We start from the raw sequence: 576,716 nt of genomic DNA on the forward strand, positions 1-576,716 counted from the left end.
CTCGGCAGTGACATTGCCTTCCCCAAACCCCCAGGAAGAGTTCCAATACAACTGCTTCCTCTTTCCCTTTCCCTGTCTCCAACTGAACCTCAACATTCAGTCTTTTAGCCTCATTAGATCTCACAGAAAGCACTAGTGCTCTCCGTAGTGATATGTTTGAACTGAAAGCTGGTGGTAGTGTTAATTCCATGGGTTTCGTAGACAAAACGTCCTGGGTTCAAAATTCATTTATGATCTATGACACCCTTGCCAATCAGTCTGAACTTTAGTTTTGTTATCTGTAAAATGGAGTAATACTATTTACCGATGTAACACTTATAGCATAATGTTAGGGACCATGATAGATTTAGAGTCAATACAAAGAACTGTCTAGAATAGGGGTTAGGAACCTATGGCTCGTGAGCCAGATGTGGCTCTTTTAATGGCCGCATCTGGCTCACAGACAAATCTTTAATAAAAATTTAAAAAACATTTAAAATATAAAACATTCTCATGTATTACAATCCATTCATTTCCTACTGCTCATGTTCATAGTTGCAGGTGGCTGGAGCCAATCACAGCTGTCCTCCAGGACACCAAAGTTTTATTGGATAATGCCTAACATACACGGGTCGTTGTATGGCTCTCACGGAATTACATTTTAAAATATGTGGCGTTCATGGCTCTCTCAGCCAAAAAGCTTCCCGACCCCTGGTCTAGAAGCCCACCTCCTGATTCCCAGGCCTAGCCTTCTGCCTGTGACACTCCTTTTCCTTTATTTGAGGATCAAAATGTAGCATTTAGTGTGCAGGAGACATAGACAGCTTGTAATCCTAACCTCTGGCAGAGTATTGGCTTGTACACAAGAGAACATACAGACAAATATAAAAAGGAAAGAAAGGCATGGGAGTGTAATGAGTAGAGGGATGGCTAGCATTTACTCTTCTGAAGCCACCCTAGAGCATGGGAAGCACTAGGGAACCACAGAGTCTCCCATGGCGGACAGTCCTCCACCCCCACACCTCATTTTTCATACATGGTGCAGGCAAAGAGTAGGGACTAAGGAAGTATTCATTTCTTTTCTTCCTTACTTGTAGGGCCATGAATGCCATAGACAGTTTACAGTTAGCAGAACCTTTAGGTTCAAAGAAAAAAAGTTCAAATGGGAGAATACCAGACATCAACCTATGGGTAGAGGAAGTATTTGGGGTTTGGGGGTGGGGAAGAACTTTTGGGGACTGAGGACCTTGGTAACTCACACTAATTATAAGCAAATTGTGGATGTGAGTCACAAGCCTCACGCCATAGCAAGAAGAGTGCCTTAGCCTTGGCTGAGTAGGTCAATTAGTTAGAGCAGGAGTTGGGAACCTTTTTGGCTGAGAGAGCCATGAACGCCATATATTTTAAAATGTAATTCTGTGAGAGCCATACAAGGATCCGTGTATGTTAGGCATTATCCAATAAAACTTTGGTGTTGTTCCGGAGGACAGCTGTGATTGGCTCCAGCCACCTGCAACCATGAACATGAGCGGTAGGAAATGAATGGATTGTTATTATTATTTTTATTAAAGATTTGCGAGCCAGATGCAGCCATCAAAAGAGCCACATCTGGCTCGCGAGCCATAGGTTCCCAACCCTTGAGTTAGAGCATCATCCTGATACGCCTAGGTTGTAGGCTCAATTCCAAGTCAGGGCACATATAAGAGTCAACCAGTAAAGCCCTGGCCGGTTGGCTCAGCGGTAGAGTGTCGGCCTAGCATGCGGAGGACCTGGGTTTGATTCCTGGCCAGGGCACACAGGAGAAGCGCCCATTTGCTTCTCCACCCCTCCGCCATGCTTTCTTCTCTGTCTCTCTCTTCCCCTCCCGCAGCCAAGGCTCCATTGGAGCAAAGATGGCCCGGGCGCTGGGCATGGCTCTCTGGCCTCTGCCTCAGGCGCTAGAGTAACTCTGGTCACAACATGGCGATGCCCAGGATGGGCAGAGCATCGCCCCCTGGTGGGCAGAGCGTCGCCCCTGGTGGGCGTGCCAGGTGGATCCCAGTTGGGCGCATGCGGGAGTCTGTCTGACTGTCTCTCCCTGTTTCCAGCTTCAGAAAAATGAAAAAAAAAAAAAAAGAGTCAACCAGTGAATGTATAATTAGGTAGAACAACAAATCGATATTTCTCCCTTTCTCTCTCTCTCTCTCTCCCTACCTCTTCCTCTAAAATCAGTAAGTAAAAAATTTTTTAAATAGGTAAAAAAAAAAAGAAAGAACAGTGTCTCAACACACTACTTGCACATGCGTGGATCTGCTCAGGACGAGGACTTGCTCTGGACTGCTCACACACCCCCTTCTGGTCTTTTCTCTACTCTACTGTGCTGGAATCTCCTGTTGCCGCTTTAGATGGTCTCTCCACCCTTTTGTGCCCTGTCTGTGCCCCAGGAAGTTGGCCTGTAGGGCAGCATCAATGAGCTCCCTTGTCCTTTGTCCTCCGGCTGGATTAGACCACCAGGGAGCCAGGCAGGAGAGCAGAGAGCAGGAGGCCAGTGAGGCATGAGCTTCCACTTCCTGCTCCCTCCTTGGGCCAGCCAGGACTGACCATGGCAGCTCCGTATGGTGCTTGCTGTCTCTCTTCTCCCCCACCCCCCGCCCGGGGCCTCCCATTCCAGGAACCAAGCTTCCCCCTTGTTCCTTCAGGCCCAGTCTGCCCCGAGCACCAAGATTTCCCTTGTGGTTTCCCTAACTCTAGCCCACTCCCTTACAAATTGTCTCTTTATTTAACCTCCTCAATTTGAGTGACACTGACTAACCATGCATGAAGACTGGTTAGGCCCAAGGTGCCGGCCTCCCTCTGGTCCCTGGGGACTACAGTGTTACTGTTCTGCAGTTGCCATCACAGGATCTCTTTGCCGTTTCACTCTCCTAGCCAACACGAAATACCTTCTAAGACATCTCAAGTGGACATACCCCGGGCCATCCGCAGAAGGGCAACCCCAGGTAAGTCACCTCATAAGCACTCCCTCCACTCTCTAGCATCACTGTGCTGTCCCTGCAATGGGAAGAAGATGATTCACGAGGAATTAAGCCGAAGAACCTGCTCTTGAGGTCCTAATAAAGACTGAAGACCCTACTCTGAGCTACTAAAATTTTTCATAAACCCTTGAGCCCAGGAATCATATTAAAACATTGAACCCACCACTGAGAATTCTTCTTATTCGCTCATATGTCCTGTCATCATGGTCCCATGATATTTAGAGGCTCCTGTGCTTTTTTTGTACAATAAGACCTTCCTGCACTTTCAGCCCCAGATCAAGATTTAAGCATTTAAAAAAGACATGTTAGCCTGACCAGGCAGTGGCGCAGTGGATAGAGCATCAGACTGGGATGCGGAGGACCCAGGTTCAAGACTCCAAGGTCGCCAGCTTGAGCGCGGGCTCATCTGGTTTGAACAAGGCTCACCAGCTTGAGCCCAAGGTCACTGGCTCAAGCAAGGGGTCACTCAGTCTGCTGTAGCTCTCCGGTCAAGGCACATATGAGAAAGTAATCAATGAACAACTAAGGTGCCACAACGAAGAATTGATGCCTCTCATCTCTCTGTCTGTCTGTCCCTATCTGTCTCTCTCTGACTCTCTGTCACTGTCACAAAATAAATAAATAAATAATAATAAAAATAAAAAATACATGTTAGGGAAAACAAGCAGATTCTCCACTGACTAGATAATAAGGGACTATGTTTGAAAAGAAAGAGCTCTTACTGTGAGAAGTAGCCTTGCCATTGAGTTGATGGGAGGCAAAGCAGAACTGAGTCATGATGTCACCGCTGATGAACAGCAAGGGGCTGAATGTTGGGAGGCCTGAATGTACAGAGTGAAGGTATTCATCAGCCAACACCTTGCATTTGCAAGCAGGGCTATCCCAAAAAACCAAATAGCAGACAGAGAGGACAAGGAGGCAACATGTTAACCATTATGAGGATGGACAAGGACCACAAAGCTACTGACCAAGCCCAACAGCCCTGCTCAGGACAGTCTTCATGCCAATCATAACGATTAACCTTGCAAAGCATTTCCTACCAGACCAGGTCTGCATGCCTGTCAATGAAGGAGAGCACGACTGTATGCAATGATACTGCAAATCTATCTGGAATGGGAACCAGAGCTCCAGAAGAAAGGCTGAATCATCAGGGGCAAGAACTATAGGAGAAAAGCCCAGCATCCTTTATCATACAAGAAAATACAGGAGCCTCCACAGGCCACTGGGGTCATGGTGACAGGACCACTAGCTATTGTGAAGGACTCCCAAGGTTGAAGGGGGAGCACTGTCAGCATCAGTGTTTCTCAGGAAAGGATGAAAACAACCACACACACCAGGTCTCCCACTGCCTTCCCACAACCCTTCCCAGTGACTCTGAAAGCATTTCTCCCTCTTGTGGCTCCTGCTAGTTCCTTCCCAGGTAGCTGCTCCTGGAAACCCTCTTGGGCACTCCTTCCCCACACAGTCTGGCTCAGCTGTGTTGAGTGAACACTAGGGAGGGTGTTGGGCAGATAAAATATATTATGCTCACTTTGTTAAAGATGGTGCTGCCCATGGGGAAGCCCGTCGCCCAGGTGATATTAGTTGCCCTTCTTCTTGGGATGGGCGTGATTATATTAATATGTGTTGGGGGCAGGCTGTGGGCAGGCAGGATTCTTGTAGCCTGGGGCTTGGTTTTAGGACTAAGCCTGTAAAACCAGTATCCACGGTCACCATCACAGCCACCTGACCCATGCAGGTTCTCAATGGATTCGGACAGATGGTAATGAAACAACAGCGGAGCCAAGAACTGGTGAGCCATTAGCTTTAATCCTAGTTTGCACCCAGAAGGCAAGTAAAAACACACACTGGGCTCCAAAACCCACTCATTCAGCACTCCACAAAGCTACTGACTTATCCGAGTTTCCTAGAATCAAATGTTTCTAGCTCACTAGCCTCATTCTCCTTTGTTCCCTGTTGGGCAGATAAAATATATTATGTTCACTTTGTTAAAGATGGCGTTGCCCACGTGGAAGCCCGTCACCCAGGTGATATATATTTTTTAATTTTGATAGTAGATTTTATTTAACCAAGTATATCCAAAATATTATCATTTCCACATCTAATCAATATAAAAATTATTTAAAATTTTTTAATTATTGATTTTAGAGAGGAAGGGAGAGAGAGATAGAAAAGAAACATTGATTAGTTCCACATATTTATGCATTCATTGGTTGATCTTTTTTTTTTTTTTTTTTTTTTTATAACGCCCAGGTGATATTAATGTGTGTTGGGGCGGGCTGTGGGCAGGCAGGATCCTTGTAGCCTGGGGCTTGGTTTTAGGATGAAGCCTTTCCCACCCTTTTTGATGTGGGGTGGTACAATCCCATCATGCCTCAGATAAGTGACTTTGTATTAGAGACTTCCCTATTTTGTATATTGGATTAAAGGTTTTGAATCTACACTATAAAATGGGGGAAGAACTAGAGCTTGTGCTCTTGGATCCTGAGATTAGCATGAGAGAGCAGAGCAGAGAGCAGAGAAAGGCCACATGGAGGAGGCCAGGAGAAGCAGCCAAGATGGCGGAGTGTTGAGCGAGAAGTCAGTTTGGGCAGAGTTTGTGCAGGGAGAAGGAATGAGATGGGGAACAGATGAATAAGTCTGGTGAGCTAGAAACCTTTAATTCTAGGAAACTCGGATAAGTCAGTAGCTTTGTGAGCACTGAATGAATGGGATTTGGAGCCCAGTGTGTGTTTTTACTTGCCCACCGGGTGCAAGCTAGAATTAAAGAAGATGGCCCATCAGTTTTTGGCTCCGTTGTTTCTTTACCGACTGTCTGAATCCAATGCAAACCTGCATGGGCCAGGCAGCTGCTGTGATGGTGGCCATGGCTTCTGGCTTTACACCGGAGCTTGCTCTCTCGGTTCCTGAGATTAGCATTAGAGAGGAGAGCAGAGAAAGGCCACGTGCAGGAGGCCAGGAGAGGCAGCCAAGATGGCAGAGTGCTGAAGGAAAAGCCAGTTTGTGCAGAGTTTGTGCAGGGAGAAGGAAGGAGATGGGGAACATAGGTGAATAAGTCTGGTGAGCTAGAAACCTTTGATTCTAGAAAACTCGGATAAGTCAGTAACTTTGTGAGCACTGAATGAGTGGGTTTTGGAGCCCAGTGTGTGTTTTTACTTGCCTGCTGGGTGCAAGCTAGAATTAAAGATGATGGTCCACCAGTTTTTGGCTCCGTTGTTTCTTTACTGTCTGTCCAAGTCCAATGTGAACCTATATGGGCCAGGCTGCTGTGATAGTGGCTGCGGCAACTTGGCTTTACAGAGGGCCAGGGCCTGCTTAGGGCTGTTCTTAGTTTCCACAGATATTTTTGTTAATCTCACAAAGCGTTTTCTACCAGATGGACTGGATGCTGGGCCTCTGTGGTTACCTAGTTGGTAACCAGATAACTTCCACTTAAAATGATAAAACTCAACTCCTTGTTCCTCCTTGCCTAAAGGTCAAGTAGAACAAGATGGGATGGAAACTGTTCACTCTGTGTCCTCCTTATCTTCTAGAAAACATTCGTTGGCTCATTCTGTTTTTGTTCTTTTGACCTCCAGCTAGAAGTGCTACAACAGTCATAAACTAATAGATTTGAAAGAGCCTCAAAGGGAAGACAGAAATAAAAAAAGTTGGCTTTGGGCAGTTGAGCAAACAAAAGTATTATCAATGTCCTCTGTAAGGTAAGTGCTTTTGTGAGTGAGATTGAGTAAACCAGTGCCATTGGTGCCACCAGTTATCCTTCTGAAAGACAACTTCCATCATGTCCCTTATAGGAGCTGATACATAATTACAAGGCTTGATATGAATGAGTCCCTGCTCTATAAAGAGGCAGAAACCACCATAGGCAAAATGGCCTATGAAACAGAATTCAACGCTGAGTTTGTCAAAGACATAAAAGGTTACTGCTTCAAGACAACCAATAAAATTTTAATTTTGAAAGAAAAATAAAATAAAATGTCACTGCTGAGGTTGTCTCAGAGATCTTTAAATCCACCTATCTCATCTGACTGATGATGAAACTGAGGCCCAGAAAGGGGGGAGGGGATTGTCCAAGACTCAACAGCTATTTAGCAGCAGCGCTGGGGCTAGAACCCAACCCCTCACCCACACTACTGCCCCTCCTACTGAGTGCTGAGCTTTCGCGGCAGGCCCCTTCCCTACAATCTCAGCTGACCAAATTGGACATCCAATAGGGCACTAGGAGAAAACCCTCTTTCAGAACACTTCCTCCCAGGAAGGAGAATGGCCCACTTTGCTGTCTAGTGTGGCGAGGAAAGGTCTGGGTTGAAAGGGAGGTGAGACTGGGTACTAGCCCTGACTCAGGCTTTTCACAGCTGTGTATTCTTGGACAAACCCCTGCTCCTCTCTGGGCCTCAGTTTTCTGTTTTTTGCTTATTTTTTAATATGATGGTGGTGAATACTGTTCTGGATGACTGTTGGGCAAACAATTGTGTTAGGCTTGCTCACTTGTACTTTGTCTGATTGGTGCGTGAGAACGAGGCAGCACCTCACGTGTATAGCTGTTGGTCAAATAAGTTTGTAAATATGATGTATGTGTTTGCTCGCTTTGGGGGGAGACAGGCTGTAAGCTAGCAAAGTCATTATAGCCTTTCCCTCCCTTCTAATACTAAGATCTTCTCAAAACTAAGCTTTTCCCCACACCCTTGACTTTCACATGATAGAGGATAGTGCACTCTTTTGAGGAATTCCATTTATGCCTCAGATAAGTGGCTTTGGATCAGAGACTTCCTTATTTGTATATTGGCTTAAAGGCTTTAATTTCCTACACTATAAAATGAAGCAGATGGGGGCTCTCGCTCTTGGTTCCTGCCATCAGCATTGCAGAGGCCTCCCTGATCCCTTGCCCTCTATGGGTCCCTTGGCTTTTCTTGTGGCTTGCCTGTCTTGGTGAGACACCCATAAACAGAATGGCCCACCATTCTCTGACGCTGCCATTTCTTTACTGTCTGCCCGCATTCAATGAGAACCTGCATGTGAATGGCCATGATGGCGGCCTCTGGCCATACAAGAGTCTATGGAAGGCTGCAGATGCTTACCCTCAGGGCGGCAGACTGTAGACTGAGGATAGCCTGCAGCCACTGGGAAGGGCCATTTATTGCTATTGTTTGCCAGAGAAGGGGTCACTCAACCCAATATATTCAAAATATTATTTTAACATGCAATCAATATAAAACAAATTATTAAGATATTTTACATTATTTTTTCGTAATGTCTTTGAAGTCTAGTGTATATTTTACACTTGTGAATGTGGACGAGCCATATTTCAAGTGCTTCACAAGCACATGTGGCCAATGGCTACCTTATTAGATAGTGTAGGCCTCAAATTTAGCTCAGGAGTGACCTACCTTGGGCCTCACCCTTCTGCAATTCATTCGAACTCCAAAGCCACCAGTTATCTTTCTAAAACACAATACTAAATTATATCATTCTCCAGCTGAAAAGATCTGTGATATCTCCTGCCCTAGTAGGACAAAGTCTGAAGACCCTGGCATAATTTAAAAGATCCTTCACAATCTGGCACCAATTTTCCTTTTAAACTGTTTTCTCTCTCTTTCCAAGTTGTGGCCACATATATAGAGTTCTTTCACCCAACAAGCTTTTCAATCCTCCTTGCATTTTTCTCTCTCCACTTAAGGATGTCCTTGTAGGTTCATGCCTTTGTCCATTCAAAGAGCACCTACTAAATGTCAGGAGGAAGCCCAGGGCCTTGGACCCAACTCAAAGGACTACAGGAACTGTCTTTGATCAACTCTTACCCCTCCCCAATCCCACCCTCCACTGATTGTCCAAACTCTTGCCCCTCCATCTCGCTCTTGGTTAAGCCATATCACCCAGCTAGGTGGTTTCTTCACATGTCCTTTTCCCACACCCTCCCCAAAGCCATGGGGCGAACATTCCTGGCCATTTCTTCAATGCCTGCCACAACAGGAATGCTTAATAAACCACGGAGGGGTGAATGACCAGTCAATCCCCACTTTCTCATCTGAGGAACTAAAGCACGGCACAGGAAAGGTTGAGAGGAACATCCGGCCTGATATCCTCATGCAGGCTTCCCAGAGTGGCTGGAGTCCGCTAGGATCCCAGCAGAGCAGGGACACACGTGTCCCCGTCCCCCCCCCCCACCCCCCCCCCCCACCCCCAACCAGCGATCAGCGAGGCACTGATCTAGGCGAGCCTCCCATCCCCTGCCCTCGATGCCCATCCCTGGACTCGGGGGCCGACGGGACAGGAAAAGGGGAGTAGGCACTGGCATCCCCGAGCAGGAGATGGTCGGTAGGGCACTCCCATTTGGGATGAAGAGGAAACCACTCGCAGGCAGCCGCCTGGAGGCGGGCGGAGTGGCGGCGCCGCGGGAACTACAAATCCCAGGGGGCGTGGAGAGAACGAGGCGGAAGGGCCGGCCTTGGGCGGGGCGGGCCGGAGCGAGGTGGAGCGAAGCCGGAGCTGCAGGCGGACCACGGTCGGGCTGCTGGCGTTGCGCGCGGGAGACCATGTCCGGCAGCAGCAGCTGCAGCAAGACCCCAAGTAGGGCCATCCCTGCCACTCACCGGGTGGTCCTCAGCGACGGCGTGCAGCTGCCCCCCGGGGACTACAGCACCACTCCCGGTGGCACGCTCTTCAGCACCACCCCGGGAGGTAGGCTCGGGCTCGCGGGGTCCGTGTGCGGGCGGTGGGACGCACGGACTGGGCAAAGCCGGCGATCGGCAGCCGCCCATTGGACGGAGCTGTCGGACTCGGGGGAGCGCTGACTGGGAAGAACGGTTAAGGGGCATCAGGGAGGCAGCGAGGGTCACGGAGGTGGCCACAGGGAGCGAGCGGTGGCCGCGTCCCGTTGCCTGCCCGCTGGGTGCCTTCTCTGTAGCCGGGGTTGCAAACTGCCCCAATACTTGACTCCTTCTGGGAGAGACAGCTGGGTGCCCCCCACCCAAACAAATGGGCACGCTTCCAGGACGGCCACGTGCCGCGGCGTGTTGCCCCTTGTGGATGTTGGGGGCAGTTCTGAGACGGAATAAGGTAGGGTCAGGGTGCCCCCGGATCAAAAAGACCGGCCTGGGGTTTGGGGGAATGGAATGGGCTTTTTCTGTTGGGATACATGACTCTTGCAGAGTCCTTTCTCTTCCCGAGACGCCCCAGTTTTGCGTCGGGCAAGCACCCTCTGAGATGTTTGGGGCCGAGGGGGCTCGCCTGCTCCAGCCGCGCCTCGCGGGCACCCGTGGCAGATTGCCCACTCACGTGTGTGGGAACCCCGAGGAAGGACCTGGGGCTTCGGGCAGGGCAGTGCAGAAAAACACGTTCCTCTGTCCGGGGGGAGGGGGGACCCGTGTGACCTCCTTCAGATGGATGAGGAAGAGGAAGCTGAGCTGGCACGGGTTGGGGCCAGCCTCGGGCTGCCCTCGGGAGCCTGGCATTCCCTCCCTGCCCGGGCGCCCCGGCGCACAAGCGCTGATGAAACCTGTCCGCCTGTTTGCATAATGAAATCCTCCTCGTGGCTCACCATGTCCCTCCCATCCTCGCGCTGCCCTCACCCCCTTTTGCCCTTCTTCCCTATACCCTCCTCCACTACTCCCAACCCAACTGCTCGAAGAAGCGGCCGCAGATTCTGGCGCTTGCTGAGAGACAGGGGTGCGGGCGGGCGGGGTGCAGCCTCATCTCCTGCCAGCGTCCGGGGCCACATGCTTATTTTCTCAGGCAGCTGTCCCACCACCAGCCAGCACAGCCAGATCCAAGGTCTTGGGCTGTTGGATCCAAAACATACAACGTTAGAATCGTTAAGAGGATCTTAGATGTTCTCGTCCAGCCGTGCCACCTTATTCTACAGGACATGGCACGGAGGCCCCAGAGCTTAAAAACATGTGACCATCGTCTAGTATCACACCGTTGTCCCAAGTTGAGCACGAAATCAGAGCCAAGCGTAAAAGGGAAAACTGCTCTCCCTCCTATTAAAAATGACCCAAGGAAAAGTTCCCGGGGACTCTTCCTGCCACTCTCAACTCAATTCTCTTTCTCAGCTGGCCTTATGTAGTCCATGCTGCTCTGCTTTTCCGGTGTTGTGTTGGATCTTTCAGGACTTTTCCCAATAGTTTGGGGGGTTTCTTCAAGCGAGGGTGTGAATCTGCTTGATCCGTTGAGGGTCTGCACTGAGGCAGGCTTTAAGGCTCAGGAAGCCCTTTTTTTGCACCTTTTGTTGCTAAATGGGAACAGATCTGATTGGAAGCAATACCCAGCGGTGCTATTTTATAAGGAACTCTTTACTTCTCATTTTGAACTGGGAAATGGATGTTTTTTGTTTGTTTGTTTGTTTGTTTGTTTGTTTTTAGCAGATCACAGCAAATCCTCCTCTTTTTTTTTTTTTTTTTTTTTTTTTTTTTTTTTTTTTTTACAGGGACAGAGAGAGAGTCAGAGAGAGGGATAGATAGGGACAGACAGGAACGGAGAGAGATGAGAAGCATCAATCATCAGTTTTTCGTTGCGACACCTTAGTTGTTCATTGATTGCTTTCTCATATGTGCCTTGACCATGGGCCTTCAGCAGACCGAATGACTCCTTGCTCAAGCCAGCGATCTTGGGTCCAAGCTGGTGAGCTTTGCTCAAACCAGATGAGCCCGCGCTCAAGCTGACGAGCTCAGGGTCTCAAACCTGGGTCCTCCGCATCCCAGTCTGACGCTCCATCCACTGCGCCACCACCTGGTCAGGCAAATTCTCCTTTCTTTGAGGGTCTTTAGTTGAGCGAGAGGGGAAGGTGTCTGTGCTTCAGAGTGTAACTTAGTTTCTGAGGCCGCTGGAAGAAAGCCAGCAGGGCCAGGAGCCTCAAGCCAGGTCTCCCTTGTGTGGGGTGTCCAGGGGGGCAGGCACAGCTCACAGACTATCACCTCTGGCTTGCCTCTGCCTCAGTTGACAAATCTGGCCTGCTTCTGGTTAGCCAAGGTATAATATCTCCAAAACACGCTTTACCCCTCTGCCAGGGCAGAGAAGCTTGGACAAATGAGAAAAGATCATTCTGGTGCCTTTTGCTCCAGATTAGAGTGCTGTTTCTCAGTCTTCAGTGTGCATGTAAATTACGTAGGGACCTCATTTAAATGCAGATTCTGATTCTGTAGGTCCTAGGGGAGGGTCTGAGTTTCTTCATTTCTAACTAGCTCCCAGTGATGGGTTTAATACCACACTGAGCACAGTAATCCCCCATTTATCCATGGTTTTGCTTTTCTCTGTTTCAGTTATCCATGGTCCAAAAGTGGAAAATTTCAGAAATAAACAATTCATAAGTTTTAAATTGCATATCATTCTGATCATGATGAAATCTTATGACATCCTTCTATATCTCACTTGAGTGGTGAATCATCCCTTTGTCTAGCATATGGACGCTGAATATGCTATCTGCCTGTTAGTCAGTTAGGGTTCTGTACTACCCATGGTTTCTAACATCCATTAGAATGTGTTCCCGAAGGAAAGGGGGGAACTATTATACTCAGGGATTAGTGGAACATGACTTCCCTCACCTTTTCAGACCTTGGGGTCTGGCAAAAAGTGATGCTTCTCTCCGGGTAAACTTCTCTTGAGGTTGGATTTGGCATCCATCTTTAAACCAAAGTCTGGAGAAAGAGTCTACGTGGGTGCCTGCACTCATTTACAGGAGGTGTCAGGAGCTGTTGAAGTTAAGTGTCCAGTGGTCACTGTGGCCTGATATGGAATTGCGTTGTTTGTCCCTGGAGGAAAAGGAGCAGCAGTTGATTTTAGCCATCCCCATACCAATGACTCCAGTTCACTTTCTCTGGTCACACACACACACACATACACACACACACGCTAAGCCACTGGTCTGAAGTGAAATGTCTGGAGAACTTAAGAATAATTTGCTGAAGTGAGTGTCGTCTATGAATATGTGAGTCCGTGGGGTCTTCAAAATCGCCAGTGGCATCATAAACCAGCAGCAGAACGTTTGACCGGGTCAGAAACCTTCCTCTGCTCCATCCCACCTCCACCAACCTCCATGTGCCCAGTTTCATGTTAGATGTCTGACGCCAAAGCCTCCAAGGGTTGCTTGGGGTGGTAGTCATACTTAAGCTCTGGACCTGGATGAGGTTAATCAGAGGTAAACAGGTAGGGCTACAGGTGTTAATGACACCTTGTTTGGTTAGACAGTCTGTGCCCAGGAAGCTTACCTTGGAGCGGTTCCCAAGTGTTTGGTTATGGTGCAAGACAGTGTCAGGAAGAGGGTCCAGAGGTTTCTGGACCCTGAAGGACAGCCAATGTCTAGAGGCCTTAGTCGCATAGGGGAGACTACATTTTATTATTAAGGACAAGCTAAAGGGCTTGGACATTGAGGTAGTGAGGGAAATATGATGGGCCTCTTCTCACACTGACTTGAGCTTCCTTTTAAAGTATTTAGAACATTCCACATTAGAGACTTTGATGAGGGCCTTGGCAGTGGTTTTCAAGCTTTTTATACTTGGGGATCAGTAAAATTAGAAAACGTATTTCAGGGACTGCTAAGGTAGAAATCACCCTCAGCATAGGTGAATTCAACTAAGACCATTGGGTCTATGATCTTCATACCACATCAGGGTGCTTAGCACTTTTGCAGAGCAGCACAAAATTTCTTTCAGACTAGTGGTTGAAAAACACTGGCAGAGGACCCCAAACTCCTTCCCATGCCCATGAGCCTCCCTGTTTTTAAGGAATTTGCCACGTTCAGAATTGAAAGTCAGTCTGACCTCATAGGCTTGGATTTCTAGTTGAGGAAAATGAAGACACATCTGCTATAGAATTAATTATAAGCATCCAAGTTGTATTTGTAGACACACCCCAACCCCATAACCAGTAGGGCTTTTATAATAACTCAAGTGAGAATTGGCCACTCAGAGTAGTCACCCTCGTAGGCCTCATATTCTAACAGTGCAGACATAGCTGTTGGATTTTAATTGCACCCTGGCCAGGTAGCTTAGCTGGTTAGAGCATGTTCCCAGTTCGCCAAAGTTGTGGACTCAGTCCCCGGACAGGGCATGTATAAGAATCAACCAATGGCCTGACCAGGCGGTGGCGCAGTGGATAGAGTGTCAGACTGGGATGCAGAAGACACAGGTTCGAGACCCTGAGGTTGCCAATTTGAGCACAGGCTCATCTGGTTTGAGCAAAGTTCACCAGCTTGGACCCAAGGTCACTGGCTCGAGCAAGGGGTTACTCAGTCTGCTGAAGGCCCATGGTCAAGGCACATATGAGAAAGCAATCAATGAACAACTAAGGTGTCACAACGAAGAACTGATGATTGATGCTTCTCATCTCTCTCCATTCTTGCCTGTCTATCCCTCTCTCTGTCTCTGTTAAAAAAAAAAAAAAAGAAGAAGAATCAATCAATGAATGCATGAATGAGTGGAACAACAAAGTAATGTTTCTGTCTCTAAAAATCAATAAATAAAGAGAATTTTTTAAAAATTGTAATTGTGCCTGAGCTGTGGTAGCACAGTGGATAAAACCTTGAACTAGAATGCTGAGGTTACCAGTTTGAAACCCTGGGCTTGCCTGGTCAAGGCACATATGGGAATTGATGCTTCCTGCTCCTCCCCACCTTCTCTTTCTCTCTCTCTCTCCTCTCTGAAATGAATAAATAAAATAAAATAAGAAAATAAGAAATAAAATTTTAATTGCATTCAAAGGCTTACATATCTTCCCCCCCAATAGCCACAAAGGTGGTTGACTTTATTATTTGAAAGAGTAAAAAAGTTCTTTATTATCAAGTTTGGTGAAAGAGCAGACAGGGTGGTACCATCCTTATCTGTTGGTGGTGAGGCATTTTCTCTTATGGGACTTTATTCAGTGTTGTTCCAGAAGAGGATTTAGGAAGGGGCAGCAGTATTGAAAAAGGATTACTCTTCAAGGTGAAAGTTTTTTAATGAAAATTGTTCGTCTGTGCACATAGATTCTTACGTGTTTGTATAAGAACCGCGCGCTAACCGATTGCGCCACTGGAGCTCCAATTCTTACGTGTTTGAACAAATGGAAAACCTGTGACTTTCTGGTCTTACCTAGATCCATGCCAGTGTTCTTCCTCCATACGTTTCATAACAAATGAATCATGTGTATTTGTTTACATGTTTGGTGCCTAGGTTGGCCAGGAAGTTCTTTCAGAGCAGTCTTACTCATTTTCGTATCTCCACGATTGAATGTGAAAGGTTGAGAAAAATCCTGGAGTGAAAGTATTCTCAGGGTAACCTAGTTCCTTTACTACCAGGTCCAGGTCTTAGGTGTCTTTTTTTTTTTTTTTTTACAGAGACAGAGTCAGAGAGAGGGATAGACAGGGACAGACAGACAGGAACAGAGAGATGAGACGCATCAATCATTAGTTTTTCGTTGCGCATTGCGACACCTTAGTTGTTCATTGATTGTTTTCTCATATGTGCCTTGACCGTGGTCCTTCAGCAGACCGAGTAACTGCTTGCTCTAGCCAGCAACCCTGGATCCAAGCTGGTGAGCTTTTGCTCAAACCAGATGAGCCCGCGCTCCAGCTGGCGACCTCGGGGTCTCAAACCTGGGTCCTCCACATCCCAGTCCGACCCTCTATCCACTGCGCCACTGCCTGGTCAGGCCTTAGGTGTCTTAATGATAACATTTACAAGGTATAATTGTTTATCTTGGGATGTTCCTGCGGCAGAAACTTCCTTTCTCTGAACTTGCCCACTTATTACAGTATTACAGATAACAGTATAACTGATGTTCCTTTTCTCTACTGTTATTGAGCAGAAAGTAGAAGGCAGTGGCTTTTTAACACTAAACAAGTCAATTTGGGGGCCAGGGTCTCAGACACTTGGTTTGATGCTCCTTATTTACATGTTTGCACCCAGCATCGCTGATTAGGCAAGAACAGATGGCATCTTCCCATGACGTTTGAGTGCTCAAGGACATGGGCAACAAAAGGGGCCTTGTAATCCAGAGTCTATGTCCATGAAAGTTCACTGAGAGAGCTCAGAGACCAGGCCCCAAGTAGCGAGGCTCGACAGCTGCCCAGAGATACTGGTGTTGACGAGAATGGCTGTATCCTTGAGCTGTTGCTGGCTAACAAGCCACAAAGCGGTAACTCAAACAACAACAACCTGCTGTTTCTCTCCCCTCTCAGGGCCGCTTGGGCATTCCATTACGGTCTGGCCCGCACTCACTCATCTGGCTGCGTGCACTTGGCAGCTGGATTGCCCCGGCTAGAAGGTCCAGGACGGCCTTACCCAGATATGTGGGGCATTGCTGGGGACACCAGGAACACGTGTGAACGGAGATGGGAGGAGTTATGGGGACCACGTTTTCAGACCACTTTCCACAGGTCAAGGCTCAAAAAATGGTGCTTTGGGGAAACAACTAGCCAGCAGGGCCAAGGCCAGGTGTAGAAGCAAACCAGACTCACAATCCTGTGAATCCACTCTGGGTTTAGGAGCAGAGAACACCTTCTGGAAACATTGAGTCATAGGTCCCATGCCCCGTTTTCAAGGCCTTATGTCCAGCTCCACGAAGCAAATCATGCAATGGCCACGCCAGCCCACTGGGCAAGCTGTTCCACTTCGTCCTGCCGCCCCTTACTAACCATCACCCAGCCTATCTGCTCTTTCCCGTTCGAGTGCCTGGGCTTTGGGGACACTCTTCGAAGGAGCCCGCACTTGCTCTCCCCTCCCATGTGAATACCCTTGATTTTCTGGAGTATTGGCAATAGGATGGAGCCGAGTTTAAACAGTGGAAGTTTGTTTTCTCACTGTTTGGAGGCTGGACGTCCAGGATGAAGAGCGGCAGGTTGGTTTCTCCTGCGGCCCCTGGCCTTGGCTTGCAGACAGCCAGCCTCTCACTGCCTCTTCACGTAGTTGTGGTTGTAGTTGTGGTCATGGTCATGGCCATGGTTTGTTCCTCTCTCTTATAAGGATGCCAGCATATTGATTTAGCACACCCTAATGGCTTCATTTTAACTTAATGCCCTCATCTCCAAATACACTGACGTCCTGAGGGTTGGGACTTCAACATGTGAATTTCGGAGGGCACAGTTAACACAAAAACCAGGGCCCCCTTCCAAGGACAGCATGCGTTTCTGTTTATTTGGAGGCATTTTGGAAGGGTACTGCTCCCTGTTGGTGATGTGTTTCAGGGGTCCCCTCTCCCTGCTCTGCACAGGTGCATTTTGAAGTGTTTGGAGGAGTGAGAGAAGGGAAGGAACTTGGCCAGCACTTAGAATAATTATTTTAGCTATTTTGTTCTGAAAATCTCTGCAAAAGCCTTGTCCTTCCTGTTTAATTTTCAAATAAACTGGCCTTATTCCCTTCAAGAGAATTGCTTTGAAGAGAGGGACTAACCAGAAGGGCCCGTTGCCACTCGCTGATCGCCCCTAGTTGGTATTTGAGGAGCTTCATAAGATTTCTGGCACCTGGGAAACGTTTGGATCTTGGTTCTCTGTGCAGAGCTGGTGGGGGCAGAGGTGAAGAAAAGTCTTGGACTGAGCAGACTCTGTTTGCTAAACAGACAGACAGCTCAGCCAGAAAAGCTGCCCAGACACTTGTGGTTCCTGCCTGGTGGTCGTGGTGGTGGGGAGATTCCGGGTAGACCCTGGCACATCTGTGCACTTGCCTCTAGGTTGACACAGAGTTGGTGAAAATTGAATTTAAACTTGTCCAGATTGGGCCCTGGCTGGGTAGCTCAGTTGGCTAGAGTGTCATCCTGATACGCCAATATTATGGGTTTGATGCCCTGTCAGGGTGCATACAAGAATCATCCAATGAGACCAGGGCCGGTTGGCTCAGTGGTAGAGCGTCAGCCTGGCGTGCAGGAGTCCTGGGTTCAATTCCCGGCCAGGGCACACAGGAGAAGCGCCCATCTGCTTCTCCAACCCTCCCCCTCTCCTTCCTCTCTGTCTCTCTCTTCCCCTCCTGCAGCCAAGGCTCCATTGGAGCAAAGTTGGCCCAGGCGCTGAGGATGGCTCTGTGGCCTCTGCCTCAGGCGCTAGAATGACTCTGGTTGCAACAGAGCAACACCCCAGATGGGCAGAGCATCGCCCCCGGGTGGGCATGCCGAGTGGATCCTGGTCAGGCACATGTGGGAGTCTGTCTGACTGCCTCCCCGTTTCCAACTTTGGAAAAATACAAAAAAAAAAAAAAAAAGAATCCTCCAATGAGCCTGACTGGTGGTGGCACAGTGAATAGAGCATCAGCCTGGGATGCTGAAGTCCCAGATTCAAAACCCCAAGGTCACTGGCTTGAGCCCAAGGTTGCTGGCTTGAGCAAGGGGTCAAGCTGGAGCCCCCGGGGTCAAAGAATGTATGAAAAGCAATCAGTGAACAACTAAAATGCCAAAACTATGAATTGATGCTTCTCATCTCTCTCCCTTCGTCTCTCTCTCTCTCTCTCTCTCTCTCTCTCTTTCTCTCTTGCTAAAAAAAGAAGAGAGAGAGAGAAAAGAATCAACCAATGAATGCATAAATAAGTGGAACAACAAAGCAACGTTTCTCTCTCTAAAATCAATGGATAGATAAATTTTTAAAAATTGTCTGGATTATTTTGTCCACATGCCACTGGCTTGCATCTGGGCACAGGCATTCAGACCTCCCCCTGACCCTGTTGTGAAACGCTCTCGCTTTCCCTGGAATGGGAACAGCAGTTCTAGGAATTCCATTCTTGTACTCTTGCTGGGCCTCACGTCCTGCTTTAGGGAAGAATGCTCCTGCCAGGGGAGGCCCAGGGGGAAGTGGGAGATGAGCTCGTCTCAACTTACAGGAGTCGCATCCAGCAGCATTTGGAACCCGAGTGTGGATACTGTGGGGAGATGGAGAAGAAATTAAGGCCAGCCTCTCTCTCAGGGAACATCCTGTTCTGGCCAAACACTCAGAAATTAAAGTCTGAAGACCCCTAGATTTTCCCAGTTGCCAGTGCTGGCTAAGGCACACGAGCCCGTCCGCCCTGCTGATTTTAAACAGAGGTTGGTGTTTAGGATTGGAGAGACAGGCTAAGTCTGGTTCTGGATGCCGGGGCCTGTTGGGGACAGCCTCTCTGAGGCTCAGTTTCCTGTCTCTGAGTTAAGTGTCGTGGATCTTCCTCATTGGGGCAGGTTTTGGGGGAGACCCAGCATGTCAGGCTGTGAGTGCAGGGTCTGGCCCACAGGCAGGCAGTGATGACAGATGGTGATTGCTACAGTCACCTTACCCAAAAAATCTTAGCTTTCATTTATGCAATATGTGTTTTTTAAGCACCTGTCCCGCACTGTACTGGCTGCAGAGGACTTAAGTCAACTCTCCTGGGCTCCCCCTTCCTGCTTGTGTGTGCTCTCCTGAGTGAGTTTCTTTTAATAGCAACTGTGTGGATGTCATGGTTCGTTATCATAAAAGGAGTCAAGACACTCGTCACCTGATTTAATCTTGCTGATGCCCCATGAGGTGTGGTTTTTATTAGTAACCTCCTCCTAGCACTAAGGGATGAAGCTGTGCCTCCCAGTCAAGGGGCTGGTGTACCAAGCACCCAGGTCTTCTGCCTCCAGGCCCCATGCTGTTTGCACCACTTTAAGCACCTGCCAACAAGGAGACTCTAAAAATAAATGGTAGCGTATCGGAGCTGGAACAGACCCTAGAGATTACCTAAAAAGCCTGGCACAGGGTTGATGCTTTAAAAATAGTTCCATGAGCCTAATCCACACCCTTGTTTACAGGTGAGGAAACCAGACCCTGGGGAATGGCTAAGTCACTTTATACTTTCAAGCAAAACTATCCTCATCACAGAGTATGCCTTGAGAAAACAAACCGTTCTTATGTTTGGTGCACATCTGGAGCTTAAAGGCGCAAAAGACACTGATTACCAAACATGCCAGAGCTTGTGGTATTTCTTGAAGCATGTTTCTTTGGGCCCCAAAAGAATGGAGGATGCCCTTACCCTCCCCATTCTACAGAACAAGAAATTGAGGCACTAAGAGATTGAGTAGTAGCTTGTTCAGAGTAGAGCTAGCGAACAGGAGAACTGGATTTCTAACCACCACACTAGAGGAAGAGCAGCAAGTATTGATCCTGGGGTGTTCCCACCCCCTCTCTCCACAGGGCAGAGAACTCTTGCAGCCTGCTGACCTACATTTTCCCCGCGTGTGCCTAGATGGTGACTCATGTAAAAGGCTTTCTGAAAAACTTAGAACAATCTCAGTTCTCCTGCACAGATAGTTCAAAACCAAAACTTGAGCTCTACCGCTCTCCCCCATCCAACAGGATTCCAGCTACACAGATGGTTGGAAACATGGGGGAATCCACCCCTGTGTTCCTCCTGCCCTGCTAGGGAACCGAGTTCTGGATTCCCTTGCTGTACCTCCTGTTTCTCCAGCCTAGGTCATCCTCAGCCAACCTCCCCCCGAGCCCCCTCACTTTGGGAGTGTATAGAATTGGGGTGCATGGGTGCTTCTCTGGCTCAGGAATTTAGGATCAGGCTGCCCGGAAGCTGGAAGACAGAGCTAGAGGTGGTGGTGGACGGGTGCTTGGTATCTCTGTCCCTACTGGGGCCCCTGTCCTTCTGCGGCCCCCAGATTCGCCTCTGTTTTTAGACTTCACACAGTTGACAGTATTAATTTGTTTATAGGTCCTTCTCCGACTGAATGAGTGTCTGGGGTTAGGAAGCTCTTGCTGTGTCTAACTGGCTTGTATCCCTAGCACCTAGCATGAGGCTGTACAGAGAGCTGGGAGAGCAAACGTGAGACCAGCTCTCCGACTTTTTTTTTTTTTTTTTTTCATTTTTCTGAAGCTGGAAACAGGGAGAGACAGTCAGACAGACTCCCGCATGCGCCCGACCGGGATCCACCCGGCACGCCCACCAGGGGGCGACGCTCTGCCCAACAGGGGGCGATGCTCTGCCCATCCTGGGCGCCGCCATATTGCGACCAGAGCCACTCTAGCGCCTGGGGCAGAGGCCACAGAGCCATCCCCAGCGCCCGGGCCATCTTTGCTCCAATGGAGCCTCGGCTGCGGGAGGGGAAGAGAGAGACAGAGAGGAAAGCGCGGCGGAGGGGTGGAGAAGCAAATGGGCGCTTCTCCTGTGTGCCCTGGCCGGGAATCTAACCCGGGTCCTCCGCACGCTAGGCCAACGCTCTACCGCTGAGCCAACCGGCCAGGGCTTCTCCGACTTTTGAGAAAAGGAAATTCAGACCCTATATCCTTATTTGTTTGTCTATTATCCCTATATCCTTATTAGGATTTGGGGTTTTTTTAAATGCTCAGTATAAAAGACGTTTGGTTAGCTCTCTGTTTTGTTTCATTTTGTTTTGCTTTGCTTTAATCCTCTTCTTACCCCCCGAAGTAACAAAACACAAACTACATACAGCTCTGTGACTTTTTCATACAGTATATTGTGAACAATGCACACTTTTACTTGATTTGTTTTTGGCTGGGTGTAAAACTAGGTCAAAATGAATTTTTTAAAAATTGATTTTAGAGAGAGAAAGGGAGAGAGAAAGAGACAGGAACATCGATCTGTTCCTGTATGTGCCTTGACCAGGGGTCAAACCGGCAACCTCCGTGCTTCGGGACAATGCTCTAACCAACTGAGCTATTCAGCTAGGGCACAAAATGAATTTTCCCTCAGGCTTGACACAGTCTTTAGGCTTCCAACATTGCCATTAAAACCTTTGTACCATCCTTATTCCTAATGTTATGTGCACCTGTTGTTTTTTTCTCCCTTTCTGGAAGATTTTAGAATTTTCTCTTTATTGTAGGTACTGTAAATATCACAGTGAAAGTTAAATTGGTGTTTTTAATTCATTGCCCCAGATACTCAAAAGGCATTTCAAGACTCATCTCTTTTTAATTTGGGAAAATTCGTTTTCTTTTTTCTATTCAAGTAAATTCCTTTTACCAGTTTCTTCTCTTCCTTTCTTGACTCCCTTTCTTTCAGTATTGAATCTCTAGTTTATCTTTTTACCTATTCATCTTTTTTCTCTTTCTGTACTTTAAGATCTTTTGCTTCATTTATTATCTGTTTCCTCCTGTTAATTTATTCGGATCTTTTCTTAAATGGTGTAAGCTTTTCTCAGAATGTGTGGAGGCGTTTGGCGGTTTATATACTGTTCACAAAAATTGGGGAATATTTCAAAATGAATATGAAGCTATAAAATATCCCCTAATTTTTTGTGCACAGTATAGTTAAGAGTGAGGTGCTCAAGATGTGACTGGGAGCCCCTGTGCGTTGGGGAGACTAGTGGGCTCAATCTCGTGGCTAGTTGTTTTTCTCCCCCTGGGGAACCCCCTCTCCAGATCAGTGTCTGCAGGTCTTTATCTCGACTATCCTGAAGCAGGCAGGGAGGGGACTTGCGGTGCACCATTCAGGAGGTGAACTGCGACTTCGTTTCCCCTCCTTCCTGGGCTGAGGAATGTGTGGCTCCTCTCCATGTTATCAGCCCCTCCCCGTCCTTCATGATGCCTCTGATTCCTGAAGCTTCCTGGGGTTCTCTGGGCTGTAATAACCTCCACACCCCACCCCTGCATTTAGGCGTCCCCTTTTCCCCCTTCGTTAGAACCATTCCTCCATTCCCATTTTGTCTTCGTAGACTGTGACAGGGGAACAGTTTGGAGGCCCATTAGGCATTCAGGTTGGAGTCTGTGCTCCTGTTTCTTACTGTTTTGCATGACTGTTGAGAGAAGCAGCAGGAAAGATGTCTGGGCTCTGCCATCTTGAAGTCTCTTAGATCTTGAAACACTCTTGTTTGTGAAACCTGGGGGAGTCGGGTCGCTTTCCCTAATATGGAGAGAAGAAGTGGGCCCTCAGCTAAGGAGTGTTGTGTGGAGACCGCCTGGTGTAATAGCCACACTCCCCGGAAGCCCACACCTGACCTGCATGTCCCTCTGCTGCTGCTTGGGCCTTGCAGGCACCTTGGCACCCCCTGGGTTTCCATTTCCTGTCCCTCTATGCAGTCCAGGCCCCCAGCACCAGGGGGCCACAGCAACACCTCCAGCCTTTTGACAATCTGGAACACTGTGTTTTGTTAAGCTGCCCTTATCTGTGGGAGCTTTAGGGAATTTCCAGATCACTGTTAACTGGAGCTGTGTAGTGGTGAATCCCATGAAGGGATGGAAGAAAAAAGGTTCAACAAGCCAAAGGGCTTCGGAGGAAGCATTTCTACCACATTGACCTGTAGCTTCTGTTCCTCACAGTCCCCAGCTGAGTCAGAGGCGGCTTTGTGGTTCCCGCCCTCTTCTCCCCTTTTAGGCTGGTGAGTGTCAGCCGGCTTTCTGGACACCACTGTTTATCCTGCGCAGCTGAAATACCTTCATGGTGGGTGTCTTGGATGCCATCTCTGCCATCACTTAGTTTATGGATTTTATTAGCACAAATGAGGATTTGGGGGGGGGGGTTGTGACAGAGACAGAGAGAGGGACAGATAGGGATAGACAGACAGGAAAGGAAGAGAGATGAGAAGCATTGATTCTTTGTTATGGCACCTTAATTGTTATTGATTGCTTTCTCATATGTACCTTGATGGGGGGGGTGGGGCTACAGCAGACCAAGTGGCCCCTTGCTCAAGCCAGTGACCTTGAGCACAAGCTGTTAAGCCTTGCTCAAACCAAATGAGCCTGTGCTCAAGCTGGTGACCTCGGGGTCTTGAACCTGGGTCCTCCGCATCCCAGTCCGATGCTCTATCCACTGAGCCACTACCTGTTCAGGCAAGATTTTAATTTTTAACTAAGTGTTCTAGCTATAGGCCAAAGGGCAGAGAGGCTCTTTCTATTTCTCTTAAGTTTAATCAATGATTTAAAAATTGCCAGGAGCCCTTCTGGGCATATACCCTTAAGAATTGAAAGGAGGGCCCTGGCCGGTTGGCTCAGTGGTAGAGTGTCGGCCTGGCGTGCAGAAGTCCTGGGTTCGATTCCCGGCCAGGGCACACAGGAGAGGCGCCCATCTGCTTCTCCACCGCTCCCCCTCTCCTTCCTCTCTGTCTTTCTCTTCCTCTCCCGCAGCGAGGCTCCATTGGAGCAAAGATGGCCCGGGCGCTGGGGATGGCTCCTTGGCCTCTGCCCCAGGCGCTAGAGTGGCTCTGGTCGCAACAGAGTGACGCCCCGGAGGGGCACAGCGTCGCTCCCTGGTGGGCAGAGCGTCGCCCCCTGGTGGGCGTTCCAGGTGGATCCTGGTCGGGCACATGCGGAAGTCTGTCTGACTGTCTCTCCCCGTTTCCAGCTTCAGAAAATAAAAAAATAAAAAAAATAAAAAAGAATTGAAAGGAGGGTCTCAAAGAAATATTTGCAAACCCATATATATAGCACCATTATTCACAGTAGCTGAAAGGTAGAAGCAACCCAAATGCATATGGATAAACAAAATGTGGTATATCCATACAGTGGACTGTTATTCAGCCATAAAAAAGAAGGAGATTCTGGCACATGCTACAACAATATAGGTGAACCTTGAAGAAGTTTTACTAAATAAAATGAGCTGGTCCCAAAGAGACAAGTACTATATGAATCCGCTTACATGAGGGACCTAGAGCCGTCCAAGTTGTAGAGACAGAAAGTGGAATGGTGTTGCCAGAGGTGGGGCGTGGGGGGGGGGGGATGAGTTGTTTAACGGGTACAGAGTTTCAGTTTTGCAAGAAAAAAAGAGTTCTGGAGATTGGTTGCACAACAGTGTGAATGCACTTAACACTACTGAACTATACTTTTTTCTTTTTTTTTTTTGTATTTTTCTGAAGTTGGAAACAGGGAGGCAGTCAGACAGACTCCCGCATGCGCCTGACCGGGATCCACCCGGCATGCCCACCAGGGGGCGATGCCCTGGGGCGTCACTCTGTTGCAACCAGGGCCATTCTAGCGCCTGAGGCAGAGGCCATAGAGCCATCCTCAGCGCCCGGGCCATCTTTGCTCCAATGGAGCCTTGGCTGCGGGAGGGGAAGAGAGAGAGAGGAAGGAGAGGGGGAGGAGTGGAGAAGCAGATGGGTGCTTCTCCTGTGTGCCCTGGCCGGGAGTTGAACCCGGGACTCCTGCACGCCGGGCCGACACTCTACCACTGAGCCAACCGGTTAGGGCGAACTATACATTTTAAAATGGTGAATTTTGTTATTTATATTTACCACAATTTTTTTTAAAAAAAACACCCACAGGGGCCTGGTGAACTTTAAAGAACCTTCCCAGAAGCTGCCGACCTCCAACTTACTTTTCGAGACAGTTGAATCTCTAGCTCTTAGGTTGCACTCTGACAGGGTCAGCTCCCTGTGGTGAACAGGCCAATAAAAAAGCAAAGATGGGGGAGCCCAGAGGGTGAGGAGGGAAGGTGCTAAGCCTGGAGGATCGAGAAACAGAGAAAAGTGGTCCCACCTCTGAAGCCAGGACATCTCCCCTCAAGAAGAGGGCACCATTCTCCATTTTAAACCTACTCGGCACGCAGCCCTTCATGTTACAGATGAGGAAACTGAGGCGCAGACAGGGGAGGGGCAGGCACGGAGGGTGATGTGTACCGCGCCACACAGCTGGCTGGGAGCAGAACCTTCAAGTGCAGCCCCATTCTGTGTTGTTGTTTTTCACACCTCTCCACCCGAGAAATGTGAACTGTGCACTTTAGCCATCTGGTGATAATAAGCAGGGCTGTCAGCTTCCGTTCGATGGCCCCTGGAGGGGGAGAGCAGGACTAGGTGACATCCAAGACAGAGCCAGAGGCAGGCTGGGACAGCGCGTGCGAGTAGGCACATCTCCGTCCCTCTGCCTTTCAGCATTCCAGGGCCTCAGCACGTGGAGCCCGCCCAGATCCCACACTCGGCTCAGTGATGCAGACTGCTTCCTCTCCAGGGGCTAACAGGGAAGCCTGTGCTTAACGAAAGGAGTCAGTCCCAGCTGCCGAATGTCACTCCTCATAGCCCTTCCATGAGGGAGATATTTCAGGGTTACTGATAAGGAAGGGCACTCCGGAAGTCCTCAAATCATGTTTTCTAAACTCTGGTCATTCATCTTCCTGCTGCAGTTTTCATCATGCCTTGCATTCTGCTTGCACATATAGTTGATATTTTTTATATCCCCTTCCTTTTTTTATTTCATTTTTACTAGGACATTTTATTACATACATTATATGTTATATAATGTATATACTATTATACAGAGTGGAGCAAAAGTAGGTTTACAGTTGTGAGTACATGGAACAGCTTATTTTTTATTATTATTTATTTATTGCATTTCCATATGAACAACTGTAAACCTACTTTTGCCCCACCGTGTATTAACTTTTATTCTATTTAGTAAAAGGAAACTTGATATCGCAACTGTATATGGAAAACCAGATTCACTTGCCATAAATGGGAGGTAACTATAAAAACAAGTATGACAACAAGATAGTTTTAAATTCTAGCTAGAGTTCCCTGCCGGCTGAAGGCTTCGAACCTTTGTTGAAAAGAGAGCAATCAGCAAATGTTAGTGAGGTGTCCTATTACTGGTGCCTCAGAGGTGATTAGAACCAAACAAAGATCAAACAGGAATAACCTGTCACTGTTCACTGTTATTTCATGAGTCAACACTCCTTTTTGACGTGTCACAGAATGGGTCCAGGGTGTGGTTTTAGGACAATGAATAATTCCATTAAGACATGGTCCTTACCCTAGGGCATTGTTCTCAAAGTGTGTTCCAGGGGGCAGTGATGTACCCTAGAAGATTTCCAGGTGCGCCCTATGGTATTCCAAAGAAATATGTGCCTGTTGGGGACCAAAAAACCAACAGGGTTTTTGGAGTTTAGATTTTGAGGGGACAGGGCTGTGGGGAATTGGCTGTAAGCAGACAGTCTGCCCAACCCCCCACCTCACTTGCCTGATCTGATTGCAAAAGGCTGTTAAGCTGTGGTGCTGGATTGTTTACACTACCCGCCATGTTCCCTGGAAAGACTGGGGGCAAGTTTCTTCTATCCTTTGTTTGGTGTAAAGTTAAGATGATATGTATGGTGGGGGTTTTCTGCACTCAATACAATTAAGAGTAAAAAGAGAGGAATTCTTTAATGTATTGACGAGGAAATGAGAGTTTGCCTTTCAAATATATGCCAAACATTGAAGAAATCGCTAGGACACATCAGGCTCATGTTTCTCATAAACACAAGAATGAAAAAACTTAACATATTTGTGCCGGGACCTGACGAATTTACTAAATCTTACTAAGAGTATATCTCTATATATAAAATGATAACTTTTTTGTCTTTTTTTTTTTTTTTTTAATCTCTTTTTTATGAATTCTAAAAAGCATAACTCAGAAAATGTAACATAAAAATGTTTTTTGCCCTGGCCGGTTGGCTCAGCGGTAGAGCATTGGCCTAGCGTGCGGAGGACCCGGGTTCGATTCCCGGCCAGGGCACACAGGAGAAGCGCCCATTTGCTTCTCCACCCCTCCGCCACGCTTTCCTCTCTGTCTCTCTCTTCCCCTCCCACACCCAAGGCTCCATTGGAGCAAAGATGGCCCGGGTGCTGGGGATGGCTCTGTGGCCTCTGCCTCAGGCGCTAGAGTGGCTCTGGTCGCAACATGGTGACGCCTAGGATGGGCAGAGCATCGCCCCCTGGTGGGCAGAGCGTCACCCCATGGTGGGTGTGCCGGATGGATCCCGGTCGGGCGCATGCGGGAGTCTGTCTGACTGTCTCTCCCTGTTTCCAGCTTCAGAAAAAAAAAAAAAAATGTTTTTTAATGTCAAAATAAATTTAATTTTGTCGTATTTATTTTGTTTAATTACATAAAAGCACGCTTGGACTTTATATTTTTTCTTTTATATCTGACTTAATTATTATAACATATTTCTCAGAAATTTGTATATAGTGCGCTTACAATTATTTGTAGAATTTTAAATGCGCCCTGACTTCAAAAGGTTTGAGAACCACTGCCCTAGGGAGACGCTTGTGAAAGAACTAAACGGAAATGAATGGACCGTGACCATGTACAAACCCTGGAGTTCGGTGACACCAGCGCCAGGGGCAGAGTGGCACGGACCCGGGGACACGGCTTCGCAGGAGAGCTTTGGTGGGCAGCCGGAACCTCTGAGTCACTCCCTCCACAAAGCCCAGGCGGGATAGTTCTTATTTTTACTAGCTGAGTAATCACTTAATTTTCTGTCCACTCACTATAAAATTGAGTTTAAAAATCTGGATATCCCCTGAGAGTACTGTAAGGACGAAATCAAAAAGTGAGGGAAAAAACGCACTGTGGCACGTGATTTTCACAAGTAATAACACTGAGCACCGGTTAGGTCAGTGAGTCGGTGGGCCTTAAGGAGAGAGCACTGGGTGTGTCAAGTTCTGAGGGGCCAGGGGGCCCCTTCTTCCATCAGTGTCCCTTATAATGGGGAGTCAGGCTGGTTTGGTGGCAGCAGAGTCCAAGCTGTAGCCAGGCACCTACGTAAGTGTCACTCCTCCTGTTATGTAGAAGTTCGGCTTCTACAGGAAAACCTGCCGCCTCTGCCACAGCCATGCCTCAGAGAGGCCCAGAAAGGAGGCGGCGGGGGTTCAAGATGGCTTTACCAGTGTCCCCGATTCCTTCCAGGTACCAGGATCATCTATGACCGGAAGTTCCTGATGGAGTGTCGGAATTCACCTGTGACCAAAACACCCCCTCAGGACCTGCCTACCATTCCGGGGGTCACTAGCCCTGTAAGCGATGAGCCCCCCACTGAAGCCAGCCAGAACCACCTGCAAAACAGCCCTGAAGACAAGCCTGCAGGCGGTGAGTGACCGGGCTTAGCCAGGCTCTTCCTTGGGACACGCGTGTACGTGGCCCGAGGGTCCTTCCCACTGTGAAGCAGTTCAGAGTCCAGAGGGCGGGGTAAGGGTTGGGGGGATAGTGGGGAGAACTTTCATCAGCACTGGCTTTCCCCATTCCCCGTGAAAGGGGCCCAAGAGTCCCAGGAAAGATGGTTTGGCCTCACTAGGTAATCTTAATCAGTGGGGCTTGCGTGAAATGGAGGGGGTTCCACGTAGCAATTTTCTTAAGTGCCCCCCTTTATATAATTGTCCCTAAAGCAGTACCTTGTATCTGCAGCACTTGAAACACACTCACAATGTTCATTTGTAGGAAATGATTTTTCAAGGTCATGGTGAACTTTTCCTCTAGGAAATTACATGTCTACAGGCTCAGAAAGGTATCCAGGATGCCTTCTGTCAGTGTGGTGGTCCACTAATGGGTTCTTGATGAAAACGGGTAGAAACAATGCAACCAGTTGTTTCTGCAGGCAAAGGGTGTCTTAAGTCCTTCTGGTCCCCCTATTTCCTCAAGTAATCAGGGAGCACCCCCTGGCAGAGGTGTGTGTGAATGTAGTCTTTGTGGCACCGTGACAGGCTTGTCAGAGTGTCTCAGTTCTCCCACTGCAGGACGACACAGTGTAAGCACTTGCAGACAGATTGAGTCAGCCTGGAACCCACTGACCCTTCACCCGGAAGGCAGAACACCAGGCCAGACAGGAAGCAGCTAGACTTCGGGCTGGGCTGGCTCTGCTGACAGCAGCAGAATCCATCCACTCAGGGCCTGCAAGGATATGATTCATAATTACCTTGGGAACCCCACAGACCAGGTCAGGAGACACTTGCCTTGCCTCTCAGACCCGGAGAGCAGTGGGAGGGAGGGAAGCGACACAGAGAGCAGTAAGGACGGCACCAGGCAGGGGGGTGCCCTTCCGTGTGCTCGAGGATGGAGAGGAGGATGGACAGGTACCTGTGGTTGGTGGCACAGTGCCTCCCGCTGCCCCTGAGCTTCAAATCAAAGGCTGGAAGTCGAGGCCAGAGCTGCAGTTCCTGAAACTGTTTAGCCACCACTACCTGAAGGCTGCCCCTCGCCCCCACTTGCATAACCTCCTCCTCCCAGTTTCTAGGGCTGCTCTGGCCCACACGACGGCAGGGTTGGCCCCGCGGGAGCCTTCCCCACGATTCTGGCCTAGTCTAGTCGTTTCACACAGTTGTCGTGATGGAGTGTGGTGGGGAGGGAGGGACATCACTTTCATTTCGCCGAACTAGATGTTAGAAGCCCCTCTTCTTTGTGTAAATACAGGGTGGGGCAATTGTAGGTTTACAGTTGTGAGTACACAAAACACCGAGTTTCTTCTTGTCTTGTTATTTATGAATTACCGTATTTCCCATACAAACAACTGTAAACCGACATTTGCCCCACCCTGTATAACCAGGTGGAGAAGCCGGTGGTGTCTTCTGTGAGGCCAGAGCAGGCAACTTACCGTGTAGAACCGTGGGTCTTGCCCTGGACACGCTGAGTGAGGCAGTTCCATTCAAAAGGGAAATGGCCTGCTGTAGCATGAATAACGTGGAAATTTTATTGGAAAGGGGAGCAAGGACTGAACTACCCAAATAACTACTTTACTGCAGGCTCAGGCTATTCCATGGGCAATCAGATGTGGGCTTAGTAGGTTAGGGTACCAGTTTCTTAACCAAAAGTTGGGACACATGGTCAAAAAATATTTACGTTTAAGGAATATTTTTCTATGAAATTGTGTTGATGTGAATTCACATGTAACCATGTATTCTTATTAAAAATAAAAAAGTTATACAAAACTCAGGACTGTTACCTCCCCTGTGGGAGACCTGGTCTCCACTCTTCCTGTCGGATGGGAGAAGAGAGCGCAGCCGGACTGGGCACCTTCAGGCCTCTGCTTCTGGGAATACCTAGTATAGTCCTGCCCTCCCTCCATTGTCCTTGGCAACGTAAATCTGGCCTCTGCTCTTCTTGCAGGAACATCACAATGAAAAGATAACACCGCTCCCTGACTCTAAAATGTCAGTCCTACCAATTGCCAATTGCTCACCTGACCCTCCGTCCTTTCTCTCCCCAGGTGAAGAATCACAGTTTGAGATGGACATTTAAAGGACCAGCCATCGGATCGAGCAATGCCTCTGGGCCCTCCTGGCCTTTCTCTGGAGAAGAGTCACACCAGCCAGTTATCACCCTGGGCAGGCACTGGGTGTGGGGTCGACCACCCCAGTCCTCTGCTCCCTCAGTCAGGGCACCTGCTCCCCCTCCCTCTTGGTGAACACCAGCGGATACCTCTGTGTGCCTCCATTCCTGCAGGAGCTGGCACCCCAAGGGGAGTGACTCTCAAGAGCACACACCCTGCAGCCTGGGGCCAGGAAATGGACATGGAGGAGCCCGTCTGAATGGTCACCCGGCTCTTCCTCTGAGGGCACACCCACCGCTTCCTTAGGTTGGTGTGCGTGGGAAAGATCCCCTCTCGTCCTTCCCCAAGAGAGGAAATAAAAGCCACCTTCACCCTAGGGCCAACAGTCGGCCCCTGTCTGAGCTCTTTTCAACTCCATATGGATAACTAACACCAACTACTGTCTGCACAGTGCATGTAGAGCACTTTCCAATACATTATCTCATTCGATTCTCCTGCTGATCCTGTGACCGAAGTACGGCAAGTGTTATCCTCATTTTACAGTTCAGGAGACCAAGCCCTGTCCAGTTGGCTCAGAGGTAGAGCATCAGCCTGGCGTGTGGATGTCCTGGGTTCAATTCCCGGTCCAGGCACACAAGAGAAGCAGCCATCTGTTTCTCCACCTCTCACCCTCCTCCTCTCTCTATTTCCCTCTCTCTCTCTCTCTCTCCCCCTCCTCCTGCAGTGATGGCTTGATTTGTTCACAAGAGTTGGCCTTGGGCTCTGAGGATGGCTCTGTGGCCTGTGTCTCAGGTGCTAAAATAATGGCTCCATTGCAGAGCATTGGAGCAATAGCCCCAGATGGGCAGAGCATCACGTCCTAGTGGGCTTGCCAGGTTGATCCCAGTGGGGACACATGCGGTGGTCTGCCTTTGCCTCCCCTTCTCTCACTAAAAATTAAATAAATAAATAAATAACAGTTCGGGAGACCAGCTGAGAAGTTAAATGAGAGGTAGGACTGGGTTTGAACTGTGCTACTCTCTACCTCCTGTTTTTCAGTGGTAGGTGCTATCTCTTTTCTGGGCTTTGTTTCCCCAAGCTGGCAAGTGAGCTGTCACCTCTACTCTGCTCCATTCCCTGCAAGGGTCGTAGGGAAGAGCCTGTACCTTTTCCAATGGAGGGCCTCTTTGATCTACTTGCCCCAGATGTTTGTTGAGTGATCCCTTTGTGCGAGCTGTTATCAGGGATACAAACATGAGACAAGCTCTCTCCTTTGACCATTTCATTGAAACATACAATATACCCATAAGAAAAGTTGCATAGGCCCTGGCCAGCTAGCTCAGCGGTAGAGTGTCAACCTGGTGTGTGGAAGTCCTGGGTTCAATTCCTGGCCAGGACACAGGAGAAGCACCCATTTGCTTCTCCACCCTTCCCCCTCTACTTTCTCTCTGTCTCTTCGCCTTCTGCAGCCAAGGCTCCATTGGAGCAAAGTTGGCCCAGGCGCTGAGGATGGCTCCATGGCCTCCAGTGCTAGAATGGCTCTGGTTGCGGCAGAGCGACACCCCAGATGGGCAGAGAATTGCCCCTGGTGGGCATGCTGGGTGGATCCCAGTTGGGCACATGCAGGAGTCCAACTCTGCCTCCCCATTTCTCACTTCAGAAAAATAAAAATAAAAAAATTTTTAAGGGGAGGGGCACAAAAGAGATTATATAAGACTAGTTACCAAGCAAGTAGTCTGTATAGATAGAGGCTTCATGGAGGTGACACTACATTTGGGTCCTAGAATGAGTGAGCAGAGACCCAGTATTACTGGGGTCAGGTGGTCTTGTGAAGTCAGCATGTACAAGGACAGAACTTCAAGTTGCCTGCTTTGGCCAGAGCAGGCAATTTATGTGGTTGGAGATGGCCTTTATAAATGGCAAAAAAAAAAACAAAACCCTGGCAAATAGTTCTGTTAGAGTGTCGTCCCAATGTGCAGATGTTGCTGGTTTGATCAGGGCACATACAGAAACATCACTGTTTCTCCCTAAAATCAATCAGTAATAAGTGACCCAAAAAGGACCTCGGTTGCCAAGCACGCACGGAAGACCCCTACTGAATCCCGTTATCGAAGGAAGCAAGTGTTATCATCTTACAGCTCAGAGTTAAAACCACTCACTAACGTGAGAGATGGCACTGGGATTGAACTGGGCTTTGGCTGGGAAGTCCTGTATTTGTCATCACAGGATATGCTGGGGGGTAGATGGCCTTTGAGCAAGAGGCAGTGACTGATGTGAAGTTACAAGCTCTGGGCTCATCTTCAATCTGCTGTTTGGGGAGCAGCAGACCACGGTGGCCAACTCCCTGGTCTGGCCTGGTCTTTTCTGTAGCTGATTTGGAGCCCCCCCACCCCCACTCCTGTGAAGGCAGCTGGGATTCGTGTGCCTGGTGATATGTAGAATGACCTGGCCACAGTGCCATGTTGATCTCAGACACAGTAAAAAGAAAAAAAAAAAATCCTTTTTTTTTTTTTCAGAAAGCCACAAAACATCTTATTTAGAGAAGACACTTAAAATATACATCTTAAAACTTCAGCACTCAAAAACGTGTTTTTTGTTTTGTTTTGTTTTGTTTTTGTATTTTTCTGAAGCTGGAAACGGGGAGAGACAGTCAGACAGACTCCCGCATGCACCCGACCGGGATCCACCCGGCACGCCCACCAGGGGCGAAGCTCTGCCCCCCCCCCCCCCCGGGCGTCGCTCTGCTGCGACCAGAGCCACTCTAGCGCCTGGGGCAGAGGCCAAGGAGCCATCCCCAGCGCCCGGGCCATCTTTTGCTCCAATGGAGCCTCGGCTGCGGGAGGGGAAGAGAGAGAGAGGAAGGAGAGGGGGAGGGGTGGAGAAGCAGATGGACGCTTCTCCTATGTGCCCTGGCCGGGAATCGAACCCAGACTTCTGCACGCCAGGCCGATGCTCTACCACTGAGCAAACCGGCCAGGCCCCCCCCCCTCTTTTCTTTAAGAAAAACCGGGAGAGAGAGAGACAGGAACAACATTAAGCTGCTCCTGTATGTGCCCAGACTGAGAAATTGAACTGGCAACCTCCGTGCTCCCGGGCAGCACTCCAGAGCTATCTGGCCAGGGCTTAACCTTTACTGATCCTTCAGAGAGAGGGAGGGGAGGGGAAAGGGAAGGGAAGCATTTAGTGTTACACTCAGTCATGCATTTTTTTGGTTGCTTCCTGTGTGGGCCCTGGCCAGGATTGAAACCCACAACCTTGTTGTTTCAGGATGACATTCTCAATCTACTGGGCTAACTGGCCAGGGCCACAGCATACCGTTTTTGTATAAAACAAAAGCGCGACACTGGAGGGACCACCACCAAAGCAAAGACAACAACTAGGATCAAACGAGAGATCAGATCAACCTTTTCAAACCCTCGGCTTTCCATTGAAAGCATCTTACTCTCTCCCACCCTGACATCCAAACAGAGGCCTTGCTCACAAGTCTACATGATCAGACCCATTCCTCTTCTAGGTTCTATATTTCAGGGTCCAAGAGACGGGGAAATACCAGCTTCTCTGACGATAAGACAGTTGGTTCACAAGTTGTGCACCTTTCCCACTGAACAGAAGTGTCCTGCAGGAAGTCCAGGTATTGAACATCATTCTGGCCAGATGCTGTGGAAAAGCAGAGATCTATGACACTCCTTGTTCCTGAGGAAGTTAACATCTCAGCTCAGTCTCCCGTGGTCCAATGGAATAACCCAGTGTAGGGCATCCTTAGGCTTTTGTAGAGATGCTCTGGGAAACCATCACAGTTCAGCCTGCTCACCCAAAGCGCTGTTTCTGCAGCTGGGAAACCCCGTGGCAACTGTGGGACAGAGCCATGTGCTGTGAACCAGGAAGTACAGAGACATGTTTTAAGCTATGATGTGTGTCCCCAAGGCGGAGACAACTTGATCTGGAGATAAGAGCTTCTATGAATAGTAATAAAAGGGCAACCAGAAAAGTCACAAGACGCTATGCGATTGTCCAATGCGTAGTGGCTGCGTTGCTGCCATGAGTTAAGGGAATCAGAACCCTTCACAGAGGAAGAAGGACTTGATAGGATGAGCAGGATTTTAATTTGGGGAGTGCCTTCCTGGTTATGAATGGCCTGCCATACAGGGGTCAGGAGAGCAGTTATAGCTGGAGGAATGTCAACACTCAGGTTTTCCATACATGCATGAAGACGCTGAACCAAGTCCGTGGGAAAAGGCTACATTGGGAAAGAAGGCTCGACAGCACTTGGTGAGGGGGAAGGAGGAGAAGTGTGGAGATTTCTGGTCTGGGTGACTCAGAAGAGAGATCAGAAAGAAATGCCAGTTTAGGAGCTGCACAGAGCAAACAGCGAGAAGGCCAAAAACAAACGGGAACATACCCAGTGCGCATGAGTGGCATATAGGGACCTGAACTTCCAGTGATTTTCCACCTCCATGCTGCTGTTGGCACAGCTGTGGGCATCCCTCCAACTCCCAGGTAGCCAGGTGAGCTATGGCTGGAGGCCATCTTTTTACTGGCACCTTTATGTATGACATTCATCATTGTTGAAATAACTTAAGGAAAGTCCAAGGACGCATGGCCAACCAGGAAATCCCAAGGTCTGAAAACAGTACTTCAGGAAGAGCTGGGTTCATTCATAGACCCAGCCAGTGGTCTTCTCCAGCTACATCCAACCTCATTCTGATTCCACAAGGCTTTGCCAAGCCTCTTATCCATGCCCAACATGATGCTAGACCTTAAGGCAATATAGAGAATTTCAAGAGAAACACCTAAGAAAAAAATAACCCCAGGAGGCATGATTAAGTGCGAATAAGAAAAGTGAGGGTGTAACAGGTCAGCAACAGAGGAGCAGTTGAAGAGTGAAAAGGATATGGAGGCTACAGGAGAAACTGAGCAAAGACGTGGTGTCTGGAACAGATACAGACTGTAGGGATATATGACGCTGAAGTGGGTTGGCGGGTAGTACAAGGTAAATTTAGATAGTATAGGATTAGATTATTGAAACAAAACAAACAAAATATTAGTTGAATGAATGCCTTCTGTATTCCGGAGCTATATTATAATCTTATTTATGGGCCCTATCACTTAAAAGTAAGTGTTTTCCCATTTTATACAAGTCCATGGCTAGTACATGTTAAAATTAGAATTCCAGCTTCTATCCAGCACCAAAGCCCATTCTCTATATACTGCATTGGTTGGAACTGAGGTCTGGGCCTTTTTTTTTTAATTTAATTTATTGGGGTAACACTGGTTAATAGGCCGTTTGGATTCTGCGTTGCAGGCAACTAGAATGTTGGTTGGATCTATTAGAACAAGGCAGTAACAGATTGGGGTTATGCTAAATTAGGAGGAAAGAACTAGAGGTTATTCAGATGTTCAGTAGGTTGCTTAGACTTAGTGGGGGTGGGAGGATAAAGGAGTGAAAGAAGGTTGATAGCATTTTCTCACTTATGGAAGGGCTATTTAATGAGTGCCTACTATGTGCAGGCAGTGTTCTAAGCACTAGGGAGAGCAGTGGACAAAACTAAGCCTTCCAGAAGCTGATGTAACATACCTTTAGGAACTGAAGCCATGTGTGATTTTGTTAAGGGAATCAGAACCCTTCACAGAGGAAGAAGGACTTGATAGGATGAGCAGGATTTTAATTTGGGGAGTGCCTTCCTGGTTATGAATGGCCTGCCATACAGGGGTCAGGAGAGCAGTTATAGCTGGAGGAATGTCAACACTCAGGTTTTCCATACATGCATGAAGACGCTGAACCAAGTCCGTGGGAAAAGGCTACATTGGGAAAGAAGGCTCGACAGCACTTGGTGAGGGGGAAGGAGGAGAAGTGTGGAGATTTCTGGTCTGGGTGACTCAGAAGAGAGATCAGAAAGAAATGCCAGTTTAGGAGCTGCACAGAGCAAACAGCGAGAAGGCCAAAAACAAACGGGAACATACCCAGTGCGCATGAGTGGCATATAGGGACCTGAACTTCCAGTGTGCATGCAGCTTTCGTTGCTGAAATCAGAAACCTGGCCTCCTCAAAATAAGGTTCAGAATTTAGCATGGCTAACCCTGCCTGTCCCCTCTGAGCAGAGGACATTTTCTCCTTGTTGTGGGTGGGGACAATTAATCCTGCATGGAAGAGCCAACACGCCGGTGACAGGCAGCAGACACCCCAGGTTCTGGAAATAACTTGAACAAACCACCTCAAATGCAGCAGTTTAAATGATCATGAGAAGGTAAAAAAAATGTTGGTTAATCAGGGAAAAGTACGACCCCTAAAGATCAGGGGTTTTTTAATGTGACTTGAATGTATTCTGCTGGGGGGGGGGGGGAGGCCACATTGCCAAAGTGGAGAGGAATCTCTCCTTCCCCCAACTTTTAGAGGCCATAGGACAGGGAAGTTGGTTTTAAAGGAAGCCCTCTGAGCCCTCTTTTGTTCCTTATTCTTGAATTCTCAAGAGGAATTTTATTTAGTTTTCCATTACAATACTCAACATAGTGCTGCCTCCTGCTGGAAGTGTTCATTAAAGTAAGGGAAGAAGCGTACATGTCAGAAAGTTACTCCGTTCCATTTGTTTAGGTGAAGGAAAGTGAAGGGTGCCACATGCATTCTAGACCAGAGTGCACTTCTCCACATTAGCTTAAGATTATGACGCTGGACTCTCATCCTCTGAGAAGAATACTGAGAGCGTTTTCCAGATAAGGTGACCAGAGGTGTTCTGCAGGCAGAAACAGGGTAGAGAACACTCCTGTGCTGCTCCCTCCTTTGGGACAAGCAAGTTAGAACCCTGCCTCCTTCCTCCAGCCAAACAGCCATGTGTACAGCCATACTGCCCTCTGACCCTCAACCCTCCACTCGCCAGCAGTAACCAGGTGGTTCTAACCACCAAGGCACTCCACCTAGCATCAAAGTTTATCCTTTTAGGGCTCTCCTCAACTCAAGCTTCCACCATCAAGTCACATATAAACCTTTTCCTAGGCACTCCACCCTGTCATGGGAGAAGCAAGACTGCCTTCTGAAAGCACAGTCAGGACTCGATTGTTAAAAACTCCTCCCTTAGCCTTTATAGGATAAGTTCAGATTTACATCATTATTATGGCTATAAGTGAGTCACTCAGGTAATCCCCAGTTCCTGGATAGTTTCAGCATCAGAACCCTTCAGGGACCACCAGGAAGACCATCCACAGCTGTACTTCCTAGCTCCTGAGCTGAGCCTCTTAACTGAGACAAGGGACATTTACAGTACACTGGAAAGCTCTGAGTTCCTAGACGAGAGCGTTGACACCCAAATACTCTGTGAGCCTGATGGACTTGGCCACACTCTTCCTTACTCAACTCGCTGACCAGTTATGCTAGGGCTGCTGGTCTGATCTGGGGAAATAGCATGACTTCAGCTGTCCTTTCCTCTGTATCAATAGATGGTATCTAAACCAGATCAGCTCTTTTGCACTGCCCAGAGGCGGAGACTTTTTTCTGTGGGCACTTTGTAATGTGTGTGCCCTCTGGTCCACCACCTCTACCTATTCAGCCCTAGTTTCAGGAGATCTCAAACCACGGAGGAGTAAATTAGCAAGAGTATTCTTGCCAGTAGTCAGGATACAGTTGAAAATGCCACTCAACCTTGAGTTCCTCTGTTGACAGGATGTTCTATTTAGAACTATCAGCTACTGCCTCCTCTCTCCCTCCTGGAGACTCCAGTTCTTTCTTTCTTAGGGCAGATTTGACAGCTTCCTTCCTGTTCCTGCAGGGTTGAGAATGGGCCATCACAAACAGGACATTATCAGCCTAAAGGAGATCCTGACCTGTCAGACAGCTGGCCTGCCATGTGTAGCACTCACACAGGTGCTACATTGAGTGTATGTGACCAGATGGGTATTTGGACCCAGTGTAATGTGAGTTGCAAAGGGCCCTGGCTTTGGACCTACATTATGAAAATGTAAATATCTGAATGAGTAACTATATTGAAGTCTGTGGTTCAGTCAGAACCTTCCTTTTGTAGCTCCCTAAGGACAGATGAGGTGAGGTGGAGGTGTCGAAGGATCAGCCAGGGCGGACTGGAGTGGGAAATCCTGAAACACGAAGATTCAGGTCTGGTCATCCTCATGAGGAGATAAAACTACACAAGCAGGGCTCGAGAGGCAGTAGAACTGAGAACATTGATGGAGCATTTGAGATCTCGCATTCTAACATATGTCATTAGTTTGGCTCAAATAAACTCCTATAAACATTCAAAAAAAAAGAAGAAGAAGAAGAAAGAAGAAGAAGAAAGAAGAAGAAGAGGAAGAAGAAGAAGAAGAAGAAGAAGAAGAAGAAGAAGAAGAAGAAGAAGAAGAAGAAGAAGAAGAAGAAGAAAAAGAAGAAGAAGAAGAAGAAAAAGAAGAAGAAGAAGAAGAACTACTCCAAAGGAACAAGAAGAAGAACTCCAAAGGGACAAAAGTGAGTCATGGTGCAGAAAACTGAGGACAAAGAACACTTTTGTAAAGCCTTTATTCTGATTTGAGCAACACGTGCACTGTTGAACATTTGGAAACTAGAGAGAGAAGAATAAGAAGCTGTCTTTATAAACCCAGCACTCAAGAATGACAGCTGCGAGCATCTGAATACTGTATTAGAGAGAGGAGAATGGGCTCTGTATTTTCCCCACAGCAAGGCAATGAGTTCCCTCCAGCTGGCTGCTGTATCCAGTCTGCCTCGTAAACTCGGAGACCTAAAGTAACCACATAGGATGGTCTGAAAGAAAACTTCCTAACTAAAAGTGAGTCACGGCGGGTAGTCATGTCCTAGGTTGGTATCTTCTCTGACAAACGTCAATCTGTACCTTAACTGAGCCTGTTGTCTTTTTTCATCAGCGATAACCTACCTTTGTAACGTCAGGGTAATTTCCTTTTCTCCAGACCCCTCACTGTACCAGAGCAGAGACCACAAAACTTCTCATTGTTATTGCTATTGTGTTTTTAACTTCTAACTATCCTGTACCCACAAATGTAAAAGAAGTCTGTGTCTATTCTTTTTACTTTTTATCCAATCCCAGAGATTTCCCCACTTTGCTTTCTCCCACCTCCCTCATCTACCACCAATGAATTTCCTGTACCCCTTACGCCTCCTCCTTTGATTGTAATGCATAAAATAAGGTGTAAAACTGCCATTCTCTGGTGCATTTTCTCAATCTGTGGAGATTTTGCTTTCCTGCAATTATCAGTTTGGCTCAAATAAACTCAAGAAAATTCTCTACACGTTTAAACGTTGCTTATGTTGACAATAGTTACAAATGACATCCTTATTCCTTCCTCCTTCTTCCCTCTGGTCTCAGGAGATCAATAGATTCCCTTCTTGACATCAAGTCTAACTTTTCTATCTCTGCAAGTTGACTCAGCCCCCTTCTTTACAAAGCCGCTTTATCAACCATCATCTCTCTTATATTTTCTTCTTTCTTTCCCTTCTCCCTCCCTTCCTCCCTCCCTTCCTCCCTCCCTCCCTCCCTTCCTTCCTTCCTTCCTTCCTTCCTTCCTTCCTTCCTTCCTTCCTTCCTTCCCTCCCTCCCTCCCTCCCTCCTTTTCTTTTCTTTCTTTCTTTCTTTCTTTCTTTCTTTCTTTCTTTCTTTCTTTCTTTCTTTCTCTTTCCTTCCTTCCTTCCTTCCTTCCTTCCTTCCTTCCTTCCTTCCTTCCTTCCTTCCTTCTGTACGTCTTTCTTCTTTCCAAGAGAGAGACAGAAAAACAGACAGAAAGGGAAAGAAATGAGAAGCATCAACTCATAGTTGTGCCACTTTAGTAGTTCATTAATTGCTATTCATACATGCCTTGACCCGGGGGCTCCAGTCAAGCCAGTGACCCCTTGCTCAAGCCAGCAACCTTTGGGCTCAAGCCAGTGACCAAGCATGGGCTCAAGCTGGTGACCCCACACTCAAGCTGGTAAGCCTGAGCTCAAGCCAGATGAGTCTGCACTCAAGCCAGTGACCTCGGGATTCTGAGCCTGGGACCTCAGCATCCCAGGTTGACACTCTATCCACTGCACCACCACTGATCAGGCTTTCCTATATTTTCAAGCTCTCACTCCCTACTGATGAATAAAACTGTTTCATCAGCCTGTTCTCCAACCCTGCATTCCCTTCCAGTTACTATCCAATTGTTCTCGTTCCTTCAGAGCCAAACATTTGCTTAGGGACTATTTCAAACACACCAAAACAGTGCAGAGAATCATGCAACAAAAACACACTTTCACAAACATCAGCATTTTGCTACATTGACTCAGGTTTTTTCTTTATAGAAAAGGGTAGTAAAGGGTAAAGGGGACCAAATATATGACGACAGATGGTTTGATTTTGGGTGGTGAGCACATAATGCAATGTACAGATCACGTCAGTGGTGGGATACAGCTGGTTTGCACCACTTTGGCAGAACTGATACCTAATTTTTTGTTGAGTTTGGCAAATCGGTTAAAATAGCACTTGTAATCAGGGTTCTTTCTAAGGTGGGCGTCTGGGCAGCTGCCCAATGTATAAATCACAAATTTACATTCCTTACCCCCTCCCCTTTTTTTTTGTATTTTTCTGAAGTTGGAAACAGGGAGGCAGTCAGACAGATTCCCGCATACACCTGACCGGGATCCACCCGGCATGCCCACCATGGGGCGATGCTCTGCCCATCTGGGGCGTCGCTCTGCCGCAACCAGAACCATTCTAGTGCCTGAGGCAGAGGCCACAGAGCCATCCTCAGCGCCTGGGCCAACTTTGCTCCAATGGAGCCTTGGCTACAGGAGGGGAAGAGAGAGACAGAGAGGGAGGGTGCTTCTCCTGTGTGCCCTGGTCGGGAATCAAACCTGGGACTCCTGTATGCCAGGCCAATACTCTACCACTGAGGCAACTGGCCAGGGCCATTTCCTTACTCCTTTTAAACATTTATCTGTGCAACAGCATATTCTAAGCATCCACAGTAATGTCCTTTCTGTCCATAGGTGAAAAAAATTGCAAGTGAGGATGCCAATCAAGAAGCAATATGAAAATATCTTAAATAGCAATTTTATTGTTTTATTTTGTTAGGTATTATTTAATATTTTTTCATTAATATTTAAAAACTCTTTTAATCTAGTTTTGTGTACCTCTTTTATTGTTCTTGTTTAAGTATTAAATGCATGAAATACTAAACTACCTTTCTGTATATCTTTTTTTATACTTATAATGGTCACCAGGGCAGAGAAGCAGCTGTTAAATTATTTTAATCCGCCCAGATGATTCTCAGTGGTCTGGGGTGCAGGCTTCAAACCTGTAGCTGTCTAGCGACAGAGTGGTTCACTTCCTCCTTTCGGGCGCAAAAAATAAATAAATAAATAAATAAAATTACTTTAATCCCACCACTGAATCATGTATCATATAAATGTACACTTGAAACCTGTATGATCTTATTAACCAATGTCACCCCAATAAATTTAATAAAATAAATAAAAACTGGAAAGATGTGTCTATAAAAAACTGGAAAGATGTGTCTATAAAATTTAGTTCTACTTCTACCCTCCACTCCTCAATCCATTGCAAAGTGAATTCTGCCCCCTTCACTCTACTACTGAAGTCGTTCATGCTTTATTTAAAATGCAGGTGATGCCCCAGGGTTCAATCACCAGACCACTGCCCTTTGAAAATAATGCTACATCATTGTTTCCCAAATTAAAGAGGTCATCAAATTAGTATACTGTTGCCTGACCAGGTAGTGGTGCAGTGGATAGAGTGTCGGACTGGGATGTGGAGGACCCAGGTTTGAGACTCCAAGGTCGCCAGCTTGAGCGTGGGCTCATCTGGTTTGAGCAAAGCTCACCAGTTTGGACCCAAGGTTGCTGGCTTGAGCAAGGGGTTACTCGGTCTGCTGAAGGCCCACGGTCAAGGCACATATGAGAAAGCAATCAATAAACAACTAAGGCAGTGGTCCCCAACCTTTTTTGGCCACGGACCGGTTTAATGTCAGAAAATATTTTCACTGACTGGCCTTTAGGGTGGGACGGATAAATGTATCACGTGACCGAGACAAGCGTCAAGAGTGAGTCTTAGATGGATGTAACAGAGGGAATCTGGTCATTTTTAAAAAATAAAACATTGTCCAGACTTAAATATAAATAAAACAAAAATAATGTAAGTTACTTATTCTTTCTCTGCAAACTGGTACCAAATGGCCCACGGACCAGTACCGGTCCGCGGCCCAGGGGTTGGGGAACCACTGAACTAAGGTTTCCCAACGAAAAACTGATTATTGATGCTTCTCATCTCTCTCCGTTCCTGTCTGTCTGTCCCTATCTATCCCTCTCTCTGACTCTCTCTCTGTCTCTATAAAAAAAAAAAAAAATCAATGTACTGTCACTACTGGCATTAAAATAAAAAGATATAATACAAAGTGCAAATTGTTTCATGAATATTTTATTTCAATTGTAAATAATATAATGTGCACACTGAGTCAACTGCAATATGTATTTTTATGTAAGTTGTCATCAAAATATTTAAAAGACATTCTTCTAAATTAGTGGTTACCAAAATTTTGTTAGCATTGTTTATTTTTATTTATTCATTTTAGAGAGGAGAGACAGAGAGACAGAGAGGAGAGAGAGACAGGGGGGAGGAGCTGGAAGCATCAACTCCCATATGTGCCTTGACCAGGCAAGCCCGGGGTTTGGAACCGGCGACCTCAGCATTTCCAAGTCAACGCTTTATCCACTGCGCCACTACAGGTCAGTGCATTGTTTATTATTGTAAATTAGCTGCAGTGGATTTCAGGCAGAGTATAAACATCAGCATTTTTTAATAAAACTAAACTAAAATAAAACTAGTGACTTGATACCTGCCATCATCTACTCAAAAAATACATGAATAGTTGAAAATTGTACATCATCTCATTTTCTCTTTAAAATCAGAATTCCATTCTCCTTCCCTAAGATAAAATGTTATATACATATCTACACAATATATAGGCAACACATATGTGTATATATCTTTTCTATACTAGAAAGTATATAATATTCCTTTGCAATAAAGAAATGTATAAAAGTTGAAATTAAAAAAACATTCCTGCCTGACCAGGCGGTTGTGCAGTGGATAGAGCATCGGACTGGGATGCAGAGGGCCCGGGTTTGAGACCCTGAGGTCGCTAACTTGAGCGCAGGCTCATCTGGTTAGAGCAAAAGCTCACCAGCTTGGACCTAAGGTCGCTGGCTCGAGCAAGAGGTTACTCGGTCTGCTGTAGCCCCACGCTGTAGCCCCATGGTCAAGGCACATAAGAGAAAGCAATCAATGAACAACTAAAGTGTCGCAATGCGCAACGAAAAACTAATGATTGATGCTTCTCATCTCTCCGTTTCTGTCTGTCTGTCCCTGTCTATCCCTCTCACTGACTATCTCTGTTAAAAAAAAAAAAAAAAAAAAAAATCCTGCCTGACCTGTGGTGGCGCAGTGGATAAAGCATTGACCTGGAACACTGAGGTTGCCAGTTCGAAATCCTGAGCTTGCCTGGTCAAGGCACATATGGGAGTTGATATTTCCTGCTCCTTTCCCCCTTCTCTCTCTCGTCCCCCACTCTAAAATGAATAAATAAATAAAACTTTAAAAAAAATTTTTTTTAAAGTTTCCTGCATCCATAAGGCTTCAATGTTAAAATACTTCTTCTTGTTTGCATTACTGAGTATACAATTGATCAAATAAATATATTATAAATTTGGATAATTAAACATAAAAATTAAAATTTTATTGGAGATGCAACTCTAATGAAACAGAATTTGCTTATTTTTTTAAAATTTATTTACTGATTTTAGAGTGAATGGAAGGGGGGTAGTGGGAGAGGAAGACAGAAATATCTATCTGTTCCTGTATAGGCAGTGCCCAGGGATCAAACCTGCAACCTTGGCATCCGGGGACCACACTAACCAACCGAGGGGTCCAGCCAGGGCACCAACAGTGTTTTAACAATCTAGCAGCTGGTAATTCAGTTAGGTCCTCCTTCAGTTTTGTTGAAAACAAGTTAGCTGAGAATCAATGGGAAATCAAAATATCTCCACTTTTCCCATTGTTTGTGTGGCTGGTGTCCCAGAAGTTTGTACACGCTGGGGTGATACATGATAGTATGATTCGATGCAGGATTAGAAAGGAGTAGCCCTCCACACCCACATTTTTTAAAGTGGGACAGAGGCGCATCCTTGGGCAACTTTTTAGGAATTAGGTGGTCAACACTGATTTCTTGGAAACTTTCCTGGCCCGAATACTTATAGGGGTTTGTATTCTCCAGTTTGAAGACCATGGCTCTGCAGGATTCCACTCCAATGACCTCACCTATCAACTTTGACGCTGATTCCTCAAATTCTTACCTGCAGTCCACACCTGTTCCTTCCTCTACGGACCAAGTTCCTCTCAACTCTTAAGGCCCCCTGCACCTGACTCCCTAACTTTCCGGCTTCATTTCCCCCCTCTTACAGTATTAAGCGGCTTGCAGCTTCCAGACTACAATGTTTCTTGCACCCTACCCACACCCCACCCCCGGATACGCCATCCACATCCCCTCCCCGGCCCTTGCCTCGCCTCGTAGCTGAGGCTCTAGATTCGGACTTTGTAGGCTCCCACCCATAGCGGCCACTTGGAACCGTGCGCAAAGTGGCAGATCATTAGGGCAGTACAAAAATTAAACTACTTCTGGGGCGGGGCGGGCAGTGCTCGTCTTTCTAGAAGACGCTTCCCACATTTAAAGGTGAAGAACGTTTGCAATGCACACCACAGCGTTCATGCACGCAGCCAGAGCTCTCTGAGCGCCTCATCCGCGCGGTGACTCCAGTGTCGGTCACGAAAACACGCAGCGCCCTCCGCTGGAATGAAGTAAGCGCTAGCGGAAATCCCACTATAAGAGCTTTTTTCAGTACCCGACGCCCCGCCCACTTCTGCCTGCCCGCGGGACCTAAAAGTGGGCCGGGAGTACGCCCCAGTCAGGCAGGCAATGGGCCCACCAAGGGCCTTTACTATTTGAAGGCTACAGAGCCAATCAGCAACTCGCACGAGACGGATAAGAGTATTCTCGCGAGAAGTGTAGGAGGCGGCAGTGATGGCGGCGGCGGGAACTGCACCTACTGGAGTAGGTGCAGCACCTGGCCCAGCGGCGGCTGCAAATGCAACATCAACGGAGGAAGGGGAGACGAAGCCGGTAGTACCGGCAGCAGCCGCTCCAGCCGGGGAAGGGACATCTGCTGCTCCAGCAGCGGAGCCCGGTTCCGGAGAGGCCGAAAGCGGGTAAAACGTCCTGCAACCACAGGAGGACACGGGAAGGGAGGCCCGCCCCTCTTGGAATCCCGCGGCTCCCGGGAACCCTGCTGCCCGCCCCTTCCGAACTTAGGTCCTGCGCCAACGGCTCGCCCTGCCCCCTCCGGGACCGTAGTCCCGCCCTCCGCTTGGCCCGTCCCCTCTGAACTGTAACCTAGACTACGCCCCTTTCTGCACCTTTTAAGGTCTGTAAGAGCCAAGTTTCTTGTCCTGTCTCGGGTCCCTGCACCTCGGCTGGGGGGCTGAAAGCGCAGTCTTCTAGCAGGAACCCTTCAAATGCCCCAGAGAAGAAACCACCTTTGCATTGCCAGGCTGAAAGAAGTGGCAGACCCTCTGCAACAGAGTGTGAGAGCTGCACGTCTGCGATCCTCTCCCAGAAAATCAATTCCATCCCGTGCAGATTTGTCTGTAAGGTCCGAATAGGCTTCCCTATGCCCCATGGGCCTATGTCTGCCCGAGCCACAATCTTCCTGACCCTGGGCATCGAGCCTGAGAATGGGTTTAGCTGAAAAAGCTGAGTGTGAAGTTGAGCAATACTTTGATCATCATCTTTGGGAATAGGTGTTCTGAGGTTTGTTACTCTTGAAGATTTTTACTTGAGTGCTTTCATTATCTTACAGGGATGCAAACTCTGTTGATGTAAGTGGTGGTTTGGAGACAGAGTCCTCTAATGGAAAAGATACACTAGTAAGTATTTCTATTTGGATGTTTGCAAGGCAGAATAGGTTTTGGTTTTTTAAGTTTTTAAGCGAGTCAGAAATACAATCAGGTAAACTAACTTGGTTTTCTAATTGCTTTCTGGACACAGGAAGGTGCTGGGGACACTTCCGAGGTGATGGATACTCAAACAGGCTCTGTGGATGAAGAGAATGGCCGACAGTTGGGAGAAGTTGAGCTGCAGTGTGGGATATGTACAAAATGGTTCACAGCAGACACCTTTGGCATAGATACCTCGTGAGTATTTTTTGTAAAAATCACTCTGTAAAATAGATCTCAACATGTTCAAGGTGAATAGTTTGTAGACAAATATGTAGTTCTTCCTGTATCTCTAGTAATGAAATTTGAATCAGGAGTTGTTTTAATCTCCTGAGCATGTTTTCTGCCTCCTGAGAGTACAGCCCTAATAGCTATGATGATAAATAGTATCCCTGTTGAGACAAAAACTGTTCAGTTACAAAGTATTATATAAACTAGTGGTTCTCAACCTTTCTAATGCCGTGACCCCGCAATATAGTTCCTCATGTTGCCATGTTGCGGTGACCCTAAACCAAAAAATAATTTTGGTGGCTACTTTATAACTGTAATTTTGCTACAGTTATGATTTGGAATGTAAATACCTGATATGCATTATCTATTTTCCGATGGCTTTAGGCAACCCCCCCGGGGTCGCGACCCACAGGTTGAGAACCGCTGATATAAACAGATTTGAGACAGTGTCTTTAAATTTTGGATTGTGTGTTGTGGGTTTGGGGGAAAGGGTTGGTGTATGTGGTGGACAAAGCCTGGTATCAGAAATTTAAGATGACTCTCCATGCCTGGGCCATCCTTTTAGCTTTTGCTTTTAACTCATTCCCTTTAGGTGTCCTGAGTTCTTTCCTCAGCAAAACCTATTTCTAATCTTTTACCTCTTATAGTGGATTAAAATCATTTTATGATTGGTTAAGAATGAAAGGCTTCTTTCCTTATCAACAGCTAGCAAATGACAATTACTAACTCATTGCCTATGATAGTAATTGTACTGTTGGCTTTCTATGATGTTGCTTATGGTCCGTATTATACAAGTAAATTTAGATAAGACTTTATCAAAATAAGACTTCATTGGCCCTGGCCAGGTAGCCCAGTTGTTTACAGTGTCATCCAGAAATACCAAGGTTACAGTTTCAATTCTCAGTCAGGACATGTACAAGAATCAACCAATGAATGCATAAATAAGTGGGACAAGTCAGTGTTTCCTCAAATGCTGTAGAGATGGTCACCTGAAGCCTCTGTACTCTTACTGATCATTGTCACCCCATTAAATTTAATTTTTTTTTTTAAAAATCAATGTTTCTTTTTTACTTTGCCTTTCTCTCTCTTTAAAACTGGTTTTTAAAAATTTTAAATGAGCCTGACCTGTGGTGGCACAGTGGTGGATAAGGCGTCGATCTGGAATGCTGAGGTCACTGGTTCAAAACCCTGGGCTTGCCCCACCAAGACACATATGAGAAGCAACTACTACTAGTTGATGCTTCCCGCTCCTCCCCCCTTCTCTCTCTCTCTCTCTCTCTCTCTTTCTCTCTAAAAAAATAATAGCAATAAGTCTGCATTATTAAATTAATTTCTTTGGGTGGGATTGTGAAGAATACCCTCATTTGTAATTTGTAGAATGCTTACTAGTTAAAAAGTGAAAGTGGGTTTTAGAAATGCTAATATTCCAATTAACATCTGACTGGTGATTTAGGATAGGATGTTTACGAAAGAAAAAATAACTGAAGGATTAGGAAAAATTGATCTTGGTAGGAAGATCAATAGGGATAATAAACTAGCAAGTAAATGTCACTTAGAAAAGACCTAAAATCTGTCCAGTTTGGCCAATGAAGATTGATTTAGATAGACAGGACCTTTTAAAGGAAATTTACCAGGAGAGGTAACTTGGAGCAATCCAGGGAAGAGTCAAACCACAGTTCAGAGTTTTGGCAGAGACAAGTTTGTACCTGAACTTGAAAAGTTACACCTAAAACCCAATAAAATGGGACAGCTTATCTTACACGCCTGAGGAGAGGAAGTGAACTAGGAGGATGTGAAAAAGGCTGTTGCCCTAAATATCTGATTGTGTTTGAATTCAATAACTGTATTATTTTTGAATTAAATAACGCTACCTACCTACCTCTGAAAAAGGCTTTGCCTTTTGTGAGTTTATCACAACGGGCTGTTTAACGGAAGGGATTCTAGAGAGAAGTAAAGGGACACAGTCTTTTTTATTTATTTAATATTTTAATTTTTAAATTGATTTCAGAGAGAGAGGTAGGGGAGAGAAAGAGGAACATTGATTTGTTGTTCTATTTATGCATTCATTGGTTTGTGGATTTTGGGGGGGGCGGTTAGAGGGAGAAAGATGAGAAGTATCAACTCGTAGTTGTACCACTTGGGTCGTTCATTGATTGCTTCTCATATGTGCCTTGATGGCAGGGATGTGGGGTGGGGGGGCTCTAGTCAAGCCAGCAACCTTGGGCTTCAAGCCAGTAACCTTGGGCTTCAAGCCAGCAACCTTGGGCTTCAAGCCAGTGACCATGGGATCATATTGATGATCCCACACTCAAGCTGGGGACCCTGTGCTCAAGCTGGATGAGCCAATGCTCAAGCCAGTGACCTCGGGGTTTCGAACCTGGACCTCAGCGTCCCAGGTCGATGCTCTGTCCGCTGTGCCACCACCGGTCAGACAATTGGTTGATCCCTGTATGTGCCCTGACCAGGGATCCAACCAGCAAGCTTGACGTATATGGATGATACTCGAACTAACTGAGCTATTTGGCCAGGCAGGAAACTCAGTCTTAACTTTCATAAAAATGTTTCTTAATTCCTTGACTGGTAGCCATGGGCACACACTTGGGAACCTTATTTTGGAGGATGCCTTAAGCTAGTTTCAGCAGAGTCCAAGATAAACCTGTCTTTATTTTGATTTTTTCTCTTCCAACTTAAACCAATCTTTCATTTTTCTGTTACTTTTTGTTTCAAGACTGCGTTCTCCCTGTCTGATCTCTCAGGGCAGCCAGCACCATGCTTTCCTTCTCTACCGCATCAGTTTCTCAGTCCCTGCCATAGGCAGTCTCTCTCCTTCTGCTGGCTTCTCCTCTGTCTTCAGACAGACAGGTTTTATCTTGCCCCTGAATTCCCCTCTCCCAGAGCTTTCCTCTGTGATGCAAGCTGTCTTAAGTGGGGAGAACTCCACTTCCGGAGCACCTCCCAATCCCCATTCATTCTCTCAGCCACCACGCTTGACCGGTTTTCTCCTTTTCTACATTTGCTTGCCGTTTTCATTTGTATTAATATCACTCTTGGTGAGGCCTTTTTTTTACCTTCTGTTGGGACTGCTTTTATATACAAAAGCTTTTTATATATATTTGGCTTTTCTGATCTGTTCTTCCCTTCAGACCCATGCTGTTATTAAACTTATTTGAACCATGTCATTCCCCTTCAACAACTATCCATTACCCACCTGAAGGCCTCATACTTTCTACATTTCAAGCTTTATTTTCTTACCAAATCCTCTCTCCTGGACAAACTTAATACCAGTGTGCCTCTTTGCCATTTAGTTTGTTACTTTCTCGTCTCTACACATAGTTCACCTATAGAAAAGAAAAATGACTCATCCTTCTAAATCTAGTTTATAACTTAAATCTTGGAAAAAATTTTCCTAACTCTTAAATTCAAAGATACTACTTGGGTCCTTTAAATTCTTACAGACTAATTACCATCTGTAGGGTTCATTTGGTAATGGGACAAGTAATGTTTTGTGATTTCTTTGTTGTCTTCTTGAATAATTATTTACATTTTTAAATAATGTTTTCATACATTCTCTCCACTCTTTCTAACAATATAATATGGCACTATAAAGAGATATTTAAAGATAACTAAAATGACAAATATTTAAATATAAATTTATTTATTTATTTATTTTTTAATTTATTGATTGATTTTAGCCAGAGAGGAAGGGAGAGAAAGAGAGACAGACAGGAACATCAGTCTGTTCCTGTATGTGCCCTGACCAGGGATCAAACCGGCAACCTCTGTGCTTCAGCCCGATGCTCTAACCAACTGAGCTATCCGACCAGGCGTAAATATAAATATATTTAAAGAGACTACTTTGTCTTCTCCCACAGCTCATCTGGCATACTCTTTTTAGATACTCAAACTATACTGCTCACAAAAATTAGGGGATATTTTATGGCTTCATATCCATTTTGAAATATTCCCTAATTTTTGTGAGCAGTATATAATGATCTAGCTCAGAAAAGGTGCCAGTGGGAACATTCCAAATGCTGAATTATCCACTATGCTAGATAATATCTTATTAAATATTTGTGACATCTCTCAGTTCCTGCTGTCACCATTGCAGAGGCCTCCCTGATCTCTTGCTTTTCTGCTTTCCCTTGGCTTTTCTTGTGGTTTGCCTGTCTTGGTGAGACACCAATAAACAGAATGGCCCACCAAAAAAAAAAAAAAAAAAAATTGTGACAAAAAAATTTTGCTATTTGTAAAAACAATAGCCATGTTTTGATTCTGGTGACCGTTTTAAGTTTTAAAGTTATATTAATATATTAACATTACTGTATAACTTTCACTATTGTTTTACTTCTCATAAAGAAGTATGTGTTCCAAAGTTCACTAATGTTTTTACAATTTGACTGTTCTGCAGATCCTGTCTACCTTTCATGACCAACTACAGTTTTCACTGCAATGTGTGCCATCATAGTGGGAATACCTATTTCCTCCGGAAGCAAGCAAGTAAGACAGAAGTACTCAGGATTACTGCAAAAGAATTGTCCTCTGGTTACTAGGAAGGAAAAAGGATTTGGGCTTGCAGAATCAGGGAACCCTTGCCTGGTAGCTGGTAAAAGATGCATTGGGGTTTAGCTCTGAATAATAGCTATTGTCCATTTCAGATCAGTTGATTACTTTTTGGTGCTATAATTGTTAGTTTGTAGACCATATAGTTGAATATTCTTTTGGTAAGAAAATCTAGATAACTTTTTCTTGTTGTTTCTGATAGACTTGAAGGAAATGTGCCTTAGTGCTTTGGCCAACCTAACGTGGCAGTCCCGAACACAAGATGAGCATCCAAAAACAATGTTCTCCAAAGATAAGGTAGAAATTGCAATTAATGTTATTACAGTTATACCAAAGAATCAGGTGGAGCGCCTACAAATACTCTTTAACAATAAGTACTTTCCCTCCAATATTTATGAATATATTATTAGATTCAGTGGTTACATTGTTCTTATTACATGCAATTTTCTAACTTCCTAGCGTGTGTACATTATGTCACTGATCTTAGCTATTAGTAGGATGAATCCTTAAAATTTTGGTTGGCTTTATAGAAGCAAATAACTGTCTAGCCGACAGTTAATAATCAGAGCTCCAGGTGAACCCTCTCAGCCTTGCTGAGCTGTTTTTTATAGATTCCATCATAGATTTTTGTCATGGGAAAAGGTAGTCAGTTTACGCATGCCTCTTATTTAAAACAATGATTTTTTATTACTAAACTGGAAAAACATGATTGAAGTCAGAATTTTAAATTAGATGATAATTCTATCCATGAGTCCTTCCTATGGTGATTCATGGTAAGAAGTATGAAAATTAAGTAAATTTTGTAATGATGGAGATTACTTTGTGACCTAATACACATTTATACCTATGCACTTTCATTTAAAACAAATAAGTTTTATCTAATGAAGCTTACCCTCTGATCTTTTCCTTCTGAACTCTGACATTTTCTATTCTAGTCTATAGAATAGTTTTTACCAATAATCTACTAATAGCAGCCTACAGTTTGAAAGACACTGGTATAGGATGTGTAGTGAGATCAACATAGTCAGGATCAGACTTAGGTCAAAGGCCTTTTCTACTGACAGAGAAACTAGGACTTAATCCTGTAAACTGCAGGAGTCAGCAGAGGGTCCCCTCCCAACGTACTTTTTTTTCCCCTGCATTAAAAGTGGCTTAAAAGGAGGTGTGCTCTGTTAGATTTGTTTTTTTCTCTTAGTTTATTTTTTCCCAGATTATTATTTTGAAATTTTCAAACATACAGAAAAATCCAAATTGTACAATGAACATCTGTTTATTCATCACCTAGATTTGCCAATTAATATTTTGCTACATTTGCTTTATCTCCCCATATCTATCCTTTCCCCTCTATGCTATGTGAGACCAAATTAGACATTATAATTTACCCAATATTGTCTCATAACCACAATATGGTAACCATGCTTAAAAATTTTTGGCCTTGGCTGGCTAGCTCAGTGGCATCGGCCCAGCCTGTGGAAGTCCCAGGTTCAATTTCCAGCCAGGGCACACAAGAAAAGCGCCCATCTGCTTCTCCACCCTTTTCCCTCTGCTTTCTCTATCTCTCTCTTCCCCTCTTGCTGCCAAGGTTCCATTGGAGCAAAGTTGGCTCGTGCTGAGGATGGTTCCATGGCTTCTGCCTCAGGCGCTAGAATGGCTCTGGTTGCAGTGGAGCAACACTCCAGATGGCAGAGACTCGCCCCCTGGTGGGCTTGCCGGGTGGATCCTGGTCGGCGCATGTGGGATTCTGTCTCTGCCTCCCCACTTCTCACTTCAGGGAAAAAAAAATTTTTTTTTTTTTTAATGTTAGTGCAATACAGCTATCTAATATATACAATTTGTATTCTGCTATATACAGTGTATGGGGTGGGCAAAAGTAGGCTTACAGTTGTATGTGAAGTATAGTTTATTATTGTATTATTATTATTGTACTGTTGTATTATAACTGTAAACCAACGTTTGCCCACTCACCCCTATATATATATTTTTGGTGTTATTATTGTCTTTATTTATTTACTTCTTCTTAAGTGAGAAGCAGGGAGGCAGAGTGACAGACTCCCACATGTGTCCCGACCAGGATCCACCCTGCAAGCCCCGTATGGGAAGGGAGGGAGTACTTTGCCCATCTGCGGCCATTGCTCAATTGGTTAGCAACCAAACTCTTTTAGTGCCATGGAGCCATTCTCAGCGCCCCGGGCCAACTTGCTCCAACTGAGCCATGGCTGCAGGAGAGGGAGAGAGAGAGAGAGAGGGAGAGAGAAAGGGTAAAGGTGGAGGAGCAAATGGTCACTTCTCCTGTGTCCCCTGACCTGTAATTGAACCTGGGATGTCCATACACTGGGCTGATACTCTACCACTGAGCCAGCTGGCCAGGACCATTATTGTCTTAATATATCCTTCATAGTTTTTCCTTCCTTCCAGAATTTGATCAAGGATTGCACATTACATTTAGTTGTAATGTTTCTTTTGTCTGTTATCTGGGATTATTTTTTGACATTTAAAATTTTAAAGGAAAAAATGTTTTTTGAGGGACCTAAACAGTTTTAGCATGATGTTCCCAATTTGCATGTTAACCAATGGTTGTTTGTGCCAATTCAAGGCCAATAGGAATCCCCAATTTGGGGTGCAGTGAAGAAGGAAACTTTATTTAGCGCAAAACAGCTCAACTGTGATAAGGACAGCTGTGAAACAGCTTAGCTATGAAACAGCCCTGGGGCCGGACCCCTCTCCAGCTAGACTGCTCTGCTTTGCTCTGCTCCATAGACATCTTTTCTGTTTTAGCTCAGCCAGAGAGCTGTGATCTTCAGTGGAAAGGAAAAGTACACTCTGAGTAACTGGGGAGCTAGCTTATGTGGATAGCAGTCCCCACCCCAGGTTCTTGATTGGTCTTTTCTCAATGCAAATGAGGGTTTGAAATCCTTTCTGTTTGATTGGCCCAAAAAGCACTTTCCTTATTGGTCAGAATAGAGTTGCTGTGGTTGGTTGGAGCTACACAGCTCTGATTGGATGAGGAAAGGCTCACTCAGTCCTATTGGTTAAAAGAGGGTTCCAGGAACCTTTTTAAGGGCTGGCTCAGATGGCAAAAACACAGTGCAGACAGACAGTTGAGTCAAGTGCAGCATACTGAGAGGGCCCTGTATAGAAGATGGCTGCTAGGCTGTTAGCCACCAGGAGCCCTTCTTAGTGTAGGTATCTTCTTTCTCAGGGTTCACAACATTTATCTGATTGTTTCTTCATGATTGGGTTCAGATGAAACATTTTTGGCAAAAATATTGATGATAATGTGTGGGTTTTTTTTTTTTTCTTTGTATTTTTCTGAAGCTGGAAACGGGGAGAGAGAGTCTGACAGACTCCCGCATGCGCCCGACCGGGATCCACCCGGCACGCCCACCACGGGCGACGCTCTGCCCCTCCGGGCGTCGCTCTGTTGCGACCAGAGCCACTCTAGTGCCTGGGGCAGAGGCCAAGGAGCCATCCCCAGCGCCCGGACCATCTTTGCTCCAATGGAGCCTTGGCTGCGGGAGGGGAAGAGAGAGACAGAAAGGAAGGAGAGGGGGGGTGGAGAAGCAAATGGGCCCTTCTCCTATGTGCCCTGGCCGGAAATCGAACCCGGATCCCCCGCACGCCAGGCTGACGCTCTACCGCTGAGCCAACCGGCCAGGGTGATAATGTGTGTTTTTTTATGGTTCAAATCAATAGGCATAAGATACTGTTTGTTTTTTTATTATTGTTGGTGATCCTAAATTTGACTAACTGGGTAAAGAGAAGGTATCTCCTAGATTTCTCCATTATAAAGAAACTCTTCTTTGTAATTATAAAGTAATCTGTGGTGTGATACATCGAGATTGTATGAATGTTTTGTTCTAACCCTTTCAAGTAGTGGTTTTAGCAACCGTTAATTATCCTAGCCTGCATCAGTTAATAGAGTTGGTTCTTTTTTTTTTTTTTTTGTATTTTTCTGAAGCTGGAAACGGGGAGGCAGTCAGACAGACTCCTGCGTGCGCCCGACCAGGATCCACCCGGCATGCCCACCAGGGGGCGATGCTCTGCCCCTCCGGGGCGTCGCTCTGTCACGACCAGAGCCACTCTAGTGCCTGGGGCAGAGGCCAAGGAGCCATCCCCAGCGCCCCGGCCATCTTTGCTCCAATGGAGCCTTGGCTGCAGGAGGGAAAGAGAGAGACAGAGAGGAAGGAGAGGGGGAGGGGTGGAGAAGCAGATGGGCGCCTCTCCTGTGTGCCCTGGCCGGGAATCGAACCCAGGACTTCTGCACGCCAGGCCAACCGGCCAGGGCCTAGAGTTGGTTCTAAAACAGAATATATTCATTGGTTGCCATTCTTCTTTAAAGAGTTTTCCCCTTTCCCCATCATTTTTTTTTTTTAAGTATCACTGTAGATTTATGGACTTTTTAAATTTTGTTGGATTTCGGATTTTTGTATTTCCAGTGCTCAGATTTGACTAGTGTAGGCTACCTTCCGAAACTTTCTGATGCATCCCTGTAATTTTTGAACTCTTCCTTACTTTCTGGAGCAACAAAATATTCTAGGCTTCCCTTTTACTTTTCCTGATTCAATCCTGGTTCCTAGTAAAGATACAGTTTTCATGGAACTAACTCTAGTGGAAGATTAGGTTGGTGATGGACTCTAACTCTGGTGAACTGGGGAAGAATGGTCTAGAAAGGGGAAAGTTGAAGCCAGAAGATGAAGTTCAAACATTGGTTCGGTTATGCAGGCCCATACTGGCGAGGGCCACAGTCAAAGCAGGCGGGATGGAAAAGAGGCCTGATAGGTGAGAAATTTCTGAAAATTTAAATTCATTTGGTGACTAATTATGTGAAGGTCATGCCAAAAGAATCTAGGTTGACTTCATGGTGTCTCCTTGTGATTTGGGGTGATAGGTGATTCTGGTATTAACAGCAAGAATACAAATCTGCAGAGCAGGCCCTGTCTTGGTAGCTTAGTTGGTTAGAAAGTTGTCCTGTACACCAAGGTTGTGGATTTGATTTCAGGTCAGGCAACATACAAGAATTAAACTGTGACTGCATAAATAAGTGGAACCATAAATCGATGTTTTTCTCTCTCTTTCTCCCTCCTCTCTCTAAAATAAATAAATAAAAATTTTTGGAAATCTGCAGAGCTGCGTTGTGAGGTAAGATGCAGAATTTAGTCTTATCACAAGAAGGCTGTGGTGCCTGTGGAATGTCCAGATAGAGATGTCTTGGGCAAGTAGAAACAGGAGCTCAGGAGAAAGAAGAATTTTGAAGCCAACTTTCAGATGGTATCGAAAATTACAGTACAGTTGGACTGTAAGCTGTATGTTGCTAAGATGTGTATGGTTTGAAATTTTCCACAATTTATGTTGTTTGTATGCTATTATATATTTTTTCAATCATTAAGCCTGTGGATTTTTCTCTTGATTTTGACAAGGTCTTTGAAAATTTTGTAGTTTTCTTTTTTTGTGGGCATAATTTTGAAACCAACTATAAGTGTCTTAATATATTTTGTTAGGATATCATACCATTTATCGATAAATACTGGGAGTGCATGACGACCAGACAGAGACCTGGAAAAATGACTTGGCCAAATAACATTGTTAAAACAATGGTAAGTAGACAAAAATTGTACTCAATATTTAGGCAGTATTTTTTGTACAAACTAAATTCTCCTTAGTCTCACTGAAATAATGTTATAACTAAGAAAATAAAAACAACTTAGTATTAAATCTTGGACAATATAACTGTGAGGTTTAATAGTTTTTACACAAAATCTGTAAGTTGCATATTGTGTCATTGTGCTTATATCACTTGTTTTATATGACCCTAAAACCTTTGTCCACTGCACTCTTGCAAGTATAATTTTATATTGAAATTGAAGACAGCTTATTTTTATTTAAAAACAAAAACAACACTGTTCTAAACATTATTGTCCTTAGAATTAAAGAGCACTCAGCAAGAATTGGAACAGCTGGCTCTGGCCAGTTGGCTCAGTGGTAGAGCATCGGCCTGGTGTGCAGGAGTCCCGGGTTTGATTCCTGGCCAGGGCACACAGGAGAAGTGCCCATCTGCTTCTCCACCCCTCCCCCTCTCCTTCCTCTCTGTTTCTCTCTTCCCCTCCCGCAGCCAAGGCTCCATTGGAGCAAAGTTGGCCCGGGTGCTGAGGATGGCTCCATGGCCTCTGCCTCAGGTGCTAGAATGGCTCTGGTTGCAACAGAGCAACACCCCAGATGGGCAGAGCATCGCCCCCTGGTGGGTGTGCCAGGTGGATCCCGGGTCAAGCACATGCGGGAGTCTGACTGCCTCCCCGTTTCCAACTTCAGAAAAATAAAAAATAAAAAAGAATTGAACAGCAAACTATTAACAGGGCTTATCTCTCTCTGGTGGAAGAATAGATGGGGATTATGAATGATTTTGGCTCTCATTTTTTTAAGTTTTATTTAAATTTTTTCATGATCATGTATTAATTTTCTAATCAGAGAAAAAAATAGTACCGTTTTTTGTAGATTAAACCTAGAAATTAGAGTCGGTGGTTGATCATTCATTCAGTACTTTTAAGTTCAGAATTTCCAGCGATGATAAAATACTGTTTCCTTTTAGAGTAAAGAAAGAGATGTGTTCTTGGTGAAGGAACACCCTGACCCTGGGAGTAAGGACCCAGAAGAAGATTACCCCAAATTCGGACTTTTGGATCAGGTACATTAGTGTGCTTTCTATTCCCCTTTTGATTTTAGGTCCCTTGAAGACAGAGAATTAAGCTTTGTTTACATTTGTATATGTGTTTGCCACATATAACACACTGCCATTACATGCCCATAACGTGGTGGGCTCCAAATAAATCATTATTGATGCATTGGAAAGAAAAAACAATAACCTTACATTTTAGTTTTGGCTCTTCCTCAAAATGTTATGACTTTACACTTATTATTCTTATATTTCTTAACTAGAGTTTTCTCACTTGTAACATAAATACGCCATTCCATCTTATTTCTAATTTGCTGTCTCAAATTTTGCTCTTAAAAACATGACTGAAGCCTGACCTGTGGTGGCGCAGTGGATAAAGCATTAACATGGAAATGCTGAGGTTGCCGGTTCAAAACCCTGGGCTTGCCTGGTCAAGGCACATATGGGAGTTGATGCTTCCTGCTCCTCCCCCCTTCTCTCTCTCTCTCTCTCTCTCTCCCCTCTCTATAATGAATAAATAAAATCTTTTAAAAAAAAAAAAAAAAAAAAAACATGACTGAAGAAAAATTTCTTGTGAATTTCTGTTGCATCTAGCATCACATGAGGAAAAAATTTTCATTCTTTGTTCAATGTCGGGTCACATTTGGCATCGCAGAAGGTCAGATCTTCCAGCTGTACCTTAAAGTGTTTGATTTGCAGCCTTTAAGATTTTGCATAGGAATTCAGGTGTCAGTCTTCCCTGGTGCAGTGGAAAGATCTGACTCCACTGGGCCTGAGTTCCCCCAGGGAGCTGAGGAGAGGGGCTTCGCACTCCGGTCTGCCATTGCCCCACCATCACCCTGCCTCCTGCTGATGCCATTCATCATCTTTTCTTTTCTTTTTAACTTTTTATTTATTGATTTTAGAGAGCGAGGAAGGGAGAGAGAGAGAGATCGATTTGTTCTTTTACTTATTTATGCACTCATTGGTTGATTGTTGTATGTGCGCCAGTGGAGATCAGTCCTGCAACCTTGGCCTCAGGACGACGCTCTGACCATCCGAGCTACCCAGCCAGTGCTCGTCATCCTTCTTACACCATTTTGTTCTTACACTTGACCTGCCTTACTTGTTACTTGCTGATCCCTGAAGCATCCAAGTTGGAACCCTTGCAAGTTTCCGTGTCTTTAGGATTGTCAGTTTCACTTCCCATTCTGTCAGAATTTCTTCTGTTTCTTTGAGCTTTGCCAGACGGGTTTGATTATATAACCTCCCTTCATAATTGAGTATTTTTCTCTCTAGGATCTTAGTAACATTGGTCCTGCTTATGACAACCAAAAACAAAGCAGTGCTGTGTCTACCAGTGGGAATTTAAATGGTAAGTGTTTAAATGTCTCATTGATGAAATATTTGTAAGCTATTGAATCCAAACATCCCTACAATTGGGCATTCTTTGGGTTGACTCTTAACTGGATATTTACTAAAATGCTTTAAAGTCCCAAACTCAAGTTTTAGTGGCTAGCCAAGGTTGTGACAGATGATAGTGGAGGAAAACTCTTTGGCACTTTACACCACAGTTTGGTCTTAAGTGAAACAGATATAGCATAAAATAAGGTACAATTAAGGTCAGATTTACTGTGTTTATATTAGACTCCCTAACTATGCTCATAAACAATTTAGATTCAGTTGCTCTCCATTCTTTTTCCTTAATTCAGCTGTTATTTCCTGTGCGCATCTTCTAATTTTCTTGTCCTGGAACTTCAGCTTATTTGCATGACAGCATTTTTTCTGTATTGATCACCCACTGTAACGTCTTTTTCTATTCGTAACCCATCTAATAGCAGGAATGCCCTTCATTACTCTAATGGTAATCTAACAAGAGTTGGGGCTGTTGGGTGGTAGCTAGCTATTCATCTGACATGTGGCATCATTAACTTGTTTTTTGGAGTGGTGCCATCTTAAATATATAATCATTTCCTCTTATTAATATTCTACAGTTGGAAATAGCTAAGTGTATTGCTTATTTTTTTATATCCTTTTTCTCCCTCTGCATTGTTAAAGTCTGACATATACATGGTGCCACTTCTGTTCTTACAGGTGGAGCCTCTTTTGGAGGTGAATTCCTCCTCTGTCTTCTTTCAGCCTCTCAGACTTAAGTATTTTGTGGTTTGAAAAATGCTTTTTTGCTGAGTTGTGGTAGAAGCTAAAACTAAATTAAAATTTCGAAGTCTTGTAAAAATGGTGGCAGTGGCACTGAATACAAAACTGTGGTTCCAGTTCGATGTTAACAATTAAAGCTTGTCCGTTGTCATATTCTGCTAACACGGCCAGAATTGCTCTGTTCAAGGTGGATCTAAAACTTTTCTATTAAAATAATTAAAATGCTAGCGACAAACTTGCATGCAATATTAATAATGGAGTTATTAAGGTAACTCCAACTGGAGATATTGATGTTGCAACAGTTGAACATTCGACCTTTTCTGAAAAATAGGAATTACACTTGACATGTTCATAAGAGGAAGTTCTGCATAAATCTGGTCCTGTATATGCATAATATGACCTGCCCTCAACGTCTTGATTCTTTTTATTGCAGAACTGCTGATAATTTCCAAGCTTGCCCCAAATTAAGATATATACTGTATGCAGTTGTTTACATAAAGGTGTTTTCCTGCAGTTCAGAGACATTTTCTGGAAGACCAACTAATTGAGAGGAGTAACAGCACTGGACAAAAAGTTTAAAGTACCTGTTTCAGAAATACACAAGATAGTAGTCCTTGTGGCCTTAGTATGTAGCTTAAATATTTATTATTAAATATTTAAATTATCTATTACTATTTACTCTTAACTCCACAAGCCAGGTTAGTGGGAAAAAACCTGAATGTTATGCATTGGGACAATTCTAATAATTATAAAAATGGCTACTAAATTTAAAGCCTTCTTTCTTAAACTTGAGTTGTACATAACCACAGTAGCTACCGCAGTAGCATTACTGGAGAGAAACACCTTTTTAGCACTTCTGTTTTTGTTTTCTATGTCGGATGTACTTCTGTCTTGTTGGATATTCAAGTTAAGTGCTTTTGCAGATATTGTGCTTTACTGTGTGTTCATGGAATATATCATGCGTAGTTCAAGCTAGCAAACGTCTTTCTACAATGAGGATATTCTCTCTTTTTGGATGTTTGTATGGATTTCATGGGAAAAAAGCTTTATCCATGCAGTTGTTTTTAGCTGTTGGTGTTCAGAATCTGAATGAGTGAAAATGCATTTGTGTCACATCCTCAGAAAGAGTGCTGGTAGTTGCAGTCATTAAGAAAGGAAGGTTGAAAATGTATCATAGGTTCATTTGAGCTTACTGCCAGAACGCAGTGTTCTGGACTGTGAGACGCTCGGCACATTCATTCATAACCAGGGAGAAATCCAATATGCTTTCGGGAAGGAAATCCTCCTGTGGTGTTACACAAATGCATGTTGGGAGTGTTAGTCCCCATGGAATTTTAGTGTCTGCACGGTGCTTCTATCACAGCTCATTGAAAGTGATCTGCCATCTCTTCAAAGGAGGCATTGCAGCAGGAAGCAGTGGAAAAGGAAGAGGAGCTAAGCGCAAACAGCAGGATGGGGGGACCACAGGGACCACCAAGAAGGCTCGGAGGTAGGCAGAGAACGCTTACCCCTGTTCACCGCTGTGAGAGTCTTGTTCAGTGCTGGCCAAGTCCGTCAGGGAGAAAAGAGCCATACTTTTCAGTAGCTCAACTGTCTGAGGTCTAAAAAGCCTGTCCATTTTTCTCAAATTTTGAGCACTTTGAGCGGTAAAGTAACCCCAGACTAGATGTCCTGGTTTACAACTTGTTACTACATAAACCAGTCCCAGGCAGCACTCTGATGGTTTACCTGGGGAGTCAAGTTCTAGTAAGTAAGCATCTAGAGAAAAGTGAGTTGGGGGAGGGAGTGAAACCAATTCTGAACGTTGGTTCCTTAAACTTTCTGCCTCTTCCCTTCTCTTTGTTTAATACTAAGCTGATGAAACACAGGCCATTTCTTATTTAGAAAGCAGATAGTAAGTGTTCATACTGCTGAGTTTCTGTTCACCTTCATTCCCTTTCTCCCTTTCTTCCCTGTGATGTAATGGTTCATTGTCATGGATATAGAAAACCCCTACAGACTAAAGTAATTGAACCAAAAATACAGGCCGGGCAAAGTAGGTTTGCAGTTATGAGTACATGAAATAGGGTTTATTCTTGTGTTATTATTTATTTACTATATTATTTTCCATACAAACAACTGTAAACTTGCTTTGGCCCTACCCTGCCCTTTGTTGAATAAAGCAAATCTTTTTCATTCCTCTGTTTGCCTACAGAGGGCAGGATGCTCTCTTTGAGTAATGAAAAGCATTTGTGAACTTGCTTGCATTCCAGCTGAAATTAATAAATCAGAGGCTCCTCTTACAGGATTGAAGGCAGTTGAACGAGAGGGGGTTTTAGTTTCTTGATTTTATTTTTTCCTTTCTGCAGTGATCCTTTGTTTTCTGCTCAGCGCCTTCCCCCTCACGGCTACCCTTTGGAACACCCATTTAACAAAGATGGCTATCGGTATATTCTAGCTGAGCCTGACCCCCACGCCCCTGACCCTGAAAAGCTTGAACTTGACTGCTGGGCAGGAAAACCTATTCCCGGAGACCTCTACAGAGCCTGCTTGTACGAACGGGTTTTGTTAGCCCTACATGATCGAGGTATGTAAAGTATTCAGTAGTTCATGTTGGACCCAGTGTTACCCTGAGCTACTGTCATCAGCTGTATCCAATCTAAAATTAGATATATATATATATGTCAGTTTATAATCACTCCTCCAGGCCGTTTCCAGACTCAGAATGTGTCTCTCCTTAGAAGCTTTAGCCATTATATATCACACACATACGTGTGCCCACATACACATAGGCATACACACATATATGGTTTATTAAAACTTTTGAAGTAATTTTAAACTTACAGTAAAATTGCTAAAAATAAGTTTCCAAAAATCCCTCATCAAGCCTCTCCTAATGGTAACATTTTATACAACCATAGTACAATGATCAAAACCATGAAGTTCACATTGGTAAATGCTGTTAATGAACTAAAGACTTGATTTAAACTTCACTAATGCTTCTTCTAGGATCTCACATTGTCTTTGGTGTTTCTCCTTAGTCTCTTGCAGTCGTCAACCGTTCCTCAGTAGTTGCTTGTTTTTCATGACCATGACACTTTTTAAGTATTAACCTATTATTTTGTTCAATATTATCAGTGAGGTTTGTCTTTTTCTCACAATCAGACTGAGGTTATACATTTTTTGGAAAAACACTACAGAAATGGGTCTTCAGTGCATCATCTCATGGATGGAGTTCAGAATGTCAGTGTTTTCTGATTGCATATGTTGAACATGATTATTTGGTTCAGGTGGTTTCTGTTTGCTTTCTCTACTGTCTTTCCCTGTGTACGTAATATATATCTTGGAGAAAAATACTTTGAGACTATGCAATAACTTGTTTCTCTAAACTTTTGCACACTAATTTTAGCTTCTATCAGTGGATCTCATTTGCAGTGATTGTTAATGTGGCGTTTCCCTGGTGACTTTTTATTCCCTTTCTTAGTTACTGTTTAATTGATTGTATCAGTGTGGACTCATAGATACCTATTTTATTCTATGGAGTATACTTTATTTAGTTGCTCAGTTATTCCAGCTTTGTCCTTTAGGAGCTTCTTTAGGTTGGTTCCTGTGTTTTTTTAATGGGCATCATCTTTATTTAGTACTTCCTTACTTTCTGATATTACAAGATGTTCCTGACTCATCTGGTATTTTCCATGCCCCAGGCCAAGTATTTACTACTTCTCCAAGGAGCCCTGGCTCCTTTGATTGGGAAATGGTATTTAGAAACTTGATTTTTTAAGACTGTTAGGTATGCTCACTGTTACTGGGTGTCACTTCTAGACTCAATACACGAAAGTAGGAAGTGCATGTATATATACTGACATATATACATGGTTATACTGAGTTTACACCGGTACCTTGTATTCCAGACACCACAGGGTTGTTCCAGCCTTACACCTTTCGTTCTTTGTAACTTCTTTCTCCAACAGTAAGACTAACTCTAAATTTATTTTTATTACTTTTTTTATTTTTTTACTTTTTTGTGTGTGTGACAGAGACAGAAAGACAGAGAGAGAGGGACAGATAGGGTCAGACACGCCGGAAGGGAGAGATGAGATCTTCGTTACAACACCTTAGTTTCGTATGTGCCAGACCGAGTGACCCTTTGCTCAAGCCAGCAACTTTGGGCTCAAGCTGGTGAGCCTTGCTCAAACCAGATGAGCCTGCGCTCAAGCTGGTGACCTCGGGGTTTCGAACCTGGGCCCTCCACATCCCAGTCCGATGCTCTATCCACTGCGCCACTGCCTAGTCAGGCTGTTTGTTCATTTCTAATATGCACATAAAATAATTTCAGAATTGCTAACCCCTGTGAGAAGAAACATTCACTAACTAGATAGCAGTATTTGTTTACAGCTGTTTTTCTCTTTAGCTTTGCAACTTGTTGGATTAGTTCTTTTCTTTCCCACCTTCTTCATTGTGGTTATGTTTTTCATTTGTGATACAGTTAGGTTCATTTGTTAGTGTTTGTCTCGGTTCTCCCATATCTCCTGAAATACCCACAGCATTGCTCTGGTCTGAGAGTTGAGTTGTACTGCAGGTTTACTCCGTGTGTCCTACTCACTGTCCCACTCCCTTCCCCCACTTCTCCTTCCTTTTACCCTTTTTTCTTTTTTCCCACCATTTTCTCCCCCATCCCCTATAGGTAACCAGTTTCTTTAGTTTCTGGTTTATCCTTCCTGTAATTCTTCTGCACAAATGAGCAGATAACATGTCTATTTCCTTTAGCTCCTTTTTTTCATACATGAAGGCCAGCATACTATAGCTACTCTTCTGCATTTTGTTTCTTGCTGTTACTCTAGATCAGTTAGTTCAAAGAAAGCATCTTTACTATTTTCTTTTTGTAGCGTCATGCTCCCTTATGTGGATGTGCATAGTTTATTCAACCACTCTGTGTATGGCATTTAGAATGTTTCCAATATTTTGCAATCACAAAGAGCCCGTGAATAACCATGAGTATATGTATTTTTGTAATGTTGGTGGTATATTTTGAAGGTAGAATTCTAGAAGTGGAATTGTTGGACCAAAATGCAAGTGTTTGTGTAATTTGGTTAGGTGTTGCCAGATTTCCCTTCAGAAGGTTGTGCTGTGTGCATGCCCACCCACCATGTAGAGACTGTTTCTCCATAGCCTCGGAAACGGAATGTGTCATCTCGTATTTTAATTTTGGCTGGTCTTATAGGTGAGAGATGGTATTTGTGTTGTTTTAACTTGTATTTCTTTTGAGTTTGAACATTTTTTCATGTTTAAGAGTTCTTATCTCGTGAATTACTTGTATTTTGTTTTTGTTTTTTAGACAGAGTCAGAGAGAGGGACAGATAGGGACAGAGAGACAGGAAGGGAGAAAGATGAGAAGTATCAATTCTTTCTTGCAGCACCTTAGCTGTTCATTGATTGCTTTCTCATATGTGCCTTGACCAGGGGCTACAGCAGAGCGAGTGACCCCTTGCTCAAGCCAGTGACCTTGGGCTTCAAACCAGCAACCCCGCGCTCAAGCCCGGGAGCCCATGCTCAAGCCGGCAACCTTGGAGTTTCGAACCTGGGTCCTCCATATCCCAGTCCAATGCTCTGTACACTACTCCACTGTCTGGTCAGGCTTTCCTGTTTTTCTATTGGGATTTTGGTCTTTTGTCCCTGTGTGTATTAGGGATATTAGCCCTTTGTTTGTGGTATGGATTGTAAACATTTTCTCCCGGTGTGTTAGTTGTTTTTTACTTTGTTAATTTTTTTTTGGTCATTTAAAACTCTTCATATATAGCAGCAATTTTCAACTGGTGTGCTGCAAGAATTTTTAAAACATGCAATACAAGGGGTCCTTGGGTTACAACAGTCTCAACATAACGACATTTCAAGTTTTCAACACTCGTTCCCATAAAAACTTAAAAAAATTGAGACGTGTTTTGGCTTATGCCGTTAGCCTACTCTTTTTACAATCATTTTTTGTCATTTTTTCTGTTACTACAGTACAGTGTACAGTACAATATATCTACAATATCTTTTTTCTTTTTCTGTAGCTTAGTTGTGTTTTACAACTGTATTGGGATAGGTAAGTGACTTAGGCTAGGATGTGTTTCAACTTACACTAAAATTGGGTTATGTCACTGTTGTAGGAACAGAACTGTATTGTAACCCGAGGACTCCCTGTACTTGACTGTTTAGTCAAGGGCATTGACCTCTTTTCCCTTAGATTGTCAAATTAAAAATGACAACTGGCCCTGGCCGGTTTGCTCAGTGGTAGAGCGTCGGCCTGGTGTGCAGGAGTCCTGGGTTTGATTCCTGGCCAGGGCACACAGGAGAAGCGCCCATATGTTTCTCCACCCTTTCCCTCTCCTTCCACTCTGTCTCTCTCTTCCCCTCCCGCAGCCAAGGCTCCAATGGAGCAAAGTTGCCCTGGGCGCTGAGGATGGCTCCATGGCCTCTGCCTCAGGCACTAGAATGGCTCTGGTTGCAACAGAGCAACACCCCAGATGGGCAGAGCATCGTCCCCTGGTGGGCATGCCGGGTGCATCCCTGTCGGGTGCATGTGGGAGTCTGTCTGACTGCCTCCCCATTTCCAACTTCAGAAAAATACAAAAAAATGACAACAATTGCTATCCAGTGTGAATGAATCAAAATTATATCTTTTTTTTTGTTAGATCGGCAAAAAATATATTTTTTTGGTATGCCACAGGATTTTAGTACTTTGTGTGCCATGAGATGATAAAAGTGGAAAATCACTGGTATGTAGTAGTTCTTTTAGTGACATTTATTCAAATTTTAACAAATATCAATCATCTTTAGAATATGAAAGTGAATTTAAATTATCCGCTTTTAGAGGAGTATACTTCATGAATATTTGTTGTTTTTTTATAGTATCAGTGCAAATCCCAGATAGCATATTCTTTTCCCATATATACCTCTGTTTATCTCTAACAAGGATTTTCAAAAAAACATACACTGTATGCCATTATCATGCCTAAGGCAAGTAAGAATTCCTTAATTATAATTACCTAATACCGGGTCCATAGATGCTTATTTGTCCTCATCCATAGCAACTACACCCAGAGCGGGTGATCTGAGAGAGTAATAAAGTATTTAAATACTTTCTGTGACTTATCTTTGAATTTAGATGGTGCCTTCAACTGTATTTTTTTTTTCCGTTGATTTTTGAAAGAGAGGAAGGCAGAGAGAGGGAGGGAGAAAAGCATCGGCTTGTTGATCCACTTAGATGTGCACCCATTGATTGCTTCACATATACGTGTTCTGCTTGGGGCTCGAACACACAGCAACATTGGAGTTGAGCCAGGAACCCGGGATCAAATGGTTAAAGACATGAATATAGTGAATCTCCAAGTACCTAGATTTAACAAGATTTTGCCATATTTGCTTTATCTGCTCCTCTATTTCTATGTCTCTTTTTTTCTGAATTTTTATAAAGTAAATCTCCCCCAATGTACTCTAAAAAATGAGCATAACACTTAACAAAAATATACTGCTCACAAAAATTAGGGGATATTTAAAAATGAACATGAAGTAATAAAATATCCCCTAATTTCTATGAGCGGTGTAGTTCTTTGCTATTGTCGGAATTCAGTTCATGATCAGATTTTCCTGATTTTCTCAAGAATCTTTTTATCTCCCCACAAAATAGCTGTTGATTACAAAGAAAAAATAACAATTCTGTAGTAGAGAAACCTGGAAAGCATCCCCTTAACCAAGTGCTCAAAGTTCAACGTCACTCTTTTGAATATGGTTTGCTTCCATATGTGATGCTCTGAGAGGCACTGCTGTGTGCACCTCAGCGGTGTGCCTGTCAGAGAAGCATAACCTGGACGTAGACAGGAAGAAGCATCAGACAAACCAAAGAGGGATATCCTATAAACTAAAGTGACCAGTGCTCTGCAGAATGTCACTGCCGTGCAAGGCTTGAGGAACTGTCCCATACTGAAAGACACTAGGAAGACGTGACAACTACTGTAAGTAGGTTGTGGGATCTTGGATTAGATCCAGGACCACAACAAGGATAATATGTTGATAATTGGCTTATTTTTTTTTTTTTTTAAATAAATTTTTATTAATGGTAATGGGATGACATTAATAAATCAGGGTACATATATTCAAAGAAAACATGTCTAGGTTATTTTGTCATTAAATTATGTTGCATACCCCTCGCCCAAAGTCAGATTGTCCTTCGCCACCCTCTATCTAGTTCTCTGTGCCCCTCCCCCTCCCCCTAACTCTCCCCCTGTCCTCCCTCCCCCCACCCCTGGTAACCACCACACTCTTGTCCATGTCTCTTAGTCTCATTTTTATGTTCCACCAATGTATGGAATCATGTAGTTCTTGTTTTTTTCTGATTTACTTATTTCACTCCTTATAATGTTATCAAGATCCCACCATTTTGCTGTAAATGATAATTGGCTTATTTTGAAGATTTGTTGGTTAATTAAGAATATTGTATTAATGTTAGACGGAAGCAACCAGTGAAAAGTGGAACAATAAATGAATGCTTCCCTTCCCCCATCCCTTCTCTTCCTTTTTCTGTCTCTAGAAATCAGTAATTAAGCTGGATAGTTTGGTTGGTTGGAGTGTTGTCCTGAAGCGCAGAAGTTGCTGATTTGATCCCTGGCCAGGGCACACACAGGAGCATCTAGTAATAAATGGTGTTAATATTTGGGGAAGCAAACTGAGGATTCTTCACTATTTTTGAAAATCAAATTGTTTCAAAGGAAAAGTTGTCTTAAAGGATGGTTTATTCAAATCAGGATCCAAACACATTACAATTGGTTTGTTATATTTTAGAGAATAGAAAGTATAATTAATTTTAACTTGTCCTCTTTAATATAATCACATAATAAAACTAGGTTACTTAACAACTTTCTTCCTTTTTCTTCTCCTTTCCATCATTTTTCTCTAATGCTGCTATCTTTAAACTCAGTAACTAGTATTTCCAGTTCCTGACAGGTATTTCTGATCTTTCATTTTGTCCTACTGGAGTGTTTTGTGGCAGGTGTCTCCAGGTATCAAAAAAGTTCCAGGCCTTTGTTTTTATCTCCATCTCTACAGCTCCCCAGTTAAAGATCTCTGATGACCGATTGACTGTGGTTGGAGAGAAAGGCTACTCTATGGTGCGGGCTTCTCATGGGGTACGGAAAGGTGCCTGGTACTTCGAAATTACGGTGGATGAGATGCCGCCAGACACTGCTGCTAGACTGGGTTGGTCTCAGCCGTTAGGTAAGCTGGAGCGAGAGTATGGACATTGAAGCAAGGAGGGCGGTATAAGACCGGCTGGCTGAGTGTTACTACTTCGGGACCTATTGAATTGTGGGCATAAAATTTAATTCCTGACCGTTTAGGTACTTTGCAGTTCCTAGAATATTTTTTAATTCTTTGATTGTGTGAAATAGTTTGTTAGCAGTTTTACAAAATTGATTCCTCCATCCTCACCCCCCCCCCCCCAAAAAAAGAATTTTTTCCTTCAGTAAACCGGGAGTTGCCGTCCTCTGACTTCCTGCATATCTTTTTGTTGGGACAGGTAACCTTCAAGCTCCCTTAGGTTATGATAAATTTAGTTATTCTTGGCGGAGTAAAAAGGGAACCAAATTCCACCAGTCCATTGGCAAACACTACTCTTCCGGCTATGGACAGGGAGATGTCCTAGGATTCTATATCAATCTTCCTGAAGACACAGAGACAGCCAAGTCCCTGCCTGACACTTATAAAGATAAGGTAAGTTTGTCCTCCTGAGATGTTCCTGGGTTTGAAGATCTGTGGCAGCCATTGCCTGCAGCTGTGACCTATGGCTTGTGATACTGACCCGCTATTCATATTTTTTCCAACATTGCATTATAAAATTTTCAGACATGACAAAGTTAAAAGAACTTAAAAGTCAGTGTCTGAAAACCAATCATTAAAATTCTAATATTAACATATTATCAATATATTCTCCCCCTGCTCCATCCATCCATTCAGTCATCCATGTATTTTTTTTGGGGGGGGGGGGAGAAACAGACAGGAAGGAAGGAAGGAAGGAAGGAGGAAGGGAGGGAGGGAGGGAGGGGGGAGGGGAGGGGAGGGAAAAGGAGGGGAGGAGGAGGGGAGGAAAGGGAGGAAGGGGAGGAAGGGAGGGAGAGAGAAGCATCGTAGTTGCATCACCTTAGTTCCTTGGTGGCTTCTCATATGTGACTGACTGGGGGGCTTAGGCCAAGCCACTGACCCCTTGCTCAAGCCAGCAGTGTTAGGCTTCAAGCCAGGGACCCTGGGATCATGTTAATGATTCCATGCTCAAGCCAGCGACCCCATGCTCACGCTGGTGAGCCTGCCCTCAAGCCGGTGAGCCCATACTCAAACCAGCAAGGTTGGGGTTTCAAACCTGGGACCTCAGCATCCCAGGTCAAAGCTCTGTCCACTGCCCCACCACCAGTCAGGTCATCCATGTTTTTTTAATGCACTTCAGAGAATATTGCAGACATCAGTACACTCCCCCACCAAGTACGTCATGATGCACATCATTAGCTAGAGTTCAACCATTGTTTATTTTTTTATTTAAACTTTATGTAAAATAAAATGTACAAATTTTCAGTCACTGAGTTTTAAGTTTGACTCAGACCCCTCTGTGGATGTATAATCTGTCATCACAGGGAAGTTCCCTCATGCCCTCTCCCAGTCAACCCCAGTCCCACCTCTGTAGAGGCCACTGCGTTTTAGAATATTTTTTCCCATCGTAATTCTGTTTTGTAGATTTACTTGTTTTTGATGTTATATAAATGGTATGTTGTCTTGTGTTTGGATTTTGTCATTTGGCATACTGCTTTTGAGATTCATCCATGCTGTTGTATGTCTGTGTAGTTTACTTTTATCACAGGGCAGTATTCCAGTGTATGAAGATGCCACAATGTATTTATCCATTTTCCTGTTTTTTCCCAGCTTTTTTTTTGTATTTTTCTAAAGTTGGAAACGGGGAGGCAGACTCCCGCATGCGCCCAACTGGGATCCACCCAGCATGCCCACCAGGGGGCGACGCTCTGCCCATCTGGGGCGTTGCTCTGTTGTGACCAGGGCCATTCTAGCTCCTGAGGCAGAGGCCACAGAGCCATCCTCAGCGCCCAGGCCATCTTTGCTCCAGTGGAGCCTCGGCTGCGGGAGGGGAAGAGAGAGACAGAGAGGAAGGAGAGGGGGAGGGGTGGAGAAGCAGATGGGCGCTTCTCCTGTGTGCCCTGGCCGGGAATCGAACCCAGGACTCCTGCACGCCAGGCCAACGCTCTACCACTGAGCCAACCGGCCAGGGCTGTTTTTTCCCAGCTATATTGAAAAATAGTTAACATACATCATATCCATTTTCCTGTTGATGGATACTTGTGCTCTTTCAAGTTTGGGATTGTGAACATTCTTGAACAAATCTTGTAAACATGCTTTTCTTTCTTTAGGGTCTGTACCTAGAAGTAGAACTATTGGGCCATAGGGTAATTATATATTTATTTTTATGAGAAATTGCTAGACTCTTTCCATTCCTATCAACAATATCTGAGAATTTTAGTTGCTCCAGTGTTGCTGTGGTGAGAGTATATATGTATGTGTTTCCTTGAAAATTTTATTAGGAAGGCCTTTTTTTTTACCATGTTTAACAAATATATGCCATCTAGTACTTTTTAAGAAGCACATAGTTCAGAACTAGCAGAGATTTGTAATTTCTGTCGCAGAGCACATGATGCCGTGCTATTTGTGTGATGTTGCTGATGTTTCAGTGAGCCTTTTTTTTCTTTCTTGGTTTTCAAGGCTTTGATAAAGTTCAAGAGTTATTTGTATTTTGAGGAAAAAGACTTTGTGGATAAAGCAGAGAAGAGCCTAAAGCAGACTCCCCATAGTGAGGTGAGTCATGGTCACAAAAACGTCAGAACTAGAAGACCTTGCAGATTGGGACCAACCCCCTTAATGATAAGTGAGGAAAGAGAGGCCCTTCTTTCCTGCTGACACAGCAGAGGGAGCTCCCACTTGGCCTCCTGTGTCTGTGCCTTTGCTGTGATACTGTGCTGCTCTCGGGGATGACCAGGTTTTTCAGGAACACCGTCCAGGAAAAAGGCAGAAACAGAGTGACCTGATAGGGAAATGTACAAGTGATTGAGGAAGCAAGGCAGAGGGGCCTGTTCTTTACCAGAAGATGGTTCCGGTACTGAGGGAGGAACTCGGGAGTAGGTGAGGGGAGAACCTTGCCATGCCTCCTGGAGGCAGCCAGAGCTGTAATGGCTCATTGTGTCCTCCAGAACTTTCCCTGCCTCCCTGTCCCAGAGTTGTTGGGAACATATTTGCCCAAGGTCATAGCACAAAGAAGGTCTGACACATCTGGACCAGCCACAAGGGCCAAAAATAGAAGGGGAGGGAAGGGACAAAGTTCTGAGCTGGAAACATTTTTCAATAAAAACGCTGTGAGGAGTCAATAATAGAAACTAATGTAGGAAAAATTTTTTAAAACTAGAGTCCCAGTTGAAAAAGATAGTAACAGGAAGCAGTTAATAGATCTAAGGATGATATAGCTAGAAAACATAGCAAGTCCTCAAACGTCATTTTGTCATAACCTTGATGTGCTGCCGTAGAAACTTAACTCTTGCTTATATCAATTAGCCTGAGGTAAAATTGGTTTCAAAATGTGTTTTGCTACAGTTCCAAGAACCTGTTGATAATGTCAAGTGAGGAATTATTGTATAGGCAGGGAGAAGGTTGCTTTTGCTGGGAAGAAGAGAGAGAAAGTTACTTCAGAAAAGGTTCCTTAACCACATATGGATAGTGGTTAGGAGAGAATATTCAGGATAAAGGACAAAGAAAATGAGGATTCAGAGACTGACAGAATATCCTGAGAATTTTCAAAGTCAAAATACAGAAGCAAGAACCTGATGCAAGGGAAGGCAACAAGCTTAAGCAGGTATTGATAGAAGACCACATTACTTTCTATAAGGGTAATATAATGAACAATAGAAAGTATAACTAGTAGAAGTAGCATAGGAATGCAGAACACAGACCTGAAGACCAGCTGGACTAGTGCCTGTAAACAGCCTCTGAGGGACCTGATTATATAAGATGTTATTACACAGCTATATGCTAGTCTTGGAATACATTATTAACAGGATGGTGGCAGCACTTCTAATGGGTTCTCCAAGTGACTTCTTTTTGAGTTTGTTTGTTCTGTTTTTAAATTCTAAAGTAAAACCATGTTTTTTGTTACAGATAATATTTTATAAAAATGGTGTCAATCAGGGTGTGGCTTACAAAGATATTTTTGAGGGGGTTTACTTTCCAGCCATCTCACTGTACAAGAGCTGCACGGTATGTATCACTGGTCATCCTGTGAACAGAACTGGAGAACGAGGTGAATGGTTGTGATGAAAGAGCTACTGATTGAGTCCCAGAAAGAAATCTGAATAGCCTAAGTGAGATGGGAATGTTTTCACACTGACACTGTTTGGTCCAGAAACAATTGGATGTTTTAGGAAATGCATGCTTGGATCATGCAATTAGTGTATCCATACTTGTCCTTTGAATGTATTGTGAGGTAATGTTGTTATTCAGTGTAAAGGCTATATTTATGTGCAAAATCAATTTGGTATTACATATGTCATGCTAACCTACTATCATTAGTTTGTGATTGTTGCTTATATTCATTTAAAATATAAATTTAGGCCCTGGCTGGTTGGCCCAGTGGTAGAGTGTCGGCCTGGCGTGCAGGACTCTCAGGTTCAATTCCCGGCCAGGGCACACAGGAGAAGCGCCCATCTTGTTTCTCCACCCCTCCCCCTCTCCTTCCTCTCTGTCTCTCTCTTCCCTTCCCGCAGCCAAGGCTCCATTGGAGCAAAGTTGGCCCAGGCGCTGAGGATGGCTCTATGGCCTCTGCCTCAGGTGCTAGAATGGCTCTGGTTGCAACAGAGCAACACTCCAGATGGGCAGAGCATCGCCCCCTGGTGGGCATGCCGGGTGGATCCCAGTCAGGCGCATGTGGGAGTCTATCTGACTACCTCCCCGTTTCCAACTTCAGAAAAATACAAAAAATAAATAAAATAAAATATAAATATATGATTCAGTATGAGGGGGGGGGACTATCATTAGAGCCTGTTTGTTTGTTTTTTTAAATGACTTGAAAAGGTAATAATTGGAAGTTTCCAAGTATTTTTAGTCTGTCGATTAGGCACCATGGAAATAAAGTAAAGACATCTTTAGGTTATAAACAAAAATCAACACGTTTATTTTATTTACCCAGTTCTTTTAAAAAAAATTTTTTTTTTATTGATTTTAGAAAGGAAAAAAGAGAAGCATTGATTTGTTGTTTCACCTATTTATGCACTCATTTGTGTGTGCCCTAACTGGTGGTCAAACCCACAACCTTGGCATATCAGGTCAGCACTCTAACCAACTGAGCTACCTGGCCAGGGCTGTTCACTTAATTCTTCTTTTTTTTAAGTGAAAGTAGGGAAGATAGAGAAACAGACTCCCACATGTGCCCTGACTGGGATCCACCCAACAACCCCCATCTGGGGCCAGTGCCTGAACCAGTCTAGCCACTGCCTGGGAGAGGGGACAAGGGAAAGAAGAGGCAGGGGAGAGTAGGGGAGAGAAGCAGATGGTCACTTCTCCTGTGATGCCCTGGGCATCAAATCTAGGAAATCCATAAGCTGACGCTCTATCCACTGAGCCAGCCATCTAGGGCCTATTTACCTAATTCTTTTATTTCTTTTTTTAATTTTTAATTAAGTTGGAGGCAGAGACAGACTCCTGCATGCCCCCCACACACCGGGATCCACTCGGCAAGCCTCCTACAGAGAATGCTCTGCCTATCTGGGGCCACTGCTCCGTTGCTTGGCAACTGAGCTGTTTCAGTGCTGAGGCGAGGCCATGGAGCCATCCTCAGGTGCCCAGGGCCAGATTGCTTGAACCATTCCAGCCATGGCTGCGCTGTGGTCTAGGGGAGGAGAGAGGAACAGAGAGAGAAGCGGGAGGGCGAAGGGTAGAGAAGCAGATGGTCACTTCTGCTGCGTGCCCTGACCGGGAATCAAACCTGGGGACTTTCACACACCAGGCCAATGCTCTACTGCTGAGCCTGTTGGCCAGGGCCATATTTACCTAATTCTTGATGGACATTAAGGTTAAGGTGTTGACCACTTTTAGTAATATTAATATATAATGTCAGCGCTACCTCTAAAAAGAACAATTTCCCATGTCCCATTAACTTTTTCACTATAGGCTTGTGTTTTTTTCATGTCTGCTTGAATTGAATTTGTCCCAGGTTTCCATTAACTTTGGACCCTGCTTCAAGTATCCTCCAAAGGATCTCACATACCGCCCTGTGAGTAACATTAAGATGTCCACATGCATCCTCAGAATCTTTGTTACTTTCTGCTGTAATTACTCTAATCACCTCGTTTCTGTTTCTCATCCCCCAACCAGATGAGTGACATGGGCTGGGGCGCCGTCGTAGAACATACTCTGGCTGATGTCTTATATCACGTGGAAACAGAAGTGGATGGGAGGCGGAGTCCCCCGTGGGAACCCTAGCCAGGTCCCTTTCTTTGTAGACACAGACTTCCTGGGGAATAATATTGGTGGGTTTTCTCTTTGTTTTGTAACCATTGAAGATGTTATCGTGAAGATACTGCAGAACATTGCTTCTGCTCTTAGCAAGTCAAATGGCTGGGTGAGGCTGGGAGAGACTGCCTGTCCTTCGACACTGTCCCTGCCCTTGGTGACTGCTTTCATTTTGTGTGCCATATGCCAACAGCTGCTGACCCTCGGACTCCATAAGCTCCCTGTGAAACTGGTGCTGTACCATGTAACCCACCACTGAGACTTGTTATCTCCCTGTGTTTTCTAAGGAGTGGATAATATTGTCCAAATAGCTAACTTATTTAAAGGCATTTTCCCCCCTGTGGACATTGACTCCATCCCACCTGAATTCCAAGGAAGTGGTGGGCCTGTTTCTGAGAACAGCTGAAATCAGTGGTTGTACATTCCAAACCAATCAAAGAGCTTACCTTTGGGTGTGGGTTGTTTTTGTTACTAATTTTGACATATACTTTTGAACACTGGGATCTCTGAAACTACCAGGTCTCTAAAACTGTAATTGTGAAAGGAACTTGCTTGCAGCTTAAACAGTTAAACTCTTACCAAATAAAATTGTGATCCAGCGTGTGTGACACTTTGTTTCCCTTTCAAGTTGGGTTCCTCCTGGTGACAGTGTCAGGAATGTGGGCAGTCTGCAGGAAGGGTAGCCAGCACAGGAGGAAGGGACCAGCTCTGGCTTGCATCGCAACCCGTCTCCTGTTGCTCTCCCCTCTCCAGCCAACTCGGCCACCCCTTTGTCCTGTGAACTCAGGCTCAGGCGGTGAAGAGTAAAGGGTTAACGGTCTCCCTGCGGTTCTCCTTGAACATGTATGTTGATATGTGTGTGGCTTGTTTTCCTGCCTTGCTTATCTATTCCTTCCTATAGCTGATGATTAAAGGGCATTTTTCAGAAACTGAAAACTGGAATGGAAGAATGAATCTTTCATTGGAGTCCCTTTGTGTCTCCTGTTTGTAGTTCAGTGGCAGTACAGCCTCCCAGGATGGCCCCAAAGACTCTCGCTTATAAATCCCCCCTACGTTAATAGGTAGAGTGGTTCACCATGATAGGTAATATGTTGCCAAGAATCACCATATATTATTGCCTGTTTAAGAAATTTCCAAAATTTCAAGTGACTAGTAGAATCTTAACATAGTAGCTTTGACTAATAGTTGTGGCCACTCCACACTTTGTAACAGGAAACCTAACAGCATGCTTTTAGGCCGGAGTCTCGGCCTGTCACCCTAGACACCTATTATCCGTGGCTGGTCCTGAAGGGCAGACATGGTAATAAAGTGTCTGGGTCCTCAGATTTTGAAGAACTGTTAATAAGATGAGGGTGATGTTATTTAGAGGAAGCTGGAGGTACTATAACCACATATATGATTGTATAAAATATAAATTATAAAATATAAACATAATTACCACATATATAACCCACTTTTAAATGATAAAATTATTATTTTGTACATTTGGCTTTTACAAATCAAAGATAACAAGAATAATGATTTTGTTTATACTTCATGTTCAAAGAATATGTGTGTGTGGTTTGGTAAGGTCCATTTAAAGGACTTGAAGAGTACCCACTCTGTATAGCCCTGTATAAAACAGTTTCTGTAAGCAGATCATCATAACTTATTTTATTCCAATGTAAAATTAAACAAGTGGGAGAGTACTTCCCAGTCATCTCAAAGACACGGTTGCATAGTTCAAAGAAGACAAATTATAATCAAGCTCAAAATCATGTTGTGTGTTGAAAGCTTATTGCTTTACTATCACTGCTGTTCTCTTTGGAACCAGAGTATACATTGCTGTACACATCTTAAACAACCATTTTCTCTTAGCTAGGAGTAGATGATAATTCTGTTCTAGAAATACTTCTACAACTATCCCCTCATTCTGAAGCTGGACAGATAAGCAATAATTTTATCTATGCCAAAAATAGACTAAGAATCGGAATAAATAATAAATATTTCTAGTTGTAAAATTTCAATACTTCAATAAATATCAGAATTTCTGCTAATGCTAATTTGTTTAATAAATAAGATAGGCTTCCATTTCCAAATGGTATAAATCATTAATGCTATTATCACTGGAATGGAAAAGCTTCAAGTGGTATACGTTTTAGCAAAATAATACCATCCCAATTTTTATATATCTTTAAAGTATAAATTCTCTGAATCTTGGAAAGGGAATTCACTATCACTATATTACCCCTTCTTCCAGCCATCTCTCAGAATAGTAAATATTGACCTACTAGAGCAGAGATTTGGCAGACCTGAGCCAAGCTGAGAGCTGATACAATAGACTGAAGGAAAGATTCAGTTGCCTTATTAGGTCTAAACAGTCATTAACGAGAAACCAGTAAAATTCATTTTTAACTTTACCTTAGTAATACTGTTCATGCACTGATATTTGGCACTATCCTTTTTATTGAATTAATTGAGGTGACATTGGTTAATAAAATTATCAATATATACGTTTTAGGTATACAATTCTATAATACATTATCTGTTTATTGTATTGTGTTTTCACCACCCCAAGTCACCCTAACCTTTTAATTAAATAAATAAAAAATCCTCAGCAATAATCTTCCATCTTTTAGTGCCTATTAATCAGCTACCAGTTACGGAGTTCTTTTAAAACTTAAGCTTATGCTCGTTGTGAAAATTAAATGTTTATGAAAGTTTCTGATAACCGATTTTAAATAGTTGAATGACATAAAGTCCCCAATAGTTTTTCCTTTTAATGAGCTGTGGGACTTAAATTTAAGTTTTTGTCTATGACACCTTTAGTATGAAGTTCAGTTTACTCAAATAGGTTTTTTAAAGAAGAGAATTTTAAGCCAGGTACAGACAGAAGTTTTTGTGTTAGTTACGGTTCTTTATTCTGACTGGTGCTCATGGAAGCAGTTGGGAAACCGGCCTAATAATTAGTTTTGTGTTTTTCATCAAGAAAATGTAAACTAGGTCTTTGGGAGGCACCTGCGGTGGGGAGCTACTTGTCTTTGATCAAAGCAGCTCTGCGTGCTTGAGGGGCGGAGTTGCTGGAGCCCCCCTTGGAAGACCCTGCTATGACCACCCGCTGCCTGCAGGGAATGGAGCTCTTGAGCCCGTGAAACCCGAAGTCCCAATTCTGTATTTAGCACCCTCTCCGCTAGTAGCATTTTAAGATGTTTTCAGGTAGACATGTAAGGGCCCAGAGAACAGTTTTATATATATTTTGAGACCCTTAACCTTCATTTCACAACTAATCACTAAATCAAGTTAGAAGGCTCGTTCCTCTTTATATGAGTCCCATCCCTATTCTCTTGGTACTAAAATGTTACCAATTCGAGTCCTAGCATCATAATGTAAAGACACTGCCACCCCAACCACTGTCCCCAGATAAAGATCTCAGGCAGACTTGCAGGCTTCTGGGAGGGACTTTCCTAATGAGCATGCTTGCCAATGCAGCCGGCTCAGGTGAAAGCAGCGGGCTTGGCTTCAGCACCGGGCTTCAGGAGCAGGGCTGGACTCCAGGCGCTTGCGCAGGTGGTTGGCAAAGTCCACCTGGGTCTGTGATAGGACTTGGTTGATGATAGTCTTTGGCAGCCATCCCTAGAGTAGAAGATAGAAGAATTTGACCATCTTGTGGGTGGCGTTTCACTCTACACACCTCTGGACCCTACCGCAAACACTGGAATGGTTTGGTCTTAATCTTCCAGCTGGTCATGGGTGCAGCCTTGTAGTGGACCGTAGTCATGGGCTGGAGGACTACGTTGTGGCCCTGCTGTCATGAAAGTGTCAGAAGCACAGGATTTGCTCTCAAGACAAATTTCAGACCTGTCCTCCCAGCTGTGTAACACTGAGCTTGTTAGCACACCTTTCTGGGCCTAAGTTCCCTTTTTTTTATTTTTTAAATTACTGATTGATTTTAAAGAGGAAGGGAGAGAAAGAGAGAAACATCTATTTGTTGTTTCACTTATTTATGCATTCATTGGTTGGTTGTTGATGTGCCCTGACCGGGGTCTGAACATGCAATCTTGATGTACTGGGACAATGCTTTAACCAGCTGAGCTCCCCGGCCAGGGCTAAGTTTCTTTCTAAAGTAACTATAGTTGAAATTTAATATGAGAGGTAAGAGGGAATATCAAGTCATTGCTCAAATCTCTTCCCTCTTCAACAATCTGATTCCCTCCAAATGGAAATTTTTCCTATTCGGTGTCAGATAATACGGAAGGGGCAAGGTCCTACTTTTCTCTGACCACCTTCCCACTGTGCCACTCCCGGGCCCTCACCTTGAGGTCAATGCTGAGCAGCCATGTGAGTTTGGTCTTTGAGGGACTTCCAGCCAGGGGATGGAGCACCATGCAAGTGGGGCCATGCTCAGCTCTGACAATTGAAGAGAAGTCGAGTTAGGAGGACAGAGCTCTCTTATGCTGACTAGTTATACCAGCCACGTTTCTCGAGTGGCTTGTCTTTCCAAATTTATCAGAGAAGTATCTTTTGCCAAGGCTGATAGTTAACAGTTGGCATGATTACCAGCTTATCAAAACGTGCAAATTGGAACCGGAGCCCGGAGGCTTCCCGTGGAGTCTTTTAGTTATGGGTTGACTGGGAGGTTGGGGCTCCTGAGGAACGCGGGCAGCAGCTGTGTTCTAAGAGGTGAGGGTATTTTAATCACTAGTACAGCTGTACCTGATCATACCAGCTAAACCTCAGCCCTACCTCTTGCTTTAGGAAACTTAAGGTCCATAAACTTTCCGGGAAGGTCAGGACAAACTGGCTATATGTGTAGGGCTAATCTCGTATTCTTTCCCTGCTATGGAAAATGAGAATCTTCTTTTGCAAAAAGAAGCTGAGAGTAGGGACCAAGGATTGGTTTCTGGGAGCCAGGGATTCATCACACACTTGGCCCCCAGGCCCGTGTTAGGAAAGGGAGCTTTTGAGCCTGCTGCCAGTATTACCTGATCACACCTTTCTGTTCGGGCATCTCCCCAAAATGTGTGGCCATGCCAGCCAGGACACAGGTGGAGCCTCGGCGCTTGGCACAGCGCACACTCACAAAGTCACGGGGCCCCACAAGGTTTCCAGCGGATTCTGCAGCCAGCTCATGGGTGATCACTGTGTCTTTTCCAATCTTCTGCAGGACCTGCCAGCCCACAGGGAAACAATTACTACCTAGCCAGTGCTAGGGGTACGGCACCACCCCCCACAGCTTCGCCCACCTTTAGACAGGGCTCTCATGGGTCCCTGCCACTCACGCCTGGGCTCTTCTCACCTTGATCGCCTTGACATTCGGGTTCCACTCTCCCATCGCCTCCATGCGTTCCACAAGCTCTTCATACAGCCTCTCCATGGGCTGGTCCACCACCACTTCCAGCCGGAATACCTTGCCCACGTCGGGGACCATTTTACTCAGCACTTGGTCCCCATTGGCCTGCCGGGGAGAGAAAGGAGCACAGTGCCAGGCAAGACAGGAAAGGCACAGGGAGAAGAATTCCTAAATATCAGGGAACCTGGAACTATTTCTGATTAAAATAGAGTAGGTCATCTTTCCCGCCAAAGTCCTTGTACATCTGCTGGAGACTTCAAAAATGACCTACCTGTTCCCTCGGCCCTTATTTCTCAGTGTTAAATACTGAGGGGCATGGGCAGTCCCAGCAGAGAAGAACCTTACTCAAGAAGCTCAAAGGTCCTGGGAGAGACAATCCTGGGCGTAGGCAAAGTCTGGTCTACAACCTACTAATCACACACACAGGATGTTGGATGGGATCTTTAAGATCTTTGTAGTTCAGTACCTCATTTCACCCTAGAAAGATGTAGGACCAGAGAAGGTAAATGATTTGCCCAAAGAAACCCTTAGCTAAGAGCTAGGCCTAAAACTCCCATTTCTTGACTTCCAATTTAGTAGTCTGTTAACTTGAGGAAGGAGAGGTTTTACCTGAACTTTGGGCGATGGCAGCATTTAAGCTTTTGGTGAAGATAAAACCAAAGTCTCAATAGAACCACTGGTTTTTAACATGTGCCTCGTTACTGGCCCCCAGTGAAAGTGCACTCTCAGGAGCAGAGAGCCCCAGAGGCTTGGGCCATCTGTCTTCTAGTCCAGCCCCATTGCAAGGATCACCCCTGCAAGCTCAGCCGTAAGGCCAGCTGGACGACACAGACACTACCTTGGCTCTGCAACTTCCAGCCCAGGGTGGTGAGCTCTCTAATGCACACAGAATCTGCATTGCATGCTCTCTGCTGAGTAGATGTACAATGCATTTGGAAGGTATGTGAGGATACAGGAACACTTTCTCAAATGCAAGTCTCCAAGATATCTTTGATGGGGGAAGAAGTATTTGAGGACGTATTCTTGGGAAAGGAGAATTCTCAGGACTGCATGTTGCCCAGTGAATACTGCACAATGCAGGGATTCTGAGAGGAGCAGGGGCTCCCAGCTGGCTTGGAGGATGGCAGAGGAGTGGTAAGCAGCTGTGCTTTCCTCCACACCCTCCTTACCTGCTCGTTCTCCTTCTTCCAGCCCTCCTGGCCGCTGAGGATGCCCAGGGCCTTCTGCATGGCCTCCTCTCCCTGGCGGATATAGGCCAGCTCCTGGTCGCTATACAGAGTGTCTTCCAGCCGAGAACCTGGGTACACAGCCAAGGAGAGACCAAGCTTCCTACCCGTCCCCTTGCCTCCCACCAGCTTCCATCCCTTTGATCTTTGGATCTGCTCTTTCCTCTGCAGAGCCAAGACCAAACCACAGGATTCAGCCTGCAGGTCGAGTTAGACACAGCAGCTACAGGTGACACAGGGGATCTGGCCATGAGAATCTCCATTCCCACCCTCTTTAAGTGAGTAAGAAAGGCCACAGGGGTGGCGGGACTAGAGCCACAGGTACAGTGTTTGCCCCCTGGTGGAAGCCCAGAAGCTGCAGCACTTACCGAGCAGAGAGCTCCGCCGGACCTGGTGAATCCACGCACTCGGGGTTGGGCCCCCCAGTGCCCGCCGGTTCAGCTCCCGGCCAATAGCCAGCACAGCTTGGTGCCTCAGCCCTGAGGGAAGGGAAGGAAACTGTTGCCTAGAAGTGGGCAAGCCCCTCCTACCTGTCCATCTTTTCACAGACCTGGAAACAGGCTTGGAGAAGGAAGTGGCTTGGTCAGGAACATACTGATTTCTAGTAGGGACCTAGACCAAAGCCAGGTCAGCTGCGGGCCCAGTGCTCATTTCACTGCACCAGGCTGCCTCCAGCGCCCAGAAGTCTGCCTTCCATCTGGGCTGGCCAGGCCTGATCCTGCCAGAAGCAGGTACTACACCAGAGTTTCTTTCTTTTATTTTATTTTATTTATTTTTTAGAGGAGACAGAGAGAGAGGAAGAAAGGGGGAGGAGCAGGAAGCATCAACTCCCATATGTGCTTTGACCAGGCAAGCCCGGGGTTTTAAACCGGCAACCTTGGCATTCCAGATTGATGCTTTTACCCACTGCGCCACCACAGGTCAGGCCCAGAGTTTCTTTCTTGAAAGGGGGGAAAAGCTTTGTTCAAATCAGAAAAATCCCGCTACAGCAGGACAGTTCAAGACACCCGGCCCCTGAGGTGCAGCTGCCAGCAGCTGGGGTCTCTTCCTCCTGCTGTCTTACCCCCTCTCTTTTCCTTCTCCACCCCTCCCTCCTTCCTGCCCATGTCTTAGGCTTGCCAGTGCTGCTTGTCGGACAGGGCCTTCTCCTACATCTAACAGTGGCTAGGACTTTCCTGGTACCCCTGGGACCAATCCTAAGGAAGCCTAAGCCAGGAAGAGTTCAAGGAAGATTAGAGCCCTAGAGGGGAGGTCAGAAATGACAGAATCTGGAAGGAACATAGGCATCCTGATATCCAGTCCATTTCTTCAGGTCTAGAAGGGACAAGACTGATGCAGACTCACCCTATAAACAGCACAGCTGGGATCAGAACCTGAGTGGCTGGTCCCCAGTCCAGTACTTTCACCCATTAAACCACAAGCCTGATAGCTCTTGGTCACCCCTACCAACGTCCTCACTCTTGGGGAACTCACCCTTCATGTTACGCATGTATCTGTAGGAGCTCCCGGCACACAGCTTAAACGTTGCTTGGAGCATTGCTTCCTGGCAGCTGGAAACCGTGCTGGTGCTGCTGCCGCCGCCTCTGCTGTTGCTGCTTCTGCCGCCGCTGATGTTGCCTCTGCCTTCAAAGGTGGCTCCTCTGTTCTTCTGAGCCTGTCAAGGTTTGCCTCTGGGTCCTGCAGTTGTGGCTGGGACCGTGTGTTCTGTGTCTTAAATGCTCCCAGCTGAAGGCTGTGCTTCATCGCCGGGAGATAAAAAAGCCATCACTCACAGTGCAAAGGAAGGGGTCAAGGATAGAGGGATTGCCTCACACTGCTGCTCTGGCCACTTGTGGGCAGGGAGGGGGGCAGAACAGGGAGCGGGGAGGGGTGGGGAGGTTGGCGCCAGACTCAGCGGAGGGATGGGAGAGAAGCGAAGCCACTAAAGGCCGTTTAGAAAAAAGCGTCTACCATCTGATAGTGCTTTTCTTTAATTATTTTTATTTTTTTATTAATTTTTAGAGAAGAGAGATGGGGGGGGGGGGAAGAAAGCATCAACTCCCATATGTGCCTTGACCAGGTAAGCCCAGGGCTTTGAACCGGCGACCTCAGTGTTCCAGGTCCATCCTTGATCCACTGGCAGTGCTTTTCAAAGAGCACGTGGGGTGCTGTTTGAAACAGATTTCTAGCCCTCATCCTCAGAAACTCCAGACTGAATTGGTCCAGAATTGAAGCTCTGAAACCTGTATTTAAAAAGTAAAATTTGCCCTGGCTGGTTGGCTCAGCGGTAGAGCGTTGGCCTGGCTTGCGGGGGACCCGGGTTCGATTCCTGGCCAGGGCACACAGGAGAAGCGCCCATTTGCTTCTCCACCCCTCCCCCTCTCCTTCCTCTCTGTCTCTCTCTTCCCCTCCCACAGCCAAGGCTCCATTGGAGCAAAGATGGCCCCGGGTGCTGGGGATGGCTCCTTGGCCTCTGCCCCAGGCGCTAGAGTGGCTCTGGTCGCGGCAGAGCGACGCCCCGGAGGGGCAGAGCATCGCCCCCTGGTGGGCAGAGCGTCGCCCCTGGTGGGCGTGCCGGGTGGATCCCGGTCGGGCGCCTGCGGGAGTCTGTCTGACTGTCTCTCCCCATTTCCAGCTTCAGAAAAATACAAAAAAAATAAATAAATAAAATAAATAAATAAAAAGTAAAATTCGAGGCCCTGGCCGGTTGGCTCAGTGGTAGAGTGTCAGCCTGGCGTGCAGGAGTCCCAGGTTCGATTCCCGGCCAGGGCACACAGGAGAAGCGCCCATCTGCTTCTCCACCCCTCCCCCTCTCCTTCCTCTCTGTCTCTCTCTTCCCCTCCTGCAGCCAAGGCTCCACTGGAGCAAAGTTTGCCCGGACGCTGAGGATGGCTCTGTGGCCTCTGCCTCAGGCACTGGAATGGCTCTGATTGCGGTAGAGCGAAGCCCCAGATGGGCAGAGCATCGCCCCCTGGTGGGCATGTCGGGTAGATCCCGGTCACACATGCGGGAGTCTGTCTGACTGCCTCCCTGTTTCCAACTTCAAAAAAATACAAAAAAATAAAAAATAAAAAGTAAAATTCCCAGGTGATTGCCATGCAGGTGTTCTGTGAGCTGCACACTGCTTTGGGAAACGCTGCCAGCAGAGTGCCCAGGGTGTCTGCTAAGAGCACAGCAGGGCCAAGCTGGGAGGGGCCCCTGGCCCCTGGGTGAGGAGCCCAAGGTCCAAAGAATGGAAAAAACCTGTTCGAGGTCAAACAGCTAGGCAGGGGCGGGAGCGGGACAAGCACACGAACCCTCTGACCTCCAGTCCATCTTTACGTGGTTCCTCTGGCAGCCTCCAGACACTGTGTGTGTTCAACTGTTCATTACTTATTCAGCCACTTATATGAGCAGCTTTACCAAAACCCTGTTCAGAAGTAGTGCCCCTTCTTAGGGGTCTGTGCTGGCACAAGGATGATACTGCAGGGCTGAGTCCTGTAGGCGGAGAGAGTAGAGCTGGTCAGAGACACAAAGCAAGGGCACCCGGGCCTGGCGCCCTGCACCCGTCCTCACACTCCCCCAGCACCCAGGCTGGGCGCGCTGGGCCACAGCGCTTTGCCTGCTCTGAAAGGCAGACCAGACAGGGCCCTGGGTACTCACCCCAGTCTTTGCTGTCAGCAGAGACTCATGAGGCAGCTGAGTCTTCTCTGCTGTTCCCACACACCATCCCCCAGGCTGGGGCGGGAGGGGGACCCCTCCCAGAATGCATGCTGCATGCTGATCTCTGACGAAATCTTTCTCCTTTAAGGTTGGCCTTGAGGTTGCTTTTAAGCCAGTTTCACCTGGCAACAATACCGGGAGGTCAGAGAATCCCACTGATTTGCCCCAGGCCTGGAGCCTGCCTCCTGTGTGACAGTTCTGTGCCCTGTCACCACTGCCCAAGGCAGAGGGAAGGCCTAAAAAGCAGGGAGCAATAGCAGGTCCTCACCATCCCCCACTGTCTCCCTCACTCCAGGAAGGAGACCTGCTCAGAGCCAGGCCTGGAGCCCATACAAAACAGGGCGAGTTCCACACCCCCCATTTCAGTCCCTGTGAAGCAGTGGGAAGGGCCCAGCAACCAGAGAGACCCTCCCCAGTGCTGCTTGGAGGCCCCTGCCCATTCCCTGAAGCCCAGTATGGCCCCTTCTCTGTTCGGCCTTCCTTCGGGAATGGCTTGTTCCTTTGACTCACGCCCTCACTGTCGGTATCCCTGGGGGCATATCTCTGTCCTGATTTGTGTAACGCTTTGTGTGTGCTTGCTTGTCTCTTCAGTGGGACTGTTTGTCCCCAAGGCAGGTGCCTCGTCCACACCCCAGCACCCTCTCCCAGCGCTCGGCTTCTGGCAGGGCACAGAGCTGGCTGTCTCTTCTTTTCTGTGAGGTGACCAGTTGGGGAAGCACCTGGGGGCACTGAGTATGTCTTTTGAATGAAGAGACATGCCTCTTGGCTTTGTTTCCAGCCCTCAAATTGCCCCAAAGGCAAGATAGGACCAAAAGGAGAGGCCTTGGCCTCTGTTGTAAATTGTGCAGGAACTGGTGGGTGGGGATGGGGGCTTTGCCTTTCCTAGACTTGGGAAGAGAAGGCGCAGACGGTGTGCTGGGGTGGCTGCTTCTCCCTGCTTGGTACACGTGCACCCTCACGCACATGTGGGTTCCCGTGGAGACGGTGGGGAGTGGGGAGAGGGTTATTGTGGGACAGGCCCTGCAGATAATGTTCAAGGCCCTGCTGTTGCCATCCTGTGGAGAATTATGGCCACTGTGAGAGGGGAGGAGGTGGTGTGGGAGACTGGAGGACTGGGGCGTAGGGCTGTTGCTGATGTCAGAGGTTGCCATTGACTCAAAGGAGGAGGGTGCTGGTGACCTGCCCCAGGGCCAAGGCTTTCTTCTCTTCTTCATCACTTCCAGGCTGATTGACTGGTTAACTCGTACTGTCCCTCCGAGTAATGTGGGGAGAGAGGTCTGGGAATTTCCTCCGGTTCTTGACGTCATCTGTATCTGACTTTGCTTTGTGATGAGGGCAGAGCCCCTCGGGAAGATCAGATGGACACAACTGGTCAGTAAGGAAGATACCAGAAAGCTGGATCAGGCTATGTAGAATGATAGAGAGAAAGATCCCAGGGCTAGGGGAGGGAGGCAGGGTGAGCAGAAAAGAGGACTCAACTCATTCATTCATTGGTTATTCAACACTCCTTTTGTAGCATGCACCGGGTACAATAACAGACGTCAGAGACTTTCAGGAATATAGGTGTTTCTTTATTGGCCAGTTTAACCTGCGCAGGGGCGAGTTCCCAGGTGTCCGGAGACACCTTACTCACAAGGAGCTACAAACGGGAATCGCGCCTGGCGCTTACAGCTAGTTCCTTATATATCCTAAGTAAGCAAGTCATAATACAGAAGCAGATGTGGCAGTTACCTATTCGCTAAGGGCGCTGCACATAGCATAGCAATGGGCTGGGTCTAGCTCATTGGCGAATTCCAAACATAAACTTCTGATAAGGGTCTTTAACCAATGGAATGCAAACATTTGTCTTTCTTTGTTCTCAGCCTCACAGGGTCCCTATCTGTCTCTGCTTCTTGAACGACCTTGGGCATGGTATTCCTAACAGAACAGGAGCAGGACCTGCCTGTAACCCTTAAGTTCCCTGTTCCATCAGTGCCCTGCCTATATCCTATTATTTTAGATATTCTGATCTTTTGGTCCTTACACTTTCTTGATTGTCTATTGTGTTGTTCTACAGCTATGAGAAAAATGAACCATATAATCCAACATAGGGAATGGAACACCTAATTACTCAGAGAGAGGGAGGAGTGTTATGGAAGGCTTCTGAGAGGAGGTGACATTAGAGCTGAGATTGGGAAGTACAATAAGGAGTTATCCAGGTCTGAGATAGAGGATGGGATATTGGTGTTCCAGCTAGAACATATGGCCCCCAGCACCACAGAAAGGATCTGAGGGTTGAGCGCTGGCTGTCTTGGGCAGCATTGGTTATTCAGCCACAGAATGTTTGTAGGGTGTGGTGGGAGGTTCCTCTGCTGGTTCCTAGGAGGCAGAGGCTGAGAGTTGAGGAGGGGGACCTTGAGCTTGTCTGGGCCTGGTGCAGAGGAAGTGGGCACTGGGAAATGTTAAGCCTAATTCGGAGGGACCCGAAACATTGAAGACAGGAACAAGGTCCGTCGTTTACACATCAAAGCTTTATTGTCTAGCTTGGCCAACAGAATTCTGAAGGAAAGCGCGTGCCAGCCCTTTGTTCTACTTAGTTTTTATAGTTTTGTAAGTGGGAAGTACAGAAGCAAAAATTGCAATTAGGAGCCTCTTACCACTATTGGTTATACTCATATGTCCTTTAACATGATAGGACCATGTTCAATTTGCAAGCCATACATCCTTTTGGGGAAAACAAAGTTTACAAGCCAACACAATGGTAGAAAGATGTCTCTACATATTAAAAGGCATTCCTATATTATCTAGTGTTCATCTGCTATCTCTCTGTCCAGAGTCACACGTGTTAACCACACGTATTTACATAGGAGAGGTAGTTTTGGTGGGGACAGATGCCCGCAAATGGCTCATTGCTATGAGAAAAGGTTTATTTTGGCTTTTCTCTCCCTGCACCTGGCTAGCCATTACCCTTTTCCCCACAGGCATGGTGGGATGTCTGGGGATCCATGTTTTCCTCCTTTTGCATTTACAATACAATGCCAAGGGCCATCCTGACTATGCCAATCACACAGTACAGAGACTATTCTCACAATTTCTCTGCACATCTTAACCCAAATCAACAAAATGTTTCTCAAGCCTCCCAAAATATTAATATTAATTCTATAGCTTTTGGTACTTTACAACACCTGTGGGTGAAGTGGCTCAGTGGCTTCTCAGGAAACACCACCTATCTTTGGGTTTATTGGAATGGTAGTGGGAATGCTCTGAACTGGAGAGGAGAAAGCATGGGTTTTGTATCCAGAGACTCTCACTTCTTCTTTATGATTGGAGCCGCTCACTTCTTTAAAATAGGGGTGTGTTTTCTTTTTCTTTTTGTAATCCTTTCAGGGTGGTTATACAGCTTAAATGAGGTAACAATACATCAGGATGAAGTCCAGACTTCTCAGCCCGACGTCTGGGCCCTCTGAGTTCTCGGGCTGGCTGTCCCCTCCCGCAGTGCTCAGCGTCACGCTGGGTGCACGCCGTCTGCCCGCCCACGTGAATCTTCACGTTCAAGGCAGCTCCCAGCATTGTCTGTCCTCAAGGGCTTCCCTTCTGGCCTCCTCACCCTACTTTTGTTGTTGTTTGTTCTTTTGTTGTGTTTCACCCTTTCTTTTTTTAAAGATTTTATTTATTGATTTGAGAGAGAGAGAGAGAGAGAGAGAGAGAGAGAGAGAGAGAGAGAAGGGGGAGGATCAGGAAGCATCAACTCATAGTAGTTGCTTCTTGTATGTGCCTTGACCGGGTAAGCCCAGGTTTTTTTGTTTGTTTGTTTGTTTTTTTACAGAGACAGAGAGAGGGATAGACAGGAACGGAGAGATGAGAAGCATCAAACATTAGTTTTTCATTGCGCATTGCGACACCTTAGTTGTTCATTGATTGCTTCTCATATGTGCCTTGACCGTGGGCCTTCAGCAGACCGAGTAACCCCTTGCTCGAGCCAGTGATCTTGGGTCCAAGCTGGTGAGCTTTTGCTCAAACCAGGTGAGCCTGCGCTCAAGCTGGTGACCTCGGGGTTTCCAACCTGGGTCCTCGGTATCCCAGTCCGACGCTCTATCCACTTCGCCACCGCCTGTTCAGGCAAGCCCGGGGTTTTGAACCGGCGACCTTAGTATTCCAGGTCGATGCTATCCACTGAGCACCACCAGTCAGGCTCAGCCTACTTTTTAGTTAGAATCCAATAAGTTTCCCTCTGGGCCCCCTTGATAAATGTTTTTCACCGTATTAATAAGACTATCGCCCATTTCCCTCCCCCTGTTCCTCACCACACACACGATTTGAAAGATTTGATTTTTTGAGTAGTTTTAGGTCAGCCACACTGAGAGTAAGGTGCAGAGATTTCCCTCCCCGACGCAGTTTCGTATTATTTCGTATCCGTAAGCTCCATAAGGACTTGGATTGTCCCAAGCTTTTGAATACCTACCTAGCACTTAGTTAGCATAGTACTAGATAAGGACTAGACACTGAATAAATGTTTTAATGATTTGAAAACACAGAACCTGGTACTTCGTAGATTCTCAGTCAACATTGACTTTTGCCCCCATCTCTTAATGGTGGCCAGTCTGGTGGTGGAGGGAGACCTGGACTGCTACAGGGTATATTAACAGTGAGAGAACGACGTGTTTTCCTCCCACGGGGCCCTTGTGGGTGGGCAGAAGGAAGAAGGTATTGATTACATACGTGTTATATAATCCAGCACTAAAACTCAGAGAATCATACACTAAAAACAGCGCATTTTCTGGATGTAAATTAGATATCTGTTCATAAAACTGGGTTTTAGGACTCCCAATCTGGGTTCCTGACGTGGACAAGTACCCGCATCGAGCCCTGTCTCCTCCTGTAAGCCCAGCTACTTGTTAGCTGGCGCCCTCATAGCACACAATTCCCTGTTATTTCCGGAGCAGCCACCGGAGGCCATTTTTTTTTTACCCCCAGATCTAGCCAAGTGGCAGCAGCAGCTACTGGGTGGCTGGTTAGGGGGAAATTTTTTTTTTTTTTTTTTACTACAGCTTTTTAAAAATTTTACTTATTCATTTTAGAGAGGAGAGAGAGACAGAGAGAGAGAAGGGGGGAGGAGTTGGAAGCATCAACTCCCATATGTGCCTTGACCATATGGGAGTCAAGCAAGCCCAGGGTTTCGAACCGGTGACCTCAGCATTTCCAGGTCGACGCTTTATCCACTGCGCCACCACAGGTCAGGCTAGGGGGAAATTTTTTTAAAAAGGAGAATGGGTAGAAAGTAGGAGAAAAGAAGATTTTATTCTCTGCTTCCCAGTCTCCTGGCAGAACCCGAGGAGTAGACAGGTTAAGTCCTAACCAGGCAGCCTGCCCCTGAGTTGGAGACAGATGAGTAGCAGATACACTCCATTTCCTAGGGTTGGTTTTCTAATTCCTTCAGGCTAGAAGATCTGGTGGTGGTGGTGCTGGGGGTGGGGTGGGCAGGGGAGTTAGGAAAACACGCTCTGCTTTTGGCTCCTTTGTCTGGATACAAGCTCTGTAAAAAAACAGCCAAGAAGCAGCCTGCTGCTCCCCCGATCTAGGGGACTCCCTGGAGGGGTGATGTCAAGGAACGGGGCACTGCAGCCCAGTTCTGCCTGGAGGGCAGTTGGGAGGAAAACAGGCATTGGAGTATCTGTTTGCTTCTAGCAACCCTGACAAGCCCTCCCTCACCCCAGCGCCACGTTCCCCTGGAATGCTCTTCCAGACATTTAACACTGTCTCCAAACTCTTCACACCTGGGAGTGCCATGGGCTACAGTGAAGGCTGCCCAGACAGAACAGCTCCGTGTTCAGTGTAAGGATTCCTACCAATTACTCAACTCCTGGCGGCTCAGTGGGTCCAGCTGTCCTCATCTTTTGGTACCTAATTGGTCTCTCAAGTATTTGGAGCCTGAATTCACTGCTTGCTTCCAGTCATCCATCTATTCATCCATCCTTCTATCCATCCTTTGAAACCTAAAATATGCCAGACATCATTCTAGATGTGGGAATATAGAAGTGAACACGACAGACAAAAATCCTGTCATTAAAGGTTTACATTTTAGTGGCCGAGTGGAGTAGACAGTAAGTAAAATTGATGCCAGATTATGATATTTGCTGGAAAAGAAATTGATGGAGAGAGGGGTGTGCTATTTAAAAGAGGCAGTCGGAGGTGAAAGTCGAGCAGATATCTGAAGATTGTGAGGGAAGGACCCGGCAGCCATCTGGGGCAGGTGTGTTCCAAGCACAAAAACTGCAAATTCTAGCCCCATGCAGGGCACAGGTGATTTTCAGTGAGGTGAAAGACGGGCAGTGGATATATACTTCTTATTGCAATAGCACATAACAATTTTCTACAAGCTAAGGCAGTTTTCAGATGTTTCTGACAGATACCCACAGTAATATATATTTTATATATGTATACAATATCCATATGCATGCATGTTTCACACACAACCTGATTTTATTACGTATTGTGAGGAGCCACTGAGCCACTTCACCCGCAGGTGTTGTAAGGTGCCAAAAACTACAGAATTAAAATTAATATTTTAAGAGGTTGGAGAACATTTTATTAATTTGGGTTAAGGTGTGCAGAGAAATTGTGAGAATAGTCTCTGTACTGTGTGATTGGCATAGTCAGGATGGCCCTTGGCATTGTATTGTAAATGCAAAGGGGAGGAAAACATAGATCACCAGACATTCCACCACCCCTGTGGGGGAAAGGGTGAATGGCTAGCCAGGTGCAGGGAGAGAAAAGCCAAAATAAACCTTTTCTCATAGCAATGAGCCATTTGCGGGCATTTGTCCCCACCAAAACTACCTCTCCTATGTAAATGCGTTGGTTAACACGTGTGACTCTGGACAAAGAGATGGCAGATAAACACTAGATAATATAGGAATGCCTTTTAATATGTAGAGACATCTTTCTACCATTGTGTTGGCTTGTAAACTTTGTTTTCTCCAAAAGGATGTATGGCTTGCAAATTGAACATGGTCCTATCATGTTAAAGGACATATGACTATAACCAATAGTGGTAAGGGGCTCCTAATTACAATTTTTGCTTCTGTACTTCCCACTTACAAAACTATAAAAACTAAGTAGAACAAAGGCCAGCGCGCTCTCCTGTCGGAGTTGCTGCCGCTTGGCCAAGCTAGACAATAAAGCTTTGATGTGTAAATGATGGACCTTGTTCCTGTCTTCAATGTTTCGGGTCCCTCCGAATTAGGCTTAACATATTGCACTGTATTTTCTAACCTATTCCAATTTTTTAAAATGCTGCTTATAATTCACTAAATTCACATCCAAAACCCAGTAGGGCCAGACCAGGCAGTGGCACAGTGGATAGAGCGTCGGACTGGGATGCCAAGGACCCAGATTCAAGACCCCGAGGTCGCCAGCTTGAGCGTGGGCCTCAACTGGTTTGAGCTAAAGCTCACCAGCTCGGACCCAAGGTCGCTGGCTCGAGCAAGGGGTTACTCGGTCTGCTGAAGGCCCGTGGTCAAGGCACATATGAGAAAGCAATCAATGAACAACTAAGGTGTTGCAACGCGCAACGAAAAACTGATTGATGCTTCTCATCCCTCTCTCTTACCTCTCTCTGTTCCTGTTAAAAAAAAAAAAAAGGCCCAGTAGGTTGCAACCTAGGTTTAAACTTAAGTTGAGCATGTGCAGTCTCATTGGCAAAAACTTTACCTCTCTTGATTTAACATAGTCCTGACAGGTTGTCATTGTTAGGAGTCCTGGCATCAGTACAGCACGTGCCTGTGAGCTGTCACCGATGACATTACTGCTCAGCTCACATGAACTCCAAGGTGAGGGCTCAGACTAGATTCTCTCCTGCAACTCATAATAGTTGCTTCTCACATGTGCCCTGACCAGGCAAGCCCAGGGTTTTGAACCAGCAACCTCAGCATTCTAGGTCAAAGCTCTATCCACTGCGCCACCACAGGTCAGGCACAAATTTCTACTTTAAAATCAACTCAATGAATAGCTCGGCAAGTGACTTACAGGCATTTGGGGCAGTTTTATAAACATCTGAGCTCATAAAATGTTAAGTATACATAATGCTATAAAAGAATTCAGACATAGGAATTGCATGTAAATCTTATGAAAAGAATGTCTTTGCTTAACATTATGAAAAGGCAACACCTGGAATAACTTTCCAGTTAAAAAAACTGAGAGAGAGCTGACTGGCTCAGGCCCAAGGGGCCAGGTGAGGAGTCAAAAAAAAATTTTTTTTTTAAAGATTTTATTTATTTATTTATTTTAGAGAAGAGGGGAGAGAGGGAGGGGAGGAGCAGGAAGCTTCAACTCCCATATGTGCTTTGACTGGGCAAGCCCAGGGTTTCAAACTGGTGGCCTCAGCGTTCCAGGTCGACGCTTTATCCACTGCGCCACCACAGGTCAGGCCAGGAGTCAAAATCTTAATGTCTCCTAAACTCCTAGTTCGGAACAGTCTGCGGAACTACACTCCTCTCTCCAGGTCTGTTAGACTCATTGTGCATCACCACAGTGGTCAGCTCGGAAGAACCTGGATGTATCCGTTACTGCAACACCATTCTGCTTGTGCTCCTTTTTGAGGACAACAGTGTAAGAGGGTAGGACTCAATCCAATGACTAGAAAACTGAATTAAATGATCAGGTTTAGAGAAGGCGTCGCCATAGTAAAATGCTGGATCTCACGGGAACCTAGGTTTTTGAATAGCTGCTGGTAAACCTGGAACAGCAAGTTCAGCAGTGACGTTGTTTCTCAAACCTGAGGCTTGTTAAAACCAGCAACAGTGCAACTTCACTGAAAGCCTCTTCCTGAAGGCTAGAATGTGTTTTTCTTATCAGTGGGGACAAGAGGACCCACAAGATATCTAATATGAAAATACATAAATACATATTGCTTCTTAAGTAACAACTTGGAAATGTGGCAGAGGGCAAATCCCAGTGTGTGGATTGTTTATCCCTTTGAGACCAAATTTTTTTTTTTTACAGGGACAGAGAGAGAGTCAGAGAGAGGGATAGACAGGGACAGACAGACGGGAACAGAGAGAGATGAGAAGCATCAATCATCAGTTTTTCATTGCGACACCTTAGTTGTTCATTGATTGCTTTCTCATATGTGCCTTGACTGTGGGCCTTCAGCAGACCGAATAAACCCTTGCTCGAGCCAGCAACCTTGGGTCCAAGCTGGTAAGCTTTGCTCAAACCAGATGAGCCCGCGCTCAAACTGGTGACCTCGGGGTCTCAAACCTGAGTCCTCGGCATCCCAGTCCGACGCTCTATCCACTGCGCCACCGCCTGGTCAGGCGAGACCAAAATTTTAATTTTGTCTGTTCACTGGAGGCAACTAAAACTTAGGAAATAACATGACAGTTTTGAGAATCATACTTTATTTACACGCAAATGAAGACTGTTCCCTGTAAACACCGACTGAGGATGAGAAGGGCGATACAGAGAAGCAATGCTGGCTCCAGGGTGGTGTCTGAAAGGAGTCCATCCAGCTGTTTCTTTAAACAATGATTTTGTTATTAAAAAGAAAAAAAGCCACATAACTTCTTCATGTTGCATATGTGACAGAATTCAAAAGAAAACTGACTTTTCAAAATTTTACAGTCTCCAGTCAAATTCGCAAGGTGACTGGAATGTCACTTCTATTCAGTGACAGTCCCTGCTCCCCAAGAGCAGTGGCCCCTGAGCGAGGGTTAATACTCATCCAGAGTATCTGCTCGCGGAATGGAGAGACCACGATCTTTCAGGGCCTGAACCTTCAGCTTCTCGGCTTCCAGCTTGGTCTGCTGTTCTACCCTCTGTTCCTCTAGGATTTCTTCAATCGACACTTGTTGGAGGGGGGTGTCACTCTCCTTTTCCAAATCCTACAAAACAAAGAAGTTTGGAAAAACTTCAATTGGTGACCAAGAATAGAAAACATTACAGATCTGAAGGCAAATGGATTCCCATGTCAGACTTAGGTTATTTTTCATAATTGAGACATGGCTGAAATATTTTTCTCCTAGGAACAGTACAAAGAAATGATCACACTACTACAGAGTGAATACTTACATGAATGTGGTAATGAGGGATCAGTAACTGTGTATAACAAAGCTCTAGGTGTCTGAAGTCCTACATTAGTCAAGAGTACTTTCCTTAAAAAAACAAATAAAATAAATAGGGCTATCTCTCCAACCCCAGAGAATCTAAGAAAGAGAAGTTACCAAGGCCAAGACGGCTTTAGATAAGTTTTGTATATTTATATTTACATTATCAAATTCAGCTGAATTTCTGGGGGGTGTTGCTCAGTAAGAAGGTAAAGAACACTGAGTCAAAGAAGCACCCCCCCCCCCAAAGGCAATAAACTGTCCCTCTGTTGCATTAACTAAGAGACTCCTTTCCCTCTATAGCAACAAGTCTTGCAGAGAAAACCTCAGCAGACCAGTTAGATTACTAAACCAGTTTGGCCTCAATATAGTTCTCTGTTTTAATGACAATTTTTTTTGCTTTCTAAAAAATTTTTTTTCTCATTATTAAAAAAAAAAATACACGCTCATTGTATGACATTTAAAAACAAACAAGCAAGAAAAAAAAAATTTTTTTTAAATCCTTAATTCCAGTACGGAGGGATACCGTTTTGGTGACTATCCTTCCATCTTTTTTCATGTACCTACTGACTTTATAGTGACTATATTTTTTCACTTAATATGGCATAATATGCTTAAGTTTTATTTTTATACACATTATACCATTTGATAAACCATCTTGTAATGCAGAATCTTGCTATAAAAGCATATATTATCCACAGATTCAGTTAATTCTTTTAAAAATGAACATAAGGTATTATTCTGGTTTTTTTTTATAACTGGGAAGTCTATACAGACAGGGTATTCTTATTTCTTTTCCTCTTCTCTTTCAGTGATAAAATTCCAGGAAGGCGTTTCACATATACAAACTCCAGATGTCCCAGCCTATCACTGCATACTAATCTACAGATGTCACCAAGGCCTCAGGACCCACAGGCTGTAACATAGCAAACGGAGGACTCTCACCAGAGGACTCTCACCAGAGACGTCAGATGAAAGCCACACAAATTACATAAGCAAACTCTGCCCTAGGTCAAATGTTAAATGCACCCAGGAAAGTATATGTTATCCAGTGTAACCTGCCCTCACAACCCATGGGTTGCAGTGGAAGGGAAGATAATGTTCTTAGCTTGGCAAACTGCCTATTGAACTTTTCAGTGTTATTCAGTGAGCTATTCATGTGGTTGTGATAATGCTGTTTCCCAACAATCTGTCTTGTTAGTTAGTTAAGACTTTGTACATCACCATCCTTGAGGCAGAATCCAGGGACTTCTTAAGCAATGCAATGTTTACAGAATCTACATGGTTTCTGGGTATGACTTTCCCTAGGGTTAGCACTTAATTTCTTCAAACTATTAATCCATATGACTATTGATTCATACAACTATGGTATCACTGTAAAAATTCTATAGCATCCAAACCATAATATATAAAAAGAGTACTTTTCTTCCCAAAAAGGCTCCCAGGAAACAATGAACTTTCAAGAACAATCACAAGTTTACCTCTACTCACACACATATATATCTACACAGGGGCAATTTGTGCCAATGTGCCTGCCACAGAAAGTATGTTACTGTTCACTGCTATAAAACTGAAGCAGAATATGTGTAAATATTTTAACTTAAAATAGCAAAGTAGTATGTTTCCTCCTTAAAAATTAGAATCAGAAAAATATTAAAAAAAAAAAAGGAAAAAAATAATCATCCATAATTCTACTGTCCAGAGAGGTGTTGGCCCTTAATATACTGGTAGACCACTTCACAGTCTTTTACTGTCCTCCCTCATACCTCTGCGCACATAGTGCTTTATTTCAACCTTTACATAATAGAAGGAGATGATCATTTCTGCTGCATGAACATGCAAGAAATGATAAACAAAAATTGCAACCACAAAAAATATTTTGAAAATCAGAAACAGACATTTCATAGAAGCACTTAGGCAGTACTGATGAGTGATTTCTAGCTAGCTATTTCAACACAAGGTCTCTGAACCAATCTGACCCTGGCAAAAATATCTCCTTATTTTCTCAAATGGCTTATTAAAAATAGCTATAGACCAAATCACTCCACTCAAAAGACTTCCACAAATCTGATTTAAGAGATGGCAATGTATTGGGAAACTTGACTGAAAACTTTAAAAACAAAATAGGAAAAGATAAAACCAAGCAAAGATCAAAGTTTTTTTTTTCCCCATTTTTCCGAGGCTGGAAATGGGGAGGCAGTCAGACAGACTCCTGCATGCGCCCGACCGGGATCCACCCGGCATGCCCACCAGGGGGCGATGCTCTGCCCCTCTGGGGCATCGCTCTGTTGCATCCAGAGCCATTCTAGCGCCTGAGGCAGAGGCCAGCCTGAGGCAGAGGCCACAGAGCCATCCCCAGCGCCCGGGCCATCTTTGCTCCAATGGAGCCTCGGCTGCAGGAGGGGAAGAGAGAGACAGAGAGGAAGAGAGGGGGAGGGGTGGAGAAGCAGATGGGCGCTTTTCCTGTGTGCCCTGGCCGGGAATCGAACCCGGGACTCCTGCACGCCAGGCCGACGCTCTATCGCTGAGCCAACCGGCCAGGGCCAAAGATCAAAGTTTTTAATCTTGACTTTCCTTGCAAACTCAATAATCAGAAGAAGCAAGATCAAGTCAAAGGTATTAAATAAGGTATTTTAAAGTAATGTTTAATGTAAAATATGAAATGAGGTTTATCTTTTTAAAATACTGAGTACTTCTAATAGTTTTATATATAGGGTTGGGCAAAAGTAGGTTTATAGGCCTGACCTGCGGTGGCGCAGTGAATAAAGTGTCGACCTGGAAATGCAGAGGTCGCCGGTTCGAAACCCTGGGCTTGCCTGGTCAAGGCACATATGGGAGTCGATGCTTCCAGCTCTTCCTCCCTTCTCTCTCTGTTTCTCTCTCTCCCTTTCTCTCTCCTCTCTAAAAATGAATAAATTAAAAAAAAAAGTTTATAGTTGTGATTATGCAACAGTTTATTCGTGTATTATTATTATTATTTTTTATTTATTTATTTATTTTCATTTTTTCGAAGCTGGAAATGAGGAGGCAGTCAGACAGACTCCCACATGTGCCCGACCGGGATCCACTCGGCATGCCCACCAGGGGGTGATGTTCTGCCCCTCTGGGGCGTCGCTCTGTTGCATCCAGAGCCATTCTAGCACCTGAGGCAGAGGCCACAGAGCCATCCCCAGTGCCCGGGCCATCTTTGCTCCAATGGAGCCTCAGCTGCGGGAGGGGAAGAGAGAGACAGAGAGGAAGGAGAGGGGGAGGGGTGGAGAAGCAGATGGGTGCTTCTCCTGTGTGCCCTGGCCGGGATTCAAACCCGGGACTCCTGCACGCCAGGCTGATGCTCTACTGCTGAGCCAACCGGCCAGGGCCTCGTGTATTATTATTAATTACTCTAATAGTTTCCATATGCAGCGAAATCCTACTTTTGCCCAACCTGTATATGTTTTTCTAATAGCTTTGTATGTCTATGTGCATACACGTATGTATATATGTTTGTACACCCACACAGACACACACATACCCCTATGGTAACAACACTTTAGAAGATTTAGTTTTTTAGCTGACAGCTAGTCCTCCTCCTCATTGGTTGAGCTAAGGATTCAAGTGTAGCTGAGCTCCATTATCAGGCTAGTTCACAGAAGTCTTCTCCTACATCTCACCCCCTTCTCCTCCTTAAAATACTATACATGGGCATCCCCTTGTATATGCAATGCCTTTCCTTACAACCACAGCTAATAACTTTATGTCATAAACAACTACTTGTAACATTTGTTTAAATGACTGCAAAATACAGTGTATATAAATCTTACTTTACCCAACTTATTTTTTTCAGGTTTTTCAATTTTCTGTTATAAGAAATAGCAGAAATAATTTATTAATGAACACATTTATAGGATGGTATTTTTTTTAAAGTATTTTTTAAAGTCTTTATTTTTATTTATTTATTTATTTATTACAGAGACAGAGAGTGAGTCAGAGCAAGGGATAGACAGGGACAGACAGACAGGAACGGAGAGAGATGAGAAGCATCAATTATTAGTTTTTCATTGCGCTTGCAACACCTTAGTTGTTCATTGATTGCTTTCTCATATGTGCCTTGACTGCGGGTCTGACCGAGTAACCCCTTGTTGGACCCAGTGACCTTGGGTTCAAGCTGGTAGACTTTTGCTCAAACCAGATGAGCCCACGCTCAAGCTGGCGACCTCGGGGTCTCGAACCTGGGTCCTCTGCATCCCAGTCCGAAGCTCTATCCACTGCGCCACCGCCTGGTCAGGCTATAGGGTGGTATTTTTAAAAGATATCTGGTGAAATCAATATTTTGCTGTTAATGGGATCAACTCTTTAAGATGCCGAGGGGCACTGAAACAAAGTTAATTACTCTCTGTACCTCTCCTTTTACAACCGTGGCTTTCCTAAACCAATCTGGCGCTTTCCCGTGAGAAGCGGGGTGAAATGTGGAAAGTGTATTTTTCCTTCTTGAAAAGACAAAAAGAAACCTAACTAGCATGATTATCCAGACCCACAGCAGCTTAACAGTTTTCACTTACTATTTCTCCCAGCAGGACCACATTTTCTCCTCTGACCACAAAAATCCCTCGAGGAATATCACCGTATTTTTTGCCCACATGAATACGCTCCACAGTCTGATGCAGCACTAAGTTAGCTATAAGTGTATAGGGAAGAAACAAAGATATTAAGTTCAAATCACTGGGTAAAGGCCCATAACTCAGTTATTTTGAATAGAAAAGATTTATCTAAACATGATTTCAAAACTTTGTAATTCTGGGAAAAACTAAAATTTCAAACAAACTTCTCCTATTTCATTACGACACACTACTTAGCCCTTTGAGTAGTATAAACATTCATTCATGTACGTCCTCCTGCCTCCTGACCATCCAGAGTACGAAACGATCGTACATGTGTAAGGCAACATTAAAAAAAGGCAAATGTATGTTCTTCTTGTTTCCATAAATCGGTTATCAAACAAACATGATTTTTTTTTTGAATTTTGAAGAGTTTTATTGAAGGAGGAGATTTGTTAAATATGCCGGCTGCATATGGCTAACACGGGGCATAGCAGACCCAATTGTGCGCACAAACATGATTTTAAGTTAATAAAATTGTAACTGGAACTAATTTCATTTTTTGAAAAAACAAAAAAACTCACTCCTGGGGGTCAGCGAGCATGAAAAACACTACTCAAAGAGTTAAGAGACTTTTAACCAATTGCAAACTGAGAGAGAGAGTTTGGGCTTATGTTGCACAAATACCGTGGTCCCCAACCTTTTTTGGGCCACGGACCGGTTTAATGTCAGAAAATATTTTCACGGACCGGCCTTTAGGGTGGGACGGATAAATGTATCATGTGACCGAGACAAGCGTCAAGAGTGAGTCTTAGATGGATGTAACAGAGAGAATCTGGTCGTTTTTAAAAATTAAAACATCGTTCAGACTTAAATATAAATAAAATGGAAATAATGTAAATTATTTATTCTTTCTCTGCGGACCAGTTCTGGTCCACGGCCCCAGGGGTTGGGGACCACTGCACTATTACATGAGTGACGGTGGAAAAAAGAAAATTAAAATGATCAGTTAATTGCCAATATCAACATAGTTGTAAGGAAATATAAATGAAGGCACTGGGTAGATTCTAAACAACTGCAGAGGTTAAAACTCTTGTTGTTTTTAGAAAGAAACAGTTTTTCCATGTTGTCTGGGTATTTGTGATGATTTATCAAAGATTTAACTTTGTTTCAGTATTTAAAATTCATTTAACCCAATATATGCGTCCATGAATACAGCAAAAACCTATTTTTCTACTTTGTCAGAATTTATTGCTTTTCCATCAAAGGCGTCTGATGAATTTGACTTAAGATTTAGAATCCTGATGTTAAGAGAACTATTTTTCTTTTTTCCATTGGTACCATTTGCCTTAGTTGAAGAAAGCAGCTGCCTATACTCTTTATCGTCACTAACTCTTACAAGTGTTTCAGTTATGTTTTTTTCTTCCTCATGCCCAAATCCACTGACCTAATAGATGTGTAACAAATGCTGATATGAACTGAGAAGTTTCTTGAAACAGAAGCAAATAGAGATCTCTTCAGAAAAGTGTGAGATGCCAAAGACTGAGAATGCTGAGTCTAATGTACCCCTAAGTATAAAATCTTGAGCTTAATTTTGGGATCCCTAACAAGCTTCAGAAAACGCCTCCTATTCAATTTTTTATTTTATTTTATTGATTTTTTAGAGAGAGAGGAGAGACAGAGAGAGAGAGAAGGGGGATGAGCAGGAAGCATCAACTCCCATATGTGCCTTGACCAGGCAAGCCCAAGGTTTCGAACCGGCGACCTCAGTGTTTCAGGTCAATGCTTTATCCCACTGCGCCACCACAGGTCAGTCCAACTCCTATCCAATTTTCATTGGACAGGGAGGGATTATCTTCAGTACACGAACTGCTCTGAAGAGTAGTCACACCCAAGCCAATGTACAGATGAATAGCTTTTTCAGTGGACTGAGTTTATTTCTATCTTTTGGCTCCCTCTAATGGGGAAAATAAAAAAATACTCCAAAACACTGTAATCCTATGTTCTAGTGAAAACCAGTTTTAGAAATACAAACTTGCAAATAGAAGCTTTTGAACCATCTAATCATAATTTAGGAAGCAATGTTGTAATAAGTCAAAACAATATTCCATTGTTACTCATGAAAAAGTTGCAGATAAATACGTTACAATATAAATAATGAAAAATATAATGGGTAGCTCTCATTATCCAGAGTATAAGAGAAGTCTGTAACTAATACATACCAAATTGGTCAATGCTTCTCAAAAAGCCTATAAGTGTCCTTCCATCTCGAAGCAGGACCAAGTGCTTTTCTGGGGACAGGAAAAAAGATCTTTAAAAAATTAAAACTGGTAGCTTTAGTAAGTTTACAGGGTAACAGCAAAAATAAAGTTGGCAGTTTAAGCTCTACCACTTCCTTTCCCAATGAATTTAAGGTGGAGTTCATAGGGAAATTAGAGGGAGGACCAAGGTAGCCTGGGGTTTAGATTAAAACGGTGATTTTCTTTTTTCTTTTTTCTGAAGCTGGAAACGGGGAGAGACAGTCAGACAGACTCCCTCATGCGCCCGACCGGGATCCACCCGGCACGCCCACCAGGGGCGACGCTCTGCCCACCAGGGGGCGTCGCTCTGCCGTGACCAGAGCCACTCTAGCGCCTGGTGCAGAGGCCAAGGAGCCATCCCCAGCGCCCGGGCCATCTTTGCTCCAATGGAGCCTTGGCTGTGGGAGGGGAAGAGAAAGACAGAGAGGAAGGGGGGGGGGTGGAGAAGCAAATGGGCGCTTCTCCTATGTGCCCTGGCCAGGAATCGAACCCGGGCCCCCCGCACACCAGGCCGACGCTCTACTGCTGAGCCAACCGGCCAGGGCCAAAACAGTGATTTTCAACTGGTGTGCCAGGAGTTTTAAAACATGCATTATCTATTAGTCAGGGACAATGGCCTCTTCGCCCTTAGATTGTCAAATTAAAAATAAAACAGCCAACACAATGGCCACCTGGTAAGAATCAAAATTATACCTTTTCTGGTATGCTGCAGAATTTTTGTAGTTTATGTGTGGCATGAGATGAAAAAGGTGGGAAATTGCTGGATTAGGTTAGTGGTGAAAAGAATGAGAGCAGTGTGACAGAGTGGAAAAAGGACAGGGTGAGGGCCAGGAAGCCCGACCAGCTCTAGACCCTAGTGTTTGAAAGTTAATCTGTCCTACCCTCCAATAGTGTCATGTCAGCTTCTACACCTGCAAAGTGAGAAATTCAGTCTGGATGATTTATTTTTTTAAATCAAGTGAGATGGAGAGACAGACTGTCATATATGCCCCAACCAGGATCTACCTGGCAACCCCTGTCTGGGGCTGATGTTCTGCCTATCTGGGGCCACTGCTCCATTGCTCGGCAACCTGGGGCCAACTTGCTCATTTGAGCCATGGCTGTGGAAGAGAGGGGGGCGGTGGAGAAGCAGATGGTCACTTCTCCTGTGTGCCCTAACCGGGAATAGAACCCAGGACTTCCACACGCTGACACTCTACTGCTGAGCCAACTGGCCAGGGCCCGGATAATCTTTATGATCTTAATTCTAGGATTGATTCCCACTCTGAACTTAAGAAAAGATCCTATTTCACACTTTGGAATCAGGGAAGGTTTTAAATAAAAACAATGCTCCAGACATGTAAAAGGAGGATGGTGACAATAAGCTAGAGCAACAATTCAGTAATATTTATTAAGAGCTATGCGCTGTTCTGGGGCTTAGATATATAGTAGAGAATAAAACTCAGACTATCACCACTCTGTGAATTTATATTCCTGGTGAAGGAAGGCAAACAAAAGAAGCTACTGTGATTAGTACAATGGAATAGTAAGACAGCAAGACAGTATGATGAAAGAGAAGGAGCTACAGAAGATAGAATAGTCGGGGAAACCTCTCAAGAGGTGACTGAGCTGACTGAAGAATGACAATAAGCCAGTCACTAGAATAGCTAGCAAAGTTCTTTTTTTAAAAAATATTTTATTTATTGATTTTCGAGAGAAGAGGGAGAAGAGGAAGAGGGAGGGAGGGCAAGGAAGGGGGGGAAAGAGAGGGGGGGAGGGTGAGAGAGAGAGAGAGAGAGACGGGCAGAGAGGGAAAGAGAGAGAAAGAGAGAGAGAGAGAGAGAGAGAGAAAGAGAGAGAGAGGAAGCATCAACTCGTTTCCCGTATTTCTCTTGACCAGGCAAGCCTGGGGTTTCGACCGGGCGACCTCAGCATTCCAGGTCGTTGCTTTATCCACTGCACCTTTCGTTCATTTAATGCCACGCATAAAGTACTTTCTAGATACAGAACAGAGGAACAAGCCAATGATTCTTCCCTGAAGGAATTTATAGCTGTATTCCCTGAAGGGTTTTATAATTTATAATTAGGCTATAATTAAGCACCAAAAGAAAGTACTTCTTAATTATACGAGACTTAGAGAAACTCTAGCTGGAGGATATATCTGAGTTGGTTCCTGAAAGGTAGGTAAGGAGGGAAATCTGTAATTAGGCAGGAGAAAAAAAGGACTAGTAACCAAATGTTTGGTGAAAAGTTGAGGGTGTGAAGGGAAATAACAGGAATTTAAGTAAAAAAAGAACTAGGAGCAGGCTGTTTGGATTTGACTGCATAGGGAATAGAAACCATTGAAGACTGAACTGGATATAAAGGGAGAGCGGCTGAGATATTCCAAGAGTCTGAGACATAAAGAGAGACCTGAACCAAGGTAGAGACGAGAAGGAAGATGATGAGAGGGCTAAGACTCAACGGAAAAAGGTGCAGGTGTAACAGGATTTGTTAACTAATTGAGTTTGTATATGAGGGTAGGTATGAGACAGTGGGGTGCAGAAGAGATGAGTTAAAGAACATGTAAGAATTTTGAGTCATCATGTCAGGGAGGACCATTTACCAAAAGTTGGAAGAAAGAACAACAAGCTCAGGACAGAAGGTTATCAGCTGTTTGTAATTCTGAAGTGCTGTCAGGACACTTACGTAAAAATGTCAAAAGACAGTGGGAAATGTAAGACTGGAATGCTAAAAAGGTCAGAATTAGGGCAATTTTGGATAAGGCCACAAAGAGGTGATACAATTATTAAAGTCCAGAAGATCTCTTAGACTTAAAGAAAGAAGCAAGCCAAAGATGGAACCTAAGAAACAGTAAGAGTTGGACAGATAAGAAAATCAGCAAGAGCCAGTGTTAGAGAAATCAAGAGCACAGATTAAGAGTCCAGTATCACAGTGTAATACTATCACAATGCTGCAGAGGGGAGGGGAGAACTCAGAAGAGTTCATCAGACTGCCGGCTTTTAAGAATAGAGCTGCAGCAGCATGTGGATAACAAAAGTCAAATTGCAGGGGTAACGGAGGTGGTCAGAAAGAGTCCAAAAAGAGATGACTCGAGAGGTTTGCGGGTGAGGATATAAAAAAGAGGGGGATGGGAGCATTTGATGGGGAGATACAACTGGAAAACAAATTGAGATGGATAGACAAGAACAAACATGGAGAGAAGGGTCCAGGGAGAGAGAGATGGTATGAGAAAAAGGATATTAATGGAAGAAGGTTCCAGAAGCCGTGGGAGGAAAGAGTAAGGAAAAACACAGACTGCAAGGGAGGAATACTTCTGACTCAAACAAGAGGATGGGGAAAATACTAGCAAGACTACCAAGAGGAAGAAGGTGGGAGGGGACAGTCAAGGGTGCATAAAAATGGTTTTGAACTTTGCAGTAAAAAAGGAGGCTTGGAATCTACAAAAAAAAGTTAGAAGGCTTGAAAACAACATTATTTTTAATAACAATGTGTTAGGACCTCAAATAATTCAGATATATAACAAGAGAGCTGAGGGAAAAAGGGCATCCTCCGACAACTGAAAGTTAACTTTTCATTACATTACAGATAGGCTTGAACAGTAGTTGTATATATGAAATTAGTCCAGACCTGGCCGGTTAGCTCGCTGGTAAAGCATCAACTCAGCGTGTGCAAGTTCCAGGTTCGACTGGTGGCAAGGGCACACAGGAGAAGCAACCATCTGCTTCTCCACCCCTCCCCCTTCTCTCTCTCTTCTTCTCTCACAGCTTGATTAGGTAGCACATCACCTAGGGTCTGGGCACTGAGAATGACTCCCTGGAGCCTCCACCTCAGGTGCTAAAAGTAGCTCAGTTGGGAGCATGGCCCCAGATGGGAAGAGCATCGCCCCAGACTCGGGTTGCCCAGGGCACATGTGGGAATCTGTCTATCTCCCTTGGAAAAGAAGAAAAATATGTAGATTTAAAAAAGATTTCAGATGAAATAAGTTTAATTATACACTCTTTAATTTGCATACATAGTAACTGTGGAGACTTGTAATTTGGTTGAAACTCTTTGTAAACCATTTTGCAGCAACTGCAAGTTATTAAGACACCATACGATTAAAACGATTCCAAAAATGTTGCCTGGGAAATAATTCACAGATGAGAGTGCAGCAAAAGGAAAAACTGGACTACTAAGTGGCTCTTCTTTTGCATAGGACCCAGCACCTCTTTCGGACAATGACTAGGAATAAGGGAGTTCTTCTTAGTAAAAGCAAAAGAAAATTGTCTAACAGAAAAAAAATATATAAGTCTGAAGTGAAACCTTTTCAGAAAAGTCATTACCTTCTCTGGCAATGAATGGTTTCTACTACCATAACCCGAAAGGACTGACAACCCTCACGGTTAAGTAACGCTGCAAATGGCTGCAGAACATAAAGTCTATGTTTACTGCCAATTAGGTCTAAACGCGGTTGTTTTAACATTTCATTTCTTGATGAATCCTTTAAGTATTCTCATCCATCTATCAGAAACAACCTGGTACTTGGAAATAGCGCAGAGAAAGTGGACTGGGCAGGGTCAAATTTCGTGTTCGGGCCCCACTAGCCACGTCCCTCGGAAGCGGGACTGAATTCCACAGCTTGTGGCTGAGCAGCCCGTGAGCTGGGGGAGGCTGCGAAGGACAGGACAAACGTAATCGAGGTTGCAGGCTAGGAGGTGGGCAAGCGGTGTGTCCCCGTGGCTCCTCCATGCCGTTGAGGGTGTCAACGCCTAACATCCAGTGCTGTGCGAAAAACACACCGCTCTCTGCCCCACACCCATTCTACGAGCTCTCTCGAAGGAGGCACCGTCCGGGAGGAAGGGTCTCACTCCAGACTTCACCCCAAGGAAACGAGCAACTCACTGTCGATGTCCTCGATAAGGCTGGCGGTGCCGGGCATATAGTTCATTTTGGGCGGAGATAAGGCTGCAATGTACAGCGCGGAGGGCCAGCGCGTCCAACACCTCCGTCCTCCTACCGTAGCTGCCGCCTCGGCGGGACCGGGACAGGTACCCGTACCGGGACCAGCACTTCTGCCCCGGCTTTCTGCCGCCAGGACTCGCCGGAAAGTCCTCCATATTATCCCCACCCACTTCCGGTATCACGTGCTCCGTTCTCAGGAAGAGGCGGGACCCTCCTGCGGTCCTGGGACTTTTTTCCCCATCCCTGAAGAGAGGGGAGGAGGAATCTAGGTTGCCTAGGTAGTGGGAAAATGTATTCTCTTTTTTATGGAAAACGGTGCTACCACTAATTCTCTTCCTCCCTCGACCCCAGAGTCAGGAGCATCCATCCCTCAACTCTCGGGACTCGCAGGTGAAGGGGCGGAACTTGGCTTGTGATTGGTTATTGTCGGCCCGACCCCCTTCACTGTTGTCCATTCCCTCTCGCTGGCTGGCGCCTGCGCATTAGGCCGGTCGTGGGGGGCGGGAAGCACTTCGGGGCAGTGGAGCCCATGTCGGCCTTAAGGCGTTCGGGCTACGGCCCCAGTGACGGTCCTTCGTATGGTCGCTACTACGGGCCTGGGGGTGGAGATGTGCCCGTGCACCCACCTCCACCCTTATATCCTCCTCGCCCGGAACCTCCCCAGCCTCCCATTTCCTGGCGGGCGCGCGGGGGTGGCCCGGTTGAGACCACCTGGCCGGGAGAAGGTGGAGGAGGCGATGGCTACTATTCCTCTGGAGGTACCTGGGCCGAGACAGGTAGAGCTGGAGGAAGCCACCAGGTAATCTTTGCGCCGTCTGTCCCAGGGGGTTTCGATAGGGGGTTCTTTGAGGTTGAGGGCCATTCAGATTGATATGCCTCCAGAGTTCCTAGTGGATCGGGTTTCATATTTGTTTACCTTTTGGGGGAGGTTGTACAGATAAGAGATGGGATCGTGGGTGGGTGGGGTATGCTTGTTTTCTTTTGCTCCTCCTTTTCTGCTTCGACCATAATAAATGTCTATTACTATTCAAAAAGGAAAAGAGATCCTGGGCTGACTTGCTAAGCTAAGTAGAGGCTGCGGAATCTGTCGCTTGGGAACGATGTTGGGTTGAAGTGACCCAGCTCTGTTTTTTGGGCTCCAACAATTTATCCTGCGTGGTTCGTCAGGCGGCCCTCGGGGAGAAGGGAGGTGGCTGCAGCCCCCGCCGTCACTCAGCAACCCCTCCCGCGCGGGGGAACGTGAAGGAAGGGTCAGGGGCAGGATCTAGGTATTTCGCCTTTTGCCCCTAATGCTTTGCCCAGGACTGAATAATCAGTGTAGGAAAGCACTTTTGTGTGGGTTGTTTCATTTAATCTTTATGGCGACTGAAACAGGAAATGTCAGTACAATGTCCCTATTTTACGATTAAATAACCGTTGGCTCGGAGAGATTCACTCATTTGGTCAGGATACTCGGCCCTATAACATTTTATGTCCTGTATTCTTTCTAGTATCTACAGTATTTATGTTGTGTTAATGCAGTATTTTCATAGAGAATTATCGTAATACGGTGTGGAGCACATCTCTTCTTTCGTTCAAGAATTATAACAGCCTCACGTTGTTTGAGAATGTAATAGTGAAATTCCCATACATTGCTGGTGGGGATGTAAAATGGTTCGTTGCTTTGGAAAATAGTTTGGCAGTTCCTCAAAATGTTAAGCGTCGAGTTAGCATATTACTCAGCAAGTCTGCACTTGATATATACGCAAGAGGACTGAAAACATATGTCCACATAAAAACTTATACATGCATATTCATAGCAGCATTATTCATAATAGCCAAAAAGTGGAAATAATCCACATGTTCATCAACTGATGGAAAGATAAGATATGGTATATTCATACAATGGAATTATTTAGCTATAGAAAAGAAAGAGGTACTGATACATACATTCTGCAATGTGGATGAACCTTGAAAACATCATGGTACATGGACAAAGCCAGTCAGAAAGACTGTATTGTTATCATTTCATTTATGTGAAATGTCCAGAATAGTCAAATTTGTAGAGCCAGAAAGATTAATGGTTACCAGGGGTTGGGGGACTGGGGACATTGGGGCTGATAGATAAAAGGTATGGTATGGAGTTTCTTTTAAAATTTTTATTTATTCAGTTTTAGAGAGGGGAGAGAGAGAGAGACAGGGGAGGGGGTAAGCAGGAAGCATCAACTATTATATGTGCCTTGTCCAGGCAAGCCTGGGGTTTCGAATTGGTGACCTCAGCGTTCCAGGTTGACGCTTTATCTATGTACTGTGCCACCACAGGTCAGGCCTTGGGGTGATGAAAAAATTTTGGAATTAGATAGTGATGATGATTGCACAACTTTGGATATACTAAAAACCAATGAATTGTATACTTTTTTAAAGGGTGGGTTTAATGGTATGTTAGTTATATCTTTAAAAAATTGTAAGGAAAAAACGTGGTAGTGAGAGGTTAATTGTGAAGAAGGGTCTGTATTTTCTCTCTCTAAATCTAGAATAAGTAGCCTGTGGGACTTGAATCCCATGGTAGAGTGATGAAATGCTTTGCCTATAAGTAGTTGAACTAGACCAAAGATCAATTGAAGGGAAAGAGGAGAGGACCGTTAAACTGATGACTTCTACTTGAGCTTGCTGTGTTATCAAAACAAAAGTGTGTTAGATGCTCAATAAATGTTTATCAATTGAATAGACTTTAAAAAACCAAAATGGTCCCTGGTCAGTTGGCTCAGTGGTAGAGCATCAGCCTGGCGTGTGGAAGTCCCAGGTTCAATTCCTGGACAGGGCACACAGGAGAAGCGACCATCTGCTTCTCCACCCTTCCCTCTCTCCCTTCTCTCTATCTCTCTCTTTCCCTCCTGCAGCCATGGCTCCATTGGAGTGAGTTGGCTTGGGTGCTGAGGATGGCTCCATGGCCTCACCTCTGGCGCTGAAATATCTTGGGTTGCAACCAAGCAAAGGCTCAGATGGGCAGAGCATCACCCCCTAGTGGGCTTGCCAGGTGGATCCTGGTTGAGCATATGTGGGAGTCAGTCTCTCTGTCTCCCACTTCTCACTTAAGAAAAATACAAAAACAAACAAAACCCCCAAAATGTGTGTTTTCAGAGTAAGGTTAGAGAAGTTAATATTTTAGTACTGTGTGAACGTAGGGTGGGTGATGGTTCTGGATGGAGTAGTTGTAGGAAAAGTTGGAATGTATATAGGGCTTTTGTAAATCATTTCAGGAGTTTATCTTTCTGGTTGATGTTTCTGAAACTTGAGAAGTATAGGATTATGATTTATGCAGCCATAGAAAATTAATGCAAAAGATATACATGTTGTCATGGATGTTGCAAATGTTGTTTTCAAATTCATTATTCATCTTTATTGTGGTTTTGACATGTAAGTTTTACATTTTTCTATAATCAAATATGTTAAACAAACAAATGATGTAAGAGCCTTTTAAAACCTTAACTATTCAAAAAGTTTGACCCTTGGACCAGAGGCTTCAGTGTTGCTTGGAGGTTGCTGGAAATACGGAATCTCCTGCCCTTGACTTACAGCACAGTTTGATAAGGTGCACAGGTGATTGGTACACGCATTCATGTTCAGAGAAACACTGCTCTGTAGAATTGAATATAGTGAGATGATACTGCACTGAACTACTGCAGACTTGACTCTCTTTACATATTTAAATATGGCAGGGGAAAAAACAGAAGTCTACCTCTTCCTTAGCAATACTCGGCAGCACTGCAGTTTGCTCCCTGAACTAGCAGTATGTGTATTACCTAGGAGCTTATTGGAAATACTGTATCTCAGGCCCTGCCCCAGACCCACTGAATCAGAATGTGCATTTTACGAAGATCCCTAGCTGATTTACGTGTTCTCCCAGAACAAGTCATCGAGAGAGTGCAGGCTGAGATGGAAGTGGGAAGGCGCAGGTGAGATTATAACCTAATCTTGGGAGTGATTTACTGTCATATTGGTCATAGAGACCAACCCTGGTACAGTGTTGGAGGCAAGTTCATAAGGGTGTGTATAAAGCAAGCAGGATCAGAGGGGAGCCATCTTGGAGGATTACAGTGGTAAGGAATGGGGAGGCAGAGAGCGCCGTTAGGCTCCCGTAGTAGTTAGAAGAGAGGTAAAGGGCATGCATGTGAATAGTGTCTGAATGTCATCAGGTTTCTTTCAACATTTTATTGTAAAAATTTTCAAATGTACAAGAAAGTTGAAAGAATACCCATATATCCACCACCAAGATTCTGTAATTAGTACTTATTATATTTGCTTTATCATATCTATCTTATATTTTGGATGCATTTCAAAACAAATTGCATAGATTTGAGAGACATTTTCAAAGGTATGTATCAGTTGTGAGGATGAAGAGGAAAGAAGGTGATTGTGAAGTTTTAGTATTTTTGGGTTTTTTTTTAGTGTTTATTTTATTGACTTTAGAGAAAGAAAAGGAAAGAGCAGGAGAGGGACAAGAACATCTGTTTCTGTATGTGCCCTGACCTGGGGTCGAACCAGTAATCTCTGCTTTGGGACGATGCTCTAGCCAACCGAGCTATCTGGTCAGAACTGAGGTTTTAATATTCCATAGGAGTAGAGGTTTCATAGGAATAAAAAAGAAGAGGAACAGGTTTTTATAGGAAGCTATGGTTTAGTTCAATACTAAAAGAACTAGTGAGTGGTTAATAGAGGAGCTTTAAAAAATACGAGCTACAATGACTTGACAAGGGTATGGAATACTGCGCTATTCCATTTCTGCCGAAAGCCAGTTAGTCATGGCGGTTAGTCATGTGCCAAGCTATGGATGCAATGTATGCAGTCGATTAAAGAGAAGTTTTGATTTTCTGTTTTTGTTTTGTTTTTTTGATATCGGATTTTAGAGTCTTTGTGGCACCCACTGTTTGCTGTCTGTGGCACTTAGGTGGGAGATGGGGGCTGGAGATAGTGATTTGAAAGTCATCAAATATAAGCATAACAAAATTACCAAACTGGGTGATGTTGCCAGGGGAGATCTTTGCGAGTCTAGAATAGGTGACAGCAAAAGATGATCCAAAAGAAGACAGTGAAAAAGAATACTCAGAACGGCAGTAAGAAAACCAGGAAAGTCGTGCAATGCAAACCAGCAGGGATACTTACGTTGCAGGGAACTGATAGGAGAATTGAGAAAGAAGCTGCCGGATCTGGCAGTAAAAAGATATTGTTGATTTTCATGGTGGGAGTTCAAAATAGTATGAAAGTAATGAGAGGGAGGTTTGGATGAATTGTATAGACTGTACTTCTGAAGTTTGTTAGTAAATGAGAACTAGGTCACTTGACTGGGAAGCAGGATTGAGGAGAGAATTTTTAGGATGAGGTGGCTTGAGTGTGTTTGGAAGCAGAGGACAGTAATCTAGTAGATTGGGGGAAAAGATGCAAACAAAGGAAGGAATAGGGTTTAAGTAGAGGGGGATTAAGAAGTGAGGAAGAGTTGAGAAACCTTCCTGAGCTACAGGGGGATAGAGTAAGTTTGGAGTTGGAGGAAGGGACATTGAGGAATTTACAGCTTTTGGTGTCCTTTCTTGGTAAAGTAGGAGCTCAGTCTGAGAATAAAGAAAGTGCGATGGGGTATGCTGGGAACTTGATATGGTAAACGTTTGAATGAGGGTCTAGGAGAAGGGAAAATTGTAGAGAAGCCTAGGAGACATCTACATGTGATAGAAAAATTTTTTAAATTGTGATAATGGTTATTACAGGAGCATGAAGTGTTTTTAGTGGTTTTGGAATATGTAGCTGTACAAAATGTTTATTTATTAACTTATTTAATAAGAGTTGGGGAGATACTGAGATACAGATTCCTGCATGTGCCCAGGCTGGGCTCTGCCCGGCAACTTGTCTGGGGCTGATGCTTTGCCCATCTGGAGCTGCTTCCAATTGAGCTATTTTTAGCGCCTGAGGCAGAGGTTTGATGCAGCCATCCTCAGAGCCCGGATGATTTGCTCGAATCAATGGAACCATGGCTGCGTGAGGCAGAGAAAGGAAGGAGGAAGGGAAGTGGAGAGAAGCAGATTCTCACCTCTCCCGTGTGCCCTGACCAGGAATTGAACCTAGGACTTCCACATGCCCGGTCATTGCTCTACCATTGAGCCAATCAGCCAAGGCCTAAAAATAATTTATAATGTACTTTTCTAATAATTTTTTGAAATTTTTTATGAAAAATATAAACAAATTTGTAAATGGAACTTAGGTAGTAGCAGCACTACTCAGATTCCTCTGTTAGATTTGTTGGAGGTGGGGTTATTTTTTGGGAGCATGTTAGTAAGTCACTGAATTTAACCATAAATCTACTTTTTTCTTTTTTTAATTTTTTTTTTTGTGTGTGTGGTAGAGACCGAGTTAGAGAGAGGGACAGATAGGGACAGACAGACAGGAAGGGAGAGAGATGAGAAGCATCAGTTCTTTGTTGCGGTTCCTTAGTTGCTCACTGATTGATTTCTCATATGTGCTTTGATCTGGGGGCTACAGCAGACCGAGTGACCCCTTGCTCGAGCCAGTGACATTGGGCTCAAGCTGGTGAGCCTTGCTTGCTCAAACCAGATGAACCTGTGCTCAAGCTGGCGACCTCAAGGTCTCGAACCTAGGTCCTCCATGTCCAGTCCGATGCTCTATCCACTGTGCCACCGCCTGGTCAGGCTCTTTTTTTAATTTTTAAAACAATTTATTGATTTTAGAGAGACAAAGGGGAAGGGGGAGAGAGAGAGGGAGGTAGGAGGGAGTGAGAGAGGGAAGCTTTCATTTGTTGTTCCACTTAGTTGTGCATTCATTGGTTACTTCCCTTATGTGCCCTGACCAGGGATTGAACCCGCAATCTTGGCAGTTAGGGATGATGCTCTAATTGAGCTAAATGGCCTGAGCTAAGTCTTCTTTTTACAAAACTAGTTAGTTCTAAAATTAATATAAAAGAAGTTGACTCCAGTCTCATCTGAGATTTAGATATTTTTTTCCTCAAAAGAAAAGTAAATAAATTTATTATATATTTGCATAATTTTAATCTAATTTCCTTTGTCACAACTTTCATATTCTTATCACTTATGAAAAAAGGCTTATGAAAACCTTTTTTAAAAAAGTGATCCTTAAAGGTCCTTAAAATTTCTTTTTAAATGTTTATTGATTTTAGAGGAAGGGAGTGAAAGAGAGAGACAGGAACACCTGTTCCTATATGTACCCTGACCAGGGATCAAACCCACAACCTCTGTGCTTGTGGACTATGCTCTAAGTCTAACCAACCGAGATACCCTGCCAGGGCACAGTAGGTTGAGCATGTGCCCTGATGCTGATGCCCTGGTTTGAAAGCCTGAGGTTGCTGGCTAGAATGCAGGATAACCAGCTTGAGCACAGGATCATTGATATGATCTTAATGTGCTGGCTTGAGCCCAAGGTCACTGGCTTGAGCAAGGGGTCACTGGCTCGGCTTGAGCCCCCACCCTTAAGGTACATATGAGAAGCAATCAATGAACAACTAAAAAGTGACACAACTACAGATTGATGCTTCTCATTTCTCCCTTCCTGTCTTTCTCTCTCAAAACAACCCCCCCCAAAACTGAACAATAAAATAGAAATAACCCAATTTGAAGATGGCCAAGACATCTGAAGACAGTTCTCTAAAGATTGTATACAAATGGCCAATGAGCACAGGAAAAAATGCTCGACATCATTAGTCATTAGGGAACTGCAAATCAAAACCATAATGAAAAAAAAAAAAAACCATAATGAGATACCAGTTCACACCCAATAGAATGGTTATAAAAACAAAACCAGAGAAAAAGCAAGTATTGGTGAGGATGTGGAGAAATTGGGACCCTTATACCTTGGTGATAGGAATGTAAAACTGTGCAGCTGCTTTGGAAAACAGTTTTCCAGTTCCTCAAATTGTTCAACAGAGGTACCATATGACCCCGCAATTCCACTTCTAGGTATATACTCAAAAGAACTGAAAGCATTGTCCACATAAAAAATTATTAGTGAATATTTATAGCAGTATTATCCAAAAAGTGGTGACAATCCATATGCCCATCAATTGACGAATAGATAAGGAAAATGTGGTATTTGAATACAATGGAATACTATTTGGCCACAAGAAGGAATGAAGTACTAATATATGGTACAACATAGCTGAACCTCAAAAACATTATGTTAATCCTGACCAGGCGGTGACACAGTGGATAGAGTGTAGACCTGGGACTCTGAGGACCCAGGTTTGAAAGCCTGAGATTGCCGGCTTGAGCGTGGGGTTGCTGGCTTGAGCATGGGATTGTAAACATGACCCCATGATCATTGGCTTGAGCCCAAAGGTCCCTGGCTTGAGAAAGGGGTCACTGGCTTGGCTGGAGCCCCCAGTCAAGATACATTTGAGAAAGCAATCAATGAATAACTAAGGTGCCACAATGAAGAATTGATGCTTTTCATCTCTCTCCCTTCCTGTCTTTCTGTCTCTGTCTGTCTGTCTGTCTGTCTTGCTAAAAACAAACAGACAGGCCTGACCTGTGGTGGCGCAGTGGATAAAGCGTCGACCTGGAAATGCTGAGGTCGCCGGTTCAAAACCCTGGGTTTGCCTGGTCAAGGCACATATGGAAGTTGATGCTTCCTGCTCCTCCCCTCATTTCTCTCTCTCCTTTCTAAAATGAATAATTAAAAAGTATTAAAAGAAAAAAAAAACAGACAGTGTTAAGTGAAAGAAGCCAGTCACATGGTATCACATGTTCTATGGTTCTGTTTATATGAAATATCCAGAATAGGTAATACAAAGAAATAGAAAGGGAGATAAGGGGGGATAACTAAAGGGTACAGTATTTTCTTTTGAGGTGTTGAAAATGTTCTAAAATTGATTGTGGTGATGATTGCACATATTTGGAATGTACTAAAAAGCACAGAATTGTACGATTTATTTATTTTTTTAATTTTTTTATTATTTATTTATTTATTTTTTGCAGAGACAGTGAGTCAGAGAGAGGGCTAGACAGGGACAGAAAGACAGGAACAGAGAGAGATGAGAAGCATCAATCATTAGTTTTTTGTTGCGCGTTGCAACACCTTAGTTGTTCATTGATTGCTTTCTCATATGTGCCTTGACCTCCGGCCTTCAACAGACTGAGTAACCCCTTGCTGGAACCAGTGACCTTGGGTTCAAGCTGGTGGGCTTTTTGCTCAAACCAGATGAGCCCGCGCTCAAGCTGGCAAGCTCGGGGTCTCGAACCTGGGTCCTCTGCATCCCAGTCCGACGCTCTATCCACTGCGCCACTGCCTAGTCAGGCCAGAATTGTACGATTTAAATGGGTGAATTGTGTGGTCGTGAACTCTATCCCACTAAAGCTATTAATAAAAATAATAATACCAACATTATGACTTAAAATTACCTATATTTTCCCACGTATAAGATGCTCCCATGTATAAGACGCACCTTAATTTTGGGGCTCAAAATTTGAAAAAGAATGTATTACATAAAGTTATTGAACTCAAGTTTTATTCATCAGAAAATTCATACAACTCCTCATCACTGTCAAAACTCTCATCCATTAGCTTGTCCTCATCTGTGTCTGAGGATGAATCACTGTCTTCATATATTGCCTCGTCCTCAGTTCCATCTATGGCATTTGAAATGCCACAACCACTGTATAAGACACCCAGTTTTTAGACCCCAAATTTTTTGGAAAAGGGTGCGTCTTATACATGGGGAAATATGGTAATTGGATTTCTTTGCAGTTCAGTTTGTCCTTGGAATATATTGCACTGAGGATGTATATTCAGTATAATGTACATTAAAAGTCATTTTAAATAGGTGCTTGTTTTTTCTTTTCCTTTGCAGTTTGTTTTTTTCCTTTGTAGTTATGTTACCAACTGATATTTAGTTATTGTACTTATTGACTTTTCTTGTAGTAAAAAACAGCTACAAGAGTGTAAACGTTTATTTCTTGCTATGTTCTGAGTCTGCTGCCTTGGCTTTTCTCCAGGCTTCTGGTTGGGGTTGCTTGTGGGTTTTTTTTTGTTTGTTTTTTTTTTTTTTTTTTTTTTTTGGAGAGACAGGCAGACAGGACAAACAAACAGGAAGGGAGAGAGATAGGAAGCATCAACTCGTGGTTGCTGCACTCTAGTTGTTGATGGATGGCTTCTTATATGTGCCTTGATTGGGGGGCTCCAGCTGAGCCAGTGACCTTTTTGCTTAAGCAAGTGATCTTGGGCTTCAAGTCAGCAACCTTTGGGCTCAGGCCAGCGACCTTGGGGTCATGTCTACAATCCCATGCTCAAGCCACCAACCCCGCACTCAAGCTGGCGAGTCCATGCTCAAGTTGGTGACCTCGAGGTTTCAAACCTGGGTCCTCAGTGTCCCAGGTCAGCACTCTAGCCACTGTGCTGTACTGATTAAATTTAGTAGTGATGGGAGTAGTGACTGGAGAGAAAGGAATCTAATGTCTCTGATCTTGCTAATCATCTTGACATAGTAGAATTCCTTTACATATCATTTGGTTTGGTAGCATAAGAACAGATTTTACCTAGACAGTCAATATTGCTTTGTTATGTGATTTGTCATAAATCTGTATCAATTTGATAACGAGTGATTTTATCAATAGAACTGGGGTTCTATTGCTTTTTTTAAATTTTTTGAAACTTATGCCTGCCTCTATCAACTTTCCAGAGTGATGTAAGAATGTTAGTAAAATTGAATCTATTTCCCCCTGTTTTTTAGGAGCAGCCACCATATCCTAGCTACAGTTCTAACTCCTGGGATTCTCCTGCTCGGCCTAGGGCTCCTTACCCAAGTGCACATACTGTAAGACCAGAAATGCAAGGGCAGGTATGCTCTAAAATCGATAGACTTTCTGAGTTTTTTCTTAATAAACTGGTTTATTTTCAAGACCTGTGAAGATTTTATAGTAATGGTGTGTGGGGTTTTGTTGTTCTGTTAGCATGTGCATGAGAGACAGACAGTAAGGGAGATGAGAAGAATCAACTTGTAGTTGCAGCACTTTAGTTGTTCACTGTCTGCTTTTGTGTGTGTATGTGTGACAGACAGAGGGACAGACAGACAGGAAGGGAGAGAGATGAGAAGCATCAATTCTTCGTTGCGGCACCTTAGTTCATTGATTGCTTTTTCATATGTGCCTTGACCAGGGGGCTACAGGAGAGTGAGTGACCCCTTGCTCATGTCAGCGACCTTTGGGGCTCACTCCAGCAACCATGGGATCACGTTGATGATCTCGTGCTCAGGCTGGGTGAGCCTGCACTCGAGCTGGCGACCTTGGTGTTTTGAGCCTGGTTTGCAGCATCCCAGGTTGGTGCTCTGTCCGCTGCGCCACCAGCAGTTAGGCGATGTATGGGTTTTTGTTATTTAATGGATTGTATCTTAATCATCTTGATATTTTTAGCTCAGAGATAAAGAAATATGTAGGTAAATATTACCTATTACAATGATAGGTTGAGGCATACTAGTTTATTTATCAGAAGCAAAAATAAAATGTACTTATTTTTAAAAAATTGACCTCTTTTTGAAATATTATTGATATATACTATAACATTATATTAGTTTCAGGTATATAACAATGATTTGATATTTGTATATATTCCAAATGGTCATCAATATATACTAATGCCAGTTAACATTCCTCACCATATATAGTTACACCATATAAATTTTTTTTCCTTGTGATAAGACCTTTTAAAAGTTATTCTCTTAGCAACTTTCAAATGTACACTACAGTATTAGCCATGGTCACCATGTTGTACATTACATCTTCATAACTGATTTATTTCATAGCTGGAAGTTTGTCCCTTCTGACTGCCTTCATTTATTCCTGCTGCCCTCTCACCCCCAAAACCACCAGTCTGTTCTCTGTATCTTTGAGTTGGGTTGTTTTTGTTTAGATGCTACATATAATTGAGATAATGTGGCATTTGTCTTTCTCTGTCTGGTTTATTTCACTTAGCATAATTCCCTCAAGGTACAGCCATGTAGTTCCGACTGGCAGGATTTCCTTCTGTTTTTATGGCTGAGTAATAGTCTATAGTGTGTGTGTGTGTATACACACACACTGCATTTTCTTTCTCTGTTGATCCATTTATGGACATTTAGGTTGTTTCCATGTCTTGCTTTTGTAAATAATGTTTCAGTGAACATGAGGGTACAAATAGCTTTTTTTAGTGGGTCACATTCTGATCATTTAACTTAACAAGACACAGGAGATTAATTTTTGAAAAAAAATTTTTTTTTTTTACAGAGACAGAGTCAGAGAGAGGGATAGATAGGGACAGACAGGAACGGAGAGATGAGAAGCATCAATCATTAGTTTTTCGTTGCGTGTTGCGACACCTTAGTTGTTCATTGATTGCTTTCTCATATGTGCTTTGACTGCTGGCCTTCAGCAGACCGAGTAACCCCTTGCTCAAGCCAGCGACCTTGGGTCCAAGCTGGTGGGCTTTTGCTCAAACCAGATGAGCCCGCGCTCAAGCTGGTGACCTTGGGGTCTCGAACCTGGGTCCTTCGCATCCCAGTCTGATGCTCTATCCATTGTGCCATTGCGTGGTCAATTATTTATTGATTTTAGCAAAAGAAGAATGGAGAGAGAGAGACAAGAACATTGATCTGTTCCTGTGTGTGCCCTGACTGGGGATAGAATGGGGATAGAACCTGCATCCTCAGTGCTTCAGAGCAGTGCTCTAACCAACTGAGCCATCTGGCCAGGGCGATACCTTTTTGAGTTAGTTTTTGTATCTTTTGGGTATATTTTCATGTGTGGCATTGCTGGGTTATACAATATTTTTAATTAAAATTTTTTTATTTATTTTGAGAATACATTTATTAAAGCTGGGACAGTGAAACAAGGAAGAGCTTAGGATAGAAGCAGCAGCAGGAGAGAGCTGGGTGGGCTGCTCTGGCTCTCTGAGGAGTCAGAGAAAAGGGGCCTTGGAGACAGGTTCAGGGGGTTAGCCTGAGATGAGCTGCCGCTGTCCATTACTTCTCTGATTTCCAGTCTCCTGGGCTCCCTTAGATTTGGGAGATGCTTGCATATGAGGGAAGAAGAGGAAGAAGGGAAAGGTGTGGAGAGTGTCTCTATGTTTAATTTTTTGAGGAACCTCCCTACTGGTTTCAATAGTGGCTGCACCAGTTTATAATCCTATTAGTATTGCAAAAGTTCTCCACGTCCATGCCAACACTTGTTTTTTCTGGTGTTTTTTGATAATGGCCATTCTAACAGGAGTGGAGGTGATACCTCATTGTGGTTTTAATTTACATTTCCCTGATGATTAGTGATGCTAAGACTCTTCTGTATACCTGCTGGCCATCTATATATCTTCTTTGAAAAATATCTATTCAGATTTTCTGCCATTTTTTAACCTGATTGGTATTTTGTATTTGTTTTTTGATTTTTTTTTTGCTGTTGAGTTGTATGAGTTCTTTATATATTTTGGATATTAACTCTATCAGAAATAGAATTTGCAAACATTTTTTCACATAGGTTGCGTTTTCATTTTCTTGACAGTTTCCTTTGTTGTGCAAAAGCTTTTAATTTGATGTTGTTCCCATTTGTTTATTTTTGCTTTTGCTGTCTTATTGGCTTAGACAAATATTTAATTTTAACTATTTCAAGCATACTGAAAGAGTACAGAAAACATATGCAGTTTTTTACCCAGCATCTTCTTTGTAAGTTTTTTTAAAAATTATTTTTATTTATTTATTCATTTAAAAGAAGAGTGAGAGAGAGAAAGAGAGAGAGAGAAGGAAGCATCAACTCCCATATGTGCCTTGACCGGGCAAGCCCAGGGTTTTGAACCGGCGACCTCAGCGTTCCAGGTTGATTCTTGATCCACTGCGCCACCACAGGTCAGGCTTCTTTGTAAGTTTTTAAGCCACATTTGTTTTAGATTTTTAGAAAGAAGTAAAACAAATAAAATTGGAGCTCCTTACAACACTTCTTTCTATTTTCTGAAGTTATATTTATTATATTAAACATGTTTTTATGCTTTTACTACTTCTATATGCATTGATATAGTGTTATTTAACATGTTTTTAAACTTTTTTTTGAGACAGAGAGAGGGACAGATAGGGACAGATAGGACGGGAGAGAGATGAGAAGCATCAGTTTTTTGTTGTGGCACCTTGGTTATTCATTAATTGCTTTCTCATATGTGCTTTGACTAGGGGACTGCAGCAGACCAAGTGACCCCTTGCTCAAGCCAGCAACCTTGGACTCAAGCTGGTGAGCCTTGCTCAAACCAGATGAGCCCGCGCCCAAGCTGGCGAGCTCGGGGTCTTGAACCTGGGTCTTCTGTGTTCCGATCCAGTGCTCTATCCACTGCACCACTGCCTGGTCAGGCTGTTTTTAAACTTGATATGATTAGTTTTATACCAGCATTCTCCTGCACCTTGCTTTTTTTTTTTTTTATTCAACATTGTTTTTTACTTCTCTGTTGTATAACATGAGATAAGGATTTCTGTCGGGTGATTTGAAATTTTAATTATGCAGAGAACATTAGTTTACATGAATTCTGACTTGTGTGTCTTGTGTATCTAAAATTCAAATTCTTTTTTTTTTTTTTTTTTTGTATTTTTCTGAAGCTGGAAACGAGGAGAGACAGTCAGACAGACTCCCGCATGCGCCTGACCGGGATCCACCCGGCACGCCCACCAGGGGCGATGCTCTGCCCCTCCGGGGCGTCGCTCTGCCGTGACCAGAGCCACTCTAGCGCCTGGGGCAGAGGCCAAGGAGCCATCCCCAGCGCCCGGGCCATCTTTGCTCCAATGGAGCCTTGGCTGCGGGAGGGGAAGAGAGAGACAGAGAGGAAGGAGGGTGGGGGGGTGGGGGGTGGAGAAGCAAATGGGTGCTTCTCCTATGTGCCCTGGCCGGGAATCAAACCCGGGTCCCCTGCACGCCAGGCTGACGCTCTACCGCTGAGCCAACCGGCCAGGGCCAAATTCAAATTCTTTGAAAGATGCTTAGCTTGACGGGTGGTGGCACAGTGGATAAAGCATCGACCTCTATCTAGATACCATATATCTATATGCAAATAGTTTTTTAAAACATGGTTGTAGTGCCCTGGCTGGTTTTCTCAGTGGTAGAGCACTGGCCCGGTGTGTGGGTGTCCCAGGTTTGATTCCGGGTCAGGGCACACAGAGAAGCCATCTGCTTTTCCACCCCTCCCCCTCTTCTTTATTTCTTTCTCTTTCCCCTCCAGCAGTGATGGCTCAATCTGTTTGAGAGAATTGGCCTTGGACTCTGAGGATGTCTCTGTGGCCTCTGCTTCAGTTGTTACAATAATGCTCTGCAATGGAGCAATGGCCCCAGATAGGCAGAGCATTGCCCCCTAGTGTGCTTGCTGGCTTGATCCTGGTTGGGGTGCATGAGGAAGTCTGTCTCTCTGCTTCCCCTCCTCTCACTAAAAATAAAATAAATAATAATAAAGTGGCTGCATTTAAGCAGCTTTCAAAGAATGAATTTTATTTAGAATTTTTTTTCTTTTTAATGTACTGATTTTTACAAAGAGAGGAAGGGAGAGAGACAGAGAGAGAAACATTTGTTTCATGCCATCATTGGTTGAGTCTTGCATGTGCCCTGACTAGGGATTGAACCCACAATCTTGGCATGTTGGGACAATGCTCCAATCATCTAAGCTATCCGGCCAGGGCCTAAAGAATTTGAATTTTAGATCTGGGTCAAAATTCATGTAAACTAATATTCTGTGCAGAATTAAAATTTCAGATCACTCTAAATAATAATAATGCATTCCTGATGGATTTCAAATAGTTGGATACTATATTCAATTCTGTTCTAATTTATTAGTGATATGTAAGCTGAAATAATGGCAGTAAGTTTCTTTATGGACTGAATAATTAGTTCATTTTAACAAAGAAAAACATAGTTCCTTTTTTTTTCACATTAATTTGTTAATATATCAATCCATTAAGATTGAGTTTTGAGCCGGAAGAATTTATTAAAGTTAGAGCAAGGTTAGCCTTGGTGGGTTAGCTTAGTTGGTTAGAGCGTTGTCCCTAAACACCAAGGTTGGGGTTTTGATCTCCAGTCAGAGCACATACAGGAGGCAACCAGTGAATGTACAACTAAGTGGAACGTCAAGTGAGAGCTTTCCTCTCTCTCTCGCCTTTCCTCTCTGTGTTTCTCTGAAATCAATAATAAAAATAAAAACAAAGTTAGAGCAAGATTTGCTTATTTACCTAAGGAAAATATAAAAGCAATTGATTTTTAAAAAATAGTAATAAAACCCTGGCTGGATAGCTCAGTTGGTTAGAGCATCATCCTGAAGCACAGAGGTTGCCAGTTTGATCCCTGGTCAGGGCACGTACAGGAACAGACTGATGTTTCTCTTTCTCTGTCTCTCTCTCTCCCTTCCTCTCTCTCTAAAAATCAATCAACAGAACAAAAATCATAGTAAAGTACTATATACATGAACTTTAAGATCAGAGATAGTGGGATGCAAAATAAAGGGAAAAAATTGGTACCACTTATCTACACACTTCCATTTACTAAATGTATCATCATTCCTAAGACTGAAATTGAGAAGCAGGCATTGTTTTTTGTTTGGTTTTGCAAGAAAAAGAGAGGGGGTGGAGAGAGGCAGACAGGAAGGGAGAGGGATGAGAAGCTTCAACTTGTAGTTGTGCCACTTTAGTTGTTGATTGCTTCTCATACGTGCCTTGAAGGGGGGGCTCCAGCCGAGATAGTGACGTCTTGCTCAAGCCAGCAGCCTTGTGCCTGACCTGTGGTGGTGCAGTGGATAAGCATCGACCTGGAATGAAGAGGTTGCCGGTTCAAAACCTTCAGGCTTGCCTGGTGAAAGCACATACAAGAAGTAACTACTATACTATGAGTTGATGCAACCTGCTCCCCCCCCCCCCCTATTTCTTTCTCTCTCTCCTTTCTCTAAAAATCAGTAAATAAAATCTTTAGGGGAAAAAAAAGCCAGCCACTTTGGGCTTCAAGCCAGCAAATTTTGGGCTCAAGCCAGCAACCATGGAATCAGTTCAAGCCAGGGACCCTGCACTTTAGCCAGTGACCTCGGGGTTTCTAACCTGGGACCTCAGCATCCCAGGTCCACACTCTGTCCACTGCTCCACCACAGGCCTGGTAAGAAGCAGGCATTGTTATTGCTTAGTGCTACATGCTTGGTGTTTGGCTACACGCCATAAAATTCACCCTTTAAAAGTGTACAGTTCTGTTGTTGTTAGCACATTCACAAGGTTGTGCAACTGTACTCTCTGCTGAGTTCTGGGACATTGTCTTCACCTCGAATCGAAACTGTATACCTGTCAACCCGTTTCTCTTACCACTAAGCCCCTGGCAACCTGGAATCTTATTTTTTATCTCTGTGGATTTGTCTGTTCTGCACATTTCATATAAACAATCATTTAATACATGGTATCTTGTGACCGGTTTCACTTAGCTTAATGTTCTTCCATGTTGTGGCATGTATCACTACTTTATTTCTTTTCTATGGTCAAATAATATCCCATTCTGTGGTTATATTTATTTTATCTATCAGCTGATAGAAATTTGATTTCCCCCCCCACTTTTTGGCTATTCTGAATTATGCTGCTATAAATATTTGTGTACAAATTAAAAAAAATTTTTTTAAAGATTTTATTCATTTTTTAGAGGAGGGAGCAGGGGAGGAATGGGAAGCATCAACTCACAGTAATTGCTTTCTATATGGGCCTGCACCAGGCAAGCCTGGGGTTTTGAACCAGTGACCTTAGCATTCCTGGACAACTTTTTTTTTTTTTTTTTTTATAAGCTGGAAACAGGGAGAGACAGTCAGACAGACTCCCGCATGCGCCCGTTCGGGATTCACCCGGCACGCCCACCAGGGGCGATGCTCTGCCCACCAGGGGGCGATGCTCTGCCCCTGCGGGGCGTCGCCCTGCCGCGACCAGAGCCACTCCAGCGCCTGGGGCAGAGGCCAAGGAGCCATCCCCAGCGCCCGGGCCATCCCTGCTCCAATGGAGCCTCGGCTGCTGGAGGGGAAGAGAGAGACAGAGAGGAAGGAGGGAGGGGTTGGAGAAGCAAATGGGCGCTTCTCCTATGTGCCCTGGCCGGGAATCAAACCCGGGTCCCCCGCATGCCAGGCTGACGCTCTACCGCTGAGCCAACCGGCCAGGGCCTCCTGGACAACTCTTTATCCACTGTGCCACCAGGCTCCTGTACCAATTTTTATGTGGACATACATTTTCAGTTCTCTTGCTTGGGTATAAGCGTAGGAGTGGAAATGCTGTTTTAACTAAGATGTGATATCTAGTATGCATGAAGTGGTATCTCATTGTGGTTTTGATTTGCTGATCCCTGATGACTTAATTATGTTGAGTGTCTTTTCATATGCTTATTAGTCATTTGTATATCTTATTTGGAGAACTATTTATTCAGATCTTTGCCCATTTATTTTAAGTTATTTTTTTAAGTGGGTGAGAGAGAGCAAGGGAGGGAGATGGGAAGCATCAATTCTTTGTTGTTGCATCTTAGTTGTTCATTGATTGCTTTCTCATACGTGCCTTGACCGGGGCTCCAGCAGAGCCAGTGACCCCTTGCTCAAGCCAGCGACCTTGGGCTCAAACCAGAGACCATGGGGTCATGTCTATGATCCCACGCTCAAGCTAGCGACCCTGCGCTCAAGCTGGTGAGCCCACTCAAGCTGGTGACTTTGGGGTTTCAAACCTGGGTCCTCAGCATCCCAGGTCAACCGCGATCCATTGTGCTACTGCCTGGTTAGGCAATCCTTTGCCCATTTTTAAATTGGGATTTTTAACTGTTGAGTTATAAAAGTTCTTTATGTATTCTAGATAAAAATTCCTTATGAAATATATGACTTACAAATATTTTTCCTAGTCTGTGCATGTCTTTTTGCTCTCTTCATGGTGTCTGTTGGAGCACAAATGTTTTTGTGTTTTGCAAGAAGAGAGAGAGAGAGACAGGAAAAGCATCAACCGAGAGAGAGAAAGAGGAAGGGAGAGAGATGAGAGGCATCAACTTGTAGTGTGTCACCTTAGTTGTTGATTGATTCTCATATGTGCTTTGACCAGGGGCTCCAGCTGACCCTTTGTTCAAGCCAAACCTTGGATCATGTTGATGATCCTGGGCTCAAGCTGACAACCCCGTGTTCAAGCTGATGAGTCTGTGCTCCAGCTGGTGACCTGGGGTTTCGAATGTGGGACCTTAGTGTCCCAGGTTGATGTTCTGTCCACTGCACTACCACTGATCAGGCAGAGCATAAATGTTTTTAACTTTGAAGTCTAATTCATCCTCTTTTCTTTTGTAGTTCTTGCTTTTGGTGCCATATCTAAGAAACCATCACTGAAGCCAAATCACAAAGATTTGTCTCTATGTTTATTCTTCTAGGAGCTTTTTAAAAAGTAGTTTTAGCTTTTACATTTAAATCTATGTTCCATTTTTAGTTAATTTTTGTATATGGTGTGAAGTAGTGTCTAACTTCATTCTTCTGCACCTCCCTCTCTAAGTGTTCAGTACCATCTGTTGAAAAGACTATTTTTCCTCACTGAATTATCTTGGTTCCCTTGTTGAAAATATATTGACCATAAATATGAGTTTATTTCTGGACTCTCAGTTCTATTCCATTGGTCTTTATGTCTGTCCTTATGCCAGTATCAAATTGTTTTGGTTATTGTAGTTCTGTAGTAAATTTTTTTTTTTTTTTGTATTTTTCTGAAGCTGGAAACGTGGAGAGACAGTCAGACAGACTCCCGCATGCGCCCGACCGGGATCCACCTGCACACCCACCAGGGAGCGATGCTCTGCCCCTATAGGGCATCACTCTGTTGCGACCAGAGCCACTCTAGCGCCTGGGGCAGAGGCCAAGGAGCCATCCCCAGTGCCCGGGCCATCTTTGCTCCAATGGAGCCTCGCTGCGGGAGGGGAAGAGAGAGACAGAGAGGAAGGAGAGGTGGAGGGGTGGAGAAGCAGATGGGCGCTTCTCCTGTGTACCCTGGCCGGGAATCGAACCTGGGACTTCTGCACGCCAGGCCGACGCTCCACCACTGAGCCAACCAGCCAGGGCCTGTAGTAAATTTTGAAATTAGTGTGAGTCCTACCTTCCCTTTTTTTTTTCTTTCAAAATTTTTTTGGCTGTTCTGGGTTCCTTGGATTTTCATATGAATTTTAGGATCAACTTTTCAATATCAGCACAAAAGGTAGCTTGGATTTTCAATGGAATTACATATAGATCAATTTGAGGAGCAGTATGCATTATTTCTACAGTTAACATAAGGGAAAGACAAAACTCCTTCAAGTCACGGGTCACAATTTTTCTTAGCAATGATTTCATCAATTAATCTTATTGATAAGGATTGTTCCTAGGACATAACACTTTTCTCCCTTAGGTAAAGGAATTTATTACATGCATATATTACATATGTTCAAGAAAGAGTCACTTATTATTTAGTAATGACTTTTTGAAAGCAACAGCAGAGATGTGAGAAAGCTTTTAGATACAATATACAAGTTGTTAGATTCTAAACCCAAAGGTAATAGACATACACCTGTATGGGGTAGCACATGCATTTTCTGATGAAACAGATTCACATTTATCTTCTGACTGAAACAGACTTTTGTTAGTGATATGTATATATGACTGCTTTCTTTTTCTATTTTTATTTTTTATTTATCTTTTTTCAAAATGTAAAAAAAAGTTTATTTAGAAAGTGACAGAGGTAGAAGAAATGGGCCTTAGGAAACAAATTACAGAGGCCAAGGAAGGGAGCTTAGGAGAGAGACACGCCGGGGCAGGGCAGAAAGGAAAGGCACCGGTGTGCTCCTGCCTGACTGGCTTCTTTTTTAAAAAGTTCAATGGTTTTGCCTGAACAGATGGTGGCACAGTGGATAGAGCTTCGGCCTGGGACACTGAGGTCTCAGGTTCGAAACCCCGAGGTCACCAGCTTGGGTGTGGGATCATAGTCATGACCCCAGGTTGCTGGCTTGAGTCCAGGGGTCGCTGGCTCGAGCAAGGGGTCACTCGGTCTGCTGAAGGCCCCCAGTCAAGGCACGTATGAGAAAGCAATCAATGAACAACTACCACAAGTATGAGTTGATGCTTCTCATCTCTCCTCTCTCTCTCATGCTAAAAAGAAAGAAAGAAATGATTTCTCCCTGGCCAAATACCGTGGTTGGTTAGAGCATCATCCTGGTACATAAAGGTTGCTAGTTCAGTACCCAGTCAGGGCACATTCAGAAACAGATCAATCAGATTGATGTTTCTCTCTCTAAAGTCAGTAAATAAATTTTAAAAAATTAAATGGTTTCATTTATTCATCTTCTAACTGCCACTTCATGTTAGTGTTGCCACATGATCATTCTTCTGTTTGGTAGATTTTATAAATCCTAAAAATTCTAATTCAGAAACAGGTTTAATAAATCAAGAATGCCTAATTTCGTGTGTTTGTTTTCTGAGAGTGCGGAATTTACATGTTTCTTTAGAAACTGTTAATGTTGCTAAGGCTTCTGACCAATCCACAAAGTTGATTAGCCTACTTTCCTTTCAGGTGCATTTATGTGCTATGCAGGTATTGGGGGCAGTCTCTGATACACAGATTTCCATATTTTTCAGAGGTTTGTTTTGCAGCTAATAATAAGGACTGTTTAAGAGGAGTGTGGAGGGTGGTTTATGGCTCCGGGTGTGAGAGCAACTCCTGCAGAGGCTGTGTTTCTACAAGCAGGAGATACTGTTGGCAGACTGTTGATGACGTTCATGAGGTTTTCTCTGAGTTCTTTAAACCAAGATTATTTGCTTTAATAGCTTCTTCATTCCCATTGAGGACTTGTGGAGGTGAAAGAAGCCTGGCCTGATTTTCTTCCTCTTTCGCCTCCGCGTCAGAGCTCTGAAACGGAGCCAGGAACGCCTTCATTTTTCTTTGCTCTGCTGCTAGGCTACTTTTCAGAAGACTTAAAAACTTTGAAACATTGCTGAAATGTGATCATTAGCTCATCTTTATCCAACATCCTTAGCAACTGCAAGGCTAATACATATTATTCTGACTCCATGTTCTTCTGTACACATGTACATTGCAGCTGTATATCAGGTAGTTCTTGGGTACTTGGGAAAAAGTATAAACTCATAAAGATATATCAAAACCAGGAAGAAATTTATATGACAAACATGCAGGTTTTCTAGTAATGATGTGGGTTGTTTAAAATCCTTACTGATCATTAATTCAACTTTCTTTTCTTTTTTAAAAAACTTTATTTATTTATTGATCTTATTTATTTATTTAATTTTTCTGAAGTGAGAAGCAGGGAGGCAGAGAGATAGACTCCTACATGTGCCCAACTGGGATCCACCTGGCAAGCCCACTAGGGGGTGATGCTGTGCCTATCTGGGGCGTTGCTCCGTTGCAACTGGAGCCATTCTAGCGCCAGAGGTGGAGGCTATGGAGCCATCCTCAGTGCCCAGGCCAACTTTGCTCCAGTGGAGCCTTGGCTGCGGGAGGAGAAGAGAGAGAGAGGAAGGAGTGGGAGAAAGGTGGAGAAGCAGATGGGTGTTTCTTCTGTGTGTCCTGGCCGGAAATCGAACTCAGGACTTCCACACGCCAGGCCTATGCTCTACCACTGAGCCAACCAGCCAGGGCTGTTGATTGATTTTAGAGAGAGAAAGAGAGAGATCAATTTGTTGTTCCATTTATTGGTTGATTATTGTATGTGCCATAACCAGACAGAGATTGAACCCTCAACCTTAGTGTATCAGGAGAACACTATAACCATCTGAGCTACCTGGCCAAGGCTCAGCTTGCTTTTCTAAAGTTTCTTTCCCACGTATCTTCCAAAGGATGAAATGTGTTGGGTGTTTCACATTGATTTTCTCATAAAAGGAGATCTTCTCTTGGCTTCTAAGAGATTACACCATAGAACACAGAGTGCCTGGGGATAGAAATCATCTAACAAAGATGAAAAGTCCTTTTATAACATTGTGAACTGAGAAAATGATACAAAAAGGCGTTGGTCAGAGCCAGTACACTTTGACATTCGATTTAAAGGAGAGCTAGGTTGTAAAATAAAGTTTATTAAGTACTATGGTAAGGAGCCTCTGTGAGACAAATATTGGAATGGTTCTTTGAGTAGAAGTATTGCATGAGGAAGCAGCTGGTGGATAATAATAGTTTTGTCAATTCCAGAAGTGAGTATTAGTAGAAATTCAAGTTGCTATTGGCTGCTAATAAAAATGAAATTTTGGAGTATTTTGTGATGAAGCCTTCCATGTTTTTCAATATAAACACAAGGAGGATTTGTGATGTTGCTAGAAGAAACTTTTTTTTTTTTGCTTTGATTCTGTCTGTTTGCCTTTTTTTTTTTAAACAGGGACAGAGAGAGTCAGAGAGAGGGATAGATAGGGACAGACAGACAGGAACGGAGAGAGATGAGAAGCATCAATCATCAGTTTTTCGTAGCGACACCTTAGTTGTTCATTGATTGCTTTCTCATATGTGCCTTGACCGTGGGGCTACAGCAGACTGAGTGACCCCTTGCTCTAGCCAGCAACCTTGGGTCCAACCAAGCTGGTGAGCTTTTTGCTCAAACCAGATGAGCCCGGCTCAAGCTGGCGACCTTGGGGTCTTGAACCTGGGTCCTTCCGCATCCCGGTCCGACGCTCTATCCACTGCGCCACCGCCTGGTCAGGCTGTTGTTTGATATTTATTTATCAAATGGAAAGGGAATTCATTGAATAGTATATCGCTTTCTGAGTAAGAGATCTGACCACTTTTCTCTTCTTTAGATTCTACATCTACACAACAGTTCATTAACTGTGACAACACCTTTTGGGAGAAGTATTTCATACTAAATAATCTTTAGTTTGCAGTGGGATGACATATGGTTTGACATTATTTTGACTTTGAGTGCTAAGTCATGTCTATATTTACATCTAGAACAAGAGGAGCAGTTGGAATTTCTCTGAGTTTAAAGAACTAGTCTCCTGATTTCTTCTGGAGTCCAAAATGAGACTTTTACAGAAATTCAGCGACTGTCAAAGATTTTATTCTTCAGTTTCAGATTTCCCCTTGACATAATCTGCTGACAAGCTTAATCCCAGCTTGCTGTCATCAGATACAAGTTTCCCTTCATTAAAAAGGCTACCTGGATACCAGTGAATTAGCTGTGGTCCTAGCAGCCCACTGGATTCTGCACACACTTAGGATTTCATGACCTTTTAAATAGCATCAACAAAATTTGTATTATTATACAAAGGAATATAACTTGCCCTGGCCAGATGGCTTGGTTGGGTGGAGCATCTTCCCAGTGCCCAGAGGTTGCTGGTTTGATCTCCAGTCAGGGCATATACAGGAACAGATTGATGTTTCTGTCTCTCTCTCTGTCTGGCTTTCTCCCTTCCCCTCTAAAAGCAACAAATAAATTTAAAGAGGAATACCGTACAACTTTATTATTAAAAAATTGGAAAATAAAAGAAATAAAACACTTTTAATTATATTATCCTACTGAGAGAAAGCAGAGTTTGCCAACTCAAAATATTCCTTTTTGATATTGATTATTTTAAGCTGGTTATTTTTAAGAAACAAAAGACTCAGGAAAAAACCATTGACCCTCCTACTTCCCTTTTAAAAGAATTCAGATTGGAAAAGCAGCTTAACGGCTGGGAGCCGTTCTCTCTAGCTCAGGGGTCGGGAACCTATGGCTCGCGAGCCAAATGTGGCTCTTTTGATGGATGCATCTGGCTTGCAGACAAATCTTTAATTAAAAAAATAATAATAATGTTAAAAATATAAAACATTCTCATGTATTACAATCCATTCATTTCCTACCACTCATGTTCATGGTTGCGGGTGGCTGGAGCCAATCACAGCTGTTCTCCGGGACAACACCAAATTTTTATTGGATAATGCATAATGTACACGGGTCGTTGTATGACTCTCATGGAATTACATTTTAAAATATGTGGCGTTCATGGCTCTCTCGGCCAAAAAGGTTCCCGACGCCTGCTCTAGCTGTTTACCGTAGCGTACATGAATTAAGTGTGGCAGACAGATAGGGAGGATCCAGGTTAGTCTGTCTGTTCCATTCCCTTCTGTGTCCTCTTGTTTCTGGGTGGTCCAGCAAGAATTTGTTCACCATGTTTGCTCTTCCTCATCTACCTGTGAATTTCCTACTTTCCCTTTCTCCCTCTCATTAGTCCAGAATGGCATATAAGCCTCAACTGCCCACTGTGACCTTGGATTTCATACTCTTATGGAACCCCTGAGTGTACATATGTAGTAAAATTGGTTGTTCTGTCTCATGTTAGTTTGAATATTAGTCTAGCTAGAAGAACTTAAAAGGGTAAGAGAAAAATTATGTTCCACACACTAATATATCCATATTTGGGTAGACTTGTTTGTAGCCTTTTCCCTATCACATTTATACAGCTTTAAACTTATTGTACATATACTTTACTTGTCATGTGTACTTTTCATGTTAATCTCCCATGTACCCATCTCTCAGCTTCAACAAGTAGCAATGCATAGCTATCTTGTTTCATCTACAGTGGCACCTTGAGATACGAGTTTAATTAGTTCTGTAACCGAGCTCGTCAGTCAACTTTAGTCAACTCGTATATCAAACAAATTTCTCCCATTTAAAATAACTGAAAGATTTAATCCATTCCAGCCCTGTGAAACATCCCCAAACCATTCTAAATTATGAAAAAAAGACGTCTTTAATTAAGAAACACACATGTATACTTTACCAATGCATAACAAAATATATGAAATAAAAGAAAAAAGTGTTATTTAGTACTGTATTCTTACCTTGGAGACAGACGAGTGCGGCTAATGGAGGTGAATGGCGGAGGAGGAGGGAGGGAGGAAGGGATGCAGGCACTGTAGACACGTAAACTAAAACTGCACTTTCCTAACACTAAATGTAAACTGAAACTGCACTTTCTTTACTTAAAATGAAACCACAAAAAGTAATTATAAAAAATGTACTTACTTAAGCTTAACATTACGTATTTTTTATTTAATCATCACCTGTTTTTGACTTTTTGGTTGCACTTTCTGTACTTGCAGGACTTTTGAATAAAAATCTATCCAAAGAGGTTTGCTTTTGCCTGCCTTTTAAAATGTTAGGGAAATGTGACAAACAAGTGTCATTAAAAAGTGATGAAGCGGCCCTGGCTGGTTGGCTCAGTGGTAGAGCGTCGGCCTGGCATGCAGGAGTCCTGGGTTTGATTCCCGGCCAGGGCACACAGGAGAAGTGCCCGTCTGCCTCTCCTTCCTCTCTGTCTCTCTCTTCCCCTCCCGCAGCCAAGGCTCCATTGGAGCAAAGTTGGCCCGGGTGCTGAGGATGGCTCTGTGGCCTCTGCCTCAGGCACTAGAATGGCCCTGGTTGCAGCAGAGCGACGCCCCGGATGGGCAGAGCATCGCCCCCTGGTGGGCATGCTGGGTGGATCCCGGTCGGGCACATGCGGGAGTCTGTCTGATTGCCTCCCCATTTCCAACTTCAGAAAAAAAAAAAAAAAAAAGATGATGAAGCATGACCAGTTGAAACTTTTTCTGCGTGTTTCTTTTCAATGAAACTTGAAAGCTTCTCCCACATTGCCAGCATGTCTTTAATTTCACTTGTAGAAATCACTTCCTCCAACTCTACCTTCTCCTCACTACTAATCTCTTGCAGAAGTTCCGTATGTTGCATCATCTGTAGCTCCTTCAACTCCTCAGTTGAGTTCCTCCTCATGTTCCTTGACGAGCTCATTTATGTCACCCTCATCTACCTCCAGACCCATCAACTTTCCGAGGGACACAATGTCCTCCAACTCTTCTACCTCAGTCTTGGTCTCTGATTTGAATCCTTTGAAGTCCCTGTCTGCAACAACATCAGGCCAAAACTTTTTCCATGCCGAGTTCAAGGTTGTTCTTGTAACCTCTTGCCATGCCAAGTCAATAATGCGTAAACATATCACGATGTTATAGTGATCTTTCCAAAACTCTTCAAGGGTAAGAATGTATTCTCAGTTACCTCAAAGCAGCGGCGGAACAAGTGCTTTGTGTAAAGCTTTTTAAAGTTGGAAAGGACCTGCTGGTCCATAGGTTGCAAGATTGAAGTCGTGTTGGGTGGGAGGTAGAGGACTTTCACGAATTTGAACTCATCGAGAATGTCATCTTCAAGACCAGGTGGGTGGGCTGGAGCATTATCAAGGATTAGTAATGCTTTCATTGGGAGTTTATTTTCTTGAAGATATTTCTTCACTGCAGGACCGAAGATGAGATTTACCCATCCAATAAAAAACTGCCACGTAACCCATGCCCTAGCATTGGCACACCACATAACCTGCAGTTTTTAAGAATCTTGTGAGTCTTAAAGGCTCAAGGATTTTTAGAATGATACACTAGCAGTGGCTTGACTTTATAGTCACCACTAGCATTTGCACACAATGCAAGGGTCAGATGGTCCTTCATGGGTTTATGGCCTGGCAGCTTCTTCTGTGCGGTGATGAAAGTCCTCCGGGGCATTTTTTTCCAAAACAATCCTGTTTCATCACAGTTGAATATTTGTAAGAGGATGTAGCCTTCCTTTGTGATAAGCGCAGCAAAACGTGTGATGTACTCCTCAGCTGCCTTAACGTCAGCACTCGCAGCTTCCCCATGCCTCACCACTGAGTGGATGCCAGATCTCTTCTTGAAATTTTCAAACCAGCCATGACTTGCCTTAAACGTATCTTCTGCTGCCTCTTTTGAGGTTGATGGTTCTTTCTTCTTCAAGTCGCCATAAATAATACGTATCTTTTCGCATATTACAGTCTCCGTCACTGTATCTCCTGCCAGCTCTTTCTCTTTCCCCCACACCAGCAGAAGCTTCTCCATTTCTTCATGGATATTTGGCCTTAATTGGGACAGAATTGTAGTTCCTTTCGCTGGATTTGTGCTTTTGATGGCATCCTTTTGTTTAAGGATGGTACAAATTGTAGATGTATTATTGTGGTAGTACAGCCTTGCCAGTTCAATCACTCATACACCAAGCTCATGTTTTTCTATTATTTCTTGCCTTCTATCGACATCATTCTCTTCTTTTCACCACTGTCCTTTACACTCACTTTCTTTGGCCCCATGATAGCACACAAAAAAAGTTAGTAAAAAATGCAAAAAGGATGCAAGAACGAGTACAGAGCATGAGATTCGAATTGATTCTGCGGGCGGCAGGTAAGGAAGAATGAGATGCTGGTATTGTGCTGCTGATACTGGACCCGTCCGCCCACGCACCAACTAGTGGCAACTTCCCGAATAACGACTCGTATCTTAATTTTGCTCGGATCTCGAACAAAAATATGGACCAAGTCACAGCTCCTATCTTAAAAAAAAAAAAAATTGTATGTTGGTCTGCTCATATCTCAAGGTACCACTGTATATCCTTGGAGTATTTTGAAGCAAATTCCAGGCATAATATTATTTCGCTTGTAATTATATGTGTAACTTTGAAATATAAGAAACTTTTAAAACATTACCACAATGTCATTATTGTAACTTAAAGAAAAAAATGTAATTCTTTAATATCATTAAATAATCTGGTCAATTCTAACAGTGAATTGTTAAAGCAGAATAAAATTCCTCAATGAATAGCCTATCATCACTTAATCATTCCATTATTATAGGACGTTTAGGTTGTTCACAATTTTGTGTGATTATTTTTCTTTTCTTTCTTTTTTTTAAGTGAGAAGAGGGAAGATAGCCTGACCAGGAGGTGGTGCAGTGGATAGAGCATCGGACTGGGATGCGGAGGACCCAGGTTCGAAACCCCAAGGTTGCTGGCTTGAGCATGGGCTCATCTGGCTTGAGCACAGGCTTACCAGCTTGAGCACAGGGTTGCTGGCTTGAGCATGGGATAATAGACATAACCCCATGGTTGCTGGCTTCAGCCCAAGGTACTGGCTTGAGCCAGTCACTTGCTCTGCTGTAGCCCCCCAGTCAAGGCACATATGAAAGCAATCAACAAATAACCAAGGAGCCACAACGAAAAATTGATGTTTTTCATCTCTCTCCCGTCCTATCTGTCCCTATCTGTCCCTCTCTCTGTCTCTCTATCACAAAAAAAAAAAAAGAAGAAGAGGGGAGAAAGACTCCCACATGTACCCCAACAGGGAGCCACCCAGCAATCCCTGTCTGAGGCTGATGCTGGAGTCTACCGAGGTATTTTTAGTGCCTGAGGCTGATGCTCAGACCATTGGAGCTATTTTCAGCACTCAGAGCCACTCTTGAACAAATTGAGCCTCTGGCTGTGGGAGGGGAAGAGAGAAAAAAGGGGGAGAGGGAGGAGGAGAGAAGCAGATGGTCACTTCTCTTGTGTGCCCTGACTGAGAATCAAACCTAGGACATCTATACACCAGGCTGATATGCTTTCCATGAGCCAACTGGCCAGGGCTAGGAAGAATTTCTAGAAGTTAAATAACGGTACAAAAAGTCATGTAATGTTTTTTCTTATTTGTTTTTTCTTTTAAGATGAGAGGAGGGGAGGTAGTGAGGCAGACTTCCAGATGTGCCCCCACTGGGATCCACCCGGCAATCCCATCTGGGGCTGATACTTGATTACTGAGCTATTTTTAGTGCCTCAGGCTGACATGTTGGATCACCACAGCTCTCCTCAGCGCCCAGGGCCATGTAAGAACCAGTTGAGCCACTGGCTGCAGGAGGGGGAGATGAGCAGGAGCAGGGGTGAGGCAGATGGTTACTTCTGTGTGTCCTGACTGGGAATCAAACTCAGGAGGTCCATACGCTTATCACTGAGCCACTAGCCAGGGCCTCACGTAATGTTTTCAGTCTCTAATTGTGTATGTTGTATTAAGGGATTCTTTGTTTAGGCACAGTTACCTCTGGGCAGAAGACCTTAACAGCCTCCAAATAGGGAATGATTCCTTGCTGGGATCTTCAACTGAACCAGGCCATGTGGTGATTATTAGTCTTTTATCTTCTTGCCATAAAAAAAGTATAACTAAGAATTTAAGTCATTTTCTATGGTATTATGAGCTCTCTTCCCACATTGATTTATCCCACTTTTTGATGTGTTAGATATCAGTTTTGAATTTTATTTTCTTCAGTCATTAACAGCTGTGTAATATATCAGGATTTTTTTTTTATTGAGGTGTAACTGAAATAATAGTTTGAGGCATACAACATAGTGATTTGATATTTGTGTATATTGCAAAATGATCCACACGATAAGTCTAGATAACATCATATAATTCTTATTCTTCTATCTAAAGTGTGAAGGATTATGTAGTCTTAGTGAAAAAGATGAGTATTGGAAAAAACTTGATTCTATGTATTAACCATTTAAAAAAGGTAAAGTGGAAATTAATAGAAAACATTAAGGTAATCATTTAAATTTAGAGTTTCGATTTAATTCTGTTTGGATCACTAAACTCAGGATTCTGGGTGTCAATAATAGTCTGGATAGGTGATTTAAAACTAAAATAAGCAATAAATGAGTAATTTGTCTCTTGTCTGCTGTTATTATCTGGGCAGCAGAGTGGGGTAGTACAAAGAACACGAGATCTGGAGTCAGCTCTGGGTCATGTCCTGACCTTGCCATAACGATACCAACAATAATGATATAATAAGTATTTACTGCCTGACCTGTGGTGGCGCAGTAGATAAGGTGTCGATGTGGAACGCTGAGATCACTGGGTTGAAACCCTGGGCCAGTCTGGTCAAAGCATATATGGCAAGCAACTACTACAGGTTGATGTTTCCTTCTCCTCGCCTCTTTCTCTCTCTCTCTCTCTCTCTCTCCTCTCTCAAATCAATAAATCTTTAAAAATAAATAAATAAATACAGTTTATTGACCATACTACGTGCCAGTTACTATATTAAGCATTTTCTCTTTTTTTTTTTAATGACAGAGATAAGGACAGATAGGGACAGACAGGAAGGGAGAGAGATGAGAAACATCAATTTTTTGTTGCAGCACCTTAGTTGTTCTTTGATTGCTTTCTCATATGTGCCTTGACCAGGGGGCTACAGCAGAGCGAGTGACACCTTGCTTAGGCCAGCAACCATGGGGTCATATGTATGATCCCATGCTCAAGCTGGTGAGCCCACGCTCAAGCTGGATGAGCCCATGCTCTAGCTGGTGACCTCAGGATTTCGAACCTGGGTCCTCTGCATTGCAGTCCAAAGTTCCATCCACTGCACCACTGCCTGGTTAGGCTATATTAAGCATTTTCTATATGTCATCTCATTTAATTTTCATAACCCTGCAAGACAAGTTTTTGATTTTATATATTCAGAGCCTCTAGCAGAGCTAAGTCCTTTCTTTTGTATTATGATTTTCTTCTTTATCCATTACCCTACTCTTCCCAGAATCCCCTCCCCAGTCTGTAAGTTTTCTGCTGTTAGGGCTAATTGTTAGCTGTACTTACGGGATGTGTGGATTGGAAGCTCTGCTCGCAGGCATCTCATCACCGTGTACTCTCTCATTGTTATGACACAGACTCTACAGCGATCATCTGAGTTTAATTATGGTATGTGATTATTAACATGTGAAAGAAAGAATGCTTCAAAGATTGCTAGTAGTTCGTATTTTTATTAGTTACTGATCTCTTTTCTTCCTAAAGTTTTCAAAGTTGGGCATTAAATCAAGGCATTTCAGTTCCTCTAACTCATCTTATTTTTTCTCAACTCTGCTTTTTTACAGAGTTTGAATTCTTATACAAATGGAGCATATGGCCCACCATACCCCACTGGCTCTGGGGCAAATACTGCCTCCTACTCTGGGGCTTATTACACACCTGGATATTCTCAGGCCAGTTACTCCACAGATGTTCCGAGCACTTACCGTTCACCTGGCAACAGCCCAACCCCAGTCTCTCGTTGGATGTACCCCCAGCAGGACTGCCAGGCTGAAGCGCCTCCTCTTAGGGGGCAGGTTCCAGGGTACCCTGCTTCACAGGTGAACATTCTTCTGTTGGGTTTATTTACCGTATTTTTTGCTCCGTAAGACGCACCTGACCATAAGACACACCTAGGGTTTTAAGGAGGAAAATAAGAAAAAAAATACTCTGAACCAAATGGTGTGTTAAAATATTTAATAAAATATACCACAATAATATTTCAGCAATGTAAACTCAACAGCAGTATTAACAACCATTAGTGCTGTTATTAACAAATGAGAAGAGACTTTAATGTTCAAATACTCTTCTAGTTGTCCAGGAACCTGCAGCAGCTAAAAAAAATGAACATTTGCTTCATAAGACACACGGGCATTTTCCTCTCCACTTTTGGGGGAAAAAGTGTATCTTATGGAGCGAAAAATACGATCTGTATATTTTTGGGGGGAGGGTTATATTTTTTAATATTTTATAAATGATGCCATGTTTATTTCTCTGATCACTTTAAGAAAGGTTCTAATATGTTGACGTAAGAAACATCCAAACATGTAGAGAATTTTTATGATTTTATTTGAACCAAACGGATGACGATTGCTGGGAAGCAAAATCTCAACGGCTTGAGAAAATGCTCCAGAGAATGGCAGTTTTGTACCTTATTTTATATATTAAATCAGAAGAGACTTAATGGGGTACATGAAATCCACTGGTGACAGATGAGGGAGGTGGGAGAAGCCAAGTAGGGAAATATCTGAGATTGGATAAAAAGTAACATGGATAGACAAAGACTGTTTACATTGATGGGTATAGGGTAGTTAACAGCTAACATTTACGGAATACAGAGGTGGTATCCAGGGAACAAGATGGCAATGACGAGTCTAGTGTTCTGGTGGGAGATTACTCTGGCATTTTAAGGGTATGTTCTTGTAGATGCAAAAAGACAATAGACAGGCTCAGTTAAGGTAAAGATTGATCTTTGTCAAGGAAGATACTGGCCTAGGACATGACTACCCATTGCTTTCAGTGAGGAAATTTCCATTCCAGACCATCCTATGTGGTTACTTTAGACCTCTGAGTTTATAAGGCCTCCCCTGAGCTTGTCAGATTTAGTATGTGGCTCCTTTTGGTCCACACATATGTCTTTGTTTCTGCTTTCTTATATTTGTCTACTTATATTGTGCACGGGGCAGACTTGTGCTTCAGCCATTGACTTTGAGGCCGTTCCTTCTGAGTCTGAGCGTCAGCAAATCTGGTATCTTTGGAATGAAGCTTTTTTAGGGTTGAAGAAATGACTATATTTGATCAGAGATGCTATAATTTAGCCAAGCAGTAGCTAAAATATACCCTGTTAAGGAGAGACGGAGCATCTCAGAATCTGTTAATACATACTAGAATATTTTCATTACCCTTTTTAAGGTTTTGGAGGGGTTTTTTGTTTGTTTGTTTTTTTAGCAATGACCAGCGTATTTCCTTCCCTTTAATCTAGAACCCTGGAATGAGCCTGCCCCATTATCCTTATGGGGATGGTAATCGTAGTGTTCCACAACCAGGACCGTCCGTACGACCACAAGAGGACTCGTGGGCTTCTCCTGGTGCTTATGGAATGGGAACCCGTTACCCCTGGCCTTCAGCTGCGCCCTCTGCCCCACCCGGGAGGCTCTACATGAGTGAAAGTGCTTCACCGTGGCCAAGCAGTGGCTGCCTTCAGCCACCTCCGTCACCACCCCCCCAGCAGCCCAAGGTGGGAGACGTAAACATTGTTCGTTCGATGTTTAGGGAGTTAAGAAAGCACAACATGAAACTCTGCGTTGGTCTTTGTTAAGTGGGGACTAGTTGCAAAAAGCTGGTGACTTACTACCTATAGCTCTGCCTAGCCCAGTTTCCTTAGAAAAGAAAAAGCTCACTTACTGTTATAGTACTATCTGAATGTTAAACAAAATCAAAGATTGTATTTATTACCTCAATCTATAAATAGAAGACAAAACCAATATGAAATTGTATGGTTTAATTAAACCAAAGACTTGAACATCATTTGTTTGTGACTAGGTTCCTTTTCAAGATCTTTAGATAAATTAATTTCTATTTATTAAGTCACTCAGTGGAGTGGGAGGTAGTAAGGGTAGATTATGAGTGTTCGTGATGATGACCTGTCTCAGGTAGATTCCAACCATTATACTCAGCAAATCTCTGCCTTTTACTTGACAGGGCACATCCTTTTATCTTTTTAGGGCTGTTTTTCTCAGTTCATTAATGAGGGAGGTCCAGTTTTATTGGTGGGGAATCTTTTCATGTACCTTCCTGGTCAGGTAAAAGATGTAGGCTGACAAGTCTGATGTCGATGGATTCTCATTAAAACAGCTTTTTCCCCTTTGCTCTCCCACTCCAAGGATTCCTCGTACTCCTATAGCCAGTCTGATCACGGTATGAACCGGCACAGCTTCCCTCGCAGTGTCCGTCAGTATGAGTCCTCGGGCACAAGGAACAGTGACCATTCAGACCCTTTGGACTCCCAAGTCCAGTATAGCGCTGAGCCTCAGCTGTACGGTAAAGCCACCAACGAACATCCCAGAAATCAAGAGCAAAGGAACAGTCCTGAAGAGGGCTTACCTTCAGATGAAGGTCCTCCACCAAGTATTAAAAAAATCATACACGTGCTGGAGAAGGTTCAGTATCTTGAGCAAGAAGTAGAAGAATTCGTAGGAAAAAAGACAGACAAAGCGTACTGGCTTCTGGAAGAGATGCTAACCAAGGAACTTCTGGAACTGGATTCAGTTGAAACTGGGGGCCAGGACTCTGTCCGACAGGCCAGGAAAGAAGCTGTTTGTAAAATCCAGGCCATACTGGAAAAATTGGAAAAAAAAGGATTATGAAAGGATTTAGAACAAAGGGGAAGCCTGTTACTAACTTGATCAAAACTCTTGATTTGGGTTAATTACCCTCTTTTTGAAATGCCTGTTGATGACAAGAAGCAATACATTCCAACTTCCCTTTGATTTAAAACTTACAAAACTGGTAAAGGACTTGGAAAAACATTTTCGTTATGAGTTATTTTCCGTTTTCAGACCAATGAATGTAATAGGAAACTATGGAGTTTTCAATAGTGCCAAGTAGACTTACTCCTTAAGAAATGTACGGATATCTGTCTGCCAGCTGCTTCTTATCAGCAGGAGGGAAATACACTGTAACAGGCATATCAGGAACCTACCAGAGGAGACTGGATATAATCTCAGACAAACAGGTTCTGTTTTTTAAAACTTTAGATTGTCACATTTTTGTACATTGTGACTGCTTTCAGCACACATCATGTGTAATTACAGCTTGGACTTTAGCCTTGTCGGACCTCTGTTTTGTTTTGTTATTTGCAGTTCACAAATATAGTATTACTCTATACTTCTTGGTACATTTTGTAGTAATGTGTTTAATATAATTATTCAAGAGACTATATTGACAGCCAGATAGTATGGCATTTCTGAATGAATTTATATCTTTTCACCACTTGAATATATTGCAATGTGTAGTGAATTCCTGAGGTACACTGTCTCTTTTTTTTGTATAGATCGTTAGGTTACAGTTTTACCACTTCTTTTCATGTTGATAGTGGAAGGCGATTTGGAAATGGCATGGTCATAGGAATGAAAATGTTTGTGGCCGTTTTTCTTTTTTGCTCTTTTATTGTATTTGGATAAAGGTCCACTTTAAAATTTCTTTCTTCTCTTCCTTAATTATCTTTTCAGGAGTGCTGCTTCCATATGGAGCATTGTGCTAGGTAACAGATGAAAAACTAAATTCCACAGTGGGTAGAAAGAATAACTAAAAGTAATAAATAGAACTCTATATTTAGAAGGCTATTCTTATTTGAAATACTAGTTTCACCATCAAGATCACTATGAGATTTTAGCTCAGTTTATAGTAAAAAACGAGGGTAAAAGAGAATTTATGCTCAGGGAATGAATCAGCCATAGCTAGAGTGGGAAATTATTTTTTTCTTTTAAAGGTAGATTTGATGTGCCCTGGCTGGGTAGCTCAGTTGGTTAGAGCATTGTCCCAATATGCAAAGGTTGCAGGTTCAATTTCCTGTCAGCACGTTATAAAAATCAACCAATGAATGCGTTAAATAAGTGGAACAACAAATTGATGTTTCTCTCTCTTTCCCTTCCTTTCTTCCTTAAAACCAATAAATTTTTTAAAAAGGTAGATTTGATGTTTATCTTTACTTCCCTAGAATAATTGCATAGAAAGCATTGCCTGTTTTATAAAAAGATGTTTATTACCATTAATAATAATTTTGGAGCCGCCTGACCTGTGGTGGAGCAGTGGATAAAGCATCAACCTGGAAATGCTGAGGTCACCAGTTCAAAACCCTGGGCATGTCTGGTCAAGGCACATATGGGAGTTGATGCTTCCAGCTCCTCCCTCCTTCTCTCTCTCTGTCTCTCTCTTCTCTCTCTCTCTCTCTGTCTCTCTCCCTCTCTCTCTCCTCTCTAAAAATGAATAAAAAAAAAAAAATAATTTTGGAGCCAAATTTAAGGAAAGGATATTGAAAGGGTCTTACTTAGCTGGGCTTGCTTTAGAAGCTCTGTGCTAGCGTATACAAGAGACTTAGGTAAATAATTTACTTTTTAGACCTGAAGTGAGTTTTAGTATACAGTATATATTATTGGGGGAAAAAAAACCAGTTTCTTAAAATATCCAAATGATGCCATGAGGCCTATTAGTGATAATAAATCTATCAGCCATCTCCTCTCCTTATTAAAAAATAGAAAACCAATACAATCATAATTGATTATGAGAAGAAATGGAGTAAAAATAATGGCTAAGTCTTATGGTTGGGATGAGTGATTTTATGAGACAATGTATGATAATTTTATTCTAGCATTTTAATTTTTGGCCTAGTACAGGAATGTTAAGGCTTTTCTATGAAAATTAGAAAATTGTACTTGCCCTTCTGATAACATCTTATATAACCTTAGACCATTTGTTAAAGTAAGAAATAAGCCTTGACACAATACTATTAAACTAATGTAGAGAGTTTAAAAAGTAGAGATTTTATTAGTCTTTTCACTAACGTACTTTTTACTTACTGTTTGAGGATCCAATCTAGGATCCCACCTTGCCTTTCCCATAGTTGTCATGTGTCTGTAGTGTCCTCCAGTCTGTGACCGTTTATTATGACAGCTGATTTTGTAATGTATTTCTGGTGTTGTTAACCTTAATTGCTACCTAAGGTGGTGTCTGCTAGGATTCTCTACTGAAAATTACTATTACCTTTGTGATGACTCTTTGCTGGAGCTACTTTTAGACTATGCAAATGTCCTGTTTCTGCTTACACCTTTGCCCATTCATTTTTGTATTCATTGACAAGTATTGCTGTGTGTCAGTTACTACTGTGCTGGTGTAATGATGATTTTCTATTTCTCTCATTCTTCACTTATTAATTGGAATTCTTCTGTAAGGAAGGGTTATTGTTTCTGACTTTATATTTTTAATTATAATAAGATATGCAGGATAAGTACAAACCGAGAACCTAAAGATGTAAACTATATTAAAATGATTCCAAATACCAATATCAAAGAAAGGAAAACTAGATTGGTAACCTGTTTCAGAAAACATAATCAACTTATGAAAGAAAGTATAGTATTTGTGGATTTGGTTCAGTTTTGACTTAGTATTGACTCCAGACTGAATTCAAAATTTTCTTGAAATTTCACCTCTGGACTTTTTAAAAGTATCTAAATTTATATTACTTTGGGGATAATTTTTGTCAAAATCTTGAATAAAGTTACCCAGATCTGGCATGTTAAACACAACTATGTCTTTTTTATAAGTCACTATGTCCCGAGTATAAACACCAATATGAATATTTAGACAAACCCTAATGCAATACTTGGGGGGGCGGGTTATACTTATCTCTACATTTTTGGTGTGGAATTCTTTGAAATGCTTTTAAAATAGGGTTTCAGAAATACTTCTTTAGTTGGTTGATGTAACTGTTAAAAGCATGCAGGTTTTTAAAAAAGTTTTAAGACTTGATTAAATTGGGATTTTTTTTTTTTTTTTTTAAGCTGGAAACGGGGAGAGACAGTCAGACAGACTCCCGCATGCGCCCGACCGGGATCCACCCGGCACGCCCACCAGGGGCTACGCTCTGCCCACCAGGGGGCGATGCTCTGCCCCTCCGGGGCGTCGCTCTGCCGCGACCAGAGCCACTCTAGCGCCTGGGGCAGAGGCCAAGGAGCCATCCCCAGCGCCCGGGCCATCTTTGCTCCAACGGGGCCTTGGCTGCGGGAGGGGAAGAGAAAGAGAGGAAGGAGGGGGGGGGTGGGGAGAAGCTAATGGGCGCTTCTCCTATGTGCCCTGGCCGGGAATCGAACCTGGGACCCCCGCACGCCAGGCCGACGCTCTACCGCTGAGCCAACCGTCCAGGGCCTTTTTTTTTTTTTTTTTTTTTTTTTTTTTGTATTTTTCTGAAGTTAGAAACCGGGAGGCAGTCAGACTCCTGCAGCATGCGCCCGACCGGGATCCACCCGGCATGCCCACCAGGGAGCAATGCTCTATTGTGACCAGAGCCATTCCAGCGACTGAGGCAGAGGCCATGGAGCCATCCTTAGTACCTGGGCCAACTTTGCTCCAATGGAGCCTCGGCTGCGGGAGGGGAAGAGAGAGACAGAGAGGAAGGAGAGGGGGAGGGGTGGAGAAGCAGATGGGCGCTTCTCCTGTGTGCCCTGGCTGGGAATTGAACCCGGGACTCCTGCACGCCAGGCCGACGCTCTACCACTTGAGCCAACCGGCCAGGGCCTAAATTGGGATTTTTAAAAAAGGTTTTTTTGGGGACTTCCAGGCTCTTCCAGGCGGCTGTAGGCACAGGTCGGACAGTGCCGTCTCAGCATGTTCGTTCTTCAACTGAATTACTTTACTGGGTTACCGGTCATCTGGGACGGTGGAAAGTTAGCTTCCGAGAATTCATTTTAATTCTATAAACAGAATGACTGTTGTGTAGTGCCACAGAGTTAATACCAGCATTTGAAGGAGAATGGAGGACATCTCAGTGCCAAAGTAATTCTAGTTTATCGTAGTGTGGACATCTTGAATGAAATCTGCAGAGGGAGTGATACTAATACGGCATGGAAGCAGAGCAGGACCAGAGGTTTCTCATCTCTGGAGAATTCAGTAGGAAAGTGAACCCTGCTGAGGAGAAAATGTTCCAGCTAGCCTGAGTTGGAGCCCGGCTCAGCCTCTTAACTAACTGGACTCAGGGAGAAGTTAACTTTTTAATCTTCTTCCTTAGAAATAACATTTACCTATAATTTAAAAAAAAAAGTTTTTGGGGGGATGGATAGTTGACTAGAATTTTTCTTTTTCTCATCTTTCTAAAAAGTTAAGAGTTCATCCGGGCCCGTTGGCTCAGTTGGTTAGAGCAGTGTTTTATAACCACCAGTCTGACTCACAGTTGAAAACCACTGGGTTAAAGCATTGTCCCAGCACACCAAGGTTATGGGTTCGATCACTGGTCAGGGCACATACAAGAATCTACCAGTGAATACACAAGTAAGTCAAACAACAAATCAGTGTTTCTCTCTCTCAAATCAACAAATAAAAAAAATTAAAAATTTTTCCCCGTATTTTTCAGTAGCTTCTTGATTTATCACTTTTAGATCATTTCTACTTATTTTTTATTATAGAGGATGAAAGTTTGGGCTTATTTCTCTGCCTCTAATATATACACATCTGAGTCCTCGTCCCCCCAACTTCTCAATCTAGGTATGTGGTAATTCTGTTGACTGTAAATGCTAACCAGAGCTCAGTCATGTAGTAAAACTGTGACTACTTCAGCTTTCCGGAACAAACATTTGTTTTCCCTGCAATTAATCATTTGTCTTATTTATATTGTTTTATGCACTTATGACTAATTTGACTTCAAACTGTCCAACATTTGTCTAATCTTATCTTCAGATGCTCAGATGTATATTTTATCTATTTCAAATGGAAGAAGTCTGTCCTGGAGCCTTCTGACTGAAGAACTGGTATGTTCCTGGTGCATACTTTCACGCTGGGGTCTTCTGTTCATCCTCTTGGTTTCCTGTTTTCTGTAGCCTGTCTTCTCTGCTTATTTCCTTATTTTGGTAGTGATTATTCTTCAATAGATTCCGGAGAAAAGGATGCATGGGACATAATATTTTACACCTTGCATATTTGAAAATGTGTTTTCAAGAGCCTTTGTATGAAACCCAGTTTTTTCGCTCTGAAAGCTTGTAGGGTATTTTTGTCCTCTCTGGTCTGAAGCTTCCTTTGGTATAGCTTCAGTGTGGGTCAGTTTTCCTCTTTTTGCTGGACACATTTCATTTTGAAAGTTCATGCCCTTAAGTCCTAAGAATTTATTTTTATTTTTTTCTTGTTTATTTTCCCCCTCTAGCAACCTAATCTTTGTTATCTTTCTAGAATTCCTGCTATTTCTGTTATAGACCGCTTAGACTTTTTAATTTATGTTTTCTCTGTTTTTTATTTTTTGCTCTACTTTGTGGCAGGTTTACTCACCTTTATCTTCCAACTTTTGAATTTTACATTTCTTCTATCATATTAAAAAAAATTGTATTGATGATTTTTTAGAGAAAGAGTGAGGAGCATCAACTTTAGTCACTTCAACTTGAGCTGTTCATTGATTGCTTCTTTTTTCTTTCTTTCTTTTTTTTTTTGTATTTTTCTGAAGTTGGAAATGGGGAGGCAGTCAGATTCCCCCATGCGCCCCACTGGGATCCACTCGGCATGCCCACCAGGGGGCAATGCTCTGCCCATCTGGGGCGTTGCTCTGTTGCGACCAGAGCCATTCTAGCGCCTGAGGCAGAGGCCATGGAGCCATCCTCAGTGCCCAGGACAACTCTGCTCCAATGGAACCTTGGCTGAGGGAGGGGTGGAGAAGCAGATGGGCGCTTCTCCTGTGTGCCCTGGCCGGGAATCAAACCCGGGACTCCTGCATGCCAGGTCGACACTCTACCACTGAGCCAACCAACCAGGGCCCATTGATTGCTTCTTGTATGTGCCTTGATTGGGTGAGCCTGAGTTTTCCAACTGGCGATCTCAGTGTCCAGGTCAGTGCTCTATCCACTGTGCCAACACAGGTCAGGCTCTTCTATCATATTTTTATTTTTTTATTTATATTTATTTTTAAACTAATACAATCTTTTTTAAGTTTGTTTTTTTAAGACTTTATTTATTCAGTTTTCAGAGAGGAGAGAGAGAGAGAGAAAAGGGGGAGAAGCAGGAAGCATCAACTCACATATGTACCACTGAGCCAACCGGCCAGGGCCTAATGATAATTTCTTGATATTCTTATTGAATAATGGATTTCTCCAAAATTTCTTTTCCTTTCTTTTTGATCTCCATCTTTCTCATGTCAGAGTGTTTTTGTCAGGTGTCTAGTAGTTCTTTTTTTTTTTTTTTTGTACCTTGCCGAAGCTGGAAACAGGGGAGAGACAGTCAGACAGACTCCCGCATGCGCCTGACCAGGATCCACCTGGCACGCCCACCAGGGGGTGACGCTCTGCCCACCAGGGGGCGATGCTCTGCCCCTCTGGGGCGTCGCTCTGTTGTGACCAGAGCCACCCTAGCGCCTGGGGCAGAGGCCAAGGAGCCATCCCCAGCGCCCGGGCCATCCTTGCTCCAATGGAGCCTCGGCTGCGGGAGGGGAAGAGAGAGACAGAGTAAAGAGAGGGGGAGGGGTGGAGAAGCAGATGGGCGCCTCTCCTGTGTGCCCTGGCCGGGAATCAAACCCGGGACTTCTGCACGCCAGGCCGACGCTCTACCACTGAGCCAAACGGCCAGGGCTAGTAGTTCTTGCTTGTATTTTTTACAGTGTTATACTAGGGACTCAAAATTGTTTTCTGACTATTCTGTTTAATTATTGTTATCTTTCTTGGAGTGTGATTGCTATTTTAAATCTGAAGTTGGGAAGGGACTACTATCTGGATAATTTTCACTCCTGTGTTTAAAATAGGGTTTTAGCCCTGGCCAGGTAGCTCCATTGGTGAGAGCATGTTTCTGATTCTCCAGGGTTGTGGGTTTGGTCCTCTATCAGGGCGCATACAAGAATCTACCGATGAATGCATAAGTAAGTGGAATGACAGCTGGATGTTACTTTCTCCCTTCTCTCTAAAAATCAGTTTTTTAAAAATTGAAAATAAATACAACAGGAGGGTATTATATTCTTTTCTCCAGGAGTAGTGGGCAGTAGCACATTTGTGTAATGAAATGTGAGGCAGGCCTGACCAGGCGGTGGTGCAGTGGACAGAATGTCGGACTGGGATGTGGAGGACCCAGGTTCTAAACTCTGAGGTTGCTGGCTTGAGTGTGGGATCATAGACACGACCCTATGGTTGCTGGCTTGAGCTCAAAGGTCTCTGGCTTGAAGCCCAAAGCCACTGGCTTGAGCAAGGGCTCAGTAGCTCTGCTGTAGCCCCCACTCCCCATCAAGGCACATATGAGAAAGCAATCAATGAACAACTAAGGAGCCACAACAAAGAATTGATGTTTCTCATCTCTCTCCCTGTCTGTCTGTCCCTGTCTGTCCTCTGTCAGTCTGTCTGTCTGTCTCTGTCACATACAAAAAAATGTGAGGCAGAGGAGGTGCTAGCTGCTGAGAGGATTTAGGGGTGTCTGGGATCAGGGCACATTTTCCCTCAGCCATCCCTTAAGTATTTTTTTTTCTTAAGTATTCTTTTATTTCACTTTATATACTTTATCTTGGTAAGCTAATGCTATGAGTACTATTGCCAATAAAACATAGGATTCCTGGTTACATTTGAATTTCAGATAAACAACAAAATATCTCAGTATATGTTCTAAATATTGCATAGGATATACTGGTACTAAAAAGGATTGTTTTTATGAAATTCAAATTTAACTGGGAGTACAATAGTTCCCCTTACATGAGGAGAGATATGTTCCAAGATCTTTAGTGGACGCCTGAAACTGCAGATAGTACCGAACCCTATGTATACTTAGTTTTTTCCTGTACAAACATATATCTATATCAAGTTTAATTTAGCCTGACCAGGCGGTGGTGCAGTGGATAGAGCGTTGGACTGGGATGCAGAGGACCCAGGTTCAAGACCCCTAGGTCTCCAGCTTGAGCACGGGCTCATCTGGTTTGAGCAAAAGCACTGGCTTGACCCAAGGTTGCTGGCTTGAGCAAGGGGTTACTTAGTCTGCTGAAGGCCCACAGTCAAGGCACATATGAGAAAGCAATCAATGAATAACTAAGGTGTCACAATGAAAAACTAATGATTGATGCTTCTCATCTCTCTCTGTTCCTATCTGTCTGTCCCTGTCTATCCCTCTCTCTGTCCCTGTAAAAATAATAATAATAATAATAATTTAGGCACAGTAAGAGATTAACAATGATAACTACTAATAAAATAGAACAATTATAATAATATGTTATAATAAAACTTACATGAATGTAGTCTCTATCAAAGTATCTTAGTGTAGTGTATATACAGTGTGGACGTGCTGGACGAAGGGATGATTCATGCCCCAGACAGGGAGAAGTGGGACAGTGCAAATTTTATCATGTTTCTGAGAAAAGGCGCACAATTGAAAATTTATGAATTGCCTATTTCTGGATTTTTACTTAATATTTTCAGACTGCAGTTGATCACAGGTAACTGAAACTATGAAATGTGAAACTGTGGATAGGGGGGAACTATTGTACTGTATTTTTTTTTTTAATTCAGTGAGAGGAGGGGAGACAGAGAGACAGACTCCCACATGCGCCCTTACTGGGATCCACCCTGCAAGCTCACTAGGGGTTGATGCTCTGCTCATCTAGGGTATTACTCCTTTGCTCAGCAACCAAGCTCTTCTTTAGCACCTGAGGCAAAGCTATAGAGCCGTCCTCAGTGCCCTGGGCCAACTCGCTCCAATTGAGCCCTGGCTGTGGGAGGGGGAGAGACAGAAATAGGAAAGCAAGAGGGGGAGGGGTGGAGAAGCAGATGGTGCCTCCCCTGTGTTCCCTCCCTGGGAATCGAGCCCAGGCTGATGCTGTCCCATTGAGCCAACTGACCGGGCGGTACTGTATTTGTGTGTGTGTGTGTGTGTGTGTGTGTGTGTGTGTGTGTGTGTGTGACAGAGACAGAGAGAGAGAGGACAAATAGGAACAGACATGACAGGAAGGGAGAGAGATGAGAGCATCAATTCTTCATTGTGGCTCCTTAGTCTCCTTAGTTGTTCATTGATTGCTTTCTCATATGTGCCTTAACTGCAGGGCTATGGCAGAGCGAGTGACCCCTTGCTCAAGCTGGTGAGCCCGCACTTAGGCCGGATGAGTCCACGCCTAAGCCAGCGACCTGGGGCTTTTAAACCTGGGTCCTCCACATTCCAGTCTGTCGCTCTATCCACTGAGCAACCACCTGGTCAGGCTCATTGTTTATCTTTCAATTGTTGAATTTTAAGAATTGTTTTCTAGAGCCCTGGCTGGATAGCATGGTTGGAGTGTTGTCCCAATATGCAAAGGTTGTGGTTTGATCCCCGTCAGAGCACATACAGGGACAGATTGATGTTTCTCTCTTAAAAAAATTTTTTTTCTAGATACTATTCCTTTGTTGCATATGTGGTTTATAAATACCTTATCCCAGTCTAGAACTTGCCTTTCATCTTCTTTTTATTTGCCGATTTATTTTATTTTTTAGCGAGAGAGACAGGAAGGGAGAGAGATGAGAAACATCAACTTGCAGTTGCGGCACTTTAGTTGTTCATTGATTGTGTCTCATACGTGCCTTGACTGAGCAGCTCCAGCTAGCGAACTTGGATTCAAGCCAGTGACCTTGGGCTTCAAGCCAGCAACCATGGGATCATATTGATGATATCACGCTCAAGCCAGCGACCCCGTGCTCAAGCTAGTGAGCCTGCGCTCAAGCTGGATTAGTCCGTGTTTCCTTGGGGTTTTGAATCTGGGACCTCAGCATCCTAGGTCGATGCTCAATCCACTGCACCATGTCAGGCTCTTTCATATTCTTAAAAAACAGCCCTCAATGTTGTAAAACAGGATCTATAAAGAAAGCATAAATCACTTTCCTCAAAGTAAAAAAAAATCTAAGATTATTCAAGCTGAGGCCAGGAACTATTCAGTTATGACTATATAGTCATAAACTGCATTTTCATGTATAGTTATGGACTTATAAAAATCACCAACTTTGGGCCTGACCTGTGGTGGCGGAGTGGATAAAGCGTCGACCTGGAAATGCTGAGGTCGCCGGTTCAAAACTCTGGGCTTGCCTGGTAAAGGCACATATGGGAGTTGATGCTTCCAGCTCCTCCCCACCTTCTCTCTCCCTCTCTAACTCTCTCTCTCCCTTTCTCTCTCCTCTCTAAAATGAATAAATAAAATTTTTAAAAAATCACCAACTTTGGGCTGAAAGAACATCACAGTGGATGCGTCTAAATTTCCTTCTAGTTCTAACATTTTTATTTTATAAACAAAGTAAGCTGAAATTGTAGCTCAGGTTTTCTGTGTTCCTGACTTAAACACCTTGCTTCACAGTAGCAGCCTGCATATTCTTGATCAAAGTGTAGATTTCTGACCTCCCTGATTAACTACAGCAGGGGTAAGTCAACCTTTTTATACCTACCGCCCCCTTTTGTATCTCTGTTAGTAGTAAAATTTTCTAACCGCCCACCGGTTCCATAGTAATGGTGATTTATAAAATAGGGAAGTAACTTTACTTTATAAAATTTATAAAGCAGAGTTATAGCAAGTTAAAGCATATAATAATAATTACCAAGTACTTTATGTCGGATTTTCGCTAAGTTTGGCAGAATACATCTTTATAAAACAACTTACTGTAGTTAAATCTATCTTTTTATTTATACTTTGGTTGCTCCGCTACCGCCCACCACGAAAGCTGGAACGCCCACTAGTGAGCGGTAGGAACCAGGTTGACTACCACTGAACTACACAGAATCTCTGGATGTTGGATCTGAAAAGCTACATTTTAAAGACTACTTAGCATACACTACATTCATTAGGGTTTGAGAATCACTGTCACAGCGCAAAGCTGTGGTCTTATTATTTTATAGTCAGCATCAGAGGTAAGTTTTCTCAACTCTGGGTGCCTGTGTGTCCACCAGAGGTTGAGGACTTCTGCCTCTAAAAACTATCACTTTACCACCTAATGCCTTGATAGGTACTCAACACATACTTTTTGAATATTGAAATACATTGTATTCTTGAAAGAAATGAGAATTCAAGAGTGATGCCTACAGTCATTCCAGCGTTGGACTCAGAATGCATGTTCATGACCCTCAGACTCTTGCTTTTGCCCTGCGGCAGCTTGCCTTTAGCATTAACTTTTGCACTGCAGCATGGAGTCAGCAAAGTCCCACCAGTGACCAAATTAAACTCACTGCCTGTTTTAGTAAGTAAAGTTTTGTTTGTTCATTTTATTGACTTAAGAGAGAGGAAGGGAGAGAGCAGGAAAGAGAAAGGAATAGCTGTTACAGTGTTCCCTGACCAGGGATCAAACTAGCAACCTGGCCGACCTGTGATGGTGCAGTAGATAAAAGATTGACCTGGAATGCTGAGGTCGCCGGTTCAAAACCCTGGGCTTGCCTGGTCAAGGTACATTAGGAGTTGATGCTTCCTGCTCCTCCCCCTCCTCTTTCTCTTTTCTCTAAAATGAATATAAATTTAAAAATTTAAAAAGCCCCAGCAACCTCAGTGCTTAGGGACGATGCTCTAACCAAACTCTCTGGCTGGGGCAAAATATTTTTTTGTTGTTTTTTTATTTTTAGGTGAGAGGAGGGGGATAGCGAGGCAGACTCCCACATGTGCCCCAACTGGGATTCACCCAGCAACCCCATCTGGGGGTGATGCTCAAGTACTGAGCTATTTTTAGTGCTTGAGGTTGTCACGCTCCAACCAATCTATGCTCAGCTCCAGGGGCTACGTTTGAACCAATTGAACCACTGTTTGTGGCAAGAGAAGAGAGAGAGAAGGGGAGGAGAATGGGGAGAGAAGCAAATGGTTGCTTCTTCTGTGTACCCTGACCAAGAATCAAATCTTGTACGTCCATACGCCAGCCAGTGCTTTATCCACTGAGCCAGTGGCCAGAGCCTTTTGTTTTTTAAGTCAACAACTTTTATTATCCTTCACATATTTCATAGATAAGAGTATGTGGCAAACTAGTCAGAGTAGAATGAAAAAAAAATGCAGGTTTGAACATGCTGCTCTATTTACATCTGGGAGCAAGTCCTCCCCCAAGGTCACGCACAGCCCCTGAATTTGTCCAATGCTCCTTTGCAGATGCAGCCCGGGTATAATGGGCACAGCCCACAGGGCAGCATGAACAGCAGCTCTTATAGGAGGTGCATTTGCAGGAGCCAGCACAGGTGTAGGATCCACCAGTTGGGCTGGAGCAGTTGGGGTCCATTTCAACCAGATGTTAGGCTGGAGGCCCAATGCTAGAGAAGAAACATTTGTGCTGGTACAACATGTGGTTGTATGTAAAGTTTTATTTTATTTACTTATTTATTTACTTTAAAATAGATATTTAGGCCCTGGCTGGTTGGCTCAGTGGTAGAGCGTCAGCCTGGTGTGCAAGGGGTCCCAGGTTCGATTCCCGGCCAGGGCACACAGGAGAAGCGCCCATTTGCTTCTCCACCCCCCCCTTCCTCTCTGTCTCTTCCCCTCCCGCAGCCAAGGCTCCATTGGAGCAAAGATGGCCCGGGCGCTGGGGATGGCTCCTTGGCCTCTGCCCCAGGCGCTAGAGTGGCTCTGGTCACGGCAGAGCGACGCCCCAGAGGGGCAGAGCATCGCCCCCTGGTGGGCAGAGCATCGCCCCCTGGTGGGCGTGCCGGGTGGATCCCGGTCGGGCGCATGTGGGAGTCTGTCTGACTGTCTCTCCCCGTTTCCAGCTTTGGAAAAATACACACACACACACACACACACACACACACACACACACGGAAAAATACACACACACACACAAAAAAAAGGTAAAATTGATATTTCGTAAGAAAGACAGGAAGGGAGAGAGATGAGAAGCATCAACTCCATAGTTGTGACACTTCAGTTGCTCACTGATTGCTTCTCATACGTGCCTTGATGGAGGTTGTTTCCAGTCAAGCCAGTGACCTCTTTGCTTAAGTCAGCCACCTGGGCTCAAGCCAGCCACCTTGGGCTCAAGCCAGCGACCTTGGGCTCAAGCTAGCTACCTTGGGCTCAAGCCAGTGACCATGATCAATGGAATGAGCTCCAGATGAGCGTGCACGCAAGCTGGTGACCTTGGGGTTTCAAACCTGAGTTCTCAGCATTCTAGGTCGATGTTCTATCCATTGCACCACCACCACCGGTCAGGCCATGGTTGTAAGTAAAGTTTTAAAGGGACACAGCCACACTCATTGGTTTACATATTGTCTCTGGCTGCTTTTGGCTACAATAGGCGAACTGATTAGTTATGACAGGAAACTTATGGCCCACAAAGCCTAAAATATTTATCTGACCCTTTATAATAAGAAGTTCCCCACCTCCTGCACTAGAGAATTGAAATGGAAAAAGAGTTTATTTCAGATTTTACTTTTTAAGTCTTTGCTGGTAGATTTGATATACAGTGGCAAACAATGGCCAGTGAAACTAAGTGGTGTTTTTTTGTTTTTTTAAAGGTTTAAAATTTTTTAAAATTTATTTATTTTAGAGAGGAGAGAGACAGAGAGAGAAGGAGGGAAGAGCAGGAAGCATCAACTCCCACATGTGCCTTGACTGGGCAAGCCCAGGGTTTTGAACTGGCGACCTTAGTGTTCCAGGTCGACACTTTATCCACTGCGACACCACAGGTTGTTTTTTTAAGAGAGGAGAGAGATGGGGGGAGCGAGAAGTATTGACTCATAGTTGCTTCACTTTAGTGGTTCATTGGTTGCTTGTCATATGTGCCTTGACTGGGCAAGCCCAGGGCCTTGACCCTGCGACCTCAGCCTCCCAGGGTGACACTCGATCCATTGCGTCACCACAGGCCAGGCCTAAGTGGTGTTTTTGAGAGATACATAAGACATTCTCTCTGAAACTACATACTGGGCCTTCTTGGGAACCTGAAATTTATACTCTTAAAACAGTGTCTCTCAAAGTGTGGATCTCATATTATCTGCATCTAAATCATCTGGAGTGCTTGTTTAACATGCAGATTCCTGAATCTCACCAAAGAACTACTGAAAGAATTTCTGGAGAGTGTGCCTGGACTTTTGATTACTCTCTTGTAGCTATCAATGTATCTGGCTGGGGCTGTTACATCCCTCAAGAAGATATATTTGTTTACCTGCTTGTCTCTCCTGTGAACTCCTTCAGGGTAGGTATTGTGTTCTTCACTACTTTTGTATTCCAAGCCCAAGGGTGGGCATATTTAATTGTTATAATTCTCAAAGGTAGTCCATGGACTCTGGGGTCAGGGGTGGGGTGGTCTTAGAAACCTTTCCGGGGTCACAAGCTCAAAACTATTTCCTCAGTATTAAGACATGATTTGCCTTTCTTTGCTGTGTTGACAGTTGATGCAAAAGCAATAGTGGATAAAACTGGTGCCTTTGGCAAAAATTAAAGCAGTGGAAACACTGTACTATCAGTCATTGTCCACTGTTGGGCATTCATAATAAAAATAGTACCGCTTTCACTTCAGAATCCTCATAATGAAGCATCAAAAATTAATTTTATTAACTCAACCCTCAAGTTCACACTTGTTTATATTCTGTGACAAAATAATACGCATAAAACAATTCTACATACTGATGTATGCTGGTCTTTTGAGGAAAAAGCACTTGACTGATTATTTGAATTGGTAACTGAACCTGCTACTTTTTCATGGAACATTTCAAACTATGGCAATTCAGAATTAGGTATTTGGCAAAACTTTTCTTGAAAAATATGGGAAAGGGGAAAAATTCCCCTTTCCTACCTCTGGTTCTTTGGCTGGCAAAATAATCAACTTAAGGGACAGATTGACAAGATCCAATTTAATTTCATGTGCACAGCAATCCCATATACATGACAGATTTAGACAGTAAAGGAAAATGGATATACAAAATATTGAGCAAAGGATGAGGTAAGGCACACCGGGACTTCAGAAGGTCACTGCAGGAAGAACACGTCTTCAGTGATTAGTATTGTAGTTTGCCCTGCCATATAAGTGGGTCCAAAAAGGGTATCTTTGATAATCTCTTATTATGGGCAGGGCACCTCATTCAAATTCTTCCTGATAGTTAAGGAGTGGTGGGTGGGGAGTGGGAAGGTTTTCTTGAGACCGCAGAGGGTCTCAATTGCCTTCAGTTCAAAATAATCCGTACACTACTGAGGCACATCTTGGGGTGGCTCTTCTGAATCTTCACAAAAATAAAGTGAGCCTGTCACTTCAAGGCGAACAACTGGCAGTTATTTGTTGGCAATGATAAAATCTGATCTTTTCAAGAAAAAAGTGGAATTTTGGAAAACTTTGTTATGAGCTTGACAGCTCCCCAATATGTAAAGACTTTTCTGAGATCAGTGGTAATTTTAAAAAATGTATAATAAAATGTGTTAACATTTGGAAGACTGCATAGCTCAAGTGAACTGCTATTTTCCAAAAGACCCAACACATAATGTCATAATTTATAGGTAAAGTAAAATCCATTCAAAGTGCCATAGACCCAATGGATTTTAATAGAATACAAAAAATTCATTGATATATTTTCAGATTCCACATTGCAGCTAATTTTTAAGAAGTTACCATTTGTTGAATTTTTGTGTAGTACTAAAAAAGAATATCCACAATTACCTGAAAAGGCTATGAAAATACTCCTTCCTTCTCTAACTACATAGTTGAATTAGATTTCAACTATGGATTGTCTTCATATACTTCAAAACTAAAATTGTAACTGATTAAATGCAGAAGCAAATGTGAGAATCCAAGTTTATTTATTAAGCCAAACATTAAAGAAATTTATAAAAATGTGAAGCAATGTTATTTTCTCTGATTAAAAACATTTTTTTTAATTTATTGATTTTTAGAGAGGAAAGGGCGAGAGAGAGAAACATCAGTTTGTTGTTTCACTCATTTATGCATTCATCAGTTGATTCCTGTATGTGCCCTGACCAGGATCAAACCCATAACCTTGGTGTATCAGGACAATGCTCTAACCCCGTTACCTGGCTAGGGCCTCTGATTTTTAAGTTATTTTGTAAAATAGTTATTTTTCTATAAAAATATTGACACAAAATGGATTTTACTACTTTTTTTTTTTTTTTGTATTTTTCTGAAGTTGGAAACGGGGAGGCAGTCAGACTCCCGCATGCGCCCGACCGGGATCCACCCGGCATGCCCACCAGGGGGCGATGCTCTGCCCATCTGGGGCGTTGCTCTGTTGCAAGCAGAGCCATTCTAGCGCCTGAGGCAGAGGCCATGGAGCCATCCTCAGCGCCCTGGCCAACTTTGCTCCAATGGAGCCTTGGCTGCGGGAGGGGAAGAGAGCAAGGAAGGAAAGGGGGAGGGGTAGAGAAGCAGATGGGCGCTTCTCCTGTGTGCCCTGGCCGGGAATCAAACCCCGGATTCCTGCACGCCAGGCTGACGCTCTACCACTGAGCCAACCGGCCAGGGCTTTACTACAATCTTTAATGAATTAGGTAATTTTGTATTTCTCAGTTTTAATGTAGAGTGATATATACAACCTACATAAACATTACTCTTTAGGATCCTGAGAGAAAAATAATGGAGAACAGCTGGTATAGAGGCTACATTGAGATTTAGGGATAGAGGACCTAAATGAAGTTCCAGTTCTGCCACTTAGGAAATAGAGAACTAAAATTCAAGTTCCTGTTCTGTCACTTAACTAGCTCTGATGTTAGGTAAGTTATTTAGGTGATAACATACCCTGTTAATAATTTTGGCTGTATAATTTGCTGATAGTATGACTTTGGGTGAGTTCATTTTACCTCTGCAAATAGGGATAACTCCAGTACCTACTTCATCAGGTGGCTGTGAAGACTAAATGGGATTATACTTGTAAAATGCTTATTTTACTCCTATACCTGTAACATCATAAGAGCTCAATAAATGCAAGTTACTAGGCCCTGGCTGGTTGGCTCAGTGGTAGAGCGTTGGCTTGGCATGTGGAAGACTGGGTTTGATTCCCGGCCAGGGCACACAGGAGAAGCGCCCATCTGCTTCTCCACCCCTCCCCCTCTCCTTCCCCTCTCTCTCTTCCCCTCCAGCAGCCAAGGCTCCATTGGAACAAAGTTGGCCAGATCCTTGATCTCTGCCTCAGGCGCTAGAATGGCTCGGCCGCAACGCGCCAGATGGGCAGAGCATCGCCCCCTAGTGGGCATGCCCTGTGGATCCGGTCTGGCGCATGTGGGAGTCTGACTGCCTCCCCGCTAGAATGGGGCACAGTCCTGGAGTTCTTCATCCTCTCAGTAGAGCATGTTAGTTATTTAGGTGTTACAATTTGAGAAGGTATAAAATAAATTTGTTGATATTTATGTGTGGCTGTTAACAGAATTGATGTTATAAAAATTCCTTCTTTTGTTTTTCCTTTTTCCTCGGTTTCTAAAGAAATAACAAAACTGAAACACATTCACAATCCCTGCCCTATAATCTAGTAGGAATGTACTTTTTATTCGAATATTCCCCAAAGGAATTGCGGTCTTCCAGAAAAATAGAGCTGGACAAGGTTACTACTCAGCTTAATGACTGCGGGAAATTCGTTTACACTTCTCATTTATGTCACGTCTCCAACCTCCCTTGCAGCTTTTAAATCCTGTCAAGCTCATCTCTACCTCTTTTAGAGACACCTTTTTGGCAGCCCCCAAATCCTAATAAACGCAAGCGAGAGGGGGCAAAGCCGTAGCGATAACCTTTTTTCCGTGCAAATGCCCACTGTAACCGTTTTCAGCGACCAGAGTGGAGGTCGGGACGGGCCAAGCCGCTGCTAGCGCCGTTTCACCAGGGGCGGGCGCCCCGTATCTCCCGCGGCTTCCCGCACCCTCCCTGGCCCATTACTAGGGTTAGGGTTCGCCCGAGCATCAGCGGCTCCGGGCCTGTTTTCCCACGTGTTAAGCGACGAGGCAGGCTTTCCTCCTTCCTTTCGCTGAAATTCCAAACGCGGCCTCACAGCTCCGAGGGCTTCTTCCGCATCCCAGCCTTTTCTCGACCTCCAGCCTCAAACCACGGGCGGGCTCAGAGCCGAGGCACAGCGCGCCGCCATCCGCAAGCCCAGCTCCGGCGTCCGGCCCGCAGGGAGGGGCCACGTCTCGCGCGATCCCCTCCACCTCTCGCGACACTTCCTGGCGGCAGCCCTGTGTCCCTCGTCTCACCCGTCGTTTCCGCGCGGCGGTCACAGGGGCCTCACCTTTGCTCTCCGTAGGCTGGTGTGCTGCTCGCCCGCAGGGAGCGCGGTGGAGCCCAGAGTTAGGCGCGAGCCAGGCGGGGCTGCAGACTCCGCCCCGCCCCGCCCTGCCCCGCCTGGGCTCGGGATAAAGGCCGCCGCGGGGACATGTCGTGCCCCCCTCTGCGAGGGCAGGACAGCGTGAAAGGCAGCGGGGCTGCCAGGTGAGTCCGCGACGGCGAGCTGGGGCGGCGGGTGGACCGAGGGAGGCCCGACTGAGGTGCGGGATGGAGACACTGCGGGATGGAGGTGGCAGGGGCGGAGGAGGACGCGATGCCCCAGGCAGGGAAAGGGGGAGCTGGGGAGAGGATCTTTGTATCGGCTGTGTCCCCAATTCCCTTATTGCCGTGGCTGGTCCCGCTCCTCTCTGCTGGGCTGGAGTCGGGAGCTGGCAAGTCCCCGAGCTCTAAGGTTCCGGACCTGGGCTGCAGGAGCCCCAGGGTCTCCTGGGGGCGCAGACACGCGCCACGGTGGCCGAGGAGAATTGGCCTTAAGGAGAAGATCAAGTGGCCGGCAGCCTGGAGAGCGCTCGCGCAGAGGGAGGCCAGGTGTTTGGCATCCGCTGCTCGGTGCCGAGGTGCAGGTCGTCGTGCCCACTCCCCTCGCCGGAGCTGGACCAGACTTCCGTTGTCTGCACTGTTCGCTTTGCAGGGTGGTCCGAGTGCGGAACGGGTAGACACACATAGGTCAGGTTTTTTAAGGGAGGGAGGCTTTTGGGGTCACCTGTTACTTTTTACCTGAGACGCGGACGGTGTCCGTGGGTGTGCGCGTGCGCACGCGCACAGTGGCCCCAGGCAAGCGTTCGTGGTTTCAGAATTTGTACCGTAGTCCCTCTTAAGCACATTTCAAGGATTAAAAAAAAAAAAAAAAAAAAAAGTAACGGGTTCTCAAGTGAATCGTTTTTATTTTCAATATTTTAAAGGTTCCGTAATAATGTAAGTGCGTAATAGTTGGGGCCTGGAGTCTAACACCTAGATGTTACTAAAATGGAATAATTTTTTTGCCTTTGGCAGGAGACTTAGTTTGGAAATTGGGTTGAAGTGTTTTGTTGCAATCAAGTTTTTGACCATGTGTTTCTTATTCTTCTGGGTTTGTTTTATAACTTGTCTAAAACAATGCAGTTTTCTGAGAGATTGAGAGTTCAGTACAAAGTGTTTGGTCTGACCACAAGATACATTTTGTTTAAAGCCTTCTCCTTTCCCCCATCCCCAAATCCAGCTATTAATTTATAAGTTATTTCTCTCTTATATTGTGTAACCCCCTTATATTGTTGGGTTTGTTTGTTTTACAGAAATGACACCTTAAAATGACCAGTTTGTGTGTGTGTGTGTGTGTGTGTGTGTGTGTACGATTACACTGTTAATAGAAGGACAGTAATTTTTCTGATAGTTTTCTTTTATCTTGTTTTCTTTATTTTTTAGAGAGGGAAATGTCATCAGTGGAATCACAGCAGGAACAGTTGACGCAGTCAGATCCATCACCATCACCAAACTCATGTAGTTCCTTTGAGCTAGTAGACATGGATGCTGGCAGTTTGTATGAACCAGTTTCTCCTCATTGGTTTTATTGTAAGATAATAGATTCTAAAGAAATATGGATTCCTTTCAACTCTGAGGATTCACAGCAGCTGGAAGAGGCATATGGCTCTGGTAGGAGAAAAAGGATGACTTACAATAGACGAAGACCTATTGTCACCTCTCTTAAACTATAGTATTAGTTCTCATAGTGAGTGCTTTTAAAAATAAATTTAGGTTTTTTTCTAATTATCCTTTATAACATTTTTATACAGAAGCTCTGCATCCTAACCCAGCCAATTTATGATATTTAAGAATTTTGTCTGTATTTTGAAAACTACCTATTATAATTTCTGCAGAGTTATCCAATAATATTTCTTATATTCCAGTTTTTGTTTGTAACAAATGTGCATGGGGGTGTGTGTGTCACATTCATGTTGCAAAGGAATGAATTCTTTAATTTGTCATTGTTTCTTCTTCTTTTATGAAACATGATGTAGTTACTTCATCATCATGATCACAGTCATTAATTCACCTTTTGGTACCTCAAGCAGAAACTTCAGAAAAGCCATTTCATATACATTTGTTTTTAAGGGACACTACTATTTCTTCTCAAAAAAGAACAAAACAGTGTTTGAGTATTATTTTTTCATGTTTCATTAAAACCAAGAATGGTTTTGATAGCTTGTAAAGTAGTTAGTGAAAAAAAGATAGCAATTAAATTTAATTTTGTTTAATGTTTGTCCAAGTACAAATGGTTCATTCATGTGTTTCATAACATTATTTAGAGTATAACTAAGAACTGTATTTTGGGAGATTTATTTTGATATATGTACTTCTTTTCCACTTTCAAATTCTTGATAGGAAAAGACTGTAATGGGAGAGTTGTCCCCACTGATGGGGGCAGATATGATGTGCATTTGGGGGAGAGGATGCGGTACGCTGTGTACTGGGATGAGCTAGCATCAGAAGTGAGACGATGTACCTGGTTTTACAAGGGAGACAAAGATAATAAATATGTACCTTACTCGGAGAGCTTCAGCCAAGTATTAGAGGTATTCCTTTGACCCTTTTTAACTCATTTTCTTCATTTCTTTTCTTCTTTAATAACCTCTTTTTCCTTTGTGACTTACATTTTCTTGAAATTTTCAGGAACAGTTTGGTTCTTTCTGCACATAGTTTATAGCCTTTCTTTTTGCAAGTTAGTTTCAGGATAAAGTAGTCTTATTTTAAGATTTTAAAATATAGTATGGAAATTGTTATGCCTTTAAATGAAAAGTGTTTTCTGAAATGGTGACTATTAATATTTAAACTATGACCAGAGGATTGTTTGCCATTTATTTTTCTTGCTTTGAGACAGTCTGAGGCCCTGGCTGGTTGGCTCAGCCCGGTGTGTGGAAGGTCCAGGTTCAATTCCCAGCTAGGGCCCACAGGAGAAGTGCCCATCTGCTTCTCTACTCTTTCCCCTCTCCTTTCTCTCTATTTCTCTCTTCCCCTCCTGCAGCCAAGGCTTTATTGGAGCGAAGTTGGCCGAGGCGCTGAGGATGGCTCTGTGGCCTCTGCCTCAGGGCTAGAATGGCTCCAGCCGCAATGTAGCAAAGTCCCAGATGGGCAGAGCATCGCCCCCTGGTGGGTATGCCGGGTAGATCCTAGTCGGGCGCATGTGGGAGTCTGACTGTCTCCCAGTTTCTAACTTAGGAAAAATACAAAAAGAAAAAAACTTTATTGCTTAAATTGTAGTAGGACAGTAATACTATTGAAAGAAATCAAAATGTGAACAATATCTCTAGTCTAGATGATGGAATTAAGATTTTTTTTTTTTTGGAATTAAGATTTTTTTTTAAGTGAGAGGAGGGGAGACAGACTCCCACATGTGCCCCACAGAAATCACCCAGCAAGACCCCTATGGGGGTGCTTTGTCCATCTGGGGCCGCTGCTCAGCAACTGAGCTATTGTTAGCACCTGAGGCAGAGGTTACACAGAGAGCCATCCTTAGTTCCTGGGGCCAACTCACTAGAACCAGTTGAGCCATAGCTGCGGAAAAGGAAGAGAGAGAGAGAAGGGGCGTGGAGAAGCAGATAGATGGTCGCTTCTCTCATGTGCCCTGAGCATGAATCAAACCCAGGACATCTACATGCAGGCCGATGCTCTAACACTGAGCCAACCAGCCAGAACCTGATTTTTTTCTTTGTCCTTTAGTATTAATATTGCAATAAATTTGATAAATCAAGAGACCAATATATATAATATATTCCTAATTTTATGGAAAATATACATCATTAATATTATTGAAAAAATACATCAAAATGTGTAAAACATTAATCTTCAGTCTAAATAATAGGAGTAGGAGTGATTTTTTTTCTTTGTTCCATACCATTATCTGTTGTAATTTTTTTTGTTTTAAGCGAGAGGAGAGATAGTGAGACAGACTCCTGTATGTACCCTGACCAGGATCCATCTGGCAACTCTGTCTGGGGCCAGTGCTCAAATCTACCAAGCTATCCTCAGACCCAGGGCCACGGTTGAACCAATCGAGCCACTGGCTGAGGGAGGGTTACAGGGAGAGAAGGGGCAGAGAAGCAGATGGTTGTTTCTCCTGTGTGCCCTGACCAGGAATTGAACTGGGATGTCCATATGCCAGGTTGGTACTCTATCCACTGAGCCACCTGCCTGGGCCTCTGTTGTAATTTTAAAATAAATTTAATTAATTAGAGTAGGCTATTCTTTTTTTTCTTTTTGTATTTTTCCGAAGCTGGAGATGGGGAGGCAGTCAGACAGACTCCTGCATGCGCCCGACCGGGATCAACCCGGCATGCCCACCAGGGGGTGATGCTCCGCCCATCTGGGGCGTTGCTCTGTTGCAACCAGAGCCATTCTAGCACCTGAAGCAGAGGCCATGGAGCCATCCTCAGCGCCCGGGCAAACTTTGCTCCAATGGAGCCTTGGCTGCGGGAGGGGAAAAGAGAGACAGAGAGGAAGGAGAGGGGGAGGGGTGGAGAAGCAGATGGGCGCTTCTCCTGTGTACCCTGGCTGGGAATCGAACCCGGGACTCCTGCATGCCAGGCCGACGCTCTACCACTGAGCCAACCGGCCAGGGCCTATTCTTTTTTTTTAAGTGAGCAGGGAGATAGATTCCAGCGTGAGCCCTGACAGGGATCCACCCAGCAACCCCTGTCTGGGGCCGATGGTCAAATCAACTGAGTTATCTTTTAGGATATTCTGAATGTAATTGTTTAGCAGTATTCTTATGAAAAAGTTTAGTTTTAACAGAAAAGCAGTAAGAGAAATGTAATGAAATTTGTTTTCTTTTAAGGAAACTTACATGCTTGCGGTAACTCTGGATGAATGGAAAAAGAAACTGGAGTCTCCCAATAGAGAAATTATTATATTACACAATCCAAAGGTAAAGCAAATTAAAAGCCTTTCTCTAATGTTGAGATTAAAGGTTAATTGCATTACTAAGAACTTCATTGGTTTCTTTTTCCTAGGGATTCTACTTAGGATAACCTTTGGGAATTTTTATATTATAGTAACAGTTATATGAAACTTAAAACTTGTAGCCATCACCACTATTTACCTTGTTCCGTTTGTACAAAAAGGTTTTCTTAGAGAAAATTATGCCACTGTAGATTAAGAATATCACTACATTATGTGGCATGTTTTCCGTGTGTAAGGTATTATTGAAAATCTGTTAGCCTAGCCTGACCAGGTGGTGGCGCAATGGATAGAGCATTGGACTGGGATGCCGAGGACCCAGGTTTGAGACCCTGAGGTCACCAGCTTGAGCATGGGCTCATCTGGTTTGAGCAAGGCTTGAGCCCAAGGTCGCTGGCTCAAGCAAGGGGTCACTCGGTCTGCTGTAGCCCTCTGGTCAAGGCACGTATGAGAAAGCAATCAATGAACAACTAAGATGTCGCAACGAAAAACTAATGATTGATGCTTCTCATCTCTCTCCGTTCCTGTCTGTCTGTCCCTATCTATCCCTCTCTCTGATTCTCTCTCTGTCTCTGTTAAAAAAAAAAAAAGAAAAGAAAATCTGTTAGCCTAAAGTATGCTTTCCTTTTCTTTAGCTTTATTGAGGTAAAATTGTAAGATATTTAAATTGTATAGCATTAGTCAAATGTATTTTCAGGGTTCTCATTTGAAGCTGTAGGAATTGCATATCAGAACTCCAGTTGAGATTTCACTATTATGTTTTGAAAGACATGTTCTTGCTCCTCCGAGTATATAATTTGAGATGTCTTTAATGTAGAATATCTTTATATCTATTTATTTTGAATGTTTGATTTTATTTTATTAAACTATTTTAGAACCAGAAAAATATTCAATAGTATGTGCTTAATATAATTTATAGGATGAAACAGTTTTTGAAATCTTTTGCTTTTAAGCTTATGGTGCATTACCAGCCAGTTGCAGGGTCTGATGAATGGGGTTCAACACCCACTGAACAGGGTCGACCAAGAACAGTGAAGAGAGGGGTTGAGAATATCTCCGTTGACATAAATTGTGGTAATGTTAATTATTAATTTTTTATCTTCTGATATACTTACTTGTTTATTCCTTAAACTTTGACCTTTTTCTATAGATTTGGATTACTTCAACAGCTAAAAATGATCTTTAAGCATATGAATTTATTTGGAGTTAACATCACTTCATTTGCTATGAATCTTTTTTTTTCTTTTTTGCCAGAGAGAGAGAGAGATGGAAGGGAGAGAGATGAGAAGCATCAACTCATAGTTGCATCAGTTTAGTTCATTCATTGATTGCTTCTCATATATGTCTTGACTGGAGGGCTCAAGCCAGTGACTTTGGGATCATATTGATGATTCCATGGTCATTCTGGTGCCTCGGGTCTTTAAACCTGGGACCTCAGTGTCCCAGGTTGACACTCTATATCCACTCTGCCACTACTGATCAGGCAACAATCTTAATAGGTATAAAAATCTCATTTAAAGTTGCTAAGTATGTATGGTGGGATGGGTAAATTTGGCAGTACTAATCAGGAATTCGCTAAGTACAGATGAACTGATTTAGTTTTAATTCAAGAAGTGTGATTCCACCTGTTTGATTAGAATTAGTCCTGATAATGCCTGTTGTTGAAGATTTTCAACTTAGGAAAACCTTTTCGCCTGACCAGGCGGTGGCGCAGTGGATAGAGTGTCGGACTGGGATATGGAGGATCCAGGTTCGAGACCCTGAGGTCGCCAGCTTGAGTGCGGGCTCATCTGGTTTTAGCAAAGTTCACCAGCTTGGACCCAAGGTCGCTGGCTCAAGCAAGGGGTTACTCGGTCTGCTGTAGCCCCATGGTCAAGGCACATATGAGAAAGCAATCAATGAACAACTAAAGTGTTGCAGTGAAAAACTGATGATTGATGCTTCTCATCTCTCTCTGTTCCTGTCTGTCCCTATCTATCCCTCTCTCTGACTGTCTGTCTCTGTAAAAAAAAAAAAGGAAAACCTTTTCAATATGACCTTGATGTTATCCATTGCTATTTAGAGTCATTTATGGTTCGTTTGATAATGTATTTAACTGGATTATAAAGTTCCTTTTATCTTGCAGAGGAGATAGCTTGTCTCATGGACAAAATCTTAGACTTACTATATAAGTAAAAAGATGGATTTAAAATTTCAGGCTTCAGCCTGACCAGGTGGTGGTGCAGTGGATAGAGCATCGACCTGGGACAGTGACCCAGGTTTGAAACCCCAAGGTTTGGGCTCACCAGCTTGAGTATGGGGTTGCTGGCTTGAGCATGGGCTCATAGACATGACTCCATTGTTGCTGGTGTGAGCCCAAGGTTGCTGGCTTGAGAAAGGGTCACTGGCTTTGCTGAAGCACCCTCCTCCCACCCCTTGTCTCAAGGCATGTATGAGAAGCAATCAGTGAACAACTAAAGTGCCACAACTACAAGTGGATACTTCTCATCTCTCTCCCTTCCTGTCTCTCTCGCTCACTTGCTAAAAAAAAAAAATTCAGGCTTCAAATACATATGAGACATTGGGACAATTGATAAAAGTGGAATATGAGATAAAATCACTTTATTAATGTTTAATAGCCTTAATTTAATAACTTCACTGTGGTTATATAAGAGAGTATTCTTAGGAACTACACATTAAAATATTAAAGGGTTTAAGGGAAAGGTATGATGTGCAGAATCTGATGTCAGCAACCTATTGTTCCCAGCTGGTTCAGAAAAATAACTGTGTGCGCACAGACATGCAGAAAGGGAGAGCATAATAAAGCATATGTAGCAAATGTTCAAGTGTTGACTTCGTAAAAAGTACATGGGAGTTTCTGTATTCTTTCAAGTTTTCTGTAAGATTACAGTTACTTCAAAATGAGTTTAAAAAACCTGAAAATGTTTTTCACAGACTTATTTTAAGAAAAATTAGAAACAAAGTAAAATCATTGTGTTTTTACTAAGTAATTTTAGGTAGGATTATTTTTGTGTCCTTTAAATTATCTGCTTTTACTTTAACTTGCCTATCTTTATAACCTATTCATTGTGAATGTTTGATTTTAGAATATGTGACTAGTTATATAGAATAATTTTTCTTTTTAATTTCATTTATAGGGGAACCTTTACAAATAGACCACTTGGTTTTTGTAGTCCATGGGATTGGGCCTGCTTGTGACCTCCGCTTCCGAAGCATTGTACAGTGTGGTAGGTTTGTAAAGCATGGAAAATTAGGTCATTTAAGGGGAGTATTAATCAGTTCTCCTGTGAGCTGAAATAAAGTGCTGTCTCGAGTCTGTTGTCTTAGCTGCATAATAAGATTTGGAGAGCTAAAGACAGGTGGCAAGGTAGTAAAGCTTCCCAGCTTAGACTTAAAGTACTAGTAAATTCCTTAGGCTAACAGTTTATACTCTTAACTAATAATGGTTGAATGACAAGCCCTTAATCCTTATAAAGTTCGTTTATGATGTGATGGTCCTGTATCTAACCATTACAAATTTAAAGGGACTGTAAAGATGATATAGTTTAAATGAATAACAGAAGCTTCAATCATTTTTGTGTTTCATACTGTGCTAAACCTTTTGATATTCTAATTGGAATATTGAAGTTATTAGCATAACTTGGTTTTGAAAGGCAGTATCTTAAAACTTTATAGTATTCAAAGTCTAATTGTCCCAATTTGGGAGTCTTATTCTACTAGCTAATGCTTTTAAGCATAAACCTTCTTAGAAGGTTAAGATTGATGTAATAAGAATTTCAAACAGCATTGTATTTTTTTTTAATCTAAAATATTGGTTAGTGGTTGTTTGTAAGAGCCAGAAAGTTAGAATAGGAATCTGACTGCTAGGCCAATTGACATAATCATGTTGTGATATTTTTCTTTTCTGTTTATTTTTTATTTATTTATTTATTTATTTTTTGTATTTTTCTGAAGCTGGAAACAGGGAGGCAGTCAGACAGACTCCCACATGCACCCGACTGGGATCCACCCAGCACGCCCACCAGGAGGCGATGCTCTGCCCCTCCGGGGCGTCACTCTGTTGTGACCAGAGCCACTCTAGCGCCTGAGGCAGAGGCCATGGAGCCATCCCCAGCGCCCGGGCCATCTTTGCTCTAATGGAGCCTTGGTTGCGGGAGGGGAGGAGAGAGACAGAGAGGAAGGAGAGGGGGAGGGGTGGAGAAGCAGATGGGCGCTTCTCCTGTGTGCCCTGGCCAGGAATCGAACCCGGGACTTCCGCACGCCAGGCTGACGCTCTACCACTGAGCCAACCGGCCAGGACCATCTTTTTTGTTTATTTTTTAATTGAAACTGTTCCCATGGTACATGAAAGAAAAACAGTTTTTTTAATTTAAATTTTTATTGATTTTAGAGCATGAGACAGGGTTCATCAGCCCTGTTCCTGTATGTGCCCAGACCAGGGATCAAACTGGAAATCTCTGCACTATGGGAAGAAGTTCTCACCAACTGAAGTTCTCACCATCTGGCCAGGGCACACACATTAGAAAATTTGAAGTTAGCTTTGTATTTGATGAAATGTATAGTAAAAACAAGTTTTGTACCTGAAGGAACAGCTATTTTTTATATGCGTTGATAATTTTTCTGAATACCCCTTTGCAGTTTTTGACTCAAGTAAAGATATGTTCTAAGTAAATATAGAGTATAATTATATGATGTTTTATCTTAATTCTGCGAATTCATTGCTTCACTGTTGATATATAAGTTATTTTTCTTTTCCAGTTAATGATTTTCGCAGTGTTTCCTTGAACCTGCTACAAACGCATTTTAAGAAAGCCCAAGAAAATCAGCAGATTGGGAGGGTAGAATTTCTTCCAGTCAACTGGCATAGTCCTTTGCATTCTACGGGTGTGGATGTGTGAGTAATACCATACACTTTGAATTGCTAACTGTGATTGTAATATGTTCTCTGATCGTTGATATGTTTAGGGACATTTCTTCTATAACTGATAGTATATTTAAAATTTTGTTCAAGTTTTTTTATTTTTTTTAGTGAGAGAGAGAGACAGGGACAGACAGATAGGAAGGGAGATAGATGACCAGCATCAGTTCTTCGTTGTGGCACCTTAGTTGTTCATTGATTGCTTTCTCATATGTGCCTTGACTGGGGGCTCCAGCCAAGCCAGTGACACCTTGTTCAAGCCAGCGACCATGGGATCATGTCTATGATCCCATTCTCAAGCTGGCAACCTTAAGGTTTCCAACCTAGGTCCTCAGCATCCCAGGCCGACGCTCTATTGCACCACTGCCTGCGCAGGACAAAATATTCTTACTATTAGCAAATATATAGTGTTCAAGTTTTCCATTGTCTAATAAATCTCATAATTAATTCACACACATATGTATGTGCAAACACGGATGCACACATATATACGCAATTTAAGCGGGATTCAAATAAGGTCCATAAATTGCAATTAGTTGATATGTTTTTTAAAGTCTTTCTTAATCTCTTCATTACCTTTCTGTTATTTTCTTGCAATTTATGTATTGAAGAAACTGAGTTGTTTGTCTTTTAGAGCTCACACCTTGAATTTTGTTAGTCATATCCCTTTGGCTTCATTAAACATTTCTCTTTGTCCTCTGTATTTCCTATAAATTGATAGTTGCCTCGTGTATCTTTAAATATCTAATTCTGAGCTTGGAGACTAAACTAGATAGCGTAGAGGAAATTGTGGAATGTGTTTCGGTTTTCTCCTTAAACTAGCTTTCCTTTTTCAGAGATCTGCAGCGAATAACCCTGCCCAGCATTAACCGCCTAAGGCACTTCACCAACGACACGATTTTGGATGTCTTCTTCTACAATAGCCCCACCTACTGTCAGACTATTGTGGACACAGTTGTTTCTGAAATGAACCGAATATATACACTTTTTCTGCAGAGGAACCCTGATTTCAAAGGGAGTGTATCCATTGCTGGTCATAGTTTAGGTAACAAATGAATTCTCTGTAACCAGAGAGGACCATCACATTTTTAGGACACTTGTTTTTGAAGAACAATGTCTTTTATTAATATTAGATTCAGAGATTTTAGAAGTGGTCTGAAGAATTTGTAAAGGGTGGAAGGGTGGTGGTGGAGTGGAAAGAAAGACTCCCTGCTTTGTAGATTTTGCTACATTGGTAATTGGCTTATTACTTTATTGTATAAAAGACAGCTATTTAGTGTTGATGCTTAGAAACTGTACATTCTTTCTTCTATTTTACTTATAGGTTCGCTTATATTGTTTGATATCCTAACAAATCAGAAAGATTCTTTGGGGGATATTGACAGTGAAAAGGTAATTTAGATGTTCAGATAGGTTATCTTGTAGTTTTCCTTAGTAAGGACTTTTTAGATTTTGGACTTATTTTTTGTTTTTCGATTAGTTTAGTCTCATACCATAACGTTAAATTTACATTTAACAGACTTGTAATTATTTCTGTCATTCTTGGACTATAGAAGCAAGATAGTAATATACTTCTACAAATATTTGCCACATTCTAAAATAACTATATGTATCTTATTTTCCATTATAAATATGTACTACTGACCTGTTATAAGAATTATGAAGTTATTAAGCTGAAACGGAGTTTGCATATGATGAAATGAATGAATTAGATGCAAAATGATATAATTTACAGAAATTGTTTGAAAACAGTGGGAGGACTTGATGTTTAAACATCTTTTAGTAAAAGTCCGATGAACACTTATTTGTAGTGCCAAATACTTAGTGTACACTGGTTGTGTTTTCTCTTCTCTGTGTGAGTGTCCTGTTTCTCCCGCTGCTCTGAGAGTTCTTTCAGGCAGGGGCTTTGCCTCGGATTGTTTTATGTCTTAAACTCTGTTTCCCTAATAAGATCTCAGTAAAGATTTTGTTAATGATAATGAACAATGCTTTGATAATTATTTATTTATTTTATATTAAGAAAGAAATAGTTTCAAATGTAGTTGCATCAAGATTAGCACCTCTTATATTTTGTATATTTAAAGTTAAGATACATCTCTGTGTGGAAATTTTATGTAGTACCTTTCTGTATTGCAAAATGGTATTACTAAAGGAAATTCTAGATGAATATAGAGAACATGAGATTTACAATTTAATTTTTAGGATTCACCAAATTTTATGGATCAAGGAGACACACCGACCCTGGAGGAAGATCTGAAGAAGCTTCACCTCTCTGAATTCTTGAGTGTCTTTGAGGAGGAGAAAGTAGATAAGGAAGCTCTGGTAAAGATGCCCTTTGAACCCTTATGCTCTACCATTCCCATTTGTAGTGTTTTTACTGCTTATCTTCAAACTGCTTAGTAAGAGCCTGACCCTTAGAAGTATTTTAGTCATAAATACTGTATTATCAGTTTTCCTTAGCATTATTTATGTATTTTTAATTTATATCAAGTGACCTTTGCTTTGTGGGAATTTAAAGTTCAGAGGAGTCGTAATGATATACATATAGCAATAGAGCAAAGACTGAAAAACATTACCGCTCGGAAACATGGAAAAATGAGAGCAAGAGTAAATGACAAGTAACTAGTCTGACTTGGTTTGTGATATATATTCATTCAGCGGGTATTTAGTAAATGCTTACTGTGATTAGGCATACTACACCAAGTAGTGAAGATAGAGTGGTGAATAAGACAGATATGGTCCCTAACATCATGGCGTTTATAGTTTACTGCTAAAGATACATATTAAGCCCTAGCCGGATAGGTCGGTTGGTAGAGCATCATCCTGAAGCACATTGGTTGCTGGTTTGATCCCCAGTCAGGACACAAAGGGACAAATTGATGTTCCTATTTCTCTTTCTTTCCCTTCCTCTTTTGCTAAAATCAATCAGTAAAAAAACCAAAAAAACATATTACATAAAATCATAATTAAATTGCAATTGTGATAAGTACTAAGTAGGAAAAGTACACATTGGTATAAGAATGTATAATAGGATGAACTAACCTGGTTTGGGAGGGTGAAGGAAGACCCCCCTAGTCGGGTGAGCAGTGCTTCCGCTGAGGTCTTGATTGTTAGTCTGTTTCATGCTCTGTGTTTGCTCTGTGTTCTTACCACTTGTGTCCATCTTAGGAATGTAACCTCTAAGTAAGATGGGAATCAAGGAGAGTTTTTCTGTCATGAAGTTAGATAACTACTTCTGTTGATTTTTTTCAATAATTGACTTATCTATATTATTATAGCATTGATACTTTTTATTCTTCTTTAGTTCTTTTATTAAGAATGAAATATTATTTCCTTCTCTTAAGTTATTAATGATGGACCACTTAGGGGGCCCTAGTAATATAAAGAACAACAGCAAAGTACTTAGGTCTTGTTTTTTTTTTGTTTTTTTTTTTTTTGCGAGAGAGACACAGGAAGGGAAAGAGATGAGAAATATCAACCTGTAGTTGAGGCACTTTAGTTGTTTATTGATTGCTTCTTTTTTTTTTTTTTTATAGAGACAGAGTCAGAGAGAGGGATAGACAGGGACAGTCAGACAGGAACGGAGAGAGATGAGAAGCATCAATCATCAGTTTTTCGTTGCGCATTGCAACACCTTAATTGTTCATTGATTGCCTCCTCATGCGTGCCTTGACCACAGGCCTTCAGCAGACCAAGTAACCCCTTGCTCGAGCCAGTGACCTTGGGTCCAAGCTGGTGAGCTTTGCTCAAACCAGATGAGCCTGTGCTCAAGTTGGCGACCTCGGGGTCTCGAACCTGGGTCCTCAGCATCCCAGTCCAACGCTCTATCCACTGCGTCACTGCCTGGTCAGGCTAAGTGCTTTTTATATGTCCCTTGATGGAGGGCTCAAGCCAGTGACCTTGGGGTCCCAGGTCGATGCTCTATCCACTGTGCCACCACCAGTCAGGTGAGAGTACTTAGGTCTTACTCTTTGCAAAGAACAGGATATTTAATTTATTTTGCCTAGAAATAAGAAAGATATTTGATTTTCTATGCCTAGGCTTTATGTACAGACAAAGATCTTCAGGAAATGGGAATTCCCTTAGGACCAAGAAAGAAGATATTAAATTACTTTAGGACCAGAAAAAATTCAAAGGTATGTGCTTAATATAGCTTGTAGAATTAAACAATTTTTTTTGGACATCCTTATATCCTTTTGCTTTGTGAATTGTTTAGGGAGCTAAGTAATTTTGTTAATTGATTTTTGGCTGTGTTTTTAGAAATTAAACATGTTTATTAAAACCTTAATATTATTAGCTTCAAAAGTCTTATTTCTCCTAGACTCATTCTGTTTTTCCCTTTTTGTCATATAACCTGCTATATTGAAATATAATTTATGTCACATACTATAAATTCTCCTTTTAAAAGTATACAACTCTGGTTTTTCATATGGTCAGAGTTGTATAACCATTATCACTGTGTAATTCCATCACCCCTCTCTCCCAGCAAAAAAAACCCCAGCCCCCTTAGCAATGAATCACTCCCCTTCCACCCTCCTTTGAACCACGGATCTACTTTCTGGCACGATGGATTTTCTTATTTTGGCTGTTTCCTATAAACAGAATCATACAAAATGTGCTCTATTTATAGCTGGCTCTTTCTCTTAGCATAATGCACTCCAGGTTTATCTGTGTTGTAATACTACTAGTACATTCAGTTTGGCCACTGCATTTCTTCCAATATTTTAGTAATTATTTTTCAACTTTTTTAGCAGGTTGCTCAGTTCTTATTTAAGGCCCAGGATTTGCATCATTTTCTATACCCGTAGAGACCTTCTACTTTAATTAGAAGGCAGAGCACTTCACCGCACTCCTTAGCAGTCCTCAGCATTCTTCCCACAGTGCTTTGTTCTTGTTTGCTCTCATCGTGGTGGCCTAGAGTTTCAGCTGCTGCTCAAATGGCTGTGTACAACTTTCATCATTTTAGAGCATGTAGGGATGTCCATTCATAGTTTAAGGCAACTTTTGTTTTTATCAACTTTATCTTGTTTTCATCAGCTTTATCTTGTTTTCTCAAGACTTTCCCACACATCTTTTCAAACCAATAGAAAACCCTTTGGATATTTTTACTACATAGCAGCTCCACCAAACTTATTTTTTATTCTTTAGGATATTGATAGACCATCTCTGCAATCGGCTTCGGTGGTGAATATGTCTAATATCCCCAAAGAATCCGAGTTCTGCAGTAGTGCTGATGGTACTGGAAACGACTCTCTGGATGTTGGCATTGGGCAGGTAACAATACTAATTCTCTTTGTTCATTTTGTTGCTCGCCATTCACATGATAAGAACAGATGTAACTTTGGTTGTTGAGAGCTATTTTTATTTTCCCCTCCAGGTGTCTGTAAAATACCCCCGGCTCATCTATAAACCAGAAATATTCTTTGCCTTTGGATCTCCCATTGGAATGTTCCTAACTGTACGAGGGCTGAAAAGAATTGATCCCAACTACAGATTTCCAACATGCAAAGGTTTCTTCAATATTTATCACCCTGTAAGCACTGGATAGCCCTAGTAGTTTACTGGTGAAGAGCACATGGTTTTCTGTTGTCCTGGTTTTTATATACCATTCTCTAGTAAGGAGATAAGTTGCAAACAGTGTGAGGCAGACCAACTGTACATTTAAAAAAATGAGCTTATAATCATTGTTTCCTGATTAAACATGAGCAGTTTTTTAGACTGTCTTCCTTCAGTAGATGGTATATGTAGCTGTTGTGTTTCCTGTGTAGTATGATCCTGTGGCCTACAGGATTGAACCCATGGTGGTCCCAGGAGTGGAATTTGAGCCGATGCTGATCCCACATCATAAAGGCAGGAAGCGGATGCACTTAGGTAAGACTGAGTAGAGAACTTGATACTGCTAGACCTTCTGGTCCTTGCAAACTGACTGGATCTCATTCACTTTGTTTAGCTGTGTTGGACCCTAAATTCATTGTAAACCATGTAATGTTCTTTATTCGTGTCTTTCAGAACTGAGGGAGGGCTTGACCAGGATGAGCATGGACCTGAAGAACAACGTGCTAGGTTCGCTGCGGATGGCTTGGAAGTCTTTCACCAGAGCTCCAGACCCTGCCTTACAAGCTTCCGAAACTGTAGAAGAAACTGAAGCAGAACCTGAATCAAGTTCAGAGAAGCCTGCTGGTTAGTGACACTGGACACATTGGTTACCTGCATCAGGCCAGATGGGAGGGCCTCCATGGTGTGTGGTTCTTGTTCTCCGAGGAGCTTCTTTTATCGTACAGGACTCATGCTGTGAGTCTAACGGGCTTCAGCTCTGCTGCCTTCTTCTCATCTAATAGCCACAAATTTTAGAAGAACATTATTTGTGAGGAAAAATGTCAAGAGAAGCCATGTATCTGATAATGAAGCTTAAAACATTCCCCACTGGGGACTGTGGGAGTGATGTTAAGAGCCTACTCTCTGAAGCACCTTACTTTTGCAGGGGAATGTCTATATTCATGGGTCAGTTTTATTTTCCTTGGCTGGGGACTAACTAGGGTACTGTCCTCTTAATTTCAGTTAACATTACACTCTTTTGATTTAGTTTTCAACTGTCTAAAGAGTTTTATCCCTGCTTGCATTTAGTTTATGAACCAAAGGCAAATGAGTCAGCTATCAAAGGTGCAGGAAAGAAACGGGTTAGACAAAATCAGTGTGACTGAGAACTTTAAAGGGATGAGAGCTGGAAGATGGGGGAGAGCTTTCTGAACAGAGAGTAGCCCATCTTACAATAAACTTAGAGTCGGAGGGGGGAGGTAAGGACAACCTTGGAGGGTAGGAAGCTTATAGATTCTTACGGTTCTTCCACATCCAGATGTTAACACAGAAGAGACCTCTGCGGCAGTTAAAGAAGTGCCCCCCATCAACGTGGGAATGCTGAATGGAGGCCAGCGCATTGACTATGTGCTACAGGAAAAGCCCATTGAGAGTTTCAATGAGTATTTATTTGCTTTACAAAGCCATCTATGCTACTGGTAAATGTTTCTCTTTTTGTTTTGTTTTTATTTTGTTTTTTAAATTTTTTTATTTTTACAGAGACAGAGTCAGAGAGAGGGATAGACAGGGTCAGACAGACAGGAACGGAGAGATGAGAAGCATCAATCATTAGTTTTTTGTTGCGCGTTGCCATACCTTAATTGTTCATTGATTGCTTTCTCATATGTGCCTTGACCACGGGCCTTCAGCAGACCCTAGTAACCCCTTGCTTGAGCCAGCGGCCTTGGGCTCAAGCTGGTGAGCTTTTGCTCAAACCAGATGAGCCCGCGCTCAAGCTGGCGACCTCGTGGTATCGAATCTGGGTCTTCCGCATCCCAGTCGACATTCTATCCACTGCGCCACCGCCCAGTCAGGCTTGTTTTTTGTTCTAAATGTTTTACAGTCTCTGGGGAACCACTGATCTCTGATCTACTTTGACTATATATAGATCAGTTTGCACAAGACTTATATAAGTGGAATCATACTATATACTCTTTTTTAAAAAGTAATTTTCAGAGAAAAGGAGGAAGGGAGAAAGAGAAGAAAACGTCGATTTGTTGCTTCACTTTTTTATGCATTCAATGGATGATTCTTGCCTGTGCCCTGACTAGAGATCAGACCTGCAACCTTGGCATATCAGTTTGGCATTCTAACCTCCTGAGCTACCGCACCAGGGTGATGTTTTTGCTTTTTTTGGCATATTTGAGAAATCTTTGCCAAATCCAGTCATTATGATTTCTCCTGTGTTCTGGAAGATTTACAGTTAGGTCTGTGATCCATTTTGATTTAACAGTGTGAGGTAAAGATTAAGGTTAATTGTTTTGCATATGACCATCTAGTTGTTCTAGCAACTGGATTTGTTGAAAGGTTATTGAGAAGGAGAAACCATTGAATTGCGTTGGTTCTATTTTGTTCTATATTAAAAACAGTCTTGATTAACTATAAATTTATAAGTCTTGAGATCAGGTATGTGAGTCCTCTAACTTATTTGAAATTATTTCAGCTATTGTAGGTCCTTTCCATTTCCACAGTTATGTTTCAGAATGAGTTTGTTAATTTCAACCAAAATGCTTTGGGCGATGGTTATACAACATAATCAACAGTTCAAATGCTATAGAAATGTTCACCTGAAACCTATGTACTCTATTGATCAGTGTCACCCTGTTAAAGTTAATTTTTTTTTTCTTTTCTTTCTGTATTCCTCCGAAGCTGGAAACGGGGAGAGACAGTCAGACAGACTCCCGCATGCGCCTGACCGGGATCCACCCGGCACGCCCACCAGGGGTGAAGCTCTGCCCACCAGGGGGCGATGCTCTGCCCCTGGGGGGGGGGTTGCTCTGCTGCGACCAGAGCCACTCCAGCGCCTGGGACAGAGGCCCAGGAGCCATCCCCAGCGCCCGGGCCATCTTTGCTCCAATGGAGCCTTGGCTGCGGGAGGGGAAGAGAGACAGAGAGGAAGGAGGGGGGGTGGAGAAGCAAATGGGAGCTTCTCCTATGTGCCCTGGCTGGGAATTGAACCCGGGTCCCCCACACGCCAGGCCGACGCTCTACCGCTGAGCCAACCAGCCAGGGCCTAAAGTTAATTTTCTAAATAAAATTTAAAAAATTTTAAGCTTGACCAGGTGATGGCGCAGTGGCTACAGCGTCAATCTGGGATTAGAGGACCCAGGTTCGAAACCCTGATGTTGCTGGCTTGAGCGTGAATTCATCTGGCTTGAACATGGACTCACCAGCTTGAGTGCAAGGTCACTGGCTTGAGCATGGGATCATAGACATGACCCCATGGTCACTGGCTTAAAGCCTAAGGTCGCTGGCTTGAGCAAGGGGTCACTCACTTTGCTGTAGCCCCCCAGTCAAGGCGCATATGAGAAAGCAATTAATGAACAACTAAGGTGCTGCAATGAATAATTGATGTTTCTCATCTCTCTCCCTTCCTGTCTGTCTCTCTCACTTAAAAAAAAAAAATCAAAATGTTTTCTGGGGCTTTGACTGTGATTGCATTTTACCTCTAGATCAATTTGGGGAGAACTGACATCGTGATAACACTGGGTCTTTTGAGCCACAAACATGGTATTGCTCAGTGTGCTTTGGCCTTTAATTTCTCTGAGCAATGTTTAGTAGTTTTCAGTCTATCTGTCGTGTATACTTGAGCTTTAAATTGCACCCCTCCTGTGCTCCTATTTCTCTTCAAAATGAATAAATCTAAAACAAAGTTTGCACTCCTCCCATCATGAATGAAGTTGAAGTATCATAACATATACTTAAGGACCATTTCCATTTCCTTTTCTGGTTTCTGGCAGTTATCTGTACCCTTTATTCTCTTTTATATTGAAATGTTGGAGTTTTTTAATTGATAAGTCTGCAGTATGAGTTACAAATACCTTTTCCCCCATTTGTCTTTGACATGGCATACACTGGTTTTTGCTAAGTAGAAAATTTTCATTTTTAGTAGTCAATTTTTTTTTTTTTTTTTTTTTATCTTTCTGAAGCTGGAAACGGGGAGAGACAGTCAGACAGACTCCCGACCAGGATCCACCGGCACGCCCACCAGGGTTTGAGGCTCTGCCCACCAGGGGGCGATGCTCTGCCCCTCCGGGGTGTCTCTGCCACGACCAGAGCCACTCCAGCGCCTGGGGCAGAGGCCAAGGAGCCATCCCCAGTGCCCGGGCCATCCTTGCTCCAATGGAGCCTTGGCTGCGGGAGGGGAAGAGAGAGACAGAGAGGAAGGAGAGGGGGAGGGGTGGAGAAGCAGATGGGCGCTTCTCCTGTGTGCCCTGGCCGGGAATCGAACCCGGGACCCCTGTACGCCAGGCCGACGCTCTACCACTGAGCCAACCGGCCAGGGCCTTAGTAGTCAATTTTGATATTTCCTTTTAGGCTTCTGAAATTTGTATTATACTTAGATTTTCCTTACTTTTGTTTCTTTGTTTATAAGTTTTAATGTTTTTATTTATTGATTTTTATTTTATTTAGTTTTTGACAGGGACAGAGAGTCAGAGAGAAGGACAGATAGGGACAGACAGACAGGAAGGGAGAGAGATGAGAATCATCAATTTTCTGTTGTGGCACCTTAGTTGTTCATTGATTGCTTTCTCATATGTGCCTTGACCATGGGGCTACAGCAGACTGAGTAACCCCTTGCTCGAGCCAGCAACCTTGGGTCCAAGCTGGTGAATTTTGCTCAAACCAGATGAACCTGCGCTCAAGCTGGCAACCTTGGGGTCTCGAACCTAGGTCCTCTGCATCCCATTCTGACACTCTATTTACTGCGCCACCACCTGGCCAGGCTATTTATTGATTTTTAAGATAGAGGAGAGAGAGAGGGAAGGAGGGAGGGGGGGAGGGAGGGAGAAGCAGGAAGCATTGGAAGCATTCTCATAGTAGTTGCTTCCTGTACGTGCCTTGACCAGGCAAGCCCAAGGTTTTGAACCAGCGACCTAAGTAAGCATTTCAGGTTGACACTTTATCTGCGGTGCCACAAGTTAGGCAGATTTTCCTTACTTTCCAAAGAATGTCTTACTACAGTTTATTCTTATATTTTATGGTATTATTTTTACAGGTAAATCTTTGAGTCATGTTAAATTTTTCTTAATGTGTGGATTGATCTAAGTCATTTTCCAGATGGCTGCCCAGTTGTTGCAACTGTTAATACATTTGATATTCTTCTAACTTTATTATATGAAATTCCTATATGTATTTAGGACCATCTCTGAACTACCTAGTCTATTATATTGACACATTCTTTTATGTACCAGGATCACACCATTTTAATATCACACCATTTAAAATCCCCCCTTGTTGCCTCTGAGTTTCTTAACCTGAGGTCTGTGAATGGAATTTGTGGAGGATAGAAAATCTATGCGTTCAATGAAATCTATTGTTAATTTGAGTATATATGTATATGTGATCTCTGGGGAGAAATCCATAGGTTTCATTGCATTCTCAAGTAGATTCATGACTCAAAAAAGTTGAACCACAGATCTAGAGCAATATTTTTCAACCTTTTCTATCTCATGGCACACATAAACTAATTACTAAAATTCTGTGGCACACCAAAAAATATATTTTGCTGATTTGACCAAAAAGATATTAGATTTACAAAAAAATAATAATTACCTACTCTTTTTTGCTCCAAAGTGACTTTATAAAAAATCAGGTGCCTATACTTGTATATAAGGATTTCTGGTACCAAGAATTAGTCAGATGCAACCTTATTATGTGATATGACCAGTAGGATGCAACTTTATTATATAACTTGTTTTATGGTTCAAGACAGGACATTCACACCTGATGGCTATTGTTGCAGTGGCTGTGGTCATTTTTTTTCGTTTAACAATATAAGGGAAAAGAGGTCAGTACCCTTGACTAAATAGTCTGGTATCGCATGTTTTAAAAATTCTTGTGACACATCGGTTGAAAATCGCTGCTTTAGAGAAATGTTAGGAGCCACATATCCTGAAGGCAGTCCTTCATGAATGTGATTTTTTAGAATCAGATTTCTTTTTTTTTTTTTAATTTTAATTTAATTTTATTTTTTTACAGAGACAGAGAGAAGTCAGAGTGAGGGATAGACAGGGACAGACAGACAGGAACGGAGAGATGAGAAGCATCAATCAGTTTTTCGTTGCACATTGCGACACCTTAGTTGTTCAGTGATTGCTTTCTCATATGTGCCTTGACCATGGGCCTTCAGCAGACCGAGTAACCCCTTGCTTGAGCCAGCAAGGGTCCAGCGACCTTGGGTCCAAGCTGGTGAATATTTGCTCAAACCAGATGAGCCCACGCTCAAGCTGGCGACCTCGGGGTCTCGAACCTGGGTCTTCCGCATCCCAGTCCAACGCTCTATCCACTGTGCCACTGCCTGGTCAGGCTGGAATCAGATTTCTTTATGAACTGCATGTAATTGTACAAACAGAATATCTAGAAGATGCATGAGAAATTGATAACATGGCTTGTCAGAGATGGGAACTAGTGGTTAAGAAACAGAGGTAGGGGAGACTTCATTATTATACCCTTATATATTATATCTTGAGTTTTGAACCATGTGATTGTATGACCGGTTTAAGAAAGGCGCCCTCCCTCCTGGGAGCAGGCCTGCGCCTTTCCCCTCTCCTCCCTGCCTTCCCTCCAGCTTCTGCTAAGCTCAGAGGGCCTATCTTTTGCCTCTATAACTTGTTTTCTAAAGTCTATTTCTTCTACTTCTGCGAATTTCTAAATAAACTTTCTCTTATTAAAAAAAGTAACATTTAAAAAATTAAGGTAAGCAATTGGATGGCTCTTCCATATTGTCACAAGAATGAGTTCTATGAAAAGGGAACAGTTCTTGGTCATTTACTGCTAGCTTTAAAAAAATAATTTATTGATTGATTTTAGTGAGAGAAGAAGGGAGGGAGGAAGAGAGACAGGGACATGACATGTTCCTGTCTGTGCCTGATTGGGAATCGAGCCAGAAATCTCTGTGCTTCAGGATACGCTCCAACCAAATGAGTTCTCCAGCCAGGGCTACTGCTAGCTTTTTTTTTTTTTTTTTTTTTTTTACAGAGACAGAGAGTCAGAGAGAGGGATAGACAGGGACAGACAGACAGGAACGGAGAGATGAGAAGCATCAATCATTCGTTTTTCGTTGTGCATTGCAACACCTTAATTGTTCATGGATTGCTTTCTCATATGTGCCTTGACCATGGGCCTTCAGCAGACCGAGTAACCCCTTGCTCGAGCCAGTGACCTTGGGCTCAAGCTGGTGAGCTTTGCTCAAACCAGATGAGCCGTTGCTCAAGCTGGCGACCTCAGGGTCTCAAACCTGGGTCCTCAACATCCCAGTCCGACGCTCTATCCACTGCACCACTGCCCGGTCAGGCGAGCTTTTTTATTATTACTGAAATATTGCTAAACTTCTAAATCACTGCATATTACATCAACTTTGAGTCTGACATTTTGCAATAGTTGTATAAATTAAATGAGTTAATGTGTAAAATATCTAGTACAAATGTTTCTTCTTTTCATAACATAATTTTTTCTCTTTATAGGGAGTCTGAAGATACAGTATTGCTGGTCCTCAAAGAAATCTACCAAACCCAGGGTATCTTCCTTGATCAACCTTTACAGTAAATGTGAATCTTCTATGGCTGTTTAATGTAAGTTTTTAAATATCATGTATATAGCATAGTTCATTAATTTTAACATGTTATAAAGAACTATGGAGTCTCCGGCTCTTTATAAACATAGTTTTCTGTTGCCTGTCACCAATCTCTAGGTTTTTATTCATTTTTAGACGGGCTCTGGTTAAAATTTGTGGGGAAAGGTGCTATAGTGCTTTGATTAGTGTGTGAGTGCATGTGCTTGGCTAGTAATTTGGTCCCATAACATTTGTCATTTTTAGGATCCAAATTCAGAATCTTCCTAGTTCTAATCATCTGAAAGTTACTGTAGAAACAGTTACAATTTTAATTACAAACAGCCCATCCTGAGATTTAAATTATCCTTTTAGATATTTAACAGAAATGTTGTGTATTAGGCTCTGGCAGCCTCCCTGGGTGCCTTCCAGTTGTGACTGCAGGGTGACCTCTTTCCCCCTCTCTCCCCTAGATGGACATTGAGGGGTTCTTCCCCAGAAAATCCACCTGTTCGTTGCTGCATCTTCCTCTCAGCTGCGTCATTTCCTGCATGTCATCTGCCACTTACCATTGGGGGATTTGGAAAATAATCTTCCAACTTGGAAGTGAGTGGAAAAGCAAAGGGAAGACACTTTTTACCACTGGCTTCATATAAATACTTGCCATTCTTTCTTCATAGCTGGGGTGGTTTGTACCCTTAATTCTTTGAAGGTAGTATATAGGTACAACACTTCATTGCTTATTATGTGAGATGGTATTAAGTCTGTTTTCAGTTGGATTTGAGTTGGTAGAGATTCTTCTAGGAAATGATGTAGTTTGGAAGCAGACTGGGGATTCAGCAGACACTTGGGTACACTCATCTCTCTCTTTCGTGTTCTCTACAATTAGGGATTCAGCAGACACTTGGGGTACACTCATCTCTCTATTTCATGTTCACTGCAAGTGAAGGCTAAGTCTAAGTGGATATGAAAGACTGTTAGGCAGTCAAAATCTCTTGAGCTGTCTTTTCTTTTCTACAAATCCTGTATGAAGAAAGACTAAAATGTAGCTTAAAGAAAGTATTGTTTACTCCCCAGCTGACTGACAGGTTTATTGCTAGGAATCACTGATGCTCTGCTGTTCCTTGTTTTCATAGCTGTTTGAGTTCCTCTGAAAGCCTAGAGTGGACATTTAGTTCATGTTAGGTGCAACTTTATAAAGCAGTGATGTTAGTTAGATGAAGTCTGACTTTTGATAGTAGCTTCTAAACTATAAAGGCTGACAAACTTGAAATAATTCAGCCTCAAATAAATAAAATCTTGTTAGTGGTGCATTTAAGGTGGAAAAGGATTTTTGAGTCACCTGCCATATTGATTCTGTTGAAGGTAGTATTGTGTGTCCTCTTTAAAAAGACTTTGTAAAAGAAACATCATTGCCTTCTTTGGTACCCATAAACCAGGACGCTTATTTAAAAGGCTCACGCAGACTGGTGGTTGAGCAGGTAGGTTTGGCTAGCGGGAAATGTGTCTTTCCTTTTCCTTTCTGTTTTTTAGGCTCAGAGTGAGGCATCAGGCTCATACATGTGCTTGCTGTCATCCTGCCACACACAGGACAGAGGAGAGGCACATATATTCAGCTCCTAGGACTCAGCTGAGGTCCTTACCCCTGCTCAGTCATCACAGCCTGGAGGAAGTGTTTCTTTATTCTGAAAGAAAACCTTGTGCCTGTAGGGGCCAATGAACAGCTACTGCAGTGAGTGACAGAACATGCAAAAGTGGGATGTGCCTGGAAGAAAACAGGTGAAGGAGTGTAGGCTAATTTTTTCCAAGGAATCTGCTCACCACTTTGCTGTAGGTATTTTTTCTCATCGTTCAGAGTTTGTTGTTGTCTTTGCAATTTTCTTTGTGATACACTCCTCTTAGATTTCTACAGGCCACTGAGTGGCATAGGCAGGCCAGCTGTGTTTTTTGTTTTTTGTTGTTTTTTTGATAAATGCATCATGGTATCAAAAGCACTGGCATTTAATGTGCACTTAAGCCATCCCTTTGACGACAGTGGCTTTTATCCCTTACTGGAAAGAAAAGGAAGGGGACGGTCAGTTATTGTCACCTTAGAGGAGGTAGAGGTGAGGTTGGGGAACAGGTCAGAGCCGGGCCTTTCTCTGTCTACTTACGTACTAATACTGACCAAACTACTAAACAGTTTCAGATAAACTGAGTACTTTATATTCTTCATATGTAAATCTGAGTTTGAAATAAGGGTTATTGAGAATTAAGTAGCATTCAATATATATTACAGGGAAGGCTTTTGCTCTTTATATTAGCACAATTGGTATTATTTAGGAGTAAACCAAAGGACAAGCAAGAGTATGTTTTTATAACCAAAGATAAACAGTATAACTGGATAGCTAGATAAACCACTACTTACACTAATAAGTGTTTCTTTCCTGGTGGTGAGGAGCAGGCAGCTGTAAAAGAGCTTTATATCTTATCTACCTGTGGTATTATCATGGTTATGTACTACACAGGTAATAAGCTTGATTTTCCCCCCTCTGGAAACTGAAATATTTATTCATGTAATTGTACAGCTTTTTAAAGAAAAGTAACAAAGACAAATGACTTATAGCTAGAAATTTAAAAATATCTCAGGATCTACCAATTTCAACATCTTCTGAAGTGGACAGCAAAATTGTCTCTTAGTTTCCCTTTCTTTCCTTAGTAGCTGAATCAGTGGGTATCTTTATACACAGTTATGCTGAGTGAGAATGGTTGTTTCACAGGACTACACATTATGAAACCAGTCATCTCTGTACTAGTCCTCCTTATAATTATACAAAGAAGTCACCATATTTACATTTTAATTCACTAGTATTTTGGTAAGCATATACTTCATTACAAATAAAAAGCAACTCTATTCTAAAAGTTAAACATCTAGAAGAAAATACAAATAAGCATTCTAATCAGCATTCTAATCAAAAAGACATCAGTGGATGTCTTTCTGGCTGGAAATAACAAAACATTTTAAAATGATGATCAAAGGGATGTCAATAGACTCTTAAGTGACACCAAACAGAGGAAGTTCTACTGGATCTGGAGAGCGTCTGGGTGGGGAGCACGTGGACTTGCAGGGAGAGGTGCTGCAGTAGAGGGCGTGGAGCTCCACCCCTTTTCCCGACCTTGCCGGGGCATCTCTTCCATCAGGCTGTTCTGCAATCACCTGCCAATGTAAGAACATCCAAACCTGCTTCTCTCCTTCCTTGCGCACCCACTCCCTTAATCATTAAACCCTCAGCACAGTTACGTTCTGGTCAGCATCAACTAGTCTTAGAAACAAACCCTTGGTTCTTTTTTTTTTTTTTTTTTTTTTGTATTTTTTCTGAAGCTGGAAGCAGGGAGAGACAGTCAGACAGACTCCCGCATGCGCCCGACCGGGATCCACCCGGCACGCCCACCAGGGGCGACGCTCTGCCCACCAGGGGGCGATGCTCTGCCCCTCCGGGGCGTCGCTCTCTTGCGGCCAGAGCCACACTAGCTCCTGGGGCAGAGGCCAAGGAGCCATCCCCAGCGCCCGGGCCATCTTTGCTCCAATGGAGCCTCGGCTGCGGGAGGGGAAGAGAGAGACAGAGGAAGGAGAGGGGGAGAGGTGGAGAGGCAAATGGGCGCTTCTCTTGTGTGCCCTGGCCGGGAATCGAACCCGGGACCTCTGCACGCCAGGCCGACGCTCTATAAAACCCTTGGTTCTTAATGACGTGATCATTTTTCTTGTATCTTTTTGTAATGTTTCCAAATCTCCAGAAAGAACAGGTGTGCTTATTTTTTGTTCAACCAACAGCCAGATGAAAAGATTTCATATGGTGAGGTCTTGAACAAAAAGCTAATGTTGTCTTGGAGCTTTGGGGCCTTGGCATGCTGGCACATAAAAGAATACTTTGGCCTGACCTGTGGTGGCGCAGTGGATAAAGCGTCGACCTGGAAATGCTGAGGTCGCCGGTTCGAAACCCTGGGCTTGCCTGGTCAAGGCACATATGGGAGGTGATGCTTCCAGCTCCTCCCCCCCCTCCTCTCTCTCTGTCTCTCCTCTCTCTCTCTCTCTCTCTCTCTCTCTCTCTCTCTCTCCCCTCCCTCCCTCTCCTCTCTAAAATGAATAAATAAAATATTAAAAAAAAAAGAATACTTTGATTCCTCAGCCTGGAATCTCTAAGAAGATTCAACTCCTTTAGTTGTATATATATTTTTTAAATCATTTTTTATTTTTCCCTTACAGTTGACATACACAGGTGTACAACACAACGATTAGACATTATATATCTTACTAAGTGATCATCCTGATAAATTTCATACCTGTCATGGCTGTTAATGACTGTTCCCTAGGCTGTACTTACATCCTCATGACTATTTTGTAACACCAATCTGTACTTCTTAATCCTTCCGCCCCTTCACCCATCTCCTCAATCCTTGTCCTATTTGGCTTGTTCATTTTTTTTTAGATTCAATTGTTGATATGTATTTATTGCCATTTTATTCATATATTTTATCTTTTTTTTCCTTCTTCTTAAGGAAGATCCTTTAACATTAATACTGATTTAGTGGTGATGAACTCCTTTAACTTTTTTCTCTTCTGGGAAGCTCTTTATCTGTCCTCAATTCTTTTTTTTTTTCCCCCTTTAATTTACTACAGTTTTGGACATTTAAAAAAATTTTTATTTTCAAGAGAGAGGGAGGGAGGGAGTGGGGGAAAGAGCAACAGGGATATTCATCTGTTCCTGCCTGTGCCCTGACTGGAACTGAACCAGCAACCTCTGTGCTCCAGGACAATGCTCTAAGCACTGACCTATCCGGACAGGGCGGTCCTTCGATTCTAAATGATAGCTTTGCCAGGTAGAGTAGTCTTGGTTGTAGGTCCTCCTTTTCCTCATGTTGAAGAATTTCTTGCCAATCCCTTCTGGCCTAAAGTTTCTGTTGAGAAATCAGCTGACAGTCTTATGGGAGCTCCCTCATAAGTTACTAACTGCTGTTCTTTTGCTGCTTTTAAGATTCTGTCCTGAACCTTTTGCATTTTAATTATGATGTATCTTGGTGTGGGCCTCTTTGGGTTCATCTTATTTGGGACTCTGAGCTTCCTAGACCTATATGTCTATTTTCTTCACCAAGTTAGAGAAATCTTCTGTCATTTTTTTCAAATAGGTTTTCCAGCACCCTCATAATGCTAATGTTGGTTATTTTTGCTGTTCTGATTGGTGGTTTTTGGCTTCCTTATATTCCAAATAGCTGATTTCTTGGCTTCATCGACTGTACTGTTGATTCCCTGTAAATGATTTTTCATTTCAGTTAGTGTATACTTTATTTCTGACCGGTACTTTCTTATGGTATCCATGTCCTTTTTTATGCTGTTGAAGTTCTTACTAAGTTTATCTATTCTTCCCCTAAGTTCATTGAGCATCCTTATAATTTGCATCTATAGTTGCTTGTCTCCATTTTGTTTAGTTCTTTTTCTGGTGTTTTGTTCTTTCGTTCATTTGGGGCATGTTTCTCTGTCTCCTCATTTTGGTAGCTTCACTGTGGTGGTTTCTGTGTATTAGAGCTGCTGCATCTCCAGGGCTTGGTAGAGTGGCCTAATGTAGAGGGTGTCCTGGTTCACCTGAACTGGGTGCTGCAGGTGTGCCCCCATGTGGGCTATGTACACGCTTCTCTTGTAGCTGAGCCTTGATTGCTGTTGGCACATCAATTGGAGGGAGGTTTTTGTATGTTTGCACTATTTGTTGTTATCATGTGTAATCTCTTAACCGAGCTTATTTTTAAACTCTGGTAGTGTCATTTTATGTATATTCCCAAGTCCATAATTGGTATTGCTTATTTTGGCAAAAGAGATTGTATGCATGAAAAGATTAATAGCACAGATTAGCTTTCTGATATTGCACCTTTTGAAATATTTTTTTTACGTGATTATATTTAAAATTCGAGTACATACTGAAATAAAACCGTATTGACCTGTTGCCTACTGTTACCTGGTTCATCCATGATAAAGAAAATCAGTACAAAAACCATTTTCTCTTCCCCTATGAATTACTAAACAGAGTTACAAAAATGGAAGTTTTGAGCAAAGAACTGATACAAATTCTTTTCTCTTTCCCTCTTTTTTTAAGTGAGAGAGACAGGGAGAGATAGAAGGGACACACAAGCAGGAAGGAAGAGAGATGAGAAGCATCAATTCTTTGTTGCGGCTCCTTAGTTGTTCATTGATTGCTTTCTCATATGTGCTCTGACGGGGGGGGGAGGGGGGGGGGCTACAGCAGAGTGAGTGACCCCTTGCTCAAGCCAGCGACCTTAAGGTTTCGAACCTGAGTCCTCTGAGTCCCAATCTGATGCTCTAGCCACTGCGCCACCACCTGGTCAGGCTCAAATTCTTTTCTTTTGACTTGTGTTTTCATTGTCATAGGCAAATATAGTTCAGAATTCACAGCACAGCATTATAAGGTAAATACTGAGACTGTCCTTTGGTATTTATAATCATCAGCCATTGCTATAGTTGAATCACTTATGTCAGATGGCGAAACCGATGTTTACCTCTGAAAATGTTCCAGTTCTCGAATGGTAGTTGAGTACAAAAAAAGCACATTCACCATTTTATTTGAATATCACATTTACTAAAGGAAAAAGATACATTGAAAATATGTTACAGAAAGAAATACATATGACAAGATCACATTTAACATATGCTCTCCATAAAGAGAAAAGTAGTTGCAGGTACTATAGCATCAGTTCTTGTATCTCATCATTGTCCCTTATGGCTCATTGTGAAGGAGGGACAAAAAATACTTATTTGTCCTCCAGATCAGTGGTCCCCAAACCCCGGGCCGCGGACCGGTACTGGTCCTTGGGCCATTTGGTACCGGTTTGCAGAGAAAGAATAAATAACATACATTATTTTTGTTTTATTTATAAAAATAAATGATGTTTTATTTTTTTTAAATGACCAGATTCCCTCTGTTACATCCGTCTAAGACTCACTCTTGACGCTTGTCTTGTAAGTTCAACAATTATATTTAAAAATACCACAGTTTTTACGCCGGTTGCATAATTTTATTTTATGCATTTATCCGTCCCACCCTAAAGGCTGGTCTGTGAAAATATTTTCTGACATTAAACCAGTCCGTGGCCCAAAAAAGGTTGGGGACCGCTGCTCCAGATGACATCTGGGATGTTCCTTTCCTGCCTTGGCTAGTGGTCGAGTTGACACATGTGGGCAGCCATGAGGGAGGGGAGGGCTGAGCACAGTGAAGGCAAATGAGGGGAAACAGGAATCAGTTGTTGGTGCTGAAACCACAGCCCTAACCAGTTTCTTTTTTTATTGTGTTCACTTAGTAACCTGACAAATCATTTATGCCTACAGTATTAAAAATGAGCAGCATTATCTAGTTGGACTTGGATACAGTGGTAAACTAGCCAGAAATGGACACTTTCCTATTTATGGCTTGATGGGACTGTCATGAGAGAAAGTGAAACAACCAAAATGATTTAGTTGGTCGTGCCCTAAATTTTAAGATTTTAAGGTACGGGAAATGAAGTTTTGAGAATTAACTCCAGCTTCTAGGACAAAGTGGCGCTATATAAATAAAGGCTGCTTTGTGACAAGATCTTTCTAAGAATGGCATTTAAATGTAAAAACACTGTAGATCTTGGGATGCCAATCTGATAGACCAGATTCATAAGCTTTTGGAGGACTGTTGGGATGGGTGGCATACCATCATGACAAAGATCCTTGACTCCTCGTGATAAATCCATGTAAGCACAGGCAAAATGGCAAAATCATATGGAAGCAGATGAAGCGCTGATGTCCTTACTTGCACCTCTTAAGAGGTCAAAAAGTAAGACGTTCTTGTCTTACCATGGTCCAGATAGGAGGGGCTGATTCACCTATGTATTCTCCATTGAGGTAGCTCCAATTCTAAGTCTCAAAACGATAAGGATCACTAGACTTCTTTTGTGTAGTGGGAAGTGCAGGGCTGCTGTGAAATGGTTTATGGCATTCTGCGTCAGTCAGAGGAGGGTAATACTGCCGGTAACAGACATAGGCAAAGGTCAGGCCGATCATGGATCCAACTAGTACATCTGAAGAGAGGAGATAAAGTCTTTTCTTAAAACATTAGACTCTTAAGTCACTTCAGACAGCACAGAGTATAGAGAACTTGGCCCTCCATGTTACTCTAATTCAGGGGTCCCCAAACTACGTCCCGCGGGCCGCATGCGGCCCCCTGAGGCCATTTATCCGGCCCCCGCCGCACTTCCAGAAGGGGCACCTCTTTCATTGGTGGTCAGTGAGAGAGCACAGGATGCATCCTGTGTGCTGTATGTGGTGGCGCCACAAAGCGCAGCGATGAGGGACACGCGTCAGGGCTCCGGAAGCGCGTCATATCACTTGTTAAGGCTAGCATTGACAAATATGGAACCAGACACTGACCATCTCATTAGCCAAAAGCAGGCCTATAGTTCCCATTGAAATACTGGTCAGTTTGTTGATTTAAATTTACCTGTTCTTTATTTTAAATATTGTATTTGTTCCTGTTTTGTTTTTTTACTTTAAAATAAGATATGTGCAGTGTGTTTAGGGATTTGTTCATAGTTTTTTTATAGTCCAGCCCTCCAACGGTCTGAGGGACAGTGAACTGGCCCCCTGTGTAAAAAGTTTGGGGACCCCTGCTCTAATTGTTTGGGCTGCAAAAACCCAGGTTCAAGGTTTTCTCAGTTTCATCCTATAGTTTGCAGGGTTGTCTTTATTAGATCGTTTTCTTTTTTTTTTTTTTTTTCTTTTGTATTTTTCTGAAGCTGGAAACAGGGAGAGACAGTCAGACAGACTCCCGCATGCGCCCAACCGGGATCCACCCGGCACGCCCACCAGGGGCGACGCTCTGCCCACCAGGGGGCGATGCTCTGCCCCTCCGGGACGTCGCTCTGCCACGACCAGAGCCACTCTAGCGCCTGGGGCAGAGGCCAAGGAGCCATCCCCAGCGCCCGGGCCATCTTTGCTCCCATGGAGCCTTGGCTGCGGGAGGGGAAGAGAGAGACAGAGAGGAAGGAGGGGGGGTGGAGAAGCAAATGGGCGCTTCTCCTATGTGCCCTGGCCGGGAATCGAACCCGGGTCCCCCGCATGCCAGGCCGACGCTCTACCGCTGAGCCAACCGGCCAGGGCCTATTAGATCGTTTTCTAAACACCAAATCAAAATACATCTTTAGATAAGTAAGTATAAGAAGCCTTTTTCCAGGTATACTAGATTGATGTGTGTTTTAATTCGGAAGAATAGTAAAGATTCACTTCATGCTGTTAATTTTCATTGTTTTTCACCATTTAAAGAGTTCTAGAGGAAGGAATAAATTAGTTTATTCTTTAAAATAGGTGTAAGGACTTATCAAAAACCTGTCATTTTTTTTAAATTGTGGGTTTTCTGTGAAGATATATAATGTGGATGTTTTACTGTATCATTCAACTGAGATTTCTTTGGTTTAATTAGACTTATAATTTTATGTTTTCTTGAATTTCAGTTTCCTTTCTGAACAAAATCTCATGACAAAGAACTTGATTTTTATTTTAAGCCAGTAAGTATATTGCCCTGGTTGGGTGGCACAGGGCATATGCCTGGCACACCTAGGTCTCAGGTTCCGTCCCCCGTCAGCACATACGGGAAACAACCAGTGAGTGCACAGCTAAATGGAATGAGTTGATGCTTCTCTCTCTCCCTCGCTCTCTTTCCCTCTTCTCTTCCTACCCTTGCTTCCTCTCTCAAATCAATGGAACAGCAATAACAACCATTAAGTAAACTGAGCTTTGAGGTTTGTTATAAAACATTTCTTAGAATTTATTCTGAATTTATGATGCTTCAAAATAATGGAAAACTTAGGGCATTACTTCTTGGCAATCTCTTTGAAAGGTAACTTATACTTTCTATCTCCCGGATAGTTATAAATGCATATTCTTAGAACAGAACTCAGACCCTCCTAAACTCATTTGTTTATTCACTCAGCATATACTTAGTGTCTCCTTTCTGCCATGTGCTAGGAATAAAGTGATGAGTGACACACGGAAGCTTCCACGGCATAAATACCTTGCTTACCTTGCCAGTGATGCTTGTAGTCGCAGGTGCGGGACAGGGCAATCACAGTTGCAAAAAGCAGAGGGGACAGAAAGGCACAGAACCTCCAAGATTGCCCACGGCCCTGTGGGGTGAAGCAGTGTAACTTCCCTGCCAGGTAGAAGGAAGTGAAGGCCAGACCAGCAAATGCAACTAGAAGAGAAGAAACATTTAAGTGTATGTGTTTTAAGGGCAGCTACCTCACTAATCTGCAAGGAGGTGGTCAGGGGACATGAACTTGTGTTATCCCCTTTTTTGTGTTCCACTGGAGTACACGCTGATTATGAGGGTGAGGGAAATGAAGGGAAAAATAAAGGACTTTATTTTGTGTCCCCAAATTAGTAATATTTATCCTAAGAATAGTTTTTGGAATACTAGTTTTATGACTTTGGGCAGGTTGCTTCTTACTGCCTTAGTTTTCTCATATATAAATGAGAATCAAAATAACAATATCCACTTCACTGGACTAGGACAGTGTTAAATGAGTTAAGAATCTAAAATACTTCCTAAAACACCTAACACATAGTGTCAAAGGTTAGTTAATATTTTTTACTAGTACAAGATTGTAGAATCTAGCAAATAATGCAATAAATGCTTATGAAGGTAAATAAACTACTTCCTCTATTCCTGACTACTGACCCTAACATTTGAGGCTCAGGCTTGTGAAATCTTGGGATTCTTCAAGAAAGAGTGTGGGGTTTTCCAATTTCTAGATATAAGAACAAGAGTAATGAGAGGATCCCATCCTCACAAGCTTCCTATGTTAAATTCAGTGATCCCAAAAAAGTATAGTCGAGTCCACATGGTATGCATACAGGAAGAATGTCCACTAGGGAAGCTCTTACGGCCCTCATTCACCACGTCCTTGTCCCCTGTGCACATCAGGTCAGAACTGGCTTGCCCATCAGGGAAGCAGCGGTAGAAGAAGTCTGGGCGTGGCCTAGAAGAAATGAACATGGTCTGAACAGAGCTCATTTACAACTCCAGAAATTATATTCTGGTGTGTCAGACATCAATAATCCTGTTAACTGCTGGTCAAATAGTGTCCCAGGCAGAATAATGAGATTGGATTACGATAGTCACCACTAAGAGAAAAGTCGTATTTATAGGATCAACATTTTATTTGGGGGGGGGCACAAAAAACGTGATTACTCTTAGGGCAAATGGCAAGTCACAGTGCAGCTTCACTGGGTGGTCTAGATTGAGCAGTGGTCCCTAACCCCGGGGCCGCGGATCAGTACCAGTCCGCAGAGAAAGACTAAATAACTTACATTATTTCTGTTTTATTTATCTTTAAGTCTGAACAATGTTTTATTTTTAAAAATGACCAGATTCCCTCTGTTACATCTGTCTAAGACTCACTCTTGACGCTTGTCTTGGTCACGTGATACATTTATCCGTCCCACCCTAAAGGCCAGTCCATGAAAATATTTTCTGACATTAAACTGGTCCGTGGCCCAAAAAAGGTTGGGGACCACTGGTCTAGAGGACACTGACACTGCTGTGGTTGTTGGGGAAATACTGTTTGGCGTCAAAATGAGCCCAGTGTCCCCTGCAGGACTGAAATACAGGGAAGGGAGAATGTGTTAAAGGAGGAAAGACTAGGCTGAGAGTACAGAAGAAAAGGGGAAGAAGAATGATGAGTGCTGGAGTGCCATTAGCCATCTCTCCTGCCAAGGTGAGACAGACACCGGGGTGACTTGTCACTTACCTCCCCACTATCAGTTTTATTGTGTTGGTAAAGACACCATTCAGAACCAGGGCAAGACTGGCAGCTGGGAAGCAAAGACACTCACCGTTAGTGACTTCTGCCTATGAGGAACTGTATGGTTGGTCATTGTCTCAGTAAAACAGCAGCCACGCCTTTCTGAGCTAGAGGAAGTGGCTCCAGCCAGTGCTGAGGGTAAGAATAATCCTGGCCCCCAATGACTGACTGCTCTGTTGTAGCACAGGGAGAACTTATGTATTAGGCTGAGGACATTTCCAAGGTACAAATCACCCAGGGCATTTAGGCATATCTGTGGGGCTAACCAGGTTCTTACAGGACTACTTTTCTGTCTCATACCAGCATAACAAGTGGGGTGCAAGGCAGATATAATGACTTCAAGAACAGAACTCTGGCCTCCACACACTGAGGATACAGCTCATTCCTGCCTCACTAAGACAAGACACCAGTTAGGGTTAACTCTTACCCAGGCAGGCTTGTTTGCTGTCTTTTGTGTCTGCCTTCTTGAGACATTTGGCCAGGAGGATCAGAGACAGCGGAGAGAGAAATGCAATGACCTGAACCAGAACATGTCAAAGGTTCAAACCAAACCAAACCACGAAACTAGTTGTTAAAGAAGCTCCCACAGGGAAGAGGAATGGAAGTGACAGAACTCTTGTATCCTACCTAGCCTATCCCAGGAAAGATAATTAGCCATCACAGTGTCTGTGGGTTAATTGGGCACAGGCATTTCTACCAGTAACGAGCACTATTGTAAACGGCCAGTTCCCCAGGCCATCCTAAGGAACAGAGCTCATAGAACATCTGAGCTGAAACACACTGACATCTGCTCTCTAAATCTGGATCTTAAATATTAGGAAGCAAAATCTTGAGCACATCAACCAAAGGAGTTATCAGTTCCCTACAAAGACCACTTTGAAGCCAGAATGAGCACTTTCGCTTCCCAGCAATTAAAGCTTCAGTACTAAGTATTACGGGGCAAAGGAAGGGCTAGTTCTCCACGCACAAACATGGGCTTCGTAGGGAAATATTCTGCTTCCACATAAGGATTCCGATAAAGCCACATCTCTTCTGGCTGGATAAGCCTCTGGAAGGGAGGGAGAAGCTCTGTTACCCTAAAGGGAAACAAAAGAGTGCAGAGCTTGTTGGTTTGCTTCCTCTTGGCTTCCCACGGAAGAACCCGACCGTGGGGGCGGGGCCCCGAGACCCTTCAGTCCGGTCTGTGCAAGAGGGTGTCGGGCTCTGGGGTCTGATTCGCAAACTGCTTACAGGAAAGCCACGAACAACGCGAGCCGCACGGCCAGTTCGGCCCCGAAGACCGCCGCCGCTGCCTTCCCCATCCGGCCCATGCCGCCGCACAGCCCGGGACAGATGCGCGCTGACGTGGCAGCCGCTGCGGGGACGCAAGGGCCGCTGCCGGGAGGCCGGATCCGCTGCTGTCAGCGCTGCTGGCGGACACTCGGGGAACTGCAGGCAGGGGAGGTCAGCAGCCCAGGAAGTGCAGTAGTGGCAGCTCTGGGGTCCTAACATCACCGAGCAAGGAACGGAAAGCAAGCAATGCAGTGCTCTGGTACATTCGGCTCCCGGTGTCCAGCCAAGAGCAAGCTATTTCTCTGTCTGATAAACCAGTGGGATGAAAGGGACAACGATCTCCCGGTCATGTTCTTCGCCAACTAGCCAAGGCCTAGATATTCTCAACACACCAAAGCAAGTAGCAACATTCTCTAAGGACCTTTCCTCTACGAACACAAAACAAAACCCCTGCATTCCAGGTCCAAGTTTATTAGCAGCCTAGCATTTTGAAGAAAGATGTACTTAGCTCTTTATAGGACTGGCTGTGCTGCAGTCCTCACTGACTGAGGGTAGACATATGGGCCATGCAGCAGCGCAGCTGGGTCCCCTCCCTCCCATGAAGGCTTCTGGCCCAGTGAGTTATAGCAGGAAACTACAGGCAATGAACAAGTCCACATTATTTAATTTGGAACATACAGGACAATTTATTGAAGTCAATCTCAAGCAAAATCTGAAATCAGTGGAATGTCATTAAAAACCTTTCCAAATTCTCATGGAAGCCAAAAAAAAAAAAAAAAAAAAGAAAAGAAAAAACAAAAACTGAAATGAAACAAAAAAAAACAACAACCCCAACACATTTTAATTCCAAAATATTTGTAAAATAAAAAAGGCAACATTTCGGTAAATACAACAAAATTATACGTTCCTACCAGCACACACAGCAGTAAGCAGTTTAAATATTACAGGCAATCCTAAATACACGATAACTAGTCAACAATAAGCTAGCTATATACAGGTTAACCAAGCTTTGCACATTTCACACTATGCAATAAAACATAGGCCAACCAACAAAATCCCCAAAATATCATATATCTTGAAGTCTGTGGCAACGTCAAGTCAATATACAGTAATGCCCTAGTGGAACATCCCCAGGGAAAATGAACACTAATCCCTTAGTGTTGAGCTTCTTCTAGCCAAATCACAGAAACTCAAAAGAGATTGACTTTAGTGAATATTTCTGTTTTGTTATGAAAGACTCAAGTCTCAAGTGATTTAGGCAAAATAACATATCACAGAATCTACAAAGTTTATTACAGATAAACAAAAGTACAGAAATAACCAATCTACAAAGGTTGTTATCATCAAGATCACAAGGAAAAGATAACAGAATCTGTAGGTATCTGCGTTTGTTGTGCAATATCACAAGTGGGTACAAATGAATTTGTATCAATTCCAATTATTCACACACCCTTGTATATAAAAAGAATCTTATCATTAGTCAGTTGTAATCATCACTTGGCATCTTGGTTGTCTGTGGCAATAATAATCTTTTTAAAAAATTTTTATTTATTGATTTTAGCGAGAGAGAAGAGAGAGTGAGAGAGACAGGACCATCGATCTGTCCCTGTATGTGCCCTGACCAGGGATCGAACTGGCAACCTCTATACTTCAGGATGATGCTCTACCAACCGAGCTAACTGGCCAGGGCAGTGATTTTCTTTTTTAACACAGGGTATGTGACAGCACAAATGAAATAAAGAGCAATATAAATAACAAGTAAAAGTAAATTTCATCCAGTACACATCTAAACTGACAAGATACTTTATAAATACCTAATCCAGGTAATCTGATGGATTCTGAGAGCCATTTGCACATATCAGAAGTCTGTGGCAGGTAGGGAAGGGGAGTATGGGACCTGAGGGTACTCTCTTGCCAATATGCAGATGCAGTAATGTCACATAAGAAAACTAAGAACTGAATACATGACTTTGGCAACTACTCATTTTTTCCCTTACTTACATGCTAATAACTTTCAGAGGACAGGTAATTCCCTCCTCCTCCTTCATACCTATGTGCCACAAGCACCTGAACTTGTCACTTAAGCAATGGACTGACGAAAAAAGAATGGAAATGGTTTTTGAAACACACAGGTTACACCCACTATTTCAGGAGTATAACAAGTACAAATTTCTAGATTTTTCCTACACAGGGAAAGGAAAGAGGTGCTTAGACTGACACAATGACAAAGTACATATATAAGAGACATTCGTAAAAAAGCTGCTGGTATCCCATGCAGGAGTCTCTCCCTCAAATGTATACATTAAATCTGCGATATGTACTGTGAACACACTCTCCCATTTACAGAACTTCACCTTCAATCCAAGTGAAAGAGGATAAGAGACTAGGCCATTTATTTTCAAAACAGTATACAAAAAAAAATGCTTTCTACTTCATAATTTTTAAAATAACTGTTAAAATAAGGAGAATCTGAATACTTTCAAGTACTTAAAAAACCTGAATTCAATGAGGCAGAGGTCTCAGTGTTAAAGTGACTACTTCGTACCTGCGGTAAACATTCTCATCCCCTCCCTACCATACCCCCTTCCTCCCTGCGCCCCGCCCCAGAGAAAAGTTGGTATATTTCAGTATATACAAATTCCAACTTTTCAGTATTTGTTAATACATGACAAAGCTGTCTAATGACATCTATTCCCTAGCCTATCTGAAAATGGAAGCAAGTTCTCCTTTTTGTTTACAAATAACCAGGGACCAATTCTATGTGGCCCTAGGCCAAAGAAAATTATTCCAAATGATCACTTCATGTCTACAGCAACTTGGACAACTCCAGGGTGGCTAGCTGCGCCACCCTTGTAGGAAGTATTTCAAGTCTAATTTGCATTGCCCATAAAGCAACTTCCCAGTGTCGTCTTACTTCCCGTGTACAAGTACACCTGACGTCAGCTTCTCAAGCTGGAAGGACTCCATGGTAACTTGTTTCCTTATCCTGTAGGGACACAGCAAGTGGCAGCACCTTGACTTTTAAGGTGCATGCTAAAGGAAGAGCTTTGTATTTAAAAATGAAATGAAAGACAAGCAACAGATGCTGGGTGTCCAGAGATTACATTCTGTAATAGCTGGCCTGTTCGTTTCCAAAACTGCAGATCTGGGTTTGACCCTGATTGGAATACATGCCATTCAACAAACTACTCAATAGGAAACTACTTCATGAAGCAGGAAAGAAAGCTGTCCCAGAGCCTGCCCTGAGTCCTTTACATGATTATCTCAGAATTTTACAACATTATTTACAAGCATGTTTCCAAATATTTGGAAATGGCAGAAGGGATCTGGGAAAAGCCTTACCCGCCGTTTTTTTTTTTTTTTTTTAAGTTTTGAGATATATTCAACTTGAACACAGAAATCTCCAAATTTCAATGATATTAAAAGTCGGTCTATTCTATGACATAGGCCAGATTATTTTTGAGAATTTACAGAGAACAGGAACTTGTTCAAACAAAAATAAAACTCCACCTCACTCCTAACTCTAGCCGTGATTAAGTTTGTATTACAGAAGTGAATCTCGTCCTCCAGCGGCCTCAGCCTTCCAGGAACGAGCTCGCCCCGCCCCGGCCCTGCCCCTCGGCCACAGGCAGCTCTCCGGATTTCTCACACCAGGCGCTTGGGCCGGCCCCTCCCTCTTCTTCACAACGCCTGGAAGTTTTCCCAGGACTTCATCTTTAGTTGTTACTCATCCAATTTCTGCCGCTCTATGCTGATTATCAAAATTCTTATATTCACTTCTTCCTCCAAAGAATTAACATGAGGTTAAGAAAAAATGACCACCATTATCCCATGCTGCTTTAAGTTATTTCATTTTTGGACAAGAATAAAAACCAACCATTTTGCTCTGACCACATGCAAATTTAGGAGTTAACAAATACCAAGCTCAGACCGTGAGTGCGCAATGTCTTTTGCAGTGTTTCCTGGTGAAGCCCCGGCCAGCACCGTGCATGTATACTGTGCGCTCTTGGAGCGCACTTCCTCTTTCTGCTTCAGAACCGCAACTTCACAGTAGAACCAGGTCCGCAGTGACGCTGCGGAGGTGTAAGCAGAGCTCTTTGGAAGTTTGACTAAAACCACTTTTTAGACCATTAAAGAACATTCTGGACAAAGACTCCAGATCCATGGTTGGTTGGTTATTATTTTCTACCCTGATTTCTGAAGTGACCGAGTCCTGTTAGTCATTCCCTCTCCCCAAAAGGTGAAGAAGTCTCAGCAGAGCTTTGTTACAGATACACAAACAAAACGTGACACAATGAAGAAGCTGCATAAAAATACTTAAACCTAAGGTATTTGTAATATATAGGATATACCCTGGCTTGCCATATAAAAGTCATCAGATATTAAATAGCACTAAGTTCAAAACAAAGCAAGGAGATTTCGTGTTGGATACTATTTCAACAAGAGTTGTATTTCGAATGTTAAAGGAAATCCTTCATGTTAGTAAGTTTAAAAAAGCAAACATTATCATATACATATATAAAATAACGTTTTAGTATGATAAAACCTAGATTTTCTTAAATTATTTTTTAAAAGGACATCAAACTATGTAATTATTCAAGAGCAAAGTTTAGTGTTTTGGTGAGATGTAATTCACGTTACTTACAGCAATCGCAGTTGGTAACATGCACAGCATTTTCCATTTCGCTCTTTCTTTTGGGACCATATCTAATCAACAGAATTACTGGGGGCCCAATAAGTTACCTCAGAATTGATTGCCAAGTCAGGCAAATGGCAGTTAGGAGCTTAAGTAAAGGAAATGTAGTGTTTTTTGTTTTGTTTCATTTTTTTACAAGACAAAATCCAGTATAATTGCACATTTATATACAAAAAAAGAGAGGCACAAAACAGCTTCTCTTCCTTTTTCCAGAGAAGAGCTCTAAGTTGGTAATTAAAAAGTACACGGACCACAACTGAAGGAATGCGGCACAGCATCTACCCTCCCTACCTTCAAAAGGTTACTAGGTACTTCTTCAGGGAAAAGAAATGCTACCAGGTACCAGCAATTGAAAGCAGTCAAAATTCACAGAGAAAGTTAATGTTCATTCAAGCTAATTCTAGACTTCTACTTAGTACAGTGTTACAACAATGTCTGACATGACTAATTATTTCATACAAGGAATACTGGAATATATATATTCCTAAGCATTAAAAGCAAGTGAGTTTTGTGGGCAGACATCCTGGTGCACTTGCATCTATGAGACCCAAGCGCCGCAGCCGACCACTCTTTGCTGACACTGCTTCCGTGGAGCTTTCCCTAAGTGCTAAGATGAAGTGTGTTTGTGTGGCGCTCACACCCTGACCAGAGCATCCTCTCCCTTCTTCAATGCCGGCAACTTTAAGTACTGGCTAACGCTAAATAGAAACTGTTGTCATTTTTAGGGGTGCCCCCCAATAGGAACTAAAGCAAAAAGAACTATTCAAATACAGTTAAAATTCCTTTGTGTAGTTTTCGCAGGAAACATGACTTGAGGGGTCAGCTGACAAAGGGAATGTTTGATTAGGAGAGGAAGCAGAGACAGAAAAGAAAATGTCCTTAATTCTTTCCCAATCAGACCAGGGTGTGACAGAAAATGGTGCTTATAGGATCCAACCTTTTTGGTCTGTGCCTTTCGTCTTCCTGTAGCTGCCTTGTCATCAGTGTCAGGGAATGGGGACAACCATTCTAACACTATGCATTCATATCCACAGAAACACACTTCATCAAAAATAGCCGCTGTTGATGGAAAACATTTCAAACTTAGGAAGTAAACCCATTTCTTTTTTTCCCCAAAACAAAACCAAAAACCACGTTATATATAAATACCTTTCTAGGTAAAGTTATATTACAAAGCCCACCTGGTTGATGACCGCACAGATAAAATGCAGAGGCATTTCGTTTTCAAGAGGCCATACTTGACTACATAGTACCCTTCCATAAGACTATGAAAGACATTTTTTAGTGGGAAGAAGGCAGCCTACCTACGCTAGGCAAGAGGTATACAGAGACCACCATACCTTTGCTGGAGGGCTTTCTCCAATTCCTACTTAAAACACACACATGTACACTGATTAGACTATCTGAACTACATTTCTTAAATTTTTTAAAAATGAAAATAAAAAGGAATGATGGTGGCTTTTGCTTTTTACACCCAAGGAACACGTTCTAGATTTGATCTCAATAACAAAACTTCCTTTTCTCTTTGTTCTTTAAAAGCGAAGACATCTCTTTTTCCCGCTGCAAAGGCATTGAAGCACAATCACAGGCAAGAAAGGACCAAGGGAATCAAAGCCTCCACAACAGAATCCCCGAGCGCGCTGACAGAACAGAAAGCCAGACCCCGCCGCCCGCCGCCCGCAGGGCGGCCCCTCCCTCCTCGCCGCGCCGCGCTGCGCTGCGGAGGGCCCTGCTGGCAAGGGCCTGTCACTGCAGCAGTCTCTCCTTTCACGGGCGCATCTCCATTCACTCTCGGCTTTTCCTTGTTTCATTTAAATAAAAAGAATAAAAGGAAATCACCGCCCATTTATTCTTTTACTTCTTCTCCATGATCCTGTGATTCTAATTTACACTTGATCTTGCTCCAATATTCGGGTGACACAGGAGCCACAGGGTCATGCTCGGAGCAGCAGAGCCGGCCTTCCAGCGCAGAGGGAGCCAGAGCGCCCTTCTCGTGCGCTTTACAGAAGGAGCGGGGACAGAACTCGCAGAAGGCCGCCGCCGCGCCGCCGCACTCGCTGCACTGGTGCCACGGGCACTCCCACCTTCCTAGTTGGGGCGGGAGGGGAAGAGCTGAGTCAGTGCCTGTCCTGATCACCCATGAAACACCCAAGCAACCACCTTCTCTGACTGGAGACTGAGTTCAAGTGAATACAACGCCAAATTTCAGCCCCACACTGGTCAGGCTGGGTGTTCCACTGGGTAAAGAGGTGAGATACTGTCCAAAGTGCTCACCTATGGCAGTAACAGGCAAGAAACCGGTCCTTGCTGGCTCACAGGTATCCAGTTTGCAAAGAGACAGATTTTCACTAGTATAATTTTTGTTTGCTATGGCTGTTGGTCCTATGCAACAATTCCTATTCCACGGCTCCACTGAGGAGAGTGGAATACATTCTGAGTTATACATAGTTGGCAAAAATGCAAGTCAGAGAAAGGGTCTTAAAGGCCCAGCTTACCGTACGGTGGCTGAGTCAGGTTAAGGCATAGAAGGTGGTATGCTTTGGGACAGTCTTTCTTGTCACACATGACCAGCTCTCCGCCATCTCCACATTGGAAACAGTAATCTTCATGCATCTGCTTTGGTTCTGCTTTGATTTTCCGTCTCTTCTGCTTTAACTTAGCATTTCTGGCCCTTTCCTCAGTTGACACACATGCGGACTGACAGGAAGAAAGGATCACGGTTTCAATGATCACAGTGCAGGAAGCTTGACAGAGGGAAACTCCCACAACACATTCATTTAAACTCATGCGTTGTTCAATTCATTAAAACCACTAGGAGCACTTATCCCACAGCAGTACTGTAATAGAAACAGGTTTCATTTTCACTGATTAAAAAACAACTTTTAAAAATTGATGTTAGAGCCTGACCTGTGGTGGCGCAGTGGATAAAGCGTTAACCTGGAAACGCTGAGCTTGCCGGTTCAAAACCCTGGGCTTGCCTGGTCAAGGCACATATGGGAGTTGATGCTTCCTGCTCCTCCCCCCTTCTCTCTCTCTCTCTCCCCTCTCTATAATGAATAAATAAAATCTTAAAAAAAAAAAAATTGATGTTAGAGAATGGGGAAGAAGGAAAGAGTGAGAGACAGAAACATCAAACTGCCTGTATGTGCCCTGACTAGGGATTAAATCTGTAAACATTTGCATATTGGGACAATGCTTTTAACCGACCAAGCCATCTGGCTGGGGCTCATTGATTTTTCTTTTTTAACTTTTTTTTTCTTTTGGTGGCAGAGACAGAGTCAGAGAGAGAGGGACAGACAGACAGGAAGGGAGAGAGATGAAAAACATCAATTCTTTGTTGTGGCACCTTAGTTGTTCATTGATTGCTTTCTCATATGTGCCTTGACCGTGGGTCTACAGCAGACTGAGTGACCCCTTGCTCGAGCTAATGACCTTGGACTCAAGCTGGTGAGCTTTGCTCAAACCAGATGAGCTCGTGCTCAAGCTGGCGACCTCGGGGTCTCAAACCTGGGTCCCCCACATCCCAGTCCGATGCTCTATGCACTGCACCACCACCTGGTCAGGCTCATTGATTTTTTAATAGATGCTTTTTTTTTTTAAAGCAAGAGAGAGAAATAGTGAGAGAGAGAAAGAGAGAGAGACAGAGAGATGAGAAGTATCAACTTGTATTTGCAACACTTTAGTTGCTCATTGATTGCTTTTCATTTGAGCCTTGACAAGGGTTGGGGGGGCTCCAGCTGAGCCAGTGAGCCCTTGCTCAAGCCACAGACCTTTGGTTTCAAGCCAGTGACCATGGGGTCATGTCTATGATCTCACGCTCAAGCCAGTGACCCCGTGCCCCAGTTGGTGAGCCTGTGCTCAAGCCGGATGAGCCTGTGCTCAAGCCAGCGGCCTTGGGTTTCTAACATGGGTCCCCAGTGTGACAGGCTGACACTCCACCCACTGTGCCACCACTGGTCAGGCTAAGTGCTTTCTTTTTTAATTGTAAGGACACTAAGATATAATTCACATACCATCAAAGTCACCATCTTAAAGTGTATAACTCAGTTGTTTTTAGTATTTTGTGAAATTTAAAAAGTTTTCACAAAGGATTTTGCTAACTTCAAATTCATTCAGGAATATAAATACATTTTCAGAAACTAATAGATCTTACTAAGATATGCTTCATCAGAAAGTCCGAGTCTAAGTTCCAGGTAAACAACTGAAGACCTGCAAACCAAACCAGGTTTGCACACCCACTGGCCAGCATGCTCCGGAGGTGGCCAGCGACAAACTCCTTCCACAGCCCACTCCTGACTCTGCTGGCCAGGTACTCCCTGCACACTGACCTTTGGCCGCACTCCAAGAAAACCACTGCAGTTCTCTGCCCCACAGTGGCACTCCGTTCTGCCATTGCCCAGGCAATCAAGGTTATAATTAAAAGTTAACTCCATCCCTAAAACAGAAGAGAAATAATTACTCACATTTAAGTCATGAGGAAGAGAAAAGCTGTCATAGACACACTGTCATAATGAAAAAGAGATGTCATTCTGACATAAACTTTTCCCTCCATGTTCTTCACTGAAGAAAGTGATGGAAAAAAGAAAAAAGGAAAACAATACCTAGAAGAAAACATCCCCATCCACCAATGATTAATATAAATCAAAAAGCCCTGGCAAGTTGGCTCAGTGGTAGTGTTGGCCCAGTGTGTGGATTTCCTGGGTTCAATTTCCAGTTGGGGCACACCAAAGAAGCAACCATCTGCTTCTCCACCCCTCCCCCTTCTCTTTCTCTCTCTCTTTCCCTCCCGCAGCCATAGCTCAGTTGGAGCAAGTTGGCCCTTGGGCACTGAGGATGGCTCCCTGGCCTCACCTCAGGTGCTAAAATGGCTTGGTTGCCGAGGAATGGCCCCAGATGGGCAGAGCATCTCCCCATAGAGGGCTTGCCAGGTAGATTCTAGCTGGGATACATGTGGGAGTTTGTCTCTCTGCCTCCCCACTTCTCACTTAAGAAAAATTAAAAAATTAAAAGAAAATAAAAAAATATTCTACAAACGTCCTTATCTTTTTCATTGAAGTGGTCAAAAACTATGTAATAGGGATATCAAGATGGCAGCAGCATAGGCAGACTCACAGACCCCCAGCTCACACCACCAAACTGGATTACAAATTAATTTAGGAACAATCAGCGTGAAAAACCAACTTTGGACTTAAAAAAACAGGTCTCAAGAACCAAGGAGCAGCCTGACCAGGCGGTGGCACAGTGGATAGAGCATCGGACTGGGATGCTAAGGACCCAGGTTCGAGACCCCAAGGTCGCCAGCTTGAGCGCAGGCTCATCTGGTTTGAGCAAAAAAAAAGCTTACTGGCTTGGACCCAAAGTCTCTGGCTCAAGTGAGGGGTTACTCGGTCTGCTGAATGCCCGTGGTCAAGGCACATATGAGAAAACAATCTATGAACAACTAAGATGTCACAATGCACAACGAAAAACTAATGATTGATGCTTCTTATCTCTTCGTTCCTGTCTATCTGTCCCTGTCAATCCCTCACTCTGACTCTCTGTCTCTGTAAAAAAAAAAAAAAAAAAGCCTGACCTGTGGTGCCCCGAGCTTGCCTGGTCAAGGCACGTGTGGGAGTTGAAGCTTCCTGCTTCTCTCCTCCCCCCTTCGCTCTTACTCTCTCTCTCTCACCTGTCTCTAAAATAAATAAATAAAATATAATTAAAAAAAAAAAAAAAGGAACCTAGGAGCAAAGAAGAAGCCACATTGAGCCTGGTAGGGAGTGCGGAGGTGCAGTGGGGGCTCCCCTGCTTCCAGGAGCGAGGGGGGGAGTAAGGCTGAGAGCCCAGAAAAGCTCTCATTACAAGGAGAAGAGCAGAAACTATCATTCACACCCACTTGGGGACCTGGGAACAAGGTGGGCTGAGAGGACTGGCTTGTCTTCCAAAAGGAAAGGGGGGAGAGAGAGACAGACGGTGACAGGCAGAGGAATGCATGGGATGACCTGAGAAGCTGACTCATCCAGTGCGGAGGTGGCCATAGCTGGGGGAAGGGTTGATCCTTCCACATAACACAAGACAAATGGTTTCGGATCACCTATCTCAAGATATCTCTCCAGCTCCAATCAGTGCAACAAGACACAGCTGAAAACAAGAAGTAGGGAGGAGAGGCAGTAACTCAGGTCTCCATGGAGAGCTGAGATACACCTCCCCATACTGAAGCGGAAAAAGCACCCTGTCCCCAGAGAGTAGCTGCCAGATCAAGTCTCAGAGGTTACACCCACCGTATTCCTGGATACAGTTTCAAATAAGCCCCCTGCTGATATCAGTAAACAAGATTACCACCAAGTTAAGGAAACTGAGAAGAAAACAAACAAATCAAGTCTTCAAAGTGGCTCTAATAGGTAAGGAGACCGCAACTGGAAGAAGCCTACAAGTCATACATAATGGGAAGGCAGAGAAGCATAAGTCATATGCTTCAACAAGACAAGTCCTCAGAAAAAGTCCGGATGAATCAGAAGTAATCAAATTACCAGATGCAGAATATAAAATAATGATTGTTAGGATGCTTAAAAATCTCAAAGCTACAATGGATGGACTTAATGAACACCTCAATAAAGAAATTGTAAGCATCAAAAAGGACACGAAAATCATAAAGAAGAACCATACAGAAATGAAAAACACACTATCAGAAATGAAGACTACACTAGAAGGAATTAAAAGCAGGCTGGATGAAGCAGAAGAGCAAATCAGTGACTTAGAGGACAAGATAAGCAAAAGCATGGAAGCAGAAAAGCAAAAAGGAAAGAGGATCAAAAAGTTTGAGGAAACTCTAAGAGAGCTCTGTGACAACAAGAAGAGAAATAACATCCACATCATAGGATGTTATTTCTCTTCATGTTGAAGAAGAAGAGAAAGAACAAGGAATAGAGACTTTCTTCAATCAAATCAGAGCTGAAAACTTCCCTAAATTGATGCAGGAAAGAGTCACACAAGTTCAAGAAGCAGAGAGCATCCCATTAAAAAAGAACCCAAAGAGACTCATACCAAGACATATCATAATCAAAATACCAAAGCTAAGAGATAAAGAATATTAAAAGGTGTAAGAGAAAAAGTCAATTACCTACAAAGGAACACCCATAAGGATGACATCCGACTTCTCAAAAGAAACACTTGAGGCCAGAAGGGATTGGCAAGAAATATTTAAAGTAATGCAGAACAAGAACCTACAGCCAAGACTTCTTTATCCAGCAAGTCAATCATTTAAAATTGAGGAAATAAAAAGCTTCCCAGAAAAAAAAACACTCAAGGAATTCATCACAACCAAACCAATGCTCCTAGAAATGTTAAGGGGCCTGCTGTAGACAAAACAAAGCCGGGGAAAAATAAATAAACAAACAAACAAATAAATAAATATATATTATATATAGTAAAAGAGGAATATAGATTTAAAGAAAAAAAGGCAATAAACACCTACATATAAATAACCTTAAATGTAAATGGATTAAATGCTCCCATCAAAAAACATAGGGTAGCTGAATGGATAAGAAAACAGGACCCGTACATATGTTGTCTATAGGAGACCCACATCAAAACAAAAGGTACAGATAGACTGAAAGTAAAAGGATGGAAAAAAATATTTCATGCAAATGGAAATGAAAAAAAATCGCTGGGGTAGCAATACTTATATCTGACAAAATAGACTTTAAAACAAAGGGATAAAGAAGGTCACTACATAAAAGGGAGAAATCCAACAGGAAGAGATAACCATTATAAATATCTATGCACCTAATATAGGAGCACCTAAATATAGTATATAAAGCATATTTTGATGGACATAAAGGGAGAGATCAACAGCAATACTATAATAGTAGGGGATTTCAATACCTCACTAACATCAATGGATAGATCCTCAAGAAAGAAAATTAACAAAGAAACAGAATTAAGGGACACACTAGATCAATTGGATTTAATAGATATCTTCAGAACCTTTCACCCTAAAGTAGCAGAATATACATTCTTTTCAAGTGCGCATGGTACATTCTCTAGGATAGACCACATATTAGGACCTAAGACGAGTCTCAACAAATTTAAGAAGATTGAAACCGTATCAAGCATCTTCTCTGACCTCAATGGCATGAAACTAGAAATCAACTACAATAGAAAAACTGAAAAACACTCAAACGCTTGGAAACTAATGTTATTAAATAACGAATGGATCAACGAGATCAAGGAAGAAATAAAAAATTTCCTTGAAACAAATGAAAATGAGCATACAACTCAAAATCTGTGGGACACAGCAAAAGCAGTTCTGAGAGGGAAGTTCATAGCATAACAGGCAAACCTTAAGAAGCTAAAAAAAAGCTCAAATAAACAACTTAATCCTGCAACTAAAAGAACTAGAAAAAGAACAGCAAGTAAAACCCAGAGGAAATAGAAGGAAGGAAATAATAAAGATTAGAGCAGAAATAAATGACATAGAGACTAAAAAAACAATACAGAGGATCAATGAAACCAAGAGCTGGTTCTTTGAAAAAGTAAACAAGATTGATGAACCCTTAGCCAGGCTCACCAAGAAAAAAAGGAGAAAGGACTCAAATAAATAAAATGAGAAATGAGGGTGGAGAAGTAACAATGGACACAAGAGAAATAAAAAAGATTGTAAGAAAATACTATGAAGAACTGTATGCCAAAAAATTAGACAACCTAGGCGAAACGGACAAATTCTTTGAAAAAGATAATCTTTCAAAATTCAATCTGGAATAATCAGAAAACCTAAATAGAGCGATTTCATCAAATGAGATTGAAACAGTTACCAAAAAAATCCCCAAAACAAAAGCCCTGGGCCAGATGGCTTCACAGGCGAATTCCACCAAACATTCAAAGAAGAACTAACTCCTATCCTTCTAAGCTATTTCAAAAAATTCAAGAGGAGAGAAAGCTTCCAAGCTCCTTTTATGAGGCGAGCATAATTCTGATTCCAAAACCAGGCAAAGACAACACAAAAAAAGAAAACTACAGGCCAATATCCCTGATGAATTTAGATGCTAAAATTCTCAACAAAATATTAGCAAACTGAACACAACAATACATGAAAAAAATCATACATCATGATCAAGTGGGATTTATTCTGGGGAGGAAAGGCTGGTACAATATTCACAAATCAATCAATGTGATTCATTACATAAACAAAAGGAAGGACAAAAAACACATGATAATATCAATAGATGCAGAAAAAGCATTTGATAAAATCCAGCACCCATTTATGATCAAAACTCTCAGCAAAATGGGAATACAGGGAACATACCTCAACATGATAAAGGCCATCTATGACAGGCCCACAGCCAACATCATACTCAATGGGCAAAAGTTAAAAGCAATCCCTTTAAGATCAGGAACAAGGTTGGGGTGCCCCCTAGCCACAGCAATTAGACAAGAAGAAGAAATAAAAGGCATCCAAATTGGAAAAGAAAAAGTAAAACTATCATTATTTGTTGATATGATAATGTACATAGAAAACCCTAAAACTATGAGACCTGATAAATGAATTCAGCAAGGTGTTAGGATATAAAATAAATACTCAGAAATCAGAGGCATTTTTATACAACTGATATGTCTGAAAGAGAAATTAAGAAAACAATCCCCTTCACTATTGCAACCAAAAAATAAAATACCTAGGAGTAAATTTAACCAAGGAGGTTAAAGACTTGTACTTGGGAAATTATAAAACATTGATAAAAGAAATCAAGGAAGATACAAACAAGTGGAAGCATATACCGTGTTCATGGCTAAGAAGAATAAACAGCATTAAAATGTCCATATTACCCAAAGCAATTTATAAATTCAATGCAATTCCTATGAAAATACCAAGGACATACTTCAAAGATACAGAACAAATATTCCAAAAATTCATATGGAACCAAAAAGAACACGAATAGCCTCAGCAATCCTGAAAAAGAAGAATAAAGTGGGAGCCATCACACTTTCGGATGTCAACATATTTGACAATATGTCATTAATACTACAAGGCCATTGTACTCAAAACAGCGTGGTACTGGCATAAGAACAGGCATATAGATCAATGGAACAGAACAGAGAACCCAGAAATAAACTCACACTTTTATGAACAACTGATATTTGACAAAGGAGGTAACAGCCATCAATGGAGTCAAGACAGTCTCTTTAACAAATGGTGTTGGGAAAATTGGACAGCTACCTGCAAAAAAATGAAACTAGACCACCAACTTACACCATTCACAAAAATAAACTCAAAACAAATAAAAGACTTAAATGTAAGCTGTGAAACCATAAGCATCTTAGAGGAAAACATAGGCAGTAAGCTCTCCAACATCACTCGCAGCAATATATTTGCCGATTTATCTCCACGTGCAAGGGAAATAAAGGACAGGATGAACAAATAGGACTTTATCAAAATAAAAAGCTTTATGCACAGCTAAAGACAACATGAACAAAATAAAAAGGCAAACCACACAATGGGAGAACATATTTGACAATATGTCTGATTAGGGGTTAATAACCAAAATTTATAAAGAACTTGTAAAAAATCAACACCAGGAAAATAAACAATCCAATCAAAAAATGGGCGAAAGAAATGAATAGACACTTCTCCAAAGAGGTCATATGGATGGCCAGTATGCATATGAACAAATTCTCAACATCACTAATCATTAGAGAGATGCAAATTAAAACCACAATGAGATATCACCTCACATCAGTCAGAATGGCGCTCATCAACAAAACAACACAGAATAAGTGCTGGCGAGGATGTGGAGAAAGGGGAACCCTCCTGCACTGCTGGTGGGAATGCAGACTGGTGCAGCCACTGTGGAAAACAGTATGGAGATTCCTCAAAAAATTAAAAATCAAACTACCTTTTGATCCAGTCATCCCACTTTTAGGAATATATCCCAAGAACACCACATCAATGATTCAAAAGGAAAAATCCACCCCCATGGTTATGGCAGCATTGTTCACAATAGCGAAGATCTGGAAACAGCCCAAGTGTCTGACAGTGGACGAATGGATTAAAAAGTGATGGTACATATACACAATGGAATACTATGGAGCCATGAAAAAGAAGGAAATACTGTATTACTTTTTGCAACTACATAGATGGACCTGGAAACTATTATGTTAAGTGAAATAAGCCAGGAAGAGAATGAAAAATACCATATGACCTCACTCATTTGAGGAATCAACAAACAATATGAACTGAGGAGCGGAAGAGAGACACAGGCGGGATGAAAGGATCCAGAAGGAAAGCAGACAGAGGGAAAGGGGATGATAGGATGACAGGATGGGATGAGAAAAAGCAAATTCTGGAGGGAAGGGGGAGGGTGTTACGGGGAAAGAGACAGGGGGAATGTACTGAGGAACACGGGGGAGGGGTGGATGTATTTGGGGGGGACACTAGAATATATGTTAACACAATAAATTAAAAAACAAAAACAAAACTATGTAATAGCGACTAAGACTGAAATCCCTGCTTAAGAAAAATAAACTCTAGTAACACTCTCTTCTAAAGCTAATTTATATGTCTACAGTTTCTAAATGAACAGTATAACCATGGAAATTATGACAACCATACTATTTCCAGTAATTAATGCCTTTTTTTATGATCAGAAAAGAGTTAAAAGTGCAGGTTTACTAAATGCACCAAAGACTCAGTGATTCAAACTAAGAGGCTCTGGATTTCTTTTAGCTGGGCTTGAACAGTCCACAGTGAAGAAAGGCAAATGAAATCTCTTTTAGTTATAGTATTTCTCTTCTCACCCATTTTTCTACAAACTTAACAAAGGAGAAACTAAGTTTTGCTGTTCAGACGCTGGATGGATACGGAAATATGAAAACACTAACTCTGGCTTCAGAAGCTCTTTATGTTTAATTTGAAACAGATTGATTTTTCAAACTAAAACAAGAATAATTCCCACAAACAAACCAGGAAACCAGCTGATGTTAACATGGACTTTTAATACTTTAAAAACACAAAACAGAGTGACATCAGAGAAATGGCACCATGAGGAGCGCTCCCGATACCGCTCCCCAAAATTTCAACAAGTTCTTCAACCAGTGACAGAAAAATCTATCCTTGGAGCGTCTGGAAGTCCCACACACTGAACACAAAGGCAGAGGCAGCGGCAACCTCATAGCTGGATCATCAGGCTGCTAATTCAGGAAGGAGAGAATAGGAGAGAGGCTCCGGGAAAACGGACTCTCCCACTCTTGGGGAGCCTGCAAATGCTAACAAGCCCCGACTACCAACGAGACTGAAGCCTAGTATATGACATCGTCATAGAGCCTCATCAACTGCAAATCTCTACCTAAGTGTACCACAGGGGCAGAGCCTAGAGTACAGAGCCACCGACCAGGAAGAGGGAGAGGAAAGAAAAAGGAAGATGATAACCTCTCAAAATCAAGAAAACTCCACAGACTTTATAACTTTTTCCACTTTTTTTTGTTTCTTTCATCTTCTTGTCTTTATTATTATTATTATTTTTTTCTTCTACCTTGGTCCTTTTATTCTCTGCCCGACTTATTCTTTTCTCTTCATCTTGAACTACATTACCGACAAGTGTTACATTCCCCATTTTTTTTCTTTTCTTCTTCCTTTCTCTCTACGAGGGTTACACTCCAAAACCCTTAACTCTCTCTTCTTTTTTTTTTCTTTTCTTTTTCCCCTTTTTGTTTTTTCTCCCTCTCTCTTAGTTTCTTCTTTTCTCCTTTATTTTTCCTCTCATTTGATCCTCACTCATGAAAAATTATTTTATTTGGGACTCAAATTTTTACATTGTGGCATTTTGGGTGTTTTTTACTTCGCTTTTTAACTTATTAACATTCTCCCCAACCCCAGCTCTCCATTCTATCTAGTTTTTGTTCCACTTAATTCAATGGTATTTTATTTTTCTTTTTTCAGTTTCCCTCTTATCCCTTTCATTATATCTCTCAGTCGACCATCATTTATAAGCAAATCATTTTATTCTTGATCCAAATTTTTTCCTTTTATGCATTTTGTGGGTCCCTACCTCCTTTTTGGCCCCTTTATCACTTCTCCCAAACTCAGGCCTTCCGTTATAGGTAGTTTTTAATCAATTTAGCACAATATAATTCACAGCTTTTCATGGTATTTTCTCAAGGAGAAGGGGAAAGAGGGAAAAAGAAGTAGTAATAAAAAAATTTTTTATTCTTCATTAATTCTTACTACTGCTATTAACAAAACCACCCTCAGATGCCATTAAGGAAAAGGAAATCGAATATCATGGATACAAAAGATAGACATGTAGTACAGATAGATGAGGAAAAATCTATGGAGAAAAAATTTAATAGATTGGAAACCTTAGAGTTAAATGACAAAGAATTTAAAATAGAAATCCTAAAAATATTCAGAGATATACAAGAAAGCACAGAAAGGCAATTCAGGGAGCTTAAAAAACTCAAGGGGCCCTGGCTGGTTGGCTCAGTGGTAGAGCGTCGGCCTGGTGTGCAGGAGTCCTGGGTTCGATTCCTGGCCAGGGCACACAGGAGAAGCGCCCATCTGCTTCTCCACCCCTCTCCCTCTCCTTCCTCTCTATCTCTCTCTTCCCCTCCCGCAGCCGAGGCTCCACTGGAGCAAAAGTTGGCCTGGGCGCTGAGGATGGCTCCATGGCCTCGCCTCAGGCACTAGAATGGCTTTGGTCGCAACAGAGCGACACCCCAGATGGGCAGAGCATTGCCCCCTGGTGGGCGTGCCGGGTGGATCCCGGTCGGGCGCATGCGGGAGTCTGTCTGACTGCCTCCCCATTTCCAAATTCAGAAAAATACAACAACAAAAAAAATTAATTAAAAAAAGAAACAAACTCAACAAACACAAAGAATATATTACCAAGGAAATGAAACTATGAAAACAAATCAGAGATGAAAAACTCAATTCATGAACTGAAAAACAAGATAACAAGCTTAGCTAATAGAACAGGCCAGATAGAAGATAGGATTAGTGACACAGAAGACAAGCAATTTGAGGCACAACAGAGAGAAGAAGAGAGAGACTCAAAAATTTAAAAGAAAATGAGAAAGCCCTACAGGAATTGTCTGACTCCATCAAAAAGAATAACATAAGAATAATAGGTAGCCTGACCAGGTGGTGGCGCAGTGGATAGAGTGTCAGACTGGGATGCGGAAGGACCCAGGTTCGAGACCCTGAGGTCACCAGCTTGAGCGCGGGCTCATCTGGCTTGAGCAAAGAGCTCACCAGCTTAGACCCAAGGTCGCTGGCTCCAGCAGGGGGTTGCTCGGTCTGCTGAAGGCCCGTGGTCAAAGCACATGTGAGAAAGCAATCAATGAATAACTAAGAAGTTGCAACGCGCAACGAGAAACTGATGATTGATGCTTCTCATCTCTCTCTGTTCCTGTCTGTCTGTCCCTGTCTATCTCTGCCTCTGTAAAAAAAAAAAAAAAAGAGTAATAGGTATATCAGAAGAAGAAGAGAGAGAAAATGGAATGGAGAACATATTCAAACAAATAATAGATGAGAACTTCCCAAGCCTGTGGAAAGAATTAAAGCCTCAAATTCAAGAAGCAAACAGAAAACCAAGTTTTCTTAACCCCAACAAACCTACTCCAAGGCACATCATAATGAAATTGGCACAAACCAATGACAAAGAAAAAATTCTCAAGGCAGCCAGGGAAAAGAAGAATATAACATAAAGGAAGGCCTATTAGATTATCATAGGATTTTTCAGCAGAAACTCTACAAGCTAGAAGAGAGTGGACCCCAATATTTAAAGTTCTGATTGAGAGAAGCTTCCAGCCAAGAATACTATTCCCATTAAAGCTATCCTTCAAATACGAAAAAGAAATAAAAACGTTCACAGATACAGAAAAGATGAGGGACTTTATCATCAGAAAACGCCCACTTCAGGAAATACTAAAGGGGGTTTTCCAACCAGATACTAAGAACAAAACAAAACAAAACCACAAGTAAAAGCCACACCAAGAACACAATAAAACCAAATTTAAACTATGATAACAAAAACAAAACAAAACGGGGAGAGGACGAAGATTAACAGTAGCAAAGGACGATGGAGTGCAGAAGCACTCATAAGATAGTGTACTACAATGAACATGGTAGGTACCCTTTTCATTACTTAATGGTAACCACCCCTGAAAAAACCACCACAGAAGCACATGACTTAAAAAAGGTAGTAACATAGGAAAGAAGTATGGATTACAACCAAACAAAAACAAATGATAGAAAAACAAAAGAGAAGAATCAAGATACAAAACTAACAGAAAGCAATATATAAAATGGCAATAGGGAACCCTCAAGTGTCAATAATTACACTAAATGTAAATAGATTAAATTCACCAATAAAAAGACACAGAATAGCAGAATGGATTAAAAAAAATCCAACTGTATGCTACCTACAAGAAACACATCTAAGCAACAAGGATAAAAACAAATTCAAAGTGAAAGGCTGGAAAACAATACTCCAAGCAAAGAATATCCAAAAAAAAGCAAGTGTAGCAATACTCATATTTAATAATGCTGACTACAAGACAGCAAAAGTACTCAGAGACAAAAATGGTCATTTCATAATGATTAAGGGAACATTGAATCAAGAAGACATAACAATTCTTAATATTTATGCACCAAACCAAGGAGCACCAAAATGTATAAGACAGCTACTGATTGACCTAAAAACAAGAATTGACAAAAATATAATCATACTTGGAGACCTCAATACACCGTGGATGGCTCTATCTCATCCATCCAAACAGAAAATCAATAAAGATATACTGGCCTTAAACAAAACACTAGAGCAATTGGATATGATAGACATCTATAGGACATTTCATCCCAAAGTGACAGAGTATACATTTTTCTCTAGTGTACATGGAACATTCTCAAGAATTGACCATATGTTGGGCCACAAAAATAACATCAGCAAATTCAGAAAAGTTGAAATTGTACCAAGCATATTTTCTGATCATAAAGCCTTGAAACTAGAATTCAACTGCAAAAACGAGGGAAAAAAAACACAAAAATGTGGAAACTAAACAACATACTTTTAAGAAATGAGTGGGTCAAAGAAGAAATAAGTGCAGAGATCAAAAGATATATACAGACAAATGAAAATGACAATACGACATATCAGAATCTCTGGGATGCAGCAAAAGCAGTAATAAGAGAGAAGTTCATATCACTTCAGGCCTATATGAACAAACAAGAGAGAGCCCAAGTAAACCACTTAACTTCACACCTTAAGGAACTAGAAAAAGAAGAACAAAGACAACCCAAAACCAGCAGAAGAAAGGAAATAATAAAAATCAGAGCAGGAATAAATGAAATAGAGAACAGAAAAACTATAGAAAAAATTAATAAAACAAGGAGCTGGTTCTTTGAAAAGATCAACAAAACTGACAAACCCTTGGCAAGACTCACCAAGGAAAAAAGAGAAAGGACTCATATAAACAAAATCCAAAATGAAAGAGGAGAAATCACCACAGGCATCATAGATATACAAAGAATTATTGTAGAATACTACGAAAAACTATATGCCACCAAATTCAATAATCTAGAAGAAATGGATAAATTCCTAGAACAATACAACCTTCCTAGACTGAGTCATGAAGAAGCAAAAAGCCTAAACAGACCAATTAGCAGGGAGAAAATAGAAAAAACTATTAAAAACCTCCCCCAAAATAAAAGTCCAGGCCCAGACAGTTATACTAGTGAATTCTATCAAACATTCAAAGAAGACTTGGTTCCTATTCTACTCAAAGTCTTCCAAAAAATTGAAGAAGAAGCAATACTTCCAAACACATTTTATGAGGCCAACATAACCCCCGTACCAAAACCTGGCAAGGACAGCACAAAAAAAGAAAACTACAGACCAATATCTCTAATGAATACACATGCTAAAATACTAAACAAAATACTAGCAAATTGAATACAACAACATATTAAAAAAATAATACATCATGATCAAGTGGGATTCATCTCAGAATCTCAAGGATGGTTCAACATATGTAAAACGGTAAACGTAATATACCATATCAACAAAACAAAGAACAAAAACCATATGATCTTATCAATAGATGCAGAAAAGGCATTAGATAAAATACAACATAACTTTATGTTTAAAACACTCAACAAAATGGGTATAGAAGGAAAATATCTCAACATGATAAAGGCCATATATGATAAATCATCAGCTAACATCATATTAAATGGCATAAAACTGAGGACTTCCCCCCTTAACTCAGGAACAAGACAGGGATGTCCACTCTCTCCACTCTTATTTAACGTGGTGCTGGAAGTTCTAGCCTGAGCAATTAGACAGGATAAAGAAATAAAAGGCATCCATATCGGCCTGACCAGGCAGTGGTGCAGTGAATAGAGCGTCAGACTGGGATGCCGAGGACCCAGGTTCGAGACCTCGAGGTTGCCAGCATGAGTGCAAGGCTCATCTGGTTTGAGCAAGGCTCACCAGATTGAGCCCAACGTTGCTGGCTCGAGCAAGGGGTTATTCGGTCTGCTGTAGCTACCCGGTCAAGGTACATATGAGAAATCAGTCAATGAACAACTAAGGAATCACAACGAAGAATTGATGTTTCTCATCTCTCTCCCTTCTTTTCTGTCTGTCCCTATCTATCCCTCTCTCTAACTCTCTCTGTCAATGACACACACACACACACAAAAGTCATCCATATTGGAAAAGAAGAGGTAAAGGTTTCACTTTTTGCAGATGATATGATCCTATACATCGAAAACTCCAAAGACTTCACAAAAAAATTACTAGAAACAGTAAACCAATACAGTAAGGTCGCAGAATACAAAATTAATATACAAAAGTCCATTGCCTTTCTATATGCCAACAACAAAACATTAGAAAACAAACTCAAAAAAATAACCCCCTTCACGATTGCAACAACAAAAAAATAAAATACCTAGGAATAAACATAACAAAGAATGTCAAGAACCTATATAACAAAAACTACAAAGCATTGTTAAGGGAAATTGAAAAAGATACAATGAAATGGAAAAATATTCCTTGTCTTTGGATAGAAAGAATAAATATAATCAAGATGACCATATTACCCAAAGCAACATACAAATTTAATGCAATTCCCATCAAAATTCCAATGACATTTTTTAAAGAAATGGAACAAAAAATCATCAGATTTATATGGAACTATAAAAAACCCCGAATAGCCAAAGCAATCCTAAGGAAAAAGAACGAAGCTGGGGGCATTACAATACCTGACTTCAAATTATATTATAGAGCCACGACAATCAAAACAGCATGGTATTGGCAGAAAAATAGACACTCAGACCAATGGAACAGAATAGAAAGTCCAGAAATAAAACCACATATATATGGTCAAATAATTTTCGATAAAGGGGCCAACAACACACAATGGAGAAAAGAAAGCCTCTTCAACAAATGGTGCTGGGAAAACTGGAAAGCCACATGCAAAAGAATGAAACTCGACTACAGTTTGTCCTTTTATACTAAAATTAATTCAAAATGGATCAAAGACCTAAATATAAGACCTGAAACAATAAAGTACATAGAAGAAAACACAGGTACTAAACTCATGGACCTTGGTTTTAAAGAGCATTTTATGAATTTGACTCCAAAGGCAAGAGAAGTGAAGGCAAAGATAAATGAATGGGACTATATCAGACTAAGAAGTTTTTGCTCAGCAAGAGAAACTGACAACAAAATAAACAGACAGCCAACTAAATGGGAAATGATATTTTCAAACAACAGCTCAGATAAGGGCCTAATATCCAAAATATACAAAGAACTCATAAAACTCAACAACAAACAAACAAACAAACAATCCAATAAAAAAATGGGAAGAGGACATGAACAGACACTTCTCCCAGGAAGAAATACAAATGGCCAACAGATATATGAAAAGATGCTCATCTTCATTAGTTATTAGAGAAATACAAATCAAAACTACAATGAGATACCACCTCATACCTGTTAGATTAGCTATTATCAAGAAGACAGGTAATAGCAAGTGTTGGAAAGGCTGTGGAGAAAAAGGAACTCTCATTCACTGTTGGTGGGACTGTAAAGTAGTACAACCATTATGGAAGAAAGTATGGTTGTTCCTCAAAAAGCTGAAAATGGAACTACCTTATGACCCAGCAATCCCTCTACTGGGTATATACCCCCAAAACTCAGAGACATTGATACGTAAAGACACATGCAGCCCCATATTCATTACAGCATTGTTCACAGTGGCCAGGACATGGAAACAACCAAAAAGCCCTTCAATAGATGACTGGATAAAGAAGATGTGGCACATGTACACTATGGAATACCACTCAGCCATAAGAAATGATGACATCGGATCATTTACAACAAAATGGATGGATCTTGATAACATTATACGCAGTGAAATAAGTAAATCAGAAAAAACTAAGAAGTGCATGATTCCATACATAAATGGGACCTAAAAACGAGACTAAGAGTCATGGAGAAGAGTGTGGTGGTTATGGGGGTGGGGGGGAGGAGAGGGAGAGATAGGGGAAGGGGGAGGTGGTGGGGCACAAAGAAAACCAGATAGAAGGTGACGGAGGACAATCTGACTTTGGGTGATGGGTATGCAACATAACTGAATGACAAGATAACCTGGAGATGTTTTCTTTGAACATATATACCCTGATTTATTGATGTCACCCCATTAAAATTAATAAAAATTTATATAAAAAAAAGACAAAACAAAAAGTCAACCATTTGGTTAATTATACAAACAGTAATGTGGAAAATTTATTCAGTAGGATCATGACACACAGGATTCTGTAATATCCTCTCCTACAGAAAGGCTCTTGCTAAGCTCCCTTTTGCAGGATAGAGATTTTTATTTCTTATTGGAAGATAACAATTCTAAACATAACTCTTATTCTTATTTGAATACATGTTTGAGCATCAAACCTTGAAGAGTGTCCTGCTTTCAAAGGATATACTTGGTTTCTGCGGGGGGGGGGGGGGGTGAGCATGGGAAGGAAGTTACTTTTTACCTGCAGGAATATCACAAAGAGCAAAAAGTCCAACTCGGACATCTCCATTCACTGTCCACTTCTGTGTTTCACAGTTTGGATTACAACTGTGGTTCATAAAGCGAGAGTAGTTTCCTTTAGGGCCAGCATCAATTATACGGTCCTTCAGAAAGAAAGAAAGGTACCTTTGAAATAAACTAAATATAAAACTACCTTCGAAACATCCAACTCAATAAAAGCCACAGGCAGCAGAATTTTCTACCACCTGATGTCTAACAACTGACAAATCCGAAAATGTGGTGCTCTCTGTGAAATATACGAAGTGCTAAACTTTATCTGATGAGTTTCAAGTCAAAACAATCAAGATAAAGTGGAATTTAGTTTCTTTTTAAGTTTGTTTCTAGAAACAGACCATAGAATAATACCATAGGTTTGGGAGAAGTATTTCTGACTGGAGAGCTCTGAGCTCAGACAGCGCTTGTAATGGGAACTGTAGTGTTTAGCTGGTGGCCCTCCTTTAAGTCTGTGAGCAAGAAGCCAAACTAGAGAAGGGGTAAATGGTTGCAAGTCCAGGCCATAAAGCACACAGGAAAAAGGAGAATCCTCTCTTCTGAATGAAGACTTGCAGATTTGATTGATAGGAGGGATGTGTTCTTTAGTAGTTTACTTTTCTTTTTCTTTTTCAATTAGTAATAATTGTGCCTTAGACAATGTTCATTGGCTATGACACTGCCACTATGCAAAGCTAGTAGTTTTTGTTTGTTCAATTTTTACTTACAGTACAGGCAAATTACAGTACAAATCTCATCATTTAGTCCCTAAATTTAAACTCTTATAATCTGGATAAGCTCTGAAAGATGGAGCCTCCCCAATATTGTAGAGATGGCTGGAGGGGTCACTAGCAGTGGGGAGAGAAGTCAATCAACAATCAGAAATAGATGTCTTTTTGTTTATGAAATATACATCTATGAAAAACTTTCAAACAATGGCATATCAGTTAAAATAATACTTCCTTTACATGATTTCTAGTTGTTACTTTTAATGATATTCTGATTCAGTTTTAGAGAAGACCCGAAACACAGGATATGTGGGGACTAATCTTGGCTCTTCATTAAACTCTTAACTAGGGATTCAACAATCACTTATCATGGCTGGACCTCAGTTTCCTGTCCTCTGTAAATCAGAGGACTATTGAAGAGGTTAAATGATATCATGGACATATGTGCATCAAACAGGACTCAGAATTGCATGGAGTAAACCAGCAGTTTTACTGTCATTTCTCTGTGACAGCATCCATTTTTCCTAACTCATTAAAAAAAGTTTAAATATGCAGAACAATTTTCAAAGTTAGAATTTCTGTCAACTCAGAACTTTAATGGTGATTTATAGCTTAGAATTACAGAGCTCACTCTCTCCTTCAGTGAAAAAGAACCAAGGGACAAGTCTTTCAGTGACTAAGAAGAGCTGGACTAAAATCCAGACATGTTAACCTTGCTCCTGTTTACTTTTCCCTCAGCGCTGTCTCACATGACATGTGCAAGGCTTCAATAAACATTCATTTTGTACTCTGGGATACTTTAGTAGCACATTGTAGCGGAGCGCACACTGGCTACTGCTAATCATTATACTTTCCTGAAAAAAATTAAATTAGAAGAAACTGAGTTCAACCTAAGACTATGAAAACAAAAACAAAACATCCTTTATTCTTACAAAAAAAAAAAGTAATTTTACCTTGGTAACAGTTAACATATAAAAATTAGTTACACTGTTCTCATGGGCTCGCTTGATTCGTAGTCTGCATTCTTCTTCATCAATTAATTCGCCAACATACTCATTTACAAATTCCCCCTGCAGAGAAGCGTGCAATACAGAAATGTGAAATTGTGTATACGTTAGAAAGCATCCCTTAATACAACATGTATAACCCAAGAGAATTAACCAAAAAGAATGACAGAAACATATATTCAACCCTAGAAGCAGAGTCGCTGTTATTCATGAGCATTCAGTGGCACTATTTTTCTTGTACTGGTGCCTCAAAAGGTAGTAATCTGCTTGTCTTTGTTTTGCTGACAATATTATTTCTATATTCTAAGTAACACCATTATTATCACTGGAATCTGGGAATAATGCTACCTCAAGGCTTTGAAGCTGTACCATCACCATCAGACTTTTACTACTTTGTAACTTTGAGGTAAGACTTGGAAAAGATCTGACTCTGAAACAAATGAGCAAATAAGTTGTAGGTATAAACTTTTTATTCTGAACTAATTATAGATATTCACAGGAAATAGCAAAACCAATGCAAAGAGAATCTGTGTACCCTTCACTTGGTTTTCTCCATCTTATATAACTACTTAAAACGAGAAAATTGACATTGGTGCAATCTACAGACTGTATTGATTTTACCAATTTTACATATACTCAATTGCATGCATGTGTGTAGTTCTATGGACTTTTATCAGGTGTAGAATTGTGTAACCACCACCATGCGTCAATATACAGAGCAGTTCCACTTCCAGAGATCCCGTGTGCTTCTCCTTTATAATCATATCCACCCTCCATCCCTCCTCCACCCCATTCCATCCCTAATCTGTTCTCCAGCTCTAAAATTTTTTTAATTTTGGAAATATTCTATAAATGGAAGCATAAAGTATGTAACCTTTTGAGACTGGTTTGTTACAAAAACCCAACAAAACTCAGCCTAATTCCTTTGAAATCCATCCAAGTTGTTGTTTATATCAATAGTTCATTCTTTTTCACTGCTGAGTAGTATTCCACAGCATAGATGTAGCACAGTTTGTTTAACCATTCACCTATTAAAGAACATTCTGTTTCCAGATGTTGGCTATTACAAATAAAGCTGTTATGGACAATCTGGTAAAAGTTTTTGTGTTGCCTTTGGCCAGGTGTTTCAGTGGGTATAGCATTATAAAAGATTTATTAGTCTTAATAATACATTTTTGAGGAAAAGAAATGCCTTAGGAAATAAATAAAAATATATTTGCTCACTGTCCTATCATACTTCTGTTTCTCTCCCCTCACACACAAATATTCAGTAGCCCTTTTCATAGTTCTTACTATCATAGAACTGATAGCAAACATCTATAATCTAAAGAGAAGTACTTACTATATTACATATTTTGATTTTGGTAAATCATTAAGAACATGAGCCAATGTTTTTATTTTTTAAGTTTATTTTCATCTATAACTGCAACACTATAATAGAACAGTTTTTCCCTCTACTTTTTCCTTCCGGTCCATTCTCACAAAGGATTATGTACCATGCATTGTCAGCTTTAAATGGCTTTTCCTACATCCATCCAGTTTGGACTTTGACATCAGCTGATGAACAATACTTTGCACTATTGTATGGCAAAAGACTACATTGCCATCTTGGTTGCCTGCCACCTAGTGTTACTATTCAGTAGCCTCATCTTATATATGTGGGATGTGTTCCAAGATCCCCAGTGGATGCTAAAACTGAGGACAGTAACGAATGCTATATATACTGTTTTTTTCCTATAAATATGAAACATTTTAATTTATAAATTAGGCACGGTAAGAGAATAAGAAAAACAACTAATAGTAAAATAATACAATTAAAACTACATTCTGTAATAAAAGTTATATGAATGTGGTCTCTCAAAATATCTTATTTTTTATTTTTTTATTTTTTACAGAGACAGAGAGTGAGACAGAAAGAGGGATAGATAGGGACAGACAGACAGGAACGGAGAGAGATGAGAAGCATCAATCAGTTTTTTGTTGCGACACCTTAGTCGTTCATTGATTGCTTTCTCATATGTGCCTTGAACGCGGGCCTTCAGCAGACCGAGTAACCCCTTGCTGGAGCCAGCGACCTTGGGTCCAAGCTGGTGGGATTTTGCTCTCAAAATATCTTATGGTACCTACTTACTCACCCTCCTTCTTACGTTGATGTGAAACAATACAATGCTTAATTAAGATAACTTGCACCTTTTCACTTAAGGGAAGCACTTTATGGCTTCTCTGCGGCATATCCAAGTCGCCAGCATCACTACTCTCACGCTGGGGTTATCGTTAAGTAATATAAGGGAGACCTGAGCACAAGCACTGCCATACCCACTCTGATCACGGAGACAGCTACTGACGACTAGCAGGCCGCGAGAGTACCAAGTGCGGAGATGCTGGACGAAAGGATGATTCCATCCCAGGAGGGACGGGGCGGAAGGCGTGAGATTTCATCATGTTACTCAGACCAGCGCACAATTTTTATCATGTTACTCAGACCAGTGCACAATGAATTGTTTACTCCAGCATTTCCCATTTAATATTTTTGGACTGTGGTTTACTGTGGGTAACTAAAACTGCAGGGAAGGGGGAACTACTGTACTTAACTACATAATGGAAAGTTCTCTTGAATGGAACCCGAAAGAGCAGAATTTCAACCACATCAGCTATACTTCACCTTTCCCACATACTGGATTCAATGTAAGATTTCATCTGAAGAAATGGTCTGTGGCTTTAAAAGCCTGAGAACCATTTATTATGGCTAATAGTTATTATTCTACAGAAATGAATGGGTACAGAAAAAGGACTGATATCAAACATGAGGAGTGCATCTCACAACTTGATATACTATTGTAAATAAATATTCTAGCTATTTTGTAAAAGAAATATTTTAGCTGTCCAAAGTGACAAACTATTAGCCTCAAAGAGCTGCTTACTGGACTTAAAACCATTGTGAATTCAACTGTAAAAAAAATAAAATAAAGACCTTAAAAAATTCTGGAAATCTGTACTTAAAGACTGTGGCAAAAAGACAGGGTGTAATCCAGAATTTAATACATATTTTTTAATTTCTAAGGAAGAAACTACTTCATAACAAGAAGTGCCATGTTTGGCTCTGGCACACATTTTTAGGAATTTAAGTGTAAAAGGGGGGACTGACAGTGTACTGTATATTCAATTTCATATTTGGCTCTTGTCCCCTAAATGTACAAAATATCTTTTCCATGTTGCTACAAAGGCATTATGATTATGCTTTTCAGTGACTGTATATTTCTAGCTATTTTGTAAAAGATCAATAGTCTTACATTAGCAATTCCTCAAGTGCTAACTAAAGGGCAGAATAATATTGATTTTATATATATATATATATATATATATATATATATATTTTTTTTTTTTTTTTTTTTTTTTTTGACAGAGACAGAGAAAGAGTCAGAGAGTGGGATAGATAGGGACAGACAGACAGGAAGGAAGAGAGACGAGAAGCATCAATTTTTCATTGTGGCACTTTAATTGTTCATTGGTTGCTTTCCCATATGTGCCCTGACTGTGGGGCTACAGCAGACCAAGTAATCCCTTGCTCGAGCCAGTGACCTTGGGTCCAAGCTGGTAAGCCTTGCTCAAACCAGATGAGCCCATGCTCAAGCTGGCAACCTCGGGGTCTCGAACCTGGGTCTTCCACGTCCCAGTCCGATGCTCTATCCACTGTGCCACTGCCTTGTCAGGCTGATTATATTTTCTTTTCTCTTGATTACAGTTGACCCTTGAACAACACAGTCTTGAATTATGCAGGTTGACTTATACATGGATTTTTTTCCCAATAATTATCTGCACTATTTTCCATCTGTGGCTGGGAGTCCATGGATAGAAGGCTGACTATATGCATTGATGTATACCACTTTATACAGGGGACTTGAAAATCCTCACATTTTGGTGTCTATCGGGAGCGGGGGTCCTGGAACCAACCCCCTATGGCACAACTTAAGTTTCTGGGAAGTCAAATGCTATATATGAATTTATGGCTAGGGGGCATCAGTGTCCCTAAAATGTGGTGTTCAAAGGTCAACTGTATATCATTAATAAATTAGAAAACATTTCAGAATAAATGCAACTACTATTAAAAACTGTTAACAAGATACTAAGCTAAACGGTTTTTAGAAGGCTCCAAACACTCCTCTACAATCACAGGCAAAAGTTTGTATGGGTGATATGCATGGCATTAAAGCAATATTAAATATCTGTACCATACAACACCCCTTACATGCAGATGGCCTTTGACCAAGCAGCCATTCCACAGATCCAATGCGTTAGCAAGTCCTGTTGGTTCTACCTTCAAAACGTCAGAAATGCAACCTTTTCTCTCCTGCTCAACTACAACCCTAGTATTCCATGCCTCCATCATCTCTCTCCTGGATGATAATGGTTTCCTTTTTATCACTTCCCCAGTAGCATAAATCCTCTATACTACAGCCAAAGTTACTCTTTTGAAACCCAAGTGTGGCAGACAGACTCTAAGGTGGACCCCGGGATCTCTTCCTCCTGTTGTTCCCATGGTTGCTGATCCTCTCCCCTTGAGTTTGCAGGACCTGGGACTTGCAATGGGTGTGACAGTGGTGACAGGATATATATGATTACATGAGTTTGTTACATAGTACTTTGGCACACATTTTGCTGGAGTGTTTTTCTCTCTTCTTGGCTGTAAGGAAGCAAAGAGCCATGTTGGGAATCCCGCTGACACGGAATAACAGGCAGCCTCTAGAAGCTAAGGACAACAAAACAATAACAAGTGATACCGAAAAACACCCGAAGCTCTTAGACCTGCAGCTGCAAAGAACAGAATTCTGCCAACAGCCGTGCAGGCAGAGAAGTGGGTTGGTCCCTAGCTGAGGCGCACGAATGAGAATCCAGCCCTGGTCAGCACTATGGCTGTAACCTTGTGAAAGGACCCAGCCAAGCATTACTTGCCCCATAGAAACTGTGAGACAATAAAATATGTGTTATGTTTTAAGTTGCAGTTGCAGGTCTAAGAGCTTCAGGTGGAGTGGGGACAGGGTGGGGACCTGCTATCAAATGCAGACTGTACTGTCCCAGATATTCAGGGAGATACTGTTTTTAATAAGCACCCCCAGAGTCTCACAATCTCTCAAGTTTGAGAGCCCGTGTTTGAATAGTAGGATATGTTGGTGATTTTCCTTTTTCCCCCTTTGAGTTATTTTTGCATTTAAACATTTTTCTGAAATAAATGTCTATAATGGACAGAGACTGTTTGAAAAACTGCTTCAAAGGACTCAACTTTTTCCAGTTGCTTTTGTGTATATCATCTAATTTGAGACTAGCAACGCCCTTCAAGGCACGGGCAGTGATTTTAGAGATGAGGAAACAGGCTCAGGGAGGGTGACTTGGCCATGGTTTCATGGCTCATGAGTTTCTATCCCAGTATAGTTTTAATCTTACTATTTTGCCTTTACTAGGTCTTTTAAATCTATTTTGCTTAACAAGTAAAAAATACTTCTAACAGAAAATGACCAATGTTCCTCTCCTTTTTATGACTGATCATCAAACAGCCAAAGCTTATGTGCACTGTATTACTACCACTTCCTACAGCTTCTTCTTTGCTTAAGAAGTACCCAGCTCTCAACCTGGGAAATTCCAAGAGTCTCCCATCAATCCCTATATATTTTACCCCTGATGAGACATCTCTAAGGGACACAGGCCCTGATCTATTCCACTCTACCACTGCCGCTGTCCCATGCTACGTTCTTTCTAAATTGATTTTAGAGATAGAGAAAGAGAGAGAAAGAAAGAGAGAGGAACGCTGATCTGTTCCTGCATGCGCCCTGACCGGGCATCAGACCGCAACCTCTGCGCTTCGGGCGATGCTCTGCCCGCGCTGTCAGGGTAGGGGCCCTGCCACCTTCTTATTTATTTACTTATTTATTTTTTCATGCTACCTTCTTAATGCTCCTTTTGGTCCTGAGGCCCCAGCCTCTTCGCTCCATTTTGATGATTTCTGCGTCAGGGTAGAGCCTCTTTGTAAAGCACTGGTTCTGGCACCGGTCCCCAGCCGGGCACACCTGCGGGTGACACTCGTACTGCAGCATCCTGTTCAGGCACTCAGACTCCAGGCCGCACGGGTTTTCGTCAGCGGGCTTGCAGTTGCAGCGGGGGATCTCGGACAGGTCTGCAACCTGGATCTGCACCTTTCCTATCACCTTGTTAGCCTAGAGAAACAAACCACAGGCGAGAGGGAGGAACTTCAACAGGAACATCAAACAAATCCATGCTGTCCTTGGCTCGCAGTGTGACTGAGAATTGCTCTTTATCTTCATTGTAATTTCCCCACAAATAAGCTAAGAACGATAACTGTCTCTCGTTAGTTAACAAAAATATCAAAAACTGATGTGAATTCTCACTTATCTGTCCTGTGTATTTCTCCTCCAAGCTGATAGAAATTCCTAACTGAAAACAGCTGTGGGCCATCTGGACAAAGGAGCAAGTATCTCTATCCCCATTGGGCTGCAGGACAACCTGGCGGAGTGGGAACAGGCGTTGCCATCAAACACGCTGCTCCTAGGTGCCAGGGGGCTTCTCCAAGACTCATCCCACAGCACAAGCTCCCCCAGTTCCCAGCGCTCCCACCTGACTTAGACTTTGACGCCTCCAACAGAAGCTCTGTTTGTTTTACAGAACACTGGGTAATAAATTAGCACGAGTTTTCACAAGTCTAAAAGGCCCTGTTACTACTAAGAGCACTGCATTTCAGCTTGCCTGTCAAATACCAACTTTTTCATAGGTGAAGACTCACTTTGATGTGTTTGTAAGGAGGAGGTTTTCTTGAGTTCTTTTCAGTCTCTAGTGCTTCTTTACTTTCTCTTTGTGCTTTCAATTCCTGGAAACGTTTTGCAGCTTCTTCCAGAGCTGCCACGACCAAACAAAATATATAAATGCCAAAAAACAAACACACAAAGCCGTTAGTTTTACACTGCCTTCCCAGTGCACTGAATCTGGCCAGAGGTTTTCTTTTTAAATCACATTCTGGAAATGACCACTTACCACCAGGGTTGGGTAACACTGGAATAGGATATGACTCACTTCAGCTGAACTGCTGTCCTACTTCAATGAGCAGAGGCTTCCAGTGAACCCAAGAGAAGCTTTTCACCTTGGACTACATTTAAATTCACTCTACTCTTACCCAGAAAGCCAAACTTCCTGGTAACTTGTTGCAAAAACAATTGTGAGATTTTTCATGGCAAGTTCTACTCTTCAGGAATAAAGGAGGTTCACTTGGTTAAGAAAAATATTCCCAGAAAAATCTCTATGTCTGTAGAAAGATCGTTGAAGAAACACCTTTCACATACATAGCAGAGCCTACTATACTGAAAATGTGTTTTTCTAATTGATTATATTATGATATGGTTATTAGAAACTTATAGACGCTGGATCATAAAGGCAGGTAAAAATTCTCTACTACTGGAAACATGTCACATGCAAGTAGGAAAATGTTGAGAAATCAACACTGGAGCCTCAGTTCTGAGCCACTGTAAATATCACCTAACTTACCTTTTTTGAAGGTCTTGTTAATACTAGTCTGTCCTTCAGCAAAGCTTTTGTCTCCTTCAACATAAGGGAACACTCTGCCCTGGTGCACCCAGTAGTAGTCATGAGAACCAAAGAAGAACACAGGGAAATCCCCCAGGTCGTGCTTAAGGCCTTGGATGTTTAGGGGCACAGACCTGGGATTGCAGATCTCTGCTGGCCACCATCTGAAAACAAAAACAACTTTAGACCAAGAGGATGAAAACCACACTATTCTTCATATGACTGGAAGGAGGGGAAAAAAGGTTTTGCAATTCTCATTCAGATTTTAAGGACACAAAATACCTGTTTATCTTTAATCCTGCTCAAATCACACATCACTTAAAAACACATTAACTCATGACTTTGTTAATAAAATAGTGAACACAGATTAAACAAACCAGCCCCTAAACAATCAATCTAGTTTCTTTCTTTAAAAAATTAATACTGGCCCTGGCCGGTTGGCTCAGCGGTAGAGCGTCGGCCTGGCGTGCGGGGGACCCGGGTTCGATTCCCGGCCAGGGCACATAGGAGAAGCGTCCATTTGCTTCTCCACCCCCCCCCCCCCTTCCTCTCTGTCTCTCTCTTCCCCTCCTGCAGCCAAGGCTCCATTGGAACAAAGATGGCCCGGGCGCTGGGGATGGCTCCTTGGCCTCTGCCCCAGGCGCTAGAGTGGCTCTGGTCTCGGCAGAGCAACGCCTCGGAGGGGCAGAGCATCACCCCCTGGTGGGCAGAGCTTCGCCCCTGGTGGGCGTGCCGGGTGGATCCCGGTCGGGCGCATGCGGGAGTTTGTCTGACTGTCCCCGTTTCCAGCTTCAGAAAAATACAAAAAAAAAAAAAAGATTAAAAAAAAAATACTTAACATTTATAAAATACAGATCATGAAAACGTAAGTGATAAAGCATAATAATAAAATAATGAACCCACTACCAACCTTAAGAATAAGAATTTACCAATATCATTCCAAACCAAATTTCCACCCTAGAAGTCATGTTTTAGGGGGAAGGCAGTGGAAGAGAGGGTGGGGAGGGGAAGAGTATAAAGAGGGAAATACAAGGTGATGGAAAGTTATTTGGCTTTGGGTGATGGGTATACAACATAATCAATAGTTCAAATGCTATAGAAATGTTTACCTGAAAACTATGTACTTATTGATCAATGTCACCCTGTTAAAGTTAATTTCCAAAATAAAAATTAAAAATTAAAAAAATAAAATAAAAATCATATTTTTGTTGAAACTTGGCATTCTTAAAACCAACATTGTCCTTCAAGGTGTAAAAGTTTATGTCTAGTCAAGGGACTCATGAGCATAAACTGATGCTATAGTAAAGAATGGCCAGCCTGACCAGGCGGTGGTACAGCGGGTAGAGCATCAGTCTGGGATGCAGAGGACTCAGGTTCAAAACCCAATGTCGCCAGCTTGAGCAAGGTATCACTCATTCTGCCGGAGTCCCCCACGTCAAGGCACATAGGAAAAAGCAAGCAATGAACAACTATGGTGGCACAACGAAGAATTGATGCTTCTCATTCCTCTCTCTTCATGTCTGTGTGTGTGTCTCTCTCTCTCTTTCTCTTGCACACGCACACGCAAAGAAAAAAAAAATACCGCTCCTATTCAAATTAGCATTTTCTGACTCTCTAATCAACAGGGTAAATACTTTTTGGTCAAATGTGCCATGTTTATATCAGTGTGTATTTCAGAATCTAATTCATCTTGGATCATAATAAATGTGAACTTTGGGGCAGAATGCAAGATAACTGTTTCATGCCATAATGACTGAATACTACAGCAATCACAAAATGAAACCATTTGTGAGGCGCACATGACAATTTCCAGCAATTAGGCAAGTCAGAAATTGAAAGCTTTCGTAGTATGTAAAATCATCGCCCTGGCCGGTTGGCTCAGTAGTAGAGCATCAGCCTGGCATGCAGGAGTCCTGGTTCGATTCCCCACCAGGGCACACAGGAGAAGCATCCATCTGCTTCTCCACCCCTCCCCCTCCTTCCTCTCTGTCTCTCTCTTCCCCTCCCGCAGCGAGGCTCCATTGGAGCAAAGATGGCCCGGGCGCTGAGGATGGCTCTGTGGCTTCTGCCTCAGGTGCTAGAATGGCTCTGGATGCAACAGAGCGACGCCCCAGAGGGGCAGAGCATCGCCCCCTGGTGGGCATGCCGGGTGGATCCCGGTCGGGCGCATGCGGGAGTCTGTCTGACTGCCTCCCCGTTTCCAGCTTCAGAAAAATGCAAAAAAAAAAAAAAAAAAATCATCAATATGAAGAGTAAATATATAAAAGGATAATATTTTCCAGTCATTTATAGGTAAGTATAAAATCATGTACTTACTGAATAATTATAATATTGAGAAGATAAACAATAGCATGGCCACACTCAGTTATAGTGCAGAACTTGACTGCTTCATCTAAAAGGAACCCTGCTGTCCATCTAAGAATTAATGAAAAATGTAAGAGCCTGTGCTCAAGTTGTTCAAACAAAACAAAACACCGTTTTGTGTAATCAGCGTTTGGTTTCCCCTCAGAGTGGGCTAGGAATGGTTACTTCTAAATCCTTTAAGGTATTAAAAGTATGCTGCATTCATGGTGTCAGGAAGAGGCCCACTTTCTGCCAGGGGTGGTTTCAGGTCCCCATATTCCCCTATGAAGCTCCACACATTGCAGCAACTAGTTATCGAAAAGCAATAGCTTCATATGACCCAGCTGGCCTAACTGGAAAAATACATCGTTAGTTCATGGGTGGGAGTCTTTGCAGAACACACAGGAAGAATCTGACCTACTTATAAAATCTCACTGGAATTGAACTGGAACACGCTTTGAGCTTCTTTAAAATGCAAGGTGATTAAAACATAGGTATTTATTTTTTTATTTTAATAAATTTTTATTAATGATAATGGGATGACATTAATAAATCAGGGTACATATATTCAAAGAAAACATGTCTAGGTTATTTTGTCATTAAATTATGTTGCATACCCCTCGCCCAAAGTCAGATTGTCCTCCGCCTCCCTCTATCTAGTTCTCTGTGCCCCTCCCCCTCCCCCTAACTCTCTCCCTCCCTCCCTTCCATGTCCTCCCTCCCCCCACCCCTGGTAACCACCACACACTTGTCCATGTCTCTTAGTCTCGTTTTTATGTTCCACCAATGTATGGAATCATGTAGTTCTTGTTTTTTTCTGATTTACTTATTTCACTCCGTATAATGTTATCAAGATCCCACCATTTTGCTGTAAATGATCTGATGTCATCATTTCTTATGGCTGAGTAGTATTCCATAGTGTATATGTGCCACATCTTCTTTATCCAGTCTTCTATTGAAGGGCTTTTTGGTTGTTTCCATGTCTTGGCCACTGTGAACAGTGCTGCAATGAACATGGGGCTACATGTGTCTTTACGTATCAATGTTTCTGAGCTTTTGGGATATATACCCAGTAGAGGGATTGTTGGGTCATAAGGTAGTTAGTTCTATTTGCAGTTTTTTGAGGAACCACCATACTTTCCTCCATAATGGTTGTACTACTTTACAGTCCCACCAACAGTGGATGAGAGTTCCCTTTTCTCCGCAGCCTCTCCAACATTTGCTATTACCCAAGACGTCTTGTTGATAATAGCTAATCTAACAGGGGTGAGGTGGTATCTCATTGTAGTTTTGATTTGCATTTCTCTAATAACTAATGAAGCTGAGCATCTTTTCATATATCAAAACATAGGTATTTAAATCAAAGATATTTTCACATTCACAACTTTTTAAAAAAGGAAATATGTAATGTACAGCATGGTGGTTATAGTTACTAATCCTGTATTGTATATTTGAAAGTTGCAAAGAGAGCAGATTTTAAAAATTCTCACCACAGAAAACCTATAACTATGTATGGTGATGAAAGCTAACTAGACTTACCGCAGTGATCATTTTGCAATACTATAAGACAAATACTGAATTGTTATGTTTCACATCTGCAACTAATATGTTATGTCAACTATATCTCAAAAAAAAACAAACCCAACCTCAAAAACCTTTGGCCCTGACCAGTGGTTCAGTGGTACAGCATCATCCTGGTGTGTGTGTATCTCAGGCTCGATTCCCAGTCAAGGCACACAGAAGTGACCATCTACTTCTCCACCCCTCTTCCTCCCCTTTCTCTCTTTCGCCCCCGCCCCCACTGCCATGGCTTTACTGCTTCAAGTGCACAGGCCCTGGGCACTGAGGATTGCTCGTGGAGGCCCCGCTTCAGCCTGCTCCAGGCCTGGCCCCAGGTGAGGCTTGCCAGGTGGATCCCGATCAGGGTGCATGTGTGAGTCTATCTTCCCTCCTCTCGCTTGAAAAAGAAGGGGGAAAAAAGCCTTCAAACAATAAAAGAAAAAGAAAATATTCTGAAATTTATTAGAAAAGGTAAAGAATTTTTACACTGTTTTTAGATAGTTTTTTTGTGGGTGTGACAGAGAGAGACAGAGACAGGGACAGACAGACAGGAAGGGAGAGAGATGAGCAGCATCAATTCTTCACTGCAGCTCCTTAGTTGTTCATTGATTGCTTTCTCATACGTGCCTTAACCGGGGGGGCTACAGCAGAGTGAGTGACACCTTGCTCAAGCCAGCGACCTTGGGCTCAAGCTGGTGAGCTTTGCTCAAACCAGATGCACCCACGCTCAAGCTGGCGACCTCGGGGTCTCGAACCTGGGTCCTCCACATCCCAATCCGATGCTCTATCCACTGCGCCACCGCCTGGTCTGGCTTAGATAGTTCTTATGCAGGAATGTATTATCTATTAATGATCAAACCCACACCTTCCTCACCCCAAAGACATATATTTTTCAATTATAAAAGCAGTGTATTTCTTTAAAAAAATAAAACAATACACAAATGTATAACTGAAAATACCTCTCCTTGTAATCTCATGACTCAGACTATTAACTTCAGATGTATTTCTTTCCAAGTATTCAAAACATTATACAGACCTGCATTATTATTTTATTGGCTTCAAGATACCCTACAATATGGATATATTACAATTTTTTTGACAAGTCCCCTATGGACTAAGCATTTGGAAATAATACCTCAACAAATATCCCAACAAAACATTTTTGCCTGTTTGTCCAATATTTTTTTCCTTGGATAAAATTCTTGAAAGGAAAGTGCTCGGTCCAAGAGTACAGCTGGTTACAATCTTAACACTCAAAGCCACACTGCCTCACAGGGGCACTCACTGCCCTGTGCCCTGCCTAGCCACAAAATTATCAATCTTTTAGATGTCTGCAATCTGTTAATCGGGGGAAAAACTCTTGTTTTTAATGAACATTTCTTTTTTAGTGAGGCTGGGCAGTTGTTACATGTTTATTTTCTATTTGCTATTCTTTTGTACACTGGGTCCTTTCTTGTCTTTGTCTCTTTTTTTCTAGGTAAGGTATTTGTCTTTTCTTATTGAAAGGAACAAAGCAAACACTTTCCCCTGGTTTGACATTTGCTTTTAAAAATTTTATAATATTGCTTGTCATACAATATTCATATTAATTTATGTATTCAAATTAACTTTTTTTTTTAGGACTTGAAGATTTCCTGTCATATGTTTAAAAAATAGTGGAGAGGCTTCTCAACCTCAGTGCTACTTACTTCAGCTAAGAAACAAAATTTTTAAAGTTAAAAAAGTAAGCAAGCAGCGTATTTAAAACACGAAGAAATCAACATAACCCTTGCTAAAAAATAAATTACAGTATGTTTGAAATTCTATAGAAAATATATTATTCCTGTTCAATGAAGGCTTGTTAAAAACAGTCTTCTTAAAAGTTCTTAAGAACTAAAGGTTCTTGCCTGATTGGTGGTGGTGCAGTGGACAGAGTGTTGACCTGGGACGCTGAGGACTCAGTTTAAAACCCCAAGATTGATGGCTTGAGCACGGGCTTGCCAGCTAATAGACATGAGATCATAGACATGACCCCATGGTTACTGGCTTGAGCCCAAAGGTCGTTTGGCTTGAGCAAGGGGTCACTGGCGTGGTTTGAGCACCTGCCACCCCATTCAAGGCACATATGAGAAGCAATCAATGAACAACTAAAGTGCTGCAACTATAGGTTGATGCTTCTCATTGCTCTCCCTTGCTCTCACACACAAAAAAATAAATAAAAATAAAGGCTCTTAATAAAACAATCTCTTTATAAATCTTAAAAAGCTCTCTCTTTGCACATAGCTTATAGTTTCTAGCTAGAACTAAAATGATCATTTAGGGGCAAAAAGGGCTATTTTGGCCAAGAAGAAAAATGCTTGATTTTATTAGAAATCACCAATCAATATAAATCTAATTAGGACACACATAAAAAGTTTCCCCTTTTTTCACATTAGAACTTTTATTTCAAAATTTAGTAGTTCATTAATGTAAGATAACCTTGGAACTTAGAAACAAAAGTTGGGATTGGTGGAAAGTAATGGTGGTATGAAAGATACTCTTGATCTCTCCGCTTGATAGTTCAACAAATTTAACAGCTATACCACAGCAAAGCAACCCCAGCTGGGCTTGCAGGCGTGCCTGAAAGATATGTGCGCCAAATGGACTAACGGTGGGACAGGTGAAAAGTGGGTGGGAGATAAAATGCACTCGTGGCCGGCTTTGGAGAGAAGGCCGAATGACGGGGTTTTCCCTGAGGGGGCATCGTTCTGAGAAGCCTGGAGTGACTGGCTTTCCCTGCGGGGGTACTGTTGAAAGGAGAAGCCCGGAGTGACCGGGTCTCCTTCTGCCAGGACAAGTGGAGAGATTGAAGGCAGAGGGGGAGATACTAAACCAAAGCGGCGGCAGAACGAGGGGTCATGGCCAGTGTTCCTGTGGTCTGCTTGCAATCCGCACTCAGCGCAGAGATAGAGAAAATCAAAGTGCAGCCCCCCAGATTCCCAGATCCCACATCTCTCAATGCGGGCACAGAGAGGGGCAGAGACTGACTCCACAGCTAACTCTCAAAGCCACTCTCTGCCCTGAAGAACAGAGGTGCCCGCATCTAGTCCTCGGGTCTGTTGGTGAGACATGAAGAGGAGTGCCCGTAGGCCTGAGATTGCCATTGCTGAAGCCGTAAAGCCATAAAGCCTTCACAAGACACCCCACCCACCAACGTGCCTGCAGCCCTGACTACAGCACTGCAACAGCAACATCTCAGTAGAGGTCAGCTGAGAAGTTTCAGAGCTAAAACTGTAACACAGTGAGACTTACTCTGTAAAAGCAGAAACCCATCAAAACTGAAATTTTCCTCCTTTTTTCTTTTTAAATTTCATTAAAAAATTTTTTTTTAGTGAGAAAGAGGGAAAGGGAGAATGACAGGGATAGACAGGAAAGGAAAGAGATGAGAAGTATCAATTCTTTGTTGTAGCACCTTAGTTGTTCATTGATTGCTTTCTCATGTGTACCTTGACTGGGGGGCTCCAGCAAAGCAAGTGACAAATTTTATGAGGCCAACATAACCCTGATACCAAAACCTGGCAAGGACAACACACACACAAAAAACTGCAGACCAGCATCTCTAATGAATACAGATGAAAAAACCGTGAACAAAATACTAGCAAATTGAATACAACAACATATTAAAAAATAATAATACATCACAATCAAGTGGGATTCATTCCAGGAGCACAAGGGTAGTTCAATATATGTAAATCAATCAATGTAATACACCACATCAGCAAAACAAAGAACAAAAATAACGTGATCTTATCAACAGATGCAGAAAAGGCATTCGATAAGATGCAACATGCCTTTATGTTTAAAATACTCAATAAAATGGGTATAGAAGGGAAGTACCTCAACATACTAAAGGCAATATATGACAAATCATCAGCTAACATCATACTAAAGGGTGGAAAAATGAAGACTTTTTCTCTAAAATCAGGAACAAGACAACTCTTTTCACTCTTATTCAACATAGTTCTGGAAGTTCTAGCCAGAGCAATCAGGCAAGAGAAAGAAATAAAAGGCATTCATATCAGGAAAGAAGAAGTAAAGGTATCACTTTTTGCAGATGACATAATCCTGCATATAGAAAACCCTAAAGATGCCACCAAAAAACTTTTAGAAACAATAAACCAATACAGTAAAGTCACAGAATACAAAATCCATATACAAAGACTATTGCTTTCCTATATGACAACAATGAAACTTTGGAAAACAAACTAAAAATAAAAATTCCTTTTACAATTGCAACAACAAAAAAATAAAATACCTAGTAATAAACTTAAAAAGTATGTAAAGGACCTATATACTGAAAACTACAAAACATTATTGAAAGAAATTTTAAAAGACACAATGAAATGGACATATATTCCATGTTCATAGATTGGAAGAATCAACATAGTTAAAAAGGCCGTAATACCCAAAGCATTATACAAATTTAATGCAAATCTCATCAAAATCCCAATGTTATTTTTTAAAGAAATAGAGCAAAAAATTACCAGGTTTGTATGGAACCATAAAAAACCCTGAATAGGCCCTGGCCGGTTGGCTCAGTGCTAGAGCATTGGCCTGGCGTGCGGAAGTCCCGGGTTCGATTTCCGGCCAGGGCACACAGGAGAAGTGCCCATCTGCTTCTCCACCCCTCCCCTCTCCTTCCTCTCTGTCTCTCTCTTCCCCTCCCGCAGCTGAGGCTCCACTGGAGCAAAGATGGCCGAGGTGCTGGGGATGGCTCCTTGGCCTCTGCCCCAGGTGCTAGAGTGGCTCTGGTCACAACAGAGCGATGCCCGGGAGGGGCAGAGCATCGCCCTCTGGTGGGCAGAGCGTCGCCCCCTGGTGGGCGTGCCGGGTGGATCCCGGTCGGGCGCATGCGGGAGTCTGTCTGACTGTCTCTCCCCATTTCCGGCTTCAGAAAAATACAGAAAAAAAACAAAACAAAACAAAAAAAACACCCTGAATAGCCAAAGCAATCCTGAGGAAAAAGAATGAAGTCAGAGGTATCACACTACCTGACTTCAAATTATACTATGATACTCAAAACAGCATGGTATTGGCAGAAAAACAGACATACAGACCAATGGAACAGAACTGAGAGCCCAGAAATAAAACCACATATTATGGAAAAATCATCTCTGACAAAGGAATTAAAATCACACAATGGAGGGGAAAAAGCCTCTTCAAAAAATGGTGCTAGGAAAATTGGAAAGCCACATGTAAAAGAATAAAACTTGACCAAAGCTTGTCCCCTTGCACAAAAACTAATTCAAAATGGATCAGAGACCTAAATATAAGATCTGAAACAATAAATTACATAGAAGCTAACACAGGTACTAAACTCATGGACCTTGGCCATAGAGAACAATTTATGAATTTGACCCCAAAGGCAAGGGAAGTAAAGGCAACAATAAATGAATGGAACTATGTCCAACTAAAAAGCTTCTGCACAGCAAAAGACACTGACAATAAAACAAAGAGCCAACCAAATGGGAGATATTTGCAAACAACAGCTCCAATAAGAGGTTATTATTCAAAATATATAAAGAACTCACAAAGCTCAGCAAGAAACAAGCAAATAATTCAATCAATAAATGGGGAGAAGACCTGAACAGACACTTCTCCCAAAAAGACATACAAATGGGAAAGAGATGTATGAAAAGATGCTCATCTTCACTAGCTATTAGAGAAATGCAAATCAAAACTACAATGAGATACCACCTCACACCTGTTACATTAGCTATTATCAACAAGACAGGTAATAACAAGTGTTGGAGAGACTGTGGAAAAAAAAACCCTCTTTCACTGCTGGTGGGAATGCAAATTAGTACAACCACTATGGAAGAAAGTATGGTGATTCCTCAAAAAACTAAGAATAGAACTACTATATGAATTAGCAATCTTTTTATCCCCAAAACTCGAACACACTGGTATATCAAGACACATGTACCCCCAAGTTCACTGCAGTATTATTCACGGTGGCCAAGACATGAAACAACCAAAGTGTCCTTTGAATGATGATTTAATAAAAAAAATGTGGTATGTATATACAATGGAATTTCTACTCAGCCGTAAGAAATGATGACATAGTGACATTTATGACAACATGGATGGAACTTGAGAACATTATGCTAAGTGAAATAAGTAAATCAGAAAAAGCTAAGCACTATATGATTTCACACATAGGTTGGATATAAAACTGAGACTCATGGACATAGACAAAAGTGAAGTGGTTACCAGGGGAAGGATGTGGGAAAGGGGGTGGAGGGAAGGGAGTAAGGAGGGACAAATATAAGGTGATGGAAAGTGATTTGACTTTGGCTGATGGGTATACAACATAATCAACAGTTTAAATGCTATGGAAATGTTTGCCTGAAACCTATGTACTCTTACTGATCAATGTCAGCCTGTTAAATTTAATTTTTTTTTTCTTTTTTTTTTTCCCTTTGAAGCTGGAAACGGGAGAGACAGTCAGTCAGACTCCCGCATGCGCCCGACTGAGATCCACCCGGCACGCCCACCAGGGGCTATGCTCTGCCCACCAGGGGGTGATGCTCTGCTGCGACCAGAGTCACTCTAACGCCTGGGGCAGAGGCCAAGGAGTCATCCCCAGTGCCTGGGCCATCTTTGCTCCAATGGAGCCTTGGCTGCGGGAGGGGAAGAGAGAGACAGAGAGGAAGGAGGGGGGGTGTGGAGAAGCAAATGGGCGCTTCTCCTATGTGCCCTGGCCGGGAATCGAACCCGGGTCCTCCACACACCAGGCCGACGCTCTACCGCTGAGCCAACCGGCCAGGGCCTAAATTTAATTTTTTAAATTAAAAAAAAAAAAGTCAACCAACCAACCAATATAAAAAAAAAATCCATAGCTAACCTTCCCATGCTTCTAAAAACCCAGACTCGAAATGTTTCTTTTTTCTCTCTCTGCTTTTGTTAATGGCAGCAGCTCTGTGGTTCTACCTATCTCCTAGCCAGTTTGGATACAGATTATAAACCTAGTCTGAACAATGATTGAATACTTCCTCTTTGTCCCTGGTAAAACTTGCCTGTAATTTCCCAATTTGACCCAAACAATCTGCTTGTAATGTAGTTTCTTGCCAGCTTTACAGTCATTACAATTCCAGCAGCCTTCTGGCATTTCTATGCTCAGGCATTCCGGGTGGAAGGAAGCTGGGCACGATTCACAGCAGAGCAATCTTCCACCTTGAAACAAATAAACACTCTTAATAACTGAGAAAAGAGGAAAGAGAAAAAGAAAGAGAAAGGAGAAAGTTATTGTTTAAGTGCATTAAATTTGATTCATATTGGGGGAAAATAAAGGGATAGAGTCCTATCAATGGTGATGGATTAAAATAGAAAGCAAATGAACAGATTTAGCTTCTTCCCTTTTTAGGGCTTCTGAATAGTAAGAGAAACATTACTGACTCCTCCCCATGAAATGTGGACTATTGAGGTGTCAGGTTAGCAGGGAGCTAAAACTCTTAACATGTGTGACAAAACAGGTGCATGAAAAATCTTTAAACAAAGTAAATTGGAGAGCAGATTTTCAAAGAAATATGTAATAGTTTACTTCCTTTTCTCCTGAAGAGCTAAGAAAGCAAGCAGTGGTCATCTTTGTATTTTAATCCAGTGCCACAGTGGACTAAATCCCTTTATAATAAAATTAGCAAGAATGGAAATAGGAAATAGGTTAAGCAGTACTTTTCCCATAAAATACAAAAAAGAAGCAAAGGATTGCACTTGCTCAAGTTGGTGATTACATACATCATCATTACCTTTTCAGTGAAGATAAAGTCAAACAGGCTATAGAGCAGTGGTTTGCAACTGTTTCATCACCAAGGTTCTTTTCCTTCCTTCATTAACCTGTTTGTTTTCAAATAGTTTATCAACCAAAATCAAAACCCCTGCATTTTAAGAGTAACATTTTTCCTGTTTTTATTAACCAAAGAAATATGTAACTGCCAATCAGAGCTTCTGAAGCCAGTAACAAAACTAGCATTATCACACTGAAGTGTTTAAATCATCATCAAATATAAAGAAACCCCTGTAACCTTAAAAGGCATAAATGTGTAATTTTGTTAGATTTTCTTAAATATTAAGCATAGTTCAAAAAATCTGTTTACATAAGTCTTTACAGACCTCATATTGAGAACCACTGCTTTATAGCATAAAATTAAGTAAATATCAATGAAGTACCACACACAAGAAGCTCCCTCCAACTTCCCTAGCAAAATCTTCTTTTAAATACATAAAATGATCTCTGGATTAAGACCAAAAACAAGTGTGGCAAACAAAACAAAATATTACTAAATGCAAAGAGGTATTTCTAATAGGTATTTCAACAAGTGACAGAGATGGACGTTAACCACTGAATGAAATATGATAAAAGACATGTACTGCAAAAAAACCCCAAACAAAAACACCAACAACACAGAAAACAAACGAACAAACAAAAACACAACATATCTTCCCATTGGAAAATCAGGTCTATAACCACAGGTACACTAAGATTTAAAGTCTCATAAGCTAAAGGTTAGGAGCCCTCTATACAACTTTATAGAATCATATGCTCCAACCTTTTGAGGGTTTGCTAATCAATTTTCCAGAAAATCTTGTCTTATTGCAGATTTTCAAACTCCTAACTTTGTTTTGATTAACAAAAACAAAAACACAAAAAGAAAATCCATATATACTGTTCACAAAAATTAGGGGATATTTCAAAATGTATATAAAGTAATAAAATATCCCCTAATTTTTGTGAGCAGTGTATAGTCAGTGATGAATTAAATTACTATATTTCCTCTGCTTAAAAGCTTTGACTTCAATCATTAGGATTTTTTTTCCTTTGTCTGCAAATCTCAATATAGATTAACGGTTGCAATTCTCCAACCTAAGATGAGCTGTCTGAGTGCTCTTCGCCTAGGTAAGGAATTCTTCTGTAAGTTTAAACTAAAATGGGGTAATCCATTTTCTCCAACGGAAAGAAACGACCAACGGAGAGCAGCCACTGTGATAGCTTTTAGAGGGCATGTGGTTGTTAGAGCTGACGTGGAAGAGTCAGGCTGGCCACTTTTAACATTGTGGAGTAGTCCTAAATTTTAAGTCTTATTTCAGAGGAAATACAGACGGAGAATCATCAGTGAAAATTATGGTTTTTTGACAAAAAAAAATACACAAGGGAAATAGAAAAATTAAAAAAAGGAATAATCCACCTTGGTACTATGCAAGAAAACTGCTTTAGGATGCAAGAGAAGATATGGTTCAAGCTAAGCAAACAGAGGGCTCAAAATAATTTCAATTTATGTCAAGGTCAATACTGAGTACTGCAAATAAAGTCAGCAACAATTAATTTAATTTAATTTTAAAGGCACCAGCAGGAAAATAAGGCATTTCCTAAAATGCCTCGGGTTAACTGCATTATGGAGTTAGATCTATGCCCATCTTTGTTTTGGAGGTAGGTGGTGTCACCAGTAAGGTGACATACTGTGACTTCAATAGAAAACAAAAAACCTAATACCACTCCAGCCTACTGTTCCAGGTTCTAATCAGCTTGCTTAGTTATACTTTCTTTTTAGTCATGGGTTGCCACTTAAGAATTCTGACAAAGAACAAAGATACATCAAGCAGGCAACACAGAAGAAGTTTTTTAAAGGCCCATTTCCAATGTACCCAGTATATTAGGTACACATTAATTTTTCTTTAAGGAATCTGGATCTGGCCCCCAGACATAATGGGAATGTACATAGGAAAGGCTTTCACTTTCGCCCTCCTGGTTATTTATTTACCCCCTGAGATAATATCTTCCCAAATAGCATTACTGTTAAACTACTTTTTACCTTTATTATAAGTACACTATGTAAAGCTAAACACAAGATAAGATTTTCTTCCATGGACTAAATTAACTGGGAGAATATAAATATATATTTAGCTCCTGATTCTCTGTGGATAAATTATCCATAAGCAATTCTTCAGCTCAGCTGCCTTTCAATATCCAGTGTTTGGGGTCTCCTCACCTGCGGCCCACCAAGTAAGAAGGGCAAATAGTTTTAACAGCATCTTAACAAAAAACGTTCAAGAAACAAAATGATAGAATGTATTCTAAAATCAAAGCTTTAAGAATCAATATCTTCGTTTCCCTATGTTGCTATTTAGTTGAAAGTTAGTAACAAATTATATTGTGTCTCTTCTATTCTCACATGAAAAGTTGGTTAGTTCCACCATCAGACAAAAGAGAGAGAGCCCTTAGAATATTCCTCTATATTAAGCAAAATCCTAGTCTTTCAATTTTAATAACCCGTAGACATATGGAATGTATGAAAATTTATTCAAGGAGAAAAGTAAAAATTTGTATAAATGGAATTATTTTAAGCCCTTTTTAATCATTTTCAGCCATATGACGACAGTCACAACCACCAAGGTAGAATTTACCAAAAGCAACAGGGTGCTTGACAGGCATACATTTCCCCCCCGCTTCATTTAAAAAAAAAAAAGAAAATGCAAAAATAAAAGCAAGAGATAAACTATTTTGATTATTACCTTTCTCACATTTCTTTTTGGAAGCTGACGAAGAAGGAATCATAGGTAATTTCATCAACTCTGCACGATTTGATTCATTCAGTAGGTAGTGGGACTTATAGGCATATGAACTGAACATGGGGTCTGAATGATCCTGAACTATTAGCCCTATACGAAACAAACAGAAAGAGAGGAGCTGCAATGAAACTACCCATGATTCCATGAGGAGAGAAAATAAACCAACACCTATTATGTAGCTGTGCTTAAAGTTCGGAGGAAAAAAGAAAGTATGAAGAAAAAGAAAAATCTGACAGAAAAAGGCTTTCTAGTTATTAAAGGGAGTTTAAGCAGCTCAACGCCTTATCCGATATGCCCTATATATAGACACATAAGCCCAGAAGAAATCCCTAAATTAATTTGAAGATGTAACTGCATCTAACCTCATACGGAAAACTCCATATGGAAAATAAAGCCATATTCCTTAATTTTTAGAAGTACTACGATGAAAATCCAGAGAACAAAAATAACCTATCACTTAACTGTTAGAACTAAGAAGTATTTACATAACATTGTAGACATGGATCTATCTTCAATGTACCAAGTAGCAGTTGTTAAAGGAAGGACTGAGTTTCTCTATTCATATCTATAGATACTCTCAAGTAGATTTTAGCTTTCTCTGCCAGATGATGATTTTCTCTATCAATATAGTACACGATTTTAAGGGGGCCATTATTTGTTGAAGTTTATTGAGGAAATACAAAAGCATAAAAATTTTTTATGGCAGAAAAAACCAACATAAAAAACAGTCCTTTTGACCTACCAATACAGCTATCCTATTTGGAGGAAAACATAAGATCTGCTCTAACTCACTCACGTGTGACACCCACTTCTCTCCCTACCATTCCCCCGCCCCTAGTTAAGTTTACAACATAGCTACAGGCCACTCCTAAACCCAGGGACCTGTGAGACCAGGGACATTTTCTGTTTGGTTACTGGTCAATTTATAATGATCTAGGACTTTCTAATACAAATCAGGACAGCAGTTTCATAGAGGTCATGTTGAAGAAAGGAAAAAATTTTGTGTTTAGAGAAAAATGTACCCTTTACTTTTTTCTATGGGTGTCGTCTTCACTTGGTGCTACCCTACACTGAGACAGACTTGAGAAATATCTCTGATCTAAGTGACAGAATGAAACTAAAAATTGCTAACTGGTAATAATATAAGAATCTTTAAATAAAATCCAAATAATGTCAAATGAATTTCATACATTTAATAGAGAGAAGTGGTGTAGTATGAAAAACACGCGTCTGACATAAGAAAGAGCAGGTACACAGGCTGGTCTCTATTTAACAACATGTACTACCTCCAGGTGACTTAGTTCATCTGGGCTTCACTGTTCTCATCCACATTAAATGGGCAAATAACATTCTAGGGCAATGGTGACAATTCATTCTGATAGTACCTAGCAGAGTTTGATTTACAGATGAATAAATCGCTATTATTATAAAAATAAAAAGAAAACCCAATCTAACTTCTCCATTTAAAACTACCATTACAGCCTGACCAGGCAGTGGTGCAGTGGATACAGCATAGGACTGGGAGGCAGAGGACCCAGGTTCGAAACCCTAAGGTCACTGGTTTGAGTGTGGGCTCATCCATCTTAAGCATGGGCTCACCAGCTTGAGCGTGGGGCTCACTGGCTTGAGCATGGAATCATAGACATGACCCTATGGTCACTGGTTTGAAGCCCAAGGTCACTCACTGACTTGAGCCCAAGGTCACTAGCTTGAGCAAGGGGTCACTCGCTCTGCTGGAGCCCCCAGTTAAGGCACATGTGAGAAAGCAATCAATGAACAACTAAGGGGCTGCAACAAAGAATTGATGCTTCTCATCTCTCTCCCTTCTTGTCTGTCTGTCTCTATCTGTCCTTCTCTCTGACTCTCTGTCAAAAAAATAAAATAAAATAAAAAATAAAATTACCATTACAAAAAAGGACACAGATGTTAGCTATTATTTTACATCAGGTTCCAGATGACAGATGCTAAATAATATACAGGGCTGAGCAAAACTGGGTTTACAGTTGTGGATATGCAAAACACACAGTTTACTCCTGTAATATTATTTCTTAATTATTGTCTGTTGTATTATGTAAACCTACTTTTGCCCATTCCTGTACACTACACTGAATTAGGACTGAACATTTCCTGTGGCACCACAGGGAGGGCAAAGGAGCAGCAATGTTTCTCTAACCCTTGAAACATTAAAAAAAAAATTCTAGATAGCTAAGTCCTTAGGAATTAATGATTTTATTTTTTATATATATTGCTTTTGCCTTTTTATTGATTTTATAGAGAAGAGAGAGAGAAGGAGGGAGGAGCAGGAAGCATCAACTCCCATGTGTGCCTTGACCAGGCAAGCCCGGACCTTTGAACCAGCGACCTCAGCAACCTAGGTTGAAGCTTTATCCACTGCGCCAACACAGGTCAGGCAGGATTAACTTAATGATTTTAAAAAGCAGTAACAAAAAGCTAAGAAAAATCCTCTCAGAGGAGGGAAAAACTATATGAGGCAAGAAGCAAAAACAAAACAAGCTGGATTTTCTAATACCAAAACATAAATGATTAAAGTATTTCTTTTAATGTGTGGCTTTATTATAATTAGGTCTCTTAGAAATAAAAGAGAGACACACATATAAATAATGAATAAAGGACAGATATAATTTATAACTGAAAAACTTTTAAGCCTTCTCAAATCCCAACATCTGCTCTATTTAGAATAAGTTTCTATAAAATTCTGGAAAGGAAAATGAAAGTTCTGTTTGCTGGACAAAGCTTCACTTAAAATATTTGAGAATTAAATAATCCTGCTTAAATAGGCATTTAAATATGGTAAATCTTTAGAATAACTGCCAAATGATAAATATAAATATAGATCCTACTGTTAAAACACGGGTTTTACCCTCATTTCCATTATCTCAAGGTTTTAATCAAGGCATATAAATTCAACTTAACAAAATGGCTAGATTTTCTACAAAACTAGGTTCTTTGACAATGGGCTATTTTCTACCAGTCTTAAATAGAAAATACCTGTTTTAAAAGTTTCCTCGATTGCCTGACCAGGCGGTGGTGCAGTGGATAGAGTGTTGGACTGGGATGCGGAGGACCCAGGTTTGAGACCCCGAGGTCGCCGGCTTGAGCATGGGCTCATCTGGTTTGAGCAAAGCTCACCAGCTTGGACCCAAGGTTGCTGGCTTGAGCAAGGGGGTTACTCAGTCTGCTGAAGGCCCACAGTCAAGGCACATATGAGAAAGCAATCAATGAACAACTAAGGTGTCGCAACGAAAAACTAATGATTGATGCTTCTCATCTCTCTCCGTTCCTGACTGTCTGTCCCTGTCTATCCCTCTCTCTGACTCTCTCTCTGTCTCTGTAAAAAAAAAAAAAAAAAAAAAAAAAAAGTTTCCCCGATTATTGAATGAAATAGAGCCAAAGAAAAAATCAGTTAATATTCTGATGGTACTTGACTCAGAACGTCCTCTATAGTGAGTCGACATAGTTAAAAACTTGATTATTTAAAATGTTGGCTCAGTATACTTACACACGCGCAAACACAAATGCATACAAGCCCTAGTAAAAGTAAGTGCCTAGAATGGTAGAATAAAATACTAACAAAGTGATAGAGACTTCATGTTCTCATTGGCACTCATCTGTTTAAAGGTCTAAAGCTAGCCACTCAATTGGATAAGTCAGTATTTCCATCCTATCATTACTTTTTTTAGGGATGGGGAGATAGAAAAGACACTAGTGGTAACTTTATTTCTTTTGACTATTTGATTCCTTCTAGTCACCTGTTACAATGTAGCATGAAACATTTCAGACCTACTTCTCTATGTTTCAGCCAGGTTTCAGAGCAGGATACAATGGTTTAATTGCTCTTCTAAAGAAAGACACAATGCCTCCCTTCTAATAGCAGACAGCCCCAAGTCCTTATAAAATTCTGGCATATCGAAAGCAGTATACACAATGGATCCAGATGGCTGCTACAAAAAGGTCTACCATTTATTTAACCTTTTACTGCTCACTTACTATTTTTAAAATGAGAGCTACAAAAGCAAAACAACTCAACATCCATCACATTACCTAAATTCTATTAAAAAATACTTTATGGTACCTTCATTAAATTAAAGAACTGTCTCCTAAAGCAAAAAACAAAATCCTCATCTTCAGTACAGTCTCAATATAATCTAACAAGCCTGACATATTGTAGTCTTTTCAATTATTTCACACTAAGGGAAGTTTAGAAAACTTAGCATGCATATATATATATATATATATTTATATATATATATATATATATAAACTGCATTTGGGGATATTAGTTGGTTCCTAAAGTTCTTATTAAATACTAAAAATTGTTTTATTATAATACAGTAGATATACTCTGTAAAGATGTACATTCTGTATTATAATCAACTAAAGACATTCTATTTTATATTTACCACAAACTCAAGTTCACTGACCCACTCAGGACAATATTGTTTTAGTTGATCAATCTCTTGTTATACCTAAATATCAACAGCCTGCATCACGCTCTTAACTAACCCACCACCCATGTTGACTTGGCTGTATCCCATCAGGCCTTCCTGAATGCCAGAGCAAAACGTAACAAAATACAACATAAACAATTAAAAAATAAATGTGTTTGTTTTCCCTTCCAAGTGAAATCTCAATCACTTGCAAGCTCTGGATTGGAGAATATGACACGGGAAGAGTCTACTTCAAACAGAAGAATTGTTTGCAGAAAGAAAAAGATTAATTTTTTGATGCTCCAAGTAGAAATGCTAAAAACTTATGTGTAAAATTCTAAACTATTAAAAAATGCAGACTTTAGCTTAATTTATAGAAGAATTAATATTCTTTTAATATTTTTGAACGTCTAATGTTATATAAGGGACTAGTTACGGAGTGTTAATTTCTCTCAGGGATATTACTGAAACTCTATTTTAATGGGAAATATGCCAATGAACTCAAAAAGAAATAGAGAAAGGACTAGCACTCACCTCTTGCACAAACGAAACAAAAGCCTACATTTACAGTTGAAGATGAATTGCTGCTCCGTTTGGAATGATTACTACAGATGAGAATGTAGGAGGACACAAATATGCTTCCAGCAGCAACACAAGCATCTCCAGAGTGATAGGCAACAGGACACCTCAAACACCTCATCATGCGACCTGTTTAAAAACGAGTCAGAAAGGAAATAAGGCATCAGCTGGATAGAGCAAATGAAATTTTTGGAGTTGGGTTCCTTTGGATTCCCATGTGATGCTGACTATAGTAAGATAAAAATACTTTTCCTCACTGGTTTGGCTCTGTCATTCCTACACAATACGGCCCTTATATGCAGCATCCATCTAGAGATCAAGGAAAAATTTGTCTACTCCAATGCTGGAGAGATGGTGGTCTACAATATAGCACCTATTTAAGAAATTTTCAAGGGTTAGTTTGAAATATGGAATTTTCTTCTCATGGTCTGAATTAGAATCTAATCTCTACTTATTATGCTATCTATTATGGCTGAGCTCGTATATCTACAGATAAGCAGATGAAGAATGTCAGCTGTTCTTTATGATATCCTTATTATTTGTTACTGAACTTAAAAAAAAAAGTCGTCCCCTTCCTTCGATCTGCTTTACCTTTACTCGCTTTGTGGATATCTTTCTCCATAGAGCAGGCAGAGCAGCAGTGCTGGGGACAACGGAATCCTTTTGATTCAAAGATGGCAGTGGGGAATTTGCGGACACAGGCTTCATGATAAAATTTCCCACAAGCACCAACAGAGCAACGCTTCACATCTGCACCAGACACCTTACATGAAAAACATGGATGCTTTCCTGAAAAATTGGTGAAGAACACAAGATTTTAAAAAAGCCAATTAAAGCATATTTCTTTTAAACAGAAGCAGCCACTGGCATCACAATTGAAAATAAAGTTACATTAAAATATTATTGAGCTTGACCAGGCCGTGGCTCAGTGAATAGAGCGCTGGACTGGGACGTGGAAGACCCAGGTTCAAAACCCTGAGGTCGCCGGCTTGAGTGTGGGCTCATCCAGCTTGAGCACAGGGTTGGTGGCTTGAGCATAGGATCATAGACAAGACCCCGTGGTCTCTGACTGGAGCCCAAAGTTCGCTGGCTTGGGCTCAAAACTGCTGGCTTGAGTGCAGGGGTCACTCACTCTGCTGTGCCCCCAATCAAGGCACATACAAGAAAGCAATCAATGAACAACTAAGGAGCCGCAATGAAGAACTGATGCTTCTCATCTCCTTCCCTTCCTGTCTGTTTCTATCTGTCCTTCTCTCTGACTCTCTTCATGTTAAAAAACAAGTTATTCTGTAAATTTTGTTAAAATGATTGATTTGCTATGATAATTTGGAAATGTAGTGTTAAAAATAATTTAGATCTCCACTTCTCATTCTACACCAAAATTATTTCCATAGAAAACCCAGAACAGAATTTTTCAACACCAAAGAGCTGAGAGTGTCATCTTCCCAACACAGAACAAAAGAAACTACCAAAGAAAAGAACCTATTCTACCAGATAATCACTTAAAATTTCCATATGTAAAACAGGAATAAGATGAAAACTCATAATTCCAATTAAAAACAAAGGAAATTACAGCTAGTTATCTAATTCAAATTTCACAAAAAGATGAAGAGAAAATATTAAAATTACCCACAGGGCCTGCCCAGGGGGTGGTGCAGTGGATAGAGCATTGGACTGGGATGCAGAGGACCCAGGTTCGAGACCCCGAGGTCGCCAGATTGAGTGCGGGCTCATCTGGTTTGAGCAAAAAGCCCACCAGCTTGAACCCAAGGTTGCTGGCTCAGCAAGGGGTTACTCGGTCTGCTGAAGGTCCGCAGTCAAGGCACATATGAGAAAGCAATCAATGAACAACTAAGGTGTTGCAACGCGCAATGAAAAACTAATGACTGATGCTTCTCATCTCTCTCCGTTCCTGTCTGTCTGTCCCTGTCTAGCCCTCTCTCTCTCTGAAGAAAAAAAAAAAAAAAAAAAAAAAGGCAGCCACCCAGTCACTGGTTGCTCTATATAAAATTACCCATAGGAAAGACAATTACCTTCAAAGAAACAACAGTAACACTAGAAGCTGACTGAAAGAGAAAACCGAAACCAGAATACAATGGGATGCTATTTTCAAAGGGCTGAAAGAAAACTGGTACCAAGCCAGAATTCTATACCCAGTGAAAAAACACTTCAAAATGAAGTGAAATTAATATACATTGGGAAGGATTAAGAAAAACAAAAGTTGCCTGACCAGGCGGTGGTGCAGTGGATAGAGCGTCGGACTGGGATGTGGAGGACCCAGGTTTGAGACCTCGAGGTTGCCAGCTTGAGCGTGGGCTCATCTGGTTTAAGCAAAGCTCACCAGCCTGAACCCAAGGTCACTGGCATGAGCGAGGGGTTATTCCGTTTGTTGAAGGACCACGGTCAAGGCACATATGAGAAAGCAATCAATGAACAACTAAGGTGTTGCAAACAAAAAACTGATGATTGATGCTTCTCATCTCTCTCCATTCCTGTCTGTCCCTATCTATCCCTCTCTCTGACTTTCTCTCTCTGACAAAAAAAAAAAAAGAAAAACAAAAGTTGAGTCTTTGAAAAAGATAAATAAAACATATCCCTGATAAGAGTGACTAATTTAAAAAGCATCAATACATAATAACAGTATCAGAAATTTTAAAAAGTGATACATCATTACAAATCCTACAAAATTAAAAAAATAAGTGGAGATTACATTTTTGCCAATAAATTTGAAAATTTAGATAAACAGATTCTTGGAAAAACAGAACTTACCAATACTGGCACAAAAACAAATAGAAAATATGATTAGTTATGTAAACTACTAAAGAAACGAAAACTGTAATTAAAAACCTTCCAACAGCCTGACCTGTGGTGGCACAGTGGGTAAAACAGACCCGGGAACACTGAGGTTGTCAGTTCGAAACCTCAGGCTCGCTCGGTCAAGGCACAGATGGAAGTTGATGCTTCCTGCTCCTCCCCCAATTCTCTCTCTCTCTAAAAATGAATACATAAAATCTAAAAAACAGCAACAACAAAAAACCTTCCAACAAAGAAAACTTTAAGCCCAGATGGCTCTACTGGTCAATATGCCAAATATTTAAAGGAATATTAAATAATGTCTATTAGAATAGAAAAAAGAAGAAACAAGAGACAAACAGATGTGAAAAAGTATACCCAACAAAGAAAACAAAAGATTGTTTTCTTATATAAAGAGTTCAAATATAGTAAAAATATATGCAGCATATATAAGCAGAGACAGCTAAACAAGACTTATAAAGAACTATCAATCAAAATAGAAACAAAAAAGCCCAATAAAAGTGAGCAAAAGGAAACAATTTACAGAAAGCAGAAAGACAGACAATAAACATGAAAACAATCCTCACCTTCACCAGTAATCAGATAAATGCTAGTTAAAACCACAAGCAACATTTGAAAAATTCATCAATAGGAAAAAACTTTAAAAGCTTAATAATACCAATTATTGATCAGGGTACAAGGAAAAAAGTACTCTTATATACTGCTGGTAGGAGTTTAAACTGGAAGGAACTAACTTTGAAGAAAACAATTTTTTCCATTGATTTCAGAGAGAGAAAGAAAGAGAGAGAGAGAAGAAAGAAGAGAGGGGAAGGAGGGGGAGGGGAGGAAGAGAGAGGAGAAGGAAGGGAAAGAGGTAGAAAGAGGAGAGAGAGAAAAAGAGAAGCATCAACTCGTTCCACTTAGTTGTCTGACATAGTCGCCCACTCATTGATTGTGTGCCCTGACCAGGTACCGAACCTGCCACCTCAGTGCACTGTGACATTTTATCCACTGAACCACCCAGTCAGGTTTGGCAGTATCCCATTTTTTAAAAATAGTACATTCACTTTTTGAGGCCTAGAAATTCTACTTCGTGCTCTCTACATTAGGATAAACTTGTATATATAAAAGTATGTTGATTGAAGCACTGTTCGTAACTGCAAACAACTGAAAGCAACTCAAACGTCTTTCAATACGGGAATAGTTAAATAAATATCTGTACTATGAAGTACTATGCAGCAATTAAATACAGACTCACAAAAATGGGAAGATATTTCAAAACAAATATGAAGCTATAAAATATCCCCCAATTTTTGTGAGCAATATATTTGTATTGACATAAAAGAAAGCTAAAAGACAAACAGTGAAAATAATCAGCAGAACCATATACCAGTAATACATTTTTACTATAACAACATAACAATGTTACACACATTACACACATGCATGTACACACAGGAAAAGGTTTACAGGGCTACACACCAAAATGATAACAATGTTACCTCTGGTGAGGGCTACAATTAAATAGGGGCCTAGTATTAAGAGTGATGATCAAGGGGGACTTCAGCTTGAGCTACAATGATAATGTTTCATAACATTATATTTATGTATTACCTGTGTAATTAAATAAAAATTTAAAATACTGACAAATAACATTGCAACACAGAAAGAGACAAGACCCATGAACAGATGATTCACAAGTCAATAATGTTTAGCTGTAATCAAAGACTTTAAATTATAACAATACTTTTATTATTTATTTGTTTTGTTATTCTTTGAAGGTAATGGTCTTCTGTAGGTAGTTTTAATATTTTCTCTTCGTCCTTGGTTTTTCAGTTTAAAACATCTAGCTGTAGTATTTTTGCCTTTTTTATTAGGATGATGTGCTTGCGACTTTCTACAGGAAGTTATATTTGGTTTTGGAAGTACCTAACCTTTATAAGTTGGCTGAATTATAAAAATTCTTCAAAATTAGTACTTATAACTGTGATGTTAAATTTTTTTTTACTGATTTTGTTGTAGAAATAAAGTTCAGTAGTGAGTTTTGTTGTCCTGTTGCTTATATATAATTTCAAATTATATTTTACCATGTATGTAGATATATGTATAAAAGCAATAGTATTGTTTTTAAAATAACTTTTAGAATTAAAAAAATTATTTTAAAGATTAAGAGGTTTGAAAGATATTTTAAAGATTAACAGCTTTGCCTAATGCATAAACTGTTCTATGTAAAAATAAAATAGGTTTCCACTTGCAAATTGATCAAAATAAGTTCAATAGAAATGAAAATTGTGCCCTGGCTCAGTTGGTTAGATAGTGTTGTCCCAAAGCACAGAGGTTTCCAGTTTGGTTCCCAGTCAGGGCACATACAGGAACAGATCAACGTTCCTGTCTCTTTCTCTCTCTTCCCCCCTTCCTTTATCTCTAAATATTAACAAATAATAATTTTTTTAAAAGAAAATTGTTACAACTAGTAATACTGTTACATTAATAGAGAGGTGAACTATCAAACCCCTTTAAGACATAGATAGAGCTCCCGCATGTGAATGCTTCCAATACCCTCCCCCTTTGTACTAGACCAGAGTCTTCATTTAGAATAAATAATAAATTTGTTACACCTTTTATTAAAAAGAGAAAACAAAAATGCATTCTTCCCAGGAATCACATTTGTCTAAAACAATAGAAAGTGGTAGTATAAGAACTTACTAGACATGTAACCTGTAATACTTTTTACATGTAAAGTGTTTACCTTTTGATAACAAAAGAAAACTTCCTAAGAAATCTTAAACAATGGTTTAAAGAATCTGGCCCTGGCCCGTTGGCTTAGTGGTAGAGCGCTGGCCTAGCATATGGATATCCCAGGTTCAATTCCCAGTCAGGGCACACAGGAGAGGTGACCATCTGCTTCTTCACCCCTCCTGCTCTTCCTTCTCTCTCTCTCTCTTTCTCTCGTTCTCTTTCTCTCTCTCTCTCCCACTCCTGCAGCCATGGCACAGTTAGAGCAAGCTGGCCCCAGGCACTGAGGAAGGCTCCATGGCCTCACTTCAGGCGCTAAAATAGCTCAGTTGCCAAGCAACAGAGCAAAGGCACCAGATGGGAAGAGCACCACCCAGTAGGGGGTTTGCTGGATGGATCCCAGTCGGGGGACATGTGGGAGTCTGTCTCTCTACCTCCCCACTTCTCGTTTAAGAAAAATAAAAAATAAAAAGAATCTAAATTCTTGGCTTTGGTTGGTTTACTCAGTGGATAGAGCATTAGCCTGGCATATGGATGTCTCAGGTTCAATTCTCGGTCAGGGCACACCAAGAGAAGCAATCATTTGCTTCTCTCCTCTTCTCTCTCCTCCTTCTTTCCCTCTTCCCCTCTTGCAGCCAGTGGCTTGATTGGTTGGTCCTGAGCTCTGAGTATAGCTTGGGTGGTCCCACCATCGGCCTCAGGCACTGAAGATAGCTTGGTTGATTCAAGCATTGGCCCCAGACAGGAGTTGCTGGGTAAATCCCAGTTGAAGTGCATGTAGGACTCTGTCTCACTATCTCCCTTCCTCTCACCTTTTGACGTCTAGTGTTAGTAGTGCATATATATAACATGTACAACTTTTTGTATCCTGTAAGACAGCACTGATATAGGTACTGACAGTGTATAACTTAGACGACATAAACTTATGCTATCTACAAATACAGTACAGTACTATAAACTTACTTAATTTCTCTTCCTTTGACTTTAACATTTTCTTTTCTCAGCTTACTTTATTATAAGAGTAAAATAAATAATATATATTAATCCCCAATCAGGGCACGTACAGGAGCAGCTCAATGTTCCTGCCTCTAAAAATAAATATATAATATATATATAACATATATAAACACCAACTGTTAATATTATTGGTAAGGCTTCTTCTGATCAACAATAGGCTATTAGTGAAGTTTAGGGGGAATCAAGAGTTATATGCAGCCTGACCTGTTGTGGCACAGTGGATTAAACAGTGACCTGGAATGCTGAGGTCGCTGGTTCAAAAACCCCAGGCTTGCCTGGTCAAGGCACATATGGGAGTTGATGCTTCCTGCTCCTCCCCCCTTCTCTCTCTCTCTCTCTCTCTCTCTCTCTGTCTCCCTTCTCTAAAATGTATAAATAAAAATAATTTTTAAAAAAAGTTATATGCAGATTTTCAACTGGGGAGGGCTATCAGTGCCCTTAATCCTGTGTATTTTTATTTTATTTTATTTTATTTTTTTGACAGAGACAGAGAGAGAGTCAGACAGGAAGGGAGAGAGATGAAAATGTTAAGAAAGGCAAAGGAAGAGAAATTAAGTTTATAGTACTGTAGTATACTATTAAAATTATTTAATTTTTAAAATAATTTTTAAATTAATAATTTTAAAAATTAAAAGAAAAAAAATATGAGTTTTCACTCCTAATGTTAGAAGTGTGCCAAATTAGTTTCACTTGATAATACACAAAAAGCAACTTAAAAATAATTAAAAATAGTCTAACCAGGTGGTGGCGCAGTGGATAGAGCATCAGATTGGGATGCGAAGGACCCAGGTTCGAGACCCTGAGGTCGCCAGCTTGAGCGCAGGCTCATCTGGTTTGAGCAAAGCTCACCAGCTTGGACCCAAGGTTGCTGGCTTGAGCAAAGGGTCACTCGGTTTGCTGAAGGCCCATGGTCAAGGCACATATGAGAAAGCAATCAATGAACAAATAAAGTGCCACAATGAAAAATTGATGCTTCTCATCTCTCTCCCTTCCTGTCTATCTGACTCTCTCTGTCTCTGTCAAAAAAATAAAATAAAATAAAAATACACAGGGTTAAGGGCACTGATAGCCCTCCCCAGTTGAAAATCTGCATATAACTCTTGATTCCCCCTAAACTTCACTAATAGCATATTGTTGATCAGAAGAAGCCTTACCAATAATATTAACAGTTGGTGTTTATATATATATATTTATTTTTAGAGAGAGGCAGGAACATTGAGCTGTTCCTGTACATGCCCTGACTGGGGGATTAATATATATTATTTATTGTACTCTTACAATAAAGTAAGCTAGAGAAAAGAAAATGTTAAGAAAGTCAAAGGAGGGCCCTGGCCGGTTGGCTCAGCGGTAGAGCGTCGGCCTAGCGTGCGGAGGACCCGGGTTCGATTCCCGGCCAGGGCACATAGGAGAAGCGCCCATTTGCTTCTCCACCCCCAACCCCTCCTTCCTCTCTGTCTCTCTCTTCCCCTCCTGCAGCCAAGGCTCCATTGGAGCAAAGATGGCCCGGGCGCTGGGGATGGCTCTGTGGCCTCTGCCCCAGGCGCTAGAGTGGCTCTGGTCGCAACATGGCGACGCCCAGGAGGGGCAGAGCATCGCCCCCTGGTGGGCGTGCTGGGTGGATCCCAGTCGGGCGCATGCGGGAGTCTGTCTGTCTCTCCCTGTTTCCAGCTTCAGAAAAATGCAAAAAAAAATAAAAAAGAAAAAAAGAAAGTCAAAGGAAGAGAAATTAAGTAAGTTTACAGTACTGTACTATATTTGTAGATAGCATAAGTTTATGTCATCTAAGTTACAAGAATTGTCTGTCAGTACCTATATCAATGCTGTCTTACAGGATACAAAAAGTTGTACATGTCATATGTATGCACTACTAACACTAGATGTCAAAAGTAAAAGATAATGTGGGGCTGGTGCAGGAGGTGGAGGGATAAAGCAAAAAAAACAACAACCCAACAACCCTGATGGACACAGACAACTGGTGTGGTGGTTGCTAAGAGGGGTTACATGGAGGAGGGTATAGAAAGGGTAAATAAATGGTCATGGTCAAAAACTTGACTTGGGGGGTGAACACAAAAGGTATAGAGATGCGTTATAGAACTGGGCACCTGAAACCTGTATAATTATGTTAACTAGTGTCACCTCAGTAGACTCAATAAAAAAGTGAAAGATAATGTGAAAAAGAAATTCTTACTTATTTACAAAAATAATTCATGAATTGATAGCAGAAAAGCAGCAATACGATTGCTTTATCATAGTCTAGTACCGTGATGGCAAACCTTTTTATAAAAACCGCCCACTTTTTCAGTGCTGGTCAACCTGGTCCCTCCCGCCCACTAGTGGGCGTTCTAGCTTTCATGGTGGGCAGTAGCGGAGCAACTAAACAGCGCCGCAATTGGCCCACCATGAAAGTTGGAACACCCACTAGTGGGCGGGAGGGACCAGGTTGACCAACGCTAAAAAAGTGGGCGGTTTTCATAAAAAGGTTCGCCATCACGGGCCTAGTATAACCAGTACGATTGCTTCATGGCAGTAAGGAAATGTCCAAAAACTTTTTCAATTCACAGTCTTTCTTTCTTTCTTTTTTTTTTTTTTTGAAGCTGGAAACAGGGAGAGACAGTCAGACAGACTCCCGCATGCGCCCGACCGGGATCCACCCGGCACGCCCACCAGGGGCGATGCTCGCTCTGCCACGACCAGAGCCACTCTAGCTCCTGGGGCAGAGGCCACAGAGCCATCCCCAGCGCCCGGGCCATCTTTGCTCCAATGGAGCCTTGGCTGCGGGAGGGGAAGAGAGAGATAGAGAGGAAGGAGGGGGGTGGGGGTGGAGAAGCAAATGGGCGCTTCTCCTATGTGCCCTGGCCGGGAATCGAACCCGGGTCCCCCGCACGCCAGGCCGACGCTCTACCGCTGAGCCAACCAGCCAGGGCTCAATTCACAGTCTTTATTGAAGAAAACACCCCACATAAAGTGGACTCACGTAGCCTGACCAGCTTGTGGTGCAGTGGGTAGAGTGTGAGTGAGCCTGGGTTGCAGAGGACCTAGGTTCGAAACCTGAGGTCACTGGCTTGAGCAAGGGCTCATATGGCTGGAGCATGGGATCATAGACATGACCCCATGTCGCTAGCTTGAACCCAAGGTCACTGGCTTGAGAAAGGGATCACTTGTTCTGCTGGAGCCCCCCGGTCAAGGAACATATGAGAAGGCAATCAATGAACAACTAAGGAGCTACAATGAAGAATTGATGCTTCTCATCCTCCTTCCTGTCTGTCTGTCCCTATCTGTCCCTCTGTCTCTCTCTCTCTCTCGTTTAAAAAAAAAAGTCGACTCATGTAGTTCAAACCTGTGTTAGTTCAACTGTAATAGTCTTTTTTCAAATTGTGGTAAAGGTAGGTTTACAGCTGTGAGTACACAAAACACAGAGGTTATTCTTGTATTATTTAGTAATGATTCCATAAGAAATGTAAACCTACTTTTGCCCTAACCTGTATGTAACATAAGAACTACCATTTTAACTATTTTTAGCTATATAAAGATTTGATTAGTTTTTGGTTTTTTAAAACTATTTTTTTAAATTATTAATTTTTTACAGGGACAGAGAGAGAGTCAGAGAGAGGGATAGATAGGGTCAGACAGGCAGTAATGGAGAGAGATGAGAAGCATCAATCATCAGTTTCTCGCTGCAACACCTTAGTTGTTCTTGATTGCTTTCTCATATGTGCCCTGACCGTGGGCCTTCAGCAGACTGAGCAACCCCTTGCTCGAGCCAGCGACCCTGGGTCCAAGCTGGTGAGCTTTGCTCAAACCAGATGAGCCCGTGCTCAAACTAGCAACCTCGGGGTCTCCAACCTGTGTCCTCCGCATCCCAGTCTAACACTCCATCCACTGCGCCACCGCCTGGTCAGGCTTAAAACTATTTTTAAGTATACAGTGACAATAAATACCTTCACATTATTTACAAAGACCACCACTATCCAGCTCCAGAATTTTTTCATCATCCCATATGAAACTCTACCCAGTAAACAGTAACTCCCCACTCACCCTGTTAACAACTGTCCTACTTTCTGTCTCTATGAATTTGAGTAATCTAGATAACTCATGTAAGTGGAATCATGAAGTATTTGTCCTTATGACTGTATTATTTCATTCAGCATAGTGTCTTGAAACTTCATCCACATTGTAGCATGTATCAGTATTTCCTTTTTTTTGACAGAGACAGAGAGTCAGAGAAAGGGACAGATAGGGATAGACACACAGGAAGGGAGAGAGATGAGAAACATCAATTCTTTTTTGTGGCACCTTAGTTGTTTATCGATTGCTTTCTCATATGTGCCATGACTGGGGAGCCACACCAGACCGAGGGAACCCATGTTCAAGCCAGAGACCCTGGGCTCAAGCCAGTGACCTTTGGGCTCAAGCCTGCGACCCCGCACTCAAGATGGCAACCTCAGGGTTTCAAACCTGGTCCTCCATGGCCTAGTCTGATGCTCTATCTACTGCACCACCGTCTTGTCAGGCTCATTTCTTTCTAAAGCTAAATAATATTCTATTGTTTATTTACTCATTGTTTATTATTCCATATTTTATTTATCCCTTCATCCACTGATGAACATCTGAGCTGTTTCCACTTGCTGGCCATTGTGAATACTGCTACAATAAACATGGGTGTGACAGTACCTGTTTGATTCCATGCTTTCAGTTCTTTTGGGTACATACCCAGAAGTGGAATTGCTGGATCTCACAGTAATTCGAGGTTTAATATTTTGAGGAACCGCCATACAGTTTTCCACAGCATTTATACTGTTCTGTATTCCTACCAACGGTGCACAAGAGTTTCATTTCTCTTTTTTTTTTTTTTTTTTTTAATTTTATTTATTCATTTTTAGAGAGGAGAGAGACAGAGGAGAGAGAGACAGAGAAAGAGAAGGGGGGAGGAGCTGGAAGCATCAACTCCTATATGTGCCTTGACCAGGCAAGCCCAGGGTTTCGAACCGGCGACCTCAGCATTTCCAGGTCGACGCTTTATTCACTGCGCCACCACAGGTCAGGCCTATATCCTGTTTTCTTGAAAACAGCTATCTGAATAGGTGTGAAGTGGCATCTCACTGTGGTTTTGATTTCTATTATTAATGAATGATGTTGAACATGAACCTTTTCATGTGCTTACCGGCCATTTGTATATCTTTTTTTTTTTTTTTTGACAGAGACAGAGAAAGAGTCAGAGAGAGGGACAGACAGACAGGAAGGGAGAGGTATGAGAAGCATCAATTCTTCATTACGGTATCTGAGTTGTTCATTTATTACTTTCTCATATGTGCCTTGACTGGGAGGGCTACAGCAGAGTGAGTAAGCCCTTGCTCAAGCCAGCGACCTTGGGCTCAAGCCAGCCACCTTGGGCTTCAAGCCAGTGACTTTTGGGCTCAAGCCAGCAACCATGGGGTCATGACTATGATCCCATGCTCAAGCCAGTGACCCTCGCTCAAGCTGGTGAGTCCATGCTCAAGCCGGAGGTGCCTGCGCTCAAGCTGGCGACCTTGGGGTTTTGAACCTGGGTCCTACGCGTTCTAGTCCAATGCTCTATCCACTGTGCCACTACCTGGTCAGGCCATTTGTATATCTTTTTAGATAAATGTCTATTCAAATTCTTTGCCTAATTTTGAACTGGGTCATGTGTTTTCTGTTGAGTTATAGGAGTTCTTCACATATTTTGAACATTAACTTCTTGTCAGATGTTATTTGCAAGCAAATAGTTTCTCCCCAACTTTGCGGGTTGCTTTTTCACTTAGTTGACAGTGTTGTTTGCTGTACAGTTTTAAATTTGATAAAGTCCTATTTGTTTATTTTTTCTTTTGTTGCCTGTGCCTTTGATGTTATATCAGGAATCACTGCCTAATCCAATGTCACAAAGCTTTTCCTTTATGTTTCCTTCTAAGAGATTTATAATTTTAGCTCTTTTGTTTGATCTCTGACCCAATTTGAATTATTTTACACACAGTTGTTAGTTATGGGTCTAATTTCATTCTTCTGCATGTGGATATCGGTTTTCAGAGTGCAGTTTACTAAAAAGTCTGTCCTTTCCTCATTGAACGGTCTTTATACCCTTATCAAGAAATCATTCAACTATATACGTCAATGTTTATTTCTGGACTCCTATTCTATTCCATTGGGTTACATGTCTGTCTTTATGGCAGTGTCACACTGTTTTAATTATGCTAACTCTGTAGTGAATTTTGAAATCAGAAAGTACAAATCCTCCAACTTTGTTCTTTTTAATTGTTTTTAGAGTAAATTTCCTTCTTAAATTTATTAATAGCTGTGCACCAAATTAGATTATATCTAACCTTTGTTGGCAGAATTCAGCTGGAACACACAGTTAGGAGAGAAGCCTCCAAAGAGCATTTTAATACTGTGCTACAGGTGATTCCTATCAGTAGTTTGAATCAGAGATTACAAACTTAAGCACTTAACAGGACTGGACAGGTTACATAAATGCCTGGAGGGACAAGATTTTAGAAAATGTGAGGAACCAGGAGTACATGCTTGATCCATGTTCACACATTCAAAACACATTTTGAAGGCCAAATAAAACTATGTGCAGGTAATTTGACCCTGCGGTCGCCAGTTGATAAATTGTTCAAAAGTTTACTGCAGAGTCTAAATGTGATGAATAAAATATTCTATATAGGGAAAAATATATGTTCAAAATAGCTTTTACAGCTTAAATGTTGCATGTGTATGTTTGTGTGTGTGTGCGTGAGAGAGAGAGAGAGAAAGAGAGAGAATGTGTGTGTTTGAATATATGACACATGATGTCCATCCTACTTAGTTAAGGTGGTAGAGGCAATGGTAAACAGCAAGGTTTCTGGAGTCAAGCTGCCTCCTGGGTTTAAATGCCAGCTTCATCATATGCTGTTTTTGTGACTTTGGGCAAGGCACTAAACTCTAATCCTCAGTTTCACCCTCTGTAAAATGAAAATAATAATAGTATCTACCTCATTATGTTACGAACTGAAAATGAGGTAATAAAATTCTTAGTACTAACAGCACCTGGCCTTTAGTAAGTGTTCAGAAAAAAGATGACCATTCTAGTGAAATTTAGCATATATAAACCATTTTAGGAGGCATACACTAAAATAAAAAAGGATAAAATAAATATCTATGAGAATCCAAATAAAAAGGAAAAAGGAATAGGAAAATAAAGTGTCATGAGTAAGATCAGCATAGCATAAATGTTATATCCAGTTGGCCATAGTTTGTCATAGCAAAAAGACAAAACAAAAAATCAGCCATGCAAACATGGTTCTTGGAAGCACTACCACACCATCTCCAGGTGACTTCACTTGCCTTGTTACAGATCAAACAAGTCTAGTTTCTGCTTTCCATGACTTTAACTAGAATCATGGCTACTCAGAAGAAGAAATATAAAGTTGCACATTTTTCTATAAATTATTTTGATAAAAAAAATTATTTTGATAGGTAGTAGTCTATATTGGGGAGTGGTGTGGGGGGTAAGAAATAAATGGTGAGTCCAAAACCTGCATGTTTTAAAAACAATTTCTATTAGCTCCATTTTTCCACTAAAAATACTATCAACATGGTTACAGTTTGCAATTGACACTTATTTCAGTTTATTCAACTCAAGCATAAAAATCTCAAACTCATTTAAAAAACAATTCACTCTACATACTTCGTATAGCTCCTTAGATAAAATACAAATACATCTTGATGATTTAATAGGTTTTATAATTAAGACACTAGTAGAAGGGAATTGACAATAATATTGCTAACTACACTTTCAATTTTAGGAAACCCACACATATTTGTCTTAATCTGTTGAAATCCCTATGGAAGAGGAGGATAAGAGCTTCATAGTGGTAAGAATACTAGCTATCATGGGAGATGCTGGCATTGCACATGCCTCCCACCTATCTTTTCATAGCTATTGAATTAAGGAAGCTTACCAGTTTTACATTCCATGCAGATGAACTTCCCATCAGGGAGTGACGTCAGTCCCAGGCACTCCAGGTGGAAGTGTTTACAGCACTCTCCCTCACAAGGAACCAGACAGTCCCCAGAGCTTTCACAGATCTGTAACAGAGCAAAGAGCAATGCTGCTCAACCTTGAGCAGGCATCAGAATCACCTGGAGGGTTTGTTAAGACACAGATTCTGGGTCCTTCTCCTATAGTTTCTGATTTAGTAGGTCTGGGTGGGAAGCAGGAATTTGCATTTACAATAAGTATCCTGACAATGCTGCTGGTCCTTGGCCCTCCCTGTGAGAACCTCTGACCTAGATAGTGATATATTTCCAGATCCAATATGGTATATAGTTTAAAAGTCATACTTAATCTTTTATGATTCCTTCTTTGGAATCTGGATACTTTAACTTTTATTCACAGCGCAAAGCATTGTTATTCAAAAAGGGTAAACACACATTAAAAACTTAACACTGAAAAAAAAAACTTAACACTGATTTAATTTCAAGAAAATATTTTTGAAATTAGTCATCTGCCATTTACTTCCATTGCATAACACCATATCACAATGAAGACTGACACCTGCATTTGAACAGTAAATACTCCAACTCAGGAAGGGAAGACCCTAAAATGGCTTACAGATCTGTATATTTAAAAGACTATCATGGCCCTGGCCGGTTGGCTCAGTGGTAGAGCGTCGGCCTGCTGTGCAGGAGTCCTGGGTTCGATTCCCAGCCAGGGCACACAGGAGAAGCACCCATCTGCTTCTCCACCCCTCCCCCTCGCCTTCCTCTCTGTCTCTCTCTTCCCCTCCCGCAGCCGAGGCTCCATTGAAGCAAAGATGGCCCGGGCGCTGAGGATGGTTCTGTGGCCTCTGCCTCAGGCTCTAGAATGGCTCTGGTTGCAACAGAGCCATGCCCTCAGATGGGCGGAGCATCGCCCTGTGGTGGGCGTGCCGGGTGGATCCCGGTCTGGCGCATGCAGGAGTCTGTCTGTCTGACTGCCTCCCCATTCCCAACTTCAGAAAAATACAAAAAAAAAAAAGGAAAAAAAGACGATCATAATTTAGAAAGATACTACCCTCTCCAACAGGAGCTAGGTATATTATTGACAGAATATAACAGCAATTCTTTCAAGCTACAGGACAGGTCACTTGCCTACCTGACACACAGTGTCCTTCTTACTCGTTCCAAAGCCTCTTCTTGACAAGCTTGAGTCCACGGACTGCACATCAGAAATGTCTGCATCAGCAGTAGCTGACGGGCTATCTACTTGCTTTCCAAAGCCTACCTACATGAAAAACATAGCACATTTTAAAGGAAAACAAAACAAAGATTTCCTCAAAGTTAGGTACGATGAAAATCCTAGTAAGAATTGCTCAAATAAAGCTTGATATGACCTTCCCTCCCTCCCTCCCTCCCTGCCTTCCACACTTGGATAGCACGTCTGTTGCTTTGAGAGAAACTCTCATTAAAAAAAAACTATGCTTCTATGCTTCTTCTGTTATGTAAGAGGTCAGAAAAGTTCAAGACATTCTTCATTACAAAATAACCAGAATGACTTCTTTACAATGAATATTTTAAAAATCCCCAGTTTTTAAACTGATATTGCTCCCCACATCAGTTGGGTAAAGCAATATGTATGTTACTCGGCTTCACAAAGCAAAGAAAGAGCGCTGTGTTCAGACCCTCGAGTATATTTACCTGCAGGTCACTCAGGCCTCTAGAATCGGAGTCAGATGTGTCTCTGTATGCTGAACTAGTCATTTCTACATCAGTTGAGGCGCGACTCCTTTTCTTTAGAGGTTTACAGGAATCTGAAATCTCGCTGGCACCTTAACACAATACACCGAAATTAATTCTAAAATAGTACTTAAGTTTGTTCTTTTAATTTTTTGATGGGAGAGTATTTTCTTTCCCCAAACTCATCTGTAGTGTGAAAAAAGCATAGCTCTCTTTGTAACAATGAAGTCACAAGTCAAAATTTCATAAGCTTCTGACTTTCCTGATACCAATTTAATTTACAACTGCTCTATTAAAACATTTAATTCGGTTCTCCTGCTCTAAAGCTATTTTCAGTCAACAGAGCCCACATTTCAACCTAAAAACCAATTCTATCAAAACTGCAGGATAGCTGATTTGTTTGCAGCAATCCAAAGAACCATTCAATTTGGAGGGGGAAGACATAAAACCCAACACACTGTGTAGCTTACAAATATGGTCGCAGAGACATCTCCATCTTTTTATTAGGGATGTGACAAATCTTTGATTTGTATTCGATTCGTACACGGATAGTGCCATTTTCCCCCGAATTTTGCAATTTAGTTGAATATTGCCCCCCCCAAATAAATTTTGGATGTTCATAATTGTTCATCTGAGACTTCCTTGGTGAAGTGTCATTTATTGTGACCATTAACAAGTGCTGCAGCACATCTACATAAGTCATGCCATTTAGGAGGCACATTGCTGAGGGTTGTAAACAGACAATCAATGTTCAAGTGCAGCCAAATCACGAAGAGCTGGATGAGAGGCCTCTATGTGGAATTTGTGCGGGAAGAAATAAATATGGAAAAAAAAAAAAAGGCAGAGAATAGTGTGGAATTTTTTTTTAAAACTGTGTGTAATACAAATCCAGCCAAAACAATAGTGCAAAAAGTTACAAAGCAACAATCTCTTGGGCTAATGCAGTATAGGCTATACAGAAACAGCCACGATGAAATGTGCAGATCAGGCACGGTGAATACCAAGGAACCAAGGAGACGGTTACTATTTCAACCCATAGTTTGTGTTTTGGACTTTTCCCCCAGAATTTCCATATACAAACAGACATCTAGATCAGCCCAGCAAGCTATGGTGGAAGTGTGCAGTCCGGAAGAGACCACAGAGAAACAAGTCTCCTGGGGCCATGGAGATCCGCAACAGGCTGAGTGAGAGGAGCACTTGGTCTATAGCCATGTTCTGTGGTGGAGGAGGTCTCCTTAGACTGCTCAGATTACTGGAACCTCGTTATCACATCCCAGTCTACAAGTTTTTCACTGAATATTTCCTTACATCTATAAATGAGGGTGCCTGCCCATGTTAACGCTGATTAAAAAACACAAGTACACATATCTATCTCCTTCATTGCTGGTGTATGGACCCAGAACACCACCACAAAATATTTCCTTGGCCTAAAAGATCACTGGATTAACAAGGAGTTTTAACAGAGGAACAGGAGTGCTGTACTGAGAGGCTTTCGAAGGGGAAACACAGGTACCGCCATTTCCGATGAGTTTCTGAAAATGCTAGAAAAACGACAGACTGTCCAAGACAGCTGCCACGCTGTTCTCCATGATAACGGCACTAACATTAAGAAAAATAAGAGCTTTTAATGATTGTAATGTATACAGTTGGGGCTGTTTGGCAAAACCCTGCAGATGTGCATTAATGATGCTTTATTTAAAAACAAAAAACAAAAACAGTCCATGTTGAAATTGATCAGGGTAAGTTAAACGGTGGTTTTAGGCTGGACCCATGATTTAAGCTGTACCTATCCAGCTCAGACCAAAAAAAATTTATTTGAGTGTTAAAGCAATTGTTCAGTCTTGAAGAAGAAACCAGGCAGGAAAATGCCAATAATGATTGGCAAAATCAAAATTGGAAACAAAGAAACTGTTTATCAAGCCGCCGACAAAGAAATCTTGCATGGAGACTACAAGTCTGGAGTTTCTGGGATGAAATTGTACAGGAATCTCAGTCCACAGTTTCCTCGATGGCTGCGGAGACGGAGCTGTCACTGAATCTGACAGAGCCCTGCACTCCCCGGTCCGCCGACCCTGTGGAATGGTGGAAACACAACGCAATCAGGCCTCCTAATCTCGCAGCGATCGCGATGTCTTTTCTTGGAGCTCCGCCAAGCAGTGTTCCCTCCGAGAGGCTGTTCAGTTCTGCTGAGGATCTCCACGGAGACCATCGCTGCAGACTTCTCCCCGAGAATGCAGAGAGGCTGGTGTTTTTTATTTTTTTTAATAATGCAATTTGCCCAGAGTAAACTACAGGTATTAAATACAGTCTGAATGAGCTCACCAAAAACGCACGAATCATGCTAAGGAGTTTGTACTGTAGTCAAATTGCACACAGAAAATACAGATATAAGTTTAAGGTTTCTTAAACTTTGTGCATATCTCAAATAGAATTGCATAAGGTCATCTAATAATGGCCATAAATATGCTATGAATCATTTTAATTTACAAAAAGATTTTACAGCACTGTAAAAATAAATGTGGCAAGATTTTTTTTCAATCAGGTTGTCTTGTCTGATTTGTCATAGTTCATGTTTGATAAACATTAATAGCTACTATTCGGTATTCAGTCGAATACCAAAAAAAGTGGATTCGTCACATCCCTAGTTTTATAAACCAGTGAAACCCCAGAACTTTATGGAGAAAAGTTGGAAACAGTAGCAAGTCTACGTGGTGTTCTCCAATTTACAAAAAAGCAAATAAAGAGTTTTCACATGGAGATACAGAGTAATACCAACTCTAAAAGTCACACACACACACACACACACACACACACACACACACACACAAACATACCAGGGAATACTTCAATTTCACACAAATTATTGACTGAAGAGCAACAACGATTTACAGGACAAACAAAAATACATGAAGTACAAACAATTTTTAAAATTGGTTTTAATCAAGAATATGCATAGCAACATTGCAACTCACCTTTCTGTAATCCAGTCTTCACTGTAGCCTGCGGAACTGTTTCAACCTGTTTGGAAAGAAAAACACAGCATTAAAAAGGAATTTTTTTCACTTCTAATAACAGAGGAAAAAATACCTCCATCGGTCTAAGTAATGATGAGTGATTAATGTATCTGAAATCTGAACTTAGTCCCACCTGCTGGTAAAGTTCTATTTCTCAAGGTCAAGGAGGGTTTAAATCCTAGCTGCCTACCAAGTGCTGAATACCAAGTGACAACATACAGCCACATACTCTCTAGCAAAGGCTTTTCCCACCACTCCCTTGGTAGATGAAGAGAACAAGAATACTTTCCTGTGTCTGGGAGGCAGGAGAGGGGTTGTTTCTGCAACCAGCCCGATGTTGCCATAAACCCCTCCCGCCCCAAAGACGTTAGGATAAATTTTTACTTACTATGATACTCAGGTTAATGTAACTCACGCCACTTTAAGACCCTTCCGCGCCTGCACTCACAGCTAAGTTGCTGGGAATCAGGACCCTCTCTGTAGAGAGTGCTACAGGGCTCCATACAGCTGGAAGCTCAATACTTTTGCTGCTAGTACAAACTTAAGAAAATAAGTTTGTGATATTGCAAAAGCACTTTCTTGAGTGTCTTATGAACAGTGTCTTGATCCTACATTAGGAGAGCGAGATCAGAAGTTATTCTGCCAATGTATATGGAAAACACGTGGTAATTTGAGGATTGAATCATTGGAATTAAAGAAAGGAAGCTGTTTGGAGGAGTTCCTGTTTAAGCTATGAAATGAATTTTGTTTCTTTAAGATGTGGTGAAATATGCATGTTGAAACACATTTTGTAAATATTTAAGGATGTTCTAAGCTTTTTAAAAAAAAATTTTATTTTTTTCACAACAGGTAAAAAAACATACAACAGAAGCGCTTTTGTAAGATACAATTAGTAATACAAATATAAAATCTTCTAAACAATCACTGGTATTATTTACTACTAACTATAACACAGTGGCATTAACAATTTGTCCCATTTTGTATTTATTCTGCTTATTAATTTTAAACTGACCAGTCACAGTCTAAATTTGGGAACCAGTTTGCAAAAATCACAACTTCATTTTGGTAATGAATACTATATATAGGCTTGCAAGAGCTTAGAAAGATTTTTTGGAATATAATTTCCTAAGCATGAAAGTTAATTATGATAAATAAATGACAAATTAGTGTATCATTGAAATTTTAGTTAAACATTTTTGGGAAAACTGTTTTACATGCTTGATGACACTATAGAGCACCCACAAAGTCCCCTTTTAAGTTTGGAAGTTTAAAATTATGAAGGAATTTTAAACTTTTCCATATTAAGTGGTTTTAAAAATATAAAGCTTATTGGAACTAATATCATTCAGAATTCTTTGTGTTTAATAGCAGCTGTCTGAGCTGTAAAAATGGATATTCTTGCAGTTTAAAAAATTAAGAAAAATTCTGATTGTGAATTCAAAGAAAGGGAATGATTTCTAACAGTTTCTTTGAAAAGGTAATTTAATGTGAATATTACTACATTAATCACACTGATTTAAAACCCTTCACTCAAAATGCCCCTCCTTCTTTTTTCCCCCATTTGAACAGTGTTTACCTGATAACCCAGTAACAGTGAGTGCCATTCCATTGGGAAAATAACATTCCAAAAAATCTAAGACACCAACAGAAAAACGAGATCATCTATGATCATCTGTTTCTTAAATATAATTCTTATAGTTAATTGATTTGTTTAAAAAACAAAAACAATACATACCAGCAGCTTAACCAAAATCAAAATTTAAAAAAAAAGGAACTCACTGATGGTTCCAAATAAAAATCATGAAAACATGAAATCACTTTACTCATAACAGAAATTTCAAAATAAATGTGAGGAATTCTTTAACAGTCTTGCACCACTGGCTTCCCATCTCTGGAAGCCTGACTGTTTTCTGTGAAAATGCTTGAAGCAAAATCACAGGGATGGTGGATTAGAATAGGGCTGTGGAATTCACCAGGACAGAAGTGTAAGACAGTCCAGAAAGGAAACCCAGTGTGGGGAAAGTTTTCTTTTCTTTTTTTTTTTGAAGATACCAATATAAGCCACAACATTTACAAATACAATGTTTTAATTCTCTACATGTAGGAAGCCAACCTGCTCCTTTTTGATCTTCTTCTTTGGCACAACCTCCATGGATTTCTCTGATTCAGAGCGAGTTCTAATTGATCTTCTCTGTTGCTTTTTTTCTGTTGAGCCTAAGAGATGATTTAAACAAATAAACAAATAGATAAAAACTCATTTAAGGACGCCTTGACATTTACGTAATTGAGATTTGACCCAATTCTCTGCTTTTCTTATCCATTACTTTTGATCCCCCCCCCTTTTTGTTAAAGATGTTATTTACTGATTTTAGTGAGAGGAGAGAGACAGAGAGAGAGAAAGAAAGGAGTGGGGGAGCAGGAAGCATCAACTCGTAGTAGCTGCTTCTCATATGAGCCTTGACCAGGCAAGGCCAGGGTTTCAAACTGGCTACCTCAGTATTCCAGGTCAACATTTTATCCACTGCATCACCACAGGTCAGGCTGGTCTTTTACTAAAAAGCTATTGTCCTGGCGGGTCGCTCAGCTAGTTAGAGCATCATCCTGATACGCCAAAGTTGTGTGTTCAATCTGTGGTCAGGGCACATTCAAGAATCGACTAATGAATGCATAAATAAGTGGAAGAACAAATCGATGTTTCTTTCTCTCCTTTCTTCTCTCTCTAGCTACTAAATACTTGGGAGCACATAAAAATTTTTATTAAGATCAAATTGTAAAGGCTGAGACTAGGATTAATAAAAGACCCTAAGTTAGCTCTGTCTGGGTAGCTACGTTGGTTACAGCCTTGTCCTGATATGCAGAGGTTGCTGGTATAATCCCCGGCCAGAGCACATGCAAAAACAGAACACTGTTGCTGTCTGTCTTTTCCTTCCTCTCTCTCTAAAAATCAACAAATAAAATTGTTTTTTAAAAAAGACCCTAAGTTATATAAATAAAGAGGGACTTGACTTTTTCAAATTATAAAGTCATAATGATGTAATTTAGTCTTCTTGAAAGCAGATAAACACATTTATGTGACTATAACTGGTGAGAGGAAAGAATTAAGGGAATAGATGAAAATGACTTTATTTTCAGCTGATATAAGAAATTACTGGTTCAAAATTCAATTGGTAGTAAATATTTTGCATTTTAACAAATTAATTCTATATGTAAAGTGCTTAATTGTGTTTGGTGCACTTATAGAAGTTTTCCTATTGTTGCTATATTATTTTGCTTTTGTTGTTATACTATTAACAACAAAAGAGAAAAAAACAGATAGTATACAAAAATGTTGACCAAAACCAAATCATTAATTTGAATATCAAGAAACTTTTTTTTTTGAGAGATAGACCCATAGAAAGGAAGGGAGATGAGAAGCATCAACTCATAGCTGTGGCACTTTAGTTGTTCATTGATTACTTCTCATATGTGCCTTGACTAGGGGCTCCAGTTGAGTGAGTGACCCGTTGCTCAAGCCAGTGACCTTGGGCTCAAGCCAGCAACCCTGCGCTCAAGCTGTGAGCCTGTGCTCAATCAAGCTGGTGACTTCAGGGTTTCAAACCTGGGACCTGAGTGTCCCAGATCAACACTCCAGCCACTGTGCCACCACTGGTCAGGCTCAAGGGACTTATTGTAACTCAAAAATAGTCATGAAAAACTAGTTGAAGCATATTATCAAATGCTTTCACATTTAATAGGAAAACAAGAAACTATAAAGATTTTTAAACAGTAAAATTATTTAAAACTTAACAGAAAGAAACTCACATGGACCCCATTTTGGAAAGGATAAAACTTAGATTGAAGACCACAACTTGAAAGAACACTAAGTCAGGAATGATTTCATTCTGTGACCCTGAGAAGGAATGCCTTCAGTAAAGCTGTTTCTTTCTTTTCAGTGCTTGGACCATCTCAATGGTCCTTCCTAATAATAATCATCTTTCATTTACTATAGAAATTTAATATAAAAAGCTTATAAGACCTTCTATAAAATCAGGCAAATTACAAACCACTTCATTAAAGACTTCAGATCACCTGTATATTATTTGGTTTCACTGTTCTTGTCTATGTGTGTAAATAGATTTCCTCACCTTAGTTCAAGGCCAAAACAAAGGATCCCATTCCTTCTGTTTTGGGGAAGGAGTAGGTTGTTTGATTAAATATAGTGTTTCTGAGCTGTGGTTAATCATTTCTAGCAGAGGAGCCACAAATGAAGGTGCTAGCTCCATTATTCTCACTCTTCTCTTTACACTGATGAAAATGTTACCTAAACAACAGATATCCTAACTTCATTAACACCTGAGTATCCCAAGAATCCATACTTCCTTATAATCATCAATATTTAAGTACCTAGCAGTGAAGAAGTCCTCAGTGGTTTTAAATGTAGTAGAATTGGCCCTGGCTAGTTAGCTCAATTCCTCCCAGAGATGCCAACAGCAATCAAGGCTCAGCTACAACAGGAGAGTACATATAGCCCACCAAAGGGCACACCTGGAGCACCCAGCTCAGGTGACTAGGGAGGCTGTGCTACTGGGACCTACAGGACACCTACTACACAAGACCACTCTACCAAGTCTAGGAGACACAGCAGCTCTACCTAACACATACAAACAAACACAGGGAAACAACTAAAAAGCAGAGACAAGGTAACATGTCCTAAATGAAAGAACAAGAAAAATATCCAGAAAAAGAACTAAATGAATTAGAGGTGAGCAAACTACCAAATACAAAGTTCAAAACACTGGTTACAAGGTTGTTTAAGGAACTTAGTGAGAACTTCAACAAGGAAATATTAAGTATAAAAAAAGGACATAGAAACCATAAAAAAGAACCAGCCAGAAATGAGGGAGACACTAACTGAAATGAAGAATAATTTACACGGGGAATCAACAGTAAAGTAGATCCAGGCAAGAATCAATTCAGGAATACAGGAGGTCCTCAGGTTATGACAGTCTAAACATACAATGTTTTTGAGTTTATGACACTCACTCCCATAAAAACTTAAAAAAACTGAGATGTGAGTGTTTTGGATTATACCATTAGTGTCATACTTAGGGCCTATGCGGGCGAACTAGTTTGGCTGCACATGGTGGAATACGCAGTAACGCAGCATATGAGTGATGGGTTGGAGTTCTCCAGTACGCTTATCTAAGCCATTTTGGACTGTTAAAGATGCAAGTGTTGTTTGTGTTGCTTTATTTAGCAACTTTTTGGCCCTTATCATGGCTCCTAAACGAAGTCAAAGTCTTCATATAGTAGTGCTTTGAAAAAGAGGAAAGCCATCATGGCGGATGTCACAGAGCTACTGGCATCACATGGAGAGGAGTTGTCTACTGAGGACCTCATTCAGCTGGAGAAGCAACTGACTGAAGAGGAAGTGATAGAAGCCCCAGAACCCAAGAGATTTACTACTAAGAATTTGGCAGAAGGTTTTTCTGTGGTAGAGGATGGGTTGGCAAAATTTCAGGCTGAGGACCCCAGTGATGACCGATTCAGTAAGGTCTACAGAGCTGTTATGGACGCTTTGCAATGCTATAGGCAGATTTTGGAAGAGAAGAAGTCATCAACCTTCCAGACTAGGCTGGAATAATTCTTTAAGAAGGTAGAGAGGCCTGCAACAGACCCTGTACCCTCTACATCACTGCTTCTTGAGATGAAACGCCTTCTAGTGTACAAGCCAACCACAGGAATAAAAGTAAGGAATTTTTTTTATACTCATTTTTTCTGTTACTACAGTACAGTATACAGTACATTTATGTCCTTTTCCTTTTTCTGTGGCTTAGTTGTGTGTTTATGTTCTAGATTATGATTTTACAATTGTGTTAGGATAGGTAAGTGACTTAGGCTAGGGTGTGTTTTGACTTACACAAAATTTCAGGTTGAAGACCCCCATATAAGGATGCAAAATACACTGAATTGAAACATCAAAATTAAAAAAATAATCCAAAATAAATGAAGATAGTGTAAAAAGCCTCTAGAACAACTTCAGGCATATAAACATTCACACTATGGAGGTGCCCAAAGGAGGAAAGAAAGAAATTGGAAGCCTATTTGAAAAAACAGAAAACTTCCCTAATCTGGTGAAGTAAATAGACATACAAGTTCAGGAAGCACAGAGTCCCAAACAAGATGCATCCAAAGAGTAAAGAAGATAAATCTAAAGAAGCCCACACCAAGACACATGATAATTAAAATGAAAAAGGTTAAAGACAAAGAGAGAATTTTTTTTTTAAACAGAGACAGAGAGACAGATAGGAACAGACAGACAGGAACAGAGAGATGAGAAGCATCAATCATGAGTTTTTCGTTGCGACACCTTAGTTGTTCATTGACTGCTTTCTCTTATGTGCCTTGACCGCGGGCCTTCAGCAGACTGAGTAACCCCTTGCTCGAGCCAGCGACCTTGGGTCCAAGCTGGTGAGCTTTGCTCAAACCAGATGAGCCCGCGCTCAAGCTGGCGACCTCGGGGTCTCGAACCTGGGTCTTCTGCATCCCAGTCCGATGCTCTATCCAGTGTGCTACCGCCTGGTCAGGTGAGAATTTTTTTTTTTGAGAGAAAGATTAGAAGCATCAACTCATAGTTGTAACACTTTTAGTCTCATATGTGCCTTGACGCGGGGGGGAGGGGGTGCTGGGGTGCTCCAGTCGAGCCAGTGACCTTGAGCTTTAAGCAAGTGACCTTTGAGCTCAAGCCAGCAACCCCACACTTAAGCTGCTGAGCCTGCAATAAAACTGGATGAGCCCGTGCTCAAGCTGGCAACGTTGGGGGTCTTGAACCTGGGACTTTAGTATCCGAAGTCAGTGGTCGGCAAACTCATTAGTCAACAGAGCCAAATATCAACAGTACAACAATTGAAATTTCTTTTGAGAGCCAAATTTTTAAAACTTAAACTATATAGGTAGGTAGATTCCTTATCGAGGTAGTGCCTGCATGTGGTATTTTGTGAAAGAGCCACACTCAGCCCTGGCCGGTTGGCTCAGTGGTAGAGCATCGGCCTGGCGTGCAGAAGTTTCGGGCTCAATTCCCGGCCAGGGCACACAGGAGAGGCGCCCATCTGCCTCTCCACCCCTCCCCCTCTCCTTCTTCTCTGTCTCTCTCTTCCCCTCCCGCAGCTGAGGCTCCATTGGAGCAAAGATGGCCCGGATGTGGGGATGGCTCCTTGGCCTCTGCCCCAGGCGCTAGAGTGGCTCTGGTCGCATGCGGGAGTCTGACTGCCTCCCTGCTTCTAACTTCGAAAAAATACAAAAGATAAAAAATAAAAAAATCAGCAAGGGAAAAGCAGTTAGTTACCTACAAAGGAGCTCCTATAAGACTGTCAGCTGATTTTTCAACAGAGACTGCAGGCCATAAGGGAGCAGGAAGAAATATTCAAAGTGATGAAAAGGAAGGACCTACAACCAAGATCACTCTATCCTGCAAAGCTATCATTTAGAATGGAAGGTTCATCACCACCAAACCACATTATATGAAATGTTAAAGAGTCTTCTTTATTTTATTTATTTATTTTTTTTTTTCATTTTTCTGAAGCTGGAAACAGGGAGAGACAGTCAGACAGACTCCCGCATGCGCCCGACCGGGATCCACCCGGCACGCCCACCAGGGGGCGACGCTCTGCCCACCAGGGGGCGACGCTCTGCCCACCAGGGGGCGATGCTCTGCCCATCCTGGGTGTTGCCATGTTGCGACCAGAGCCACTCTAGCGCCTGAGGCAGAGGCCACAGAGCCATCCCCAGCGCCCGGGCCATCTTTGCTCCAATGGAGCCTTGGCTGTGGGAGGGGAAGAGAGAGACAGAGAGGAAAGCACGGCGGAGGGGTGGAGAAGCAAATGGGCGCTTCTCCTGTGTGCCCTGGCCGGGAATCGAACCCGGGTCCTCCGCACGCTAGGCCAACGCTCTACTGCTGAGCCAACTGGCCAGGGCAAGAGTCTTCTTTAAGAAGAAGAAGGAAAAAAAGATAAAAAATATGAACAATAAAACAGTAATAATGCATTGCTATTAACAATTGAATCTAAAAAAAATGAACAAAAAGAACAGAAAGACTCATAGATACAGAGAACATGTTGATGGCTGCCAGATGAGATGGTTGAGGGATGGCTGAAAAAGATGAAGGGACTAAGAAGTACAAACTAGTTGTCACAGAATAGTCGTGTAAATGGATGTCAAGTACAGCATAGGGAAAATAATCAGTAATATATATATTATATATATATATATATATATATATATTTTTTTTTTTTTTTTGTATTTTTCTGAAGCTGGAAACGGGGAGAGACAGTCAGACAGACTCCCGCATGCGCCCGACCGGGATCCACCCGGCACGCCCACCAGGGGCAATGCTCTGCCCACCATGGGGCGATGCTCTGCCCCTCTGGGGCATCGCTCTGTTGCGACCAGATCCACTCTAGCGCCTGGGGCAGAGGCCAAGGAGCCATCCCCAGCGCCCAGGCCATCTTTGCTCCAATGGAGCCTTGGCTGTGGGAGGGGAAGAGAGAGACAGAGAGAAAGGAGGGGGGGGGAGTGGAGAAGCAAATGGGCACTTCTCCTATGTGCCCTGGCCGGGAATCGAACCCGGGTCCCCCGCACGCCAGGCCGATGCTCTACCTGCTGAGCCAACCGGCCAGGGCCTAATCAGTAATATTTTAATAATGATGTATGGTGTCAGATGGGTATGAGACTTATCAGGATGATCACTCAGGAAGTTACATAATGTCTAATCACTGGGTTGTACACCTGAAACTAATATAATATTGTATGCCAACTAAATTGAAAAATAAAAAATTATTAAGAAGTAAAAAATAAATAAATAAAATTCTATCTCAAATACAAAACAAACAAACCACTAAAAAGTATTGTATTTACATTCTAAGAGGTAAGAGGTGAGCATCTTTGGATTGGAAAACAGCTTAGAGATCTAGTATTGTTGTATTGGAACAGCAAGAAACAAATGTCTGGCTACACACACAATCAATTAGCCAAATTAAAATATTAAGGAGTCTGCCTGACCGGGTGGTGGCGCAGTGGATAGAGCATCGGACTGGGATGCAAAAGACCCAGGTTCAAGATCCCAAGGTCGCTAGCTTGAGCACGGGCTCATCTGGTTTGAGCAAAGGCTCACTAGCTTGAGCCCAAGGTCGCTGGTTCAAGCAAGGGGTTACTCAGTCTGCTGAATGCCCGCAGTCAAGGCACATATGAGAAAGCAATCAATGTAAGAAATGATGACATCGGACCACTTACAACAAAATGGTGGGATCTTGATAACATTATACAGAGTGAAATAAGTAAATCAGAAAAAAACAAGAGCTGCAGGATTCCATACATTGGTGGGACATAAAAACGAGACTAAAAGACATGGACAAGAGGGTGGTGGTTACGGGGGGCGGGGGAAGGGAAGGAAGGAGAGGGGGAGGGGCACAAAGAAAACTAGATAGAAGGTGACGGAGGACAATCTGACTTTGGGTGATGGGTATGCAACAGAATTGAATGACAAGATAACCTGGACATGTTTTCTTTGAATATATGTACCCTGATTTATTGATGTCATCCCATTAAAATAATTTATTTATTAAGAAAAAAGAAAGCAGGGCCTGACCTGTGGTGGCGCAGTGGATAAAGCATCGACCTAGAAATGCTGAGGTCGCCGGTTCAAAACCCTGGGCTTGCCTGGTCAAGGCACATATGGGAGTTGATGCTTCCAGCTCCTCCCCCCCTTCTCTCTCTCTGTCTCTCCCTCTCCTCTCGAAAATAAAAAAAAAAATAAAAAAAAATAAAAAAAAAAAAGAAAGCAATCAATGAACAACTAAGGTATTGCAACGCGCAACGAAAAACTAATGATTGATGCTTCTCATCACTCTGTTCCTGTCTGTCTGTCCCTGTCTATCCCTCTCTCTGACTCTCTCTCTCTGTCTCTGTAAAAAAAGAAAAGAAAAGAAAAGAAAAAAAAGAAAAATAAAATACTAAGGAGTCTTTAATTACACCAGCTGCGCGACTGCACGGAGGCTGAAGCCTTTCAAATCAATGCGGCCCTGACTATAGTTTGGAATTAGGTTTAATAGGCAGAATTACATACTGATTGAGGAATGGGGAGGAGAGAAAGTATAGCAGTAAAACAGAGCAGTGAAACAAGCTTTCTTACAATGCTTATCTATAGGGTTAATTCAGGGAGAAACATTCTGAGAACACCTGCAACTTTGCAAAGCTAGCCCAAGGCCACACTATCCACTGTGCCACCACTGTTCAGGCCAAAGAGAGAATTTTAAAAGCAGCAAGGGAAACCCTGGCCGGCTGACTCAACAGTAGAGCATTGGCCCAGCGTGTGGAAGTCCCGGGTTTGATTCCTGGTCAGGGCACACAGAAGAAGTGCCCATCTGCTTCTCCACCCTGGGAAACCAGCCTCAAGGCCAGGAATAGGGAGTCTTTTCAGAAAAAGTAAGTTCTGCTAAAAGCCTCTTTGTTTTACAGACAAGTAAGTTTTGCCAAAAATTATTCATGTTAAGAGCCTTTCTTTTCCACACTTCAGTATAAATGCAAATACAATTCTGTAAACCACAGAAATTCAACAGTGCCACACACTCTATGTATCCCCTAAATTTACAATGAAAAGCTTCATGAATTCTTCCTGCGTAGTTAACACCAGGTAAGATGATGATGTAACTAGTTTCTGAAGGAAAATCAAATCTCTTTTCTGACTTCCAACTACTAAACCTCGGAGATACTGCAGGTTCAGTTCTAAACCACCGAAGTAAGGCAAGTTGCAATCTTTTTGCTGGAGGATGGTTTTGCCTTCAATTTGGAAAAAACACAACATCTGTAAAGCACCATAAAACGAGGTATGCCTGCACTGAAGTTATTTTCACAAGAAGCAAAATGTTCACCTAAAATGACAAAATAGGCTTATCAACCACAGCTGATAACCAGCTTGAAGAAGGTCGAAGCTTTAGAACACTCCTATGTTAAGGTCCCAACATTAATTTACAACCTAATTATAGATATGTGCTTGCCTAAGGAAGAAACTAGGCGTTTTCCAGATATAAAGAATTGTAACATCCCACTTTACTTTTCACTTAAAAAAAAAAAAGTAAAGAGAAAAGGTTCATAGCAGAACTTAAATCTTACAATGAAAATAAAATATTCAGTAGCTGAGAAGGAAAACCCCCCAGCTCCACTAAAAATAAAAGTATAATATTTAAGATTAGTTTAATATTATATGAAGAATTTATATTTCTCCATAGTTGGGAGAATATAGATGTTTAAATAAAGACCCTCCTAGTCTAAGAATCACATTTAAATTCAAAAAATTAATAACAATTTAGTGTAAAAAAAATAACAAAACTGATAATAGAGAGCTGAGGCCAAAAGATTCTTTTTTTTTTTTCCTCTCCAAAAAATATTGTTTCAATATTCAAGGAAGGAAACAAACCTTTTCAGTTATGGTTAATTAATGCAAAATCTAAGCCCATTTATTCATTCCTTCAACATTATAATTTTTTAATACAGTATTCTGAAATGATATGTAGTAGGCAGTTCCACAGGAGCAGAGCAAGGATGATAGGTACCGGAAGGTCTCCAGGGAGGAAAGCCCTGGGTACCTAGCAACAGCAAAGCGTGTGAGAAATACTGTAGGGAGGGACCTCACCTACAGGGTGACCTTTCCTCCATTAGTATACTGCTAGTCATGTGGTTCAGACCCTCCACTGACCCTTTCTACCCTGGCAAGGGGGCGGGAGAATAGCCTCATAAGACTTCATACAAGCCCTTGCAAGACCACTCCCTTCAACAGGAAGCCCTCAGGACAATGAGGTGCTGGCCTGCATCAAATGATCTTGGAGGCAGAGCCACAGGTCTTCTGACCACAGAGTCAGAGATTTGGTCAAACTAGAAATGACATTTAGGCCTCAGCTGTGCTTCAGCTCCAGGGCCAAAAAAGCAGCATAACCAGACTGAGGGATGCCATGGCTGACATTAGGACCAGATGCAATGACTAATGATGACCCCTTGGCACCAACCAATCAGTGGATACCATGACCCTAAAAGGACAAACACCTGAAAAGCTAGTGCACATTCTATTGAGATTCTTCCCTGGGGCCTCCCTCCCCTAAGATCCTAAAGATAAAAACCCTCAGGAGGAGGATCCAGCTCATGCTCCTTCTCTTCCCTGAGTAGGCCTAAGCCTTTCCCCAACCCTCTCTCCCCCTGCTTCTCTGGAAAACACCATAGCCTTTCCTCCTCTCCTTCCTCCAGGCACACTCTCTCTGCCTTTCTTCCTAAGCTCCAAGGGCCCTTCTTTTGCCACTAGAACTCGTTTCAGGAGCTTAGGCAGCCCAGCTGGACCTCTAGGACTTTCCAAATAAACTTTCTCTTACAATTTGCGTTCCTTGGCTCTGAATTCTTTGTTTGCCGAACTCAAGTACCGGGGTGGTTGCTGAACCCAGGTCCAGCAACATTCTGGTACTGATTTGCTGCTAACACACCAGCTGCAAATCTGGTTCTGGACTTTGCTACTCCCTCCTTACTTTAATGTGGATTCCTTTCCCAACTCAATTTTGGGTAAAAGCATATTGTATAATGTTCCAGATCCAATATATGCCCCTCTCCTCTGCCACCACTTCTCCCTGTCCTGCAGCCCCCACACCATTTCTATGTTTTATTTTTATTTTGGGGTTCTTTTTGGTGACGGAGACAAAGGGACAGAGAGAGGGACAGACAGACAGGAAGGGAGAGAGATGAGAAGCATCAATTCTTTGTTTAGCACCTTAGCTGTTCATTGATTGCTTTCTCGTATGTGCCTTGACTGGGAAACTCCAGGTGAGCCAGTGACCCCTGCTCAAGCCAGCGACCTTGGAGGTCAAGCCAGTGACCTTGGCCTTCAAGCCAGCAACGTCTGAGCTCAAGCCAGAGACCCTGTGCTCAAGCCAGATGAGCATGTGCTCAAGCCTGGGACCTCTGGGTCCTAGTCTGACGTTCTATCCACCGTGCAACCGCCAGGTCAGGCCCAAAAATTTTTTTGAAGAACAAAGTATAACAAACTTCTTTCTCCTCAACTAAGATTCCAAATGGCCAACCTAGCTTAATACTGTTTTCTTGATGGCTGTATGAAGCAGTAATACTGTTATTACTGTTAAACCAAACCCATCAGACACTCAGTTAAACTACAAGATCCTTAGTAAGTCAGTCTCTTAACTATTTCACTATTCCAACAAAGGCACAATCTTACTGAACAGAGGCATTTTCCCTATAAGTAAAAATAATATAGCTTGATTTTCAATGGTATCTGCTCATCAAAGGACAGGTGATAATTGGAGGGCTGGGCCCTATGCCCTCAGCTACTAACATCTACAACAGTGGTAGTCAACCTGGTCCCTACCACCCACTAGTGGGCGTTCCAGCTTTCATGGTGGGCGGTAGCGGAGCAACCAAAGTATATATAAAAAGATAGATTTAACTATAGTAAATTGTTTTATAAAGATGTATTCTGCCAAACAGCGAAAATCTGACATAAAGTACTTGGTAAGTAATTATTATTACATGCTTTAACTTGCTGTAACTCTGCTTTATAAATTTTATAAAGTAAAGTTACTTCCCTACTTTATAAATCACCATTACTGTGGAACCGGTGGGCGGTTAAGAAAATTTTACTACTAACAGAGATACAAAAGTGGGCAGTAGGTATAAAAAGGTTGACTACTCCTGATCTACAACAATTAAGAATAATAAAAAGAACAGGGGCACTGTTTGTTTTATGTTTCTAATAGGGAATAACGAATGTGTTAAAAGTGCTGGAAAAGTAAAGCTGTTATTCTCAGGCAAAGAGAAATAATCAAATGGTGCATTTACTCAGACATATGTAGATTGGGTAACTATACTCTTTTAAATATGAAACCCTGCTATTATTTAAATTCTTATAGAAAAAATAACTGTTACCAAAAGCTCTGTTACTATAAGCCCCTAAACCATTCTTTCCTATTGAAATAATTGTGTTTATATTTTGATTTTTAAAATATAGATTTTGATAACCAAAAGTTTCTTAGGAACCTAGCTACCATGTTATATATAGCAGAGCAGACCAGGACCTCAAAATGGATCAATATACTCTTCATTCATACTGACCTGCAGAACCAGATGTTGCTTCAGGAGATGATACATTCTGCGTTGCCTTTTCATTTCTCTGATTTGGTGTAGAAATTATTAATCTGTCTTGTCCCCTGACACTAATTTCCGTTTTGTTACCAATTCCCTTCAAAAAGAAGCAAATAAAAAATAGGTATCATTGCCTTATAAAGATAGCTTACGATTATAATTTGCTTGAATTTCATATAGCCTTGATTGCAGCTAATGATCTTAACCATTACCACACAAAATTTTAAGTCACCAGGAGGAATTCCAAAATGTACAAGAGTATATAAAAAAAATTCTATTTGTCTAAGTCCAGATGATGAATAGCACTAAAAAATAAACATGTTATCACATAATTTTCTATAAAACAAAAAAAGTATTTTCTGGTTTGAATAGTCTCTCCCTTCACTCATGTCATAGTAAGAGAACTCTAGTCATCTTTCTTTGGTAAAGTACCCTCCCACACAGATAAAAATGTCAACACATCTTGAAAGACAAGAGCATTATAGACAAAGAAATATGCCATTCATGGTGACCAAAATATGCACCCAATAAGCAATTTGGAATACAGTGGTCCCTTGTTTATCTTAGGGGTTAGGTTCCAGAACCCCCCCCCCCCACAGGTGAAAATCTGCAAAGTAGTGACATTATATTTATTTTATTATTTATATATATTTTAAGGCTTTATAAACCTTTCCCACACTATTAACCTTTCCCACACTTATGTTGCTTCTTTTACCACAAAAATAATTAAAATAATATATAAAAATACTACCTATATACCGCAAAATTCCACAATATAGTGAAAAATCCACAATACAAAATTAGATATATATAATTTAAAAATCCACGATACAGCGAGACCACGAAAAGTGAACCGTGATACGGGAGGGGTGACTGTAGACAACTTTAGGTATTTTGTGTGTGTGTGTGTGTGTGTGTGTGTGTGTGTGTCTGTGTGTGTGAGAGAGAGAGAGAGAGAGAGAGGGAGGGAGAGAGAGAGAGAGAAGAGGGGAGATAATGAGACAGACACCCACATACGCTCTGACCGGGATCCACCCAGCAACCTCTGTCTGAGGCCAATGTTCAAATCAACTGAGTTCTCGTCAGCACCTGAGGCTGATGCTGGGACCAACCACCCCTGGCTGCAAGAGGGGAAGAGAGAGAGAAGTGGGAGAGGGTAGGGGAAAGAAGTAGATGGCTGCTTCTCACATGTTCCCTGACTGGGAATCAAACCTGGGATGTCCATACACTGGGCCAATGCTTTATTCACTGAGCCAACCAACCAGGGCCAACTTTAGGTATTTTTAACGCAGTGAAATAAAGGAGTGATTTATAAATACATATATGTTTTTTAAGCCTTCATTTATAAAAGGTCAGTTTTATCTTGAACTTCATTTATGCAGCACTTTTTGGAGGGGGGCTGCAAAAGTTTGATTTGTGCATTTAAAGCAGATAAAAACTAGCTCCAATCTGCATTAAAAAACACCGCAGAGTCCTCACTTGCCATTTAAAGCTATCAGAAGAACAAAGTGTGAACTGCAACAAGTTTTTCCAAGTAGCTTAGCCTTAATAAAATCCGTTGAACCTATAAGCAGAAAGAGGTTAATCGAGGACCCTTATATTTCTCTTTAGGAAAATAATATCACTAATAAAGCATACCTATATTTAATTATTTTAATGTGCATGTGACAATGTTAGGAAATACAGACTTCTTTAAATGTACATATCCATGAGGCGCCACTAAATTGAACCAACTGGTATTGATTGGGGTGGAAAGTTAGTGAAGAGGTCTACGGAATAAGTATTACAAATCTGCTGAAAGAGCTTTAGTCTTAAAAAAAAATGTATCAGTGCACTAAATGGAGGCCCAGGACTGGATGATAGACATTCGGTTCAAAGAAGCTATTTTCACCCGTACCCAAGCTGTCACCACTGTTAACTGTTAAAGAACTAACAGAGTTCTAGCATTTCTCTAAAACACACTAGATATCCCAAGCCAACATGAGCTTAACAAAATCACAGGTGCAAGCAAACAGGTCAGTAGGTACAATGATTACAATGGTTAATTCAGATAACTGACAAAAATGATTTAATAAGAAGCACACTTTTCAACTAAGAAAAACTAAATATATAAACTAGAAACAGGCAAAATGCCCAGTTTTTTTCCATGACTTTAGGGAGCTAGGCTCAATTTTGGCAGCACAGCTCAAGATTAATCAAGTACAGATGGGGATATTACAAAAGAGGGGCAGAAAACCCCACGAAAACATAGCCTTTTTGCTTATGTCTTTTTTGCCCTATCTTAAACAGAGAAACCGGTTGTACATTTCAAATGCAGTAGATAAAAAGGTATTTAAATTACTAAATTGTGTTGTTTCTTTTAAATGCCATGGTTAACTATTTATTAAATACCATTCCCTCCACAAAAAAGAAACATGAAAAAAGGAGGTACCTTCGTTGAATATACAAATTGATCGATAAATTTCCCATCTCCTGTAGCATTCTGAAGAGCAAACACTTGTTCAATCTTCACAACTGGAGACATGTTACATTTCTGCAAATCCAAGCTCCCTTTGTGCATTGTAATAGAAGCTGGTAAAGATTTCCTTGCTGCGGCCGTTTTCCACGCTATTTTAACAGGAGGTGGTTCTTCCTCTTCCACACTTGTGTGCCGCCTCTGGCTCTGTCTCCGAATCTCAGTACTTGATGGTGAGGAGGCCACCTCACCTGCATTGGTCTGTACTGGCTGAGTATTCAGCACTGATCTTGGTCTCCGAGTTTTTTTAACTTCAGCTTTGGAGGCAACATTCTTTTTTGCTTGGGATAAAGCCTCCTCAGGCTGTTTATCAATATAGATAAAAGTATACTGTTCTATTCTTTCCTCTCGGGTCATATTCAATGCTTTCTCTGCATGGGCAATGCCAATATCCCATTGAGCACGTTCTCTCTGTGGTCGGGGTTTCCGAATCTTTAAAAAGAGACATAGTCATTATCAGACAGACATTAATCTAACAAGTACATTTAAACCGTATCTCTTGGTTTAAATGTACTGTCATCTTTCTAAGTATACATAAATATCTTCCAGTTCTTCAGTCAAATCAATGAAATGTTCTAACTCTATTAACTTCGATAAATTAATATTACTATCAAATATCATGCAACTCTACTCTTTTATATATCCTCTGTTGACCACTCTGCTAAAGAAAGTCCTTCAAAGAGAGATTTGTTCTTCTAACATCATATTCATAAAAAGAAGTAATGATAAAGAGAAAAAAAATTACAGAAATGATTACTTTCAATGGCCAACAAAACACTGACATTAAGAATGATACTTTAGCTTGACCAGTGGTGACATAGTAGATAAAATGTTGACCCAGGACACTGAGATCCCAAGTTAGAAACCCCAAGGTTGCTAGCTTGAGTGCAAGCTCATCTGACTTGAGTGTGGGATCAACATGATCCCAAGGTTGCTGGCTTAAGCCCAAGGTCACTAGCTTGAGCATGAGGTCCCCTTCCCCCCACCCTGTCAAAGCACATATGAGAAGCAATCAATGAACAACTAGAGTGACACAACTATGAGTCGATGCTTCTCATCTCTCTCCCTTCCTCTCTCTCTCTCTACCTCTCTCTCAAAAAAAGAATAATACCCCCCCTGAAGCTCCAGGGTGCTACAGAGATCACAACAAACTAACTGGTATTTGAAGAGCCAGCACTGAAGTTGTGCTGCTGGTTTGTATCATAATGCAGAGGCAAAATAAACAGAAAGGAGAGAGCCCCAAGGAACAAAAGTAAGTTGACAAGGAAATAGCAATGCAAAAATGTACAAGAAAAAAATAAACTGGAATCACAGTTACCATAGGTATCTATGTCCAGGGGTGATAAGAAAACTTTAAATAGAGCTATGTGAGATGACCAAAGCAATTAGGAGTTATCCAGGGGGTTTGACTGAGGTAGCCATAAATTAGTTAATGAAAATATCGGATGGTATATGTCAGTGATGTATAAATTAGTAAAATGTTAACTGTGATAAAAATCAAAATCCCATGATCAAATTTAGCTTTTAAAGTGTAAAAACATGACAAATTTCTGAATCATAGGAGAGCCACACTAAGATTAGCTATTAAAATCTCAACCAGACAGAGTATCACAAGTTCATGTCAAAATTCTAAAATATCAACCATCATCAAACATTCTTCTTGGTAAAGCGTCGACCTGGAAATGCTGAGGTCGCCGGTTCAAAACCCTGGGCTTGCCTGGTCAAGGCACATATGGGAGTTGATGCTTCCAGCTTCTCCCCACCTTCTCTCTCTCTCTCTCTCTCTCTCTCTCTCTCTCTCTCTCTCTCTCTCTCTCCCTTTCTCTCTCCTCTCTAAAGTGAATAAATAAAATTAAAAAGAAAAAGACAAACATTCTTCTTGGTTGCAACACCTGTGAGGCCTGAACTGAACCAGTTACTCAAGCTTTCTGTGCCTCAACTGCTTCATCTGTAGAAACAGAGTAACAGTATCTACCTCGTTTGAGTTCTTATGAGGATTAAATGAGTTAATATACATTAAAACGCTTAAAATAATGCCTCTCACACAGTATATTTTAAAATTTTACTCTATTTTAAAAACTTTACTCTCATAAAAATTTTGCTAAAAAAATAAAGAAAATTATGAAAAGATGTTGAAATAGGAAAAAGAATAAAAATCTGGCAAAATCCACATTTCACTAACATCTACTACATTTATATAGATTACCTGTATTTCAATTTAAAATAGAATCCAACATTGTATTGAGCAGTTAAGTTTTTAATATGTGGTACTATAACATTTTTATATGACATAAAACTTACTGATACAATAAATTATTAAAATCAGAATAGAAGAAGTTAAAAAAAGACATTGTAACAATTGAATTCAAGTATAAAAAGCTCTACTAAATTATGAATTCCTTTGAAAAACATATTCAATTGATAATGTTAACAGCTGTCAGTTACCTTTTGTTTCTCAGACTGATTGCTCGCTTGTTTGGTTGCCTCAGCCAGTAATTCTTCATACTGTTTATGACCTTTATACTCTCGTACCCGTTTTTCATGGACCCATGCCCTCTCTGGTTGGTTGCTAAAAAATTGAACATGATATTCCCGGGCACCTGAAAGTAAAAATCCTTATTAACCATTTCAGAACATAAGCATGCACATATATTTTGCAAAAAACTTGCATCTAAGCTGGTTCCCTAGTATAATTCCTACTAAAACTTGTATATCTTGGCCTGACCAGTGGTGGAACAGAGGACAGAGCATTGACCTGGGATGCTGAAGTCCCAGGTTCAAAACTCAAAGGTTGCTAGCTAGCTTGAGCATGGTATCATCAACATGATCCCATAGTCATTGGCTTAAGCCCAAAGGTCTCTGGCTTGAGCGCAAGGTTGCTGGCTTGTGCAAGGGGTCACTGGCTTAGCCTGTGCCACATCTACAAGTTGATGCTTCTCATTTCTCTTCCTCTCTGTCTCTAAAAAAAAAAAAGCCCCCAAAACCCTTGTATATTTTGGATTGCCCAAAGATATAATCTAATATCTACCAATTAAATATTGTAAAAATCACCCCAAATAATTAAAATTAATACAGCAAGTTTTAAAAGAAAAAAAATCATAGATTCTGCTAATTTTCAGATTTGTTACCTTGATTACACAATTTATTTTTACTTGCCTCAAAACTTTTTACAAACCAATCTGGGTTAAACATACATACATTTTCCTTCAAAAATGTGTAACATACTTTCTTGGACTTTTAAAAGCCATGTAAGTGTTGGTCAAATTGCTTTAATAGCTGTATAAAAGTGTAGTATACAGACCCGGGGTTAAAATAGGAGAGAACAGGCCACCACTAGAACTTTTTCAGGGATCCTCTGAGACCGAACTATCTTCCTAATAATATTAAGATTTTATTTGTTTTTTTTACTATGTTGATATTTTCACTTAATATTGCAAGAGCAATGGCAGTAAGAGTGCTGACATCTTAGCACAAATAGAGGCAACAAGTGACCCCAAACTAGTGTCATACACTTTTTTTTGTGACAGAGAGACAGAACGAGGGACAGATAGGGACAGACAGGAAGGGAGAGAGATGAGAAGCATTAATTCTTCATTGCAGCACCTTAGTTGTTCATTAATTGCTTTCTCATATGTGCCTTGACCAGAGGGCTACAGCAGAGTAAGTGACCCCTTGCTCAAGCCAGCGACCGTAAGCTCAAGCCAGCAACCTTGGGCTTCAAGCCAGTGACCTTTGGGGCTCAAATCAGTGACCATGGGGTCATGTCTATAATCCCATGCTCAAGCCAGCAACCCCACGCTCAAGCCAGATGAGCTGGCGTTCAAGCTGGCGACCTTGGGGTTTCAAACCTGGGTCCTCTGCATCCTAGTCCGACGCTCTACCCACTACACCACTGCCCTATTAGGCGAGTGTCATATTCTTCACAACCACACTCTGGCAGTTTAAAAAAAAAAAAGCCAGTTTTACCTCATGTCCTTCATGAAGCAATAAAAAACTGATTTTACTAAATCTCAGCCCTTGAATGTCTACCTTTTTAATATTATGGGTGACAAAGTAGGAAGTATGCATGAGGCATTTCTGCATATACAAGTATGAAAATTGTCTTGAGGAAAAGTACTTGTGTAATTGAGTTGCTGCAAGGTGAGCCAGCCACTTTGTCTTACTTGAAAGAATGACTGACAAAAAAAACTACGGCTAATTGAACTCAAGCATCTGACAGGTATTTCCTCAAAAATGAACAAAGCAACTTGTCACTGGAATTCCGGCAAACAATTCACATTTGTTACCAATAATAAAATTTGATATTTCAGGTAAAATGTATAATTTTTTTTTTTTCTGAAGTTGGAAACAGGGAGGCAGTCAGACAGACTCCTGCAAGCCCCCGACCGGGATCCACCCGGCATGCCCACCAGGGGGCGATGCTCTGCCCATCTGGGGCGTTGCTCTGTTGCAACTAGAACCATTCCAGCGCCTGAGGCAGAGGCCATGGAGCCATCCTCAGCGCCTGGACCAACTTTGCTCCAATGGAGCCTTGGCTGCGGGAGGGGAAGAGAGAGACAGAGAGGAAGGAGAGGGGGAGGGGTGGAGAAGCAGATGGGCGCTTCTCCTGTGTGCCCTGGCCGGGACTTGAACCGGGACTCCTGCACGCCAGGCCGACGCTCTACCACTGAGCCAACTGGCCAGGGCCGCGGTAAAATGTATAATTTTTAAAAACTAGTATCTGCCCCTAATTAATTAGTCTTCAATGAAAATTCCCAATAGTCAAATAATTTTCTGATGAAATCATTGGTGATATTAACTAATGTGATATTTAGAAAATACCTATGAACAAATGTGTCAACATTTGGAAGGTGTAAATGAATTGGTAACCTATACACACACACACACTTTTTTTTTTAGTGAGAGACACAAACAGCCATAAAGGGAGAAATGATGAGAAGTATCAACTTGGAGCCGGTCACTTAGTTGTTCAATGATTGCTTCTTGTATGTGCCATGACCAGAGGTGGGGGGACTCAAGCGGAGCCAGTGATTCCTTGCTCAAGGCAGTGACCTTGGGCTTCAGGCCAGTGACCTTTGGGCTCAAGCCAGCAACCATGCGATCATGCTGATGTTCCCACACTCAATTCAGTGACCCTGCACTCAAGCTGGTGAGCCTGCGCTCAAGCTGGATGAGCTCGTGGTCAAGCTGGTGACCTCCAGTTTTGAACCTGGGACCTCAGATTCCCAGGTCGACGCTCTATCCACTTGAACCACCACTGGTCAGGTGGTAACCAATATTTTTTAAATGGCCAAAGTACATATGATGTTACAAAACCATAAAAGGTAAAAGATCAATTCAAAGTGCAAGACAGAATCAATAGATTTTAACATAACAAAATACAAAAACTTTACCGATATGATTTCAGATTCCACACTGCAACTAACCCACCACCTTTTAAGTGTTGGTATAAAAACAGACACATATCACAATTATCTGAAAAAGGCTATTAAAGTACTCTTCCCATTTACATCTACCTATCTGTGTGAAGCCAGACTATTTATTTATTGAAAGAGAAAGGCAGAGAGAGAGACAGGAAGGTGGGGGGGGGGGGGGGAGAAAGTGAGAAACATCAACTCCTAGTTGCTTTCACTTCAGTTGTGCAATGATTGCTTCTCATACTGCCTTGACCAGGAATTGGACCTCAGGCAAGCCAAGCCAGCAACTCCTTGCTCAAGCCAGCGACCTTTGGGCTCAAGACGGCAATCTTTGGGATCGTGTTGACTATCCCATGTTCAAGCCAGCAATCCTGTGCTCAAGCCGATGGCCCATGCTCTAGCCCACAACTTTGCGGTTTTTCAAAGCAATGATCTCAGTGTTGAGTTGATGTTCTACCCATTGCACCATCACCAGTCAGGTAAGATCAACTTCACATACTTAAACCAAAACAATAAGTCATAACAGATTGAATATAGAAGCAGATACAAAAATCTAGAGTTGGCCTGACCAGGCGGTGGCGCAGTGGATAGAGTGTCAGACTGGCATGCAGAGGACCCAGGTTCAAAACCCCAAGGTCACCAGCTTGAGTGTGGACTCATCCAGGTTGAGTGCCTGATCACTGGCTTGAGCGTGGGATCATAGACATGACCCCAAGGTTGCTGACTTGAGCAAGGGGCCACTCACTCTGCTGTAGCCTCCCCCTCCCCCCATCAAGGCACATGTGAGAAAGCACTCAGTGAACAAACTTAGGAGCCACAACAAAAAATTGACGCTTCTCATCTCTATCCCTTCCTGTCTGTCTCTATCTATCCTTCTGTCTGTGTCTCTGTCACACAAAAACAAAACAAAAAAAACCTAGTGTCTTCATTCATTTTTTACATTTAAAAAAAATTTTGTTTAGCCTGACCAGGTGGTGGTGCAGTGGGTAGAGCATCCACCTGGGATACTGAGAACCCAGGTTCAAAACTCGAGGTCGCTGGCTTGAGCAGGTTCATCCAACTTGAGTGCAGGCTCACCAGCTTAAGCCTGGGGTTACCAGCTGTATTGCGGAATCATAGACATGACCCCATGGTCACTGGCTTGAGCCCAAAGTTTCTGGCTTGAAGCTCGTCGCTGGCTTAAGCAAGGGGTCACTGACTTGTCTGGAGCACCCTGGTCAAGGCATGTATAAGAAAGCAATCAATTAACAACTAAAGTGGGCCTGACCTGTAGTGACACAGTGGATGGAGCATCGACCTGGAACACTGAGGTCACTGGTTCGAGGCCACGGGCTTGCCTGGTCAAGGCACATATGGGAGTTGATGCTTCCTGCTCCTCCCCCTGTTCTGTCTCTCCCCCCCTCCTCTCTCTAATAAAATTAATAAATAAATAAAAATAAAAAATATTTAAAAAAAAAAAAAACAAAAAACTAGGCCCTGGCCAGTTGGCTCAGTGGTAGAGCATCGGCCTGGCGTGCAGGAGTCCCAGGTTCAATTTCCGGCCAGGGCACACAGGAGAAGCGCCCATCTGCTTCTCCACCCCTCCCCCTCTCCTTCCTCTCTGTCTCTCTCTTCCCCTCCCGCAGCCAGGGCTCCACTGGAGCAAAGTTGGCCCGGGCGCTAGAATGGTTCTGGTTGTAACAGAGCAACACCCCAGATGGGCAAAGCATCGCCCCCTGGTGGACATGCCGGGTGGATCCCGGTTGGGCGCATGCGGGAGTCTGACTGCCTCCCCGTTTCCAACTTCAGAAAAATACAAAAAAAAAAACCCAAAAAACTAAAGTGGTACAACTATGAGTTGATGCTTCCCATCTGTCTGTCTCTCACTAAAACAAAGTTTATTTAGAAAATTAAATTTAATGGAGTGACATTGACCAATAAGAGTACATAGGTTTCAAGTAAACATTTCTATAGCATTTGAACTGTCGATTGTGTTGCATGCCTATCACCCAAAGTCAAATCATTTTCCATCACCGTATATTTGTCCCTTGTTATTCCCCTCCCCCCAACTCACTTTCTCCTAGTGTCTTCACTTAGTCAGATATTAAAGAGCATTATAAAAATATAAAACAAAACCATTCTTCTTAATTTTTTTGTTTGAGAAAAGTTATTTTTCATCAAAACATAATTAAGAAGCCTGACTGGTGGTGGAGCTGTGGATAAAGCATGGACCTGGGACGCTGAGGTTCCTGGTTTGAAACTACAAGGTCACTGGCTTGCATGTGGGCTCGTAGGCTTGAGTGCAGGCTTGCTAGCTTGAGCGTGGGGTAGCTGTCTTGTGCACGGGATCGTCAACACGATACCAAAGTTGCTGGCTTGAGCAAGGGGTTACTGGCTTGACTTGATCTTCCTGGTCAAGGCACATACGAGAAGTAATCAATGAACTAAAGTAAAGCAACAAGTGATGCTTTTCACTCTCTTTCCTCTTTTTCTCTCCCTTCCTGTCCATCTTTCTCTCTTGCATCTCTCAAAATCAATAAAAAAAATTTTTAATAAAAATAAATTAAGAAATATTAAAATTTTTTCTCAGTTTTAATTTCTAAATGAAAATAAATAGTAACAGATATAACCCAATGTAAACAAAAGCTTCTTAGAGTCCTTAAATCTGAAGATTAAAGGGGCTCTGGGACCATAACATCTGGAAACAGCTGCTTTAGAGTAGAACTCCTCTGAAAGTGTGGTTCCCAGAATAAGCCAATCTGTGACAAAGGCAAGAAGTTAAGAGTGAGCATCTAGAACCTATGATGATTTGGCATTGCTGTGACATCTAGACATACAATCAAGGATCTTATACTCTGTTTTTTGGAGGGAGAGGCCTTTCATTTCTCTAATAGTTAATTTTATAGTCACTTGACAAAAATATCAGTCCATGGTAGATTTAAAATAAAAAAAATAAAAAAACTAGTTTTTTACCAAGAACAGTTTGAAAAACATTGCTCTAGAGAAGTCAAGTCTCAGGTCAATAAAGAAACATAAAATCTAATATTTATGGGGAATCCAAGATAATTCAGGTAGGGAGAGAAAGACAAACATATCCTGACTAGAAAAATGTGGATATTATGTTTAAATCGAACCATCTTAACTGAAATCAATTATATCTTAGATTTGAAAATTTTTATTAGACATTAAACAGGAGATTACATAAGGAATTTTTAAACCAGATTAAAATTTTTTCTTTTATTTATTGATTTTAAAGAGGAAGGAAGAGAGAGAGGGGGGAGGGGAAAGAGGGAGGAGGAAGAGGGAGAGAAGGAGAGAGAAGGAGAGAGAAAGAGAGGGAGGGAGAGAGGGAAGGAGGGGGAAGGAAAGAGAGAGAAATTGATTTGTTGCTTGACTTATTAATATATTCATTGATTGATTCCTTTATGTGCCCTGACTGAGGATCAAACCTGCAAATTTAGCTTATCAGGATAATGGTCTAACGGTTAGACTCTAATCAACTAAGCTACCTGTCCATGGCTGATATTTAAGAAGGTTTAGGCCTCCTGAAAACTCCTTGTCCCTTTTTTCTCTCATTTATCGTCAGAGATATTAAACCTGAGAGATTACTAGTCCAACATAAGAACTAGGACTCCTCCCCAAACACCTCTGTGAATTATGACTAGGTAAATTACTTTTCCTTTAATATATAGTAGTATTTAAGAGTGAAGGTGAGACAATAAGACTCTATTTACTTATCTGAAACAAGAATAACAACAGTACCTACTTCACAGAGTTGCTAAGAGAACTGCATAAGAAAATATATAAGAGAAAATATATAAAAGAATTGTCTCTCTGTCACAAAAAAAAACCAGGTGCAAGGTTGTCAGAGACAATAAGGAGCTCAAACATGTAACAAGAACGAGTTTGCTGGGGTGACCCTAGAATCTATGTAAACACAATTAATTAAAAAAAAAAAAAAAGAATGAGTTTGCAAAGCAAATATCCAGAAATTCCAAACTCAAACCTTCTTCTGGCTACTAAGCAAGTCCATTCCAAATGCCAGAATCACAGGAATCTAATCTACATGTTTTGGTCAAATCCAGGAAAAGGAGTAGAGAAAAGTTAGAACACACCTGTCCTTAATATTTAACCTTCCTACAGTAGGATTCTATGCTATATAGCTAAATTCAAGCTATACTTGTATGTCATACTAACTTTGTAAGGCTATCTCAGTACATGTAGATTCGAAAATGGAGTAGAGGTGCCTTGGCCGGCTAGCTCAGTTGTTAAAGTATTGTCCCGATATGCCAAGATTGCAGGTTCAGTCCCAGTCAGGGCACATATAAGAACCAACCAATGACCTGACCAGTGGTGGCCCAGTAGATAAAGCGTCGACCTGGGACACTAAGGTCCCAGTTTCGAAAACCCGAGGACACTGGCTTGAGCGTGGGTCACTGACACGATCCTATAGTTGCTGGCTTGAAGCACAAGGTTGTTGGCTTCAGCAAGGGGTTACTGGCTCGACTGGAGCCCCCTAGTCAAGTCACGTTTGAGAAGCAATCAATGAACAACTAAAGTGCCGCAACTACAAGTTGAGGCTTCTTTTTCCTTTCCCTTCCGGTCTGTCTCTCGGCTTGCTTCTTGCTTAAAAAAGAAAAACAAAAAAACCCCAAAGAATCAATCAATGAATGCATGAATAAATGGAACAACAAATTGATGTTTCTCTATATATATTAAATCCATTTTTTTTAATGAGAGAAACAGATAGACAGGAACAAACAGATTGGAAGGGAGAGATGAGAAGCATCAACTCTTGCTCAGTACCTTAGTTGTTCATTGATTGCTTTCTCACATGTGCCTTGACCAGGAGACTCCAGCTGAGCCACGTGAGCCCTTGCTTAAGCCAGCGACCTTTGGGCTCAAACCAGCAACCATGTGGTCATAAATCTGCACTCAAGCCGGTAATCCCACACTCAAGCTGGATGAACCTGTGCTCAAGCTGGGTCCTCAGCATCCCAGGCCGATGCTCTATCCACTGTGCCACCACCTGGTCAGGCTCAAATCAATTTTCTTAAAATGTTTTTAGCCCTGGCCAGATGGCTCAGTTGGTTAGAGAACCGTCCCTAAGCACAGAGGTTGCTGATTCTCTCCCCGGTCAGGGCACACACAGGAATAGAGCGATGTTCCTGTCAGTGTCTCACTCACTCACTCCCTTCCTTTCACTCTAAAATCAATAAAATAAACATTAAAAAAAAGATGTTTTTTAAAAATGGAGTGGAGGAAGAAAAAAAACAAACATTTTGCAAAATTTATCAGGGCATTTGTCTAGCTAAAAAATTACTAACCATAGGAGTCAGTGATGAAATTAAAGTGTTCAAAAAAACTTGGCCTAAAGGCCTATTAAGCTCATATAAGACATCCATCTAGAAGTATGGCCTGACCAGGTGGTGGCGCAGTGGATAGAGCATCGGACTGGGATGCAGAAGGACCCAGGTTCGAGACCCCGAGGTCGCCAGCTTGAGCGCGGGCTCATCTGGCTTGAGCAAAGAGCTCACCAGCTTGGACCCAAGGTCGCTGGCTCCAGCAGGGGGTTACTCGGTCTGCTGAAGGCCCGCGGTCAAGGCACATGTGAGAAAGCAATCAATGAACAACTAAGAAGTCGCAACGCGCAACGAGAAACTGATGATTGATGCTTCTCATCTCTCTCCGTTCCTGTCTGTCTGTCCCTGTCTATCTCTGCCTCTGTAAAAATAAAATAAAATAAAATAAAATAAAATAAAATAAAATAAAATAAAATAAAGAGCAATCTAAAGGAATAGGTAAGTCAGGGTAATGATAAGGAATTAAAAAAAAAAGTATGAAAGAAATTATAAAACAAATGCAGGGTGTTTAAGGGAAAATAAGGACTATATCAGTTGTAGAGGCTCTCTGCCAATGTAGATGCCCATAATTATTTTTACTGGTTATTAAAAACTGATGTAGCTATGCGTATTTTGATGTCAGATGATATGTCATGTGTGTATTCTTATACTCATATACAACATTTAAGATTCACTTTTTTCTCTCCGACCTTTTACGTAATATCTATTTATACTTTTTCTTACCTCTTGTGTTAATTTTGGTATGAACCTCAAGCTGGGGATCACTTGAAACCATACAAGGCCACCAAGGATAGGTTCCCACCTTAGACCAAACTAGATCGCCAACCTGGAACTTAACACCAGCAGACACTTCTGTTGTTGGAACAGAAGGTAATGTTGGCTGAACCTACAGAACAAGACCATAAACCTTTATCAGCAGAGAAATTGTTAAAGAAACTATGTACCAAGAACATTTAACATGCTATTCATGTAAATTTTATCTTCAATTATGCTTTTCTCTGACACCTGCTATCCATAACTAGTAAAAGGCAAGAAGAGAGGAGGAAAATAATAAGCCCAACTCCAAATATTAAAAATAGGATTGATGGTTTCTGTTGTCAAATACTGACAAGGAATCTTGAGAATTCACATAATCTATTAAAAAGTAGTTATAGTTTTGAAAAGAAAAGGAATTCACTGAAAATATCTTCCTTAAACCAGTTCTATGAGTTATTTTAGTAAAACTTCTGAAATAAAAATGTATGGAACTATAACATGTGTTCAATGCGTTGTGATCTAATCATTCCACTCTCATCTTTATATATATATTATATAATGTATAGAATATATATTATGACATATTTGACTACATAGTATTCAATACAGCAACTCACCAATGTTTCCTCTTTTAGTACTGGATCTTCTCTTGGTTTTTCTGAAACAGGGTCAACCCTCTCATTTGGTCTCTAGTGAAAAGGTACAAGTAAAAAAAATAAAATGGCAAACCAAATAGTGATACACACAGAAAGAATCAAAGAAAACCAAATAGCAAAGATAATAAAGAACACTTCTAAATCAGATAATGTAAGGAGTAAGACTACAACTTATGCAGTACTTAATGCTATGTCTTAACAGTCATTTTCTATTTCAGACCATAGCTTTATCTCCCATTTCTTATTTTATTACTTTTAAAACTTAATTTCTCAATTTGTTGAGTTTGGAGTTTTTTAAAACCTAGAAGAGTGGGGAAAAAAAAACGGGCACTCTAAGATTGCTAGTAAGATGTAACTTGGGAGTTTTTCTGGAGAACAATTTGGCAAAATGAATGAAGTCTTAAATTTTCAGATTCTAACCCAGCAAGTCCATTTCTAAAAACATATATTGACAGTATACAGAGATGTGTTGTAGAATTAGGAACCTGTATAATTATGTTAACCAGTATAACCCCAATAAATTGAATTTTAAAATGCAAGAAATGTTTACTACATATTTCTGCTAAGCTATGTTATAAAAAAATTAAAAAATAAAAACATTAAAAGAATTGAGAGGTATAAATATATATGTGTTTGTATATATGTACAAAGGTATGACAATAGTGCTATCTATAAAAGCAAGTATTAGAAACAGTCTTGATGTTCAAAAATGTAAAATTTGTTAAATTAATTATAGTATAACTAGATAGTTTTCTTAAAAACAACAAATTGCAAAGTAGTTTGTATAGTATAATTCCAATCTTGGAAAAATAATTTTTTTACATGCACTAAAAAAAAGACTAGATGTATACTATAACTTAATGGAATAACTGATTTTTTTGTATGTTTTTCTGCATTTGTCAAATTGTCTATAATAAACAATACGTTACTTTTCTAACCATAAAACCAACAACTATGTTATTTAAAAATTAATTTCTACAACCCTTTGGGGAGGCAATTTGAAAGTACCTGTTATAATTCAAAATATGTACACTCTACAACCTAGTATTTATATTTTAAAAACTTATTCTACAGAAATACACAAAATGAGGAAATCTAAGCAGAGGGATGGTAACTACTGAAGTATATCATGTCAGTAATCTATATGTCTATCAACATATTCTTTCTTTTTATCTGATATACTGGACACCATATTGATGAGTAGTTACCTTGAGAAAACAAGATTAGGGAAACAATACAAGAAGAACTATACTTTGTATAATTTTCATTTTCTTCTTTTGTTTAAATGAGAGGAAGGGAGAGAGTGAGACAGACTCCCTCATGCACCCGGACCCAGATACACCTGACAACATATCTGGGGCCGATGCTCAAATCAACCGAGTTATCCTCAGCACCAGGGCCAATGCTCGAACCAAATGAGCCCCTGGTTGCAAGGGGGGAAGAGAGAGAGAGAAGGAGGAGAGAGAGGGGAAGAGAAGCAGACGATCACCTCTTATGTGTGCCCTGATTGGGGATCGAACCTGGGATGTCCATATGCCGGGCCAATGCTCTATTCATTGAGCCAACCAGCCAGGACCAAAATCCATTTTTCTCTAGTTGTTCAAAGGATAGCTAAGCTTAAAAGAGATTAAAATCAAGTAAGGACAGAAAATACGTTTTTGGGTACTAACAGTGTTGCTTTGGGGGGGAGAAAACAATCAGTGAGTTAGCTCTTCTTAGTATTCAAGACATCTTAATTTTAAATTTATGACTTTAGGAAAATACTACTTTTTTACATTTTAGTTGGTTCTACATGAAAAGACCTATATTCCAGTAAATAATCACAAAAAGTTTCTTAAACAGAAAAAAAAAAAAAGTTAAGAGAGCAGCTGAAATAAAATTACATTATCCTAAATATTCCTCTTTAAATATTTGGTCTAATACTTTTATTCAAACTCAAATGATTTATTACTATGAATAATACGCATGAAATCTGGCAGAATTTCAAATCCTTAATAGTTTGCGAAACATTAAGCCAAATCACATTAAAAAAAAAAACTATGTCAACATTTAAGGTGAAAAGAAAATTTCAAAGGCAAAATAAATTGTTCATTTTCTTAAATTTTCTGGGGAAAAAAAAGTTTCTTAAGTTCATAATCTTTTTTTTTTTTTTGTATTTTTATATTTTTCTGAAGCTGGAAACGGGGAGAGACAGTCAGACAGACTCCCCCGCATGTGCCCGACCGGGATCCACCCAGCACGCCCACCAGGGGCGACGCTCTGCCCACCAGGGGGCGATGCTCTGCCCCTCTGGGGCATCGCTCTGCCGAGACCAGAGCCACTCTAGCGCCTGGGGCAGAGGCCAAGGAGCCATCCCCAGCGCCCGGGCCATCTTTGCTCCAATGGAGCCTTGGCTGCGGGAGGGGAAGAGAGAGACAGAGAGGAAGGAGGGGGGGGGTGGAGAAGCAAATGGGTGCTTCTCCTATGTGCCCTGGCCGGGAATCAAACCCGGGTCCCCCGCACGCCAGGCCGATGCTCTACCGCTGAGCCAATCAGCCAGGGCCAAATTCATAATCTTAAAAACTAAAAAAATCAGCCCTGGCTGGCTGGCCCAGTGGTCGAGTGTCGGTCCAGCATGTGGAAGTCCCTGGTTCAATTCCTGGTCAAGGCACACAGGAGAAGAGACCATCTGCTTCTCCACCCCACCCCCTTTCTTCCTCTTCCCAGCTATGGCTAGGTTGGTTAGAGTTGGCCTCGAGTGCTGGGGATGGCTCCTTGGCCTCCACCTCAGGCTCTTAAATAAATGGCCCCAGATGGGCCAAGTATTGCCCCCTAGTGGGCCTACCAGGTGGATCCTGGTCAGGGTGCAGAAGAGAGTCTGTCTCTCCGCCTCCCCTCCTCTCACTAAATTTTAAAAAAACTTAAAAAATCTGTACAAAAAGATAATTTTGTATGCGAACAAGTTCTAAGAATTTTAAGACCTTGTACTCTGTTAATAGGACCAAATCAGCTATTTGGCTTTTTATAAGTGAAAATGGCAAACTAAGAGTTAATGATACAGCCTTAGTGGATAAGCCCAGAGGTGCTGGTGGAAGACCAATGTTTGATCAGGGCCTTGACTCACATGCCTGAGGCATTACACCTGCCAAGGAGGAAGAAATGCAGAAACACTTCCACATGTTTCTGATTTGGTGGGAGGAAAAACAGCTAAAGCAGCTTTAAAAAATATACAATTTCAGTAGTGATCTCAGGCCTCCTGCTGCCTAGATGTTTGGACACATTTTCATTAAGAAGATATACTTAGGTTGTTCCAAACAATAGCCACTCTTCAGAAGGCCAAGCAGCTCAGAATTGGGAGAAAATACTTGTAGATAAATACTTAGAAACAAAAAGTAAAATCTTAGACATTTTGTTTGTTCAAAAAAGTACCTATGAATATATGTTTATTTGTATATATAAATAAACCAGCTTGAGGACAAATATTCCAAACGTCCCCTCCAGGCACACTGGTCTCATTCTGCTCCCCTAAGGTACTGGGGAAGGGGACTGTCCGGTGCTGGCAGTCCTCTTACTTGGGCTTCACTCTAACGCCCTGATCCCTTCAAGATGATAAATGCCAAGGGCCTGGACCCCTACTGACAACCAGAAGGCACAGAGGTGTCAAAATTTAAAACATTTTCAATAAACTGTTCTAAAGGAGGTGGTTCTAGTTAAGGAAGTGCCCTTAAAAAAATGAATACCTTACAAAATATTAACTTGTGCACATCACTAACTAGTCATCTATGTAGCTTAGCAAAAGCATGATACTAACAACAAGCCAGAAGAGCCTTGGGGCCCCGGCCAGTGGCTGAGTGGCAGAACATGGACCCAGCGTGTAGATGTCCTGAGTCCAGGCAACACAGGAGAAGCAACCATATGCTTCTCCTCTCCTCTCCCTCCCCCTTCTCTCTCTCTTTTCTCCTCTCTCGGACAGTGGCTCCATTGATTCGAGCCAGGCGTGGGCGCTGAGGGTGGCTCCAACGAGCCTCCACCTCAGGCACTAAAATAGATTGGTTGCAAGCATTGGGCCCCAGATGGGCAGAATATCAGCCTAAGACGGGGGTCTCTGGGTAAATCCCCCCCAAAAAAGGAGAGCCTTGGAAGCTCTAGCTTTAAAGTTCTATTATCAAGCTGACCAGGCAGTGGTGCAGTGGACAGAGCATCGGCCTGGGATGCAGAGGACTCAGGTTCGAAACCCAAGGTCACCAGCTTGAATGCGAGCTCATCCGGCTGAGCAGAGGCTCACCATGGGATCCCTGGCTTGAGCAAGGGGTCAGTGACTCGGCTGGAACTCCCTGGTCAAGGCACATACGGTAGAGCAAACAATGAACAACCGAGGTGCGGCAATGAGGAACTGATGCTTCTCATCTCCCCTCGTCTGTCCCGCTCTCTTGTTTAAAAAAAAAGATTATATTGTCAGAATAAAGTAGGACTTTTTTTTGTTTGTTTTTTTTTTTTTGTTTGTTTTTGTTTTTTTAAACCAGGCTCCTCTTGACTGCGGGAGTATCTCCCTATCACATGTAACTTTTTTTTTTTTTAAGATTTTACTTATTCATTATAGAGAGAGGAGAGAGAGAGAGACAGAGAGAGAGAAGGGGGGAGAAGCAGGAAGCATCAACTCCCATATGTGCCTTGACCAGGCAAGCCCAGGGTTTCGAACCGGCGACCTCAGTGTTCCAGGTCGACGCCTTATCCACTGCGCCACCACAGGTCAGGCTAAAGTAGGACTTTTATGGTACTCACTTCTTAAGCTTTGTAAAAAAATTTTTTACTGATTGATTTTAGAGAGAGAAATCCAGAAAGCTCAGTTGGCTAAGCATTGTCCGGAAGCTCAGAGGTCACCAGTTGGATCCCCAAACAGGGCACATAGAGGAACAGCTTGATATTCCTGCCTCTCTTTCTTTCTCCTTTCTCTCTCTAAACTCAGTAAAATAAACATTAAAAAAACTTTTTTTAATTAGAGAGGAAGGGGGAGAGAAAAACAGATTTGTTGTTAAACTTATTTATGCATTGTTTTTTACTTTTTTTTTCAGCGAGAAGGGGGGCAGGTGAGAAGCATCAACTCATAGTTGCATTACTTTATTTGTTGACTGATTGTTTCTCATATGTGCCTTGGGGTCAGGGCTCCAGCTCAGCCAGTGAGTTCTTTTTTTTTTTTTTTTTGTATTTTTCCCAAGCTAAAAATGGGGAGAGACAGACAGACTCCCGCATGCGCCCGACCGGGATCCACCCGGCACGCCCACCAGGGGGCGATGCTCTGCTGTGACCAGAGCCACTCTAGCGCCTGGGGCAGAGGCCAAGGAGCCATCCCCAGCGCCCAGGCCATCTTTGCTCCAATGGAGCCTCAGCTGCAGGAGGGGAAGAGAGAGACAGAGAGGAAGGAGAGGGGGAGGGGCGGGGTAGCAGATGGGCGAGGGAGAGGGGCGGAGTAGCAGATGGGCGCTTCTCCTGTGTGCCCTGTCCGGGAATCGAACCCGGGACTTCTGCATGCCAGGCTGACGCTCTACCACTGAGCCAACCGGCCAGGGCCTAGCCAGTGAGTTCTTGCTCAAGCCAGCGACCATAGGATGATGTCAATAATCCTGCACTCAAGCTAGTGAGCCTGCACTCAAGCCCGCAACCTCAGGGCCTGGGATCTCAGAGTACAGTTCAACGATCTATCCACTGCACCATCACTGGTCAAGCCATTGGTTGATTTTTGTATGTGCCCTGACTGGGATCAAACATACAACCTTGGCGTAGCGGGACAATACTCTATTTGACTGAGCAATCAGGCCAGGGACTTTTTTTTTTTTTTTTTTGTATTTTTCTGAAGCTGGAAACGGGGAGAGACAGTCAGACAGACTCCTGCATGCGCCCGAACGGGATCCACCCGGCACGCCCACCAGGGGGCGACGCTCTGCCCACCAGGGGGCGATGCTCTGTCCCTCCGGGGCGTCACTTTGCTGCGACCAGAGCCACTCTAGCGCCTAGGGCAGAGGCCAAGGAGCCATCCCCAGCGCCCAGGCCATCTTTGCTCCAATGGAGCCTCGCTGGGGGAGGGGAAGAGAGAGACAGAGAGGAAGGAGAGGGGGAGAGGCGGAGTAGCAGATGGGCGCTTCTCCTGTGTGCCCTGGCCGGGAATCGAACCCGGGACCTCTGCACGCCAGGACGACGCTCTACCACTGAGCCAACCGGCCAGGGCACCAGGGACTATTTTTTAAGCTTCTAATTGCCCCCCAACATGTGATAAAATTTTAATAAAAAGTGAACTTACAGGCACTTAGCTCTTTACTTCTTTAAAATAAAATGGAGGAAGGAAGGGAAAAAGAAAGAAAAAATGATAAGAATGAAGGTAGGAAGCAAAGGCTGGGGCAGGGAGAGGAAGGAGAAGGAGAAAAATAGGATAAAAATCTAGGTTTCCCAAAAACTCAACTTTCAGGCAATGGTTTTAGTAATAGTGCAGTCAATGACACTTTCTTCATCTATACCTAAAAACTGATATTCCTTTACCTCAAGATATTGTAAGATCCTAAATAATAAAACATTTAATCACATCTCACATGATTTACTAAAAAAGAAAATGAACTACAAGTCTTTTTTTTTTTTAATTTTTTTTACAGAGATAGAGTCAGAGAGAGGGATAGACAGGGACAGACAGGAAAGGAGAGATGAGAAGGATCAATCATTAGTTTTTTGTTGCACGTTGCAACACCTTAATTGTTCATTGATTGCTTTCTCATACGTGCCTTGACCGCGGGCCTTCAGCAGACCAAGTAACCCCCTGCTCGAGCCAGTGACCTTGGGCTCAAGCTGGTGAGCTTTTGTTCAAACCAGATAAGCCCTTGCTCAAGCTGGCGACCTTGGAGTCTCGAACCTGGGTCTTCTGCATCCCAGTCTGACGCTCTATCCACTGCGCCACTGCTCAGTCAGGCTACAAGTCTTAAATTACATCTAACCGCCTGACCTCTGGTGGCGCAGCGGATAAAGCGTCGACTTGGGAACACTGAGATCGCCGGTTCAAAACTCTGCACTTGTCTGGTCAAGGCATATATGGGAGTTGATGCTTACTGCTCCTCCCTCCTCTCTCTCTCTCTCTCTCTCTCTCTCTCTCTCTCTCTCCTCTCTAAAAATGAATAAATAAAAAAATAATAATAAAATTAAAAAAAAAAAAAAAAATTACATCTAACCATTCTAATACCTGGATATAATAGTTGATTGAGGTTTAAGTGATATAAAGCATAGCAGATATCCAACAAAGACAGAATTGCCTTTAAAATCTCATTGCAAAGTTACTAGAAATACTATTGCACTGAATTTTTCCAAGATTCCAATAAAGTAAAAAGATATGAAAAACAGCCTATCTTACCCTGCCTCTAATTGCTTCAGCCTATTTCTATATTGAGAAATAGTATAAAAAATTTTGGGGGGCCCTGGCTGGTTGGCTCAGCGGTGGAGCGTCGCCCCGGGTTCGATTCCCAGCCGGGGCACATGGGAGAAGCGCCCATTTGCTTCTCCACGCCCCCCCCCCTCCTTCCTCTCTGTCTCTCTCTTCCCCTCCTGCAGCCAAGGCTCCATTGGAGCAAAGATGGCCCGGGCGCTGGGGATGGCTCCTTGGCCTCTGCCCCAGGCGCTAGAGTGGCTCTGGTCCCGGCAGAGCGACGCCCCGGAGGGGCAGAGCATCGCCCCCTGGTGGGCAGAGCTTCGCCCCTGGTGGGTGTGCCAGGTGGATCCCGGTCGGGCGCATGCGGGAGTCTGTCTGACTGTCTCTCTCCGTTTCCAGCTTCAGAAAAATACAAAAAAAAAAAAAAAATTTTTTTTGTTTACTGATTTTAGAGAGAAGGGGGTGGAGGGAAAGAGAGAGAGGGAGGGAGGGAGGGATAGAGAGATACCAAGAGAGAGACAAGAACGTAGATCTGTTGCTGTACGTGCCCTGACCAGGTATCTAATCAATAACCTTGTGCTTTGGCACAAAGCTCCAACCAACAGAGCTATACAGCCAGAGCTAGATATGTAATTTTAACTCATTTTATCAATAAAGGCAAGAAGGTCCTTAGCCAGTTAGCTCAGTTGGTTGGAGCGTTGTCCTGATACACCAGGGTTGTGGGTTCAATCCCCCAGACTTACAAGAAGCAACCAATGAATACACACTAGGTGGAACAAGTCAATATTTCTCTCCCTCCCCACCTTCCTTCCTCTTTCTAAAATCAATAAATTAAAAAAAATAATAAAGGTAAAAAGTCTAGACTATTAAATAAAATTGAATAGTCTCCTACTTGCCAGATTCTCTAGAGCAAAAGCACAAAGGACCAACAAGACAATTCTTAGGAACTACGCTAACACCGAATTCAGATTTTGCGCATCTCTGTGATTCTGAAGGGTCGCAGTGCATCACATATCTTTTCATTTCAGATCTAGGAAAAAAATGCTACACTGAATGTATCTGAGGTGCAAGGATACATTAACTTCTCTCCTTCCATTTATCCATTTATTTAATAAACAGTATAAGATACTATGTGAGCTAAGTTCTGTGGGGTGCATTTAATAAATGACATTAAGAAATTAAAAGGTAGGCCCTGGTCAGTTGTCTTGGTGGTAGAGCATCAGCCCGGCAAGTGGAAGTCCCGGGTTCAATGCCTGGTCAAGCCACACAGGAGAAGCGACCATCTGCTTCTCTATTCCCCCCCCCCCTTCCCACAGCCATAGCTCGATATTTCAAGCAAGCTGGCCCTGGTGCCGAGGATGGTTCCATGCCTACACCTCAGGCGCTGAAATAGCTCAGTTGCCAAGCAATGGAGCAGCGCTCCAAGATGGGCAAAGCATCGCCCTGTAGGGAGTTCGCTGGGTGGATCCTGGTTTGGGTGCATGCCAGAGTCTGTTTCTCTGCCTACTCGCCTCTCGCTTAATTAAAAAAAAATTAAAAGGTAGCCCTGGCTGGATAGCCCGGTTGGTTAGAACTTCGTCCCAAAGTACAAAGGTTGCTGGTTCCATCCCTGCTCAGGACACATACAGGAACAGATGTTCCTGTCTCTTTCCTGCTTTCTCCCTTCCTCTCTTAAAATCAATAAAATAAACATTAAAAATATTTTTAAAAAAAAGAAATTAAAGGGTACCTGTATAATTTTATTAACCAGTATCATACTGATAAATTCAATAAAATACTTTAAAATAAAAGAAAAATGTCAAACACGCAGTTCTTATAGAACTAAGACACTGTAATAGCTAGTTTCCCTGATTGCTCTTTATCTCATTACCCAGTTTTATTTTCTTCACAGTACTAACACTATCTGACATATACATATATAGTATACTAGAAGTACACTAACAGCCGGCGTCTTTACTTTTCACTCAGTGCCCTACTTTCAATTCTCAGAAAAGTGTCTAGCACACAGTAGGTATTCAATTGATATCTGTTAAATGAGTAAAAAAAAAAAAAAAAAACTATAGAAAAATATAAAAAACTGAAATATCACACTGGAACTTGTGGGAATGTAGAACCAATGTGACCTTTACTCCAGGAAAAGATCACATTTGAGTTGTATGAAGTACTGGAATCCAGCTATCAAGGAAAGGTGAGTTGATAAGAAGTAAACATTTCTTTGAACAGAAGATAAAATTAACTTATCCAGGAATACCAGATGTAAAAGCAGACAACTGTAAAAAAATAAATACTAGTTTCTTCCCACATCAATGTCTGGAAAAAAGTCTTCAATTTTTTTTGTATTTGAGTACTAACTAAAAACTCTTCATTCAAGTTATAATTGATTTGTTACATGCCTATTATTATTATTAAGAAAATTCATACTAAGCCTGACCGGGCGGTGGCGCAGTGGATAGAGCGTCAGACTGGGATACGGAAGACCCAGGTTCGAGACCCTGAGGTCACCAGCTTGAGCACGGGTTCATCTGGTTTGAGCAAAAGCCCACCAGCGTGAACCCAAGGTCGCTGGCTCCAGCAAGGGGTTACTCAGTCTGCTGAAGGCCCACGGTCAAGGCACATATGAGAAAGCAATCAATGAACAACTAAGGTGTCACAACAAAAAACTGATGATTGATGCTTCTCATCTCTCTCCATTCCTGTCTGTCTGTCTGTCCCTCTCTCTGACTCAGTCTCTGTAAAAAAAAAAAAAAAAAAAAATCATACTGAAACTTTAATTATTAAAAACTCCTAAAAGAAAGCATAGGCAGTTAACTCTTTGACATCTTTCTTACCAATATCCTTTTGAATATAAATCCTTAAGCAAGGGAAATGAAAAAATACACAAATGGCTAGATCAAAACTAAAAAGTTTGCAGTGAAGAAAACCATCAACAAAACAAAAAGACAACCTATGAATGAAAGAAGACATTCATAAATGATACATCCAATAAGGGGTTAATATCCAAAATATATGAAGAACTTGTATAACTTAACACCAAAACAAAACAGTTCAATTTAAAAAATGGGCAGAGGATGTGAACAGATCTTTTTCTAAAGAGGAGATACAGATGGCCAACAGACATATGAAAAGATGCTCAACATTACTAAACATCAAGGAAATGAAAATTAAAACCACAATAAGCTATCAACTCACACCTGTCAGAATGGCTATTATCAATAAATCAACAAACAACAAGTTCTGAAGAGGATGAGGAGAAAGGGGAACCCACATGCACTGTTGATGGGATTATATATTAGTATAGCCATTATGGAAAACTGGACATTTACCTGAAGAAAACAAGAATACTTACTCACACAGATAAATGCACCCCTATGTTCACTGCAGCATTACTAGTGATAGCCAAGATATGAAAGCAACCTCAATGTCCGACAGATGAATATGCTAAGTGAAGTAAGTCAGACAGAGAAAGACAAATTCTATGATCTCCATATATATGGACTCTAAAATAAACAACATAAATGTATAAACAAAACAGAAATAGAGCCATAAATATAGAGAAACAAGCTGATGGTTGCCAAGAAGGAGAGGGTGGGAGGATCAGAATAAAAAAATGAGTAAATCAAAAAAGAAAAACCATGCCTGAAGGTGCCCAAGCCACATGAGGGACCACAAGACTAGGTGTTACCACTGTTCTTCCCACTGGCCTGTGACACTGACTACTAAAACAAAGAGTTTGCGTAAATATGAACCAAAAACTTAAACAAGAGCAAGTCTCTAGACCTCACTACCAGTTTACAGGAAATACAAGGGACAAAACTTGTTAAATGATGCTTTTGGGACACAACTAACAAAATCCAGAATTTGGGACCCTCTGAAGGACAAATATTGTTTCTTTAGCAAATTCAATGTAAGAAGAAAAGTCAGCGAGGGAAACTAAATTTTTAACAAGTCCTAAGAAATATATCTACCAGATACAATATGTGGTCTTCGTCTAAATCCTGATTTAAATCAATCAACTGAAAGGCAAGATTAAAAAAAAATTTCAGCAGTATGCATCTTAAGTTACTTAAGAAGAATGACTCATAAAAACTACCTAAAGTTTTAATCAATATACATATATATGAAAACAAACAATTTTAATAAAAAGAGTTCCTCTATTACTTCCTGTTATTTTCTAGCAAATATATTAGTTGTGAATGATAAATCTAGGGTCTATTGGCAAAAGTTGGACTAAAATAATTTTTTTAAAAAGGATATAATTGGCCCTGGCCGGTTGGCTCAGCGGTAGAGCGTCGGCCTGGCGTGCAGAAGTCCCGGGTTCGATTCCCAGCCAGGGCACATAGGAGAAGAGCCCATTTGCTTCTCCACCCCCCCCCCTTCCTCTCTGTCTCTCTCTTCCCCTCCCGCAGCCAAGGCTCCATTGGAGCAAAGATGGCATGGGCGCTGGGGATGGCTCCTTGGCCTCTGCCCCAGGCGCTGGAGTGGCTCTGGTAGAGGCAGAGCGATGCCCCAGAGGGGCAGAGCATCGCCCCCTGGTGAGCAAAGCCTCGCCCCTGGTGGGCGTGCCGGGTGGATCCCGGTTGGGCGCATGCGGGAGTCTGTCTGACTGTCTCTCCCCGTTTCCAGCTTCAGAAAAATCCAAAAAGAAAGGATATAATTAACTATCTTCTCTTTGCCTTTTCTCTTCACCTTCAAAAACAAGTTTATTAGAAGCAAATAAAAAATAAAGTGAAGCTATTAGAAAAAGAAACAAGTTCTTAGTGCCACATGTCTTTAAAATAATGCTTCACCCTAATGATGTTAATTGATTTATTCAACAAGTATTTTCTCAGCACCTATTATAATATCCTAAGCTCCTTACTAGAGATTAGAAAAGAGAAGTTATCAGAAATGTTTACATTTAAGGAGATAAAAATTGAAAAATATCTCTAGAACTTCCAGTAAATGTGAAACACTACAAAATTTTTCAAAAATATGTTTTAACTTACACTTTGTTCCTCTGGTTCTAATTTGGGGATTTTGTGTGACTTGCGCTCTTCAGATCTAGATGAGTCATGCTTGTTGCTTTTTTTCCTCTTTTCTTTTCTACTTTCATGCTTTGACTTTGTGTGCTCACTTGCCTGTACTTCATTTAAAAGGTCTCCGCAGAGGGAAGACTCAAACAATTCCCTGCCATTCTGGATAGTTTTGGTTATTTTTAGTTTAATTTCAGGTGAGCCAGTCTTCTTTGGAATCACAGTTTGTGGTACCGAAGGAGGAGGTGGTAGCTGTGGAGGAGAAGGTTTTTCCAGAATTTCATGTGGTCTTGTGTTTGGAATTTCTGAATAATAGTCAGTAGGGCTAAAGTTTCTAACTGCACCAAAGCCATTGGCTGATCCATTGGGATACTGATTATAAGACTGGTATTTGGTTTGAGTTTCATACATGCTGATTGATGATGGATAGCCATTTGTGAGTGGAGGAAGATCTTCTGTTGTAGGTGGGTACTGAAAGCCTTGCTGCAAGGTAGCTTCATATGGTGTATGGCCACCATCTTCAACAATGTCACTGCTGTTATCAAAGGCATCCTCCTGACGGATGTTGGCGGAGTCAATGAGTTGAGGTGGTTGCTGAATTGTGTTTCCCATGATCCCTTGCATGAAAGAGAAAGAGAAATCCATTGTTCTGCTCCAGCATCCTTAACTTTCCCTTTCTCTCATCGGGCCTAGTTTTAAAAGAGGAAATTAAAAAGTGTTAATATCTTCACAAGCTAAAAGCTAATCAATGGAAAAGGATTAAACGGAAATATTCTGAACCCAATTTTTAAACTTTTTTTAAAATTTTACTTATTGATATTTAAGGGGAGGAGTGAGAGAGCAAAAGTGGGGGGAGAAGCGGGAAGTATCAACTTATAGTAGTTGCTTTCGGTATGTGCCTTGGCCAGGCAAGCTCAGGTTTTCGAACCAGTGACCACAGCGTTACAGGTCGACATTTTATCCACTGCTCCACAGGGCAGGCCCAAACCCAATTTTCATATCCAGATATGCAGAGACACTAAATATTTTTAAACCAGGTAGCCAATATAATTTATGACAAAGGACAAACACATTTTTATCTTATAGTCTTATTTATATGCTTAAAACTCTTGAATACTTTCACAAAATAACTCGAGAAGCAAATTTTATTCTTTGCAAACATGCAAAATAGTTTTGTTTCCCGAGTTAGAGATTATAACTTTCACATTAAAACTGGTATTTGCAATATAAGCAGTCCAGACACATATATAAATTAGGTACTAAGAGCTCCCTTTAAATCATTCATGTCTGTCCAGTGGTTCTTTCTGTTATTACAACAATAATAAAATCTAAGTATTTTTTAATACAAAAGTATAAATGCCTATTTCTCCTCCCTTCCATCATCTCCATTCTTCTGTCATGAATAACTACTGTACACACCTTGCTGGGCATTCTTCCAAATCTTTCTTCACATATTTACATATAAAAATTTTAAAATAGGGTTTCCTCTGTGACTTGATTATTCAATTTAATATATCTTAGATAGCTTTCTATATTGGCATGTATAGTTTTCAAACACATTTCATTCTTTAAATGGATGTACAGTGAACAACCATGATATGTACCTACCATCATGTATTTAACCATTTGTGTACTGATAATCATTTAGCTGTTACCAATTATTTTATATTATAAACAGGTCTACAGGAAACTTTCTTGAAACAATCTTTGTGCATGTATGTATTCCTGTGGAACAGATTTGAAATTTTGATAGATACCGCAAAACTGTTCTATTGGTTGTAATACAGCAATTTACATTCATTCCAAATAGTGTATGAAGATGTCTGACTTTCAATACTCTTGCCAGTATCTAATCATTTTAACCAATGATAGAAACAGCAGAATCATCTGAAACACTTTTCTAAAATGCATATGTTAAGGTCTATTAATTGATAAATCTGATTCAATAAATCTGGGGTGAGGCTCAGAGAATGAGTATTTTAAGACCACATTCCAGATGATTCTGACACACTCTTGTTTGAGTCACTGCATCATAATCTTTGCATTATAGTCACTTCATTATATTCCTACAATTATTGCACCTCCTCTAGATGTCCAAAGATGCCCATATTCTGTAAGAATGTTACAATATAGATAAGCATCTTTTAGGAAATGCTCCAAGACCACTCTGGTTTGTCCTAAGGTTTGACAAGCCCACATCTTGAGACAGAGGATTAATGGACAGTCCAGATATTATTTTGATAATCCCATAAACATTTCTTCTAAAAAGCTCTAAGGCAGAGAGGATTTCACTACTGTACGCTGTCTTGTGAACTGATTATAGCTGCCTGGAATACCATGAAGAAAGATTCTGGGGCTACAGCTCAGTTCAATTCTGGGACTGATTAATAATGTCTACAGCCTTGGTTCTAGCAGGATTCACCATAACAAGGCAAGTAACTAAAACAGTGAAGGGAAGAAGGGGGGAAGAAAAAGCTAACAGTACACTTTTAAAGGTGTATCCAATTAAACAACTGTTGTTTATTCTGGTCTTAGCAATGGAAAGAATTTTAAAAGTTCTAAAATTTCAAACAAATGCATACAAGAGCATATAAAGAAATCAAACTACAGTGGAACAAGGGGTGGGAGGTGGCAGAGAGTACGTATTTTTTTAGCACCTACTCTGGGCCAAGTACTTTATACATTATTTCACTTAAGTCTCATAAAACTCTGTAAGATAGGTATTATGATTCCTGGTTCATAGGTAAAAGAAACCGACTTGCAGAGGGAGGGATTAGGTGGCTTGTTTAAACCACAAAGCAAAGGGGGAAGTATAAGGATTTGAATCTAAACATGTCTGACTCTAAAGCCCATGATTTTTACCACTTCCACTTCCCTTAGCTATAAGTTCTGAGAGACTTCATTTCTTTTATTCTTGTACGTCATCCCTTGGTCACTGCCAAAACAACTATTCTGTAAGAACCATCTCCAACACTTAAATCATACTTAGGATATGCCAGGAACCATTTTAAATGCTTTACAAACAATACATTTAATCCTCCCCAACAACCTACAGGTAGATATTAATACTAGTTCCCATTATAGATGTGGAAATATAGGTTAAATGACTTGCTTAACTATACAAAATGACAGAGCTGGGCTTCAATCAAGGCAGCCTTGCTTCAGAGTCTGTGATCCTCACCAGCACACAATACAGACAAAACTGATGTTAGAAATCACTTCTTTATATATACATAGTTTAGGAATGGAAACATTACCCTATTTTGACCCTTGGCAAAAATGTATAGTTCACAGTTACAAGAAGGGTATGCTTAGAATTCTTTAAATACATGTTGGGCAACTACACAAGTAGAATGAAAAAATTCTCAAACCTCCAACTTGAAGGCAAGTTAAATACTGATATCTGACAAGATGCAACCTGTGTTTTTGCTTCTCATTCCTATCCTATATATACATAATCAGCTCCCAGATTAATATCTCGTATTACGCAGAGGTAAACTGAAATCTCGAAATGAGAAAACAATTAGACAAATACAAAGTGTAAAACATTCTCTCAAGAGAACTGGCCTGAACTCTTCAAACACCAAAGGTGGAAAGACTATTCTAGATTTTAAAAGACAAGATTTAGACAAACTAACTTAATGCACAAATTTTAATTAAATCTGGGATTCAAACACACTCATAGGTAAAAAATACATATTTTTGAGAAAACTGAAGATTTTAAATGACTATATTAATAGAGCTATTAATTTTCAAGGGTATAATAATAGTGTTCTGTTCATTTAAGAGAATGTCCTCATTCTTAGGAGACATGCTGAAATATTTACAATGTCATGGGATCCACAATTTTCAGATGGTTTAGGATTTAAAAGTCACCCTGATATGCCCCAAGACTATGGATTTGCTCCCTAGTCAGGGAATATACAAGAAACAACCAATAAGTGCACAACTAAGTGAACACATTAATGTCTCTCTCTAGCTTCTTGTCTCTCTCCCTGTTCCCCTCTTTCCCTAAAATCAAGTTTTTTAAAAAATTTTTATTTAGAAAATTAACTTTAACATATTATTCTTTTTCACAAGATTTCATTTTATTGATTTTAGAGAGAGGAGAGAGAGGGAAAAAGGGAAAGAGAGAGAGAGAGAGAGAGAGAGCGAAGGGGTAGGGGAACGGGAAGCATCTACTCCTAGCAGTTGCATCCTCTATGTGCCTTGACTGGGCAAGCCCAGGGTTTTGAACCAGTGACCTCAGCGTTCCAGGTCAATGCTTTATCCCCTGCGCCACCACAGGTCAGGCTATAAAATCAAATTTATTTTTTTTTGTATTTTTCTGAAGTTGGAAACGGGGAGGCAGACAGACTCCCGCATGCGCCCAACCGGGATCCACCCAGCCCGCCCACCAGGGGGCGATGATCTGCCCATCTGGGGCGTTGCTCTGCTGCAACCAGAGCCATTCTAGCACCTGAGGCAGAGGCCACGGAGCCATCCTCAGCGCCCGGGCCAACTTTGCTCCAATAGAGCCCTGGCTGTGGGAGGGGAAGAGAGAGACAGAGAGGAAGGAGAGGGGGAGAAGTGGAGAAGCAAATGGGCGCTTCTCCTGTGTGCCCTGGCTGGGAATCAAACCCAGGACTCCTGCACGCCAGGCCAACGCTCTACCACCGAGCCAACCTGCCAGGGCCTAAAATAAAATTTTAAAAGTACATATACCTAGCCTGACCAGGCGGTGGCGCAGTAGATAGAGCATCGGACTGGGATGCAAAGGACCCAGGTTCGAGACCCCAAGGTCGCCAGCTTGAGCGCGGGCTCATCTGGTTTGAGCAAAAAGCTCACCAACTTGGACCCAAGGTTGCTGGTTCAAGCAAGGGCTTACTCGGTCTGCTGAAGGCCCACGGTCAAGGCACATATGAGAGAGCAATCAATGAACAACTACGGTGTCGCAACAGCAACGAAAAACTGATGATTGATACTTCTCTCTCTTTTTTTTTTTTTTTACAGAGACAGAGAGAGAGAGTCAGAGATAGGGATAGACGGGGACAGACAGACAGGAACTGAGAGAGACAAGAAGCATCAATCATTAGCCTTTCACTGCGCGTCGCAACACCTTAGTTGTTCATTGATTGCTTTCTCGTATGTGCCTTGACCGTGGTCCTTCAGCAGACCGAGTAACCCCTTGCTGGAGCCAGTGACTGTGGGTCTAAGCTAGTGAGCTTTTGCTCACACCAGATGAGCCTGCGCTCAAGCTGGCGACCTCAGGGTCTCAAATCTGGGTCCTCTGCATCCCAGTCGGACGCTCTATCGTGCCACCGCCTAGTCAGGCTGATTGATGCTTCTCATCTTTCTCCATTCCTGTCTGTCTGTCCCTATCTATCCCTCTCTCTGATGCTCTCTCTGTCCCTATTAAAAAAAAAAAAAGTACATATACCTATAGCAGTGGTTCCCAACCTTTTTTGGGCCATGGACCGGTTTAATGTCAGAAAATATTTTCACAGACTGGCCTTTAGGGTGGGACGGATAAATGCACAAAATAAAATTATGTGACCGGCGTAAAAAATGTGGTATTTTTAAATATAATTGTCGAGCCTGACCAGGCGGTGGTGCAGTGGATAGAGCGTCGGACTGGGATGTGGAAGGACCCAGGTTCGAGACCCCAAAGTCCCCAGCTTGAGCATGGGCTCATCTGGTTTGAGCAAAGCTCGTCAGCTTGGACCCAAGGTCACTGGCTCGAGCAAGGGGTTACTCGGTCTGCTAAAGGCCCGTAGTCAAGGCACATATGAGAAAACAATCAATGAACCAAGGTGTCGTGACGAAAAACTGATAATTGATGCTTCTCATCTCTCTCCATTCCTATCTGTCTGTCCCTATCTATCCCTCTCTCTGACTCTCTCTCTGTCTCTGTAAAAAAACAAAAACAAAAACAAAAACCCCTAATTATAATTATCGAACTTACGAGACAAGCATCAAGAGTGAGTCTTAGATGGATGTAACAGAGGGAATCTGGTCATTTTTTAAAAATAAAACATCATTCAGACTTAAATATAAATAAAATGGAAATAATGTAAGTTATTTATTCTTTCTCTGCGGACTGGTACCAAATGGCCCACGACCGGTACTGGTCCGCGGCCCGGGGGTTGGGGACCACTGACCTAGAGTAAAACAAAGGAGGCATAATGTTAACTACTCACTAATCTAAGAGTGGACTCTAATATCTTTTCAACTTTCTTAAATGTTTGAAAATGTGAAAAGTAAAAAGAAAATAATCTGACTAGGGTAAAAGGGTAAAGCTTGCAATAAATCTTGACACCAGCCTGACCAGGCGGTGGCGCAGTGGATAGAGCGTCTGACTGGGATGCGGAGGACCCAGGTTCGAGACCCTGAGGTTGCCAGCATGAGCACGGGCTCATCTGGTTTGAGCAAAGCTCACCAGCTTGGACCCAAGTTCGCTGGCTCAAGCAAGGGTTTATTCGGTCTGCTGAAGGCCCACGGTCAAGGCACATATGAGAAAGCAATCAATGAACAACTAAGGTGTCACAACAAAAAACTGATGATTGATGCTTCTCATCTCTCTCCATTCCTGTCTGTTTGTCTCTATGTATCCCTCTCTCTGACTCTCTGTCTCTAAAAAAAAAAAGGAAAAAAAAAGAAAAAAAAAATCTTGACACCATATTCTGACCAATAAGCCAAATGGTCCACATTGTTATCTTGACAAGAAAGTCAATGCATGAATAGAGCCTCTTTTTCGTATTATTCCTCCAAATAATACAATACTGTAATCAAGAAAGCAGTTTTGATCATTTTTTTAAAAGCTATTTTAGGACAACTAAATTCTTTTATAGTGATTTTTATAAATACTGGATTCTGACAGCTAGCCTCCAAATAACAGAAAGATTGACTGACATCATAGTTAGGATCTTCTTACAGAATGAGTAGATTCTCTAGTGAGCATATGCTCGGAATCAAACTGTCAGATTCAAAACCCAGATTCAAGGCTTATTAGTTATAGGACTTCAGGTAACTTCATCTTCCTAAATCTCAGTTTCCTTATCAAGAAATTATAAATCCTTAAAATTTTCTGCATACCTTGTGTTATTGTAAGAATTAAGAGTTAATCCATGACCTGTGGTGGCGCAGTGGATAAAGCGTCGACCTGGAAATGCTGAGGTCGCCGGTTCGAAACCCTGGGCTTGCCTGGTCAAGGCACATATGGGAGGGAGTTGATGCTTCCAGCTCCTCCCCCTTCTTTCTCTCCTCTCTCTCCCTCTCTGTCTCTCTCTCTCTCCCTCTCTCTGTCCTCTCTAAAAATGAATAAATAAAATAAAAAAATAAAAAAAATAAAAAATAATTACTTACCAAGTACTTTAAAAAAAAAAAAAAAAAAAAAGAGTTAATCCACAAACAGTACTTGGACAGTGCCTGAAGTCTAGTTAGAACTCAGTAACTGTTGGCTATTATTATCATTGAGTGCAATGGGTCCCAGAACTTGTGCAAAACCTAAACTCTGATTGAAATGCATTTATAATAATATAATAGACTAGATAAGATTTTATGGGCAAGACTCATAAAATAGTAGTGAATACTGTGAAACAAAAGGCGATTAAGAATTAAACTGTGTTACTATTATAATAATTATAACAAACATTTGAGAAGAACAATGTTCACTAGGAAAGGAGGCATTTAGACCACAAAAGACAGACAAGGATGTAGAAGTTAGTTATTTTAACCCACTGATTTTTTTTTTAATTATTTTTATTTATTCATTTGAGAGAGAGAGAGAGAGAGAGAGAGAAGGGGGGAGGAGCAGGAAGCAGCTTTGACTCCCATATGTGCCTTGACCGGGCAAGCCCAAGGTTTTGAACCGGCAACCTCAGCATTCCAGGTCGATGCTTTATCCACTGTGCCACCACAGGTCAGGCTTAACCCACTGATTTTAATACCACTTGGTACAGGCCACCAAATATTCTCAAATCTTTGTCCTTAATAAATCCGTGATAAAGATGGTATATTTTAGCCTGGGCCAGTGGCTCAGTGGATAGAGCGTCAGCCTGGCATATGGAAGTCCCAGGTTCCCAACCATCTGCTTCTCTTCCCCACCCTCTCTTTTTTCTCTCCCTCTTCCACTCCTGCAGCCAGTAGCTCAACTGGTTTGAGCATGGCCCTAAGCACTAAGGATAGCTTGGTTGGTCCCAGAGTCAGCCTCCCTGCTAAAAACAGCTCTGTACTCAAGCATTGGTCCCAGGCGGGTTGCCAGGTAGATTCCAGTCAGGGTACACGCAGCAGTCTGCCTCACTACATCTCCTCCTCTCACCTAAAAAAACAAAACAAACCCCCCACAAAACAGGCATATTTTAATTTTCTATATTACTAAAACAATAGTAATAATAATACTAACATTTGCAGACTTACTATGTGTCAATACTCTTCTAAATGCTTCACATTTGTTACATTATTTTACTCCTCACAACACCCCTTTGAGAAAATACTACTAACCCCATTTTACAAATGAAAAGACAAGGCCAGCATGATAAAGTAATCTGTCCATAGTCAGACAGCTTGTAAATGGAGAATGCAAATACAGGCACTTTGTTCCACAGCACTGGCTTGTTAAGTAAGCTCATGCCCACAATCCCTAAGTATATAAAGTAAATAGCAACAAAAACAAAAATATGCATACTTTATACTTCACAATTCCTCAATCCCACTTCTCAGAGTTAACAATTTGGTGAGAGACTACATAATACTAGCCTTTCCCTTATTCTAACATATACTTACAAGAAAATGAACCCACCAGAGGCAAACTATTTATGACAAATTCTTCCTCTGACCAAAGTTTCTAGTTTTTTTAAAAATAGATAAATCAGGCCCTGGCCGGTTGGCTCAGCGGTAGAGCGTTGGCCTGGCGTGCGGGGGACCCGGGTTCGATTCCCAGCCAGGGCACATAGGAGAAGCGCCCATTTGCTTCTCCACCCCCCCCCCTCCTTCCTCTCTGTCTCTCTTTTCCCCTCCCGCAGCCAAGGCTCCATTGGAGAAAAGATGGCCCGGGCGCTGAGGATGGCTCTGTGGCCTCTGCCTCAGGTGCTAGAATGGCTCTGGTCGCAACAGAGCGACCCTCCGGAGGGGCAGAGCATCGCCCCCTGGTGGGCAGAGCATTGCCCCCTGGTGGGCGTGCCGGGTGGATCCTGGTCGGGCGCATGCGGGAGTCTGTCTGACTGTCTCTCCCCGTTTCCAGCTTCAGGAAAAAAAAAAAAAAGATAAATCAATGAATACTTTTTAAAATTTTGTTGAAGCTGTCTATAAACAATTTTAAATGAAAAATTTTGAAATGTATAAACTAAAGATTTAAGGATCATATTTATTTAACAACTATTTATGAAGGGAGTAATAATAGAAAAATTTGTAAAATCCTTAAATGAAATCTTAGACATGTACTTAAAAAAAGAAAAGCATGTCATGTGCTTCAGATGAACAGCTTGAGGCTATATATATCAAGTATTCATGATATGTTAAATGTATAGATTAAGTTAGTTCTCAAAATGAATTCTCTTTGGTAGATCATACATATTGCTGGAGTCTATTCTATAATATTACATGCTATACTGTACATACTTATTTTTCTATGTTTAATACCAGTCTCTTCTCAATAAAACTTTATATTTTATTATAAATTAAAATTCCTCATGTTGATATCATTATTCAAGCTTCTGAAATAAGATATATGGTCTAAATATGTCATATAAATAGCCTGTTTCTGTTTTCAAACCCATCAAATACATTCCTAGGTTACTTAATTTATAAATCTAACCACACTTTCCTTATTAAAATTATTTAATGATTGCTAAAGAAAGTAGAAGCATCTTGGCCAAGAGAGCACATGAGGCCCTCCAAACATGGTCTCTACCTACATCTCCACCTCAAGTCACTTCTGTACTACAATAATATTAATTTACTGGGAATTACTGTACATACTATGATTTCATACCACTGTGCCTTTACTAATGTTATTTCCAATGCCTAATATGCCCTTTTACACATTTTTTGGCTTGACCTTTAACCATCTTTTGAGCTTAGAAAGTCATCTGCAAGAAATAGTAACTTAAACTGTAGGCTAGTCTGAGTAACTTTCCTCTGTGTTACTAAGATACACTACACAGGCCTCTTAGAATTAATCATGAAACAACCTGTTTATGTGGTTTTCTTAAGAGCAGGAAGTAATTTTTTTCATCTGTGTGCTCCAAGAACCCAAAGCCAATGCTCAGAGAGGCTTAATGAATCCTTTAAACTGAACTATGAATATACTTAAGGGAGTTATTACATATAAATGAAATGCTTTAAAGAGTTCTTGAGAATCTTTCCATGGAGAAAGCAAGAGAATATAAATGCAGGTACAGTCTCCTCAGGTAATATCCTTGGCAAAATCTGACTGAAAATTGTTTACCTCGCACTACTGAGATTCTCCTTAGTTCTGGAATAACCTTACCTTCAAGGCTTAAAGCATCAAGAGAACGACATGAAGTCAAATGAATTTCCAGGGACAGTCTATTAACCCAACAAAAGACCAAAAGATATATAAAAAAGAACTCCATATCTATTTATAACCCTAGTGTTGTTGATACTGTAAATGTGAATTCAGAATGTGAAAGTTCTTAACAGTTTTCATAGTCATAGTTAATTGAATGACATGAACATCAATCTTTATTTTACTAATCTCTTGTATTATAATCAATCATACTAAAAAATATACATATAAAGTCAATTCTACTAAAATGCCAAGAATATTTGATATAGCAACATTAGAATTTTTACAGCTAAAAGAAAATAGTAGAATATCATATGATTTCCACAACAAGAAGAGGGTGGTCTTCCTTTATCTCAGGATAAACAGGGATCCAGATGTTTCTTTTTGTGAACTGTTACAAGGAACACTTCTCATAGTTTATGATAAATCCACAGTCTGTATATGTTTCTATCAAAACAGAAATAGAATCCATGCAGAGTCTGCAATAATAAACCAGCTATGCCAGGTCTTGAAAACCTGGCATTTTTACTGTTTGAAGACTTCTGTGGCAAAACATTTAAAAAGAAAATTTTAAGACACATACTGTTGAAAACTTAGGTCATTTTGTTTAAAAGCAAAAAAAATCTAAATTCAGTATATAAAAGCAAGCTTAAGTATACATTCTTTGTGATGAAACAAGATAAAACTATCAAGTATATTAATGTAGTGATTACAAACTGAATTTGAAAGTCAGATCCTGAATCAAAACCAATTTAATACATACATATATATGCCTCAAAAAGCTTCAATTGTGGTTTATATTTAATGACTGAATATAAAGATTTCTTTTAGTTTTTTCTTCTTTTCCAAATGAGAGGAGTGGAGATAGAGATGGACTCCCACATGTGTCCTGACTGGTATCCACCAGGCAGCCCCCAACTGGGGACCACGCTCTGCCCATCTGGGGTCATGCTCACAATCAAGCTGTTTTCAGTGCCTGAGGCGGAGGCTCCACAGAGCCATCCTCAGGACTCGGGGGCCAATGCGCTCAAACCGATCAAGCCATGCTATGGGAGGAGAAGAGAGAAAGAGAGAAAGAAAAAGACAAAGGAATTGAACCCGGGACTTGAACCCAGGAAATGCACATGCCAGTCCGACGCTCTACCACTGAACCAACCAGCCAGGACTGAAGATTTGTTGATGAAGTATCAAAGAAGATTTTCATTTTATTATTTCCAACTCAAATCTACACAAAGAAAAAATAGGGAAGGGGGGCTTAATTTTAAAAATATATATGGGGGCCTGAACTGTGGTGGCGCAGTGGATAAAGCATTGACCTAGAATGCTGAGGTCGCTGGTTCAAAACTCTGGGCTTGCCTGGTCAAGGCACATATGGGAGTTGATGCTTCCTGCTCCTCCCCCTGTTCTCTCTCTCTCTCTCCCTCTCTCTCTCTCTCTAATAAAAATGAATAAATAAAATCTAAAAAAAAAAGTAAATAAATAAAAATATATATGGTCCAACCAGGCCTGTGGTGGCACAGTGGCTAGAACATCGACCTGAAATGCTGAGGTCACCAGTTCGAAGCCCCTGGCATGCCTGGTCAAGGCACATACAACAAGCAATAAATTAACAACTAACGTGAAGCAGCTATGAGTTGATACATCTAGCTCCCCCACCCCTCCTCTCTATATAAAATAAATAAAATCTTTTTTTCCAGTATACAGATTATCAAGAGTGAAACCAGAGACTCTATAAAGTAAAAATTTGAAAACAATACTTAATCTATTGGAAGAATGCTAAAACCCCCTAATGCCAGGGTTTTTTATTTTTTGTTTGTTTTTGTATTTTTCTGAAGTTGGAAACGGGGAGGCAGTCAGACTCAGAGAGACAGAGAGGAAGGAGATGAGGAGGGGTGGAGAAGCAGATGGGCGCTTCTCCTGTGTGCCCTGGCCGGGAATCTAACCCGGGATTCCTGCACGCCAGGCCAACGCTCTACCACTGAGCTAACCGGCCAGGGCTATGCCAGGGTTTTTATAGAGACTTTCTTCTTGGGTCTACGTTCTATTCATATTTTAATCTAATTATATGATCAGAGTGATTTATGCTGCCCATTTGGCTATCATAATTTTAAAATGATTTGTTAGTAATGTAGTAACAACAGTGTATTGTTAAAAAAGAGCAGAGCCTGACCAGGCGGTGGTGCAGTGGATAGAGCATCGAACTGGGATGCAGAAGACCCAGGTTCAGGACCCCAAGGTCGCCAGCTTGAGCGCAGGCTCATCTGGTTTGAGCAAAAGCTCACCAGCTTGAGCCCAAGGTCGCTGGCTCAAGCAAGGGGTTACTCGGTCTGCTGAAGGCCCGCAGTCAAGGCACATATGAGAAAGCAATCAATGAACAACTCAGGTGGTGTTGCAATGCGCAACGAAAAACTAATGATTGATGCTTCTCATCTCTTCGTTCTTGTCTGTCACTGTGTATCCCTCTCTCTGACTCTCTCTCTGTTGCTGTAAAAAATAAAAAATAAAAATAAAAAAATAAAAGAGCAGAGGTGCCTGACCAGGGGGTGGTGCAGTGGATGGAGCATCAGACTGGGATGCGGAGGACCCAGGTTCAAAACCCCGAGGTCGCCGGCTTGAGCGCGGTCTCATCTGGTTTGAGCAAGGCTCACCAGCTTGAGCCTAAGGCCGCTGGCTTAAGCCCGTTGACTTGATCAAGAGATGACTTGCGCCCTGGCTGGTTGGCTCAGCGGTAGAGCGTCGGCCTGGCGTGCGGGGGACCCGGGTTCGATTCCCGGCCAGGGCACATAGGAGAAGCGCCCATTTGCTTCTCCACCCCCCTCCCCTCCTTCCTCTCTGTCTCTCTTCCCCTCCTGCAGCAGAGGCTCCATTGGAGCAAAGATGGCCCGGGCGCTGGGGATGGCTCCTTGGCCTCTGCCCCAGGCACTGAAGTGGCTCTGGTCGCAACAGAGCGATGGCCTGGAGGGGCAGAGCATCGCCACCTGGTGGGCGTGCCGGGTGGATCCCGCTCGGGCGCATGCGGGAGTCTGTCTGTCTCTCCCCGTTTCCAGCTTCAGAAAAATACAAAAAAAAAAAAAAAAAAGAGAGAGATGACTTGCTCTGCTGTAGCCTCCTGGTCAAGGCACATATGAGAAAGCAATCAATGAACAACTAAGGTGTTGCAATGAAGAATTGATGCTTCTAATCTTTTTCCTTTCCTGTCTGTCTGTCCCTATCGGGCCCTCTCTGTGACTCTCTTTGTCTCTGTCAAAAAAAATAAAAGAGTAGAGGTATGTTATTCTATTTTATTATGCATATTTAAAACTGTCTAAGCCATTCATCTTTTATGGAAGGAGCTAAGAAATCAAGAAAAGGTTGAGGCTGGGAAGGGCAGGCAGCAATGTTAAAACTGGGAAAGATCTTTCCAGTCTACCTGAATCATTACCAGCTAGAAGCAGCGGTCATTGGGACTTGGACATGAGCTGCAAAGTATAGAATGGTGACAACAATTCCAGTGCCATGCGGACTTTTCCTGGATGTGGACTTTCCTGGACTCCTGCTTCCTGTGACAGCTCCTAACAGACTGAACTGTGGTTGGGTTGCATTTTTCAGGGATTTGGCATGGTGATGGGGCCAACTTGGACTTGGTGAACATGTTAAGGACACTACTCTTTCATGGATTCTTGCTGTATTGGCCAAGAGTTTGCTTAAAGGCTTTTAATCACTGTAAAAAAAAAAATAGAAGACTGGATAAAGAAGATGGGGCACATATACACCATGGTATACTATTCAGCTAGAGGAAATGATGACATCGGATCACTTACAGCAGAATGGTGGAATCTTGATAACAGTATGCAGAGTGAAATAAGTGAATCAGAAAAAAAAAAAGAACTGCAGGATTCCATACATTGGTGGGACATAAAAACGAGACTAAGAGACATGGACAGGCATGGGGTGGTTACGGGGGGTGGGGGGAGGGGAGGAGGGAGAGGGGGAGGGGGAGGGGGAGGAGGAGGGGTACAAAGAAAACTGGATAGAGGGTGACTGAGGACGATCACTCTTTGGGTGATGGGTATGCAACAGAACTAAATGACAAGATAACCTGGAAATGTTTTCTTTGAATATATGTACCCTGATTTATTGATGTCACCCCATTATAATAAAAATTTATTTATAAAAACAAAAACAAAACAAAAAAAAAAAACTGGGAAAGATCAAGAACAATGATGTGTCATTAGAGACCAAAACTAAGGTCATCCATACCCTCATATTCTCAATTACTGTATTATGTACAAATATGAGCCTGACCAGGCGGTGGCGCAGTGGATAGAGTGTCGGACTGGGATGCAGAGGACCCAGGTTCGAGACCCCCGAGGTCGCCGGCTTGAGCACGGGCTCATCTGGTTTGAGCAAAATTCCACCAGCTTGAGCCTAAGGTCGCTGGCTCCAGCAAGGGGTTGCTCGGTCTGCTGAAGGCCTGCGGTCAAGGCACATATATGAGAGGGCAATCAATGAACTACTAAGGTGTTGTAATGCGCAGTGAAAGACTGAAGATTGATGCTTCTCATCTCTCTGTTCCTGTCTCTCTGTCCCTGTCTGTCCCTCTCTCTGACTCACTCTCTGTCTCTGTAAAGAATAGGGAAAGATTAAAAAAAAATGTGAAAGTTGAACAGTAAAGAACTCAAAAAGGAAAAAAGAAATTGATCTATTTAAAACTGGGTGTTGAAGGAGAGCCCCATGGATACCCTGGACCCCCAGAAAGATGACCAAGAGGGTCCTAGAGCAAATGAAGACTGAAATAATAATAAATGACCAAACTGTTCTACTTTGGGCACATCATGAGAAGGCAGGGTTCCTTGGAAAGGAAAATACTGTTAGGAAAAATAGAAGGCAGCAGGAAAAGAGGAAGAACAGATAGGAGATGGACTGACTCCACAAAAGAAGCCAGAGGCGTGAGTCTTCTGCAGCTGACCTGGGCTGCTCAGGACAGACACAATGAACATCACTCATTCAAGAAGTCACCAGGAGTTGAAACTCACTCAACATCAGGGTAACACACACAAACACGAGATAAATATTTTTAAAGAGCACAAACACATTTAAAAATCAGCAAATACAAACTGCCATTAAGTATGAACAGGATGCAAATTACACTAAAAAATCAATACCCTTCCATCACAAGCCTTTACACTTTTTTTTTTTTGTATTTTTCTGAAGCTGGAAACGGGGAGGCAGTCAGACAGACTCCCGCGTGCACCCGACCGGGATCCACCCGGCATGTCCACCAAGGGGCGATGCTCTGCCCATCTGGGGCGTCGCTCTGTTGCATCCAGAGCCATTCTAGCGCCTGAGGCAGAGGCCATGGAGCCATCCTCAGAGCCCGGGCCAACTTTGCTCCAAAGGAGCCTTGGCTGCGGGAGGGGAAGAGAGAGACAAAGGGGAAGGAGAGGGGGAGGGGTGGAGAAGCAAATGGGCGCCTCTCCTGTGTGCCCTGGCCAGGAATCGAACCCAGGACTTCCGCACGCCAGGCCGACGCTCTACCACTGAGCCAACCGGCCAGGGCCGCCTTTCCACATTTTAACAACAGCAACAACAACAAAAAACCGGGGATGTGAGGGAGGATATGGAAAAAAAAAAAGTCAACCACTTGGTTCTAAGAACTTGACCACACCTCTATAATACCAAAAAGGAAATGAACAACAATGTTTACCTTTTATTCACTAAAAGCAGCTAGAATTGATAGCATCTAATCTATCTAGTTCTGCTACAAAGACCAATAACTGAATTTGGCATAGTGACTAAACAATTCTATATCAATCTTTTAAATAAAATGGATCCTGCTTGAAAATTTTTCTCAAGGTAATACAAATAAAATTACAAATGAAAGTGGTTGTTCCATTTCTCTTTAGATGATTTATCCTTTGAGGGAACAAAAACCATATCAGATTGTGAGATTTATTTTATTATCCACAAACAAAAGAAAGTACTTTTAACAGCATCCAAGTATTATACAGTTGGTAGTTACAACTATCCATAAAAGTTTTAAGCACAGCGATATAGAAGTTAATTATTTCTGACTAAAATTTGAGCATTCCCCCCCCAAATTTGTTAAATTTCTGCCATAAATGACTTGAACTTCTGGACTTTTTTTTTTTTTCTGAAGCTGGAAACGGGGAGAGACAGTCAGACAGACTCCCGCATGCGCCTGACCGGGATCCACCCGGCATGCCCACCAGGGGCGAAGCCCTGCCCACCAGGGGGCGATGCTCTGCCCCTCCAGGGGCCTTGCTCTGCGCAACCAGAGCCACTCTAGCGCCTGGGGCAGAGGCCAAGGAGCCATCCCCAGCGCCCGGGCCATCTTTGCTCCAATGGAGCCTTGGCTGCGGGAGGAGAAGAGAGAGACAGAGAGGAAGGAGGGGGTGGGGGTGGAGAAGCAAATGGGCGCTTCTCCTATGTGCCCTGGCCGGGAATCGAACCCGGGTCCCCCGCACGCCAGGCCGACGCTCTACCGCTGAGCCAACCAGCCAGGGCGAACTTCTGGACTTTGAGGCTAACATATGATAGTAACTCGAGGTACTTAAAATTTTTTTAAGTTTCCATATGACTCTTCAAATAATTAAACCAGAGGATGTCAAAATTATAAGGTTTGAAAAAGCTGCTGGTCAAACTTTTGAATCATTTCAAGTGGTTTACTACATTCTGGTTGAGACTAACTCTTTGAAAGGTTACTGCTATGACTTGGGGGAAAACATTTTCTTTTTTGAACTATTTTTCAGCAATTATATTAATAAAATATCAATTCTCCAAATGACACAAAGGGCTTAGACTATTTTAGTATGTTAAATATATGTTCTATATTAGTAAACCTTATCTGGGTATCTTGACTTAAAGGTACTTTCCAACATAGCTTTTTAAAAAGAACTCTAAGCTGCTGACTAAGTTCTATGTTAAACTGGAAAACTGTTTGTTTTAAAGAATAATTCAGGAGAGAATATATTCCCTTTACATTTTCACACGATTTTACTCATCCACCAAGACATAAAGCGAATAATATCATTTTTATACAATTACTGACAACATGCATCAAAATCAAAGTATTCTTACTCTGTCTATATGTAATAAACTCAAGGTGTACTACTAACAGAAGATACACTTCTACAATAGAATTTGCTACATGACATTTGCTCCTTAAGGAACTAAGCAAAAGCATAAAATTGGCCCTCTCTTCAATAAATGAAGCTGAAATAAAATGTAAATTTGACACTTAAACAATAAAAGCAAAGCAGAAATACTTGGTGGTATTGTTCTTTCTCCCCCTACTAAGGCAGTTATTTTTGTCACCCTTTCTAAAAGACACAGTAATATTCCTATCGAATGCCATGCTAATCTATCAATTTACTAAATTTAAATGAGAATGCTCTCAAAAAAGCTACATATTGTATATTTCCACTTATATGAAACCTGTAGAGACAGAAAGATCAGACATTGCCATGGCTGGAGGAGGGAAGAATGAAGGGTGACTGCTAATGGATATGGCATCTTTTTTAGTGTGATGAAACCACAGAAATGTACACTTTAAATGGGTGAACTGTAAGGTATATAAATTATAGCTTTTAAAAAATGCTCCAGCCTGACCAGGCGGTGGCGCAGTGGATGGAGTGTCAGACTGGGATGCGGAAGACCCAGGTTCGAGACCCCGAGGTCGCCAGCTTGAGCGTGGGCTCATCTGGTTTGAGCAAAAATTCACCAGCTTGGACCCAAGGTCGCTGGCTCTAGCAAGGGGTTACTCGGTCTGCTGAAGGCCCGCAGTCAAGGCACATATGGGAAAGCAATCAATGAACAACTAAGGTGTCGCAATGCGCAACAAAAAAACTGATTGATGTTTCTCATCTCTCCGTTCCTGTCTGTCTGTCCCTGTCTATCCCTTACTCTGACTCTCTCTCTGTCTCTGTAAAAAAAAAAAAAATGCTCCAAAAGAAATCAAGACATTTACATATGTTTCTCAACAATAAAGTGTACACTATCCATTAAAAAATTACTGGTTTGCACACATTAAATGAGCTAAAAATAAAAAATCTTTATATTTATAAAGTTCCGGTAATTAAAATATGAAGTACTGGTAAAGGCAAAGACAATAAAACACAGAAGACCCTAGACATAGATCAAACATATGGGAATTTAGCCCATAACAGAAGCACTACAGACTAGCGAGAAAAGGACAAAAGATTCACAAAACAGCACTAGGAAAATGGCTTATCAATATAGGGAAAAAAATTTGATCCTCACCATATAATATACCAAATTCCAGTTGGCTTAAAGACCAAATATGAAAAAAAAATTTAATTTTTTTTTAAAATATTTTATTTATTGATTTTTTAGAGAGAGAGGAGTGAGAGAGAGACAGAGAGAGAGAGAAGGGGGAGGAGCAGGAAGCTTCGACTCCCATATGTGCCTTGACCGGGCAAGCCCAAGGTTTCGAACCAGCGACCTCAGTGTTCCAGGTCGACACTTTATCCCACTGCGCCACCACAGGTCAGGCTTTAATTTTAATAAAAGACAAAAACATAAAACAAGAGATCTTTATGAACTCAAGGTGGGGAAGGATTTCTTAAACAATACATAGAGTACAACACAAAGGAAATAATTAACAAATTCAACAACATTAATTTTTAAACTGTATGCCAAAGACAACACAAACAAATGAAAAAAACAAAGGCACCAGACTAGGAGAGGATAAATGCAATGCATAAAACAAAGCCAAGCTCTACCCCACAGCATTCTTGCAAATGTTCCCAATTTGTACCGTTCTTTGGTTTTGCGTATCATTTCTCATCTGGATAACAGAAACAGCTTCTAAGCTGTCCTGCCTGTTTTGTTTCCAAAGTTGTCCACCTCCAATCTGCTCTCTAGAGTAGTCACAATACTTAAAAGAAGAACTGAACTCCCTCCCCACATACAAATTTAATAACTTCCCATGGCCAAAATCAGAAGACCTTTCTTAATTTGGCCCCTGCCTGTTTGTTCTGCTTCCTCTCCTGCAGCTTCAACTTTCCCACCTTACTCTCCACCAATTTCCTCTCATCAACCACTCATCCTTTAAGATTCTATTCAGATGTGTTAAAAACTTTTCCAGATTGTCCCTCACATACCACACACCCTCTGAAGCCAGGTCAAGTACCCTCTTTTGCTGCCATAGCATTCTACCTATATTCTACCATAGCACTTAATACACTGTAGAGGGCTGTCTTGACTAAAGAAAGGGTATGCGTGCGTGTAAGTGAACATGATCTTAAAACATTTGAATAAGAAGTAATAGTAAAATACTTTATTACATCAATTCTGGATACCAGCTGCTGTCTGTTAATTGCCCTCTGTAGGCTGAGACAATGTTGGGCCGAGGTTCATGCCAGCTCCTCCTTCCTTCCCATTCTGCTGCTGCTACAATGGGAAGGAGACCAAGAGTTACAGCCAGGTTGTCCCCACTTCAACCTACACAGACTTCTCTAATAAAACAAATATTTATTGAACACCTACTATTCTTCTTCTTCTTTTTTAACAGCTACTATTTACCAGACACTGAGCTAAGCACTAAAGTTATAGGGATGACAATTTAGACTTGGTTCCTACAGTCATATTTACATTATCACTGGAAACAGGAAAGTAATAAAGGAAAAATCCAGATGAGGCTCAGAAACTGCTCCTGGAAAGGTTCATTTATTCATTTCTTAACAAATGCCTGTGTTAGGTTTAGTCCTGAGGACTAGAGATAAACAATGAGCAAGACACAAGCTCTGCTGACAGAAAGGGACAAGTGCCCTGAATGACAACGGAACACACGGAGCTGAGAAGCTAGGGGATCTAAAAACAGAGAGGATGCAGGGGAGCTCAGACAGTACCAGGCTTAGAAAACAAAAGGGTTCCAACCTGTGGGCAGGGACAGGAGCTCCTTCCCTACATCAATCTAAAAGGGTTTTCAGTTCCACTAAAAACTTTCTTGGCTTCTTAATATCACAGCTTCCAAATGATCTAGATTATTAGAAAGGCCTTTCTTGATATGTGACCAAAGCCAATGACAGGTATTTAATGAAAGCTCATTCAGGAAAATATTAACAACTTCAATGTTAGAGAATATGGAAAGACTGGAAGTTTATTTTGAGGGCATGGGTCTACTTCATCTCTGAATCCTCAGGCCAGCTACAATGTCTGGCACATTATCAATAAACAGGTCAATTGTAAAAACAGGAGCACTACAGTTATTAAGGAGGCCATATGACTGAATTAACAATTGAAATATTTTAATGTGAACTAATAACCATTAAGTAATTAGTATCATTGAAATCACACAGGCTGTTTGTTAACACCATGTATTTAGAACTGACTATACAGATTTGCTCTTTCCTTCCTAAGAAAGGTCAAGAATAAAGCTAGAAAGTATCTGCACTATGATCATGTATATCACAACACAAAACCAAACTAGCAGAAGAAAGATCAGGTAGCTCAGGAGAAGGCAAGCTTCCTCAGAGCTCAGGGACAGGTAAATAAACCAATCACAATTTTCTATGACAATGTTTCATGTAAAGGCAGTAATAAACTTATTGGCCAAGTAAAAAAAAGGGGGGGTCCTTTTATTACTAAAATACTAGTGTATTTAATATTTTCCCATTTCTAACACCAAACTTTCTGAGTCATATGGATTTGTGGGTGATTTTCACAAAAATATGTGCGGGGAATGGGGGGGGATTTGCAGTGGTCAAAATAGCACTATAAGAACCATTTTTCAGCCGGACCAGACAGTGGCGCAGTGGATAGAGCATCGAACTGGGATGCGGAGGACCCAGGTTTGAGATCCCAAGGTCGCCAACTTGAGCACAGGCTCACCAGCTTCAACCCAAGGTCACTGGCTTGAGCAAGGGGTTACTTGCTATGCCATAGACCCCGGTCAAGGCACATATGAGAAAGCAATCAATGAACAACTAAGATACCGCAACCAAGAATTGATGCTTCTCATCTCTTTCCCTTCCTGTCTGTCTGTCCTTATTTGTCCCTCTCTCCAAGTTTCTGTTTCTGTCAAAAAAAAAATTTTTTTTCAAACTGTTCATTTAAACATATAATAGCCACAGTTTAAAAAGAAAAGGCTCTCATCAGCATGCAAAATAATTATATTAAGCCAATATTTTTTCTAATGAATAACTCAGTGGAAATTTATTTTATAAAGGTAAAAATTATGTGTAAATTCCCTAAATAAAAAGGTTTTTGCTCACAACATAAAACATTATCTAACTATTTAAAGATATGTATAGCAATAGGTAAATGAAAATAAAATTCGTTCTACTTACCATGTTGGCATTTCAAAATCAGAATTAAATCACTAATTTCTATAAGAAATATTTACTATAAGAAAATATTTGGCCCTTGGCTGTATAGCTTGGTGGGTTAGAGCAGTGGTCCTCAACCTTTTTTGGGCCACAGACCGGTTTAATGTCAGAAAATATTTTCACGGACCAGCCTTTAGGGTGGGACGGATAAATTGTATCATGTGACCGAGACAAGCATCAAGAATGAATCTTAGACTGATGTAACAGAAGGAATATGGTCATTTTTTTAAAATAAAACATTGTTCAGACTTAAATATAAATAAAACGAAAATAATGTAAGTTATTTATTATATCTCTGCAAACCGGTACCAAATGGCCCACGGACCGGTACTGGTCCACGGCCCAGGGGTTGGGGACCACTGGGTTAGAGCATGGTCCCGAAGTACAGAGAATGCAGGTTCAATTCCCGGTCAGGACATACAGGAATAACTAGATGTTCTTGTCTCTCCTCCCCCCTTCTTCTCTCGCTAAAATCAATAAATAAAAAATTAAAAAAAAATGATCTCCAACTACTCTCAGGTAATTCAAACCAATTATCAGCCAAATACTGCTTTTGTCAGTTCAAGTGACTGTGTCCACCACACTGGGAACTGAGGACTTGGCAGTTCTCGCTGTTCCAACCAATGGCATACAAATGACTGAGTAAATTCCTTAACTTCTAAGAAGTTAGGAAATGAAGGTAAATACTCAAAAACTGACCATGAATAATATTTTCTCACACTTTTGTCCATTTTGACTACTCTACTGCATTTTACATGGATAGTTAGTACATATGGGTATGTATGAACAAGTTTGTTTTTAAAATAAGAGTTCCTGGTGAAACATTTCTATATAAAATCATAACTAGTCACCTTAAATTACCCACACCAACACCACCAAGTAAATAATTCTCTAAATAAATAATAAAAAACCGAGTCTCACCTTTCCTATTCCCAGACACCAAGTGGCATGTTACTCCAGATATAGATCTTACTCCTCACAGAATCCTTTTTTTCATTTGTTTTGTTTGTGGCATAGTTCATTACTGAACACCAACTATGTACCAGACCCTGTTCTAGGTCCTGAGAAATCAAAGGAAAGAGATTCTGGTCTCATGAACAAGAAAATTTCAGATAGTGTTAAGCTAATAAAACAGAGTAATATGATACAGTGACTGGCGAGCTAGACTGCTATAAAAAATATTAATGGAATCAAAACCAGGAATTAGTCACATAGAGATATTGGAGCAAAAGAAGTAAAGAAATAATCATCAGGCATATCTTTTATATCCTATCTAGTTCTGTTTGTTTCAGAGGCTTTGAAGTACGGCTACAGTAAAAAGATTTGAAGAATAGTTTACTCAAGCATTCCATATAATATAAAAAGCTTAAACTTTAAATATTATTTAACCATAACTATATACTTCAAAATACTACTGATATGAAAACATATTGTTGGTCAGTAGATTAGTTGTTAACTACATTGATTAAAAGAATTAAAAAAATACTTTAGCTTTCAAATAACTATCACTAAGTTGTTTCATATCAATGGATTTATTTGCTAAGATACTAAGCATTTTGGAAAAGTGAGATTTTAAAAACTCAAACCCACAAAAACATACAAATACAGTAATCACAACAGCAATGAATGTAAAAATGTCTACTTCTACTTAATTCTTTTCCTTCACTGAGAATATCTAAATCTGTCCTAGCTATGCACAGCTATTTAATTTTAAACAAACCAGAATTAAGTAAGCTGAAAAATTTAGTCCTCAGGTATACAAGCCTCATTTTAAGCGCGCAATATCCACATGTGGCTAATGACTACCATTGGACAGCACAGGTATTTCCATCCTCATGGAAAATTCTATTGGACAATGCTGCTGTAAATTATTTTTCAGCCCTGGCTGGATAGCTCAGTTGGTTGGTTAGAGCATCATCCCAGAGTTCAGAGGCTGCTGGTTCGATCACTGGTCAGGTACATACAGGAACAGATCAATGTTCCGGTCTATCTCCTGCTCTCTCCCTTCCTCTCTCTAAAATCAATAAAATAAATATTTTAAAAATATATTTTTTTATATTTGACCAAAGAAAAACATCCCCAAAAAGCTTATAAAAATAAAGTTATCATAAACTTTTAATCTTTTTTTTTTAAGTGAGAGGAGAGAGAGACTGCCACATCCGCCCCGACCAGAATCCAAACGGCGACCCAGTCTGCAGCCAGTATTCAAATCAGCTGAGCTATCCTCAGCACCCACAGTCAGATCAATATGCTAGAATAATGCACACTCAGATAAACCAGGGGACAAGCAAAGGGGCTTGAAATCATGAAACTTGAGCTTCAGTTCTGATTCTAACTCTAACTACATGAATTTTGAACAGCTATTAAAAAAAAATTGAACAGCTATATCTTTAGGCTTTTCTTTATATCCCATAATGTAGGTTAAATCAGGTGATCCAGATAACCTGAAATGACCCCCAAAAATGGAAGAATGGTCTGTGATTCATCCTACTTATTAATACATAAATATATGGTTTGGCTTTTCACTCTGACACAAATATATACGGTTAAAAAATTAATTTCAATATTTCATCTATCATAACATTATTAAAGATGTTCATTATTCGAAATAGCAAGCAATTATGATGAATTTTACAACCAACACCGCTTTATATAAATAAAATTTTAGGGGGTAAAATCAGCATGATCACCATATTTCTTTCTACAAAATTCTCTAATAATCAAGGTGTGTTAGAGAAGTATACACTGCCTTTTAATTTTTATTTTAAATTTTTGCCCCGGTCTGCCAGAAATTTCGTGCCAGTGCACAAAAGAATTAACCACCATGATGTTATATGAAGATTATAGATTCAATGATCTTAGTCAAATTCACTTATTCTCAGGGTGACTTCTGCATATGCTCAGGATAATTCTATTTTCATCAGTCCTCAAGTGTAAAAAGGTTGAAAACCACTGGGTTAAAGCATCATCCTGATATGCAGAATTTGTGGGTTTGATCCTGTCAGGGATCATATGGGAACAGATTGATATTTCTGTCTTCCTCTTCCCCTTCCTCTCTCTCTAAAATCAATAAAATTAAAAAAAAAATTTTTTGAGCGATACTATTTGTTTTTTCCTTAGTGAGTAAAAGACAGAGACAGACAGGTCTAGACGTACAGAGAGCAAGGGAACAAAATGAGAAGCATCAACTCATAGTTGTGGCACTTCAGTTCTTTGACTGCTTTCTCATATGTGCCTCAATGGGGGTGGGGGTGGGGGTAGAAAGGGGTGGGGGAGGGCCGCCAGGCCCTCCAATCAAGCCAGCAACCTTGGGCTCAAGCCAGAGACCATGGGGTTATATCTATGATCCCACACACAAGCTGGTGAGTCCACGGCTCAAGCCAGAGACTTCAAGGTCTGGGTCCTCAGCATGCCAGGACGGCACTCTATCTACTGTGCCACTGCCTGGTCAGGCATAGCAACACTAGTTTTAAAAGCATAACTACTACTCCAGAATCTGCTTACCTCTAGTGTTGTCACCCCAAATATTTGCTGAAACTTTCACTTAAAATTTTTCGACTAAAAAATTTTTTTTCGTCTACTAAAAATGTGTTAAGAGAAAGAATTGTCAAGGACATTAAAATATATTAGGAAGTGACTTGCATGAAGTGAAATACAATTATTCCTGTCACTAAATATAATTACAAGTTTCACTTGACTATGAATCCATTAAGCTACACAACATTGTAGGGTGCTTTATCATTCTTATTTTTTCCTGATTGAACCACATTACTATTGAACTGCCTTGTATCAACACAAAACTTACTAGTAAAACACCCTATTTTCCTTATTTGGTCTAACCTCAACTGTCTTGACTTTATCCTTGACCGCACCCATCCACAATAGACTTGAGGAAAATTTACCTTGCTTTACAATCCCTTAATCAAGGGTACTGGTTCACACTGAAAATCACTACAAACTAAGTACCTTGTATCAGTCATAGTGTTCCATGCGCTATGAAATCCAGTAAACCAACAAGTTCACCCACATATTTTCCTACCTCTTTCCCCAACAAACTTAAATTATAACAAAATGGTTTCTCAGTGTGGTTCTTAAAGTTTTCTAAATGTTCAAATTTTACTTTCTCCTCCCTTGTATTCATTCACCATAGCAAGAAATAAAGAAAACGTTCTGCAGGAGTGATACATGGTTTTTAAAGCACTAAGCAATTTATCATAATATCTAAGATAATATATACCTTTTATCCTTCCTTTAAAGACCCACTCTTTTTTTGGTTCATCAGGTTTAGCATTTTAGCATTTTAGGTTCAACACTTCGTTTTCAAAATAAGCAATAAAAGAACATAAGTAACTTCAACCATAACTTAAAATTTACATATCCCCCATTTGCTTAATTAAAACACTAAGTGTTGATGAAGCTATAGTCATCATGCTGTTGTTATAGCAACAGTGCAAGTAAATTTGGACTGGAAAGTTAACTTCATGTTCATACCTGTACTGGCACGAATTTTCTTACCAACTGAGAAACGCCCACATAACCCATGCAAACATTCTGATCAAGAATCAGTTAACTTTCAACTTTTAACTTCTAGGAAAGTGAGTTTAGGCCAACTAAAAATTAGTTCATTTTGCATGCGTTATTTTTCTTATATTAAAAAAAAGTCATTTATTATCAGCTATATGCCTAGTAACACTTCTAATTTGGAGCCCTAGAGCTCCAGAAAGTAGCCATTATCATCTCTACTTCAGAGGTAAGAACAGTGACTGAGCTTGGTGGTGAGAGCTACAGTAGGAACAGGAACTCAGATCTCCTTGGCTCTTGCCCTACACTCCACTGACCACTGAGTTTAAAAAAATAAAATAAAAGGATGTTTTGTTAAATGGCTTAAAGCAAATAGAACTGCCAGGGTGAAGGTCAGTCAGAGCAAAGCAAACCTCTCTTACAAAAGAAAACAAGCCCTGGCCAGATAGCTCAGTTGGTTAGAACATTGTCCCAATGTGCGAAGGTTGCTGGTTCCATCCTCGGTCAGGACACAAACAGGAGCAGATCGATGTTCCTGTCTCTCCTTCTCTTTCTCTCTCCTTTCCTCTCCTTATAAAATAAAGAACCAAGATCCTTTAAAAAAAGAAAGAAAGAAAGAAGGAAGGAGCCCTGGCTGGCTGGCTCAGTGGTAGAGCGTCGGCCCAGCATGTGGAAGTCCCAGGTTCGCTTCCCAGCCAGAGCACACAGGAAAAGCGCTCATCTGCTTCTCCACCCCTCCCCCTCTCCTTCCTCTCTGTCTCTCTCTTCCCCTCCTGCAGCCAAAGCTCCATTGGAACAAAGTTGGCCTGGGCACTGAGGACGGCTCCATGGCCTCCACCTCAGGCACTAGAATGGCTCCAGCAGAAACAGAGCATCGCCCCTGGTGGGCATGCCGAGTGGATCCCGGTCGTGCACATGCGGCAGTCTGTCTGACTGCCTCTCGGCTTCTAACTTCAGAAAAATAGAAAAAAAAAGAAAAAAAAAAAAAAAGGGAGGGAGGGAGAGGGGGAGAGGGAGGGAGGAAAGGAGAGAGAGAGGGAAGAAAAAAATAAAGAAAACCATAATTTCAAAATGGTGACAAGTTTGCAACAGTTAATTATATAGGCCTAGGTCCTGGCCAATTAGCTCAGTCAGAGCATCACCTAGAAATGTCAAGGTTGCAGGTTTCATCCTCGGTCAAGGTACATATGGGAACCAACCATTGAATGCTCAACTAAGTAGAACAGTGGTAGTCAACCTGGTCCCTACCGCCCACTAGTGGGCGTTCTAGCTTTCATGGTAGGCGGTAGTGGAGCAACCAAAGTATAAATAAAAAGATAGATTTAACTATAGTAAGTTGTTTTATAAAGATTTATTCTGCCAAACTTAGCAAAAATCCAACATAAAGTACTTGGTAAGTAATTATTATTATATGCTTTAACTTGCTGTAACTCTGCTTTATAAATTTTATAAAGTTACTTCCCTACTTTATAGGGAAGTACAGTGGTACCAGTGGGCGGTTAGAAAATTTTACTACTAACAGAGATACAAAAGTGGGCGGTAGGTATAAAAAGGTTGACTACCCCTGAAGCAGAATAATAAATGAATGCTTCTCTCTCGACCCCCCCCCTTCCTCTCTCTCTCTAAAACAATCAAAACCAAAACAAAACAAAACAAGAGATGCAATACTGTCTTGGCTATCGCCAAAAGGCCACTACGCAAGTCTCCATATAAAACTTCTTAATTTTCTTCATCTCAAATCAATTTGATAAACTAATTTTTTTTTATGCACAAAATCCCAGGAAGCCACACATTTCTTTCTTTCTTTCTTTTTTAATTCATTTTAGAGAGGAGAGGGAGAGACAGAGAGAGAAGGGGAGGAGGAGCTGGAAGCATCAACTCCCATATGTGCCTTGACCAGGCAAGCCCAGGGTTTCCAACCGGTGACCTCAGCATTTCCAGGTCCACACTTTATCCACTGCGCCACCACAGGTCAGGCACATTTCTTAAGTTTAAAACATCTACTTAAATATTTCAGGAACCCTGTATATAAGTTACACCGAAATAAGAAAAAGCAGGTCCGATGGCAAAAAATACTCTATCCTTACATTAAAAATTAATATTTAATTATCTGTCAAAGTAAGAATAATGCAGGCTAAAAAAGGTCAAAAGCCCTGGCTGGATGATAGCTCGATTGGTTAGAGCAGTGGTCCCCAACCCCAAGACCGGTACTGGTCCGTGGGCCATTTGGTACCGGTCCACAGAGAAAGAATAACTAACTTACATTATTTCCGTTTTATTTATATTTAAGTTTGAACAGTGTTTTATTTTTACAAAATGACCAGATTCCCTCTGTTACATCCGTCTAAGACTAACTCTTGACACTTGTCTCGGTCACGTGATACATTTATCCATCCCACCCTAAAGGCTGGTTCGTGAAAATATTTTGACATTAAATCAGTCTGTGGCCCAAAAAAGGTTAGGGACTACTGGGTTAGAGCACCGTCCCGAAGCACAGAGGTTTGATTCCTGGTCAGGGCACATACAGGAACACAATATTCCAGTCTCTTTTTCCTTCCCCTCTTGCTGAAATCAATAAATAAAAATTTTTTAAAAAGAGAGAATGTCAAGAAACACACACCCATATATATTTAATCATCTAAAAAGTAATCAGACTGAAATCTGAAAATCTTATGCTGCTTAGCATGACAGTCTATTTAGCCAGGGAGTTCCTGAAATCTCAATTTCCATCTTTAAATTAGGTTAAATAATTCTTGTGCTTTCACTTCATGTTTAAAAGGAAAAATGCTGAATTATTGTGTGGGGATTCTAGCAACATTTCAGATAGTATAATATAAATGTGAGGTATTAGGGAATAATATATTTCTGTGGTTAAAAATGGAAACTGTATGAATATTAAAATTCATTTTCTTATTCACTTTCTCCTCAATATAGCCTACCTCTAGAAGAAAAAGGGAACCTAATAAGAAAAGTTATCATTGTAGATGAGTCAACAATGACACAGATCCACATTTAAATTTTATAATAAGCCAAAAACCCACTTTCAAAGAGGTTTTCAAATTCAAAATCTTGTCAATAAATAGATGTACTTTAAGAGTAACAACACACATCTATCTAGTAAAAAACTGAAATTCTCTAATTCATAAAATTTAAAATATGCTTTTAACTTTTTTTCATGCCACACTATAGAGGCACTACACAAAACAATTGTTTAAAAGTACTTATTAAGTACTTAAGAAGATAAACAATAAAAACCAAAACCTGTAAGCTTTAAAAAAGTAGTCAAAGGCCTGACCAGGTGGTGGTGCAGTGGATAGAGCGTCAAACTGGGATGCAGAGGACCCAGGTTCAAGACCCCGAGGTCGCCAGCTTGAGCGCAGGCTCATCTGGTTTGAGCAAAAACCCACCAGCTTGAACCCAAGGTCGCTGGCTCCAGCAAGGGGTTACTCGGTCTGCTGAAGGCCCGCAGTCAAGGCAAATATGAGAAATCAATCAATGAACAACTAAGGTGTTGCAACGGGCAATGAAAAACTAATGATTGATGCTTCTCATCTCTCTCTGTTCCTGTCTGTCCCTATCTATCCCTCTCTCTGACTCACTCTCTGTCTCTGTAAAAAATTAATTAATTAATTTAAAAAAAAGTAGTCAAAGTATAATCAATTTCTTAAATATACCATAATTAATATTTATTAAAAGATTAGCTTGCAGAAATAAAGCTCATTCATTTAAAACTCAAATGCTGGACATGTTTAATAACAAAGGAATAAATCATCTTAATTGTTCTTTCAAATATAATTGACTCTACTTTTCTTAAAGTAAAACTAAAAACAGCATTGCATCAAGAAGTAGATTATAGAAATATAAAATTCTAAACCTTTTTAAATCTTTAATAATTTTAATATGTGAAGTGTCTAAAACAGACTATCTTTTTGTTTTAAAAGAACCAAATAAATAAGTATCCATGGTTATTTATTTTCTAGATAATCAACAGTGCCTGCTAAGATTTCTTTAACTTGTTTTCAATGAATATTTTTAGTTCATTTAAAAAAATTTACCAGTGTTCAATTTTCTTTCCAAGTTGTTTTCCAGGACCATAACGGACCTCTTATTTTTTCATTTCATTGCTATCTTATTTTATTGATAATTTTTTTTTTTTTTACAGCGACAGAGAGTCAGAGAGAGGGATAGACAGAGACAGACAGACAGGAACGGAGAGATGAGAAGCATCAATCATTAGTTTTTCGTTGCGTGTTGCAACACCTTAGCTGTTCACTGATTGCTTTCTCATATATGCCTTGACCGCGGGCCTTCAGCAGACGGAGTAACCCCTTGCTGGAGCCAGTGACCTTTGGGCTTAAGCCAGTGAGCTTTTGCTCCAACCAGATGAGCCTGTGCTCAAGTTGGAGACCTCGGGGTCTCGAACCTGGGTCTTCCGAAGCCCAGTCCGACGCTCTATCCACTGTGCCACCGCCTGGTCAGGCTTTATTGATAATTTTAATAAAATAGAAAAAATTCTGCCCCAAACCATTTCGTTACACAAAACACAAACTTCAGGACACTTGGACATGACCCTCACACATAAGCTATACATAAAACAGTGGACAAGATATAAAAAAATAGAAGCATGATCCTTTGCCTCAGTGCAACTTAATCCTCTTGCATTCATTATACTAAATGTGCCTAATCTTGGCAATTCTCCCTCAATTTGTGCTTTCCCAGAAAGCTCAAATACTTTCATAATAATGAAGTAATGTGTTGTGGTGTAAAGAGGCAGGTAACAGGTTGTTGCCAAAGTTTCAGTTTTCTCTCTTGTATATTAAAGTGTTTTCTATTTAAATAGGATGTTAGGATCTTACTTCAGGACCTGCTCTATTACTTAAAATATCAAAAACTGTTAACAACCAAATGTGAAACAAGATTCCAAATAATGGAATACTATATGACCCTTAAAAAGAGCTGTAGATACCTAAGTGTTCGTTTAAATGGATGACCCAGACAACCTGTTAAAAATACAAAATGCAGATGGTATAGCCCAATCATTATGCATTTTAAGACAGAAATACATATATGTACAAAAATGTTCTACGATACAAAAGAAACTTCAAATGGTCACCAGTGGGTTACCACCAAAGTATGGTGGTAACTTTTTTTAAACCTCTTAGCCTTTTATATTTGGGGGAAAATTTAAATAATGAATATATATTACTATTATTTTTTAAAGATTTTATTTATTGATATTAGAGAGAGGAGAAGGGGGGGAGCAGGAAGCATCAACTCCTAGTAGCTGCTTCTCACATGTGCCCTGACCAGGCAAGGCCAGGGACCGGCAACCTCAGCATTTCATCCAGGTCAATGCTTTATCCGCTGTGCCACCACTGGTCAGGTGAACATGTATTATTTTAATAAATTAAAAAAACAACTATAAGGTCTGCTGATTCAGGTTCCATAATTAGAAAAAACCTGGGTTTAAATATTGGCTTTGCCATTTACCATCTGTGAGATGTTATTAGGCCACTTTACCTCAATTTTCACGTCTGCAAAAAGTTTATAGTACTAACCTCACACAACTCTCTGGAAGGTAAAAGAAAATCATGCATTTAAGGCCCCTAGCATAGCACATGGTAAGACGACAACTAATAGCAGCTATAACTATGATTATTATGAATGTTATTATAAACTCCACAAACTGAAGAGTATTTAGAATCAGATTGATAATTCATTCAAAGATGACCAATCTCAAAGACAACCAATTTCCTTTATCCAAAACTCATTTAGTCAGGTCTGCATAATAGATAATTATTGACTTTAGGTTTTAAAAAAATTTCTCACAGGTAGCAGGTGGGCTAATGGATATGGTAATCAGTGCAAAGTCTGAGTTTTAATTATTTTACTAGAAGAGCCTTCTTCATTATATGGATACATACTACCCAAGGAGCCAGAGTACTCATGACAATTGGACAAGGGACCCTGAACTTCACAAAATACCGAATACATAGGAATATGCTTTTTTTTTAAGTAATTCAAGCTGCCAACATGAGTTTTTTTTTTAATATACAACTTCTCATTTTCCTGAAATTTTATGGCACTTATAGTGCACATAATTATGATGTAATCACAAATAACATATCAAACAAGTGGAGATATAAAAATATAACCTCCATACAAATAAATTCCAAAAAAGCTTACTAAATGGCTTTTTGAGTGGAACTTTTCCTCACAAAATTTTCAAAAATTCAGGATGAATATTATTAAATCAAAGTACTCTAAACTGTTAATCTGGCCTACATACTTAAAAGCACTCTCACAAATTACCAGTCTAACGATATTCAATTTAATTTTTCAAAAAGACCAAGAACATATCCTAAACTTCTATGTAACAACTAAAAAAATGTTGCATTAAGGTAGATTAAATCAACATGTAGTACAACTGGTTTGGGTCCATCATATTTTAACAAGCCTTCCTGGTATTACAGAACAGTTTCAATATCAATACGATGGATTCAAGTTTAAATTACAATTATAAAACAAGAGATCATACATACATTTAATCCTTTTCAATATAAAAATAAAAGGTTTCACTTAATTTAGCTACTGTAAATTTGTCAGGATTTAAACTTTTAGAATAGTAACTATTTCTTATCACACAGATAGTTATATTTGAATACACTAAGGAATTACTATAGCTTTCCTGAGTGACCTGAAGTTCCCACCAAAAATATTGGCACCTCAGTGAGGGTCTGAGAGCGGCATGCCTATTTCTTAGATTGTTGCAGTATGCTGAACTGGCATTGGAAGATTGTACCGAGCTAGCTCCGTGAAAGCAAAGGGAAGGCAGAGCTATCAGAAACACCATTTTAAAATACTACACACATTTCTAATTTTCTAACATTCAAAATACAGCAAGCAGATAATCTACGACAAGCAGATCTTCCTACCCTTCTCACCCCCACACGATGCTCTGCCAAGAGCACAAGCCCAAGTAAAATAACCGATGCAATTTCCTTGTTTACTTAAAGAATTGCAGAAAACATGTTGACTGCTTCCCAGGCCTCTGAAACAAATGAATATTTAAAAGACTTTTCGTGGTCATGTTTGAAATGAGAGTAGAAATGATTCCTTCAGCTGGTAAAAATATAGTCTTAACTTTATAAAAAGGGTTAAATTTTACACTGCAGTTCATTAGCATGTCTTGTTTGGAACCAGAAGGAAGAGAGGAAGAGGGGGCAGCAAAACACAAGATGGAAAACATCACTACCTCCTTGGTGGTTATGAATGATTTTAAATGACCTCAAGATGTAAGGCAAGAGTTCATGAATAGAAAGGGGGTTAACCATCTGAAATGGCCCCTTCCAGATTCATACCGGTATCAGAGAGAAGGAATTTATTTACACTGCAGTGCCTGGCAGCAAACATGGCTGCCCCTGCCCCCTTTAAATCTGAAATCTTCACTCCCTTACCAAAACCATCAAATTATGGCCATATGTCTCCCTGTCTTGCTACAACACTAACACTTCTCCTCCCTCAAAAGGGTAAAACCCACACCTCCCCATTTCACAGCAATCACAACACCATAACCACTTGCTTCTCTATTCTCCAGCCTTAAAAAAGGTACTGAAAACGTACAAATATAGGAACAAAAGGCTTTCCTTCCTAACACTTTAATAACCCCCTTTCCTTTCTTTTCCTCCCACTCTGTGCTGTCTGCTCGCTGGTTACCATCATTTTCAACATTCAGTTAATTTCCTTGCCTATCCCAATACTAGGTCTTCCAGTTTCCTGAGTCTATTCCTATCTTCCTTTTGCATCCTGTCTCAAATCGTTTCTCCTCCCTTTACCTAATCCACCTTTTCCTCCACTTCATTCAGTCGTTTCTCCCTTGATGCCCGTTTCTCCATCAAATTCTATCTCCTTCCCCCAGACTTCTAAGTTCCCACCCTCCACTCCAAACCTCCCTATTTCTCAGTCCACCCAGGTCTCCAAACCTAACTCTGCTTCTCTTTCCCTGCCCCTCCCCCGTTCCATCTTAATCCCCGCCCCCATCCCACCTCTACGTACTCCCAATTCCCAGCTCAGCGCCACTCCATCTCTTATCCCAATCCCACCTCCCCTGCCCCACCTCCCAATCCCCTTCATACACCCCACCTTGCCATCTGTTCCTCCTTCTAGGGTCCCCTCGAACCCTTGCAGGCCACTCGCCTGTCCCCGCATCCCAGTTAGGGTCTCTCTCCCTACCCTGGTCCCATCCCTAGGTCTCTCCCTCCTCGGCGCTTCCCATACACATACACACAATCACGCACTCATACGAACCCTTGCAGGCCACTCGCCTGTCCTCGCATCCCGGTTAGGGTCTCTCTCCCTACCCTGGTCCCATCCCTAGGTCTCTCCCTCCTCGGCGCTTCCCATACACATACACATACACATACACATACACACAAACACGCACGCATACACTTTACCTTCAGTTTGTTCCATTCTAACCCCCCGGCCGTGTCAGTACGATCACTGGAGAGACACGGAGGCCCGGAGTGGGGCTCGGGTGCGGGCAGCCGCCGGGGCTGCGGGGGGAGGAGACGGAACCAAGCTAGGCCGCATGAAATCCCCGGGCTAGATTTCCCTCGCGCCAGATGCCTCTGCCATGGCGGCGGGCGCAGAAGAGGGCCACGGCCGGGCCCGGCGCGGAGCGGAGCGGAGCGGAGAGGAGGAAGGCTGCGGGAGGTGGGGAACGCAGGGGAGGTGGAGGGATGGGGCTCGCCGCGCAGCCGCTGCTACCAGAAAGGAGCCTGTGGCTGGCGGCCGGACCGGGGCAGCGGGGTCCGCCCGGCTCCAGTCGGCTTTCGCACGCCTCTCCGCGGCGACCAGTGGACAGTTCCCCGCGGCCTCCGCCTCGATCCTGGCCGTCGCTGCCACTGCCGCTGCCGCCGCCGCCCGCTCCCGCCGCCGCCACCGACGCCGCGCACAAAGCCCCCCCCCTCCCCCCGCCCGACTCTCGGAGCGCCGCCGCCGTCGCCGCCGCCGCCAAATCTTCAGCCGCTTATTGGCTGCCGGCCGCAGCGCCTACCGGGAAATGCAGTCTCGGGCTTGGGGCGCGGGGGGGCGAAAGAAGGAAGAGGCTCGTCGGCGGGGCGGGAAGGAGGGGCCGGAGCGAAAACCAGAAATGTGAGCAACCCGAGGGAGTCCAGACGAGAAGTGAGACCGCAGGCGATAAAGGCAGAGGGGCAAGAAGGACAGATGCGAAGGAGAGTCTAAACGAAACTGGAAGATAGGGACGACAGGTTAAAAAGGTTGGGCCTGTGAGCTAAAACTATGTCCTTGCGTATCACATGTTAAATAACAGCACACTTATTAAACACTGTACGGTCCACCTCAGAGCGGCGCTGCCATACAATCCCTAGATGTTAGAAATAACTACTAACGGGCGCCCGGTTAAGACGACCGGGAAAGAGAACAATTTATGTGCCTCCTCAGCTATCTCCTGTCCGACAGCTGTCAGAGAAGCGCTGCGTATTCCACCTGGATCTGCGTCTGGACACCACGCCAGCAATTTCAGACTTGATCCTCGGGGGCAGTCCCTCTTTCAGCCATGCCTGTTTCAGCCGGATGCCCCCCCCCCCCCCCCTTCCCCTGCAAGAATTAGAAGGCCTTGGCGGCATCTCAACCTCCGTGGGGAAGTGCCGACCTCTCTAGCAGCCACCCGGGCCCACACGCCTTCTTCCTGCTCGCACTGCGGGCCCGGAGGCTTATGGGTAACTAGAAGGACGTAAGCGCCGACTGCACCCCAGACCCCGAGGGACCCGGAGGGCTCTGTGCCCATCACGTGCCTGGGCCTTTTGCTGCTCCCTGCCAGGCCTTCCTTTCCAGGGATGTGAGGGCATTTGTCCTAGGCAGAGTTCACGCAAGAATGAAAAGAGGAAGACGGAATCAAAATTCTTTGTAACCCTCTATCTCTCCCCATCCTAGGAAATTTATGTTTAACAATGGAAGGTCGTGGGTGGGTAGGTAGGGGTGACACAGTGAACTGTTCTTGCAGGAGTGTGCAGATTTGATGATATTTCCTGGGGACTGTTGAAAATGACTGGAACGTTGCAGGCAGCAATCAGATAAGGAAACCGAAACTGCTCTCTGTTCTGAGAATAATAAACCCATGTCGCTACTAGATATACTCTTCATAAACTTTATAGTGCTGATCTATTTTGTAGCGTTACAAGAAATTCCTAGACTCTTTAAATACCACTTAAATAAGAAATGAAAAGATTCCTACAGCCCTGGCTGGATAGCTCCCACTGTTAGAGTGGCACACTGAAGCACAAAGGTTGCTGGTTCGATTCCTGATCAGGGCACATACAGGATCAGATCAATCTTCTTGTCTCTCTCTCTCTCTCTCCTCTTTCCTTTCTCTCTAAAATCAATTAAAAAAAAGATTCCGCCTGGCCTGTGGTGGCGCAGTGGATAAAGCGTCGACCTGGAAATGCTGAGGTCACCGGTTTGAAACCCTGGGCTTGCCTGGTCAGGGCACATATAGGAGTTGATGCTTCCAGCTCCTCCCCCCTGTCCCCCTGTCTCTCTCTTCTCTCTCTCTCTCTCTCTCTCTCTCTCTCTCTCAAATGAATAAATAAATAAAAAAAAAAGATTTGTTAAAAAAAAAGATTCCTACAGATCAATCATTTTAGTTTTTTTAAAACATAACTTGATAATGCAAAAGATGATATTCAGAATTAAGCAGTCCCATTACTATTTAATCATTAAATATTTCTAAAACTATGCTTGTGTAGTGTCTATGCTTTGTGTAGTGACACAAGTTAAAGGAATCAATAAGATCACTTTTTTTTAAGTGAAAGGAGGGGAGATAGATTCCCACATGCACCCAGACCGCCCCAACCAGGATCCACTCGGCAACCCTGTCTTGGGCCTATGCTCAAATCAACCCAGCTATCCTCAGAGCCTGAGGTGGACACTGGGACTAACCGAGTCCCTTACTGCAAGAGGGGAAGAGAGAGAAAAAGGGAGAAGGGAAGAGAAGGAGATGATCGTTTCTCTTCTGTGCCCTGACAGAGGATTGAACCCAGGATGTCCACACGCAGGGGTGACATGCTATCCACTGAGCCAACAGGCCAGGGCAAAACACTTTTATTTTAAATGCCTAAATGCCTTTTTGGAACACAGACTGCCAAAGGGGGCCACCTGAGCTTATTTTAGTTTGACTCTATTTCCTGGGAAGAAAGGTTAAATTATCTTTTCTCTTTTTTCCCTATTATTCTTTGTCCCTTCACCTTCTTTTCCACCTTCCCTCATTTTGCTGATAAATTGTTGCCTTGACCGGACACCTGGATTTTTCCCTTGAGGAGAATCTGGTTGTCCCTGGGGATTTTATTTTGCTTTTCTTCTAAAACTATGCAGACAAGAGTTTAAAATTAGAGTTATGTGAAGTAGCCCTGCTCTGGTAGCTCAGTTGGTTAAGTATAATCCCAATTAGCCAATGCTGTAGGTTTGATCCCCAGTCAAGGCTCATACAAGAATCAACCAATGAATGCATGAATAAGTAGAACAGTAATCAATGTTTCTTTCTGTCCCTTCCTCTCTCTCTCTCAAATAAAAAAATTAAAAAAAAGTTTTGTGAGCCCTGGCCAGTTAGCTCAGTTGGTTAGAGAGTTGTCCTGAAACACCGAGGTTGCAGGTTTGATCCCAGGTCAGGGCACATATGGAAAGTGACCAATGAATGCACAGGTAGGTAGAACAACAAATGAGTGTTTCTCTCTCTGTCTCTCTAAAAAAAGAAAAAAATGTTATGTGAAGTAGATGCATAGTCTCTTCCTGAAAAACATTAGAAAATACATTGTTAATAATATTTGATCGGGAGCTACATTGGCGGAAATGGCCACTAAAAATAACTACATTTTGCCTGACCAGATGGTGGCACAGTGGATAGAGCGTTGGACTGGGATGCGGAGGACCCAGGTTCGAGACCCCGAGGTCTCAAGTTTGAGTGCGGGCTCATCTAGTTTGAGAAAGCTCACCAGCTTGAGCCCAGGGTCGCTGGCTTTAGCAAGAAATCACTTCCTCTGCTATAGCCCCCCACCCCGCCCCCCAGTCAAAGCACATATGAGAAAGCAATCAATGAACAACTAAGGAGCTGAAACGAAGAATTGATGCTTCTCATCTCTCTCCCTTTCTGTCTGTCCCTATCTGTCCCTCTGACTTTCTCTGTCTCTGTCACAAAAAAACTACATTTTTGCTGTAGCCCCCCAGTCAAGGCACATATGAGAAAGCAATCAATGAACAACTAAGGAGCTGAAACGAAGAATTGATGCTTCTCATCTCTCTCCCTTTCTTTCTGTCGGTCCCTATCTGTCCCTCTGACTCTCTCTGTCTCTGTCACAAAAAAACTACATTTTTAGCATCTAACATCTGAGGTTCAGAACCTCTCTCTTCAGAGAAGAAAAAGCATGAGCAAACAGACCACTAAGACGGCAATTAAACAACCAGGGCCAGAGTTGGAGAGAAGAAAAAATTTTTCTTGTTTCTCTTTTGAAGATTGTAACTAAAAACTCCTTATGTTATAAAACACTTATTCTGAAAGTCAAAAGTTCCCAGTCCCAATAACAGGAAAAGGCAGACATTGCTTTGAACAAATGAATTTTAATAAGAAAGATTCTTTTTTCTTTACTGAGACAGAGCGAGAGTCAGAGAGAGAGACAGACTGACAGGAACACAGAGAGATGAGAAGCATCAATCATCAGTTTTTTGTTGCGACACCTTAGTTGTTCATTGATTGCTTTTTCATATGTGCCTTGACTGTGGGCCTTCAGCAGACCGAGTAACCCCTTGCTCAAGCCAGCGACCTTGGGTCCAAGCTGGTAAGCTTTGCTCAAACCAGATGAGCCATGCTCAAGCTGGCGACCTCAGGGTCTCAAACCTGGGTCCTCCACATCCCAGGCCTACGCTCTATCCACTGCGCCACCACCTGGTCAGGTTAAGAAAGATTCTTAACTCTTCTCTTTTCAGATTAGGCTTGCTAACATATGGACATGGTAGAAAATCTAGTTCCATCTTTCAAATAGTGATCTTGGTATCATTCATCCGGTTTATGAATACTTAATGATTTTCACTGTGCTTGGTTGTAAGTGAATACAATGCACGAATAAGAATATTTCTTGGTATAAAATATATAAAATGTCTCCCAAGGAACTAAGAGGAAAATATTTGCATCCTATGATCTTTTCTATAAAACTATGGGTATATATGGTAGTGCAGTGATTAATTTATGAAATTAATGTGAAAATTATGCCCTATCCTTTAAGAGCTTAAAATTTACCGTCGGCAATTTTCAGGAAAAGAAATAAAAGGTTAAAGGACCAAAGCATTGTAGATCTTGTTAATTCTTGTCAATACAGAACGTGAAGTGAAACCTTTACGTGGAGAGTTGGGCATCAGACATGCACAAAGGGCCCCCTAGTGGCCAACATGAAAAGTTTTGCCAAGTTAACAGTTGAGCCATGTAAATTACTAGATGAAAAATGTTTTGCGGATTAAAAGCAGTCTGCATTAAAAAAAAATCAAAACTGAAATTTAACACCGCCATCTTTCATTCTTACAAATGTGCAGCCCAGATGATAAAGTCTGTGATTAGCTAACATGTTAAGAGAAATTTTCTCCATGAGAAAGCTATTCCTTGCTGTCTGATGTTAGTCAAAGTGAGCAACCAAAATGTTTTTTCTTCCTCCTAGAGGTATATAAAACGGATGGGTAGAGATATCTAGGGAGGGAGAACATTTCTAGATTTTTCATTTTCCTATCCTCTAAACTGCACAGCTGCTTTAATATATATTTTTAATATCGAGATTTTAAAGGAAGCACTGATTATAAACAATAACTGTTAAAAGAACATTTATAAAGCAAATTCAGATTACACAGCATTCCAGTCTTGGGCCAGAGGGTTGTTTTCCTTACCATTCCCGCCCTCTCAGCCCCTCCCTCTTTCCACTCCTCCGCCCCGCCGCCGCCGCCGCAGCTGCGCAGTTGGAAGGAGTGGGAGACGAAAGGAAATACAAGAGAGTGATGTAATTCCTGACTCCAAGACGGTTACCATGGCGACTATCAGGCATATTGCGCTGTAGAGAGGGTCGAAGCTTTAATCCAGCTTTCAATGAAGGATTTTCGGGGAGGGTTAATCCACAACCTACAGACTGTGGACAGGCAGAAGAACATCAGTCTCGGGCATCCGCCCCCGCCCCCAGCACAGAGTCTACTTAAACTACACCCGATAAGGAAGTAAGTCATTTTGCTGCTGGGAACTCGACCTCGTAGCCTCCAAGGATGTGACAGCGAAGGACGCCCTCGGTCTCCAGAATTTGAGACCCCATTGGTGGGTGATGTCGTCACTCAGAGTGACGTCACCGGGGAGGAAAGAGATGGAGCCATAGAGACGGCCTAGGCCGGTCCAGCTTGGGGTGTTGGGGAAGGGGGATCGGGAAGGGACTGGAGGTCTAAGGCAGCCGTTCCCGGGAGCCGGCCAGAGGAGGTAGGGGTGGGCGGGCCCACGCCCCAGTCCTCAGGCAGTGACTTGGTGGACCGTGGCTGCCTGGCTTCCTGCGGAGCCGCTCCCGGCTTCCCGCTCCTCCTGTCAGCGCCCCGTTTTCCCGACTGCTTCCAGTTGCCCACTGCGCTCTCTTCAGCGCTTGACCCGTCCCCCCTGCCCGCCCAACAACTTCGGAGCTCAGCCTCATTTCCCCTCCTTCGTGTTTCGCTTCCTCCTCTCTCTCCCGTACCCCGTGCCTTGCTTCTTGTCTACCTTCCATAAATCCGGGTCGCCAACAAGGTTCGTGGTCCCCGCGCCTGCACCACTCCCACATCGAAATACAAAGAAACACCCCCAGGCCCCACAGTAAACACGGCCCGCCAACACCACGTGAACAAAAGCCACCCGCTCAAGAAGGCGCCCGTGCATTCCGCACCCTGCAGCTGAGGGCAGGAAGCGAAGGTCCCCGGCGGCCCGTTGCCCCGGCGTGCGGCCGTGGGCGGTGCGTCCACGTAGGCGGGGCTCGCGGCCCGCCCGGCCCCGCCCGCCCGCCCGCCCGGGAAGTGGTTGTCGGCATCTCACCGCCAGAGTACCCCGGGCGGGAGAGCGGACTGGCCGCTTGATGGTGTCTGGTCTCCCTCCAGCATGGGGACGCCCGTTCTTAGTCTGAACTCACATGTGCCAAAGTATTATTTTAACTCTTGATCAAAATGTCAGCTCCGGTTGAGGTTTCGGTCCACTAGAAACCCTGCTACTCTTTTCCCAGCGGCAGGAAAGGGGAGTTGACACTAGCAGATACTAGGGCTCCTTACGGCCCTTGGCTTGAAAAGCGCCACAGGGTGGAGGAAGGTTTCTGTAAAGCTTATTTAAGGGTTTGTGGAGACTCACTAGGGTAGGAAACCGGTTTCCCTACACTTGAACTATTAGTAGATACCACGTATATCTTCACTGCTACTTAAATAAGTACTTTCAATCTTTTAAAGTTTGGGGCAGCTTGGTCAAATATGGGAAAAAAGCTAACTGAAAACAAATCCAGAATATTTTCTTGCTACCTGTATTTTTAGGTTACAAATAAGTGTACCTTGCTCAGCTTCTTGAATATTTGGCAACCATTTAAGTAAATTACTAGGTACTATTGACCAGAAATCAAACTGTCTTTGAAGACAATATCACCATCATGAGCATCATCATGTTAAAGGTCATTTTGGTTTGTTGGGATCTCAAGTACCATTCTCAAATCTAGGTATAAGAAACTACTTTTTAATGTTTATTTTATTGATTTTAAAGAGAGATGGGAAGGGGAAGAGAGAGAGAAACCAGGGATCGAACTGGCAACCTTTGTGTTTCCAGACGATGCTCTAACTAACCAAGCCATCTGGCCAGGGCAAGAAAATATTATATTATTCATGATTGTTGGACATGATCTTGATATTTTTACATCTTGAATAGAATGTGCAAATATTTTACCCTTACAATAGTTAAAAAACACTTAAATCCTGATATCTTTATAATTGATGTGTTTTTTCAGATATTGAATTGTTTACTTCTATCTAGGTCTGTATGTTGACAAGTTGAGACAAATATAAATATGGCCTTCTACAATTATAATACAGTCTTAGCTATTGCCAGAACAAGGTAAGCCTTGGAATCTTCCTGTTCTCCCCAATATCTATATGAACTTTATCCTTCTAGATGGAAAAGATATATGTAGAAAGACAGGCTTAAGACACAATCAAAGCTTTGTTGGTTTTAACTATGTTGGTTTTTAGCTGACATTTTAGTGTATTTATACTTATCCAAAATTTTCTAAATGCTTTAGAACTCAGGCTGAGTAATTTTGTAGATGTGTAATACAGGTAAGATAGAAGATGTAAGGTTTTAGAATGACACCTCTGCCATTGATGAACGTTATATGAGACCCTTAGATATAAAGGAGTAAAGTGTCTGGCAAACAAGCCAGTCCTAGGGCCTATCCCTGCCCCAGCAAGGTCTGTTACCACTTATTTATCAGTTCTCAATGAATACACTGCGAACTTACTGTGTGCTGAATACATTGTGCACCTTCCCTTTTAGCCATTTAGAAAGTGTTGTATCTTGGCATGCTTCAAAAACAGTGGAAAAAGCCATCTCTTTGCCAAAAGAAGTCTCTTTGCCAGGAATTTTCTTTGCCTAATCTTATTTTTATTTTCAAACAATCTGATATGCTTGTTTAACTGAAGATTGTGAGCTGTTATAAAAGTAAAATGGAGGACCCCTAGCTGGGTGCCCAATTCTGGTTGTTTTTTTTTAGTGAGAGGAGAGGAGGCAGAAACAGACTCCCCATGCACCAGGACCAGGATCCACCTGGCAAGCCCACTAGGGGGTGATGCTCTGCCCATCTGGGGACCTTGCTTGTTGCAACAGGAGCTATTTTTTTAGCGCCTGAGGAGGAGGCTATGGAGCACATGGAGCCATCCTCAGCTCAGGGGGCCAACTAGCTCCACTTGAGCCCTGGCTGCAGGAGAGGAAGAGAGAGAGAGAGAGAGAAGCAAGAGGGGAAAGGGTGGAGAAGCAGATGATCGCTTCCTCTGTGTGTCCTGGTGGGAATGGAACTGGGACATCCATACACGGCCGACACTCTACAGCTGAGCCAACCGGCCAGGGCCAATTCTGGTTCTTATTCCTAAGGTTCTTTAGGAATCTTAGGTGAAGGGCTTTCGGCTGTAAATGCCGCTCATTTGAGGGAATCCATGGGCACTACATAGACAATGCAATCTTATGTGATTGGTAACCCCCAAAGGGACCTTGCTTTATTCAGATAATATACCTGTTGTCAGTAGAGTAGTCTTCCACCTGTTTTCCGATAATAAATAGAACTTTCTAACATAATGCTGGCAGAAAAAGATTTGCTATTAGAGTTTTAAATGAATAGTCACAGAGTTTCTACTGTCTAATATAACAGTTATATTTCTCATAGAGTATATTATTCAACCATAAAGCTTACTGTTCTTCAACAGGGATAGTTATATTTCATTCACTAAGGAACATCACCTACTTTAAAATACTATTGTTTTATTTTAATGAGATAGAGTATCTATTTCTTTAACTTTTTTGTTTGTTAGTTTTTTTAATTTATTTATTTTTTACAGAGACAGAGAGTGAGAGAGAGGGATAGACAGGGACAGACAGACAGTAACGGAGAGAGATGAGAAGCATCAATCATTAGTTTTTCATTGTGCGTTGCAACACCTTAGTTGTTCATTGGTTGCTTTCTCATATGTGCCTTGACCGCGGGCCTTCAGCAGACTGAGTAACCCCTTGCTGGAGCCAGCGACCTTGGGTTCAAGTTGGTGGGCTTTTTGCTCAAACCAGATGAGGCCGCGCTCAAGCTGGCGACCTCAGGGTCTCGAACTTGGGTCCTCTGCATCCCAGTCCGACGCTCTATCCACTGCGCCACCACCTGGTCAAGCTATTTCTTTAACTTTTAAGTTTTTAATAGTTTGTTGCTCTTTATTCCAGATTCTCTACCTGCTCTTCTTATTTCCCATCACTTGCATTTCTTCACTTGCCAGATTCCCATTTAAATAAAACATATATGAAGAGTTATGGAAGCAAGTACTCCTATCCTAGTCAGTCAGGCAATAAAGTACTTCATTTACGAACTAGAATAATACAACAGCTACACACATCAACTTGCTGGCTACAAGAAGTTCCTGGTAAACCTCAGCTGGAGCAAACCCCCCCAAAACTACAGGTGACAAGCCGTCAGCCCACAAAAGAAACTAATATGAAGACTAAGGAAGAAAAGCAATCTTTCAGACAAAAAATTATGGGTGAACTGAAATATTATTACAATGGATTCCATTTGCTTTGGATTGACACCAAAGTTGCTGCCAGAATGATTTGGAGGCTGTTGCACGGACAGGTGCTGACCAGACGAGAGAGACGAAGGGTAGGCAAGCATCATATTTAAGAAAAAATGTAAAGTTAAAATAAACTATTTAGGAACCAAGTCTTAAACTCAACTTAAAATTCATTTAAAAAATCCCAAAGTAAGAATAGTAATTGATGGTGAGAATGAGAATTTCTTACTGAGTTTCTTACTTGTCTGCAACTGACTTGTTTTATGGCTTTAGGCAAAATTCCTAAAATTTATATATATTTGCCTATAGAGTAGTTTTAATTGTGTTTTCTAATCTCTCCAAGGAGTTGAGAGGCTGCAGGTTTGATCTGAGCATCTGAAGTACAAACTGTTAATATATTAAGTATATGCATTAAAATTTTTTTTAACAGACACTATGTTGTTAAAGTCCAGACCCCTAAGTTAGATGAAAGTTAAAGAGTTGCCAATAATGTTTTGATTGTCAGAGTTCCTTGAGGATATCCCATAAATATTACTTCATAGCTATGATAGAGAGAAAAATTCAACCTTTCCATTTTATAAACAGTTGCAGAAAATGTCTTGTGTTCTTAACACTTTAAGAGCCAAAGCAGGCTTTTTAGTTTTATTTTGTGGCGGGGGAGCATCCTAAAATAATGAATATTGCCTATGCGTTTACTTCTTTAGCTATTGAGGACTTGTGCTGATTTTTTCCGCTTGGTTCCATTTATGGTGTTCATAATTGTACCCTTCATGGAATTCTTAATACCAGTGTTTCTGAGACTCTTCCCAGATATGTTGCCATCAACTTTTGAAAGTGAATCCAAAAAGGTATGTGGGAATTTTTAACTTTCAAAATAATTAATAAGCTTCAGTTTTTAGAGAAGTTTTTATAAGAAATGATATCTGTACATTTTATTAATTAAAGCTTATACTCTACACTAGGGTTCACTGTTTGTGTTGCATAGTTTTCTGGGTTTTGACAAATGCATCATGTATCCACCATTACAGTGTCCTCCTTCTCTAAAAATCCCTGTGGTTCACCTGTTTGTCCCTCCTCCCTCTATTCTTCAACCCATGGCAACCACTGATCTTTTTACTGTCTCTATAGTTTTGCCTTTTCTAGAATATCATATAATTGGAATCATACAGTGTGTAGTGTTTTCAGATTGGTTCCTTTCACTGCATAATATTTCATTGTATGGATGTTTCACAATGTATTCATTCAACTGTTGAAGGACATATTGGTAGTTTCCAATTTTTGGCAATTATGAAATTAAGCTGCTAAAAATATCCATGTGCAAGTTTTTGTGTGGATGTAAGCTTTCAACTCATTTGGATAAAAATACCTAGAAGTGCAACTGCCAGATTATATGGTAAGAGTATGTTTAGTTTTGTAAGAAATCAATAAACTGTCTTACAGAGTAGCTATACCATTTGCATTAGCACCAGCAATGAATGAATTTCTGTTGCTCTACATAGTCATCATCTGCTTTGAGTATTATCCAATTCTAATAGGTATGCAGGGGTATCTCATTGTTATGTTGAGCATCTTTTCATACGTTTATTTGCCTACCATCTCTCTCTCTATTTTCTTTGGGGAGGTTCTGTTCATATCTTTTGCCCACTTATTAATAGGGTTGTTCAATTTTTTATTGTTGGGATCTAAGAGTTCTTTGTATATTTTTGGATGCATGTGTGTTTTGCAAATATTTTCTTCCAGACTTTGGCTTGTCTTTTTTTTTTTTAATTTAATTTTTATTTTATTTACTGATTTTAGCGAGAGAGGAAAGGGGAGGGGGAGAAGTAACAGGAACATTGATCTGTTCCTGCATGTGCCCTAACCAGAGAACAGGCAACCTCTACACTTCTGGATGAAGCTCTAACCAACCGAACTATCTAGCCAGGGCTGTGGTTTGTCTTTTCATTCTCTTAACTGTGTCTTCTGCAGAGCAAATGTTTTAAATTTTAATGAAGTACAACTTGATTTTTTCTTTCTTGAATTGTGTTTTCAGTGTTATATCTAAAAACTCTTGCCAAATCCAAGGTCACTTAGATTTTCTCCCAAGTTTTTTTATAGTTTTGAGTTTTACATTTGAATCTGTGATCCATTTTGAGCTAATTAAAAAATGTTTTTAAAATTATTTGTTGATTGGAGAGAGAGAGAGGAAGGGAGGGGGAGCGAGAAGGAGGGAGAGAGAGACAGAGAAACGTCAATCTGTTCCTGAATGTCCCCTAACTGGGGAGCTGGGGATGGAACCTGCAACCTTTGCACATCAGAACAATGCTCTAACCAACCGAGCTATCTGGCCAGGACTAATTTTTTTAAAAAAAGAAAATCAGCTGACACCTGTGTTGCTTTCGTGGAGTGAGGTGTGCTTAGGTGGGGCCAGGCACTCCCTCTGCACCTACCTTCACGGGCTTCTCCCTGCACAGGTGGCACTGGCCCTGTGGGTGGCAGCCACACGCAGATCTGGTCAGTGCTTGTTCTTGTGGATCATGCGCCGGATGTTGCTCAGGGACGCGAGGACCCAGATTCGAAACCTGAGGTCGCTGGCTTGAGCGCGGGCTCATCCAGCTTGAGCATGGGGTGGCCGGCTTGAGTGTGGGATCATAGACATGACCCGATGGCTTGAGCCCAAAGGTCACTGACTTGAGCAAGGGGTCACTCGCTCTGTTGCAGCCCCCCAGTCAAGGCACATATGAGAAAGCAACCAATGAACAACTAAGATGCTGCAACGAAGAATCGATGCTTCTCATCTCTCTCCTTTCCTGTCTGTTTGTCTGTCTCTATCTGTCCCTTGCTCTCTCTTGGTACCCTCTACCCATTGATATTTTTGTTGTTAACTGTTGAAAAATAAAGCAGACAAACCAACTGTTATTGCAGTGACTAGCTGAACAGCAGGCATGACTTATTCAGTCAAACAGAACCATGAATGCTTACGAGTAATCTCTGAGAAGAGGGTGTCCTTATTTTTTTTAATTTTTATTTTTTTATTTATTCATTTTTAGAGAGGAGAGAGAGACAGAGAGAGAAGGGGGGGAGGAGCAGGAGGCATCAACTCCCATATGTGCCTTGACCAGGCAAGCCCAGGGTTTCGAACTGGCGACCTCAGCATTCCAGGCCGACGCTTTATCCACTGCGCCACCACAGGTCAGGCCAGAGGGTGTCCTTATTTGATGGTCACTATGAAGGTGACGAGCTAGAAAACTGAGGCAGCTGCTCCATTCACTTTATTCTGTGCCACTCTCCTAGACAGTGACATAAAGCTATGAACACAATATCATGAGTAGACAGAGGGCAACTTTTAAATCTGATTGGGAAGTGTTTTGCAAAAGAGGTAACTGTGGAAGCCAGACTTAGAGTGGTAGAATTTTACCAGAGTGTTTGCAAGGCATTTTGGATAGAAAGAATAGCATTTAAAATGGCTTAATGGTGTAAAAGTATGACATCCCAGAGACCACTGGTTGGTTCATTATGGTTGGACTACAAGGGGATCAATAGTAGAACATATAAGGTGACAGAAAATGATTTGATTTGGGTGAGGGGTACACAACATAATCAACAGGTCAAATGCTGTAGAAATGTTTACCTGAAACCTATGTACTTTTTTTTCCTTTATGTATGTATTCTTATTGATCAATGTCACCCCACTAAATTTAGTTTTCTAAATAAAATTATATATTAAAAATGATGAGGAACAGTTATATGTTGGGTCAGGTTAGAAAGCATCTAACACCATATGACATTCAGACCTTACCTTTGACAGTGGTAAGTGATGGAAGGTAAATTTCAGCAGGGGGTAGGTAACATGATTAAGTCTGTGTTTTAGGAAATCATTTTGCAGGAAGGATTGAAGACAACAGAGCCAAGGGAGGGAACTCAGCTGGTATGCTGTTATCATAGTGAGAGAGAGGACCAAGCCTCAACTATGAACATGGTATTGGAGATAAAAACTTGAAGATAGATTTGATATACATTTAAAAGGTAAAATAAAATTGCAACATATAACTGCCTGGCAGTGGTTTAATTTACTTACTTTTAATTACGCTAAAAATAATCAGGATCTAGAATTAAGACCATGGCATTGTAAGGACTGTGTTAGTGAATAGAGGAAGATGGGGGACGAAGGAAGTGATTTATCTAAATATTCCTTTTTCCTCAACACTATTCATCCCTGAAAGGATGTATATACACATCATGGGCACAGTCCTAGAAAATACTTTCTTGTTCCATGAAAGGAGAGACAGCAAGCAAATGAGAGTGCTAGCATTCTATTTACATCAGATCCCAATACCATGCATTTCTCAGTGGTGGGATTCAAATAATTTAACAACCAGTTCTCTGCCCTTATGACTGTTTTAAGTACAAAAAAACAATATACCAAAAGGTAGTTTATTATTTCATGCATTTAATACTTAAATAAGAACAATAAAAGTGGTATACATAACTAGATTATGTTATAAGAGAGTTTTTTTTTGTTTTTTGTTTTTTTTTTGTATTTTTCTGAAGCTGGAAACGGGGAGAGACAGTCAGACAGACTCCCGCATGCGCCCGACCGGGATCCACCCGGCACGCCCACCAGGGGCGATGCTCTGCCCACCAGGGGGCGATGCTCTGCCCCTCCGGGGCGTCGCTCTGCTGCGACCAGAGCCACTCCAGCGCCTGGGGCAGAGGCCAAGGAGCCATCCCCAGCGCCCAGGCCATCTTTGCTCCAATGGAGCCTTGCTGCGGGAGGGGAAGAGAGAGACAGAGAGGAAGGAGGGGGGAGGGAGAAGCAGATGGGCGCTTCCTCTGTGTGCCCTGGCCGGGAATCGAACCCGGGACCTCCGCATGCCAGGCCGACGCTCTACCACTGAGCCAACCGGCCAGGGCCATAAGAGAGATTTAAAATATTAATGAAAAAATATTAAATAATACTTGACAAAAACAATACGAGTTGGCACCCCTGGTTGTTTGGCACTTTTTCTCTTTACGTTATATGTTTGTTTACTGAAGTAACAAATGTGAGGGAATTAAAATGTAGTATTTAATCAAAGATATAACAAGTTTTACGATATGAATAAATAAATCTTACAAGAATAGTACCATCAAATTTTTTCCACCTATGGATGGAATGAATATTACTACAGGTGCTTAGAATATGCTGTTGTGAATGAATGTGTAAAAAGAGTAAGGAGCCTGTCCAGGCGGTGGTGCAGTGGATAGAGGGCAGGACTGGGATGCAGAGGAGCCAGCTTGAGTGCGGGCTCACCAAGCTTGAGCAGAGGCTCACCAGCTTGAGCAAGGGGTCACTCGCCCCTCCCCCTGATCAGAGCACATATAAGAAAGCAATCAATGAACAACAAAGGTGCCACAGCAAAGAATTGATGCTTTTTTTTTTTTTTAAGAGTCAGAGACAGGGATAGACAGGAACAGAGAGGGATGAGAAGCATCAGTCATCAGTTTTTCATTGCGACACCTTAGTTGTTTATTGATTGCTTTCTCATATGTGCCTTGACTGGGGGGCTACAGCAGACCGAGTGACCCCTTGCTCGAGCCAGCGACCTTGGGTCCAAGCTGTGAGCTCTGCTCAAACCAGATGAGCCCGCGCTCAAGCTGGCAACCTCGGGGTCTCGAACCTGGGTCCTCCGCATCCCAGTCCGATGCTCTATCCACTGCGCCACCGCCTGGTCAGGCGAATTGATGCTTTTTATCTCTCTCCTTTCCTGTCTGTCTGTCCCTAACTGTCCCTCTCTCTATCTCTGTAAAAAAAAAAAAAAGAGTAAGGAATGTAAATTTATGATTTACACATTGGGTTGGGCAGCTGTCCAGGTGCCCACCTTAGAGAGAACCCTGATTACAAGTGCCATTTTAACAACCGGTTCGCCAAACTCAACAAAAAATTAGGTATTGGTTCTGCCGAACTGGTGTGAACTGGCTGAATCCCACCACTGGCATTTCTCTTTCATAATACTTCTCAGTTATACTTTTACATTCACTTGTGGAATTACTGGATTATCTTTAATTACCAGTGTTCATCTCTCCCATTAGAATAGTAGTTCCATGAGGGCAGGAATTCATCTCTGTTTTTGCTCATTTTTTCTTCAGCACCTAACACATGGTAGATGCTCTGTAAGTAGACAGATGGGGGGATGGGTATGGATATACCTGTGGATATGGATGTGATGTGGATATGGTGAATATAATGGATGACTCAGTGGGTTCAAATGATGGTATTGCCACTGTGTGACTTTTTTGGGCTGTCTTTTAAGATCTTTCTAAAAACCAATGATTGCTATTCTTGGGTAACCATTAGACTGTCACGGGCAACTTCAAAAAAGTATGTATATATGTAACACATATATTCATGTTTCTCTCTACTCCTCTGAGTCCTGGCCCTGGTTATTTTGAAAATGCCACCACACTGCATTTCTGATGATGAAGAAAGATTTACAAATAATGGTCAACATAGTGTTTTAAGAGTGTATACTTAATTTTCTTCTGTGTAGTGCTTTGTTCATATTTATCATAGCACTTAACAAATTGAATTATAATAAATTGTGTCTGTTTTACATTACTTAAACTCTAAGCTACTTTAGCAAGAGTTAATTTTCTAGGTTTCTTTGTTCGTGGCCCAAGCAAATTTTAGGGCCACTTAGACCAGGGCTTTGCTCAACTAGCAGCTTAGATGGTTTGCACCAGGTTAAGAAATAGTATTTTATTTATAAAGCTCTCAGACAACCCAAGTGCCCATCAAATAGACAGTGGATATAAAAGCTATGAAACATAGATACAATGAACTACTAGCCATAAAAAAGAATGCAGTCTTACTATTTGCAATAGATGAAGCTAGAGAGTATTATGCTAAGTGGAATAAGTCAGAGAAAGACAAGGAACATATGGTTTCATTTGTATGAGGAATCTAAAGAACAACAACAAAAAACCAGATCAGTGCTTGACCTGTGGTGGCACAGTGGACTGAGTGTTGACCTGGAACACTGAGGTCACCAGTTCGAAACCCTGGGCTTGCCTGGTCGAGGCACATATGGGAGTTGATGCTTCCTGCTCCTCCCCCCTTCTCTCTCTCTCCTCTCTAAAATGAACAAATAAAAAATCTCAGTAAGAACAAAATTAATAATTAAACAAAACGGAAACAGACTCATATATACTGAGAACAGACTGCTGGTTGCCAGAGGGGAGAGAGGTTGGGGACTGAATAAAAAAGGTAAAGAGCCTGACCTGTGGTGGCGCAGTGGATAAAGTGTCGACCTGGAACGCTGAGGTCGCCGGTTCAAAACCCCGGGCTTGCCTGGTCAAGGCACATGTGGAAGTTGATGCTTCCTGCTCCTCCCCCCCCCCTCCGTAAAAAAAAAAAAAAAAAAAAAAAAAAAGGTAAAGAGATCGGCCTGACCTGTGGTGGCGCAGTGGATAAAGCGTCAATCTGGAAACACTGAGGTTCCTGGTTCAAAACCCTGGGCTTGCCTGGTCAAGGCACATATGGGAGTTGATGCTCCTCTCCCCTTCTCTCTCTCTCTCCCCTCTCTATAATGAATAAATAAAATCTAAAAAACAAAACAAAACAACAACAACAACAAAAAAGGTAAAGAGATTAAGAAGTACTAATTGGTAGTTACAAAATAGTCAGGGGGATGTAAAGCACAGCATAGGGAATATAGTAAATAATATTTTAATAACTATGTATGGTGCCAGCATGGTACTTGATATATCGGGGGATTCACTATGTAAAGTAAATGATTGTGCTGTACACCTGAAACTAATACAAAATAATGTTGAATGTAAACTGTAACTGAAAAATAATAATAACAGTCTACCATTGAGGAAACATTTTGGATCTATTAAATATTTACAATCACTTCATTAGTGATCAGTAAAAGGTAAGATTAAAGAGGTAAGTTCTGGCCTGACCAAGTGGTGGTGCAGTAGATAGAGCATTGGACTGGGATGTGGAAGACCCAGGTTTGAAACCTCAAGGTCGCCAGCTTGACCGCAGGATTCATCTGGCTTGAGCAAAGCTCACCACCTTGAGCCTAAGGTCGCTCGCTGGCTTGAGCAAGGGGTCCCTTGGTCTGCTGTAGCCCCCCAGTCAAGGCACATATGAGAAAGCAATCAATGAACAACTGAGGTGCCGCAATGAAGAATTGATGCTTCTCTCTCCCTTCCTGTCTGTCTGTCCCATTCTGTCCCTTTCTCTGTCTCTGTCAAAAAAAAAAAGAGATAAGTTCTGAAAACAATATTAATACATGAAATAAGGATGAACAAGAACAAGGTAACAGTTATTTTTCTATTTTTCTTGCATCTTTATCTACCAAGTTGTACTTACAAAGGATTAATTAACCTTTCCTTTCCTATTAAGGAAGAAAAACAGAAAAAGAAAATGGCTGCAAAGTTGGAACTAGCAAAATTTCTTCAAGAAACAGTTGCAGAAATGGCAAGGAGGAACAGGGCCCAGCTGGGAGATGCCTCGACACAGTTTTCATCCTATGTCAAACAGGTGTTAGTCTTTGGTACAATACCGTACAACTTCTGGGCTGGGCGTCCCGTGAAAAATGCATGTCATCATGGATCTTCCAAATTGTTTACAATCTCTGAATTTGCAAATCTAAGTTATAGAGATACGAAATCGCAAACAATTATAGTAGTTCACAAAAATGTCTATCTTAAAGCAGCCAATATCCTGGAGACATTGAGATCTTTGTGGGAAGAACAGTAGAACTAGTCAAACTTTTGAACTATTCCTGATTTTTCAGTTGATTTAGGCCAACTTCAGATTTCTTTACTCCTCTTTGTACCACAGGACCCCTTTCCAGACCTAAGATAGAATCCATAAAGGCTTTGACATGCCTTTCAAATAGTCTACTGGGAAGGTTAAATTACGTAGGAAACACATTTTAATTGTTTACGTTGGCCCTTTTGTACCACTGCCTAGGTCCAGACAGGCCACAAGCCCAGCACAAAGGAGATCGTTCGCTTTTCCAAACTCTTTGAGGACCAGCTTACTCTGGAGCACCTAGAGCGACCTCAGCTGGTTGCCCTTTGCAAGCTGCTGGAACTGCGGCCTTTTGGAACCAACAATTTGCTCCGCTTTCAGCTCCTGATGAAACTAAAGTCTATAAAAGCAGATGATGAAGTAAGAGCTTAACTATATCTGTAGAGAATTAACAAGGCATTGGGAGATATCTTAGGGGTGGCTTTGTGATAAAGTGCAGTATGTATCTTCTGTTAGGCCTGCTCGTGGACAGCTTCTGGCAAAATAAGTGGTATACAACCATTACCATGACAACCTGAACTTTGACTACTCATTTTAGGAGTTATGGTACTCTGACCCATTTTCTTGACAAGGCCATCACAAACAGTAATTTGGATGTCTTTGCTGGCACTAATCTACAGCAGTTAGGACCCGCTGGGAAGGAACAGCAGCAGCTCAGTAGATGCCTGAGTCTTCTGCCAAGGACCGGGCTCTACCCCCACCCTCTCTCTGCTCCTTTCCCCGCAGAGCTGGTACCAAAGTAAATATTCTGCCAGGAGAGCTGGCCTGGCATGAAGGGGTGGCAAAGCGTAATGCCAGGAGGTAAAGCAGCGCCTAGACATCTGTGGAATAAAGGCACTATAACTACTAATTAGACTCCTTTAAAAAAATGGAAAGAATCTTTCTTGAATCTGAGTCATCTGCTTTAGAGCAGCTGCCTAAGGGAGCAGAGTTCTCAGAACTGGTCCATTGGCCCTTGTTCAGATTTCAGTGCTTGTGTTCAGAACTTTGGAATAAACAATGCTGGTTCCAGAAGTATCAGAGTTCTGGGTCACACCAAGCAGAAACCGTGTTGTTTATTGATGGAGTTTTGTGGACCAGAGAGTCAGGGGCGCTCCTGGGGTGTTGGTGTGGGATTGTGGGGAAAGAACACCGCTGGGACATGCAACAGATGCTACACAGGAAGTTTTTCAAGTGAAATATTTTTTAAATGAATCATAAAGCTGCCATGAAAAGGAAGAGTAGAGATGTCACAAGGAGGCAAATGCAAATCAAGAGGGAAAATAATTATTTTGGTGACAGGGTATTAAGGAGGAGTTATATAAATATCTCTAATATTACTAATACCTCTTGGCAGGATTCCCTTCATCTCCGCTGCTACACCTTCCTAAGTCACCTTGCTTTTATAGGTATCCGGCCTTTGCAGCAGTCAAAGGTGGGGGACAGTGTGAAAGCGTCACATCCTGTGTGTTCCCTGCTTAATCGCAATGTTGGGATCAGGTAAAATCGAAACCAAAAGATCCAATACGATTCCTTATGTTTCTTTCAGGTAATTGCCAAAGAAGGGGTGAGTACCTTGAGCGTGTCAGAACTACAAGCTGCCTGTAGGGCCCGAGGGATGAGATCACTGGGTCTCACTGAGGAACAACTGAGACAACAGCTCAGCGAGGCAAGTAACAGCTTTCCTGGGCCCCTTTCCCTACCTCTCTTCCCTTCATTTTGTGATTTCTACTTTGCAAATAAACCATTTTATTTAATGTGCCTTAATTGATCAGTGGGATACCAAAACAGCTAGATTTTTTTTGACCGAGACAAGGTGCTGTATTAGTTTTCTATGGCTGCCTAACAAATGATCACAAATTTAGTGGCTTTAAACAATACCCATTTGTTAGCTCATGGCCTTGGAGGTTGGAGGTGCAGGCTGTGTTCCTTTCCGGAGGCTGTGGGAAGACTCCACCTCCAAGCTCATTCAGTTTGTTGGCTGAATTTAGTTCCTTGCAGCTGCAGGACTGAAGTCCTGGTTTCCTCACTGGCTGTCAGCCCTGGGCCACTCTCAGCCCTGGAGGCCACCAGCATTCCTTTTTTTTTTTTAATTTTAGTGAGAGGAGGGGAGGCAGATAAACAGACTTCCACATGTGCCCTGACAGGGATCCACCCAGCAAGCCCACTAGGGGGCGATACTCTGCCCATCTGGGGCCATTGCTCCATTGCTCAGCAACTGAGCCATTTCTTAGCACCTGAGGTAGAGGCCATGGAGCCATCTTCAGTGACTGAGGCCAACTTGCTCAAACCAATCAAGCCATAGCTGTGGGAGGGAAAGAGAGAGAAAGAGAAAAGGGGAGGGGTGCAGAAGCAGATTGTCACTCTGTGTACCCTGACCAGGAATCGAACCCAGGACATCCACACTCTAGGCCAATGCGCTAATACTGAGCCAACTGGCCAGGGTCACCAGCATTCCTTACCTCTAGGTTGGGGTAGCCTGACCTAAGGCTTACTGGACTTCTTTCTTAATTAGTGTCCCAAAGCAATGTAAAGTGTTGGCTTTGGTAACTGATGTTTAATATTTTCCCTCAGATAACATATTTTAACTAAATTTAATGATTTAAAACAAAGGAGTAACTCCTATTAAAATTCTCATTCCTGTAATTGTAAAAAGTGCTATAAATTATACACAAAGGAGCTATTGTGACTTTGAAACCATATCAGGTAGCTTTTTCCTCTTACATGTTGGACCTGCTCTGGCTGACAGATGGACATATTGTAGAGAAGTACTAAAATAATTTATTTCTTGAACAGAGAGTATTAAGTGGGTTCAACTGTCAAGTTGTTTTCTTGAAAAGATAAATCATTTTACAATCCCACTACAATGGAGAGATGATACTAATCCAACCATGTGATATGCAGCACTATGTATTATTACTCAAAAAATTCTGTATTAAGATATGGGGCAGACATTTCATAGAAAGGAAAATAAAAATAGTAAGCAAGAAACACCTTACCTTTACAATAAGATAAAACCGAGATACCACTTTCACCTGTTACATTGGCAAAGATCAGAGTTTGGTAACACACCGTGTTGGGGAGTGTGCAGGGAGAGGGGAACTTTTGCAGTGCTGGTAAAATTTCCATGGAGGTTTGGCAATATCTTTCAAAAAAATATTTTTTCCCTCTCCTCCCTACCCCCCCCCCCTGTAACTCCCACACTCTTGTCCATGTCTCTGAGTCTCATTTTTATGTCCCACCTACGTATGGAATCATATAGTTCTTAGTTTTTTCTGATTTACTTATTTCACTCCGTATAATGTTATCAAGGTCCATCCATGTTGTTGTAAATGATCCGATGTCATCATTTCTTATGGCTGAGCAGTATTCCATAGTGTATATGTGCCACATCTTCTTTATCCAGTCTTCTATTGAAGGGCATTTTGGTTGTTTCCATGTCTTGGCCACTGTGAACAATGCTGCAATGAACATGGGGCTGCATGTGTCTTTACGTACCAATGTTTTTGAGTTTTTGGGGTATATACCCAGTAGAGGGATTGTTGGGTCATATAGTAGTTCTACTTTTAGTTTTTTGAGGAACCACCATACTTTCTTCCATAGTGGTTGTACTAATATACATTCCCTCCAACAGTGGATGAGGGTTCCTTTTTCTCCACAGCCTCTCCAACACTTGTTATAACCTGTCTTGTTGATAATAGCTAATCTAACAGGTGTGAGGTGGTATCTCATTGTAGTTTTGATTTGCATTTCTCTAATAGCTAATGAAGATGAGCATCTTTTCATATATCTGTTGGCAATTTGTATTTCTTCCTGGGAGAAGTGTCTGTTCATGTCCTCTTCCCATTTTTTAAAAAATATTTTATGTAGCCCTGGCAGGTTGGCTCAGTGGTAGAGCGTCGGCCTGGCATGCAGGAGTCCCAGGTTTGATTCCCAGCCAGGGCACACAGGAGAAGCACCCATCTGCTTCTCCACCCCTCCCCCTCTCCTTGCTCTGTCTCTCTCTTCCCCTCCCGCAGCTGAGGCTCCATTGGAGCAAAGTTTGCCCGGGCGCTGAGGATGGCTCTGTGGCCTCTGCCTCAGGTGCTAGAATGGCTCTGATTGCGGCAGAGCGATGCCCCAAGATGGGCAGAGCATCACCCCCTGGTGGGCATGCCGGGTGAATCCCGGTCAGGCGCATGCGGGAGTCTGTCTGACTGCCTCCCCGTTTCCAGCTTCTGAAAAATACAAAAAAAAAAAAATTATTGATTTTTAGAGAGAGAGAGGGGAGAGAAAGAGAGAGAGAGAGAAGGGGAGGATTAGGAAGCATCAACTCCCATATGTGCCTTGACCAGGCAAGCCCAAGGTTTCAAACCGGCAACCTCAGTGTTCCAGGTCGATGCTTTATCCCACTGCACCACCACAGGTCAGGCCTCTTCCCATTTTTTTATTGGATTGCTTGTTTGTTTGTTGTTGAGTTTTATGAGTTCTTTGTATATTTTGGATATTAGGCCCTTATCTGAGCTGTTGTTTGAAAATATCATCTCCCATTTAGTTGGCTGTCTGTTTTGTTGTCAGTTTCTCTTGCTGAGCAAAAACTTCTTAGTCTGATATAGTCCCATTCATTTATCTTTGCCTTCACTTCCCTTACCTTTGGAGTCAAATTCATAAAGTGCTCTTTATAACCACGGTCCATGAGTTTAGTACCTATGTTTTCTTCTATGTACTTTATTGTTTCAGGTCTTATATTTAGGTCTTTGATCCATTTTGAATTAATTTTAGTACAGGGGGACAAACTGTAGTCGAGTTTCATTCTTTTGCATGTGGCTTTCCAGTTTTCCCAGCACCATTTGTTGAAGAGGCTTTCTTTTCTCCATTGTGTGTTGTTGGCCCCTTTATCGAAAATTATTTGACCATATATATGTGGTTTTATTTCTGGACTTTCTATTCTGTTCCATTGGTCTGAGTGTCTATTTTTCTGCCAATACCATGCTATTTTGATTGTCGTGGCTCTATAATATAGTTTGAAGTCAGATATTGTAATGCCCCCAGCTTCATTCTTTTTCCTTAGGATTGCTTTGGCTATTCGGGGTTTTTTATAGTTCCATATAAATCTGATGATTTTTTGTTCCATTTCTTTAAAAAAGGCCATTGGAAAAAAAATGCCATTGGAATTTTGATGGGAATTGCATTGAATTTGTATAGTGCTTTGGGTAATATGGTCATTTTGACTATATTTATTCTTCCTATCCAAGAACAAGGAATATTTTTCCATTTCATTGTATCTTTTTCGATTTCCCTTAACAATGCTTTGTAGTTTTCATTATATAGGTCCTTTACATTCTTTTTTGTGTTTATTCCTAGGTATTTTATTTTTTTTGTTGCAACCATGAAGGGGATTATTTCTTTGAGCTCATTTTCTGATGTTTCATTGTTGGCATATAGGAAGGCAATGGACTTTTGTATATTAATTTTGTATCCTGCGACCTTACTGTGTTGGTTTATTGTTTCTAGTAATCTTTTTGTGGAGTCTTTGGGGTTTTCGATGTATAGGATCATATCATCTGCAAAAAGTGAAACCTTTACTTCTTCTTTTCCAATATGAATGCCTTCTATTTCTTTTTTTTGGTCTGATTGCTCTGGCTAGAACTTCCAGCACCACATTAATTAAGAGTGGAGAGAGTGGACATCCCTGTCTTGTTCCTGATTTAAAGGGATAAGTCCTCAGTTTTATGCCATTTAATATGATGTTAGCTGATGGTTTATCATATATGGCCTTTATTATGTTGAGATATTTTCCTTCTATACCTATTTTGTTGAGTGTTTTAAACATAAAATTGTGTTGTATTTTATCGAATGCCTTTTCTGCATCTATTGATAAGATCATGTGGTTTTTGTTCTTTGTTTTGTTGATATGGTGTATTACATTAACCGTTTTACGTATGTTGAACCATCCTTGTGATTCTGGGATGAATCTAACTTGATCATGATGTATTATTATTTTTATTTATTTACTTATTTTTGCTGTATTATGGGTAATTTTTATTCCTTTTTATCTCTATTGTCTAAATTTTTGACATGGAACATGGCAGACTTCAGAAAAAGATCCAAAATTGTTAGGTGAGCTGCCCTTGATCCCTTGGTGCCACATCCTTTCCCCTTTCAGGCAGCCTCCCTCGGTGTGCCCACTGGCTCTGCGAGCTCCACTGGGGGCCCGAGTCCCTCTACCCTCCACACTCCGAGTGCCTGTCCCCCGTGAGATCAGGGAAATCTTCGCAAGCCGAGAAGCTTAGTTAGACACCAGTGCCTGAAATACATTCACAGTGGCGAACACAGCTGTGGTCTATCTAAATGGTCACTCACGGGGGGGTTGGGGAGGAGGACAGGTAAGTTAAAGCCCTTCTACATGAGAGCCTACCACACAGGCATTAAACTTAAGTTTACAACATTGAGAAATGTTTATACTGGGACATGAAGTGAATAGACCAAGGCACACACCTGAATAGAGTTTCATCTCAACTTGGTGAAAAAAGTACATTGAAGATGCCCAGGAGGACACATGACAATGTTAACAGTAGCTGCTTCTGAGCTGTGAGGCTGGGCTGGGGGAGCACTGCTCTTGTATTCCTTGGTGTATGTCTCCAAATTCCCAACAACAGTAATGTAATAATAATAAAAATAATAGCTAGTACTTATAGAGGGCTTCCTAAACTGCCAGGGACTATGCTAAGAGCTGTACATGCAGTAGCTCGCAAATGTTTTACAGATACAATCACAAATGTTTTTACAGATGAAGAAACTGAGGCACAGAAAGGTTAAGTTACTTGCCCATGACCACACAGTATGTGTCAGAGCTGGGATCGGTCACTTTTAAAATGAAAAATATTAAAATTATCTTTTACTATAAAGATTCAGGATGGGCCTGATCAGGCGGTGGCGCAGTAGATAGAGCGTCGGACTGGGATGTGGAAGGATCCAGGTTTGGGACCCCGGGGTCGCCAGCTTGAGCGTGGCCTCATCTTGTTTGAGCAAAAAGCTCACCGGCTTGGACCCAAGGTCGCTGGCTCCAGCAAGGGGTTACTCGGTCTGCTGAAGGCCCACGGTCAAGGCACATATGAGAAAGCAATCAATGAACAACTAAGAAGTCGCAACGTGCGATGAGAAACTAATAATTGATGCTTCTCATCTCTCTCCATTCCTGTCTGTCTGTCCCTATCTCTGCCTCTCTGTATGTTTCCTCCTGCTCTATCCCACTCCATCCAATCAATAGGATTTAGAGATCAGAAGACCTGGATTCAAAAGCCCCTTCAGCCATCTACTGGCTGGGTGAGAGTTACCAAGGTCATCTGACTTTTCTGAGTCTTGACTTACTCATCTTTATTGTCGCTGCCACTGGGGAGCTCCAGCCCATGGGTCCCTGGCGAGTCAGTCCTTGGCCAGCACACACCAGGGTCCTACACTCCATGCAGGCACCAATGATCAGCTGCCGCCCGTCGTCCACCAGCAGGCTATGGCTTGCTCGCAGGGTATAGAGAAACAAGGGCAGCCGGGCCACCCACAGTGGGCCTTCAGCCCAAGACACTGCTTCCTCTCCTGCTGGCAGAAGAAGTACACAAATGTGTCCACTTGGTACTGCCGAGACCAGGCACTGACAGCGTGGTGGGCATTGTGTGCTTCGTGCTGCAGCCACTGGCCTAGCAAGTCATGGTAGCAGAGCACACAGGTGGCCACCAGGCCAGTGGAGTCGGCAGGCCTGGCACGTGGGGCGGGTGGGTAAACTGTGAGGAAAGGGAAGAAGGGCTCCTTCTCACCCAAGCAACTGGAGGGGTTCACGTTGAGCTGGAACTCCCTCCCGGGGCCCAGCTCAGCCCCACAGATGTAGCAGATGGACACGGTGCTGCCCTGGGATGATGCAGGTGGCTCGGACAGGGCAGGGTCTGAGGCAGGGAAGGCCTGGTGGTACCTGCCCAGAAAGCCCTGCACGGAGGTGATGTGTATTATTTTTTTAATGTGTTGTTTTATTCAATTTGCTAGTATTTTGTTTAGTATTTTAGCATCTGTATTCATTAGAGATATTGGTCTGTAGTTTTCTTTTTTTCTGTTATCCTTGCCAGGTTTCAGTGTGAGGGTTATGTTGGCCTCATAAAATGTGTTTGGAAGTATTGCTTCTTCTTCAATTTTTTGGAAGACTTTGTGTAGAATAGGAACCAAGTCTTCTTTGAATGTTTGATAGAATTCACTAGTAATAGCCATCTGGCCCTGGACTTTTATTTTTGGGGAGGTTTTTAATAGTTTTTTCTATTTTTTCTATTTCTGCTTATGGGTCTGTTTAGGCTTTCTGCTTCTTCATGACTCAGTCTAGGAAGATTGTTTTGTTTTAGGAATTTATCCATTTCTTCTAGATTGTTAAATTTGGTGGCGTATAGGTTTTCATATTATTCTACAATAATTCTTTGTATATCTATGATATCTGTGGTGACTTCTCTTTCATTTTGGATTTTGTTTATATGAGTCCTTTCTTTTTTTTCTTTGGTGAGTCTTGCCAAGGGCTCATCAATTTTGTTGATCTTTTCAAAGAAACAGCTCCTTGTTTTATTAATTTCTTCTATAGTTTTTCTGTTCTCTATTTTATTTATTTCTGCTCTGATTTTTATTATTTCCTTTCTTCTGCTGGTTTTGGGTTGTCTTTGTTCTTCTTTTTCTAGTTTCTTAAGATGTGAAGTTAAGTGGTTTACTTGGGCTCTCTCTTGTTTGTTCATATAGGCCTGTAATGATATGAACTTCCCTCTTATTACTGCTTTTGCTGCATCCCAGAGATTCTGATATGTTGTATTGTTCTTTTCGTTAGTCTGTATATATCTTTTGATCTCTGTGCTTATTTCTTTTTTGACCCACTAATTTTTTAAAAGTATGTTGTTTAGTTTCCACATTTTTGTGGTTTTGTTTATCTCTTTTTTGCAGTTGAATTCTAGTTTCAAGGCTTTATGATCAGAAAATATGCTTGGTATAATTTCAATTTTTCTGAATTTGCTGATGTTATTTTTGTGGCCCAACATATGGTCAATTCTTGAGAATGTTCCATGTGCACTAGAGAAAAATGTATACTCTGGTACTTTGGGATGAAATGTTCTGTAGATGTCTATCATATCCAATTGTTCTAGTGTTTCATTTAAGGCCAATATTTCTTTATTGATTTTCTGTTTGGATGAATGATCTAGAGCTGTCAGCAGTGTATTGAGGTCTCCAAGTATGATTGTATTTTTGTCAGTTTTTGTTTTTAGGTCAATCAGTAGTGGTCTTATATATTTTGGTGCTCCTTGGTTTAGTGCATATATATTAAGAATTGTTATGTCTTCTTGATTCAATGTCCCCTAAATCATTATGAAATGACTGTTTTTGTCTCTGATTACCTTTGTTGTCTTGTAGTCAGCATTGTTAGATATGAGTATTGCTACACCTGCTTTTTTTGGATGTTACTTGCCTATTGTTTTCCAGCCTTTCACTTTGAATTTGTTTTTTTTGTTTTGTTTTGTTTTTTTACAGAGACAGAGTCAGAGAGAGTCTGAGAGAGGGATAGATAGGGACAGACAGACAGGAACGGAGAGAGATGAGAAGCATCAATCATTAGTTTTTTGTTGCAACACCTTAGTTGTTCATTGATTGCTTTCTCATATGTGCCTTGACCATGGGGCTACAGCAGACTGAGTAACCCCTTGCTCAAGCCAGGGACCTTGGGTCCAAGCTGGTGAGCTTTGCTCAAACCAAATGAGTCCACGCTCAAACTGGCGAGCTTGGGGTCTCGAACCTGTGTCCTCCTCATCCCAGTTGGACGCTCTATCCACTGCGCCACCGCCTGGTCAGGCTGAATTTGTTTTTATTCTTGTAGCTTAGATGTGTTTCTTGTAGGCAGCATACAGTTGGATTTTCTTTTTCTTTTTTTAAGATTTAAAAAAATAAATTTTTTTAATTCATTTTAGAGAGGAGAGAGAAAGGGAGAGAGAGAGACAGAGAGGGAGAGAGAGAGAGAGACAGAGAGAGAAGGTGGGGAGGAGCTGGAAGCATCAACTCCCATATGTGCCTTGACCAAGCAAGCCCCGGGTTTCGAACTGGCGACCTCAGCATTTCCAGGTCGACGCTTTATCCACTGCGCCACCACAGGTCAGGCTGGATTTTCTTTTTTAATCCATTCTGCTACTCTGTTTTTATTGGTGAGTTCAATCCATTTACATTTAGTGTAATTATTGACACTTGAGGGTTTCCTATTGCCATTTTATATATTGCTTTCTGTTAGTTTTGTATCTTGTTTGATTCTTCGCTTTTGTTTTTCTATCATTTGTTTTTGTTTGGTTGTAATCCATACTTCTTTCCTCTGTTACTTCTTTTTTAAGTTATGTGCTTCTGTGGTGGTTTTTTCAGGGGTGGTTACCATTAAGTAATGGAAAGGGTACCTACCCTGTTCATTGTTGTAGGTTTGGCAATATCTTTCAAAAATTTTAAATGCATTTATTTGATCTTATAATTTCACTTCTAGGAATTTATCCTATGTTCTTGCACATATGCAAAATGATATATTTAAAAGATGATCCATTGCATCATGTTCATAACAGTAAAATATTAGAAACTGCCTTATATTCATTAATAGGAGTTAATGAATCAAGCATGGCATTTCCATACAGTGGAATCCTTTACAGATATTTTAAAAGGAGGTAGCTCTATGTCTACTGCTCTGAATCAATCTCCGGGATGAAATATTTTAGTGAAAAAAAGCAAGGACAAAAGTGCCTATCTTACCCTTTGCTTAGAGTTAAAGAGATATAAGTATTTGTATATGCATAGGATAGCTCTTGAAGGTTATGTAAGGAATTGGTACCAATAGTTGATTCTAGGGAGGGGAACAGGGTAGCAGAAGAGGGGTGGAAGGCAGGCTTATTTTGTTATTAATTTCATTTGATTTTTTGAATTTTGTCTCATGCATATATTTATTATTCATCTAAAAATACACATATTTTTAAAGCTTTGCCAATTTGGTACTTGAAAACTTACATCTCATTCTCATTTTAATGTTTATTTCTTTGGTTATGACTGAGACTGATTTATTCTTTAACATGTACTTTGTCTCTAAGAGAAGATTCTTAGCTTTTTTTTTTTTTTTACAGAGAGAGAGAGTCAGAGAGAGGGATAGATAGGGACAGACAGACAGGAACGGAGAGAGTTGAGAAGCATCAATCATCAGTTTTTCGTTGCGACACCTTAGTTGTTCATTGATTGCTTTCTCATATGTGCCTTGACCATGGGCCTTCAGCAGACTGAGTTACTCCTTGCTCGAGCCAGTGACCTTGGATCCAAGCTGGTGAGCTTTGCTCAAACCAGATGAGTCCACGCTCAAGCTGGCGACCTCGGGGTCTCAAACCTGGGTCCTCCGCATCCCAGTCCGACGCTCTATCCACTGCGCCACTGCCTGGTCAGGTGATACTTAGCTTCTTTGATCCACAGTTGGCTTGATTTGATTCACAATTGGCCTGAGAGTTTATGTATATATGTATGTATTTTAGCAAGAGTGACAGAGAGAGGGACAAATAGGGACAGACAGACAGGAAGGGAGAGAGATGAGAAACATCAATTCTTCATTGCTGTACCTTAGTTGTTCATTGATTGCTTTCTCATATGTGCCTTGACCAGGGGGCTCTAGCCAAGCCAGTGATCCCTTGCTCAAGCTGGCAACCTCGGGGTTTGAACCTGGGTCCTTTGCATCCTAGGCTGATGCTCTATCAACTGTGCCACCAACTGGTCAGGCTTGAGAATTTAATTGAATGTGCTTTCTGAATCTGAGATGATCCCACATGTGCTGAGGGAGGTGGGTTGCAGTAAAACCACTGGTGCGGAAGCCAGAGCATGGAAGTTCTTATGCTCATTCGGCCTTTAGTTATCAGCATGCACCTGGGGAAGCTGTAAAGCCAGCATTAGATGATCATGAGTAACGTCCAGTTCTAACATTCTGTGATCCCAGTATATTTTATATCCTTCCCATTCTCCAGTGGCAGGACCTCCACTTGAAGGAGAATGTCCCCCCTTCTCTTTTGCTCCTGTCACGAACCTTCTACCTGACAGATGTGAAGCCAAAGCCAATTGAGATCCCACTAAGCGGAGAGGTGAGTGACCGGGCTCCTGGAGAATTTGCATTTCCATAACGAGGGCCTCTCCACAAATCTCTTAGATATTTGTTCTGGTCTATCTTTCAGAATTTGGCCCAATTGGCCTTAAAATCTTTTGTAAATTCCTACAAAAATAGTAAAATCACTGAAACTACTTCTAGCTATAGGGCCGTTACTGCCTTTAACCCAAGCTTGATTTAGGAATTTTACTAAAGAAGTCAAGTTTATTCTTTCTGATTGACTGACTAGTCTTCAGACTGTTTTCACCATCCTTTCTCCTTTGAGACTGAATGGTTCCTGTTCTATCATGTCTGTTTCATTTCTCCAGATTCCTATTAATTTTTAAGCAGTGAATGGCGAAACTATAATGTAAACTTTTGGTCTTTCTACAACTCATTTTCTTGATCATTGGTGGTTGTTGTTGTGGCCTTTAGCTTAGCAGCCATTTTTCTCCTGGTATTTTACCACAGAACCCAGGATGGGCTGAGTCACTGGAGCATCTTGCTCTGACTCTGTCAGAAAGGGCCTCTGACCTTTCTACTTTTATGGCTTCATGTCTAACTCAGAACCTGCATAGGTGAGAAAGGAAAAGGCTGTTACAGACCATGCTGCACATGTGGTAGGTTAGACTAAATACTCTGGGAGTGAGGACCAACTATACTGCTCACAAAAATTAGGGGATATTTCAAAATGTGTATGATAAAAAAAAAGAAGCATTTGGTTTTTTCTTTTTAAATAAGAACATCAGAAAAGCAAACGACAAGTCAAAGAAAGTTGTTCAATTATGCAAATGAGATACAAAACCAACTTTTCTTTCATTGGTGAAAATGCACTATACAAAAGGCTGAAAGTACTGGAGCATCTGCACATTCCCTGATACCTTAATTTTTGTGAGCAGTGTATATATATATATATATATATATTTAGATTTTATTTGTTCATTATAGAGAAGAGAGAGAGAGAGAGAGAAGGGGGGAGGAGCAGGAAGCATCAACTCCCACATGTGCCTTGACCAGGCAAGCCCAGGGTTTCGAACCGGCGACCTCAGCGTTTCCAGGTCGACGCTTTATCCACTGCGCCACCACAGGTTAGGCCTGTGAGCAGTATATTTTTAATTTTACTTATTTTGTTGAATCTTTGGACAAGCCAAGGAAAATTATATGAAGTCCACCACGAAAAATACACTCCAGGAGACACCATCTTGCTTTCTCTTTGCATAGTTTTAGAGACTAATCTGGACTTGGGCCTTGTCCCAGAAGGATTGTAGGGAGACTAGGTAGGAACGGTTTCGGAGCACAGACCCTGTTCTAAAAGGCAGACTACTGGGTTCTTACTCTATCTTTGGTCTTCAAGACAGAGCAGAGTTATCTGTCATTCTTAGACTGCTGTCAGGAGCAAGAAAATCTTGGAATAGCACAATGTCTCAGAGCTAAATTTGGGTTCTCAGAATTATTGTAGATGGGCATAAACTCTTTATCCAGATGTTGTTTTCTGGGATGGTTGAGAAAGACCTGGGAATTAAGGACAAAATGGCAAGCTCCTAGGCATTTTATTCATTGCTTTTTTAAAAACCCATCTTTTAAAACTTCTATTTTCCATATATATACAAAATGAGAACATGTAGCATGCTAGATTCTGTAAAAATATAGAGAATATTTGTATAGCCCTTTTTTCCTTCAAAGTATACAAAGAAATTACTTAGTTCCAAAGAGTAGTGATATTTTTCAAATCTAATTAATATTCTTACAGACAGGTTAGTTAGCTCTTCTAAAACATCCTCCTTTCCCTCCATTATCCTTGTTGCAGGAGCTTCTGTTAAGCAGCAACTACCATTTTAATAACTTTTATCATTTATTGTTAGACACCAACAATGATAAAGATGTCAATTTTGACATATCAATGCCATTAGAAACAGATGAGTAATTGAGAAATGGCAACTTTTTTTCCTTGAGACTAGAATACTACCAGAATTGGCAAACTAGTAGCTTGCTAATAATAACTGAGGGTTTTAAATACTAGAATCTAATTGGAGTGCAACTTTTGCAACAGTGTGCTCAAACCTCCAAGATAAATAACACTAAGTTGCTATTTCAGGGACATACTTCATATGTTACTCATAAAGGGTATAGTTGGAGGAAGTTAGGGATTTAGTGGAAAGCAAATTGGGCTAGAAAGCATTGACTACTTACTGTAGAAGCGCTTCTGACTTTGAGAAAAAAGCAGAATGCTTTCCTTACATAAGATATTTCTTTCCCTAGGCTCCAAAGACGGATATTCTTGTGGAATCAACTACTTCTCCTGAATCTAAAGAGAATATGGTGGACTTAGCACCTCAACTGAACGGAACTAAGGTGACACTATTACTTTTCATATGAATTAGGTTAAAAATGAAAATAAGTTAATTTCTCTATTTTTAACCCCCTTAATGAAACTGAACTTCAGTGGTTGTTTTTTTTTTTTGTTTTTTTTTTTTGTTTTTGTTTTTGTTTTGTTTTGTTTTTTTGAGATAGGAAGGGAGAGAGATGAGAAGCATCAATTCTTTGCTGAGGCACCTCAGTTGTTCATTGATTGCTTTATCATATGTGCCTTGACCGGGGTCTACAGCAGACCAAGGGACCCCTTGCTCAAGCCAGCAATCTTGGACTTCAAGCCAGTGACCTTTGGGCTCAAGCCAGGAGCATGGGAGGTCAGGTCTATGATCCCATGCTCAAGCTGGCAACGCCATGCTCAAGCTAGATGAGCCCGTGCTCAAGCCGGTTACCTCAGGTTTTCAAACCTGGGTCCTCAGCATGCCAGGTTGACACTCTATCCACTGTACCATCATCTGGTCAAGCTCAATGCTGTTCTTTAATAAGGAATGTTTATTGTACTGTTAGTCTATTTCTAAGAAAGTTAAACGTTTGGCTATACGTAAGTAGGTTCCAGATTTTGCCTCTGGAACCCTGTGCCAGAATGTGAGTAGTTGTTCCTGGTAGTCATGGCAGTGTGACTGTAGCTTTCATGCACATTGCTTTAAATTCAGTAACTCAACTTTCAATTCTGCTGTTTAAGGATGAAAAGTTTATGCAACTGGCACCAGTTACATCGTCACCCATAACATCATCCACACCTATTTCATTACCCAAAGGATCCATCACTTCTGCTGAAGCAGTAAGTATTGCCAAAAAACAAAAACAGAAACCTCTCCCTCTTGTTTTTCAGGGCAGTGAGAATCTAGACTAACTATTGTAAAATACTGCACAGTTCTTCCTGTCATCCAAACAGGAAGTTGTAGGCTGAATTTTAGTCATCTTATAACCGCAACATTTTTTTAAAAACTCAATTATCCAAAAGTGAAAAAAAAAATCAACCAATGCAATTGTGGATCCGACCTAAATTTGTTAAGTCTAGAAGCTAATTACAATATAGGCAGATTCTTATTTTCTTTTGTGCCAGATGGAAATAGTTCCCATATGTTGTGTATTTCACACAGGATTCATGTCAGGAAATACTAGCAAGAAAGCAATTTGAATCTTAGGAGAAATGCTTGTAAATAAGAAATTATGGGCCTGACCTGTGGTGGCGCAGTGGATAAAGCCTTGACCTGGAACACTGAGGTCGCTGGTTCAAAATGCCAGGCTTGTCCTGGCCAGTTGGCTCAATGGTAGAGCGTCGGCCTGGCGTGCAGGAGTCCTGGGTTCGATTCCCAGCCAGGGCACACAGGAGAAGCGCCCATCTGTTTCTCCACCCCTCCCCCTCTCCTTCCTCTCTGTCTCTCTCTTCCCCTCCCACAGCTGAGGCTCCATTGGAGCAAAGTTGGCCCAGGCGCTGAGTTCAGCTCCATGGCCTCTGCCTCAGGCGCTAGAATGACTCTGGTTGCAACAGAGCAACACCCCAGATGGGCATGCCGGGTAGACCCCGGTCGGGCGCATGCGGGAGTCTGTCTGACTGCCTCCCCGTTTCCAACTTCAGAAAAAAAAAACAAAACAAAAACCAAAAAAACCCCGCTGGGCTTGCCTGGTCAAGGCAGATGGGAGTTGATGCTTCCTGCTCCTCCCCCCTTCTCTCTCCCTCTCTAAAAATGAATAAATAAAATCTAACAAAAAAAAAAATAAGAAATTACTTATATTTTTCCCATTTGGGAAAAGGAGTTTGAGGCAAGAGCAAGAAGCCTGACACATGGAAACAGTAGCGGGTCCTGGGGCAGTTGAACTGTGTAGTGAGCAGCTCTGCTGGCTCCTGAGGACCAGAGTGCCGGTGAACACGTAGGTGGGGTGAACTAAACATCCAGAGGTCTGGTTTCCATGTCTTTATTTCTATTACCAAGGCAAATTATAAACTCAGATTTATATACTTTGTAGTCTATCATTATTTTGATGAAGAAAACCAGAGGGACTCCTAAAGAACTGACACATCTAACTGTCCAGGGCCTAACGTCCTTGTGTTTCATACCTAGACGCTCCAGGCCAAATCACAGGCAACCCAGAACAGCAAGACTGTTTCCGAAGGAGCATAAGGACTACTGGAGGAAGAAGCGCACTCTCTCCAGCTTCCTGCCTTCCGCAGTGGCCTTCATAGAGGACCTCCCAGCTAAGTCTATGTCTAGTTGGAGTAGAGGACCAGCCACCTAGTCCTTGGGGCAGTCCTTTGAGGCCTTGTAAACATTCCAGATGACGTCAGCAGTGAGACCACGTTCAGACCATTCAGAAGAACATAATTGCAAAGCCCATTTCCTCTGTACCATTTTGTCATCCCACTAAACTTTGTGTAAAGCCTCCCCCACCCCCATGTTGTTTTTAACAGCTTCAAATTTGGGCCCATATCCTTTAAGGGAGGAAATTTTTTGCATATGGAATCAGCTTAGCGCCTTAGAGAACTCTGCCTCCTATGGCTTGGTAACTTGGATAAGAACTTGGAAAACTCTAAAAACCATTGTAAGAGCACCTGACCAGCTTTTTCAGTGTTCCATCAGCAGGAATAGTGCCCTGGAAACCGAGTACCTTATGAGATGGAATGGATATTCCCTAGTAAGGTCTTTCTGGACATAAAAAATAAAAATAAAATTCTTGGAGAATAAAATGGCAAGTTAGACTGGCAATGGTTTGGCTGCTGCCTGGCTGCTCTGAGACGTGCCCCTCTGGGCCTGGAAGGACTCTGGGAGGCTGCCACGATTCTAGCACATATGGCTTTCATTAGCCACCATTTTGCTAGGAAACATAATTAAGGGTTTAAGACTTAACCGTTTGTGCTGGGTGTGTGTTTTCCTGGCCTGTTTGTCTTTCACAAACAAGACTACTTATTAGTCATAGGGATTGTTAAAGTCTGATATAATCCCTATGCTACCCAGTAACAAATATTATGTTCAGATATTTGTTTATCAATACTGAAAAAGCAAACAACGTAACAGACTGCTATGCAGCTGCCCAACAGCCCTTTTCCCTTGGGGAACATTTAGGAGGGAAAAGGTTATTTTGGCCTGAGTGAAGAAATTAGATTTCTTTACTTGCTGTGAAATTGAAAGCAGTTAGATGGGAATAAGTTAAATCAAGTAAAACGCAAATATCTTTGTCTGGCATCACCTAAATGAGGACTGTCATCAGCATTTCATAGCAAGGATATGTGCTTTTATGAGCTTCCTAAACCTCCTTTCTACCTGAGGACAGGCCCCACCATGTCCTGCTAATGAACTCCAGTTCCTTAAGAATAACGAATGCCTACTATGCAGCATTCCATGGGTCTCACCACTGGCCTGGCAAGGTGATTCACAATAAATTTCCCCACTGTTAAAATGATGGCTGTTTAATTAGTTCACATTTCAAGTGTTGACTGTGGGAAAGGGATTAGCTACTGAACTTGTTGAATCCTGTTCGAACGGAATGATTCATATGTACTGTTGGGCCATAGTCTTTCTGGCTTTCCGTATGAGCAGAGTAGGAATGGTTAGGTCAAGGGGCCCCCGGTCACTTTGGGCCGCAGTTGGCCTTCACTCGTTTTTGCTCATAACCAGGCATCTAAGACATATGAGACACCTCTCTTCCCATTCTTATGACAATAGCTCGAAGAAGTCAAGGTAGTTTCTCTGTTCTCATCACATAGAGTGTTTGGCTATTGGGTTCCAGGATTGTTAGATCTAGCCTCATGCTGACACCAAGTTAGTGGTATTCTGCTAAATGATTAACTACCAACTCTGGTAGAGGGCCTTGATCTGTAGCACTTACAGATTCCAATGATGTAAAGACTCCCACACGGCTGATTTCAAGCTACCAACAGGTCACTGAACAACAGTTGGGAAAAGACATACACAATGGGCTCAAGAACCAGCCCCAGCACACTACTGACTAGTGCCTACTGGATGAACAAGAAACAAACCAACCTCTAGTTTTCATGTTCATTAAAGGCATCACTTCTCTGCACTGGAAGTATAAATGGTTCTACATACTGTTATATTCCAACCTAGAGAGAACTTACCCAAGATTTTATTTTCCTGAACATTTGGGTTCTTGCTGACCTTCCCTTTCCCTGGCTCCCATCCGCTGAAGAAATGGATGGCCATGCCGGGTGGCGACAAAGCTTTCTCCTTCCCCTGAAGATGCATACACCTTAGTGTATCAGCTGCTAATAATCTCATGGAATATAATTTTAGGCATTTTCTAAAATCCAGCCTGAGTGGTGATATCAGACATGACCTGTATCTTAGACACTGAGAATTCTGCTGCGATAGAGGTGTTAGTGGCACTTGACATTCATGGACTTGCACTTGTGCTGTGTCTAATTCTGTACTCCAACCATCGCAAGTCATATTGGTGTTACCAAACTCTTTGCCTGACCAGGCAGTGGCGCAGTGGATAGAGTGTAGGCCTGGGATGCTAAGGACCCAGGTAGGAAACCCCGAGGTTGCTGGCTTGCACGTGGGCTCATCAGCTTGAGCGCAGGGTCGCCAGCTTGAGTGTGGGATCACAGACATGACCCCAAGGTCGCAGGCTTAAGCCCAAAGGTTGCTGGCTTGAGCAAGGGGTCACTGGCTCAGCTGGAGCCCCCTGGTCAAGGCACATATGAGAAAGCAATCAATGAACAACTAAAGCACCCCAACTATGAGTTGATGCTTCTCATCTCTCTCCCTTCCTATCTGTCCCTGCCTGTCCTTCCCCTCTAAAGAAAAAAAAAAAATAAAGCTCTGTAATGTTAAAATCTAGGCTACAGCTCTCCCAGTCACAATACACACCTAATGGAACCTCAAAGCAGATTGGCACATTACCTAATGTTAACTGTGATTCTGGCCTGCTGGCTCCTCCCAGTGGCCACTGATAAACAGTGACTTCATTGTTACGGAGATAGATTTCTTGCTTCATCTGAGGTTCCATCTTACTTACCTGAGATCAATACATTACATTAGCGGTACCAAGGGACTGATGATGCCCAGCCTATGGCAATTAGAAAAGGCAGAAAGGCAGTATTGATTAATACTGTGGCAGTTCCAGGTCCTAATCTTTTAACCCTCAGGAAACCAGACAAATACAGTGGCTTGACAGCACGTCTTCATTAGATAAACTGGATTCCTTCTCTCAGGAGACCCAATCTGGCCATCTAAATAAAATGTCATTTCATTTTTCTCTCAGGTCAATTTCACTATCTTTTATTAGACAGCCAGCTCAGTCTCTGGGGAAATTCACGGGTGATTGGAATAGTAACAGCAAGGACACCACTGTTAATGATAGTGCCTTCTATTTCTCTAGCGCCTCTCCCGAAGGCATAGAAAGCTCTTCATAGATCTTCTGTCTGTTCCCACAACACTGCTTCAAGGGCCAAGGCAGAAATGATCATCACTAGTTTACAAGGAAAGACACCACTATAAGGTCTGAAAGCAAATAGTTTTAAGAGCTAGAATTCATTTCCTGGCTCTGTGCACCAAATTTATGCCTTCATTAAACAGAAACACAAACTGTAGTATGTTGACAGTCGCATGTTTACAGAGACACAAGGAGAAAGAATTTACAATAATAGTAGCCAATACTGCAGCTGCCAAAAAATAGCTAGCTCAGAAAGGAAACTTAAAGCAGCAACCCCACCTTCCCTACAGAAATTAAAGTGTATAGAACTTTCTTTTGTATGTAATAGTAATCTGGCAAAAAAAAAAAGCAAGTTTTCAGTGTAGAGGTTGCACAGTAGCAGGGTGAGCATGAAGTTCTGAGCAGCCGGGACGCACTCGGTGAGTGCAGTGACAACCAGCAGGTGGCAGAGGAAGTAAGTTTCCAAGCAGCCAACAACAAAACATTAAGAATTTTCCCCCTCCCCTGAGGGATGGGGTGGAGTTTGTACAGGAAGAACCATCGGAAGCCAAGATCTGTGATAGTCCCAACACATGCAGTTTGAACACATGGATACAAAGACTGGTGTGGGGGAGGACCATGAACACAGAGCAGCTCAGAAACATGAAGCAAGGGACCTTAATGTAAAACTAGTCTTAGGTGACAAGTTTTCCCTTCCCCAGCAGCGCAGGCAAAACCACGCCCACACCGAGGGGGCAGACGCACATCTGGGTTTGAGTTTCCGCACACACACCCTTGTTGGAATAATCCGTAGCTTTCCTCCACCTCCTTAGCTCTACCCCTTGGCTATTCCGAGCTCCCTCTCTTGACTCTCTGACCTACCCGACCCCCCACCCCCCAGTTTCCCTGGGGAAACAATTTGTGGTTGAGGGCTGTGGGGGTCTTGGATTTCCGCCCAGCACCTCTGGTGTACTGACAGGAGGTCCCTGCCCATTATGCAGATGTCTTCTCTTCCTGCCTTTCCAAAAGCATCCGAGAGGAGCGAGCAGAGGCCGGAGGTCTGTCCAGAGGGGTCTCCGTACAGGACCTACAAGGAGGCGGTTAGGAGGAGACTGCGGGGAATGTGAGTGCCCTCTGGACAGACAGACCCAGGGCCCCGTTATTCTTGATCCTGTTCAGATGACATTCTCTTCCTTGTCACACAGCCCATATAAAAATGAAGCAGCAGCAATTTTTATTTGAGGGACCTAAACTGAAAATAGGTTTAGAACATAATTTAAAAAAATAAAACAGCAAAAGTAGCAAAAAATATATGACCTTTTTAAAAACATTTTCCTTTTTTTTTTTCCTTTTTTCTTTGTTTTTAATATATAGCAACTGATGTCTCCCAGCCACAAGGAGCATCTTACCCAATGGGTAAATCTCTGGTAACGACCCTTTTAAAAAGACATGTAAATATATACTCAGATTTATACACTTTGTGTTTTCTTCATAGCTATGTACAAAGCCCCCAGGTCAGGGCTGGGCCCCGGGGCGCGACTCTGCTCCCAGCCTTTGCCTCCCCACCCTCTGGTTCCAGGTATTTGGTCAGCAAAGCAAATTAGTATCAGAAGTAATCAGCCACTGGCGCCATCTCCCTGGAGCAGAGGTCGCCTTCGACTGAGGCCCCAAGCACTGACTTCCCCTCCCTACTTCTGTAGCCTTGCGGAGAGGCACCTGCGGTGGGGACACAGGACTTACAGGTGACGGTGAAGCGGACAAAACCAACACAAGCAAGCTCAGTCAGTCTCACCTGCACGCCTGCTCAGCACGCTTACCTCCCACCCCTCTCCCTCCGGGCAGTGCCAGGTGGCAGGGAGGGGTCTGGGCCCGACACTTGGGAGGGAATGGAGTGGCCATCAGCAAGTACCTGCCTCTCTGCTCCTCTCTCAAAAGCGGCTTGAGAGGAGGAGGGTGAGAGGTGAGCTCAGTGGGCAAAGGCCTCAGGGAGGCGGCTGGCTCCGGCCAGCAGGAAAGGGGCCGAGGGGAAGGCAGTGAGTCCCGCAGGAAGTGGTGGGTGCGTTACAGCCGATGGTGGAGTTCGGGGAGGGACAGCGCTGGGTGCTAGTCAGCGTCGTTTGAGTCCGCCATTGGCAAGCTGGGCTGGGTGTCGGGGCAGACAGGGCTCCTCAGGCAACGGCTCGTGAGAGAAGACAGAATCCTCCCCCGAGGAGCAGGTGGAGCTCCGGGTGTCGGGAAAGCTGGGAGAGTATTGGTCCAGGGGCATGGACAGGTCCAGGTACTCCTGGGATAGGAGAAACGGAAGAACAATGGAGCCAGCGCTCTCCTCCCTGCGGCAGTTTTAACTCAGAGATGTACCTAACCGATGGTGAAGGTCTAGGAGGGGCCAGCCTCACCTGGTTGGAGGTCAAGGCCACAATGCGGTCTAGGTCTTCCACCAGCTGCTTGAAGGTAGGTCTTTGAGAGGGTACTGCGTGCCAACAATCCCGCATCATCATGTACCTGTGGCAGGATCGTAAGGCCAAGGGAGGAGAAACGTAAGCAGACAGGTGGTGAAGCTCACGGAGGAGGGACTGTGAGAGGGAGGACTGCGAAGAGCGGCTTTATCTAGCTAAACACCCCTATCTTCCTCTTCCCATCAAACCCCTCTGCCGCCAGGGCCCAGCGCAGGACCTTGGGCAGCTTCTCATGCTTACAGCTCGTTGGTGCAGTTACTGGGCTTGTCCATACGATGACCCTCTTTCAGCAGCTTGAAAAGCTCCTCCACAGGCACACCAGGATATGGGGAGCCTCCCAGAGTGAAGATTTCCCACAGGAGCACCCCAAAAGACCACCTGTGGATGAGCACAGAGCCTATGAGTACTATGGGCACAGGGCTCGGCCAGCCTAGAGTCCTCTCCGTATCTCTTTGACCAGGATGTCAGATACTCATCCTGAACCCCTCCCCACCCAACACAAATCCTTAATTCCAAGGGGAACACCAGCAGACAGAGCAGAGAACCGACTGGCCTTCCAACCTCCAGGAAAAAGGAAATGGCTACATACAATGTTTTGTTTTCTTTTTGTTTTCTCTCCAAGATGGAAGGGGACCCTCATCAATTCAGAGGGGAGGACAGGACCCTATTGTATTGGACATTTGCTATCCCAAGTATCCCTGGCCCATTTCAAAACTCACACATCGCTCTGGTGGGTGTAGATCCGGTCAAACAACGCCTCGGGGGCCATCCACTTCACAGGCAGCCGGCCCTGCAAGAGGCCGGGGAAGTCGGGGGTGGCCGGGGCAAGGGCGATGAGGGAATCAGGGGGGCACAGGAGGGACTGGACTTGGGAAGGAGGGCACATGTGCAGCTCATCCTGCCACACTGTTTCCCAGGCACAGCCACCTGCCCCGGGTGACCGCATGGAAGTCTACGTGGGAGAAAGCCCAGCGCGCGGAGTGCTGGGCAGAGGACGTGCACGAGTGGCCTCCTCATCAGCACTTACATTGGTCGTCTTTTTATAGTAGTCGATGTGGTGGATGTCCCGAGCTAGGCCGAAGTCTGCGATCTTCATCACGTTGTCCTCTGTCACCAGGACGTTCCTGGCGGCCAGGTCTCGGTGTATGCACTGTGGAGACAGGAGGAGAGGCCGGGGGAGGAAGAGATGGGAGAGAGGAGGGTGGGACGCAGGGGAGGGGGCTCCAGGCATCCACAGCTGTAGACATGTATCGGCACCCGGCTGGCTGAGCCGCACTGTCCCCCACACTCACTCCGTAGCTGGTCGCGAGGTCACTCACCTCCCTGGACCTCTCCTGCCACACCTCCTGAACACGTGGTTCCCTCTCCTCCGCTTCCAGCCCAGCCACTCCAACACCTCCAGCTCCCGGCCACCCTCATGATCACATCAGCAAACCCTCTGTATGTGCCTCCTTCCCTCGTCCTTCCAACCCTTAGCTTTGGGTTTGTCCCCGCAAAGGCTGAACCTTTACGCTCCTGTCCAGTCTGAGTACGTGTGTGCTTGTAAGCCCTGTCTCCCCAGGCCCAGCATAGCCACACCGTAAGCCTAGGCCCAGCATAGCCACACCGTAAGCCTAGGCCCAGCATAGCCACACCGTAAGCCTAGGCCCAGCATAGCCACACCGTAAGCCTAGGCCCAGCATAGCCACACCGTAAGCCTAGGCCCAGCATAGCCACACTGTAAGCCTAGGGCAGCATAGCCACACTGTAAGCCTAGGCCCAGCATAGCCACACTGTAAGCCTAGGCCCAGCATAGCCACACTGTAAGCCTAGGCCCAGCATAGCCACACTGTAAGCCTAGGCCCAGCATAGCCACACTGTAAGCCTAGGGCAGCATAGCCACACTGTAAGCCTAGGGCAGCATAGCCACACTGTAAGCCTAGGTCCAGCATAGCCACACTGTAAGCCTAGGTCCAGCATAGCCACACTGTAAGCCTAGGTCCAGCATAGCCACACTCTAAGCCTAGGGCAGCAGAGCCACACTGTAAGCCTAGGCCCAGCAGAGCCACACTGGTCTGGGGCCCAAAGCCAGCATTTCCCGAGCATCAAAAACTGTACTTAACTCTCTCCCACTTGATTTTACGTCCATAACCTTTCTTTTATATCCGAAGAAAGAGAAAGTGTTGAGTAGCTGCCTGATGCTACTCAGGAAGTAGCAGTGCACAGATCTGAGCCTCAGTGTACCCCAAGGCCACACAAGGTTACAGTGGTGCTCCTGTCTCCCATGTCCCCTGAGAGCCTAAGACAGCACATATGGTCAGTGCTCAATATGTCTACCAATCCATAAAAGGATAGAAAGTCCTACGCTGGAGTATGAGGAGGGTGCTGTTCCCACCCTGACTTCACGCAGGGGAGCTGTGAGGAGCCTTACCTTCTTGGAGGCAAGATACTCCATGCCTCGGGCCACCTGATAGGCACAGGAGACCAGGTCCTTGGAGGAGAGCTGCTCCTCTGGGTTGTGGCTGGGGTTGTAACAGTATTCCAGCCCAGGGGGCCTCCGGGCCTGCAGGTACTCCCGCAGGTTGCCCTTGGAGGCATACTCCACAATGACGTACAAAGGGCCTGGGGGCAGCGGGTGAAGAGGCCATCAGGGCAGGCAGGCCAGTGAGCAGGTCCTGCTTTACCCTGAGAAATCCCCAGCCCCCACGGCACATCCTAATCTAACCTCCCCTTTAGGGAACTGGGCAAATTCATTCCACTACTCCAAGAGTCAGGGAAATAATTCTTGCATCATAGTCCAGAAAGTTCCCAAGCAAAGGTGGGGTTAAGAGCTCTAATCAAGACCACAATTACTGCCCACCTATTCCTATCCACACACTGTGTCTGTGAATCTAGGTCCCTGTATTCTCAGATGAGTATCACTGGGCATAGACCCCCCCCCCCCCGAGATATACTCCAAACACTGCTAACCCTGCCTCTCTCCTTACCCAGCTTCCCTAGCGTGGCTGACAGACGCTTGGTCACTGATACCCCATCTCAGGATCTCCCTCACAGACGCCGTCCTGCGTGCACGCCCAGGCTCCCATCCCAGACCCTCCCCCGGGGCTGCGGGAAGCCAGCCTGGCTCCGTGCCTACCGTCCTGCGTGCAGGCCTAGGCTCCCATCCCAGACCCTCCCCCGGGGCTGCGGGAAGCCGGCCTGGCTCCGTGCCTACCGTCCTGCGTGCAGGCCCCTAGCAGGTTGATGATGTTCTTGTGCTTCCCGATCATCTTCATCATCTCCATCTCTGAGATCAGGTCTGACAGGTCTTTCTCTGTTGCATCCGCTTTGCACACGAACGAGAGAAAGGGATGAGACTCATTCACTTTGGAAGGGAGGGTGACAGGAGAAAAGCTGAGGACGGGATGAGGTGACTGTGGGCCCGAGGAGTCCCTTTTCTCCTGGAGTGGCCTCTCTCCTCCCTCTCACTTCCCTTTCATGGCAGCGGTTGGGGAAGTACGTGGTAATGCGTGGGGCGGAGGACGTCGTCAGGAAAATCAGCTAGCAATGGGATTTAGAATAAACACTGACCGGACCCCGGCTGACCCCAAGGCACAAAGTGAGGTTACGGCACTCTCAGGGTGCAGACCGCCCCCTCCACTCCCAGGCCACCCGAGGATGGCCGTGTAGTAGGTGCGGGCGAGGAAAGAGCACCAGAGAGGGTGATCCATTTGGCCTGAGGCCTCAAGCTCGCTCGGCAAGGGGAGGGATTGTTTTTTGCAAGGGCAGGAACATCACTTACACTTCAACATCTTCACAGCCACTTTGGTCACACGGTTGGGTTTGTCCTTGTCCAGGCCAATGGCCTCTGCCAACACCACCTGCCCAAAGCAGCCCTCGCCCAGAGGTTTACCTAAAACCAGTCTTTTGGGGAAACAAAGGGTAGAGTAAGACGGGGCTGGTGAAGTCCCAGCCGTGAGAGGAGAGCCCTTCTCTCCCTCTCCCTACTTCACCCCGATGCAAGCAGCAAGTGGAAATGACTATTTCTGGGTACATCTGGTGCCCCTCCGCTCCCGAGAGGGCGTCGGCACACACCACTCCCACCACCAGAATACCAAGCAGTGGACTCCCTCACAAGCGGAGAGTATTACCTGTCCCGGGGCAGCTCCCAGCGAGGGTCTTCGGGAAGCTCGTACTCAGAGACCCCAGCCAGCATGGGGGTTCCGCTGGAGGAGAGGCGTGAGGGCCGAACGAGCAGAACCCCCGAGTTCATGGAGGCGCTGGAGTCAGCCGACACCTGCAGGGAAGCGTGAGGTCACCCTTCTAGCGAGGAGAGGGGGCAGGATGCAGAGGCCTCCGACTCCTGCTCAGGGCGTTACACCAACGGCAGAGGTAGAGCTCCGTTCCCCGATGTCCCTTCCCCGGCACAGGGCGGCAGAAAGACCACAAAAGGTCAGGAGAGCAAAGTTCTAAACCGGACTTTTGTTTTTGCCACCAACCAGCCTTACTGGGTTTCAGTTCACTCAGCTTTAACATGAACAGACCACAGTATCCCTCAGAACTGACAAAAATGATCATTGCAACAATAGCTCTACCTCGTCCTGACTCTTTAGGAAAACCTGGCCTCCAGTTATGGAGTCCTAGCTCCCAAAGCACCTCCAGCATTCGTGTCGTTCTGCATGACGTTCCCTCCTCTTACAGCCTTCACCTTCTGTTCCAGTCTCCTTGGAGAAGAGGAGGGTGGCCAGCAGGAGAGAGGGCACCTTGGGACCCGATTCAGGTCCTCCTCTCTACTCTGTATCTTTGCACCTCTAACTGGCCCGTGGGGAGAGTGCAAAGGCACCATACCCAGCTCACACGCACCCCAGCGAGGGCTGTCTCCCAGGCCATGTGCCAGGTAAGCAGGGCACCTGCAGCTGGGGGGTGGTGGCCATACAGAATTCAGGGACTAGGGCAGCTGGGAACCCAGCGCTGGAGCACGTGGGTCGGGACACTCGACTGCTCCTGACCCACAAGCCAGAAAGCCAGAAACAGTAGCTTGGGGACAGTGGAGGGGGCATTAGGGGTTTCCGGAGAAGCCCCTGGGGGCAGGGAGAGAAGGGATGCAGAGCATACAAATCCCCTATCTACTTTCTGTTACCTGTCTGCGCAGGGGGATGCTCTTGGCCAGCTTGTGCACGGCCATCTGGCTGTGGAAGTCACTCTTCTTGGTGCCACTCTTCATTTTGTAGATGATGACAGACCCCACCATGCAAGAGATGAGGAAGGCCCCCGTGCAGTAGATGATAATCTCCAGGTACACGGGTGAGGTCATCACTGCGGGTCTCTCTTCCAGGGCTGAGTCAGTGTGAACAGGGTGTTAGCAAGCTTGGGGGAGCCCAGCCCACTAGGGTCCCTGGCTCCTAGCTACACAGGAAAAACACCCCCCATCTCCTTTCCTCTGGGAATCTTTAGGGCAGAGAAGAATCCTAGATAGGACTAAGGTTCTGGCACTGAGCTGATCAGGCAGCTGTGATCTTTGAGGCTGATCCTGACCTGAATGAACCCTCCGAGGGATGCAATAGAACCATCTGGCTACAGGTGGCCCAGCCCCATTACTTCAGGAGCCCACCGGGCCCAGCTGGACTGCTGGTCTAGCTGGGCACCAAGTACCCTGAGGGGACAGCAGAAAAGTCCCCTTTTCTGGGTGCCTTTCTCAGCCTCATGGAGACGTGTGGCCCTTCCTGCAGTGCCTCAGACACCTCTCCTATGGGGACAGGTCAGCCATCTGTCTCTGACAGTCTGAGGGCAGGGAAGGACCTTGTTTATTTCTGTAGGCCGCAGCGCCTGGCATCTAGTGGTGCCCGTGGCATGTGTCTGTGTCCTGACTTCATCCCACCTTTCACCTACGTCGCCTGTCTCAGGTCAGACATGTAAATATTTACACCTAGCCAAACCACAGGCAAAACTGACTAAATTTCCAAACATGTCTGGACTGCTCAAGATGAAAAAATGTGAACTTTTTCTATAGTTCTTAAGAATACTATGCACAGGCCTTAACTTCTAAAACTGAAGAAGGAAACGGCGCGGGGGTGTGTGTGTTTTATTCTGTTCTTCCATCGCCCACTTCGGAGTCACCCCATTTCTACAGAAGTCCGTCCATTCAACCCACTGTTCCCTCAACACGGGAGCGGGAGGGTTTACGTCCGGCACACACAGCGCGGACGTCGGGGAGCGGACCAGTCCCAGCAGCTGGACGCCCCTGTCCCTTCCACAGCCCTCCTCCCAACCCCCTCCCAAAGTTCCCAGCCAGCCACAGAGGCAAGCACCCTAGAGGCACCGGCTGTGACCCTGACCGAGCGCCAGGAGGACGTCCGGGGCCTGACAAGGAAACCGCAGAGCTGATAACAAGGAGAAGTGTTTCTGTTTTTCTTTTTCCCCAGTGTTGAGAAACAAAGACGACTGAGTGGGAGCACACACAGACAGAGACAGTGGCAGTGACGAAAACAGAACGCTTCTCTGCCTCAAGCAGGGGTGTTATCAGACCCTGGCGGGCGAGCGGGGCAGAGCAGGGCAGAGAGGAGAGGGCAGCGTCAGCAGTAACAAGAACAGCACAGTGCCCAGACCCACATGCAGGACCCTCGAAGGGGCAGCGCCACCAGCTCCAGTCCTGCCATCACCAGCCCACCACCCCGAACAGGCTGTGGGCTCCTTCCTTCCCAGCCCAGCACACAGACCTCTCCTCTTGGGAGAGGAGATGGGCCTGGAGACGATGAGGAGAAACGAGCACCGCCCAGCCCCGTGGCTGGGCCTGACTATGCAGCTCGCATCTACTTGTCCGGGCGAAACCTCTCCTGAGATCGCGGGATGCCCACACAGGAGGGTGGGCTAGCATGGCCAGCGAGCAGCAAGCCCCTCTTTACAGAGTGCCTACATTCGGTTAGAGGAGAAGTGGGGCCCTTTCTGAGACTGAGGGCTGCTAACATAGGACCAGACAAGTCCGGGCTGGGCCCAAGGATGGAAGGAGCCTGTCCTGGAAGAGCCCGGCTGCAGGTTAGGTCCAGATTTCATGCATGCATTACATCGGCCCAGGGGAGAGTCAGGCGCAGGTGTGCAGGCGGGAGGCCTCCGTGGTCCTGCAAACGAGGACAGCTGCTGTGGGAGCCTTGAGGAATCGCCCTTCAGGTGGGGCAAACTGCTGGAGCTGCCCACCGGTCCACGGAGCCCTTTCCTACACTCCCGACTCTGTGTCTCCCTCAGCCTGTAATGCATGGTCCCCCCGTGCCCATGGCGAGGGCAGGACAGCGAGAGGAGAAGTACAGTGTATACCTTCCAGAACGGTCAACCATGCAGAGTGATGGGAGAGTCCGATAGAGTTACCCGCCAAGCACGTATACTCCCCCGCGTCCTCAAAGGAGACATTCCTTAAGTGAAGCACTTCCATCTCTTTGTCGGTGGTATTAACTCCGGCAGTCTAGAAGAGACAATGGAAGCAAAATGGACAAGCACGGGACATGAGACCTCCAAGAGACACAGAGAAAGGGAGGAAGAAAGAGGGGTGGGGCAGTAACCAGAGGAAGAGATACTCCCCAGCGTCTCCTTTGCAACAAGGAACAAACAAAACCACCAGGCAGCGAGACCTGTTAGAGGAAGAGAGTGAGACCCTGAGGGAAGAACTCCGGCAGACCTGAGATGACGAGGGCTGGTTACGACCCTTCACCAGACGCTGGCAGCCCCTGGCCCATCCAAGCATGCGGGCGGTGGGCAGCATGGAGAAATGGGGCCCGGTGGGCGGGGGGCTGTTTGGTTTCTGGTAAAGAAAGTCCAAGGGCACACACAGGAGGGATGGAAGGGTGCTGCAGTCTCTCTCTCTCTCTCTCTCTCTCTCTCTCTCACACACACACACACACACACACACACACACACACACACGCGGCTTGAGGACGGTGGTTTGCAAGGGAATGCCTGGTCCCCTCTGGCACCCACCTCTCAAACCTCCAGCCTGCACTATGACAATGCAGCAAGACCGTCCCCGTGAATGCACACACAGCCAAGGAACACACAGAAGGCACGGAGGGAACAGACACCAACACAGTACCAAACCAAACCAGCCTCCCAGGCCGGGTATTTTTCCATGGCTCTGGGCACTAGAAATACAGCAGGATAACAGGGAGAGTTGGGTGCTGGCTTCCCCACCTGCCCCGGCAGCTTGGGGCCAAAATCAAACTCCCAGCACAGGGCCCCATCCATCTCCCCATTACCTTTTGCCACAGGTCTGGTGACAGTGAGCCACGCAGACTGGTTAGCTTCACCAATATAATTGGAAACCTTACACACATACTCCCCGCTCTGGGCCTCTGTCACATTGAACAGGGTCAGCACTTCTGCATCCGAGCTATTAATCCCCGAATGCTGGAACAAACCAACGACACGCCAGTCAGTTGGGCAAACACTGAGATGTGGCAATACTTTGCTCCCATGTGACGTGAAGGCGGGGAGCTAAGGCAATGGAGACATTAAGTGAGATTTATCATCTTTCCCTTGCTTAGGAGGACAAAATAAGTTGTCTTCAAAGTCTGAAGCATTTGACTGCAAAACAAACTTAAAAAAAAAAAAAATCACTGCCCCCGATCAAATACTGTTTGTATTGACCCGCCTCCTCCAGGCCCAGGGCCGGGGTTGTGAATGGCCGGAGCCAGTGGCCAGGGCCCAGGGGCACGGCTCCTCTCCTACACCGCCATGTCAGCACCAGGAGTGAAGAGAAGGGACGGCCAGTCAATCTCTGGGACAGCCAAGCGAGGGGAGGATGAGGTCTAACTCTGGGAGCAGGAGGTAAACCACTTTCCCAGCTTCTGGTTACTTCCTGTTGCAAGATCCACTGGAGAATTAGGCAATTACCTTCCCTGGATTAATGGAGCATTCAGGGACAATCAAATGTCTGGGAGTGACAGGAAGAAGGAAGAAAATGCCATTACTTCTAATACTGCTTAGACTTTCCCCTGTGGCACCTGCTTTTCCAGCTCGACCTCAGCCATGCCCTTAGCATTCACCCCATGCGCCAGAAAGGATGGGACTTGGGACAGAGACTGGGAAACGCCAGCTGGGGCAACGGAAAAGCGGGAGTCCAAACGCCTTCCTTGAGCAGCTGACCCAGAAGTCTGAGCCACGTCATTCTCAAAGTCCTTTAGAAACCAGCTCTGCCCGACCACCTCCCGTCACACCTCCATTCTGTGACCTGTCGCTACACCTGGGAACGCGGCTAGGTCCCTAATTAAGATGGAGAATGTATATGCCTGAACGGTAAAGGATGAGTCCCGGAAGTGGGCACTGAGCCTGACCACAGCTACGTGAGTCCCAGGAGACACTGGGCTCCTCCCCAGCACCCAGCCCACAGAGACTGGCGTCAAGATTACCTTCAAGATCTGGACATAAGGCAGGTTGTCTGGACCGATCTTACTCCCGTTCACTTCGATGTGCTTCAGCCACTGGATGTGGGGCTGTGGGTCACTGTACACCTTGCACATGAACTCCACGTTGCTGCCCAGCGCCACTGTTTTGTTGGCAGGCAACCCTGCCTGCAGGATGGGCCGGTGAGGGGACCGCTCTGCGGAGGCAGGGAGAGAGGCTGGTCAGGCCCCACCGTGGCCCACTCCTGCCGGAATGCTGACAGCATCCCCAGGACCACAAGGAGAAGTGTGCTCCCCACCCCGGCCTTCCCTGTGACGGGCTGTGCCCTGCCCAGCAGCTCTGCTGAGCTCTTTGAGCCTGACCTAGAAGGCTCACCCTCTTTTCAGGCCCTAGGCTGTTAGAAACCTCCAATGCCTCCATATTTATAGACATAAGAAGTTCTCTTGCCTTACTGAAGAACCCTATAATTTAGCCACACTCTCAGACCTCAGCACATCCTACTTTTCCTTAACTGAAATTACAGACTCGCTTAGACTCTTGTTAAAAGTGTGGTCCAAGAGAAGCAGCCCAGCACCACCTAGGAGCTTGTTAGATATGCCAAACTGCAGACCCTACCCCAGACTTCCTCGACCAGAGCTTCTTTTTGGACCACCTCCTCAAAACCAAGGCAGAATGTTGGCTGTGAAACTCTTTACTTTAAGATCCCTGGAATGAGGCCCTGGCCAGTTGGCTCAGCGGTAGAGCGTCGGCCTGGCGTGCGGGGGACCCGGGTTCGATTCCCGGCCAGGGCACATAGGAGAAGCGCCCATTTGCTTCTCCACCCCCCCCTTCCTCTCTGTCTCTCTCTTCCCCTCCCGCAGCCAAGGCTCCATTGGAGCAAAGATGGCCCGGGTGCTGGGGATGGCTCCTTGGTCTCTGCCCCAGGTGCTAGAGTGGCTCTGGTCGCGGCAGAGCGACGCCCCAGAGGGGCAGAGCATTGCCCCCCTGGTGGGCAGAGCATCGCCCCTGGTGGGCGTGCCGGGTGGATCCCGGTAGGGCGCATGCGGGAGTCTGTCTGATTGTCTCTCCCCGTTTCCAGCTTCAGAAATTAAAAAAAAAAAAGAAGATCCCTGGAATGAGATTTAGAATGTCTAAAAGGAACGGACTATAGTAACAGCACCTCACGTCTGTGCCAGGTCCTGGAGTCAGCGGGGGCCTGCAGGTCTGCAGTAACTACATGCCTGACCTCCCTGAGCACCAGCTTGCTCTTCTGTCCAGCGGGAACAGCGCCCGCCTTGCAGGGGTGCCGTGAGAACGGCAGGTGACGTGTGTAAAATGCCTGGCAATCCTGTTGGCATTCACACAGCAGTAGCTACTATTATGCTGAATTGAACATCACTACCCCAGTCACCTCTTGTAGGAGAGACTACTGACAGCACCTTTCACTTTACAGTGAGTCACAGCACTATCTGATCCTCTCAACTCTATTTACAGACAAGTGAGGCACAAAAGAGGAAAGTGACCTGCTTAAAGCGACAGAGCTATAAGATGCCTCCACCATCCCGACTCCACCCCTAAGTAATGTGGACCCCGTGGCTGTTCTCAGTGCCCCCGCTCTCTTCCCTCTAAGCCCCCGCTCCTGTCGCCACTTGCATTCTTACCCACAACGTCGAGCTGGTAGGTGTGATTAATGCTGCCGTACTCGTTTTCCACAATGCAGGTGTAGTTGCCCTTGTCGGAAGGCACCACGGAGTCCATTATGATGCTCCAGGTGGCATAGCGGACCTGAGGGGGAACAAGCCACAGGGCTCCCCTGAGGGTTTGCAGGGAAATGCTGGCAGGAGCCAAATGGTGGCATAGGTGCCCTGTGGCACTTGTCCTCCACTCTGAGCACAGAGCACACGGCCCGTGCAGCTCCACGAAACAGGACAAGGCATGGCTTGCCCACCCCCAGCCCACTCGCCCTTTGAAAGAACACATCAGGCAAACTGGGTGTGAGGAACTCTGGACATCTGCCCACAACACAGCCAAGACCATTGTGATCTGGACCAATGTGCCTCCTGCACTCTCCCAAATACACCAGGCACCTGCCCAGCACTGTGCTCTCTGTATCCGAGCTGTTCCTGTGCTGGGACAGCTCCCCGCCGAGCCTGCCCCGTCTGCCCTTGACGTCTCACTTCAAACACCATCTCCTCCGGCCCAATCAGCGGTCAGAGTTATTCTCACCGTCCCTCTGCACCTCTAATAAAGCACTGATCACAGCCTGCTTTTTATGACAGTGCTCATGGACCTCTGCCTTCCTGTGAGACTGAAATTCTGCCCTGTACCACTCACAAAGCACGGTGCCCTGCATACAGCAAGTGTTTGGTGAATTAATTTAAAATGTTCCCCTGTTTTTTCTGATCTCCTCTGCTTTTCTTAACAAGATTATGAGGAAAGAGTATTTAGTGAGATGGGAGAGAAGCTATAAGGATGATCAGATGCTTGGCTTGTGGTGGCGCAGTGGATAAAGCATTGGCCTGGAACACTGAGGTCGCTGGTTCGAAATCCTGGGCTTGCCTGGTTAAGGCACATATGGGAGTTGTTGCTTCCTGTTCCTCCCCTTACCATCTCTCGTTCTCTCTCTCCCCTCTAAAAAATAACTAAATAAAAAATCTTCAAAAAAAACCAAAGACATAAAAAAAGGATGATCAGAGACACTAAAAAAGAGAATGCAATGAAGATGTTCTTCCTACAATGTAAATGGGAAGAGAACATGAACAATTTACAACAGGAAAAGGAAACTGTTTACTAACAAGAAAATTCTAAGTCTGTGAACAAGCAAAATAACACAGGAAAATAATGAGATTATTTTCACTTATCAAACTTGTTGGCAAAGGTATAGTGAACTTATTCTCACACTCTGCTATAGGAGGGTGAATTAATTTTTCTTTAAGACAGTAATTTTTTACCACAATAAAATAAACTTTAGAAATAAAACTATACCCAACTCATCCTCCATCATAGCAAATATCACAATAAAATGTTGTTTTCCCATTGTACTTTGAAGTCTCTCTTGCCTCATATACTTTCTGGAAAGACGTGATCAAGAAATGTCCATGTAATAAATAAGTGAAGAAATAAATAAAATTACCTAATTACCAGGAAAAAGTAATTGAGCAATCTGCATCAAGGGCTTAAAAATATGCTCACACTTTGATCTAGTAACTTTACTTCTAGCAATCTGTCCTAAGAAAGAACATTTAAAAATGCCAACAAAGCCTGACCAGGCAGTGGCGCAGTGGATAGAGTGTCGGACTGGGATGCAGAGGACCCAGGTTCGAAACCCCGAGGTCGTCGGCTCGAGCGTGCGCTCATCCAGCTTGAGTGAGGGGTCACTCACTGGTTTGCTAGCTTGAGCGTGGGATCATAGACATGACCCCATCGTTGCTGGTTTGAGCCCACTGGTTGCTGGCTTAAAGCCCAAGGTTTCTGGCTTGAGCAAGGGGTCACTTGCTCTGCTGTAGACCCCCAGTCAAGGCACATATGAGAAAGCAATCAATGAAAAACTAAGGAGCCGCAACAAAGGATTGATGCTTCTCATCTCTCTCCCTTCCTGTCTGTCTGTCCCTATCTGTCCCTCTCTCTGACTCTCTCTGTCTCTGTAACAAAACAAAAAAAAGTTAAAATAAAAGTACTTTTAAAAAATGTCCTATAATTTGATGAACTATTTTCTATTAGTTTTCTAGTTTCCCAATATTATAATTAATTTTAAATGGAGTATATATCTTTGTACCTAAATTTTTATTGGCTCTTTTTTTTTTTTTTTTTTTTGTGACAGAGACAGAGAGGGACAGATAGGGACAGACAGACAGGAAGGGAGAGAGATGAGAAGCATCAATCCTTTGTTGCGGCTCCTTAGTTTTTCATTGATTGCTTTCTCATATGTGCCTTGACTGGGGGTCTACAGCAGAGCAAGTGACCCCTTGCTCAAGCCAGAAACCTTGGGCTTTAAGCCAGCAACCAGTGGGCTCAAACCAGCAACGATGGGGTCATGTCTATGATCCTACGCTCAAGCTAGCAAACCAGTGAGTGACCCACTAGCAAACCACTTTAGTTGTTCATTGATTGCTTTCTCATATGTGCCTTGACTGGGGGGCTACAGCAGACCGAGTAACCCCTTACTCGAGCCAGCAACCTTGGGCTCAAGCTGGTGAGCTTTGCTCAAACCAGATGAGCCCTTGCTCAAGCGGCGAGCTCGGGGTTTTGAACCTGGGTCTTCCATATCTCAGTCCGATGCTCTACCCACTGTGCCACCGCCTGGTCAGGCAAATTATAGGACATTTTAATAATGACATTTTATAGTTGTGAAATATTATCTTTAAAATACATGGCAAAAGACTCATGTTATAATGTTAACATGTGACAGGATAAGAAAATGCACACACAGTGTAATTAACTATCTAAAAACCATGTACATAGAGACAAGACAGAAAAATTCAACTTCACTTGCACATTTCTGTATTTGAAATTCTTCTAAAATGTATTATTTCTATTGTTAGAAAGCATTATTGGAACAAGTAAAGGCATGCAATAAGGACTTCCTAAGTCAGAGTCTCCCGTTCCTCTAATTTAACTTTCATACATATGCACATACCTTGTAGCCTCCAATTCTGTGGTCAGGCTTGAATTCTTTGCCATTTTTCAACCAGCGCAGTGTGGGGTTAGGAGTCCCACTGGAAGGGCATTTGAACTTCACTGTCTTGGCAGCTGGCACTGCATGCAATTTTTTTTCCATCTTTTCTGGGGATGTCCAGTATGGAGCCACGGCTGCCCAGGAAAAGCCAAGAGAGACAGGCAGGGAGCTGGTCAGGCTTAGGAGCAAGGGCCCAGATCAGGACGGGGAGGCACTCGCCCACCTGCCCAACACCTGTGGAAAATGCCTGCACCAATCAGGATGCCCGAGGGGTCCTGGGGCCAAGCAGCATCACCCCATGCGCCTGCTCCTCCTCCTGTTCTCCAATCACCTGAGCTCCCTCTTCCCGCCCAAACCCAACAGCCAGACCCAGAGGGCAGTAAGGTAGGAAACAGTGTCTCACGCATACGGTTTGGTTTGGTGTTATCTGTCTCTTTCTCCTCTGAAGAGGAGTCATCATCGTCATCGTCGTCCTCCGAGGAAGGGAGAGCATCTAAGAGAAGGAGAGGGGTCACTGAGGTCCCTCCAAGGGAAAAAGGGCTTTCTACATTACCATCCATATCAACAGCCCTTAAACAGAAAGGCCAGTCCAGTGACAGATGAACAGACACCTTCCCCACACTGACCCCCAGGCCCGCTCTTCACTCTGTGACTCTCAGTGGGATAGAAACGGTTCATTAAGAACTGCACGCTCTATGTTCGTCCTCTACCTTCCCCGACCTAACGCACTGCCCCTCTCTGCCCAGAGCTTTGACACTTCATCAGGGGCAGCGGGTCCTCTTTAACTTAATACCACCCTGCGTTCAGAAGCTCTCCCCACTCACGGTCCCAACCCAGATGTGGGATGTCAGAACTAGCAACCAGGGAACCTGTATCCTCCTTTGGCCTGCTAATCATTGGGAAATCCAGACAGATCTAGACACACTGGGGCTAGACGCCATTTCCAAAGCCATGAGCTGAAAACTGACAGTTGGGATTATTCTAGCATGTATCTGTCAGGGTTTGTCAAGCTGCCCTTCTAGCCAGAGCAGATAGCGTGCCTACTCCACAGTCCGCAGCTGCCAACACCTTTCTCCAACTAGTATCCGCCCCGTTTAAGAGGCTTGACACACATGTGGTCACCGGTCTGGGCTTATGACAGATCTTTCTCCATTCCTTCCTAGTGCTTTTGGCTGTCTGGAGAGAAAGCGAGGAGAAAAGTCCCTGTTAGGGGCAGGTTCTACAGGATGCCTTAGTGGGACAGGTGCCAAGCGGGCACCCTGAGATTCACAAATGCCATAAAGGAAATTCCAGCTCTACTTCATTTCATCCTGCTTTTGTGAAAGCTGCATTCCAAAAGTGGCATATTCCCAAAGCTACAGAGCTCTAGGGCCCCCTGGCTGCCCTAACCCAGGGCTGCTCCAGATGCTGGAGGACAGATGTTTTCTATAAACCCTGTGGACATGGCGGTGCACCTGGGTCCTCCTCTGTCACAGCAGGGACCTCACAGTGTGTTCTGGGGCCCTAATCACTAAACCAAGTACCAAGTCCAAATGGCAAGAGAATGACAAGATGGAAGGTAGCTGAGCTCTAACACAGCAACCTGGAGATCTGAACAAGCTGCGGTGGAAACATCAGTGCTTTACTGCCCGAGAGTATCAGCGATCCCCTCCGAGGTAGATCTGGGAAGCCTGGCTCCCACGCCACCCGGTCACCCCTCTGAGAGCTAAGCCACGCGGCGGGCAGGGAGCATTGTTAGTGGGTAGCAGTTTCTGAAGCAGAATGGGGGGCAGATCACGGAAGGCAAGGAGGTTCCCCTCCCCCTGAAACTAGCAGAGAGGGTTGGAGGGGCGGACCCAGGGAGGGGTGAGGGCAGGGCTTTGCTACCAACCTGAGACATTGACGGAGAAGTAGGTGGTGTCGCTGCCCGAGGGGCTGCTGGTCACACAGGCGTAGAGGCCGGAGTCCGCGGGCACAGAGTCCCGCACCTCCACCTCCTCCCCTGTGATGCGGGTGCGGTTGCTGTCCGCCAGCTGCGCCCCGTCCCGCAGCCAGTTGATGCTCTGCACATCGTCCCGCAGCCGACAGCGGAGCTGCAGCAGGTCACCAGGGTGGACCAGGAAGGACTCCACTTCCACAGGGGCTCCCCAGGGCTGGGCTGCAGCCACCCACAGGGGCCAGGAAGAGGAGCCACGGGGCCGGAGAGGGAGAGAGGGGAGGGGAGGAGGGAGAGACAAAGGGAATTACACTAGAGGCACTGAGCTGCCACGTCCCAGGGGCCAGAGCTGGGGAGATGGGGGCGGAACATGGGTCAGTCGGGAGACAGCTGGCTACCTGGGAACCCCCCATCTCTTCTTCTCTAGCCCCCTCCTCCAAAGGTCAAAGGAAGAAAGAGGCGAAGTTAGGAAGCAGCTGCAGCAGCATTAAGCGGTCCACGTTTCACTGCCCTCCATCCTAGGGGCACAAGGCCGGCCCTCCCAGGACTTCAGTGTCCAGCGTGCCCCTTCCCCACACGCTCAGCTCTCTGGCGAGAATGGCTACTTCCCAGAGGAACACCCCCTTTCCTCTTGGCTAGGACAGCTTTACACCGTTCCTGAGTAACAGATGAACGAACCCCACCCCTCAAAACTCCAGCAGCCCCCACCCAACTTGAGAGAAGGCAATTTGTCAACCAGGTGGCTCTCAGTTCAACAGACTCGGGGGGGGGGGGGGTGTGTTCTGGCCTCTCAGTGAGTCAGATGTATAAGATGCATACGGGGGGAGAGAGCCCGAGCAGAGGTCAGCTCAGGGGAGCCTCTCGCTAACAGGTGTCAGCCAGAGGATTCGGGGCTTTTGCCTATATTAGGAACACAGGCCTGCAGCTGCCACCAAACCCACATTTGTGCTGGCAGCCTAAGCCCGTGCACACAAAGCTCTTTTCTCCTCACCCCATTGCAGGGCTCCCCCTCTCAAGCCCCCCACCTTCCCATCTCCCTCCCCTCCCCTAACACACACGTCCAGTCTCCCTCACCTCTCTTTCCCCGTAGCCCGGGGGGGGGGGGGAGTCCGCAGCTCACAAGACCTGATGGGACTCTGTTCACACATCCATCCCCCTTATGACCAACAACTGCATTCACACAAGACAGCACGCAGTGGGACGGACCGAGGAGTCCACCCCACCGGGCTGTTACTCATCTCCTGGCATCCCCCTCTCCACTGACCAGGGGGGCATCCCCCTCTCCACTAACCAGGGGGGACATGTAGATTCTATTTCCCTTCAGGAGGTTCAAGTGTCCACCCCCACCAACAGAAAGTGCTTGTTCCCACTCCAATCTACCACCTGCCTCAGTCTCCGCTGCTCTGGGAAGCCTCATTTCTCACCACTGGTTCACCATGGGAGGCTCACAGGGGACTCCTCTTACAGCCGCCTGTCACCTGCAGGGCTCCTGTCTCTGCCTGGCTCTCTCTACTCACCCTGCAGGGCTTAGCCCAGCTGGCAACTTAGCCCTGAAGCCTTTTCCTGGCAGCCAGGTGCCCTCCTACCACGCTGAAGGAAAGCCCCTTCCTCACTGAGCTACAAAGGTGGGGACATATCCTATTTACCTGTAAATCCCCAACCCCTAGTATGGCGCCTGGCATACAAGAGGTGCCCAATACATGTCTGCTGGTAACGTGATGAGGACATGTGCACAGTCACACTGTCCTGTCCTTGTCTTCCTTTCTAGACTCCCTTTCCTCCTTCACCACTCTCATCTTACAGAGCTCGTTCTGCAGTGCGAAACAGGTGTCTGCTAGGAACCTTGTGAATAAAGACAGGGGTATCCTGAAAGGCAGGGGGCACCAGGGAGTCATTTTCCTCAGGGGGGCCTCAAATGAAGCTTCGGAGCCAAGGCTGGAACCCAAGGGCCCAATCTTAAATATGGGGTAAAAATACTGAGTCAGCAAAAAGGGGATGCTGCTTTAAAAGGGTGTGGAAACCACTAGGTTAGCATTCATTTATTTTTGTGAATCAGGTCAAGAAGAACACTAACCACAAAGGGGAGCAGACCACACAACTGATTAAAAATAAGCTGGTGTGGGTCCTAAGAAAAATAAGAAGAGTCCCCTTTCCATTTTTAATGGTTTGCGGTTTTGCCAAAAGCAAGCAGAGGAAAAGCATTTCAGACTTGACCCTTACGGAAACAGCAGGCACTCCTATTGATCCAATCTCTTTTCCCTTCAACGACCTCACAGATTAAATATTTTGCAGCTTATGACCTGTGCCGTCCGTTGGTCAAACAGGAAACTCAGTAAACTCAAATTCTTAGCCTCTGGCATCACAGCCTATTTTGACAGGTCCCAGAGACCAAAAGGAGAACATGGGTATTTCCCCCGAGAGAGAGCAGCAAGGGACACCGGCCCGCCGAGGCCAGCTCTGGCCGATGCTAGCCCGGACCCTTAACTTCCTGCTCATCCCAACCGGGATGTACCAACAAAACTCTTCTACAAGATCAATGACAAGCCTCCAAACCTGCTCCTTGTTTCCTGCACCTGGAGTTCACACTCACCCTGATGCTCTAGGCCTCGGTAGGCGGTGTCTGCCATTCTCCTGATACAGATCCTATACTGTGTGCAGGACAGAACCTAAAGCCTGTGGTAGCATCCAAGGCTCACACGGTCTGTTCCCACCTGTCCACACAGCCTTCTTCTCCCCACCTTCCTCTCCAGGCCTGGATATTCTCTGCACCGACTGCATTCTCCCCGAACTACAAAACTCCCGTCTGCTCAAACCTGTCAGTCAGTCATCTCTCTAGCGTCCTCTGGCCCCACCCTACTCAAAGCAGACAGTCCAAGACATCCAGGAAGCCTTCTGCTGGCGCTAGTGTCTACACCCTGATTTTCTGTAAAACAGTTACTGTCTGAACCACACAAATTCGCACTTGATTACGTATCGTCTCGTATGTTTTCTTTCTGTAAACACTTTTAATGAGATATAATTCACATACTATAAAATCCACCCAGTTAGAGTGTACAGGGGTTGGCAAAAGTAGGTTTACAGTTGTTTGTATGGAAAATAATACAATAAGAAATATTACAAGGATAAACTGTTTCATGTGCTCGAAACTGCAAACCTACTTTTGCCCACCCCTGTATAATTCAATGTTTTTTGGTATAATCACAGTTAGGCAACCATCCCTATGATCAACTATAAAACATTTCTATCACCCCAGAAAGAAACCCTGTATCCATGAGCAATCACTCCCCATCCCCTCCCTCGGGGTAGGCAACACGGATGTGCTCTCTCTCCATGCATCTGCCTACCCTGGATGTCACAACAGTGAGGTCCTACAGTACACGGGCTTTTGTGACAGGCTTCTTTCACGCAGCACGTTTGCAAGGTTCTCCTATGCTCATGTCTCAGTACCTCATTCCTTTTAATGGCTGAGTAATATTCCATTGTATGGATATATTTTTTTAAAAAAGATTTTATTTATTGATTTAAGAGAGAGAAGAGAAAGAGAGAAATGGGAGGGGGGCAGGAAGCATTAACTCATAGTCGTTGCATCCTCTGTGTGCCTTGATTGGGCAAGCCCAGGGATTCGAACCAGCGACCTCAGCATTCCAGGTCGGCATTTTATCCACTGCGCCACCACAGGTCAGGCTGGATGGACATTTTATTTATTCATTCATGGGTTGATGGGTGCATTGTTTCCTGTCAGAATTGTCCATGTCTTGCCTCTTGTAAGAAACAGCAAGCAACTTAGGGCAGAAATGACTATTATAATTTCCCCACAGTCTCTAACGATATCAAAAACACAGAAAATACTCAGTGGGTCTTGAATTGAATTTACCATCCAGCAAAGGCTAATTTTTAGAGGAACTAAAACAATTAACCTATGGCTGTTGAATTACGGTGGATTTTTTTCATGGCGAAGAGGGCTCCTGCAGGTCAAAGGCTCCGTTTACAAAGGGACAAAGTCGCTTTCTCCTAGGAGGTGAAGGGAAGGAAACCAGCGGCTCCCTGGGTTACCAGGCCCTCCCGATCTGTGTCACGGCCCTGAATTTCAGAGCGCACCGTAAGGAGCCCCTCGTGTGAGGTGGCTGAAGTGAGGACACCATGCTCACTGGCGGCCTCTCCATTCCCTGCTGGTCCTGCCAGTGTCCCCATTTATGTCCTCATGAGAAAGGCCCTTGCATCTGTGGCTCTATCTCCTCGGAGCTGGCCTTTCTCTGGTCAAGACCAAAGGTCCAGAGCTATCCTTCTTATTATGGAATAGTTAGCAAGGAAGGAGCTGACACCTTTGTTGGGCTGGCCATGAAAGTTAAGGGAAAGAAAGCCAGGTTACTGCTCAGCCACTTGAGCTCAATGTTCTGGCTCTTAGAGAACCTGATTAACCGGGGTGGGGACATTGAAAGGGAAGTGGCACGCTGGGACACTTGCTTTAGGCGTCTTGTTTCCTGAGAGATGAGACGGGATGGGAGCTGGTGGACATTTGGTACCTGGAGTCTGTGGTGACCTAGTCGGAGGCTGAAAATATTTGGTGTGAGTCAAATGACAACGTTCATTCACTCCTGTCGGCTCCCGGTGTAGTGTGTTCAAAGGGCATTGCGGAAGAAAGGTGCATTGTGCTTCGAGGGCCAGGAACAAGTCACCATTATCTTCCCTGGGAGCAGGGAGTTTAGGGTTAGGGCTACGGCTGGACTTGTACGCCCTTAGAGGATGAAGGCCAGCAAGGCCTCAGAGAACTCTCCAGAAAACAGGAGAGAACAAAGACTCCCGCTGAGCTGCCCGAATCTGAGAGGGAGGAGGGCCGTGCTCCTGAGGCAGTTTCCGGGGACAGGGCAGGAGCGCGTGTGGGGCGGGAGCGCGTGCGGGGCGGGAGCGCGTGCGGGGCAGTTTCCGGGGACAGGGCAGGAGCGCGTGCGGGGCGGGAGCGCGTGCGGGGCAGGAGCGCGTGCGGGGCAGTTTCCGGGGACAGGGCAGGAGCGCGTGCGGGGCAGGAGCGCGTGCGGCGTGGAAGGCCGTGCAGGGTGGCTGGGCACCCCTTCCGGCGGGAGGGGAAGGGATCCACACACCAACCACCGATCCCATGCTGCTCTCTAAGGCAGCCTCTCCAACCCCTCTAAGGAACCCAGGAGTAGATGAGAAACCCACACTTTTTAGTAATTCTCAAGGAAGCAGCTAGAAAGACAGAGAGGTAGGGGCGCTGTTTCCTACGGTGTTCTCAAGTCTAGGGACATGATAAATCCCACTAAGTCCTTTTGTCTCTCTACTTCCCCTCCAGAATACCAAGGCTTTGTCATTCCCAAGAGGCCAGCAGGATGTGGCATCTTGCTTTCGGCAGTACCAGCCGGAAACCTGCCACAGCCAGCCGCCTCACAGGCCATTCTGTCCTGGGTATGTCTGGTCAGAGCCGGGTTCCCGGTTCTAAATCTCTGTCTTCTGCTAGCCACAGGCATCACGTGGCAGGGAAACGAAGCCCTGAAAAGTCCCAAACCCATACACATCTTCTATTCTTATAAGAACACGAGACCCCAGCTCCCCCCAAAACCCAAGAAGATGGGGAATTTGCTTCAATATGGCTATATCATTAGGTGCCTCCTGGAGCCCCTGTGCCAGGAGAACAGATTACACAAAGGAACAGCAGACCCATGTATGACCCGACCCAGGGTGATCAGATTTACACAACATCTCGATATGTATAAAGCACTTTGTATTGAAGAATGTAAGAACCCAGCACAGGTTCTGAGGCGACAGATCTTAAAGCATCAGTGGTCAGAGCAGGCAGCAGTGTTCTAGCAGAGGATGGACATAATGGGAGAAGTAAGTAACGATTTAGGTTGGGAGTCAGAACTCTGAGGGGAGCAGAAAAGGTAAGGTGCTCATCATGAGCAGCGTAGTGCCCTGGGATGAGGTGGAGCGGGGACATGAGGTAAGAGCCTCTGCGTGGAACAGAGGGTTCATGGTAGAAAATAGTAAAAAGCCACTAAGGAAGAAGTCCCAGGAAGCACATTTCTCTGCGGAGACTATGAATGCAGGCCATTCATGCCACATGGACAAATATACCTGAACACGTATTCTGAAATACCACTTCACCAGCCCTGGTCCCATAATAGCCAGTTTGGTTTTGGAAGTTATCCATCTCCAAAACCCAACTGAACTTAACATGAATCCAGTGACGAATAACAATATATTTGCATAGCACTTGGCAACTTAGCATGTGCCTTCCTGTATATTGTCTTGGTTGGGATCCTTACACAACTTTGAAAATGGTAATACTAATATTGGCCCATAATCTACAGCATGCTTACTATCTCCGATATACTGTGATGGCTTTTTAGCACAGACTATCATTTAATCCACACAGCAACCCTACGAAGCTGATACAATTATTATCTCTACCCTATGGATGTGGAAGCTTACCCTGTACCGAGCACAGTTCTCATTTAGTCCTCACTACCAGCCTGTGAAGCTGACACTATGATGACCCTCGTTTTACACAGTGGAGGCTGAGGTGCAAGGAGGGTCGGTGTGTGTCTAAGTCAGCCCATCTAGCTTGGCCACCTGCTAGTGGCCAGGCTGAGATCCAAACCCAGGTGGCCTGGCTCTCCAGAGTCCACACAAATTCAGACCCCAGCTCTACCACTTTGAAAAATGTGTCATTCATACTCCTTGACATCAGAGAAGTGATTGAAACCCCTCTTCTGTTTAACCCACTGATCCTGCCTAACGGGCCTAATGGCACCAATGTCTCCTACCTTCGCACGTGGGATTCTCCAGTTGGTTGTTTTGGCTGTAGGATCCTCCCTTTCTCATGCCTTCAATTTTCTCAGCCCCACAACTGCTGCTACTTAGTGCTTTTAATTTGTAAACATACTTCCCTATCCATACCCGTCTGCCCTTTAGAGGTGAGCAGATGTGACTGTGCACGTTGCACAGGTGAGGAAATTGCGGGGAGAGGGAGGACACTGTGACAGTGGCAGTCTCGGGACTAATAAAAATGCCCTATTTGGGGATGGCACTTGATACTCGAGAAGGCATGTTGACTCATGTTCGTGTTATTCCTGTTCATTACCATTTAGACATGAGACCATGGAGCATGAGGGACTTCTCTCAAGGTCACAAAACAGGGGTCGACATTGGCTCCGGATGCTGGTCCTGGGCCCCTCAGCAGCATCTCACTTCTCATGCAGCACACGGGGCAGAGACAGAAAGGGGACCCATGAGGACTCCCAGCTCCGCCTTGGCCACAGCAGACAGTACAGTGCCTCTCCTCCCTCCCTCGCTCGCTCCCGTGTCCCTGGCTCAATCCTGGATTAGTCACCTGATACCTTGCCATGCCCCAAGCCCCTCACCCTTGATTACCGTTTACAGCTGGGTTGATGACCTCTGATGACCTCTGCCTGACTCCACTGAGAAGATTAAGAACATTAGGCAAAGGGGCTCATCAAGCATCCCCTGGGGCCAGCTCCCCTGATTGCACATCCTCAGACTGTCCTGCTCTCAGGCCCTGACCCCTCCGCTCAGGCCCTCTGCATCCCATCCCCTCACACTCCTGAGAGCCTGTTTCCTCCTCCTCCAGAGCCCAGAGCGTCTCCACTGCCTCCCTTCCGCCAGCTCAGCTGTCCGGTCTCCAGTTCCCCTCGTCAGCCCAGCCAGCAGCCTCACCGTTCCCTTTACTTTGCTCTCTCCCACCCAGTGGTTTCCCCACCTACGTCCTTCATCTCATTTTTAATGTGACTTCCACATTTTCACGGCTGTATCCTGCGCTCACACATGCTGCCGTGGGTTGGTCCACAGACAGTGTATCCGGAGCTGCCGAGAGGCTGCATCCACATGCTACACTCCAGTGTGCAGGCCTCGAGTAACCAGCCCTCTGCACCCACATGCTACACTGCAGTGTGCAGGCCTCGAGTAACCAGCCCTCTGCATCCACATGCTATACTCCCAAGTGTGCAGGCCTCGAGTAACCAGCCCTCTGCACCCACATGCTACACTCCCAAGTGTGCAGGCCTCGAGTAACCAGCCCTCTGCACCCACATGCTACACTCCCAAGTGTGCAGGCCTCAAGTAACCAGCCCTCTGCATCCACATGCTACACTCCAGTGTGCAGGCCTCGAGTAACCAGCCCTCTGCATCCACATGCTACACTCCAGTGTGCAGGCCTCGAGTAACCAGCCCTCTGCATCCACACGCTACACTGCAGTGTGCAGGCCTTGAGTAACCAGCCCTCTGCACCCACATGCTACACTGCAAAGTGTGCAGGCCTTGAGTAACCAGCCCTCTGCATCCACATGCTACACTCCAGTGTGCAGGCCTCGAGTAACCCGCCCTCTGCATCCACATGCTACACTCCAGTGTGCAGGCCTCGAGTAACCAGCCCTCTGCATCCACATGCTACACTCCAGTGTGCAGGCCTCGAGTAACCAGCCCTCTGCATCCACACGCTACACTGCAGTGTGCAGGCCTTGAGTAACCAGCCCTCTGCACCCACATGCTACACTGCAAAGTGTGCAGGCCTTGAGTAACCAGCCCTCTGCATCCACATGCTACACTCCAGTGTGCAGGCCTCGAGTAACCAGCCCTCTGCATCCACATGCTACACTCCAGTGTGCAGGCCTCGAGTAACCAGCCCTCTGCATCCACATGCTACACTGCAGTGTGCCGGCCTTGAGTAACCAGCCCTCTGCACCCACATGCTATACTCCAGTGTGCAGGCCTCGAGTAACCAGCCCTCTGCACCCACATGCTACACTCCAGTGTGCAGGCCTCGAGTAACCAGCCCTCTGCACCCACATGCTACACTGCAAAGTGTGCAGGCCTCGAGTAACCAGCCCTCTGCACCCACATGCTACACTGCAAAGTGTGCAGGCCTCGAGTAACCAGCCCTCTGCACCCACATGCTACACTCCAGTGTGCAGGCCTCGAGTAACCAGCCCTCTGCATCCACATGCTACACTCCAGTGTGCAGGCCTCGAGTAACCAGCCCTCTGCACCCACATGCTACACTCCAGTGTGCAGGCCTCGAGTAACCAGCCCTCTGCATCCACATGCTACACTCCAGTGTGCAGGCCTCGAGTAACCAGCCCTCTGCACCCACATGCTACACTGCAAAGTGTGCAGGCCTCAAGTAACCAGCCCTCTGCACCCACATGCTATACTCCAGTGTGCAGGCCTCGAGTAACCAGCCCTCTGCACCCACATGCTACACTGCAAAGTGTGCAGGCCTTGAGTAACCAGCCCTCTGCACCCACATGCTACACTCCAGTGTGCAGGCCTCGAGTAACCCGCCCTCTGCATCCACATGCTACACTCCAGTGTGCAGGCCTCGAGTAACCAGCCCTCTGCATCCACATGCTACACTCCAGTGTGCAGGCCTCGAGTAACCAGCCCTCAGCAAAATCCGGGCAGATGGACTGGGGTCTATGAAGTCCTTTTGATTTTGGATTTCTGGGTGAAGAAAATTAGGGGAGAGCGCCATCCTCTTCAGTAATATGGGGGAACTGGTGGTCTAGGAATGTTTACAGTCTTGGCACCAACCCCCCAGAGATAAATGAGTGGGCAACTGTGGGTGGGAGTGGGGCTCGGGGTAGCTTTGAAAGCCAACTTAAAAAGGAACACAGAACAGCCCAGTGGGACTCTGGGGCCCTCTGCAAAGGGTCTTATTACTTATTTCGGCTTTGAAATGGAACTGAAAACTTACTCTAAGTCTGACAGGGCCAGGCCAGAGGTGGGATCTCACCGAAATCCAGGGGACAACTATCCCCTTACAAGGCTGGGGGACAGAGAGGAAGCCCTAGAGATACATGACGTCCTGAACTCCCAACAGGCCCGACGTGCGTGCGGAGAGCGCCGCGGAGCTGGGGAGCGCAGGACCGAGCGCGAGGAGGCAGATACCGAGTCAATTAGCAGGGCCTGACACCCTGACCCAGCAGCGCACCGGGCCCCCACCCAGGGGATTAGGAGTGAAGGGGTTTTTGGGGTTTTGGTTTTTTTTGTGTGTGTGTTTTTTTTTTTTAATAGAAAAAGGGGAAAAAAATAAGAAGAACCATTTTGCATGCAAATGGGCCACAGCCAGAAGAGCCCATTAAAATGTAAAAACTCCACATTCAGCCCAACAAAACTGTGCAAACTGCCGTGTTTGCCAGAGGGGCAGCGGTACAGCTCCCGACAAAGGGGCTGAGGAACAATGGCGGGCTGAATGGCCTCTGTCAGCAGGTCCCCTCGCGCGTTGCCATGGGGACCCCACCGGGGCTTACTAAAGGTATTTCCTGAGGAGAAAGGCAGTGCACACATGCCCAGGCAGCCCAGCTAATCCTGACAGGAAGCCATCGCCATTCAGCAACCCAGGGGCTTGGGGCCGGGGGTTTTGTTTTGTTTTTATTAAAAAAAGATTTCAGTCTTTTGTGTGTCCCACCTCATCACTGTAATTTAGTGCAGAGCCACCTGCGCGGGCCAGAGCTGCAGCCAGGGCCCTGCGCCCACCCCACGACCCCCCAAATACAGCTCCCCAGTAGTTGGGCAGGAGGAGGCCCAGGCGTGCACAACCCCTCAGGAGACCCAGGCCCAAAGCGCCAGGGCCCAGACAGTGTTCTGTCAGCTTTGAAACAGATGTCGCAGGGGGTAACAGGGCGTCAGCACGGAGCCCGGGGTTCCAGGCCCTGCGCCTTCATCCCACACCCATACCGTTTCCCCACCCAGGGACGAGGGCTGGTGTCCTCCACCTCTCCCTACCTCCCACAGCGGGAGAGCACTCTCACGGTGGGGACAAGGACTGTAATTAAGCGATTAACAAAGGAATGTGCCCAGGAGTTGTTTTAAAAGATATTTCCCTACTTCCTTTCTCCCCAGAAAAAGCTCTCATCCAACTATTTCTGAACACTGAGGATGGAGCATCACACACACACACACACACACACACACACACACACACCCTTTTCTTTATCCTTTTCCCAAAAAGACTCCCATGCACTGTGCTCCCTTCCCTCCTTCCCAGGAGGAAAGAGTTGCCCTGGGGAGAGGAGAGCTCCCTGAAGATGTGAGCGCAGAGCTGCTCAGCTGTAGATGTCCTATAGCCAGGGGATGGGGTCTAAGCTCACAGTTCCTAGAAGTTTGTGTCACCATTTCACATTTGGCACCAGAGGAATCCGGCCTTGGCAGATTCAGGGAAGAAAGCCAGTAACACAGCTGGTGGTGGAGACAGAAACTCCGGTGTGACAACTGCCCCCTGAGGACAGTTGAGGGGAGATGAACACTTCCTGCGCAAACTTGTATGTGGAAGGAGCTGTCCCCAATCAAAACAAAAGGGAAGGTGACGTTACTCATTCATTGTGATTTGAATCCAGGTCCGTGTGTTTGCAAAGCCCATGCTTTTGCATCTAGACCTCCCCTGAAAACATGTATTGGACCTGGCATTTATCTAGAATCCTAAAGAAGAAAACGGATCATTTTGGAAGCATTTAAAGCTGTGCCCAAACAACTTCCCTGGACACCTGCAAGCTTCTAAAGCCATGCTGGTAGGTCCTGTTTTGGGAAAAGAAGGTACAGCACCTCTATTCAACAATGGAAAACTCCCCCCGAAGAACCCCAAACCCAGTAAGGTCCACTCAATATAAGCTGAGATTTAGGGGATCTAGAAGCTCAGGTTAGGGGGGGGTCTTCTCCTGCCTTTATTAAAAATCATGTTCTCAACTCAAATCAAAAGCACAACTTGCCACCAACTCTTACAGTATAGAAAGAAAAATACCTTCCACTAAGTTGTAAGGGAAAAGCTGGACAACTAGCTGAGGTGGAGGAGCGGTGTGCGTATGTGTGTAGTGGTGTGCGTATGTGTGTAGTGGTGTGTATGTGTGTAGTGGTGTGCGTATGTGTGTAGTGGTGTGCGCGTATGTGTGTAGTGGTGTGTATGTGTGTAGTGGTGTGCGCGTATGTGTGTAGTGGTGTGCGCGTTTGTGTGTAGTGGTGTGCGTATGTGTGTAGTGGTGTGCGCGTATGTGTGTAGTGGTGCGCGTATGTGTGTAGTGGTGTGTGCGTATGTGTGTAGAGGTGTGCACATGTGTGTAGTGGTGTGCGTATGTGTGTAGTGGTGTGCGTATGTGTGTAGTGGTGTGCGCGTATGTGTGTAGTGGTGTGTGCGTATGTGTGTAGTGGTGTGCGTATGTGTGTAGTGGTGTGCGTATGTGTGTAGTGGTGTGCGTATGTGTGTAGTGGTGTGTGCGTATGTGTGTAGTGGTGTGTGCGTATGTGTGCAGTGGTGTGCGTATGTGTGTAGTGGTGTGTGCGTATGTGTGTAGTGGTGTGTGCGTATGTGTGTAGTGGTGTGCGTATGTATGTAGTGGTGTGCGTATGTGTGTAGTGGTGTGTGCGTCCTGCTGCTAGAGGGGAGCGCAGACCCTCCCACCACTGGCCGCGAGCCCAGGCCTCCCAGCCATGTGTCTGCAGCTGCGACCTGTCATGCACTTCCTGGTCTGGGTTCTGTAATGGAAAGATCATTAAGCGTGGGGGAGGGAGGAGAGTGAGATGAATCAATGAAGAAAGGTAACCCTGCAGCTTGCACTCCGCTGTGCTCTAACCTTAAAGTCCGGTCAGGTTCCTTAAAGAAAAGGAATGCATGGCCCTCCTTCCACCCCACCCCCTACTAGGCCCTCTAGGATGGCCTCCCCTCCCCCATGCCCGACAGAGCTTGTTTGGGGGAAGGAAACACCACTAGCAGCTGGGCAGGAAAAAGTCGCTGCTCCCTAAACTTGCTGATGAATTAGTAGAGGCCTGAGCCGTCTCAGGATTTGCCTTTTGGTCCCCCAAAACCAAAACGGGTGCTTGGGTGCACAACTCAGCAGGGCTCTCAGCACCCCAACGTGCCTGCCATCTTTGTCCCTGTCTTATCCCATCCTCACGACAGAAGGTCTGGTCACAGCGCTCTGGGTAGGAAGGGTCACTGCTCATTGCAATGAGGAAAGGATTGGGTTCTGCATCAAGTTACATTTTTCTTTCCAATGTTACAGAAATGATCCTTACTTTTTAATGAGAATAAAAGTGATAAACATCCTTTAAAACAAAATGGGGCCCTGGCCGGTTGGCTCAGCGGTAGAGCGTCGGCCTAGCGTGCGGAGGACCCGGGTTCGATTCCCGGCCAGGGCACACAGGAGAAGCGCCCATTTGCTTCTCCACCCCTCCGCCGCGCTTTCCTCTCTGTCTCTCTCTTCCCCTCCCGCAGCCGAGGCTCCAATTGGAGCAAAGATGGCCCGGGCGCTGGGGATGGCTCTGTGGCCTCTGCCTCAGGCGCTAGAGTGGCTCTGGTCGCAATATGGCGACGCCCAGGATGGGCAGAGCATCGCCCCCTGGTGGGCAGAGCATCGCCCCTGGTGGGCGTGCCGGGTGGATCCCGGTCGGGCGCATGCGGGAGTCTGTCCGACTGTCTCTCCCCGTTTCCAGCTTCAGAAAAATGAAAAAAAAAAAAAAAAAAAAAAAAATGGGGTGGAATGGTGGCTGCCAGGGCCAGGAAGGGGCGAATGGGGAATTAGTGTACAGGGTTTGGGTTGAGAAGGTGAACAAGTTCTGGAGGAGGATGACAGCGATGGTTGCACAACAATGTGATGTGCTCGTGCCAAGGAACAGGGCACTGAAAGATGGTGGAAACGGTCAAGTTTATGTCGTGTATATAAGTGGTCCCCAACCTTTTTTGGGCCACGGACCGGCCTTTAGGGTGGGACGGATAAATGTATCACCTGACCGAGACAAGCGTCAAGAGTGAATCTTAGATGGATGTAACAGAGGGAATCTGGTCATTTAAAAAAAAATAAAACATCGTTCAGACTTAAATATAAATAAAACGGAAATAATGTAGGTTATTTATTCTTTCTCTGCGACCGGTACCAAATGGCCCATGGACTGGTACCGGTCCGTGGCCCAGGGGTTGGGGACCACTGGTATATTTTATCACAATAAAAAAATGTAATTGCAGTGGGCAGCGTTGGTTTTTAAAAAAGGTTTTTACTTGGTACACTAAGTTGTCAACCCTATGCAGGTCCAAAACACTGAGGGTGTGGGGGGGATTTGACTGGTCCATGAAATCTAAAGATCTGGGATCACCGGTGTCTGCCCCACTAATTTGCAGGATGGCAAGGCCCTGGAGGGCCCACTGACATACCACGCATTCATTCTTCTCCCTCTCCCCTTTACACACACCATGACAGTTGAGCATTTAGTACTCTACATCTTAGGAAACTAAAAGAGCATGACGTAGGGATCTTTCCACCTGAGAGGGTACGGCTGTCTGGCAGAGAGCAGGTAGGAGAAGCAGGACCAAAGGCTTGGGGGAGGGGAGGGGAGGGACCCGCATCTCCACCGGGGACTCCTCTGCTCAGACAACCTGGGTGATCTTAAATAATTAGGATCTTGGGGGAGAGATTCCTACTCTGAGCAATGTCAACATTCCAGACGTCCTAAGGGATGAGAAGGAGAACCTACTAGTTGGGAAGTCCTTGTAAAAACCACCTAGCTCCAAACTCTTCCTGAGCCACAGGTGGTTGTAAGTGGCTGGGAGCAGCAGAGGAGGCATGAGTAGGAATCACTCAGATGACTGGCTCTACCGCTGACTGTGTGACCCTGAGCAAGTCGTCCCCCACTCGGGCCTCAGTTTCCTCAACTGTGAAATGGGAAGGCTGACCGACTTGATAAGCTCCAGCTCTAACTAATACCTAAGTTTCAACTGGGCCTTTGCAGTTGAGCATAACTCACTGCTGTCTCTGCTCCTGCCCCCAGCTAGCACAGAGCTCCCTCTGCCGTGAAGGAAGGCAACAGGGGATTCTGTCTGGGTCACAGAGCTCCAGGCATCAGCACCCGCAATAAATGTTTCTCTTCATCTCTTCTCTCTGGCCTGTTCTCACCAGAAGAAGCCCCAGAACCAAGGACACCAAGTAGCCAAGACGCTGTGAAACACTAGGAGCCAGTAACTCTAGAAGGATATATTTCACTGAGAACTGGCAAGGTAAATAAAATTTAAAAATGGATCAGGAGCGATGCGGAAGACCCACGTTCAAGACCCCGAGGTCGCCAGCTTGAGCGAGGGCTCATCTGGTTTGAGCAAAAGCTCACCAGCTTGAGCCCAACGTCGCTGGCTCAAGCAAGGGGTTACTCGGTCTGCTGAAGGCCCGCGGTCAAGGCACATAAAAAAAAATGGATTAGGAGTGTGAGGGTAGTTAAGGGCAGACATAAAATAAATGCTGCTTCCAAAGGTACCCTTCACACAGGAATAGTCCCAATTACTCAAATAACATTCATAAAAGTTTTGAATGCTGAAAGGAGAACTTCATTCAGTAGTTAGTCAAGCAACCTGACTCTTCTGAGGTTCAAAAGCTAATTCCTAAAACCTAAGGAAAATAAACCTTAATTCCTAATGTAAACTCCGATGTTTGACAATAAATGAGCAGAGATTTCTGAATGCAAACAGACTCTTTCTTAAGGGGCTGGAGAGCTGATCAGCACCCCACAGGCGGTGATAACTGACTTACACCCAGCAGAGCAGAAGGAAACATTCCAGGATGAGGGCCCCTTCCTTCCAGGGAAGGCTGTGGGCCACCTCTGACTCTGTCCTCCCTCCCTCCTCCATACCCTTACCAGTGGTCGGCAAACTCATCAGTCAACAGAGCCAAATATCAACGGTACAACGATTGAAATTTCTTTCGAGAGCCAAAATTTTTGTTTGGTTTTTTTTTTTTCTTTTCATTTTTCTGAAGCTGGAAACAGGGAGAGACAGTCAGACAGACTCCCGCATGCGCCCGACCGGGATCCACCCGGCACGCCCACCATGGGGCGACGCTCTGCCCACCAGGGGGCGATGCTCTGCCCATCCTGGGTGTCGCCATGTTGCGACCAGAGCCACTCTAGCGCCTGAGGCAGCGGCCACAGAGCCATCCCCAGCGCCCGGGCCATCTTTGCTCCAATGGAGCCTTGGCTGCGGGAGGGGAAGAGAGAGACAGAGGAAAGCGCGGCGGAGGGGTGGAGAAGCAAATGGGCGCTTCTCCTGTGTGCCCTGGCCGGGAATCGAACCCGGGTCCTCCGCATGCTAGGCCAACGCTCTACCGCTGAGCCAACCGGCCAGGGCCGAGAGCCAAAATTTTTACACTTACACGATATAGGTAGGTACATTCCTTATCGAAGTAGCGCCCGCACGTGGTGTTTTGTGGAAGAGCCACACTCAAGGGGCCAAAGAGCCGCATGTGGCTCGCAAGCCACAGTTTGCCTTACAGGGCTAGTAGGCAAACTGACTCCGCCCTCTTCACCTTGTCCATCTCCCTCCCCCCCTTTGTGTCTTTCTTCTTCCTAAACATTCTACCTTCCTCGCCTCTCCCCTCTCCACCCCTCCCAGAGCTGGAGGCATTGACAGTAGACTGGAGTCTGAACTCTAGCTCCAACATTTATTTGCTGTTTAACTTAGGCAAGTTTTTTGTTTGAGCGACCTCTCTGAGTCAGCTTCCTAAACTGTTAGATGGAAATAACACCTACCTTATAGACGTTTTGTGGGGAAGAACTGATATCAGAGACTCTCAGAGTGTGGTCTCTGGCTGGGCAGCACAGGGAACCTCTGGGAACTTGTTAGAACCCCCAAGCTCAGGGTCTGGCTACAGAATCCAGAGCTCCGGGAGGGGACGCGGCAGTGGGATTTAATGAACAGCCTGGTGCTGTCCATGCGGGGAAGATCTGAGAACCGTTGTATCGGATGATGTAAGAGATCGCGATGTGCTAGCAATAACTAGTCGTCCCCTATTTCCCATACCTTCCTACTGAAAAGGACATAATTCCCACTTCCTTTATAAAACTAGAAAGTTTAGGTAACTTTTAAAAAAGGGAATGTATTATCACTTAGCTGTGTGTTCACGCATGCATTCACTTGTTCAGAAAACATTAATTAATATGTTCACACAATAAATTCTTCTAGGATGCTGGAGTGAACAAAAAACAAAACCAAACCTCTGCCTTCATGACGTGTGTGTACACACACACACACACACACACACACGCATCAGAACCCACAAATGGGGGTCAATTTGTCCTTTCGCTCTAGGGAAGTGGCCCTTTCCTGTGTTCTCAGATTTTCGCATAACCTGGGTTTATGTCCTTCTTTGATGTAGTCTTTGGATGACACTTCTTAAATGAGTCACTTATTGCATGTGTCCAATAAGAGCAGCACTGGCCAGGGCTGGGTCTAACCCACGGGGAGGCTAGGGCAGGGATGGCACTGGGCCTCCCAGTCCAGAGGGCCCTCCAAGACTCTCAATGTTCTTTCCCCCAAAAGGTCACACAGAGCATTACTGACATAACTGGAAGGCATTTACCGAACAAACAGTTTTCAACAAACTGTGTTTTGGCCCTGGCCGGTTGGCTCAGTGGTAGAGCGTCGGCCTGGCGTGTGGAATTCCCGGGTTCAATTCCCGGCCAGGGTACACAGGAGAAGTGCCCATCTGCTTCTCCACCCCTCCCCCTCTCCTTCCTCTCTGTCTCTCTCTTCCCCTCCCGCAGCCAAGGCTCCACTGGAGCAGAGTTGTCCTGGGCACTGAGGATGGCTCTGTGGTCTCTGCCTCAGGTGCTAGAATGGCTCATGGTTGCAGCGAAGAAACACTCCAGAGGAGCCAAGCCTCCTCGCCTCCCTGCTTCTCACTTCAGAAAAATACCCCCCCAAAAAATTGTGTTTTATTCCTGGGGCACACTTCAGAGAGTATACCACAAATTAAAACATAATTCTTAAATCTTGTAATTATCCTGTGATTAGGCCAACTACATTGTAATATATTTTTAATTTTTTTTAGATTTTATTTATTCTTTTTTTTTTTTAGAGAGACAGAGAGAGAGAGTCAGAGAGAGGGATAGACAGGGACAGACAGACAGGAACGGAGAGATGAGAAGCATCAATCATTAGTTTTTTGTTGCGCGTTGCAACGCCTTAGTTGTTCATTGATTGCTCTCTCATGTGCCTTGACCGCGGGCCTTCAGCAGACCAAGCAACCCCTTGCTTGAGCCAGCGACCTTGGGCTCAAGCTGGTGAGCTTCTGCTCAAATCAGATGAGCCCGCGCTCAAGCTGGCGACCTCAGGGTCTCGAACCTGGGTCCTCCGCATCCCAGTCCGATGCTCCATCCACTGCGCCACCGCCTGGTCAGGCTATTTATTCATTTTTATAGAGAAGAGAGCGAGAGAGAGAGAGAAGGTGGGGAGGAGCAGGAAGCATCAACTCCCATATGTGCCCTGACCGGGCAAGCCCAGGGTTTTGAACCAGCGACCTCAGTGTTCCAGGTCGACACTTTATTCACTGCGCCACCACAGGTCAGGCTGTAATATATGTTTTAAAAACATTAATTTGTTAAATGTAAACACTAAGGAAAACAAAATTTCAGGACCCTGCCCCTCCTTTTTTGCATTTCTTCCAGTTTTCAAAAAATGTATGTTGGTTGCCTCAAAACAATGTAAAGGGCGCAGCCTCTCTGCAGCTCCGTCCTTCAGACACTGTGGGACCACAGCCATTGCAGAAGCAACCAAGGTGGTCTGGGTGTCCCGACAGTCCTACTACGTTCTAGAATAAGTGTGACTTGCCAAGAAAACTCTACTGTAGCATCTGACACACCGGCCCTCTGATCCTAGACCCATGTAGGAGGTCCTGGCTACTGCAGAAAAGGCAGCCTCAACGGGGTTTTTGTTCTATTGATTATTCTAGGCTAGGAAACCACTTCCCTTAGGACAGCTCACAGACCTATGACTGATGCATCACTTTGAACTAAAGAGCAAAATATCACACAAGAAATGGCACAAGGCAGTCTGTAGCTCAGTTGATTGGGGAGCATCATCCCGATATGCCAAGGCTGCAAGTTCGATCCCCAGTCAGGACACATACCAAAAAAAAATCAACCAATGAATGCATAAATAAGTAGAACAAATCTTTGTCTCTCTCCCTTCCTCCCCACTCTCTAAAAAAAATCAATAAATAAAAATTAAAAAAATAGCACAAGGCAAGCATCTCCAGCAGCCCTTACCCCAATCATACACATGTACACACCACCCCCAAAAGGCAGGTGAAGCCTGATTCCGGTGAGATAACAGAGACTGACCTAGCAGTGTTTACACTGGAATGCTGGCCTGCCTCAAGTTTGTGGGGAGACCAGTCTGGTGTAGAGACACAGTATACTGAAGTGGAAAAAACCACTGCAAACAGGAATCAGACCTACCTGAGTCTGACTCCCAGTTCTACCTTCTCACCAACTATATTGCCTTAAACAAGTTACTTAACTCCTTGAACTTCAGTTTCCTCTTCCAATTATGGGAATAAACCTATGGCCATGGGAAAGATGTAAAGATATAAGAATGTGTCTTGGCCAGTTGTTGGCTCAGTGGTAGAGTGTCAGCCTGGCATGCGGAAGTCCTGGGTTCGATTTCCATCAGGGAACACAGGAGAAGTGACTATCTGCTTCTCCACTTCTCCCCCTCTCCTTCCCTCTCTCTATCTCTTTCTTCTCTTCCTGCAGCCATGGCTCAGTTTGAGCAAAGTTGGCCCTGGGCGCTGAAGATGGCTCCATGGCCTCACCTCAGGCACTAAAATAGTTTGGATGCTGAGCAACGGAGCAATGGCCCCAGATGGGCAGAGCATTGCCCCCTAGGGGGCTTGCCAAGTGGATCCTGGTAGGGGCGCATGTGGGAGTCTGTCTGCCTGCCTCCATGCCTCTCACTTAAAAAAAAAAAAAAGATATAAGGATGTAAAGCATACAGAGTGTAAAGATGCAACAAACAGTATTTATTCATTATTATTATAAAAGACCTTCAGTGGTGTAACCTTTCTAGGGCAATTTGACACTATGTAATTGATCAACAGTTTCAGAATGTATCTTTGGATACATGGACAAATTTTATTTGTAAAACTTTGTTCACTTAAGTGCAAATATTGAAAATAACCATAATACTCAGCAGTAGAGGACTGGGTAAGTAAACTTTGCACACCTGTACAATGGGATACTATGTAGTTATTAAGCATGATAAAAAATGTTCTCTGGCCTGACCAGGCAGTGGCGCAGTGGATGGAGCGTCGGACTGGGATGCGGAAGATCCAGGTTCGAGACCCTGAGGTCACCAGCTTGAGCGCGGGCTCATCTGGTTTGAGCAAAAAGCCCACCAGCGTGAACCCAGGGTCACTGGCTCCAGCAAGGGGTTACTCAGTCTACTGAAGGCCCGTGGTCAGGGCACATATGAGAAAGCAATCAATGAACAACTAAGGTGTTGCAACGCACAATGAAAAACTAATGATTGATGCTTCTCATCTCTCTCCGTTCCTGTCTGTCTGTCCCTGTCTATCCCTCTCTGACTCACTCTCCGTCTCTGTAAAAAAATAAAAAAAAAACCCTAAAAAAAAATGTTCTGTGCAATAAATACTTGCTTAAGTTGCAAGCAAGTATACACCATATAAATTCCATTTTGAAGTTACATTTGTATAAATGCAAGAAAGACAGTCTAAAGGAATATTCATTCACAGCAGTGATTATTTTTGGATGATAGGAATATGAGTTTTCTTTCTTTCTTTACAAGTCTATAGTTTCTAAATTTTCTCTGATGAACCTAGATTACATATCAAAATGCCCATGCTTCAAAAGAACAATAAAAATATTCTTTCTGGTTGCAAGGAACTTTACTCTAGTGGAGGAAACAGCTATATATTAAAAACCACATACGATGTAAGGCTGAATAAAGAAAAGTGCTAGACTGAAAAGTTCAGCAGAAAGGGGAAAAAGGGAATGATTAATTTGCAGACAAAGGAAGGCTTCAGGAGGGAGATGGCCCTAAGCTAGGCCTTAAACTAAACCCAAGTTAAACCTTAAGCTAAGAGTAGGAATTAACCAAAAAAAGTGAAAGGATAAAAGGACAGGGATGGTTTCCAGCTAAGGGCTCAGGATAAACAATGGTTAGGTAGGAATGTATACAGAGTATTCAAAAAGGAAAAAAGGAAGAGTTTGGTTTGGCCAGATGGAGGGGGTGGGAAGGAGAGACAGAGAGAGGTAGGCAGAAGGGGAAAAAGAGAGGGGAGGTGGAGAGGGGAAGAAGGAAAAAGGGAGAGGGAGAAAGACAGAGACACACACACACACACACACACACGCATGCACACACTCCACACAATCAGTGAATGAATGGTGAAAGCCCGGGGTGAGGTTTTTAATCCTGGAGAAAACTGAGGGAAGGCTAAGCTTCAAATTCAACTTTCTTTGTTGATTAACTATTGAAACATCAGTATTGCTGGTTGTAACCTCTTTCCTTGTCCAGGCTCATAACCACTGAAGGCCACTCTTTGCTGAACTCCTTGACCCTCTCACCCACTTGACGCTCAATGCGCCTACACATCCGGGGCCTGGGAAACACAGTCGCATTCACTCAAATGCTGCCCCAACATTCACCTCCTTTTACACAACCCATCCCAGGAGGCGCGGCCACACCACAACATGTGGGATGAGGAAGGAGCATTGAGTTTCAGGCTCCGCTGCGGTGGATCTTTCTCTGTGCCTGGATCTCACTGGACAGACCCCTCACTCCAGCATTCCCCAGTCTGCAGGGCACAAACCCTTTAAATGAAGATGGGGGGGCACCTTGTTTGGCCTGTGGAAAGGTAAGAGTCAACATGAACCAAGACACAGGAGAGGGGAGCTCTGAGGGCATGAGCACAACGTCTTGGGCGCCACGTTGTGGGATCACTAAAAGTCAACAAACCTTCCTCGAGGGGTTTCTGGCAACTGCCCCCCTACTTGGCATCACCAGCTGGAAGTCAGAGCAATCCCCCCTCCCCCTACCGCCCAAGCCTAAGGCTTCTCCTAAGAGGACAGGCTGGGATTTACTCCAGGCCCTCAGGAGCCCAGGCAGCGCAGTTAGCTTGCAGCTCAGTGCTTGGGGCTTGGCGTGGGGGTAGGCAGGCAGAGAGCAGAGGTTTGCAGTAAGTCTCCTCAGTGAATAGGAGGCCTGGGCAGCTGGACTGGGGAGACCAGGAGCGCAGAGCAGCTGGACTCGCCCCAGTCAGCAGGGAAACAGTTGTCTCATTTCCAGGCTTTGGGGAAGGAAGGAAGAGGCAAAGGTGGTGTCTACAGAGTGAGCTGGAGTCCCCAGTGGCCCCAGAGGAACGAGGCACTATAAAAACAGGGTGCAGCTGCTGGTCGGGCTCTCTGACCTCAACCCTCACTCTCCAGGGATGATGACTCCCCAGCACTCAGGTCTCCCAAGGCCATTCTTCAGTGCCCCACACTCAAGCCATCACTCAGCAATGAGTGGAGGAAGCACCCTGGCTCGGCCGACTGGCCCGCCTCCCTGCTGGGGCCACACCAAAAGAATGACACTGTCTCTCTGGTTCCTGCCACCCAGACTCCAGGTAGTCAGAGAAACCGGGTGAGAGAATCCTGGCCTGAGTCTTTGTTTGGGCTCCCTCCCCTCCCCCACCCTCGGCAAGGGCTCTGGACAGCCATTTGTTCTTCCCTGAGAAATTCCTCCTCCCTGACTTCGGGGAGCTGGCTGGCAAAGCCAGAGTGGAAAATCAGTGGAGCTAATGGTGTAGCAATGCAGAAGCCAGAGCCAAGAACACAGCTCTGGAGTGGCTTTGCTGCTCTTGCCCGGCCTGGTCAAGCGCTCCTCCCTCACATTCTCTCACATGCTGAGCCCTGGCCTCCCTACCCCCACCCTGCTCAGCTCAGCAAAACACTGGCGAACACACCCTTTCTAAGGCACTCTCGCCACCCCTGTCTGGGGACCTGGGGACGGAGCTGGTCCTCTGGGGAAGCCCGGTGGCTCGGCACCCTGCAGATTTCTGCAGTCCTGAATCCACGAGCCTTGTTCTCAAGTGGGTCACCCAGCAGCACCTTCTGCTCCATGTAATTCCACTCGTCTTCGGGAAGAGGGTGAAGAAACTCTTACACATCCAGTGTGAATCAGAAGTAAACAGGTTCTTTTCACAAGAAGATACTATGTTGGGGCCGGGTGGGGCCCAGGAGCGTTCCTGCACGCGTCCCAGGGCGGCCACTGGACACTGGTCCTTGGGCCACACCAAGGGGCTGCCGCCAGCTGGATCACAGGCTGTCTGAGGCTGGCAGCGGGTCACCCCCTAGCACCTATTTGAGGGTCCTCCCTGAGGAGAGGCTGAAATGCATATCCCTTTGGGACAAAGGCAGCGGTGGGACCCCAGGGTAGGGGGCTCCCTGGGGTGGCCAGGGCCCTATAACCTGCGGCTGGGGCAGTGTTGCTGGCACCACCTGCAGCCTCTCCCCCGTGGGCGCAGGTTTCCGCGGAACACAAAGACAAAGCCTCGCTTTGTAGCTCAGCATCCAGGGGGCTTGCAGCCAGAAATGGAAACTGCAGCTTTTCCATTAAGTGTAACCTCTCCCCCTTCAACCGGCCACCAGACTCCTTCAAATCTGGAGAGGTGGGAGGAGCTGTAAAACCCCTGCCCATTAAATTGCTTATTAGTTGCAGATTTCCAAGCATGTAGGCAAGTATTTTGAGACTGCGTGTCCCATACTGTCCGCTCTACCACAGGGTGTGGGGTATTTAACCATGTTATGCTGAAAAGAGGGCAGGACCCCCGCTCCCACTTGCAAGCGGCCTTGAAAATGGTTTACTTGCTTTTCCCCAAGTCTTACTCTAAAAAAGAAAAAAAATTATAGACACAACCCTCCTGAAGCTCAAAATGTCTTTTAAGCTGCTGCTTATCTTTTTAAAGGGGCATTCTATCCGTGAGCCAGCTTCAGTCGACCCGCACAACGCCCCTCTCCCTCAAAGCCTGGTCTGAAACAAGCGAGCCTCTTTCCGTTCCTAAACCAGAGAAGGGAAAGGAGAGGGAGGGAGGGAGGCTGGTTTTCCTGGAACCCTTATTAAATCAACTTTCCAAAGACAGCCAGAAACTCCAGGCCCTCCCCACTCCCTCAGGAGCATTTGCAGACTGGGGGAGGGGTTCCCAACACACACACACACACACACACACACACACACACACACACAGCAAAGCCTTTCTAAAGGGGAGAAGCTCTCAGCTTGAGCAGGGTTTCGAGTAGTTTGTTTTAAACCTTTGGACACACTTTTTACACTGAGGACAACAGCAGCATTACTACTTAACAATCAGCACTGTCAGGACTACAAAACAATACTTTACATTTATTTGTGACACACCTTCTTATAGTTTACAAAGTATGGAGACAGATTATCACTTGTGACTTCACAGCCTCCTGTGAGGACCACGGGCCCGCGTTCTGCTATCACAAAGCTCAGGAGGGACAGTCAGATGAAAGGGCCGCACGAAGAGAGGGACTCGGGCAACTGGACAGGGAACTGCGCCCCAGGCCCAGCGGGTCCCCCCCTTGGTGCCCCCCAGCACTGCAGGTCCGCCTGGGACACAGGCCCCTCACCACGTGCCGCTGTTCTGTGGGCCCCGGAAACGGCGCCCACCGCGGCCGGCCATGTACCAGGCCCTGCTCTAGGAGCTTTGCACACAGTCCCACTTGATATTCCCTGTGACGTTAGGGGCAGACGTGCATTCTCAACATACGTTACAGAGGCGCAAAGAGGAACTATCCCAAGAGCCAAAGGTCAGGGAGTAGCAGAGCCAGCACCAAAACCGAAGCAGAGGAACCTTAAAGCCTCCTCGAAAAACTGTACACAAAACTCTACAGGAGCTTCAGTAACAGCCAACACGGTTAACAGACTAAAAGGCCATCAACAGGTGAGCGGACACACACTCACCATATCATTCCATTATATGAAATTCTGGAATAGGCAAAGCTAATTAATCTGCAGCGACAGAGAGCGGGGTTGGTGGCCGCCGGGGGTCCCTGCTGCCAAGGGGCCTGCGGGAGGTGTTGGGGGGGGGCGAGGAAAAGGTTCCGTATCTTGACAGGGCTGGTAGTTACACTTATCAAAATATATCAAACTATTCAGTAAAAATTGGTCTATCTTACAGAATGCTCATTATATTTCAATGAAGGTGATTTTAAAAAATGGCCACCTGGCTTCAGTCTTCACTGCTGCAGAGCCTGCGAACCCCCCTCCGCCTCGCCTGTTCGCTCCTTCCTGTTATGGGGCCTGTACTCTGTCCTCCTCGGGACTCTCAGCACCCCGCTCCACCCGCCATCCCTGCCCAGGCTTCCCTCCCTTGTCTGGAGCCACCGCCAGCGGTTTGAATTCCCCTCACCAACTCTGCCACTGCCACCCCTAAAATTCCAACGCTGTACCCTCAGACATCTTTCCTGCCTGTAGGTAGGTGCCCAGGCCCGAAAGCCATACTATTCACCTTTTGACACTTCATTTATAGCCTGCAAAAGAGTTTACTAGAGAAAGATGCGTGTGTGTTCAAGTACTGCAGGGTCCATCATAAATTCATATTCTCACCCACGCCCTCCTTGCTTTTGGACACTCTTATCACCATCTACACTGTGGCTGATCCGAATCTTCTTGACTCCTCACAACCCCCACCTCCCATACTCTAAAAGTTACTCTCTTACTCTCATCTCGGCTCTGTCTCTAGTCACTCGGACCCAACAGCCAACCTACTTAAACCAACCCACCGATTCTATTTCTATAGATGTTTTCCCTCCGATGTTTTCCTTCCTGTACAATCTCAGGACCCCCACCCTAGTTTACATCTTCGCTTCCTTTAGCTCAGGGATAGTCAACCTTTTTATACCTACCGCCCACTTTTGTATCTGAGTAGTAAAATTTTCTAACCGCCCACCCGTTCCACAGTAATGGTGATTTATAAAGTAGGGAAGTAACTTTACTTTATAAAATTTATAAAGCGGAGTTACAGCAAGTTAAAGCATATAATAATAATTACTTACCAAGTACTTTATGTCAGATTTTCGCTAAGTTTGGCAGAATAAATCTTTATAAAACAACTTACTGTAGTTAAATCTACCTTTTTATTTATACTTTGGTTGCTCCGCTACCGCCCACCATGAAAGCTGGAACACCCAGTAGTGGGCGGTAGGGGCCAGGTTAACTACCACTGCTTTAGCTAGACATAAAAACGGAAGTCCCTCTGGCTGGAAGCAGCAGCGGTGGCAGCTACTAACATTCTACATATGAGTGCTTTGTCTGGATTAGCTCACTTAATCCTCTATTGTTCCCATTTTAAAGATGAGCAAACTAAGGCTTAGTGTACTTGAGTAATTAATTTGTCAAAGCAAGTAATGCAGCTATTAAGTAGTAAAGCAGAATCCAAACACGTCCACTTTGTTCCTCCCATCCATCCACCTTCAGCCACCAGATTTTCTAAAAGCTCGATCACATTGCTATACCTGCTCAAAACCCGCTCAAGGTCCCCAGGGTTGATCCATGTAGATCTAGTTTCCTTAGCAGGGCTTAAGGCCTTCCATGTGCTTATAACTCAGTCCAATTTTTCTGGGCGTTACCTCCCAGACTACCTACCTAGTCACCAGATACATTATTCTCTGTACACCTTATACATCCTGTCTCAGTGCCTTTCCTCATGCTGTTCCATCTGGAATGTCGGTCAGTTCCTCAGGCCGAACCGTCCTCTGCATGTCCACTACATTTTGTTGTAAACACGGTTTAAACACGCTCCACCTTGTATTGAGATACCTCTGTCCTAGTCTCCCCACTACCAGACAGTGAGCTCCCTGTGGGCAGAGACGGTCTCTCCTGCTCTGGGTCTCTGGCATGTTCTACTCAGGTCTTGCCTTCGGTTCAGCCCCTGAAGGCAACATTCATCTGCCTGCTCCAGTCAGTGCACGTTCCAGAAAGTCTCACACACCCTTCCCTCCTCCTTCCCCATCACTATACAAGAGGACAGATATTCTCACTCATCATTTACCATTCAGGTAGGTTTTGACAGCTGAGACTGACAGCCCTTCAAACGCGCGCACCATGGCATGTGCACACCTGAGCCGTTCACCCACTGCCTGCCAACCTTCTCAATCACAAGCCACACACCCTTTGGCAGCAGAAAAACCCAAATATTAGTTCTTAAAGACCCTCGAAAGCCACCAGATATGCTGTACCTGTAATCTCCATGAAGTATTTTTACAACTCCAGCAAATCTTGTGACCAGCAGGGCAAGTCCTTCCTGTTACTAATACAATAAGCTCTCTGCATGGCCAACAAGCTGCCACTCTCTCCCAGCTCCTCCCGTGCCCCCTTAGGCTCCCTGGTTTTCATCTCTTCCGATTCTCTCCCGCGGCACATACCCAAGGCAAACCGCCCAGCAGACCGCCAAACAGGGCCTGTGAGATGCGGTCAAGGAAGGTAACACGGCAAGTACGCAGCCATGACTGCCAACCCTCACAGAAGATGGGTCTTTGGAACAATTTTAGAAGCCAGAGGTCTTTACCAAGCTCCCACTTCCCAACGCCCCCTGCAGCCTGATGTAAGTTTTAAACCCAAATTCATAGATCGCTCACTCCCCACTGCACCACCCAACCCCATTTCATTAACTGTCTAGGTAGGGAGCCGGCTCTTGGGTCCCAATCAAAAGTTCTTTTTTCAGAAAAGCATAAACCCACCTAGAGCATGTCACCTCTGGCAAATAAATGGATGTCACCAGCCTTCATGACCCAACCTCTCATGCAGGTGGTTATGTTTACAATCAGGCCCTAACCAGCCCAGGTACCTCGGGCGTCTCGCCTCCAGGAAAGCGGCCCTTTGCTTCGGCTGGGGTGGAGCCTTCCCAGTGGACCACGTCAGCTCCAAACACATCACGTCCGGCCCAGCCCACCCTGTTTCTGAGGACCAGAGTTCAGGCTGACCCTCAGCCTGTGCCTTACCTTGTTCAGGCAAGGTCGGGGCCGGCCTGGCAGTGCAGAGTGTGGCTGTGACCAGCACAGCCCAGAAGAGGAGGCACTTCCAGCTCCACATCCCAGTTCTGCGGTTAGAGGTTGGTGACCAGGCTCCACACCTCCATGGAGACTCTGCCTTGAGCTTGATCCTCCTTTTCAAGCTGACTCTGGAGAAATGAAAAAAAAAAAAAAAAAAAAAAAAAACTTAGGAGGGGCTGCATGGCGGGGAGGTGGCAGGCGAAGAAGAAGCTAAAGCAGGCACAGAGCCAGCCTGTCCAGAGGGTGCTGCTGGGAGCAATAACTTCCTCCTTAAAACACAGTGAGGAGAACTGTGGTCCTGCCCCAGTGTTGAATCGAGGTTATAGGCCTAACTTAGACAAAGGAGTGCTTTAATTCAGTTCTACAACTATTTACTGAGTGTGGAACTGAATTAAACTATTTACTGTGTACAAGCGTTGCTGGGAAAAATCGTCATGAAGTTCTCCAAGGTTTAAGCGCCTAGATCATTTGTGGTGGGGAAGCAAATGGCTTTACAGAAAGTTCCAAATAGTTCTGCCACTTCGTGGGCAAGGGCTTCACAGGGTGGTGGGACTGCAGGAGCTTTCAGCATGCTGATGACTCTAGCCTAAGACTTCATTCCCTCCAGGACAAAACCAAGGGTTTGGTATGGAGTAAAGAGAGATGAAGAATCATGGAACAAGCCGAGGACTAGAAATGGGAGCCAAGCACGGTGCTGGCCCTCTCTGGACCCATGCAACGAGGAAGCTGAAAAGAGTGATCTCCGGGGCCCTTTCTTTTAGTCTCAGAAATTGTAGGCATCACAGGGAGCTCTGGTGCTATCAGCTTCCCTTAGGGAGAGAACACAACTCCCAGCAACTCCTTAGAAAGAGCCCAGAGTGTGGGACCGCGAGGTGGGTCCAGGTCTCTTCCCCAGTGCTGAAAGACGCCGGCTGATGTCCCACAGAAATGAATCCAGAAGTGGGGAAGAAAAGGTTGTACAGACCAGTCAAAGCACTCTTGCAAGGGCTAACTCAAAGATGGCTCACGTCACTGCCCTTAAAAGCACAGTCTGCAACCCTTGACCCACCTCAAGTCTGGAGTGGTAAAATTTAAGACAACCCCCTAGGGTCTTAAGGAACAAGGGATTGTTGCTGCTAAACATTTACCAAGTAGTGAGACTTTCTGGGCACTGTTTGGGCTACGTGGGGATGACCATCTCCATCTTCCAGGTGGCTTTTGTCCTAAATACTCCAGGGAACTGTCCAAGTTATTCAGAGAATCCACTTCCCCGGAACATGCCCTAATGTGGTGCTTCAGCCCTGCCTCCGCGGAGCCAGCCGGGGCCCCTGTGAGTGAGTCAGGCTCTGCTGGCAGAAACCCCCCGGATTCTTGGCTTTGCTCGCATGTGCTTGCCAGCATGTGTACGAATACACTACCATCAGCTCCCTCCCCAGGCTTTCCTAAAATTTTTATATGATTTCAAATCAAAGCAGAAGTAAGCATTTCTCTTTTATTTTTCTAAATAGGGACTAGAAGAGTCTTGCCTTGAGTTTTGCTAAAGGGACTAGGAGAGAAAGACCAGAACAAAGGTTTACTGAATATCCACTACATGCCAAGCATGTACCAGGTAAAATCTCTAAGTATAAAACATGATTTCTTCCTCACTATAAATGGGGGTGTGTGTGTGTGTTGGAATTATTATTCCCCTTTATGCCATGAGGAAACTGAGACTCAAAGTGGTTAAGTATGTGCCCAAGGATATGTAGCTGGTAAGCAACAGCACAGAAATTCTCATCACTCAGGATTTCAGATGCTGGAGAACAAGGCAGGAGGAAGGAAATTAGTGATTGAGCAAACCTCGTTCTTTTTTTAAAAATTTTTATTTATTCATTTTTAGAGAGGAGAGAGAGAGTGAAACAGAGAGAGAGAAGGGGGAGGAGCAGGAAGCATCAACTCCCATATGTGCCTTGACCAGGCAAACCCAGGGTTTCGAACCGGCGACCTCAGCATTTCCAGGTCGACGCTTTATCCACTGCGCCACCACAGGTCAGGCCGCAAACCTCGTTCTATCTGACACAAAACTCACTTTCTCCAAAGGGCATCCCTGTGCCACAGAGAAACCAAGTAGATAAGGACAGATCCGAGGTAACTCTGGTAATAGACGAGCCTCAGTTCTCAATTCCATTGGTTGAAAGACCCTTGGAAGCAGCTCACAGATGTGCCATCTAGGACACAGGATGGAGCATGATCCCTGGGCTGGGATAGAAGCGATGCTTGCCAGAGGACACCCCGAAACCACATTCCATATATCATTACATCCCAAAGATACACCAAACTGATGCAGGCCTATCACCCAACAGGGTATATATACCCAACTCAGAACCTAAGTCCCACAGGAACCACTAGCATCATGAATGAATTTTTAGTATCCAGTGGGAAAGAATACTATCATCTTGAAATGGTTAGAGTTGTTTTCAAACGTAATAGACAGGCAGCTTCCACTGCCACCTGACCACTCGGGCCCCTGAAAAGTCTGCCCACCTCCTCACAGGTGTGGGCTGGCTGCTGCCTGTCCTCTTTCAGCTCTGCGCTCAAAGCACTTCACACTAATCTGGCAGCTTCCCTGCAACAGTCCCTTCTGCTTCCCCTCTGGGCCTCTGGTCCCACACCTGTAAAACAAAGGATACTAAGAAAATCCAGCTTCTACCTGGCACCAACTCCCGGAACGAGAAGGGAAGTGGGCACACGCCCCACTGCAGGAAATGGTGGTGCAAACCACTAGTACACACACTGCCGGGGACTCTAGGGACTGCCACCTCCTCCCTCCATCTCACCTTTTTCTCATTCTATTAACTAACGAATTCTTAAAGTCCCTCGGAAACAGTCTCCTTCCTTGACTGCTGGACAAATGCGACCTGCAGCTCCCAGGTGTACACAGCAGCTTCCTCAGAGACCCTGCAGTTAGCCTCACCATCAGTTCTCCCACACCTCAGGATCTCTGGGGACCGGCAGCGACTCTGCCTGGTGCAGAGGTCCCTAGGGAAGCGGAGGGAGGGGGAAAGGAACACACACATGTACATCTCGGCTTTCCCAGTTGTTGGAGGGACTAAAATATTTCCTTTGCCTATAGCATAGGCAGTTATGAAGATCCAGTGGGCAGTGTGGGTGAAAGTCCTGCTCTCTCCTCTCTAAGTACCAACTAGTGGAAGACGAGATAGTGGCTGGTGAGAAAACAGGGGCTAGATAGACTCCATGACTTTGCATTTCTCTTGAATTCTAGGAGTAAAGATTCTATGACCATCAGATCTTTTTGTACAAAAATGATGTAAGGAAAATTAGCTTATGAGTTCTGGGCCAAGTCTTTTTCTTTTTATTCTCTGGAAAAAGTAACAAATTAATTCTTGCCCTTCCACATGTGACTTTGCCACACTGAGAGAGTCGATGAACCTTTCTAAGCCTCAGTTTCGCACCTGTAGAGGGGGCTAAAATATTTGCCCTGCCTACATCACAAGTTATGAGGATCAGATGGGCAGTGTGGCTGAAAGTAGCTACTCTCTCCTCTTTAAAGTCCTCATCAAATGTAAGGAATTATAAACACTGCTATCAGTCACTCCTGGGGAGCACTCTCAGGATATTGTGAGAACTGGCAGCAGGAGGACACAGACTTCCTACCCTTACAAAAATATTTCTCACTATCTATCTTCAAGCTCCATCCTCTAGACCAGTGGTCCCCAACCTTTTTTGGGCCACCGACAGGTTTAATGTCAGAAAATATTTTCACGGACCGGCCTTTAGGGTGGGACGGATAAATGTATCACATGACCGAGACAAGCGTCAAGAGTGAGTCTCAGACGGATGTAACAGAGGGAATCTGGTCATTTTTAAAAAATAAAACATCGTTCAGGCTTAAATATAAATAAAACGGAAATAATGTAAGCTATTTATTCTTTCTCTGCGAACCAGTACCAAATGGCCCATGGACCGGTACCGGTCCGTGGCCCGGGGGTTGGGGACCACTGCTATAGACCTAACTGTCCCCACATGATGGCCACCAGCCACGTGTGGCTATTGAGCAACTGAAATGTGGCTAGTGAGAATTGGGGTGTACTAAAAATGAACATAGATTTTGAAAACTTGGTATTAAAAAAAGTAAAGTATCTCAATATTTTTATATTGATTACATGTTCGTATTATAATATTTTGGATATATTGGGCTAAATTAAATATATTACCACAATTGAAACAAATTAGGAAAAACTAATTCTGCCTGTTTCTTTTTACAGAATTTTTCTAATTTTTTAATGTATTTATTATTTGAGAGGGGGGAGAGAGAGAGAGAGAGAAGGAGAGAGGAAGAGAGAGAGAGAGAGAGAGAGGAGAGAGAGAGAGAAACATTGATCTGTTCCTGTATGTGCCCCAACTGGGGATCGAACCCACAACCTTTGCATATCAGGAAGATGATCTAACAACCAACCTACCCGGCCAGGGTGAATTATTTTATTTCTAACGTGGCTACTAGGAAAATCTAAGATTACATGTGACTTGTGTTTTATTTCTATGGGCAGCACAGCTCTAAGCAACCTCCATGCCCTGCCCAAGTGTTTCCCTGCCTTTTCCTCCATGTTCAAAGGGCCAAGCTTTCATATTCTCTGAGCCCCACCTAAGAAAGCCACAAGTCTTGGGCCTTGTAGCTAAAGATCTCTTCCCTCTGAATTTCCAAAACACCACGGGATCACGAGCTCCTTAACGGCTGGGTCTGTACCTGACTAGCCTTTGTCAATACCCTTAGCACCTAATATGTACACAGCAGATGCTGACACATTTATTAACTGGATGAATAAATGAATGAAAGAAAGAAAGGCTGATTGAAAAGAAACTGACATTGACACTCTGGGCAGAAAAGAGGCTGAGAATGCCAGAGAAAAGCAACAGTGAGGTACTCCTTGTTAAGCCAGCTGAGCTTTACTTCAAAATATACTGGGACATTTTCTAAACCTCCCAATTCCTCAGAATTAGGGAAGTGACACCACAATAGTAATTCCTATAGACGGGAATAAGACATTTCTTTTTTTTTTTTTTTTTTTACAGGGACAGAGAGAGAGTCGGGTAGACAGACAGGAATGGAGAGAGATGAGAAGCATCAATCATCAGTTTTTCGTTGTGACACCTTAGTTGTTCATCGATTGCTTTCTCATATGTGCTTTGACTGCGGGCCTTCAGCAGACTGAGTTAACCCCTTGCTCAAGCCAGCGACCTTGGGTCCAAGCTGGTGAGCTTTTTCTCAAGCCAGATGAGCCCGCACTCAAGCTGGTGACCACGGGGTCTCGAACTCGGGTCCTTCTTCATCCCAGTCTGACTCTCTAACCACTGTGCCACCGCCTGGTTGGGCAAGACTTATTTCTTAACAGAAAGGGTTGCCTTTCCCAAAAGTGAGCATTCTCTGCTCATGCTGAGAGAGTGGTGGAGCAAGTACTTACTAATCATCTGAAAAAAGTTACGCAGCTCAGCGTGCAGAATTTTAGTTGGTTCAAGAGAAACACTAATTGTAAAATTTTGAGTCCCTGTAAAAAAGTATTCAAATATCCTTGGGAGTGAGGCATATAAAAATTTACTGAGAAAAAAAAAGTGAAACACTTAACTGCTCCACCATAATTTCGGCAACCTAGCTGTTGAAGACAGGATGGACGAGTGGATGGACCACCACCATCTTCTTGAGCTGTTCACCTAGGAGAGGGCTATTTACTTGGGGACCTAACACAGCTGCTTTCATTGTAAGGGGGAACAGCGGTAAGAAGAGGACTTCTGTTTAAGGCAGATGCAACCTTCGGGGGAAAGCAAATATCCTAGCCTGAGTCTGGAACGTACTCCTCTCTAGAAGTACCAGAACCTTCTCTAAAAGTTTACATCTGGACTCCCACCAGTCCCTGACACATTCAAACCTTTTACAAAACTCTTGGGAAAACAAATGTGAGACAACTCTCCCAAGAGGAAATTAAACTCAAGTGATGTGAGGTCTCTTCAGAACAAGACGTGTGAATCCATTCTCTCTACTGCCTTTTCCTCCCGCAGCCACAGGCTCCAACCTTTCTAGGAAGCTCTTAAACTAACAGCCATTTTGATGAAAGAGATTAAAAAATGGAGGCAAGAAGAAAGCGCTTAGAAGGACTGGCTGCTAAGACTCCAAGCTCTCAGGAGCAAATTGCCTAGTTTAGGAGTCTTGTTTCAGGTCAACACCCAAAACAAACAAAAAGCATACAACTCAAAGAAAAACCCATGGATTTTCCTTGGTCTCCATGGTTGGAGTCAGCTTACTCAATGCTCAACTCAACCTTGCTGCCCTTAGGAGTCCACCAGGAAGAAAGCCAGCCCAGGCTTACGTGCCTGGGGGTACTTACTCTAATCCTCTCCCTCAGGAGGGGTGGGCCAATGGCATCTGCAAGGCTCCCTCTGTTTCTTCCTGTGCTTTTTGCGTTCCTTACTATTCTAAGTGCGCCTAACATAACTTTCTAACATCCTCCGTGGCCAGAGGCCAAGATAAAGAAGCACCCAAGGCTGTCTACTTGGGAACCAAAGGAAGTAGTGCCCACTCTGGCCCAAATCCTGTTTGTGAAAATGCCTCCAAGATGAGCATTTCTATAAGCATGATAAAAACAGGCAGTGAAAGCACACATGTCCAAGTAGCTATCCATCGAATGGCCCTCATTAAAAGGCTGACACTTAGCTATGACTAAGAGTAAATGCAACAGATATTTCAAGGAGCTGGTCACTGACCATCCCAGCCGGAGCCAAGTCATTAGGGAAGCAGGCCACCAGGACAGACGTTCGGCAATGGCTCTCTCTCACTCTCGCCCTCAGTCACTGAAAGGAAGGGAGATGACCCAGGCCTCGGGGTAATTAGCCAGACTGAAGCATGTCCCACGGGGCCCTGCTACTTAGCTTTTCAACAAGCCTCAGAGAGGAAACCAGGAGCCTGAGCCAACGGGGGAAAATGGCTACTTTTTGCTAAACAGTCTCAAGGCTAAGGTTCTACAATTTATTTAGATGGTATTCCAAAAAAAGCGCTGGTCCGGAGGTGCAAAGGGCAGGGCACATCTGCGGAGGAAACAGTCACCTTAATTGCCATGTCTAGAGAAAGTGCGATTTCATTACAGCCTCCAAAACTACCGCCCAAAGGAGACACCAGAGAAGTTTTTTCAATTTGAAAGAGACTGGAAAGGAGAGGGTGAGAGAGACCAACTTTCCCCACCCTCCCGCAACTCTGGACCACAAAGTGCTCTCCTACCTCAAAGAACATTTCCAAAAAAAAAAAGAAGAGCCTGTTAACAATCGTCGCTTTCAAAACTGTAGCCGCTATTTGGATGGTAAAATGTCCCACTTTACTTTCCGGGGGCCGCAGCCCTAATAACTTCTTAAAAACTCACAAGGAGCGCCTCTGGCAGCAACAGCCCACGCCCCCGCCCCCCGCCCACGTTCCCGGCCGCTGAGCTCTGGACTTGTTCCCTGTAGGGTGGAAAAGGGACGCGTGACGCCGCCGCCGGGCGACCGGAGACGAGACGGCGGGCTCTGGACAGGGTCAGATGCTCCCGCTGCCCCGGCTGTAACTGTAAGGACAGAAGCAATACTTTACTTTCAGAAACTTCCGTCAGGGCCAGTTCAAGGTCAGACCCATGACCACAGAGTCCACCTCCAGCAGATGAACTGTTCTCAAGTGCCACCCCCTAAAACCCTGGCCCCATCTTCTGCGATGTCTCTTTTCCGGACAATCCAGAAAGCACCACCATCATCAGATCTTAACTTGGGACCCAGGGTAACTTTTTCTCCCAGATCCCAACGCCTCATCTCTAAGTCTTAAGCAATTTTAAAGACTGAGGTGGAAAGGACAAGTTGAAGAATCCCAGTTTTAATTTGGGGAGAGTGAAGGGAGGAAGAGGGATGTTAATAACGTGGCTGCGGTGTACCCGTGTGGGGTGAAACAGAACCAGATGCGGCTGCTACATCTGGAAACCGGGGGAAACGTGTTGGGGGAGAAAAACACCACAGAAAATTTTAAATGGGCTAATAAGCTTCTGGGCCCAGAAAGGAGAAGCAGGCTTCTCCCCCTCTCCCAAAGGGGTCTGGTTGCCTGCATAGGCTAAGTGTTAAATGAATTCCATTTACAACGTCAATAGATTACTTCGCAAATTCGGGTTCTAGACCCTCTTCTCCCAACCCCAAACATGACGGGAGGAGGTGGGGGGAAGAGGGGTCTGGGCCAGAGAAGCAACAAGCATCTCCGCCGAGTGAACTGCACCGGACAAAACCCTCATCCCTTCCCCCACCTCTTAGAACCAGATTGGAACAGAACGCTCCCCTCCCCCAGACCCAGGGTTGGGCTTAACATCACCCGCTGGGCGCCCTCCCTTTCCACAAACTTCTGACCCTTTCCGAGATGGGCTAAGTAGAAGATAAGCCCTTCTAGAAAAGGGAATTCCTTTCTCGCTCCACTAAGGCAGATGCAGCCATTTGGTGACGACACCGAAGTTAAAACCTATTCGGAGAGGAGCTAACTTACCCCTCCACATCATTCCCTCTTCATGCCCCTCCACGCAGCCCAACCCCGACCCCGGACTTTTCCGAGGTGGAAAAGGACTTAGAAACAGCCTGCATTTTTACCGTTCCACCCAAAGCTACCTGCTGAATTGCGGTGAGTCCCCACGAGTGGACTAAGAAGACACGAAGTGGAATGCAACGTACACACACCGCACCTCGCCGCCCACTCCCACCCTCTTCCCTAGTCCAAGGACGTCAAGGGCCGCCGCCGCCTCCATCCCGGCCGTCCCTACCCGGACTCACCGCGGAGCCGCCGCCGCCGCTTCGCCAGCTCCCCAGTGCGAGTTGGCGGAAAAGTTAAGCGGCAGGACGAGCGCGGGCAGGGGGCGCAGAAGGCGACGCAAGCCAAGGGAGGGAGGGGAGACAAAAGGGGGGTGCAGAGCGCTGGGGAGGGAGTCGGGAGGTGGAGGGGGGCGGGTAACCAGCGACGGGAGGCGACGGACCCGACCCGGCTGCGGCAGGGGAAGCGCGCAGCCAGGAGGCTCCAGCGCCGGGGGCCGCTCGGGATGCCAAGCCCGCCCCGGATCTGGGGGCGCCGCGACTCTTACCTCACTCGGCGCTGCGGTTCCGCCTCTGGAGAGTCCGCCGTGGCTTGTGCGGGCGGGCAGGCGCCCGCGTCCCCGGCCCGCCGCCCCCGGGCTCCTGGCGGGGCCGCGAGAGCCCCGCGGCCGGCGCTCGACTCCCGGTGGCGCTCGGCGCCCGGCGCCTCCAGTCCGGGCGGGAACAATGGAGCCGAGGCTGGTGCCCCGGAGGCGGGGCTGGGGGAGGGCTCGGTCCGCCGCCCGGGGTCTCCAGACCCTGTGGCCCCCCTCTCCAGACCCGGCGGCGGCGCCTCACGCTTCTTGCCGCCCGGGCGTCATCTCCTTGAAGGGGCCCCGGCACCGCGGCGTGCCCGACTGCAGTCCCGGTACCGTGCGCCCTGCGGGGCACCCCTCGGTCCAGAGAAGAGTCCTTAGTCTCCGCTGCTTTCCAGCTGCGGCGCGCTCACGCCGGGGGAAGGCGAGGTCGCCGCAATGCGCTAAGCAGAGTCTCGGTCCTGTCCCACGTTCCGCCCAGCTCCGGGCACAGCCCTGGCTCCTCCGCGCGCTGCGGCTGCACCCGAGTTCGGGCTTCCGCTCGCCGCTCCCGGCTGCCGAGGCCGCCGTGCCAGTGCCCGCAGGAGCGCTCCGAGCGCTGTGCGCCGGCGAGGCGCGGGGCTCGCTCTCTCACTCCCACCCCGCGCTAGTCCCACCCCCTCCTCCTCCCCCTGCAGCTGCCTGCTGGGCTTTGTAGTTCCGGAGCCTCGGCCGGGGAGAGGGGGGAGCAGGCTGAGCTGCTCCGCGCTCGGCCGCGCCTTTCCGCGGGCTGGTTTGCCATCTGAGTGCGCGCGTGCCCTTCCATCCCTGCATCGCCTAGGAGGGCGCCCGAATTTCAGGCAGTGAACAGATGAGCAGTTTTGGGGGTGAGGTGAGAAAACGCTGTCGCCCTGAGGTTGTACATGGCAGCATGGCCTTTGAAGTCTGACTGTGTGCTTGGGGAATATAATTTTCTTGCTCTGTTTTCTCATCTGTATAAGGAGATAACAGTATTTTACATGTAGAGTTGAGGATTAAATGAGGGCCTGGCATAGTTACTCAATAAATGCAGACTTTTTACTCATGACAAGGTCGAGCCCCTCCTCAGACCCAGCCCTTCCCTCTCATTTTACCCTAGCCACATACGTTAGATTTTGTGGTCCATGGGAAGTTGGGGCCTGTAAATTCTGCAGCACCGTTCTTGGCCCCCAGAACTCTCCAGCCTGCCGTTCATGTTTCGGAAGCAAAGACGGTAGTGGGAGTTGAGAGGTGGAGTTGGTCTGTAAATTAATCAGAGTCCATCCGGAACATGCTCTGGTACTCTATGGAACCCGAGGGAAAGTGGCTAAAACGCCCTTTGCCCTGGATTCTTACACAGTAGTATAATCTACTGGTTCTTTAATCTAAATGGACAGGAGTTCTGTGGGAGCATTTCTAAAAAATACAAATTCTTAGACTTCCTCAGAACTGAGGAAGCAGACTGTCACAGGAAGGAACAAAGAGTCGGTATTTTTTCTACAACTTCCATGGTACCCGGGTGGGGACTACTGGTAGGGTGAGAAGTATGTCACATTAAGTATGAAAGATACATCCATTCTTTTTTTTAGATTTTATTTATTCATTTTTTTATTAGAGAGAGAGAGAGAGAGAGAGAGAGAGAGAACAGGGGGAGGAGCTGGAAGCTTCAACTCCCATATGTGCCTTGACCAGGCAAGCCCAGGGTTTTGAACCGGCGACCTCAGCATTCCAGGTCGACGCTTTATCCACTGCGCCACCACAGGTCAGGCCGAAAGATACATACATCCATTCTTATAAACTACTTAGATTTTGTTCAAGCCATGCATCTGAAAAAAATCAAGACTTGTTTACATATTACCCCCAGTTGATTGGGACTCCCTCACAAGGTTGTCATGAGAATCAAATTAAATAAAATAACAGATGTCAGTGTACCAATAATGTGCCACAAATAGAAGTTACTATGTAAGTTAATGGTAGTCCCTGTTCCCTCATCCTCACCTAGCCTAAACTTGTAAAGCTGTGGAATCTTAAATACAGAACAAGGTAACTCCTTTTCCCCTAAATTTAAGAAAAGAGTCTCAAGTTATTTCTCTATTTGATCAGCAGGCGAAAGAATATAGACCAACACAGCGTCATTCACATAGTAGGTGCTCAATAAATGTTTACTGACTGATCAAAGTGTACATATTCAATAAGTATCGAATAAATGAATAAATTTAAAACTAACTAAAGGGCAAGAATTCTCATATCTGTGGAATAAGTAAACTTCAACCATTGTTTCTAGGATTATTCCACCTGCAAGCCTCTCTCTCCACCCTTCAACCATTTGGTTCCTGGTCAGGCTCTGTTTATACCCCCCCCCCCATATAAGCTGCCCATCCAGCAGGCCTCTTTTATTATAAATAATTCGCATTCCAGGCCTATAAGAAGGCCAAACTCATGCCCCTCTCCTTTGGAGAGACCTTCCCTGCCAATCCCAGCACTGTCCGTTCCTGGAACCCCTACCTGCCGTCTGCTATGTCTCATTGATTTGATACTTTTTTTTTTGTATTTTTCTGAAGCTGGAAACAGGGAGAGACAGACTCCCGCATGCGCCCGACCGGGATCCACCCGGTACGTCCACCAGGGGGCGTCGCTCTGTCGCGACCAGAGCCACTCTAGAGCTTGGGGCAGAGGCCAAGGAGCCATCCCCAGCGCCCGGGCCATCTTCACTCCAATGGAGCCTTGGCTGCGGGAGGGGAAGAGAGAGACAGAGAGGAAGGAGAGCGGGAGGGGTGGAGAAGCAAATGGGCGCTTCTCCTGTGTGCCCTGGCAGGGAATCGAACCTGAGACTTCTGTACGCCAGCCCGACGCTGTACCACTGAGCCAACCGGCCAGGGCCGTCATTGATTTGATACTTAACAGAACCTTGTTAGTTGTCTTTTTTCTCTTGAACGAACTCCTAAACTGTACTAGGGCAAAGATCCCATCTCTGTATCAGGATTACTCAGGTGGTATTTTATGTGTTTTTGTTGTTGATGAACTTGATGAGGGTGACCAGAGGACAAAATACAATTTGAGGAGAATATGACTGGAAAGATGAGCCATGGAAAATACAGCACTTAATATCAACACCTAACTACCATTTTCCCACTTTTTTTTACTAAAAGAAAATATATCACTCTTCTCTTGACGATTCTTCTAAAACAAGGGGATTTGAATCCATCTTTTTTTGTCTGCTGATTTGGAAGCATTTAGGAGTATTTGGAACCCAAAAGAGGAAGCTGAAGAATATGCCCTTGATTTAAATAGAAAGAGAATGGTCTAAATGTTTGTCTGTTTGGTGTTAAGGGACCTAGACCTGATGCTGAACAAATTTCTCTATAGATTTAGCAAGAAACCGAAATGAAAGCAAGTGGCTAACTTGATAACTCTCCCTCGCCTAGTTCTTAGAGAAATAGCCAAAAACAGGGAAATGGAGAAGTGAGAAACCCAGAGAATGCACGGGCCATCCACAGACCACAGACATGGCTCCTGAATACCTGAGAGCTGCCTGCTTTTATCCTTCCAGCCTCACTCCTCTTCTGAGCTGCTCCTCCTCCTTCTCTTTCAGAAATGCAGACCCTCCTCTTTGGGACAGGCCCCAGGCCAGAGGAGGAAAAGCATCCCCAAGCAGTCCTGACCAGCTCCAGACAGAGGGGGTCAGACCATCGCTCTGCTTGACTCTGTCCTGCTCAGAGGCCTCCTGGCACCTTGCCTCCCCACACAGAAATGTAATCTTCCCTGTGAGATAACAAAGAGCTGGGAGGGTCAGGGAGGATTTGTAGGCCCCTTGCCCTGCCAGCTAGATGTCTGAGGGGGAGACAAAAGCCCTCATGCTGGAGGACCTGATAACCAGCTGGGGGCCTGTTGCCTCCTGGATCTGTGGGAGGAGGAAACCCGTCCTGAATGGAACAGAGGGAAACGGAGCTCTCCCCAAAGCCCGAGCAGTTCTCTTTGTTTGGGAACATTGCAGAAAATCCAGTCCCTCTTCCTCCTGACTCTGTGTCCTCAGAGTTCTTGGTCTCTCCTAGGGCTCCTCTGCTCCATCTGAGTGAAGCTATTTCACTGTCCAGCTGTTCCCACCCCTTACACTGGGTTGGTACTGCAGAGTTAACACCTCCCTGTTACAGAAGTGCGGGCAGGCAAGCAGTACCTATGCTGGGTGGAGGCTGGCCACAGAGCTGCTCCAGTGGGCGTTGGGAGCCCCTCAGAATGGTGGGAACCAGCAGAGGCTCAGCTGCTCTGAGAGCTGGTTGCAGGAGGGAATTCAGGAGGAACTGTCTGGGTTTTTCCCTATGTAGTGGATGATCACAGGTCCCTAGAAGCAGGTGGGCGGCCAAGCCTTTTGCCCCAGGCCCCTGGAGTTAGGGAGCAGCAGTCAGTTACCATCTGGCTGCCATTTGGTGACCCCTGGCTGTTTTCAGCACAGTTTTAGCGTATCAAGAAGGGAGGGCCTTGTTTGACTTGGTGTTTTTGTAAATAACATTTCACTCTCTTCTACCAACTGAGAGTGGGAAAGGGAGCTTGGAGCTCACAGTGGTGTCAGCTCTGCTTGTCTGGCCCTGACGCAACATTTATTCACTGAGCATTGGGGACGGGGTGGGGGGCATTTCTCATGTGTCAGGCACTGGGCTAGGCAGGGTGAAACCAAAGATGAAAAAGACAAGAGTGCAGCCTCTGGGAGCTCACAGTCTGCTGGCGGAGTCCAAATAATGCCACACCAGGGGCACCGGCAGAGCATTTGGAGAGGAGAGATCAGGAAAGGAGACAACTCATGGGAACTGATGCCTGACTCTTGAATGATGACAAACAGCATGTGAAAACCCACGAGCTCATCTGGGACAAGCGAGGGAGGCAAGACTGAGGGTACACATGGGGTGCTGAGGCTTCTGTTCTCTCTTGCTCTGATGGGAGGAACTCAATGTCTGGCACATAATAAGTGGTCAATAAAGAGTAGCTGTCGTTGCTACATTTTAGCTCAGGAGCTTTCTTTGGCCCAAGACACCTCTTTGGAATTTATATTCCAGGTATCTTCAAAGCGCTACTATCAACTCACTACCGCCACCCTTAAGTTCCCTGTTCCCCAAAGATCTGCTACAGAAAAGAATATATTTTTTTCCGTTAATCTTCCCCCTTCCTTGCTGACTCCCCAAAATAAGCAGCCATTTTCGTTATTGGTTTTACTGTGGAAAAAGAATATATGTATAATTAACAAGGCTCGTACAACCTCAGCGCACCCTGCAGCCACGGTTCCTGGTCTAGGCTATAGACTCCCTTCAGAACGCTCACCGCAAACCAGCTGGCCTTCTGTCTTCTGGTTTTCTTCAGAGCTCCCTAAACTCTTCCCTTTTTCTGACCTCAACTTACAAACCCTTTCCCAGTCAAAGCCATTCATCTGAAGCACTGTCCTGGGGACTGAAGAGGTGACAGAGGTGGCAGTAACAGAACAGTGGACAATTTGCATTTCTGAGGACTCCCCAGGAGTAGGGGACCCGGTTCCTTATGCTTCTGCCCTGCCTAGGGACAAAGATCAAAGTTTCAAAGGCTCGGTTTAGACAGGATACTTGAGGATTCAACTTTGAAGTGGTTTCCATCCAAGGATATGCTAACAGAGTAGCAGATGACATCTCCTGGGTTGTTAAGAACTTTTGGTGATATGGGGATGGGTGGGGCCAGAAAGGAAGAAATTTAAAAATAGACTGTGTTCTTCCAGATAAGTTAAAAAAAGACAGATACGCATTTTAAAAAAACTGGAAGATAAAAGTGTTAGTGAGAGTTTGGGGAAATAAGCACTCAAAACCATTGCTGGTGGGAGTGGTGATTGGTGGGAGTTCGATAATGTTAATCAATATTTCATAGGGACATGCTTTACATACTCTTTGGCCCAATAATTCTTCTTTAGGAATTTAATACACAGATTGCCTTGCCTATGTATAGGAACACTGTATATAATATATATGTATATATACAATGTGTTTATATATGTGTGTGTATATATAATATATGTACATAATGGTAATCCTTACACAATGATAATCATTACAGTATTTGTGGCTGAAAAACACAGAAAACAGTATACATATCCACCAACTGACTGACCCACAGGGGACGTGGTGAGATAAATCATGGTACATATGTAAATGCAAAATTGCCTATTAGTTACAAGGACTAAAAAATAATGTAGTAATATGAAGGAGAAAGAGTAAGACATTTTGTACTGTGTATATGAGATCACTTGTATAAAAATGACAGGGGCAGACATGCTCACATATACAGATACCTAAATGCCTATATGTTTATCTATATGTAGACTACTTGGAAGGAAACACACATACACAACTGGTGAATTGAATGACCAGAAGTTCAGGGGTGGAAAGGGGACTCTTAGACTATGCCCTTTAATACTATTTAAAAGTATCATCACGTACCTACTTATAGTTATACTGCCCGAATTGAATTTCATTATCCTGTTTTCAACAAAACAAAGGTCTACTAACCAAACTGTCCATAGTGGTTTTCTCTAGGTTGTGATTGTGTGAGGCTTACACTTTCTTTTTCACATACCTTTGTATCATTTGCCTTTTTTGCAAGGAGAGTGTTTATAGGATCATGTGAAGAGTTGAGCCGGTTGTGTATGAGTGTGGCAGGTCTGGAATTCTGTGTGCTGCTGCTGCTGAGCTACATCTGCCCAGAGGAAGTGGCACCTTCTTCCAACTTGCTCAAAGTTGCCCTGGCCCTGACCACTACTTTTATGATCAGTGAAATAATAATAACCGATATTTACAAAAAGCAAACATATGCTGAGTGATATGATGTTTTCTTTCAGCGAGAAGAGAGGTCATGAAGAAATGCCCTGCTAGATGCAAAGCCATCTGGGCCACAGCTAAGTGGCCACTCCCAAGCCTTCACAAGGCACAACTAAGCCCTCGCTGGTAGTGACCACAACCCCCTGCAAAGTGGCTTTTATCTGGAAAGAGAGAGAGAGAGAGAGAGGGAACATGAAAGCCGATGTTCTGGAATCCCAGTTGACTGGACAATGGTGGGTTCGGCAAGGGCTGGAGACCTCTCCGGCCATTCAGAGACCCCTTTGAGCCCTATTTTCATCCAAACCAGCCAGTGGAGAGCCCTCACAAGGTCCCTCTGTGAAACCTGTCTGAGCCAGAGGCCTGCCTCTCCTACAATGCCCTGCAGTCCGTACCTGACTTTGGTCATTAGCTAAAGGGGTGGGTTCTCTAGGCCAGTGGTTTTCAATCGCCTGTTTGTGGACTGGCGCCAGTCAGCAAAAGAGTTAACCACCCTGATGTTGTATGAAGATTATAGAGTCTATAATCATTGGGTCTATAATCTTCATACAGCATCAGGATGGTGGACTCTTTCATGGACCAGCACAAAATTTCTGGCAGACTGACACCAGTCCACAGACTGGCGGTTGAAAAACACTGAAACACTGCTCTAGGCATTTTTTTTAAGGCATTTCTTTCCTTTCTTTCTTTCTCTTTTTTTAGGCGTTTCTTTGCTGAGTCAGCTGGGGTGGATTTCTGAGGCCTATCTAGAAAGCAATCTGGATGAATGTTATGTCCTCTTAGGTCTTCCAGGAAGGCTAGATAGAGGCAAAGAATTCGCTGTTGTGTTCCTAAAGCCACTTGTTTGACCCTGATAGGCTTCCAAGCATGTGAGCTTATTTTCTAAGAAGTGTATAGAAAATACAAATAGCAGTGTTAGATTTGATCTCTCTGCTTGAGGCTTTAAAAAATGTTTTGTTTTGAGGCTATGATAGCTATATTTAATGCTTACTAAGAGCAGATATCTTGCTAAAGGTTTTTACACAGGTCATTTCATTAAAACCTCACAGCAATGAGATAGATACAGGCATACCCCTAGAGATACTGCAAGTTCATTCCACTGTAATAAAGCGAGTATTGCAATAAAGTGAGTTGTAATCTTTTTGCTGGTTCCATTTGTAAAAAAGACACAATACCTGTGAAGCAAATAAAGTGCAGCACAATAAAATAAGGTGTGCTTGTACTATATTAGTTCCCATTTCACAGGTGAGAAAACTGAGGCTTAGAGAGGCTCAACAGACCCAGAAGTGGTTAGGTAAGGAAGCAAGGTTATAGACATCGAGACAGTCTGACTCCAGCGCCTTCATGCCAGTCATTTCACCTTGGGAAAAGAGGCTGCTCTTGATTAACAGTGTCTACAGAAGGGAATTTAAAACCACTCTTTCTTTACAAATTCAGTTATTAAAAAAAAAAAAAGTCTAAACCACACCAAACAGAATTGTAACAGTTTGAATGTGTGTTTTAAAGAGAACTTGTTACTAATCTGCTTGAATCAACACCAGTACGTTTTTCTAAAATAGTTTTCTGCCTTGTAGGATCTTGTGACTCTGTGTGTGTGTGTGTGTGTGTGTGTGTGTGTGTGTGTGTGTGTGTGTGTGTGTGTCCTGGGATTAAGGAGTAGAGTTGTAGGGGAAAAAAAAGAGCTGAAATCTGACACCTGTGGACCCAAGTCTCAGTGTCACTTAAGGGGTGTCAGCAGGTTTTAGAATCACTCTGTCTGCCCAAGTTCAACTGGTCTTGCTGGAGGTGTTGTTTAGGAATTATGAGTTAATGCCGAAGCAGGGACTAGTGAAAATATGGAAGGCATTTTTAAGGAGACTCAACCAGCCCATGCAGAAACTGTATTTTAAGTAAGTAACCCTATCTCCGTTGTGAATAGGCCCACAGAGAATTAAGATGGAAAGAATCTTTCAAATCAAATGTGCTTTCTGCTAGGTATGTTTCAAGTTTATTTTTCATTTTAATCTTTTTCCATACCCCCTGCCCTTGCCCGCTTATGATTCCATCTCCTTCTGTCTTTCAAAGTTTTGAGGAGAGAAGCAAGAGTCATTATTTTAAAAAAAATTTTTTCTTAAGTGAGAAGCGGGAAGGCAGAGAGACAGACTCCCGCATGCACCCTGACCAGGATTCCCCTGGCAAGCCCCCCGTGGGGCGATGCTCTGCCCATCTGGGGCTGTTGGGGCAGTATTCTGATTAGAGACATGGTTCTGGTGATTTACTTCACTGCCAACCTAGCTTTACCAGAAGTTCTTGTTTGTCTGTAGTGTTTCCTCACCTCCATAAAAGATCCCAGAACCAGGGCCCCTGCCCCTGCCTCCCACCTTCCCAAGAGTATATTTCATGTCACTAGTTCCTCAGATTAGAGTTGTGCTTATACTGTGGCTCCAAACCAAGGTTTTAAGTGCAGTAAACATTATTAAAAATAATCAGAAAGTTTGTAATGTCAACAAGTTGAGTATGGGGGTGAAGGAAGACAATCCAGGAAAACAAGTCCCCAACTCATACTCCGTGTCCCTGTTTGTCACCAAGCCTGCCCTTGCGGCAGGAGGGCCACTCTCCACAGCAGCGCCCTGGCCATCAGCGCTGAAGCTACAGAGTCCTCTCTCCTCTCCAAATGACTGAATGGAAACTCAGGGAAGACTTGCCGATGTGGGCTCAGCTCCGTGGCTTCTTCCTTCCTGCATTTTCACTGAAGCTCTGGGAAGGGAGCCAGGACATTTGATGATGTGTGTTTCTACAGATACTCCACTCCCTTTTTTACCTTCGAGATCAGCTCATCGTGTGTCGATGGCAGTAAAACAAACAAACAAACCAACAAACAAACCAAAGCCCCACCAGAATGTTGATGACAGGGTGGGAGTTGCTGGGAACACCTTGGACAGGGAGTGCCTGCCCGACTCTATCCAGACTGCAGGTGTGCTGCGCTGGCCTGGCCCACGGCGCTTTGTCCCGGGACTGGTGAGCGATCATGCCCTCTTCCTGCCCTCCTTTTCCTGTTTCTGCTTCAGGTGGCCTTTTATTTAAACTCTAAAGCCGCTTGGAGGAGCTCAGTGAGACTTTCTCCAGCCTTGATAAAAAGTACAGATTAACCGGAGACCCCCTCAGCCAGCCTTCTGCTCCACTGCCTTTCCGGTTTTTGCCTGAGGCTAGGTAAGCGCCGAGCTGTCCAGTATGATTTCCTTTTTTTTTGGTCACCTTGGCAAGTTTAGCAGCTTCTCTGGAACTCAACTTTCTCAACTGTGAAATGGATATATAGGGTCATGAGGATGTAAAAAAATAATAAATCTTAAAACCCTGTGCATGATGCCTGACACAGAGCAGGTGCCCCTTACATGTGGACTGACTTCACCTGAGCTACTGTACAGGGCACCGGGAGTCAGCACCAGGTGGGAGGCTCTGGGCAGTGGATGCTCTAGCTTAACATCCAGGCATTTAGGTGGTGGGTATTGGGCTTGCCACCCTGCTGAGCGATTTTAAAGCTGTCACTTAAATGTATCCCAGTTAGGGTCTAAAGAAGGAGTCTTCCGGTTTCTTCTACCTTCCTTATTCTTGTTTACCACTGTCAGCGGTCCCCATCTGTCCCCACCCCCACTCAGCGCTTCATCCTGCAATGAACCCGCAGCACACAGGTTTCACAGAGAGAGTTATCAAAGAAAAAAGTAATTGAGGCAGAGAAAAAAACGGCGAGCCGTCAAGAGAATGAAACAGATCGGTGAGTCTCAAATGTCTTTTTCTCAATAACCTCCTTGGCAACCTCTCTCTCTTTCTCTCTGGCCTCTGCGTGCCTCACAGCCAAGCCCTAAAAGAATGATGTCGAGTTAAAGATGTATGGAGTGTCCACAGTGTTTCTGGCCCTGGCTGCTGGCCTCTGCCCTCTGCCTCACTTCTCTCCTCTCTTTCAATCTCTCCCCAGTTGCATTCTCCTTCCCTAGGGAATCCGCTAGCGAACCAACTAAGGAGGACCCTCAGTATTTCCTGGCCACGTTTTCTGAAACACAGAGCCCTGTAATCCCCATTCATCAAGGCTGATTTTTTTACAGCTCTGGTTCCTAGGAGGTGCTATGGCAAGGGCGGGTGTGAATGGTGAAGAAAAGCCTAAGTAGAAGAAGTTGACCCTCCCCAGCAGTGGGGCTTTTTACAGAGAGATCAGCAGCCCCAAACCAGCCAGCCAGGCTGTAAAGAAGACACCCAGGAGAGATGCCTTAAATGTGACCTTGTGCCCATAGTTGGGATAGCCATGGCTATACATGGGCCTTTCACTGCAAACTGAGGAAGTGAGAGCAGGAAGTAACCACACCTCACTGTACGCCTCTTGGGTCAGACCTTTGCGATTCTTCTTAGTGGCATGAAAAGGAAGCCATCTTGCTTATGGTGGGGGGAGGCTTTAGCAGGGGTCTCAAACTCAACTCAGCATGTGGGCCGCAGAGCAAGATCACAGCCGTTCGGCGGCTGCACTAGGTCTACAAAAGGCAACTGTTACGCAACACTTTTCTCACTGCAGTTGAAAACAAAAAAAATCAGTACAAAATTGTTTGGCGGGCCGCAAGTTTGAGACCCCTGCTTTAGAGTAACTTGGGGGAATGGCAACATTATAGTTAACTTACATTTACACGTGCTTTTTATTTTCAGTCACTAAACCTTTATAAGTACCCCACACTTCCAGCAGCAGGGAAAGCATGATTTAAAGGTGGCCTCCTTGGGGTAGAGGCATCAGAGTAAGGAGAGATGGTATACAGGTGAAGAAACAGCCATTTACCTAAAGAAGTCCAGGAGTAGGGTGGCCACATGGCATAAGTAAGGGTGATTTTGTGTCAAAGAGGACATGATGGAAGACAGAACAGAAATGGGGAGTGTGAAGGAGAAGAAAGAGGTCAAAAGGGAATGGGAGAATTAAAGTAGCTAAAAGACAAAGCAGACAAGGAAGAAAGGAAAAGAAGGGAGAGAAACGCAGGAGAATGAGAGAGGAGTCCGCCAGGCAGAGCAGTGACCGCTGAGAAGAGAGACCTATTCACAGGGAGCCTCTGCTGCTTGGCCATTGTGGGACTCCAGAAGGCGCTCATTAGTGCCTGTCACATGGGCCGCATTGTCTGCGGACAACAGTTCCGCCAGAGCCCACTGCGGTTTGTCCAGCCAGGGCAGCTGTCCTCGGCCTGCCTCAGGCTCCTGGGCTGTGTGGGGAGCTGCTCCCAGGGCTGTTTCTGTGACCAAAACGACCGTTCCAGGGAAGAGCGCCTCCCTCCCCCCTCGCTGATCTGGTGCTAAATTCCGGAGCCTTGGCCTCCTTGGGGTGGGGTCGATTAGAACTGTGCACGTACAGCTGCTTTTGTTTGTACAAACCCTAGCATCTCGGGACCCCAGAGTACAGAAATAAATCCAGTGTTTATTAGTGGAAAGACTTTACCTACAAATGCTGCAACAATGTCCAAGATGAATGAGACCCGTCCTCCTCCGGAATGATGTACTACCTCCAGTGGAAGAGGAAGGGAGGTATCTCTTGGCTTTCTGTCTGCAGTACCCCATCAGGACCAGTCACAGTGACAGAGACTCCAGAGGAAGCTGCCTTTGTACCTCAGGACGCAAAGAAAAAGGATGTCTAAAGAAGGGGCCTAATAACTTGTGATCCAGGTGCCAGGAGTCACGTGCACAGAGCGCGGTAGCAGCTGCTCTTCACGGAGCATCGCCAGGCTTCAGGCTTTGGAAAGCACCAAGTGTGGGCAGTGGGAGGTTGGGTATCTGGTCCAGCTGGGATTCAAATCATGGACTTTTCAGAGTCAGGAAGCTCCCGTGGTGTCATCTTTTAGTTCCCAAATTCTTTCCTCTGTGATGGAGCTTTCAATAATCTGCAGTAAGATTTCATGTAGTGAATTTTTCTATGTGTTTTTTAAGAACTTTTCTTAATATTCTAAGATTATGTCTGTTTTTCTTTTTCAGTACTGAAATGAGCTTTCTTGTAAAAACTGATAGTAAGAATAAGATAGCGATATGTAAAGAATATTCTTGTTTGGCAATAGTAAACTTTTGGTAAATTGGACTAGTACAAAATTTAAGAATCATTGGTCGCCCTGGCCGGTTGGCTCAGTGGTAGAGCGTCTGCCTGGCGTGTAGAAGTCCCGGGTTCGATTCCCAGCCAGGGCACACAGGAGAAGCGCCCATCTGCTTCTCCACCCCTCCCCTCTCCTTCCTCTCTGTCTCTCTCTTCCCCTCCCGCAGCCGAGGCTCCATTGGAGCAAAGATGGCCCGGGCGCTGGGGATGGCTCCTTGGCCTCTGCCCCAGGCGCTAGAATGGCTCTGGTCGCGACAGAGCGATGCCCCAGAGGGGCAGAGCATCGCCCCCTGGTGGGCAGAGTGTCACCCCTGGTGGGCGTGCCGGGTGGATCCCGGTCAGGCGCATGCAGGAGTCTGTCTGACTGTCTTTCCCGGTTTCCAGCTTCAGAAAGATACAAAAAAAAAAAAAAAAAAGAATCATTGGTCAAACCCTAACCCTTCCCTAAGGTAGGTGAGAAAACTGAAGCCCAACAAGCTCATGGGACTTGTCCAAGGTCCTGTGGCAGGTCAGCAGCCTCTGCCACGCTGTGCCCATTTTGATCAGTGTTCCCCGATCAGGGGGTTCTGTGCAATGGGCTCGTGGTATCTTAGTGCATGGTCCCTGAAAGCGTGATGACTTCCCTCTGTTATATCTCCCCCTTCCTCTCTTTGGGTCATGTTTTAAAGCCTTGGCCCCTGTCTTCTAACCGACTGCTACCAGCTCTCTCTGTATTGGCTGCTTTGCATGGTGCACCTCACCAGCACCTACCAAGCAGACAGCAGCCCAAACTCCCCTTCAAAGGCAGCTCAGAGCTGGGCTCCCGTGCGATGTCATCCCTGAAAGGCAGGAATGAAACTCAAACTGAGCACTGCTCCCTGCCTGATCGGCAGTAGCTGTGCTTTGTGCCTTACCCTGGCTCATAAATTCTGTATTTAACTGGCTTCGCTTTGTGCTCACCTAATCTAAATTAAACTTCCTGAGGGGGAAAAATTGTTTCTTCTCTTTGTTCTGTAACTCTCCACCCCTTTGGGCCTATTATCTATAACAATGCAATGCACACTCTGTTCTGCGTTCTGTAAGGTCAGATGGGTTGTATAATATGGCAGGCTGGAGCTGGGAGGTGGGTGGGAAGGATTCTGGAAGCAAAACTTGAGATGAGAAGAAAGCCTAGTCCTAGCAAGCCCCAGAGCTTAAAGAGGTGCCATTCTTTATCCCCAGGACAAGTTTGCTTTTGGGAAGAACCTAGATGCTAACACTTCTGGACATGGAGGAGGGAGTTTGCAGGTCCCAGAAGTCAGAGAAAGGCTGGTAGAAAGTGGAGAAAGCTCCTTCCTATTGTGGAACCTTCCTAGCTTCCTCTCGCTGGCAGGCTACTGAATGGGGAGTAGATTCATCCAGCCCTCCCGCTCCTAAGCAAAAGAACAATGATCCGGTCCAGTTCTTCCCCTTGGCATCGTTCCTGTCTGAGGGAATGGTGGCCTGCTGCCTGCTTTATGTTTATGTGTCCTAACCAAGGAGGGTGGGGCTCAGACTAAAACAGAAGTTACATTTTGCCTTGGGACAAAAAAAAAAAAAAAAAATAATAGGAAGAGCACAGAGCACTCCTTTCTCCACCCAGTTTGCAGATCAATGAGGGTTTTTTTGGTTTTTTTTTTTTTTTCAGAGACAGAGCGAGAGTCAGAGAGAGGGATAGACAGAGACAGACAGACAGGAATGGAGAGAGATGAGAAGCATCAATCATCAGTTTTTCGTTGCGACACCTTAGTTGTTCATTGATTGCTCTCTCATATGTGCCTTGACCGCGGGCTTTCAGCAGACCAAGTAGCCCCTTGCTCGAGCCAGCGACCTTGGGTCCAAGCTGGTGAGCTTTACTCACACCAGATGAGCTCGCCCTCAAGCTGGCGACCTCAGGGGTCTTGAACCTGGGTCCTCCGCATTCCATTCCCAGCCTCTATCTACTGCACCACTGCCTGGTCAGGTTCAATGAGGATTGAATAGCTCATTCAGGGCTTTGTGCTATGGCTGGTGGTAGACCACCCGTCAATGCTGAGAGATTCTGCTAGAAGTAGACCTTACTGTTTTCTGGAATAAAAGCATTCAGAGAGGGAGGAGAGAACATTCCTTGCAGAAGGATACCTTAGTTACATTAGTAGAGAGTTTCATTATGGAGGAGCTTAAGGGCAGTGATCTGGTCAGAAACCAGGGCTTGAAGCATCATACTTTACCTGAGACTGAGAAAGTGTCATTTTCCAATCAAAGAATACAAAAGAAGTGCCCCTGTTCCCCATGCCCTCCTGGCATAGAAATCCTTTATACAACAACTTGTTTATCTGGGATTTAGTATTAAAGGACAATAGTCTGGATTTACAGAAATAAAAACCAAACTTTTTACATTATGATACCCATTAGGTAACAAGATGTGGATTTTGGAATCAGGCAGGCTTTGGCTCAAATACTGAGGTTAGGGAATTTGGTCAAGGTCATTGTTGTGATTTAGCCTCCTAAGCTTGGACAGTTGCCTAGCTTCTTTGAGACTCAGCTTCCACATGTATATGTAAAGTGGAGATAGAAATAACATAATATCTGGAGTAAATGCAAAAGATTAAATAATGATAAGGTGCATGGTGCTTAAGAGGTTCTCAAATTTGCTTGCTCCCTCCTGCTGCTTGTTACCTATCTGGCTAATATCAGACTTCTGAAAAGGAAAGTAAATAATTGATTCTCTCATTTCAAAAGCTATATACTCCCTGTCTCTGTGCGCTGTCCCCAGGCAGCTGAGTGAAGGCCATCATCATTAGAACTCATTGTCCTGCCACTAAGATTTTTAGAGACAGCTTGACATGGTCTAAAGACTGGAGAATTAGAACCCAGAAGACAAGCTCTGTTGCTGGCCCACCACTTGCTTACTAGTCACCTGGCTTCAGAGACATTGTTGACTCTCTGGATAGGGAAGGACCTTCAATATTATGTCCTCCAACCACACATGTGAAGCTTGACCCTCACTCCCAACAGACACACACACACACACACACACACACACACACACACACACACACTCCAGCCCTCATAAAGTGGCTATCCAGCCTCTGTAGGGACAGCTCAAACACTCAAAACATCTTGCTGCATCTTTAAACAATTCTGACTCTGACAATGTTTTTCTCTTTCCTTCCTTCCTTCCTTCCTTCCTTCCTTCCTTCCTTCCTTCCTTCCTTCCTTCCTTCCTTCCTTCCTTCCTTCTTCCCTTCCTTCCGTTCTTTCTTCCTTTCATTTTTATTTATTAGTGTTAGAGAGAGAGAGGAAAGAAGAGAAACAGCAACAAGAACATCATTCTGTTCCCGTATGTGCCCTGACTGGGGATAAAACCAGCAACCTCTGTGCTTTGGGATGATTCTTTAACTAACTGAGCTATCTGGCCAGGGCTGGGTATCTTTTTTTTCTTCTTCTTGTTTTTTTCTGTTCAGGTAAAATTTGTCTTCCTGATATTTCTTCCTATTCAGCATATTCTTCATATTCAGTTCTATCCCTTCAGGCCATAAGGAAAAACACACTGCCTCTCCCACATGACAGACAAGCTTACACTATTTGAAGAGGACGACTGTGCCCGCCCAAGAGTTCTCTTCTCTGGTCCCTCACAGGCTGTCTTTAGTTCTTTGCCATCCCAGGGGTCCTCCTTTGAACACACCCAAAGACAGTGAGCATCCGGTCCCTCATTTCAAAAACAGGAATACTTGTTCTTGACTTAAAAGATGGCAGTAAGGATTTAACAATGAAGTGTGCCCTTAGACCCCGTATGTACCTGATTAATATTTGATGCTGAGTGAGTGGATGAAGCCGCGTGTGGGAGCACCGTGTGAACAGCAACGTGCTCACTACTGTCGTCTGCTTAGGCGGCTGTAAAAACGACACAGACTGGATGGCTTACATAATCTTAGTTTATTTTCTCACAGTTCTGAAGGCTGGAAGTCCAAGAGCAAAATGTTGGCACGTTTGGTTTCCTCTGAGGCCTCTCTCCTTGGCTCGCAGATGGTTGCTGTCTCCCTGTGTCCTCATTTGGTTGTCCCTTGATCTGTGTTGTTTGTGTTCAATCTCTTCTTTTTGTAAGGACACCAGTCATATTGGATTAGTGCCTACCCTATAGACTGCATTTTAACTTAATTTCCTCTTTAAAGACCTTATATTCTGAGGTATTGGGTGTTAGGGCTTCCACATATTTTTGTGGGAATGGGGACACAGTTAAGCCCATAACACTCATAAATGCATTGTTAGCAATTTTATTTATTGTGATACTGTTCAGAGATAGTATTTGTGTGTTTAGGGGGAGAGCGATGGAACACTCTGAATAAAGAAAATGAGGTACTGCAGGCCCATTTTAATAAATATATGTTTTCATGTAGGTAATATGTATATTCATGTTTCAAAATTCAAAAAGTCATAGAAGAGGAAACATAAATGGGCAATAAACATAAGAAGATGTTCTTAATGTCACCAGTAACCAGAGAAATGTAAAATAAGCTCATAATATCATGCCATTATGCACATACTAGATTGGTAAAAAATTTAAAGTCTGCTAACATTAAGCATTGGTGAGAAGGCAGAGGAACAAAACTCCTTCATGCTGCTGGTGGGAATGGAAACTGGCACGAAGTCTTTGAAAACCATTAAGCAAGTGGGACTGAACTGACGGCCCAGCACTGGCCCACTAGGACTGCTGCCAGGGCCAGACCCCCGAGTCCTCTGGCACCTGTGCACTGAGAGACAGGCATGAGAAAGTTCAGAGCAGAAGAAATGGGAAAGAACCCAATGTCTCACACCAGGGAAACAGATAAAGAAAGTGGGTATATTCACTCAATGGAATGTCAAATTACAATGGAAAGACATGAATTCAAGCTGTAAATGTCAGCATAGATGAATCTTAGATTTATGGTGAGAGAAATGTGCTCATCACAAAGAAATCCATACTACGTGACACCATTTTTATAAAGGTCAAAACAAGTCAAATGAGCTAATAATGTATTACTTGTATATATTTGTGATAAAACTTGAAAGGCAGGCAAAATTGAGGATAAGAAAGTAACGGTTATGCCTGACCAGGTGGTGGTGCAGTGGATAGAGTGTCAGACTGGAACACAAAGGACCCAGGTTCAAAACCCCAACGTTGCCGGCTTGAGCACGGGCTCATCAGCTTGAGTGCAGGGTTGCTGGCTTTAGGGTGGGATCATAGACATGACCCCCATGGCCACTGGCATGAGCCTAAGGTCACTGGCTTTAGCAAGGGGTCACTAGCTCTGCTGTAGGCTTCTGATCAAGGCACATATGAGAATGAAAACAATGAACAACTAAGGTGCCACAACAAAGAATTGATGCTTTTCATCTCTCTCCCTTTCTGTCTGTCTGTCCCTACCTGTCCTTCTCTCTGACTCTCTGTCTCTGTCACAAAAAAAAAAAAAAAAAAAAAAAAAAGCAGAGGATAGTGGTTACCTTGGTGGAATCAGAAAGATGCAGGAAGTTTCAAAACTACTTGGTAATGTCCCATTTCTTACGATGGATGGTGTATCCACAGGGCAGAATGAATTCTTATTCTCTCTCAGTATCTATACTCATTTCAGATATTCTTTGTATCTATGACATAATTTATTATAAAGAGTTTTAAAAGTTCAGAAGAGAGAAGAAGGTATATAATGGCAATCATTCTCTGAAAGCAAATGATACTTTTCAGACTTCTGTGCATCATTCAGAGACAATATATTCTTATAGAGATAATTTATACGCACATCATTCAGAGCTAAGTTACTATATTTGACAGCAGAATATACATGCATGCACTTGCACATGTGTGAGTGTGTGTGTATGTGTGTGTGTGTGGTAAATGTTATCTCCTTCCCTTTGTATAAAATGGTAGCGTTTCTGCAGGCTCCTTTTAAACAATACTATCATTAGACAGTAAACGGTCAGGGTAAGTAGAAAGTCTGAGGAAGGAAAAGATGGAGTTGTCTGTCTGTCCAGTAGTTTGAATAAAAAAAAAATCCAAGAGAGAAGTGTCATTCTTCAGTAAGGAAACTGTCTGGACAGCAGGGATTCAGCCCTGTGTCTAAGGCTGATGAGACATGAGCTTGGACCTGTTTAAAGCAGAGACGATGGAGTCCTGATTGAATCAACCACAGGGCAGAGGCGAGCAATTCTCCTTTCTCGATAATGAGACCCCCATGAGTTTTATGCGTCTCCATCAAACAACACGAACATGAGGCAGTAAGGGGAGGGCAGGCTCCGGGCCAAATAAAAGCAGGAGGCGAAGACATCAAGAGACAATAACATATCAAAATCAAATAGATGTCAAGCACGTGACTGGAATTAGGGCAGACTGGCAAGCAGGACAGACCGGAAAGGGTTCCTGCACAGAAGCCAGTAGAGGAAGCAAGAGCTTGGCCCAGCCGCTGGGAGTGGGGAGACAAGGCCAAGTGCCCCCTGCGGTGGAGGGTGGGTGAGCAACACCCAAGGAAGTACTAGGTTCAGACGGGGCCAACCCCAGTAGCTGCCAGTGGCTTAGTTGATCTGGGAAGACTTCCCAGAGAAGAGGTTTTCAGGAGCAGCTTGAATGAGGAGAGAAACAGGTTGGTGAGCAGACTGGGGGTGGGAGTTGGAGGCGGACTGCTGATCCAAGCTGGCGGAGCTCCAAAGGAATCCTTGCTTATCATCTTTCTGTTGTGTCTTTCACTTTTGTGTATTTCCTTAAAGATCCCAGAACCTGGCACGGGTGTGGGTGTTGGGTTATACGATAAGCTGTGGCAGTCGGTGTGCACTAAAATGCAAATGAAGGTGGTAGGGCTGGGTTCTTGGTGCGGGAGGCGAGCTATGGATGTCTAGCGCCAGAAGAATGGCCCAGGCAGAGACAGACGCTGTGGAGTGAGGCATGAGCCCCGGGCGGGAATCGGAGCCCTGAGCTGCAGGCCAGGCTCAGATGCAAACTTGTTCTGGAATGTCCAGAGGTCACAGAACCACATGCCCTACGCCTGACCTGTGGTGGCGCAGTGGATGGAGCCTTTCGCTGGAATGCTGAGTTCGCCGGTTCGGAGCCCCGGGTTTGCCCAGCTAGGCACGTATGAGAAGCAACTGTTATGAGTTGATGCTTTCCCCCTTTCTCTCTCTCTCCTTTCTCTCAAATCAGTAAATAAAATCTTTTAAAAAAATCACATTCTCTAGCTTTTCTCAAGGACAAGATGGGTGCATTGGGCTAAATGATTTGTAAGACTCTTTTCAATCTAAGCAACTCAGCAATTGACGGCGGGAAGAAGCCAACTCTCTCAGATCAATGGAACTGAGCATCTTAACAGCCTGGAAGCGTACAATATAAACATCATTTGTAATAGGCAGGCCTGCAGAGCACTTCACCCAAGCCCTTTCTCATGTATCATTTTACCTGTACCCCCCAATCACCCAGGAGGCAAGTGGTGCAATGGAGAGACAGACTGACTTGTTCAGGGTCCCAGTGCTAAATACTGGGTGGCACGGGTGGGGGCTGAGCTGAGCTGGACCACCAAGGCTCTCCATTCCCTCCACTGCCCGTACCTGGATGCTGAGTGATGTTTAGAGCACGCCCAGCACTGTCTCTGATGACAGGCCCACTCTCCCAGCCTCCGCTTCAAGGTCATGCTGGGCCGCTTTCCCCTGCGTACCACCCATTGGCAGCATGGCTGCTTCTGGCACACCCGGATGCAGTGAAGCTGGGGCAGGCACACCCTTTACTCCCATAAGTACGCAGTGGCCTGAGCTGGCACTCAGACCCCAGGGGACTAATCCTCTGGGCTCCTGAAGCAGTGGTAGCAGCCCGCCTGGCAGCCTCTGAGCTCTGGTGTGAGGGGAGTGTCCTTGCTTTTCTCTCAGCCTGGCTTCCTGTCTAGACATCTCGAACAGTCCACTGGATTTAGCACGCTGAGTTTGCCTGCCAGCCAAGTCAAACCCACACAGTTTGGGACCCAGTGGCTGCCTCCCCTCACCGGGACCGAAGCCTGGAGGACTGAAGTTAAGAAACTGTATAATGAAAGGACCCAGGGGAGGATAAAAATGACAACACTCTTAATGGCAGCTCTACCGCCTAGAATCCTGTCTTTTTCAGAACGCACATAGGCATTCTCTTTCTCTCCCACACACCTGGAAGAATGAGTTGTCAAGGCAACTTCTTGTAAGTCCCAGTATCCATAGTTTCATAGGTCCCCGTGGGTCCAACTGAACCTAGCTGTGGAGAAGTATGTCCCTTGGATTGGCTCTGCAAAGATGGAAGCAGAGACAAGTCCTCTGAAGTATCTAGTTCCAAGCCAAGACCCTTTCACTCTTGGACCCACGCTGGCTGGAGGCTGACCCTCCCACATACGGCACAGCTGGGCAGACTATCGGGCCCAGCACTACCGGAGTGAGGACGCCAGCACTGGTTTCTGAACAGCCCACAAGCTCCCCTGAAGCATGGGTTTACTCTGCTGCCTTGGCCTCTCAGTGCCCTGGACACACAGTCCTCATAATTCAGGGAGGTGGAAGTGCCTCCCCCTCTTACTTGCCCAGGGGAAAGAAGAGAAAAACATCAGATGAATTCTGATTGAGGGACATTCTACAAAATACCTGATTGGTATGCCTCGAAACTGCCAAGGTCATCAAACACAAGGAGAGTCTGAAAACTGTCACAACCAAGATGAGCTTAAAAAAAAATTACCGTGTCCAGCAAAACCGTGATAGGGTAGGATGAACACTGGACTAAGAGTCTATGATGCACTAAGACGGGCAGAGGGCTTTTACTGTTTCAAAGCATAATTTTCAAAATTAAATTATGCTTCTAGAACAGTTTTAGATTAACAGAAGAAAAGCAAGCATAGCATAGGGAGGTCTCATGTACCCTTACTCAGTTTCCCCCATTATTAACATTTTACATTAGTATGGAACATTTGTGACAATTAATGAACCAGTTTTGATACATTATTATTAACTAAAATTTAAACTTTATTTAGATTTTCTTAACATTCTTTTTCTGTTCCAGGATCTCACATTACGTTTAGTTGTCACGTCTCCTCAGCCTCCTCTTGGCTGAGACAGTTTTCTCAGAATTTCCTTGTCTTTGGTGACCTTGGCAGTCTGAGAATTATTGGTCAGGTATTTTGTAGAATGCCCCTCTGTTGGGATTTGTCTGATGTCTTTCCCACGGTTAGACTGGGGTTATGTTTGGGGAGAAAGAACACAGGAATACAGTGCTTTTTTCAGTACATCGTAGCAAGAGTATATACTAACAGTGTGACTTGTCACTGTTGGTGTTGATCTCGGTCACTTGATTGAGATAGGATTTATTAAGATGATGCACTGTAAAGTTATTTCAAAGCTGACTTTTTAATGGATGATTGCCTTTGATTTCATCTAATCACTTTTGGGACATTGCATAGCCACTCAATATCCGTAGCCTTTGGCTCTAAAAGAAAGAACATCTCAGGCCCTAGATTTCTAAGATTCTAAATAACGCTCCATTACTGTCACAGCAACAGCGAACTACTTGGAGTAGCAAACGTGTCATTTGGTTCCCGTTCCTCACACGGGGCACCACTTGTCTCTCCTCTGCTCAGGGCTTTCGCCCTAGGGCGCCTCGCTGTCTCTAATTGTTCAGCTAACTCTGCATGTTTTCACAGCATGTTCCCACCCATCACTACACTCTGACCTACAGAGGTGGCTGCCACTGGCCTGCCCAGGGTAACGTGCCAACCTGCCTTAGAAGTGCCACCCTCATATAGCTGGGAGCAGGCTGGATATGGGCTCTCACTTTTCTGAGAGTGAAAACACATTCTAGAATTTCTATCAGTGAGTGAATAGGCAAGTAGATATTGAATGAATGAACAAGATAGTAAGTTTATTGAGAACTTACTAGTGCCCAGTTCTGTGCTAGGGGGTGAAGGGCTGTAAGACGTAAACACAACTCAGTGTGAGAGAGAGGGGGTAAGCTGATGAGCAGTGAAATAACATACTCATCTTGTCCTTGAACACCATCTGCTCGAGGAATCCTTTTTTGATTCTTATCCAGACATTTTCTCTTCCTGCTCTGAGCCCTTACAGTACTGCACTAAGAAATGGCACTAAAGGGGAAAGGTTCTTCCTTTCTGTCTGGTTGTAGCCATCTGGGGTCTTAAAAGGCTCAGATAAATGATTTCCAGAAAATTTGTAGTGGACTCATAAAACCTCTTAAGAACCTAAATTCCTTTCTACTCAAAAATCTTAAACCACCTGACCTGAGGTGGCGCAGTGGATCAAGCATGGACCTGGAATGCTGAGGCTGCCGGTTTAAAACCCTGGGCTTGCCGGGCCAAGGCACACATGGGAGTTGATCCTTCCTGCTCCTCCCCCCCTCTCTACCTCTCTCTGTCTCTCTTCTCTAAAATGAATAAATTAAAAAAATAATTTAAAAAATCTTAAACCATCTATTTTGTGTGTAGAGGTTGTTCAATTATAGGGATAAATAAATGTCTGTTAAACTAAAAAAAAAAAAAGGCACTAAGATTGCTAGTGTAGTCCTGAATTTATGTGAGTTGCCCTGGTAGACAGGGATTCTGCTCTTTTTAAAAAATCCTCCCCATGGGATTGTTGTGTTTTTTTTTTTTGTTGTTGTTGTTTTATTTTATTTATTTATTCATTTTTAGAGAGGAGAGGGAGAGAGAGAGAAAGAGAGAGAGAGAGAGAGACGGGGGGAGGAGCTGGAAGCATCAACTCCCATATGTGCCTTGACCAGGCAAGCCCAGGGTTTCGAACCGGCGACCTCAGCATTTCCAGGTCGACGCTTTATCCACTGCGCCACCACAGGTTAGGCGGATTCTGCTCTTTATAGCACGGAGTTATCATGAAAACTCACTGGGTGCTGAATTGGTCTAAATCTGAGACCACTAGAAATTAGTCTTGGAGGCAACAAATGGACTGGGCTCTGAGGAGGAAGAGATCTTGGGTGGCATCCTGGAGGAGGTGAGTCTGGAAGCATGGCTGAAGGACAAGCAGAAGTTTTTCTCCTTCCTCAGGTGAAGCAAAGTGAGTTAAAAACTAGGCTTCTAACCTCAGTGGAACCCAGGGACCAGACCCTTAACCCTCAGTCATTCCATCTGGCTCCTCACCCCACACCTTCTGCAGCCCTGCTTTTGAGTCTTAGCTCACACAAGTCTTCACCTGTCACATTCTTTCCTTCCTCTTCTCTGATTACTCCAGCTTATGGTGACTTGGTCCTTCTCTGACTGTCCTGACTAGCACGTGAGGCTTGAAAGCCCTTGTTGGATATATCACGTAGTGCCCTTGACTGGGGGTCATCTCTGTGAATGGGCTTGGTGTCTTCTCCTAGCGAGCAGACTCTGGGTCTCACAGGCTCCTTAGCTCAGCCTGGCGTGCAGTTATCTACTCAGTGGCTGTTGAGTTTATTGGGTTCATAGTCTTTAGGGCCTGAAACTTCTCTTTCTCACCTGGCAGTTTATCATAATCTCCAATGCCCAACGGTTCTTCCCATTCGGTTTCTTGTGCTCATTGCAGTGGTGGGAAGACACTGCAGAAGGAAGGGAACGCGACTCCCGCTTCCCTGCTCAGTGCTCCCAGGGAGCCATTGCTCCGACACCCACGGAGTCCGTATCCTAGCGACTGGGGAGAGTCACATCCCCAGCCTTTCATGAATGCAGAAAAGCTCTTTTCTGTGGCCTCAGAGGTAATAATAGATGTGTGTGTGTTTGCGTGTATGTGTGAATGAGTGCGTGTGTGAGGGTGTGGGTGTGTGTGTGTTGTATGGATGTGTGTGGGCAGTGGGATATGGGGTTGTATAATGTGATTGTGGGTGTGTATATGAGTGTGTATGTATATAAATTATATGTGTACTGTGTGACTGTGAGTGTGTGAGGGTATGAGTGTGCTGCCGTGTTGCATGTGTTTGTGTGGATGTGAGTGTGTGGAAGCATATGGGTGTGAGTGTGAACACGTATAAGCATGGTATGCTGTGTATGAGGATACATATGTATAATGTATGTGTGTGAATGAGAGTGTGAGCATGTGTGCGAGTCTGAGTGTGCTGCACGTGTGTGTGTTGTGTGTCTGTGCATATGTAAGGGTATTATGGGTTGTTTGTGTGCAAGTGTGGCAGTTGTGAGAGTGTATGTGGTACAGGGATGTGGGTTGTATGTGCACCTGTGGGTATGTGAGCGTGTATGTAAGGTAGGGAAAGGCTTCCAGCCTGATCCTGTTAGGAGACCCAAGCCTTTATTTCCCTCACGGGAAAAAGACTGTGTGGTTTTGAGCCTCCTTTACTGGCGTCTGGGCCCTCGGATAGTCTTCATCTCCCCTTCCCTGTCCAGGCCAAACTTCTTCCATGAGTTGCCTGCTCCCACTGGAGATGGTCCCACTGTGCGGGTCAGTCCTGTCCTTCCCATCTGGGCCCTGCCCTTTTCTAGCCAGGGCAGGACAACTGCAGAAGATGCCAGGAAGTGGTTTCCCGCTTCACCCAGGCCACGTTCCAAACCTCGGAGTCCCCCGGTTCCCCAGTGAGGGAGATGAATTTGGCATCAGACCTTAGATGAAAAGAAACTGCTGACACAGGCTCAGGGTTGTGCAGGCCCTGCTGGGGTGATGGATGATGAGTTCCCAAGTGAAATCTAATAGAAAGTCCATGCATAATATATCTTTATGGGAACAAATTTCAATTTGCATCCCATTAGGCCGCTGAAGTTTCAGAGCCCCAGTAATGCCTTTCAAGCCTTCCTTCAGAAGGAACGCAGAGCAGGGGGTCCCTGCACCAGCGGAGGCCAGACCCCTCCAGGGGCAGCAGCGGACAATAGAGCCTGACGTCACAGGAGGGACCGCGGGAGGGGCGGCTCTCCCGCATGCTGTCCCTTGGTGCTGTCTGGGGCCTGAATCCTGGCAGTCGTTCTCATGGTCTGTGCCTCCACATGCTCCTCACAAGTGAGATCAAAGGAGAGCCCGGCTTCCTGGCACTGCTATAATTTATACTCACTGCTCCAGTTTCCAAAGAGGTAAAGAGGCTTGAAGAAGAACAGGGTCCTCCTGTCAAGGGCAGATGTCCTAGGGGCAGCAATCGGGGCATGGAGACATTATTAGAGGATGTCTAAGAGAGCCCTGAGCTGGGGACCAGGGCGTCGTGCTCAGTCCCTGCTCTGCCCCTCATTGTTCTAACCACCTCTCTACCCTATGGGCTTAGCTCCTCTGAGCCTCAGTTTCCTTATCTGTGTGAGAGGTAATATTACCTGCCCTGCAGGGCTTTTGAGAGTATGGAAAAATGCATTTGAGATTCTACAGTGCTTCAGAACTGGAAGTGCTTCCCAGACCCCAAATGCGACATGGGAGTGTGTGAGGCTATGTATTAGAAGTTGGTAGAAGAAGGGGGAGATGGAATATATAGCTTCTGGTCCTGGAGCCCAGAAGTCTTAGTCCTCTGATTCCTCCTGCTTCCATCAGTGCTCAGACTTCCCCTGAAGGCTGGGGAACAAGTAAGGAGCCTGGCAGCAGGGGTCTAAGAAGTAGAGGCTCAATTTGAGAATGTAGCATGAGGTGTGGGGTCAGTGCACTGCACTCTTGGTATTTTAAGAGCAGAAGAAAACTCTGGAAACACTGGGAGACGAGCCAGGCACTGAGACGGGTGGAGTGAAATCTGGTCTAGTAACGAGAAGCCTAAGCCCTGGGGCTGGACAGCAGAGTGGTTACTCCTTCTGACAGTAACGGGGGCTCCCCGGCCCCCTCAAAACACAGCGGGGGGGGGGACAGAACAAAACAAAAAAGACACACAGCGGAAACTTAGGACACAAGTCACACCTGCTGTCCTCCAAAGAGGTCTTCGTCTGGTTCTTAACCGCTGGAGGGCAGGGTCTCTGCGCCCCAGGATAGAGCCCTTTTGTGAGCACTGCCTGATTCTTGTTTGGCTTTCTGTCCATCTGACCACTGGCCTTTTTTTCTTCTGCTGCACAGCCCACTGTGGCCCTGAACTGAGGCCTTAGCCGTTCTATGGGGCCATCCTTCCCAGTGGCTGGATTGATTGGCACACCACAGGCCCAAACTCCTAAATCATTCCCTGTAGTTCATGGAGAGGTACAAGGCTGTGATTAGGTGAGTCGGAGCCTCGGGCAAGGTCCTCGTGGAGGGATGTGCGAGCCACTGTGCTGAGGCAGGGCAGGGCGCGGGACAGGAGGAAATTCTACCTGCTCTCCGAGCCTTACAGATCTCCTGGTGTACCTGCACTAAGTGAGCCAGAGGTTTGGCAATCGTCTAACAACAGAGGGCTCCAAACACTTTTGACATTTCCTCTCAATTATGGGGTGACACAGGTGAAAACATGCAAAATGTTGGAGGGTGTCACTATGATAATGATGTGTAGGGACATGCCTATGAAGCAGTGACAGTCCCAATGCAGCTGAAGTGATGTCACAGGCCACAGAGACAAACCTAGAAGGCCCTAGAAGACCCACCTGGGCTCGCCCCCCAGGAAAATCCCTCTTTCACTAGTCCCATTGCTTTCTTGGAACAGTAAAATGAGAGAAGAAACAAAATAGAAACAAAAGTATAAATTTTATAAACAGTCCAGCAGTGCTTTGAAAATATTGTATATACTGTGAAATGTTAAGGTAGAACATTACTGTGTTTATATAACTTCTTATATCAGTCCCTGCTGTATCAGCCAAGAATGTGAGAATAAACTGTTGCTGGGACAGGAATGTCATGCTGATATGGTCATTGTCTAGATGTACTGCTTTCTGAATTGATGCCAAAGTGTGTTACGTCCTGATACTTGAAAACTGGGCAGTGTGTGTCTGGGTTCCTCTCCAGTTTCCAAAGGGTGGCAGATTTCACGCCGGGAGTTTCTCAGGTTCCATCGTTCTCCAGGGCAGTTACTGTAGGGCACACATTGTGTTATTTTTCTAAATAGATCTTGTGATGTTTCCACCAAGGCTTTTGTGCTTCTGTCAATAACTTCCACAGTCATTATTCATTTTCTTCAGCAGACAGACTGTTTGCTCAGTTGGACAGGATTTGTTGACGGGTTGTTACAGCTTGATTCCAGGACATTCTGTGGTGGTTACTTCCCGAAGCGTTCTGCGGTGTGTGCTATCGTGTTGCACAATCCATTTATCAGCCCACATTTGAGGTCTGACTGCTGCTGTGTAATTGTTGTACACTTGTCGCATGATCCGCGGCAGACGGGGTGCATGCCCTCCAATTATACCTTTAATCATGTCCTCAGTTGGTGTTATTGATCAAGTTCTTGTTTCTTATGTGCCTGTCATAATGTTTAGTGGTGAATGCATGGTTCTGGATCAACTAAATAAATTTTCAGTCCAGACCAAACACCTCACTTTATTTCAGTTACAAGGCAGACATTACTTTATTCGGATGATTTGGGTTAAGCTATTTCAGTAGATAACTGAAAGCTTTTTAGTTGTCCTCTACATATTTGCTACATACAAGGTCTTCCCCTCACCGCCCCATGTGTTACTGTGGTCAAAATGTACCAGCTTAACAGTTTTAAATGTACAATTCACTGGTATTAAGGTAAATATTTTTATAGCCTGGCCTGTGGTGGTGCAACAGATAAAGCGTCAAGCTGGAACACTGAGGCCACCAATTTGAAACCCTGGGCATGCCTGGTGAAGGCACATACGACAAGCAATCAATGAACAACTAACGTGAAGCAACTATGAGATGATACTTCTTACTCCCCCACCTCCCCCCCCCCACTCCTCCATCTCCTCTCTCTGTAAAATCAATAAGTAAAATCTTAAAAAAACATTTTTATGATGTTGTACAACCATCTTCACCATCTATCTCCATAACTCTTCATCTTGTAAAACCGAAACTCTACACCCATTAAACAATAGCTCCCACTCCTCTCTGCCCCCAGCCCTGGCAGCCACCATTCTACCGCCTGTCTCTATTATTTTGGCTGTCTAAGTACCTCATGTAAGTGGAATCATACAGTATTTGTCTTTTTGTGGCTGACTTATTTCACTTAGCATAATGTCCTCCAGGCTTACCCATGTTTGTAGCATATGTCAGAGTTTCCTTACTCCTGGGTCTTTTTAAAAAATAGTTGTTCTAACAGACTTGGCTGTTCAGTTTTCAGGTTTTAATGCAAACCTGCCATAATTTTCCCAGACCAACTAGGTTGCTATGATACTGAAGATTTGCCTAATTTTGCAATCATGGAGCAGTATCTATTGTCAGTGTGAATTACTTCCTTTTCACCTGAGAAAGAGGGAGGCTTTCAATAAAGGAGCATTTCCACAGATAGTTGTTACTCATGAACACTCTGACGTTTTAGATAAGATCTGCGTCAGGCCATTTTAGAATACCTTGAATACATTTGAACAGACACAGCAAGTGGCAAGAGTTGCCTCATTCTTATTGCTTGAGCTGAGGCACGTTCTTCATTTTTTCCCCAAGTTCGTTTTTTTATTTTTTCCATAGGAACTAGATGTTTTCATCAGCTTTTTCTCCCTCTCTTACTCAGATGGTATCTACTGTGCACAAGGCAATGTGCCAAGTGTTAGGGATATCAGGTAAATAGAGGCCCAGCCACTCTCTGCACATCTGCTGGGACAGATGGACAGTCAGGTGCTGTACACATCTGTAAGCACTTCATCTTATGCAACTCAGGAGGCCGAGCTACCCTCACAGGGGGACCCAAAAGGTAGCGAGTCCTGCTGGGAAGGGACTAAATCTTCACCTTTTCCCGCAGTAATCAACCTTCCAGTTGATTATGTTGGCTGTAAAATTTCTCCTTAGGCTGAATTTTCCATCATCTAAGTGAGTGATTCTCTTCATAGTTGGCATGGGGGCAGGATGTCAGATTGGGAGGGTAATTAGAGATGTAATTAGAGAAAGTTTATTTTTCTATATTATTCTATAACTTCATATTTATAAAATTTAAAAACTTATTACTTTTAGAATACCAATCAGAGAAAGCACAACATCTTCTATGAGGGTAGAGAGATGTAGATTCAGTATCAGTTATTCTCAGGGGGAGGGAGGAGCACGCAGTCTTTATCGTGAGTTGTTCTTCCACAGTTTGGTTCAGTTTACATTTCTTCTTGGCAGAGTGTATCTGCGCCTGGGAGCGTGGGGACCTGGCTGACCTCTCAGGTATACCTACAGGACTTGGAAATGAACCACTGTCTGGCAGACGGGGGAGCCCAGTTCCAGTCCTTGCCGCTTTGTTGGATTTTGCAAAATAGAGCCGTTTCCGAAACTCTGTCTTTAAATATGGGAGAAGCCACATAGAGGATGGGTGTTCAGTCTCTTGCTCCTGAAGGCAGAGACAGATTGATTTAGGGAATAGGAAATAATCAGGGGGAAAACAAGAACAACAACAACAAGGCAACCTGAATACAGAAAGGATTCCTTTGGAGGGGCGGGGCAGGTGGGAAATTGCAACCTTATCCCCTGGGACTCCAGCTCAGGAGCTGAGCTGCGAGGTTCAGTGAACCCGTGAGTAACATGAACTTGGTTGCTGTATTTCCCAGCCTGAGCTCATGCATTATTTACCTGGCATAAGTAAACCTGCTTCTCCCACTGTTGCTGGGGAAACCACTTTGATTTAGCAAGTTCTGTCTTACTCTTTAACTAAAACACGACAGAGTGGGTGGGAGGGAGAGGGGTGATTGGAGGTCTCAGAGGCTCAGGGTGTGGCTCTATGAAGGGGAGTCCCTGCTTCCCCCCTGGGGAGAGCCTAAGGAGGAAAGAAAAGAAAGAATGTCGAGTTCAACGTAGGGAGCCCCACGCCTGCCACGTCCTGCTTCTCTGAGTGCCCCTCTCTCTTCTGCTTGCCTCCAGGAATCAGAGAGTCCCAAGGAGCCATGTGTGTGCCTCTTCTGAGGCCCACGTGAAGGCCACTGGCTGGTCTCACACCGACCGCTTTCAGAGAGATAGACATCGGTGTGTGCAGCGCAGGGAGAGGCAGGGAGTCAGGTTTCCCCAGAGGCTGTTTCCCAGGTAAATCGGCCTTGAGGAGCCAACTCCATAAACACAGGTAAAGTGGTTCTCTCTGCTTCCAAACTGGCTGTGGCTCATATTCCATGTGTGTCCTCATGGGCCAGAGAGATGTGCTGGCTGAGAAAGAGCTTGGCCTGAGGGGTTGGGACTCTGGGTTCAAATCTCAGTGCTTTCATTTAAGATGGGAGTTGGAGCAAGCTATGCAAGCCTTCTGACTCGTGATCCCCCATATGTGGAAGATGGGTACTGGTGTCTTCCGGGGAGGGGTCTTGTGCAGATTGGCCAGGCAGTGATCTGGGAACACTGTCCATACCCAGGGCTCGTGATGTGGGGTGAAGGACCGCCCCCTAGGCTGCTGCCTGGTTCCCTTTCTTGCTAGCAAGATTCAGACATCATGCCTGGCTTCCTTCCTCCTCTTTACTGCGTATTGATTTTTCCTTTCCTCCCTTTGTTCTATTTGTGGCTTTTCTGGCCCCTCACAATTGCATTATTTCTTCAGAAGTACACCGGATGAGGAAGTCTGCTTGTGCCCATCAATGGCCTGGGCCCTCCTCCGTGCCCACGGCCTGGATGGCTCTCCCTGTCCCTAACCTTGTTGTATTCTTGCTGCTAAAGTGGAATCTGTGGAGCCTTTTGTTCCTTCCAGGTTCTCTCTCTGCTTGTTCAGGGAGAACGATGCTACTTGTCAGTTGAGTGTGGGCGTATCTGCCTGGTAATGCACACCAGAGGTATGTCAAGGAAATACTTATTTATGTACTGACAAATATTTAGACAGAAGCCATAAATTAGTGAACTTTGGTGCATATATATATAATTTGGCAACTGCAATGAGACAATGTGTTAAAAGAAAAAAACAACCAGTTCCTAAGTATCTCTAACTTAACTGTTTTAGTAACATCATTCTAGATTATTTTTAATCCTCCTGGGGCTATTTTGCTATATTCAAACTGATGTTTAAGTCTGTACTTAGCTGCTGTTCTCAGATTAGAATATAGGTGTTAATTACCTCCTTAATACTTCTGCTTCTACATTAGGTGCTACATATTCCCAAGTGATCTAGCTTCCTTCTCTCAGTGACCTCTCTCCAGTTCGCCTGCTCTAGGCCTCTGCTCTTTCTGTGCTCTCCTTCTGAAATAGCCGTCTGGCCAGGAAACCTGTGTGTCACTGGTCACTGTGCCTACCCCCAGCTCTTCTGACATCATACTTCCAGAACTGTTCCTATGGGGTTCCAAATTGGCTTCTTTTTTTATTTTATTTTATTTTATTTTTTTACAGGGACAGAGAGAGAGTCAGATAGAGAGATAGATAGGGACAGACAGACAGGAACTGAGAGAGATGAGAAGCATCAATCATCAGTTTTTCGTTGCGACATCGTAGTCATTGATTGCTTTCTCATGTGTGCCTTGACCGTGGGCCTTCAGCAGACTGAGTAACCCTCCACTCGAGCCAGTGACCTTGGGTCCAAGCTAGTGAGCTTTTTGCTCAAACCAGATGAGCCCGCGCTCAAGCTGGCAACCCCGGGGTCTCGAACCTGGGTCCTTCCGCATCCCAGTCCGATGCTCTATCCACTGCGCCACTGACTGGTCAGGCCCAAATTGGCTTCTTAAAGAGACTCCTAATTTCTTCCAAACTGAATAATAAACCTGCAAGGAAAACGTAGGCCATGTCACAAACCTCTTCTGGTGGCAGGCGCTTTTCTGAGAGGCATTAGGAGGACTTCCCCCCTCGGGAGGAGCCAGCCAGAAGAAGAGCAGGGGCAAGAGTGTCCTGAACCAGCAGTTTATTAACGTTAGTGTGCGTCACAAAGCACAGGCTGCTGGACCTGGCCCCAGAGTTTCTGATTTAGGAGTGCTGGGGTAGAGCTGAGAATTTTCACTTCCAACAAGTTCCTGGAAGATGCTGTTGCCTCCAGTCTAAGAATTGCTTTTCAAGGCAGCAAAGGCCACGAAGCAGGAAAGAACTTGGTTGGTTCAAGGCCTAGAAACCAGTCTGGTGTGGCTGGATTGGTAGGCAGGGGCCATATCATGTAGTGAGGATACACACACACACACACACTTGAGATTTTTGAAGTAAGGTGTATATAGGGAGGGTTAATGACAAGATATACTTTTGCCTTTGCTATTTTATTTGATTCTCTTCACAATTCTGAGCTCTGTATCTTTGATAGAACCCAGCGCCTTCCGCAGAAGAGCTACTGGATAAACTTTATAATGTGCCAGACACTGTACTAAGCTCTTTATAAGTATTAACTCATTTAATCCTCCTAATGACCCTGAGAGGTAGAAACTATCATAATCCCATTTTACAGACGAGGAACATTGAGGCATCAGAGGAGTTATATAACTTTCCCAGGGTTACATACTAGGAAATAACAGACTAGTATGTGAACCCAGGCAGCTTAATGCAGGAGCTGAGCCCTTAGCCTTCACCCCACACCGCCTCCGGCACTCCATGTTGCTGTCCTCCTTATAAATGAGTGAACCAACCGGGAGAGACAGCTAGATCAGACATGCTTTGTATCACCATTTTAAAGATGAGGGAAATGAAGCTCAGATAGACAACTGGTCACAGGTGGAAGAAGAGTGTCAGCTTAGATCTTCTGTTTCCAGATCTCAAACTCTTGTCACAAAACCGAGCTGCTAATAAACCGTAGGCCCTAATGAAAGTCTTCCATGTACCCAGTGCTGAACTAAGTGGACAAAGAAGTTTACCAAGAACGAGAAGGCTGCCTGGCAGGTGTGAGGGCGAGGCTGGTACTCTGCAGAGATGAGGCTGATAGCTTTGTTCTCTTGTTGGGCGGCCTGTCAGCGGCCTCCCTCCCTGGGTTGGGCTAGGGCAGCAGCTGGGCTCCTGGGCCTGGAGGTGCCAACAGGGCCAGTCATTCAAAAAAGCTTCAGTAGGGTTTTGCAGCCTTAGAGAAAGATAGAGCCCTTCCCTCCAGGGAATGAAAGTTGATACTGTAAACACTGTGGGCTTTATCTTTGATCTGGTGGGTCATCAGAGCTGCTTTACTCCCCAGGTAGAGTTACCGGGAGAGGCTGACCTGAGGCTTTGGAAAGCTATGCCCTGCTGAACAGATGGTGCACAGGGGGGTGGGGGAGGCTGCAGACACACATGTAGGTAGGCCTGAAAAGGGAGCACAACAGTTACACCCAAAGCTGAACCCCGGGCATCAAACTCCAGGCCTTAGGGAAATTTCTAGGTTTAAAATAAATTCCTGGGTGTTGTAGCTTTTAGCTTTTGGCTTTAGAAACAGTTCCTTTCTAGATAATGGAATATAATAACATGCATAATTTAAAAAGCCCCAAGCCTAAAAGTATGCGAAGCCTCGTGCCAGGCCCTGAAGAGCTGCAAGTGTGCGATGACATGGAGTAGCCAGCTCTGAAGCACTTTCTTCCTTCCAATCAACAGCTTTTGACTTGAGATCGTTTCCCTGGCAGTTGCAATGAATCATAGTTCTTCCTGTTCATGGAGGTGGTTATATTCAAGCTAACTTTTAATAACGAAAGTGGCTTTCTTATTTTGTTTCCTCTGCTTGTTGATTTTTGACTTCCTGAACTCCTACTCATTCTTCAAGACCCTAAACAAACATCAACTTCCAAACTAGCATCTCCTATTCCCCTTCCAACTCCAGAAAATCACTGAAAACCACTAACTTGCCCTTCCATTATCTTCCATACATGAATGCCTCATTCACAACTCCATATAACATGTGAGAGATTACAATCAAGGACATTTTTCTAGCAGATGGACCACAGAACTTGAGAAGAGATGATTTCTTATGTATCATTGTATCCATAATACTCAACACAATGCCTGGCATCTAATGAATGTCTTTTTCTAATCGACTTGCAGGCAATTTTTGTGTATTAAGGTTATTTATTCTTATGTTATATGTGATGTAACACATACAGTGTTTCATCTTTAAATTTTATTGAAGTTATCTTTTACCACATTTTACATTTTATATAATCAAATCTGTCTTTTCTTTATATTTTCTAGTACAGTCTGTGCAGGTCTCCAATGTCCTGAAGTTATACAAATATTCTACATTTCTTAGTTTAAAAAAGACATTTAAATTGCTAATCTACTTGGATTTCATTTATTTATTTATTTTTAAAGTTCTGTGAGGAGACTTTTTTATTTTAAAATTGTTTTCAATTACAGTTGACATTCAATAATATATTAGTTTCAGGTGTATAACCTAGTGGTAGACATTTATATATTCAGTTGTATTTTATTTTTAAAGGTATGGAGAAGTTCTTAAATCTCTCTGAGCTTGGCTTTCTCAGTTGTAACATGGGCATCTTAGGAAAATCCTGTGTGATTCCTCCAGCCAGGTTGCTGGGTATGCATGTGTCATCATCCATGTTCAATTTAACTAATTGTCCCAATAAGGTTCTCTGTAACTATTTTTTTCCTGGTTCAGATCCAATCCAGGATCACACATAGCATTTAATTGTCATGATCTCCTTAGGACAATTCTTTAGCATTTCTTTGTGTTTCATGACCTTGATCTTTCTTTCTTTCTTTCTTTCTTTCTTTCTTTCTTTCTTTCTTTCTTTCTTTCTTTCTTTCTTTCTTTCTTTCCTTCCTTCCTTCCTTCCTTCCTTCCTTCCTTCCTTCCTTCCTTCCTTCCTCTCTCTCTCTTTTCTCTTCTCTTCTATTCTCTTTTTTCTTTTCTTTTCTTTAAAGAAGTTCAACTTAGCCTGACCAGGCAGTGGTGCAGTGGATAGAGCGTCGGACTGGGATGCAGAGGACCCAGGTTTGAGACCCTTAGGTCACCAGCTTGAGCACGGGCTCATCTGGTTTGAGCAAAAGCCCACCAGCTTGAACCCAAGGTCGCTGGCTCCAGCAAGGGGTTACTCGGTCTGCTGAAGGCCCACAGTCAAGGCACATATGAGAAAGCAATCAATGAACAACTAAGGTGTTGCAACGCACAATGAAAAACCAATGATTGAGGCTTCTCATCTCTCTCCGTTCCTGTCTGTCTGTCCCTGTCTATCCCTCTCTCTGACTCACTCTCTGTATCTGTAAAAAATTTAAAAAAAAAAGGGAAATTCAACTTAGACGTTGCCTTTTTAAAATAGTACAAGTCAGGCCTGGCCTATGGTGGCGCAGAGGCTAGAACATTGACCTGGAATGCTGAGGTAGCAGGTTCGAAACCCTGGGCTTTCTTGGGCAGGGCACATATGACAAGCAAGCAATGAACAGCTAGAGTAAAACCATCTGGGCCATCAGACCTGGTTGCTGGGGGTGCAGGAGCAAATGAGTTGATGCTTCTCACTCCCTTGCCCCTCTGCAAAATCAATAAATAAAAAATCTTTAAAAAAATAATAAAATATTACAGGTTACGCCCTAGCTGAGTAGCTTACTTGGTTAGTGCGTCCTCCCAATACACCATTGTTGTGGGTTCAATCAGAGTCAGGGCACATACAAGAATCAACCGATGAATGCAAGAATAAATGGAACAACAAATCCATGTTTCTCTCTGTCTGTCTGTCTGTCTCTCTTTTCCCCCCCATATCTTTTTTTTTTTTTGTATTTTTCTGAAGCTAGAAACTGGGAGAGACAGTCAGACAGACTCCCGCATGCGCCCGACAGGGATCCACCGGGCACGCCCACCAGGGGGCGACGCTCTGCCCACCAGGGGGCGATGCTCTGCCCCTCCGGGGCGTGGCTCTGTTGCGACCAGAGCCACTTTAGTGCCTGGGGCAGAGGCCAAGGAGCCATCCCCAGCGCCCGGGCCATCTTTGCTCCAATGGAGCCTCGGCTGCAGGAGGGGAAGAGAGAGACAGAGAGGAAGGAGAGGGGGAGGGGTGGAGAAGCAGATGGGCGCTTCTCCTGTGTGCCCTGGCCGGGAATCGAACCCGGGACTTCTGCACGCCAGGCCGACGCTCTACCACTGAGCCAACCGGCCAGGGCCTCCCCCTATCTTTTTCCAAGTGAGAGGAAGAGAGATAGAGACAGACTCTCACATGTGCCCGGACTGGGATCCACCCGGCACTCCCCCATTTAGGGCTGATGCTCTGCCCATCTGGGCCCATGATCGCAACTGAGCTATTTTTTATATTTCTCCATGGAGCTATCCTCAGCGCCCTGGTCCCATGTGCTCGAATCAATTGAGCCCTGGCTGTGGGAGGAGAAGAGAGAGAGAAAAGGGTAAGGGAGAGGAGAAGCAGATGGTTGCTTCTCCTTTGTGCTCTGGCAAGAAATTGAACCTGGGACATCCATATGCCTGGTCAATGCTAAACCACTGAGCCAACCAGCTAGGGACTGTCTCTCTCTTTCTCTCCCCCTTCTTCTCTCTCTTCTTTATTTCTCTGTCAAATCAATAAATAAAAATAAGTGAAAAGAAAATAGTACAAGACAGCACTTATAGACCCTGCAGCCGTGCAGTTGTGATGCCACGTGGAAGCAAAAGGCGTGCTTCCCGCATGGCCCCTCCGAACAGCCGGGCACCTCAGAGGAGAGCTGCACCCAGGCCAGCATCAGCAGCGCAGACGCCAGCACCGGCTCCACCATCTGCCGTTGGCTCATTTGCTGCTGCACCCTGGCAACCAGGTCTCATGGCCCAGATGACAACCACTGCAGCTGGTATGGCTGTGGGCTCTGCTGTTGCCACACGCTAGATCGTGCCATCATAGGTGGCTCCAGCAGAGGAAGTAATGCTGAGCCCACAGGCCTGACATCACTTACCAGGAGCCTCAGGGAACTCAGCCGGCATACCAACAGCAGCAGCAGCTTGGCCCGTGCCACTATGAGATGAAACAGTTTGTGGAGTTTGCCCAGAACCAGGGTGACCTTACTGAGGGTCGCAGCAAGGTGTTGAAACAGTGCAGATTTGCAAATGGATTAGCCTAATCAAGAAGTTCATACTGCAAAAATGGAAAATCATTTCTCACTGCCAAAGTTAATTTAGTGTAAAAATATAACTGATAGTGAAAATATAAAACTACCAGTTAAACCTCTCGTCTATCTTTAATAGTTTCCTTGCCTCAGAATTGCAATGGAAGAGGGTGTTCTTACTGTATAGAAGTTCGTTGAGATGGTATTGAGCTTGGGGCTGGGCAAATATTTGTGTGGCCTCCTTAAACCAGCTTTTGTGATGTTACTGTTCAGGAATCAATTAGAATAAAGTGATTTTCTTCCAAAAAAATATAGTACAAGTCAATCATTAAGTAAAATTTCCCTCAATTCAGTTATTATGATATTTTATTGTGATTAGATTTAGGTTTATGTATTTTGGGCAGAAGGACCCTGAAGGGTGCTGTGACCTTCACAGTGTACGAGATCAGAAACGCATTGCATTGATTTACTCCACTGTAGGTGATGTTAACTTTAATCGTTGGTTAAGGTAGTGGCCTCGGATTTCATCACTATAAAGTTACTATTGTTTCCCCTTTGTTAATAATAAGTAATCTGTGGGGAGATAGCTTGAAACTTTGTAAATATCCTGTTTTTCATCAAACTTTTACCCTCTAGATTGAGTATCCACTGATGATTTTGAAATTCATTGTTACTTCTAGTTGACATTTTACCCTAAAGAACATTTTTCTTTTCTGGTTCCTGCATGTGTGTATAGCAGTATAAATTCATGGATGCTTATTTTATTCCTGGGTTATATTTCATTACTATCACCATTTATTTTGTTGTTCAGTTGCCACAGATTTGACCAACGGGTGTGGTATGATTTTTCATTCTACTATTACCTCATTTATTCACAGAGACACCCATAAATTTTTTCAACTTGTAAACTTCCAACTTTGCCTGATCTAGAATCAAAATTTTAAAGCTAAAGACAACTTCAGCTGTTCTGTGTTGCCTTAGTCCTTTTATTTTTATATATGAGGACTTTGATACCAGAGAACTTAAGGCACTTGTTCCAAATCATATGACTCCGTAAAGGCAGAACTTGAGCTGGAGCCCAAGTACCTGGCCCTCAGTTGAGATCTCCCAGGACATTTTCAGCCCTCCTGTCCTCAAGGAACCTTCTGTCATCACAGCGCTTTAGGCAACTGGTATTCCCTCAGCCTGAAACGGATGGTTCCGGTGTTTACTGACAAGAGTTCTCAGGGAGTTCTTGGGCAGTTCCCCACGCTGTTAACCTTGGCAATGGGAGAAGAAGGTCCAGAGAGTCTTCAGAATTTTTATCATTGTGTAGAACAATTTCCAAGGGCCTTATGGTTGCCAAGGGATGACAGGTACAAATAACTAACACCCCTCAGTTTCTCACAGTTTACAATTTGCTGGTAGGTTTCAACGTGACATCGTGATGTGTGTCTGTGGTCTGCTTTCCCAGCATCCCTTTCTTCTGCTTTTCGTACTGTTTTTCCATTCCAAACTCATGTAATCTGGGAAGGGCTGACCTCGCCTGGTCAGTCACGTCACCATGACGGCCATTCTTGGCATTTTTGCTGAAACTATTGAGAAACAGCTGCTTTATTTCCATTGGAATAGATAATTGCAAGGGACCAAGTAACATGAATTTCTGGGACCATCTTTTCTGTGATGTCAAAAGAGCTTGCCTGAAAAATGAAGCCAACACAGGAACATAGAGCTGAGAAATATGGAGACGAAATGAATCCTGGCTGACATAAATTGACTCCTGATTTCCTGAGCCATCTAGTCATGGGCATTTTTAGTTAATTCTGCCCAATAAATTAATGTTTGGTTTCAGTCGCTTGCAATGAAAAGTCCTGAATACTACCGTTTCCTTTCAAGCTTAGGTTTCATCCCCAGAGCTTCAGATCCTCACGGGGGATAAAGTAGAGCCAGGCAGTGCCAAGCTAGATAGTCTCCTGGCCAAGTTGTCCAAGGGATTCCAGAACCACTACTATATTGGACTAATAAGTAGCCTGCCTCGTGCCCACCATAAGGCCATACAGGTACTGCTTCCCTGAGTCCTAGGCTCTCCCTCTGCTGATCTTCTCCTTTTTGTTCTGTAGTTTCTAGTGCATGCTTGGACGTGTATGTGTGTCCTTTTCTCCCACCTGGCTGGATTATTATAAGGATCAAATGGATTGAGGTAGGCACAGTGCCCAACCCAGTGCCTGGCACAGACAGCAAACCCTCTTTCCCTCTCCCTTCCCTCCTCCTGATTCAGGATATGATTTAAGAATCTGCGATGTGTTCCAACTTTCAATGCCCTGGATAAATAATGGGGAGTTATAATACAGTTGCCAGAAACTTGCACTAGGTATAATTAATTTTATCTGTTTAGAGTGAGATATTTCAAAGTCATTGAATACATTTATGTCACATATGTTTATGCAAATCAGTATTTTTCTTTTGAGCTGACAGCTGAAGTCCTTGTTTTGCTCCATGAGGCTACAGCAGAGGCCAAATGTGCCATGTTTTCTCAAGTGATGGATGCCAGCTCTCCAAATGTCATTACAGTTGAGGCATGTTACATGGGGCAAGAGCGGATGGTGAGTGTGGCCAGTAAACATCTTCAGGCCTACTATTATCCTCCTATTTTTACAATAAATGTTATTTTTCTCTATTAAAGTTATAAAAGTAATTCATGCTTACAAGTCAAATAACACACAGTTTCTAAAAATTAATTTTCTTACCCATTCCAACCTCGCCCTCTGAAGTAAATAAGGGAACCAGATCCTTGTGCGTCCTTCCGCATTTTTTCCATATACACGTTTTCCTCACTTTTTAACATATGCAAACATATATAAACATACATCTACTTATAGGCTACCCCTTGTAATTTGTGAAATATAAAATAAGGTCATATTCTGCAACTTGCTTTTTTTAACCTAATAATCATAGATCGCTTTTCAAGTCAATGTATGTAGCTATAATCTATTCTTCTTCACAGCGGCTCTATTTTTCATTGTATGGATGGACCATGATTTATTTAGCTCATCTCCTATTAAATTTTTTTTTCAGCTTCTTTATAGCTTTTTGCTATGACATATAATGCTGAAATAAATACCTGTATAAATATATTTATTTATATTCAAGAAAACATTTGGTTACTCTCTTCTGGCCCATGTATACATAGGAGGGATGTTTACTATAATGATATTTGCTTGACCTGTCAGTCTGTCCACCACAGAAGAAGAAAAACTAACTCTTTTTCCCAGGGCAGGTGTTGAGTAGAAACCTGTTTGAAAAACACCATTCTTTGAATGCAGATCCTGGCCTCAGATGTCAGACCAGCCTTTCTCCAGACCTGGCCAAATATCGCTGTCCCTACAGTTCACCCTGTCCTGTTGTGCCTGCCCTCTGTCTCCCTGCAGCCTTCACACTCAGTGACAAGATGATTGGAGTGAAAGGGCTTTGAAGTCCAAATAAATGAGATAATCAATCTTTGCTCTCCAGGGATACAGACCAGAGTCTGTGCCCACCGAATGGCCTCAGAAGTGCTGTGTATCTAGTAAGTACTTCATTAATATGAAATAAAAACAATAAATCCAGTGGCGGAAGTGATCCCTTTAAAGTTCAGGTCAACTCAGCTGTCTGAGAGGAGTGAATGGTGTGGTTAATTGATACATAGATAATCCCAAGCCTCATCTTCATAGTTATGGGTTCAGGCTCTTTACCTATTAAATCTTTCCTTGGAACTGCTAGAATAAATCTCCTACTGTACTTATTTTTTCGATTTTGTGGGGCAAGTGAAGTTGAGCAGTGAAATAGCCACCAGGAAGGTGGAAGAGAAAGAACCTGGAGTCCTGAGTGAGACATTTGTAGATGTCTCGTAAGCCACACGTGAATCACAAAGTGTCAAGTCTGCCTGGTGAATTATGGACATGGCGACCTAAGAACCAGTCTCCTCCTGACCTGGGTGGAGTGAGAGTGAGGCCCTAGAGAAGTGAGATGACTGTAGATCTATAGCCATTTGGCCAGAGATGTCCCAGCTTTGCCTATGAGGTTATTCACAGGCTCCAGCCTTCAGAATGTGACATCAGTGTTTCATTACATGGGTGGGTGTGGGTGCATTTTAGTAAAAAGAAGTGATCTCATCACATGCCTGAAGAAAAAGAAAAGTGGACCCACTCTGTGCAGGTGTGCTGGGTTCTGGGTGGAGGGGGAGGAACGGTGCTGAAGGGGTGGTCAGGACACCTGGATCCTCACCTGGTCCTGCTATAAACCAGCTCTGTGACTCTGGGACCACAGTGTTGCCTTTCTCTGCCACAGTTTTTCTCTCTTTAAAAGGAAGAAATGGAAACTTAAGAGTCTAAGACTGTGGTTATCTCTGATTCTGAAGAAACCCTTTAAGCCTGAAGAATTTAACACTGCTGCTCCATAGCGGGGTTTCAGCAGGAAGGGGGGACAGATGGCCTTCTCTGGAACAGGTTCAGAATGTGGTGTGTGATGTACGGTGTGAATGAAGCGTGGTGCCCTTTAAACAGAGCTTCACCCTGGGAGTACTCTGCTCTCCGCTGAGCTGTCTGGCTTTCATTCACATTCCAGTGTCACCGTGGGCATGAGCAGCCCTGGCAGGCTGTGCACTGACACACACACACACACACACAGCCCAGCTCTGACACACACTCCGTGACTCACAGACTGACAGGATCATTACACACACGGGATGACTCATCGGGACATTTACACACGCAGGCTCACACTCACTGTGACCTGTAGACATGCCGAGCCCACGGTGACAGGCACTCCCTTAGGAGCCTTGAAGGCTGAGCATTGCTCTGGCGTCTGCAAATGATTTGTGTTCTTGGCTCTTTGGAACTGCCTGTTCTTTGTCTTTCTGTCCACCGTTCAAGCCTTGCTTTCCCTTCCATCCCTGACTTGGCTGGTTTGGTCTCTTGCTCCAATCCTTCTTAGCCAGTTTCCTGGATGGAAACCTGCAATCTCCAAGGCCCTTTCCACATTCAAGTCTCTTTGTTTCTGATAAACTGTAGCAGCGAGGAATCCTTTCCCCATGGGTTCTCATCTCTTCCCTGAGCTGGGTGTCTATCTCTTCAGGGCTTCCTCAGAGGGTTTTGGCAGGACGGTCTCCAGTACCTGTGCCTTCACGGACAAACGGAAATGAGGATTAGTCACGTAAGAGGACATGTCCACACCTTCTAGAGCAGGGGTCCCCAAATTACGGCCCGTGGGCCGCATGTGGTCCCCTGAGGCCATTTATCCGGCCCCCACCGCACTTCCGGAAGGGGCACCTCTTTCATTGGTGGTCAGTGAGAGGAGCATAGTTCCCATTGAAATACTGGTCAGTTTGTTGATTTAAATTTCCTTGTTCTTTATTTTATTTGTTCCATTTTGTTTTTTCACTTTAAAATAAGATATGTGCAGTGTGCATACAGATTTGTTCATAGTTTTTTTTTTTATAGTCTGACCCTCCAACGGTCTGAGGGACAGTGAACTGGCCCCCTGTGTAAAAAGTTTGGGGACCCCTGTTCTAGAGCGGGGTTGTCAGCCCCTCCGAGAACTCTGCGAACACGCTTTCTCTTCCCAGCAGCCCCGGCAGATGGAAGTACTGGAGCCTCTGGAGAACCCGTCTCTGGGACCAGTTGTATCTGAAGGCGCAGAGAAGAGAGGAGGCCGCACACTTGAAGGCTCTTTCGTGGCGCCTACCCCAGAGTGAGAACAGGTCGGGGCTGGGGCAGACTGTCAAGGACGTAGGGGCTCGCTGAGCACCCAGGTCTGTGCGTGGTTGTCACTGACCTGCCCTCCCCTGCAGGTGGCCACTGGTCATGGTTCTAATGGGAAGATGGGAGCAGAGCACTGGTTTTTTCTCCTTCCCTTGCGGGTCCCAGATGAGAGGGAATGCAATCGGTTCTGATGAAGAGCACAGGCCTGGATCCGGATGCCCAGGCATTTGTCCAGGTCGTTAATAGCGATATGGTCCTGGGCATGTCATTAGCCACTGTGAGGGTGTATTTCCTCAGCGGTCAGATAAGGTTGTGGGGCTCTGGTGAGATTATAGATGTGACTGTGCTTTGACAAACTCCTCTGTCTGGGAGAGAGGACGGTGGTGCTTTGGCGTGGATTGTCCCTCCATGGCAGTGCGCTGAGGGGTTTACACCTAAGTAGGTGCTGGGTGAGTAATGCTGAGAACCAGGGCCTTCTGTTCCTAGGAGCATGGAAACTCTCAGCTCCTGGATAGCCGTGTTTAGCTGAGGGATGAAATACCCTCTTTCAAGTCTGAAATTTTAAGCATCTAGTAAGACTTGAGAGCAGTTTTTTTCCCTGCTACTGGTGTAAGAACCTTACCTCTGACCACCTTCTATTCATGGAAGCACTAGATTCCTGAGGGCACTATCTTTCATTACCTGGCTCAGTCTTTGCCTCAAGCCTGTACCCTCAAGTATCCTGTCTCCCGTCCCCACTTCAACATTAGAAAATGCTTCCTTAGCAAATTTAGAGAGATTTCCCGTTAACTCTTTCCTTACAACCGATCTGCTGAATTTGGATTTAAGGTCCTTGTGCCTAGAATAGCTGAGATGACCTTGGAGATACTTCGGCAGGCTCGGTCGGCCCCAGCCCACCTCTGCCAACATCTCTAGTCCCTAAGGGAAGAAGCTCTAAGATGAAGATGACGGCTGCTCTGAACATACCATGTTGGGTTTTCAGGAGAAGTCAACAGAATTTTATTTATTTTTTGTCAAGAGAGACAGAGAGAGACAGAGAGAGGGACAGAAAGGAAGGAGAGAGATGAGAAGCATCAACTCCTTGCTGCGGCACCCCAGTTGCTCATCAGTTGCTCTCTCACGGGTGCCCCGATGGAGGGAGACTACAGCCGAGCCAGTGACCCCTTCGCTCAAGCCAGCAAACATTGGGCTTAAGCCAGTGACCAGGGCGTCATGTCTATGATCCCACGTTCAAGTTTGCAACCCGGTGCTCAAGCTGGTGAGCCATTGCTCAAGCCGGTGACCTTGGGGCCTTGAACCTGGGTCCTCTGTATCCCAGTCTGATGCTCCATCCACTGTACCACTGCCTGGTAGGCTGATGGAAATTTCTTTTAAAAACTCTTTTTTTTTTTTTTTTTTGACAGAGACAGAGAGGGAGTGACAGACAGGCAGGAAGGGCTAGAGATGAAAAGCATCAATTCTTCTTTGCGGCTCCTTAGCCTCCTTAGTTGTTCATTGATTGCTTTCTCATATGTGCCTTGACCCTGGGGGTGGGTGGGTGGGGTGGCTACAGCAGAGTGAATGACCCCTTGCTCAAGCCAGCCACCTTGGGCTCAAGCTGGCGACCATGGGGTCATGTCTATGATCCCACGCTCAAGCCAGCAATCCTGAGCTCATGCTGGTGAGCTTCGGCGGCTCAAGCCAGACGAGCCCGCACTCAAGCCAGACGAGCCCGCACTCAAACCAGACGAGCCCGCACTCAAGTCAGGTGAGCCCGTGCTCAAGCCAGCGACCTTGGTGTTTTGAACCTGGGTCCTCCGTGTCCCAGTCCGACGCTCTATCTGCTGTACCACCGCCCGTTCAGGTTCTTTAAAAAATTCTTATCCTCTGCATACAATCTTCCAGAGGCTGTGTTGCTGAGACTAGAAAGACTATACTATACTTAACAATGCATTGATGTGGAGGAGGGCCAATCAAGGGTATGCCAATTTATTGCAACATGGCAAACCATCCACAACCATAGGTGTTGTTTGCACCTCTGTTCCAGGAAAATTTGCTATATGGAAACCTAACACAATGTTTCTTTAACTCTCAGTTAAATATTTAACTTGCACAGCACTTACTATGTGCCAGATGTGGCTCTAAGCATTTCCCCACAATTAACTTATTAACTTATTCATTTTTATAAACCCTTATGAGGTAGGTAACTTTACTCCATTACATTGATGAGGACCCCAGAAAAGAGCTTAATGACGCACATGGCTCAGGGGTGGCGGGCTTGGAATTCCACCCCAGTGCCCCTGCCTTGGAAAGTCAGCCAGTGACCTCCACTCTCGGCCTGCTGTTTGGTGGACAGTTATTCTCGACAGCCTCATCCTTCTCCGTTTTCTTTTTTCTTTTTTTTTGTATTTTTCTGAAGCTGGAAATGGGGAGGCAGTCAGACAGACTTCCGCATGAGCCCGACCGGGATCCACCCGGCACGCCCACCAGGGGGCGATGCTCTGCCCACCAGGGGGCGATGCTCTGTTGGGACCAGAGCCACTCTAGCGCCTGGGGCAGAGGCCAAGGAGCCATCCCCAGTGCCCGGGCCATCTTTGCTGTAATGGAGGGGAAGAGAGAGACAGAGAGGAAGGGGGCGGGGTGGAGAAGCAAATGGGCGCTTCTCCTGTGTGCCCTGGCCGGGAATCGAACCCGGGACTTCTGTACGCCAGGCCGACGCTCTACCACTGAGCCAACCGGCCAGGGCCGGTTGGTTTTCTTGAAGTGCCTGGATTGCTTGACTATCAGCAGTGAGGAGAAACGAAGCACAGGCTACATAGAGCTCTGCCCCACCCCTCTGCTCAGGCCCAGGTCCACGACTTAAGGAGTCGCCTTGTCTCAGCCCAAATCTGCCCCTTCCCCGGCTCCACAACAGTGTCCAGAGAGAATAGAGCTGACGGCTGCTCTTCCCCTAACTGCCTTCTACCCGCTCCGGGGGAGTCCCGCCAAGCCTTTGTTCTCCCAGCTCCAGCTCTTGGGCCTCTTTTGGCAAGAACTGTGGGGCTTCTCTTATTTACCCATTAACAATTAAGCTCTAGGTATTTAACATATAAACACAGAAAACATCAGCATAATTACAGCAAAGATTTTAAAAGCTCCTTGGCAAGGAAGGGCCTGAATATTTACTTAACAAAAGAATTCCTTACTTTAGTCTTTAGTAAAGAATTCACAATAAGATTTAACTAGCCAGCTTCTCCAGTAAATGAAAAACATTCTTTTATTCACTCAGAATATGATTTGTGTTCCTAAAATAATTGTGGCTCACACACAACTTTTCAAGAGAACATTCACAACTTCTGAGGTCTCTGTTCCCACATTATCTTCCAATATTTCTCTCTTGTTGATACAGACCCTCTCTGAGCCAAAAGAGATGGGTGTGTGTGTGTGTGTGTGTGTGTGTGTGTGTGTGTGTCTCGTTAGAGTCTGAAATTCTACCGTTAGAGAACTCTTTCCTTTGTATTAAGCTTGTTTTCTACACATGGATTTCTTTTTTGACCCAAGAAGATTGTATGTTTGAGGAATGACTCCTTGTTAAGTATTTCTTCTGTGATTAGAGGGACAAAGGCAACCTAATAAATCCAGGGCCCTTGGAGGTAGGAGGAGAAAATCCTGGCAGGTTTATTAGAGGCAGGAGGGATATTCACCTGTCCACTCATTTGTTTGTTCTTTCAGCATATTTTTACCATTGCCAGACACTGGGATACAAAGAGAAAGAAGAAAATAGTACAGTCAGAAAGACAAATGGTTCAGCTACACAGTTGATCAAGGTGGAAAGTCAGGAAGGGAAGGCTCGGTTCTCCTTGGCCCAGGATTCAATGTGGGGACAGTGTTGGCTGGGGAATGTCTCACAGAGATGACAGTTGAGTTTCAAAGGATGAGGAATAATAACAGTAATTTTTGAAAACTTTAACACGTACATTGTATTTGCTGTGTGCTCAGAATCATACTAAGCATTTTATGTTTTAATTTGTGTACCCTTCACAAAAACACTGTAAGGGAAGTAATATCATTATCTTTATTTTACACATAAGGAGACTGGGGCTCAGAAAAGATAAGTAATTTTACTAAGTCGCATAGCTAGAGAGCTGTAGAAATGGGATCAGAGCCTGGGCAGCCCAGATGCAGTGCTCACAGGCTAAGGCCTCTAACCATTAGTATATACTGTATTTCCCCCTGTATAAGATCCACTTTAATTTTGGGGCTTGAAATTTGAAAAAAAAAATGTATTACAAAAATTTATTGAACTCAAATTTTATTCATCATAAAATTCATACAACTCCTCATCACTGTCAAAATTCCCATCCATTAGCTTGTCCTCATCTCTGCCTTAGGATGAATCACTGTCTTTATAGATTACCTCGTCCTCAGTTCCACCTATGGCATCCGAAATGCCACAACCACTGTATAAGACCTACCCAGTTTTTAGACCCCAAATTTTTTGAAAATGGGTGCACCTTATACATGGGAAAATAAGGTATTACTATCTACAGTGGTAATTATTCTTTTGATTATGAAATATTTTAAATACTTAGAAAATACAAAGAATAACATCATGAAGACCATTAATCCATCATCCATCTCCACTGAACTCGAATTTTGCCTTGTTTTTCTTAAAAAAAAAAAAAAATACAGACATAATTTATTGTGTGTTGTACCCTGAACACATTCTTCTCTTTTCCCTAAGATAGTACTTACTCTAAATTTGTGTTTATTTTTCCAAGGTGTGCTTTGATATACCATTAAAACATTTGTATATATCTATCAACATATCTAACATTGTTCTTCATGTTTTCAAACTTTATGTAGTGTCATTTTGCAACTTGCTTTTGCATTCAACATCCTAGATTTGAGATTTTATCTAAGCTGATGTCACATAGTTCTAAGTTCATTTATTTAAAATAGCATATCAAGAAATAGTATTTAAAATATTGTATACTATTTCAGTATGAATAGTACACCATGTATTTATTCTCTAGCTTTAAAAAATGTTTTGCTATTATAGACAATACTACAATGAACCTTCTTGACATGTCCTTTTTTGTGCTAAGAATTTTAGAGGAGGCATTGCTGGGGGGATGGGCAGGCCTATTTTAAGCTTCATTTTGTGAAATTCACTTGAAGGGATTAGACAGCTATAGTTCTACCTGCAGTAAGAGAGAGCTATTGATCTGCATCCTTCCAATAATTGCTTTGGTCACACTTTGGGTACCCAATGACTTTTTACTGTTAGTTTAATTGCATTCTCTAATGACTAGGGAAGTTGAACATCTTCCCAGTTTGTCTTTTCTCCCCTTGTATATTTTCTATTTACCTTTTGATATTCATTAATTTGGCTTCTTCTGAATTTATTTTATTTTAATTTTAAGAATTAACAGAGTGAGCCTGACCTGTGGTGGCGCAGTGGATAAAGCGTCAACCTGGAAACACTGAGGTTGCTGGTTCAAAACCCTGGCTTGCCTGGTCAAGGCACATATGGGAGTTGATGCTTCCTGCTCCTCCCCTTCTCTCTCTCTCTCTCTCTCTCTCCTTCTCTCTAAAATGAATAAAAAAAAAAAAAAAATAAAAGAACTAACAGAGTGAGCCTGACCAGGCAGTGGCACAGTGGATAGAGCGTTCGTTGGACTGGAACATGGAGGACCCAGGTTCAAAATCCTGAGGTCACCAGCTTGAGCATGGGATTATAAACATGACCCCATGGTTGCTGGCTTGAACCCATATGTCGCTGGCTTGAAGCCCAAGGTCGCTGGCTTGAGCCCAAGATCACTGGCTTGAGCAATGGGTCAGTCACTCTGCTGTAGCTCTCCCCCATCAAGGCACATATGAGAAAGCAATCAATGAACAACTAAGGTGCCACATGAAGAACTGATGCTTCTCATCTCTTTGCCTTCCTGTCTGTCCCTATCTGTCCCTCTCTCTGACTTTCTGTCAAAAAAAAAAAAAAAAAAAGAAAGAAAAGAAAAAGAAAAGCAAAAAGAGAATTAACAGAGTAAAATTAACTTTTTTGAGGCGGGGCATTGGTAATTCTGAGTTTTAAGACACTTATAGATTCATGGAACTCCCCAAAGCAATTCAGATACAGAACAGTTTCATTATCCAAAGAAACTATTGAATACTTTATGTATTCAATGTCTTACTAGATAGGAATTGGGTTATCTATTTTTTCTTAGGTAAATTTTGGTAATTTGTAGCTTTCAAGGAATTGGTTCATTTTATCTAAGTCGTCAAATTTATTTGTGTAGAGTGTTGTATTTTCTTATTATTCTTTAAAGTCTGTGGGGTCTATAGTGATATCTCCTATTTCATTCCAGATATTAGTAATTTGTGTCCTTCTCTCACCACCTTCCCTCCCTTTTTTTTTATTTGTTTGGCTAGAGATTTATCAAATTTATTGACATTAAAAGTATCAGCTTTTAGTTTTCTGATTGATGTCTTTATTGTTGTAAATTTTGTTGGTTTTTTTTATTGTCTTTATTCTTTCTTTCCTTCTGATTGTTTTGGGTTTACTTTGCTCTTCTTTTTCTAGTTTCTTAAGGTGGGAGTTTAGACTTGAAATATTTCTTTATTTTAAATATAATCATTTAATAGTATGTATTACCCTCTAAGCACTGCATTAGCTGCATCGCACAAATTCTGCTATATTGTGCTTTCAGTTAAGTCAAAGCATTTTCTAATTTCCCTCGAGAGATCCTCTTTGACCTATGGATAATTATATTATTTAGTTTCCAAATGTTTGGAGATGTTCCAGTTATCTTTCTGTTATCGATTGCTAGTTTAATTCCATTATGGTCAGAGAACATACTTTGTATGATTTCAAGCCTATTAAATTTATTAAGGTTTGTTTTATGACTCAGGGTATAATCTATTACAGTGAATGTTCTATGTTCTTTCAAGAAGAATGCATATTATGTTCTTGTTGGGTAAAGTGTTCCATAAATGTCAATTGTATCCAGTTGGTAGATGAAATAGTTAAGTTCTATATATTTGCTGATTTTCTGTTGGCTTATTCTATCAATTACTGAGAGAGGAGTGTTGAAGTCCCCAACTATAATTGTGGATTTGTCTAATTCTCCTTTCAGTTCTGTCGGCATGTGTTGCATGTATTTTGAAGTTCTTTTGTTAGGTACATACACATTTAAAATTGTTATGTCTTCTTGCTGAATTTACTCTTCTATTATTATGTATTGCCCCTCTTTATTCGTGGAAATTATCCTTGCTATTATATTTAACTAGATTTTTACCACTTTTGTTTGTTTTTCTTTGTCCCTGATATTCTAAGTTTCTTTTAAGTTTTTTTTCTTTTCAACTGAAGGAATTTCTTTAGCATTTATTTTAGAACAGTCTGCTGATGACAAATTCTGTTAGTTTTTCATTCTTTGAGAATGTGTTTATTTCACTTGCATTCTTGAAGAAGCTTTTTGCTGGATATGAATATTTTTTGTAATTGAGGTGAAGTTCATATAAAATATAATTCTCCATTTTAACCATTTTGAAGTGTAAAATTCAGTGTCTTTTAGTACACTTATAGTGTTGTATAACTACTATTACCACTATCTTAACTCCAGAATATCTTCATTACTCCAGCAAGAAACTCTATCCTTTAAGCAGCCCATTTCACCCTCCCCCAACCCCCTGGAAACCACTAATCTGCTCTCTGTCTCTGTAGATTTGCCTATCCTGAACATTTCATATAAATGCAATCATACCATATATGACATTTTATGTTCGGCTTTTTTCACTTAACATAATGTTTTCAAGGTTTATCCGTGTCATAGTGTGTATCAGTACATCATTCTTTTCTATGATTGAATAATATCCTAGTGTGTGGATACTGTTGTTTATTCATCCATCAGTTGATGGACATTTGGGTTTTTCTCACTCTTCGGCTATTATGAATAATGATGCTATGAACATTCATGTACAAGTTTTTGTTTGAACACCTGTTTTCAATTCTCTTGGATATATATCTAGGAATGGAATTGCTAGATCATATAATAGTTCTATGTTTAACTATGTGAGGAACTGCCAAACTGTTTTTCCACAGTGGCTACACTATTTTATATTCCCATCAGCAATGTATAGGTTTTCAGTTTTTCCACATCCTTGCAACATGTTAGTTTATGTTTATTTTATTTTATCTTAGCCATGGGTGTAAAGTGGTATCTTAATTGTGATTTGCATTTTCCTACTACTAATAAATTTGAATAGCTTTTCATGTGCTTATTTGCTATTTGCATAACATTTTTGGAGAATATCTATTCAAATCATTTGCCATTTTTGAATTGGGTTGTTTGTCTTTTGGTTGTTGAGTTGTAAGAATTCTTTATATATCTTAAATACTAGATATATGATATATAAATATTTTCTCTCATTCTGTAGTTCATTTTCATTTTCTTTATAGTGTCATTTGCTGTAACAAACTTTAATTTTGATAAAGTCTAGTTTATTTATTTTTAATTTTATTGCTTGTGCCTTTTGTGTCTTATCTAAGATTCCTTCAGTAAATCTAAGTTCACAGAGACTTATGTTTTATTCAAAGAAATTTATTATTTTAGCTTTTCTATTTAGGTCTTTGACCCATTTTCAGTTCATTTTTGCGTCAGTATGAGGTAAAGCCCCAACTTCATTTTTTCTTTGCATCTGGTACGCTAGTGTATCATTTGTTTAAAAGTAGTCTTTCTCCATTGCTTTGCCACCCTTGTCAAAAAGCCATTGACTATAGATATATAGGCTTATTTTTGGACTGTCAGTTCTATTCCTTTGATCTATATGTTTATCTTATGTTAGTATCACACTGTTTTAATTTCTGTAGCTTTGTAATAAATTTTGAAATATGAAAGTATAAACCCTTCAACTTTGTTAGTCTTTTTTCAAAATTGATTTGGCTATTAGAGGTCCCTTGCAATTCTATATGAATTTCAAGATTGGTTTGACAATTGCCACCAAAATATGCAGTTGGTATTTTGATAGAGATTGCATTGAATTAGATATAGCCATGCATTAAATTCTTGGTTCACAAAGCTTGCATTGAATTCTGGATTCACAGGTTTTTTTTACTTTTAGCACCTTAAAAATGTTGTTTCTCCTCCTTCTGGCCTTCATAGTTTCTAATGAGAAATCTGCAGAAACCAGAGAGTAACAACACACAATGGTGCTTTGCCTCATAGCTCCCCTGTGTCCCTCTGAGTGTTGGCATCCACCAATGTTGTACCTGCATTTCATTATTTCCTGGGTGCTGGAGTGGGAGAGTGTAAAATAAGAGAGAAAAATAAAACAAAATAATGAACTCTTTCTGATCAATTGGCTTCCTCTCTTTCTCAGGCCAGAAACAGTAAGTTTCTCTTGAAGTTCTTTCTGTTTTTGTCTTTTATGTACTTCTGGGTTTTGAGCTTTCTTGAGGCCAGATAATATTGAAGGGAGGAAAATGGTAATCTCACCATTGGTGGGGTTGAATTATGGTGTCTTTCTTTAGTTCATGGATTACCCTTTCTCTCTCTCTCTCTTTCTTTCTTTCTTTCTCTTTCTCTCTTTCTCTTTCTTTCTTTCTCTTTCTCTCTCCCTCTCCCCCTTCCTTCTTCCCTTCCTCCCTTCCTCCCTTCCTCCCTTCCTCCCTCCCTCCCTCCCTCCCTCCCTCACTCACTCACTCCCTTCCTTCCTTCCTTCCTTCCTTCCTTCCTTCCTTCCTTCCTTCCTTCCTTCCTCTCCTTCTTCCTTTCTCCCTTTCTTCCCTCCCTCCTTTCCTTCCTTTCCTTCCTTCCTTCCCTCCTTCCCTCCCTTTCTTTCTTCCTTTTTCTTTTTTTTAAAACAGACTTTTTTTAATGTTTATTTTCTTGATTTTAGAGAGTGAAAAGGAGAGAGCAGAAAGGAGACAAGAACATCTGTTCCTTTGATCTATATGTTTATCTTATGCCATTCCCTGACCAGGAATCAAACTGGCAACCTCTGTGCTTTGGTACAATGCTAACTGACTGAGCTATCCAGTCATGGTCCATTTATTTTTCAATGTCTTTGGATTGCTAGCTGCTCCATAAAGTCTGTGTGAGATTTATAATTGCATTTATGGGAGAGACAAGGTGTGTCATGCTTACTCCATCTTGCTGGAACTGAAAACTCTCTTAAATTGATATTTAAGAAGTCCTTATATTTAGTATGTGGATACTAAACTCTTTTGGTCTTTGTCTCTACATTTTTAGAACTCATATCTTAAACTGAAGTTTTACATTCTTTTGTAGTCAAATGTATCAATCTTTTCCTTTATAGATTAAGCTCTTCTAAAAGTTTTCATTTTTATATTTATGCCTTTTGAATACCTGAAATTTATGTTTTCTATATGGTGTGAAATAGAAATTTGATTTTTCTTTTCCAGGTGAATATTCTAATACCATTTACAAAATAATTTATTCTTTTTCTACTGATGTTTAGGGCTATTTCTTCTGTCATATACCAAATTTCCAAAGATATGTAGGCTTCTAGGCTCTTTATTCTATTTTTTTTTTGTCTGTTGAATTAAGTATTGAAGATTTAGAAGAAGCTTTGACATCTGATAGGGCAGGTTTTCTCCTTTTCTTTTTCAAAACTGTCTAAGCTTTACTTTTTTTTTTTTTTTTGTACTTTTCTGAAGCTGGAAACGGGGAGAGACAGACAGACTCCCGCATGCGCCCAACAGGGATCCACCTGGCACGCCCACCAGGGGGGCGATGCTCTGCCCCTCCGAGACGTCGCTCTGTTGCAACCAGAGCCACTCTAGCGCCTGGGGCAGAGGCCAAGGAGCCATCCCCAGCGCCTGGGTCATCTTTGCTCCAATGGAGCCTCGCTGGGGAGGGGAAGAGAGAGACAGAGAGGAAGGAGAGGGGGAGGGGTGGAGAAGCAGATGGGCGCTTCTCCTGTGTACCCTGGCCGGGAATTGAACCCGGGACTTCTGCACGCCAGGCCAACGCTCTACCACTGAGCCAACCGGCCAGGGCCATTAGCTTTACTTTTTTAAAAAGATTTTATTTACTGATTTTACAAAGAGAAGAGGGTGGGGACTAAAAAGTATCAACTCATACTGGCTTCATTTTAGTTGTTCATCATTTGCTTGTCCCATGTGTCTTGACCCAGCAACCCAGGGCTTTGAACCTGGGGAACACCAGTGTTCCAGGACCACATGCTATCCGCTGTGCCACCAACGGCCAGGCAGCTTTTCTTGACACTTGACTTTAATGTGAATTTTAGAATGAGCTTATGAAGTTTAAAAAAAATTGGTTGGGATTTTTATTGGAATTGCATTAAATTAATATCTTAATTTTGGAATAATTGATATTTTACAAGATTGAATCTTTTGTTCATAAAAAAAGATATAGCTATCCATTTATTCAAGTCTCCTAGATTCTTTAATAATAATGTTTTAAATTTTTTTTCAGAAAGCTCATCTTTCAATCAATTTATTTTTGGATTCTGGATTTTTTTTTTGTTACTATAAATTTTGGGTTTTTTTCTATTAGATTTCCTTGCTGAGCTTTACTATTAGTTTTAATAGTTGGTCAGTTACAATTTTTTTTTCTATGTACTATCATATTATCTGCAAATAAGGATAGTTTTTCCTTCATCCTCCAATCCTCAGTTCTTATATATATTCTTCCTTTTTCTTCTTTTATTGTAATGCCAGAACCTCTAGTAGCTGAGCAGAAGCAGTGAAAATAAGCCTCTTCATCTAATTCTTCACTCAATGGCAATGAAGTTTCACTACAAAAGTGATTTTAACTCTAAGCTTGATGCATGACTTTTGTCAAGTTAAGGGCATTGATTTTATATATATATATATATATATATATATGTCATGAATGAGTTTAAATTTTCTTAACTCTTCCGTTTAGGAAAATTAAAGCATACACAAAAGTAGGCAGCCTAGTATAATAAACCTCTGTCTACCCATTACACAGCTGCAATAACTGTTGGTTCATGGTCAATATTGTTTTATCTATATTTCCGCTAAAGTTCTTACCCTTCTGTGTTATCTGAAACAAATGCCAAATATTACATCATGTTATCTGTAAATATTTTGGTATGTATCCTTAAAAGATAAGAATTCTTTAAAAAAAGGAGAACAACCATAATCCCATTATTAAACAAATATTACAATCATTCCTTTACATTATTAACTATATTGCATGTTTATGTATCCAAGTGTATGAGTATTGAATTTTAGCAAGTTATTTTTCTGAATCTGTTGTGTTGATTAAGTGGGTTTGTCTTCTTTAATCTATTCAAGTAGTGTACTTTAATAGATTCTCTAACGTTGAGCCACTCCATCCTTGAATTACTGAGATAAAAACAACTTGGTGGTGCCCTGGTCGGTTGGCTCAGTGGTAGAGCATCGGCCTGGCGTGCAGAACTCCCGGGTTCGATTCCCGGCCAGGGCACACAGGAGAAGCGCCCATCTGCTTCTCCACCCCTCCCCCTCTCCTTCCTCTCTGTCTCTCTCTTCCCCTCCCACAGCGAGGCTCCATTGGAGCAAAGATGGCCCGGGCGCTGGGGATGGCTCCTTGGCCTCTGCCCCAGGCGCTAGAGTGGCTCTGGTCGCAACAGAGCGACGCCCGGAGGGGCAGAGCATCTCCCCCTGGTGGGCAGAGCGTCGCCCCCTGGTGGGCGTGCCGGGTGGATCCCGGTGGGGCGCATGTGGGAGTCTGTCTGACTGTCTCTCCCCGTTTCTAGCTTCAGAAAAATACAAAAAAAAACCAAACAAAACAAGAAAAATAAACAATTTGGTCACGATTTAGTTCATATATACATATCACTGAATTTAATTTGCTAGTGTTTTTTTTCAGAAGCTCTGTAGGTATGATCATAAATAGTATAGCTCTACAATATTTTTTCAGTGCTCATTGGGTTTTGGTATTAAGGTTAAGATTCTTATAAAGTAAGTTGGGTAGCTGTATTGTTAAGGTAAAAGCTAAGCTTCTATAACAAAAAGCTACCCAAATACAGTTGCTTAAATAAGATGGAAGTGCATTTCTCATCCAAAGGCTAGAAATTAATGGTCCAGGCTGGTGGGGGAGATCTCCTTCATTCAGTCATCTGGAGACTCAGACTTTTTCCACTTTGTATTTGTGCCTCCACCTAAGGTCTTCATCTGTGTGGTAAAGGTGGTTCAGCTCTGTGTCTGTGATCCAGCCCATGGGTAGGGGAAACAGACTCCTAACCTCCAGAACTGTGTGAGAATAAATTTTTATTGCTTAAGTCACACTGTTTGTGGTATGTTATTACAGCAGTCCTAGACAAGTGATGGAAAAGTAGCTCACTATTTCTGCTTATAATTAAAGATGAGAATTGAGTCATACAATCACATCTGGTTTTAAGGGAGGTTGGGAAATGTAGCCTCTAGGTGGATAATACTGTGTCCTGCAAAACATCTTATCAGAAAAAGGATTTGGGAGGACAACTGCCACAATAACTGAAAACCTTTGTTTAAGAGAGTTTATTTGTGTCTTAAAGATTCAAGCAATAGCTTTCTGAAATTTCCTTGGCCTAATATCTTTAAGGATAAAAAACCTTTGATTACCAATTCTCTGTTCTGTTTCTGGTTCACAGCAAAAGAAGTCTTATTTTTGAGCCCAGCTATGTGTGTTGGGTTATTTTTTAAAATGTTTTATTCATCATGGCTTTGGGGTTGGAACAGAAAACTCAACACTCTATTTTTTTAAAAAGAATTGATGTATATATAATTGATGCATAACATTGTATTAATTACAATTATACAACATAGTGATTTGATATTTGTATATATTGCAAAATGATCACCACAATAAATTTAGTTGACATCCATCACCACACACAGTTACAATTTTTTTCTTGTGATGAGAACGTTTAAGATTTACTCTCTTAGCAGCTTTCATATATACAATACAGTATTGCTCATTATAGTCAGCATGATATACATTACCTTTCCAACACTTATTTGTCTTATAACTGGAAGTCTGTTCCTTTTGACCCCCTTCACCCATTTCTTCCTGCCTCTGGCAACCACTAATCTGTTCTCAGTATCTACGAGTTCAGCTTCTTTAGATTCCACATGTAAATGAAATCATATAGTATTTCTCTGTCTGACTTAGCTCACTTAGCATAGTGCCCTAAAGGGCCATCCATGTTGTCACAAATGGCAGCATTTCCTTCTTTTTATGGCTAAATGATATCCCATTGAATATATATACCACAACTTTTTTATTAAAAAATTTTTTTTTGTGGCAGAGACAGAGTCAGAGAGAGGGACAGATAGGGACAGACAGACCAGAACAGAGAGAGATGAGAAACATCAATTCTTCGTTGTGGTTCCTTAATTGTCCATTGATTGATTTCTCATATGTGCCTTGACCCGGGGGGGGGGGGAACTACAGCAGACCAGCAGACCGAGTGACCCCTTGCTCGAGCCAGCGACCTTGGGCTCAAGCTGGTGAGCCTTGCTCAAACCAGATGAGCCCGCACTCAAGCTGGCGACCTTGGGGTCTCGAACCTGGGTCCTCCACATCCCAGTCCGATGCTCTATCCACTGCACCACCATCTGGTCAGGCTATACCACAACTTTTTTATCCATTACATCCATTGATGAATACTTAAGTTGCTTTCATATCTTGGCTATTGTAAATAATGTTGCCATGAACATGGGGCTGTGGCTATCTCCTCAAAATAGTGATTTTGTTCCCTTAAAATATATATTCAGAAGTGGAATTACTGGATCATATGTTCTGGTTCTATTGTATTTTAATTTTTCGAGGCACCTCCATACTGTTTTCTATGGTGGCTGCATCAATTTTACCACTTGATCTTGTTCAGAAGTACAGCAGGAACTGTTTAGGGAACTGACATTACTTCTGGCTGGACACCAGGAAAATAGTAGTATACAGACTGGGTTGGGCTGATGGAGAGATTTGCATGCTCACTCACAAACTCAGATTTTGTCTGCTAGGTAATGGATAGATGACGAAAAATGGCATGCAAACAACTGAAATAATTTCGCACATATGCATTTTAGGAATACTTCTCTGGACAAGAGTGTAGTGGTTGGGGGGGAGAGGGAGGGAGAAGGGAAGGGGGAGGGGGAGGAGCACAAAGAAAACCAGATAGAAAGTGATGAAGGACAATCTGACTTTGGGTGATGGGTACGCAACATAATTGAATGACAAGATAACCTGGAGATGTTTTCTTTGAACATATGTACCCCGATTTATTGATGTCACCCCATTAAAATTAATAAAAATTTATTTAAAAAAAAAAGAAATACTTCTCTGACTAAACTGGGGAGGGTAGACTGAAGAAGAGCCACTTAAAGCCAGAATTACCAGCTGGGAGGAAATTTCAGTAATCTGGGTGAGACATGCCAAGGGCTCGCAAGGGCAAGTGATAGTGGTGCTGGTGAGATTGTAGAGATAAACTTGAGAAATAAATAGAAAGTGGCAAGTTGGATGAATGTCAAGGATGATTTTTTAGTTCCTGGAAAACTGGTTAAAGGTGGTGCAATCTGCTGAGATAATAGAAGGAGCATGTTTGTGGAAATTCATTTTATTTAGCAATTGTGTCAGTGGCTGGCTCTGCGTGTTCTCTCCCAAGGTTCTAGTCCCATGACTCAACTGACAGAGGCCTGTTTTTGAGTCCCTGCTTTTGAGGGCTAGAGCCTGGGGAGATAAGGATGTGCAGGGGATCAGGTGATAGACAAGGCCACGCTCAGACTAGGGCTCTTTATTTTATTTATTTATTTTTATTTTTTTATTTATTCATTTTTAGAGAGAGAGGAGAGAGAGAAGGGGGAAGGAGCAGGAAGCATCAACTCCCATATGTGCCTTGACCAGGCAAGCCCGGGGTTTTGAACCGGTGACCTCAGTGTTCCAGGTCGACACTTTATCCACTGCGCCACCACAGGTCAGGCATGGCTCTTTAAAGTGGGCATTCATCAGTGCAGGAAATGCTAGTCCTCAGAGTGCATGGGTGCTAGATTTGTGGGTGACCAGATTTTACCATCTTGGATGTCTTTGAGAAAACTAAGGGGTAAGAAGCAGAAAGAGCCAAGTGTATGAGAAATAGAGACACACAGAGAAAGACAGAGGGACCCAGGAGCAAGGAATTCTAGAATTGCTTTTCTTCTGGTTGGTTTAGGTTTCAGTCCTTTACCCCCTGACTAGCAACTTCTGCTTCTAAAAGACCTTTATTACCTGGGATGCAGCCTCCTACTGTAGATCTCTCCCATGGAGGGGCAGATAATTCGAGAATTCAATGGCTGAATACAAACAAGCCTTGAAGTCAGGAGCATAATAAGCCCTGCTTGCTCTGAGATCACACAGAAAATGTTCAGGAGGTCAGCTGTGTTTGTTCCTCTGTTCCTTCTTTCTCTCCACCTATTTTCAATCTCTCCCTGAACTTTCAGTCCTCAGTTTTCCAGTTAGCCAGGCTGGGTGTTGTAGCCTCCTCTTGCCTGGGCTGTTAACTGACATGGTAGCAGCCTGACAGATTCTGGAAGCCTGTCACTGGAGTCTGGGATTTCCAGAGGAGTGAGTTCAGATCCTAGAAGTTTACTTTGTGAATGGGCAAGGTGCAGGAAGTGGAGAGGCGGGAACCAGCTGAAACCTCACTTTCTCCCTGTAGACCTCAGGCTGAACTCGATGGAAACAGATGGGTCCTGCTGTCATAGTCTTGCTCGCACTCTCTTTCTTATAGTTTATTTTAGGCAGAAACAGAAAACCATAGGATGTTAGGATCTCTGAAATCATAATCCAAACCCTGCATTCCATGAGGCCCAGGGAGGTTAAGTCACTTCTTCAAGGTCAAACCAGGAACATTTCACTTTGCTTCTCCTCCCCAGCCCACCCTTGGACCCCAGGGGGCTTTAGGTATGGTTGTGAATGGAGATATTGACAACCTTTGTGGGGAAGGCTGAGCACCTCTTGGTCCCATGGGGACAAGCAGTGCAGGCCCTGAGTTTGGAGTCCACACGTTTCTCTGGAGCCGTGAACACAGGACAGGCTGCTCATGTTCAGTGGGTCTCAGCCCTGCAGGCCCCTGCACCTGGGATCGGAAGAATGAATAGGGACCTTGTTCCATAGGAATTGCTTTCCTCTGCTGTTTGCTTTGGGTTTTTTCCCTCTCCATTTCTGGCTGCTAACCCAATATTTGGCTTTGTGTGAGCACTAAATATAATTCTTCATTTAACCCTCAGAATCATGGTTTCCTACCTGCTTCCCACGACCGGATCCACAGGTTGGAATGAAAACAGAACCCAGAGGGCATCAGCAGCTCAGGGTTGAGGGGGCAGCAGTTCCGGGGAGGGGAGGAGCAGAAGCAGGGAGGGAGGAAGGGAAGGAGCACTCACCCACGCTGGGCATCTCTCAAACATCTCCAGAAAGGGAGGGAACCTGGGCGGGCAGCAGCTCACTGAATTCCTTCCCTGCTGTCTGCAGCCAGGGCCCTGATTCTCTCCTCTCAACCCAAACGAGGCCTGGTACCCACGCCCAGCATCTCCGCGCACGGTAGCATTCCGGTTCAGGGAGCAGTGAGGTGGAGCTGGGGCTCAGTGAAAACAAACAAAACCCACTCCTGCAGCCCTCCAGCCGTCAGCCCGCCCCCACCGACGCCTCGGGGCCAGCTGCACCTCCTCGGGCGGAGGGCTTTGCGCCCGCGCCTTCCGGCTCCCCTCGGCCCGAGCAGTCCAGGCGGCGGCGGCGGGGAGAGCCGGCTGTAACCGAGCGGTGGAAAATCCCCCTCCGGGACCGCCCGGGAGGAGCCGTTCCAGCAGCTGCGACGGAACACCGGGGCTCGTTAGGCACCTGGCCTCCAGGTCCCGCGCCGGCGCAGCCCCGCAGCGGGGGACGAGCGGCTGGGCCGGGGCCCGAGAGCCAGGAGCCCTGCTCCCCAGCACGAGTCCATGTTAGGGCCTGGGAAAAATCTCCTCTTACATCCGACGCGGCTTTCCAGACCGGGGAGCCCGTGGCAGTACATTCCGTCTCCTTCTGGTTGAGCAGGAACACAGGAGACGGCGCTTCCTACCGCCTGATTTACAGCCTTGGCGCATGTTGACACACAAATCACTCGAGAGAGGGAGCTCGGTTATGGCCCAGAGAGGGAGCTCGGTTATGGCCGTGCAGATGAGAGGCCGGCAGCAGCGCTTCCTGCGCTGGGAGGGCCTGCTCTGGCTGCCACCCGGCCAGGGGCAGGCGAGCCTTGAGGTGGGGGAGCCCCGGTCCTGCCCGGCCCTCTGCCCGCTGCTCCCCGCCCGCCCGCGCGCCTCAAGTGCGTCTCGCACCCCAGTGGACCCTTGTGGGACCTGGGTTCGGCGCAGGGTGGCAGGGCAGGGGGCAATAGGTTAAGCAGGTCATGATGACTTTCCTCTGTCCCTTTGTCCCTTTCCTGGCCTGTACCGGCCTTCATTTCTTCACGTGTGTCTGTGGGGCACTGGCCAGGGGCTGGACACTATGGTAGGAGACAGGACCACAAATGCCTGCAACAAAAGGCAGAATGCAGTTAGTACCATAAACAGTTACAGGTAAGGTGGATGTCCAGGGTCCAGTTTCCTCTTGGCAGAGGACAGAGGTGGCTTCCAGGGAGGTGATAGTGACGTTTGTGCCTCGGGCAGGACACAGACTCCCTCCTGTGGGTCCCTGGGGATTTCCCAAAGGACCCCAGATCTAGACCTTTCCTCCTGTTTTCTCTCCATCCACCCCCACCCTCCCCTAACGAAAGCCTGCCTAGAGCAATCGCTTCTCTTTACTTTCAGGTTAGTCAAACTCAGGTGTCTGGGTCTTGCCTCTGTCAGGAGCCACTAGTTTTCTTCAAGACTGGCATTAGGTAGGCAACACCCCTCTGCCCACCCCACTCCCAACATGTGTGGGCTCAGCTTTAAAGTCCCTTTAAAGTGAGGAGTGCTTTGGGCCTCAATTCAACTCTCACCTCTTGTGAGAAGATCACAGGGCTCTTCCTACAAGACTTCAATGGACTTGGCTGATCTGACTAGCTTCCTGCACCCAGGACTGAATGCTCGTTCTTCGCGTGAGTGCTCTGCTTTGTGATGCCGGGTTTCCCTGCCACTGCTCCCCTTCCAGACCATGTGTGTGTGTGGGGTCTTCCCTCTGCCCTCCATTGGACATGGTATGGGTACTGGTTCATTCCATTCCCACATCAATACAGGGTTGGTTATGTCCCAGACACTGATCTGCGTGCCAGGACACAGATGAAGTGGAAGATCTGCTACCCTTGAGGATGTCACAGCCCATTAACATCTGGATAGTGCTTTCCAGGTTACAAAGCACTTAGATTTGCTGCACTTGGCTTCCTTCTCCACAGGCCTGGGAGGTGGGTGGTGCGGTCTCTGTAGACACAGGTGACACAAAGCTCAGACTCTTAACTGTTTCCCCACATTCTTGCCAGCCGCTAGTGGGACTTACTTTCAAGTCCTACCTGTGTCATAATGATTCCTCCATAAAAGACCAACCTTACTGGGTTGTTGTAAAGATCAAATGTGTGACACAGCATATGTCTGATGCACAGAAGGCTCATTATCAGGTTAGTTTTCCTTTCTTTGGGTGTAGGAGCCTGTTGTGTGTTAATGTGAATCTCCTTGAACATTAATTCAGATCAAAATTCCTGCTCCCTTCCCTATTCCCCGGGCTTGATTCTTTCTGAGGGTGAGGGTGGCTGGGATCAGGTTAGGGGAAGGTGGAGGGTGCTACCCACAAGGTGGGAGAGACATCTGGAGCTTTATTAATTAACTCAGGAACCGCATCCTTGGCTCATCCCAGTGGGCGGAGGCTTGGGCAAGTTGGTATCCTGTCCCGCCTGCTGGCGGAGGCAGCCTGTGGATTTGGTGACAGATTCTCCTGAGGAGATGAATGAAGTAATTGTGCACTTGGTGTAGAAAAGATTCCAGATAGCAGAGACGTTTTCAATGGCAATAACCCTGAGATGGAGCATTTCACCGAATCAACAAACAGAGTTATCTGCGCGGGCTTCCCTTTGATGGTCCTGTGAGCACTTGTGAGCCTCAGAAGCTGTTCTTGACATGGACGGACCATGTCTAAAAGCTGCTATTCTCCCCTTCACTTTACTCACTCCTCCTACCTCTTAGAGGGATTTCTAACTCAAATCCTTGGACAACAAAGGCAGCTAACGGAATCCTGGTGGGTGAAGTCCTAAACCAGAAAAATAGTTCTCATGTCGCTCCATAGATGCCCCTCGTGGCTCAGCAACTGATTTTCAGAAACAGAGTAACCAGATTAAAACGGGACTCAGAAGAGTTTGGGGGGCTTTGTGGGAAGAAGGGCCCTTCTCACTGCTGATCAGAGTTGAAGAGATAGCTAAGGGCTGGCTGAGTGCAGAGAGAGACTTGCAGGATGTTTACTTGGTGATTATTGGATTTTTAGAAATGTTCTTCTGGAAGCTTGAGGTAAGAGTGAGTGGGTCAGAGTGATGGAGGACTCAGAGGAGGTGTGTGCCCCTGGCTTATCCACAATAAAGGGCAGGCCACACAACATGAGGCCCCATTCGATGCTGCTGAGAATTGTATGTGAAAAGCCCTAAGCATGAAGCAATCCTGGTGGACGGCTGGAAAGCAGCAAGAAAGGGGTAGGAGTGGGGGCATGAAGGGTGAGATCTAGAAACTGGGGAGTGACACAGTGCTGGTCTGGAGATATCTGGGGGAGAAGCTGCCTTCTCTTCCAAAGATTTAGAAGCTGATTCCATCCTGCCTTGAGAAGGTATTCCAATACCAAATTTTCTGGTAGTCCCTGAGACTGCTCAGGGATTGCTGTGAGAGAGAGTGGGTGAACTTGGCAGTGGAGAGGACAGGCCAGCCCTGAGGTTCTCTGGGTGGCACCTTGGCCTAAGGTAGGATCAGCCACGCCAGTGCCTTTCATTGACACCAGAGCCAGGCAGAGCAACATGGTGGCTCTGGAGGGAAAGAGAGCGAAGGTCAGAAACAGAAACTGTAATTAAATCTTTTTTTAACCCACGCTCACCCCCAGCAGGAAGTTATTCTTGGTGCTCAGTGAGGGGGAAGAAGGGGCGGAGTATGAGCAAAAAGGCTGCTTTTGACCTTGTGGCCTTCCTGGTGATTGGGTGGAGACGTCTTTAGATTGAAGAAGAGATTTCCTTGAGCATCTTCTAAAAATAGTGACAAGGTCCTCTACTTTGTCTCTTTCCAGATTCTACTGCCACTTTGGGGGCAGAGAGAAGACCAAAGCATTGAGCATTGGCTCCTGGGTCTTCTTTCCTTGGACCTCAGGTTAAATGTGGACAATCTCCTTGCAAGGGATAAACGGAGGCCCCACTTGTGTGGGCGGAGGCAGGTGTGGCCGGTCAGCCAGGGACTTCTGTTTTCCAGATTGGTGGCCTGTGCTTTGGCTCAGCAGGCCTTGGAAACATGCTCCATCGGCAGCTCTTCCTCCTCCTCTTCCCCGGGAGTCAGATGAGAGTGGGAACGCCAGGTGTGAGGATGCTGAGTGAGAAAGCAGAGGCAGAGGATTAGCTGTTTTGCCAGCACTCTCCTTCCAGTCCTTCCTTCCAGAGGCTGTTGGGAAGAGCGGTCTATTTCCCCTGCCTCACCCCACTGTGTGTTTTCAACTCCATTAGCCCCCCCGGTCATCTCCCCTTCCCCCCAAAACTCAAGTTGGGGCCAAGGAAGTGGAGCCAAGAGTGCAAGTTGGTCTGGTCTCCTGCAGAAAAGATTCTTGCATCTCCCATTTGATAAAAGCCAAAGTCTACAAGAAATGGAACGTGGGGCTCAACTTGGAGCAGGGACGGAAAGTGCTTCACCTTCAAGAAGAAAAATGACCAGCCACTCAGGGAGCTGCCTCCAGAATGAAGACATAGGATCCTGTTCTTCTGCTCTGGCTGCTCCTTGGGGCAAAATTCTCTTCCACTTGCATTTTTCTGAAAAAGAAATCTCCATTTCATTGGGAGCATCTCCCCTGTTTCTGTCCTTCCTCCTGGAACTCACCCTTTCGCTCTCCTCACGGGGCACCTGTGGAGCCAGCTGGAGCCTGAAGCGTTTTTCACATGTGTATATGCGATTTCCTTTCCATAATTACTAGTTCCGTCATCCTGAGCATGGCGGTACCTGTGGCTTCGCTGGCATCTCAGCCGTGGGTGACGGCTGAGGCGGGGAGAAGAGTTCTGGCAGGGCTCTAATCCTCGACGCTGGCCAGCCCTGCCCTCACATCCAGAGTGCTTCCCGCCCCAGCCTCACTGCCAACCACCCCTCAGTCCTGCTGTCTTGTTCTCTTTACTGTTGCTTACTGGGTCCTCTTCTCCATCGCTGCCCCCACCACCTTGGCGGAGGCTGCCCAGACACCTGCAGTAGCCTCCGCCCCCCTTACCCCCCTTGCTCTTTCACTACATCCCCCCTCTGGGGCCAGAGTGATCTTTTTTAAACTTCAGTGTGGCCATGCCACCCCTTGCTTGGAGCCCTCCAGCAGTCCTCACGGCCATAACAATGACACCCAATTGGTTCTGTGTGGCCCTCCCAGAACAGCTAGGATTTGGCCTGGGCTCACAAATCCTCACCTCGAGCCGTGTCCACCAGATTCCTGCTTTGTCATGGTGTGCGCTCAGTCCTGCCTCCAGATCTCAGGCACACTCCTCCCTCCCAGTGTGTGTGGTGCACACACCTGTTGCACACACACTATTTAATGCCTGTGCACAGTTCAACTCCCTTCAGGAACTGCAGCTCTCAGGAAGGTTTTCTGGATGCTTCAACCCCATCCACTACCACCCTACCTCATACAAAAAACACTCAATTCTTTAACACCCATTCTTTCTATTTTTGGTAATATTAAGGTGACCAATTGTCCTCCTTTAGGGAGGACAGTCCTCCTTTTGTAAGTTCTGTCCTCCCTCGAAAAGTGTCCTCCTACATGTCCTCCTTTTTGATATTGGAAGACTAATCTGTAAATGTCCATATTCAATCTCAATCAATGCAGAGTCGATCTGTTGCATGTGATGTGATGTATTTGTATCTAAATGAGTACTTTTTTTATAATTATTATTAAAATTTAATAGGCATGTAAGCATAATTACAATATAAAATATTTCAAATGTTTTATTATGCATTTATCATATTATAGTGTATTATTGTTGCAATGAATAAAATGTTTCTTTGATTTACAATATTATTTCTTCAATTTATTTTTGTCATCCTTTTCATTGTAAAAAAAGTTGGTCACCTTAGTAAATGATATTTATCCTGTTTTTATTATTTAAGGAATCTACTCCTCTGCCTATGTGTTTTGTGGAAAATCAGCTTCATCTCATGCTCTAAGTCTGGGGAAAATGGTTTTGGGCATAAGCTAATCATAACCACAGAAATTGGTTCAGGAGCGAGGATATGACCAGAGCAAACCAGTGACTCGGGGAGAATTTTGTCAGAAGCTTACAGGTAAGAAATTTCCTTGATCTCTTCTCTGGACTTGGAGGGGGCAGTATGAACCCCAGAAATTTTGGCAGTTGGCATAAGAAGAAAGCTAAGTCTGCAGAAAGCAAAGCCAAAACACTGAAAGAAAGAAAATGGGTCCTTAATGTCATTGTTGAGCAGCTGAATCAAACTGAGCCTGAAGCCAGCCTTGGCCCTGGATTTCCAGTTACATGCAGTTACTGGTTAGGCCTGTTGGAATTGCCCTCTTTGGTTTTAGAGGAAAGTCCTAATGCACTCACTCCCTTTCTCTCCTCATTTTATTTTTTCTTGCTGTCTTTCTGGTCACTCCTTTAACTTTCTCCAGGTTTCTCTTCCTTTTCCTCTTCCTTAGGGGTTCATCCTTGTCGTCACTTACAGACTGGAGGACCCCAGAGTCTTGTATGACTTCAGTGTGTTCTTGTCTTCAAATCGGTAACACCTGAGGTCCAGGCAGTACTATCTGACAGCTTTCCAGCATCTCTTATCTGGTTCTACAAACACCTCAAACTCAACAAGCTCAGAACGGAACTCTTTATCATTCCCCACAATCCTGTTCCGTGTCCGTATTGCCTACCTTGATAACACAACTATCTTTCCTGCTTATCAAGCTGGATGCTGGATGTTATCTTCCTTCCAGCATATGTACCACCCATGCGGTTAGTCACCACGTCCTGTCTGTTCTCCCCTGAAATCCACCAGATCTGCTCTTTCCATTGTATTCTCACCCCATTGCTTTAGTTCCGGTGTGTCATCTCTCACCAGACAAAGACAGGGCCCTGCAGGGCAGCATCCTCCAACTCCGCCCAGTTACTTTCTTTTTTTTTTTCTTTTTTTTTTGTGTGTGTATTTTTCTGAAGCTGGAAACAGGGAGAGACAGTCAGACAGACTCCCGCATGCGCCCGACCGGGATCCACCCGGCACGCCCACCAGGGGGCGACGCTCTGCCCCTCTGGGGCGTCGCTCTGTTGTGACCAGAGCCACTCTAGCGCCTGGGGCAGAGGCCAAGGAGCCATCCCCAGCGCCCGGGCCATCTTTGCTCCAATGGAGCCTTGGCTGCGGGAGGGGAAGAGAGAGACAGAGAGGAAGGAGAGGGGGAAGGGTGGAGAAGCAGATGGGCGCTTCTCCTGTGTGCCCTGGCCAGGAATCAAACCCGGGACTTCTGCACGCCAGGCCGACGCTCTACCACTGAGCCAACTGGCCAGTGGTTCTAAAGTGTAAATCTGACGGGGGCCTGAACTCTGCCTAAAGCAGACACTTTCTCCTTTCTCACCTAAACTCTATCTCCCAGAACCATTCTTGTTTAATCTAGGCCTTCTAATTTTCTGGCAGGGTTTAGGTCTTCCATGCCTTTGCCTAAGCCCCCTCCCCTGTCTGTAGTACTGACCTCTCCACACCCCTTTTATCAAATTTTTCTTGCTCTTCAGACTTAGGTGCGCCACCACCCCTTGTCCCCCTTCCCTGCCAACTTCTGTGTCCAGTATGCTGACCCCTCTTCCAACCTTGACTTTGAGACTGTAAGTTCCTCGAAGGCAAGGACAGGGGACTCCCAGCCCCTCCCGTGGAGCCTCGCACACAATGGAGGACCAAATCCCACAGTTGGTCCTTATCTCCTGCTTCAGGCTGTGAGCTCAGTGAGGATGAAGGCATCTGGTATCCTCAATCCCCAGCAAGCTGTGGCCTTTAGCAAGTGCTCAGTAGATATCTAGCCAAGCCAAGGAATGAACAAATGAATGAGCTAAGGGGTGGGGTGGGGGTGGGAGCTTATCCCCAGGAGCCCCATCCAGCCCGGAGATAAGCTTGTCCTGTAGGGAGAACATTGGGACATATCTGAAGGGGCCTGAATTGTCTCCCATGGTCCTCTGCTGGGCAGCAGCAGCAGGTGTGAAGAGGAACTGAGATGTGATCATGGGGCAGTTAAGAACACTTTGATCTCTAGAAATCCCAGGAAAATGCCTTTTGCTGCTTTGGGGAGCAGACACAGAGAAACTTGCAGTCTATTAGGGAGTGGACAGATGCTCCGGCTTCCTTTGCTGCTCTTCCCTGTGTGTTCTTGTTCCCTGTCCCCTGTCCCCTGTCCTTGTCCCTGCCCCCATGCTGCTAGGCCCAGCTGTAGCCTGTATCCCTCAGGAGGCCTTCCGGGACCACCAGCACCTGATCCCTTTCTGCTGGGGGCGGGGAGGCCCCATCTCATTTTTAGGCAGGTGTTAAGGCCTCAGCACCTGATGGAGTCATATGCTTGTGGGAAGGTGGGAGTGGGGGAGCCTGATGCTGACCAGTGGATCCCAGGGCGGCCGCAGTAGGGGAGAGGGCGCGAGTTCTGAATGGAGAGTGTGGAATTATGATGAAAACTACTGATAATCACAACCACATGATGGGAACTCCTAATCCCCTTTCCAGCAGGCCTATTAATGAGGTCACATTCTGTGGAGCGGGATGGGATTTCCAGGCCCTCTTCTCCCTCTCCTGCCCCCTCCTGCAGTGGGATGCAGCGAGGACCGGTTTCGGCACAGCTCTGCAGCGTGCTCGTGGGCCCAGGCTGGGCTGACACCAGCACAGGCTCGGCGCCGGAGGGCAGCGCTCTGACACTGCGGCCAGTACCACTCATCTGTGTTCCCACCCAGCCCGGAACTCTGGCACGTCCCCTCCAGGAAGCGAGGCCCTGTTCTTTGAGGGCGGGAGAAGGGAGGGGGATTCAGGGCCTAGGACAGCAGGGAGCTGGACAGGAGGGAGCTTAGGACAAGCAGAACTGAGCAAGAGGCAGCTCAGAGGCCACTTGAAGCAGTGTCGGTCTGTTCTGTAGTCTAGAGTGGCCACACGGACTCTCCCCCCTGTTCTATAGTCTAGAGTGGCCACACGGACTCTCCCCCCTGTGGCAGTGGGTGCGTCCCTGCCCAGGGCCCATCCACTACAGCACTGTGCAGCCGTCATGTTTATTATTACTGCCTCGCCCCCTCCTCCCAGCGCCCCTCCTCTCTGCCTTCCTTCTGCTTTCTCCAGACTCCAAGCACCGCCCTTCTTCTCCCTTGGAAGAAAGCTCACAGAATTACCCTTTTGTAGGGATATTTGAATTTTATTAGGGTTTCTCAAGGCCAAAAGTCTTTAAGAAATGCAATAATATTGGTGGAATCTGACAGCTGTTTTGGAGGAGGTTAAAACACAAGAGGGCCTCCCTCCCTTCCCCGCCCCTTCCTCCTTCCCTATGTTCTTCCAGGACATACTTTGGGTTAGGCCCTGAGCGTGACCTGGGGATGTAAAGGGGTCTAAGACCAGGCACTTGCCTTAAAGACGCCCTCACGGTCTTTCCACAGGGTGTGGGGGGGGGGGGCACTCCCCATTTTAATAAAGGGCTGGTCTTCCAGAGGAGTGAGGTGGGAATGAAGTCTCTTCTGCCTCCAGCTGGGCCTTAAACGGGCTCTCTCTGGGGCAGTTCAGCCCTGGAGGAACGGGGCTCCCACGCCCGTTTGCTGGAGCTGAGGACACCCAGCGAACAGTAGCGGTTTCCTGAGTGTGGACCCTGTTGCGGCTCTAGTGACAGTGAAAAGATTTGCAGCTGGAGGCCTAGCCCAGGGCCTGTGGGTGGTCATGAGTATCTAAGTATGGGGACAGACCACTGTTGCGCCCCCTGTCCACACCCAGAGCTGGGAGGCTGGGACCCAGAATCTAGCTCAGTGCTCTCCTGGTTTGGGGACTTGGAAAGGGCTGGTAGCGGAGGGGCAAAAACAGAGTTTGGCCCTGCTTCAGCCAGATTTCTAGAGCTGCTGTGGGCTGTGGCATCTGTGTTCCGTGGCCCGAGCAGGACAGCTCTGCCAGCCCTCCCTATCCCTTCCTCACGACCCCCCAATCAAGAACCTGTCCTGTCCTCCGGCCTGTCCCTGAGGAATCTTGCTCGCCACTGGTCCACAGCACTGGCTATGTAACTCACAGGGCCCAGCACACAGGGAAAACACAGGCTTTCTCACTTAAAAAGTTATTTAGAATCTCAAGATGGCCACAGCAGAGCATTAAGCCAGTGCGGGCCCTTCAAGTGCCATAAAGCCAGCCCTGGCTGCCCAATATTTGCTTCTCAAAGGGGGGGGATTTGGGGGGCCATCTTAGAAAATATCTCAAAAATGAGAACTTTCGGGCCCCGGTGACAGTCCTGCCTGACGCTCTGGGATGGAAAGTGGGTGAGGCCACCTGCTCCAGTTCTCTCGTGAAAGGTGGGTTCCTTGGCTCTTCCTCTCACCTGTTTTCTTGTGAATCTTCATGTCAGAGAGTTTGGAAGGAGGGGTGTATGGGTGTGTGCGCGCGCACGTGAGCGTATGCATGTGCGTGCCCGAGGCTGAGGCGCCTTCTGAAGACGGAATGGCCGTATACAGTCAGGCTTTGGTTTCCTATGGAATGGCCGTATGTAGTCAGGGTTTGGTTTCCTATGGAATGGCTGTATACAGTCAGGGTTTGGTTTCCTATGGAATGGCCGTATACAGTCAGGCTTTGGTTTCCTATGGAATGGCCGTATATAGTCAGGTTCTGGTTTCCTATGGAATGGCCGTATACAGTCAGGGTTTGGTTTCCTATGGAATGGCTGTATACAGTCAGGGTTTGGTTTCCTATGGAATGGCCGTATATAGTCAGGGTTTGGTTTCCTATGGAATGGCCGTATACAGCCAGGGTTTGGTTTCCTATGGAATGGCCGTATACAGTCAGGCTTTGGTTTCCTATGGAATGGCCGTATACAGTCAGGGTTTGGTTTCCTATGGAATGGCCGTATACAGCCAGGGTTTGGTTTCCTATGGAATGGCCGTATACAGCCAGGCTTTGGTTTCCTATGGAATGGCTGTATACAGCCAGGGTTTGGTTTCCTATGGAATGGCCGTATATAGTCAGGGTTTGGTTTCCTATGGAATGGCCGTATACAGCCAGGGTTTGGTTTCCTATGGAATGGCCGTATACAGGCAGGGTTTGGTTTCCTATGGAATGGCCGTATATAGTCAGGGTTTGGTTTCCTATGGAATGGCCGTATATAGTCAGGGTTTGGTTTCCTATGGAATGGCCGTGTACAGGCAGGGTTTGGTTTCCTATGGAATGGCCGTGTACAGGCAGGGTTTGGTTTCCTATGGAATGGCCGTATACAGCCAGGGTTTGGTTTCCTATGGAATGGCCGTATACAGCCAGGGTTTGGTTTCCTATGGAATGGCCGTATATAGTCAGGGTTTGGTTTCCTATGGAATGGCCGTATACAGGCAGGGTTTGGCTTTCTATTAACCTCTGCCCCAACCCTGTCCTTCGGGAGGAAATGCAGCGCTGGGTGCAGTTCCTGTTGTACAGGTGACTCAAGGCTCTGGCCAGTCTTTTTCCTGCTGTCCCCGTGCTGAGGCAGACCCTGTCATCCCCCCAGCTGCACTGCACAAAGATCAACAGTGCAGAGTGCCTGGGAACTCATGCTGAGAGCAGAGATGGAAGTTTAATGGGCTTGCTCCCAATAAGACAGGACGTGAATAAATTACCTGGCCACAGCTGCCGTCCTGGTGGGAAGAGAAATGTGGCAAAGCAGGAAGGAATGGATTTACAGGATGGCGGGTCACAGGGTACTGGCAGATTCAGTGGCACTGATGCTGGGGAGAAAAGCTGCCCTCCTCCACGTGACTGTCAACCCTCCGAGTTGCCAGTTATTAGCTGCCGGCCTCCTGGGTCGCCAGTGCTGTGGAGGTTACAGAAGGGGTATCCATTCTAGCTGCTTCCTGTGAGTGAGTTCATGGCCTGGTTGGAGATACCACACTGGCCTCACCTCCTTGGGGACAGGAGCAATGCACTGGGCGAGGCCCCTGCTGAAGAAAGGCTGACTGATTAAACTGAAAAAGTGGTGGCAAACTGTAGCAAGGAAATCAGCTTTTCAGAATTCAGTCAATAAGGATTCAGAACCATGAAAAATAACTTCCGTTGGCTTGAGGTGGAGAGTTGAACGACTATTGAACTTCCACTTCCTTGTCTGAGCTGCATCTGATTTACATTGTTGGGAGCTGGAGAGAGTCGGGGTGTCAGGCAGTGCAGGGCAGAGGCTGAGGACAGAAGTGTTGGAATGAGGGCGCCATGGCTTCCAGTGCTGCTCAATTTGAACAGCTGTGTGGTTTGGGGTAAGTCAACTTACCTTTTCTGAGCTTCATTCTCCCACATGGATATGGGGAGAAATAGTACCTGCCTCATAGAATTGCTGTGAAAATTACCTAAAATATCCCCCCGAAAACGCTTAGTCGGATACCTGGAATGTAAGAGAAACTCAAGAAGTGGTGGCAGCCTTTTATTATTAGTAGTATTTATTTTTTTATGTTTTACTTTTTTTTAAAGATTTTATTTATTCATTTTTAGAGAGATGAGAGAGAGAGAGAAAGAGAGAGAGAAAGAGAGAGAGAAAGAGAGAGAGAAAGAGAGAAAGAGAGAGAGAGAGAGAGAGAGAGAGAGAGAGAAAGGGGGGAGGAGCAGGAAGCATCAATTCCCATATGTGCCTTGACCAGGCAAGCCCAGAGCTTTGAACCAGTGACCTCAGCATTTCCAGGTCAACGCTTTATCCACTGTGCCACCACAGGTCAGGCTTTCAGCCTTTTATTATTAACTACAAAAACACAAAGCAGAAAAGAAAAAGAGAAGATATCTTAATGGTTGGCATAATTAAAGTCAACATCAATTGTAAGAAAAAAATTATGTTCACTGTAAATTACCTTTGAAGACTGTTTCTATTAAACAGACAAGTTGTGATTATATATAAACACTTAAAATTTACATGAATGTTATGAGGATGGTATATGTTTCTCTTCCCTCTATCTGCCTCGCCTCCCAGGGTCCCCTGAGAAGTCAGAGTTGAACAGGATCTGGGACTCAGGTGGTGTTCAGTGGCACTGTCACTGACACATTCAAGAGGTCAGGATCCCAGAGAGGGTCATGAGAAATGTGGTTACCACACTCCAGTGGTAAGATTCAAATAATTTAACAACTGGTTCTCTGCCTTAATGACCATTTTAAGTCAGGGGTTGGGAACCTATGGCTCATGAGCCAGATGTGGCTCTTTTGATGGCTGCATCTGGCTCGCAGACAAATCTTTAATAAAAAAAAAAAATAACGTTAAAAATATAAAACATTCTCATGTATTACAATCCATTCATTTCCTACCACTCATGTTCATGGTTGTAGATGGCTGGAGCCAATCACAGCTGTCCTCCGGGACAACACCAAATTTTTGTTGGCTAATGCGTAAGGCACATGGGTCGTTGTATGGCTCTCACGGAATTACATTTTAAAATATGTGGCATTCATGGCTCTCTCAGCCATAAAGGTTCCCAACCCCTGATTTTAAGTATAAAAAAATAGCCTGACCAGGTGGTGGTGCAGTGGATAGAGCGTCAGACTGGGATGCAGAAGAACCCAGGTTCGAGACCCCGAAGTTGCCAGCTTGAGCGCAGGCTCATCTGGCTTGAGCAAAAAAAAGCTCACCAGCTTGGACCCAAGGTCACTGGCTCCAGCAAGGGGTTACTCGGTCTGCTGAAGGCCCGCAGTCAAGGCACATATGAGAAAGCAATCAATGAACAACTAAGAAGTCGCAACGCACGATGAAAAACTAATGGTTGATGCTTCTCATCTCTCTCCGTTCCTGTCTGTCTGTCCCTATCTCTGCCTCTGTAAAAAAAAAAAAAAAAAAAAAAATATATATATATATATATATATATATAAATATATACCAAAAGGTAGTTTATTATTTCATGCATTTAATACTTAAATAAGAACAATAAAAGAGGTACACAAAACTAGATTATCTGATAAAAGTTTTAAAATATTAATGAAAAAATATTAAATCATATCTGGCACAAAACAAGAAAACTGTTATTTAAGATATTTCCATATTGTTTCTTCACGGATGTCCTCACTTGCACTTTTTTTTCACCTATGGATTGAATGAACGTTATTACTATGGGTGCTTAGAATGTGCTATTGTGCATATAAATGTTAAAAAAAGAGCAAGGATTGTGAGTTTGTGATTTCCACATTGGGCACTGCGCAGGTGCCCACCTTAGAGAGCACCCTGATGACAAGTGCCACTTTAACAACCGGTTTGCTGAACTCAACAAGACATTAGGTATTCGTTCTGCTGAACCGGTGCGAACCGGCTGAACCCCACCGCTGGCTCGCTCCTTTAGCAGACCTTGCTCTGGCCGTATGTCAACAGGTGAGCATTGAATTGTACATAGAATATGTGCCACTGAGCTGAGGAGATGGATCTCAAGGAAAAGAAAAGGTTCTTGCCCTTCGGGAGCCTGCACTCAGCCTCTTCCGGGGCATGGCCAGGGGCCAGCCGTATTAGCGCAGCAGGGCACCTGGCCTGTTGCTGACCAACACATACAGTAAGGAACCAAGGGAAGTGGGGGAGGGAGGGAATGGTGGAGTGGGCAAGAATATCTATCCTGGAGATGATTAAGATGAGTAGGCATAAACTCCTGGCTTGCGATGCTGTAGCTGCAGTTTCAGAGGCGAGGAGGTGGTGCCCCTGAGCATTATTAACATGTCAGGTATCAAGTGTGAGGCAGCATCGTGTGACGACAGACCGACCCACTTGGGTTTGGATCCTGGGTCTGCTATCGACTGAGTGACTCTGGGCAAGTTACTTAATCTCTCAAAGCTCTAATTTCTTCACTTACTGAGAATAAAATAAAAGAAATAATAGCAGTGTGAGATCATATAAGTAAAGCACTGTGCATAAAGTTAGTTTTTTTTAACAACTTTTCCAGTTGGGTGTTAGCATACTCATTTAACAAAACATGAAACTAAGCTTGAGCTCTTGTTTCCTCATCGACCTCCCTCCCAACCTCCTCACTACACCCACCCGACTCCTCCAGCTCTCCCGAGCTCTTCTCCAGGTCTGATCTCATTCACCCGTCTTCTGCATTTTGTGTGAAAGACAAAAGTGAGCCCTCAGGTCCTTGAAGGGGCATAATTATAAGACTAGAGAGAGCAGTTGGGAGAGGTCAGAGAAAAGAGAGCGGATGAGTCAGGAGTGATGACATGTAAAGAGCAGAGGAACAATGGCATCTCTGGGCCTGAAGGCTCAGGAGAAATGGGGCTACGGGCAATGTGTTCTGAATGGGGCAGGAGCCTGGAGAATGAGTCTGAAGACCTCCACGTTGGCCCGGCTTGGGAGAGAATGGGTGGGCTGGATGGGGCGGAGGGAAACCGGGCGCCTCGTAGAACCATGTGGGAGAGAAAACTGTGCACTGAGGGGAGGCACAGTCAACAGACCGATGGAGAATGAGAGGCATTGAAGTGAGGGGACTTGGCCGGAGTCTAATGACATCATGTCCCTATCACTGGAGGACCCCAAACTCGGGTTACATGGGAATATTTGTACATGGAATAGGGGTTATGGATTTATTCTTTTTAAACTTGTAAGGATTTAATTTCCAAATCTGATTCTTTTATTTGCTTCTGTATCTTGTCACATGTTTGTTTTCCCTGATGCCATGCCCACGAGGGCCCCTCGAGGACACGAATACACAAAAGCACTGCCCGCTCAAGGATCCGCACGTTGTTTTCATTAAGGAAGACTGTGCGGGATGGGAAGCCTGCGAACACCTGCTCTGAAGCTGGTCTGCGTGTGCGGGTGTGACGGGTCCGCTGGAGCAGTTATGTGAAAGGGAGGAATCGCAGCGTGCCAAAGAGGCCCCTCCACGCCCAGGAGCCGAGGTTAGTGGTGAGAGAAGTAGCTTGAGCCCTTCGTTTGACTGGAGGAGTGTGGCAGTCTCCAGGAAGGTGAAGGGAAGGTGTACATGTGCCCAGGCACTTGTGGGTGCAGGGTTGATGTCAGCTTAACGTAGAACTTGACCTCACCCTTCCCAACTGTGGGGCTGTGAGCCTCCCTGTCCTCTTTAAATGGCAGTAACAGTAACGCGGAGCCGCTGACCCGTGGTGGTTCAACTGAGTGGAAACTCAATAAGCACACACTCTCTTCTCTTCGTTTGCAGGTTTTCTGAGGCCAACATCTTCATGTGTCAAAACTCTCTTGCCTCCTGATATACTTGGAAGCCACTGGGTAGTTATTCAAACTGCAAAGCTGCCAGAGTCCTCCTCTGCCAGCTCCTGCTTTCTGACGAGGCTCACCTGGCTGACTTCTGTCTGGGCAGGTGAGATGGCAGGCAGCAGATGGGGAAGTTATTTTTAGCACCCTGCATAGGATGACGTCTGTGACTTTTAAGGCCACATACCTGCTGACCAGACATATGCACGCAGACTCAGCATGCAGCGAAGAAGACATTTCAATAGGGCAGTGCCAGGAAGGGACCTCCCGCTGCTCCAGGCAGACACGAGCATTCTGCACTCTGCTGTAGCCGGCGTGCAGGTCGAGGTCCCATGCTGCAGAATTTTATTTCTGAAGGTGTCACCTTTTTACACAACTCTGTAGAACTGCACGCAGCACCATCCCTCCCTACACTTCTTCTCTTAGTCTGGTGAATTCCTTACAATCTTCTTACGTTTTCCCCTGACACCTTGGGCCTTGTTAGGCACCTCATGGGGACTGCCATAGCAACTCTGTTACAGCCCTTCACACACTACTGTTACATGCACTATTGTAACACACACTGGGACTACATCATTCACCTCTTAAACCAGTCCAGCGGTCTTGGGGAGGCCAGGGCCCTGCCTGATTCTTGTTCTCAGTGCTTGGCACATGGTGGGTGCTTGTTGAATGAATGAATGTCAATTTTGTGAATCCTTCCTTGCTCTTGGTACCCACAAAATACCTTTTTTAAAAAAATGGAAATGAATTCACATTGCTTTTGTTTTAAGAATTTTACAGCTACTCACTGTAGCCATTGGAGATCTGGGAATCCAAAATAAAAAAATGAGAGTCCCTGTCTGTTATCCTTGAGTTAGAAGATCCTCGTCTCAGTGCTCCCTGCTGCCAGCAGAGTGGACGAACCCCAAGCAAAACAGTGAAGGGACACAGAGCCAGTCAGGTGCGAGTCTGGGGTGACCTGCTCCTGCCTGAACCTCCCACCCGAGTCACTGATAAGTGGCAGGGCTCGGCTTCCACAAAAGAGCTGACTTCATAATGGGTTGAAGCATCCCTGGAAAGGCAGAGGATCTAGGAAATCAGGGCCAACCCGGGGTCTCCCCTCGAAGTTCAGGTTTCCATTGGGCACGTGGGCTGCCTTTACCCTGGGCTTGACCACGCTGCTGGAGCCGGATGTCCAGAGACCCGGGGCTGGTCTATACCCTTCTTCCCCCCAAACTCGGAGACGGGTATGTATCTTGTCTTCCCCCAGGGCCCTCATGGAGGAGGCCTATCAATACATCCAAGGGGCCAGGGCAGAACGGAGCGGCTGGGGGTCTCTGCTATGCCTGAAGGCCTCCACCCCTGGGCATGTGTGGCAGGGGTCTCTGCTATGCCTGAAGGCCTCCACCCCTGGGCGTGTGGCACTTCCGCTCTGGTTGCTGAGATAGAAGGCCATCCCGTGGACTCACAGGTAATCTGACATGGTCTCCAATGCCAAGGATTCGCTGGAGTTAGATTTTCAAAGATGCCTGGAGAAACAATGAGCATTTTAAGGGGAGGAGGGTGTGCAGATTAGAAGTATGGCAAAAAAGAAGGAGGAGGAGAAGGAGAAAGAGAAGAAGGAGAAGAGGAGGAGGAGGAGGAGGAGGAAGAAAAAGAAGAAGGAACCCCCCCTCTCCTTCCTCTCTGTCTCTCTCTTCCCCTCCCGCAGCCAAGGCTCCATTGGAGCAAAGATGGCCCGGGCGCTGGGGATGGCTCTTTGGCCTCTGCCCCAGGCGCTAGAGTGGCTCTGGTGCAACAGAGCGACGCCCCAGAGGGGCAGAGCATCGCCCCCTGGTGGGCAGAGCGTCACCCTTGGTGGGCGTCCCGGGTGGATCCCGGTCGGGCGCATGCGGGAGTCTGTCTGACTGTCTCTCCCCGTTTCCAGCTTCAGAAAAATACAAAAACAAAAAACAAAAACAAAAACAAAAAAACAAGGAGGAGAAGGAGGAGGAGGAGGAAGAAGAAGAAAAAGAAAGAAGGATTAAGTCCTAACTTGGATTCTGAAGGACCCTCCCTGTAAAACCTCAGAGCCTGGTTTAGGACGGCCTGGTAACCACTCGAGCACCAGCAGCTGAGGGGTGAGAACCTGTCTCACGCCCCGGCCCTGGATTTTCCTCATTGCATCAACAAAATGAGATACCAGGAGCTCTGAGAATATGTTACTTCAGAGGTTGAAATTATAGACTCGTAGCAGCCAAAACGGCTATTTGTGGTAATAACTATTCTAGCACAGGTTGGAAAAGCCCAGTAAATGTTGCCCTTGTTTGAAATCTTCCCCTGATCCCCACCCCATCACCTCCCCAGTGCTGAACAGGTTGGGAGGCAGAGTGACTATTTTCTGTTTGTTTGTGTTTCAGAGCCAAGCTGTCTGGAACTGCTGTCTGGGAGAAGCCTCTTCTCTATCCCAGCCAGTGTACCCAGCAATCAGGAGCCATGGCCGACCCAGGGCTGTCTGAATAAACATTTATAAGACCCGCAGGGATCATTAGCGAAGGGCAGAGGATGTCTCTGTTTGAACCTCCGACGGTCACCATAAGTCCAAATCTGAACTCACTCCTTGCCCCTTAACTCATAGGAATTCAAATGATGCATTTGGAAGGGGAGAGAACAATTTAAATCAGAGGTTCCCAACCTGTCTGACCTTAGACTCACCCATGGACTTTAATAATCCAGATGTCCAGGCTGCAGCCCAGAGGTTCAACCAGAAACTAGGGGATGGGGGTACATGCATCTGTATTTTTAAAGCTCCTCAGTGATCTGATATGCAGTCTAGGTTGAGAACCTCTGACGTAAATGGCACCCAGGGTTCCTGCCAGCCATTCTACCTGTGACTGAAAGCCCTGGAGATGGAGGATATGACTGTTTTATTCTTATGGGGGGCCTGGTTCCTTGTGTTTCTCATACAATGAGTATATCTCCATGCCGAGTGTGGTTCTGGAGTTTGAAGATCAGGTACAACAAGGCCTTGGAACTTCATTTAATTCAACCAGAGCAGTTGGAATTATAGAGATTTTTTTTTTTCACGTAGCAAGCTGACCAGATAGATCTTACTTACATCCAGACTTTCAAACGTCAGCCCAGCCTGACTCCCCTGCATTCTCTTTCTCAGTGGATAGCTAACCATTCACCAGTGGCCGCGCATTGTCTTCACTTTCTTATCATCTTCTGGGCCCCTACGTGGTCCTCAGGTCTCAAAGATGCTACTTCCCAATCTTCCTCGATTCCCTCTGGCCTTGAACTGGATCAGTCCTTTACCTCTCATCTATTACCATCACCTCCTAACTGACCTTCCTGTCTCTGGTCTTGTTCCCCTCTGCTCCATTGTCTGCCGGCCTTCAGAGCAATGATCCAGATAGACACTGGCCCACGTGATCCTCTGCTTGAAACCCCTCGGTCGCTCCTTGTTGCTCTCAGATAGAGCGTCCATGTTTTGGCGTTGCCTTCAGCGTCTGGTTGTCAGCGTGTTCCCAGCCTCAGCTCCCATCACACCACCTTCAGAAAGAACCCTACAAATCAACCACGTAGAACTTTGCTTTGTCACGAGCCTTTGGCGAGGCTGTTCCCTCAGCGGGTACTCCTTTCTCTCTCCTGCTAGACTCCTTCTGACTTGTCTCTGAACAGTCAGCCCGGGTGTTTTATTCTCTGCCGTCCCCAGACTGCATCCGGCGCCTGTTCACCACGCCCGTCGCCATGCGCCTCACTCAGGCAAAGCTCTTCTGAATTGTACCATGAACATTATAGCCTTGTGTTTCTCCGGGCTAGACTGTGAGCTGCCTGGGTGCAGGAGTGGGGTCTTTCTTTTCTTTGTATCCTTGGTGCTTATCTGGCCCCTGAACTTGCTCCAGCTTATCCCCCCTCTTCCCTCTGGCGGGTCTCAGCCGGGGCTCAGAGTCACTGGGCCTCTGCAGAGCTCAGGGAAAGTGTGGCTTGGGCCCCCTTCCATCTTTCTGCGGCAGTTCTCTTACTTTGAGGCCTTTTCTTAACTGTTCCAAACTCCCTCATCTCAAATTTTTCCTCTCCCTATCAAAGTACACTCTCAGAATACCATATTTCCCCACGTATAAGACGCACCTTAATTTTGGAGCCCGGACTTTGAAAAAAAAAAATTATTACATAAAGTTATTGAATTCAAGTTTTATTCATCATAAAATTCATACAACTCCTCATCACTGTCAAAATTCCCATCCAGCCTGACCAGGCGGTGGCACAGTGGATAGAGCGTCGGACTGGAATGCCAAGGACCCAGGTTCAAAACCCCAAGGTCGCCAGCTTGAGTGTGGGCTCATCTGGTTTGAGCAAAGCTCACCAGCTTGGACCCAAGGTCGCTGGCTCGAGCAAGGGGTTACTCGGTCTGCTGAAGGCCCACGGTCAAGGCACATATGAGAAAGCAATCAATGAACAACTAAGTTGTCACAATGAGCAACGAAAAACTAATGACTGATGCTTCTCATCTCTCCGTTCCTGTCTGTCTGTCCCTGTCTATCCCTCTCTCTGACTCTCTCTCTGTCTCTGTAAAAAAAAAAAAAAAAAAAATCCCATCCATTAGCTTGTCCTCATCTGTGTCTGATGACAAATCACTGTCTTCAACAATGAGTGCAAAAACAAGCGTAAAAAAGCAGGAAATGCAAGAAAAAAAAAGGTACAACCACTGTATAAGACCCAATTTTTAGACCCCAAAATTTTTTTAAAAAGTTGCTTCTTATACAAGGAGAAATACAGTAAGTATATTGCTCCAAAACACAGATAACTACTGTCGCCTTTCCCTCATGTTAGTGTTTTAACAACAACAACAAAAAAAATGGCAAAGAAATGAATTTCTAATTGTGGCACTACCTGGCCACAGGAGAAGACAGAGGAAAAAACTGAGGGTGAGAACAGCCTTCTGTAGAAACTGTCTTCAAGGACTGTCATACGGTCTCTTTTACCAGAAAACAGATTGGAAAAGGGTGAAGTTTACCCATCTTCTGTGGTGGAAAGGAGAAGAAAGAGAGGAGATATTCTTCAAGCTTGGTATTCTTGAATATCTCCTGATATTCTTCATGAGAGCTCTTAGCTCACCCCACACACCTCCCTGCGGGGACTCTACATAGGGACAGTGTGGCCTAGGGCTTGCAGAAGGTGTAGGTCATGACAATTATATCTGTCCATGAGAGTAACTCAGAAGGCAAGAAGTGAGAAAGAATGAAATCAAAACCTGAGGATAGAAAGGCACCAATCAGGCCCCAGCTGGAGGGTGTTGGGGGCAAAGAGGCGAGACGACTGTCATCAGGGAGCAAGACCGCCACACTGGGCAGCCTGGGATGTGCCTTTTAGGCAGGTGGGCCTTGGCAAGATTGAGCTGGATGGTTGGGTGAGACCATGTTCTGGGCAAGGTCTGGGCTCATGATCCTAAAGATGAGCCACACCAGATGTCTGCTTCCACAGACTCAGGTTGACGTGTGATCTGTGCCCTCAGAGTCTGTGACTCGGTGACATGGAGACCATCACCAGCGGGTTGAATATTTCCAGTGAGAACAGCCACTGCAGTTTTCTGGCAGGCAGGGTTCATGATTTCTTTGGTGCAGAAGTGCAAAAATATACACCTTCAGGCTTGCTGGGTGACACCACCAGGGTGCTTATTTCTGCCGTATGGCCCGTCCTTCAGAAGTGCGTGTGGCCATTGGGCAGAGTGTCCAGCTTTGGCCACTCATTGAGGGGTGCTCACACATGTTTGATACCTACTCGTGGCTGCAGTTCCCTCCACTAGAGGCAGGAGACTCTGTGGCAAACAGGCAGAGCCGATAGCGGCCACTTAGCTTCAAGGGGCTCCACAGAGACCCCTCGCTCTCCTTCCCCCATATTCTCTTACATTCTGCTTACAACCCCTAATTCTCTATTAGCATTTTCACCCCTTGGTCTCAAGACTATCTCTTTTGAGGATGCAAATAACCTGACATCTTCTTCAGTCACTGAGCTCCCGTGTGCGCTCGCCAGATCCTGACTGGGGTGCTTTTATCCAAGGGGAGGCAGAGGGAAGACGGAGTGGGGTGGGTGGCGGGCAGCACTGTATGGGAGGGGGCGGGGGCAGTGGTGACAGAGGACATGGGGACATTATGAAGACCAAATGTGCCGACTTTCCAGTCAGACTCCTGCTGCAATGATCAGTTTCCGAAACCCAGAGGGACCTTAGGGCCACTGCAAGATTTTTGTACCAATTCCAAATGGGAGGGGCAGTTTTGAAATTGTAGTTTGAATACAGAAATGTTGTAATTTCCAGGCCATTTAGATGGTTTATGGAGTCATTTAAAACTGGAACTGTCATGGAAAATCTAGGCTGCCCGGTGGCCATCATTGTGGTAGTGAGTGACGGCGGGTCCCACTGGTGGCTCCAATCTGCTGACCTCTGTCTGACCCTTTATTCCATGAGCATTTCGAGGATGGAGGTGAATGTGCCCACCTCGAGGTCCTCTCCTTCCTTCTGGCACAGGCTCTGGCTCAGCCCTAGCAAGAGCCATTGTTGCCTCAAGAGTTCAACGAAACGGGCAAGAATCCAGAAGTTTCTCTGTTCTCCTTGCCTTGAGGTCTAATCAATGGATATTTCTTCTGTGGAAAGGAAAAGAAGACAAGAGGGAGTGGGGGGGGGGGGGAGGACTGGGTGAGGTTAGAAACCAGCAAAACGCAAAGAAAATGGGAACACACTGACCAAAATCCCCTTTGAACTTCTTGGAGGAGACCACAAGGGTCTTGTCCTCAGCAAAGAGCTTGGAGGCCAGCATTAAGCCAATTTTGCACCTCAGGGGGGAAAGCCTGGGGTTCTCTAGTCCTCTGATAGAGAAAGGAGCAGGACAGAACACAGGGCGTCCGGACACACTGTGAAAAGCTCCTGCCCTTGGAGGCCCAGGGGAAGGTCAACATACTTTCTTACAGCCTCGCTGACTGATCCCGTTCTCTTCACAAAGAGTCTTGCCTTGTGAGTTAGTCTCATGCTTGTTGGCAGGATCTGGGCCTTGTCCATCTTTATTCTCTCCCATGGTGCCAAACGGTGCTGTGCACGTAGCAGGCGCTCGGTAAACCAGGCCAGAGCCTCGCTGGCTTCTCTTGAGCTACAGAGGCTGTGCTGAGAAGCTCTGCGGGGCCGCCGCGGTACGACCCATGCTCCCTTCAAAACAGAGTCCCTGCGATTGCCATCAGGTGGGAGCAGCGCTCTCAGTTCCACCTGTGTCTGTGCGACCTTGGCCCAGCCACCTTGTCTCTTGGCCTTGTCCCTTCCTGGCCCCCACGGCCCCATGTGCACACACAGGCCCTCCCATCTGTGCACAAAATGCTCCAGATCTGGGATGAAACATAGTCTGTCCAGGTGCAAATGATTGCTACTTTACTACTTCAGACATCCTCCCTTTTCCCTTTTAAGTAGTCTTTGAAATTAAACTAAAAAAGAAATATTTGCACAGAGATTTCCCCCAAGGTCGTTTTTAGTACACCTGGTAATCGGCACTGGCTTTCAAAAATATGGTTATTATTGCCTAAAATTATTACATCATTTGATTAAAATCCTTTTGCGATGTTTCTGATAGATATTTTTTTAATTAAAAAATGTTTTCTAATGAGATTGTCCTTCCTTTTTATCTGAGGGATGGAGGTACCTAAGTGTCACAGGTTATTAAATGGTAGAAGACTTTCTTAACTATATCCCACACTATTTTTTTCCCTGAGAGCCTAGAGATGCTTTCTGTGTCTAGAAACCTGTTTGGCATCCCGGGTGAAATTGAGGCACTGAGGGTGGAGGTTGCTGTAAGGGGCCTTGCCCACAAGCGGGAAAGGGTCTGGCTCTCCCGAATCTCCCGTGGCTTTTTACAAAAGTGGGCTTAGAAAAATTGTAATGGAAGAGTGAGTTATCTTCATCAATCTCACCTCTCTGTTCCAAAGTTTTTCTCTTCACCTACCCTGCACCATTCTTTTTAAGGATGTTTGTTTGGTAGCCCTTGTTAACTTTTAACTTAGTATTTTAAATTCTTTTCTTCTGTCCTTTGGGAGAATTAACCCCCTTTTGCTTGAGCAGTTGTGATGGTTGACCAGATGCCTACTTTGCCGGACAAAAGGGCAGGCATATGAGTTCTGCTAGGCCAGTCAGATGCTTGTACTTATTGGTAATACTTGAAATTTTTCATAAAACTTTTATTTAACTAAATTATTTGATATATTCTTAGTGTTGCCAAATTTAGCAAATAAAAATTACAACACTCAATTAAATTTCAATTTCCAATAAACAACCAATACTTTTAAAGTATAAATATGTCCTGAATATTGCATGGGATATACTTATACATTATAAAAAGATGTATTCCTTGTTTATCTGAAATTTAAATTTGACTGGGCATCCTGTATTTTACCTACCAATCTGATCAGCACACTGAGATGCACCCACGCCTGGAGAAAATTCAGTTGTTGGTCCAACAGTCGAATGAAGCCCAAGTAACCCAATGTTGTTACTATAGTTTTCTTGTAGGCAGATGCTGGGTGGCAACAAGGTCTATGTGTAGATACAGCCCCTCTGAAAGGCTAGACAGAAAAGCTCAAATCAAAACAGTGCCCCTTCTGCCCTGGCTGGATAGCTTTGGTTGGTTAGAGTGATGTTTCAATACGCCAAGGTTGTGGGTTTGACCTTCAGTCAGGGCACATCCAGGAATAGACTGATGTTTCTATCTCTTTCTCTTTCTTCCTCTCTCTCTAAAATCAATCAATCAGTCAATCAATCAATCAATTAAGAAATAAATAAAAAACACCACAGTGTCCTTTCTGTTCATAAAGAGGAGGCAGCCCTGGCCCGTTGGCTCAGTGGTAGAGCATCGGCCTGGCGTGCGGGGGACCCGGGTTTGATTCCTGGCCAGGGCACATAGGAGAAGTGCCCATTTGCTTCTCCGCCCCCCCCCTTCCTCTCTGTCTCTCTCTTCCCCTCCCACAGCCAAGGCTCCATTGGAGCAAAGATGGCCTGGGCGCTGGGGATGGCTCCTTGGCCTCTGCCCCAGGCGCTAGAGTGGCTCTGGTCGCGGCAGAGCGACGCCCTGGAGGGGCAGAGCATCGCCCCCTGGTGGGCAGAACGTCGCCCCTGGTGGGCGTGCTGGGTGGATCCCAGTCGGGCGCAGGTGGGAGTCTGTCTGACTGTCTCTCCCCGTTTCCAGCTTCAGAAAAATACAAAAACAAACAAACAAACCAAAAAAAAAAAAAAAAAACCATAAAGAGGAGGCAGGCCAAAACTCTTTATTGGGTCAATTTTCCCAGTCAGAAATGGAAATAATAGGTTAGAGATGTGTTCCTGGGGATGAGGCAAGAGACGCTTGAAATCAAAGGGCCGTTGGGTGCTAGTTAAGATATTGGTCATTGGGCCAGAACGTCATACATTTTCAGTTTTAGGGCAGCAGTGAATGGAGCTGGGCAAAATTCAAGGGAGACTTAAGAAGGGAATAGCTCTGGAAAGAGGAGACTAGGGGCAGACAGAACGTGCTGAGGCAGGCTGACCAGACACTGGGAGCACCCAGAGATGAAACCCTTCTGCGGCTGGAGCCTCAGCCAGCGGCTTCAGGGAGCTGGGAGCCTCCGGCAGACAGGAGCAATGGCCATTTGGGCCAGAGGCAGGGCCCCGGCATTGGATGGTGAATGTCTCTGCAGATGAGGTTTCACACACAGGCACGGACGCAGGCTCCTCTCATACCCCTCAGATGGCAGGCCATTACCCCAGCACATGGCCAGAGCACACTGAATTCATAGGAGTGTCAGTATAGCTTGTTATCATCTTGTGAATGTCACAATTATAGTGCACTAGGTGTTTATCTGGGAAGTGAAATGTGTCTGTTTGCTTAACGCAAACCTTCATAATAAACCCCTCTTTTGGAGATATCTTCAAAACCTCAAAGTGACCAAGACTTACCTTGACTTCCAGGAAGGCCTACCATCTAAGGCAGTGATTTTCAACTGATATGCTGCAAGAATTTTTAAAACATGCAATACCTGACTATTTAGTCAGGACACTAACCTCTTTTCCCTGAGGTCATGGAATTTAAAAAATGACAACAGCCTGACCAGGTGGTGGCACCGTGGATGGAGTGTTGACCTGGGTTCTGAGGACGCAGGTTCAAAACTCTGAGGTTGCTGGTTTGAGAGCTGGCTCACCAGCTTGAGCGTGGGGTCACTGGTTTGAGCGTGGGATCATATACATGAACCCAAGGTTGCTGGCTTGAGCCCAAGGTCACTGGCTTGAGCAAGGGGTCACTGGCTCAGCTGGAACCCTCCTACCCAGGTCAAGGCATGTATGAAAAGCAATCAATGAACAACTAAAGTGACACAATGAAAACAAGTTGATGATTCTCATCTCTCTCTTCCTTCCTGTCTGTCTCTTTCTTCTCTCTCTCTTTCTCTGTCTCTCTTTTGCTAAAAAAAAAAAAAAAAAAAAAGACAACAGCCAATAGAACAATGGCTGTCCAGTGTGAATGAATCAAAGTCATACCTTTTCTGTTTGTCTGTTAGGCAAAAAACATATTTTTTGGTGTGCTGCAGAATTTTAGTAATTAGTTTATGTGTGCTATGAGATGAAGAAAGTTGAAAATCACTGGCTTAGAAGATTAGTGGTACAAAGAATCAGAGTAATGTGGCAGAGGGAGAAAGAACTGGAGGAGTAGCCACAGTCTAGAGCAGTGCTTCTCACAGTGTGGTCCCTGGACCAGCAGCATCAGTGTCACCTGGGAACTTGTCAGAAATGCAAGTTCTTGGGCTCATCCCAGACCTAGTTAATTACAAACTCTGGGAATAGAGCCCAGCAACCCATGTTTAACAAGTCCTCTTGGTAATTCTGATGCTAAAGTTTGAAACCTCTCTGGTCTGGAGGATAAGGAAAGCCAAGGTTCAAATAACTGAGGTGAAGTCAGAGCCAAGAGATTGGAGGAGGGTCAGGTGGAATCGGAGCCAAATCAGAGAATGGAGGTTCTGGGAAATTGCTCTGAACACCCGTGGCTATTTTCAGCCAGCCTTTATCTTCTGCAGGTGCAGCCTGTGGATGGGTTGGGCTAACTTAAAGGGCCAGAAGCAAAGTAGGTAGAGAAGTATTTTACAGGTATTTTTGCTGGTTATTCTGACTCCTTTGGAATGACAAGTTGTAGTCTGTCACTTTTTCTGCATTCAAAAGGATTAAGCATTGTCCGTATTTTTCTGAGATAACTGGCCTGGTCTGAACGTAATTTATAGAACCAGGTTTTTGCCATCAGATGAGGCCTAATAGGTTGGAGTCTAGCCTCCTTCTCTAATGCAGAAGTGAACTGCAGTATTCCCGATAAGAGGTCAGTGATCACCTTCCAACAGTACGTCTAAGTGGATTTATTTCCATTTATTGGAAAGTCCTTTGAATGGCCCAAAGCACTAGCACCTTGCATAGTAAGTGCTCATATATATTAATTGAAACACTAATGCCTTATAGTGAACAGACATCTGTTCTAGTTCTCCACCATGGCCTAGAGCAGCACAGGACATGTCTACTTTCTTTGCTTTCATTTCGAGATGCCCACAATACTTCCCATAGTCTCTTCTTTAGGAGAAATGTTTCCTTAGTTTCTTCCAAAGTTCCTAGTATGAATTGGTTTTCAGAGACCCAAAGACTACAAGTAAAATGACTAAGGAGCAGAGATACGCAAGAGGGATCCAGGAAGCCAAATTGTGCACAAAATCAGAAGGGGTAGGTTGGGGTATAGAAGAGAGCAGCAGAGGTCAGATTAAGTGAGGGGCTGGTGAAGCCAGGTAATTTAGGATCTAAGCCCATGTGTGCTGGGCAACCACTGGGAGTTCTTTTTCTGGCCAGGAGGGTTTGGGTGAGTTGAATAGGACTGGTCAGGATCAGGTTGAAATTACGGTTCCTATAACCCTCAGGTCCTTTTGTCCATAAATTGCTGCCAAGCCAGGGCACAGTATGTCTATGCTTCATAATTGGTATTTTGGGCCTAACTTCAGGGTTTTACCTAATCCTTACTAAATTTAATCTTGTTTATTCCAATCAGTCGAAACCATTTGAACCTCACTTCTGGAATGTGTTATTTGTCTCTTTCAACTTTGTATCATGCATCAAATTTATAAAATGACTTTGATCTCAATGTCTAAATCGTCAACAAAAGTGTTGACCCATTAGAGACCGCCTTACAAATTGAACCTACATTAACCATCACAACTGGCTATGGACTGTTCAGCTCGCTATTTGTCCATTTAATAATTTGTTCATGGGTATAATGCTATTCAGGTGGTGATCGTATTTTGTTCTGATGGTGCTGGGAATAGGAGGGCTGTGTTAGATATTTCTATGGCAGTGCTCACTGTATCCACAGGACCTTCTAAGGACATAATCTTGCTTGAGGCAGCAGTAGGCAGCAATATTTTGTACCATCCCTACTCTAGTACCTCTGATTGGATCTGACTCAAAAGCAGCCAATTTGTGGGCTGCCTATGGCCCAGTGGGGCCATTCAATCAAATATTAATCCTCCCTCCTCAAATATATATATAAATTCCAGGGATTTGAATTTAAGAAAGGTGGAGAGGCCAGGTATTTAAGAGGAGGAGCTGAGGCTCATGTCTTGTCCAGAGACAATAACATTATTAATGTGGGATTTATAAAGTATCTAAATAAGTGAACTATGAGGAAGCAACAACTCTGATGAAGATCAGACTTTAATTTCTCAGTAGGGTGAACTAATGTAATTTGGGAACTCTTTTCCTACAAAATACCTAACAATCTGGGTTATGAGGTAACAAATACCCTTTAAATACATAGACAAGGTTATAAAACAGTAAAAGAAATCTCCAGGACCAAAAATGAAGAGCAAACTGAAAATCAGAGTGGTAGGAATATGATCAAAGACTGTGGCCACCCTGGGAGAAAGGTGACTTCTGGTAATAGCCAGGGGTTGGGTCTGAACCTTTTTAGAGACAAAGGCTTGGGCCTGCATTAGGAAGAGGGTTGGAACTGAAGTTCTTGCCCAAAGCTAGGATCATCTACAGGTTACATGCTCAGTAAAATAATGGACTAAAAAATATCCATTCATTTGCACTAGGAGCCAGCAAGGACACATTGTCCGCTTTGGCTTGGGTCTGGGTAAGAAAAAGTACCCCCTGAGAATTTGTAGTCACAGCCTGTACTTTGCCTGAATTTGGTTTTAATTTATGCTGCCTGGGTGGTCCAGGAATCCTCAAGCTAAGACATTCATATTCAAGTGGCCCAAGGCTGATGATACCTCTGGGGAGACTGACAAAGCAAACAAAACCCCACTGGAAGGACACACCCTGATTCTAGGCTTTGCAGGAGTACCACAGTGGAGTTCTGCTGAATATGGGCTCTAAATTAAAAATTCACAAGGAAATGACCTATCACATGTGTGTCAGTGGACATGACTAATACTTTTAGAAAACTTAGAAATTATTTAAAATATATGCCTAAAATGATTAAGGACAATTGAACTAACAAAAATACAAGGAATGATATGATAAAAATATAGTCAGCATATGAAATAAAAAAATATAAACAATGAAATTAAAACATAACAATGATCAAAACCAGCAAATTTATGCAAAACAAGAGAATAAATAAACTAGAAGCTAGAGCTGAGGAAATTATCTAGAATTCATCACTTTTAGATAAAAAATATTAAAGATACAGTAAGAGACATTGGGGGTAAAAAGTTTCAATATATATCTAACAGAAATTCCAGAAAAAAAATAAATAAAAGAATGCAGAAGAGTCAATATTTAAAGGGGAAATAATTTTCAAAATTTGATTGAGAAATGAGTCATAGATTCTCAAATCACATGGGTTCCAGGCAGAATAAATTAAACTAAATCTACAACTAAACACATTGTGGTAAAAATGTAGACTGTCAGAAACTAAAAGGAAGGTTTAAAAACAACAAGAGCAATCCACACACATACGCAATCCACCCCTTCCAGCAATTAGATTATTACCAGATTTCTCAACAGTGATAATAAAAGCCTGAAAATCACATAGTAAAATTTCAGAATGCTGGAAAAATTTTATACCTGGCTAAGCTATCATTCAAGAATGAGGGCAAAATAGAAACATTTTCAAAACAAAGACTGAGAGACACACACACACTTATAAAAGAATTAGAAGATACACTTCAGAAAGAGTAAAATTGAAAACAAAAATAATGATCATGGTGCAAGAAGAAATTGTGAACAAAGAAATTAATAAACATATCAAAAAAATCTTAAACTTGATTATGTAAAGTAATAATGATGATTAATTTAGAGAGTGTAACAAGAGGTAGGTACTGAGCACCTCCATAAAAGAAATGGGCAGAAATTATTAGAGTTAGAATGCTAACATCTTAGTATTATTTAGGAGGGGATAGAGATATTGATGAAGGCAAATATTCATGCACTGGCAAACATGGAAAGTCCTTTGTTGAAAACCCTTTTTTCAACAAAGGACTTGCACAGTTGGAAGGATCGAGATATTATTTATTACCTGCAAGACTGATAAAAACCCTAAAGTTTGATTTTTGGTTTTAGAAAAGGTGTGAGGAAATAAGCACTCTGACACATTGTTTGTGAGAGTGTAAATTGGTATGAGCTCTACGAGAAATGATTGGCACTATCTATCAAAATAGCATATACCCTTTGATCCAGCAATATTTCTTCTCGGAACATATCCTGTAGAGATACTAACTCATGCATGCAACAATATATGTGCTGCATTTATCAAAGATATATTAATTGCAGCATTGTTTGTAATGACAAAACATAGGAAACAACAAATGTATCAGTTGCCTAGCTCTGTGTAATAAACTGTTCCAAAGTTAGTGGTTTTAATAACCATTTATTGTTGCTCTTCAGTGTATGGATCAGCTAAGTGGTTCTTTTGTGTCACCTGGGTTCCCTTGAGCAACTATGGTCACCTGCAGGTCAGTTAGGAGCCTCCACTTCTGGGAGATGGCTGGCTGTTGGCTGGGGTGACAGGATGACTGGCATGTATCTTTCACTACCCAAAAGTTAGCCTGGGCTTGTTCACATGGTGATAGCAGGGTTCCAAAAAGCAAATTCAAATGTGCATGACCTAGTGTCCTTGTTTTACAACCAGCATTATCACTTCTACAGCATTCCATTGGCCATATCAGGCCACTGGGCCAGCCCAGATTCAAGGGGTGGGGTTTAAGACTATAGCTCTTAATTTGAGGAACTCAAATCATGTTGCCAAGGGGAATGAATATAAGGAGGAGTGAATAATTGTGGCTGTTTGGGGGTCTATAACAAACATAAACATCCATAAAATAGAGTCTAGTTAAAACAAAACAAAACAAAGTGAACAAGGAAACAGTAATACAGTGGAAATGTATGCAGTCATTTAAATGGATAAGGCAAATATGTATGTATTGAGATGAAAAATTCTTCAAGAGTTATTAAATGAGAAAGCAAGCTGCAGAACCATCTTTGTAGTATTCTACATTTTTTTTTTTTTTTTTTTTTTTTTTTAGAGATAGAGAATCAGAGAGAGGGATAGATAGGGACAGACAGACAAGAACAGAGAGAGATGAGAAGCATCAATCATCAGTTTTTTGTTGTGACACCTTAGTTGTTCATTGATTGCTTTCTCATATGTGCCCTGACCATGGGCCTTCAGCAGACCTAGTAACCCCTTGCTCGAGCCAGCGACCTTAAGTCCAAGCTGGTAAGCTTTTTTTTGCTCAAACCAGATGAGCCCGCGCTCAAGCTGGCGACCTCGGGGTCTTGAACCTGGGTCTTCCGCATCCCAGTCCGATGCTCTATCCACTGCACCATCGCCTGGTCAGGCTGTAGTATTCTACATTTTATAGATATTTTTAAAAGGACATAAACATTTTTCTTTGCATAAATCTGTGAAAGGATACAGAAACAGTGGCTTTGGGAGAGGAAAAGTTGGACACTGGATCATGGGTGGGAAGAAGTAACAATTCAATATGTATTACTTCATATTAACTTTTTCCTTCAATTTCCAAATTATCATACAATAACATTTACTTGTTTTTTTTCCTTTTGGTGTATAATACTATGCATTACAACACATGTAAATTTTGTGTAACCAGTACCGTAATTAAGATACAGACTAGTTCTGTCACCCACCAAAACCTCCCTTGTGTTAGCTATTCCTTTATATTTTATTCTTCCTCCCACTCCTAACCCCTGGCAACCACTGATCTGTTTTATGTCACTATAGTTTTGTCTTTTTCACTTTGATCTTTGTTCTTTTGGAATTAAAAAAACACACACTCTTTTTTAAAGAGCAGTTTTAGATTTATGGCAAAATTGAGGAAAAGATACAGAGATTTTCCATATACACTCTACCCCCACTTGTGCATTCTCTCTGTTATTATCAACACCCTCCAACAGAGTAGAACATTTGCTACAGTTGATAAACCTACAGTGATGCATCATAATCATGCAAAGTCCATAGTTTACGTTGAGACTTACTTCTGGTGTTGTACATTCTATGGGCTTGGACATGTATAATGTATGTATAATGTATAATGGTATCTATCCATGTTTATAGCAACAAACAGAGCATTTTAACTTCCCTGAAAATCCTCTGCTCTGCCAGTTTATCCCTCCACTCCCACCCCCTGGCAACCACTGATTTTTACTGTTTCTATAGTTTTATTTTTCCCAGAATGTTCCATATAGTTGGAACCATATAGTATGTAGCCTCTACAGATTAGCTTCTTTTACTTAACAATATGCATTTGAAGTTCTTCCTTGTCTTTTCATGGCTTGGTAGCTCATTTCTTTTTAGTGCTGAATATTACTCCATTGTTTGGATGTAACACATTTGATTTACTTATTCACCTACTGAAAGACATCTTGGTTGCTTTCAGGTTTGGGCAATTATAAATAAAGATGTGTTGCCTTAGAAGGTGGTGGTGCAGTGGATAGAGTGTTGGCCTGGGACACTGAGGACCCAGGTTCAAAACCCAGAGATTGTCAGCTTGAGTGTGGGCTCATCTGGCTTGAGCACATGCTCAAGCCCAAAGCTTGAGCCCAAAGGTCACTGGCTTGAAGCCCAAGGTTGCTGGCTTGAGCAAGGGGTCACTGGCTAGGCCGGAGCCCTCCCAGTCAAGACCCATATGAGAAAGCAATCAATGAACAACTAAGGTGCCACAACAAAGAATTGATCTTATCATCTCTTTTCCTTCCTGTCTGTCTGTTCCTCTTTCTGTCTCTCTCTCTCTGTGTCTCTCTTGCCAAAATAAATAAATAAACAGACAAACAAATAAATAAAGATGTTTTAAATATCCCTGTGCAGGTGTGTGTGTGTGCGTGTGTGTGTGTGTGTGTGTGTGTGTGTGTGTAAGTTTTTCAACTTCTTTGGGTAAATACCAAGTTGTGTTATTGCTGAATCGTATGATAAAAGCATGTTTAGTTTTGGAAGAAACTGCCAAACTTTTTTCCAAAGTGGCTGTACCATTTTGCATTCCCACCAGCAATGAATGTGAGAGTTGCTGTTGCTTCACAACTTTGCCAGCATTTGGTGTTGTTAGTCTCTGAATTTTGGGCTTTCTAATAGGTGTGTAGTGATATTTCATTGTTTTAATTTGCATTTCCTTGATGACATATGTTGTGGAGCATCTTTTCAAATGCTCATTTGCCATCTGTATATCTTCTTTGATGAACTGTCTGTTAAGGTATTTGACCCATTTCTTATTTGGGTTGTTTGTTTTCTTATTGTTGAGTTTTAAAGAATTCTTCATGTATTTTGGATAAAAGATTTTTTTTTATCAGATATGTCTTTTGAAAAGATATTCTCCTGACCTGTGGTTTGTCTTCTCATTTTCTTGTGTCTTTCACAGAGCAGGACATTTTAATTTTAATGAGTCCAGATTATTATTTCTTTCATGGATTGTGTCTTTGGCATTATATCAAAAAGATCTTCAAAGTCAAGATCTTTTAGATTTTGTCTCATTTTATTTTCTATATTGTTTTATGGTTTTGTGTTTTATGTTTAGATCTGCAATCCATTTTGAGGTAATTTTGTGAATGGTGCAAGGTATATGTCTAGATTCACTTTTTTTTTGCATATAAATGTACAGTTGTTCCAGCACCATTTGTTGAAAAGACTATTGTATTACCTTTGCTCCTTTGTCAAAGATCATTTTACTATATTTATGTGGGTCCATTTTGAGCCTTTGTTTTATTGATCTATTTATTCATTCATCAGTTCCATACTGTCTTCATTACTGTGGCTTCATTACTTCATTACTTTATAGTAAGTCTTGAAATTGGGTAGTGTTACTCTTCCAACTTTATTTTTCTCCTTCAAAATTGTGTTGGCAATTTGGGGTCCTTTGCCTCTCCACGTCAACTTTAGAATCAGTTAGTCAATATTCATAAAATGACTTCTGGGGTTTTGATTGGGATTGTAGTGAATCTGTAGGTCAAGTTGGGAGCAACTGATATCTTAATAATATTGAGTATTCCTATCTACAAACATAAATTATCTATCCATTTACTTAGCTCTTTTTTCATTTTTATTAGATTCTTATAGTTTTCCTTATATAGATCTTGTACAAATTTTGTTAGATTTATACCTAAGCATTTCATTTTGGGGGTGCTAAAGTAAATGGTATTTTGTTTTTAATTTCAAGTTCCATTTATTCATAGCTAGTGGATAAGAAAGTGATTGACTTTTGTTTATTAAACTTGTATCCTGAAAACTTGCTATACTGACTTATTGAATCCAGGAGATTTTTTGTTGATTCTTTCTTCTTTTCTACATAAATGATCATGTAATTTATGAACAAAGGCAGCTTTGTTTCTTCCTTCCCAATCCATATGCCTTTTATTTCCTTTTCTTGTCTTATTGCATTAGCTACAAATGCCAGTGTAAAGTTGAAAAAGGAGTGGTGAGAGGGGACATCCTTGCCTTCCTTCTGATCTTAGCAAGTTTTGAGTTTCTCACTTTTAAGTATGATTCTTTTGGAATTATGTACAAGTATCTTCAATTAAAAATAAATTTTGTTAACCATTGTCCAAATACTACCTCTTTCTGATTCTTCCAACCAGATGATTTCTCCTTCCCTTGAAAATTCTATACCATTATTTTTTTACCTTTTATGGCATATATATTATTGCCTTGTTTTGTAGTTGCTTGTGGATGTTTTCTAGGTCTTTTCTCCTGGATTTTCAGCTTGAAGGCAGAGATTCTGCCCTTATCTTTATATTCCCAAGTGTGCCTAGCACTGTGCCTTACACTGTTCCTAATAAAAATTTGATGAATCGATTCTAATGGAATCATTTGACCACCTACTCCTGTAATTTTTATTTTGTTGTTGTTGATTACTAATAGTGAGCAAGGTCCTCCTGCTTGTTCCTCCAACACATTTCCATAGTTCAGCACCTATCAGATTGCCTTTTTTATACCTTGTTCTTAAAGAGTAACCAACTTAGGAAGGAGTTATTTGCCCATAGCATTTAAAAATCTGGTCTGTGTCACTAAAAATCTTGGTTCTGCGAGATTCGTGGTGGAGCTGACTTCTTAGCCAGACAGCCCTTGCTTAGCCGTGCCTCCTTGGAGAAAGCTCCTTGATTTCTGACACTTACAATGTGAGAGGAGGAGAGTTGAGATCCCTTGAGGATGGATGCTGACAAAAACCTCTTTGTGCTGCTGCCAGTGTTGTTCGGTGTCTGGCGTTGGAGTGATGAAGGCTGGGACCTGCTCTCACCCGGGCACATCCTTGTTGCAGGAAGACAGCTGTCTGAGCTCAGGTTCCAAGCGCATGATGAAGGGCACAGCCTCTCTGGTGGGGGCAGCAGCCTGCATGCGATACTTTCACAGCTTGGGTTCAGAAAAACTCTCTGTGGCTGGTAGATGGAGGAATCTCAATTTGTTGGACAGTGATCTTGAAATGGCATCACCCCCCCCCCCAAACCGTCAGTGCTTTTACTTATACAGTGTACCCCCGTCCCTCTGGTGAGAGCACTCCTTAATGACTCCTGGACCGGGCACTGACTTTCCTGTCATTTGTATAATCTCATTCCAGCAGTTCAGACTTGACCCTGATTGCTTTTCAAAACTTTAATTTGAATCATAACACAATGTTTGTCTCCTCCTTCTTCCTGGCTGGGCAGAAATGTTGGTTCCCAGCTGTTTAGAGAACAGAGAGGGGGGAATGTTGTTTGTTCCTGGGTCCCTTCTTCTTTTCATTCTCCTTGGAGGAATCGGAAGGCAAGAAGTAGGGGGTAGAGGAGACAGAGATTTTCTTATTTCACCAGCCTCGACTCAATGAGGAGACATGGTCCAGTCCTGGCTTTCTTGGGGACAATGTTAAGCTTCACCCTCTCCTGCTCTGAGGTGAGGGACAGTCCTCAGGGGGCGGCAGCGTCTGCCTTTGGGCTGCTCAGTGCAGCACAGCCCACTTCTGGTTTGGATGTCCTAGTCTATTATCCAGCCCTGTGGCTTCCCTGGAGCCCCTGATTCCTGCCCCTCTGCTGACCACATGCTCCTCCGTGCACAGCCACAGGAAGCCCTCAGAAGCCACGTAGACCTGGAGTGGGTGGGAGTCAGCCCCCTTCCTTTCAGGTTTGCTGTGCAACAGTTCCTGCAAGTTCAGCTGACGCTGGTCAGTTCAATAAGCCTCCCACCTTCCGAAATCTCTGGTCCAGAAACAGTCCATAACAGTATCTCTTAGGAGTTCAATGGTGTTCCCCAAAAGATATGTTGAATCCTGGCCTTGTCATTGCAGATACAATTAGCTAAGATGAGATTATACTAGAGTAGAGTGACCTCCTAATTTGATACCACTGCTGCCCTTACAGAAAAATGACCATGTGAAGACAGACACACAGGGAGAATGCAATATGATGGCAGAGGCAGAGATTGAAACACTGTAGCCAGAAACCAAGGAACACCCAGTATTGCTGGTAGACTACCAGAAGCTAAAGAGGGCAAGGAACGACTCTACCCTGTGGGTAGAGCACGGCCCGGTTGACACCTTGATTTCAGACTTCTGATCTGAACTGTGAGACAGTAAGTATCTGGGGGTTTTTTTGTTTGTTTGTTTTTTTATGTAGACATATATGTGAGATGTACGTAACTCTTATTGCAAATTATTAAATGTAATTTTATTAATATACTATTTAAACAGAAATGGAAGTGTATATATGTATATACACACATGTGTATACATGCACATACAACTTCTATTATTCCCTATTAGTACATGTAAAGCTGCCTAATTCTTATCAATAGTTACATAGCATTTCGCTGTATAGAGACACCATCTGTGTTCCTTACTGTACTTTGTCCTAAATATCTGCTGTTTTAAGCCCCCCGTGTGTGATTCTTTGTTGTGCGGCAGTCCTAGGGAACTCATACAGTGTCTGCTTCCAAGTGCTTCCAAGTAAGGGCACATGCCAAGCACCCCTGTTTGGTCTTCATAGATGACAGATAGAGAGGAAAATGCATTGCACCATGCTGCTGGGTTCCCAGAATGTTCTCTGAGGAGTTTCTCATCACCCTGCGCTGCCACGGGTTCCGCAGCTTGGCCATTTTTAGTAGGGGGATGAGATGCTGTATCCCCTTCTTTCAGACATCTCTGCCTTTACTAGCGATTCTATTGGAGTCACCCTCACTTTTCTTTAGGGACCAGATAGCACCTTTAAGATCTTTGCAGGCCCTGGCCGGTTGGCTCAGTGGTAGAACGTCGGCCTGGCGTGCAGAAGTCCCAGGTTTGATTCCCGGCCAGAGCACACAGGAGAAGCGCCCATCTGCTTCTCTGCCCCTCCCCCTCTCCTTCCTCTCTGTCTCTCTCTTCCCCTCCCGCAGCCAAGGCTCCATTGGAGCAAAGATGGCCCGGGTGCTGGGGATGGCTCCTTGGCCTCTGCCCCAGGCGCTAGAGTGGCTCTGGTCGCAACAGAGCGACGCCCCGGAGGTGCAGAGCATCGCCCCCTGGTGGGCAGAGCGACACCCCTGGTGGGCGTGCCGGGTGGATCCCGGTCGGGCGCATGCAGGAGTCTGTCTGTCTCTCCCCGTTTCTAGCTTCCGAAAAATACAAAAAAATAAAAAATAATAAGATCTTTGCAATATTCTTAAGACCAGTGACCCTGCTTCCAGTCCTTGCACTCTCCTGAAACGGGCTGGGTTGGTGGCAGGCAGGCTGGCTGTGGCTCCCTGCAGCCTGTCTTGGGTGACCTGGTTGTAACTCCGAACACAGAATGTTAGTTTCCAGCTGCAGTTTGGCCTTGTTCCCCTCACCGTGGGTCCTGGCCAGAAGCCTGGGTAACCAGAAGAGCCCATTCAAAATCTTGTTTCCTCATTTAGACCAGATCCCATGCTTCACCAAAGGAGCCAGAACGGGCTGTGCTGTGGCGAGGCTGCCTCTGCTTCTCTAAGAGGAGAGAGATGTCCGGGGGTGGCCGGCAGACCCGGCTTCCTCTTCTGGGTCATACCGGAATAGCACGGGCCGCTCCTGTAATGTGACTGATGTCCGTATCAGAGGAGACCGTGTGAAGACAGGGACAAGTTCCCAGGATGTAGCTTGCCTCAGATGTGGCTGCGCGCTACCTCCAGGGAGGGCTGGGGCGAGGGCAATCTCTGACGAGAAATCCGAAGCTCGTTCCGTTTCTCTCCTCGATCAGTATTTTTTTCGTAGAGAAATTCCACTGCTGTGGACTTCCAGAGCAGAATGTGGGAAAGGTCGCAGCTCAGCGCGAAGCCAGAGGCGGGGAGAGGTGGGGGGAGTCGGGCCTCGGAGTCGCCTGTCGCCTCCGTTCTAGTGAAAGAGGAAGGGGACACGCTCGGAGGACTCAGCGCCCAGCCATGCTTTCCGCAGGGTCCTTGCTGAGCGGCTGCCTGTTTTTCACTGAGAAGGGATCATGCTTTGCGGAGCCCCGTTTGCCCAGTCCCTCTGAAGCCCATGGGGACCCATACTGACTTCCTGTGGGGGCCAGAGCAGGCCAAGCGGGCTGCTCCGAGGTGATGGGATGTGGGTGGTCTAGCCCACATGTCTGCACCCCATCTCGTATCTGGAGGCCCCGTCTGGGAAGCAGTTAATTAAGCTAAGGCTTGGCTCTGCTTGGCTCTGTTGTTTGCAAGGAACTGACACTCTCCAGGCCACCTGGAGAACAAGGGCTGGCGCTGCCTCAGAGCTAGAACCGGAGTGCTGCTCGTCGCCAGGCGGGCTCTGGGGTCTGGCTCCCCATAAAGGTCGCGTGGCCCACGTGGTCTCATGGTCAGGGCGCACTCATTTTTCTGTGGGTCTCTTTTCTGACTAGCTTCCTAATCTTCTCTTTTTGTCTAAGTCACACATGAAGCAAGGTAGTCAGATGGGATGAATTCTGCATTTCAGGTTGCCTCAGAGCGCGGCCAGCTGGCTAGAGCCCTGGGGTCAGCTCTGGTCCCATGATAGGCCAGCCTGGGCAAAGAGCAGCTTAGCGCCCTGGGCTGTGGGCGGGGCAGAGCGAGCTAACAGGCCAAGGGAGTCTTGTGACTGACATGTCAAGTTTCAGGGTTTACTTTATAGTGGTCCATCTGGCCCTTCCCAACTTCTCCTTCCCTTCCCAAATCAGCCCTCCGGACAGGCCAAGACTGTAATTCTGCTCAGTATAAATTCCTATGGGACGAGAGAGGCAACAGGAGGGCAATGGGTGCACGTGTGAGGTGGGGGGGGGGGGTGCTGAGAGTTGGAAGAAAAGATCTACAGGAAGGGTGATGAGGCGCTGTGGTAACCAAACTCGGGCTTTCTGTCCCACCCGGAGGTGGGACATTAGGCACTTTCCAGGTGACAAAGTCCCAGAAATCTCCCTTCTGTCCATGCCCCATGAGTGACAACCCTGTGAACCAGTGGTGGTCAGCGCTCCCATCTTCCCCTTCTCCCACCCTCTGGCCAGGGCACCAGCTAGAAAAATTCGGCAATGCTGAATGTGACGTTGAACCCACTCTTAGTCCTGGAGACCCCAGGACCTCACAGTGCAGGTTGGGGCAGGGGGTCAAGGAGAGCTTCCTGGAAGAAGTCAGTGAACTGGCAACTCTCTCCAGGGACTAGGGTGGGATAGGATTAGTATTAGAAATGCCTGTAGTTTTTAACAATAGCAAGGGTTTTTATTTTTTCTTCTCCTGAGATTATGATGGTCACTGGCCATCATAATGTACAAATGTACAAATGTTATTTTGAAAAGATTCTCACCTAGGCTTCCTAATTCTGTGACCTGCTTCCCACAAATCACTTGGAGAGTCTGCTCTAAACTTTTTTTTTATTTGATACATGATGAATAGAACTTTTAAAGTACAGACCCTTAATATCTGAATATTTATTTATTTAAAAATAATACCCATGTACTTCTGTATTCACTTATTATAGTCATCATAAAGGAAACATAGAAACAGAAATTAACAGTGTCAAGCTTGCAAATAAATAGAAATAAAACTTCTGATAATTTCTTACGGACTCCTAACTCATCTGGTGTCCCTCTCCTTTTAGAGACCATGACTCTCGGTTCATATTTGTACCTCCATGTCTTGTTCATGGCCTGGCCTGGCATGCGATAAGTGTTCAATAAACAAGCTGTGGTGGATGAATAATAAATGAATGAGTTAAACCTTGAAGAATATGAATATTTTGAAAATATGTAAATAGAAGGAGGAACCAACTGAGAGCCTCCCTCATAGATTAACATTGTAATTTATTGACCTTTCTTAATAGATACATTAAGATTAGATCTTATGGGAGGGGTCATTATGTTTGAGTAATGATTGGCGGCTTAGTTAATTAAATTAAATGTAGCTATTTATTTCTCATCTCCATTAGCATAGTGGCCTCCTAGTCCCACATTCTAATTGCTTGACCATCTCCTGTCCCAGATGATCTACTCTGTGACACAGTTTTATCAGCAAGACAACCAAGGAGGGGGCCTTTGGGGAGGGGATTCAGTGTTGAAGCCCCAAACCTCAGCTATTAGTTAATTAGGTGTTGTGTAAAACAGACTGGAAGGGCCAAGTGAACGGGAGTATTGCGGGCTCCTAATGGGAGGGAATTGATTTATTAGTACTGCACCACATTTGTATGCAAGACAGAAAGTTGGTAATAGCCCAGACTGGAGCTTTACAAGCAGAGGGATAGAGGGTCCCAGGCCACTGGGGTCGCCTCTCCAGGGACTTCTTTTGAATGTTTCCCTGCCCACCCTCTCCAGGAGCCTTTGTTAGGGGAGCAAAGAGGTACCCACTTTCCTTGGAGGTGATCATTCTCAAAGACCACCTTCAGGAGTGCCCCACACTCTATCAACAGAATGCTGAGACTGTCCTGTTTCCCGCCTTCATTTTGTAGATAGCATTAGCAACACTTACATGGTGTTACTTTTAGCACATGTGCCAGACTCTGTCTCCAAATGCTTTACACATACACTATTTAGTCCTGACAACAACATTGGAGGGTGGCGGGAAAAGTCTCTTTCTCTTATAGCCAAACAAACTGAAGCACACAAGGGTTAAGGAAGTTGTCCAAGCTAGTGAGTAGCTAGTAAGTGGAAGCTCTAGGATTCAAACTTCAATTATCTGGCCTCAATAACTGGCCCTCAACCACCTAATTTTCTAACTTAAGCTGGTCTCAGGTCCTTCATTTCCACTAATGTGGAAATGACTGAGATTCCGTTAAAGAGCTCTTTCTCCCGGGAAACAACATCTGAGCAGGATCTGGAATGTTAAATCGAAGGGATGAAGCTGTAAAGGTGGAATGTGGAGCAAGTTCTGGAATGTGAGTTACGGGTGGGTACTGGGACGGGCAGGGTCACACTCTGCAGACTGATGGGCCAGCAAGTGCTTTTCCATTTGGGAGCGTGGCCTCTGAGCGCTGGAGCTGGACAGAGCCTCAGTTTTGTCCCCCACTGGCCGCAGGCCTGCATTCCCGGCCTCTGCTGGAGCCACCGAGCGGCATCCTAGAGCATCTCAGCTGCCAGCCACTGACAACTCCGTCGTTAGAACACCTGGTACGGAGTTTCCAGCACATTTCAGTTCTAAAAGTGTGTGTTTGACTTTGGATGATGGGTATATGACAAAACCAACAGTTCAAATGCTATAGAAAGGTTTATCTGAAGCCTATGTATTCTTACTGATCCATGTCATCCTGTTACATTTAGTTTTCTAAGTAAAAATTTTTAAAAAATGTGTGTTTGATGTAAATCTTCTCAAACTACTACTCACCTTCATGAGGCAGGTTGGTTTGGTCCTCATGCCAAGCCTTCAGCCATCCTGGACACATGGGATTTTGAAGGGCAGTCCCGGAGCTGGACTCAAAGACAGGGATGGGAGCATGCTGGTGACAAGAATGGCCTTTTGGACGGTGTGGGAGAGAAAAGACCCCACTGAGTGGACAATAGAGATCAGCATCTCATCAGGTGTCATCACACATGCGGCCTGCAGAGAAGGGGCCTTTGACGGGGTCCTGGGGGAAAGAGTTGTAGGCTGGGATCAAAAGGATGGCTGAGGTTCCCCCCGTGAAGAAAGCAGGCCCCGCCCTGGCCCTGTGGCTTGTGTGTGTGGCCTTTATGAGCCGTGACCAATGGCTCAAGGCCTGGGCTGGCAGCCATAAGCCTTCATCCTGGGCAGGAATTCTAATTAAACCAGGGCTCCTGGGTCTCACTTACAAAGAGCTTAGCACCAGACTCTGCCTTTCAGGTCCCACCCAGCTGATGGTACCCGCGAATGCCACCTGCAGAGATGCCCAGCTTGGAGAGCCCCTGCGTGCCTCCAAAGTAGGCTGCAGAGGGCCGGTGCCCAAGGCTGGTCCTGGGGTGGGCCCTGAGCTTTGCTTCAAATAAATCTTTAGATAAAACATCGAGGGCCTCCAGATCATTCTGGCACTCTTCTTGCCAGACACCCTTTTGGCTATTTGTGCCACTCATTGGTATTTGTCACGGTCATCTCTTTTCTTCACAAGGAATTGGGCTGCTTTAGGTATTCAGGGGTCCAGGGAAATTCCGGGTGGTGGGATCAGCAGGCGAGGTTTTATTTAGCAGTACTGAACCGAGTACTAGACAAACCGTGAGTAGTGAACGTCAAGGTCCTTGGTACGTGAGAGACGGATGAAGAGTGGAGGGCTTTCCAGACGAGCTGGACCAGGAGCTGAAACCTGAGGGAGCAGCAGCATTTACAGAGGCAGAGAGGAAGCCCGGGGGACAGGGAGACAGCTGCCTTGCACCTTTTAGATAAAATTGGAGGTTTATCTGCACAGTAAAAACCCTTACTTCCCCAAACTCATCTCATTTTGTTAATTCTTAAAGCGAAGAGCTGGAGCTACCAAGTTCCCCTTCCATAGGCAACACTCAGATTGTCCTGTTGCTACTTACTTTTCTCTTTTAAGTGCTGCCCATTTAGTCTGATTTCAGCGGTATACAATGAGAATGGGTGTGGCTGATGACGACCATGATGGGGGCGGGGAGAAAACACATCCGCAGGGCTCCGCTTGAAGTTGTGTCAGCAAATGTGTTACCTTGGTGGCCCTGCCCTGCCCTCCCTCTCCCCAGGGCCTCCCATCCTCTTCACAACCCCCATCACCCCAACTCAGCCTGGGCTGGGTCCCCGCTTCCCTGCATTCGCCCGAGTCCTGTTCATTGACAATTAAAGCGCTTGGTGAAGAAAGGGTGGAAAGTTGGGGGTGATAAAAGAGATCCCAAGGGTACTTGGTGATGCCTTTTGGGAACAGAAGCCCCCCTCCAGCCTCTGTGGGTCGGCACAAGCTAAAGCCTGGGCTCCTGCCGACTTTGCTGCTAGTCCAGAAGACAACCACACACCCAAACCGCCCGGAATGCGGCTTGCTGACCTTGGCAGGAAGGAGGGCTGAGTCGGCCTTTTGAGTAACATAAATACTCAGCACAGCTGCCTCTGACCTGCCCACTTCTTGTTAAGTCCAAAGAGGAAGGGACCTATTGGCCAAACGTTTTACCCCACTGCACCTCAGACCCCAAGGAACTTGGACTCTGCTCGAGTTAGTAAGTTGAAGCTCCCCATCCCCCCAAACTGGCTGCGGGTCGAGGAAAAACCAGGGTAGGAAGGACAGAAAGAAAATCTGTGGAGCTGTCTGTTTAAATAAAAATAAATAAATAAAAGGTTTGAGATTGATAAACTTTCTTGGGAAGCTCCCTACAAACTCTCTTAGGGAAGCTCTGGGCCATTCTGCCTTGGCTGGTCCAGGGGAAAGGAAAGAAGAAACAACAATATTATTCCATTTGGCAAAAGGGTTTGTCTTTCCAGTGCTTTCCTCACTCATCCTCACCATGAGTGATGGACCAACCCCATTCTGGGGTTGAGCCTGATTCAGTCCATGACATACTGTCACCACCCCCACCCTTACCACTGGTAGCAACACCCCTCTTCCTCCCCTGTCTGGACTTCCACGAAGCTTTCTTCCCATCACTCTGATTTTTCTCTTCTTGGAAGTCTTGTCAGCCTGGAGTCAGTCCCACACACATTTTTAGCACTTAATTTTTTCTAGTAGTTTCATGAAAATTAGCTCTGTCTCCTCAGTTTCTCGTTATCACTTTAGAGAGCACAGCCCTGTTGCATGTGGGATGAGTTCAGTAAGTACAGGTTGAAGGATGACTTCCTGGGAAGATGGCAGGTTCTTCAAGCGTAAGAGGATTGGCCACTGTGATATCCTTCAGGGCCTACCACACCACAGGATAAATGGAAAGAGGGTTTTATTTTGCTCCTGATATTTGTAGGTGAGGCCTCAGCAGGAAGGAGAACTGAGCTGCTAGATGTGTGCTTTTTGCAGGGAACCCATGTCCAGCCCAAGGGACCACTGGTAGCCCTTTCCTGAGGGCTGGTCAGGAGGTGAGTGAGCAAGACGTTGTCTCAGCATTTCAGGGCCACAGTTTCCCTATTTGAAGTGGTTTGAGTAGTTTATTTCCAATGTTCTATTGTGATGATTGGATTGTGTCCCCCAGAAACTTTTATGTTAAAGCCTTAGCCCCAATGAGACTTTGGAGGTAGAGCTTTGGGGAGGTAAACAAGGTTAACTAAGGTCATAAAGATGGAGTCCTAAACTGATACAATTAGTGGCCTTATATGAAGATAGAAAGAGAAGAGAGAGAGAGACAGAGAGAGAGAGAGAGACAGAGAGACAGAGAGAGAGAAAGCGCTCTTCACACAGCAAGAAGGCAAATATGTATGGAAGTTGAACCCTGTTGGACCTGGATCTTGGACTTTACATCTTCTAGAACTGTGAGAAATAAATTTCTATTGTTTAAGCCACTTGGTCTATGGTATTTGCTATGGCATCCCAAGCTGATCAATAAAATACATCTACATTTTATTTACTTATTGATACAACTAATATTTATTTATTTATTTATTTATTTATTTATTTATTTATTTATTTTTGTGAAAGAGTTAGAGACAGGGATAGATAGGGACAGACAGATAGGAAGGGAGAGAAACAAGAAGCATCAACTCTTTTGTTGCGGCACCCTAGTTGTTCATTGATTGCTTCTCATAAGTGCCTTGATGGGGAGGCTACAGCAGACCGAGTGACCCCTTGCTCAAGCCAGAGATCTTGGGCTCAAGCTGGTGAGCCTCGTTCAAAGATGAGCCCGTGCTCAAGCTGGTGACCTCAGGGTCTCGAACCTGGGTCTTCCATGTCCCAGTCTGACACTCTATCCACTGCGCCACCACCTGGTCAGGCACAACTAATATTTATTGAGTGGATACTGTGTGCTAGGAACTATTATCTCTACTGGGGTGGTAGTAGAGAACAAGTAGATAAAAACTGTTCTCCTCATGGAGATTAAGTTCTGATTAGGGAGACAGATAAATAAGTACCATGTATACAGTAGCATGTCAAATGGCACTAAAAGCTATTGGGAAAAATAGAGCAGAGAAGTGATAAAGAACACTAGAGGAGTGTGTTTAGGCAAAGGCTTGAGCTCCTGGTGGGCTTGTCCAGATGACCTCACCAAGAAGACATGAAGGAGGTGAGCAGAAAATCTGCATGAATATCTGAGATTTTTAAAAAATTTGGGTTAAAATGATCAATTATACAATAAAAGACAAGGAAACTCTACTATAACAACAGTTCACAATTTAGGGGTTTAATTGACTGTAAGTTCACCAAGAGCCCTGAACATCTTACAACTGCTCAAAAAATAAAGGTTGCTTTAATACAAGTATAGTGGCCAGATAATGGCAGTGACCTCACAACTGTGACTAAGGCGATCTAGATTATTGCATTCAGTCTTAGCACCACATTTTAGAGCATTCTAGAGGACCACAAGGAAGGTGTTCAGAGATTTGGAAACTATGCCCTTGGGCTACAGTTGGGGAAACTGGCCATTTTTAGTCTATTTTTAAAAAAGATTTTATTTATTCATTTTAGAGAAAAGAGAGAGAGATAGAGAATGGGAGAGGAGCAGCAAACATTCACTTCCATATGTGACTTGACCAGGCAAGCCCAGGGTTTCGAACCGGTGACCTCAGTTTTCCAGGTTGATGCTTTATCCACTGTGATGCCACACCTAAGGTTGGCAATGTTTAGTCTGTAGAAGAAAATATTTACATGGCTATGAGAGGGACATTTTTAAGTGCATGGAGAGTTGCCAGCTGGAGAAGGGCTTATTGCATATATATACTGAATGCTGAAAACGAACCAATGGGTAATTATCCAAAATCCAAGTCAGTAGCAACAATGCAGAAACCAGGCAGGTATATTCTTTACAGTTTCTCCTAGGGTTGGTGGAAGCTGGTGAGAGTCAACACAGCAGTTGAAAGGAAGGTGATAAGCTTGGTCACACATCAGACGTGCTGTAGAAGAGGTGCTTGCAATGGGAGGAAAGAAGAACTGATGGCTTTTTGGTCTTGTTATCTCTAAGAGGTCTATCAGAACATGAAACCCTGTGGCACAATGGGAGAAGGGACCCTCCTTTCCGCTAGTGAACCTCTCTGAGCCTCATCTGCCTACTGTGAGAAATGTGGATAGTGACACCTGCCCTGTTAAAGGTGTTTGAGGGTTCCTCTAGCTCAAAGGTCCATTAATCTAAGTGACAAGAAAAGAGACTGAAGCCTGTATTGTAGAAGAATATTTATAACCCTAAGTGTCAATACACAATGGAAGTTTGTCTGGTCAGTGGCTTCTCTGTTTCAGGAGGAGCTGGAAGACATCCAGAGAGATACACTAGAGGGTGGATGACCCATACGGTCCTTTCTGGCACTGAGGGTCTCCTATGAGGCTGTAACTCATGGGTCTTGAAGCTCTTTGCTTTTTCTTCAGCCACCATTAGCTACTTATAGTCAAATGTGACCCCATATTATACTCTAGTATGAAAACTAGAACACTGCCTTGAGCCAACTGTAAACTTTTCCAGTTTCCCATCTTGATAGTTATTACCATTTTCTTCTTGAGTAGGAGGTGGCTTGTGTCTCAGGACCTGTGATTTCCACCTATAGAAGCTTAGACAGGGTAAGATAAATCCTGGCAAAGACCCCTAGTGAGATGGTGGCTTTGGGGGTGAGGATATGTAGTGGAAGGGAACAAAGAGGTACAGAGTCAGAAGACAGTTCCCAAGAGTGACAAGGGGTGCACTGCCCGTCTTGGGTTCTTGCAGAGCTGCCCAATTCTCTCTTATTTCTCCATTAACCACTCACCTGAATTCCTCCAGAGCCTCACCTGTATTCCATTCTAGTGGGCCTCTTTATGGATCCATAGTACCCTAACATTTCCTAACTGGGAGAATCCTTTGAGATTATATAATGATTTCTCCAAATACCAGTCTTTCACACAGCACTATGACATATGTCATAAACATATGTCAACTGTTCTATTATTTACTCATAGCTTTATTTAAATTGAAATATTTTTAAAACCTGCATATTTTTATATTACCAGCGTAAATAAAAAACCAGCGTTACTTGCCATGCATTTAAGATAACCATGATTAATATTAACCATTAAAATAAAAAAATGTTTGCACATGTACTCATGTAAAATTATCCCAAGTACCTTATCATGGTATACCCGTACCATATTTTTGGAAACTTGGATCTATTGTAATCCTCTTTCTGAACAGATATGGAAACTGAGGCCCAGAGAGGTTCAGCAACTTGCTCAGATTCCACAGGTGGGGAGTGACCTGGACTACTGACTTCCAATCAAAGAATTGTGGTTCATTCTAGCTCATGCTTCTTTAGATGAAGCTGTTGGGGGTTAAAAATATTTATCATCTGTATTAGTGTCCTAAGGTTGTGGTAGCAATGTACTATAAACTAGGTGGCTTAAAAGAAGAGACTTTTTTCTGACTCACAGTTCTTGAGGCTAAAAGTCCAAAATCAAGGTGTTGATAGGGTCATGCTCTCTTCAAAGCTTCTGAGGGGAGGATCTTTTCTTGCCTCTTCCAGCATCTGGTAGTCCCAGATGTTGATTGGTTTGTGGTAGCATAACACCGATGTCCATCTTTACATGATGTTCTCCTGTGTAGTTCTATGTCTTTACATGGCCACCTTCTTATTAGGACTCCAGTCATACTGGATTAAGGGTCCTACCTCATTCTCATATGACCTTGTATTAATTAATTACATCTTTAAAGACCCAATGACCCTATTTCTAAATAAAGTCACATTCTGAGGTACAGAGAGTTAGAACGCCAACATGTCTTTTTTAGGGAATACAATTTAACGTGTAACACCATCCCAAAGGTGCATAAATTTCATAGGGGATGTTGAAAGACCGTAGATACATCATAAATAAAATTTAAATGATGAAATCACATACATTGATAAAATAAAACTTGCATTATACATTGTAGTATGCAAACACTGTATCATTTGATCTTCACTATAGTTCTCTGAAGTAAACAGGTGTGGTAGATTGTTATAGTAATGGCCTCCAATGAATCATTCCTTTTATATCTACGTCTTTTTGTAGCCCCTTTGTCAATAATTTTGGGTTTGGCCTTGTGACTTGCTTTGGCCAAGTAAATGTGATGCAAGTTTAGGCTTGAAAAGTGCTCATACATTGGGGTTTTGTTTCTTCTTGTTGCCAATAACTCTTTTGCTATCATGTGAAGAATCATGGACTAGTGTACAGAGGATGAGACTTCATGGAGCAGAGACCAACTGTCCCAGTTGAGGGCCCCTAAATCACGCAGACTTCAGACAATCTACCAGCTGTCTATAGCTGCATGAGTAACCCAGGAAGGCCAGCAGAAGAACCACTAACTGAACTCAGCCAAAATGGCTGATTCACAGCAAATAAAATGGTTGTTTTAGGCCACTAAGTTGGGGGGTGGTTTGTTACTCAGCAATATATTGAATATAATTGGCATAGCTGATATTTCTGCTAGTTTATAGATGAAGAAATAGACTCTCTGAGGATTTTATTGACTTGCTCATCAGGACAAAGACTGGAAAGAAAGAGAAAACTTTGTCTTTCTTTGGTGCAAGAACCAAGCAGTTGAACACAATGCTATGGGCATTTCTGATCTTGGTTCATCAATAATACATAAGAGTCTGAGAAATTCTGGAAGAGATAAATGGTGTGTTCTAGGGCTGAAGTTTGGCCAAGAATAAAGTGATTACAGAAACAATGCCCCTTTGGACTAGAAAGTCAAATGTGTGTGTTAGGAGAAGTGAAGGCTGCAAAAACATGGTGGAAAGGTGGACACACACATGGCTACTATATCTGAAAATCACCAAACTGAGGAGTGGGAGGACAGCCTCCACAGCTTGAGAGAGGCAATTTTAGGACAAATAAAGGGCTGCTTTGCACAGCGGGCACTCCATTAATAGGATTCATTATTTTCAAGTGTGGTATAGGCTTAAAATAGAAAGAGTTTTATTTATTTATTAATAAAGCCAATCACATTTACTGAGGACCCACTATATGCTAGGAGCAGGGAATTTACATGTTCTAGCAAGAGAAACAGACATGTGGACTACTCAATCCGCAGATGCTGACTGCGCGCTCTCTGTTCCAGACCCTGGGCAGAAGGAGTGGTGAATGAAACAGAAGTTGCTACTGACCTCCTTGATCTCACAATCTCTTAGAGAAAGCAGCTGTTGGAGAAATAACTAAATCCTAACACATGATTAATTAGTCGCTAGTGGGCATGGTGTTGTAAGGGAGATGTCCAGGGGCTTTGGGAATACATAAGAAGGAATCATTATCTAGTCTAGGGAGTCATAAACGACTTCCCTAAGGAATTTAGGCATATGCTGACAACAGAAGGCGGGGCAGCAGTGAGGTTGGCAAGAAAAAAAAAAAAGTGGGGAAGAGCATTTATAGAGGGAACATCATGTGGTGAAGGGAAAAGTGAGTTATCTGAGGAACTGAAAGATGTCCAGTACGACATGTTGGAGGGAACAGTAGGGGTGAAGTGGGGCTAGAGTAGGTGCTCGTCTGCTCTGCACCCCAGGAGGCTGAACACTAAAAATTCCATCACCTGGGCTCCCCCGTCCTCTGGCTTCCAGCTGGGTCTGGGCAGTGGAGGCCTGGGCAGGAGATCAGAGAACACAGGGGTGAGAAAGTATGACATTTCTGCCCTCTCCCTGCTTGAGTGCCAGGGTGTGGCAGTGGCTGTATCCTACAACAGCTCCTGTTGGGTGGCCCCACTTCCGTGGCCCCCGCTTTATTGATTCTGGTAACACCCTTTGTTCACTGTGCCCATTAAAGCCTAGCAGTCACAATGACTTCCCACTTTCCTAGCCTCAGAGAGCCTTAAACTCCCTTTTTGTTTCTCTTAACCTCTGTAAACAGTTTTGTTTTGTTTTAAATGGAACTATCTTCAAAATCTCAGTTGAGGATGCCTTCTGCTTCTTGCTCAGGATTTTAACTGAAGTTCCCACTAAGGATTTTGGATTCTATCCTAAGGGCAAGGATAAGATGTTTATAAGATTTTTAGCATGGGGGTGATGCGATATTTGTTTTTAAAAATATTCTGGGGTTCTGCCTCAAGTAATGACAGAGTAAGGTCAGACAAGACTAACTCTCCTGTAAAAATCAGCTAAACAGCAAAAGAGCAGCGACATGAAACAATAAAACAAAAGAAGCGGCAAATTGCTCAGGGAAGTACACCATCAGAGGAGAGGAGTTTTACCGAAGTGAATTCTCATTTTTGTGGCTTCCCCTCCTCCGCTGGGGGCCAAGTGCCGTGGTGTGATGCGGGAGGTGGCCGGTGCATGTGACAAATCTGGAATCTTTCTGAATTGGGAAACCAGGCAGCTGAAGCCAGAGCAGTTGCGGCTGCTAAAAGGAGGGAAGGAATCGTGGAAGGGAAAGAGCTAAATTCCAACTCCCCACGTCTTTCAGTGACCCCTGACCCATAGGTGCCCTGCACAGGCTGAAAGTGATTCAGTTCAAGAGAAAACATTTGAACAGACACAGAAACTGCCATCCAAGAAACAGAGTTTATAGTTCTCATCAGAACTAAAAAAATACAGAAACAAGATTTTCTTTCTTTCTTTTTATTTTTTAGCAGCAAAGTTTATTTGTTTTAATTGATTTTTTTTTCAATTACAGTTTACATTCAATATTATTTTGTATTGGTTTCAGGTGTATAGCATAGTGGTTAGATAATCGTTTATGAAATATTCCCCTGATATTTCTAATACCCAACTGGCACCATACGTAGTTATTATACTTTCATTGCTTATATTTCCTATGCTATAATTTATATCTCTATGACTGTTTTGTAACTACCGACTCAACCTCTTCATCTTTTTTTTACCTATTCCTCCAGCACTCCTCCTCTCTGCCAACCATCAGTCTGGTCCCTGTATCTACGAGTCTATTTCTGTTTTGTTTGTTTGTTTATATTGTCCTTTAGGTTTCAGATATGAAGAAATCATATGGAAGTTCATCACCACCAAACCAGCATTCCAAAAAAAATATTAAAGGGTCTTATTGAAGAAGAAGAAAAAGGGAAAACATATGAATAATAAATGGCCATAAAAAAAGAACAAAATCTTACCATTTGCGACAGGATGGAGGAACCTAGAACATATAAGTGAAATAAGTCAGTCACAGAAACAGGGCTTCCTATACTTAACATTTATAATAACTACGATGCAACTCAAATTTATCTGACATACAAAGAGCCATAAAAATGGAATATATTCTCAAGAGGAAAATGATTTACTTCCCAATAGGAAAGTATAGAAAAGGGTGGGGAGATGGGGGTAACTTCACAGTGAAGAAACCTGACAAACAACTGCAGCCGAATGATCAAGATTAACATTGTCATTAATAAGCTGTGCTGATACATATCCTTGACGCGATGCAATGAGAATGGCACTTCATCCTTGATGCGATGGGATGAGAATGGCACTTCATCCTTTTGGCCTTCCTCCCCCAAACCCACAAGGCCAGTCTCATCAGGAAACAACAAACCGAGAGACACAGACCTCTTGTCAGGACTCCTCAAAATAGTCAAGGCCATCGAAAAACAAAAGGGGTCTGAGAAACTGTCACTGCCAGGAGGGTGTTAAGGAGACCAACCATAATGGAATATGCTGGAAGGGATTCTGAAAATAGAAAGGACTTCAGGGAACCATTAGTGAAATCCAAAAGAGATGTGGAGGTTAGTTAATAGTAAAGTACTATTTGGCACCTTAGATGTGACGTGTTCTGTAGCGGTGTAAGATGTGGACAACAGGGGGAAAGAGGTGAGGGGTATGTGGTGACTCTCTGTGTCATCTCTGCAACTTTTCTGGAAGTCTAAAAAATATTCTAAAATAAAAAGTTCATTAAAAATTATGGGGTGGACAGAGAGCAATGCTTGGAGGCAAATTTATAGTTACAATGCTTATGTCAAAAAAAAAAAAAAGAACTAAAATCAATGGCCTAATTTTACAACTTTAGATATTAAAAAAGAAGAAATGAAACCCAATGTAAATGGAAGGAAATAATAAAGACCAGAAACAGAAAATGAACCAACAATGAAGGAAACCAAAAATAAAATGGGCAGTTCTTTGAAATGATCAATAAAATTTATAAGACTCTTATCAGACCGATCAAGGCAAAAAGAGACAAGATGCAAATTAACAACATAATAAATGAGAGAGAAGCTATCATTTATTACACTACAGATCTTACAGACTCTGAAAGGATAATAAGTGAGTATCATGGACAGATTTCTGCCCATAGATGTGACTTCCCAGATGAAATGGAAATGTTCCTTGAAAGATCAAGATGACCAAAATTGATTTAAAAAGAAATAGAAAACTTTAATGGGCCTACATAAAACAACAAATTGAATTCATAGAGTTAAAACTCTATCTACAAAGATAACTTTAGCTCCAGATGATTTCCATTAAGCATTTAAGGGAAAAAATAATACCAAGCCCAGAAAAAAAAGAATTTTTTTTAAAGAAAATAGAAGAGGGAACTCTTCTGAACTTATTTTATGAGGCTAGTATAACCTTAATTCCAAAACCAGATAAATACATCACAAGAAAAGAGAATAGCAAACCAATATCTATCATAATACAGATGTAAAAATTCCTAATATTAGCAACTGCAATCCAATAACATTAAAATATATCTATATTATGACCAAGTGGGGCTTATTCTAAGAATATAAGATTGGCTGAACATTGTAAAATCAATCAGTGCTACTCAACAAATTAATAGAATAAAGGAAAACAGTATGATCATTTCAATTGATGTGGAAAAACATTTGTCAAAATGAGATACTTTCATGAAAAAAACCCAGCAAACTAGGAAAGGAAGGGAACTCCCTCAACTTTATTAAGGAAATCTAAAAATCTACATTTTACTCTAAGGTGAAAGGCCCAATGATTTCTCCCTTAGTTTAGGAACAAGGCAAAGATGTCTGGTCACAGCTTCTATTCAACATTGTTCTAGAACAGGGGTCCCCAAACTACGGCCCGCGGGCCACATGCGGCCCCCTGAGGCCATTTATCCGGCCCCACCGCAGTTCTGGAAGGGGCACCTCTTTCATTGGTGGTCAGTGAGAGGAGCATAGTTCCCATTGAAATATTGGTCAGTTTGTTGATTTAAATTTACTTGTTCTTTATTTTAAATATTGTATTTGTTCCCGTTTTGTTTTTTTACTTTAAAATAAGATATGTGCAGTGTGCATAGGGATTTGTTCATAGTTTTTTTATAGTCCGGCCCTCCAGCGGTCTGAGAGACAGTGAACTGGCCCCTTGTGTAAAAAGTTTGGGGACCCCTGTTCTAGAAGTTGTAGCCAGTGCAAAACATGTCAATAAAAATAAATAAAATGTGTAAATATTGGACAGGATAAAGCAAGACAGCTTTTATTTGTAGATAACAAGACTGTCTATGAGGAAAACCCCAAAGATTCTACTAAAGAGCTACTAGACCTAATAAATGAATTTAGTAGGGTAACTGGATATAAGGTTAATATATAGAAATTAATCTTATTTATATCTATTTGTGATGAACCAGAAAAATTTTTTTTAAATCTTCATTTTTAATAGCATCAAAAAATAAGTAGTAATACTTTTAACAAAAGAGATGCAAGATCAGCACACTGAAAACTAGAGCACATAGCAAAGGAAGGCTTAATTAAATGGGTTTCATGTTAATGGAGTTCACGTTAACAAACTGGAAGGTTCAGTATGATTAAGATGGTAATCCTTCCCAAATTGAGCTATAGAGTCAATGCAATCTTAGTGGGCATTTTTGAAGAAACTGACAAGTTGATGCTAAAATTTATATGAAAAAAAATTTTATATGAAAAAACAAAATACATAGAAAAGCCAAAATAATTTTGACAAAGAGAAACAAGTTTGGATTACATTACCTGAATTTATTTATTTATTTATTTATTTATTTATTTATTTATTAAAATTTGTTCTCTCTGGCTTGTGGTGGCACAGTGGACAGACAGAGTGCTAACCTGGAACCTTGAGGTTGCCAGTTCGAAACCCTGGGCTTCCCTGGTCAAGGCACATACGACAAGCAGTAGTGAACAGCTAGAGTGAAGCAACTACTCTCTCGTTCTCACTCACCACCGCTCTACCATAAAGTTAATAAATAAAATCTTAAAAAAATTTTTTTCTTTACTGGGCTATTGGTTATTTAATCGGCAACATACAATACAATAGCTACTGAAACTGAGGGTCCTTATGACTTTGATTAATTTTACCATAGTTTTAGATCTCAGCTCTAGAAATCATCTCTCTCTCTCGCCTTATACCCTCCAGAGACCTAGCCTTTACCCTGGACAATCAGCAACTCCTGAGGCAGCAGAAGACAGAGGCCCGGACCTGACTAATGGTCACAAGGTCTGGACCTGTGGCAGACTGAAGATAACATTGTGACCTAGGTTATGTTACAGTTCCTGAGACCTGAGGTGGAACCACCCTCTGGCTACTTTCTCATGAAAGGGATACTGGAAAAAGCCTCAGAGTTGTCCTTAAGATCTGAAGAAATTACTCATTAGCCTTATCTCATCTCTGACCCATCGTCTTCCAACACAACCTGAACTCCTTAGCCCCACAGTGTCTTGTGATTTGCCCTATATAATTTGTAAACTAAAGGCCACTGGGGAGTTCAGGCTTCTGAGCATTACCTTCCTGTTCTGCTGGATGGTACCTTTCATAATAGAATAGCAAATCTTTTCCCACTGCAATTCTCAGTGTCTAGTGTTTGGCTCTGTTAGCACTGGGTGGATGAACTCTTTCCGTTCTGTAACACTACTATTGTATGCTATGTATAGTTATAAATAAATATGAAGGTGTGTTGGCTTTTAGAAATGATGAAATAAGAACCCAATAGAAATCACATTCGTTTTCTTTTATGAGCCTTAATTTGATATTGAAACATTTGATAACATTTAGCAAGTGTGCTTCAAAGCCTAGTCATACGCTCAATAAGATTTTTTCTTCGTGTGCTTTTGCATGTCCCGGTTTTTAATTTCACCATACATTATAGTGACCAAGACAGTATGGCATTGAAATAAAAATAGATAGATAAGCCAACGGGACAGTCTCCAGGGGTCTCAAACTCAACTCAGCATGTGGGCCGCAGAGCAAGATCACAGCTGTTCGGTGGGCCGCACTAGGTCTACAAAAGGCAACTGTTATGCAACACTTTTCTCACTGCAGTTGAAAACAAACAAAAAATCAATACAAAATTGTTTGGCGGGCCGCAAGTTTGAGACCCCTGGTCTAGACAGTCAGAAATAGACCCATACTTACACAGTCAATTGATTTTTTTTTTTAAAATAAACTTTATATATTCTTTTTTTTCTTTTTTTTAAACAGACTTTGTTTTTTAGGGCAGTTTGAGGTTCACAGCAAAATTGAGTAGACAGTATAGAGCGCTCCCGTATACTTTTTACTCCTACTCACAGAGAGTCTAACCTGCTATCAACATTCTGCTCTAGAGCGGCATGTTTGTTACCGATGATGAACCTGCACCAACTCATCTTCATCACAGAAAGTACACAGTTTACATTAGGCTTCAGTCTTGCTCTTGTACATTCTATGGGTTTTGACAGATGTATGACAAATACCTAAAATTACGGTATCGTACAGAATAGCTACACTATCTTAAAAATCATCAATTGACTTTTGACAAAGGTGCCAAGGAAATTACATGGTGCTGGGACCACTGAATATCTGTATGAAAACAATAACAGCAAAACTAAACCTTGTTCCTTACTTCAAACCACCCAGAAATATAAACTCAAAATGAATCATAGACCTAAAAGTGAGTACTAAAAACAGAAGAAAATATAAAAGAAGCAGCTCAGTTAAGATTAGGTGAAGCAAATATTTCATAGAGAAACAGAAGGCATGAAGCAGTTGACAAAACTATCTTCATCAAAATTAAAGACTTGTTTTTCAAAAGACACAGAATAGAAAACAAAAGCAGGTCACTGACTGAAAACAAAATTTGCAAAGCATACTTATGACATAGGATTTGTATTCAGAATATATGGAGAACTCTTACAATTCAACAAGAAGACAGAGAACTCTTACAATTCAACAAAAAGAAGGTAAGAAAATGGACTAACAATTTGAACAGATACTTTTCAAAAGAAGATCGAAGAATGGCCAACAAATATACCAAAATGTGCTAATATCACTAGTTATGAGGTAAATGTATATTAAACCCCCAATGGGATACAACTACACATCCATTAAAATGGGTAAAATTAAGAAGACTGATAAAACCAAGTGCTGGTGAGGATGTGGATTAATCTGAACTCTTTCATATTGTTAGAGGGAATGCAAAATTTTACAGCCACTTTGGGAAACAGTTTAGTAGTGCTCCACAGGACTAAACATATACTCAGCCTGTGGCTCAGCAAGCTCATCCCTAGATATTAACTCAAGAGAAATGAAAACACATGTCCACACAAAGGCTTGCACGTGGGTGTCCACAGAAACTTTATTCAAAATAGCTTAAAAAGGGAAAGAACTCAAATGTCTATTGACTGCTGAGTGGATAAACAGATTCTGGTGGAATATCCATATAGACCACTCAGCAATCAGAAGAAATGAAATATTAACACATGCAACATGAGTGAATTTCAAAAACAACATATTAAATAAAAGAGGTTAAAAGACCACATACCTGATTATCTGTATATGGAATATTAGAAAAGGCAAAACTTTAGTGACAGAAAGTGCAGTGGCTGCCTGAAGCGAGGGTCGGGAAGGTTATCAGTAGCAATAATTGCATAAGAAAAGTTTTTTCTTTTTTGTGGATTTTAGTTATTGATTTTAGAGAGAGATGAAAGAGAGAAAGGTGTGGGGGGAAGCATCAACTCGTAGTTGCTTCTTTTTTTTTTTTTTTTTTTAGTTTATGCATTTTAGAGAGAGGAGACAAAGAGAAAGAGAGAGAGAGAAGAGGGGGAGGAGCAGAAAGCATCAACTCCCATATGTGCCTTGACCAGGCAAGCCCAGGGTTTCGAACCGGTGACCTCAGCACCGGAGACCCCAGCATTCCATGCTGATGCTTTATCCACTGTGCCACCACAGGTCAGGCTAGAGAAAATTTTTTATGGTGATGGAAACATCTATATCTTTGATTGTGGTCATGTTTACTGGACTATATACAGTTAACTAAAATTTCTTCAAATTTTGCACTTGCAATGGGTGAATCTGATTGCGTAAAATTTTACCTGGTTGTGGTGTGCTGAACGGATTGGAAGGAAGCCAAAGTGGATGTTGGGAGACCAGCTGGAGGCTAGGGTCTCTCCTTATCACCCACTTTTCATATAGCACCACCTTTCCAATTGCTTTGCAGCTGGGGAGCCTGGCAGAGTAGAACTGAGGGGACCCGGTTCCTTTCCAAGTCACCTTAATCCACAGGATCAACTCAGCACTGCTGCTCTCGTCACTATCTCGTCTCTGGCTGGTTCCCAAGGATGTAATTGGGTTAACAGAGATCGTGCCCACAGAGCAATCCCACTTCCATGGAGACCAATACCCACTAAGCCCAAGGAGGTTAAGTGGCTCATCCATTGCAACTTGATTTCTCTAGGCCTCTCTTTTATTGTCTGCAAAGGGAAACACTAAACTATGTGCCTCTAAGAACCCTTTGAACCCTAACAGCTTGTGTTTTTCAGTACAATGCAGATTTGATTAGAGTTCTTATTTATAGTCCTCGTGTGTGTGCTCCTCAGCGGGAATGCCCTCCCGCCTAGCACCTGCTTGCCTCACCCACCCTTCCGGGGCCAGCCGAAGCCCCCTCCGTACTCCGTGAAGCCCCTTTTTACTATTCAAAGTCCTGCTGATCCAGCCTCCGAATGCAGTTATAGTCTGTACTGAATAATTTAGCGCTTACAGTGTAACACAAACCACTTCGGGCTGTTATTTTATGCATAATATTGGTCTTTTATCTTCAACCGGTTTGCAAGCACCTGGATGGTCTTGTATTGCTCAAGTTCTCCTCTTTCCCAACTTCCATACCCACCCCCACCCCCACACGCACATACACATACACACATACACACACACACACCACACTTAGACACACAAACACACACTCACACATGCACACATACTGCTGTGACTTTTGAGCACTAGGTATGTGCTAAGTACAGTCTTGTTAAATTACTGTCGCTCTTGCTCTGCTTCCACAACTTGTTTTTCTTAAATTCTGCTTAACTCTCTGCCTTCTCGCCCGACCACTGGCTGCTCTGGTGCAGAGATCAAGCAGGTGATGTGCAGCTAGTTCTCAGAGATCAGTAGGAAGCAGAAATCTTATCTGGCTGCCCAAACACCACCCACTGTCCTAGTGTTCCTAATTTCAGTAGAAGTTGACAATACGCATACTCAGAAATCTCCCCACCAAACAGATGCCCGGCCGAAGAGGGGAGAAGAGGACACCTGGGCGAGAGGACTTATTTGCTATGTGTTTTTAGAGATGACTCATTGGCCCAATAACAAAAACAGTCTTTTTCTGCAGACTGTTTTCTATTCGGCCCTAAGCAATGGATCCCAGACACATATTTCCAGGGTATTATAAAAATAAAACCAAATTGCCATATGTTGAAATGTGTGGTCCTGGAAGTCAGTTCAAGTCCTGGATGTGCTACCTGCTAGCTGTGTGACCCTGGTTTAATTACAGAGCGTCTCTGTGTCCCAGTTTCTGTGTCTTTAAAAATAAGATCTGTGAGAGAAACAAAGAACACGCGCGCACAGTGCTTGTCACAGGACCGGCTTATCCTCAATCATTTAACGATCGGTACTTGTTATGCTCTTCCTGTCATGCCCAAAATGCAGCGTGCGAAGTCATACCGTTCCCCTTTCCTACAGGCAAGGCCCAGGCTGGGCGTGCCCTGGAGGGGTGGCTGGTAGGACACACTCTCCGCCCCGAGTTGCTCTCCAGGCCCTGCCGGGAAGCGGGAAGCGCTGCCGGCCGCTGGAGACTGTGGTATTCTGGGCGGATCCCTTGCAGGCTTCAAAGGCTCAGCCCTTCCTTTTGAAGGGGAGTATTTGCAGCTCATTAGCTCTGTGGCAGAGACCACCAACCAAATTAAATAAGGGCTCTGGTTTGGCCTCCGCAAGATCCCCCAACGACCACTGCAGCTTTTTTGGAGAATGTAAGTATGTTTCCTCTCCATTTTTAGACTACTGCAGCGAGGAGAGGCCGGGCAAGGAACACAATATGAGTATCTACCGAGCAACAGTTCTTGATGCTGAAGAGAACGCTTCAGGCATTGCAGAATGACCCAGCTCAACTGGCCTGTCACGCTGTCATGCACATCTGGGCACTTTGAAGGAAATGTCAATTGATGATGATGTTGGTGCCAGAACCCAGCTCCCCAAAGGACTCTTGTGAGATGCACATGAGAGCCCAAGACCAATGTCCTCCTGGTGTACTAACCACACAAGTATTGCTGTTGGTTTGATCTGGGCCCCTCGGGGGAGGGGGGAGTCTTCCTACTGTTGTTTCTAGCACCGGTACAAACCATGGGCTGGTCCTGCAGAGGACACCACAATCACAGGGTTCTGTGTCCAGGTAGGAATGTGTTGTCTAGGTTATACAATTGTGATGAGTACACTGAGTCCTGTCTCTCCAGACCGTGTGTGTGTGTGTGTGTGTGTGTGTGTGTGTGTGTGTGTGAGAGAGAGAGAGAGAGAGAGAGAGAGAGAGAGAGAGAGAGAGAGATTTCACAAATGCCCTTGCTCCCCATGGTGGCATTTCACAGTCCATTCACCACCAAGAAGTGAGGACAAGAGGCCTCTGGCTTTCATGGGACTGGGCTCCAGCCTGGCCTCTGAGGGAACTGAGTGTGCAGCTGCCTTCCCAGTCGCCAGTGGGAACTTGGAAAGAGCACTTTCCCCTGGTGGGCGCTGCCTGCTGTGATTTTAAAGCCCTTAGCTCCACAATTAGAGACTATTGAAAAGCAAATATCTCTGGGTGGACCTAACACAGGGTTTTAAATTCACACCTAAGTTTAAGTGGTTGAGCTTAATGACTGTCCCTAAGGGCATGTTTTGCTAGGCAGGCAAGGATGGTTAGGGTAGGAGGTTTTCCAAACCTGATAGAAATGGGAAAGAAACCTGGTCCACTGAAGACTTCTTCCCAAAGCCTTTACTTAGGGTCATGGGTGAAAGTCCTGTGTGGACCAGAATGGCCCTTCTTTACTGGTAGAGGGGGATTGATTGGCCGAGTCTGGGTGATGCCATGTGGTGGGCACTTAATACGGATCCTTGCTGTACTCTTGCCCTAGATGGCTGACATTCTAATGAGATTTGGACAGACCTGTTTGTTGAAGGTGCATAGAGTCCCCCAGGAATGTCAACACGCTACTTCATGTAATCACAGGAGATTTAGGGGGAAGGAGGGAGGAGGTGGCACAGAGAGAGGTGCTGTCTGGAAGAAATGAAGAGCCAGATTTTTCAGGCACTTGTAAGTGTTAAACAAGTGGGTCTGGGGAGGAATTTGAGCCGAGCAGGGAATAGGGGTGAAGAATGAAGGAAGTAGGAGGGGGAGCAAAGGAAGCACGTGAATGCTTTTATTTATTTCTTTACATTTTAAATGGAAACTGTGTGCATAAAAAAAAAACAGAGAAGGAAATGGGAGAGAGGCAAGGGCAATGTAATACAGAGACTTTTCAGACACTCTAAAATGGACCTTTTTATTCCCTTACTCTCCCCGCAGCCAGGAGTCAAGATTATTTTTCAGGAACATGCTTTTTTGCACAGCTGCACGGGGTAGATCCTACATGTTACTCCCATATCCTGGACCTTCTTCTCAGACTGAGAATCTTTTATGAGTGTTTTTTTTTTCTTCTTTCTGAGGCTTCTCAGCTAGCCAGAAAATAGTTAAGGCTCTCTCATTTCTCCCTCCCTCTTCCCTCCCTTCCCTTCTCCTCCCATCCCCTCTCCATCCCTCCCCTCCCCTCTCCTCCCCTCTCTTCCCTCTCCTCTCTTCTCCTCCCCTCTTCTCTTCTCTATTCCTTCCCTTCCCTTCTCTTCCCTCCTCTCCCCACCCTTTCCCACCCGCAGCTCCCTCTCCTTTTTCTCCTCCACCCTGCGGACTCCCTCTCCCGTGTCCGGGTCCGGGCAGGCTGGGCCTCCAGCATGAGCACGAAAGGGCAGACAGGACTGCACAGAACAGCCCACAGCACTGGCACAAGTGCTGGAGGCAGCTCAGCCAAATGGCCCAACTAATGAATTCAAGACCTGCTGGGCTGGTCCAGAGAAAAGCTGGGCTTTGGCCTTGCAGGAAAAAGCAGAAAACTGCCCCCTTGTTGGGAAGATTTATACCCGGAGGCCCAGGGGGCTTTATTGCGTCAGGCAAACAATTACTTGGAAAACTACATTTTGTTGAAACAAAGAGCACTCCAGAAAAAAAAAAAATCATTTAGTTCCTTGTTGTTCCTCCCCCACTGCAGCTCTGTGGTCCGGAGTGGCTGCCATTCTTCCTTACTGTGTCGGCTCACCCCAGAGCACTGGGATGGGGTGACTTTTAAGTCAAATGAGCAGCCTAAAGCTTGCACCAGGAGGGAGGCTGCCCCTCTAGGAAGGGGAGTGCGGAGGCAGCAGAAAATCTGCAGCCCGGTGCTTGACTCTTACTTGAACCCTTTACCCTGCTAGTGAAAGCATGTTGGAATTCCCTCATGCTGGGGAGGGGTGGCTCTGAGAGGGAGTTCCCAGCACTGCAGAATGAGTGTCCTGCTATGTGATCAGCAGCAACCCAGCTCTGCCTGGCTCCCAAATCCCGACCAGCTCGGGGCAGCCACAAAACACAGTCCTCCACTCCCACCCTGGAGAAGCCACAGGTCTATGGAGAGCTCTCTGTGGGACTTGATTACTGTTTTCAAATACTTAAAAGGCTATCATTTGGAAGAGAGATTTATTTGGTATAGAGCCGGAGGAGAAAATTAAGACCCAAGGTGGAAGTTAAAAGAAAACAGAATAAGGGCTCAATAAAAAGAAGAAAAGTTTTGCTGCTGGTGTCACTGGACAGTGTAATGTGGGCTCTAAGGAGGTAGCGAGTTCCCTAGCACTGAAGGCATTCAAACAGAAAGGATGTGGAGAGGGGCTTCTCAGTATTCACTGTCTCTCTCCGGTGCTTCGGGAAGACAGCTACTCTCCTTTTGAATGTCTACACACACTGCCTGGCACGTACATAGCAGGTACTCAGTGTTTGTTAAATGAATTAATGATTGAAAACCACAGGGCAGAAGGTTTGCTAAGTGATATTTAAGGTCTTTTCCAACAGTGGCTCTCTGGTAGTCTCTGAATGTCTTCTCAGTTTGCGGAGGCCAGGCATAGAACAAAGTTTTGAATGGGAGAGAGCTTGGTTCCCACATGGAGCTCATTGGTGGCTGTGCTAGGAATAGAATGGAGTGCAGGGCTCCTGCCTATGGCCTAAAAAAAACCCCGGGCTACTTTCCATCAGGACCCAGTATGCGCAGGAGGGCAGGAGCAGTGAGCTCTTTTCTTCTTAGCTTTGAACAGAACTTTTCACTGTGCTCTGAAAGATTCCCCGGGAGTCTATGAGCCTCTTCAAACACCACCAAATGGTTGTAACAGGGGTGGGGGCAGAGAGAGAAAGGCTGTGGGCCCCTACTCCTTAGTTCCAGCAGAGCCACTTGACTTTTATCTGTCTTATATATTGGAGTTCTTTACAATATTTTGTTTGGTTGGTTGTTTTAAAGAAAGAGCTTCACACTGAAAAGTTAAAAATCACTGGCCTACAGGAGTCATTCATTTATTCAGCATTGACAATGTAAAGACCTTGTTCTAGGTACTGGAGATACAGCATTAAACCAAATAGACAGAAATCCCAACAGATCATTTTGGCTGTTGCCTGGAGCATAGTCAAGGGGGCAAGTATGGAATCAGGAAGACCTGTTAGCAGCTGTTGCGATAATCTAGGGTGAGAGACGATGGTGGCTTGGGTAGCAGTGGAGGTGATGGGAAGTGGTTAGAATCTGAATTTATTCTGAAGTACAGCCATCAGGATTCTTCAAGTATTGAATATGAGAGGTGAGAGAAAGAGGGAGTTAAGGATGACGCCAGGTTTTCTGATGGAGTAGATAGAAGAATGGAATTGCCACTAAATGAGATGGAGAGGACTGGGGGAGATCAGACTGCGGGAAGAAAATTACAAATTCAACTTGGGGAAATAACAAATTCTAGATGCCTAATGGGTCTCCAAGTTGAGATGTAAGTAGACTATTGAATATATTATAGGCCAAGAGTTCATGAAAGAGATCTGAGCAGGAGATGTACATTTAAAAGTCATCAGCAAATATATTCCAAACCAGGACACTGGATGAGATCACATTGTGAAGAGGTCCAACATATGAGCCAGCGCTTCTACTTCTGGGTAAATACCCAAAATAATTGAAAGCAGCAAAGAGATATTTGCACATTCGTGTTTATGGTAGCATTATTCACAATAGCCAAGAGACAGAAGCAACCCAAGTGTCCATCGATGTGGTATGTACATACAATGGAATATTATTCAACCGTAAAAAGGGAGGAGGTCCCATCACATGCTACAAACAGATGAACCTAGAGGACATTGTATGAAGTGAAATAAGCCAGACACAAGAAGATAAATACCAGATAATGACACTTATGCGAGGTACTTAGGGACAATTCATAGAGACAGAAAGTAGGCTGGTGTTTGCCAGGGACCAGGGAAAGAAAAAATGGGGAGTTGTTGTTTAATAAGTATAGAGTTTCAAGTTTTGCAAGATGACAAATGTTTTGGAGATTGCTTGCACCATGTGAACATGCTTAACACTACAGAACTGTACACTTAAAACTGATTAAGAGGGTAAATTTTATGTGGTATACATTTTTACCACAGCTAAAAATATTAAGTTAAAATAAACAAACACTGGCGTTGAAAAAAGTGAAGAGGTCCAAGTAAGAGCCCCGGGGAACTCCAATGGAAGGAGGTCAGGGAGCTGGGGAGGAAATAAAGAAGGCGATGACAGGGAGCATTCGATGAGGTAGGAGGAAAACCAGTAGAGTGCGATGTCCGGAAGCCAAGGGAAGAAGTATCTTAAGGTGACGGGGTGATTGACTATGTCAAATGCTCTTGAGGGTCAAGAAAGAAGAACATTGGATTGAAAAATGTGGGTGCCATTGATGGCCTTGGCAAGAGTATTCTCAGTGGAACGATGGGGATGAAAGCCTAAATGAATGGGTTGAGAGAGACTGAGAGAGAAAAGGGAGCATAGCTCCCTTCCTAGGAGCTTTGCTCAAAAAGGGAGCAGAGGAGTGAGGTCAAGGTTTGTTCTGTTCTGCTCTGTTTTAAGGCAGGGGAAATAACAGTATGTTTGCATGGTGATGGGAATGATACAATAAATTAATGGGGCAGGAGAGGAATGAGAAGTTGCTGGAGGGATGTCCTTAAGCAGGCAAGAGAGGAGCGCTCTAGTGCGCACGTGCAGGAGAATACCACTCTACCCTGTGATCCCAGAGCTCCTAGGAGTCCCACCCTGCCTTCCCACACTCTTTCTCACCACTGCTCTTACACCTCTCACATTTCAGAGACACCCTCTCTTCCTTCAAAGGGCCACCAACTTAACTGTATCCGGACATTTTGCTAATGGTGTCTCCTACACCAGGAGCATCTTTCTTTCACTGAGATACATCTGACTCCTGCTGTGGGAAGTTCTGCGAAGTGCTACCTTCCTCTGTAAGCCTTCCCTCATCGCGCCAAGCGCAGGGAGTTTCTGATTTCCCTTTCTACCGGAGTTGCTGTCTCATCTTCCTTTCTAGACAGAAAGCTCTCCAAGGGATGGATTCACACCTGCTGCTTCCATCCTCACCATCACTGTCGCTGACGCGTGCTGAGAGCAGCACTGGGCTAAGTGCACTGCCTCACTGAACAAGATCGAGTGTAATTTTACAAAGGAGCAAACGGGGGCTCGGAATAACTTGTCTGAGTCACAGAGATGGGGAGTGATTCGTAAGGGGATCCGTGTGACCACAGCTGGATGCTGCCTCTGCGCTCATCACTCATTTCCGCTGCTCGGGACCCCGCCTAGAGCAACGCTCAATAATCCCTCCTCCCCCCACGTACAGAGAGACCTCGGGAAAGAGAGCCTGCCCCGGGATGAATGGCTCCCCACCGGCAACTTGTTCCACCTGTTGTCTGAACCCTTTCTTTAAAGCGGGGAGAGAGCAAGACACCACCGCCCGGCCTGCTGTGCGGGCAAGGGGTGGCCACACAGAACGGAGAGGAGAGGAGAGGCAGGGACTGGCAGGGAGGAGGGAGGGACCAGCCTGGCTCAGCTCTCACTGCTCATCCTGAGGAAGGAAGCTGTCAGAAGGATGCTCTCTGAGGAAGAGGAAGGAAAGTGGGGAGGGACGGGGCGGGGATGGCTGAGGGAAGGAGAGAAGAATGAAGGGGAAAAAAGAGGAAAAGAAGAAAAAGGGAGGCAGAGAGAAAGGAGACTAGGAAAACGGGAAGTGAGTAAGACTTGGGAAGGAGACGACAAACTGGGGGAAGAGGACAGACAGCCTCTTGGGCCCTCAGAGTGTGCGCTTTGGGTGGGATGTAATTGTGTTACAGTGTCTTACAGGAGTGAGCGTCTCCCTCTCCAAATCTACTGCCCTGTTCCAAAGAAAAGGGACACGATGACTTTTACTGGGAAGCAGAAAGGGCTCTTCTCTATCCTGTGAAGGTCGAAGGTCGAAGTCCTGCTGTGCACAGGCCAGGAAGTTTAGAGGAGCTGGCAGGGGCAGAGCCTGGGCGGCTGGCACAGAGAGAGCAAGCACCTCACCGGGGCCTAGTCTTGGACACACCGGTCTGTTTTCACACGGCTTCATCCAGCATGTGCTCCGCGAAGTCTTAACAGCCATCATGTCTAGAAAGCTACCTTTAAAAACCGTGAAACGGGCCCTGGCCGGTTGGCTCAGTGGTAGAGCGTTGGCCTGGCATGCCAGAGTCTCAGGTTCGATTCCCCGCCAGGGCACACAGGAGAGGCGCCCATCTGCTTCTCCACCCCTCCCCCTCTCCCTCCTCTCTGTCTCTCTCTTCCCCTCCTGCAGCCGAGGCTCCACTGGAGCAAAGTTTGCCTGGGCGTTGAGGATGGCTCTGTGGCCTCTGCCTCAGGTGCTAGAATGGCTCTGATTGCGGCACAGCGACCCCCCAAGATGGGCAGAGCATCGCCCCCTGGTGGGCATGCCGGGTGGATCCCGGTCAGGCGCATGTGGGAGTCTGTCTGACTGCCTCCCCGTTTCCAACTTCAGAAAAATACAAAAAAAAAAAAACAACCAAAACCGAGAAACGGTATGATTTTAGAGAAGGTGCTCTATGGAACAATTGTTTCTCCCTAGCAGCCCACTCCAGAGGGTGTCTTTTCTTTTTCCAGTGAGAGAAGGGGAGATCAAGAGACAGACTCCCACATGCCCCCTGACCAGGATCCACCTGGCAACCCGATTTGGGGCTGATGCTCTGCCTATCTGAGATGGCGCTTGCAACTGAGCTATTTTTTAGTGCCTAAGGCAGAGGCTCCAGGAGATAACCCAGCACTCCAGGGTCGATGCGCTCACATCAATCAAGCTATGGCTGCAGGAAGCAAAAGAGAGAGAGAGAGAGAGAGAGAGAGAAAGAGAGAGAGAGAGAGAGAGAGAAGGGGAGGGGGAGGGGTGGAGAAGCAGATGGTCGTTTCTCCTGTGTGCCCGACTGGGAATCAAACTCGGGGCATCCACATGTGGGGCCAATGCTCTACCACTGAGCCAACTGGCCAGGGCTGAGGGTGTCTTTTGATAGATGTACTTCAGTACATGGGCTTCTCAGGCTATCTCTGGAGAGCACCTTGTGGCTGAGGAAAGAGGCACTAGGGCAGCAAATTGTGGGGAGTGGGAGAAAAGAACAGACTGTCAAGGCCGAAGGAGTGGGAGTTGTGTCAGGAACCAGAGACCAGCTCCAGAACACACCCATCTTGAAAGCCTCCAAGGCCTTCTGGACAGCTCCGGCTGCTCTAGAGGAAGGAGGAGTTCAGTCAAAGTACTCAGGACTCAGGTGAGAGGCCTTGGCCTTGGTTCTGGTTCAGAAACACTTTGGGCCTCCTGGAATGGATCAAACCTCTTGAGCCAATTTGGGACTCTAGCTGCTGAGGTATGGGGAGTCAAGGTGGCCAAGGCTTGTCTAAACTGGGCCCCAGAGGAAAACAACCTGTTTGCACTGCACCCTTGCGCACATAGTCTGAGGCAATGGAAGGGGTGGGAGTGTCTGAGGGCAGAGCCACTGCCTTCCACACAGAGCATTTGATTTTAGGTCTGACCCATCAGAATAAAGCTGTAGTGAAAAAAGAGAGTTTGGCAGGTATTTAAAGAGCTAGAATAATTGGCCATCCATGCCAACAGCTAGCTTGCTAGCTCAAGCTGGATACTTCAGTGCAGACAGACAGACTGACACCCTGGGCAGAGACTGCTTCAATTTCTGCTGCCATTTGGGAAGAGGCACCTACAGAGGGGCTTGCCTTGGCAGCTGGCTCCTCATCCAGCCCAGGAGAAGAGGTAGACAGCCATTCATCAGGACGATGGGCACCTGGACACAGAAATGCCTCCAGTTTTCACACTCTTAGCTTCCAACTACTGGTGGAAAAGCAGGAGAAATAGTAAGAGAAAGAGTTCTGGCTGGAAGTTAGGATTCCATCCCCTTAGACAGCATAAGAGCCTTAGAAAATGACTTTATTTATAACTGAAGGAGATCTTCATGGGGGCCTGGGAAGTCCTGCCATCTGCAAACATACCTGGCAGGGTTATCTTCCTGTCAGCCCACCTCCCCGTAAAGGACTCAGCACTCAGAAGCCGAAGTCCTGTCCAGCCTATTTACTAGAAGTGTGACCTTGGGAAGGCCAGCTGGCCTTCCTGAGCCTCAGTCCCTCATCTCTATAGTGAGATTGCTGTGATTTTATGAGATCACGTGACTAACAGTGCTTTATGAATAAGGAACCAATCAATAAAGAATTTATAAACTGTGGGTAGAGTTCAGATTTAGTGAATGTCTGGTTAATCATGTCTGGCCATTAGGACTATTTTATGAGTCAGAAATGGAGAAGACATTAGAGAGATGCAGCCAGGGTACAGCTCAGATCCCCTGTCAGGACCAAAGCACTCATTCCTCTAACTTGAAGTGTTGCTCCCAGCTGTGTTCCTCTCTGTGAATTTCCTTTGGCAAAAATAGAGCTTTTTACCCAAAGTCATACCCCTCCTCAGGGACAGCCAACATGCAGTGATTGGTCATGGGGGCATGAAGGTCTGGCTGGCCCCTTGCCTCAAGGCAGGTCAACTCTGAAGGGTTGTGCCAGCCTCAGAGCTGCCCATGGGCTCAGCAGAAGCCTATGGCAATGGGCTGTCAGTTCTGCTGCCTTCAGTCTCCCACAGGGCATTCTCTCATAAGCTTCTTGCACGGAAATCTCCATCTTGGTTTGTTTATTAAGGAACCTGACCTGAGACAGCACTCAACTTCATTGGTCATCAGTGAATTGCAAATTCAAACCACCATGTGGCTAAAATGCCTAAAATGAAAACATTGACAGTATAAAGTATTGGTGAGAGTGAGAAGCTATGGGCATGCAAATAATATAAGTACTTTGGTAAACTGGCATAATCTATTAGAGTTTAAAATACAGATACCTTATAGCTCAGAAATTCTACTCTTGGGTATATAACCAAATGAAATGTGAATATATGTTCACCCCCTAAAATCCTGTATAAGAATATTTAAAGCAACAATATTTGCAATAGCCTCAAACCAGAAATAACACAAATGCTCAACAGTAGAATGAATAAATAAATTGTGGTATATTTATGCAATGCAATAACAAAGAACAAATTACTATGGAATCAGATGAACCTAAATGTCAAAAATAAGGAGCCAGACACAAAAGAGTATGTACTGTTTAATTCCATTTATCTGAACTTCAAAGATGGGCTAAATTAAGTTCTGGTGCCAGAAGTCAGAATAGTGGTAACTTTTAGGGAGGGTGGTAATAACTGGGAGGGGTCCTAGGGAAACTAGGGTTCCAAGTGCTGGTAATTTTCATAATTATTTGTGTGCTTATTTTGTAAAAATTAAATTTGGCTTTAATGTATATGTGTTATGCTTCAATAAAAATTAGAGAGAATCAGTGATGAAGAGAAATTAACTATCAAGGCACAAAAGAAACTTAAATGCAAATTGTGAAATGAAAGAAGCCAATCTGACAAGGATACAAAACTGTATAATTCCAACTATATAACATTATGGAAAGGGCAATACTATAGAGACAGTAAAAAATAAAATAATCGGTGGTCCTGGTCGGGTGGCTCAGTGGAGGAAGCATTATTCTGGTGCGACGAGTTGTGGATTTGATCTCCAGTCAGGACACATATGAGAAGCAATCAATGAATACACAACTAAATGGAAAAACTAAGTTGCTGTGTCTCTCCTTTCCTCTCTCCTTTTCTCTCAAAACAATGGAAAAAAAATTTTTTTTTAAGTTTCTTAAAAAAAATTATTAGTGGCCAGGATTTGGGTGGCAGAATGGATGAATAGATGAAACTTAGAGGATTTTTAGGGCAGTGAAACTACTTTGTATGATACTGCAAGATAGGTACACCACACATTTGTCAAAAGCCATAAAATATACAATACTGAGAGTGAAGGTATCAGTAATAGGGGAAACTGGGGCTGGTGGATAAAAGGATGTATAGAACCAGTGGTGGGATTCAGCCAGTTCCCATCAGTTCAGCAGAACCAATACTTAATTATTTGTTGAGTATGGTGAACTGGTTGTTAAAATGGCACTTGTAATCAGGGAAATCACAAATTTATATTCCTTATTCTTTTTTAACTATCTGTGTAACAGCGTATTCTAAGTGCCCATAGTAATGTTCATTCCATCTATAGGTGAGGCAAGTGAAGACACCAATCAAGAAGCAATGTAGAGAAGAGAAAGTGGCGACAGAGTAGGCAGGTGTTTCAACTGCCACCTCCCAGAACCAAAGTGGATTACAACTTAACTTAGAAACAGTCATCTTGAAAAAACAACTTTGGACTAAACTAAGAGGAATCTATAACCAAGCATCACTGAAGAAACCACACTGAGACTGGTAGGAAGAGTGGAGATGTAGAAAGGGATGCCCCACTCCTGGGAGTGAGAGGTGGCCCAGAGAAGCCAATCCAAGAAGATCTAGAAACAACACAACTGAAAGCTGAAGGCGAACAACACCAACACTATACTCAGTTACACAAACAGCACATCCAAAGGAGCAGTCTATACAGAGACAAAATGGGAAGACAGAGAAATGCAATTCAAATGAATCAACAAGAGAAATCCCCAGAAAAAGAACTGAATGTGATGGAAATAACCAAGATACTGGATGCAGAGTTTAGAATAATGATTGTTAGGGTGCTCAAGGATCTTAGAGCAACAATAGATGGACATAATGAACACCTAAACAAAGAGATAGCAAGCATCAAAAAGGATATTGAAATCATAAAGAAGAATCAGACAGAAATGACAAACACAATATCAGAAATGAAGACTACACTAGAAGGAATTAAAAGCAGGCTGGATGAAGTAGAGGATCAAATCAGCAATTTAGAGGACAAGATAAGCAAAAGCACAGAAGCAGAACAGCAAAAAGGAAAGAGGATCAAAAAGTCTGAGGAAACTCTAAGAGAGCTCTGTGACAACAAGAAAAGAAACAACATCTGCATAATAGGAGTTCTTGAAGGAGAAGAGAAAGAACAAGGGATAGAAAACTTGATTGAAGAAATCATAGCTGAAAACTTCCCTAAATTGATGAAGGAAAAAGTCACACAAGTTCAAGAAGCACAGAGAATCCCATTAAAGAGGAACCTAAGGAGGCCTATACCAAGACACATTATAATTAAAATACCAAAGCCAAGAGATAAAAAAAAAAAAGAATACTAAAAGCTGCAAGAGAAAAGCAGTGAATCACCTACAAAGGAGCCCCCATAAGGATAACATCCAACTTTTCAACACAAACACTTGAGTCCATAAGGGAATGGCAAGAAATATTCAAAGTAATGCAAAACAAGAGCCTACAACCAAGACTTCCTTATCCAGCAAGACTATCATTTAAAACTTAAAGGACACAGTAGATCAACTGGATTTAATGGATATCTTCAGAACCTTTCACCCTAAAGCTGCAGAATATACATTCTTTTCAAGTGCTTATGGTACATTCTCTAGGATAGACCACATTTTGTGTCCATGTTAGAACACAAAATGAGTCACAATAAATTTAAGAAGATTAAAATCATATCAAGCATCTACTATGATACAATGGCATAAAACCAGAAATCAACTACAACAGAAAAACTGAAAAATATTCAACACTTGGAAACAAAATAGCATGTTATTAAATAATGAATGGGTTAACAATGAGATCAAGGAAGAAATAAAATATTTCCTTGAAACAAATGAAAATGAACATACAACAAATCAAAATTTATGGGACACAGCAAAAGCAGTCCTAGGAGGAAGTTCATAGCATTACAAGCATACCTTAAGAAGCAAGAAAAAGCTCAAATAAACAACTTAACCCTGCATCTAAAAGAACTAGAAAAGAACAGCAAGTAAAGCCCAGAAGAAGTAGAAGGAAGGAAATAATAAAGACCAGAGCAGAAATGACACAGAGGCTAAAAAAACAATACAGAAGATCAATGAAACCAAGAGCTGGTTCTTTGAAAAGGTAAACAAGATTGACGAACCTTTAGCCAGACTCACCAAGAAAAAAAGAGAGAGGACTCAAATAAATAAAATTAGAAATGAGAGTGGAGAGGTAACAACTGACACAGCAGAAATACAAAGAATTTTAAGAAAATACTGTGAAGAATTGTATGCCAAAATATTAGACAACCTAGGTGAAATGGACAAATTCCTTGAAACATACAGTCTTTCAAAAATCAATATGGAAGAGTCAGAAAACCTAAACAGATTGATTACAACAAATGAGATTGAAATAGTTATCAAAAAACTCCCAACAAACAAAAGCCTTAGGCCAGATGGCTTCACAGGCAAATTCTATCAAATATTCAAAGAAGAACTAACTCCTATCCTTCTCAATCTATTTTAAAAAATTCAAGAGGAGGAAAGACGTCCAAGCTCCTTTTATGAGGTGAGCATAATTGTCATTTTAAAACCAGGCAAAGGCAATACAAAGAAAGAAAACTATAGGCCAATATCCTTGATGAATTTAGGTGTTAAAATTTTTTTTTTCCTGAAGTTGGAAATGGGGAGACAGTCAGACAGACTCCCGCATGCACCCAACCGGGATCCACCTGGCATGCCCACCAGGAGGTGATGCTTTGCCCATCTGGGGCGTTGCTCTGCCGCAATCAGAGCCATTCTAGTGCCTGAGGCAGAGGCCACAGAGCCATCCTCAGTGCCCGGGCCAACTTTGCTCCAATGGAGCCTTGGCTGCGGGAGGGGAAGAGAGAGACAGAGAGGAAGGAGAGGGGGAGGGGTGGAGAAGCAGATGGGTGCTTCTCCTGTGTGCCCTGGCCTGGAATCGGACCCGGGACTCCTGCACGCCAGGCTGATGCTCTACCACTGAGCAAACCTGCCAGGGCCGATGCTAAAATTCTTAACAAAATATTAGCAAACTGGATCCAGCAATACATGAAAAAAATCATACATCATGATCAGTGGGATTTATTCTGGGAAGGCAAGGCTGGTATAATATTCGCAAATCAATCAATGTGATTCATCACATAAACAAAAGGAAGGACAAAAATGACATGATAATATCAATAGATGCAGAAAAAGCATTTGATAAAATCCAGCACTCATTTATGATCAAAACTCTCAGCAAAGTGGGAATACACAGAACATACCTCAACATGATAAAGGCCATCTATGACAGGCCCACAGCCAACATCATAATCAATGGGGAAAAATTAAAAGCAATCCCCTTAGGATCAGAAACAAGGCAGGGGTGCCCCCTTTCACCACTCTTATTCAACATAGTTCTGGAAGTCCTAGCCACAGCAATCAGACAAGAAGAAGAGATAAAAGGCATCCAAATTGGAAAAGAAGAAGTAAAACTATCATTATTTTCTAATGATATGATTCTGTACGTAGAAAACCCTAAATTCTCAGTCAAAAAACTACTGGACCTGATAAATGAATTCAGCAAGGTGGCAGGATATAAAATTAATATTCAGAAATCAGAGGCATATTTATACACCAACAAAGAACTGTCAGAAAGAGAAATGAAGGAAACAATTCCCTTCACTATTGCAACCAAAAAATTAAAGTACCTAGGAGTAAATTTAACCAAGGAGGTTAAAGCCTTGTACTCGGAAAATTATAAAACATTGATAAAAGTAATCAAGAAAGATACAAACAAGTGGAAGCATATACCATATTCATGGATAGAAAAAATAAACATCATTAAAATGTCTATGTTACTAAAAGAAATGTATAAATCCAATGCAATTCCTATTAAAATACCAATGACATATTTCAAAAATATAGAAAAAATATTCCAAACATTTATATGGAACCAAAAAAGAACACAATAGCCTCAGCAATCTTGAAAAAGAAAGATAAAGTGAGTGGTATCACACTTCTTGATATCAAGTTATACCACAAGGCCATTGCACTCAAAACAGCTTGGTACTGGCATAAGAACAGGAACATAGATCAATGGAACAGAAAAGAGAACCCAGAAATAAACCCACACCTTATGGACAAATAATATCTGACAAAGGAGGTAAGAATGTACAATGGAGTAAAGACAGCCTCTTCAACAAATGGTGTTGGGAAAATTGGACAGCTACCTGCAAATAAATGAAACTAGACCACCAATTTACACTATTCACAAAAATAAATTCAAAATGCATAAAAGACTTAAATGTAAGTCATGAAACCATAAACATCTTAGAAGAAAACATAGGCAGTAAGCTCTCTGACATTTCTTGCAGCAATATATTTGCCGATTTATCTTCACGGCCAGGTGAAATAAAGGACAGGATGAACAAATGGGACTATAACAAACTAAAAAGCTTTTGCACAGCTAAAGACAATATGAACAAAATAAAAAAACAACTACACAATGGGAGAACATATTCGATAATATGTTAATAACCAAATTTATAAAGAACTTGTAAAACTCAACACTATGAAGATAAACAATCCAGTCAAACAATGGGCAAAAGAAATGAATAGACATTTCTCCAAAGAGGACATACAGATGGCAACAGGCAGATGAAAAAATGTTCAACATCGCTAATCATTAGAAAAATGCAAATTAAAACCACGATGAGATATCACCTCACACCAGTCAGAATGGCGCTCATTAACAAAACAACACAGAATAAGTGCTGGCAAGGATGTGGAGAAAAGGGAACCCTCCTGCACTGCTGGTGGGAATGCAGACTGGTGCAGCCACTGTGGAAAACAGTATGGAGATTCCTCAAAAAATTAAAATGGAACTGCCTTTTGACCTAGCCATTCCAATTTTAGGAATATATCCTAAGAACACCATATCACTGATTCAATAGAAGAAATGCACCCCCATGTTTATGGCAGCATTGTTTACAATAGCCAAGATCTGGAAACAGCCCAAGTGTCC

At 43.7% G+C, this 576,716-nt stretch overlaps 10 protein-coding genes, 1 long non-coding RNA gene, 3 other non-coding genes and 2 pseudogenes across 43 annotated transcripts; 8 read left to right on the plus strand and 8 right to left on the minus strand.

Annotated features, from left to right (window-relative positions):
* The first annotated feature begins 9,450 nt into the window (after nucleotides 1-9,450).
* On the plus strand, nucleotides 9,451-31,235 carry EIF4EBP1 (eukaryotic translation initiation factor 4E binding protein 1). Its single transcript, XM_066380333.1, has 3 exons — nucleotides 9,451-9,671; nucleotides 28,498-28,677; nucleotides 30,788-31,235. Exons 1-3 carry the CDS (start codon nucleotides 9,527-9,529, stop codon nucleotides 30,817-30,819), a joined length of 357 nt encoding a protein of 118 aa, XP_066236430.1. The 5' UTR covers nucleotides 9,451-9,526; the 3' UTR covers nucleotides 30,820-31,235.
* A 10,821-nt stretch (nucleotides 31,236-42,056) lies between these two features.
* TRNASTOP-UCA (transfer RNA opal suppressor (anticodon UCA)) lies at nucleotides 42,057-42,143 on the plus strand. Its single transcript has one exon. It is a non-coding gene; the product is annotated as a tRNA-Sec (tRNA).
* A 3,745-nt stretch (nucleotides 42,144-45,888) lies between these two features.
* ASH2L (ASH2 like, histone lysine methyltransferase complex subunit) lies at nucleotides 45,889-76,632 on the plus strand. Of its 9 annotated transcripts, none has more exons than XM_066380334.1 (17): nucleotides 45,889-46,080; nucleotides 46,731-46,797; nucleotides 46,913-47,064; nucleotides 51,506-51,594; nucleotides 51,860-51,954; nucleotides 57,156-57,251; nucleotides 58,241-58,336; nucleotides 59,603-59,678; nucleotides 60,398-60,415; nucleotides 61,856-61,949; nucleotides 62,809-63,026; nucleotides 69,524-69,691; nucleotides 69,993-70,186; nucleotides 72,233-72,325; nucleotides 73,676-73,774; nucleotides 75,726-75,785; nucleotides 75,887-76,632. In XM_066380334.1, exons 1-17 carry the CDS (start codon nucleotides 45,896-45,898, stop codon nucleotides 75,992-75,994), a joined length of 1,908 nt encoding a protein of 635 aa, XP_066236431.1. In that variant the 5' UTR covers nucleotides 45,889-45,895; the 3' UTR covers nucleotides 75,995-76,632. The 9 variants fall into 9 exon arrangements, with proteins under 9 accessions (XP_066236431.1, XP_066236432.1, XP_066236433.1 ...); XM_066380335.1 differs by having other exon boundaries at nucleotides 46,919-47,064; XM_066380342.1 differs by lacking the exon at nucleotides 45,889-46,080 and adding an exon at nucleotides 46,108-46,295 and having other exon boundaries at nucleotides 46,919-47,064.
* Nucleotides 76,633-78,868: 2,236 nt separating this feature from the next.
* Nucleotides 78,869-84,278, minus strand: STAR (steroidogenic acute regulatory protein). The gene is made up of 7 exons (XM_066380344.1): nucleotides 84,053-84,278; nucleotides 82,948-83,058; nucleotides 82,523-82,650; nucleotides 81,300-81,458; nucleotides 80,986-81,170; nucleotides 80,317-80,410; nucleotides 78,869-79,636 (listed from the first exon to the last, which is right to left on the minus strand). The coding sequence occupies exons 1-7, from the start codon at nucleotides 84,114-84,116 to the stop codon at nucleotides 79,523-79,525; spliced, it is 855 nt and encodes a 284-aa protein (XP_066236441.1). The 5' UTR covers nucleotides 84,117-84,278; the 3' UTR covers nucleotides 78,869-79,522.
* Nucleotides 84,279-95,626: 11,348 nt separating this feature from the next.
* On the minus strand, nucleotides 95,627-108,295 carry LSM1 (LSM1 homolog, mRNA degradation associated). 2 transcript variants are annotated; one of them, XM_066380347.1, is made up of 4 exons: nucleotides 108,080-108,295; nucleotides 103,139-103,207; nucleotides 100,881-100,996; nucleotides 95,627-96,120 (listed from the first exon to the last, which is right to left on the minus strand). In XM_066380347.1, exons 1-4 carry the CDS (start codon nucleotides 108,123-108,125, stop codon nucleotides 95,950-95,952), a joined length of 402 nt encoding a protein of 133 aa, XP_066236444.1. In that variant the 5' UTR covers nucleotides 108,126-108,295; the 3' UTR covers nucleotides 95,627-95,949. The 2 variants fall into 2 exon arrangements, with proteins under 2 accessions (XP_066236444.1, XP_066236445.1); XM_066380348.1 differs by lacking the exon at nucleotides 103,139-103,207.
* Nucleotides 108,296-108,638: 343 nt separating this feature from the next.
* On the plus strand, nucleotides 108,639-144,181 carry BAG4 (BAG cochaperone 4). 2 transcript variants are annotated; one of them, XM_066380346.1, is made up of 5 exons: nucleotides 108,639-108,938; nucleotides 118,863-118,970; nucleotides 139,798-140,052; nucleotides 141,474-141,728; nucleotides 142,375-144,181. In XM_066380346.1, the coding sequence occupies exons 1-5, from the start codon at nucleotides 108,669-108,671 to the stop codon at nucleotides 142,855-142,857; spliced, it is 1,371 nt and encodes a 456-aa protein (XP_066236443.1). In that variant the 5' UTR covers nucleotides 108,639-108,668; the 3' UTR covers nucleotides 142,858-144,181. The 2 variants fall into 2 exon arrangements, with proteins under 2 accessions (XP_066236443.1, XP_066236442.1); XM_066380345.1 differs by lacking the exon at nucleotides 118,863-118,970 and having other exon boundaries at nucleotides 108,642-108,938.
* An 11,058-nt stretch (nucleotides 144,182-155,239) lies between these two features.
* LOC136404071 (metallothionein-1-like) lies at nucleotides 155,240-155,406 on the minus strand (annotated as a pseudogene).
* Nucleotides 155,407-161,288: 5,882 nt separating this feature from the next.
* On the plus strand, nucleotides 161,289-203,871 carry DDHD2 (DDHD domain containing 2). 5 transcript variants are annotated; one of them, XR_010751025.1, is made up of 19 exons: nucleotides 161,289-161,538; nucleotides 162,796-163,023; nucleotides 163,753-163,943; nucleotides 166,202-166,291; nucleotides 167,277-167,397; nucleotides 169,461-169,550; nucleotides 171,082-171,217; nucleotides 172,078-172,286; nucleotides 172,566-172,633; nucleotides 173,444-173,563; nucleotides 175,282-175,377; nucleotides 176,390-176,515; nucleotides 176,619-176,774; nucleotides 177,010-177,112; nucleotides 177,251-177,421; nucleotides 178,095-178,254; nucleotides 184,282-184,389; nucleotides 184,841-184,973; nucleotides 203,743-203,871. XR_010751025.1 is itself a non-coding variant. In XM_066380359.1 (18 exons), the coding sequence occupies exons 2-17, from the start codon at nucleotides 162,804-162,806 to the stop codon at nucleotides 184,361-184,363; spliced, it is 2,139 nt and encodes a 712-aa protein (XP_066236456.1). In that variant the 5' UTR covers nucleotides 161,289-161,538; nucleotides 162,796-162,803; the 3' UTR covers nucleotides 184,364-184,389; nucleotides 203,743-203,848. The 5 variants fall into 5 exon arrangements, 2 of the variants coding, with proteins under 2 accessions (XP_066236456.1, XP_066236455.1); XR_010751024.1 differs by lacking the exon at nucleotides 203,743-203,871 and adding an exon at nucleotides 201,058-202,490; XR_010751026.1 differs by lacking the exon at nucleotides 203,743-203,871 and adding an exon at nucleotides 185,901-190,339.
* Nucleotides 185,898-186,033, minus strand: LOC136404747 (small nucleolar RNA SNORD94). Its single transcript, XR_010751443.1, has one exon. It is a non-coding gene; the product is annotated as a small nucleolar RNA SNORD94 (small nucleolar RNA).
* On the minus strand, nucleotides 187,632-197,951 carry PLPP5 (phospholipid phosphatase 5). Of its 3 annotated transcripts, XM_066380361.1 has the most exons (7): nucleotides 197,466-197,672; nucleotides 197,203-197,311; nucleotides 196,663-196,753; nucleotides 196,182-196,245; nucleotides 195,286-195,410; nucleotides 194,453-194,623; nucleotides 187,632-192,455 (listed from the first exon to the last, which is right to left on the minus strand). In XM_066380361.1, exons 1-7 carry the CDS (start codon nucleotides 197,543-197,545, stop codon nucleotides 192,292-192,294), a joined length of 804 nt encoding a protein of 267 aa, XP_066236458.1. In that variant the 5' UTR covers nucleotides 197,546-197,672; the 3' UTR covers nucleotides 187,632-192,291. The 3 variants fall into 3 exon arrangements, with proteins under 3 accessions (XP_066236458.1, XP_066236459.1, XP_066236457.1); XM_066380362.1 differs by lacking the exon at nucleotides 197,203-197,311 and having other exon boundaries at nucleotides 187,632-192,399; nucleotides 197,466-197,951; XM_066380360.1 differs by lacking the exon at nucleotides 197,203-197,311 and having other exon boundaries at nucleotides 197,466-197,951.
* Nucleotides 203,872-204,032: 161 nt separating the features above from the next.
* Nucleotides 204,033-347,558, minus strand: NSD3 (nuclear receptor binding SET domain protein 3). Of its 7 annotated transcripts, XM_066380351.1 has the most exons (26): nucleotides 346,431-346,948; nucleotides 334,375-334,514; nucleotides 331,411-331,516; nucleotides 311,569-312,284; nucleotides 299,164-299,235; nucleotides 298,514-298,676; nucleotides 289,477-289,631; nucleotides 286,948-287,463; nucleotides 284,487-284,613; nucleotides 272,464-272,564; nucleotides 270,309-270,354; nucleotides 267,298-267,428; nucleotides 266,756-266,884; nucleotides 265,581-265,707; nucleotides 251,671-251,868; nucleotides 251,035-251,208; nucleotides 245,996-246,142; nucleotides 242,506-242,662; nucleotides 231,527-231,729; nucleotides 230,772-230,884; nucleotides 229,918-230,187; nucleotides 223,928-224,044; nucleotides 222,218-222,359; nucleotides 206,532-206,638; nucleotides 204,699-204,900; nucleotides 204,033-204,291 (listed from the first exon to the last, which is right to left on the minus strand). In XM_066380351.1, the coding sequence occupies exons 4-26, from the start codon at nucleotides 312,238-312,240 to the stop codon at nucleotides 204,050-204,052; spliced, it is 4,311 nt and encodes a 1,436-aa protein (XP_066236448.1). In that variant the 5' UTR covers nucleotides 312,241-312,284; nucleotides 331,411-331,516; nucleotides 334,375-334,514; nucleotides 346,431-346,948; the 3' UTR covers nucleotides 204,033-204,049. The 7 variants fall into 7 exon arrangements, with proteins under 7 accessions (XP_066236448.1, XP_066236449.1, XP_066236450.1 ...); XM_066380352.1 differs by lacking the exon at nucleotides 334,375-334,514; XM_066380353.1 differs by lacking the exon at nucleotides 331,411-331,516.
* On the plus strand, nucleotides 266,262-266,337 carry TRNAS-GCU (transfer RNA serine (anticodon GCU)). Its single transcript has one exon. It is a non-coding gene; the product is annotated as a tRNA-Ser (tRNA).
* A 4,557-nt stretch (nucleotides 347,559-352,115) lies between the features above and the next one.
* On the plus strand, nucleotides 352,116-384,926 carry LETM2 (leucine zipper and EF-hand containing transmembrane protein 2). 5 transcript variants are annotated; one of them, XM_066380368.1, is made up of 11 exons: nucleotides 352,116-352,239; nucleotides 354,041-354,121; nucleotides 355,985-356,417; nucleotides 357,033-357,176; nucleotides 364,703-364,840; nucleotides 365,276-365,476; nucleotides 366,645-366,764; nucleotides 377,110-377,223; nucleotides 379,485-379,577; nucleotides 380,278-380,376; nucleotides 381,662-384,926. In XM_066380368.1, exons 2-11 carry the CDS (start codon nucleotides 354,075-354,077, stop codon nucleotides 381,719-381,721), a joined length of 1,449 nt encoding a protein of 482 aa, XP_066236465.1. In that variant the 5' UTR covers nucleotides 352,116-352,239; nucleotides 354,041-354,074; the 3' UTR covers nucleotides 381,722-384,926. The 5 variants fall into 5 exon arrangements, with proteins under 5 accessions (XP_066236465.1, XP_066236467.1, XP_066236468.1 ...); XM_066380369.1 differs by lacking the exon at nucleotides 352,116-352,239 and adding an exon at nucleotides 352,340-352,489; XM_066380370.1 differs by lacking the exon at nucleotides 380,278-380,376.
* A 1,361-nt stretch (nucleotides 384,927-386,287) lies between these two features.
* Nucleotides 386,288-440,591, minus strand: FGFR1 (fibroblast growth factor receptor 1). Of its 4 annotated transcripts, none has more exons than XM_066380365.1 (18): nucleotides 440,289-440,591; nucleotides 431,140-431,318; nucleotides 403,297-403,563; nucleotides 401,830-401,919; nucleotides 401,388-401,560; nucleotides 398,413-398,536; nucleotides 396,778-396,968; nucleotides 394,694-394,838; nucleotides 392,519-392,722; nucleotides 391,537-391,681; nucleotides 391,188-391,309; nucleotides 390,621-390,731; nucleotides 389,838-390,028; nucleotides 388,455-388,577; nucleotides 388,147-388,217; nucleotides 387,668-387,805; nucleotides 387,368-387,473; nucleotides 386,288-387,255 (listed from the first exon to the last, which is right to left on the minus strand). In XM_066380365.1, the coding sequence occupies exons 2-18, from the start codon at nucleotides 431,228-431,230 to the stop codon at nucleotides 387,079-387,081; spliced, it is 2,469 nt and encodes an 822-aa protein (XP_066236462.1). In that variant the 5' UTR covers nucleotides 431,231-431,318; nucleotides 440,289-440,591; the 3' UTR covers nucleotides 386,288-387,078. The 4 variants fall into 4 exon arrangements, with proteins under 4 accessions (XP_066236462.1, XP_066236461.1, XP_066236460.1 ...); XM_066380364.1 differs by having other exon boundaries at nucleotides 391,537-391,682; nucleotides 392,526-392,722; nucleotides 401,836-401,919; nucleotides 440,289-440,420; XM_066380363.1 differs by having other exon boundaries at nucleotides 391,537-391,682; nucleotides 392,526-392,722; nucleotides 440,289-440,420.
* A 36,989-nt stretch (nucleotides 440,592-477,580) lies between these two features.
* Nucleotides 477,581-478,203, plus strand: LOC136404072 (coiled-coil-helix-coiled-coil-helix domain-containing protein 2 pseudogene; annotated as a pseudogene).
* A 19,347-nt stretch (nucleotides 478,204-497,550) lies between these two features.
* On the minus strand, nucleotides 497,551-501,791 carry LOC136404073 (uncharacterized). The gene is made up of 3 exons (XR_010751224.1): nucleotides 501,093-501,791; nucleotides 500,643-500,788; nucleotides 497,551-500,433 (listed from the first exon to the last, which is right to left on the minus strand). It is a non-coding gene; the product is annotated as an uncharacterized lncRNA (long non-coding RNA).
* Between the last annotated feature and the right edge of the window lie 74,925 nt (nucleotides 501,792-576,716).

The sequence above is a fragment of the Saccopteryx leptura genome, chromosome 4, assembly GCF_036850995.1.
Source record: "Saccopteryx leptura isolate mSacLep1 chromosome 4, mSacLep1_pri_phased_curated, whole genome shotgun sequence".
Taxonomy (NCBI): domain Eukaryota; kingdom Metazoa; phylum Chordata; class Mammalia; order Chiroptera; family Emballonuridae; genus Saccopteryx; species Saccopteryx leptura.

Coding starts and splice junctions, on each gene's coding strand:
- LSM1 (XM_066380347.1), bottom strand. CDS start 108,125: ATGAACTATATGCCCGGCACCGCCAGCCTTATCGAGGACATCGACA. Junction 100,997..103,138: donor GAGAAGCATTGACCAATTTG/GTATGTATTAGT, acceptor ATACACTTATAG/CTAACTTAGTGCTGCATCAG. Junction 96,121..100,880: donor TGGTCCTGCTGGGAGAAATA/GTAAGTGAAAAC, acceptor TTTGTTTTGTAG/GATTTGGAAAAGGAGAGTGA.
- PLPP5 (XM_066380360.1), bottom strand. CDS start 197,726: ATGTTAGGACCCCAGAGCTGCCACTACTGCACTTCCTGGGCTGCTGAC. Junction 195,411..196,181: donor ATAAAACTGATAGTGGGGAG/GTAAGTGACAAG, acceptor CATTTCTTCTAG/GCCACGCCCAGACTTCTTCT. Junction 194,624..195,285: donor CCCTAGTGGACATTCTTCCT/GTATGCATACCA, acceptor CTTCTCTTCTAG/TTGCATTTGCTGGTCTGGCC.
- FGFR1 (XM_066380365.1), bottom strand. CDS start 431,230: ATGTGGAGCTGGAAGTGCCTCCTCTTCTGGGCTGTGCTGGTCACAGCC. Junction 403,564..431,139: donor CCCGACCTTGCCTGAACAAG/GTAAGGCACAGG, acceptor GGGTGGCTGCAG/CCCAGCCCTGGGGAGCCCCT. Junction 401,561..401,829: donor CACCAAACCAAACCGTATGC/GTGAGACACTGT, acceptor TTTCCTGGGCAG/CCGTGGCTCCATACTGGACA.
- BAG4 (XM_066380346.1), top strand. CDS start 108,669: ATGTCGGCCTTAAGGCGTTCGGGCTACGGCCCCAGTGACGGTCCTTCG. Junction 108,939..118,862: donor GAGCTGGAGGAAGCCACCAG/GTAATCTTTGCG, acceptor CCTGTTTTTTAG/GAGCAGCCACCATATCCTAG. Junction 140,053..141,473: donor CAGGGTACCCTGCTTCACAG/GTGAACATTCTT, acceptor CCTTTAATCTAG/AACCCTGGAATGAGCCTGCC.
- EIF4EBP1 (XM_066380333.1), top strand. CDS start 9,527: ATGTCCGGCAGCAGCAGCTGCAGCAAGACCCCAAGTAGGGCCATCCCT. Junction 9,672..28,497: donor CTTCAGCACCACCCCGGGAG/GTAGGCTCGGGC, acceptor GATTCCTTCCAG/GTACCAGGATCATCTATGAC. Junction 28,678..30,787: donor TGAAGACAAGCCTGCAGGCG/GTGAGTGACCGG, acceptor TTCTCTCCCCAG/GTGAAGAATCACAGTTTGAG.
- NSD3 (XM_066380354.1), bottom strand. CDS start 312,240: ATGGATTTCTCTTTCTCTTTCATGCAAGGGATCATGGGAAACACAATT. Junction 284,614..286,947: donor AATTTGTATATTCAACGAAG/GTACCTCCTTTT, acceptor TTCTTTTTGAAG/GGAATTGGTAACAAAACGGA. Junction 231,730..242,505: donor GTCAAATTGGGAAATTACAG/GCAAGTTTTACC, acceptor TTTTGTTTTCAG/ATGGTGGCCAGCAGAGATCT.
- LETM2 (XM_066380368.1), top strand. CDS start 354,075: ATGGCCTTCTACAATTATAATACAGTCTTAGCTATTGCCAGAACAAG. Junction 364,841..365,275: donor TTTCATCCTATGTCAAACAG/GTGTTAGTCTTT, acceptor ACCACTGCCTAG/GTCCAGACAGGCCACAAGCC. Junction 366,765..377,109: donor TGAGACAACAGCTCAGCGAG/GCAAGTAACAGC, acceptor CCCATTCTCCAG/TGGCAGGACCTCCACTTGAA.
- DDHD2 (XM_066380359.1), top strand. CDS start 162,804: ATGTCATCAGTGGAATCACAGCAGGAACAGTTGACGCAGTCAGATCCA. Junction 163,024..163,752: donor GGAAGAGGCATATGGCTCTG/GTAGGAGAAAAA, acceptor AATTCTTGATAG/GAAAAGACTGTAATGGGAGA. Junction 166,292..167,276: donor TTATATTACACAATCCAAAG/GTAAAGCAAATT, acceptor TTTGCTTTTAAG/CTTATGGTGCATTACCAGCC.
- ASH2L (XM_066380334.1), top strand. CDS start 45,896: ATGGCGGCGGCGGGAACTGCACCTACTGGAGTAGGTGCAGCACCTGGC. Junction 57,252..58,240: donor ATAACATTGTTAAAACAATG/GTAAGTAGACAA, acceptor GTTTCCTTTTAG/AGTAAAGAAAGAGATGTGTT. Junction 58,337..59,602: donor AATTCGGACTTTTGGATCAG/GTACATTAGTGT, acceptor TTTTCTCTCTAG/GATCTTAGTAACATTGGTCC.
- STAR (XM_066380344.1), bottom strand. CDS start 84,116: ATGCTCCAAGCAACGTTTAAGCTGTGTGCCGGGAGCTCCTACAGATAC. Junction 82,651..82,947: donor CCGGCGGAGCTCTCTGCTCG/GTAAGTGCTGCA, acceptor CTGTGTACCCAG/GTTCTCGGCTGGAAGACACT. Junction 80,411..80,985: donor GAACAGAAAGGTGTGATCAG/GTAATACTGGCA, acceptor TTCAATTGTCAG/AGCTGAGCATGGCCCCACTT.